Source organism: Puma concolor, chromosome E2 (genome assembly GCF_028749965.1).
Source record: "Puma concolor isolate L17-30 chromosome E2, mPumCon1.1.hap2, whole genome shotgun sequence".
Taxonomy (NCBI): Eukaryota; Metazoa; Chordata; class Mammalia; order Carnivora; family Felidae; genus Puma; species Puma concolor.
The window spans coordinates 49192589-49712959 of NC_141681.1; the positions used below are offsets into that span (position 1 = coordinate 49192589).

The 520371-nt window shown below is 52.1% G+C and overlaps 25 protein-coding genes, 11 long non-coding RNA genes, 1 other non-coding gene and 3 pseudogenes across 91 annotated transcripts in view; 23 read left to right on the forward strand and 17 right to left on the reverse strand.

Moving 5' to 3' along the window:
- The window catches only part of CYP2S1 (cytochrome P450 family 2 subfamily S member 1), an 11130-nt gene extending 4052 nt beyond the window's left edge, over positions 1–7078 (forward strand). Inside the window, exons 4-9 of the mRNA XM_086689842.1 lie at positions 129–289; positions 425–604; positions 3006–3147; positions 4379–4566; positions 6423–6564; positions 6659–7078. Coding sequence (XP_086545968.1) covers positions 129–289; positions 425–604; positions 3006–3147; positions 4379–4566; positions 6423–6564; positions 6659–6840 — 995 coding nt within the window. The 3' untranslated portion in view covers positions 6841–7078. The remainder of the gene's footprint in view (positions 1–128; positions 290–424; positions 605–3005; positions 3148–4378; positions 4567–6422; positions 6565–6658) is intronic.
- Positions 7079–15445: 8367 nt separating this feature from the next.
- Positions 15446–44737, forward strand: AXL (AXL receptor tyrosine kinase). Of its 2 annotated transcripts, XM_025914213.2 has the most exons (20): positions 15446–15977; positions 17130–17352; positions 17695–17795; positions 18382–18558; positions 23752–23832; positions 23973–24088; positions 27403–27613; positions 27924–28063; positions 28739–28889; positions 29091–29117; positions 30674–30806; positions 31089–31180; positions 34455–34550; positions 34687–34764; positions 36215–36307; positions 36741–36862; positions 37500–37609; positions 41246–41405; positions 41921–42057; positions 42858–44737. In XM_025914213.2, the coding sequence occupies exons 1-20, from the start codon at positions 15914–15916 to the stop codon at positions 43207–43209; spliced, it is 2664 nt and encodes an 887-aa protein (XP_025769998.1). In that variant the 5' UTR covers positions 15446–15913; the 3' UTR covers positions 43210–44737. The 2 variants fall into 2 exon arrangements, with proteins under 2 accessions (XP_025769998.1, XP_086545981.1); XM_086689855.1 differs by lacking the exon at positions 29091–29117.
- On the reverse strand, positions 22734–27403 carry LOC147573619 (uncharacterized). The gene is made up of 2 exons (XR_015244894.1): positions 26592–27403; positions 22734–24291 (listed from the first exon to the last, which is right to left on the reverse strand). It is a non-coding gene; the product is annotated as an uncharacterized LOC147573619 (long non-coding RNA).
- A 747-nt stretch (positions 44738–45484) lies between the features above and the next one.
- Positions 45485–82499, forward strand: HNRNPUL1 (heterogeneous nuclear ribonucleoprotein U like 1). Of its 6 annotated transcripts, none has more exons than XM_086689857.1 (15): positions 45485–45509; positions 50986–51108; positions 53711–53867; positions 55632–55705; positions 57192–57331; positions 59216–59315; positions 61219–61331; positions 66408–66674; positions 67916–68038; positions 68140–68268; positions 77085–77253; positions 77858–78142; positions 79231–79520; positions 80812–81003; positions 81546–82499. In XM_086689857.1, the coding sequence occupies exons 2-15, from the start codon at positions 50991–50993 to the stop codon at positions 81660–81662; spliced, it is 2274 nt and encodes a 757-aa protein (XP_086545983.1). In that variant the 5' UTR covers positions 45485–45509; positions 50986–50990; the 3' UTR covers positions 81663–82499. The 6 variants fall into 6 exon arrangements, with proteins under 6 accessions (XP_086545983.1, XP_086545985.1, XP_086545982.1 ...); XM_086689859.1 differs by having other exon boundaries at positions 45489–45509; positions 53714–53867; XM_086689856.1 differs by lacking the exon at positions 45485–45509 and adding an exon at positions 47056–47471.
- On the forward strand, positions 76282–76384 carry LOC112851429 (U6 spliceosomal RNA). The gene has a single exon (XR_003222754.1). It is a non-coding gene; the product is annotated as a U6 spliceosomal RNA (small nuclear RNA).
- Positions 82500–82928: 429 nt separating the features above from the next.
- On the forward strand, positions 82929–95095 carry CCDC97 (coiled-coil domain containing 97). 2 transcript variants are annotated; one of them, XM_086689868.1, is made up of 5 exons: positions 82929–84964; positions 88130–88585; positions 90191–90466; positions 90904–91033; positions 92867–95095. In XM_086689868.1, the coding sequence occupies exons 1-5, from the start codon at positions 84919–84921 to the stop codon at positions 92985–92987; spliced, it is 1029 nt and encodes a 342-aa protein (XP_086545994.1). In that variant the 5' UTR covers positions 82929–84918; the 3' UTR covers positions 92988–95095. The 2 variants fall into 2 exon arrangements, with proteins under 2 accessions (XP_086545994.1, XP_086545995.1); XM_086689869.1 differs by lacking the exon at positions 82929–84964 and adding an exon at positions 86002–87548.
- Positions 95096–100005: 4910 nt separating this feature from the next.
- Positions 100006–113327, reverse strand: TGFB1 (transforming growth factor beta 1). 2 transcript variants are annotated; one of them, XM_086689866.1, is made up of 7 exons: positions 112973–113327; positions 109794–109954; positions 108474–108591; positions 106812–106889; positions 106512–106659; positions 100777–100930; positions 100006–100293 (listed from the first exon to the last, which is right to left on the reverse strand). In XM_086689866.1, exons 1-7 carry the CDS (start codon positions 113325–113327, stop codon positions 100135–100137), a joined length of 1173 nt encoding a protein of 390 aa, XP_086545992.1. In that variant the 3' UTR covers positions 100006–100134. The 2 variants fall into 2 exon arrangements, with proteins under 2 accessions (XP_086545992.1, XP_086545991.1); XM_086689865.1 differs by having other exon boundaries at positions 106512–106662.
- On the forward strand, positions 105653–107303 carry LOC147573620 (uncharacterized). Its single transcript, XR_015244895.1, has 2 exons — positions 105653–106111; positions 106231–107303. It is a non-coding gene; the product is annotated as an uncharacterized LOC147573620 (long non-coding RNA).
- On the forward strand, positions 111280–131625 carry TMEM91 (transmembrane protein 91). 6 transcript variants are annotated; one of them, XM_086689875.1, is made up of 5 exons: positions 111280–111526; positions 124515–124619; positions 127726–127964; positions 130649–130798; positions 131310–131625. In XM_086689875.1, the coding sequence occupies exons 2-5, from the start codon at positions 124535–124537 to the stop codon at positions 131466–131468; spliced, it is 633 nt and encodes a 210-aa protein (XP_086546001.1). In that variant the 5' UTR covers positions 111280–111526; positions 124515–124534; the 3' UTR covers positions 131469–131625. The 6 variants fall into 6 exon arrangements, with proteins under 6 accessions (XP_086546001.1, XP_086546005.1, XP_025770008.1 ...); XM_086689879.1 differs by having other exon boundaries at positions 124515–124584; XM_086689874.1 differs by lacking the exon at positions 111280–111526 and adding an exon at positions 121315–121527.
- B9D2 (B9 domain containing 2) lies at positions 114867–121302 on the reverse strand. Of its 2 annotated transcripts, none has more exons than XM_086689880.1 (4): positions 121166–121302; positions 120588–120679; positions 117744–117869; positions 114867–115473 (listed from the first exon to the last, which is right to left on the reverse strand). In XM_086689880.1, exons 2-4 carry the CDS (start codon positions 120673–120675, stop codon positions 115160–115162), a joined length of 528 nt encoding a protein of 175 aa, XP_086546006.1. In that variant the 5' UTR covers positions 120676–120679; positions 121166–121302; the 3' UTR covers positions 114867–115159. The 2 variants fall into 2 exon arrangements, with proteins under 2 accessions (XP_086546006.1, XP_025770007.1); XM_025914222.2 differs by having other exon boundaries at positions 121102–121283.
- Positions 131626–132333: 708 nt separating the features above from the next.
- EXOSC5 (exosome component 5) lies at positions 132334–141906 on the reverse strand. Its single transcript, XM_025914225.2, has 6 exons — positions 141497–141906; positions 137534–137647; positions 136997–137118; positions 135403–135543; positions 134221–134310; positions 132334–133583 (listed from the first exon to the last, which is right to left on the reverse strand). Exons 1-6 carry the CDS (start codon positions 141642–141644, stop codon positions 133491–133493), a joined length of 708 nt encoding a protein of 235 aa, XP_025770010.1. The 5' UTR covers positions 141645–141906; the 3' UTR covers positions 132334–133490.
- A 186-nt stretch (positions 141907–142092) lies between these two features.
- On the forward strand, positions 142093–160363 carry BCKDHA (branched chain keto acid dehydrogenase E1 subunit alpha). Of its 2 annotated transcripts, XM_025914220.2 has the most exons (9): positions 142093–142249; positions 149679–149861; positions 149968–150054; positions 153790–153898; positions 156433–156594; positions 158172–158378; positions 158572–158713; positions 158919–159090; positions 159821–160363. In XM_025914220.2, the coding sequence occupies exons 1-9, from the start codon at positions 142142–142144 to the stop codon at positions 159989–159991; spliced, it is 1341 nt and encodes a 446-aa protein (XP_025770005.1). In that variant the 5' UTR covers positions 142093–142141; the 3' UTR covers positions 159992–160363. The 2 variants fall into 2 exon arrangements, with proteins under 2 accessions (XP_025770005.1, XP_086545988.1); XM_086689862.1 differs by lacking the exons at positions 142093–142249; positions 149679–149861; positions 149968–150054; positions 153790–153898; positions 156433–156594 and adding an exon at positions 156674–157209.
- Positions 150469–153333, reverse strand: LOC147573621 (uncharacterized). 2 transcript variants are annotated; one of them, XR_015244889.1, is made up of 3 exons: positions 152877–153333; positions 152102–152210; positions 150469–151144 (listed from the first exon to the last, which is right to left on the reverse strand). It is a non-coding gene; the product is annotated as an uncharacterized LOC147573621 (long non-coding RNA). The 2 variants fall into 2 exon arrangements; XR_015244888.1 differs by having other exon boundaries at positions 150469–150843; positions 152877–153331.
- Positions 160364–160726: 363 nt separating the features above from the next.
- B3GNT8 (UDP-GlcNAc:betaGal beta-1,3-N-acetylglucosaminyltransferase 8) lies at positions 160727–162746 on the reverse strand. Of its 2 annotated transcripts, none has more exons than XM_086689863.1 (2): positions 162544–162746; positions 160727–162178 (listed from the first exon to the last, which is right to left on the reverse strand). In XM_086689863.1, exon 2 carries the CDS (start codon positions 162144–162146, stop codon positions 160953–160955), a length of 1194 nt encoding a protein of 397 aa, XP_086545989.1. In that variant the 5' UTR covers positions 162147–162178; positions 162544–162746; the 3' UTR covers positions 160727–160952. The 2 variants fall into 2 exon arrangements, with proteins under 2 accessions (XP_086545989.1, XP_086545990.1); XM_086689864.1 differs by having other exon boundaries at positions 162537–162746.
- A 739-nt stretch (positions 162747–163485) lies between these two features.
- Positions 163486–166019, forward strand: LOC147573622 (uncharacterized). The gene is made up of 2 exons (XR_015244896.1): positions 163486–164437; positions 164570–166019. It is a non-coding gene; the product is annotated as an uncharacterized LOC147573622 (long non-coding RNA).
- A 162-nt stretch (positions 166020–166181) lies between these two features.
- Positions 166182–171095, reverse strand: DMAC2 (distal membrane arm assembly component 2). Of its 3 annotated transcripts, none has more exons than XM_086689873.1 (6): positions 171047–171095; positions 169550–169746; positions 168099–168179; positions 167187–167323; positions 166930–167092; positions 166182–166509 (listed from the first exon to the last, which is right to left on the reverse strand). In XM_086689873.1, exons 1-6 carry the CDS (start codon positions 171062–171064, stop codon positions 166332–166334), a joined length of 774 nt encoding a protein of 257 aa, XP_086545999.1. In that variant the 5' UTR covers positions 171065–171095; the 3' UTR covers positions 166182–166331. The 3 variants fall into 3 exon arrangements, with proteins under 3 accessions (XP_086545999.1, XP_086545996.1, XP_086545997.1); XM_086689870.1 differs by lacking the exon at positions 171047–171095 and adding an exon at positions 170874–171040 and having other exon boundaries at positions 169550–169786; XM_086689871.1 differs by lacking the exon at positions 171047–171095 and adding an exon at positions 170872–171038.
- A 1514-nt stretch (positions 171096–172609) lies between these two features.
- Positions 172610–172932, reverse strand: LOC147573623 (signal recognition particle 14 kDa protein pseudogene; annotated as a pseudogene).
- A 1702-nt stretch (positions 172933–174634) lies between these two features.
- ERICH4 (glutamate rich 4) lies at positions 174635–176739 on the forward strand. The gene is made up of 2 exons (XM_025914925.2): positions 174635–174884; positions 176001–176739. Exons 1-2 carry the CDS (start codon positions 174711–174713, stop codon positions 176226–176228), a joined length of 402 nt encoding a protein of 133 aa, XP_025770710.1. The 5' UTR covers positions 174635–174710; the 3' UTR covers positions 176229–176739.
- An 11627-nt stretch (positions 176740–188366) lies between these two features.
- LOC112851067 (uncharacterized) lies at positions 188367–215501 on the forward strand. Of its 2 annotated transcripts, none has more exons than XR_015244891.1 (4): positions 188367–188803; positions 212075–212249; positions 212656–215013; positions 215254–215501. It is a non-coding gene; the product is annotated as an uncharacterized LOC112851067 (long non-coding RNA). The 2 variants fall into 2 exon arrangements; XR_003222742.2 differs by lacking the exon at positions 215254–215501 and having other exon boundaries at positions 188385–188803; positions 212656–214132; positions 214201–215191.
- A 474-nt stretch (positions 215502–215975) lies between these two features.
- LOC147573624 (uncharacterized) lies at positions 215976–332650 on the reverse strand. The gene is made up of 3 exons (XR_015244893.1): positions 331722–332650; positions 319688–319739; positions 215976–216802 (listed from the first exon to the last, which is right to left on the reverse strand). It is a non-coding gene; the product is annotated as an uncharacterized LOC147573624 (long non-coding RNA).
- On the forward strand, positions 217759–219671 carry LOC112851326 (nuclear nucleic acid-binding protein C1D pseudogene; annotated as a pseudogene).
- LOC147573625 (uncharacterized) lies at positions 223892–230177 on the forward strand. The gene is made up of 3 exons (XR_015244890.1): positions 223892–224846; positions 229004–229178; positions 229604–230177. It is a non-coding gene; the product is annotated as an uncharacterized LOC147573625 (long non-coding RNA).
- CEACAM1 (CEA cell adhesion molecule 1) lies at positions 256288–273413 on the forward strand. Of its 4 annotated transcripts, none has more exons than XR_015244886.1 (9): positions 256288–256489; positions 257333–257692; positions 261382–261660; positions 262283–262537; positions 263754–264032; positions 268564–268690; positions 269354–269460; positions 270179–270210; positions 271511–271574. XR_015244886.1 is itself a non-coding variant. In XM_086689843.1 (9 exons), exons 1-9 carry the CDS (start codon positions 256426–256428, stop codon positions 271628–271630), a joined length of 1569 nt encoding a protein of 522 aa, XP_086545969.1. In that variant the 5' UTR covers positions 256289–256425; the 3' UTR covers positions 271631–273413. The 4 variants fall into 4 exon arrangements, 3 of the variants coding, with proteins under 3 accessions (XP_086545970.1, XP_086545971.1, XP_086545969.1); XM_086689843.1 differs by having other exon boundaries at positions 256289–256489; positions 269408–269460; positions 271511–273413; XM_086689844.1 differs by lacking the exon at positions 269354–269460 and having other exon boundaries at positions 271511–273413.
- On the forward strand, positions 277966–280283 carry LOC147573626 (uncharacterized). Its single transcript, XR_015244887.1, has 2 exons — positions 277966–279057; positions 279783–280283. It is a non-coding gene; the product is annotated as an uncharacterized LOC147573626 (long non-coding RNA).
- Positions 281059–282002, reverse strand: LOC147573627 (uncharacterized). The gene is made up of 2 exons (XR_015244542.1): positions 281825–282002; positions 281059–281585 (listed from the first exon to the last, which is right to left on the reverse strand). It is a non-coding gene; the product is annotated as an uncharacterized LOC147573627 (long non-coding RNA).
- Positions 313872–327470, forward strand: CXCL17 (C-X-C motif chemokine ligand 17). The gene is made up of 4 exons (XM_025914921.2): positions 313872–314127; positions 322647–322727; positions 323343–323444; positions 327031–327470. Exons 1-4 carry the CDS (start codon positions 314049–314051, stop codon positions 327126–327128), a joined length of 360 nt encoding a protein of 119 aa, XP_025770706.1. The 5' UTR covers positions 313872–314048; the 3' UTR covers positions 327129–327470.
- Positions 330135–348928, forward strand: LIPE (lipase E, hormone sensitive type). 8 transcript variants are annotated; one of them, XM_086689847.1, is made up of 10 exons: positions 330137–331275; positions 339639–340171; positions 342269–342359; positions 342482–342627; positions 342830–343015; positions 343187–343481; positions 344282–344509; positions 344724–344900; positions 347405–347823; positions 348245–348928. In XM_086689847.1, exons 1-10 carry the CDS (start codon positions 330351–330353, stop codon positions 348491–348493), a joined length of 3249 nt encoding a protein of 1082 aa, XP_086545973.1. In that variant the 5' UTR covers positions 330137–330350; the 3' UTR covers positions 348494–348928. The 8 variants fall into 8 exon arrangements, with proteins under 8 accessions (XP_086545980.1, XP_086545973.1, XP_086545979.1 ...); XM_086689853.1 differs by lacking the exon at positions 330137–331275 and adding an exon at positions 332820–332944; XM_086689851.1 differs by lacking the exon at positions 330137–331275 and adding an exon at positions 333009–333433.
- On the reverse strand, positions 342068–359752 carry LOC147573628 (uncharacterized). The gene is made up of 4 exons (XR_015244892.1): positions 357519–359752; positions 352035–352324; positions 348792–348901; positions 342068–342333 (listed from the first exon to the last, which is right to left on the reverse strand). It is a non-coding gene; the product is annotated as an uncharacterized LOC147573628 (long non-coding RNA).
- CNFN (cornifelin) lies at positions 357195–359458 on the forward strand. 4 transcript variants are annotated; one of them, XM_086689881.1, is made up of 5 exons: positions 357251–357324; positions 357867–358049; positions 358502–358612; positions 359022–359158; positions 359260–359458. In XM_086689881.1, exons 2-5 carry the CDS (start codon positions 358013–358015, stop codon positions 359347–359349), a joined length of 375 nt encoding a protein of 124 aa, XP_086546007.1. In that variant the 5' UTR covers positions 357251–357324; positions 357867–358012; the 3' UTR covers positions 359350–359458. The 4 variants fall into 4 exon arrangements, with proteins under 4 accessions (XP_086546011.1, XP_086546007.1, XP_086546009.1 ...); XM_086689883.1 differs by having other exon boundaries at positions 357260–357324; positions 358003–358049; XM_086689882.1 differs by having other exon boundaries at positions 357265–357324; positions 357928–358049.
- Positions 359753–360436: 684 nt separating the features above from the next.
- Positions 360437–362919, reverse strand: LOC147573630 (uncharacterized). Its single transcript, XR_015244897.1, has 2 exons — positions 362419–362919; positions 360437–362182 (listed from the first exon to the last, which is right to left on the reverse strand). It is a non-coding gene; the product is annotated as an uncharacterized LOC147573630 (long non-coding RNA).
- A 2111-nt stretch (positions 362920–365030) lies between these two features.
- Positions 365031–405076, reverse strand: MEGF8 (multiple EGF like domains 8). 2 transcript variants are annotated; one of them, XM_086689888.1, is made up of 42 exons: positions 404128–405076; positions 399271–399434; positions 398809–399015; positions 397682–397862; positions 397514–397602; positions 396583–396998; positions 396015–396160; positions 395767–395889; positions 393518–393672; positions 393090–393209; positions 392593–392737; positions 392346–392509; positions 389144–389344; positions 388558–388758; positions 387885–388121; positions 386864–386982; positions 386650–386781; positions 386427–386540; positions 385872–386120; positions 385169–385368; positions 384669–384879; positions 384321–384570; positions 383656–383788; positions 381491–381738; positions 381288–381398; positions 380999–381117; positions 380431–380638; positions 379729–379909; positions 379016–379192; positions 378475–378615; positions 378183–378347; positions 376323–376554; positions 374795–374918; positions 374454–374667; positions 374115–374329; positions 369796–370003; positions 369473–369632; positions 368967–369159; positions 368302–368472; positions 368076–368206; positions 367425–367557; positions 365031–366487 (listed from the first exon to the last, which is right to left on the reverse strand). In XM_086689888.1, exons 1-42 carry the CDS (start codon positions 404312–404314, stop codon positions 365219–365221), a joined length of 8544 nt encoding a protein of 2847 aa, XP_086546014.1. In that variant the 5' UTR covers positions 404315–405076; the 3' UTR covers positions 365031–365218. The 2 variants fall into 2 exon arrangements, with proteins under 2 accessions (XP_086546014.1, XP_086546013.1); XM_086689887.1 differs by lacking the exon at positions 378475–378615 and having other exon boundaries at positions 378183–378327; positions 379029–379192; positions 404128–405075.
- Positions 405077–405478: 402 nt separating this feature from the next.
- On the reverse strand, positions 405479–414261 carry TMEM145 (transmembrane protein 145). 5 transcript variants are annotated; one of them, XM_086689894.1, is made up of 15 exons: positions 414065–414260; positions 413242–413316; positions 413048–413125; positions 412879–412965; positions 412693–412794; positions 412505–412589; positions 412318–412389; positions 412140–412208; positions 411712–411792; positions 411550–411628; positions 411309–411402; positions 410372–410544; positions 409420–409540; positions 406789–406995; positions 405604–405816 (listed from the first exon to the last, which is right to left on the reverse strand). In XM_086689894.1, the coding sequence occupies exons 1-15, from the start codon at positions 414182–414184 to the stop codon at positions 405736–405738; spliced, it is 1524 nt and encodes a 507-aa protein (XP_086546020.1). In that variant the 5' UTR covers positions 414185–414260; the 3' UTR covers positions 405604–405735. The 5 variants fall into 5 exon arrangements, with proteins under 5 accessions (XP_086546019.1, XP_086546020.1, XP_086546017.1 ...); XM_086689890.1 differs by lacking the exon at positions 405604–405816 and adding an exon at positions 405926–406298; XM_086689893.1 differs by lacking the exon at positions 410372–410544 and having other exon boundaries at positions 405479–405816; positions 414065–414259.
- Positions 414262–416139: 1878 nt separating this feature from the next.
- On the reverse strand, positions 416140–419041 carry PRR19 (proline rich 19). The gene is made up of 2 exons (XM_025914923.2): positions 416763–419041; positions 416140–416676 (listed from the first exon to the last, which is right to left on the reverse strand). The coding sequence occupies exons 1-2, from the start codon at positions 417361–417363 to the stop codon at positions 416204–416206; spliced, it is 1074 nt and encodes a 357-aa protein (XP_025770708.1). The 5' UTR covers positions 417364–419041; the 3' UTR covers positions 416140–416203.
- PAFAH1B3 (platelet activating factor acetylhydrolase 1b catalytic subunit 3) lies at positions 418376–422688 on the forward strand. Of its 3 annotated transcripts, none has more exons than XM_086689905.1 (6): positions 418376–418588; positions 420465–420570; positions 420758–420847; positions 421504–421620; positions 421699–421821; positions 422367–422688. In XM_086689905.1, exons 2-6 carry the CDS (start codon positions 420493–420495, stop codon positions 422652–422654), a joined length of 696 nt encoding a protein of 231 aa, XP_086546031.1. In that variant the 5' UTR covers positions 418376–418588; positions 420465–420492; the 3' UTR covers positions 422655–422688. The 3 variants fall into 3 exon arrangements, with proteins under 3 accessions (XP_086546031.1, XP_025770401.1, XP_086546030.1); XM_025914616.2 differs by lacking the exon at positions 418376–418588 and adding an exon at positions 419939–420090; XM_086689904.1 differs by lacking the exon at positions 418376–418588 and adding an exon at positions 419959–420093 and having other exon boundaries at positions 420328–420570.
- Positions 422689–423545: 857 nt separating this feature from the next.
- CIC (capicua transcriptional repressor) lies at positions 423546–450172 on the reverse strand. 10 transcript variants are annotated; one of them, XM_086689900.1, is made up of 21 exons: positions 450061–450172; positions 444068–446881; positions 432310–432459; positions 431988–432222; positions 431778–431907; positions 431501–431683; positions 431253–431418; positions 430198–430400; positions 429890–430115; positions 429369–429472; positions 427885–429118; positions 427618–427805; positions 427122–427243; positions 426870–427036; positions 426480–426770; positions 426058–426380; positions 425508–425761; positions 425253–425404; positions 425043–425174; positions 424629–424760; positions 423546–424532 (listed from the first exon to the last, which is right to left on the reverse strand). In XM_086689900.1, the coding sequence occupies exons 2-21, from the start codon at positions 446868–446870 to the stop codon at positions 424165–424167; spliced, it is 7563 nt and encodes a 2520-aa protein (XP_086546026.1). In that variant the 5' UTR covers positions 446871–446881; positions 450061–450172; the 3' UTR covers positions 423546–424164. The 10 variants fall into 10 exon arrangements, with proteins under 10 accessions (XP_086546026.1, XP_086546025.1, XP_086546024.1 ...); XM_086689899.1 differs by having other exon boundaries at positions 425253–425407; positions 426058–426383; XM_086689898.1 differs by lacking the exon at positions 450061–450172 and adding an exon at positions 449275–449416.
- Positions 450173–458473: 8301 nt separating this feature from the next.
- On the forward strand, positions 458474–458572 carry LOC112851436 (U6 spliceosomal RNA; annotated as a pseudogene).
- A 2449-nt stretch (positions 458573–461021) lies between these two features.
- ERF (ETS2 repressor factor) lies at positions 461022–467929 on the forward strand. Its single transcript, XM_086689906.1, has 4 exons — positions 461022–461181; positions 465618–465852; positions 466231–466346; positions 466453–467929. The coding sequence occupies exons 1-4, from the start codon at positions 461160–461162 to the stop codon at positions 467739–467741; spliced, it is 1662 nt and encodes a 553-aa protein (XP_086546032.1). The 5' UTR covers positions 461022–461159; the 3' UTR covers positions 467742–467929.
- Positions 467930–472597: 4668 nt separating this feature from the next.
- GSK3A (glycogen synthase kinase 3 alpha) lies at positions 472598–482439 on the forward strand. Its single transcript, XM_025914491.2, has 11 exons — positions 472598–472979; positions 474872–475059; positions 476399–476482; positions 476649–476759; positions 478612–478742; positions 478837–478943; positions 479887–479984; positions 480068–480163; positions 480569–480755; positions 481085–481177; positions 481744–482439. Exons 1-11 carry the CDS (start codon positions 472697–472699, stop codon positions 481815–481817), a joined length of 1452 nt encoding a protein of 483 aa, XP_025770276.1. The 5' UTR covers positions 472598–472696; the 3' UTR covers positions 481818–482439.
- Positions 482440–484582: 2143 nt separating this feature from the next.
- On the reverse strand, positions 484583–489454 carry ZNF526 (zinc finger protein 526). Of its 4 annotated transcripts, none has more exons than XM_086689908.1 (3): positions 489350–489453; positions 487375–487474; positions 484583–487284 (listed from the first exon to the last, which is right to left on the reverse strand). In XM_086689908.1, exon 3 carries the CDS (start codon positions 487261–487263, stop codon positions 485233–485235), a length of 2031 nt encoding a protein of 676 aa, XP_086546034.1. In that variant the 5' UTR covers positions 487264–487284; positions 487375–487474; positions 489350–489453; the 3' UTR covers positions 484583–485232. The 4 variants fall into 4 exon arrangements, 3 of the variants coding, with proteins under 3 accessions (XP_086546034.1, XP_086546035.1, XP_086546033.1); XM_086689909.1 differs by lacking the exon at positions 489350–489453 and adding an exon at positions 487769–489306; XM_086689907.1 differs by lacking the exon at positions 487375–487474 and having other exon boundaries at positions 489350–489446.
- A 95-nt stretch (positions 489455–489549) lies between these two features.
- On the forward strand, positions 489550–508484 carry DEDD2 (death effector domain containing 2). Of its 3 annotated transcripts, none has more exons than XM_086689911.1 (5): positions 489550–489642; positions 492025–492391; positions 493880–494002; positions 498401–498541; positions 507275–508484. In XM_086689911.1, exons 2-5 carry the CDS (start codon positions 492064–492066, stop codon positions 507664–507666), a joined length of 984 nt encoding a protein of 327 aa, XP_086546037.1. In that variant the 5' UTR covers positions 489550–489642; positions 492025–492063; the 3' UTR covers positions 507667–508484. The 3 variants fall into 3 exon arrangements, with proteins under 3 accessions (XP_086546037.1, XP_025769996.1, XP_086546036.1); XM_025914211.2 differs by lacking the exon at positions 489550–489642 and adding an exon at positions 491267–491421; XM_086689910.1 differs by lacking the exon at positions 489550–489642 and adding an exon at positions 491389–491459.
- Positions 508485–520371: the final 11887 nt, after the last annotated feature.

Sequence of the window (520371 nt, forward strand, 5' to 3'; positions counted from 1 at the left end):
TCTCTTTCCCCTTCTGTTTCTCCCTCTGTCTTTCATCTCCCTGTCTGTCTCTCTCTATGCCTGTCTCCTTCCGGTCGAGTCCGGCCCCCTGTCCGTCACAGCCCTCCTCCCTGCCCCCTCCTCCTCAGGACAGCCATTTGACCCCTCCCTGCTGCTGGCCCAGGCCACCTCCAACATCATCTGCTCCCTTACCTTCGGCCTCCGCTTCCCCTATGAGGATGAGGAGTTCCAGACCGTGGTCCGGGCAGCTGGTGGCGCCGTGCTGGGGATCAGTTCCCCATGGGGCCAGGTACGCGGGTGGGACCCCTCTTCTTCCCCAAAGGTTCCTGCCTACCTTTCCCAGGTAACCCCCAGTGCACCCCTCCATGCTGGTGCAGGGCCAGGCCCCATGGAAATAGCTATCCTTCTCCCCCGCCCCTCGCAGGCCTACGAGATGTTCTCCCAGCTCCTGCAGCACCTGCCGGGGCCCCACACACAACTCCTTGGTCACTTGAGCATCCTGGCCACCTTTGCCGTCCAGCAGGTGCAGCGACACAAGGGGAGCCTGGACACCTCCGGGCCCGCGTGCGACGTTGTGGATGCCTTCCTGCTGAAGATGGCAGAGGTGGGGGAAGGTCAGGGTTGGGGGGCCTCCTGAATGGGGCTGGCGGCCAGGCTGGGGCCCACTCTGGCATAGCTGGAATCTGTCAGGCCTCCCTCTCTCTCTCCCTCTCCCTTTCTCCCTCTCTCTCTCTGACCTTAGCCCCCTGTGCAGGCCCCACCTGTACAGTACCCCACTGTACCCCACCCCAAGACATGTCAAGTAAAATCATTTGATTATGAGACCTTGTGATATCAAATTACAGGAATAAAGTCCACTTCCTTCATCCAATAAGAACAATATATTATTACAAGGAAATTGCAATGAAGGTTAAGCCTATGGAAATAGCTACTTTTGAATTATCCAAACTTTGGAATTATGGAAGACATTCAGGGCCACATCCTTGGAATAAATGCGGCCACCCTGTTCATGGGGAGACAGAACATTTTTCTTAACCTCGTACCCCATTTCCTTCTACTTTCATTTTCTAAATGAAACAAAATTTTTGAAATCATGGTAAAGCACACATGACATAAAATTTACCACCTTAACCATTTTTTTGGTGAAGATTTTATTTCTAGGAGGCACCTGGGTGGCTCAGTCGGTTAAGCTTCTGACTCTTGATTTCGGCTCAGGTCATGATCTCCCAGTTGTGGGATCCCACACATCGGGCTCTGGATTGACAGCATAGGGCCTGCTTGGGATTCTGTCTCTGCCGCTCCCCTGCACTCTTTGGCACTCTCTCTCTCTCTCTCTCTCTCTTTCTCTGTCTCTCTCAGAATAAAAAAAAAAAAAAAAAACTTAAAATTTTTATTTTTAGAGGCGCCTGGATGGCTCAGTTGGTTAAGCATCCAACTCTTGATTTCGGCTCAGGTCATGATCTCAGGGTCATGGAATCAAGCCCCACGTCAGGCTCTGCACTCACAGTGTGGAGCCTGCTTGGGATTCTCTCTCTCCCTGTGCCCCACGCACTCACTCTCCCTCTCTCTCTCTCTCTCAAAATAAATAAGTAAACATTAAAAAAAAGATTTTATTTTTAAATAATCTCTACATCTAACGTAGGGCTCGAATTTACAACCTCTGGATCAAGAATCACATGCTCCTCCCACCACCAGCCAGGTGCCCCCTACCTTGACCATTTTTAAAATTTTTTTTTTTCAACGTTTATTTATTTTTGTGACAGAGAGAGACAGAGCATGAACGGGGGAGGGGCAGAGAGAGAGGGAGACACAGAATCGGAAACAGGCTCCAGGCTCTGAGCCATCAGCCCAGAGCCTGACGCGGGGCTCGAACTCCCGAACCGCGAGATCGTGACCTGGCTGAAGTCGGACGCTCAACCGACTGCGCCACCCAGGCGCCCCAACCATTTTTAAGTGTCAAGTCCAGTAGTCTTAATATATCCACATTGTCGTGCAGAAAATCTCCAGAACTTTTTTTTCATCTTATCAAACAGAAACTCTCTACTTGGTTAAGGACTCCCCAGCCCCCTCCCAGCCCCCAGCAACCACCTTTCTACGTTCTGTCTCTATGAGTTTGCATATTCTAGGGACCTCATGTAAGTGGTTTGTCCTTTTGCGATTGGCTTATCTCACTTAGCGTGATATCCTCAAGGTTCATCCATGTTGTAGCCTGTAACAGCATTTCCTTCCTTTTTAAGCCTTTTTAAGGCTGAGTCCTTATTCCACCGCATGGATAGACCACACTGGGCTCATCCATTCATCTGTCAGTGGACACTTGAGCTGCTTCCTCCTTTGGTCTGTTATGAATAACGTTGCTATGAACAAATACCTCTTCAAGATCTTGCTTTCCATTTGTTGGGTTCCCTGCCCAGAAGTGGAAATGCTAGATCATACCATAATTCTATTTTCATTAAAAAGAAATTTTTTTAATGTTTATTTATTTGGGGGGAGGAGCACAAGAGGGGGAAGGGGAAAGAGAGAAGGAGACACAGAATCCGAAGCAGGCTCCGGGCTCCTAGCTGTCTGCACCAAGTCTGACGCGGGGCTTGAACCTCACCAACTGTGAGATCGTGACCTGAGCCAAAGTTGGGCACTCAACAGACTGAGCCACCCAAGCGCCCCTTCTATTTTAATTGTTTAAGGAACCTCATGCCATTGCCCATAGCTGCGCCATCTGACGTCCCCACTGAGGGTGACAGGGTTCCGGTTTCTCCACATCCTCACCACGTGCCATTTTCTGTTTGTTTGTTTTTTATAGTGGCCATGCTCTTTCATTTTCAAAAACATTCCAACCAAAGAAAATTAATATCAAGAGTCCACTTCCCAACTTGCCCAAACATTTATACAACCCCCACCCGCCCCCACAAAGCTTCAACTTGCCGTGTTGCAGCCCCAGGCGTGACTATGCTGGGCCTCTGCTCCCCACAGCCTGAGTTCTCTGAGCCCTTCTGCCTGGTTTCTTCCAGGAAGAGCAAGACCCAAACACAGAATGGACTGACAAGAACTTGTTGATGACAGTCATTTATCTGCTGTTTGCCGGGACAGTCACGGTCAGCACCACGGTCCGCTACGCCCTCTTGCTTCTGCTGAAATACCCTCAGGTCCAAGGTAGGAGCCTTTGGACCAGCCAGTCCTGGGAACGGAAGTGAGGGCTCAAGAGGAAGAATGTTCAGGAGAACGAGCTGGAGCCTGGTGGCGAGAATGAACCCGGCATTGGGGGTGTCTGACGAGTGAGAACTTGGGGGCGGTGGGGGCTGCAGGTTGATGTGTGAAGCGTAGTGAAATGAGAGATGAGGCAGGGAGCCTTGTATGCCTGACCCTGAGCAATGGGGAACCACAGAAGGATGCTGAGCAGAGGAGGGCAGGGTTCAATTAGCCTTTTACAAAAAATCTTTCCGGGTGAAAGAAGATGCCGGGAGCCCAGGGAAGAGGATGGGATAGGGACCTGGGCAGGAGAGGACACGCCTGGGCCAAGCTGTGGGGGAGAAGAGGGGCTGGGTGAGCAGGTAGAGAATGACGTGGGAGGCCCAGGGGATTTCGGGACCAGAGGGCCATGGAGGCACCCTGAGATGGGGACAGAAGGAACGAGGAGCTGTTTCAGGGGAGATGCTGAGGCCAGTTTAGGACAAGTGTAAGGGACCTGGGGCCACCTGGGGGGAGGCATCCACGAGGCCACAAGACATCCGGGTCAGGACTTAACAGGATCCTTGATCTCAGGGTCCTGAGTTCAAGTAGCATGTTGGGCATAGAGTTCACTTAAAAAGGGGAAGGGAGGGGCGCCTGGGTGGCTCAGTCGATTAAACAACCAACTCTTGGTCTCAAGTCAGGTCTTGATCTCAGGGTAGTGAGTTTGAGCCCCATGTTGGGTGTAGAAATTACTTAAAACAAAAACTAAGGTCATTAGGGCACAAGCAAGAAGCAAAAGATGACTGGCTGAGAGGCAGAGCTGGGGGTGTGAGCTCTGGGAAAGCCCAGCATTTTGGAGTCAGGCAGCTGCATCAAATGCCCTCAAGCCAGTGGGGTGGGCTGACCTGGAAGGTGGCCTCAGCGGAATGGAGTCCGCTGTGACTTTAGCAATCTGGGCCTCAGTTTTCTCATCTGGGAAATGCGGATGGATAATGGTATCCCACCTCGCAGCATTGCTGTGGGGATTGAGAGGAGAGACCCTGTGCTCAGCACATAGGTCATGGGGACTCTGGCTCAGTGCGATCTGGGAACCTCCTCCCTGCCCACCAGCCTCACCCCAACCACCGCCACTTTGAGAAGATGGGGCTTCCAAGGGTAGGATCGCGGGGCCCCACCCCACCTCTGACTCCAGCCTTCCTCTTCCTCGGTGCAGAGCGAGTCCGGGAGGAGCTGACCCGGGAGCTGGGGGCTGGCCGGGCGCCAGGCCTGGGGGACCGAGCCCGCCTCCCCTACACGGACGCAGTTTTGCATGAGGCGCAACGGCTCCTGGCTCTGGTGCCCATGGGAATGCCCCACGCCCTCACGAGGACCACCTGCTTCCGAGGGTACACCCTTCCCCAGGTGGGCGCCTGCACCCAGTGGTCGTCTCGGCCTCAGGCCTGAGTCTGTTGCTGTCTGTGTCTCTGACTTTTTCTGATTATTGGTCTCTCTCTGACATCCCTTTCTTGGTGTCCCTCTCTCCTTCCCTGTCCTGTTTGTTTCTTTCTGGGTGCATTTCTCTTGCCTTTGCCTCTGTCTCTGGGCCTCAGCTCCCTATCTGTCCAACGGATATCCTAATTCTACCTCCTTCCAGGGTGGCTGGGACAATCACAAGCCAGAGGTGACAGGGAAGCAATTTAGGAACTGCTGTAAACCCCCACCATCAAACCCCTCCCTCCCTTCTTCTCCACGCCCCGCCCAACTCCTGCCCTCCATTAGAGAGCAACTCGGAGCCAGCACCACCAGGGGGCGATGTCCGCCCGGGAACCCCAGATGCCGTCGTCCCGCAAGCTGCTGCCTCCTCTTAGAATCAAACCCATAGTAGTTACGATCTGTTTTTTCTCTGGGACCTTGGGCAAATCACTTCACCCTCTGAACCACTCTCCACCCTTCTTCTACATCGGGAACAAAAATAGTATTAATTTGAGATCTTAAGGAACCTGCAAGACAATACTTGCAAAACACCAACTCCGTTCTTGGTGCAGGGTGTCGGGGGTTCCCCAGGGGTTCCCCATTCGGCCGCAGCAACCATTGCTAGTGCAGTGACTGTCGCAACTCTTGATAATGATTATGTAAACAACAGGCATCAGTGATTGAGGACTTGCTCTCACCAGGTATCGTTCTAAATGCTTCACAAATATATTACCTTACTTAATCTTCAGCCTTCAGAGCAACCCTACACTATTATGCCCGTTTTACAGATGAGGAAACTGTGGCCTTTAAAGATGAGAAGACTTGCTGGGATCACCCAGCCTACAATGGTAAAGGCAGGATTTACACTCAGGGCCTGTGCTTTAACCACAGTTACCTGCTTCTCTTATTTTAATAGCCATAGCATGAGCCTGTCTGTTTTTTGGAGCCCCCCTCCACTGCACAGCCTTGGGAACACTGTAACTGATCTCGACCGCCACTGGGAGGGGGCGGGGGAGGAGCGGGAGCTGGGCGGAGGGGAGTCGTCAGGGACAGCCCTCACCTACCCAGCCTTGGTTTTACCCGTGGAAGAGCACTGTGGGGAAGAGCTGGACTCTGGTCAGGTGGCTTAGGACAGCCACAGATGAATCACAACATACCCTCAAAGTTGAAAGACAAAATTAAAAAATAACAAACTCTGCTGTCACCGAATGGTACCTTGGGCAAGTTGCTTAAGTTCTTTGGGCCTCTGTTTTCCCATCTTGAAAATGGGAGTCATGTCAGAAACTACTTCCCAGCCTTGTGAAAAAGCTTTAGCGGGTTCAAGTGTATGTTTGTGGATGTGAGAGCGAGCAAGATACACATACATGTTACATAAGAGAGAATATATCAAAAATGCTTAATTGGGGTGCCTGGGTGGCTCAGTCGGTTACGCGTCCAACTTCGGCTCAGGTCATGATCTCGCGGTGGGTGGATTCGAGCCCTGCGTCGCGCTCTGTGCTGACAGCTCGGAGCCTGGAGCCTGCTTCGGATCCTGTGTCTCCCTCTCTCTCTGTCCTTCCCACGCTTGCACTCTGTGTGTGTGTGTGTCTGTCTCTCTCTCTCTCTCTCTCTCTCAAAAATAAACAAACGTTAAAAAAAATTTTTTTTAATGCTTAACAAAGTACCTGGCCCATAACAAGCCCTTGAAATACGTTGATGCCATTGTGTTTTGTGAACTGGAGTCCCTGACACTCCAGACTCTTGTGCTCTGCCCTCGTGTCTGGGTGGGGAGGGATATTTGTAACTTTGTTATTATTCCCCCTCAGGGCACCGAGGTCTTCCCCCTCCTCGGCTCTGTCCTGCATGATCCTGAGGTCTTCGAAAAGCCAGAGGAATTCAATCCAGACCGATTCCTAGATGCAGACGGACGGTTCCAGAAACAGGAGGCATTCTTGCCCTTCTCCTTAGGTACTTGCTGGGCCCGTCCCTGCTCACCTGCCCGTCCTCCCCACACCTGTGGGTGAGGAGGGCCGGCCCAGCTCTGTCTCCCTGTTCCCTGCAGGGAAGCGCGTCTGCCTCGGAGAGGGCCTGGCTCGGGCAGAACTGTTCCTCCTCTTTACCGCCATCCTGCAGGCCTTCTCCCTGGAGAGCCCGTGCCCGCCAGGGACCCTGAGCCTCCAGCCAGCCGTCAGCGGCCTTTTCAACATCCCCCCAGCCTTCCAGCTACAAGTCCGGCCCCACTGACCTCCACCCATCCTGTGGCCCCGATGACGGAGGGAGCCATGGGAGATGGTGGCCTTCTCATGGGGGTGGGCGTGAACACGCTTGTGTCTCCAGAACCGCAAGTCCACACCACAGGCAGCCACGTCCATGCACCTGGAGCTGTTTTCTAGAGTCGGTCGCACAGATACTCAGCCTACACGTCCACAGGGCCACGCTCACTCAGCCCACGCAGCTGCCGAGACACGCAACCCCCCCCCCCCCCACTTCACGCGGTCACGGAAAGGTCCACGAGGCAACTCTGCCACACAGGCTTTCTGTAGTCACAGATTTAGTGCGTCTGGAGTCACGACCATGTGCCCAGATAACACACCATCTCGTACACAACACAACTCCCCTTGATGTGCAACCTGCATGTGGGAGTTTCGCTCCTACCTTAACAAGCCACAGAAGCAGCCTCTATGTTCAGGGCCCACACACCCTCGTCGCCCATCCAACTTACCAATGCTGCCAGTTCTGGGAGCCTGCTGCAGAGGGGAACATGCCCCTTCCCGGGTCATGTCCCCACACAGAGAGACCGGCCCTGTCTTCAGCCCCGGCATACCCTCTCTCGCAGCCACACTGCAATCCAGGCACATGGCCATCGCTGTCCGCATGCCCCCGACCGCTGAACCACACAGCCAGCCCACACATGACACCATGCCATTTCCAAGTATCTTCTCACTGAGACCCGCCATTCCCGGGGAGCACAGCCCTGGCCTCCTCCAGACCTTCAGCCCTCAAGGATACCCCTTTCCAAGCCCCTTGATGCTCAGATTCTCCCAAATGTAAATATATCCCCGAGTGTGCAGTTGTGTGCACAGGCTTGGGAACCAAGGGAACTTGGACACACTGGACCCTCCGATCAGAGCCCCCCCCCACCACCCTCTTGTTTATGTAACCATGTTAAAAGCCTCCCCTGCCTGTCCCTCCACACATACACACTGACCCACCTCCCCTCCCCATGCCCCAGTTAGACCCGGTGAAAGGGGCTAGATGACCCAGTTGGGGCCAGATTCCAACTCCCAGTGTCAGGGAAGAGGCCAGTTCTGACGTCCTTGTGACTTGAAGGTCCCCATTTTGCAATAAAAGTTGATGTCTGGCCCCTGTCAGGGCCTGGTGTGCCTGTGACAGTGTCTGTCATTGTGAGTAAGGGGTGGGAATGGGGGGTCCGCCCCTCCCTCGAGGCTGGGCGGGGAGCTAAAAAACATGGCCCCCGCCCACCCTGGCTGTTGACATCAGTACACCAGATGTGGAGGGGGGAGGGGGGGCCTGTCCTGGGCCTCACTTCCGGTGAAGCTGATGTGGGGAGGGGGGTGTGGGCAGGGAGAAAGTAACAGGCTGAACTGCAAGCCTGGGGTGGGGTGGGGGGCCCAGCCAGGGAGAGCCTACAGGTGAAGTTCCAGATCCCGGCCCTGGGAACTTTCCGAGTCTGAAAGCTGCCTGCCGGAACAGCATTCCTGACCCAGCTTTGCCTCTTCCACAGGCTCTTTTCCTCCTGCCTTCCCGTCACAAGGAAGGGAAGTTTTCAAACACAAAAATAGAGAGAATGGTGTAATGAACCCCTGTGCCCGTCACCTGGCCTCATTGATAACCATCAACTTTCTGCTAGTTTTTTTTTTTTATTTGCCCATCACCTGGCCTCATTGATAACCATCAACTTTCTGCTAGTTTTCTTTTCTTTCTTTTTTTAGTTTATTTATTTATTGTTTGAGGGAGAGAGAGCACACATGAGTAGGGTAGGGGCAGAGAGGGGGAGGGAGAGAATCCCAAGCAGGCCCCCCACTGTCAGCACAGAGCCGGATGTGAGGCTTGAACTCAGGGACCATTAGATCATGACCTGAGCCGAAATCAAGAGTCAGACGCTTAACCGACTGAGCCACCCAGGTGTCCTAGTTTTATTTCTGCTATCACTCAGTTACGACTAAGATTTTATTTTTATTTCTTTTTTTAAGCCAAACCTAAATTTTATTTATTTTGAGAGAAATAGAAAACACATGCACGCACTCTCTCTCTCTCTGTCAAAAATAAACATTTATTTATTTTTTTTTTTAATTTTTTTTTCAACGTTTTTTATTTATTTTTGGGACAGAGAGAGACAGAGCATGAACGGGGGAGGGGCAGAGAGAGAGGGAGACACAGAGTCGGAAACAGGCTCCAGGCTCTGAGCCATCAGCCCAGAGCCCGACGCGGGGCTCGAACTCACGGACGGCGAGATCGTGACCTGGCTGAAGTCGGACGCTTAACCGACTGCGCCACCCAGGCGCCCCAATAAACATTTATTTAAAAAAAAAAAAAAAAGGAAGAAGAAGGAGAACCTGGATGGCTCAGTCAGTTAGGCATCCAACTCTTGGTTTCGGCTCAGGTCATGATCTCAGGGTTCTGTGAGTTTGAGCCCCAGGTCGGACTCTGTGCTGGCGGCGTGGAGCCTCCTTGGGATTCTCTCTCTGCCCCTCCCCTACTCACGCTCTCTCTGTCTCTCTCAAAAATAAATAAACGGAAAAAAAAAAAAAATTGTTGGACCAAAAGTGAAAATGTAGAATTAGTGTGGTCTTCAGTTTTGTGTGTGTTTATGGTAAAATACATATAACATTTATCATTTTAACCATTCGTAAGTGTTTAAGTCAGTGGCATTAAATATAGTCACAGTGTTGTGTAACCATCACCACTATATTCAAAAATTTTTATTATCCCCCCGCCCCAAAGGACCCTTTACTACTAAGCAATAATTCCCCCCTTTCAATTTTACTTTTTTTTTAAATTTTTTTTTTAACGTTTATTTATTTTTGAGACAGAGAGAGACAGAGCATGAACGGGGGAGGGTCAGAGAGAGAGGGAGACACAGAATCTGAAACAGGCTCCAGGCTCTGAGCTGTCAGCACAGAGCCCAATGCGGGGCTCGAACTCACAGACCGCGAGATCATGACCTGAGCCGAAGTCGGCCGCTCAACCGACTGAGCCACCCAGGCGCCCCTCAATTTTACTTTTTTAAAGTCCCAACAGGGGCGCCTGAGTGGCTCCGTCAGTTAAGGATCCTACTTTTGATTTAGGCCCAGGTCCTAGTCCCACGGTTCAAGGGATCCAGCCCCAAACTGGGCTCTGCGCAGACAGCATGGAGCCTGCTTGGGATTCTCTCTCTCCCTCTCTCTGTCAACATAAATAAAAAGAAATAAAAAAAAAAAAAAAGTCCCAACAAACACCCATTTCACCCCTGCTCACAATTACCAATTCTGCGGTCTCCATATTCACCTTTCCCTGATGGCCTCCTAAGGGTCCTTTATAGTTCAGTTTGTTCAAACAAGGATCCCATTTGAACGTCTCTGGTCTTTGAGATTTATAGCCACCCCTCAACATGTGTACATCTGCTCGTTTTTTAAAGAAACTTAGGTCACTTGCCGTGTGCAAGGTTTCACATCCTGGATTTGACTGAAAGCATCTTTGTGGGGGCACTCGAGATGTCTTTCTACTCCAGGAATTTCCTGTAAGATGGGAATTCAGCCAGATTTGGGCTCATTCTGGCAAGATCTCCCCACTGGAGGTGCTGGGGCCTTTCCTGGTACATCATGTCGCAGTAATCCATGGCCCCATGTACTGCGGCCAGGTCCTGATCTCTCTCTTAAGAAGTTTCCTATCAACCTTTCACTTATTGGTCTTAGAGGGATCCTTTTTTTTTTTTTGTAAGTTTATTTATTTTTGAGACAGAGAGCAAACATGAGTGGGGGAAGGGCAGAGAGTGAGGAGAATCCCAAGGGGCACAGAGATCAAACCAGGGGCACCTGGGTGGCTCAGTCGGTTGACCTTCTGACTTTGGTTCAGGTCATGATCTCACAGTTTGGGAGTTCAAGCCCCGCATCAGGCTGGCTGCTGTCAGCACAGAGCCCACCTTGGATCTTCTGTCCCCCTCCTCTCCCCCTTCCCCGCTGGTGCTCTCTCTCTCTCTCTCTTTCTCTCTCTCAAAATAAATTAACGTTAAAAAAAATAATAAAAGAACCAAAAAGATCAAACCAGGTCCCTCTCTGCTCAAAGCCCACCCCCCAGCCCCCCAGTGGAGAACTCTTCTGTGCTGTTGGTGGGAATACACATTGGGATCGCTATAATGATAAACAGTATGAAAGTTTCTCAAAAAATTAAAAATAGAAATACCATATGACCCTGCAATCCTACTTCTGGGTATATATCCAAAGGAAACAAAACCAGTGTCTCCAAGAGTTATCTGCACTCCCATGCTCATGGAAGCATTATTTACAGTAGCCAAAACAGAAACAACCCTACTGCCCGTCAGCAGACGAATGGATACAGAAAATGTGAAAAGAGGGGCGCCTGGGTGGTTCAGTCGGTTAAGCCTCCAACTTAGGCTCAGGTCATGATCTCGCGGTTCACGAGTTCGAGCCCCATGTCAGGCTCTGTGCTGACAGCTCAGAGCCCGGAGCCTGTCTTGGATTCTGTGTCTCCCTCTCTCTCTGCGCACCCCCCGTCACTATCTGTCTGTCTCTCTCTCTCTCAAAAATAAATAAACATAAAATGTGAAAAAAAAAAAATAATAATAATAGGAGGTGCCCGGCTGGCTCAATCAATAGAGCACGCGACTCTTGATCTTGGGGTTGTAAGTTCGAGCCCCGTGCTCATGCCAAAATTACTTCAAAATATAAATCTCAAAAAAAAAAGCTCTCATCACAAGATTAAGAAAAATTTGTATCTGTGGTGACAGATGTTGATTAGACTTACTGAGGTGATCATTTCTAAATAGACACAAATATTGAATCACTACGTTGGGCCCTTGAAAGTAATGTCGTATGTCCTCCTCCCTAGGCCAAGGTCCTCCTTGACCTCATCATCCATCCCAGACACGCGGGTCTCCTCCTTGAAGCTCTTCACATGCTTGCCTCCAGACCTTTGTACTGGCTGTCCGCTCTGCCTCCAATGCCCTTTCTTCATGACTCACTTGCTAATTAACTTCAGATCTCAATCACATCCTCAGAGGGGCCTCCCCTGACCACCCTGTGGTGTTTTTTTTTAAGTTTATTTATTTTGAGGGAGAGAGAGAGAGAGAATGTGCTCATGCAAGTCGGGGAGGGACAGAAAGAGGGGGAAAGAGAGAGAATCCCAAGCAGTCTCCACACTGTCAGCACGGAGCCCAATGTGAGGCTCAAACCCACGAACCGTGAGATCATGACCTGAGTCGAAAGCTCAACTGACTGAGCCACCCAGGCGCCCCCTGACCACCCTGTTTAAAATGGCACTCTTGGGGCGCCTGGGTGGCGCAGTCGGTTAAGCGTCCGACTTCAGCCAGGTCACGATCTCGCGGTCCCTGAGTTCGAGCCCCGCGTCAGGCTCTGGGCTGATGGCTTGGAGCCTGGAGCCTGTTTCCGATTCTGTGTCTCCCTCTCTCTCTGCCCCTCCCCCGTTCATGCTCTGTCTCTCTCTGTCCCAAAAATAAATAAAAAACGTTGAAAAAAAAATTTAAAAAAATAAATAAATAAATAAAATGGCACTCTTGGGGCACCTGGGTGGCTCAGGAGGTTGAGCATCCGACTTCAGGTTCAAGCCCCACGTTGGGCGCCACGCTGACAGCTCAGAGCCTGGATCCTGCTTCGGATTCTGTGTCCCCCTCTCTCTCCGCCCCACCCCTGCTTATGTTCTCTCTCTTTCAAAAAAGATGAGTAAACATTAAAAAATTTTTAAAAAATTTTTTTCAATGCTTTTTTTTTTTAATTTTTTAGTTGGATGCTCAAGTGACTGAGCCACCCAGGTGCCCCGAAAAAAAAATTTTTTAATGGCACTCTCACCCCTTGATATTCCCTCCCCTGCTTTGTGTTTCTCCGTTGCCCATAATGCACCCTGATAAACCTTTACCTGGTTGTTGTCTCTCTTCGCCTTGGAATATGAACTCCATGAGGGTAGACGTTTGTCTCCCTCGCTGTGGAATCCCCAGCCTCCGGCACACGGAACATTTCTGTCCACCCGTCCATTTCATTTTTTAAATGCATTTGGAAGTAAATTGCAAGCACGTAGTAGGTGCTCAGCAAATAGTTCTTGAGTGAGCAAACACAGATTCCAGTTGGCCATGCACACAGCCAGGTGCACAGAACTCTAGGTGTGCAGGGTCCCCCAGCGTGTTTATTTATTTTTATGTTTATTTATTTTTGAGAGACAGAGACAGACAGAGGTGTGAATGGGGGAGAGGCAGAGAGAGAGGGAGACACAGAATGTGAAGCAGGCTTCAGGCTCCGAACTGTCAGCACAGAGCTTGATTCAGGGCTCAAACCCAAGAACTAGGAGATGATGACCTGAGCCAAAGTCAGACACTTAACCGACTGAGCCTCCCAGGCGCCCCTCGCCCAGTGTATATAAACCTTTGTTTTTAAAGTTTATTTATATTAAGAGAGAGAATCCCAAGCAGGGTCTGCACTGTCAGCACAGAGGCTGATTCGGGGCTCAAACTCATGAACCATGAGATCATGACCTGAGCTGAAATCAAGAGTCAGATGCTTAACCGACTGAGCCACCCAGGCACCCCTCTCCCAGTGTATTTAAACAAGTATTTAAACAAGTGGGCAAACCTTTGCATAAAATTTGTGCCCCCCCCAAAAAAACCCACAATAATTAATTGGCCCCTTTATGGCAGGCCTTTTATAGGGTGGTAGGGATGCAGTGGTGACCAAGATATACCCAGTCCCTGTCCTTTCAAAGCCCACAGAGCAGCAGGAGGAGACAGACATCAGACACATAATATATATGTGCCAATGAATATATCATGATGGCCCATGCTGTATTGCCAAAAAAAAGGACAGAAGTGTTGACAGTGGACAACAGGAGACCTAGATTAGACCAGGAAGAGCCGGCAGAGTCATAATTGAGGGGGGATGACCGACATGGGACTGGTGGGTGTGCAGGTGATAAGGACAAGGCCACAGAGCAGGGAGAGAAGCCTGGGGACAGGAATGGGAGGCTAGGTAGACAGGAAGGAACATGCAGTCAGCAGTTTGAGATTTCATCTTGGAAGGTCTGGGGCAAAGAAGGAGAAATATCTGATTCGGGATTGAGAAACATTTGTCTTGTGTCGCTGTCTACAGGTTAGAAGGAGGGACAGTGGTGGTGGCTGGGAGACCACTGAGGAGGTCAGACTGGACCGTGGTGAGGTCAAGGGGAGGACAGCAGCACCAGGTGGGAGAGAGGTTTATGAAGCTCCTCCATCCTGCATGGGGACTTAGTCACTTACTGCGGGGAGGGGGCAGGGGGGGGGTTGTCCAAGAGGACCCTGAGGGTCTGGCCTTGGTGGCGGGATGGATGCTGACTCTGTCACTGAGATGGGACACACAGGAGACAGCTCAGGGAAGCCTCTGGTGAAGAGCCCTAAGTGCCAGGCTGAGGGGCTGAGAGCTCAGCCCCAGCACAGTGGTGGGTCATAGTTAAGCAGGAGAGGGACAGGGTGAGAGCTGAGTTGCAGAAACAACCCTCTGGCCACGGGGAGGCAAGAAGGCCAAGGAGGAAACCAGGGCATAGCCCTGTGGGGAAGGATGGGGCTAGACGATGGGGGTGGGGAGGAGCCTACTGGTACACACAGAGATGAATGCCCAGCCCCCTCCTGCATAGACACCCAGGCTTGTAGAGACACCCCCCACCACGTACACAGCACAGAGGGGCACAGAAACGGACAAGCAATTGAATCAACACACAGGCGCCAGGATGCACAGTCCCACCAGAGGGAGACAGCAAGGCGAGAGACCAACAGATGAGACGCAAAAACTCAAGGGCACCTTGTCAGCTGTGTTACCACGTGCGAAGAAGAACCGTACACGCACTGACCTCACATATCCTCCCTCTAGCCTACTAAATGGGTTCTATTCTTTAAGAATTTTTTAAAATCTTTATTTATTTTTGAGAGAGAGAGAGAGACACACACGGAGTGAGGTGGGGGAGAAGAACAGAGAGAGAAGGAGACACAGAATCCGAAGCAGGCTCCAGGCTCTGAGCTGTCAGCACAGAGCCCAACGCGGGGCTCGAACTCATGGAGTGTGAGACCATGACCTGAGCTGAAGTCGGACACTCAACCCACTGAGCCACCCAGGCCCCCCTATTCTTAGTCCCATCTTATAGATGGACAAACAGAGGCTGTGGGGGTGGGGGGAGTCAATGGCAAGGTCACACAGTTAAAGGTAGAGCCGAGACTCCAACCCACATCTTCGGGCACCCCTGTGAGTGCCCATACACTGGCGTCCTGTTTCTGCGCCCACATGGGTCTTTTTTTTGTTACAAGGATCCATGTCTGCCCGAGTCTATCCAGGGGATGCCCGCTGAGCCGCGTCTTCCCGTTCCTGGTTTCTGAGTTTCTGCAGGAACGGAGTTCCTGACCCGGCTTGTCTGAGTGGGTCCGTGGGCCAGCAACGTGCCCCTGCTTGTCCCCTGCTGTCCCAGCCTCTGTGTGTGGATGACATCTGAGTGTGTGTGTCCTCATCAGCGGTGCTGCGAGAGTGAGGGGGAGTGTCTGGCTGGGGCTGGGGCTGGGCTGGGGGTGGGGGTGGAGGCAGGGCAGGGGGGAGTCGCATAGGCTGAGAGGGGAGTGGAGTTCTGGAGGAATTGTTTACCAGACACTGAGAGAGTCCAGAGGGACATCGCCCAGAGCCAGGATAGCGAGCTTAGCCTCTCTGCCTCGCTGGCCCAGGATTAGGGGTCCATCCATCGGGGCCCCTTCCCCCTCCTCAGCCTCGCTCCGCTCCGGGGCCCCTTTAAGACAGGGCTGGTCCTCTCCTCCCCGGGTTAACCCCTCCAAGCCCAGGTGGCCCCCTGGGCTCCGTCCTGTGGGCGGAGGCAGAGGGGGAGCCAGGGGCGGGGAAAGGGTTGCCCGAAGTCTGGGAGGGAGAGTAGGAGGCAGGGGAGCAGGGGAGGCGGCCGCTGAGCAGAGCCGGCAAGGGGCCCTCCGTGGCAGGCAGGCAGTGCCAAATCCGGGGAGCCCGGAGCTGGGGGGAGGGCTGGGGACAGCCCGGCCCTGCCCCCACCCCCACGGCGTGCCCGGCAACTTCTGAGGAAAGTTTGGCATCGTTCGAGTGGTGCCCCGAGGATGGGCAGGGTCCTGCTGGCCTGGTGCTGGGCGCTGTGCTGCTGGGGGTGCGTGGCCCCCAAGGGTGAGTGCTAGGGGCCTGCGGGGGAAGGCCAGCGTGGCTGGGCTGGGGCAGGAGGGAGCGGAGTTGGGGGGGGGCAGCTATGGCAGGTGTTGGGGGAGTCTGGGCCGGCTGGAGAAGTGTCTTCGGGACAACAGACAGGGAGACAGGGAGACACAGACACTAACGGAGAAAGGCCGGGGTGGGGGGGTGGGGAGAAAGGGGCTCAGAGAGGAACAGGGTAAGAAACAGAAACTGGGAGGGTCAGAGACGGAAAGACATGGACACAGAGGGAGACGGACAGACAGAGAAACTGGGGGCAGGAGTGGAGCTGGACTTAACTTGGGGGCCCTGGGGAGCCGACCTCAGCTGGGGGCTGCCCCGGAAGGAATCTTCCAGAAAGGAGTACTAAGTCAAGCAGTGGGATGAGGAGGGCTCCGGAGCTCTCAGGAAAACCCTCGCCACTGTCACCCCCCACTTGTCCTTACCCCGTCACTGTCCACTCCATCTCTGGGCCAGGGGTCTCTGGCTCTAGCTTCAGCTCCACCATCTCCGGGGGGCTTCATTTCTCTGTCCTGGTCTCTGTCTTCATCTCTCCCTATTTTCTAAGTGTCTCTATGATGTCGTCTCTCTGTCTGTTTCCCTCTGTGTCTCTCCCCCCAACTTTTTTTCCCCTCTCAGGGGTGTCTCTTTCCTCATCGCTTATTTTCTGTGTCTCTCCTCCAGTCTCCGTTCCCTGCTGTCTCCGACTCCTCATGCCTGACTTTGTCTGGCTTCTCTGCGTCTCTGTCTCTCCTTCCCTGTTACTCTCTCTCTCTCTTCTCTCCCTCCCCACCTCTTTTTCTTCCCCGCCATCCACCAGCCCAATCCGTCAGGTCTCTAGAGACCCTAAGGGAGGGCAGTGGGGGCCGGGGCTGGCCCTGTCGGGCAGTCCAGGGCGTGGGAGGCTGCCAGATCCCCGGCCTACTTCCCAACAGACGTAGGATGGGGGCCCCTATAGGAAGGATGGAGGCCGGACCCCAGTCTCCTGGGAAGGCTCCCATCCTCCCCCAAAGCCTCCACCCTCCACCCCACCCACCCTGCTGAGGTCACTTTACAACTATGTGGGCCTAAGGGCCTGGCAGGCTGGGAGGAAAGTAGGGGTTCCTGAGCTAACTTTTGCCCATCTCCTTGCAGGCACACAGGCTGAGGCAGACCCTTTCGTGGAGAGTCCAAGGAACATCACCGGTGCCCGGGGACTTGTGGGGACCCTTCGGTGTGAGCTCAAGGTTCAGGGGGAGCCCCCCGAGGTGACCTGGCTTCGGGATGGACAGGTGTTAGAGCTGGCCGACAGTACCCAGATGCAGGTGCCCCTGGGCGAAGACGGGGAGGATGAATGGAAAGTGGTCAGCCAACTCAGGTGCTCAGCCTCCCCCTCCCACCCCCCCCAGCCCCACCCTGACCAACTGCATGCCTCCCGACCCCTGTTCCCCCCCACCCCCCCGACCTCCATCGCATGGCGGGTGAAAGGTTATGGGCGGGAGCCCCCCCTGAGCTGGAACCCCAGTGTGGCCACTCGCTGGCTATGTGGCTTCGAGCATGTGATGTAACCCTGGGTTTCACTTTCCTCTTCTGTAAAATGAGTTAATAATAGTACCCACTTCTTAACCCCGAAGAGTTTCCAGTCCAGACCCCTTATTTCAATTCTCTCAGTATGCAGCTCTGACCCTGAGCCTTTCTGTCTCTCCTCTTGCCCTGTTAGAATCTCATCCCTGCAGCTCTCGGACGCGGGGTGGTACCAGTGTGCCGTGAACCTGGGAGGAAAGACCTTCCTGTCCCAGCCTGGCTATGTTGGGCTGGAGGGTGAGCCCTGGGCTCAGAGGTCATGGGAGGGCAGGAAGCCTGAGTGATTAGAAGGTGCTGGGGAATTCAGGGTGTCCCCTGGGGGACTCGCAGCCTAGGAATGTCAGAGATTGTTAGGGGTTGGGAAGCTGGGAAGTCTCTAAATTACTGGGGGCAGGCCTGGGTGAGATTATATGTCTTGGGGTAGAAGACATCTTGGGGGTTGTGGCATGTCCTGGGGTCAGACATGGTCGGGGTAGGATACTCTGGGGATCAGCTAAGGGACCAGAGGTGCCACTGAACCCTCTCCTCCACCCCTTGGGGCCTCGCTTTCCTCGTTGGTAAAATAGGACTGGGAGCCAGACATTTTGGAAAAGAGACGTAAGGGACTCAGGTGTCCTGGAGTTCGGACACTGGTGGGGGAGTCAGATACTGGGATCACGTGTTCTGGGGGTAGAGACCTGAGGAGTCAGGCATCGGAAGGAAGTATGGGTGTCCTGAGGGATCAGACATAGGGGTCAAAGCATCTGAAGCCTGCCCTATCCTAGCAGTGAGTCAGACACCTTGGGGGCTCAGAGGGACCTCAGCATCCACTACCACTCCCTAGGCCTGCCTTACTTCCTGGAGGAGCCGGAGGACAGGGCCATGGCCGCCAATACCCCCTTCAACCTGAGCTGCTGGGCCCAGGGACCCCCAGAGCCCGTGGACCTACTCTGGCTCCAGGATGCTGTCCCCCTGACTCCAGTCATGGGCCGTGGCCCCCAGCATACACTGCGCATCCGAGGTAAGTCTGGGGACGCGGCCAGCTCAGCACGGAGGGCCAGGCAGGATGGAGGTGGGGAGCAAGGGAGCCCTTCATGCCTCTTCACGTGTGTCTGCCTGTCCCTCTATCCTTCACTGTCTGGCTCTCTGTCCCTGCTTCTCTCCTCTGAGTCTCTCTGCCTCTGCGTCTCTGTCCCTACATATCCCCACATTTCTCTCTGTGTGCTCTCTCTGTCCCTTTCTGTCTCTCTGCCTTCCAGCTCTCTCTGTTTCTCTCTTTCTGCTTCTCTATGTGTGTGTGTCTGTCTCCCTGTCCTTCTGTCTCGTCACCCCAGCCTGTCTGAATAGAATTCTTTGTCTTGGGTTTCCTCTGAGCTGTTCCATGGCCCAAATGTGTGTGTGTGTGGGGGGGGGGCTGATGCCCCTTTGTCAGCGCTTGACCCCAAGCAGGGCACTGGAATCGACCGTGCCCTCCTCTTCTCCACCTCCCCCACCCTGCCCACCTCAGTAGCTGAAGAGTTTCACTTGGGGGACAGAGCCAAAAGCTGAGAGAGGAGGAGAAAGTGGAAGAGGGAGAAAGACAGTTACAAAGAGAGAGAGAGAACAAGAGACACCGGAAGGGACAGACCACAGAGGTAACCCAAGATGGAGAGACTGGACAGGGAGGTCTGAGTGACAGTAGAAACTCTCTTAGCCTCAGGGAGACCATCCTCTTCTGCACCACATAGATGGGGCAGGACTTAGCTTGGGATCACAGAGCAGTCAGAGGCAGAGCTAGGGCCCCTGGACACAGAGGTTTCACCCTCACTAAGGAAGGAGAGATAGAGGAACACAGAGGGCTGAGGATCAGTCAGAGGGAGGCAGCTGGACCCTGGAGGGCATCAGCTTCTGGCACACACACCCCCCCCCCCCACCTGCTGCCTGAATCCTCTGGGATGGGTGGGGGAGGAGGAGACTCTGAAGGGTCTCCAGAGGTAGAGGGAGGTGTCCACATTCTCAACATTCCGGGGGCCCTGAGTGTACAAGGAAGAGGTGGTGAGCATGCCAGCCCCTAGAAGGGTGACTCAGGCCCATGGCTCTGGGGCCTGAGTCAGCCTGTCAGGACCCTGGAGATGGGGAGGGAGGGGGTATAGGTCCCCCACTCCATCCCAGGAAGGAGAAATGGGTGCCCCCCCCTGCCCCGCAGGCGCGAGAGGATCCGTGTGTGTGTGTGTGTGTGTGTGTGTGTGTGTCGGTGTATGGTAGAGCTCTATGGGGAGGGTGTCTGTGTGTGTGTGTCTCAGCGTGTGTGTGAGGTCCGGGTGTGTATGCATCCATGTCCCTCTGAATCTGTGCCTCAGTGCATCTGTCAGCATCAACCTCTTCGTATGAGGATGTGCTTTAGGGAGGTCCAGCTTCTTTCCTTTTTTAAAATTTTTTTAATGTTTGGGGCGCCTGGGTGGCGCAGTCGGTTAAGCGTCCGACTTCAACCAGGTCACGATCTCGCGGTCCGTGAGTTCGAGCCCCGCGTCAGGCTCTGGGCTGATGGCTCAGAGCCTGGAGCCTGTTTCCGACTCTGTGTCTCCCTCTCTCTCTGCCCCTCCCCCATTCATGCTCTGTCTCTCTCTGTCCCAAAAATAAATAAACGTTGAAAAAAAAAAATTTTAAATTTTTTAAATGTTTATTTATTTTTGAGGGAGACAGGGACTGAATGCGAGTGGGTTAGGGGCAGAGAGAGGGAGACACAGGATCCGAAGCAGGCTCCAGGCTCTGAGCTGTCAGCACAGGGCCCGACACGGGGCTTGAACTCACCAGCTGTGAGATCATGACCCGAGCCGAAGTCGGACGCTCAAAAGACTGAGCCACCCATGCGCTCCAGCTTCTTTTTTTCTTAATGCTTTATTTATTTATTTTTGAGAGAGGGGAGGAGGGGCAGAGGGAAAGGGGGACAGAGAATCTGAAGCAGGCACTCACGAACCGAACTGTGAGATCAAGACCTGAGCCGAAGTCGGACGCTTAACCAACTGAGCCGCCCAAGTGCCCCAGGGAGGGCCAGTGTCTATGGGTATTTCAGTGTGTGTGTGTGTGTGTTTGTCACTAGGTATGCTTCTGTCAGCTTGGGTGTCTACCCCACTGTATGTTTGGGTCTTTAGAGTATGTCTCTGTAAGTTTCTCAGGGGCTGCCAATGCACGTGTACGTGTGTGTGTGTGTGTGTGTGTGTGTGTGTGTGTGTGTGGGCATCTGTTTCCTTGTGGACTCAGGATGTATCAGTGGACAACCTGGTGTTTCTTCAGTGTTTCCACGGACTATGGCTGTCCGTGTCCACAGGATGTCTTTGTGGTTTCTATGTATATGTCACAGGGTGAGTGTGTTGGCATGGGACCGTCACATGGACATCTGTGTGTGCGTGCACGCGCATACATGTGTGAGAGGAAGAGAAAGATTCCCAGCAGGCAGTAACAACACCCTTCTACTTCTGTCCTGTCTCCCTGCGAATCAACCCCAGCCCCGCTTTTCTCTTGGTAGATAAACAGCGTATATGTAGGTCTGAGCCATCTATGTGCACAGGGCAGGTTGTGTGTCTGCGTCAGTCCTGTGTGTCTACGCAAGCGTGTGCTTTTGTATAGTCTGTGTCTGAAATGCGTCTGAAGCAACCTGAGTGTCCAGCTGTGTTTGAAGGATTGGCTGTGTTTGTTTGCAAGCAAGTCAACACTCACCTCACTCACGTCCTGGTGTGTATTGGTGGGCCCACTTCAACTTCAATGTACATTTGTTGCTTGGTGTGTGTATTTCAATTCAGTTTCAGCCTGGCTGGATGTTGCCTTGTGTTGCTAGGTGTTTGTAGGTTGTACGTTTATGTCTGTGGATGTATGTGTGTCTCTTTATAAAGTGCATCAATGTCAGTCCCTGTGTATATAGACACAAGTCACTGAGTGTATATTTGTGTCACGGCGTGTTTGCGACACCATCAGCCCTCTGTGTAGCTTAGCGAGAGCCGGGTTTTCTGTTTTTGTGCCAGTAACGGCCCCGTGTGTTAAGTATGATTCATTGTGTCTGCGTGGTTGGGGGGGGGGGTGCTGTAAGGAATTTTGTCCGTTTGTGTGAGTCTGTCCCTTGATCTGACTCAGGGCGTGCCCCCTCTCCTTCCATGCCTCTGATTCCCTCGGAAAAAGCGCGGGCGTGGGGGGGAGGAGGAGCGGGAGCGGAGAGGGCGAGGGACAGTGCACAGTGCATCTGGAAAGCACATCTGGGGTGGGCCTGCTCCAGCCGAGGAAGTTCAGCCCGCTGGAGGAGAGGGGGTCCTAGGCCCCTCCATCCCTGCTCTCCTAGTCCTCAAGGTGCGCGTTGACGCCAAGGAAGGGGGATCCTGGGCCGCGCGCCCCCCCACCCGGCCGCCGGAAGTTCCAGAGCGGGAGGGGGGGGCGCCCCGTGACTCACGCGGGGGCAGGAATGCTGCGGTCGGAACAGGACCAGGCTCCAGAACTCTTTCTTGCCCCAGGGCTCCTCCGGCGGGCAGCGCCAGCCCCCGCGCGGTGACCCTGGCGGGCCCCCACGTGCCAGGTGGCTGGACCGGACCCAGGCTCCCCGCCCCCTCCGGCAGTCGGCCCGGGGCTGTCCTGCCCTTCCCCCGCCGGCGGGGGCTGCGGCCGGGCACCTGACCTTGGCTGGGAGCTGCCGCCTGAGCAGCGGCGCTGAGGAGCTTCCCTGCCCAACCCCCTTCCGGGCCCCGGCTGCCGACTTTCCCTCATTCCACTCCCTGTGCCGACTGAGAAAAGGAAACTTTGTGTCTGCGGGTAGATGGTGGTGGTGAGAACGCGGGCTCACGCACGCAGAACAAGCAGGAGATACACACACAAGGTATACGACATCCACAGGCACACACAGACCTGCGGTCACCCTGACAGACTCAAGACCTGGTCCTCTTACATCCTGTCACCCAGACACTGTGTGTGTGTCTATATTTCCTCGTGTGTGAATCTGTGTATTTTTGTGTTTGTGTGTCTGCGCCTCTTGTTTGTCTCTGTACTTGTCCTGGTGCATGTGTGCATGTGTGTGCATGTCCGCCTGTGTTCCCACCTGCACCACACTGGGAAGGGGAGGCAGTCCACCCCCAGACACCCAGAAAGTTATCCAAGACACGTATTAACTCACTTACCCATAGAATTACACACGCTGGCATTTCTACAGACACGCCCCACAACGTTCAATAGTACATAAAGGCATCCACATAAATTCATCCATTCGTTCAACAAGCATTTACAGAGCACCTGTTGTGTGCAAGGCCATCGTATGCCCTGGGCCATACAGCTGGGGGCAAAACAGAAACCCCTGCCCTCCTGGAGTTGACGTAGTGGAGTAGACACTAAGCAAGACAAGGTAATAGGTAAAGTATGTTGTGATGAGAAGAACCAGAGGAAATGTAAAGCAGTGGAGTGGCTAGATAATGGACGTGATATCCCAGCTCTAAACAAGACAGCCAGGGGCGGGGTGGCTGAGAAGGTGGGGTCTAGTAACAAATGTGAAGGAGGGCAGGAGGGAGCCACGTGCACATCTGTGGGAAGACTGATCCAAGCGGAGGGAACAGAGAAATGCAAAGTTCCTGAGGAGGTGGGAACGTGTCTGATGTCTGATGGCCTGTGTTCCAGAAACACCGGGAGGCCACTGAGGGCGGGAGGGGGAGGGGGCTTGGTAGGAGCTGAGCTTAGAGCTTATAAGTGAACAAACATTACCTTTATACACACCGGTGAAGGCCTGTTTCTTAAGTGTGTGTCCATTCGGTATAGAAGCCTCTACGTGTGCCTGTGTGGCTCAGCGTGATCGTGTCTGCGTTTGTCCCAGTGTGTGACTGTGTGTGTGTGTGTGTGTGTGTGTGTGTGTCTGTGTGCATAAGTGTATGTGTCTGTGTGTCTATATGTGCATGTGTGAGTATGTGTTTCTGTGTGTGAGTGTATGGGTATGTAAGTCTCTTTGTGTGTGTGCCCCTGTGTGTGTCTGCATGTATGTATGTCTGTGTGGTGGGGCGTCAGGACTGAGGCCACCAGCCTGTCCTTGTCTTTGCATCTGAGGATGGAGGCCTGCATTCCCAACTCATCGCCCTTCCCCCCTCTCTCCCATGCAGCAGGTGCCCATGCAGGCTAGACTGACCCTGTCAGGCAGTAGAAGGTGGCCCAGCATGGCCCGGGAACCCCTTCTTGGCCTCTCTGACACTGGGCCCTTCCTTCTGTGACTCCCCAGGCTTGAACAAGACGTCTTCTTTCTCCTGTGAAGCCCACAATGCCAAGGGGGTCACCACATCCCGCACAGCCACCATCACAGGTGACAGGAAAGGGAGCTGGGGAGCTGGGGGTCAGAGGGTGTGAGGTCTGGGCCCAAGGTCAGAGCTGGGGTAGAGGGAAGGGCGGGGAGCTTTGGGCCAAGGCCCCCCAGGGTCAGCTCCTCCCCTCATCTCTCCGCAGTGCTCCCCCAGAGGCCCCACAACCTCCACCTGGCTTCCCGTCAGCCCACAGAGCTGGAGGTGGCTTGGACCCCAGGCCTGAGCGGCATCTACCCCCTCACGCACTGTACCCTGCAGGTGAGACCTTGGCCCTCCTTCTACCGCTCATAAGCCCCCATCCTCTTCCTGGGAAACCAGCCCTTCCCAGCCATTCGTGTGTTGACCAGCAGTAGAGCCTTGAGTTAAGCCAGAAGTCCTGGGTTCAAATCCTGACTCTACCAGCGGCCGGCTACAGGAGCATGGCCCGGTGACTTAATCTCACTGGACCTCGGTTCTCTCATCTGTAAAGTGGGCAGATAGGCTTGTTGTAAGAATTCAGTGAGTGAATGCAAGTAGCAAACTTACCATAGTATCTGGAACATAGGATATGCACGATAGACTATCAGCTGCTTTAACTTTTTTTAGTATTAGTAATATTGACTCTGGCCAGAGAGGGAATCCTGAGACAGGTGATCCAGAGCCATCTCTGTCACCTCCAGGTGCCCGCAGCCCTGTACGTCTCCCATCCCAGCCCTGATCACTCTGGGGTGTCACTGTTTTGGGGGTGAGTGTGTCTCCCCACCGGACAGTGAGCTCGGGGAGGGGGCCGGTCCCAGCTGTCTTGGTCACCACTGAGTCCTCACGATTGCCCAGCGCAGGGCCAGACCTAGATTAGGGAACGTTTGCTGGAACCTGAAATGCTCTAGACCCAGCCCTTCTGCATCAAAGTTGTTCCTGTTCTCCAGTGAGAAAAACAAACCAATGCAGATCTCTGAATACGAGCCCAGTTCTGGCCTGAAGCTCTCTGAGATTTGGAAGTTGGAATAAGGGTGGGACAGTGCCTGCCACGGCAGGTGACAGTACTTAGCAATGACCAGCTTTTATGGAGTGTCAGCTCTGTGCCGGGCCTTGTCTTAAGGCTTTGCGCACACCCCCTTGCGTGTTTATGGAGTAGGGTCTATGGATTCACCCGTTTTCCAGATGAACAAACTAAGGCTCAGAGTAGTCACACAACCTGCCCAAGATCACAGCCAGGAAGTGGCAGAGGTGGGATTCGAACCCTCATCTCCTCAAACCCAAACAGTCCTCCTCACCTCCTGAGAGACCGTTCAGAGCCAGCGCGTGATTAAATAAGAGTTGTCTTTCTTGTAATTACGTGCCCTGGACATAATTTCATTTGCTTGTCATTTTAACCCTAGAAACGTAATCTGTTAATCTTTCTGTTTTCAAGGTAAGGAACTGAGACCCAGAGAGGGGAAGTGATCTGCCCTTCCCATTGGCTAAAAGGGATAAAACTGATTTAATCCCCGAGGCCAGGGCCCATTTGGGAGACCTCAAATGCCAGGTCAGGCATCTGCTGTACCCCCAACCCACATGCGTCCAATGTCAAAGGAAAGCGGAAGTGTGTCCCTCTTCCCTCTCCAGGGCTCACTTCCTGCTGCGCGTGGCGTGGGGCTAGGGGGTTCGAATGGGAGGGTCACAGGGAAAAGAGAAGTGTGAGTGGGCACGGGGAGGCTGATTGTCTGGACCCATGTCCCTGTTGTCCCCTTTGTCCCAGCGAAGGTTCCCCTTCCCATCTGTCACTGCAGGTCAGAGAGCAGGCATGGGACAGCTTCCCCCCATCCCACTCCCCACCATCTGGCCAGGCCTCGTGGTGGTCTCCTCTCCCCACAGGGGTCTGTGTGACCTTGGGCAAGCTGCCGAACCACTCTGGGCCTCATTGTCCTCATCTGTAAAATGGGAATGAAAAAAGAAATTGACCTCAGAGGGTGGTGGTAAAAAGCCAATGAGTTCATCCAGGATTGCACTGGCCAGGGTGCCTGATACAGTGTTGGCACTCAAGAAATGTTAGATGTTGATATGATGCGCGGACCCCCTGACGTGCACTGTGTCATTAAACCTCACACCCTGCCAGGTAGGGACTCTTGGATGCCCATTTTCCAGAGATAGGAATAGAGACTCAGAAAAGTAAAGACGCTCATGCTAGGTCATACAGCAAGTGATATCCAAGCCAGGACTTGGACCCAAAGAATCTTGAGTTCACATCGGAAAGCAGTAAACACCTTCTGACACATGGTGTAGAGGAGCGGTTAGGTCTCCTGCTGGCTCCCCGGTTGCAGGGGGCGGGAGGCAGCATCCTTGCGGTGTGGGGCTGTGATTGTGTGGCTGTAGAGGGTTTGTGGTTCTGTGTGGCAGGGCTCTGCAGATGCAATCCCCAGCTGTGGCCTCTGCCATGCTGATCGTGCTATTCCTGGGGACCAGGTGAGTGTCCCAGCCTGTGCCTTTGTGCAGAGTGTGCAGAGTTTGACATTGGTAGCCAGGCAGCCTCTCACACATGCACAAAATAATAATAATAAACACCCGATGTGGACAGGCCCTCTTCTAAGCGCTTACAAGCATCAATTCAGTCAGTCCTGCAAGTTAGGAAGCCATTGTTGTTTTCCCATTTTACAGATGAGGAAACTAAGGCACAGAGCTAGGGAACGGTAGAGGCTGGATTTGAAGCCCAGATCCAGCGTCTACACCTAGCACTAAGGCTATACTGCCTCTCTGAACAGAAGTACCGTGACTATCAGTGATGTTCTTAAATGGACATTCTCACCGTAAGTAGGGCAGAAGTTTGCAAGACAGGTTGGGGTTCAGTTCCCACCTTCGTCAGTGACAAGCTGGTGACCTTGGACAAGTGGTTCCATCTCTCCAATACTCAGGGTCCTCATCTGTAAATGGGTATACACACAGTACCCACACTGAGGCCTGAGGTCAGGGTCAAAGCAGTTCTGATTTATAAAGGGCTTTTCTTTTTTATTAAGATATAGCATACATAACGTGCATAATCTTTGGTGTAAACCTAGATTGTTTAACACGAATATTCACCCATGTCACCATCCTTCCAGATCGAGAGGCAGACTCTTCCCCGACCCCCTACAAGGATCCTTCAACCCCCAGAGATGCCCACTCTTCTGACTTCTATTGTGGGACATTACTTTTGCCCGTGGTTGAATGTCATTGTCACTTTATTGATGCTGACCACCTGCCATGTTCTGTACAGCTTGTCCTATGTTCATCCTTTAGGCAGCCTTGTAAGGTATTTGGTCCTCTAAGCCCCCATTTTCCAGATGAGGAAACTGAGGCTCAGAGAGGGAAAGTCTTGCCAGAAGTGGCTTCTGCAAGTGATGATAGAGCCACATTGTACAACCGGGTGGTCTCCTTGCTTTGCAAATGCACGTGCCCATGTTACACCAGCACGGCACACACACACACACACACGCACGCACACACACACACACACACGCACATGCACGCACATCCTTGCGAAGCCGTGTAATCACACCAGGACCACCACCATCGACTTGGGTGACCACCTCGTTTAATTGCGTGGCCATCCTGTCCTCATGCTCCTTCCCTCTCCCCAGGCTGTGCTGTCAGATGATGGGGTGGGTGTCTGGCTGGGAGAGCCAGACCCCCCCAAAGAACCTATCACCTTGCAAGCATCCGTCCCCCCTCACCAACTTCGGCTGGGTGGCCTCCACCCTCACACTCCTTACCACATCCGGGTGGCCTGTACCAGTAGCCAGGGCCCCTCGCCCTGGACCCACTGGCTTCCTGTGGAGACACCGGAGGGAGGTAAGAAGGAGCTGGTGTGGGGCAGACATCACTCTCTGCCCTGCTGGACCTTGCTCACATCGATGCCACCCCCAGCAGCTCCTGTTACCCATTCACCCCATGTGGCCTTAGTCCTTCCTGTCCACCCCCTGACTCCTCAGCACGGCCCACTGGCATCTCTCCCAGACCTCTTCCCTGCGCTTCTGCTCATGGGAGGGCTGCACGAGTTGCCCACGTGCATGCCCTTTGCACCCTGCCCCCGCTTCCTGGGAACAGGGGAAGGGGGCAGGAAGAGGTAGGGTGCCAGCTTCCCCTCTTCCCTGTCCTCCAGTACCCCTGGGCCCCCCTGAGAACGTTAGTGCCATGCGGAATGGGAGCCAAGCCCTCGTGCGTTGGCGGGAGCCAAGGGCACCCCTGCAGGGCACCCTGTTAGGGTACCGGCTGGCCTATCGAGGCCAGGACACTCCGGAGGTGGGTGCTGTTGGCTGGGCTGGGGCGGAGTGGCCGGGGGGAGGGAGTGGGGGAGGAGATGATAGGGTGGACATGGACAGTTGTGCAGGTTGGGTAGTATGGCATACATTACACCTAGGAGAGCACTTTCTGGGAAAGTTAAAGGAGTCCAGGGAAGGGTCAGGGAGTAGCTATTTACGAATCATTGTAAAAAGCGTTTCGGTAGACTTACAGATGTACTATGACAATTTTATAGCAGATAATTGTATAACACCTTGAAGAAGGGGTGACTTTTCCTAATTTGCACAAGAGTGGTGTTGCAACAAGCAGCACCCTGGGGTGCAGAAATGGAGTGGGAAGCGGGGAGTTACGAGGCAATAGAGGAACACGGGGGGGGGGGGGGAAAGGTGAGGGTTAGCCCCTCAGCAGAAGTACTGCGTGCCACGCACAGTGCTAGCACTTGAGCACAGGCGACGAATGAAGCAAAGGCCCAGTCCTGGTGGAGCTGATGAGTGGGTGTGGGGATGGAGAATGGAGGTGGCGATGGGGGTGAGAGATGAAGGGTAGGAGGAGAAAGGGTGAGGGGCTGGGCGTGAGGAGGAGGCTTTGAGAAAGATGAGGACTTGAGGCCAAGGGTGCAGTCTTAAGAGTTGGAGGCCTGGGACTCTACCCTGATGCTACATCTGGATGTCCTAGGTGCTAATGGACATAGGGCTAAAGAGAGAGGTGACCCTGGAGCTGCAGGGGGATGGGACTGTGCCCAACCTGACCGTGTGTGTGGCAGCCTACACCGCTGCTGGGGATGGACCCTGGAGCCACCCTGTGCCCCTGGAGTCCTGGCGCCCAGGTAACTTCATGCTCAGCCCCCTCCAACTGATTCACAAGGACCATGTCTTTCCCAGATACCCCTGCCTTGCTCCATGTACCTTTCAGTGTTGCCCCAATCTAGGCTCTTTTCCTACCCCGGAAGCTTACTGAGAGCCTCACCCATGTCACATCAGTCTTGCTTTCTCTGAGCATGTCCTCCCTCTGTCCTTTCTCCTCACAGGGCAAGGACAACCAATCCACCTGCTAGGTAAGGGTTTTCGCACCTTCTCTCCTCCTTTCTTTCCCTCAGCTCCCAGTGAGGACTCCATCACCACACACATACTCTTTGACATGCTTTCCGTGTTTCTCAAACTTCTCGTTCTAATCCTCTACTTTTGGGGTTTGTGTGGTCCTTGATGGGGTTGCCTGGAACGGCCTCACACATCGTAGGAACTCAATGAATGTAGATGGGTGGCTGGATGGATGAATGGATGGATGGATGGAGGGATGGATAGATGAATAGATGGTGGGTGGGTGGATGGATGGATGGAAGGAGGGATGGATGGGTGGATGAATAGATAGACGGATGGATAGATCAGTTATCCCCCTCAAATCCCTCTCAAGTATTTCTTCAGCAATTCTCAAAAACTTCTCCTACACCCATTGTACCCTCCTAGCATTATGACAGCTCACCTCTTGTAACTCAACCTACTATCCTTAAATATTCCTCCCATGCCTTCCTGCCTTTCTTTGCAAACCCTTTCCACAGCCTCCTTTCCTCCCAGTCTTCTTTCCCAATCATAGCTTTACAACCCTTCGTTCCTCACCCACACCTCTCAAACCCAATCACACCCACACTTCGCATTCACAAACTCTGCACGCTTTTTACACACTCACCATATATCTCACATTGCAAATGCTGGAAAACTTCGGGTCCACACTTTTCGACTCTCCTGACACGTTACTCCCTCGCCCCTTGCCAGTCCTACCTGTTCCCACTCTATGCACACACCCACACCAGACTCCTGCTACATTTACCATGTACCCATTCCCATCCCTTACACATCTACTCCCACCTTTCTGCACACCATTTCATCCCATGTTCCTCACCTGCCCTTCCCACACTCCTCTTGCACCAAAGTTACATCCTTACAAATCACTCTTCGCTAATTGTATCTAAAACTCCTTGGGGCGCCTGGGTGGCGCAGTCGGTTAAGCGTCCGACTTCAGCCCGGGTCACGATCTCGCGGTCCGTGAGTTCGAGCCCCGCGTCGGGCTCTGGGCTGATGGCTCGGAGCCTGGAGCCTGTTTCCGATTCTGTGTCTCCCTCTCTCTCTGCCCCTCCCCCGTTTATGCTCTGTCTCTCTCTGTCCCAAAAATAAATAAAAACGTTGGAAAAAAAAAATTAAAACTCCTTGACTACTCCTCACTCGCATACCCAAAACTCCTCCAACATCCACCTGACGCTCTATATATACATGCCTTTTCTTTGCACATGCATTTCACTTCCATCCCTTACTTTATGGAAACCCCTCCATCATCAGGACACACTCCTCAAGACTACTCCTTAGCCATCTATGCGTGAACCTCACACTCCTTACACACGCCCCCCCCCCACACCCATCCTATGCTGCATGCATTCTCTCCCTTGCTCACCCGTTTTTCACACCCAAATCCGGTCTCCCTGGATAAATGAACACACCTACCTGCCACATGTCTCATCAGATATTTCCTCATCTGCCTCCCTCCAACATCACCCCTTTGGGTCCCAGGGAGCAGGATCCAGAGCCCCAGCCATGACCTGTGTCCCATACCCCCTGACAGTGAGTGAGCCCCCAGCCCCTGCCTTCTCATGGCCCTGGTGGTATGTACTGCTGGGAGCAGTTGTGGCCGCTGGCTGTGTCTTCATCTTGGCCCTGTTCCTCGTCCACCGACGGAAGAAGGAGACCCGCTATGGGTGAGTTGGAACTACATGAGTAGGAAGGCTAATGTGGATTGGAACAGAGAGGCTGGAGTCGGGGAGACCGTGAGGAGGCTGGTACAGGATGAGAGATTAGCAAGAATCGGAATGAGGACAAGGGGGGAGGCAGAAGGTAGCCATCCAAGACAAGCTCAGCAAACGATGGAGGAGAGGGGGGGCAGGGCCTGGGGTTAGGGTGGTGGTCACTTTCACTGCTGTTGGAAGGAGGGGGTTCCACTCATTTCTGCCCTGCCCTCACCTCCTGCCTGTTCCCCCCAGAGAGGTGTTTGAACCAACAGTGGAGAGGGGTGAACTGGTGGTCAGGTACCGTGTTCGCAAGTCCTACAGCCGCCGGACCACTGAAGCCACCTGTAAGTGAACCCTGTGCCTCCCTGCCCTGGTGCGGGGATGATGAGTGTAGAGACTGGGGCCTGCTAAGCTTCTGTCGATGCATGCACCAAAAGTTTCTGAAAGTCTTGGAATGCTGGGTTGTTAGAACCACAGACCATAAGAACAACAGAACTGTGAAACCACACAGACCCTTAGAGTAATAGAGTCTTAGGGGTGCCTGGGTGGCTCAGTCGGTTAAGTGGCCAACTTCGGCTCAGGTCATGATCTCGCGGTCAGTGAGTTCAAGTCCCGCGTCGGGCTCTGTGCTGACAGCTCGGAGTCTGGAGCCTGTTTCAGATTCTGTGTCTCCCTTTCTCTGACCCTCCCCCGTTCATGCTCTGTCTCTCTCTGTCTCAAAAATAAATAAACGTTAAAATTTTTTTTAAATAAAAAAAAAAGAATAATAGAGTCTTAGACACAATAAATCGTAGAAGGACCAAACCCCGGGGCCACAGGACCCTAGGACATTGTAATGATGATGATGATAAAGATAATGATGATGGTAACAATAAGGATGAGGATCATTGATGATGATGAAGCCAATGATGACAGCCAACCCTGGCACTTCCTATGTGATGGGCGCTGTCCTAAGTGCTCTGTACATATCACTTAGTTTAATCCTCATGACAACCCAATGAGGTAGGGACGTCAACAGATGAGGAAGCTGTGGTATAGAGTGGTTAAGTAACTTCCTCAAGGCCACACAGCTTGTAAGTCAGACAGCTGGGCTCCGAACCCAGGTAGATTTGCTCTGAAGTCCATCCTCTTAACTGCCTCTTGGAATTATAGAATGTTAGAGAGGTAAGGTTGATCTTGGCCGAAACAATCAAAGGCTTAATTCTTGGTGCGCCTGGGTGGCTCAGTTAGTTAAGCATCGAGCTTCGGCTCAGCTCATGATGTCACGGTGTGTGGGTTTGAGCCCCACATCGGGCTCTGTGCTGATAGCTCAGAGCCTCGAGACTGCTTTTGATTCTGTCTCCCTCTCTCTCTGCCCTTACCCCATTCGCACTCTGTCTCTCTCAAAAGTAAATAAACATTAAATGAAAAATTTTTAATGTTGTAATACTACAGACCCTTAAGATTTTTTTTTTTAATTTTAACTATTTATTTTTGAGAGAGAGCTCGAGAGAGCTCATGTGCACAAGTGAGGGAGGAGCAGAGAGACAGGGGACAGAGGATCCGAAGCAGGGCTCCACGCTGATAGCAGAGAACCTGATTCAGGGCTCCAACTCACAAATGGTGAGGTCATGCCCTGAGCTGAAGTCAGATGCTTAACTGACTGAGCCACCCAGGTGCCCCTAAACCCCTAAGATTTTGAAAATCATAGGCTCTTAGAACTCTAGACTCTCTGTTCGACTGTGGAGCTATGAAGTGTCCCAGCTAAGAAGGGACCTCAGAGGCCACCTCGTCAAATCTCTTCATCTTTCCAGCTGAGGAGACCAGAAAGAAAAGGGACAGAATTATGTCTCTTCCCAGCACACAGTGAGAAGGCTACCGGGGCCCCAGGGAGATACCAGAAGGGGCTGGGAAAGACATTTATTTAAGAGGAGAAAGAATAGGAAGCAAGGAGGTCATGGTGCCGTAATGAAGTAACATGCAGAGTAGTTCTCAAAGTGTGATCCAGGTCCCTGGAGGGGTCCCCGAGACCTCTGTAAGGGGTCCATGAGGTCAAAACTATTTTCATAGTAATTCCAAGATGTTATTTGCCCTTTTACACTGCTGTTCTCTCACACGTGTTCCGTGGAGTTTTCCAGAAGCTCTACAACGTGTGTTGATGTCATCACTCTATTGGTTGATGAATGTGTGCTTGTTTATTCTTGTTTTAAAAATCTATTCATTTGGGGTGCCTGGGTGGCTCAGTTGGTTAAACCTCTGACTCTTGGTTTCAGCTCAGGTCATGATCTCACGGTTCATGGGTTCAAGCCCCACATTGGGCTCTGTGCTGAGAGCACAGAGCCTGCTGGGGATTCTCTCTCTCTCCCTCTCTCTCTGCCCTTCCCTAGTCCCACTGTCTCTTTCTCAAAATAAATAAACTTTAAAAAATTTTAAAAATTAAAATCTAGGGGCGCCTGGGTGGCGCAGTTGGTTAAGCGTCCGACTTCAGCCAGGTCACGATCTCGCACTCCGTGAGTTCGAGCCCTGCGTCGGGCTCTGGGCTGATGGCTCAGAGCCTGGAGCCTGTTTCAGATTCTGTGTCTCCCTCTCTCTCTGCCCCTCCCCCGTTCATGCTCTGTCTCTCTCTGTCCCAAAAATAAATAAACGTTGAAAAAAAAATTAAAATCTATCCATTTGACTTTGCATACAGTAAGTGGTATACATAATCCCCCTAGACGAAAGCTTTTTGCAGTCCTTAGTAATTTTAAGAATGTGAAGGGGTCTTGAGGCCAATAAGTTTGAGAACTGTTACCATATAGCAACGAAAAAAAAATTGTAGTTACCCACAACCACATTACAGCTGTCTCATAGACGCCGTGTTGACTGAAAGAAGCCAGACACAAAAGAGAACATATTATGTGATTCCATGTTTATAATAATCTCCCCAAACAGAGGAAGCCTATCTATGGTAAGAGAAGTCAGGAAGGTGGCCACTCTTGAGAGGGCAGGTCATGGTCTTTTCTTGACCTGGGTGCTGATTATACTGTTGTGTTTGGTTTGTGGAAATCCATTGGGCTACTAACTTATGATTTGTGCAGATTCTACTTCAATAAAAAGTTAAGAAATATTTTTAGCAACTGGCATTGTAGGACACTGACCAGTCAGGGTGCCCAGTGGTGCAAGATCATGTGCCAAGTTCTAACCTTTTAGCTGCTGGTTTGGGAGAAGTTTCAGGGATCTAGAGGAGGATCTAGGGTAGGGTGTGTGCTTAGGGAAGTAGCTGATTTTTTTTTAAGTTTTAACTTCATTTATTTTTGAGAGAGAGAAAGAGAGAGCAGGAGAAGGGCAGAGAGAGAGGGAGACAGGAGACGGAGAATCCTAAGCAGGCTCAGAGCTGTCGGCACAGAGCACAACTCGGGGCTCAAACCTGCAAACCGTGAGATCATGACCTGAGCCAAAATCAAGAGTTATATGCTTAACCAACTGAGCCACCCACGTGCTCCAGGGCAGTAGCTGGTTTTGAATGAATGCAGAAGTATTTCAATATTTTCATAATGGCTACATCCCTATTGACATCCGAATGTCAAATGTCCGAATGTTGAATGTCGCCTGAATGTCAGCCCTGCTCCATGGTTCTGTCCACCCCCACCCCCCATGCAGTGAACAGCCTGGGCATCAATGAAGAGCTGAAGGAGAAGCTTCGGGATGTGATGGTGGACCGTCATAAGGTGGCCCTGGGGAAGACCCTGGGAGAAGGTGAGTTCCCTACCTAGAGCACACATGTATTCCCTTGAACCATGAAGTCCTTCACTTGCCCACCCCTACCCAGTCACAGGAAATGCAGTTTCCACAAGTGCCCCTGAGGTCGATGTCTCCCTCTGGTCCCCCATAGGAGAATTCGGAGCTGTGATGGAGGGCCAGCTCAACCAGGATGACTCCATCCTCAAGGTGGCTGTGAAGACAATGAAGAGTGAGTCTATGCCTGCATGTGCACACGTATGGGACTCCCGTCTCCTAGCCCTAGACCCTTCTCCTATGCCCCTAAGGAGGCAGAAGCACAGAAAAGTTAGTAGCAAATTAGCCCCACCACAGAATCTCAGGGTTTCCAGAAAGGAAATGGAATCCATGCCAGGTACTTCAACAGAAGGAATGTAATATGAGGAGGTTTACTACAACGGTGCAGGAATAACTGGGAGCAGTGAGGCAACCTGGAGATTAGCAGCAGCAGTACCTTACTTCCTCCCCAAGGCCTGAAGGGCAGAGGGAGGAAATGGTGTTACCAGAGCCCATGGCCAGGGACGCCTGGTGGGATTTAGGATCACAGGAGTTAGCGGCTACCTTGTAGGAGCTTGAAACACACAGGAGGCACAGCCACCATCAAAGCAAGACTGGAAGCAGTAAGAGACAGGGTGAAATACCCTGACTTCTCCCCTTCCTCCTACGCACCTGCCAGTCTGCCATCAGTGCTTCCCATGGGCAAACTCCCAACAGGAAGCCAGTATGAAAGGGAGCCTGGGAAATGTAGTTTTCGGGGACGAGCTCCTGTGATACATAACAGAGCAGGAAAAGGTCTGGAATGAGGCATACCTGGTTTCATCATTTACCAGCTGTGTGATCTCAAGCAAGTGACTCTCCCTCTCTGAGCTGCCATCCTTCATCCGGGGGAAAAAAAAAAAGATAAAAATCTCCCTGCCTCCTAGGGTGAGCCAAAGCACTTAATGCTGGGTATATAGGATGTGTCATTGATGTGGACTGCGACTATATTATTTACATAGTCAAAGAGGGTGAGAGCCAGTCCAGGGTCACACAGCACAGGGAGTCCATGCCCAAGTCCTTCCCATACAGGAAAGAGGCGTTGAGGGTCAGGCTGCACCTGGTGGTTAGGCCAAAAGGTTCCTTTCTGAATCACTGGATTCAGAAGCTTGGATTATGGACTCAACGGTCTCTCACTCATTCATTCATTATTGAGCACTTCTTATGTACCAGGTTATATTCCCCACCTGGGTTTGAATCCCAGCTATGTGACTTTGGGCAGGTCACTTTGCCTCTGTGAGCCAGCGTCCAGAGTAATCGTATGGATCGCCGGGGAAGCAGCCTTGCATGGTGTTTGCACGTGGGCCTCAGAGCCAGACCACCTGGCCTTCAGTTCTGCCTATTCCCCTTGCAAGCTGTGCGTGCAGATTCCTTAACCATTGTGTGCCATGGTTTCCCCATTGTTAAAACAGGGAAAACAATAGTGGCACCTCAGAGGGTTAAATGAGTTAATATATGTAAAGTGCTGAGTGCAGCACCAGGTACTTAGTAATCATGTTTGATGATGATGATGATGATGATGATGATGATGATGATGGAGGAGAAGAGGAGAGAAAGAGTCCTCTCTCCCCTCCCTTCCTCCTTATCACCTTCCTTTCCCCTCCAAGTTGCCATCTGCACAAGATCGGAGCTGGAGGATTTCCTGAGTGAAGCCGTCTGCATGAAGGAATTCGATCACCCCAACGTCATGAGGCTCATTGGTGAGGGAGGGGCAGATTTAGGGGATCTGCAGGCTCCATGGAGGCCACCCTAGAAGGAAGACCCCTCCCTCTGGCACTGAGAAGATCAAACCTCCAGGCTCCCTGTCTCCCTCCCATTCCTCAGAGTCAGCAAGCTCCCCCCTCCTTCTTTCCCTCAGCTTGGAATGTGACCTCTGACCTTTCCCAGAAATAGCTGAGGTCCCCAGGAGGGCTCTGGAAACTTCCCTGGGAACAGTGCTGGAAATGGCTTCTCTGAAGCTCAGTCCTTGCCACTGCTGTCCCCCGCCCCCAACAATTTGGGGGGAAGGGAGAGATTTGAGGGGAAGGGAGAGATTTGAGGGGAAGGGAGAGACAGAGCTGAGGGAGGGGACGGCTTCCCCTCCTGTCCAACTGGAGTGACAGGGCTGCCTGTGGGGGGCGGGGGGGGGCTCAGGTGTCTGTTTCCAGGGTTCTGAACGAGAGGGCTTCCCGGCACCTGTGGTCATCTTACCTTTCATGAAACATGGAGACCTGCACAGTTTCCTCCTCTACTCCCGGCTCGGGGACCAGCCAGTGGTGAGGGACATTTACATTTCTGGTTCACAAGTATTAACTGAGCACCTAAGAGGTACCCAGCGCTGCTCAGAGACTGGGAAAACCATGGTGACCCAAACCATGGTGACCCAGAGCTTGCTGTCCTGGAGCTCTCTGCCAGTGGGGACACCGGGCAGTAAATTAGTTCACAAATAAGATAATGTAAGTGCTAGGAAGGAAATAGAGTCAGATGAACTATAGAGAAGCTAGGCAGTTAGTTTGAGGGGACAGAGAAGGTCTTACTAAGGAGGTGGCCTTGAAGGAGGAGCCAGCTGGTGGGAGGTGGGGAGATCTTGGGGGAAGCAATCCTGGCAGAGGGAACAGTATAGGCAAAGGCTCAGAGGTGGGAGCAAGCAGCAGCCTGTCTGAAAACCAGAAAGGAGGCCCCTGGCTGGAGCGTGTGTCCTATGTCCAGGGCAAGGACAGTAGATCCACTCAGAGAGGAAGGCAGGAGGGGATTATATAGGGCCTTGTTGGAAAGAGGTGGGATTTCATTTTCAGAGCCATTAGAAACCACTGCAGGGCCGAGTGAGGCACACACAGGAAGGGAAGGAAGGAGGGGGGAAGAATGGATCTCATGGACTCTGCTGACCTCTACTCCCTCCTGGGCTGCCTCCAGTTCCTGCCCACTCAGATGCTGGTGAAGTTCATGGCAGACATTGCCAGTGGCATGGAGTATCTGAGTACCAAGAGATTCATACACCGAGACCTGGCTGCCAGAAACTGCATGTGAGTGTTGAGCCTTCCAAAGACATCCCCACCTGCCGAGGAGCTCCATCCCTCCTTCCAACATGGAAGAGGGGTCTAGACACTTACCTCTCGGGTGGTCCAGAACTCAGGACTGGGACAGAAAGGTCAGCAAGGGAGTTGGAGAAGCATTCCTGGAGGATGTGGGCCTGGAACTGAGATCCTGGAGGGGCATTTGGATGTGGAGACAGGCGAGGCAAGAGGGTTGGCTCAGTGGGTAGCATGAGAGGTGCAGAGGTGACTGATGACCGTAGTAACATTGAAGCCCCATCTCTGTCTCCCTCTGTGCTGAGTGTCTTCCCCGGGCTGCCTTTGGGGAGGGGCCACACTGAATAATGGTGGGTTGGGTACAAGCCAGAAAACAGGCCAGAACTGAGCTAAGGTGAGAGCGGTGTGTGTGTGTATATAAACACAGGCTCAGGATATTAGTTACATTACAATATTGGACTCCTAGAAATTGGAGCTGGAGAATCAGAATCTTGTGTAAGATGTCTCATTGTTCGCAACTCTCAGGAATATGAACAGTTCTGCATTTCTCCCAATTTTTTATTTTGAAAAAGTCCAACCCTACAGAAAAGCTGAAAGAACTGTACAGTGGACCCCCATATACCCTCCTTGTTGAAATTCTCTTCTATTCTCTTTCTGTCTTTCCACAACCATTTCAAAGTGAGTTGCCAAGATAGTGGCACCAGACCCCTAAATCTTCAGTAGGTATCGCCTAAGAATGAGGACTTACATGGAAGTGATTACAGTTCTGTTGTCACACCTAAGATTAACCGTAATTCTGTAACATAACCTCTCATCCAATCCACGTTCAAATTCTTCCAGTTGTCCTCTGAAATGTCTTTTAGGGCTGTTTTAATTTTTTACCCCAAATCAGAATCTCTTCAGGGTCCCCCCGCCACTGCATTTAGCTGTTATGCCCCTTTGGTCCTTATAAATCTGGAATAGACCCCCCCCAATCTTTTTCTATTTTTACATCATATTATTTTGTTTTGTTTTTTTTTAAGTTTTTTTTTTGGGGGGGGGACAGAGAGAGACAGAGCATGAACGGGGGAGGGGCAGAGAGAGAGGGAGACACAGAATCGGAAACAGGCTCCAGGCTCCGAGCCATCAGCCCAGAGCCTGACGCGGGGCTCAAACTCACGGACCCCGAGATCGTGACCCGGACCGCGAGATCGTGACCTGGCTGAAGTCGGAGGCTTAACCGATTGCGCCACCCAGGCGCCCCTACATCATATTATTTTGGAAGAGACCAGGCCACTTGTCTCATAGGATGTGACAGGCATGTGTCTGTTTCCTTGTGGTGGCATTTGCCTTGTTCCTCTGTTCCCTGTATTTCCTGTTAACTGGAAAGTTTATGTAAAGGCTTCAACAGGCTCAGTCAAAATGGAAATTCCTTTCTTTTTTTTTTATTTTTTTTTTAAATTTTTTTTTCAACGTTTTTATTTATTTGTGGGACAGAGAGAGACAGAGCATGAACAGGGGAGGGGCAGAGAGAGAGGGAGACACAGAATCGGAAACAGGCTCCAGGCTCTGAGCCATCAGCCCAGAGCCTGACGCGGGGCTCGAACCCACGGACCGCGAGATCGTGACCTGGATGAAGTCGGACACTTAACCGACTGCGCCACCCAGGCGCCCCTCTTTTTTTTTTTTAATGATTATTTTTGAGAGAGAGTGGGGGGCAAGGAGGGCCAGAGAGAGAAGGAGACACAGAATCTGAAGCAGGCTCCAGGCTCCGAGCTGTCAGCATAGAGCCTGGTGCAGGGCTTGAACCTACAAACTGTGAGATCATGACCTGAGCTGAAGTCAGATGCTTAACCAACAGCCACCCAGGCACCCCTGGAAATTCCTTTCTATCTGCAACTTGGCGTGATCCTAGTCAAGTCCCCCATGGAACAGTGACACTGGAAATCAGAGTAGACAACCCATTGTTATGCATCTGCCCCTTTTTGTTAAGTTACAATATTGAGGGGTGCCTGGTTAGGTCACTTGGTAGAGCATGCGACTCATGGTCTTGGAGTTGTGAGTTCAAGCCCCAAGTTGGGTGTACAGATCGCTTAAATATAAAATCTCCAGGGATGCCTGGCTGGCTCAGTCAGTAGAGCATGCAACTCTTGATCTCAGGGTCATGACTTCACACCTCACATTGGGGATGGAGGCTACCTTAAAAATAAGTAAATAAGGGGCGCTTGGGTGGCTCAGTCCATTAAGTATCCGACTTAAGCTCAGGTCATGATCTGGCCGTCCGTGAGTTCAAGCCCCGTGTTGGGCTCGGTGCTGACAGCTCAGAGCCGGGAGCCTGCTTTGGATTCTGTGTCTCCCTCTCTCTCTGTCCCTCCCCTGCTCACGCTCTGTCTCTCTCTCTGAAAAATAAATAACATTAAAAAAAATAAAAGTAAATAAATAATTTTTTTAAATGTTATTTCCTTACCCAGTTGGCAGTTCGCCACTACCCGAAACCTCCCACCCACTCCACAGCCACCAGCCTGGATACCTGAGCATCACCTCTCTCTGCCTCCCTGCCATGATCCTCTGGGCCTTCTCTGGACCTAGAGGGTGAAGGTTAACTCCTGCCATGTGAGGGGCCTCCAGGGTCTGTTCTGATCGGTCAGTGCCCCAGCCCATCACCCTGGCTAGAAATCATTAATTCTTAATAGGATCCTAGAACCTTAGGTGCAAAAATTAGAGAATCTTCTCTTTATGAAAAGCACAAAAGCAGGCAAAAGTAATCCATGCTCGAAGACTGTGGCTTCTCTGGGAGGGGTGGTTACAGGCAGGACTAGTAATGTGTTCCTTCCTTTCTCACACTTAAAAAAATCAACGTGGGGCGCCTGGGTGGCGCAGTCGGTTAAGCGTCCGACTTCAGCCAGGTCACGATCTCGCGGTCCGCGAGTTCAAGCCCCGCGTCGGGCTCTGGGCTGATGGCTCGGAGCCTGGAGCCTGTTTCCGATTCTGTGTCTCCCTCTCTCTCTGCCCCTCCCCCGTTCATGCTCTGTCTCTCTCTGTCCCAAAGATAAATAAACGTTGAAAAAAAAAAAATCAACGTATGCTGACAAGCTAACACACACACATTCTAGGTGTGTGGTCAAATGCATGCTTATGTCTATAGACTCATGTAAACGACCACCAACTGGATCAAGGTAAAGAACATTTCTGGGCCCCGGCAGGCTCCCTCAAGCACTTTGTAGTCAGTGCCCCCAGGGAAAATACTATCCTGTATTTCAGTCACCTGTTCTTAAATGTCACGGAATCACGGAAGGTATACTTCTTTGTGTCTGGTTTCTTTCGCTCAGTGTGCTATTGTTGAGATGAGCCCACGTCGCCATGCATATTGGTTAGTTCCAGCTTTTTCTTTGCTCTGTGGTATTCCTTGTACAGATGATGCCCCGCGGTGTTCTGTTTCTTCATCTGGGTGCTGGTTACATGGGTGTGTTTGTGAAACTTCATATAGAGGGAACAAGAAGCAACACATTTCCCTTCGGTCTGGGGTTGACAGACCCTCACCCCCAAAGAGGCCAGCCAGAGCAGGGGGTGAAAAGGCGTCTGAGAGTGAGGACAGGCTTCCCGGTGGAGGGGGTGATGCCGTGACTCTGTTCCTCTCCCCATTCCGGGCAGGCTGAACGAGAACATGTCCGTGTGTGTGGCGGACTTTGGGCTCTCTAAGAAGATCTACAATGGGGACTACTACCGGCAGGGACGCATCGCCAAGATGCCAGTCAAGTGGATCGCCATCGAGAGCCTAGCTGACCGGGTCTACACCAGCAAGAGTGATGTGGTATGTGTCAGGTGTGGGGAGCAGTGGCCAGTTCATGTCACATTGCAGCTGGGCTCACAGGGATGCCCGGGCTTCCCGGTACAGGGGCCTGACCGCATGTGTTAGGCATGTCTGGGGGTGTGCTGGGTGTCTGTGAATGGTGGTGTGGCCATGGTGGCGACATGCACAGGTCCACGTGTGCATGATGGCAGGTTCATACATGGGACGTGTGGACAGTTTAGGTCGCGAGAGGCAGTGGTGAGGACATGTATGTATGCACAGCCACAGTGCCAAGGGCGACCCGTAAGACCATGTGACTGTGAAGTGTGTACATGTGTGCATGGATCATCATGCCTATGCACACACAAAAGTTGCCACTCAGTGTGTCCCTGTGCCAAAGTGTTTCGGTGAAGAGCTGTGATGCCCCCACAGAAATAGCTGTGTACAGATGTGCACATAAATGTGGGTGTACCTGTGCATTGGGGTGTCTTTGTGCAGGAGAGACCCTCTAACTCTCTCTCCTCTGCCCCCTACAGTGGTCCTTTGGAGTGACGATGTGGGAGATTGCCACGCGAGGCCAAACCCCATATCCAGGAGTGGAGAACAGCGAGATTTACGACTACCTGTGCCAGGGAAACCGCCTGAAACAGCCTGTGGACTGTCTGGATGGACTGTGAGGACCCTGAGGACTCTCCCCACCCCCAATCCAATCCCAGATTTCACTCCAAAAGTCCTGAGCACCCCACATGGCCCCGACCCTCTAAAACCTGCACAGAATCCCCCAGACCGTTGAGGAACCCGCACACCTCCTCACCAATGCCCCACAAGACTAGGGCTAGCTCACAGGGTGCAGACTGGCAAAAGGTGCCCTCTCCTCTGGTGCCTTTCTGTGTGGAATGCAGGCTGGATCAGCCGCCTTGGCCGGGCATCTGTGGGCAGTGAATAACTGCACCAGCTTACCTGGGGGCCCTGCCTCTGAGACCCCCCACTCTCCCCAAATTCTAATTCACCTCAGACTCCTGAGCACCCATACTTCCCCCCCATGCTCTTCAACACCCCTCAGGACCCGCTGCCAACCCTCCGGTTTGCCATATGGGGCTTCTCCAAACTCATGGGGCTCCTCTGAGATATCCCCAGGATCCTTTAGGACAGTGTGTATGAAACTTACAGTTTATGAAACTTACAGCGCACAGAGAAAAAGCAGAGCATTCATCCAGCGCTTTGAGGGCAAAGTCTGCTCTAGCAAACCCTCACTGAACACCACACGATACTCAGAGAGGTTCCCCAAGACCCTTTTCAGCTCCTGAGTGTCCTAGGACTCCCCTCAGAAACTCTTGAGAGTTCCCAAATCCCCTATAGAACCCCCCAAACTGCTATGGTTCCTTCCAGTCCCGTGAAATACCCCAGACTCCCAGAACGCCCTCCTTCTGAGTGCGTCTGCTCAGTCTCCCACCCTTCACTTTGCTGCCCTAGGTATGCCCTGATGTCCCGGTGCTGGGAGCTAAACCCCCGGGACCGGCCAAGCTTCTCAGAACTTCGGGAGGATCTGGAGAACACCCTGAAGGCCCTGCCCCCTGCCCAGGAGCCCGACGAGATCCTCTATGTCAACATGGATGAGGGTGGGGGGCATCCTGAACCACTTGGAGCTGCTGGAGGAGCTGACCCCCTAACCCAGCCTGACCCTAAGGATTCTTGCAGTTGCCTCACCGCGGCTGAGGTCCATCCTGCTGGACGCTATGTCCTCTGCCCTTCTACCACCCCCGGCCCTACTCTGCCCACGGAAAGGAGCTCCCCAGCTCCCCCAGGGCAGGAGGATGGAGCCTAAGACAACCCTCTACCTGGGACTCCCTCTCAGGACCCAAGCTAGGCACTGCCACTGGGGGAGCCTACCCTATCAACTATTTCTCCATTCCAGGCCTCACCCCAAACTACAGCCTTCTCTTCCTACCTATTCCATTTCCATCCCAGACAGATCCTCTCCTTTTTCCATGCCTTAGAGTCCCCATGTGTAAAAGGAAGGGGTTGTACTGCAATCCCTAAGGATCTTTCCAGGTCTGACATTCCACGATTCTAGATTCTAACGTTTAAAGAGTCTAGATTCAAAGGTTCTAGGTTTCAAAGATGCTATTAGTCTTTGGCTCTAAGGACCTAAAATCCCAAAGTCTCTAATTCTAAAGTGCTAAGGTTCTAGACATGGAAGTTGCAAGGTCTATATTCTAAGGCTCTGAGAGCCCATGGCTCTAGATTTTTCTGGTTCTAGGATTCTTCATAAAGCCCACAAGATTTTGGGTTCTAAGCTCTAAGATACTAGTTTTAGGATCCAAGATTCTGTGATCCTAGATTTTATTTTTCTAGGGTTCTGAATTCTTAGGGTATAAGATTCTAGATTCTACAATTCTAGACCTGGAGGTTCTAAGGCCTAATGTTCTAAAATCTGATGTTCTAAGCCTCTTAGACTGTAAATTTTCTGGCTTATCAGACTCTACATCATAAGGCTTCCAGATTTTATCTTCTCAAGTTCAAAGCTTCTAATAATGGTTAATTGTAAGTTTTAAGGCTTCATGATCCTTGAAACTCTTATGAGATTCTGGATCCTAAATATCTAAGGTTAAAATGTGCAATTCAAAAGTTCTAAGAGTCTAAAGATGGAGGTTCAAAGGTCTAATGTTCTAAGATGTGATGTTCTAAGACTTAGTCTAAGAACCTAGATTCTCTGTGTCTAAGATTCTAGACCATATGCTTCAAGATTCTAGATTATTAAACTCAAAGATTCTAATGTTGTTCTGTTCTATGTTCCAAGGTACTCTAGAGTCTATTGGTCCAAGATTCTGGACCCTCAGCACTAAGGTATAAAACTCTACAGTTAGTTGTGACTAGCTAGATACCAAAGTTTTAATCATTTCTAATGTTGGATACCTTTAGGTTCAATGCTGCATTCCACCTTTCTAGGGTTTTAGTTGAGGGTCCAAGAATCCACAGTTCTAAATCTTAAGTTCCTAGGCACTGTAGTTCTAAGATTCAAACGTTGTAGTTGTAAGATTCAAAAGTTCAAAGATTCTAAAGGTGTACTGGTCTAGAATTCCAAGGTATGATTCCAAGATTCTAATCTTACAGTATTCTTCTGTGCGACTCTCCCTTTCTTAGCCACCTCTGCTTCCTCCTCCCCTCATGTGGGGGCATGCCTCCCCTCAAGCCTGTGCAATGCATTAGGGATGCCTCCTTTCCCCAGGAGACAATTTCCCTCCTTTTGGGCCATGCTGCCCCCCTGAGCCAATCCCTCAAGCCTCCTGTACAGAGGTGTGGGCTCTGGTGCCTCCAGAGGGGCTCAGATCACATAAAACTTTATAACCACACTTCTGTCTCCTCTTGTTTCCACTCAGCTGTCATGTGGCCCCTCTCCCTGGCCACTCAGTTTCCCCATCAGTAAAAAGAAGAGCTTGGTGGTCTAGAAGTTCTCCCTTTATCAAGAGGGTAGAAATGAGCATATGCATAGGCAAAAAGACATACAAAGAAATGCCGACTCTCCTTCCTAGTGAGGAAGAGGCGCGTGGATACTCCTGTCACAAAGAGACTCTTCTCCTCACCCCAAAGTAACAGACCCATTAGGACATACTCAGGCATACCTTGCCACAAATAGAGACACTGAAATTCAGACACACAGAGTAACAGACATACAAAATTACACAGATAACAAACATATTTGCAAACATATGCAAGGCAGATACTCACCAGGAATAGGAAGAAACTAGACTAACAGATTACAGAATAAATAAAGTGGCACAAATACCTAGAGAGTACAACAGGTACTCACAGACTCAAACGTTCAGGTTCACATAGAAACACAGGCACAGAACACCTCCGATCAGCGAGGGCGCACAAAGGGATTGCTGCCAAGACAAACACCCTGTGCTTTGCATGCCCACGTTCCGGGGTCTATCGGGCAGCAGATGAAGAAACCCTTGGCAGCGCCCGGACGCCCCCCGGTGGCAGCTCCTGAGAACCCGAGGACAGTTCAATCCGGGCCACAAACTTTTTCAGAACAAATCATTGTGGGAAGCTGGGAGGAGAGAGGAAGTCGGACGTGGGCGAGGGGCGGGGTGTCTGGACTGGAACCTCCGGGCCCACGTGAGTGTCTGCCCCGTTTCTGAGTGGGTGCTGTGTGTCGAGGTTGCCTTGTCAGCTTGTAGTGTAGCTGTCCCGTGTCTTTATCATTTGATGCCTCCTGCCTGTGTGGACCTTACTGGCCACATCTACACTGCAGTTTGGTGTATTATCCCCTTTACGGATGTATCTGATCTGACTCACGGCCATTTGTTTATCTGTGTTGTGTGTGCTTTTGTCTAAGTAGAGGTGGTGGTGGTGTGTGGTTTTTGTGGGCTTGTGGTATGGCTCGGTGGGCAGCGGGCGTTTGCATTGTGTAGCACGATTGTGTATTTCACGGAAGTTTTGTGTCTTTTGAGTTAGAGGCGACAGGTGGTGCAGCAGTAGACATTGTGAAACTGTGGCGTTTGCATTTGTAGCGTGAGGCTGAACTACGGACCTATGTGTTCGAGCTTGTCAGTACAGACGCCAAACGGCCAGAACTACTGAACAGCAGCTCAGAAGATTTGGGGTACAGACCCGAGAACTTTCGGAGGTGGGGAAGTCTCTATGGTCGCGTGCAGAGCGCCCATTCCACGTAAGATACCAACCATAGAGAAAGACTGCAGCGAATCTATGATCGTGGAAAGAGGCGCCCCTTGAGATGAACTATCAAAAGGGAAGAGGGTGCGATTTCCTTTACAACTTTTTTCCCGTTGTTGGTCTATCCTCTATTTTCAAAACTCCGGTACTCTCTGAAGTCAAAAGATTGCTTTTCGTAGTCAATTGAGTTTCTTCCAGATTAAGGATAATTTATCTACTTCATCTCTATCTCCTCGGCCTCCCTCTTCAGCGACATTTGTGAGGCCGTCCGCCAAAGAACAGCCAATCTGGTTGGCTTTTCCTAAAGCTATCCCACTGTACTAGCTTTAGTGAGTTAAAACGATAATTGCAATTGGTGGACAGATTGTTTTGAAACCGCCCTAACGGCAAGGGGCAGGTCCTTCGTGAATTCATCTTTCCGGTTTCTTAAAGGCAAACGTGAAAGGAGGAAGAGGGGGAGTTGGTCGGCCGACCCCCCATTTGATTGGTTCTAGTGCTTTTATCCGCTTGTACTCCTCTAGGGGCGGGAGATCTAGACCAATCAGGGTATGTGTTACAGGAGACACCAGTTTGATGAAAGGACCGCGCAGGAAAGGCCGAGAGTGTGTATGTGTGAGTGGCGGGGGGTGGGGGGGTGGGCAGGGAGGTTCATTCTGAGATCCCATCGCTGATTGGGCCAAGTCCTTACTCCCTTTTCTTCATTTGACCCTACGGGAGCGGGCGCGCGGGGGCCACCCAATCACCGCGTGCTCCGCCTCCCGCCTTTTCCCGCCCTCCGCTCCGGCGGCGGCAGCGACGTAGGCCAACGCTTCCTCCCCGGGTGCTACGGAGCCCTTTCATTGCCGTTCTTTTGAAAGCCGCGCTCTGATTGGCTGAGTCTCCCGGCCCGCGCCCGTTGCCTCCACGCGGTGGCCAATTGGCACCCGTGTTGCATCGCATGGGGCCACGGAGGAGGGGGAGGTGGCGGCGGCGGCCATTTTGAGCCGCCGCCGCCATTGGAGCGGGGCCCCCCCCCTTTTCCCCCTTCGCCTCCTGACAGGAAAGGTTTAAGGGGGACAGAGCCCTGGGAGGCCGGGCCGGGCTCGGGGGCCGCCCCGGGGGCCCGGGCCATGGATGTGCGCCGTCTGAAGGTGAACGAACTTCGCGAGGAGCTGCAGCGCCGCGGCCTGGACACTCGCGGCCTCAAGGCCGAGCTTGCTGAGCGGCTGCAGGCGGCGCTGGAGGCCGAGGAGCCCGACGACGAGCGGGAGCTCGAGGCCGACGACGAACCGGGGCGACCCGGGCACAACAACGAGGAGGTCGAGACCGAGGGGGGCTCCGAGCTGGAGGGGACCGCGCAGCCACCGCCGTCCGGGCTGCAGCCGCACGCGGAGCCTGGCGGCTACTCGGGGCCGGACGGACATTGTGAGAGTGCGCGGGGCGGGGGTCGGGGAGCCCGGAGTCCGGGCCGAGGAAGGGCTGTGGGACGCGGGAGTCCGGCGCCTGAGATCGGGGAGATGGTCTGAGGATTGGGGGATCCTGCTACCTGCCGCTGAAAAGGATCTAGGGCCCAGGGCCTCGGGACGACTGCAGGGTGGACCCTGGCATTCGGTGCAGGAGATCTACTGGAGTGGGGGCTCTTGGTTTCGGAGATGAGGAAGGTCCCGGGGGTGTAGAGGATTCCGGAGTCTGGGGCTCGGAGACCGGAAGCCGTGGTTTCTGGAGCCGAAGAGAGTCGGAAGAACAAGAGGTTTTCTAACCGGGGGCCAAAGAGGGTCTTGGAAATGACGATATTAGGGTTTGGAGCCGGGGGGGCTTTGGGGCTGTGCTAGCCCAGCGTGTGGGCTGGACGTCGGGAGCCGTGTTTTTAGGGCTGGAAGAGTTTTAAGAATAGAGGATCTTGGAGTTTGGTGCTGGGTGGGGTATGGGGAGTTCTCATATTTGGTACTGGGATGGGTTAGTGAGGTGGAGGTGCTGGTGTCTGGCCAGGGGGAAATCTGATGGACTGGGTGTTCTGGTATTTGGCTAGTGAGCATTTAGGGGATGTGGGAGACTACCATGTGATTGGACTGTGGGGGACCCCCATCTGTCTAAGGATGGCCTGGGGGACTCTGAGATCCAGGGCTGGAAGGCCAACCTTGAGTCAGGGCCAACTTGGGCATTTGGTACTGGGATACCTGGGGATCTTCTGATTGGCTTCCAGAGGAGGTAGAAGGAAACCCCCATCTCTGGGGGCAGGCAAGGGAGGGAAGGATGCCTCGCTGGACAAGGAACCTAGAGATCTTGAGCTGGGTGGATTCTGGGAACAGGTAATTCAGCGCCTACTGCTGAGTCGTCTTGGATTAACAGTATGGATTGTTTGAAGAACAGAAAAGTAGCTAGGGGTGGGGTGCGGCTGATAGCAAGTTGATGGAGTTTGAAGTCAGTGGAGTATCTGGGGGATAGAGGATCCTTCTGTCCAGGACAGGAGTGTACGTGTGGTCTAGCATATGTGGGAGAGGGGAGGGTATAGAATGGAAAGAGAAAGAAAACCTGTTGACTTGGCTAGAGGTCTCAGGATGGAGTGGGGGTAGTGTTTCTGAGACTGAGTGTCTCCACGAGAGGGCTCCTTGGTCCTCAGAAACAGTTATTTGTGTGCCCATGGAATGGGGGGATCTCAGGGTGTATGTAGTAAGGAACCACTGCATGAGCCAGAAGGTATGGCTCAGAACAAGAGGGGCAGGGTAGATCTGCGATTGTCTGAAGAGAGAAGACCCTAGTATGGAAGGTAGGAAATGTGGAGTTAGAAAAACGTGGTTTTCTAGCAGGACAGGGGAGTGGTGATTGGAGAAGTTAAGGAGTAAGTAGAAAGGACTCCGGCATACAGCATTTGTGGTATTTCTCTGAAAAGTGGGTGCCATGAGGTTAGCCAAGTGAGGAGAGCAAGAGGGTGAGGGAAGACACAAGAAACTGGGTTGGCATTGGGTACTTACTGACTTATTGGTGAGAGATGTGATGTCCTGGAGGGGGGCGACCTGAGTATAAATTAGCAGTGAGAGCAGCCTAGTGATTGTCCGGGACCCACATGCCGGGAAGAATACTTCCTTTGCAGAGACCTGTGAGGGAAGGAGGAGTGCATGTCTAGGGCAGGAGAGATGCTGCAGGAATGCCTAGGAGGAAGGGCCAGTGGCCAGAGGTGTCTCAGAAGAGGGACTGCTAGACTCTGGACAGACTTTGTTCCAAAGGTGTGTCTATGACTTGGGCAAGTCAGTTCACCTCTGTGAGCCCTGGTTTTCTTGCGTGCACAACAGGGATAATAATATGCCCCCCAGAATTGTTATGAATGAGGTCACACGTGTAGGAGGCTTAGCACTGGGCTTGCATGTCAATAGGAGGTGGATGTTTTAAGGGTGGAGAAGGACCCCAGAATCATCCGGGGTGAGGCTGCCTTTGTGGGCACAGGAGAGATATTTGAAAAGAGAGATGTGAGTATTTGTAGGAAGAAGAGTACTGTGCTTGGAGCCCAGAAGAAACCGAATAGTTTGAAAGGCACTCCCTGTGTTCCAATTAAGGAGATAATCTATTTCTTCCTTTTTCCTGTAACCCCTACAACAAAATTCTCTGAGCCCCTTTCATGCCCCACTGCAACCCTTCCTTCAGGCTCTGGTAAACAGAGCTGTGGCAGATCACGTGATCTGTTACTTTCCTCCCTTTGGGCTGCACCTGGTTTGTGCCCAGATGTATTTGTCCTCTGAGAAAGGATCCAATCAGTTAGCAAGTGGCAGAATAGTCTCCTTCCCTGTGGTTCTGCTGGTCCTGGCACAGCTACCAGTAGGGCCCTAGAGGCACCTAGCAGAGCTTGCCACTGGGGTAGAGAACCTGCTTGCTGCTCGTCCTAGGTTTGCAGACTTCTCTCTGGGTTTGGCTGCAAGGTTCTTCTTGGGTTTGCTACTCTGGTTCTAGTCTCACCTCTGAACTTTGACATGTTGTAACAACCCCAGGAATGGCTTCTCTGTTACTTTCTGGGTTCCTGTCTTAACTCCTGGTACTTCTTGGTAAACCTGAATGCAATTAGAATTTGCTTTTTGTGTTTAAGTATTTGTTTACTGTATGTCCTATTCACAAAACTGAAGGCTTCAGTGAGGCAAGCTTATTCTAAGCTATACCCAGGGTCTGGTATGTAGTGTGCATTCCACAAATAGTTAATAATATTCTTATAATAAGAATAAGCTTCTGTTCTTAGTCTGATTCCATGAGACTCCTTCTTGAAACCCTTCCCACCTAGCTCCATATATTTCATGACTTCTCCCTAATGAGTCTAAAGGCCACTATTATCATAACTCCTGTTTTCCTAACTGTTCCTTCGCCACCCCCCATTTCCCTGTCAATTGGGATGGTTACTCTTTATCTTTGCAGCTATGGTGGGGTGGAAGAGATTCTTGAAGAGGGTTGGCTGTGCAGTGAGTTGGGCTGGGCAGCAGGCTGATTTGCGCCCTGAGTAGTTTTTAAGGTCGTGCCCTGAAGCCAGCTCCCTACACATCATACCACGTCATAAGACAGCTAGACTGGTGGTTTTTAAACTGTGCTGCATGGAGTCACAGCTGCCAATAGAGTTGTCACAGCCTTTGAGTGGGGACTTAGGGAGTGAGGTCACGCTGGGTACTTTCTCTGACCCTCCCATCTTCTCACTTTAACCAGAGCGGTTCTGCCTCAGTTGGTTTTGTTTGTTGGGATTCTGTACAACCCAGTCACAGATGTATCGCCAATCATTTGAGGGACAAGAGGGCACGTCCTTAGGCAGTTGAGGCTGCTGACTGCCCAGATAGGTTCCATCTGAAGGGGTTGTCACACCTTTTAGCCTTTGGCAGACTGTCCCCACTGAGAATGACATTGTGTAGCACCAAAAACCCACCTCTGGTCCCAAGAAGCACCTTTCTAACTAGCCATTTCTTGTTTTAAGATGTCATGGACAATATTACCAGGCAAAACCAATTCTATGAAAGCCAGGTCATCAAGCAAGAGAACGAGTCTGGCTACGAGAGGAGACCTCTGGAAATGGAGCAGCAGCAGGCCTATCGCCCAGGTGGGAAAGTACACGTTGTACATCTCTTTCGAAGGAACTAGAATCTGTATGTGGCCTTTACCCTCTGCCTAGAGCCGTCTTCCCAGAGAGATTTTGCATCTTCCTCTTGGATGGTCCATTTGGGCTCTGTCACTCTGGAAAGGTTCTTTTGAAGGAGAGAACTTAATCCTGCTCCCGGGTGTTGAAAGAGGGGAGTCTTCATGGTATCTGTTTTCAGATGTTAGTATCAACACCCTGGAGAGTTTAGACTCAGAGGACAGTACTTGAGTCTTATTTAAGATCTTAGAATGTAGAATCCAGCAAGGACTTTTTATTTTTATTTTTTAATGTTTATTCATTTCTGAGGGGGAGAGAGTGAGAGAACGTGAGCGGGGGAGGGGCAGAGAAAGAGGGAGACAGAGGATCCAAAGCGGGCTCTGTGCTGACAGCAGAGAGCAGATGTAAGGCTCAAACTCACCAACCATGAGATCATGACCTGAGCCAAAGTTGGATGCTTAACCGACTGAGCCACCCAGGTGCCCCATCTAGCAAGGACTTTCTAAAGCTAGTTTAGTATTTAGAAGTTTCTGCATTCTGAAGAATATTGTTCCAGAAGATGTCATTAGGGACCTCCCAGGGAAGGGTTCCTTGGCTAAAACATACCTGGAAATGCAGCACGTGCTATACCACCTCTGGGAGCATTAAAGGCTCTGAGAAGTCCTGGACTGAAAAAAAACCTGTGTCACATTGTTTAAACCCAGGGTTTCCCAAATATGTGAATAAATATGTCTTTGCCGAACAAAGTTTCTTGCAGTGTCAGTTTGGGAAACACAGATGCAACCCAGCTCTCTGCTCCCATTTTACTGACTGAGGAGGTGGCTTATCTGATGGCAGAGCTGGGGTTAGCACTCAGGAAACTGGTGCCTGGGCTACTGCTGTTGGTTAATAAGCAGCATTCCCAACCAGTTGTGTCCTACCATTTAGAAAGCAGGGTCCCACTGTTGAGTAATGATGGAGCCAGAACTGCCTCCCAGTCTTGTGTTCCTGTCACTGTTGTACAGCCCTAGTGTCTGTACTTAGTGAAGTTGATTCTATGTAGTTGATTCTATCTAATTCCATTCTGGTTCATCCACAAAGTGAAATCCCCAGACATTTCTTGTGGGTGGCTGAGGATTTTACTTTCAATGTAGGTTAAACTGCAGATTTGTGTCAGGCTCTGTCAAACCTGTGGGATCATTTGGCCCAAGGAGAGTCATTTCTGTGCTGTTAACAACAGACTTTTTTTTTTTTTTAATGTTTGTTTATGTATTTTTGAGAGAGAGATCAAGATTGCAAGAGGGGGAGGGGCAGAGAAGAGGAAGAGACAGAGAATCCCAAGCAGGCTCCACACTGTCAGTGTAGAGCCCGATGAGGGGCTTGAACTCATGAACTGCAAGATCATGACCTGAGCCATCTAGGGACCCCCACAACAGACATTTATTGGGGCCTCCTGCGAGCTCGGCTCTGCTGGGAAGCATGGAGGCTCTCCAGATGGGGGAGCACAGTTCCTGCCGTGCGTGCCCAGGAGCCTTCTTTCTACGCCACGGCTAAGGATCCGAGGTGGTCATGGCTTGAGTGCTGAAATGAGGAGATGTGAGTGATCCACTGTGTCAGCATAGATGCTGGTTCTACAGTTTGCTCTCTGTTAGGTGCTTGGATTATTAAGTCACACCACAAATAGAAAGTCAGGATTTCTATTTGTGGTGTGACTTAATAAGGCCATCACACCTATAGGCCGGCTTAAGTTCAGACCCTCGCTTCTGGAATGATTCTGGGCTTTATGGTACAGTGGAGTTAGCTGTGGGCCCACAGTGTCCTGTTGAATTGACCTTCCCACCTCCTTTTCCAGACAGACGACACTTTGTAAGAAATGAGGTAGAGAGATTCTTTGGGAGGAATAATTAGAGAAGGTCGGATCGTGGGATCTCAAAGTTTAAAGGGATCTTAGAAATTTTCTTTATTTTTTCTAGAGAGAGAAAGAGTATGACCCAGGGAGAGGGGCAGAAGAAAAGAAAGAATCCTAAGCAGGCCCCATGCCCAGCGTATACCCCGATGCAGGGCTTGATCCCACGATGCTGGGATCATGACCTGAGCAGAAATTAAAAGTCAAACGCTCAGCCGACTGAGCCACCCAGGTGCCTCCATGTTAGAAACTCTCTAGGGCTCTCCCACTCATTGCGGACCAAGGTAGCTGCCAACTTTCCTGAGGCCTTTGGCAAAGTAGCCTAAGGCAGCTATTCACTTTTGGGTGGACCTTATTAAGAGAGCTGGTCTTTATTCAGTGCTGAAGTCCCCTCTCCCACATGAAGCCTGAGAGTTATCTGGCTGACATCTGTCACCCCATCAACTGCCAGTGCAGATGTGCCTCGCTGACCATCCCCGACTTCCCTCTGCCCTGGTCCTGTTCTCCAGTGCAGCCTTCTTGGCTCCCTGGTAGGTTTCCGTTGAACCCAGCAAGCTGCCTGTGCCCAGCGCATCGTGAGTGTAGTCAGGATCCCGCCAACATCTCCTGAGGTAAAGGAACCAGAAAAGTGATAGCTAAGGAGTTTCCAAGTGTCTTGACCACCTGGCTTTGTCCTGATAGTAGAAATGAAGACAGAGATGAAGCAAGAAGCACCCACCAGCTTCCTCCCACCTGAAGCATCTCAACTCAAACCAGATAGACAACAATTCCAGAGTCGCAAGAGGCCTTATGAAGAAAACCGGGGACGGGGGTACTTCGAGCACCGAGAGGATAGGAGGTGGGTGTGTGAGGCAGTAGTCCCCCTTCTTCCAGTAGGTCTCTGTGTCTGTAGCCTGGTGCCCACTGGTACCTTTGTATTAACCAAGGGGGCAGAGCAACCTGCCCTCACACTTTTGCTCAGTTCTCCCTGCACTCACTGCCAGATTCAGCTTTACTAAACTTTTGCTCCTTCCTCAGCTCCTCCCTTCTCATTACCTACAGGGTAAAGTCCAAATACTTGGCCTTTCACATGTGAGATGCCAGCTTACCTTTTCAGTCCTTTGCCTCACTGCCCCATCATCCTGCACAGTGTCCTATTCTTAATGGCTGCTCAGTATCCCTTGATGAAAAGATTTATTTCCTGACCCTTTTCCCAAACACATCCTTCCATCTATCTACTCATTTATCTATTGTCACACTCCCGCTGCTTTCACAAGGTACCTACCCTTGGGCTGGACACTGGGGACACAGAGATGATTTGTTTGGACAGTGGGTTTTGCCTTCTTTTGATCCCAATATAGGGCCTGAGACAGACCCATGAGTAAGCCACAACCTAGTGAGACCAGTAGTCATGGTGTGTGTCAGGAGGTCAGAGGAGGGAGTGTCTTCTCTGCCCTGGTTATTTTCCTTTCCTGACAAGCCCTTCCTATCCCTTTGCCCCAGCCCCAGTTCCCCCACCCCCACTCCCACCCTCCCTTCAGTTTTTGCATGAAGACTTTTCTGGTCACTCAAACTAGGAATGACCATTACTTCTCTACTTGTCTGGACTGGTCATCTGACACATTTTATTTCCCACCTGGTGGATTCTATCCCCTCACTGCCTTGTGACCCTCTAAGACAGGGTCTGGGTCTCTTGGCTTCAACCAAAGCTAGGATGTGAAACTACCTCCTACAAGTTTCTCCCAATGCCTCCTACTGAGCAGAGCCCTAGGGTACTTGCCTGTGGGGAACAGAGGAAAAATACTTGCTCTGATTCGAGGCTGGCAGGGAAAGCTTTCTCAGATGAACTTACTGTGTGATGAGGTCCTTCTTTGTACAGGGCTCTGCCTTAGCCCTAGACTGGCAGGGCCAGAAGGGCATTCCACCAGAGGGAAGCCTCCCAGATGGGCCAGGGGTACCTGATCTGGGCACATGGTCGACAAGGTCCAGACTGTTCCAGACAGGACCCTGGGCATTAGACCCCATCCTTCTGTGCCTTTCCTTTATTCCTGTAAGTTGGAAGCCAGCAGTATTTTAACATTAGTCCCTTTTTAGTGATTTGGTAGGAGATGAGTCTTATTCATAATTTAGGACGCTTGACGGAAAGAGACTGAAAAAATGGGTCATTTCAAATACTTGCAGATGTGGAGTCTTAGGAAGATGTGGGCAGATTGTGATTACTGGGTTTTATCTGAGCCTTTGCACATTCCCCCTCCCCGGCCCAGCCCCTTCTGGGCTACTGTGCCACCCATCGCTAAGAGTCCATCATGGAGGCAGCTCCCAACATGCACAGGGCATGGGTCAGAATCTCGGAGTGTGAGAGAGTAGTTGTCTTTGAACAGGCTGGCCCTCTGGAGCAGAGTGTGCCCTCTGTAGTCTCCATCCTCACCCTAGGAGTTAACAGTCCTTGCTGTCGTTGCAAGGATGTAGGGTTGCACAGTTGTTTTGCTAACCTCCGTGAGAAGAAATCAAAATCCAGGAAGCCGTCTGGAGGCCACTTGTCAATTCCAACAGAACCTTCATTTCCCTTCCTCCGTGCTCATCCAGCTGTTCTCATGTGACTTCACCCCTTTTTCTGACACAGGGGCCGCTCTCCTCAGCCTCCTGCTGAAGAGGATGAAGATGACTTTGATGATACCCTTGTTGCCATCGACACATGTGAGTCCTTGGGGTGCCCATCTGATTCTACTCTCCAGTCAGTATTGGGAAAGTCGGATATGAGAAACCGGGCTCTCGAGTGAGGTGGCTGGTTCAGAGACCGAAGACCTCCTCCCAGCTCTAGCTGGGATCCTGGGCAGGATCATTCTGTTTCTCTGATCTTCTCTTCAGGGAGGCATAATGCTGCCCTAATACCTCAGAGGATTTTCAGTGACACTCATCAGAATGGGTGCAGGGGCAATCTGGAAAACCCTGAATGCCCAGGGGCTTGTCGTCTAACCAGGAAGGGAACCTGAGTGCACCTGGGGAAACTTAACTCTTTGACAACCAGTTCCCCAGTTTCCATCAGCTGCTCACGTTCCTGGTGAAACCAATGCCACCTTGTCCTCTGAGGCTTAACCTGGCCTGCCTCGCTGTCCGTCCTCCAGTTTCTTTCCGCTGGATAAGTGGCTTCCCCTAAACTGCATCTGAACCCGAGGGGTGATGGTGATAGAGGTCCTGCCCCTCCTCAGACTGGATCTCAGTGGTAGAACCTGCAAATCTGACTTTAGGAAGAAGTCGATCAGGTCTGAGAACACTGTACTTTTCAGCAGAGCAGAAACTTCACAGCAAGTCACGTATTTCTCTACTCAGCTTGTGCTTCTAGAGCAGCGCCTACATACTTTGGAAGAGAGAAAGATATCTTGTACACAGTCCGGTCTATCACAGGATCTCAAAGCCCGTGTACCTAGAGTAAAGCTAAACTTTTTTTTTTTTTAATATTGGGTGGCAGTGATCAGTGAAGCAGCAACTGATCAGATGGGGAATGTACAGGCTATGACTCTCAGCCTTGAAGGAAAAGAGCCAGCCTGCTGGATGGGGTGGTCAGGAAAGACTTTCTTAGAGGCCTGACCAGCTCCTTGAAGAGTGGGAAGAGTCAGAGCTACAGCAGGAGAGTCCAAGGCCCTCAGAGGAGGTGGGAGCCTGTGGTGAACCTGCACAGCGGTGCCTGGGTGGCAAGTGAGGAGCCGGGTCAGATGTTGGTGCAGCTGTTGGCAGCAGGAGTCTGACTCCCAAACTGAGCTAGCACACGGAAATGGTTAAAGTGAGCGGCTGTGGGATTCACCTTTTTAAAAATGCTAAATCCCTTGAACATGATGAGGATATGGATCCTCTCCCTAGCAAATGTACATCCCTGTAAAGTGCGTTTGTGTACAATTTGGGGGGGTTCCCCTGATGGCCATCCTTGGAACCCAGCGAGGTGAAGAACCGAATTCCTATGCATAATGGCTGCGCTGATCCTGTGCAGAGGCCCGTTTGCATAGTCTGGAGCCTTGCTCCCAAACAGGAGAATGGTTAGGCAGTGCAGCTGGCTTCTCGTGCACCTACCTTCATGATGCGTCGGCTTGTGTACTCCTGGTTAACACTCTCAGGGAACTTATCTTTGCCTGTGCGTCTTTTGGGAACCTTTAAAACACCAGCCAACTCCTGGCTTTTTCCTCTACAGATAACTGTGACCTCCACTTCAAGGTGGCCCGAGACCGGAGTAGTGGCTACCCTCTCACGATTGAAGGCTTTGCCTACCTGTGGTCAGGAGCCCGTGCCAGCTATGGAGTCAGAAGGGGCCGTGTGTGCTTTGAGATGAAGGTGAGTGGGAGCAACAGAAGGGTCAGGGACAGAAACCAGGTCCATCCTTTGGAATTAGCCTGTCATCAGCCACTTCGGTCAGAGCCACGATGGCAAAAGAGATTTAATTGAGATTTAATTGGACTGTGTGTCCAAGCAAAAAAAAAGCACGATGGACTCAGGAGAACTGTCATCGCTAAACACCGCATCGGAAAAGCAAGCCAATTGTACATTGCTTTGTTGAGCTAATTTTTCCTTAGTGAGATTTGACCCACGTATTATATAGCCAACCTCATTAGGTATGACATGTTTGTCGAACTGGGAAAAGGAGTAGTTTGGAAGAAAAATGAGCTAGAAAGTGTGGACATGGACCCTGCCAGTTAGAGAGGGTAGAAGGAGAGCTGGGCAAAGCTCGGTCCTGCCACCAGGGCTGATCCTCTACCAGGACCTACCAGGCCATCCTCTACCATCATCTCTCCATAGTCCAGGTCAGGTTCTGTTTATGAAAAAAGCACACAGTCATGGTCAACGGAAATTCAGATGGCACAGGAGAGTGTAGGGTAAAAAAAGCAGAAGTTAGGCTCCAATCCCCCTGGTGCCCGTCCTACCCTCCAGAGGTAACTTACATGTTAGTGATTTCTTGCGTGTCCTTTGGGTAGCCAAACTTAACTGACCATTAGTATCTACAGAACCGTTTGCACAAGCTAGATACATGCCAAGTGCCTTGCGCGGGTATCTCCATTAATTCTCACCATACCGTCCTGAAATAGGCAGTTATCCCCGTTTTTTAACAGGGCAAGCTGCCAGCGTTCTCGTTTCTGATTGACTAAGTCTGTTGAATGTGAGTTGCGTACTGTTTCATGTGCTGCTCATAGAAAAACGCTGCCGATTAAACTGACAGAGTGCTTGCTTCCCACATCAGTTGTAAGATCTGTCTGGATTTTGGAACAGCAAGATGGAAAAATGTGCATCCGAAAGTCAAGAAAATAGGTTAACTTCACAGAAACCACCGGCTAACATAGATACGGTTGTTAGGCAGTCTAACCTCTAAGGTTACATCAGAAGGCACCTTTTATTCTTTCTGCTTCTTACTTAATACTGTGTTTTGGACAACATATTCCATAGCAGTATGTCAACCCTACTTCACTCTTTCTGACCGCTTCATCTGTTCTGTGACATGGATGTGCCATAACATGGCCAGTGTCTTGTTGGTGGGATTTTGGAGTTGTTTTTAACATAAACAGTGTCACTGAATATTCTTCTGTGTGTGTTGTGTGTTCACACATACACCTCTGATTGCATCTGTAGGGTTAACTGGAAGTTGAATTGCTGCGTTATAGAGTAGATGCATTTGCAGCGTCCCCACCCACCCACTCCCCTTGTTTTTTTTTTAAGTTTATTTTTGAGAGAGAGAGCGTGGGGAGGATCAGGGAAAGGGAGACAGAGAATCCCAAGCAGCCCTGCTCTGACAGCACAGAACCTAATGTGGAGCTTGATCCCACGAAATGTGAGATCATGACTTGAGCCGGAATCCAGAGTTGGATATTCAACCGACTGAGCCACCCAGGCGCCCCTGCATTTGCAGTTTTGATAGAGGTTGCTAAATTGCCCTCCAAAGACACTGTGCCAGTTTATCCTTCTACACTAAATATGACAGTCCCTGTTTTCTCTGTAGCGTGTTAAAATTTAAAATTAACTGTACTTTTGAAATACCTATCTCTGTGGCCCTGTAATTTCCTGAGCCTTTCAGCGCAACAGGCCTTTCGGAGCACTTAAACACCTTTTCCCCAGCAACAAAAGCCATTGCTGATTTTTAATGCCTGTGTGCTTCTTCCCTCTTGTGTTGCCTTATAACCTGCAAGCCTCTAGGCACCAGTTCTGAGCCTTCTTATTCTTTGTCCCCAGATCAATGAGGAAATCTCCGTGAAGCACCTTCCTTCCACAGAGCCCGACCCACACGTTGTCCGTATTGGCTGGTCCCTGGACTCCTGCAGCACCCAGCTGGGTAAGGGGACGTCAGCCTAGCAGTCCAGAGAGTACAGCAATGTGTCTCTATTCCTGGATTCTCAAACTTCCTAAGCTTCTCTTCCCAGCATGGGACTCAGAACACGACTAGCCTAGGCTGGAGCACACAGTTTTTAGGCGTACAGGATTCAGCTGGAAGGACCATAATCCTATTAGCTTTCCTATGAAAAATTTAGTCTTCATCTTTTAGGAGATGGTCCAAAGTTCTCTTTAGAGAGCTGATCCTTTTCTTAAAAGATCAGTTGTCTTCTGTCTTCAAACCATGCTGAAAATAAGTTCCTCAAACCCTGTTAAGTTCTGTTTGGGGTTTTCTGTCCAGAGCCAGACCCAGAGTAAAAAGGGAAGCAGAGAGCATTGGGGCTGGTTGGCAGAGAGGCAAGGGCTGCTCATTGAGAGGTTTTGAATTTTCACAGGCCTCCAGGCCTCAGTGACATTGTGGCCCCAAGTGAGTGATTTCCATGACCAATGCTGAGATTTTCTGCTTTGGTCATATAAACCTTCTGATTATGAAAATAATGTGTGCTCTTTGTAACAATTCAGGCCACACAAGTTGGGGAAAATGAAAATCCTCCTAAACTTGTGAGATAACAGCCAACATTAACATTTTTATCTACAGTCTTCTGGATAATTCTTTTGTTCTTTGTATATCTCAAACTGGGTCACACTATGCATACCATTTCGTGGCCTGATTTCTTTTTCCTACTTAGTGTATGCTGGGCATGTTTTTATAGATAGGTATAACTTTTTTTTTTTTAACAATGTTTATTTATTTTGAGAGAGAATGCACGAAATGCATGCATGAACGAGCAGGACAGGTGCAGAGAGAGAGGGTGAGAGAATCCCAAGTAGGCTCCCCGCTGTTGGCACAGACCCTGACGCGGAGCTCAAACTCATGAACCATGAGATCATGACCTGAGCCAAAATCAAGAGTTGGACGCTTGACCGACTGACCCTGACCGCCCCTTAAATAAGTACAGCTTTCTGACCACTGCATCATTTTCCTTAGGTGATGTGTAGATCTGTTAAGTTGATTGCAATTTTTTGCTGGTAAACTCTTGAGTTGTCCACGTGTATGATCTGATTGTTCACGTAAGCCTGATCCTTATAGTAGAAATGCTAGGTCAAAAGGAGTGGACAGTTTCATTTTGATAGATGTTCACACCCTTTATTTCAGGCTCCTATTTCATCTTTGTCTCTGTTTTTGTATGTCAGTGGTGGGGAGGTGGTACAGGTAAAGATCCAGAGCCCAGAATGGTCAGTTGTCCAAGGCCAACAGCTGGTGTACAGAAGAGCTGGGCCCAGAATTCACGTCTGGTGGCACCTTCTTTTCTGGTAGAATGTTCCTTGGTTTCCTGGCCAACGGTCTGTACAACCCAGGTGTCAGGCAGGGCCCTTGGAATCTCACACTGCTTCAGCCCCTGGTTCTGTGGCCTGAGGAGATCCAGCACCTTTCCTAACGGTTAGACCTCACAGTCTCCAGAAGCAAAACCCAGCCCCGTTCCTGATTTCTGCCCCAGACGCGCTGACACCAAAAACTGATGCCATTAGTAATACTTGACTGAATGTGAGTGCCACTTGAAAGGTCTCTTCTCTGTGTACAGCCTGCCTTCTTCCTCTCTCCCTCCTCCCTCTTTTCAGATTCTCCTTCTCTTTGTGCAGTTCAGTTCAGCTCCCACTCCCAGATTCCACCCCTCAACCCTCCAGGCCCTCAGAGTTCTGCATGATGAGGTCCTTCCTTTCAGCAGAACCTTCCTCACTTTCCCCACAAAAGCAACTGTTAAGTGAAACTAGTAATGAAACTGACTTTTTTTTTCTTTAGAAGTATGTGGCAGACGTAGTGACCATGGCGGGTTTAATCTGCCTTTGCCCGTTTCTTCCGTCAGGTGAAGAGCCGTTCTCCTATGGCTACGGAGGCACTGGGAAGAAGTCCACCAACAGCCGGTTTGAGAACTATGGAGACAAGTTTGCAGAGAATGATGTGATTGGCTGCTTTGCGGTGAGTGCTGGCAGCCCGTGGGGGTTGGCAGAACCAAACGTTGGTCTTGTCAGCTGGACTTGCAGACTTCGTTCCCAGAATACCTCTGGTGATTGTCCGCCTCATGTCCAGCCTCTTTTGCTATGGCTCTTTGTCTTTCTTTACCAGACTGGAACGTTGACTGTCATTTTGTGCAAAATTCTGCCATTCCGCCCCCTCTGGTCTTTCGCACGAAGCTGTCAGATGGCACCCTGGAGAGGTTTGGGGACATCAGGTGTGCACAGCCTTCCTCCAATCCCAGATACCAGAGGGATATTTTCTAAAAATTTTTTTAATGTTTATTTATTTTTGAGAGACAGTGTGAGTGGGGGAGAGGGAGAGAGAGAGAGAGGGAGACACAGAATCAGAAACAGGCTCCAGGCTCTGAGCTGTCAGCACAGAGCCTATCGTGAGCTCAAACTCATGGACCGTGACCTGAGCCAAAGTTGGATGCTAAACCGACTGAGCCACCCAGGAGCCCCTCAGAGGGACGTTTTCTAAACAAACCCAGGGATTTCTTGTCTTGCTCTGCTGCTCAATAGCCTTTGCTATTGGCTCTTGCCCCACTGTGGCATCATCTCATCCCAGAACCTCTCCTTTCACTTCATGCTGGTTGAACCGGCTTCCTACAGTGCAGTCTTCTAGAAGGGCAGGGGTGCATGCAAAATAAAACAAGATAGGCTGGCTGCACTGCTCTCCAACACTGCTGTCCACTGACAACAGTGACTGACACTCAATGGTGCTGCTGGCTCAGGCCAGACTCCCTAGACCCGGCTCCTGCTCGCCTGCTCACAGCCACGGGCAGCGGCCTCCCTGCATGGCAGCGTGCTCTCCATAAGGAACTTCACACCTACCTCAGAACTCTGTGTGGGCTCATTAAGCCAACCTGTTAGCAGCACTCCTAATGATGCTTGGAGCATAGTAAGTGCACAGTAAATACCACTCAACAGTGTTTCAGTAGGAGTTCTAGATGTGGTAAAGTGTGTCAGGTGAGGCACCAGCTGGGGTGGCCCCCCGGGCACTTCCTCTTAGTCTGTTCTCCCTTCCTCCCTCTCGTGTGTACACATGTACTCTTTCTTTCTTTTTTCCTTCAGTGTCACTTTAAGAGAAATTTCTGACTTAAAGAAAAGCCCTAAGAAAGCTCAGCCTTGCCCAGATTCTAACATTTGCCGATTTACTTTGACCAGTTTTCAAATATACATGTATGTGTGTATGATATGCATCTGACCCCTTTGAAAGTGGGGTGCCAGCATTATGTCTTTAGTCCTTAACTCTTCGGCGTGCATTTCCTAAGAATAAAGCTGCTGTATCCACCACAGTACGGTTGTCAAATTTAATGCTGATGTAATGCCATTATCTACTCCACAGTCCACACTTAAATTTCGTCTGTTGTCCCAACAATATCCTTTACAGCAATTTTGTTCCTGGTCCAGGATCCAGTCCAGGATCATGGATTGTATTCTCTTGTTAGGCCTTTTAAGTTTGAAACAGTTTCCCAGTCTTCTATCTTTTGTGACTTCATTCTCTTTTTAATAAAAAAAAAACATGTTTTCTTAAACAAAAATTAACCATGTTTAAATGCTAGAAACTACTCTAAACCTTGCTTCTTTTCCCCCCATTTAACAGTAAATCTTGGCTCTCTTTTCCTCTCCGCACAGAGAATATAGATCTGGCTGAATTAAAAACTTTTAAAAAAGTTTTTTATTATTTATTTTGAGAGAGGGAGAGAGAGTGAGTGGGGGAGGGGCAGACAGAGAGGGAGAGAGAGAATCCCAAGCTGGCCCCACACCAGCAGCACAGAGCCTAATATGGGGCTCGAACCCATGAACTGTGAGATCATGACCTGAGCCAAAACCAAGAGTCAGATGCTTAACCAACTGAGCCACCCGGGTGCCTCTGAAAACATTTTTGAATAGTTAATGAATTCCTGTGGTTCCCAAAGATATTAAGAGATATATATCAAAAGATTTGTGTGTAAAGTTGTCTTCAGACCTGCCCTCTCTGCCCGTTGTTCGTTCACGTTTACCCTCCCTGTACAGGAACCCGCTGGTGCCTAATACAAGAAAGATGATTGTCATATTTCTTCTTCTACACAAAAGGTGGTATATCATACATGTCATCCTGCATTGGTTTTTGCTTATTTATCTTAGAACTTTTTTCATATCACTACCTAGAAGACTTTGTTTTTTCACATGTGGTGAAAGGGGTTTCAGCAGGGTGTTTTTTCATTGTGTGGATCTACCATTCTCAACCAGCAGACATTTGGTTAGTTTCTCCCTGTTTTATTTGGTGGCGGCCTAGTCTTCTGATGCAGGCATCAGTTTACCCTGCGCTTATTTAGCCAGTGTCCTGTTCATGGACCAGAAAGCTATTCGCCAGGAGAGTCCATGGTGCGGTGACAGCCTGTCCTTTTCCCGTGTACCAGAGCATCTTGGGGATCTTTTTGTATTTCTATACATGGATCTTCTCCGTTCTGTAGTCTCTCCCACTTCCCCTTGGAGCACAGCTGGCAGTGCTGGGGTGGGTGATTTGCACATAAATCTTTGCATTCTGGTAGGAATCTACCTGCAGTGTTTATTCCTGAAAGTGTAATTTCTGGGTCAGGGGTGTATTTTTAAATTTTGATGGCTGCCACCAAGACTGCACTCCAAAGAGGTTGTAGAATTTTAACATGTCATCGGTGTGTGGCAGCATCTGCCAGACTCTGTCCCATCCAAGTGTGAGGTTCTGTGAGCATGTGGCAGTTTGGAACTATAGGCCTTGACTCTTGACTACAACTAAGTCATTCAACCAGGTACCCCTCAACTTCGATATTAAAGATTCTGTGTGCAGTTTTTCTTTTTTCAAATGGTGCCATAACTTTTTTAAAGGGTGAGGGGTTGGAGCAGATATGAAAATGCAGTGACCTGAGGGAACCCGGGGGAGCACATTAGCATTAGATCTCAAGTTCTCAGCCTTCACAAAACAGGACAGAATGGCTGCCAGGCAGAGAGAACGGTAGAACCGTAAGGAACGTTGTACTTGGAGCCCTGGGGACGACACGAGATGTGAGAGATGAGGCTGCAGAACTGGTGGGCTCTGAATAACACCAGGTGTGATGACCTTGAGGTTTGAGACCCTGGACGGGCACCAGGGTGTTCTAGCAGGAGTGACACGACCACACTTGCCTCTTGGACAGATGGCCCCATTGGTGGTGGATTCATCATTTGAGGGTGCTGGTTTCTGTACAATATGGTGAGTTCCCCTAGTGAAGCTGGTGGCCAGAAGGAAGGCTGACCCCCAGGATGTTCATCTCCATGTTAGAGTAAAGATGACCTGGGCCACTCTGGCTCCGGTGGGAAGACACAGCAGGGATCCTGCTGCAGGATTCAGTTTGGCAGATGTTTGTGTGTCTGCCCTGCGTGGTCTTGACCTCTGTGGGCACTTAAAAATGAGCAGATAAGGATTGTATAGAGCTGTGTCCTGTGGTCACTGAGAATGGTGTTGAGGAAGCCACTTAGGGAAAGGAGTTCTCGCTGCTTCTCAAAGGACGAGTCCCAAGGCGGTCTCCCCATTCAAGAGGGAAAGAATACCATGTCTTGTGCTTTTATATCAGGAATCCGACCTTGTACTTACTTTGGTTTAGTCTGCCATCTGATCCCAAGGTTTTTTTTGTTTGTCTTTGTTTTTTTAACTTTTGAGAGAGACAGAGACAGAATGCGAGTGGGTTAGGGGCAGAGAGAGAGGGAGACACAGAATTCAAAGCAGGCTCCTGGGTCTAAGCTGTTAGCACAGAGCCCGATGCGGGGCCTGAACTCACAAGCTGTGAGATCATGACCTGAGCCGAAGTCAGACGCTCAACCGACTGAGCCACCCAGGTGCCCCATGATCCCAAGTTTTGAGTCTCCCTTAAATGTAAACCTTTACCATGCACCCAAAGTGATCTTTCTGAAACAGCTTTGACCATGCCACTCCCTTGTTGGAAACAAGTCAGGGGTTCTGCTCTGCCATCAACATGAAGTCCAAATTCCTGAGGTGACAGAGAGCCCCTCGCTATGCTAAGGGCAGGGACCGTGTCTCCTCCCCACCACTGCAGCCCAGCGAAGTGCCTGGCGTCTTGGACTGATCGCTCCCAGCAACCTCCTTAGTCCTCAGAACAGCCCTTTGCAACATAGAATCTTAGGATGGCTCCCTTGTTTGATAAGGAAACTGCAGATGAAACCTCAAGGTCACGCAGTGAGTGAATAGCAGAGCTGAAGCAGTCTGCCTTCCTAAACGGCCTTAACCACTGCACTCCAGCCACTTGGCAGGAACTCTGTAAATAGTTGTTGAACGAACAAATACGGTCTTCGCCTGGCCCTCCAGCTGTACCTGAAGTTACCTGAAGTTACTTCTCCCTCATCTGTCCTGCTACAGCCGGGCTGACCCTTTGTGCCCTCACCACCTGATTCATATACAAACACCACCTCTCTTTAGGACTCACTCCTCCCACCGCAGACTTGGCTCGTTTCCACTTCTTGTCCAGGACTTGGCTTACAAGTCCTCTCCTCAGAGAATCCTGCTCTTGAATAGGTGCCCTCACCAAACGGTCTGATTCCCTGCTAGGCCCTGAGCTCTGTCAGGCCCAGAGCACCACGGGCACCCGCACCGGGAAGAGCAGGAGCTGGAGGATGTGTGGTGTGTGGCGAACAAACAAATGCACACGTTTGTAGAGCTGGGCTTGACTCAGAAGGCCCTGCTGTGGGGCTTTCTTTCCATCTGTTCTCTCCACAGACTGCCCTTGCTGGGCTTGAGGACAGACTCCCCTTTTCCTTCATTTTTGTCTGAGGCTAGGCACAAGACGGAACTTCCTACGATGACACATGTCACAGCCTTGGGGTTTGGGGCAAGGAAGGCTTTGGCCACACCTTCGCAGCTGTTTCTTGGTGACGCCTTGTGTATCTGTGTTGGGGGAGGGATGCACTTAGATGTGGGAAGGAAGCTGAGTTTCCTCTCCCTACATCTGCTCCTGCTCAGCTTTGGCTCCCAATGCCTTAAGCTGAACATTGGCAGTTATCTTCCTTTGGCTTTGTCTCCTAGGACTTTGAATGTGGAAATGATGTGGAACTTTCCTTCACCAAGAATGGGAAGTGGATGGGCATTGCCTTCCGAATCCAGAAGGAAGCCTTGGGAGGTCAGGCCCTCTACCCTCACGTCCTGGTGAAGAATTGTGCGGTAGAGTTCAACTTCGGGCAGAGGGCAGAGCCCTACTGTTCCGTCCTCCCAGGCTTCACCTTTATCCAGCACCTTCCCCTGAGTGAGCGGATCCGGGGCACTGTGGGACCAAAGAGCAAGGCAGAGTGTGAGGTGAGTGGGCCCGGAAGACTGAATTGGAGGCTGCTTCTCCAGAGTCATATTGCTGCCAAGGCAGAAGGGAGACCCTGCAGTGGGGTGGTGAAAGTGGCACAGCCTCACTGAGGGAGACACCTGGGGCCTCTTCCTCCAGGCTTCCCAAGGCTGGGAGACAGTGGTGAGGGGATGGGTGTGGCCTGGAAGAGGGAGGGGCTGGGGTGAGAGACCGAAATCTTGGAAAGGTTCCCCAAAAAAGTTGTCATGGCTCCATCCACACTGCTCCATCAGTGAGGTCAGGATCTTGGAAAAGGAGGCTTTCCTCCCAGCAGACAGGGATGTGAAGGCACTTCTGGTGAGTGCATTCTTGAAGGAGGTTGTGCGGTTCCATCCCCTAACGCTGCCAAGGCTAAGAACAAAAATGACAACTGATCTTGGGGGTGATGAGGCTGCAAAAGCTGTACTGGTGAGCTTTGCTCTCAAGATAATGTTTTACTAGATACATAAGTGATTTGATGTTTATTCTAAAAAACTAAACATAAAGGTTAGTTCCCCGTAATTCCACTGTTTGCAAATAAGTTTACAGTTAAAGTTTTCAAGTTTATGCTATCCTTTTTGCTATGCTAGGTGCCTGGTTTATACACACACACTTATAATTGAGAACTTAAAGCATAAGCATTTTGGTATCCTCCCTTTCATTCAACATTATTTTGTGAGCTTTATCCTACTACATGAACCCCTCTTTTTAAACTCACTTATAATGGTCTTAAAAACTCATCATTCCCCCTCTTGTTGGGCGTTTAGGTTGTATCTAGTGTTTGCCAAATTCTAAATGTACTACTAAATAAGTACCATGCTTGTCGTCATGGGTGTTAGTCTGTTCCCGTCTCAGACTCCAGGAAGGTTGTACCTACTTCTTGTGCCCACTACGTGTACCATGCCCAGTGCATCGCCCTCCCTGGGCTTTTTCCTGTCAGAGGCCACTTCATCCTGTCTAACAAAATGTAAATAATCATGATAACAGCACTTGATTTTGTGCTCGCCCCATGCCAGGCCCTCTGTTAAGAGCCTGACACACCTCATGTCTTTGGATCCCAGCAGCAACGCTGTGAGGTAGACGCTCTCATTGCTTCTATTTTCCAGAGGCAGCCATGAGGCTTAGACTCACCCTCGAGGTCACCAGTGAGTGAGGGTGGTGCCAGGCTGCCATGCCACCCACTGCTACTGCTTCAGTGCCCCGCTTTGTCCCATTCTTGTAGATTCTGATGATGGTGGGCCTGCCCGCTGCCGGTAAGACCACGTGGGCCATCAAACATGCAGCCTCTAACCCCTCCAAGAAGTACAACATCCTGGGTACCAATGCCATCATGGATAAAATGCGGGTAAGGATGGTTCCCGGTCTCTCCATATTCATCTCCCACCCCCCCCCAAGTGCTGCCCTGCAGCCAGGACCACCCACCCCTTCACCACCCTCTGTCCACAGGTAATGGGCCTACGCCGGCAGCGGAACTATGCCGGCCGCTGGGACGTCCTGATCCAGCAGGCCACCCAGTGCCTCAACCGCCTCATTCAGATCGCCGCCCGCAAGAAACGCAACTATATTCTAGATCAGGTACTCACTGGTTGAGCGTCAGGCCCCAGAAAAAGGAAGGGGCCTGTTGGGTACCTGGGAATTCTCCTCTGGTCCTTTTTTTTTTTTTTTTTTTTTTCTTTTTTCTTTTTTTCCTGCATAATGCTCTTGGACTGTAGTGCTGGTCAGGGAGTCAGCCATACATGATGACACAGTGCCAGACTCAGCATAGTTCTCTGAGCCCGGTCTGTGGGTGGGGCCTGGGGCCATGGTCCAGATGTAGCTCAGGCTCTCAGCAGCTCACCAGTACAGCTTCTGCAGCTATTTAGCGAAATGGAAGGGAGGTAGATTTCTGAAATGGACAAACATGGGCTTGAATCCGAGCTCTGCCTCTTCCTAGCTGCGTGCCTGTGGGTGGCTGACCTCATCCTCCAAATCTCAGTGTTGTGGTCTATAAAATAGAGATCATATAATGGTACCCATCTGACACATGGTCTGGCATGTGATCGCTGGAAATTGTTGTTAATTACCCTACAGAATAGGTATGTCCCGGCTTCTCTTAGCATGTTTTTATGACTATGGGATACATATTTAAGTCATGTATTTTCTTTTTTTTTAAATCACATATTTCCTACCTGCCATTTCAATTAAGAGGAAGGTTCTTAGCATCAGAAGGTCTAAGAACCTTTGAAATTAAATCATAATTTTGTATGCAGGCTCAGATATGTATTTTAAAACAACAACTGGACAGTTTTGAGTTAGGATAGGAAGATCCTCCATGGCTGTTAGCATTCTCAAAAGTATGAGTGACCCAAACATGGTTAAGGGTCCCTGTCTCAGAGTAATGAGTTCCTCACGTTTACCACCTATGAGACATCATTCTTGACACTGCCCTGAAGGCTTTTTCTTTTCTTTCTTTTTTTTAAATAAGTGTTGTGGTTGTTTTTTAATTTTTTTTTTTAATGTTTATTTATTTTTGAGAGACAAGAGAATGTGAGTGGGTTAGGGGCAGAGAGAGAGGAAGACACAGAATCCGAAGCAGGCTCCAGGCTCCGAGTGGTCAGCACAGAGCCCGATGCAGGGCTTGAACCCATGAGCTGTGAGATCGTGACCTGAGCTGAAGTCGGACGTTCAACCTACTGAGCCACCCAGGCGCCCCCCTGCAGACTTTTTCAAGTAGCAAATCCTATACGTGGGGATCTATGAACAAGCCTCTGTTCCCTTCCACCTTGCATCTGCCCTTTCTTTAAAATCTCTGAGCGCAGGGGCGCCTGGGTGGCGCAGTCGGTTAAGTGTCCGACTTCAACCAGGTCACGATCTCGCGGTCCGTGAGTTCGAGCCCCGCGTCAGGCTCTGGGCTGATGGCTCAGAGCCTGGAGCCTGTTTCCGATTCTGTGTCTCCCTCTCTCTGCCCCTCCCCCGTTCATGCTCTGTCTCTCTCTGTCCCAAAAATAAATAAACGTTGAAAAAAAAATTTAAAAAAAATAAAATAAAATCTCTGAGTGCAAATACGTAACCCAAGTAGTACCCCCACCCTGGCAGCCTTACCATTCATGTAGCCCTGGGTACTTTGATTACTGTGAGTTCAAAGGGTCCTGATGACGGTGGAGCTGGTGGTGGCGCTGGCTTGTCAGAAAGGTGGTTGGAATCTCCAGGGAACCAGGTTGGCTTTGCATAGGAGTGACATCTTCTACAAAACAATTGAGCGGGAGCTCCCAGGTCAGGGGACACATGGAGATTTGGGGAGAGTGGCTCCGTGCCCCTTCCCTGTACCTTGCCCTCTGCATCTCTTCCATCGGGCTGCTCCCGAGTTTTTCATAATAAACCAGTAAGCTGATGTTTACAGTGGAAGAAATGAGGCCTCCTAGCCAATATAGAAAAAGAGAGCTCATGGTAAGAAATTAGTTCTTAAAGACAAAAAGAAAAAAGCTATTGACTGATCTTTATGATCAGTCTTTAAGATCAGTGATCTTTATGATAGACAAATTTATTTAAAGGATCTTGCCAAGCAGTTAGGTGTCAAGAGTGGAAATTTGGCTTGCTGATGAAACAGCCATGCTACAAAAACTAAAAGTTGGTCAAAGCCATGCCACACCTCTGGCACTACTCTGTGATAGTGGAGATGTGAGATTTGCTCTGAGTGTTGCTATTCTGGAAGGTGGAGCTGAAAAGGTGTACTTTCATCCAGTGACAAACACCGAGACCATAGGATTGAGCCCTGAAGACTCACATTTGTAAAGTACTAATTGGGTTAACGAAAAAAACAAAAAAGCAAAACAGTTGAGCACAAGATAGTCCAGGAGCCACCCAGCGTTATTCCCCCAGCTCAGCCCCATTACTGATGCATATAGCCAGCTTTCTCCCCCTTTAAAGACTTCCTTTTCTTTCTTTCTTTTTTTTCTTTCTTTTTTTTCATGTTTATTCATTTATTTTGAGAGAGAGAGAGCGTGAGCAGGGGAGGAGCAGAGAGAGTGGGAGAGAGAAAATCCCAATCCGTGCTGTTGGCGCAGAGTCCCAACAAGGGGCTTGATCCCACAGACCGTGAGATTGTGACCCGAACCGAAATCAAGAGTCAGATGCTCAACAGACAGCCACCCAGGCACCCTAAGAGTTGTTTTGTTTTTTTTTTTAATTTTTTTTTTAACGTTTATTTATTTTTGAGACAGAGAGAGACAGAGCATGAACGGGGGAGGGTCAGAGAGAGGGAGACACAGAATCTGAAACAGGCTCCAGGCTCTGAGCTGTCAGCACAGAGCCCGACGCGGGGCTCGAAATCACTGACCGCGAGATCATGACCTGAGCCGAAGTCGGCTGCTCAACCGACTGAGCCACCCAGGTGCCCCAGAGTTTGTTTTTTAAACAAGCCTCATTTTGCCCCATTCTTTTTGTCAGGGCATTTTGAAATTGTAGTCTGACTAGGCCCCAGTGGGACTGGGTCCTAAAAGGTGTGAGAGCAGTGGTGTTTTAACACCTTGAGGATTCCTTGTTTGGACACCCCAGCAAGTATTCCCTGCCTATCTTTTTCTCAGTTTGCTGGTTAAATTAACTGTGAAACCTATTTCAGATATGTAGCCCGGTGGAGAAGGATTATAGTCATAGTGGTAGATGGTCTTAACATCCATGTTCAACATTTCAAAATGGGCTCTCTCTGGAAGTCAAGCCCTAGCACCTCAGCCAGGCATAGAACGGCTTAGCCTTCTCAGCTTGTGCTGGCTTGTTCAGGGACAGGATCCAGGGCAGTACTGGGTGCACCTGTGCTCTTCAGGGCTTCTGGCTTCCTGGTAGGGGGGACCTGCAGGTCAGGCCAAGTGATCTAGGCCAGCAGGGAGACAAAATAACCTAAACTCCGAAGGAGGGAGAAGAGTGTTCTTGGATTAACCACAGATCGTAGGATTGACTTGGGGTCTGAAGCTATAGGTTACTCAGGCCTGGGAAGAGGTCTAAAGTCAGTGGTTTGATCTGTCTTTTTGGCTTAAGCCCCAGAAGTGGGTTCCAGAAAATCCTGGGGGTATGATACAAGATTCACAGCAGACCCCTGGCCAGATGCTGGCACTTCCCACTCCACCAGCTTTGACAATGAGGATAAGTTGATGAACAGCTGTCTCCTGAGCTAGATAGACCTCCCAAAGCAGAGACAGTAATGCAGGCCATGTCCCTACAATCCCAGGATCTCAGCTCAAGGCTCTTTTTCCCTTTTCTCTCTGATTTTTCCTTAGTGTTCAGACCTCCCTCCATGTGGCTCTCCTGTTACTTAGGTTGGCCTCAGAAATGCTAGTCCTTGAGAGGGAAGGAGAAAGAAATTGTGTGAGCCAGGATTCTGCCTTCGGTCAGGATCCCAGCCCTTACCCCAGGATGTATCTCATTGAGCACAAGCTCTCAGGTGTGTTGGGGCCTGGACCTACATTCCATGATTACTTGAGTCCTCTTGAGATCATGTGGGACATCTGGGGAGGGAAAAAAAGTAGATGGACCAAAGGGGAAGCTTAGGCCTCATCAGGGAAAAGAACCTATTTGAAGTTATTTGGTCAGTTTACTGGTAGAACAGGTCACTGCTGACTTCCCAGAAAGTCACAGCCAAGAATGGTGGGAGCCTTGGTGGAAAATTAGGAAAGCTTTCTGGAGGTGGGGTGCCTAGCCAGGACATGGATGATGATAAAAGGAGTTGAGACTTTGCCCTGAGGGTGGTGGGGAGAGGGACATGGCTAGCTTTGCTTGACTGGTAAAAGGCTGAAGAGCAAGGGAGAAAGAGAAGTTGGAAGCCTCATTGCTTCACGTGGTCTCTGGGGGCCTCTCTTACCAGTGGAAAGCGTTTGGAATGAGATGCTGCCTGGCCTGCCCCTGACCCACCACAGGAGCTCTCCTGGAGGCTTTTGAGAAGGCCTCTGCAGGGCCGTGTGTGAGGGCCCTAAACCACCCCAGAGTTGAGGACTGCAGGCTAGGAGTTCCCTCAGGGCTCTAACAGCTCAGAGCCAGGCCAGGCAGTAATCAGAAACCGCACTGGAGGTGACCACATTGCCAGCCCTGCCTCAGTCGTCAGAACATGTGGTTCTAGTCCCACTTTGTGTCCCTGTTGACAAGCGCCATGCCTTCTCCTGAAACACAAACCTAGGGCTGAGATTAGAGGCCCAAAGTTAACCGCCTATTGTTGGCAGGTGTTGGAGAGGGAGGGGTTTCTCTTCACCTTCCCATCCCCAGAGCCTCAGCCTGTGTCATTGTTGACACTCCAGCAAATTCTCTTCCTACATATGTGGTTCCTTCCACTGGATTCACCTCCCTGAGCCCAGAGTGAACTCTTGTCACCAGCTTTAAATTTGCTCCACGAGTCCAGCCATGTTTCTGTCACTGCCAGCCTGACCCCGCTGAGCTCTGGACAGGGGACAGTGGGACTCTCACAGAACTCAGGCTGGGAGCCCACTGTGTTTCTCCCTCACTCCCTCAGGCTGTCATACACTAGAGCTATCCACTTAGCTTCTTTGAGGAACCCAGTTCCTGTCCTTCGGCCCACATGGCTGGGGATTGGGGATAGCTGGGGACAGGGAGGCAAGAAACATAGCCCCAGACCTTCGTAGAGTCAGCATCTTCAAGCAGGGTGGGACTGGGAGAAGCAGGAGCTGGACAGAGGGATCCCACACAGCTGGAAAAGCTGACCTAGCTGTTGTGCTGGTCTCCTAGCAACAGCCACCAGCAGCCCCTAGTGACCGTAGCAGTGCTGGGCCGGCTCAGGGGCCCTGACCTCACTGTGTTTGCTGTAGCAACAGCCACCAGCAGCTAACTCCCTTTCCTCCTGGAAGCCAGGCATTTGCATTTCTACTGGCCTGGTTCAGGCACTTCCCTTCCCCAAGCCCAGGACTAAGGGGGAGGGACAGGCAGTCTTGAAAACACTCGCCAAGTGTGTTCTCAGCACCTCCGTTCCAGAGTGTCTGAGGAGCCATCCCTCCAAGTCTAGCCACTTCCCCCGACAGGGGCCAGCTATTTATGAGTTGGTTCTGCTCCGCCCCCACCCCTCCTATCCCCAGAAGGTGCAGGGACGAGCCTCTGCCCCCCATCTGCCCCTTGGGAAACCTCCAGGTGGTGTTTATCCATGTCCTTGGGGTTCGAGGCAGTCAAAATAGGATCGCTTCTTAAGAGCAAGAACATGGAATGGGTTGTCCGTAGAATGATCTAGGGCCACAGTCCCACTGGCACCTATTCACTCTGGCCTTTGTGCCAGGAGAAAAACCTTATTATTTAGCTAGAGGAGGCCAAATTCTATCTTGCTATGATCAGATGCCACTTTCTGCTTTGCCTTTAGGAATGAGTCCAGGAAGAGCAGTGGAGAGAGGGTCCTTTCCTCTAACCTGATGTGCCTCTTAACCATTTGTGGCCCAAGGCCTCTCCTTGGGCTGGTCCCAGGTCCCAGCCTGGGTGTCCTCCTGCCCCTCCTTGAAGGGTGGAACATTTTCCCTGGGGAACAGGGAGGAACATCCCTGCCTAGTGTGTGTTAGGGCTGGGGGTCTGGTTGGTGAGAACAGCTACACCCACAGCCCAGATCTTTCAGCAAATGTGCTCTGGGGTCCCTGGGCTCTGGCTGACCCACAGCCCAGCTTCCTGTTCCTTGTGTCTTGGGAGAGGATCTCTTGTGACTTTTTCTTTTTTTTTTTTTAATTTAACTTTCCTTGGTCCTTTCCATTAGGAAGCCTCTCCAAGGACAGTGTCAGTCCTGTTGGCTATATTTTCAGACCCACCCTGTGTGTGTTGACTTGGAACTTTTCCTGCCCCCTCCCTGCCACATGCCAGACGTTTTCACATCTGCAACTCCTCAACAGAGCCAAGAGGAGGGTGATATGATCCCTGTCTTTCAGATGAAGAAATTTGAGAGGCAGGCTAATTAGGTGACTTGTCTACAGCCTCACAAATAGTAGAAGGCACAGCTGGGATTTCAACCCCAAGCTTCTTCCCCAAAGCCTGTGTTCTCCCTGTCCCATCTCACTGTCCCTGCCCTTCTGATGGGATGTCACTGTAGCTTGATCTTCCCCTGGCCTGGGTTGCTTTGCATTCACATTTTAACAGCGAGAATATCCATGGCACACACCCCCTCCACAATAATAGCCATAACAGCCGTGCTTCCCATTTGTTCAGTGTTGGCTGTGAGCCAGGCCCTGGGCTAATCAAGGGCTTTTACTCACATGAACTTCTATTGTCTTTTTTTTTTTTTTTTTTTTTAATTTTTTTTTTTTCAACGTTTATTTATTTTTGGGACAGAGAGAGACAGAGCATGAACGGGGGAGGGGCAGAGAGAGAGGGAGACACAGAATCGGAAACAGGCTCCAGGCTCCGAGCCATCAGCCCAGAGCCCGACACGGGGCTCGAACTCACGGACCGCGAGATCGTGACCTGGCTGAAGTCGGACGCTTAACCGACTGCGCCACCCAGGTGCCCCGAACTTCTATTGTCTTAATAACGACTGTATGACATTCATACTCTTTTCCCCTTTCAGGGCTTGAGACTCAGACTCATGAAATACGCAGTACGTTGATTTTACAGACAAGTAAGCCAGAGTTTTTCACCCAGGGCCATGCAGGTGTGACCTGACCAGGTCCACCCCACACACTGCTTGCCTCTGTCAAGATGCTCCCACTCTGGAGGCTGTCTCATAACCCCACTCTAGGAGTTCCTCGTGTTTGGACGGTTGCTTTGTGGTCCTTTTCCGCTCAGTCTTCACCAGCTCTAGGAGGGCAGCTTCTCATCTCTGTTTTACAGATGAGGCAACTGTATAAGGGCTGGCCAGAGCTAGTTACTGGCCGCACTAGGGTTTTTCCACCTTGCCAGGCTGTGTCTTCAAAATGCCATATTTTTGTGTCCACTGGTGCGTGCCCCTTACAGACTCTTCACCTCTGTAGCTTCTCCTTTGAGTCCCTGTCAAAGCCATTAGAAGTTGTTTAAATGCAGTTATTCCTCGTTACTCCAGAGCTGTTGAGTGTCTGAGTTTGGATAGGGTGGATACCCGTATAGGTGCCTGGGCCCCACTTCTAGAGAATGGGGTTTGGGGGTTCCTTAGTGGGGGTGGGCCTGCTTTTTTTTTTTTTTTTTTTTTTTGGAGTAGCATCCAGAAGGTTTGGGTGTGCAGGCTGAATCTCCCAGGTCTGGGCCCCAGTCCCAAAGGGCCTGGCATATAGTTGGTTTTCAATAAATGGAAGCTAATGGTCACTGCTGCTCTCAATCAAGTGTTTTCTAGAGACCCACTTTGTGCCCAGTGCACACTGCACACCGCCCAGACGAAGAGAACAAAATGTTAGCAGCAAAACCGCTTGTGAAAAGCATGGGCTGCTGCCTCGTCAGGCTCTGGGTAAAAGCCTGTGGATGAGACTGATGTTTTAGAGAGGGACTGAGGGAATGAAAACAGTCCACACGGCAGTCAAAAGGGGGTGGTTAATTATGGCAACCACTGTGTAAATATTATGGAGCCATTAAAAGTGAACACTGACACAGAAAAAAGGTTAAAGAAACATTAAGTGAAAAAAGCCTTTAGGAGAGTATGTAGCATGATTCCACTTGTGTTAAAAATCACACAGATCGGTGCTCACTTTGGCAGCACACACACTAAAATTGGAACGACACAGAGAAGGTGAGCATGGCCCCTGCTCAAGGATGACATGTTTGTGAAGCGTTGCATATTTTATTATTTTTTATGAGAGAGAGAGAAAAGGAGGGGAGAGAGCAAGCTCAGGGAAGGGGTAAAGAGAGAGGGAGAGAGAATCCCAGGCAGGCTCCATCCCATGAACTGTGAGGTCATGACCTAACTCAAAATCAAGAGTGCGACACTTAACCGACTGAGCCACCCGTGCACCCTGCATTTTAAACATGAACACTTTTTGTTGTGTACCTATTAGATTTTTCCACCAGGTCTCAAAGTCGGTGCTTTAAGAAAAAAAAATCACACAGATCTTCCTGGAAATACATAAATTCAGTACAGGCCATCTCTGGGAAGTAGGACTGGCAGTAAGCGGATGAAGGGATTATTCTTACTCTAAACTTTATCCTTGTACTCTGACAGTTTTATCGTGAGCAGGTGTTACTTTTAGAATTGGGGGTGGGGAGGGGTAGGGCGTAAAATGGCATACCAAGAACAAATAGGAGTTAAAAGCCCAAGTGTAGGTACCCCTTGTCCTGTGACTGTCAGCAGCCACTTTCCCAAAGCCAATTTCTCAGAATGGGCTCAAGAATCTTAACAAAAAAAGAGCACAGTTTCCTGAGTTTGTTTTGTTTTGTTTGCTTAGAGCTAGTATCCTTTTCTCAATTCCTGGCCCACAGAATACCTGATAGGAAAAAACCCAACTCGTAACGTACCATCTCTTGCCTCTTCTGTTTCCTACCCCTAGACAAATGTTTATGGGTCAGCCCAGAGACGAAAAATGAGACCATTTGAAGGCTTCCAGCGCAAAGCTATCGTAATTTGTCCCACTGATGAGGACCTAAAAGACCGGACTATAAAGCGAACTGATGAGGAGGGGAAGGATGTCCCAGATCACGCGGTCCTAGAAATGAAAGGTAGGAGATAAGCCAGCACAGCAGAGTCCTTAGGAGAAAAGCGCCTTCCATCGTCCTTTCCTCCCCAGCTCCTTGCTTATTCCTCTTTTGATCTTGTCCATTCTTTCCTTGCTCCCATTTTGCCCTTCCCTGTCTAGTGCACCTGTGAATGGAAGAGCTGCTGGCATCTCTCACAGCATGGTTTAGACTAGATGGGGCTGGGGCGGGATGAGGGAGAGGACACGTGGCGGGAAACGCTGAGACCTGCACATCTCCTGCCTCTGGCACCCACTGGTGGGGTGACTGAGCAAGCTTCATTCTGCTCCTGTGTAGAAACAAGGATGGTGATTCCACGTCTCTGGCCCACTCCCTGGGGAGGCTGGAGGGAGTGTTTATATTTGGTGGGGCTTGTAGCCACCTCTTCAGAAAAGGGACAGGAGAGTCTTTATTAACTCCTGATCATTGTCAGAGAGGTTAGGACCCTTTCTCACTTCTGTCACTCACTATTCATGCCTCTGCCATCTCCCTTCTGGCCGGCCAGTGTCCTGGGGGTGTAGGGGACTAGACCTTGGGAGGTACTGACCTCCCTCTCCCTGCTCCCTCCGGGGCCCTGCCTTCCTCCTAGCCAACTTCACGTTACCAGACGTTGGGGACTTCCTGGATGAGGTGCTGTTCATTGAGCTGCAGCGGGAAGAAGCAGACAAACTGGTGAGGCAATACAACGAAGAAGGTCGCAAGGCCGGGCCACCCCCTGAAAAGCGCTTTGACAACCGAGGTGGTGGTGGATTTCGGGGCCGTGGGGGCGGTGGTGGTTTCCAGCGCTATGACAACAGAGGCCCACCAGGGGGCAACCGAGGAGGCTTCCAGAACCGAGGAGGAGGCAGTGGTGGAGGAGGCAACTACCGAGGAGGTGAGACATCTCAAGCAGAGCTCTCTCCGCTCTTGGCTCCCGGGTCAGGGTTGGTGATTGCTTATTCAGTCAGCAGATGAATTTTCCCTAGCACCAGCTGTGGGCTGAATTCTGGTGGAGAACCAAGGTGATCAAACTCTGGGGCCTCAGGGAAATTCCCACTGTCCTGCTTCTCCTGGGGATTGCTTCTGAAGCCCATGCCCGTTTGTAGGTCACCCTCTGTCATTTTTACGAGTCCAACCTTCCATCTGACCATGAGCTCCTTAAGAAGAGGGGCCAGGCCGAGTTTACTGCCGGTCCTGCCTTCCAGCTCAGGCACAAGGCAAACGTTAGGACTGTTTTCGGGGTTTAGTATTCAAACAAATAGAAAAATGGGCTTAGGTTAATTTGCCCAAGTTTCTCCCAGCTAAATCCAGAGCTGGGAGCAGGTGGTCCAGTGCCCAAGTTTTCTATCTTAAGTTCTGCTGTCTCTGAGGTAAAGTGTATGATCATGATTTAACTAGCATACCCAACTGTTTCAGTGTTGTGCTAGGTGGTTCTGGGGACACAGCCATGACCTGGACAGACATATCACCCTGTGCTGACAGTACAGAAGGATTCTGGACTGAATGGCAGAGCCCAGGGTTACTGTGAGCTTGGGTGACACCAGATCCAGCCTGTGAGGGAGCCAGGCTCAGGAAAGGCCTCCCAAGATAGCAGTGTCTAGGCTGAGGTCCAGAGACCTGTGGAAGTTAACAGGGGAAGGGTTCTGGGCCCAGCAGCAGCTGGTCAAGGGCTCAGGAGAGATGGCCCATTTGACCCAGCCTGAAGAGGACTGTCCTCAATATTTAGCATCCCTCTTCCTGACCTTCTCTGATTTGTTCAATAGCTATCAAGATGCTGGGGACACAGTAGAAACCAAAACAGCCCTGGTCACGAGCTCACAGTCCAGTGGGCAGGACAAACCTGTCAGCAGACCGTGAAGACTGAGTTATCAGGGCTGTATGGGGGACGTGCCCAGGGGTCTGGGGAAACCCAGAGTGGAGCCCAGCTCCTGAGGGTCCCAAGTTCAGAATGACGAGACCTCCCACCTGGCTTCTCCAATGCAGGTTTCAACCGCAGCGGAGGTGGTGGCTACAACCAGAACCGCTGGGGTAACAACAACCGGGATAACAACAATTCCAACAACCGAGGCAGCTACAACCGGGCTCCCCAGCAACAGCCACCACCACAGCAGCCCCCGCCACCGCAGCCTCCACCGCAACAGCCGCCGCCACCACCCAGCTACAGCCCCGCTCGGAACCCACCAGGGGCCAGCAGCTACAACAAGAATAGCAACATCCCTGGCTCGAGCGCCAATACCAGCACCCCCACTGTCAGCAGCTACAGCCCTCCACAGGTGAGAACATAACATGTACGGGGCAGCGATTGTGGTCCCGTGCTCCAGCCGCGGGTCTCCACTCTTCCCTCCAGCCCTGCCCTTCTTCCTGGCAGTGCTTCTGACTGGATGGACCCTAGATACTCCTTCCAGACCCAGATAAATTGGGAACTTCTTGTTTTTCCCCCTCACCCCACCTGTCAGGGTGGTGTGCTGTAAGTGTTGAATGCTCCAGCAAGTAAATTTTTCTGGGCTGTGTCGCTGGCCTCTACTGAATCCCCAAGAAAGCACTTGATCGGAGCTGCCCTTTGCCGAGGCTGGAAGGGACTGACCCCCTTATCTCTAACGTACTGAGACAGGCCCTAAGGTTGGGAGGTCTCGCCCTGTGCCCTGAGAGTTTCACTCTGGAGCAGCTCCTAGCTCAGTTCCAACTCTCCACAAGCTGGTGCTCGGACTCTGGTATGCACAGGCCTGTCACCCAGAGCCATCCGCAGCCATTTCCTGAGCGCCTTCCACATGCCAGGCCTGGGAACAGCTGCCAAGAGACATTGGTGAATGGCTCCTAGTCCTGCTTTAACCAGAATATTTCCTAGAATGGGATTTGGGCAGGCACGAGTTCAAGCCCCCGCCCCACGTCTTAGTTCTGTAACCTTACATAAATGTTTCACCTCTCCGGACCTCATATTCTTCATAAAAGGCTAGAGTTGTTTATAGAACTCACTTCTGAGGTTTGTTGTGAGGGATGGGTGGCATTATAGCTTTGTGGGGAAAGCTCTGGAACTAGACAGACCAGAGCTTAACTCCCAGCTCCACCACTTCTTACTGTGTGACTTGGGCCCGGTTGTTTCACCTCCTTGAGTGTCAGCTTCCTTCTCTGTAAAATGCCACTAATGGAACCCGCCTCTCAGATTTGATGGGGGGATTAGATGGGTTAACGATAGAGCCTGGATTTGGGAAGCACCTGGGAAATTGCTACTACAGTTGCTCTCAGCCAACCTTCCCAGAGCAACTGCCACCACTTATTGAGTGCTCAAGCTTACTGAATATACAAAGCAGTCTGAAGGGGAAAAAGCAGTGGAATTTCAAGAGATGCTGTGCGCCTTGCTCCCCCAGGGTCTTAGAGCCAGGAGACTGCAGAACACAGCCTTACATCCCACCCTGTCCTGCCATGTCCCAGAGCTGACCCGTTTCCTCAGCCCTCAGACAACCTCCACCAAGGAAGTTCCTTTGTGGGCCCACTGCTTACAAAGGCCCTTCCTCCATCCCAGCTGAGCTATTTCACAGAACCCTGATTTTTCCCCCCGTTTTCCAGCCGAGTTACAGCCAGCCACCGTACAACCAGGGAGGGTACAGCCAGGGCTACACAGCCCCTCCACCTCCACCTCCACCACCGCCTGCCTACAACTATGGGAGCTATGGCGGCTACAACCCGGCTCCCTACACCCCACCGCCGCCCCCCACCGCACAGACCTATCCTCAGCCCAGCTATAACCAGTATCAGCAGGTAGGTGCCAGACTCAGGCTATGGGGGTGGGGGGAGGGTGTGCTAAAGAGACTTCCAGGGGCCTGGACTGGAGTCTGTATTTATTCGTAAAAAGATGGGCTGGCCTCAGGCCAGTATTTGTCTGATGTAGCCATTCCATTTGGTGGACACTTAACGTACCAGCTGCTGAATACCTGATCTGAACCTCCCCTCCCAGTGCAGCAAGCAAACTACAAAGCAGGGGCCTTCAAATCCTGCTTCAGCACCATGGCCAGTGTCCACACCCCTGGGTTGGTGCTAGGCCATCATAGCTATTAGTAAGTGTTTTGAATATGGCTATCTGGCTGTACCTGAAAGGACATTAGGTTGGCAAGCCAGGAGGTCTGGGCTTTAGTCCCTGACTGTCCATCCACGTGGCATCAGGTCAACCACTTGTCCTCCCAAGGTGCCTTGATTTCTCTCTCAGGGGACCCATCTCTGCCCTGGGTGGGAGTAGGGTCAAGGCAGGAGCCAAATGTGGGTCTGGGTAAGGACAACCTGGTGCTCTTGGTCTCTCTCTCCAGTATGCCCAGCAGTGGAACCAGTACTATCAGAACCAGGGCCAGTGGCCACCATACTACGGGAACTACGACTACGGGAGCTACTCCGGGAACACACAGGGAGGCACAAGCACACAGTAGCCGGTGTGCTCTGGAGGCCCCTGCCGGCTTCCTCCACCAGCGCCCACCTCGGCCCCCTCGTCTACCCCCACTGGGTCCTGTGGTGCTGGGGGACGGGTCATCCCAGGGCTGCCTCCTTTCAGCCCACTGCCTCCCCTCTGAGGGGCTTCTTCCCCAACACAGGGCCGGGCATTTTTCTCTGGATTCAAACAGGCAACAGTGACCTTTTATTTTCTGTTTGTCCCCTTCTTCCTCCCCTTCTTCTCTTCTTCCTCCTCCCCTCCTCCTTTTTGACTGAAGACCCCCCCCCCCCCTTGGTCAAACAGTGAGGCTGCAGTGGCTGAGGGAGGGCCCCTTCTGCCCATCTGTCCCAGTTCTGCTCCAGCCCCCTCAGCTTCCCACACCCTCATGCAGTTGGTTGTAAATTCTTCCAGGAGCTGTTTTACTGTCTACTTTTCAGGATTTAAAAAAAAAAAAAATCAAAAACTTAAAAAAAAAAAACCCACAAGTTTAAAAAGTAAAATGCGGAGGGAGGAAGCAGTGACAGATTTTTTTTTTTTGGTAATTATGCTTTTTTTTTTTTTTTTTTTTTTTTAATTTTTAGAATTTCTCTGTTTTTACTGTGGCTGTCGATACTTCATCAGGATAACCATTTCTTTGCTGAGTTCAGGTGACTGAGGAAGAGCCACACCCTCAAAACAGAACACACAAAACACAACTATAGAATCATCTTTAACCTAACTTTTTATACGATGTCTCAGTTTCCCGTAACTTTGCACACAAGCTTCTGTGTTGAGTTGAATTGTAACTGCTTTTTGTATTTGGAGAGAGTGTGACTATTGAACTTGAAACCTTTTATTCCGGGCGTCTTGGTAGTTTCTGGTGGGATTAAGCGGGTGAGAGGGAAGAAGGGGAGGTTGGGGGGCTCCTTCCCTTCAGAACATGAAATTTCTCCCACTGCCTCCTCTCCAGAGGTCTCCCAGGTGCCAGACCTAAAGGTTTTTCCTACAATGATCCTCTGATTATTTTTACTTCCCCTTGACCCATATGTTTTAACAGGATTTTAACAAACTGCACTTATTAAGAAATGTGTTTGCTTTGTTTTGTTTTCTTTCAATAAATGACATGGCACCTCCTAGCAGGAAGGAAGCAGGGTTGAAACCCTGAAGTGTTACTGCAGTTGGCCTTTAATTGGGGTGGGACCTTTTCAGGGGGACATTATTTGCTCATCTATTAAACACGTATTGAGGGATTCATGTGCTGGGCCCCATTTTTGGTGCTGGGAATGCCCCCTTAAAACTGGGGCTCTCAGTTTTAAAGTAGTTCTCTGGTCCCCGCTCTTTTCTGATCCTCTCACACCAGACAGTCCCAAATCTCTCCATGAATTTGTGAGTAGAAGGCATGGCAGGTCCCTAGGCAGAGGATGAGGTAGGGCTGATGGGAGTGGACTGTTGGGAGTCATCACTGGGTGTGACTCCCCAGACACGTCAGCCCCGGCCTTGGGTGCTAGACTTAGGACGGTTCCTGCCTATGCTTCTGGATCCAGGCCGGTGGGAATTCCACGGTGCCCGCTCTGTGCCTCACTCTGGACAGTGCTGGGGATATAGCATGGTCAAGGCAGTCCTGAGCCCTACTCTCACGGGTCTCCCAGTCCAGAGGTAACACAAACTTTCTAAATGGTGACGGCACCAAGTGGTCAGCTGTGAAAGCCGGAGGTGGAGAGTTTGGTGAGGGGAGCTGGACAAGAGAACAGTTTTAAAAATAGCCAGGGTAAAAGACTCTGATTGCATTTCTGTGGCCTAGTATCCTCCTTTCCCAACAACTGGAGTCATTCCTTTATCCCCTTTGGACATGTGGTATTCCTGGCCCCTTGTGAGGGACAGTCCTGGGGCACAGGAGTGGCCAGTTCAGCCCCTTCCCTTATAGTACCTCAGAGCCTTGTGAATGGGACACAGGCTGCAAAAAGGCAGGAGGAAGGCTGACCAGCTTTGAGATTGGGGCTGGGGCATTAGAATGTGAGATGGAGCCAAGACTGGTGGCTAGTTGGGCTAAAAGGGACCCTACAGTACCCCTGCCCCCACTCCACCTATCCCGGAGAGCAGAAGGAAGGGCCTTGGCCCCCATCTGGGAAATCCCCTTCCTTGCAGGTCCACATGTAGGGCAACAGCACCCTCTGCTGACCTCTCTGGGTAATCTCTTAAGTGTAGTCTCCACCCATCTGCTGTGTAGCAAATGGGCCTCCAGATCCCTCATCCTGGTGATGCCAATGGGAAGTTATTCCCTTCCTCCTGTCCAGTGTCTGGATCATTGCACCAGCCTCCTCACAGATTCCCCTTACCTCTAGTCCTTTACCCTGATGCCCTCCTGCCTGCTACCTGAAGGATAAAGGAGCTCAAGCTACTTAGTGCAGCTTATGAGCCCCCCAACCCCACCCGTGTGCCTGGCTCCTGGTGACCTCTCTGGCTTCATCTTTTGCTGTTCCTCTGAACTTTAGATCGGTGGTTTTAAGTCCTGCTCATCGTTCAGGTCTCAGCTTGGGTGTCTCTTCCTGGAAGGATGCCTTCCCTGACCCTCCAGGCTGGGGTAGGCAACCCCATAAGATCCCTGGCCACTCAGGGTAGTCACTTGCGTGGTGTCTGCCTACTTTGTTGGTAACTCACACTTGAATAGGAGTCCCTACCCAACACCTCAAGCAGATCAGGACCAAGGTTGTCCCCCCTCCACATCTGCAAATTCCCAAGGTCCTGGGAACACAGTGGGAAGCTCTGTCTGATCTCACCGCCCATATCCTGCTAGCCAGGGACTGGCTGTGATGCCAGAAGCAAGAGACAAGCTTAGTTATTCTTTGAGGTGGTGAAGGACAAAAAGGGGATGGATTGGAGTCAAAGCCAGACCATAAACCCTCTGGAAGGTGGCCATTCAACTATCCATCCAAAAAGTAAGCATGCCAGACTTTGAAGTTCGAGCAGTGAACAGTAGTTCAGATCCCTCCAGACACTGCAATTCTGCAGCAGGTCAGATAGGGGTGGGGGAGGAAGAGTGGACGAGACTCCCCTGACTCCAGCGCCCTTAACCTTCCTGGCTGCGAGGAGGCGGGACCTGGGGGAGGCGCGCATGCGCAAAGGAAGGTTCGCCTTCAGCCCGGAACTGTTGTTTCGGACTCGGCGGAGCACCGGGACCCAGGAGTGTGCTCGGCCGGAAGTGGCCGCTGAGGACTTGGGACAAGAATTGGCGTGCGGGGCCTGCCGCGGCTGTTAACAAGTAATAGAGAATCAGGATGGAGACCGTGGCGACCACGGCGGCGGCGAGGGAACCCGATGAAGGTGAGGTCCTGGCCACTCGGAGGAGGCGGGAGGGTGGGGCTATGGTGTCACTGGGAAATGATTCCCCGTGAGCTCGCAGGAGGACTCTTTATAGGGGGACACCTGCTCTCGGGTTTACCAGTCCGCGTGGCCACTTAGTCCAGATTAATCCGTCCCTTGTTGCGAGCTGCAGTGCTTTTCCCCATCCCCTCCCCTGAAATTAACCTCTTTCAAGTTCCAATCCAGCCGTTTCCATGTGCCAAGCTAGCCCGGTTCCTTACCAGGCTAACTCTTAGGTCAACATAAACCTGTCCCCTGTCCCGGCTAAGTCCCAGTGTCCCAATCAACCCTGCCTTTCAAATGACCTCCTTCCCTAAGTCACACCCTTTCCTTGTCCCCAGGCTCACCCTCCTCCTGTCCCATGCAAAGTCTTGCTTATTCGAGACTTAAACAGCTTCCCCATTTCATTCTCATTCCCCTTCCACCAAAATCCGCAGTTCCATCTGCCGCCTCAGGTCCTTAATCCATTTCTGTGCTGCCTCCCCGCCCCCCCCCCCCCCCGCCCCCTTTCCTTTGCATTTTCAATCTCTTTATTCTCCTGATGCCTTCCCCTCCGTATCTAAAATGCTTTAGTTTGGGGGCACCTGGGTTGCTTAGTGGGTTAAGCCTCCAACTCTTGATTTCTGCTCAGATTGTGATCTCAGGCTTTGTGAGATGCAGCCCCCTCCCCACCCCCCCACCCCCACGTTGGGCTCTGAGCTGACTGTGCGGAGCCTGCTTAGGATTCTCTCTCTCTCCCTCTTGTCTCTGCCTCCTCCCGCTTTCACGCTCTTTCAATCTCTCTCTCTCAGAACAAATAAATAAACATTTAAAAAAATAAAAATGCTTTCATTTTGCTCATCTTAAATTTTCATCCTGCTATTTCCGAGTCATCCCAGATGGGGCGAGGAGCGGTTGGGAAGTTGGCTGAAGCATCACTGGCCAAGAATTGGTAACTGTTGAAGCTAGATGATGGCCATGTGGGGTAGGGGGTGGGCCATGGGGGGGTAAGGGGGACTTTGGTTGTCTTCTCTACATCTGTGCATGTTGGAAATTTTCTGTAATAAAAAATGTTTTAACCTAAAGTCTATCCTTTGATCCCATGTACCTTCCAGATACCATGTATCTTCTCCAGAGAGTCCTCCACACCTGTCTCCCATTTCCTTACCTCCCACCCACTTGCCGTCTGGCTTTCACCTTCAGAAACTGCTCTGATCAAGGCCGCCAATGACCTCCCCCGAGTACTTCAACGGAGTCACCCCATTTAGGGCTTTTCCTACTGGACTGCTCAGAGAATTCAATGCCATTGAATCCTCCATCGCTCTTGAACCTTGTCCCTCGGTTTCGGTGACACCGGTCTTTCCCATTTCCTTCCCTTCTCTCAGGCTCCTCCTGCTCAGCCTCTGTCAGTTTTCTATGGCCTCTGCAGCAAATGACCACAAGCTCGGGGGCTAAAAACAACAGAAATGTATTCTCTCAGTTTTGAAGGCCAGAGGCCTGAAATTGGTACCACTAGGCAAAAATCAAGGTGTTAGCAGGACCGTGGAGGGCTCCCTCGGGGGTTCTTCCAGCTTCTAATGGCTCCTGGCATTCTTTGGCTTCTGACTACATCACTCAGGCGTCTGCCTCTGTCCGTCTTCACGTGGCCCTTCTCTGCAAATGTCCAGGCTCCCTCTCGGACTCTGTCTTACAGACACTCATTGTGGCATTTAGGCCCCAATCGAAGATAATCTCCCAGTCCCAAGAGCCTTAACTTCATCGCATCTGTGGAGACCCATTTTTTTGGCCAGATGCAGTAACACAGCCTCTAGGAATTAAGGCGCAGCTATCTTTCGGGGGCCCCTTTTGTAGCCTGTGTTGGTCTCCTTCACGGGCACGTCCTCTTCCCGAGTCAGGCCTCTTTCTAGCCCCCTCTTCTCTTGCCCTCACACACTCCCATGCCCTCCCCATGACCTCTCATTTCCTCTGGCTTTAGTTTTGTCTTGGCTCCATGGGCTTCACAACTCTGGCCCCAGCCCTGCACTTTTCTTGTGAGAAGCCTCTAGCAGTCTCTTAGATGTCTCCCCTTGGATGTCCCCTGTGCCCATGATACGTTCCATATCCCAAGACCTGTTCCTCCTCCATGACTCTGTCTCAGGGACAGTTTGACCAAGCCCCACACCAGAACCCTGGACCTGAACTAGATGAGACCCCACCTCTCAGCTCTTCAGCCCCGAGGCTTGCCTACTCAGCCCCCAGAGCATCTTTCCAACCCCTGCCCCATCCCCTCCTGCACATCCCCTGCAAGACTGGTCCGGCTCAGTCTTCTCTGGTCTCAATGATTAAAACCCTCCCTGAAGCCCATTGTACCTGTAAACCCTCACCCCCGCTTCCCTGTACCAGCCAAGCTGCCCAAAGGCGTTGCCTCTATTTTCTGTCTTCTCTTATTTCCTGCTTGCTCAGCCTTGCTCCAGTCCCACAACTTCTGAGAAACAGCTCTCGACAAGATTTGCCTACAGTTCAGCTTTCCTGTTACCAGCGCCCATATTGTCTTTGGATCAACGTGTGAATGAGTAGGAGATGGGGAGTGAGTGAACAAGTTAGTGCTTGTGTTAGTGATTTTCTGAATAAGTGAAAAGGCAAAGAATTGAGTGAGTCAATAAATGTGGTAAAGGACCAAGTAAACACACCAAGCTCACTTGTGCCTCAGGGCCTTTGCACTGGCTGTTCCCACTCCCTGGAACTCTCTTCCTCCAAAACTGTCATAGCTCAGTCCCTCACCACCTCAGGACTCTACTGAAATGTCACTTCTTTGGCAAGTTCTTCTCTGCCCCATTTGAAATTGTAGACTGCCCCCCACTAACCCCAGTCCTTCTGCCTTTCCTCTTTATTTTTCTGCATAGTCCTTGGAACCACCCGACAGACTGTACGTTTGCTAACATGTCACATGTTTTCAGTAATTATATTTCTCACTGTCTGTGTCCCCCACTAAAATGTCAACTTTGTGCTTACTGTGGCATCTCTAGGACCTTGAACAGTGCCCAGAATATAGTAGGTGCTCAGTAAATGTGAAATGAGTGGCTGAGCATCTAGGCCTTTCCACCCACCCCCCTCCCCCGCCCCCTCCCTTCCCATCCCAGGACTGACAAATCTCCCCTCTCCCCACAGGCTGCACAGAGCCCAGTACTGGGCACTGGGGGGAGCTGAGCTGGACGCCTGTCCCACCCAGACCCCAGGACAAGGTGAAAGCAGCAGAGGGAGCACCAGAGGCCCCGAATGGTGGCCCCCCTGGGGTTGAGGATGCGGCGGTGAGTGCCATGCTGCGTGCCGTGGCCGCCAGCCGCCTGCCCGTGTGCAGCCAGCAGCAGGGCGAGCCTGACCTGACCGAGCAGGAGAAGGTGGCCATCCTGGGCCAGCTGTACCATGAGAAGCCGCTGGTGTTCCTGGAGCGCTTCCGCACGAGCCTCCGTGAGGAGCACCTGGCCTGCTTTGGCCACTTGCGCGGTGACCATCGGGCAGACTTCTACTGTGCCGAGGTGGCCCGGCAGGGCAGCGCCCGACCCCGCACCCTGCGCACCCGCCTGCGTAACCGGCGCTACGCTGCCCTGCGTGAGCTCATCCAAGGTGTGGGGCCAAGTGGGCTGGGCAGGAGGGGAGACTGAAGCAGAGGAAGCAAGAAACAAGGATGCAAGAGTAGAGACAACAGACAGAGGTCCTGGGAGACAAGTTTTGAGACAGGGACACAGGGAGGTTGAAATAGAAACATGAAGCAATGAGGAAGATCAGTACAAACGGGAAGAGAATGGGATAGGCAGTGAGAAGGGTCAGAATTTAGTAAAGACACAAGTGCCGTTTCAGATCAGTGGGCCGAGGACACAGTACCTTGCACTGTGGTAACTGGTCATCCCTCAGGAAAATGCAATCCCTACCTCACACCATACACAGAGGTGCTGAGGAAACCTAGGGGAGTGTGTCTGTGACCCTGGGGATACGAAGGCCCGCTTAGACAAGGCACACATGTGGATGGCACGAAGAAAAACACTGAGACCGTTTTGACCACGGCATAATTATAAGCATCTTTGTGACCAAAGACACCAGAACTAAAGTTGAAAGATGAAACTAAATGAAGCGGAGAGTGAGTGAAGATTCTGGTTAGGGAGAAGACGAGGTCATAGGCTGTAGAGCGAGGGAGATGGAGAGGGTGGGGCGCAGTGACAGGCAGGGAGTGAAGCTAGAGATCGGGGGAGGCGGAACGGATGAATGGTGAGGTGACAGGCACGGAGCCCAAGAGAGACTGGTGGATAGAGGCAGAGAAGCAGAAACAGACCCAGGGAGAGAGGCTGACAGAGCCAGGGAGAGGGAGAGAAACAGTATGGTGGGAGATCCCAGAAACAGGGAGATGGGGTAAGAGAGAGGGATAGCCACAGACCCCAGTGCTGCAGAGGCCAGGGTTCTGGGCACATTCTCGCCCTGGGCTCTGAAGGCAGGGCTGGGACTGGTGGGTTGGAAGGACCCAGCAGGTTTAACTGTTTTCTGAGGGACAGAGCCACCCCTGCAGGAACAGGCAGCCAGGAGAGATGCGAAGGTCCCGGGTTTGGGGTGGTGGGGAAGCCAAGCATACCTGAGGGGTGGCTGCAGAGAGGAGCACTCTGGGAACAGGTGAGAGCCGGGGTCTGGAAGACCACCGGGACGCCCACCTCTGGCACATCCTGCTGTGCGCACAGACAGGTACACATAACCTACATCCTGGCTTCTGTGTGCGGGACCCATGCCTGTGAAGCCCTGCACACCCACTCCCAGCCACACTCCTGGCACCTGCAGGAGGGCACGTACACCCGTGTGACCCTGCACACACACCCACGGGCAGGTGTGTGTGCACTCTGCCCAGGTATAGTGGTGCACAGGCCCCGGACTACCGGTGCCTTGGGGGCCAGGATGTACATGGCCTGATTGCACACACATGCTTGCACATGCAAGGACACATGCACATACCGGCCTGCTTATGCGCATGCTCAGACGCATGCGTGAGTACTTGTGGCCACGTGACCTCGGGCCTCGGCAGATTTTCCTGCGTGTCAGAACGTGCATGCACATGCTTGCACTCACGCGTCCACGGCTTCCTACAAGCCCGATTATGGACACATGTGCTCAGACGTGCTCACCCCGCACCCAGGCCCCAGCCTCACGCGCAGACCCCCCCCCCCCCCCCCCCCCCCCGTCTCCGTGCAGGTGGCGAGTACTTCAGTGACGAGCAGATGCGGTTCCGGGCCCCGCTGCTGTACGAGCAGTACATTGGGCAGTACCTAACCCAGGAGGAGCTCAGCGCCCGCGCCCCAGCCCACCGGCCTCCTGAGCCCGGCGCCCCCGGCACCGCCTGCCCGCTCTCTGACCTGCTGCTCCAGTCCTGCCAGGAGCGGGAGCTGCAGCAACGGCTGCTCCGACAGCAGGAGGAGGAGGAGGCCTGCCTGGAGGAGGAAGAGGAGGAAGAGGACAGCGATGAGGAAGGTGAGGGCCAGTACCGGGGAGGCCCGAGGCTGGGGCCCCCCGACCTGCAAGGTCAGACTCCCTCCCCTGCTTGCCCTGAGTGCCCAGGCTCTCCCAGCCTCTCCAGCATCGCCCCCCCACCCCCCTGCTCCTCAAAGGCACCAAGGAGTCATCACTCACCTCCAGGCCATTACTCATGCTGTTCCCTCTGCCAAGAATGCCTTCCCTTCCCCACCCTTCAGGTAGCAGGTCCTGACCCAGCTCTACAGTCTCCAGAGTGCTATATTGTCCTCCTGTGTTCAGTGTGTGCCCCAGGAGGGCAGGACCAGGGCTGTCTTGGTCACCACCGCATTCCCGGTGCCACCAGCACAGAGGAAGCAGCTCTTTGTGGGTGTGTGTTCAGCACGTACCCAAGGGCACCCGTCCCATCCCTCCACTGAGGGTGTCTGCCCCCACAGACCAGAGCCCCGGCAAAGACTCAGAGGCCTGGGTCCCTGACTCGGAAGAGAGGCTGATCCTGCGGGAAGAGTTCACCAGCCGGATGCACCAGCACTTTCTGGACGGCAAGGACGGGGACTTTGACTACAGGTGATTCGTGCCCCCCTCCCCAAGCCTGGCACTCCACAGCCCTCGGCCCAGGCATAAGGGTTTTAGATCAACCAGGGATCAGTGGGTGACCTTGGACGAGCTTCGTCCACCTCTGGGCCTCAGTCCCCTCACCTAAAGAAGGGACCGAACAAGGCTGACAGCTCAAATTTGATAAGACGTTGAAATATTTCCATTCGGGTGAGCAGCGGTGATCTAGAAGGATGACACCGCCCCGAGCCCCCCAGGTGTCCTCCGGGCACCGCCACTTCAGGCCCCCAGACCCCCTGGTGCTACAGGAAATCACCCCTGGCAGGGAGAGACCTGCAGTGGCCTCTGCTGCGGTGCTGCTTGTTGATGTCCACACTGTAACCCTGGGCGAGACACACAGCCACTGCTTTGGAAAGGATTTTGCCATCAGGGAAAAGGACACAGAAGAGTGAAGGGTCAGAGTCAAAGATAAAAGGCTCTGACAGCTGAAGCAGTCTTGCCTCGTGGGTGTGACAGCCGATGCCCGGCTTCAGACCCAGCCCCGGCAAACCGACCCTCACCAGCTGTGGGGTGCACGATGGCCTGATCTAGGGAACCCCCCCCACCTCCAGAGGCAAGCCTGGCTGATGAGCTGGGGTGGAGCCTCCCGGCCCGAGTTCCGACACAGAGCGGGGTGCGAGTGCCTAGGCCGCGGGGAGCCCTCAGAAAGCCGGGTGCCCATGAGGAAATGGGGCCTGGCCTGAGGACTAGAGACGAGCGGGGACCGGCGCCTGTTCCACCCTGGAGGGCAGCTGCTGGGCAGCAGGGCCAGTGGGTCCCCACCACTGTGGGGCTAAGCACCTGCTGTGTCCAGACTGTGGGGATAAAGCAGCAAGCAAAGCTGACAAAAGGGTTCCGTGCCTGAAAGGGGACCCAGTTTAGTGAGGAAGCAAAAGAAGTATTTAGCATCTGGTGCTGCCAGGGCCATGAAGAAAATTAAAGCAGGGTCGAGGGGCAGAGGTGTGGGAGGTAGTGATGAGGGGGCCAGCATAGGCTCTCTGAGCAGATGACATTTCGGCAAAGACTTGCAGGATGTGAGGGGTAAGCGACATAAATACCTGGGGTCAGAGTGTTCCTGGCAGGGGAGATAGCAGGTGCAAGGACCCTGAGGCGGATCGGAGGAACAGCAAGGGGACAGGGGTGGCTAGAGCAGATCGCGAGGGGCGAGGAGCAGGCGGGTCTCCTCAGAGGTGGCGGGCCGGATCAGACAGGGCTTCCTGCACCCAAGGGAGTATGGTGGGGGTCACGGGAGAGCTTGGAGCACAGCCAGGGGTCCTCTTCACAATTTAGGATCACATGCGCCCAGGGCAGACATTTCTCAGCACTGTTGCCCTTTCTCGGGCCAGATGATTCTTTGTGCTCATTGTCCTGTGAGCAGCAGGGTGTCAAGTAGCATCCCTGGTGTCCGGTCCCTGGGCACCAGTGAGAGCCCCCCTAGGTGTGACAACCAAAACGTCTGCACTTATCCCCAAATGTCACCTGAGGGGCAGAAGCTTCCTAGTTGAGAACCACTCCAGGGAATGTGAGTCGGCCTGTCACTACATCTTCCAGCATTTTGAGAGAAACCAGAAGTTTTTATGTAAAATCTGCTTGGAAGACGATGCCTTCATTTGAAGCCCTGAGAGACTCCATGCGCCGCGCCCCCCCCCCCCCCCCCCCCGCCCCGGGTTAGCTCCAATTTATAGCCGCATATGGCCTGGGACCTTGGAGGGCCCCCCCACCCCTGGGCTCCTCCAGAGGGTGAGAAGCAGGGAGGCTGGGGTGGGAGGGGGCAGAGCTGGGCCCTGACAGCCCCTCCCCCCGCAGCACTGTGGATGACAACCCCGACTTTGACAATCTAGACATCGTGGCGCGGGATGAGGAGGAGAGGTACTTCGACGCGGAGGAGCCCGAGGAGGCACCCAGCCCAGAGCTGGATGGGGACTGACGGCCGCGCCGCCCACCCTGCCCGTGACTTCCTCTAGGGGACAGCAGGGCAGTCGCCCCACACCCCCGGCCTCACTGGCTCTGGTGCCGTCCCGGCCCAACCCCTGCCCCCTCTGTGTGCAGGGCTCCCTGCCTTCCCCCACTCTCCTTCCCTGATCCAGGTCAGTCCGCTGTCTCTCTCACTCGCTTTTTCTCCATCCCTTTCCTCTTTCTACACGTCACTGTCTTTTTCCTCTCTGGCCTTCTCTCTCTCCCCTCTGTGTGCCTTGGCCTCTGTTCCCACGACCGGGCTCAGGCTGAACATCCTCCCCCTGATGGAGGCCAGAGGGGCTCTTTGTAGCTGGAGCCAGCCAGGTCAGTGCCGGAGTGCAGCGCGGGTCGTGAGCCCCCGGGCCCCGCCTGCTTGTCCAGCTCTGTACTGGTGGGCTCTTGCCTCCTTCAGCTTCACCCTGGGCCTCTGGTGCTTCCTGCCCACACACCCCCATCTATCAGCCTCCATGCCACCTGCCTCGGCCCTCTGCCTCTCAGCCTCTCTCTGGTTTCAGTGTCATCTCCCCCCAAACCCCAGCCTGGCTGCTGAGGAAGGAGCCTCACCAGGGAGGCTACCAGCTCCCACCTCTCCTTCAGGACCCAGGCTTGGGAGGGGGGTGTGGGGCAGCACTGGGGCCATGGGCCTGAGAGCTTGGGTGTGGAGGGAGGGGCGTGGGGAGGGGGGCTCTCTCCTTCAGCCCCACCAGCCAGCCCCTCTCTGCCTGGCCACAATTTTCCCTTCCTTCACTTCCTCCACCTCCTTCTCCCTCTCCTGTTTACACTCCCCAAATACGCACAGGCTGTTATCATGGGTCCTGAGTCATCCCACACACACAGCCTGCCCCAGCATCCCTGCCCCCAGCTGGCCACAGGGCCCGCCCCACAGAGCCCCCCGCCGCCCTGGGCTAATGGGAGCCAGATGGCCTCTTGGTGACTCAGCCACTTGGCCTGTGGGAACCCAGGCGTCCTGCCTTCCCATGCCCCCATACCCGGTTCATGCTCCCTCAGTAGACACAGACACACACACACAGAAGGGGTCAGCTGTTGGCAGGGGGTACAGGCCACACAGGTCAGAGAGATAGGGCCTGGGGACCCTTCACTCCTGTGAGCCAGCATGGTGACACCCTGCATAGCCAGGCCTGAAGACACTCGAAACCACCTCAGGCATATGGCCTGGAGAAAGGGGGAGACCCCCAAGGCCTCCCGGGACCACAGCCCTTGACCCCTGGGCCTCAGCTCTGCCCTCTGGGTCAGCCAGAACTAGAGCCAGACACAGAAAGTGAGAGCTGGCCTAGAGGCCGAGGGACATTCACACAGAGAGACCATTAAACGAGGAAACTTCCGGTCACTGAGCAGTTCTGTCCTATTCCAGGCCGGATGGGCCTGATGCCCCATGGAATTCTCCAAACAACCCCGTGAACTAGGGACTCCGCTCCGTTTCATAAGTGAGGGGAGGGGGCCAGAAGGGGAATGTTACTTGCTCGAGGCCTCACGGCCACTGACGAAAAGCGAGGTCTAGAACTTCACAGGTCCTAGAGACCATTCTAGCCTGTGTGTTAGCTGTCAGGGCCACTGGGAGCAGACAGACGCACGGACTTGCTCAGAAAGGTCACGAAGAGACAGCTGTCGAGGGTGATACCAGCAGCTAACGCTTTGGGGCCCTCCCCACGTGCTCGGCACCATGCTGCACACGGGCTTGGAATCATCTCGATGGTGTGTAAGTCAGCACCTGGACCAGAACCATCACGGCGGTCCTACTCCTCACTTCCTGCCAGTAGCAATGCCCTGGCTCCCAGAGAAGACCCCTGATCGGCCGGCCAGACTCGCCCTTGGAGAGCCTGAAAGCCAGAGGATGGAAGACGTTTGTCCCTCGGGTACACACGTGTGTGTGTGTGTGTGTGTGTGTGTGTGTGTGCGCGCGCGTGTGCGCCCACAGTCAGAGGACTTCTCTAAGCCAGGGAGCAGACCCGAGTGAGGTGTGCAGTTTTCATCAGTCTGTCATTTGATCCTTAATGCTGTTTGTGATATACTTTGCCATACATAGATTTGTTACATAATAAAAAGTGATGAGAGACCACAGCAGTTGAGTCAGAATTAGGGTTAGTCAGATGGTGGAGGCGGGAGCGTCTGCAGCTGAGACAGAGGTGGGGCCAGTCAGGAGGGACTGTGGGAGACACACCCCCGGCACGGCCCCCGCAGCTGCCACTGGACCCTGAGGAGCCAGAGGTGACTGTCCCTCCGCCCCCCAGCCCTCGGTCGAGGCAGGCGGAGAGGCTGAGTCAGGGAGGGAGGACCCGCTGGGGGAGAGCCCCTCCGTGGGCATCCGGCCCCCACCCCGTCTCCTGTCTGTCCTCCTGGCCGGGCTGTGCTGGCTGCCACCCGCACCCCCATCTGACCCTTCTGTGTGTCCTGCCCTCGCATCCTGTCCCTCCCACCGCCACCCCTCTCCCTCTCTCTCTCCTCTCCTCTGCCTTCTCTTCTGCCTCTGTGCCTCTGGCAGCCCGCCCGAATCTCCTATCACCTCCCACCTCGCTTGTCAGCCCTACACTCTTCCCCCGCCAGCCCTGCCCAGGGCCACTGCCAACCCTCTCACCTCCCTCCTGCTCATCCCTACACACTGGTCCCTTAGCCTGTGTGACCATTCGTCCGGAGTCTCCGCCCCATTTCCCCCTCTCCCTGTGGTCCCTGGCCTGACCCCTCACCCCCTGTCGGCTGGCCCCTCTTCTCTGTCTCCCAGACCCTGGGAAGCCCAGTGGGGATGTCCAGGTCAGAGGGTCACTGGTGGCCCCTGGGAGCCCAGGATGAAGGGTCACCGCTGCACCCTCATCCAGAAAGGGGGAGGCAAGGCTGTGGCCTGTCTGGCCTGAAGGAAATGTCTGCGCTGTGGCCTGGTCACCCCCGCCCCCAGGACCTGCCGGGCTGCCACCACCCCCGCCCCCGGGCTGGGGCCGAGTAAACACAGCCGACGGCAGCGGGGATATTTATACCGAGGTCCGGGCGTAGGTCCAGTGCCCACCACAGCCCCTGCCCTGCCCGCCCGCCACAGCCAGCCCGAGCCAGCGTGGCACCAGCCGGCAAGGGGACACACCGCAGACGCAGCCTCCACTCAGTGCAGAGGCCACTGGGCGTGTCGCTCGGGATGCCGTTGGCTTCCCTGGGGACACACCGTGCCCGCCCCTGCCCTGGAAACACCAGCACAAAATGCAGACCTGCAGGAGACACTGCCAGCCCACTGAAGACTCACAAGGCCTCGAACCTGATGCAAAATAGAGACCCACACGACAGCTCACACACCGAAGTCACCAGCCCACGGACGGGAGACAAAACGCAACACCACCTGTTCTCAGAGCTGAGGACACCAGTCTCTGCATGGACACACATTCGCACAAACACACGGGGAGTACAACAGCAAGCATACTGGGGACACACCCCACAGCATGCTCTCTGATGCCAGCCACGCACACACCAATCACAAGCATAACCCAGAAACAACTCACCCACGGACACACAACACATGCACCAGAAACACAGCTCCAAGAGCAAACACAAAGCACAACCCCTCCCGGAAACACACGTCTCTCCCAGACACACAGACAGACACGGAGAACATCCATATTTTAAGTCAAACTTACTGAAGAATGCACAAATCTACACCCAGCAAACAACGGCAAAGATGTGGAGAAAGAATTCAGACCCACAGCAGGCCCTGGGGACACGACCCTCTCCTGCACACAGACTTGCTGAGACACAGTGTCCCGCCACAGAACCCAGAGGGGGCACTGGCTTGTAAACAGGAACCCCAAACGGACGCACACACTGGAAATGCAGGACAGGTAGACAAACCGAAGGGACGCGTGCTGGGACACAGGCTTTGGTAGTACCTGTGCACACCCAACACAGCCGGAGGGCACCCGCTGGGGCGTCAGAAACCCCCAGGCTGGACAAAATTCACAGCACAAAGCTTGCGCGCGCGTGCGCGCGCGCACACACACACAACCACACAAAGGGGTTGTGAACACGTTCAAATTTACATTAGAAACACCCCAAAGACACCATCGCTGGGGAGAAGGGGCTTTCTCTTTCGTCTTCCCCCTCCTCTCCCCTCCCCGCTCCCTCCGGCTGACCCAGCCCCCAGGCCTGTCTGGGGGAGGGGGCAGGAAGGCCTGAGCTGGCCTCCCCGGCCCTGCTTCCTGCCCCGTGGGGGCCGGACGGGAAGCTGGGGCTCCAGCCGGAACCCAGGCTCCCCCCACGACTTCCCTCCCCTCCCGGGCTGCCCGCAGGAGTGGGGGAGGGGGAAGGGGCGCCCCGAACGCCCGGTGCTGCCCCTGCGCTTGGCGGGGGGCGGGAACTACCTTGTCCCCCACGGGCTCTGCCCCCGTCTCCTGCGGGACATGGGCCGCCCGCAGGCAGTCCAGGAAGGTGCTGAGCCCGCAAGTTTCCCTTCCTGGGCGGCCTCCGCGCCAGCTCAGCCCGGCGGGCAGGTGGGCGGGGTGTGTCACGAGGGCGTGGCGAGGGCTCGGGCGACCGCGGGAGTGTGCGGCCCCGGTGTGAGGCCAGGACTTGCCCTCGGCCCGGGCACGGGCTGGGCTTGCGAGGGCCGCGACCCTGGGGGGGGTGTGTCTGGGTGTGTGGGACTTGCTCCGTCTGGGCCCCGGGGTGTGACAGCGTGTCTGGGTCTGACGGGGCCAGCTGCTGTCTGCGGGGCCTGGTGGGACTCCCCGGGCCTGAGCGTGTGGGGGCCTGGGAGATGTCAGACGGAGTGGGCAGGACCGGCCTCCTCCGGGTGATCGTGACGTGTGTCTCCATGTGTGGCGTGTGTGTCTGGGTGGGACTGTGATGTGTCAGGTTGTGTGCGCATGCACTGTGCCTGTTTGCGAGTGACCCCGGGGAGGATGTTTGTGTTAACTGTTGGTGGGTCCCAGCAGGAGCCTCCGTTTCATTTCCTGAGGGGGCTCTGATGCTGTGAGGTGTGTGTCTGTGCGGGGCACCATCTCTGAGTCTGTATCTGGTGTGTGGCTGGCGGTCGTGACCTGTGACCCTTCAGAATGTATTTGCGCGACTGCTTTTTGCTGTGTCCCAGTGAAGCTCCAAGGCTGGGTTCTGCATCTGGAATGGGGCCGCGTGCAGGGGCTGTCGCTGCCACCAGGTGTCAGGAGTTTTTGTGTCTCCACGGTGGCTGCGGAAGGGGAATGTGTTTGCGAGACCGAGGGACCCGGTCCAGATTTGAACCTCTGTGGTGAGCGCGAACGTGTGTGTGTAGCTGTGCCGCATTTTCGTGGGGCTGCGGTGACCACAGTCTGCGTCACTGTGTCCTTGCAAGTGTCTCCACACACGAGGCTGGTGAAAATGGCAGTATGTCCTTACAGAGTGAACCCCACCTAGGCAATCACTGGGCCAAGGAGCAGGTCCGGTGGCCCTGGGAAGGTCAGGACAGAGTGGGGGGTGGGGGGAGGGAACTGACCTGGGAGGAAGAGGGGCCACTGAGAGGCTGAGAAGAGGAAGCAGGAGAGAATTCACAGGCAAGACCACAGCAGATGGAGGGCCACCCTGACCCAGGGCACTGTCATTTCTCACTTGCACGAATGGTCTCCCTGCAGCCCCCCTTGCCCACATTCAGTCTACTCAACCATCAGCCAGAGGGACCCTCCGAGCACCTAAGTCAAATCACACTCTTCCTCCGTTGGGAGCCCTGAGTGCAATTTCCCCCAGGCCCCTGGAGGCCTGACGTGGCCTGGAAAGCAGTACCAGTGCAGAGGTTATGTGCCTGGATCCTCGACTCCAGCTGTTTGGATTCGAATGCCAGCTGTGCCACATGCTAGCTGTGTGACCTTAACAAGTAACTGAACCACTCTGTGCCCCTGCCCTGGCATTCCTGTCTGTAAAGTGGGGAGCAAAGGGTCTCTAGAGCAGGAGCTGGCAAACTTTTTCTTTGAAGGGCTAGAGAGTAACTGTGACTTTGCATCCGGTTTTACTGAGCACTGAAACAGCCTTAGGTGATGCTCCAATAAAACTTTATTTACAGACACAGGCAAGTGGCTCAGAACTGGCCTGCAGGCAGCAGTGTGCCAACCCCTGCTCTGCTGGGCTGTGGGGAGAACGCAGGGAGCTCATACACCATACCTGGCACGGGGAGTATCATTACTCTCTGGCCTGTGAGTGTTAATGACCTGACTCAGCTCCCAACACCCTTCCCCTTATCCCTCCCTTCCAACCACATTGGCCTTTCCTCCCAGTGTCGCTGGCTCACTCCAAATTCATCCTCAAGACCAGGCTGTGCCTAGGTCTTCCTACCAAGAACACTCTCCCCCAGACTGTGCTCTTGACTTCCTTCACGTCCCAAATGCTACCTCCTCCGAGAAGCCCTTCCTCCCTCCCCAAATCATCTCTCACTCGGTGCTACTTTCCTGTCTTAGTGTGACTTCCCATATTTGTCTCCTCCCCAGGAAGTAGGTTCCTGGTGGGCAGGAACTAGTCCCTTAGCCTCTCTGGGCTTTGGTTTCCTCATCTTTAAAGTGAATGTTATCAGGGGCACCCTGGTTAAGCTTCCAACTCTTAAGTTTCAGCTCAAGTCAGGATCTCATAGTTCTGAGCTCGAGTCCCAAGTGGGGCTCTGCACTGACATCTCGGAGCCTGCTTGGGAGTCTCTCTCCCCCTTCCCCATGCGCGCGCTCTCTCTCTCTCTCTCTCAAAATAAATAAGCAGGAAAAAAAAATAGAGTGTTATCAGAGTCCCTGTATCTCAGAGCTTTGTTATGGTGATTAAATGAATTAATCAATAGAAGGCACTTAGAACAGCTCACAAGATGCTCAATAAATAAATCTAACTAGTTCACGGGGAGTCCTTGGAACATAAGTGCTCAGTAGGCGTTTGTGAGAGGAAATGAATGGAGACCAGAGGGGACAGATGGAACGGGAATCCAGGAACGTCAAGAACGTCGGGAGGGAGACCCCACTCTGGGACCCAACCACACACACACACAGAGACCCCAGTTGTCTCTCCACCTTTAATCGACCCCAGAGGGCTCTGGGGCGCGGTGTCCTTAAATACAGCCCGGCGCAGCGGGCGGGGGCGGGGCCGGGCCTGCCGGGTGGGCGGGGCCTGCGGGGCGGGGCGGGGCCTCAGCTGCACTTGCAGGAGCGCACGATCATGTTGGACAGCTGCTCCACCTTGGGCTTGCGGCCCACGTAGTACACGATGGGCAGGGGCTCCAGCGCCTGCGGCACGCAGCAGGGAGCCGCCGACGCGCCCGGGTTGTGCTGGTTGTACAGGGCCAGGACCTGCGGGCGGGGTCAGGGTCGGGGGTCGTGGGCAGGGCGCTCCCACCCCTCCCGCCTCTTCCCCTCTCCCTCTGTCTCGTCTCAGTCCGTTCCCAGTCTCTACCTCTCTCCCTTTTCCACTCTTGCCTTGTCTTCACAGTCTCTGTCTCCGTGGCAGTGTGTGGACTCCAGGCCGTTCACTGTTCATCCTGTCTCTCGCGTTCCCTCTCCTTCCGTCTCCCGGCCTCCCCGCACCCGGTTGGTCACTCAGTCTCCATGGGTCTCGCCATAGACCGCAGATCCCTCTGCGTCTCCCTCTGCGTCAGGTCTCTCTACCGGCTCAGAGCCTGTCTCCTCCCATCTCTGTACCATCCTCTCTGATCCCCGGGCTCTCTCTACTTCTCATCTGGCTAAGTCCTCTCCGATTTTACCTGTTTGTCTCCCTCCACTCCCTCGGCCCCTGCTCCCCCAGCCCAACCCCGGCCGGCCCGTGGCCAGACGCACCTTGCTGTACTGCGTGTCCAGGCTCCAGATGTAGGGACAGGGCCCTAGGCAGAAGTTGGCGTGGTAGCCCTTGGGCTCGTGGATCCACTTCCAGCCCAGATCCTTGCGGAAGTCAATATAGAGCTGCCGCACGCAGCAGTTCTTCTCCGTGGAGCTGCCGGGTGGGGGGTGGGGTGGAGGGGGCCGGGTCAGGGGGGCGCGGCTGCTGCTGCTGTTGCTGCAAGGGCAGCCGCACCCCCCGGGTGGGGGGGGGTGCACCCTGGTTGCCCCCAGCACAGCGTCCATCTCAGTGATAATAGCAATAACGGTAACAGCAATGATAATCACTAACACTGATAAAGCGCTCTCTTTGGTCAAGCCCCTTGCTAACGGGATTGTAAACATCATTTCACACAAGGCTCCTGACAAGCCTGTAAGAAAGTCAAATGACCGTCCCCAAGCCCTAAGTTCTATGTGTACAACAAATACTTGTTGAACCAGGACCAACTGCTTGGCTGGGATCTACTGGGGGCTCAGTACAAACGAAACAGACAGGAATTCCTGCCTTCTGGGGCCACATGCTAGAGACTGTCATGTCGAATCTCTGCTCCGAACATGGCTCAAACATGGCTCTGTGTCTCTTGGGGCAAATGCCCAAGCCCTCAACAGGAACCACAAGGCGCCGCCTGGTCAGCTGATCTCAACTCCCTCCCCACTCTCCCTGACTCCAGACACTAGAACACAGCATCCTCCCTGTTCTTCAAATACAGCCCTGCCCCAGGACCTTTGCACTCACTCATCCCTCCTCCTGGCTTGCTATTCCCACAGATATCCACTCTAGTTCTTTTCTTTCCTTCAGTTCATTGAAATGTATGCTCAGATGTGCTTTACGCAGGGAGCCTTAACTCCTAGAACACTGCCTGACGTGCAGCAGGTACTCAATAAATATCAGTTAAAAAAATCAATATCCTCTCCTCAGAGCATCCTTTCTGGACCATCCTACCCAAAGTACCCATCCAAATGATCGCGAATTCCATTCAGTGTGATAGTGGCATTTCAGTTCTGCAAGAAAATATGACAGTGTCTGTATTTGATGTGGGGCAAATCTTAATGCCTGTTGAAGCTGGATGAGAATCCATGGGACTTCATTACATCATATCTTGGTTGCTTTTGTCTACACTTCGAATTTTCCATAATAGAAGAAAATTTTAACCAGAATAGGAAAAATAGTACCCAATATCTATTTTTTTCTTCCCTCTTCTTCTGATTTATTTTCCTTCTTTTTTTTTAACGTTTATTTATTTATTGGGGGGAGGAAGGGGCAAAGAGAGAGGGAGAGAAAGAATCCCAAGCAGGCTCTGTGCTGTCAGCGTAGAGCCTGACAAGGTCTCAATCCTACAAACCAGGAGATCATGACCTGAGCTGAAATCAAGAGTCAGATGCTTAACCGACTGAGCTGCCCAGGTGCCCCTGATTTATTTTCCTTCTAAAACTTATTGCTACCTGGAGCGCCTGGTTGGCTTAGTAGGACATGTGACTCTTGATCTCTAGGTTGCGAGTTCGAGCCTCACATATATTATATATTATTTACTGTGAGAGAGAGCACAAATGGAAGAGAGACAGAGAGAGAAGGGAGAGAGAGAGAGAGAGAGAGAGAGAGACAGAGAGAGACAGAGAGAGACAGAGAGAGAGACCCAAGCAGACTCCATACCGTCAGCACAGAGCCCAAAGCAGGGCTTGAACTGCGAGGTCATGACCTGAGCTAAAATCAAGAGTCAGACACTTAACTGACTGAGCCACCCAGATGCCCCTCTATGTTAGGTTTTTAAAAAGCATATTGGAGAATAGTGATGTATAATATTTTACTGCTCTAGACTCATAATCCCTGTCCCATGCTCAGAAGCAAAAGCCAGTCCCTCCCCAGTCCAGGCCCAGGCTCCTGCTTGTCTGGAAAGAACCAGGGCATTTTATGTGCTGGCCTCTGGGGCCATGGCTGAGCTGGGCAGGGACCTTAGCTAAAAAGCTTGATTCGTGGGAAGCATGAACACTTTATATTCCAGGTTCATATCATGTGAAAGAGATATTCTTCAAAGCTACAAGTACAGTATGATCCAAATTCTGTTTTGCATAAAAGGACTAAAAGGAAATATATTCAAATGTTGATTTTTTTTTTATACGTGGTAGTGTGATGGGTGATATCTTTCTGTATTTTCTAAATTCTTGACAGTGGGTATGTGTTACTTTTATAATAAGAAAGAGAAGAAGGAAAGAAGGGAGTAAGGGAGGGAGGAAGAGAGAGAGAGAGGGAGGGAGGGAAGAAGGGAGGGAGGGAGGAAGGAATATGCAGTGCCCTCTCCCCCTCTCCACATCCCCCCCCCCAAAAAAAACGAACTCTGCAATTGGGGCAAAATAAAAAAATACGGATGTGTATATGTGTTTCAAACAGACACTGTGTCTGGAAGGAGACACAAATATAATAAAAGTGACTGTCTCTTCTTCAGAGAGGGGTGGGGATCAGAGCTGGAGGGTCTCTGACTATTCCTTCTAGGTTTGGCCCATGTGCATGCATTTATCTATTCAAGAAGTAATCAACAGAGAATTAACTGATCTCAAAACCCTATGAGGCAGGCTTTATTATTATTATTCCCATTTGAAGGATGAAGGAACTGAACCCCAGAGAGGAAAGCACTGCCTGCCCATACACAGCATGTAAGTGTGGAGCTTGGGGACAGGTTCACGGCCAGCTCTGTGTCCCCTGGGAGGCTGGGGCCTCATCTGTCCAGCGCAGCCATGTCAGCTCAAGCACAGCAGGAAGAGGCGATGATACAGCATTTCCCGGGGCAAGACAAGGGCTCTCCAAAAGCCACAGAGAAGGGAGCCAGGAATCTGAGATCCCTGTGAGCTCAGCCTGGTTCCTCCCCAGTCTGGTTGGGCCTCAGTTTCCCCATCTGTCCAAAGACATGAGGGATATTGGATCAAATAAGGTGTTGTTCAGGGTCAAGGAGGCATCAGGAAGTCCAGGACCAGGGAGAGTCCTGAGCTCCTGAAACCACAGGCACATATGTGCGCATTTACAGGCATATTTCTGGGGAAATGTCCTGGCTTTCAGCTTCTCAAGGGGGTCCTAAATTCACAGAAGGGAAAGAACCCCCTGTCCGGAATAATCTTTCACTTCCGGTTCAACTCTGGCTGGGGGTTTTGAGGTCCTAAGATTTGAATAGTCTGTGACCCTGATTACCCACCTGGGACATCCTCCCTGTGGGGTCCCCAGAGCAGCAGAAGCACCATCTGAGAACTTGTGGGGAATGTAAATTCTCCAGGCTCACCAAAAACCTACTGAGTCAGAAACTGGGGGTGGGGCTGGGGCTGGAAGACAGCAGGCCATATTTAACAAGCCTCCAGGTGACTTTGAGGCACTTTCTAACCCATTTATTCAGTGCAAGGCCTCTTGCAAAGCTTTCTTCTTCTTCTTTTTTTTTTTTTAATTAGCTCTCCACCTAACATGGAACTTGAACTCACAACCCTGAGATCAAGAGTCCCACACTCTACTGACTGAGCCACCCAGGTGTCCCTCTTGCAAAGCTCTTGCAGAGCCTCTCTGCCATCCAGTCAGGGCCTGATGGGTAAAAGAAACCCACTTGGGGCCCCAGAACAGAACAGGCTGAAGGCCTCACATTGGATGTTGGGTAAGAGTTCAGGGAGGCTAACTTCCACAATCCCATGTCACGGCCAAGTTCACTGCATCTCTGCCCCTACCCACTTCCTCTCCCGCAATGGGCGATTTCAAAGCACATGCCATCCACCATGTCATTTCATCCACAAATATTTCCACATGTATCTCCAAGAAAATCAGTACTATTGTAAAACATAACCACAAGACCATATAAGAAAAATTCTCAATTATTCCTGGATATCATAAAATATCCAATCAGGGTTCACATTTCCCCAACTGTCTCACAAATGTCTTTTTGTTTTTACTAGTCTGCGTGAATAAAGACCCAAATAAGGTCTACACATTGCAATTACTTGATATATATTTTAAGATTCTTTTAGAAATCTACATAATCATCTCTCTACCTCCCTACTTTGCATTGTATTTGTTGAAGAAAGTGGGTCAGATTTCCCACCATCTAATTGTTGCTGACTGCAAGCCCATGGTGTTCTTTAACATGTTCCTCTGTCCCTGTGTTTCTAGAAAATTGGTAGTTGGATCTACCATTTTGTTCAGCTGCAGGTTCACTTTTTGGCACAACTTCTGAGGTGACACTGTGTCCCTCCCTGCGGAGGCTCCCATGGCTGGCTGCCTCCCTCTATATTGTTATTAATAACGTTCATTCATTTGTGGGGTTGCTGGGCTAAGGCTGGGGCTGGGGCTGGTGCTAAGCTTGGAAATAGAGCTGACTTTCCAGAAGGCGAACAGCATGTAACAAAGCCCAGAGGTACCTCATCCAAACAGTAAGCTGGGGAGGGACAAAGGTCAGATTATCGTTCTAATTCTGCAACATCTAACTCTGTATTTCAACATGCTAAGGAATCCAACTTTTCGACTTTCTTAGATTGCGATACTCCAGCATCTCAACATTCTAACAATGGCATTTCCAACTTGCTAGGATTCCTGTATTCCAACTCTCCGGTATCTTGTCATTCGTGATATCTCAATATCGAATTACAGCATTCCACAATCCTGAGCCCATCACTCAAGAGGTCCAAGCTGCCACCTCTGAAGATCCCAGCTTTCCAAGAGTCTAACATCCCAACACTGAGCCCCAACACTCTAGGACACCAATAATCTGGCTTTCTCCAACCCCAACATTTGTAGATGCCAGCTGTTGTTGTTTTTTTAATATATTATATATATATATATTATAGCTAATATATATATATATATACACACACACACATATATATACACTTTATTTGAGGAAGAGAGAGAGGGGGAGAGTGGGGGGAAAAGGGCAGAGGGAGAGAGAGAGAGAGGATCCCAAGCATGCTCCATGCTAAGGATGGAGCCCAGTGTGGGACTTGATCCCACAACCCCGGGATCATGACCTGAGCTGAAATCAAGAGTCAGACATTCAACTGACTGAGCCACCCAGGTACCCCAGTTTGTTTTGTTTTGTTTTGTTTTGTTTTTTGTGTTTAAGTAGGCTTCATGCCCAGCATGGAGTCCAATGCGGAACTTGAACTCATGACCCTGAGATCAAGACCTGAGTTGAGATCAAGAGTAGGCCACTTAAGCGACTGAGTCACCCAGGTGTCACGTGAATGCTAGTATTTTAACACAGGCTTCCACCATTCTGAGCCCAATATTCAAGGTCTCCAGTCTGCCAACAGTGGAGACTCCAATCTGTCAATGGTATGGGAATCCAACATGGGCAATCTTCCAATCCTCAATTCCCTAATTCTAAGATCCCAACACTCCTTGAGTCCAACATTCTCGGATTCCAGTCATTAACACTGAATTCTATGTCCTAGGATCCCAACGTTCTAGAACGCCAGCCTGCCAACATTGAACTTGCTCGGGTCCCTCAGTCTACACACCAACACGCCAGCAAGAAAGCAAGATGATCTCAACATCCTAGGACTCCACATCCCAGCATCCTAGAACTCAGAGCCCATCCTCTGAGCCCTCCAGGCTGAAGGAGGTGCCAGCCATGCGTAGCACCAGCCAGGTGCCCAACTTGAGCCTTCCCTGGTTGCGCCCAGCCATCACACCACCAGACGAGAATGCCACGGTCAAGGGCTGAAAGGTTCACCTGAAGCAGTAGTTGGTGTCCAGGGCTCGGCGGTGCCGCGAGCTGTGCAGGTGCTGGGCCCTCTCCAGCGGGGTGGCCATGAGGAGCAGAAAAGGCCGGTTCATGCCATGAATGGTGGCCAGGTCACCTCGGCGGCTGGAACTGAACCCTGCTTTGGTTTGGAGTTGTAGGGTGTGGGGGAGACATAGACACACACTCTCAGATGGATGAATGGGGGCAGGGGCAGGGGGAAGAGGACACGAGTGCACACACATGCGCACACACGCGGGCATGGGGCCGGGCCAGGGAGATGGGCCTCACCGTTGATGTCCACTTGCAGTGTGTTATCTTTGCTGTCACAGGAACAGTGGGCACTGAGGCGAAAGCCCTCTACTTCCCCTGTGGGAGTGGGGAGTGGGAAGCCAGTGTGAGATGCCAGGTGCTGTTCACACCCCCGCCGTGGGTGGAGCAAACCCAGGGTGGAGGGGGTGTTGGGGCTCCCCCTGTCTCTTCCCCTGCCTGCCCTCTCCCTGCATCCTCCTGCTCTTGGCCTTGCTTCCTCCTTCTCCTCCTTCAGGTCTCAGCTCAAATGTCACCTCCTCCGGGAGGCCCTCCCGGACACATGCCCCACCCCCACAGTGACATCACTTTATTTTCTCCATAGCACTCACCCTCCTGACATTCGCATTTGGCTATTTGTTTCCCTCATTGTTCTCAGTGGAAAGCAGGATACATGGGGGCAGGGATTCCTGTTTTCTTGTTCCCCGCTGGGCCTAGCCCACAGTCTTAAAAATAAACATCTACTGAGTGCACACCCCGGGTGCCAGGCCCTGTCCTAAATGCTCTGTGGGCATTATCTCTTCTGATCCTCGCCAGAGGTCCCAATTTAATAGGCACGGAAGCCAAGACCCACAGAGGGCAGATGATGTGCCTCAAGTGGGAAAAGGTAGGGATGGGGTGCACACCCACAGAGCAGCTGTGGGAGAAAGGCTTCTTGAACAAATAAGTGAATGATTTTCTAAGCTCCTACTAGGTGCTGGGCCCTGTGCTGGGTGCTCTAGACTCTGCAGTGACCGAGACAGGCCTTTGTCCAGCGGCCCCGGGCCCCTGCCTTTCAACACCTGGCCGATCCACCACTTATCCCTTAAGTCTCTATACTATCACCTTCCCCCAGGAAGCCCTCCCAGACCGTCTAGGCTGGGTCCCAGCAGCACTCGGGGCCTCCCCACCTCGCCACTGCTCCTTCGGGTCATCACTGCCACCTAGGGCTTTGGCAAGACTTTGTAGATGTCCAGAGTTGCCCCATGAAGGCAGCATCTAGAAGTTGTCTTAGTTACCACTGTGTCCCCAGCATCACCGCACACATGGCGGGGCTCAGAGCAGGGACCCATTGGCATTTGTTGAGGGGAGGCATGAACAAAAGGGAGATCAGGAAGGGGGATGTGGGTGTGGAGGACTCAGGTCAAACACAGTCCTCTTACAGACAGATCGGCTGTGTCAGGCTCTCCCTGGACTCAGGGTGCGCCTTGAACACTCTTGCCTCTCCTTCTTTCCCTGACGGGTTCCACTCAACCCTCAAATATCAGCTCTGATGTCCCCTCTTCCAGGAAGCCCTCCCTGACCCCAAGCTGGGTCAGCCATCTCCTCTGGGGTCCCTATTCCAGCCCTACCCAATCTGGGTCATTACATCCAGTTTTCAGGTCTTTCCCCACTTCCCCCACCCCAAGAATGGACTATGGGCTCCGTGAGGGCAAGGGTGGGGCTGTTTGGGTCACTGCTGTGTCCCCAGCATCACCCACCACCCAGCAGGTGCTCAGGAAATGGATTAGGCATTATCACTCAGGTCTGAGGTCTAGGAGGAAGGCCACGTCTTGGCTGGGACATGGGGTCCCAGCTCTTGGGACATGGGGTCCCAGCTGCTAGGCAGGACAAAGAGCTCTATCCCATTACAAAATAGGGGCGGGGCAAACAAGTGGTCCTTACCTCCATGGCTCAGCCACTGCCGCACCACTCCAGTGACATCAAAGGACAGCCATTCCGGCGTGTCACTGGGCGCCAGCAGCCGGTTGCTGAGGTAGCGCCAGGAATTATTGCTGTATTTCTGGGGGGAGATGAATTGGGGGGAGACAGTGGGTTAGATGCAGCTCCCCACCCCCAAATACACTGACTGCACCCCCACTCCTGCTCCACCAAACAGGCTGCCAGAGAGTCCCTCAGACAGTCCCCTCCCAGACATCCACGCTGTGGGGCCCTGCAGGAACAACCCCCACCCCACTGCTGGAGCGGCCTTGGGAGGAGAGGAGAGAGAGCCCCAGGCCGGGGATCAAGGCACCTGGACGGCTCAGCCTCTGCTCTGAGTCCCTGTGGGGCCCCTCCACGGCCTGAGTTCCCTCACTGGTGAAATGCCAGGCCCCTTTCAGCTCAGACAGTCCACCATGCTGAGATCCTCCTGGGACATCCTGGGGTCCCCTGAGCATACAGTTCTGCAAATCTGACACCCTGAATTCTGAGAGCCTGTAACTTTCTAGGGGCTTATGTTAGAAGTCATTCCATACCCCAAGAATGACCCATTCAATGAACCTGAGAAATTCTGAGAGACTGATGTTCTAGACACCCAGGAGTCTGGCACGCCCCAAACCCAGATGCTGCAGAGGTCTGATGCCCGTGTGCCACGATCCTCTGGGGCTGGGCAGAATACTCCAGACACTGGCAGCGTGAAGCTGAATTCTCTAGACTCCCAAGGAATTGACCACAGACACACTTCCTTTGTTGTAACAGTCTACCACCTACCATTAAACCCAATGTCCCACATGACGTGGATTCCAGGTCGCATAATCTTCTAGACTCCAGCCCTCCCAGAGGCCCCAGTCTTCCTGGAGACTCTAACTCTTCTAGAACAGAACTATCCAAAGGAACTTTCTAGGATGCTGGAAGTGTCCTTTATCTGCGGCATCCAAAATAGCAGCCACTAACCACTACGGAGCACTCAAAATATGGCCAGTGAGACTGAGGGGTTGAATTTTTTTTCTTTTAGTCAACTTAAATGGCCACGTGTGGCTAGTGGTCCTGGACAACTGTACTGGACAGAACGGCTGGAGAGCCTGCAACCTTTCAAGATTCTGGCCTCTTGAGTGTTTAGTATCCTAGGGTGCTAGGAGCCTGAAAGTTCTAAAGGGCCCCATGATTCCATGGCCCGCACGCCCCCATCCTGCCGAGTCTGTCTGTGTGGACCTTGCAGCCACCAGCCGTCCAGCTGCCCACCTCAGCCCCAGTGCAGCCCACCTCTGGGGCCCGGGCCCCCACCTGGTACAGTTCCACGTGCTGCTCCGCTTTTAACTTGAGCCTCAGCAGGCGCAACTCTGCCCGGGAGAGCAAGACGGGCTCGGGCACTGCTTCTCGGAGCTCCGACGTGTTAAAGAGCATATATATGCTGTGCGGGGTACGCTGGACTTTCTCATAGATTTCTAGGCGGGAGGAGCAGAGAGGAGCGAGGTCAGGGGGTTTGGCAAGGGCGGAGGGAGCTAGCACACCCCAAGTCTAAGAGCGTGGGCTCCCGGCGCGGACGACCCTGGGTTGGAACCCGATTCTGACATTTTTTTAGCGGTGTGACCTTGGGAGAATGGCTCTCCCTCTCTGGATTTGTTTCGCCCTCTGTAAAATGGGGTCTGAGCCACACTTGTCTCCTGTCATCTGTAAAGCGTCCACTCAGTACACAGCCCTAAGAGGGGCTGCTGTGCTCGCTCAGGTGCCCCCAGCACTTGAAGCCTCAAATGCAAATTGAATGGCAGGAGTAGGATGGAGGGAGCAGCCTTCCAGCTCTGTGACTTTGGGCAAGTCACATTCCTTTCCCACAGCCTCGCTTTCGGGGCTATTCTTTGGGAAATGACAACCCCACCAAACTCCCTAACTGCCCACCAGGGTCTCCTAACTGAAGCACTGTGTGACTTTGGGCAAGCGAATTCCACTCTCTGTGTCAGATTCTCAACTGTAAAAGGAAGACCGGCTGCAAGATTATATAGTGTGCGACGAGTGAGCTGGTGCGGTAAAGCAGGCAGCAGTCTGAACACCCGGGCTGTGCTAACGTGTATGTTAAAGAGTGCTCACCATTTGCCAGGGGCTATGCACCACACTTTACAAGGGCTAAGACATTTAAACCTCACAACAACCTCATGAGGAAAAGACAATTATTGTACCCATTTTATAGATGGGGAAACAGGTCATTTGCCCCACGGTGACATAGGTAAGGAGCTACAGAGCTGGGATTCAAACTCAGGCGGTCTGGTCCCAAAGACTACTCTTAACCCCAAGGCCATGCAGTCTCCCTGCTACTGTGACATTATTATTACTACAAATTACTCTTACTATTACTAATTGCTTCCTGCCTTCTCTCCCTCAGCTGGTTAGACAAGGCAAAGTTCATTCTAGGTAGGAATGGCTTTGGTGGGGGGAGGAAGAAAAATGGGAAGAGTGCCTTCTAGTCTAGGAAAAGTTTGGGATGAGCAGGCAGGCCATGACCTTGTAGATCAACTGGGATACATCCTTTAAGGCCTCTGCCGTAGGGGTGCAGAAATGGAGGAGACAGGATCTGATGAGAAAGGAGAGGCAACTTCTTCCATGGGCCCCCTGCCCCTACTCCTCCCCACGCTAGCCAGGCCAGCCCGGGGGCCCCCACAAAGAAGCCCTATCTTGACCCAGGGGTTACTCAGCAAACCCCAAAGGAAGTGTAGTGCAGGGGTGGAGGGTGGGAGGACGGGTGGAGACAGATACAGAGGAAGAAAGGAAGGGCAGGACCGGTCAGAGGGAGGGATGGAGAGACCACAGAGACAGGGAGACTCGAGGAACAGGGCGAGATGGAAAAAGAGGGAGAAAGAGGGAAGAGACTGTTCAGACCCATGCATGGGATATGGGAGACACACACGGGAAGAGAGATATAGGGTTTGGGGGCAAGATGGAGCCAGACTGGGAGGGGAGAAGAGGACTGAAGGTACCAGCGGTAGAGAAATCTCTACAACGAAGGTGAAACGACCACAGAAAAGGTGAGCCTGAAATGTGGGTGGGGAGGGGCGTCATCTGGCCGGGCACGCATGCGTGGCCCAAGGACCACAGGTGCACCGCCCAAGACAGAAAATGAAAACAGGGGGGCTGCCCCAAACCTCCGGGCCACGCGGAACCCCTGGGTCCCCGCGTGGGCGCCGAGGGGCCGGGCCCAGCAGCAGCCCCGCCCCAGAATGGGGTGAAGAGGGCGGGAGGCGCCGCAGCCGCGAGGGCGGGGACCCGACCTGCCCCGTCTCGCCCCAGGCTCCGCGCGCGATCCCCGCCCCCCGGGCAAGGAAAAGGAAGGGAGGGCGGGCTAGGCGGCCGGACGCTGGGGTTTCCCCAGCCTCCCGGAGAGGAACTGGGACTCTGGGGTCCAGACTCTCCTAGTCCAGCTCTGCGGGGTCCTCCCCCCCCCCACCCTTTCCGGGAGGGCAGGCTCCTCCCTCCGCGCGTGGCACCCACGTGGGGCTCCCTCACCCCGACCAGCTCGGTTTTCTCACCCCGATCTTGCAGAGTCTCACCCACCCACGTCTCCCTCTAGGGCTCGACTCCTCACTCAGCCCGCTTCCTCCCCTCCCGCGGCGTGGGGGGCTCGCTGCTCCCAGAACGGCACTGTTTATGTCTCCCCTCCACTCCCTCCCCGTCCCCCGTTCTCATGCCTGTCTCCCCTCTCTCTAAACCCCTTCCCACCATCCACTATTCTAGGTTTCTTGGGGGCTCGCTTCCCGCGCCGGGCTTCCTCCTCTCACGTCCATATGCCAAATACTCGGAGCACCTCGCGCGCATCCCCGACGCCCCCCTGGGGGGTCTCCGCTGCTCTCCTGCTCGTACCTCCCCCCACCCCAAGACCTCGGGTCCCCTCTTCCCCGCATTTATCCCGTGTGTTTTTCGCGCTCGCTGCAAGTGGATCCACTGTCCACTTTCCCGATACCTCCGGAGTTCGCTTCACCTAGTTTTTCTGTCCTTCTTGAATTTTCTCGCCTCGTGCTCCTGAGCTCTGGGTCAGCTTTCCCCACTGCCTCCCCTCTCTCAGATGCTGGGGTCTTTGCTTCTCCCAAAGCGGGCACCCTCTCTCTATGCAGCCCTCACCCCACGACCCCCCACACTCTAGTGCACTGTGAAGAAAGAAGTCTTTCTACCCCTTCACCCCCCAGTTGCTTCTCTCCCTCTAGGGGACTGCCCCCCACCTCCACGATCCCGCAGGTTCCCGTCGCCCTCTAGAAGCCCACTTCGCTCCCTATCTCCTGCCCTTCAAGGCCAGATACCTGAGGGGTAGGAAGCTCAGTCCTCTCCTCTTTGAGACCCCCCTCCCGCGTTCCCGGCAACCCCGGGGGTCCTCTTCCTCTAGGCAGTTTCCTCTGCCAGTAATTTCCTCCCCCGTGACCCCTGCACTCCGGCGCCCCCTGGGGGCTCCCCTCCAGGGTCCCCGGCCCCTCTGAGCTCACTGTTGGTGTTTTCCACCATTAGCACGCGGGTGACCTCCTTGGCGTAGTAGTCCGCCTCAGGCTCGGGCTCCGGCTCGGCGCTCTCCCCCGCCACCCGGTCGCGGGTACTGTTGTAAAGGGCCAGCACAGCCTCGGGCAGCGGGCCGGGCGGCACCTCCCCCTGGCTCGGGGGGCTGGCGAGCCGCAGCTTGGACAGGATCTGGCCGCGGATGGCCTCGATGCGCTTCCGCTTCACCAGTTCCATGTCGATGGTCTTGCAGGTGGACAGTCCGGCGGCCGGCCGGCCAGGCGTCAGCACTAGTAGCCACAGCAGCGGCAGCAGCAGCGGCAGCAGCCGCAGCCCGGAGGGCGGCATGGGGGAGGCGTCGCCCCCGGCACCGCCGAGAGCGCGAGCCCCGCTGCGGTGGGAAAAGGGAGGCCCCGCCCCTAGAGGGGCTCGGGGTCTCCCGAAGAAAGATAGGAGGGTCGGGGTGAGGTGAGGGGAGTTGAAGCCCTCAGGGAGAACCGAGTGGAGGTGGAGGGGAAGCTCTGATGGGTGGTTTCTCGGTATCCCAAGGAAAAAACCGAGAGGGGCGAGATCTGGTACCAGAGGTGGGTGGTCTTGAGTAGGAAAGTTAAGGAGGTGTGGGAGAGATCCCGTCTCCCGGATCCCGGTGGGGAAGGGTCCTTGGATGCGCGGGGGCTCAGGAGAGAGGCTGGAGGTGGGGGAGCGGCGTGCAGGGGGGTGCGCCCGAGGTCTGGGGTCAAGTCTTCGCGGGAGTCCGGGTTGGCGGCTCCTGAGGGCTGTTCCGGAATGGGGGCGCCTGGGGGACGCCGTGGAGGGGGCAGGGAGGGAGCAAGCGTCCGAGGCGGTGGTGGGGCGGTCTGGGGTCCCCAAGTCCTGCCTCCTGGCGGGGCAGTGCCGCGCCAATCGGTCCCCGCGTCTCCGGCTCCCAGCGGCAGCGGAAAAGTCTCAAAACTTTTTTTCCTCTTCTCCCAACCAGCTCGTCCCTCCTCCCGCTCCTCCTCCCCCTCCTCCCCGCAGTGGCGGCGGCGGCGGCGGCGGGGGCGGCGGCGGCGGCTCGTCTCAGACTCTGGGGCCTCAGGCTGCTCCTCGGCGGCTCCTTCCTCCGCTCCCGGCCGAGGCCGGCCCCGCGGGCGGCTCCGAGCCGGGGGGTGCCCCGGAGGGGGCGTCCCCCCTGCCCCCGGCCGGGGGCCTCGCTGTCTGGCGGATCCGCGGCGGGAGGAGGGGGTGGGACGCCCGGGGCGCGAAGGGCGGCGGCGGCGGCAGTGGCGGGGACCGGCTGGGGCGGCGGGGGGTTTTGAAGCCGCCCCGGCCCCACCCAGGAAGCGCGCGGGGCGGGGGCGGCCCCCAGGGGGAGGACATGGGGGGGCCGGGCCACCGTCCTCATCTCGCGTGGGCGGGCTCTGAGGGGGGTCCCTCAGGCCCCGGGGGGAGGGGGCGGACACCCCGGCTCCGCCCCGCGAACAGGGTGCTGCCTCCTGGCGGCTGAGCGCAACCTAAGCGGGCAGACGGGTTGCGTGTGGCTTTGAGGGCTGTGCGGGGTCGTGGAGAGAATGAAGATCTGGCGGGGAGGGCTCAATCGGAGGCTGGGGACACATGGCACAGGGGATCAGAGAGCGGGGACCCCATTGGAGAGAGGGTGGGAGGCTGGAGCAGAGGGGAAGAGGGTCAGCCAGGAGACGGGGACCCAGTGGGGAGAGGCGCACAGGGGAGCAAGGAGCCCCAAAGAGAGGGGGTCACAAGAGGGGCCCCCAGAGTGGGGAGGAGGCAGAGGTTGAGGCACAAGATGGGGGCAGTGGGTCTGTCAGAAGGTGGGGACCTGAAGGAGGGTGTCAGTGGGAGGACAGGAGGGCACAAGACCTCTGACAGATGAAGTCAGGAAGGCACCCACACCTGTAAGAACTGCTCCTTTATTGAGCACTTCGGTGCGCAGTCTCTTCTCACCCAACACCCTGCGACCTCACACACTTAACTGCCCCCATTTTACAGATGGGGAAACTGGACCTGAGAGGGGCAGCCACTGGGCTTGAGGTGCTGGCCAGGACAGAAGCCACGGCCTGCCTTGGCTGGGGTCAGATCTGACCGTCTCCCGACCCACCCACGCTTCTGACCACCCGGCCATCCTGCCCCTCCATAGGTAGCCGGGTGTGGATAAGGGCCTGCGAGTGGCGGCAGGGGCAGGGTCAGCATTCCACACCATAGCGGTCGAAGTGGCGCAGCAGCAGGCCCAGCTCAAGGTGCACAGTGCCACCGGCGGCCGTGTGCAGGCGATAGCGGTCGGCCCCACTGTAGATGGCGTCCCCGTGCAGCAGCTGAGGGCCGCCACCCACAAAGGCCCGTGCCAGCTGCTCCTGCCAGCTGCCCAGGGGCCGCCATGTGGGGCAGTCCAGCTGGTGGGTGCCCGGACTGCTGGGCACGTGGCAAAAGCCGTAGCCTGCGAGCTGGCAGCGGCCGAAGCTGTCCTGCGACCACACCTGGAGATGGAGTCGGGGCCAGCCTGCAGGACGGGAGGGAGGAAAGGAGCGATGGTGGAGCTCCGTCTCCCCCTCCTGGATCCCCATCTCCTTGATCCCCACTGGTCCAGCCCCCTCCCCGCTGGGTTTCTGCCCCAGCCTTCTCTCCCATTCACAAGGCAGCCAAAGGAATCTTTCCGAATCTACTTCCCTCCCCTGCTGAAAACCCCTCCCTGGCTCCCCAGTGCCCTCACTATCAATTCCAACCTCAACACCCCAGGCCCTCTGGATCTGGCCTCTGCGGACATCCCTTCCTGTGGCCTCCTCTTCTGTGCCCCCATTTCAGGGCAGTCCAGTCCCCAGGTGAGCGCCTTGGGCCTTATCCGGGACACTTCCTTCCCTTCCCACAGCCCACTCTGTGCTCTATGGGCCCAGGGCGTTCCTTCCTGCGCCTCCAATGCACCTTCCGACCTGGCAGCTGGAAGCATCTTTCCCCCACATCCATAGGTTTCTCAATGTCCTTAGAACACAGTTCAGCTCCTCAGCCCGGTAGGCAAAAGCCCTTGGAGACCTGGACCCATTTCACCCTCCTTTCTGCGCGCCCCCCCCCCCCCCAGCGCCGCCTGCGCTAGGCCCTATTCTAGAAGCTGGGGACACAGTGGTGAACAGAGCAGACAAAAATTCCTGACATCCTAGACAACGAATGTAGTAAATAAGCAAATTACAGGGTATGTCAGATGGTGATAACTGCTCTGGAGAAAAATAAAGCTGGGTATGGTGGGGGTGGGGATGGAGTTTTAGAAAGTGGGTGATCAAGAGACGCTTTTCCGAGGTGACGGTTGAGCGAATGCTTGAGGGAACGGAGCCAGCCATGTGGATGGACATCTGGGGAAGTACGCCCCCAGGAGAGGGAACAGTGTGTGCAAAGGCCCTGAGGTGGGAGCTGGCTGGTGGCGCCAGTGAGGCTGGACTGAGAGAGGGAGAGAGGGACAGGAGGTGACAGACCAGATTGTCTCAAATTGATTATGATCCAGGATAAATCTTTGGCTTTTACCGAGTAAGATGGGGACCATGGGGGGGGGGGTTCTGTGTAGAGACAGAAGAATATGACCCAACTTGGGTGTTCATAGGGGAACAGACTATGGAGCACAGGGAAGAGGCTACTGTAATATCCAGGTGAAAGGTGAGGAGGGACAGACCAAGAGACCAGAGAGAGAAGTGGGGGGGATTTAGGATACATTCCAAAGGTAGAGCCAAAGGGATTTCTGGGTGGGCAGAGTGAGGGTTGAGGAAAGAGGAGGCAAAGACGGTGACCGTACTGGAGGATGTGGGGTCTGCAGAACTGAAGGACAGTCGCCTGCCTCATACTCCGGCCCATCAGCCACAGGCAGCCAGAAGAATCTTTTAAAATTGAAATCTGACATGTCTGTCACGGGCTATGGCTCCCGAGCACCTTCTGGAGATGGCCTCAGCTCCATGGCCTGTCCCCTGTCCCCTGCCACCTCACCTCTGGCCCTTCTCCTGTTTACCCTCGATCCTCCAAAGGCCCCTGGCTCACTTTCCCCTTTGGGCCTTTCATACGCAGCTCTCTGCCTAGAACCTTCTTCCATCCCTCTGCCGTACAAGATCCTACTAGCCCTTCACAGCAAAGCTCAAACACCCCCTCCTCCAGGAAGCTCTCCCTGAATTCCCTCGCAGTCAGGCTTCTCCTCTGGGCTTCCCTACCCTCTAGGATCCCCCATTCCAGTCCTGCCCACTCTGGGATGCCACTATCTGGGACAGCTCGGTCTCCCCCCGCAAGAGATGGTGAATCCGATGAGGACAGGGCTGGGGGGCTGTCTCAATCACCAACATTTCCCTGGCATCGCCCAACACAGGCTGGGCGCAGGGCAGACGCTCAGTAAATATTATTTGTATTGTTGAAACACATGTCATGTTGACTTAGGCTGTTTCCTAGAATCCACTCCTCTCCAGTGATCTAAATTTTCCACGAGAAAAGGCTTTCTGATACCCTTCCTCCCCCGCATACTCGCTTCCCCTGTGAGCAGCTGGGGAGCCAGGACTGCAGAAACAGCTACCAGCCCTCTCTCCCTCATCACCCCCTCCAAGCTTCCTCCTGATTGAAGCCTCCTGTTTGTCTCTTCGAAAGCCACCTCCCCTCTCCCCCTGGTCCCCACCTTCCCCTCACCCCCTGCAGCCCTGGCCGGCCTAGTCTTGCACACCCTAGAGCCAGCCTGCAGAGGGCCTCTCTGGGACCAGGCCTGGCCAGGAAAGGGCCCCAGAGGGCAGCCTGGGGTCCAGGCCGGGAACCCACCTTGGAGGCCTTTGGTGGCAAAGTGCAGGTCGATGGGGTGGGACCAGTAGGCCATGTCCCCTACTTGGGGGGTGTCCACCTGTGTTTGGCCCTCCCGTACGCCCGACAGGAGCTTCCACGCTGCCCCTGCAGGGAGGGGTAGGAAGCAGACATCAGGAAGGGGAGGCCATTGTGGCTGGAGGAACCGGTTTCTCCCTGGCTTTGGGGGGTCAGGGGTTACAAAGTGTGGACTCTAGAGCCAAATGTCTGGGTTCAAATCCTGGTACTACTTCTCCCTGCCTGTGCAACCTTGGGCGAGTTACCTTCCTCTGCCTCGGTCTCCCCTTCTGTAAGATGGGTGTCCTCCTGACACATCCCTCATAGTTTTCTGAAAAGATTAAACGAGCTAATACACAGAAAGCCCTCAGCACAGTGTCAGGGGGGCAGAGTGAGTGCTGGGTAAGTGTTGGATATCATTTTCTAACTCTTCACCCCATGTTTAGAGGCCTAGTCCAGGGACAAAGATGGGGCCAAGGATGTCCCTGCAAGAGCACCAGCACAGGGTAAAAGGTGCATAATAATAGCAATCCTCCCGAGGGTGAAAAGAATAGCAAAAATGCACTGCTTCCTGAGTGCCAGATGCTGTGCTAAAATCAATTCACTTACTCTGCCCTCTAGGGCTCTAAATCCCCTCCCCACCCCCTAGTTTAGACTCTCCTCTGTAGCCCACAAGGCCCTCCGTGGCCTGGCCTATGCTCCCTTCCTGAACTCCTCTCCGACCACTCTCCTGTCACCACCCTCTAGCCTCACTGCCCCCATTTCTGTTCTCTTCCCCCCACCCCCCGGGGCCTTTGCACTGGCTGTTGACTCTGCCCAGAAAGCTCTGCTCCTGGATGTGCCCTTACGTGGCTTTTCCTCAACCTTCAGGGATAGGCTCCAGTGCCACTTTCCCAGAGGGGTGCTCCCTCACCCTCCTATCCAAACACGAGTCCCTGTCTCATCATCTCCTCTCATTTCTTCTGGTACCTACCACTGTCAGTAACCACTCTGCTCATTTCCTTACCTGCTCTTTTATTTCCTGTCTCCTCTACTGGGAGCCCTAGGAGAGCATGTCTGTCTCTTGTATACTGCTGGGTCCCCAGGACTTCAAACTCAGGATCTTTGTACACAGAAGGTGCTCAATACATGTTTGTTAGACAAGTAAGGGCTCCTAGGAGGTGGGTGCTGATACAATCCCCATTTTATAGGTAAAGAAAGGAGAAGGAAAGTCACTTGGCCATTTAGTCCCCCGAACACTTATTGAACACCTGCTGTGGGCCAAGCACTGTCGTCCATGCTGGGCACAGCAGGAACGCAGTTTACCAATGTCCCACAGTGGCGCTGGACTCAAACTGTGCTCTGACTGCAGGGCCCAAGCCCTTTATCTGGCTGCCCCTGAGCTCTCTGCTGGATTAACTCCCCCCACCACCACCACCACCAAGAGCCCTCTGAAATAATAAAAATCATGTTGGTGATCTCTTCCTTCTGGGCCAGATGAGGAAAGTACCAGGCCTTCAGTCAGGTTCTTCACTTACGAGATTTCCCAACACCCCTATGAAGGACAAATATTCCCCCTCTACCACTTTACAAATGAGGAAAATGAGGCTCCAAGTGGGGGATGGGAGGGGGGGGTGGTCAGCACCTGGCCAGGGTCACAGAGCAGGTGAGTGGTGGGGTCCAGACTGGAAACCAAGTCTGACTCCAGGGTCTGCCTCTCATCTGCTCAGCTGGAGGACCCCAATTTCCCTGGGGGATCTCAGCCACCACTCTACCCACTAGGGAAATCGCAAAGGACCCAGGGCCTCCAGAGATGAAGGTGGCAATAGCCACGCTATTTCACGAGCATTTATCTGTGCTGGGCAACACACCCAAGGCTTTACTAACAGAACCCCAACCAGTTTCTACACAAGTGAGGCAAATGCTTACTGGGTCAGGCCCTCTTCTCAGTGCTGGTTGATATTCATTTAGTCCTTACAACAACCCCATGAAGTTAAGTATTGCTATTATTCCCATTGTACAGACAGGGAAATCAAGGCAAAGACAAGTGCCCAAGGTCACGTAATTAATAATGTGGTTTTGAACTCAGGCAGTCCACTCTTAACACTCTGCTGCCTCTTAGCTGCTATTAGCTTCCTTTTTAGACAAGGAGACTGAGGCCTAGAGAGGTCAAGTCCAAAGGCCACCACTCAATAGGTGAGGGACTTAGCATTTGAGCCCAGATCCGGCAGCCTATGGCCCTACCCTTGATGCTATGCTGTCTCTGATGGGGAAAACTGGGGCTTCCAAAGTCTCTCCTGCACCTGTGTGGATGAACCTGAATGACTGATAGAAAGGGGTTCCTACATTCTCACAGAGAATTATGAATACAGTAGGGTGGCCTCTTCTCTGTCCATCTGGGATGGAAACCCATTTTACAGTAAGAATTTAATACATGGAGACTGTTAAGCAACGAATGGAGATGGGAGAGGGACCCAGGCCCCCCACACCCCCCAAGACAGTGAATGAAGTCCAGTGGGGATAGGCTGTCTAGGGTTTTGAGGATTGGGAGTGTGTCTGTGTGGGTGGGGTGGGGGGGAATCTAGCCTATAGTCCCATATCCTCAGGGGCTTTGTGTTCAGAGAAGGGGAGCCAGAGCTCCCACAGATATGAGATGGGAAGAACAAGGAAGGAGTGTGAGATTCACATTGTCAGAGGACGGTCATGGCTAGGAGTCCTGAGAGCCTATGGAAGAGGAGGATCGGGGACTAGGCGAGGGAGTCAAGGAAGGGGAGTAGAAACTCTGGGCTTGGAGGTCTGGGTGGGGAAATGAACCAGGCCCCAGAATACCTGTGTGGATGCCCCACTTGCAGAAGAGGCTACTTTCCGAGAACCCGGTGGCCCCCATGATCTGCCCGATCACGTGCACCTCAGCCATGGCCCTGAGGGAAAAATGTAATCACAGCCCTGTGAAGTAAGTGTTCTATTATGTCCACTCGACAGACGGGGAAGCTGAGGCCTACCAAATAAGGGGCAGTAGGATTCCAAGCTAGTTTCGTCAAACTACTGAGGCTGCCGCCTTAACCATGGGCCTGACCGCCCCTCCAGGAGAGCCCGGGAAAAATGACGGGGGGTGAGGTGAGAGCTGAGGGAGAAGCTGGCATCTCTCTACCCGCTTCTAAAATAACCTCTTCCTTAAACTCAGCGCAGCGGAAAGCCCCGCCCCAAAGGCCCATGCCCCCGCCCACAGGCACAAAAGCCCCGCCTCCTCACGTCGGATCCCGCAAGCGCCAAGAGGCGCAGGCCTTTTAAGTGCAGGGCCGCCTTAGCCCCGCCTCTAAGCCCGGGCATGCGTTATTCCTACCTCAGAGCACCTAACGGTTAGGTCGGGCCACGAGACAGCGGGGATTGCAGTTCATGGGCCTGACCTGTCCCTCTCTCCGCGGATGCTGACTTCCTAGGCTTGGCTCGCGCCTCTCCCAGGACCTTCCCGGCGGCGAGAGACCTGAGGCGCTGATCCCTCCGAAGCTGCGCCCGCCATCGGGCTCCCTGGTTGTTGCTGGGGCAACAGCAGCCTCCTCCCCTAGTCTTGCACCCGCCCTGCGGGTCGCTAATTGGCCCTAGCAGTCTTCGGGGCGGGGCTAATATGTGATGGACGTTTTCTCTCCCCCTCTCCATTTTGGGAAAAGCGTCTCTCCGCACACTCAAGGTTCCGCCATTTGGGGCGTGGTCGGGCAGCTGCCATCTTGAGTGTGGCTGAGGAAATTTGCGCGCCAACTGTTTCTGCCAGGTACCTTCCTCACAAAATAAGCGATTCCATCCACGCTGCCTGCCTCCTCGAACGCTCTCTCCCAGCCAGGACCACAAATCAGACTTGAGCCAGGACCAAAGGGGAATCTCCCTCAAGGTCACTGCCTGCATCCCCCTTATGAAAAACATTCTTCCTCCTTCCGAGAAACTCAAGTTGGGGAGAGGGGTTTTCCTTCCTTTTTGGGGGGTTTCCTGTGGCTCCTCACGGACTGATAAATCCAACTTCCTTCTCAGAAATACTGTTAGTGCTGATTCTGAGTAAGAAGGGGGAGCGTGGGGGAAAGGGGATGAGAAATGAGGAACTGAGGCCTCTTTTTTCTGCAGAAAATCTGGTTCTTGAAGGCTGGACTCTGCCAGCAACTGGTCATGTGCCCCTGCAGGTCTCCAGGTCTATTATCTCATCTGTGTAATGGGTATAAGTAGAAGGACCGAGTCCGACGCACCGACATACTCTGATTTCGTGAGCAGGGTGCCTTCACCCTCCAACTCCACTTGAACCCTAGTCCCTATTCCACTAGGCCAGACCAGGAGTCCAAAATTCATTTTTCGACTTTTCCCAAAATGAGGCTACACAAATGAGCATCCCGAAGTCAAAGTTATAGGGAGGGGGCAACATTCGAATAGAATAGTATTAATATACAGAAAATAATTCAATAGGATTACATTTCACTAATAGGTATATTTGAAAGCTACCATTTACTGAGTGTACTTTCTATGCCAGACCCTGTAAACTGATCGTTTTGATTGCATGATTTTGTTTAATCCTGAGACATCCCACAGGGCAGTTAATATCAGCTTTGTTTAAGATGAAAAAATTGGGGCAAAATCATTTGCCTTAAATCACATTGATTGTAGTTCTTACTCTGTCCCTAAACTTGATGTTATTAATCTCTCTGCTGTCCTTCCTTTCTTGGATACACGTCTTTCAGTATTCAAGGGCATATGGAGGTTGTGCCTGGGTATCATCCAAGACTCCATCACTAACAGCGCACCTGAATTCAGCTCAGGTCAGGATCTCCCCGACTGTGGGTTCGAGCCCTGCGTCGCGTTGGGCTCTGTGCTGACAGCTCAGAGCCTGGAGCCTGCTTCGGATTCTGTGTCTCCCTCTCTCTCTGCCCCTTCCTTGCTCATGCTCTGTCTGTCTTAAAAATAAAGAAGCATTAAAAACTAAAAAAAAAAAAAAAAACAAAACAACCAAAACAAAACTTCCCACATCCAACCAGTCGAATCCTGTCACTGCTCCTTCTTAATTTTTTTTTTTTTTTTTTTTTTTTACTGGTTTTCTCCCTACTGGTTGATATTAGTGATTAAGAAAATGGTTCCCAGGTCAACTACCTAGATGTAAGTCTCAGCTCTTCACCTTCTGTGTGACTTCTAGCCTCTCTGTATCTTGCTTTTCTTTTCTGTAATGTGAGGATGAATGATAGGCCCCATCTTGTTGGACTGTTGTCAGGACTTGATGAGTTAATATATGAGGTTGTTTTAAAATATGCTCACACTGGAGCCCTCGGGTGGCTCAGTCAGTTAAGTGACCGAGTCTTGATTTCGGCTCAGGTCATGATCTCACAGTTGGGGGATCCAGCCCCAAGCCCAGCTCTGTGCTAAGTGTGGAGCCTGCTTGGTATTCTCTCTCTTACTTGTACGTGCTCACTCACTCTCAAAATAAATAAGTTTAAAAACTTAAAAAATAAAATATGCCCACAATTAATTCTATTTATTTATTTATTTATTTATTTATTTTTATTTTTTTTATTTTTAGTAAGCTCTATGCCTGACTGTGGGGCTTGAACTCACGACCCTGAGATCAAGACTCACATGCTCCTCAGGATGAGCCAGTCAGGCACCCGTAGCCACAGATTCTGGGATGTGCCTTCTTTCTTTTTTAATTTTATTTTATTTTTTAAATTTATTTTTTAATAACTAATTTTTTGAGAGAGAGAGAATGAGCAAGCATGGGGGTGGGGAGGGTCAGAGAGAGAGGGAGAGAGAATCCTAAGCAGGCTCCATGCCCAGCATGGAGTCCCACACAGGGCTTGATCCCAAGACCCTGGGATCATGACCTAGGCCAAAATCAAGAGTTGGGCACTTAATCGACTGAGCCACCAGGTGCCCCGATATACCTTCTTTCAATTACGTGGAAACCAGTTCCTCTCCCCTTGAGTCTGAGCTTCACTCAAAACTGCCTCATAGCCAATAGAATATGGCAGAAGTGTTGCTGTGTGACTTCCGAGACTAGGTCATAAAAGGCGTTGAGTCTTCCTCCTTGCTCTTTCTCTCGGATGGCTCCGATGGGGAGGTCGGCCACCACCATGTCGTGATGGCAGAGAAGCAGCCATTGGAGAGACCCATGTGGAGAAGAACTAAAGCCTCTTGCCAGCAGCCAACACCACGTGCGTGATCCATGTTGGAAGCAGATCTTCCGACCCCGGTTAGACCTTCAGATGACTATAGCTCTGGCCAGCATGCTGACTGGAACTTCATGAGACACCTGGAGTCATAACCACCCAGCCAAGCCATTGCCAGATTCCTGACCAGCAGAGACGATGTTAGCTGATAAATGTTTGTTTGAAGCCACCAGGTGTTGGGGAATGATTTGTTATGCAGCAATAGGTAATTAGTACAAATATCTAATGAATTTAGGACAGTGCTGGAAAATAGGAAGCACTGTGAATGTTCGCTATTATTGATGGGTCTTCGCGTTGTTACTTTTGAAATGGAATATTTCACGTATCCTTTTTGTTTTTAGATTAATTTCTTTAACCTTTATTCATTTTTGAGAGATGCAGAGAGACAGAGCATGAGCGGGGGAGGGGCAGAAAGAGAGGGAGACCCAGAATCTGAAGCAGGCTCCAGGCTGTCAGCACAGAGCCTGAAGCGGGCCTCGAACTCACGGACTGTGAGAAAATATACCACATTTTCTTCACCCAGTCCTCTACTGATGGACACTGGTGTGATTTCATCTTCCAGATGTGGCGAATAACACTGCTATGAAGCGTTACAAATACTTCTTCAAGACCCTGCTTTCAGTTCTTCGGGGGTACGTACACAGGAGTAGAAATGCTGGCTCCTCTGGTAATTCTATTTTTTTTTCAGTTTTATTTTATTATTTTATTTTATTTTATTTTATTTTATTTTATTTTATTTTATCTTATTTTATTTTATTGTAAGAGATAGTGAGAGTGGGGGAAGAGAGAGAGAGAGAGAGAGAGAGAATCCGGAGCGGGCTCCACACTGTCGTGCGGAACCCAGGAGCCCCAAGACGGTGACCCGAGCAGAAATCAAGAGTCAGTCGCCGTCAGACACAGAGCCTGCTTGGGATTCTCTCTCTCTTTCCCTCTCTCTCTACCCCTCCCCCCACTCTCCATAAACTTAAAAAAAAAAAAAAGTCAACAGGCTTGTGAGTATTCATGCCCCCGTCCCACAAATAGTTACTGAAGGGCTACTTTGTGCCAGGCACTGTTCTAGGCCCTGAGGCACAGCGGTGAACAAAAGGGATTGAATCCGGCTCCTGGAGTGGATACCGATGTGGGAGGAGTCAAACTACAAAGGATAGAAAGATATCATATGTTTCATAGTGATTAGCTGCATGAAAAAAACAACCAGAGCCGGGTTAAGGAGATAGTAGCAGGTTATCTCTCCCAGATAACACAGTCCTGCTGCAGGTCCCTCTCTTCCCTCCCCTGCCTGTCGTCTGCCAGAAACTCTGCCTGCGCCAAGTTGCACTTGCAGACACCATCTGCTCTCCCTGGGAGTGGGGCCCGTGCCAACTCCAGCGTCTGGACTCTTGGCACGGAGCCCTGGAGCCCTGGAGCAAGGGAACTCTGGCCAGCCCCGCATCAAGAGGGGAATCGTCCAGTTTGACTGGGCCTAGTGATAAGGAAGGCTTCTGGGCAGAGGAAGCCAGTGCAAGCTGGGTGGACTCCATGAGGGAGAGAGTCCTCCGGGGTGAGGAGTGTCCCTTACCGAGATTGATGGGAGCTGGAAGTTTATGATAATACTCCTAAATATCATCAAACACACTCAGAGTGCCTATATTGCCAGGCTTTGGGTAAATGGTGGACGCTGGGTATCGCGCCTGATCTAAGTGCTTTACGGATGTTATCACGTCTAAAAGGCAAGGAGTGTTTAGCCCATTTCACAGATGAAAACTTGAGGGTTCCGAGAGGTGATGCCATTGTACCGAGGACACACAGCAGGTGCCCTGAAGAGCCTGGAAAGTAACTCGGGTCTGTGTGGGTCTAAACACGGTCTCGTAACCACCACTTGCGCCACCTGATAACCAGCACATCACCCCATTCCTGGCCCTCTCCCACCTCGGCCTCCTTTGCGTGGAAGCTCCCACCGTACCCTTTTGCCCTATTTCCTCCCCTTCCCTTGGGCCAGCAAGGAAAACAGCCCTGGGGTACAAATCTGCCGGTCCTGGCCCCAGCTGTTTACCTCGGCCAAGTGAGCACACACCTCTGACCCTCAGTCTCTTTATCTGTAAAACTTTAGATAGAAATAGAGCTGCCGAGACGAGTCAAAGCCACCGTGATTGTAAATCCCCTAACCCACCGGCCAGGGGTCCGGGCTTAGACCGCACTCAGTGAACTAGCGTCAGGCTCGCAGTCAAGAACCCAACCTCTCTGCGCCTGTTTCCTCCTGCGTACAACAGGACAGTAAATGACAGTGTCTCTTCAGTCCTTGCGAGGAATAAATGTCTATGCGTCCATGCACAGCACTGAGAGCAGTGCACACAGTTAGCCGCTGTTGCTGTTATTATTATTGGGCAAGGAGAGTGGCGGGGCGGGTGGAGGCGGGCCGAGCCAGAAAGGCCCTGGAGAATCGGGGGCGCCCTCTCCTCCACCCCGCAGCGCTTGGGCCTGGGCGAGGGGGGGTCGGGGCCCACCGTCCTTGGAGCCCCCCGCTTGCTCCCACACACCCCGGGTGGCAGGGTTTCCGTGCTGGGCGCTGACGTCGGCCTTCAAGGCCCCCTCCCGGGCCGCGGCGGAGGGCGGAGCCGGGAGCCCGCCCGCCGCCCCGCCCCCATCCCCGCCCCCGCGCGCTGCGGGCCAGGGGCTCCGAGGGGGAGCCCAGAGGAACGCGCAGAGCCCGCACCCCCCAGGCCCAGATCCCAGGGAGCGCGGGGCTCGCTGAGTTCAGTCACTTGCGGGCCGCAGTGTCCGGGCGGGTGTCGGTGCAGGGGCCCAGGAGGTCCCAACATATGGCCGTGGGCGGTGAGTGAGGGGCACAGGTGGGCGGCACTGCTCCTCCCCTGGGTCCTAGTGTTGGGGATGGGGAGGCAAACGTTGGTGAGGAAATCGGCTCCAGCCAGGTTTGGTGAGGGCGGGAGGCTTGGGCCCTCAGGGGGGATGGTGGGGTGGCATTATTCCTTGAGGTTGAATGTGTATGAGGGTGGTGGGTTGGGGCTATTATGGGGGAGTTGTGCAAAGGTGGATTCTGGTAAAACAGGAGGTGTGGGGGAGCTGATGAGTGTGCAGGCAATTGTGTAGGGCCGTGGATGTGGTTGGAGTAGGGGAGGGGTGCTTGGACCGGGTGTTTGGGGCAGGTGTGCAAGGGAAGTGAGTGATGGGAACAATGGAGAGTGTCTGGGATGCATGAGTGGGAAGCCTGTGCGTACGTGTGCAAATGGGGGATCTGATGCTAGGGCGACTAGGGGTGTGCGAGGAATCATTTGGGATGAGTGTGTAAGCAGGTTGGGGGCTCCAGAGGAGTGTTTAATGGGAGCTGATGTTCAGAGCAAGTATACAAGGAGCCATCGGGGAGATGAATGCCAGCAGGTGGAGGTGGGGGTTGGGCTGGAGTGGATGAATATGTGTGGCAAGGGTTTGGGGTATTCAGTGTGCAGACTTGCAGGTGCAGGGGATGTGTAGTTCATGGGGCAAGTAAGTGTGTAAGACACGGTTTGGAATAAGTGTGCAACAGGTATGTGGCTTTTGCCTGAGGAGACAGAATCCCAGAACTGAATGTCCAGACCCCTGAGTTGTCTTCACAACTTGGCCCAGCGTCTTTTAGTCTTGGGGCCTCAGTTTTACTATGTGTAAAATGGGTCTGATGGTCAATGAGCTAACTATCGTCTCTGCCAGGAATCTCTCCAGAGTCAGGAGTCAGGGGAAAGATGGTGAGACTTTGTTATAACTGTTTTTCTTTTTTTTTTTTTTCTTTCCTCTACCTCCAGAAAACCCTTCCCAGAGCCTCTCCCCAGTCATGGACAGCCCCAGTCTTCGAGAGCTCCAACAGCCTCTGCTGGCAGGTGTGGGCTGTGGGCCCCCCATCCAGAAGCCTGGTGAGCCCCAGCTGGGGCCTCCCTTTGGAGAGACAGCCTTTGCAGAGTCCCTGAGGGGTTGGCAGCTCCTCCCACCACCTCTTCCCACTGTGAGCGCTGGCCTTGGGGAGCCAGGGCCCCCTGACCTTGAGGTAGGAGCAGCAGGTCTTAGTGGGAGCTGGGGGAGAGGGAGGCGAACTCAGCTGTGGCCAACACCTGGCTGGCTGGGGTACCTACCTTCAGCCTGGGGGGGGTCTCACTTCCCACTGCGTGTGGACTTCCTACGTTCCTAGTCATGGTTTTTGCTGTTCTGGTTTCTTCACCTTTTTCTCTCCAGATTTGTCACTCATCTTTCTTCCCTTGTCTTTGGTTCTCTGTCTTCCCTCTGATTTCTGACTCCCCTATTCTCTGATTTTCTCTCTCTTTCTGTGCCGGCCCCGGTCTCTTCTTTTCAAATTAATGTGTTAATTTGTATAATTTCTTATTCCTTGTATCTACTGTGAAGCTTGTCTTTTATATTTTTTTCAAGATTTTATTTTTAAGTAATCTCTTCACCCAATGTGGGGCTCAAACTCACTGCCCCGAGATCAAGAGTCACATGCTCTTCTGCCTGAGCCAGCCAGGCGCCCTGCTTGTCTTTTATTTGTTACACATGGTTTTCCAGTTACTATTCCTGTATAAGAAATCACCTCAGGGGCATCTGGGCGGCTCATTTGGGTGAGCATCCGACTTTGGCTCAGGTCATGGTCTCAAAGTTCATGGGTTTGAGTCCTGCGTCGGGCTCTGTGCTAATGGCTCAGAGCCTGGAGCCTGCTTCAGATTCTCTCTCTCTCTGCCCCTGCCCCCTGCTCATGCTCTGTCTCTCTCTCTCAAAAATAAATAAACGTTAAAAAAAAAAAAAAAAAAAAAAAAGAAATCACCTCAAAACTTAGTTGCTTAAAACGGCAACACTCATTATGGCTCATGGTTTCCATGGGTCAATTTGGGAAGGACTTGGTTGGGTGGTTCTGCCTCAGGGTCTTTCATGAGGTTGCGGTCAGCCGGCGGCTAGGGCTGAAACAGTCCATGGCTGAAGCAGCCGGGAGCTGGGTGGGTATCTCTCTCTTAACCTTGGGGCTTATAAATGACTCTCCCCTTGCAGGCTGGTTTGGGCCTCCTCACAACATGGCAGCTTCAGCATACTTCGCGTCCTTATGGGCCTTCAGCCTCAGAATGAGGGCTCTGGTAAGGCAGAGGCTGCCTCACCTTTTCTGACCTATGCTCGGAAGTCATGTGGCATCACTTTCACCACATTCTACCAATTATGAGTGAGTCACAGCCTGCCCAGACTCAAGGAAAGGGGACACAGACCTCACCCCTTGGTGGGAAGAGTATCAGTCACACTATAAGAAGGGCATGTGGGATGAGAGAGATGGCTGTGGCCATTTTTGGAAACACGGCCAACCACATTGTGGCAGTTAGCATCACTCTGACATTGTATGTGTCTGATAATTCCATACTTTGAAAAGTTTGAGGGCCTTATTATTATTAGTAGTATTGTTATTTTTAAAGTTTATTTATTTTTGAGAGAGACCAAGCACGAGTGGGGGACGGATGGAGAGAGGGAGACCCAGAACCTGAAGCAGGCTCCAGGCTCTGAGCTGTCAGCACAGAGCCCAACATGGGGCTCGAACCCACAAACTGCAAGATTGCGACCTGAGCCGAAGTCGGTGGCTTAACCAACTGAGCCACCAGGCATCCCTTGAAGGCCTTACTGTTTCTGCTACTTCTCATTTATGGTTTCATATGTGCCTGGTTATGTTTGGAATGTATGCTGGTCATCATGTTTGAAAAATTATTTTTATTTTTATTTATCTTTTAAATTTTAATGAGGCTCCATGCCCAACGTGGGGCTTGAACTCATGCCCCTGAGATTAAGGGTCGCATGCTCTACTGACTGAGCCAGCCAGGTGCCCCTGAAACACTATTTTTAGGACTATTATTTCGTGGCCTAGGCTGAAGGTACATACCATTGAGAAGATATAGTTTGCTTCTGTCAGCCACCTGGGGTCATTACCAGTTAGAGATCATTTTTAATCTAGTTCACAGTTTGATTGAAAGGCTATTTTTCTGGGATTGGCAAATGCCCACAGCGCAAAAGAGGCCTCAGTTCATTTGACCTCTCTGCTAACTGATTTTAATTTCGGTTTTGGCCTTATAGGAATTACTTAAAATCGTGTGAGCTATTTGATGCAAGATTTAGAAACAAAAAAACAAAAATATTTTTTAAAATATAGAATTTCTAGTTTTCAGCAGGCAGGTTTGTCCTAGTAATTTAGGTTACTAGAGCTGTCTCTCTCTCTTTTTAAAGTTTATTCATTTATTTTGAGAGAGAGAGAGAGTGCACACATGGGAGGGGCAGAGTGGGGGAGAGAGAGAATCCAGAGCAGGCTCCGCACCATCAGCGCAGAGCCCGATGTGGGGTTCCAACTCGTGAACCTCGAGATAATGACCTGAGCTGAAATCAAGAGTCAGATGCTTGCTCAACTGACTGAGCCATCCAGGCGCCCCCACCCCCCAATCTATCTCCACTTCAGGGGCTGTGAGTGGCCCCGTGGTCTTTGAAATGGAACATAAAACTTTGGGTGTGAATGGAGCTCTTTGGAAATAGGGTACACAGCTTCCCCTCAAAGGGATCCAGGATGTAGAAAAGTTCAGAGCCTATCTCCTGGAACATTTTCCTCTCTTGCTGTTTCTGGGGAGGCCCTGGTATTGGTCTTTGGGGGCTGTGGGGAGCAGAGCAGTGGGGCAGGGAAGATAGGTGGAGATGCCCACCCAGGCCCTCTCCTACCCATAGGATGCATCATCCAGTGACAGCGACTCGGACTGGGATGGGAGCAGCCTTCTCTCCCCGCTCCTACCCCACGACCACCTTGGCTTGGCCGTCTTCTCCATGCTCTGCTGTTTCTGGCCTGTGGGCATCGCTGCCTTCTGCCTGGCCCAGAAGGTCAGTCTGTGGGTGTGGCTGGGAGGGGGCTGGATGTAAGAGAAAAGTGCATTCAAAACAAAGCAGAGGTGCTGTATGTGGGGGGAAACCATGGTGGAGAGAAGGATCTATGTAGGAACATTGAAGGGTTAAATGAGTGTTTCAGAGTGAAAGCCCAGAGTGGTGGTTCAGAACCTGAGCTCAAATCCTAGGTCTGACGCACTCTTAAGACTTTTGGACAAGCCACTTAACCTCCCTGTGCCTCATCTGTAAAATGGGAATAATTCTTCCCTCTGGTTCACCATGAGGTCCCAACGAGTTAGAACAGTGGCATAGAGTAATAGATGTATATTTTTATTACCCAGCCAGTCTCCCCTGTGCCCGACCACAGTAGCGGCTCCCTGGTTTTGGAATCTATGAATGAGTGCGTGGGTGTACCGGCGTGGGAAGGGCTTGGGGAAGGGTCTGGGGCTGCGGGAAGCAGGGTGGGATGAGGGGATGCCTGAGTCACCGCTGCCCAACGCCTCCACAGACCAACAAGGCTTGGGCCAAGGGGGACGTCCAGGGGGCAGGGGCTGCCTCCCGCCGCGCCTTCCTGCTGGGGGTCCTCGCCGTCGGGCTGGGCGTGTGCACATATGCGGCCGCCCTGGTGACCCTGGCCGCCTACCTGGCCTCCCGAGAGCCGCCCTAGTTGCCCGCGCGGCCCTCACTGTGAATCAGGGGCCGGCACCGGGCGCGTCGGCGGGCAACGTGGAGAATCCGGGTGGATGAGGCGGCGGCAGCAGCGGCCACCGCCTCCTTCCTGGCCGCCGCAACGAGATTAAACTCCAGACACTCTCGCAGCCAAACCTGTGTCTGTGTGTGTATGTGTGCGGGGGTGCGGAGACCAGGAAGGGGCAGGCTGTCCCCAGGGTGCTCCGCGACAACTCGGAGCTGGAGAAGGGGAAACCCGAGGGGCAGAGTGTTCTCTTCACAGCGCGGTGGTCCGCAGAGCATTAGAGAGCGGGGCTCCAAGTGTTTACTCCTCAGCTGTGTAACCTTGACCCATGTGACCGCTCTGAGCCTCACATCTTCCCGTCTGCAAAATGGGGCTTTCTCCGCACCTGGGAGTTATGAATGGGCCATCCACGAAAAGGGCGGTATCCCTCAGCTCTTTGCACAGCAAGCGGCTGAAACTCAGCTCAGACTGCTTTAAGCCTCAAAAGGCAAGGAAGCTTAAGCAGAACTGGACTCAGGGGCCCAAATGAAGTGAAGGCTCTGGTCTCTCAGCCTCCTGGCCCTCCTTTTCTGTTGGCTTCATTCTGTGCAGGCTTCTGGAGAAGTGTGGTCCCAGGAACTCAGGTACCCCAGAGGTCCTCCTCCCTGGGGATCCCTCACAGGGTGGCCCTGGGTGAGAGGCAGCCCCATGGGAATCACACAGCCAGAGACCCAGAGAGCTACAGCCTTGAGGCACTGGCCCCCTGGCCCCCGCTGAACAGGCGCTGCTGGGGGCACAAAGTGCTCCCTAGCAGGGTCTGATAGATCACCAAGTAATAGCATGACAGGCAATTTACAGCTTAGTTTTCTCACTCCTGTTTAATGCCATTCTGGATCTTCCTAGAACACTTTCCCATTTGGCGTTCTCTGGAGTCTCACAGGGCAGAATTTCAAGCTCAATCAAGACTTTGAGGCTTCCCCTTCTCGGTTACTGGGGACGAAAATGACACCGGCTCCACGGGGCAATTGTGGGAACGGGGTGAGCTAGTTCAAGCATGTGAAGCATGTGGCTGAGGGCCCGCCAGACATATAATTTTCACTGTAAACCCCCAAATGTCAGCACCCCATAGAATCTGGCGACCATGTGGCCCAGCTGTGGGAGACTTACTCCTTGTGGGATGCGCTCATGTTCTTGGCTCCCACCCACTAAATATGGGGGTGGGGGACACAGCAGTCAAATGGCTGCTAAAACCTCCCTTCCCCGTATTTCCATACAGCTGACCGATGGGCCTCAGCCGCTTCTGCTTACAGATGGGGAACTGCGGCCTGGAGCGTGCTGGGGTCTCCTGGGCTTGTCTGAATGGTGAAGGGCTCTGGGGCTGGACTCTGAGTAGAAGCCCCCTGCTCCATCATTAGCTAGCTGGTGACATCTGGCAGCTAACTGGCTTCTGAGCTGGTTTCTTCTCGTAAGGCAAGGATGCCAAGACCCACGAGGCCCTCCCACTGTGCATGTTCCCTCCCTCCACGGTCCCTACTTGCCCTGCTCCAGCACACCAGCGCCACCCTGAACCTGATCCTCCCTCTTCCACAGGCCTCCTCCTGGGCTTCCGTCGGAAGTCTCCCATACTCCATCAAGACGTCCCTGACTGATGTATTAAATTTGGCCTCTCCCAATCCCTCTTCCCTGCTTTTTACACAGCATTTACCACCATCTGACAGACACTGATTTTCTTTGCCTGTCACCCCAGTGCTCCTTGAACCTGGGGGTCATTCACTGCTGAGTCACCAGTACCTAGCAGGGTCTGCACAGAGCGGGGACAGGTATCTGTCAGGCTGGCGGGATGGGATGGGTTTTGAGTTTGGAAATGCCTTCCGGGGGAGGGGAGGGTGGGTCTGTGCCCCCAGGCCCGCAAGCTCATCCGGGCACACAGGGATGGAGAGGTGAGGCCAGGCTGCTGGTTTATTTTCCATGGAGGTAGTGGGTGGCGGTGGGAGGGGCGCCCTGCCCCGGCTTGCCTCAGCTCTTGGAGTAACGTCTCTGCAGTGATTCCCGGTAGAAGCGGAAGACGTGTTGCGAGGCAGCCTGGGCCGCGGCCAGGCACTGCTGGAGCTGGAGGTGGAGAGACCTGTTGGTGCTGGGGCCACCCTGCTCCCGGCCCTGACCCCATCTGGTTCCCAGAGATCCCAGACCTCTTGCCTCCCCCGCGGTGAGGCAGGTGGTGAGGGAAGGATTTCAAGGGCCTCTCTTCCCCACTTCACAGGCTCTCTCTCAGAGGGGAAGAGAGGAAAAGAGAAGGTGTGGGCTTCAGGGGGCAGATTAGTGCAGCTCCAGGCCTGTGGACCACAGGATCAGGCATCCTGATTGCTGGAAGAGGCCTCAGCCTGGAGCTCGAGAATTTCTGAGCCACAGGCCCTGTGACACCAAATCGTGTAGAAAGCTGTGGAATCTGGGACTGCAAATCTTGACCACATGTTCCTCGGTTCATGGGAGGTCCAGGTTGGCTGTGCTCTCAGAGACCAGAGCCCTGGAACTCTGGGTGTGTACGGTCTGAGCAGGAAGGTGAAGGGCTTTCAATGCCTCACCTCCCCATCTCAACCAGGGCTCTTTTCTCTTTTCCACTCATTACTGGAGCTTCCTTCAAAATTCCCACAAGGGGTTCTGGGCCTACAAGGTTTGACAATTCCTTCTACGTAACAAAGGGGATGCAAGGAAGGATCTGGCCTTCACCCCATCTCCACCCTGGTACCTCAGCATCCGAGTAGAGCCCCTTGGTGGTGGACATCAGCAGCTTCCGTTCCACACTGTCGAGGGCAAAGGTCAGGATGGCCCGGGCCTCCTAGAGACGAGGGGTAGGACACCTGGACTCTCCCCCCCAGGCACAGTCTCAGTTGGTGCCAAATAGGGCACCTGCCCTTCCCAACAGCCACCACTCCCCAAGTGTATCAAGTGTAGGTGTCTGGTCTAGGCACCGTCCCCGCTTCCCTGGGCAGGGCTTTTGGCCTTTCCTTCTGTAGAATCGCTTCCCACACCCCGATTCTACCCACATGGTTCCAACAGGGGCCTCCAAGCACAGTACTCCTGTCTGTAGGGGCAGCCACATGCCCCCCAGTCATTACCCAGTACCTCCTGGCCCCCTGCCTCCCTCTCCAGCTCTGTGCCACGAGGGCTGGAAGCCGACACACTATTTCCCAGACTCCCCTGCCCGTCAGGTGTCCCTGGTAGTCTCGGGGGAGGCCGAAGGAGGGAGAGCCACATCCTGTCCTCGCTCCGATAGAAGTGGATGCGGTGGCTATGGCAGTGCCCACAGTAGCTGTGGAGGCTCTGGGGACATCGGCTGCCAGGGCAAAGCCAGGATGCCTTGTGTGCACCCAAAACCAACTGTGATGGTGTCTCCCTACAGGCTTTTAGTCCCTGGGTATCGCCCTCCTTCCTGTTTGTCCCTTGGCTCTTCCAACATCGTCCTAACCAGCTTCCCGCAGTACATTCCCTGATACAACCCCAAGTGGCTTCTGCTTTCCTGACACAATGCGACCATCATAGTACTGGGCAAGTAACTCGGAATATCCAGAGCCCTGGGCACTGTGAATCTGAGCCAGTGAAGAAAAGCACAGACCTTTAGGGGCTGGTCACAGCCTCAGGCAAGATGCTGGCCAGAGAATGAAACCAACACGCATAGGACAGCAGGGACTGAGAAGCAAAATCAAGGAAATCCTTAGGGTGTCTGAGACCCTGGCTCTAGCTGGACCTATGTTTGGAGTTTGGCACTGAAGGTAGATATGGGTCCCGGCTGGCATTCTAGCACTTGCCCCGATGCACAGACCAGAGCTTGCCAACTGGGACTGACGTGCTAGGAGCCAAGCGTGTGGGGGAAGCAGGCCTAGAGGAGTATCTGCTCACAGCCTTTCACCACCCTGGCCTTCACACCTACCTTTTCCTGCTTGGCCGTGGGGTCCAGCACGAGGGTCCCCTCAGAGTCCAGAGCACAGGTGACCCCACAGAAGAGGGCCCGCATGGGCACACCTGCATCCACCAATGCCATGCAGGCAGCGTTCAGGCAACAGGCCAGGAGCTGGGTGCCACGGGCAGAGGTTAAGAAGCATTTCCACTGTAGGGCCGGCCAGCAGAGTGTGCCTGCGTTCCACCTACCCTGCCAGGGCTTGTGGCCAACTGCACAGGCTCATCACAGGAAGGCAGTATGGCACAGTGGTTCTAAGTGGTTTTGGGATCAGGCAGCCCTGGCTCCAGACCGGTCTTTGCCACCTCTCAGCTATGTGACCTTGAACAAGTGACTTACTCTCTCAGCCTCAATCAGGGGTCAGAATGATACTCAACAGAGTTGTACTGAAGCACGTGCCAAGCGCCTTCAGGGAAACTGAGGACAAGGAGGGGAGAAACCTTCCACAGTCACATGGGGAGTGGCAGGGTCAGGCCCAGAGCCTGGGATCTGGAGGCAGCCACCACCAGGTGACAGACTGGCAAGGTGACAGAGGGAGAAGGGAGGCATGCCCGGGCCTGGAGCCAGACGACCAGCCCTGCCTCAAGTTTCCTCTAGTCTCTGTCTCCAGCCCCACATAGTGGGGAAGGGTCCAGCTTTAGGATCAGTTAGCCCCAGATCTGCCCCTCCATTATTTCCCCTCTGGGCTTCAGTTTTCCTTCTGTGAGACAGGGCCTGCCCCCCCCCCCCCCCCCCCCCCAGTTGCCCATCTCTGGTCCTCAGCCCCAACCCCAGGGATCCTTCTAGGCTGACCTGCTGACCCAACTGCTCTGCCTGCTCAGGACTCCCCTAGCACTGCTCAAGGTCAGGGTGGAGGTCAATGGCACAGGCTTTGTAGGTAGTCAGGCCTCAGCTTGAGTCCTGCCTCTGCTGCCTTCCAGCTGTGTGACCCTGGGCAAGTCACTTCCCCTCTCTGGGCCTGTTTCGTCACATGAAACATGGGAACATAAGAATACCCATCTGCTGGAGCGCCTGGGTGGCTCCGACTTCAGCTCAGGTCACGATCTCACAGTTCTTGAGTTTGAGCCCCGTGTTGGGCTCTGTGCTGACAGCTCAGAGCCTGGAGTCTGCTTCGGATTCTGTGTCTCCCTCTCTCTCTGCCCCTCTCCTGCTAGCACTGTTTCTCAAAAATAAACATAAAAAAAAAAAAACAAAAAACAGCCATCTACCAGGGCCCCTGGGCTCTAGGAGCAGATGACTTGGGCTCAAATCCTGGCTCTGCAAAATACTAGATAAAAGCTAACCTTGCCATGCCTTAGTTTCCCCATTTGGAACATGGGGATTATAGTGGCACCTATTTCCTGTGCTGAGAATAGTTAGCGAGTTAATATGTGTAAGGCACTCAGAACAGTGCCTGAGACATGGTAAGCACTCAAGCTGTGTTTGCTATTCTTCTTCAAGTGGGTGCCTGTTAAGCATTGGGAGGCCTTCTGGTCAACACAGGGCTTGCTTGTGGGCATCAGCAAGGGAGGCAATGGGAGAGATTCTGAAGGACTTCCTGGAGGAGGCAGCCTGGGGGGAAGGATACAGAGCCAGCATCACTGACGACCTGCAGCACCACAGTAATGGAGGTACGGGGGTGCAGCGCTCCCAATACCACTGCTTCACAAGTGTTCCTGATCAGCCGCTCCCGACTCTTCTCAGCGACGCCTGGGGAAATCAGGGGTGGGGTGGGGTGGTCAGGCTCTTCCCTTCCATCTGGCTCACCTTCCTCCACATGCCCCACCCAAGCCCTCTGGGAAGGGCCTGCCGGCTCCGCTAGGGTTGGTGCAGGACCCTGCAAGGATGACAGAGGATCCCCAGTGGGAAGGAGGCGGAGCCTGACCCATACCCACTTCATCCCTGCCCCCTCTGGCATCCAGCAACAGAGCTTCTTGGGGGATGAAAATCCCGGAGTTCCCTCCCATTGAACCCAGACCCAGGGGTGGGGGTAGTGAATGGGGGGAAAACAGCTTAGTAGAAAGAAGGGGAGATGGAGCCAGGAAAGACAGACTAAAGTGGAGGCAGAGGGGACCCTGGGGACAGTGGTGAGGAAGAAGGTGGAGATCCCCCTGGGTCCAGTTACCAGGCAGCCCGATCTTCGGCCTCAGAATCACCTCCAGGGTGGCCTTGTTGAAGATCTCTTTGCTGACCTTCACCTCGGCTGGTCCGTATACGCCCGCCAGGACCGATGTATCCCCTGGGGAGACAGCACGGGTGGCCTCGCCCACATCCCGCCTTCCTCTGGGGTCCCAGTGCGCCGTGCTGAGCCGGCTGGCCAGGGTCCCCCACGCCACCCCCCAGTCCAGCCCACGAAGTGCTGGCACTGATTCTTCCAGCGTTTGCTTCACTCACTCCTCTGCCTGTGCTTCCTCACCTGTGAACCGACAGGTTAACGGCGCCTCCCTCCCTGAGTTCTGAGGATTAAATGACATAATCCACGTAGAACACTCCCGACACTGCCTGGCGCACACGACACTGCCTGGCACACACGGAGCACGGAGCGCGCAGCGCAACGGACGTTCGCTGTTAACTTTAATAGGAGGTTCCTCCCGAGAGCTGACCTTCCTCCTTCTTACTGCAGCTGGTCTTCTCACTCCTTCCAGAGCTTCCCCCAACCTGGCTCTCTTCCCTCAGGCTCGCGTCCCAAACTCTGCAGAAGTCAAGACCCCCGAGAGAGGGACAGATATACCTGGGAGTGATCCCGAGGGGGTAAGAACAGGGGCCAGGGAGGTTAAGACCCAGGAAACAAAAGCCTGGCATCTAGTCCTGCAACCTTGGCTGACTGTGCTCACTTCTCTGGGTCTCAGTTTTACCATCTGCAAAATGAAGAGACCAGACTACACCAGTGGCTTCCAAACTCTTCTCACCATAGCTCCTGATAAAAAATATATTTTACAGCGTGACCCCAATCTCACGCAAACATATGTGTAACCGGAACAAAGGCCTCACAAAACAACTCTTACTGTCACTGCTTTGCTACACTCTGATGTTTTCCACTCTATTCCAGTTAATTTTATTTATACTTATAAGATTTTATTTCTTAAAAATGTTTATTAATTTTGAGGGCAGAGAGAGAGAGAGAGAGAGAGAGAGAGAGAGAGAGAGAGAATCCCAAACAGGTTCTGTGCTGTGACTGCAGAGCCTGGACACAGGGCTCCATCTCAGGAACCGTGAGATCGTTACCTAGGCCAAAATCAACAGTCGGATGCTTAAACGACTGAGCCATCCAGGCGCCCCCTTAATATTTTAAGGAATCTCCACACACCCCCTACCCCCCACCATAGGGCTCAAACTCAAGACCCTGAGAGCAAGGGTCACATGCTCCACTGACTGAGCCAGCCAGGTGCCCCTACTCTATCCCAGTTAAAAAGGACCACTAATGAACACAGCCATGGTTCTCAACCCTGGCTGCACAATGGAATCACCGGCGACCTAGAAAAGATACTGCCGCCCGGGCCTCTCCCCCAGAGATCCTATTCAACAGCTGGGGTGGAGTGCAGGCACCAGGAGCCTCAGAGCCCTGCGGGTCATTCCAGGGTGCAGCTGGGCCCGCGGTCTGCAGGGGGAAGAAACAGCGCTGGAGCATAGCTTCAAACAGCCTGCAAACAAGCATCTCCGCAGCTGCTGCAAACGGACAGGGGCCAGCCTTAGCAGGTGCACGGTGGATTCTGGGCCTCAGGCTCCGGGAGAATCTGTCCTCAAAGGGAAACTTATCTACATAGAACGAGATCCACACTGTGGTCTTCATTCTTGCTGCCTGGGGCCTCCACGAACCTAGGAGTCCCTCCTTGTCACGGACATGGCTCCAGCAATTCTCTGGATCTACACCTGTTTTCAACTCCTCCGGCATTTATCTGATCCCCTTCCAAGCAAAGCTCCCAAAGACCTGTCTCTTCTTGTGCTCTCTTTTACTTCTCCTCCTTGACCCCTCCATCGGAACAGCTCTTGACAGTGACAGAAGTCCAGATTGTCCCCCCACAGGTCTGGGAGGACGGATGCAGCTGGTGGGCCCTTACATCTCAAACACTTCTCTGGGCCCCAGGTGAGTGCTCTCTCTTGGTTTTCCTCCTCCCTTCCTGGCTGCTCTTCTCAGTGTCTTTTTAAAATTTTTAATGTTTATTCATTTTTGAGAGAGTGTGAGTGGAGGAGGGGCAGAGAGAGAGACACAGAATCCAACAGGCTCCAGGCTGTGAGCTGTCAGCACAGAGCCCAACACAGAGCCCGGCGTGGGGTTCGAACTCACAGACCAGGAGATCATGACCTGAGCCGAAGCTGGATGCTTAACTGACTGAGCCACCCAGGTGCCCCTTTTCTCAGTGTCTTTTCCTGGCTCCCCACAAGTTAGAAGACACAGGTTTTAATCGTGTAACCTCTCTTTTCCACCTACATTTATTTTCTTGATTTCATCCCATCAGTAGCTTGAAATACCATCTATAGCCAGAGGGTTCCTAATTGTATGTCCAGATTGCGTCTCTCTTCTGAATTCCAGACTTGCATGTCCTTCTGCCCAGTCCCTATTGTCCCTGTGATGTCTACCGGGCACTGCAAACTTAATGTCCCAAACTGAACCAGTCTTCTCCCAGCACAGCTGATTTTGGGAAAAAACCTTAGTGTTATCCCTCTCTCTCTCATACCCCAACACCGAACCATCTGCAAATTTTGTCAGCTTTACAGAATCTCATCACTTCCACTCCCACTCTGGTCTGAGCCACCACCATCGCCCCCACTCCCCTGTACCTCAAAAGTCAACACTGCAGCCAGAGAGATTCTGTTAAAATACATTCAGATCATGTCACTCCTCTGAGCAAAACTTGGGAGCAATGGCCCCCAGGTCCTTCACTAAGCCTCAAATGACAGGCAGTCCCCCTTACCTCTCTCCAGCCTCCTCACTGCTCCAGCCACATTGTCTCCTAACTACTCTTCAAACACACCAGGCAAGTCCTTGCCTCAGGGTCTTTGCCCCTGCTGTTCCCCACACTTGGTATGCTTTTCCTCCTGATATCTTCGGGGTGTGCTCCCTTACCTTTAGGTCTTTATTCAGATGTTACCATCTCATCAAGGCCTTTCCTAACCATCCTATTTAAGATTGCACCCCTGGCTGGCACACCCTATTCCCCTTCTCTGTATTTTTCTCCGTAGTATTTTCCTTAGCTAACCTTTTGTCTGTCTCCCTGACTAGAAAGTAAACTGTTAGGTCAGGGATTTAAAATACTTTTTATCGACATATTCCCAGTGCCTAGAACAGTACTTAGCACAAATACATATGTGTCCAATGAAGGAATGAATTAAAACAGGTTTGTACCTGGGTAGAAAGTAATGCTTCTAGTGAGGAGACTGAAGCATTTACTGGGATGATCCTTAGGCCTATCTCCAGAGGAATATTTATCTGGGTAAGGGAGCGGAGTCCAGTTTGAGATGCATTTGGATAGGGGAAGGGGACATTTACCTAATAGGTAAGACCTGCCCCAAACGTAAGCGATATTTACTCCTATAGAGAGATGCGTGTCCCAGTCAAAGAAATATTTACCCCAGTGGTGGGGAGGAAAGGGGACATCACTCTCAGTCTGAAAAGTACTCAGGTAAAAGACATGCCACGGTCCAGAGAGTAATTAAGCCGGTAGTGGTCATCTGCCAGTTTAGAGGTATTCACACATATGGGCAGGTTTGCCTCAGCCTAGCATGTAGGGACCCAGGGTGTGTGGGGTGGAGGTGGGAGACGAATCTAGTCAAGGGAGATATTTACTTTGGTGAGGAGCTTTTCTCTATTCTGGAATATTTGGTCTTACGAGGAAGTCTGCTCCTCTCTCATCTGAGTATTTACCAGAGTGGCGATGTCATTTCCCTTCTAGTCGGGAAAGAGAGATTATTCTGGCATATCCGGTAGTATCCACCCGGGTAAGAAGAAATGCACCAGTCCAGGAGGGACATTCACCAGCTGGTGTCCAGGAGAAGTGGCACTCCTTTGCACGGTACCCTGTAACTTCCTAAAACAAATACAACGTAGCGAACGTGGCCGGGGCAGTATTTACCTAGGTTAAGTTCTTACCTTGCAGGAAAGAGGCAGAGCCGTCCGGCCGGGACAACAGGTTCTGCTCACAGGCAAAGTGCCGGAGACTGCAGCCTGGACCTCGAGGACTGGACTCTGCTCCAGACTCAGTACGCATCTTGGCGTCAGTCTGCATCACCCCTTCCATCACCCCAGATCCCACGTGCAACTGGGACGCTCACTTCCGCGCAAAAGCGCGCGCTTGCGTACAGGCTGCGTATCCAGTGCGCACGCGCCTATCCCGGGCGCCGGGAGTCGCGCCCGCACGTGTCTCCGCGTTTACTAACAATCTGGCCCCTCCCACTCCCGCCTCGCAAATCCTGGAAATCCATTGGAGATTAGAGAAGAGCGGGCGGGCCTTGGCCTGGGCTCATCCTACCCGAGGCCCCCGGGCCCTAAAGGCCTGAGGCTCTGGTCAGGTTGCCCTCTTCTTTGCCTGTTACAGAAAAAACTAAGATGAGGCTATAAGAGTACTTTTGGCAAGCTAGATTGTTTTGTCCACTCATACCCGTGTCCAAGAGGCCGAAGAACTGGTAGGTTGTGGCTTCTTGGGAGGATGGGGCTAACATTTGAATCAGGTTCATAAAGGGGCAGCCTCAGTCTAAGAGGGGAGAGGGGCGGATCGCTGAGGAGTTGTTAGCGAAGATGGCGGTGGCGGCTGCTGCGGCGAAGCTCCGGGGCTCAGGTCGAGGCTTGGGCCAGGCTGGCGTCCTGCTCCTGCGGCGGCTTGGTGCTCGGGGGCTGGCTAGATATGTGAGTTCCCGGGGCACTGGGAGCTTTCCCCAAGTGAGAGTAGGGATGTCAACGCCGATTTTAGGGTGTCAGGTCTGTGCAGGGAGCGAAGGAAGGGCTGTCACAGAATGGAAAAGGTCTGGAACTACTCGGAGAGGACACTCGGAAACAACTTCCTCAGGAGAGGAAAAGCGAGGCAGCTCCATTGTGGGCCCCGAGGAAGGGAGACAACTTGGGGAGAGGGAGTGGGTTCCTCATTAGTTGCCACCCATCCCCACCGGAGGCCGCTTGGAGGGGCACGGGAGGAAGGCGAGACGTTTCTTCGCAGGCATTAGAGAGTGAAACTGCCCGAGGAAGACACTTTCTTCTCGGTAAGGATCCCCCCTCCCCCTTCCAAAAGGAGGAAAGAGATCAGGTCCCCCAGCGCGGGCTTTTATAGTACTCTTCATTTCCCTGTTCCTTTACTACTGTTCTGATTTTAGAAAGAATTGCGTAACAAAGTCTTTTGATCCTGTGTTCTTGATCTAATGCCAGAACAGGAACCTTGTCTGTTTTTGTCACTCAACACAGGAGACCAAGCGATCAATAAAATTTTGCCGGATTAACTAAGGGAGAAGAGGAGGGAGAGAGGTCCAGACAGGGCACCCCCTTGCCCAACTGAGTCGCAGTTGAGAAATGCCTCAATTCTTTTCAAAAGGGTTAGAATCCCTTTGGGTTGATGCTGCTGACAGTAAGTCCACACAGCAGAGATCTAGCTGGAAGCCCGTTTAGAGGGAGAGAGGCATTGGGCTGCGGAAGAGCCATGAACTAAAATTTCACAGATAGGAGAGTAATGTTTCAGAAAGTGAGTTCATATTCCTAGTCACAGCTTTCCAGCTGTGTGGTCTTGGGCAAAGGACTGCTCCTCTGGATCTCTCCAAGGGGATGCATTTCCCCCTTTCTAAAATGCTAACAGTGACCACCTCATAGGGTTGTAGTAAAAATCAAATCTGTCAAGTGCTAAGACCTGGACCTGGTATTTGATAAGGTCAATAGCAATGTTGGTCACTGTGGAAAGTGAGGGTGGAGGGAAGGGACAGAAACTGACCTTGGCGACCAGGAGAAGAAAGGAGGTGACCTTGGCAGGACCTGGATTGGTGAGGGCCCTTGGAGGGAAATCTATCAAGATCTTGTGGGGTTGGGTCTGACCCCCTGATCCCTAATCCTTTAGGAAAGGAAGATAAAATCTGTGGGAAGACCCTTCAGGTAGGAGGAGGGTGAAGAGGATGGGCCAGGGGTGAGGGGAGGGGACATAGACTGGAAATGGAGTCACTTGAAGCAGGTAATTCTGAAAGGGCTGCTGGAGCAGGCTGGGGGTGGGGCAGCCTCCTGCCTTTGGGCTATTCTTTGTGGCCTTTTTTTTTTTTTTTTCTCCTGAGCAATCAGATCTGCAGGGCTGATCTCAGTCCAAATAGTCTATTGGCTGGCAGTGGGGAGGACTGGGGCAGAAAGTAGGGAAAGGTCATTTATGGCTGATTAAATCTTCTTCCAGGTTCAGTCTCCCTGCTACCTTTCTCTCTTGACTCCCCTTCTTTATTTTGTGGGAGTATAATAGGATGGGGGATTTTTTTGGAGCAGCTCTTTCAGAGTACCTACTTTTTTTTTTTAAGTTTATTTTCATTTTGAGAGAGAGAGTGGGAGCAGGGGAGGGGCAGAGAAGGAGAGAGAGAACCCCAGACAGGCTCCCATACCGTCAGTGTGGAGCCTGATGCGGGGCTCGAACCCACAAACCGTGATATCGTGACCTGAGCGGAAACCAAGAGTCGGACGCTTTTAGAGTTCCTGTTTGTTCTCCCCCACTTTTATTTCTCCCACTTGCTTTTTTTTTTCTTCCTAAGAATAAAAAGGAGCCTTTTTTGAGTGGAGGGAAGGAGTAGGAAAATTGTAGACCCGGAGCTGTCCGCTAGAACATTTTGCAATGATGACCGTGTTCTAGATCTGTGCTGTCCAGTACAGTAGCTGCTGACTACACATGGCTACTGAGCACTCAGAATGTGGTTAGTATGGCTCAGGAACTGAAGTTTTCATTTAATTTTCATCAGTCTAAATAGCCACACGTGGCTGGTGGCTGCCATCTTGGGTGGTGCAGTCTTTGCGGATCAAGGCAGATCCCAGGGATAGTGGTTTGGGGGAAGGTTGAAAGGCTGTGTTGTAGTGGATGGATGGGTCGTGGGGCAGGCTGGGTTGGGAGAAAGGCTGGGGCTGCCTGACTTCCATCTCTGCCTTCTTGCCTCTCCTTTCACCATGTTCTTGACTGAACACCCCGTTGCTCGGGAGGTGTCTGCCTGATTGTCCCTCCCTTCCCCCTGCAGTTGATAGCCGGTGTTTTAGTGCTCAGGGAAAAGAGGAGAGAGGCAACTTAATTGTCAGGGAGTCCTGAGTTGGTTTCTCAGCCACCACCCCAAGAAGCAAGTGGGACCCTGTCCAAGTCATTTCACTTCTCTGAGCATAGCAAGTGGGGTGACTGGAGTCTCTACTCTTGGAAGTCAGGGGGCACCTCGAGCTCAGTCTGTGTGAATTGTCAGGGATGTTGTTTCTCTGACCCCGCTGTCCGGGGGCAGCCTGTTGGGGACTCCAGTGCTCTAGTGCCCTGTGCAATATCTCCCAAGTGGTGGTGCCCAGTGTGTGTTGAGGCATGAATGGAGATGGTCATTACTGGTCTTCTAACCGTATGGGTCCATCTCCCTCTTGGCTGGTGTCTTGAGCTCCCCCCCCCCCCCCCCCGGATTCTTTTTTCACATCAGGAAGCCCTTCGTGGTTTACACTACCAAACCGTTACTATACGTAATACAGTCACATGCCAAGGTATTGGTAGTTTTCTCCTGACATGAGTGGGGAAACTGAGGCTCACGGGGTGAGGTCTGAACTTGGAGTTCAGGACTCTAAAGCCCCGTTTCTCCTCGCAGTACCAGGCTGCCAGGAGAAGCGATTGGGCTTCGGTTTAAGTCTTGCAGTATCCTGCTCCATCTGGTCTTGGCACGTGTCCCCAGCTTCTGCCTGCGGCCCTTGGGTCTGGTGAGGTGCTGGTGTGGAGGCGCCAGCCTCAGCTCCCCGTGCCCTTCCCTCCCTGCGCCTCAGCCCCACCGGCCCTTTTCCCCTCCTGTGGATGAGCTCCTTCCACCTGAAGGCCTTTGTAGGACGATGGTCCTTCGATGTCGGCTGACAGGCCACTTCCTCGGAGAAGCTTTCCTGGCCCCAACACCAGTGTCCATCTGTAAAATGGGGCAGCGGCAGTACTTCCCTCAGAGAGATGGGAAGGTGAAAGGAAGTGGTTCCTAGGAAGCAGTTGCCACATTTCCCAAGCACTCAGTAAGGTCTCAGGAAATGGGGGCTGTAATTTTTCTCCAGGGACAGTAAATCTGGTATGGTCAGGAAAGGATGGCCTCCCTCAGGGCCTTCCACTTGCAGTGCCTCAGGGGGCATAGTGCTGCTAAAGCCCCTGGGTTTGGGGGGGCCCTGGCTACCCTCGATACAGAGGACTCGGTTAACCGGCACCATCCACAAAACCTTCCACGGCTGGACCCCACCTTTCTCTCCAGCCTCCTCAGGCAGCTGTAGTCAGGCTGGCTGGCTTCGCATGCTGACATCACCCCTCACGATCTCCCTGCCCTTAGACGAGTCACTGAACCCCCCTGAGCCTCAGGGCCACCCCTGTTGTACTGAGGTGAGACAATAGTGCCTGCCTCACCGGGTGGTGCGGAGAGCATATGGGCACCAGGAAGTGTTTTGCGTGGCCCCGACTTAGCTGTTGTTACTAACGAGTTACTGTTATTAACGTGCTGCAGCCTTACTGGTCCCCAGGGTCCCACACTGCCAGGCTCTCCCCTCTTGCCTCAGCCTTGGTAGTTCCCGGGGACTGACGCCTTCCTCCCCCTAGCCTCTGCCTGGCTCACCCCTGCTGGTCCAGCAGGTTGGCGTCACTCCCCTTCTCCAGAAAGCTTTTCCTCATGTGCCCTCTGATGCTGGTAGCAAAAGTTCCCCCCTAGAGCCACAGCGGGTGCTCTGTACCCACGTCACCCCAGACCTGTGGTAGTAATTCTTGTCATTTCCACAAGGGGACACAGGTTCAGGGAGCCAAGGTGACGCCGCCGGAAAGGGAGGGAGGCCCTCATGCTACCCTGCCGTGTGGCTGACCACCAGTCTGTCCTGCCCCCACTTGTCACCTGTGTGTTCAGTGTTGTCACCCATCTCACTCTCTCATCTCCAGCCTGTACAGGGCCCCGCGTGGACTATTTGGTAGCTACCTGCTGGACAATAGCGATCATCAGATATGCTTGTTAGCTGCTTGTAATTGCTGAGTGTTCGTTATGTGCCGGGCACTGGGCTGAACACTCCGCACACATTGACTCGTTTAATCCTCCTGGTGACCCTTGAGATAGTTACTCATCCCACTGTTCATGGAGGAGGAAACAGGTTCAGGGAGCTTTAGGTACACAGCCAGGAGGCAGCAGTCTACTCCGCTGGGAGTCTTAACCTTAGCCTTGGTGCCAGAGGGAGTGGCTCCATGGGGGCACCCCAGTACCTGCAGGGCAGACCGGACCACCCAGAGCTGGCCTGTTTCCAGTGTGGTGGGAGGGGATGTGGCAGCAAGGCTTGGTAGCCTCTGCCATTGTCAGTTACTGGCCACCGGCACAAACCCACCCCTGCGCCCGCCAAAATCTGAGGAAAAAGTAGGTGGAGTCACATCCTTCCTCTGGCGTTTTACCACCCCTCCCATGGATTGCATTTCCTTGTGGCTGGCCTCTCACCCAGTCAGCTCAGTAACCCTGGGGTAGGTACTCCAGCATCTCCTCGGGCCCAGGAAGGAAGGTCCCCCTCCCCCAAGCCCGCAAGGCCCCAGTCCAGAGCGGGGGTGCGCCGGGGTGCCCTGATGGCGGCTCTCCAGCCTCTGGAGGCAGGCAGAGTCCTGTCCTAACAGCCCAGTCTGTTCTCAGCCTGTAACCCTGTCCTCTGCCCCCTGTGGGCCCCTCACCTAAAGCCCTCCTCTTCCGTGGTCTGTCTGCTGCTATGGTCCTGTTCGCGGTGCTGCCCATCCTTCGCTCCAGCTCTTCCCAAAGTGCCGGCCACTTTGTGTTCCCCGTTTCCTACCTGTCAGATTTGGGTTTTTTCCCTTTCTACCAAGCTCATAATGTGTCCCAGGCCTGTGCTGAGCCCTTTGTGTGTCTCATCTCAGGAACTTTTCACAACAGCCCCATGCAGCCTTCTTATAGATGAGGAACCTCGCAGGGACAGTGTGTTTTGCATAGAGCCACTGGGCAAGCTAAGATACCGGCACCCAGGTCGGTCAGCCTCCAAAGCCCGTGAACTTAGCCGCTCATTCATCCGTCCCTTCAATAATGGCCTGTTGAGTGCCTGCTGTGTAAACCAACCCAGACACGCTCCCCGCCCTCCGGGAGTTTGTGATTTGTGTGGGAGGCAGACAGTTGATCCTCTGGGTGGACGGAGAGGTCCGGCCTTGGGTGCTCAGCAGGGGGACGCCCGGGCTGCAAGCGCTCAGCTGCTTCCCCTGCGAGCGGAGGGGAAGTCTGCCATGCTGTTGGCAGGCCTGGACCTGCCCTGCCGTTGAGAGTGTAATTTCCTCTATTTCCTCACAACCATAAATGCAGATAAATGCACTGGTGCTCACGCTCGCCCGCTGGATCCTTGGATGCTTCTCCGCAATTAGAGGAGGAGGAGTGGGGGACACACTTGGGTGCACACGTGTGAGATCCAGCGCATGGCAAACTGGGTCATTCTTGTCTGGCTCCTCTTGGAGGTGAAGCCACAATCCCTAGCGGTCACGGGAAGTGAGCTGTAGATGGTGGAAACCGGGTCAGCTGTGGCTGTTGGGTTAGGAGCGTGGCTTGGGGGTCTGAATGCCTGCCCTGCCTGGGATGGAAGCCCGGTCTTGACTTACCCACTTTTAGCTCTGGTGCAGGTGATTTTACCTCCTTCAGTATCTCCGCTTCCTCAGTCCTCAAGGGCCACGGCAGAGAGTCTCTGCCTCAGACATGCGCTGAGGGCTCAGTGAGATTGTGGGCACAGAGCTCAGCTGGCAGCCCGCAGGTGCTTGATAAAGGGGAGCAGCACCAAGACGAGAGACCAGTTCACGGCTGCCCAGCTCCAGAGCTGAGAAGTGGGGTGGGCTCTCACCCTGCAGTGCCTGAGGCTTCTCATGGCCTTTTCCAGGGCTTTCCCAGCCCGCTGAGGAGGTGGTACGCCCCCCACCAGCCACTCTGAACTCCTTCTAGGTTCCGCAAGCGACACGCAAGTGACAGGCCATCCCTCACGTCCTGCCTTTTGCGTGTTCTGTGCCCCCGGCCTCTGGTGCTCTTGCCCTGACTCCTAGCTGTCCTCCAGCTCTCCTGCTTTCATGCTGCTTCTTCAGAGAAGCCTGGCTCCTTTCCACTCTGCCGCACTCAAGGCTTCTCCTGGGCGAATACGACTCAGCCTCAGCTGTACTTGTTCAGCAGCTGTCTTCCCTGCTGGGCAGCAGTGACAGATGTCTGACTTCTCTAAGGTCCCCCAAACCTAGCACAGGGCTTGGAACAAAGCAGGTGCTCAAATATTTGTTGAATGCGTCAGTCTGGGCCTGGAGGGTGGGGGTTAGGACTGGAATGGAGAGGCCACTGAAGCATGGAAGTTGGCGGGCGGCGGGGGTGGGGAGACATTCTAGTAAAGAGCCAAGTGTAGTCATGTGGTGGTCGAAGTGATAATCCATACTTGTCTGAGTGTTTGCTGTACGACTTACAAGTATGCAAGTACTGTTTCATGTGCATGATCTCACCTGAGCCTCATGACATGTCTGTGAGGTCGCCTCCCTTTTACAGATGGGAAGGGAGAGAGGTGCAAAAGGGAAGTCGCTTTCCTGTGGTCACCCAGCAAAGGGTTTGAACCCAGGCAGGCTGACACTTCAGAGCTCACAGACTTACTCAATTCTGGGTGGCTGCCTGCTTATACAGGGTCAGCGAAGAGCCTGTCTGGCTGATTCAAGGGTGCTGGGGGAGGGTGTGCCTGCGATGCCTGCGATGGCGGTGGGAGATTGAGAGAGGGTATATCTGGCCAGACTGGGGAGGCCTTGAATGCCAGGGTGAAGCGTCTGGGCCTCTGATGTAACAGCTGCCAGTTCTTGATCTGCCTACTACTTTATTGAGCCATTTAGTGTTTACAACTACCCTGTGGGTTAGATGTTATTTTCACCCCAGTTTTACAGATGAGGAACTGAGACATAAAGAAGTTCTAGTAACTTGCCCAAGGTCATACGTCGAGAAAGTGGCAGAGCTGGGATCTGTACCCTGTGCATCAGGCCCCAGGGTCCTCTGGGGCCTGCCCGTACTGCCTGCCTCTATGAGGTTGAGCCAGGGGAACCTCTGCTGCTCCTGACATGGGTCTCCCCACCCTCACCCTCACCCTCACCCTCCTCTCTCCCCAGCACCCCCAGAGGCAGGAGCAGCAGCACTTTCCATCCCTGGATGACAAGCCCCAGTTCCCCGGGGCCTCGGCGGAGTTTGTAGACAAGCTAGAATTCATCCAGCCCAATGTCATCTCTGGGATCCCCGTCTATCGCGTCATGGACCGGCAGGGCCAGATCATCAACCCCAGCGAGGATCCCCACGTGAGAGGCCCCCTCCTTCCCACCCTGTGCCTCCCACACCCAGGCCCCTTGTCCATCTCCTCTCTGGTCCCACCTGGCCTACATCTGTCTGTGCCTCCACCTGCAGCTGCCCCAGGAGACGGTGCTCAAGTTCTACAAGAGCATGACCCTGCTCAACACCATGGACCGCATCCTCTACGAGTCCCAGCGGCAGGTGCGTGGAGACAGGCTGGGGAGGGAGGCTTGGAATTACCTGAGGTCGCCCTGCCTGTGTTCGGGCCAGAAGATGACTCCCAAGGAGGAGAGGGTAGAATGGAGATCCTTTGTCTTGGAGTCCTTAAAGTTGTTGGGGTTCTCTCTTGGTGTTCTGGAGGGAGAGTGTGGGAAGGGTACTGCCCACGGGCAGAAGGATGGACCAGATCACTAAAAATACCTCCTGTGCACCTGGCTGGTGGCCTGGCTGTGCCAAGAGAGTACAGGCAGAGAGTACCTGATGGGCCTTCCCCTTGGGAGCTCACAGCCCTGAGAAACAGGGTGACCCTCTGTGCTTCCTGGTTTGCCTGTGTCAGATGTGCCGTGAGCCTCAGCAGTGTTTGTGTCAGTGGGCAGAGACCCAATCAAAGCAGTGTTAACAAAGAGGCAATTTACTGACTCAAATAATTTCCAAGTTCAGAAGGTCTGGTTTCAGGCACAGCTGGATCCAGGGGCCTCGATGTTCTCAGACCCATTTCTTTTCTCCCAGTGTCTTTTCTACTCTCTTTCACCCTGGCTTCCTTCATTATTAGGCAGCAGTCGTTTCTGAAGGTTTAGGCTTGAGGAGAAGTGGCAGAGAAGGGATCAGGGGGTGGGCTCTGGAGCAGGACTGTGCAACCAACGTCTTCATCTGTCACTCTGTGGCTCTGCGGCCCTGGGAAAGTTGCTTAATCTGTCAGGTCTTCAGTTTTCTCGTCTGTACTTACTTCATGCCATTGGCTTAAGGATTGACAGTGGCACATGTGATGGCCTTAAAAAGAGTGAAACTGACGTTCAGCCAGCACTCAGTAAATATTAGCTTTATCGTATATCATAACCCTGCTTATCATAACCCTGTCAGCCTCACAATGATTATCCTCTCTGCTGAGCAGTGGAAAGAGAGTGTCTGCTCCCTAATGTTCCAGCAAAAGTCCAGGGCCAATGCTCACTGTCCGGGCTTTGGTCACAGACCCTGCCTTCAACCAGTCCCCAGCCAGGAGGACCATGCTCTCATCCCCAGGAACCAAGTGAAGAGAGCAGTGGAATCCGTCCTTCCCAGGGCTCTGGGGTTCCTGTTGGAAAGGGGGAGAAGAATAGTGGGTGGTGGGCCTTTGTGCTGGGTCAGGGGCAGGGGTGGGCTTGAGAGCCTGCATTTATGTTAAGCCCCCAGGCCATCCCCCTGTGGACTAAAGCATAAGGCCCACTGTTCTGTAGGACAGGACCGAGCAGACTCTCCCACTCTCCCACTCACAGGGCACTGGGTATGGGTTCTCCAAGGCAGAGTAGTAAGTACCTTTGGCCTGAAACCTGCCCAGAAACTTCCCTGGGCTCCCCCAGCCCACAGGGTCAGGTCTGGCCCTTCCTGTTCCACTGTGGCCTCACTCCCTCTCTGCTCCCCTCTCCACAGCCTTACTGCCGGGCCAGGCCATCCCTCCCCTGCCTCAACGTGCCTGGGTCCCTTCATGCCTGTGTGGGCTACATAAACAGGGGCTTTGGAATCCAGTGGATGTGGGTCCAATCAGAGGTGTGACTTTGGGCAGGAGATTTTTCTTGTCTTTGCCTTAGTTTCTTCAGTATATTAAAAAGGGGGGATGGCAAGGTTGGGGCTATCAATCCTCACTTCTGTGAGGCCCAGCGCATAAAGCCCCTTGGCCATTGACTGCCACAGAGAAGGCCTCAGTAAGATCAACTCACCCGTCAAGGCTCAGCTTGTGCTAGCTAGGCTTCTGTTGAGCTGTACGTACCAGACTTCCCCAGGCCCTTCCCACCCCAGTCCCAACAAAAACAAATGCAGTAGTTTAAACAGATTGCTAGGTTTTCCATCTTGCATCAAAGAAGTCTAAAAACAGGTGGTCTGGGGCTGGTATGGTGGCACCATGATGTCACTGGATACCCAGCTTTGGCTTCTAGGGCCCTTCATGATCCAAGTAGCCACTGGAGCTCCCTCCATCCCACCTCATTCTAGGCAGGAAGTGGAAGGAAAGTGACAGGTCAGACGTGGTGTATCTCAGCTGTCTTCCCATACCCACCTTTCTAGAACTTTGCAGGCAGCCCCACCCAGTAGCATCTGACACTGCATAGGTTGCTCTCAGCTGCAAGGAGGCCGCACTGTGGTCTCTTCATCTGGGCGGCTGCTGCCTGTGGAATGAGATCTCTGTTAACAAACAGGAAGAGGGATAGGATACTGGGTAGGCAACCAGCGACCTCTGCCACTCGCCAGGCCCTGTTTTCCTGGATGGGAGGGTGCGCAGGCTCCTCCCCACACCACCCTTGACAGCCCTCCCAGGCCTTCAGCACCCAGCATCTGCCCACTTGGCTCTGGGAGGCCCATTAACTTTTAATTGGCTCCCCACTTAGAAGAAAGCACTAGCACTATTCATCTGTTCTCCCGCCATGACAGGAAGCCAGGCCTGCAGAACGCATGAGGACTGGGCGGTGGCCGTCCCTCGCGTCCCGGCGTGAGCTCTTTCACTTTACACGTGGTCCTGGGGAGCTCAGTTCTGTCTGTGTGCCAGGGGTGCCCCAGATCGCCAGCCAGACTCTACCTCGTAGCCCCAGATCTACTTGGCTTCTCGCCTGGGATGTCCCACACCAAATTCAGCCTGTCCAGACATGACCTCGGCATCTTCCTCCCTCAGGGCACTTCTCAGTGGAGGTTGCCGCCACCCACCATTTGCCCAAACCAGAGACCTGCATCTCATCCCTGCTCCTTTCTCTCCACCCCGCCATCACTTTCTCCTGTCTCATTTACCCTAGAAATCCATTCTGCTGCTCAGCACCGTGTCAGGAAGCCAGACTTCCTACCTTTCTGCTCCCCCATCGTGGGCGAGTTGGCTTTCATTCTGCACTTATTGCCTCATTTTCGCAAGACGGCTGCCACAGGTCTGGCCTCATGGCCGTGTGCAGGGCGGGAAGAAGGCCTGGCTGTAGCTCCCGTGGGCCCTTTTGTCGAGAAAGCAAAAGCAGACTTCTTAAGTCTCTGGCTGGATCTGTGTCCCGTGGTCACCTCTGTAGGGGAGATTGGGAACCTGGCTTTTCCAGGCTCTAGGGTTGGGGGGCCCAGGAGAAAGGAGCCGGCCAGGGCATCGGTGTGGCCAGCCTGTAGGGTCTGTCGCTCCCTGGCACTCTGACTCTGCTTCTTAAGGCTCGCCCAGCCCCTCCTCTGCCTGCCCCCTGCCCCTCCCGGGCCACCGCCCCCTCTGGCCTGGCTGGCTGCACTCTGTCCTGTCTCCACCATCCGTTTTCCACATGGCAGCCAGAGAGACCTTTCTAAAATGTTGCTCCCTTGAGAAGAACCGTGGGTACGGTTCTCAGGGTAAAGTCCAGGATGCGGATCATTCACTATGGTCCTGGGCACTGCCTCTCCCTGTTGGTCTGTCCCCACCCCTCCCACTTTCTGCCCCAGCCATTCTGGCCTCATGGCCTTTACTGTTCCCTCTGCCTGGAAACCTCACCTTTGCTCGGCTCAGGCATTTGACCCTGAGGCCCCTCTGTGGTGAGCCAGACAACCGGCTTGGCCTCCTATCGCATGGCCCTGTTGCTCTGGCTTCAAGCAGTCTGGCAGTCCCTCCAGGAAGACAGGAACTCTGACCTGTCCTGGCCCAGGAAGTGTGTGGTGATTAATGAAGTCTCCAGAAGCTGGTCAGTTATCTGGATGGTTCCCTGTCATTGCCCAGCATAACTGAGCCCGGGCCTCCGGGCCCTCCTGCACCCCCAGGGCCGGATCTCCTTCTACATGACCAACTATGGCGAGGAGGGGACACATGTGGGGAGTGCGGCAGCGCTGGACAGCACGGACCTGGTGTTTGGCCAGTACCGGGAGGCAGGTATGTCTGCCCTGCGGAGCAGATGCTGGGGCCCTGGGTCTGTGGTCCCCATGGAGGCGAGTCAGACCCAGTCCCTCCCGGTGGGAAGGCGAGGCCCACGTTAGCTACCCTGTGTGCTCTTCCAGGAGCAGCGTGATGCCAGGGAGGTCTAAGGAGCTAGAGGAAGAGCTTTCTGAGCAGGAATGAGCCAAGCCAGGGGCAGGAGTTTGTGGGGCTGTCTGGAGTCCAGGCAGTGTTGTAGTGAAGAGCCCGTGCTCCCGACCGCTCCGTGCTCTGCTGGTTACCAGCTAGCAGATTTGGGGCAAGTTGCTTCTCTTCTGGGAGCCTCCATTTTCTGGTCTCCAACGCGGAGTTAATGACGGTACTGCCACCCCTGCCCTGAGGGATACAAGCAGTGTGCAGTGAGGGCAGCCTGGCTACAGGTGGACACGCACAGGGACCCCTGTCCACAGCACGGGACTCTCTTGGCCTCTCCAGGCTCTGTGTCCTTCAGGGAGCAGAGCAGATGGGAGGGCCTGGAAGTGCCAGCCAGGAGCTGGCACCCTTCTGAGCGAGTGAGTGACAGGACGGAAGGAGCTGAAAGATGAGGTTGTGAAGCACCCTCACGGGGTGAGGCCCCTGAGGAAGGTCCCGCCTGGACAGCGGCAGGGGGTGCGTGCTCAGTGGGGAGGGAGCCACACAGACCTGCACCCGGTCCCACCTCTCTCAGTCCCCACCTGGAGGTGGGGAGAACGAGGATGCTCACAACAATAGCTGACACTCACTGGGGTCTCAAAGGCCAAGGTGCTCTTCCACGTGCGGTAAGCAGTGGAGGCTCGACCTCATTTCACCTGCCCCGACCCCACTGCAGGAAGGAGTCCCCCGGCAGCCGTGTTTCCTGTCTGTGCCAGGGCGTAGGAAGCCGAAGAGGCTGAGTCCCCGTGCCCAGGCCACACGCCTCCTGAGGAGGGGAGCAGGGGTCTCCCGGAGTCAGCCCTTGCTCCTCCGCCCCGGCGCTGCCCCCCGTGGTGCTGCCCACGCAGGGCTGTCTGGTATAAACCAAGGGTGCGTGTGGTGTGCGGACCGTGGCACCGGGCTCATAAAAAGGATCTTAGAGGCAGCACGTGTCCGTCTAGCGCAGTAACTGCCACTGGACCTGGGGTTTCCTGGTGCGGAACCACCTGGGCCCAGGAATCTGGATTCACACTTCCCGCCGGCTCCTGCCCCAGACTGCGGGTGCTCCCGGGGTGGACTGTGGACCCTGGACCACGCTGTGGGGAAGCCCCCCGCCACACACAGCCCCCTTTTTCTGCTTCAGCGGAGCGCCTCCTCTTTGATCTGTTTTAGGTACAGCGTGGCCACACTGGGTGTGAATTTGTGTTGTGTGACAGAATCCCACATCCAGTTACGTGAAAGGTGAAGGCTAAAGTCTTCCCAAATACCCTCACCCCAACTCTCATTTTGGGGGGCGTACTTGCAGAGCTGGTTGTCCGGGCCACAGTCACCGTGTCTCGACGGTGGCTCCCCGTTAGCAGATAAACAGACAAGCCCCCCGCCGCCCTTCCTCAGGCTCCGTGCTGAAGTGTGAGCCATGTGACATACTAGCACTCCAGCCCGCCGGTTATGGGAGCTCTGCCTACCTCAGTGTCCTCATCTGTAAATGGGGAGAATAATCCCACTTCCCTCGGAGGGTTGTCGGGAGGATCGATCAAGTTAATGTCTGAAAAGTGCTCCAAATAAAGGCACTTGGCACCAAATATTATATTCACGTGGCAGTTATTTGGGGAAGGTGTGCTTAACGCTGCACAAAATGTGACTCCCATGGTATGTGATCCCCAGTAAGTTGTCAGACGAAGAAAGGGTTCTGCAGTAAAGAAAAAGATTCGGAAATGCATGTACCACCTCTACTCTGTAATGCTCAGGTTCTGGGTGCTTCCAGGGAGGTCCTTGATCCCCAGGGCTGCCCCTCAGGTGTGGGTGTGACAATCATTCCCCTTTTCAGGCACCAGAGTGGGTCGTTGCTCATCCCAGGGCCATCTCCACCCGCTCCTGTCCTCTGAGTTAGCAGTCAAGGCCCCCTTCACCCAGAGCGGTTCCGTTTGGTGGTGAGGTTTTGTTGGAAGAAAGGATTTTACAGCCATAAACATGTTTGAGTATTGGCTCTTTAGTTCAGAAGTTGTGACCTAGTGTGACAAATAGTATTATTTGGTTCGTATGACAATTTATCAGGTAATTTTATTAGTTGAAACATAAAAATCAGGTATTTTCTCCTTAAAAAAAAAATAAAAGTAAGCCAGATTTTGCCTTCTTTTGAAGAACTGGGCCATCTGGCTTCCCTGAGCAGTAGTCAGATGGTCAGAACAGTGGCCTCCCTTTTGGGACAGGCCTGTGCTTTTTTGTCCGCTCACCTGCCTGGTCCCCACGAGCATTCGACTCTGCCTCCCCTGCTTGCATCCATTTCCCTGACTGTCTTTATAGGGAGCAGGAGCCCGGGCAGGAAGGGCCGGTCTGCCCCCCACCCCGCCTGCAGGCTCACACGGCCTCCTCCTCGCCAGGTGTGCTAATGTACCGGGACTACCCCCTGGAGCTGTTCATGGCCCAGTGCTATGGCAACGCGAGCGACCTGGGCAAGGGGCGCCAGATGCCCGTGCACTATGGCTGCAAGGAGCGCCACTTCGTCACCATCTCCTCTCCACTGGCCACGCAGATCCCGCAGGGTGAGGACTTGGCCCGGGCCCGGTACGCACAGACCAGCGTCGGACCCCTGTGCAAGCCCCAGCCCTTCTGCAGCCCTTGTGGGCGGCCTTCCGGTTGGTGCTGGGGTCGGAGCGCTGGTCCGGGCTGCAGACTTTCCAGATACTCTTCATCTGGTTGTCTTCAGAGGAGGGCTCCGGTTTGGCAGGTTTGAGCTGGCATGGCCACCACCCTCTTGATTCCCCAAACGTGTGCCTGTCCCGTTTGTCCGCTCAGCAACAAACAACACTGTGTGACTGAGTGGGTGCCAGCTTCCTGCCAAAGCATCGTCTGGCAGGTAACGAGAAGAGCAGGGACTCCGAGTGTGGATCTGTGGCGCCAGAGCTGGGTTCTTGACCCCAGCCCTGCTCTGCCTCACTCCTCCGAGCCTGACTCTCCTGAAGCTTACTCTGGAGGCCCATGGTGCCTAGAGTGGTCCGAGTTGCTTTTGTCAAAGGTGACAGCTGAGAAGCAGACCCCTCAGGGGCCAGGCCTGCACCCACACAGCACAGAGACCATGGGACCCAGCCTCGCTCCCTGCCCTCTGGACCGTACGGTCTGGCCGAGGGCCAGGCTAGGCCGCGGCTCTCTGCTCCGAGGTGGCCAAGATACATGCGTTGGTGTGTCGGTGGGGCTTAGCAGTGGGCTGGTTGGCAGACCCGTCCAGATGTGTTGGCTCCTGGTGCTCTGTGAGAGGAGGTGGCACGTTCCCTCCAGGTGGGCAGGGTTTCCGTAAGGCTGGGCCCTGGCCCTTACCTTCCATTTGAGTACTGTTAAGCCGCCCAGCGGCCACACGTAGGAAGTCTCTGCTACGTGGGCACCATTCTAGGCACAGTGAGCCAGAGACAGGAACCGCAGTCCCGCTGGGGCTGACACCAGGGTAGAGGAAAGGAGACAAACAGTAAGCATGAGGGAGCAGCACGAGAAGTGCGTCGGGTGAGGAGTCCCGCAGGGACAACTAAAGCCAGAGGGAGTGGGTGTGAGGGAGGAAGGCCTGGGTTGCATCAGAGGGGACATTTCAGCACAGACTGCGGTGGGGGTAGGGGGAAGGGAGCCATGTGGGATCTTGAGGCAAGTGCCTGCTGGACGGCCTGCTTGCTTGCGGGGCAGGTGTAGGAGAGGTCTGGAGGGGCTGGGGAGCTGCGGGGAGGGTGCAGATCCAGGGGAATCTGGGCCTTTGACTTTTGCCTGGAGCGGAAGGGGGGCCGCAGGGGGCAGGGCGAGAGTCGCTGGGGTGGAATGTCAGCCTGGTTCACATTTTAACTGACCTCTGGCCGCCCCAGGGGAGCAGGTGGGAGCCAGCGGTGGGGTGGGGCGCCAGTGAGGAGGCTGCTGGGAGGCTGCAAGAGGTGACTGGGTGGGCATTCTGCCCTGAACAGGTGGGAAGGGGTCAGATTCTAGCTGTGTTTTGAAGGTGGCAGTGGTGTGGGTAATGGCACATCTAGGAGTCAGAGAGGAGGCCGCCCAAGTGGAAGGACAGGGCGGCCCTCGGCTGAGAGGCCAGAGCCTGGTGGGGGGAGTGTGTGGCTCTGCCCCTGCTCAGCCCCCTCTCCCCCTGCAGCGGTGGGGGCGGCCTATGCGGCCAAGCGTGCCAACGCCAACAGAGTGGTCATCTGTTACTTCGGGGAGGGGGCGGCCAGCGAGGGGGATGCCCACGCCGGCTTCAACTTCGCCGCCACCCTCGAGTGCCCGGTCATCTTCTTCTGCCGGAACAACGGCTATGCCATCTCCACGCCCACCTCTGAGCAGTACCGCGGGGACGGCATCGGTATGGGCCTGTGAGCTGCGCCCCCACCTGCTCTCATGCTCCCCCCCCCCCCGCCCCGCCCAGTCCTTTCCCTGTGGAGTCTGGCACAAGGGTGGTCGCAGGGACGCTGTTTTGCTTGCTCCCCTCTCCTTCCTCCCCCCTCCCCACTCTGTTCATCTGAGCCCTGGGGCCTGACCTGCCTCTGTCCCTACAGCTGCTCGAGGCCCGGGCTACGGCATCATGTCCATCCGCGTGGACGGCAACGATGTGTTTGCCGTGTACAACGCCACCAAGGAGGCCCGGCGGCGGGCCGTGGCTGAGAACCAGCCCTTCCTCATTGAGGCCATGACCTACAGGTGCCTGCCTCCTGTCCTCCTCCCTGCCTTGACAGCATCTGCCCTGCACTGGTCACTGTCCCCAGAGCATGACCCCATCACCCACGCTGGCTCCCCGTCCTTGCCTTTGTTCCAGTGCCGGCCCTTCTCCCCTAGTCCGCCCCCCTCCCTCCTGAACCCGCACCAGGAGGCTTCAACCTGACCCTGGGCTCCCTCCCGCTGGCAGGATCGGGCACCACAGCACCAGTGACGACAGCTCGGCCTACCGCTCGGTGGACGAGGTCAATTACTGGGACAAGCAGGACCACCCCATCTCCCGGCTGCGGCACTACCTGCAGGGCCGAGGCTGGTGGGACGACGAGCAGGAGAAGGCCTGGAGAAAGCAGTCCCGCAAGAAGGTGGGGACCCCCCTCTGTTGGAACCCAGGCCCCGGTGTGGGGGGCGGGGGGATGTTCGGGGGTGGTGCCTGGGTGAAGAACTCTGGAGGGATGGAGAGGCTGGGTTTGGGGGACATTGAACTGGGAGACTTGGGGACAGCTCCAGGGATGTCTCTAAGCGTGGCCTGTGGCATCAGGCTGCCTGGGCACATGCGTTTCTACTGTGTCCTTGGTATGATGTCTGCCCTCCACGCCCTCCTATCTGAAGAGCGACACTGGGGTGTCGCTGTCAGAGGGTGATTAAGATTAGGTGACTTAATCCATGTGCACTGTGAGCGTCCCACTCGGGTCCAAGTGCCGCCCTCCTCGGCCTGGGTGTCTGGAGCCAGGGCTGTGTGCCCAGTGGTAAGGGCAGACCCTGGCCCGGGCCCTGAGGACATTGTCGTGGCGTACCCCCTCTTCTCCATGCCTCGGTTCCCTCCCCTCTGAGCTGCCTACTGCCTGGTTCTGCCTGTGCCAAGAGGCTGAACCGATTCCTGTACTTCGTGCAGCGCCTGGTCTTGCCGGGGAGGGGAGGCCGGGCTTGGGGGATGTTGATCTGGCTGCTGGTTCTTAGCACTGTTGGGTCTTCATCTCCTCCGTCGTCCAGATGGGAAGGCAGCAGCTCAGGGGGGGTTGACCCCTCAATGGGGTCCCACAGGTCGGGGGTGGGGAGCCGGCTGCCTGTCTACTGTCCCACGTCCCTCCACAGGTGATGGAGGCCTTTGAGCAGGCGGAGCGGAAGCCGAAGCCCAACCCCAACCTGCTCTTCTCTGACGTGTACCAGGAGATGCCGGCCCAGCTTCGCAAGCAGCAGGAGTCCCTGGCCCGGCACCTCCAGGCCTACGGCGAGCACTACCCCCTGGACCACTTCGAGAAGTGAGGCCCGCTTGCCCCAGCCCACCCCCACCCACCTCAACTCCCCCGAGGGGCAGCCCCATTCTGGGGGGTGCCCAGGGAGCTGCAGGATGCCACCCTGCTTCCCCAGCCAGCCCCCTCTGAAATACTGGGGCCAGGACTCCAGCCAACCATCTCCACTCCTCCAGGCTGTCACCCTGGGTGGGGGTGGGGGGGGCTCCGTCAGCCCCCTCCTCGCCTGTTACAGTGCCTTCTCCCAGGGGCTGGGCCAGGACGCCTCCAGGACTAGAAACCCCTCTGGGGTGGGCGTGGCGGGTCAGCCTGTGGAAGTCACTCCCTCAAAGTGAGAGGTGGTCAGCAGGTGGCCAATAAACTCTCTGTGTTTGGCTCTGTGCCACTGCTGGTCTGTTTCCTGGAGTTTGGGAGGTGGGAGGAGAGCCCAGCATGACTAGTTTGGGACCTTGTTTCTCCACTCTAGATAAAGAAGGCCAGGCTGTTGAGATATCTACTTCCCCCGGAAACTTTAGCAAGAGGAGGGTCCGTATCCGCAGACAGGGTGGGGGTGGGGTCCTCCAGAGATGCTCTCTTGTTCTCCCCTAGATGGGACAAGACTGCTGTTCAGCAAAGTGACCATGAGGCTGGCAGAGCTGACCCTGCCCAGTAAGGGTGGGGAGGGGTCCAGTGTGAATGCCGGGGTGCAGCTGGGCTCTGCTCTGTCAACTACTCTGGGGCCCCACAGGCGCAAAGACCACTCCAGGCCTCAGAGTGGGGAGTGCGTGTTTTTCAAACACAAAAAGTAGACACAAACAGTCTGTTCCCTCCGGCTGCCCCGTCCCCTGGCCCGGGAGGACCTAGGAGGGGCTCAGGCAGTCACGGTTCTAGAATTCCTCCTTCATGCTGGGGCCCAGAAGGAGAGGCTGAGTGAGAGACAGGCACCGAGGTGCAGCCAGGTCTGTGCTGCCCTCCTCTCCTCAGCTCCGCCAGGCTCAGCACTGGAGCTGAGGCTCCTGCAGCTGTTTCCAGAGCCGAATGCTACCCTGGGGGCTGAGGGGCCGCACCAGCAGCAGGTCCCGGAGAGCACAGGCTTCAGCAGTGCGGTCTGCTGGCCAGGCTGTGAGGAAGCCTTTGTGGTCCCTTGGTGCCAGGCCCAGGGCCCGGAAGCACAGGCCAGTGTAGACATCGTCGAAGGGGAAGGGGGCCACACGGGCCGCTGCCCGCAGCAGCCAGGGTGCCAGGCGCCCAGCAATGACATAGCCGCCGCCACTGGCATAGGCCGGGTATTCACCTTTAAAGAAGGATCTAGGCACGTAGAAGGGTCCTCTGGGCTTCCGCAGGGGTCTGGCCTGGGTAAAGACCTCACCCAGGTAGAGGCTTCGGGCCCATCTAGGGGGCAGGGCCCGCAGGTGGTCCAGAAGGGCCCGTGTGTGCACGAAGGCGTCATCCTGAGCCTGCAGGACGAAGCTCACGCCCGGGCAGTGTCGGTCCAGCCAGGCCAGCAGCAGCAAGTCTTTGAGCGTCCGATTGAAGGGGACGTCGAGGAAGTCCCAGAGTAGCAGGTCACTGTAGCGGCGACTCTCCCAGGCCACCAGGGAGCTTAGGTCAGGCCCCCTCTCACCCTCTGGTGACCCGAGCAGGAAGAGCAGCCGGACCCCAGGAACCGGACTGCCCCACGTCTCCCTCACGGCCTGTCGCTCTGCAAAGCGCCCTGGTTCCGACTTGATGGCCAACAGAAGGTAGGGGACGTCCGTACCTGAGCAGTCGGCCACTTGGCCGCCACCACTTCTAGGCAGCCACTGGGGGAAATTCCGGCAGGCCGCCGACAGCAAGAAGCGGCGGAGGTCCTTGGGGTAGGAGGCGAAGTCTGGGATCTCTGCAGCAGCGGCAGCCCCCCAAGCCCGGCAGCCCCCTGCCTCAGCGCTGTCCCCACTGGGCAGGGACCCCAGCCGCCACTGCTGCTGGTTCCAGTATGCAGAGAGCAGCGGGCTGGTCTGGCCCAGACGGGCAGAGAGGTTAGCCGGCAGGGTGGGCTCGGGGGTGGCTGGTGTGGGGCCCAGTGGGGTGCCCTGGGGTCCCCGGTAGGCCTTGCTTAGCCAAGACTCAGATGTCCACTCGATGTACACCTTGAGGCCCAGGAGCGTGAGCAGCGCTGACAGGCAGAGAAGGCACTTGGGGCAGCGCATGACCCAGCCCAGGGAAGGGGCGGCCGCGGGAGCTGTAGAGGAGCCACGGTTGCGTCGGGGGTCAGTCCCTGCCAGCCCCTGTGCCCGCTCCCCTCAGCCCCAGACCCTGAACCCGCCCACCTCTTCCCTATTTCTGACCTTGGAATCCAGTTCCCATTCGTTCTGACACCCTGCTCTTTCCCCTGAGCCCAGCCCCTTCCACTGACCTGTTCTGCAGGCAGCAACCCCCCCCCCTCCCCCCCCGCACTGGGGGATTGGGGACTTGGCCTTTCCAGCCCCCCTTGGTCCATTCACCAGGCGCCAGAATCACGGGGTCAGCCCTTCCACCTCCTGGAAAGCCAGCCTCCCTCACCCTAACATTCCCCACCCCAGGGAAGGGGAGCCAGCGACCTTTTACCTCTGGGTCCAGCTCCCGCCTGCGCCGGTCCGGGCCTCAGCTCAGGCCCTCCCTCGCTCCCTCCCTTCAGCTCTCGCCAACCTGCGGTGCAGCCGTCTGAGCCCAGCCCAGCCAGTCCGGAGAGGCGGGGAGGGAGGCCTCAGGGCCCCAGGGGCCGGGAGGGGCCGGGGCGGGGCCGAGGGAGGAGAGGAGGGGAGGGGAAGGGAGGGCAGGAGGCCGACCTGAGGGATGGGGCTCTGGCGTGTTGGGGCTGGTTTTCTGGTGAGACAGCGGAAAGGTTCAGGGTGGCCAAAGACACAGATGGGGGACCTGGCGAGGCCAGGCAGGGAGAGCCAGGGGCCTGGGAGAGTCTGGGGGTAGGGGGTGAGGCTGAGGGCCAGGCCTGAGCTTGAGCTGGGTAGTGCCGAGATGGCCCAGGGACAGGCAAGAGTCCCAAAGTGGCAGAGCTGGGAGGGGAGGCGGGCGGCTGGCGCCCGGCCGCAGAGGCGGCGGGCCGTGCTGAGGGGATGGGCCGTCCGTGCCAGAGATGGGGTGTGTTGTGGCCACCGGAGGAGTCGGGGTGGGGATGGGGAATGGGCCGGGTTGGTGGAGGAGGAGGGATGGGGGAGACCTCAGGGGCAGGCGGGGGAAGAGAAAGGAGAGACGGAGGGGGAGGCAAAGAGCAGAGGACTGCAAGGGGAGAGGCAGGGGAGGGACGTGGAGACCGGGAGTGAGGTACAGGGTAGCCAGGTGCCCCTGGCGGGAAGGGAGAGAGCAGAGGCAGATGGAGGACCCTGGGGTGGGACCAAGAAGAGGGCGCCTGCGGACAGCCAGAGCCCGGGGAGAGGTGGAGAAGGGAGCTAGGGAGGAGCAGGAGGGGACCTGATGGAAAGGGAAGGGGTGGGTGAAGGGGGAGCCAAGCTAGAGGCCAGTGGAGGGTGGGGTGAGGGCACCCGGGGCCCTGGTGCTCAGCTGCCCCGGTACCTCCTCCACCCCTTTGGTGCCTCGGGTCTGCCTCACGGGGGCGGGATCCATCCCTCCCCCATTCCCCACTCCAGCCCCACCCACAGCTGCACCGTGACTCCAGGAACACTCACATCCGGCCCCCCGGGACAGGAGAGGGTGTCTACCTGTGTTTACGTCCCTGCCCTCCGGGGGCCTCTGCTGTTGGGGCTGCTGCAGCTCTCTGGGGAGGCGGGCAGATGAGGTCTCCTTAGCCCAGACCTCCTGGAACCTTGGGTGGCACCGAGGGCCCCTCTGAGCCCCTTCACTCCACCTGGATTGGGAGGACCCTCTGATGTCTCCTCCTCGGCACCCTGTCAGCAGCAGCGGATCTGTCCGGAGCTGATCGCCTCCCCGAGTCTGAGTAATGGAGCCCGCGGGAGCCGCTGGAGGCCAAGCGCACAGAGGAAGTGCCGAGTGTTGATGCAATGAAAGCCAGAGTGGGAGAAGACAGCCAGGGGCAGGGCCCTGAGCGCCCTGGAAGGGTCTCCCCAGCAGGCCTCCCCCACCCCCACCCCCACGCGGGGCTGGGAGAAGAATCTAGCTTCTCCCGGGGGTGAGAGGTCCTGCCACCAGGGCTGACGCTGCTCCTCCTGGGGGGTGATTGGAAATCTCAGAGTACAGCGTTGGTTGTTATGGAACTGGAACAGGGAAAGTCCATCGAAAGTCCATTGTGGAGAGTGAAGAGCTGCCTTCCTGTGGAACACAGTGCTGGGGGGAGGTTGCAGGTCAACCATGAGCAGCCCGGTCCAACACCAACCTCCCTCAGCGCTGGGTCCCCCCCTCCAGATTACGTCAGGGCCTCTCTGGCTTCTCTCCTAACTGCAGGCCACACTGGAGTCCAAGTTCCAGTCAGCCGACCGGAGAGAGCTCTTAGAACCACCCAGCTGTACTAGCTAACTCATCACTTCCAGTAAGTGCCCACGGACCCGTGAACTTGGCCCATCTGTGTGATATCCACCGTCACTGGTCTAACACCCTTAGACCCCGGTGTCCCGCGGTTTCTGACTACATGTTTGCAAATCTTGCAATTCTTCTCGTGTAGAAAGCTGCACGCCCTGGGTCCCGGCGGACGTCTGCACTCTGGAGGGCAGAGATTTGACCCTTGGTATTTGTGGGTCCGATGATAGCAGGGGTGCTTGTGAGGAGTCTGCGGGGGTGTAGATTCCTGCTTTCAAGGCCTCTGCTTGGGTGAGGTGAGCATAGGGTTGTTAAGCACGGGAAGGCTGCTGGGCTCCTCGGACATTGGGAAGGGAAGCTCTAGTGACTTGGGAGCGTGAGATCATCTGTCTCCTCTGATTCCAACCAGACGACCCCATTCCAGATTTTGGGTCCCTCGCGTACCAGTCAGCACCCACGCTTGCACATAAGAAACTTGTCAAGGCTGGGAATCCAACCGTCATAACTCGACAACCCACAGACTTCTAGGTTGTGTTTTCAGTTCTGGCCACCTGCTGGGAGAACTTTGAGGGGGGGCAGTCACAGAAGCTCCCCAGTTCTCAGACCCTGGCCTGAGTTAAGCAAACAGACTTGAGCCTGTCATTATCTGTGTGCACTGAAGGGCATGCCAAAGAATGTGTCCAGCACCTATGTTTAGAATTGTCACTACCATCACATGGGTCAGGTGCAGCAGCCCCGGGGGCTCCCGGGACACGTGCTTCAGCTGGCACCTCATCACAGCCCCAGGCGAGAGCTTGACTGTGGTGCCACCGCAGCCGTGGAATTCTCCATCCCGCTTCCCACCACCCAAGAGCTCAGCCCTGAGCTCCAAAGGCAGAACAGGACCAACCCCAAATCCCAGCTTTTGTGAGTCTGTCTCCTGGAACACTCCAGATGCCAGTGCTGTATGAGCGCGGATCCAGTCAGGAGAGAAACACCACACAGTAAATTGAGCAGGTGAAGTTTAATGTAAAGAATTATTGACTTGAATGGCAAATTGAAATAACAGGGACTCGCTGGTAAGGTGCCTCGGCATTTACTGGAGGTCCCCCAGGTGGGGTGCCGTGGAGAGTCATTTGCAGGGAGGTGCCTCAGTGGAGGCACAGCTCTGAAGCTGCCGGCGGGGGTGGCGGGGTGGGTAGGGGAAGCTGCTGACCACTGAGCACTCAGGGCAGGGAGCCAGACCAAAGAGTGAGCACACCGCCGTCGTCAGGAACCAGGAAGCAAAAGCCTCTCCTCCTGGAACCTCTAGGGCGCCCTCTACTGACAAACCTCTTCGTGCCACTTAGCAAAGGCCCAGGTCAGTTTTCACGGAGCAAACGAGAACGCTGAATTTGGAGCCAATACGTGGGTAAGCGGCAACACTGTGGGACCTGGGGCGCTCCCGGCATCTCGTGAGTGCAGGCCAGGGATGCCGTAGCCTGCGGTGAGCTGAGCGGTGTCACACCCCGAAGACCCGTCCCCTAGCGTGCCAGCAGCGCCCCCGTGTCGGCCAGGTCCGGGCAGGAAGCAGCAGCACACTCAAATAAAGATACTTGGAGAGTCCCTGGACACAAGAGCAGAGTCTCTTACGTGCTAGTGGGCAGGTGTGGGGAAACCGTGGGGGGAGCACAGCTCCTGGGGCTGGTAACCCTTCCCCAGTCCTGAAGAGGCAGGAGGAGGCAACTGTTGGTTGGAACCCAGGAGAGAAGCCTGTGGACAGAGCCTCCTGACAGGAGACAGGAGCTGTGACCTTTCCCCCTAGGATGCAGCCAGCCAGAGCCCAACCCCCACACCGAGTGAACCCGATGGAAGCCAGAAGTATGGGGAACCGTGGGACACTCCGCCGGGTCCCGCTGAGATCCAGCCTGACGGTGGCTGGCCGAGGGCTAGGCAGGGGTGGGGCCGGCTGTGTCCCGAGGCTGCTCCTCTGGCCCCAGCTTGAGGCCCTGGGCCCAGTCGGCCCCCAGGACCTCACAACTAGGAAGCATCTCTTCCACCAGGATCCGAGTGAGGCCCGGACTGGACACGGCAGGGAGGTCCGAGATGTCCAGTCTGCGGAGGTTCCTGAGAGGAGGCACCAAGGGGGAGGCCCGCGTCAGGATGGCCTCTGTGTGGGGGAGGGGGTGTGCCAGCCCCCACTTCAGCCCCCAGCTCCTTAACAGTAAAGTCCTCCAGGGTCCAGAAAACGTTAGAGCGGCTCAAGTACACGACACCCACCACGTTAATCCCGGACGCACACTCTAGCTCCTACTGTTTACAACAGTGCAAATGTCACGGGGTCTTCGTTGAAACCAAAAGGAAGAAAAACCAGGCATCCTTTCCCTCTGCCACAGATTCACCGCGACTGCTCATCTGTGCTGACCCCACACGTGCTCTGGATTAGTCGTGGCGGCAGGGACACGGGGACTGCCTGACGGGCCCCCTCCCCGCTTTCCCGCACCTGTCGGGTGGGAGCCCCCACCCTGGCTTGAGCCACGGTCTCACCAGAGGTGGTGGAGGCAGGCGAGGCCCCGTTCAGAGACTTGGGGACAGCCGGCCAGCGAGAGCTCCTGCAGCGAGCTGGCCAGCGGGTGGAGGCGGCTGAGACACCAGTCATCCACGTGGGGGCAGCGCTGCAGCCACAGGGACTGGAGCTCCTTCAGGGCCACTGCAAGGGGGCAGGAGGGACGGCACTGAGGGCCTTTCTGGAACCCACCGCCAAAGGGAAAACGCATGGCCCTGCCCGTCTCCACCGCACTCACAGAGGCTGTCCAGGCCTTGGTAGTTGATGGCACAGCCGCTGGCATCGACGGCCTCCACGGGCACCGCCTGCAACTTCAAGAAGTCCAGAGAGAAGTGGCCACGCTGATTTGGCCGGATCCACTCCCTGCCCTGAAACCTGGAAGGGGGGGAGGGGTGTCAGCAGGACACCCCCCCCCCCCCCAGGCCTCCAGAGGATGCTCCCCAGCCCCGGGCGACATGGTCCCACGGGATCTGGTGCACTCACTCTACATCAGGCCCTGAAAGTTTTCATGGGAACAAAATGAGGGGTAGATGCATAAATGACCTTTTTCTTTTTTTTTTTTTTTAATTTTTTTTTCAACGTTTATTTATTTTTGAGACACAGAGAGACAGAGCATGAACGGGGGAGGGGCAGAGAGAGAGGGAGACACAGAATCGGAAGCAGGCTCCAGGCTCTGAGCCATCAGCCCAGAGCCTGACGCGGGGCTCGAACTCACGGGCTGTGAGATCGTGACCTGAGCCGAAGTCGGACGCTTAGCCAACTGAGCCACCCAGGCGCCCCATAAATGACCTTTTTCAAAGAAGAAGAAAAAAAGGGGAGAAAAACCAGGAGGAGGAAGGGAAGAAGGAGAAAGGAAGGGGCCAAGGAAAGAAAAGAAACATGGATATTTACTGAGCATGTGTGCTGAGCCAGGCCTATTCCAAGTGCTTTGGTAGCAAAATGGCTTTGAATCTTTGCAGCAAACCTCATAGGCTGGGTACAACTGCTGTCCCGTTTTACAGGTGACAGAGCGGAACAAGTTCAGGAACCAGCCCCAAGCCCTAGAGCCAGTAGGGGCTGGAGCCCAGAGCTCGTGGGGAGTCAGGAGAGCCTCGGGGTCCGTGCTCCACGGCCTCCCCCCAGCCCACTTCGGACACTTGTGCCATCATACCTGACCGCGCCTCCCTGCTTCAGGATGAAATAGGCACCCGCGACGTAGGGACCGTATCGCTGGTTGATGTGGTTGAAGGGTCTGTGGAGAGAACAGTAGCTGAGGGTGCGGCCCCAGGAGGTCCCCCCGCACCTCTCCCCCACCATGCCCCGGTGCTGCCCAGAGTCTGCAGCAGCAGGTCTGGGACATGCAGACAGACTGATGACACAGGCCGCAAGGATTTACTGGTATCTATTCAGTGCTGGGCACCAACAGATAGTGGCCCCTGCCCTTGTGAAGCTAATATACAGAAGGAAACAGATAACCAGGAAATTAAGGGCGAATTGCAGAGAGACTCTGTTCCACATGAAAACAACACAGAGGGACTGACCAGGAGTGCCTTGGGTCAGGGGTGGGGAAGCAGAACGCTACTTTATTAAGAAATACTTCATGCAGGAGGTGACACCTGAGCAGAGATTTGAGTGGTGGGAAGAAAGTCGAAGGTCAAGGCAAAAGCTGCCAGGCCGGGACAACAGCTAGTGTAAAGGCTCAGAGGCTCAAATTAGGATGGCAGAAAAAAATAGCCACGTGGACACCATGCTGGTGGGCATAAGGGGAGTAGGGGTAGGGGTCTCAAGGCTCAGATTTTAGGCCTTGGAGTGTGGCTTTCATTCTAGTTGCAAGGGGAAACCATTTGAGGGTTTTAAGCAAAATAGTGTTTTCCTTTTTTTTTTTTTTTTAAGTTTATTGTGAGAAAGAGGGAGAGGGGGAGAGAGAATCCCAAGCAGGCTCCACACTGTCTGTGCAAAGCCCGATGTAGGGCTCAAACTTACAGAACTGTGAGATCATGATCTGAGCTGAAACCAAGAGTCCAATGCTTAACAGACTGAGCCACCCAGGCGTCCCTCTATTTTAGTTTCTTAAGAGTCCTTTGGATGATTTATAGACCATAGACTGGAAGAGGCAAAGGGGGATCAGTTTAGGAGATTAGTGCACTAACCCTAACCATAAAATGAAGGGGCTCAGACCAGACTAAAATAGTGAGGACCAGTAACAATGGGTCAAATTTGCGATGATCTAGTATTTTATTGGTGGGCTAGAGGTGGAAGACAAAAGAAGAATCAGGGAGGACTCCTTGGAATGTGGCCTGAAACACTGGGAACAGTGCTGCTGTTTCCTGGGATGGGGAAGGTTTGGGGGTGAACAGACTTTCTTAGGGGCAAATCAAGGGCTTGCTGTTCCCCATGTTAAGTCTGAGGTGCCATCCATGTCTTGAGGTGCCTCCAAGAGATGGTGGGCAGCAGGTCACCCATATGAGCTCGAACCCTTGGGAAGGGTGTGGCTGGAGATGAAGATACAACTGGGCAGGGCTGGTATGGAAGCCACACGGCTGTCCGGGAGTCACAAGGGCAGGATCTGAGTTCTCCCTGGTAAGGCCCAGCAGCAGGGTCTTTTTGGCCAAGGGTTCTCACCGATTTTTCTGGTGCACCTGCGACACCCGCTTTTGGAGCAGGTGGTCCCTGAGAGCCTCCACGTCATAGAAGCGGTCAGCCAGGAACTGGAGCAGCGACCTCCCCTTCTTCTGATTGCCCTCGGGGGCCACCACCCTGCTCAGGCCACCGATGCCCCTGGTACCCCCATTCCATACTGGGGCCACCAGGTGCAGGGACTGGGGAGGATGGGAAAGGAGACGCTGAGCCTGGAGTGTCCTGTGAGAGTCAGAGCCAGATACCCCTGTTCTTGGTCCATGAATTGTCACCCCAACACTGCTTCCTGGCTCACAAATTTCTCCTTTCAGAACTTCCAAATTCTGCTTTTGGGACACCCCCCCCCCCAGATTTCCCCATGTTTCCCCCAAATTCAATCCTAAATTCTCTCTTTGATTTGGCCATTCTTGGTCATCCCAATTCTCCACCGATCTTTCCCCAAACCCTTATGTTTGTGTATTATCTGAGCTCTTAATTTCCCACAAAATATCCCCTTAATAATACCCCATTTTCCTTGGAGTCTTCCTAAATAACCCACTTCTATCTCCCCAAAATATATATATTTTAAAGATTTTATTTGTAAGCAATCTCTACGCCCAATGCAGGGATCAAACTCACAACCCCCAAGATCAAAAGTCCCACGCTCTACTGACTGAGCCAGTCAGGCGCCCCTCCCCAAAATATAATCTTAATTTTTCTTGGTTTCTCCAAACCACCCTTAATCTACCTCCTCTTCAATCTTCCTCCAGTCTTCTCTTAGCCTGCTCCAATTTCTCCTCCGTTTCAACCAAATTTTCTCAACAATTTGCCCAAATCCTTATTTTTCCTCAAAATTCCCAGGTTTCCAACCTCTCACTTTATTTTTCCCTAAACCCATTCCTTGATTTTACTCAGGTCTTCCTAAATTCCCTCCAGGAATATCGCAAGTTCTTCCCTTAATTTCCCCTAGGTCCCTCCCTCAGAACTGCTAAATTTGACCCTTTGTTTCCTGTCCTCAATTCCCATCATCCCTTTGCTTTTCCATAAAAATTCCGAACTGTCCCATGAACTCTCCTCAACTGTATCCTTTTGTCTCTTACCGTAGGCCCTCAAACCCTGGCTTCTCCAATCCCTCCCTAACCCCCTTCCTTTGCAGGTCCCACTCCCAGGCACTCGCCAGCCCGACTCATAGAGCCCGCAATCGATCCCTCCCTCTGATTGGCTGGATGCGCCATTTTCGGAACACACTCCCTGCTTCCCCATTGGTTCCCCCAGCCAAGTCTCCGCCCCGCTTCCTCCCTAAAGCGCCTCGGCTATCTGCGACTCACACCGATCCTTCCCGACCCCCAGAGGGTGCGTGTCTGCGATCCCATCGCGAGCCTTAGTGGGAGAGGCCTTCTGCTGTCTCTTGCTCCTTGCTTCCTGGGTGTTGACAGAAACCCTGAAGGCTGAGACAGCAGAGCAGGCTTCAATCTGGGGGCTCATGGAGATCCGGTCACTTACCGCCTTGGGCGCCGCCATCTTGCTAGGCTACGTAGCCGGAAGGGGCCGGTTTTTCTTAGTCCACCCGCTGGATTGAGTTTGAGACTACTTTTCCTAGGGTGACGCCCCCTCTATTTTTCCGACTCTCCTCTTAAAGGCACACGCACTTTTTACTCCGGTTTAGGGATTCCTCCCACTGCCATTTCCATGGTCCTTACAATCAGACTCTGCAGGCTTTTCCTAGGAGATAGCGGTTAGTCCTTCCTGGTAGACTGGTAGAGTACCCTTCCTCCGACTGTACTCACAGTCCCCGTGAGCTGCTCTCTTCCTCCAGTTTTCACACTGACTAGGAAACTGAGTCATTCTTTACACCAGGATCAGGGAAGGAAAAGGTCTAGTGGGTGGTGCGGTTAGACTTCAGGATAAGAGAGATGAGGTCTCAAGACAAGTACTGTGATGTGTCTACAATTTAAGTGTGGAGTTCAACTCCATCTCTCAGTGTGAAGATTGAGTATGAAGTCTTGTGGATAGAATTATTTAGGTGTTTACTGAGTATCTAGCACGTGGCCCACACTGTTTTGGGTACTGGGGTTACTATGGTGAAAGACCAAGCCCTTATCTCAGGGAGTCAACATTCCATGGCTGAGAAAGGATTGACAAGAAACAAAAGAATAAGCAAGATAATTTTAGGTAACTCGTTTGATAAGAGGCAAATAACAACAGGCAATATAATAGGCAGTGACTAGGGAGTCAGGACATGAGTAAAAAGTCCTCTCTGAAGACGTGGTATTTAAGTGGAGATGAAGGATAAGAAGGAAACAGCCATTCAAAGATCTAGGGGAAAGGTGTTCCAAGCAGCTGTAACAGCCAGTGCAAAGGCCCAGGGGTAGGAACCAGCTATCAGAGAGAAGTAGGAGACTAGGTCAGAGAGGCGGGTAGGAAGTGGACTGTGCCCTATTCCATTCTCAGGGGCATGTCATGATATGATTTACTTTTTTTTTTTTTTTTTGCGAATAAATAACAGGTTTAATGATCCATTTTTTTTTTGCACCCATAGCTACAGAGACATTATAATTCCGGGATATGCAACCATGCAACACAGACCAACTAGCCAATTCTAAACTAAACTTGGCTTCACAGGGTGCCTGGGTGGCTCAGTCGTTTGAGCGTCAGACTTATGCTCAGGTCATGATCTCACAGTTCGTGGGTGTGAGCCCCGCTTCAGACTGTGCTGACAGCTCTGGGCCTGGAGCCTGCTTCGGATTCTGTGTCTCTCTCTCTCTCTCTCTCTGCCCCTTCCCCACCCCCAATCGCACTCTGTCTCTCTCAAAAATAAATATTAAAAAAATTAAAAATAAACATTAAAAAAATTAAAAATAAGATAAAATAAACTTGGCTTCTTACAACTACCCTGTACGTGCTGCAGTCCAAAATGACCCTAATCTCACATGAAAAGTTGTTATAGGGGAACCAGGAACCTGGCTTTGTGGCCAAATGTAAAAAACGACAAGTGTAGTAACGGAAGTGGAAGTGTAGTAAACGGAAGTGTAGTAATTTGGTGGTTAGTTGAAACTCTGGTGCCCTTCACTGTGCTGCTTCATTCTTCTTACTCTTGTTTTTTTTGTCCTCCTTCCGCCCATCCATGATAGCTCTCGGTAGGTTTGAGTAAGCCATCTGAAACTTGTTCACTTCTTCAGAGCTCCCACAGTGCTAATCTTTGCCATCCGTAGCTCTTAACAGACACTTGCTGTCTGAGGGCTCGCAGCCCTCCGCAGAACTTTCCTTGGAATGGGTTTAGTCTGACCATCATACTTCTTTAGGGTGATCAGCACGCTGCATGACAAACAGCACTTCTAGAAGAATCTGGTCAGCTTCATCAGGAAGTGCTTGGTCTCCAGCAGCACCATGGCTCAGCATAAGGCCCAAGAAATTCCTGGTTTACATTTAAAAAAATTGTTTATTTATTTATTTTGAGAGAGAGAGTGAGAGAGAGCCCAGGAGAGGGGCAGAAAGAGGGAGGGAGAGACAGAATCCCAAGCAGGCTCCAGGCTGTCAGCAGAGATCCCAATGCGGGGCTCGAACTCCCACACCGCGAGATCATGACCTGAGCCAAAGTCAGCTGCTTCGCTGATTGAACCACACAGGTGCCCCTGATTTACATTTTTTTTAAAGATCATTTCTGCCGGGTAGAGAACAGACCTTAGGCAGTAAGGGTGGAAGTGGGGGCCAGCCAAGAGGCTACTGCAGTAGTCCAAGCAAGAGGTGAATGGAGACAGGAGCAGGGATGGGGCAATGGAAAATGGTGAGAAGTGCTCAGATTATGAGTCTGTTTTGAAGGTTGAGACAATAGCTCAGGAAACTAAAAGGATGGGAAGGCCAATTATGGAGACAGGGAGACTGGGAAAGTGATAGATTTGAAAGGGCAAGTGCGGCGGGCTGAAGAGAGCCCCCCACTCCACACGCACCCCTCCAAAATTCATGCCCTGATCCCTGAAACTTGTGAATCTGTTATTTTATATGGTAAAAGGAAGGCATGATTAAGTTAAGAATCTTGAGACAGGGCGATTATTCTGGATGATCAAGATGGGCCCAATGCAATGACAAGGGTCCTGTTAGCTAGAAGGCAGGGGGTCAGTCAGTAGGAGATGTGACGGTGGATGCAAGAGTGATTCAAAGAAGCCAAGGAATGTGGTGGCTTCTGGAAGCTGGGAAAGCCTTGGAAATGGATTCTCCCCTAGAGCCTCCAGAAGGAGCCCAGCCTTGTGGACCCATTTTAGACTTCTGGTCGGCAGAACTACACTAACTGTGCGTTGGTTTAAGCCACAAAGTGGTACTTTGTTACAGCGACAGCAGGAAACTAACACAACGGGGTAGGTCCCAGTTAAGAGCTGTGTTGACCATATTCACCTTGAGACGCCTGAGACGTCTAGGTGGAGATGCTGGGTAGGCGTCTGGAGCTCAGTATGGAGGTCAGACTGGGGTCTGAGACCTGGGAGCCATGGGTGTGCAGGTGGAGTTCAAACCCTAGGCCTGAGAGAGGGACTCTAGCAGAGGGAGGCCCACACCCCAGTCTTTTCCATGACAGGGCCCACGCTGATAGCAATGGACTCTGTGGGCAAGTCAGGGGTCAGCAGCGCCCACTGCTCAGCTGTGGGCCAGCAGCCTGGACCCTGTGGCACCGCAGCTGAGGCATCGTGGCCTGGTAGCCACCCCTGGCTCCTCAGGCACACTAACTGGAAAGCCCTGGGGTGGCCCAAGTGGGGAAGACAATGTCCAAGCCGGAGAATGCAGAGGAAGTGTGGAGGCTGAGGAGGAGCAGTGGGAGGGACACAGGAGGGGATGGGACAGATGAGGCCAGGCATCCACTGACCACAGCACCCACGAGGGGTTAGGCCTGAGAAGGGCTCAAGAAGGGTGGGGGTTTTGGCGTCCGCCAGAGGGGGTGTGGCTGGGCCCTTGTGAGCAGAGCTGAGGTTAGACTTTAGAAGGAAGAAAACCCCCGTGAGGCTGCCAATTCTTACCAGAGAGTGGACTTTGGGATTCTGTCCCAGGCACCTGCTCCCCCATCCCCCGCTCTTTGCTCCCTCCCCACCCCCCCCCCCAACTTCCCCTACCAGCTCCTCAGGGGACTGGGTCAATCTGGACCTTGTCACTTTCTGCTCCTGGCTGCCACTACTCAGAGACTATGGAACTGTGGAGGCAACTGAGGCAGGCAGGACTGGTGCCCCCAGGACTGGGCCCACTTCCCCGCGCCCTGAGGGCCCCCCCGCCAGTGAGGAGAGCTGGCCAGACCCTCTCGTTCCCAGGAGTAGACACTGCAGGTGCCAGGGAGAGTCTGCTGTGGATCTTGGAGGAGCTGGTGAGTGAGGGGTTTGGAAGGGCAAGAGATGGGGGCAGGTGGGGGTGGGGACTGAGAACTCCTGGGTGAATGGGAATGAATAAAATTGCAAAGGGGCCAGAGATTGAAGGGCAGAAATTAATAGACAAGAAAAAAAAAAAGGAATTAAGAGACAAGAATAGAGAAACAAGCAGAGAGAGAGACAGAGACAGAGACAAAGAAAGACCCAAAGAGTGAGAGTCAGGAGTAGAGACTGAGACGGAGAGACTCAGAAAAAGAGAGACAGAGATAGAAAGCAGAGATTGAGAGCAACAGAGACAGACTCAAATTAAATCTGAGACAGAGAGATGGAGACAGGCAAAGGCAGGGGGCAGAGAAATAGAGACAGACAGAAAGGGATATGGAAAGACATAGAGACAGACAAGGGGGGACAGAGAACAAATTCAGGTAACAAAAGAAAGACACACAATAAGGGAGGCACAAAGATTCAGAGACACACAGAGAGACAGTGAAGGATAATGAAATAGAGACAAAGACGGGGGAGACAGAGGCAGAGATCCAGAGACCCTGGGAGAAGCAGGCTGGCAGTCAGGATCCGGGACACAGGGAGGACCCCGCCCAGGTGCTGCAGGCCTGGATTGTTAAAGAAAAGCTTACTTGTGACTTGTATTAAAGACAGTAAAGTGATAGGTGTAGGGACCACTTCAGTGGGGGAGAGAGAAGGGCTCAGCTCTGAACACAGTAGGGGCAAGTGGGAATTTCTAGCGAAGGAGTGAGTGGGGGTCAGTGGATGGAAAATCTAAGTGAAAGCATCAGGGGGAAGCGGGGCATCTGGCTCCACCTATCGACTAACTGGATTCTTGCTGGAGACAGGCCAGGGAGATGAGACGTGAGCTGGGCAAGGGATGGGGCTCGAGGAACCAGATCAGATAGCGGGAGTGATCAGTCGGGAGATTCTTGGTAAAACTGGATTTACGAGGAAACGCACAGATAGGCCCAGAGAGGGTTTAGGAGCTTGGCTGAACTTTGGTCAAGCAAAGAATCTTCTCCAGGACTCCAGCAGGTTGGGGGGGGGGGCACGCTGACCCCCCTGCCCTCCGGGACGGGGTGCCCATGACTTCCCCTTCCCACTGGCAGGGGCGCCTCCGCCAAGTGGACGTCCAGCTGCTGGGCCAGCTGTGCAGCCTGGGGCTGGAGATGGGGGCTCTGCGGGAGGACCTGGTCACCTTCCTGGAAGAGGAGGAGAGCCTCGTGGAGGAAGAGGAGGACGAGGAAGAGCCTGAGGGGAAGCAGGAGGAGGGACACTTGGGGGTCTCCTTCTCAGCCCCAGGCCACCAACTCCCGGACTTTGAGATGACGATCTGAGGCCCTGCCAGGTGCTTCTGATTGACACACGAACGAGATGCAAATTTATGCAAAGGAGGGGGGATTTGCAGGTCAACTCAACCTGCCGACACAGATTTGGAATCAACACATGTTCCTTAAGCAAATACATTCTCTGAAGATGTCTGCACGGAGATTGAGGGGCTGGCCTGGGACCCCCGGGGTGTTTGCAGGCGAGGTGGGAGGTTTGCAGAGAAACTGTAGGTGTATTTGCAGGTGGGTTGCAGGGGAGACGTGGGTCTTTGCAAACAGGATGGAGATGCTGGCAGGTGGGCAAGGCTGCCCAGTATGGCGCCCCCCCCCCCCACAAGTGGCTGTTGAGCACGTGAAACATGGCTGGTCTGAAGTGAGGTGCGTGGGATACGGAACTACAGATCGAATTTCGAAGGCTTCCTATGATCAAAAGAATAGTTAAGACATTTCAACAATCTAAAAATTTTGTTGAGATGCTATTTTCTGCATAATGGGATAAATAAACATATTACTAAAATTAGTTTCTCCTGTGTATTTGAAAAATTTTTTAATGTGGTAAAATGTATATAATGAGTTTCCATTTTAGCCAAATTATTTTTTATTTAAAAAAAATTTTTTAATGTTTATTTTTGACAGAGAGAGAGACAGAGTATGAGCCGGGGAGGGGCAGAGAGAGAGGGAGACACAGAATCCGAAGCAGGCTCCAGGCTCTGAGCTGTCAGCACAGAGCCTGACGTGGGGCTTGAACTCACAGACCTCGGGATCATGACCTGAGCCGAAGGTGGATGCTCAACTGACTGAGCCACCCAGGCACCCCCCAATTTTTTTTTTAATGATTATTTATTTTTGAGGGAGAGAGAAGAGAGAGTCAGAGCACGAGCAGGGGAGGGGCAGAGAGAAAGGGAGACACAGAATCCAAAGCAGGCTCCAGGTTCTGAGCTGTCAGCACAGAGCCCGATGTGGGGTTAGAACTCATGAACCGTGAGATCGTGACCTCGAGCCGAAGTCGGGCGCTTCACCCAGACGCCGCTGTCAGAATCTCCTTCCTTTTTGTGGCTGAATAATATTCCATTGTAGAAACACGCCACATTTTGTTTATCCATATTTCTGTCAATGGGCTCTTGGATTGTTTCCACCCTTTGGCAACTGTGAATAACATTGCTGTGAACAAGGATGTGCAAATATCTGTTCAAGTCCCTGCTGTCGATTCTTTTGGGGATATACCCAGAAATGGAATTGCTGGATCCTGTGGTAATTCCGTGTTCAAGTTTTCTGAGGAACCCGCAGACTGTTTTGCACAGCAGCTGCACCATTTGACGTCCCCACCAGCCGTGTGCGAGGGTTCCAACTTCTTTCCATCCTCACCAATGCTTCTTTTCTTTTCTTTTCATCCTAATGGATGGGAGGTGGTATCTCATTATGGTTTTGATTTGTGTTTCCCTAACACAAATGGGAGGGGAGGGGCAGAAGGAGGGAAAGAATCTTATGCAGGCTCCACAGCCACCATGGAGACTGGCTGCAGGTTCCATCTCATGCCTGTGAAGTCATGACCTGGGTGGAAATCAAGGTTTGGACACTTAACCGACTGAGCCACCCAGGTACCCCCTTTTTTATTATTTTTTAAAAATATTGTTTTAGTTTTTATTTATTTTTGAGAGAGGGTGGGGGGAGGGTCGGAGAGAGGGAGACACAGAATCCTAAGCGGGCTCCAGGCTCTGAGCTGTCAGCACAGAGCCAAATGTGGGGCTTGAACTCACAGACTGCAAGATCATGACCTGGTTGGATGCTCAACTGACTGAGCCACCCAGGTGCCCCTATTTTTTTTTTAAAGATTTTATTTTTCAGTAGCCTCTACACCCAATGTGGGGCTTGAAGCTCCAACCCTGAGATCATGAGTCACATGCTCCACTGATGAGCCAGCCAGGTGCTCCTTTTTACATTTTTATTTTTTCAAGTTTATTTATTTTGAGAGAGACAGAGACAGTGTGAGTGGGAGAGGGGCAGAGAGAGAGAGAGGGAGAGAATGAGAATCCCAAGCTGGCTGCGCACGGTCAGCACAGAGCCCAATGCGGGACTCGAACTCACAAGCCGAGAGATCATGACCTGAGCTGAAATCAAGAGTCAGACGCTCAACCGACTGAACTACCAAGGCACTTCACATTTTTACATATTTTTTTAAATGTTTATTTATTTTGGGGGGGGAGGGGCAGAGAGAGAAGGAGACACAGAATCTCAAGAAGGCTCCAGGGTCTGAGCTGTCAGCACAGAGCCTGACGTGGGGCTCAAACTCACAAGCCGAGAGATCATGACTTGAGCTGAAGTCGGACACTCAACCCACTGAGCCACGCAGGCGCCCCACCTATTTACATTTTTAAATATGACGGCTAGAAAATTGAAAATCACAATCAAATCTCCCGTTTTTTTACTACATGTCACTATTTCAGATGTTCGTTGAATGGAATGTGGGTGTGAGCACATGGGCAGCGAGGGTTTCTAGGTGTTTCAGAGCTCCACCTGCAGGAGGCAGATATCTGTGGATGGCGGCCGAGGAGAGAAGTCCCCCTTGCACATGTCCCTATTCCTGAGGTCTACGTTTGCAGAAAGGATGCCTACGTCAGCAGGGGGAGGACTCCCGCCTAAGTAGAGACATCTCTTCAGGGGAGACATTTGGATGCTCATAAGATCATTACTCCTGGCGAAGACAAACACATGCTCACGTTTTTGTAATTCTTCATCAAACCACTTTCTAGTTGGGAGTGGAGGATGTTCCCAGAGAAGTGATATGTTGGCGGAAGAGGTGCTGAGTCCCTGTCTGTGGGGATTTCCTCCTTAGAAAAACCTGCTGCTTTTTGTCCAGGGGAGTCCTGCAAGACTGGGAGAGGGGGAGGTACAGGGAGATTAAGGGGTTCAGGCTCCATCCCCAAACTGATCCTTCTTTGCCATCCTTGGCCAGGTCTGCGGCTGCGGGGAAATCTGCTGTGGGGGTGGGGGGAGAGCACTGAAAGTCAGACCCCAGCACCCGGGGAAGGAGAAAGACACCCCAAGAGCATACAAAGGAGCAGAGTTCCTCTCCCCCATGAGATACTCTAGAGAGAGGCTGAGGACAGTCTGGGGTCTCTCGAAAGCTCTGTCCAGGCTGTGAGAGTCAGATGACTCAGACCACCAAAAGCTGGAAGAGGAAAGAAACGGAATCTCTCCTAGACTCTCTGGGGGGAATGTGGTCCTGCTGATACTTTGATTTTGGATTCCTGGCCCCCAGAACTGTTGCAGAACAAACTTCCTCTTGTTTGAAGCTACCAAGTGTGTGGTAATTTGTTATGGCAGCCACAAGCTGCCAAACTAATGCAGTGTCCCCCTCCAAGGCAAGAAGACCACCCCCCCCCAATAGAAACAGATATGTCTTCCCAGCACTAGCTCCCTAATCCCTCAGATCCTGTGGGGCCCTGAGGAGACACCTAATGCCTACGGCTATCACATCCCCAGCACCCACCCCCACCAGGCCCCCGCCGCTGCATTCCCCATCCTGTTCTTGGCTTGAGCCCATTGTGCACAAGGACAGTCACTAACTCTATCATCCCTCCTGGATTCAGACACAGGCACCTTCTGTGCAAAAGGGCTTCCCTCACCCCTGGGCCCTGGTATCTGCTGGAAGAACAGGACCCAGATTAAGAGTGAGGAGCTCCTATTGTCACCTCCAGTGGGGATCGGCTAGGGGATGGTTTTTACAGCCTTTTTTTTTTTTAATGAATATAATTTATTGTCAAATTGGCTTACATACAACACCCAGTGCTCATCCCAACAAGTGCCCTCCTCAATGCCCATCACCCATTTTCCCTTCTCCCCCACCCCCCCATCCACCCTCAGTTTGTTCTCTGTATTTAAGAGTCTCTTGTGGTTTGCCTACCTCCCTCTCTGTTTGTATCTATTTTTTCCCTTTCCCTTCCCCCATGGTCTTATGTTAAGTGTCTTAAGATCCACATATGAATGAAAACATATGAGATCTGTCCTTCTCTGACTTATTTCACTCAGCATAATACCTTCCAGTTTCATCCACATGGCTGCAAATGGCACGATTTCATTCTTTCTCATTGCCAAGTAGTATTCCATTGTATATATGAACCACATCTTATTTATCCATTCATCAGTTGATGGACATGTAGGCTCTTCCCATAATTTGGCTATTGTTGAAAGTGCTGCTATAAACATTGGGGTACACGTGCCCCTATGCATCAGCACTCCTGTGTCCCTTGGGTAAATTCCTAGTATTGCTATTGCTGGGTCATAGGGTAGATCTATTTTTAATTTTTTGAGGAACCTCCACACTGTTTTCCAAAACAGCTGCACCAGTTTGCATTCCCACCAACAGTGCAAGAGGTTTCCCGTTTCTCCACATCCTCGCCAGCATCTGTTGTTTCCTGATTTGTTATTTTAGCCACTCTGACCAGTGTGAGGTGGTATCTTGGTGTGGCTTTGATTTGTACTTCTCTGATGATGAGTGATGTTGATCATCTTTTCGTGTGTCTGTTGGCCATCTGGATGTCTTCTTTGGAAAAGTGTCTATTCATGTCTTCTGCCCATTTCTTCACTGGATTATTTGTTTTTCAGGTGTTGAGTTTGGTAAGTTCTTTATAGATATTGGATACTAGCCCTTTGTCTGATATGTCGTTTGCAAATATCTTTTCCCATTCCATCAGTTGCCTTTCAGTTTCGTTGATTGTTTCCTTTGCAGTGCAGAAGCTTTTTTTCTTGAGGTCCCAATAGTTCATTTTTGCTTTTAATTCCCTTGCCTTTGGAGATGTGTTGAGTAAGAAATTGCTGTGTACAGCCTCTTTTTTGAGTGTAATTACAGATTTTTATATAATCAATGTGTTTCATTGATTCTTTTGATGCTGGAATCATCTCCAGTTTGGTCATTGATTGGGCCAGAGCAAAATGCCAGGTGACATTTTCAAAAGAAAGAAAATTCTCCCATGGGGGAATAAGACAGTCAGGTCTCACCATTTCTGTAGGCTTTTTTTATAGCTAGAGTTGATGTGGAATTCATATGGAGGATGAGCACAGCCATTTGCCCTGTGAGGCAGGGCTGGCTTCACAGGTTAGCAATCTGTGCAATCACACACTTAGAAGGGCCTGAACTGTCTCTAAAACTATGCTTTTGGCATCCTGAGATTACTAATGAGTTTTGAACAAGGAGTCCTGCATTTTCACTTTACGTTGCGTCCTGCTATTTATGTAGCTGGTTGCCCGAGGAATGACCATGGATTGATGGGCTCTTGTAAAGACAGGTTGAGGCACCAGGGGCTGCAATATGTACTCTAGCCACTAGAGGGCGGAAGCACCCCAAGGTAACCTGGGGAGATGGGAAGGCCCACCAACATTTTGCTTTTTTCTACTCTGTGTACTTGTATGTCTCTAAATGTCTCCCCCACAGCCCCCCCACCCCCGCCCCAGTCTCTGTAGCTCTCAGCGGAATGTTTTCCAGCCTGAAGGTACTTTAGAGATACACATTTAAAAAAAAATTGTTTTTAAATTTTACTTTAGAGAGAGTGTAAGTGGGAGAGAGGGGCAAAGGGAGAGAGAGACTCTCTCAGACTTGGGGCTCGATCCCACATTCTTAGGATCATGACCAGAGCTGAAGTCAAGAATCAGATGCTTAACCGACCAAGCCACCCAAGCACACCAGAATTTACAATTTCACAATCCAAGGTGGGAAGCAGGGTGATCACAACTGTCTGACTCAAATACGAACAGCATTAAATAGATATAATAAGGGCTATGCTAAACATTGGTCTTAGGATAGTATTGCAGAGACGGGGAAGGGAAAAGTGTGTGTGTCATGGTGATGGGGAAGAAAGTACTTGAGTTCCCATTTTCTAAGAGGGAAGTGAAAAATCACTAAGTAGCCTCAGAGTATGTTGAGCAGAGATGACTGGGGTTCCATCCAGGGGAGCTGGTGCTGTTCCTGGGAGATCTACCCAGCATGGCCCCTGACAGAGAAGTCAGGTCTTTTCTGGGGTCACCTTGAGACAGAACACACAGCAACACAGGGCTTATCAGGGCAATGTCTAGCATGGTCAGCAATACAAGAAAGAACATCTGATGGCAGGGAGCCAGCACTGTTGTGTTCACAGTGTGAATATCAGGACTAGAATAAAAATTGCCTTGTTCGAGCTGTAGTGGGATTGTGTAACAAATTCAGATGTCCCTGGGGTTGTAGGCCATCCACATCAAAATGATATCTCTGTTCTGGCCAAGCCTTACACACCTGATTAAGATTCGTCCAAGAAGCCCAAACTTCTTAGGTCTTTGTCCATATGACATATGATGGGGACTGACCTTTTTCTTTATCTCTCACTGTTTTTTGAGTTAGGGGGATGGAATTAAAAACTCATGGGGCGCCTGGGTGGCTCAGTCGGTTGAGCGTCCAACTTCGGCTCGGGTCATGATCTCACGGTCCGTGAGTTTGAGCCCCGCGTCGAGCTCTGTGCTGACAGCTCAGAGCCTGGAGCCTGCTTTGGATTCTGTGTCTCCCTCTCTCTCTGACCCTCCCCCGTTCATGCTCTGTCTCTCTCTGTCTCAAAAATAAATAAACATTAAAAAAAAAATAAAAATAAAATTAAAAAACCAACTCATAATCCTTGTTTGATTCATGACCCAGTATCATCACCAGTCTGTCAATGCCTGCCATCCTTTTTTAGAGAAGTATTACTTAATATTTTACTTATATATTTGGAGGCAGGCTCAAGTTGTAGCTTCCAGAAAGATCTCCATGTTGGGATTAGAGATAGAGATTGCTAGGGAAGCTGTTGCTACTTCCTGGAGAGAAAAACTGGAAAATCAAGACTCTTTATTGGCCTCAGGCCACAGCACCTCTACAGCCTCTCGGTAGCAACAAGATTGGGAACCACTGGCTCCATTGGCCTGAGTGCCTGGAGGCACAATGTGCATCTCACAACCCACTCTGCTTTTCCACATCACACACATATGGCTCTGCTGTCAGTCAGTCCGGGAATTGATGTCTGTAGCTTGTCAGGCTTTGATGGGCTTTCCAAGGTGATTGGAGGAGAATGAGATAAGTCAATCTGGGCATCTCTCCTAGGCCTCACTGGGGCATCTCCACAATGGAGACCCAAGACCTTCATTCCTCCCACCTCCCAGCCTGACCCTCCCCGGGTCTTCCTCTTCTCAGTCAAGGCCAAGAGCATCCCTCAGGTGCTCAGTTCAGGAAATTGGCATTATCCTTGATGCCTCCATTCCATCACCAAACCTGAAATCTGTCCACAAAATATAAATAGAATCCAAACCACCATCATTCCTAAGTAAGGGTATTGTGACAGTCTCCTGACTGGTCTTCCCGTCTCCTTGGGTACACCGTCCTGTACACCAATCTCCCCACTTAGGATCTCTGTTTCTCAGGGATGATTTCCTTCAAAACCCCAGGTCATTCTTCTTCTGTTCTAAGCCCTCCTGCTGTTCACATCTCAATCACGCCAAAACCCAAAGTCCTCCCACAGCCCACAGGCCCTACATTGATGATACCTAGAGTGAGGATGGCCTGCTAGAAGACAAGAGTTTCCACCAGAAAGTCAATCAGCTCAACACTTTGGTTGAGAAAGTCTTGCAATGAAGAAAATGTCAGCTGAAAGAAACAGGGCACTTAGTGATGTGGCCCATCTACTGTGTGGCCCAAGCTCCTGAGCTCCTTGCAGATGACTCTTTGAGTGGCCCTGCCCCATCCACCCTGTTCCTGCCCTTCCTTCCCAAGCCATCGTACTCACCCGTGTGTTCCAGCCACAGTGGTTTCCTGACCCTTCCTCCACATTCAAGCCAGCTCCTGCCCCCGGGCATAGGTGCTTCTTGGAATAATCTTCGTGCAGAGATTTACATTACTGCTTCCTCCCTCTTTTCAGGTCTCACTCAGATGTCACCTCATCATGGTAGATTTCACTGAGCATCTTATAGAACAAGAAAGATCCCCTAGTGATACTCTCACTCCTTCTCCTTCACCCTATTTTGTTTTCTGTTAGATGACCTAGAAGACAGAAATACTGCTTTTTTATATCTTTTCTTCCAGGTTTATTGAGTATAGTTGACAGTCAATATCGTCTTAGTCCAGGTGCACAACATCCTGATGTGATATATGTACATATTGTGAAATGATCTCCTCAAGAAGTGGAGCAAACCTGCACCACCTCACATAGTTACAAACTTTTCTCTTAGTAACTTTCAAATGTGTAAGATGGTATTGTTAACTGTAGTCACCATGCTGTACATTATGTCTGCAGGACCTACTTATCCGGAGGATTTTATCTTGTTATCACCTTTCCTCCTCCCCACCACCCCTGCCTCTCAGGCAAGGTAGCTATAAACTGTTTTCTTTAAGATTCCACATATAAGCGAGATAGTACAGTATCTGTCTTTCTCTGACCGACTGCTGCCACTCAGCACAGTGCCCTCAAGGTCCTTCCATGTTGTGGCAGATGGCAAGAGTTCCTTCTTATTTATGGCTGAATAATATTCCATTGTATAAGGTCCCACCTTTTCTTTATGCATTTAACACTTGATGGGCTTTTGGGTTGTTTCCCTGTCTTGGCTGTTGTGAATAAGGCTGCAATCAACATGGGGGCTCAGATATTGTTTCGAAATAGTGATTTCATTTCTTTTGGAGACACACCCAGAAGTGGAATTGTTACATCGGAAGGTAGTTCTATTTCTAATTTTTGGAGGACTCTCCATATTGTTTTCTACAGTGGCTGCACCAGTGCACATTCTGACCAACACTGCACAAGGCCTTCTTTTCCTCCACATTCTCCATATCACTTGCTCTCTCTTGTCTTTAGATACTGGCCACTCTAACTGTGGGGTGATTTTATTGGGGTTTTGGTTCGGTTTCCTGATGATTAATGATGTTGAGCACCTTTTAATGTACCTGTTGGCTAGCTGTATGTCTCCTTTGAGAAAATGCCTATTCAGCTGCTCTGCCCATATGAATAAGATCATTTGGGGGGTTAATTGCTTATGAGACATATGACTTGCAAATATTTTCTCCCATTTGGTAGGTCGCCTTTTCATTTTGTTGATTGTTTCTTTTTTTTTGCAGAAGCTTTTTATTTATTTATTTTAATGTTTTTGAAGTAGGTTTCACATCCAGAGCCCAACAGAGGCTCGAACTCATGACCCAGAGATCAAGACCTGACCTGAGCTGTGATCAAGAGTTGGACACTTTGCTGACTGAGCCACCCAGGTGCCCGTGCTGTGCAGAATTTTTTAGTTTGTTGCCGTTGAACTTGCTTATTTTTTCTTTTTTTTAATGTTTATATATTTTTATTTTGAAAGAGAGAGAGAGAGAATGAGGGAGGAGCAGAGAGAGAGGGAGGAGAGAATCCCAAGCAGGCTCTGCACCATCAGTGCAGAGCCTGATGAGGGGCTCGATCCCATGAACTGTGAGATCATGACCTGAGCCAAAATCAAGAGTTGGATGCTTACCCAACTGAGCCGCTCTGCACCCCCCACACTTGTTTATTTATCCTCTAACTGTTGATGCTTTTGGTGTGAAGTCCAAAAACTTATCACCAAGTCTGACGTCAAGGAGCTTACTGCCGTTGTTTTTTTCTTCTTTTTTTTAAGTTTATTTATTTATTTGAGAGAGACAGAGATAGTGCAAGTGGGGAAGGGGCAGAGAGTGGGGAGAGAGAGAATCCTCAGCAGGCTCCATGCTGCCAGCACAGAGCTCCACCCAGGGAGGGAACCTACAAAACTGCGGGATCATGACTCAGATGAAAACAAGAGCTGGACACTCAACCGACTGAGCCACCCAGGTGCCCCTGCCTGTGTTTTTTTTCTACTGGTTTTGTGGTTTGAGGTCTTACATTCAAGATTGTAATCTGATTTGAGTGAATGTTTGTCTATGGTGTAGCTAGTGGTCTAGTTTCATTCTTCTGGATGTGGCCGTCCAGTTTTCCTAACACCACTTATTGGAGAGATGGCCCTGTCTCTACTTTATATTCTTAGCTGCTTTACCATTAACTAATTAATTTCAAACATTAACCCATTGCCCTTTTAGGACATACTTTTTCCACCACAAGTTGGTTTGAGGTGAAACCACTCAGATTGAGAAACTGTGTAAGAAGTCAATCGTGCTCAAATTAGAGAAGCTGTAAAGACTTTTCACACTCAAGATGATGTAGCACCCTCCTGTTATAGCCACACGTCAAAGAGCAGACAATATTGGAGCAGTTGCTCCAAGAGACTGAAAACACCATCAGGATCTGGCCCTTCCATCTTTTTTTTTTTTTTTTTACATTTATTTATTTTTGAGAGACAGAGAGAGACAGAGCACAAGTGGGGAGGGGCAGAGAGAGGAGACACAGAATCTGAAGCAGGCTCCAGGCTCCGAGCTGACAGCACAGAGTCTGACGTGGGGCTCGAACTCACAAACCCCAAGATCATGACCTGAGCCGAAGTCAGACGCTTAACCGACTGAGTCACCCAGGCGCCCCATGAGAGGCTGATGTTTAAATGCTTCCTTTTGATGATGAGGCAAAAGAGCCAGAACAATGCAGGCTGCCCATCCCCAGGGGAGCCTCAGGAGAGATGTTCCCACTAGGTGGTTGTTCCCCTCACACCCTGTCCCCTCCATGGTCTCTCCTGAGCCAGGGTCCTTCCTCTGGGACTTCAGATTCATCACATCCCTGCATCTCTGCCCATGTGTACCTGGCAGGTGTCTCAGCCCACCAGCAGGCAGGGATGCTGGGGCTTTGTGGACCCAAGCTGCAAAGACTCCTAGATAAAGGGAAGGTCAGTTTAACAAGCTCAGGGCTACTGAGCCCAGTGTGGGTCCCACAGCCCAGGGCTGCGTGAGGGTCAAAAACGGAGAAGAAATCCAGTGTCTTAATGTGATTCCCTAAGGTAGCTTGAATCCAGAATGATGGCAGTCCCAAGAGCACCATCTGGCTCTCTGGGGTAAGGATGGGTGATTTTCCAAGATCAGTTGCTCTGGAACCATTTCCTGTGATTTGAAGTTCTCACCTGCTCTGAGTGGTGGGGGGCCCTCAATGCCCTATCCTGGGGTTGTGAGTGGAAGGAAAGTCATCAAGAGGCATTTTCTGTTCGCTTTGAAAAATGTTCTCTTAGGGGAGGGGAAGAAAAAAAAAAAGAGGTTAGAGAGGGAGAGAGCCAAAGCATAAGAGACTCTTAAAAACTGAGAACAAACTGAGGGTTGATGGGGGGGGGGGTGGGAGGGAGGGGAGGCTGGGTGATGGGCATTGAGGAGGGCACCTGTTGGGAGGAGCACTGGGTGTTATATGGACACCAATTTGACAATAAACTTCATATTTAAAAGAAAATGTTCTCTTAGCCTTAACCATCTCTTAATACCGTGGGAGACTCCTCTCTTTTGTGCTGCTGCAGGCCACATGCTTCACCTTGAGGGTGCTAATTCAGCTGAATATCTTCAGAAAAGGCAAAGGGTTTCTTAACTATAAGGGGGAACTTCAACAGACACAGAGAGAACCTGAGTTAGAAGGTTCCCAACCTGCTCAACTCTGGTGTCTGCCTCCTCATCCCCAGCCCTCATTTTTCCTTTTTTATTTGGTAATTAAATTTTTTATGTTAATTTTTTAAGTGGCTCTACATGGGGCTTGAACTCATGACCCTGAGATGAAGAGTCTCATGTTCCCTGTACTGAGCAGGGCTGTCACCATTTTGTTCTTCTCTCTTTCCTTTTTTATTTTGGAGGCACATCTTAGACTCCTCAGCTCTCTTGAATCTTTTGATCTGTCCCCCCTTCCACACTGCTACCTCCTCTACCCCTCTTTCCTTCCCTGCCCGGCCCTTCCCCTCCCACCTTCGCCCCTCAACTCTGGATAATCATTGGAGCTTTGAGCATCCTCCCCACTGTGGACTCTTGAGGGGCTCAGAGACCCCACGAGCAACCATCTGGGGCGGAAACAGGCTGACGGGGAACAGGAAACAAAGCTCACCACCGACCCTGTGTACTTGTCACACCCCGAGCTTTTTCTTTGAAGTCAGGAAGGTCTCAAGGGCCCCTGGGTTCTTCACCCCAATTTGTCCTTTAAAGACATTGTTAACTATTATAGAAAAAAACACATAATATTAAATTTACTACCATTAACCATTAACCAGTGGATAGGTCAATGGCGGTATATAGATTCTCAGTGTTGCACAACACATCACCAGCATGAGTTCATTTCATGACTGAAAATCTACACCCACAGTTCTGTGTTCTCTCCTTTCCGCCCTGACTTGCTCTGAGTTCCTCTTTCGTTTCTATAAATTTGACTACTTTACATACCTCACGTAAGTGGAATCTTAGGGTATTTGAGTTTCTGTGATGTGCTTAGTTCACTTAGCAGCAAGTCAGAATCATCTCCTTGTCTAAACCTGGATAACACCCCACTGTACACAGATGCCCCATGTTCTTCATCCACTCCTCTGTCTGTGGACACGTTGGCTGCTTCTACCTCTTGACTCTTGAGAATTACACAGCAATGTACGGGGATGCCCATAAACTGCCTCCAATTCTTATGGATATAAAATCTGAACTGAGTTTGTGCGATCACATGGTAAGTCTATTTCTTGATTTGGGGGCAACTCTTCACTGTGTGCTACAGCAAATGTGCCATTTTACATTTTGTCCAACCATGTGCCAGTGTTCCAATATCTCCATATCCTTGCCAGCATAAGTTGTTTTATGCTTTTCGGTTTTTGGATGCTTTGGTTATTGCTGTTGATTGTGACCATCCTAATGGCTGTGACATGATATCTCCTTGCTGTTTCATTTGCTTTCTGTAATATTAGTGGTGTTGAGCATTTTCTCATCAGCTTGGTGGCCATTGTATATCTTTGGAGACATGTGTATTCAAGATTTTTGCCCATTTGTTAATTGGGTAGTTTGTTTTCTTGTTGTTGTTGGATTTCAGAATTTCTTTACATACTTTAGATCAGTTAATTCCCTAACTGATACACAATTCGCAAATACTTTCCCGATTGTGTAGGTTCCCTTTTCACTCAGTTGAGTGTTTCTTCTGGGGCCAATAGTTAGTAAGCTTGAAATGGCCCCACTTGTCTATTTGGCTTTTGTTGCCTGTGCTTTTGGTGTCATGTCCAAGACCTCATTGCCAAATCTAATGTCATCGAACGTTTCTCCTGTTTTTCTGTCTCAACGTCATAGTGTTAGGTCTTCTGTTGAGATCAGTTATCTATTTCCAGTGAATATTTGTGTATGGTAGAAAGGAAGGGTCCTGTTTTCTTCTTTTGTGTGTGAATATCCAGTCTTCAGAAGAAGTTTCTTTGAAAAGACTGTCCTTTCTCCATTGGGTGGGATTGGCCCCTGTCAAAGATCGTTTGGCCATCTGTGGGAGGGTTTATTTGGGGGCTCTCTGTTCTGTTCCTTTGGTCTACATGTGTGTTTCTATGGAGGTTTTGTTTCCTGTAGTTCAGAAATATGTTTTGAAATTGGGATGTGAAGCCTCCTGCTTCTCTTTTTCTAGATTGTTCTGGCTCCTTGGGGTCCGTTGAGATACCATATGAATTGAAGGATGATTTTTTTCTACTTCCTGCCAAAAATTCCATTGAGATTTTAATGTGGATAGCATTGACTCTGTAGATCACTTTGGGGGGTATGGACATTTTACCAATATGAAGTCTTCCGATACATGGTTCTGTTCCTGATCAGGATGGATTTTCAAAGAAGCAGTTGCTCTAGTCCCCACTCCTTCAATCTCCCCAAACTCAACCCTCTGAAGGGTTCACTCACCTCTCCCACCCCACTCAAGAACTGTCTGAGCTGATGAGAGGACAGGGTTTCCAAGGCTTCAGGTCTGGAGACTGTGTGAGGACGTTGAATAAGCCAGACTTTTTCTCGACTCCTTCCAAGTTTTTCTTCTCTCTGGTTTAACTATCTATTAATCCATGGGTATCTCTTATTCTGTAGTTGTCATCTCTTTTCTTCTGTCATCAACTGTGCGTCACTGGTATGTCACTAATTCAGTTCAATATCTCTAGAAATGGTAAACATCTGCTAAGGAAACTGAGGGATTTAGATGGGTATTTCCAGCAACAAGGGAACCTCAACCTGGCTCATCTAAGTAAGATTACTGCCTTCTCATCATGCAACTAGCCCTTATTCATGCTTTTTTTATACCTAAGATTTTCCCTTCAGCTCTCCTGAATCCTTTGATTGTCCCCCATCAACACCCCTTTATCACTAACTGGCAAACTTCTGCTTTCCTTCTGAACTCTCAACTTCCTACTCACTAGGGCATTAAGTCTTAACCCCTTCCGTTGTCTTCCTCTTGACCCTTGAGCATTTGGGGATAAAATCATGTAAAGCAGGGTAGGGAATCTGTGTGTGAAACATGATTCATGATTAAGATGGCATAGACTTGTCAGGGCAGGAGTGTCCAGGGGTGTGAGGAGTCTAGGTGGAGGCTGACCCACCTGCTGTGGGGAGAGCAGCTAGAACCTGAAGGATGAGGTGGGAGAGCCATTCTTGCAGCCTTAGGGGTCAGTGTGAGAGGTGGGGAGGGGGGTTGGTGGAAATGTGAAGATTCTTAAAGACTCAGAGAAGCACTCTGACACTGGGCACAAAACACTTGATTCAGGGAGCTCATTTTGGAGTAGACAGTCATAAGGATGGACACAAACCTCCAGAAGCTGGATGGAGAGCTGTTTGTATCTCTCAAGGGAGTTAGATGCACACAAAGAGCTCCCAGGACACAGCAGCATGTGGGCTAGGATGGGATACTAGGGATATGGGACAGACCACAGGACATGCCAGCTGGTGGGGGTTCAGAGTCTGGAGAGTGTGGAGGGATTGGACGGCACCAGGACCCCATGGAGGCAGTGGCTTGACCGTCAGTAGCCTGGCAGAAGGGTGGAGGCTGAATGCCTATGAATTAAAGAAAAAGCAATTACTCTGAGAAGACTTTATTTCCTCACTCATTATGTCTTGTACTATGTTTGCCTGAAGACAGTTTCCAAGATCTTCAGGTAACTTAAAATATTACCCTTCTGCTAAGTTAAGCTAATTATAGATATTCATTAAATGCCTAAAGGATTTCCAAATGGGCTGAAACAAAGCATAATCACACCGTTATGAATATATTGCTTCTCTTAATGAACATGTCCCATTTGCCGTGTTGTAGCAAAGGGATGTATATGTATACAAAGGTTTGGGAGAACCCTCTTCACAACGTCTGATATCCTATTCTGGTTTTGACAGTCCTTGGTTATCCAACACTCAAATTATCCCTGTGAAATAGAAGTTTCTGTAGGAAAGATAATAATCCTTCCACATGAATGAGCCTCTGGTAGGAAAAATCAGGGAGCAGAAAAACAACTTTGGGAGCAAAGTATGAACTTTATGAGCACAGTTTGTCCCGGTGTAAAAAGGCATGCATTGCAGCATAGGACGGATGAAAGTGTAGGACAGAGCCCGAATGCACATAGAGAGTGTGGCAAAAGGTTCAGGGTCAGGGAGTTTTATTTGTCCTGGTTCTCTCAGGCTGAGATTACCTGGGTTCATGTATAAGAGCTTTTTACAAGAGCCTTTGGTGTCAAGTATTTGATGTCCAGGTGGAATTCAGTATTTTTTTTGTTACAAAGACACAAGTTTTGTTGGATGTTCGGTCTGTTTTTTTTTTTTTTAATTTTTTTTAACATTTATTTATTTTTGAGACAGAGAGAGACAGAGCATGAACGGGGGAGGGGCAGAGAGAGAGGGAGACACAGAATCGGAAACAGGCTCCAGGCTCTGAGCCATCAGCCCAGAGCCTGACGCGGGGCTCGAACCCACGGACCACGAGATCGTGACCTGAGCCGAAGTCAGACGCTTAACCGACTGAGCCACCCAGGCGCCCCCGGTCTGCTTTTAATAAGAGGGTGTAAAAGGAAAAGATTCTCCTCTTCTGAATAACCTGCAAACAGCCAAAGAACGAATCAGAAGGAGCAAAGGTGTTTCTGATCATGGGAAGCAATGGGATCCTTGCACAGGGCTGGGAGCATGAGGAGGTACAAGTGGGGTGACGGCATTGTACCATAATCACGTACCCGGGGCTGCAACAAGGTGACCTTTTTTTTTTTTTTTTTTTAATTTTTTTTTTTCAACGTTTATTTATTTTTGGGATAGAGAGAGACAGAGCATGAACGGGGGAGGGGCAGAGAGAGAGGGAGACACAGAATGGGAAACAGGCTCCAGGCTCTGAGCCATCAGCCCAGAGCCCGACGCGGGGCTCGAACCCACAGACCGCGAGATCGTGACCTGGCTGAAGTCGGACGCTTAACCGACTGCGCCACCCAGGCGCCCAAGGTGACCTTTTTAAAGCTTTCTTTTTTTTTTTCTTTTTAATATGAAGAGAGAATTTCTGGAATTCTTTTAATACTGTGTTAGAGCAAATAATTGGCCCCCAAAACATCATGAATTTTATCCCTGGATCCTGTGAATGTCATATTCCCTGGCAAAGACACTGCCCGTGTGATGGAGTTAGAGATCGTGAGATGGAAAGATTATTCTGAACTGTCCGGGTGGTCGCTCTATGTACTCTCAAGTGTTGAGAGTGAGAGAGAGAGAGAAAGAGAGAGAGAAGGGAGATTGGCCTAGGGAGGAAAACAGTAAATGTGAGGATAAAGCAGGGGAGAGAAGGTGGGTGAGATGGGGAAACAGGACCCAGACCGAGGAAAGCCTCCCAAAGCTACAAAAGAGAAGAAAACACATTCTTCCCAAGAGTCTCAGGAGGGTACACATAAGTACAGATGCCTCCATTTGGGTAGAGTGAAGTCCATTTAGGGATTGTAGTTTCCAGGACTGTTAAAAAATTTATAAACAGGTTGGATGTTCAATGGAGATGACATTGAAGACAAAACACTCAAGTTGGGGGAGCTCCTGGTCAAGTGGGGAGTCATTAAGCTGTATAAGTCAAGAGAACTGCAGACAGAGACTCAGGGGCTCAGGAGCTCAAGGCTTGTCAGAGGGGGCCCAGATGAAGGAGGAACGGGCAGGAGGTGGAGGTGTGGGGGAGGTTAGAGTCCAGTGGGGGAGCGGAGTCCAGAAAGGCAGGAGGGATTGCAGGGTGCAGGGATCACACAGAGACCAGAGGTGATTGCAGGGAGGAAGGGGGTTTCTGGTCTGGTTGCCTGGCTCTGGGGATGGGGGTGGGGAGGGCACAGGGTCGAGGGATCCTGCTTTGGATAGGGAGGGCCAGGGTTTCCCAAGGTCCAGATCAGACCAGGATGAGATGCCTTTATCTGGCGTTCAAACCAGTTTCAGCATTGCTCAGGATTGTTCTAGAAAAGCAAAATGTCCGCTTCCTTCCCTGAGGAACCTTCACCTCATCAACTCATTATCAAGGTCCTCCAGGAGAATTTTGTGTAACTGAAAGGCATGGGGTGACTAGTTTGCAGGTCACAGGGAGGACAGGAGAGGGTCAGGAAGGGGACTGAGGCCAGGTGACTTGACAGTGGTCAGAGCCTGGATGCAATGGAGAAAAGGGGGAAGAATCTGCAGTGCCCTGGATGACTGGGGGTCCAATTGAAAGGGGAGGGGGCAACACTCTAGGGTTCAGAGCATTGAGCAGCCAGTTTTATTCCTTCATTCATACAAGGGCCTTTCTACTAGCATTTGCTTTTGAAACTCTCAACCAAAGAGCCCACAGAATTTCTGTGTTTGTCACCAAGGGCAGCTTGGAAGTGAAACCAGTCTTGGGATTCCCAAAGTGTGCATGAAATCACTGCACAAAGGCTTTGACCATCAGGAGTGGGGAGGAGCAGCTTTCACAGCTGCCAGACAGGTTGCAGAGCATATTTGAAGACCACTGGGTGGGGGTCTCCAAGGGAGCAGAGCGGCTCCTCGGGACAGCCCAGTCCCCTGTCTGGTTGTTGGTGAGGGACCTGGGATCATGAGGGCTGAGTTGGAGGCTGCTATTTCCAAGCTCTGCTTGCAACGAGAAGCCTGAAGCACCAGAGTGCAGGCTCCACATCCCCAGGTCAGCCCCAGGACTTCCCGGGTTCCCCAGGGAGGGTTGTTCCCCTCATACCCTTTCCCCCTCCATGAGGTCTCAACTGACCCGAGGGGGGAGGTCTGGGAGCCTTCTGAGTTTCACCACCACCTCCCCACTTCAACTTGAGTCCCCTGCAACATGAGTTTTGGGGGCCCCGCTCTTTCCTCCAGCTCAGACTTCAATGCAGCTGGCTCTCCTCTGGCCAGTTTTGGGTACATGCCCTGCAACTGGCTAAGGCGCCTTCAGCCAACTCCTGGTTTGTGCTTCTCTCACCTTGAACTTCTCCTGGGGAGATGAGACATCCCAAAGCCCCCTTGGGATCCTTAGCCCCAGAATTTCAGCCTTGGGAACCGTCCTCCACCCCCATCCTTCCCTCAGCAAATCTCACCCAAGCTGCAGATCCCCTCTCCCTTTCCATCCCACCCCATCCCACAGAGCTGTCTTTGTCATCACAATCACTGAGATTTTTCCCTACCTCCTCCTTGGGTTGTGGCCACAGACCCTGCGCCACACAGGACAAAGAGGTCAGCTTAGAACCAGGTAGTAAGTTTCCAGATACTCCTCTTGTTGATAATAAGTTTATTTGGTCAGTCGTGTCGAACAAAAGAAACTGAGGGTGCAAAAAGCAAAACAAATATTCACTTCAAGTATTTGGACACAGATTTTAGAGGAACTGGAAATTTTCTCTGAGGCAGGTGGAGAAAGAGTTGATAAAGGTAACCGCCCCCCCCCCCCCCCAGCCTGTAGAAGTTCTTCTGAAAGAGATCTGAATGACACAGCATAAACAATGAGTTTTAATATTTGTAGATTAAATTTATTTTTGTAAATTAAATTTAATATTTGTAGATTAAGATTTGTAGCAACTACTATCCTGGTACCAGCTGGGTGGAATTCCGCAAAGCAAGCTCTCTTCTGAGAATGGCGGCCAGATGTAGCCCTTTTTGATTGGCACAGGCTGGTCATGTGACATCCAGATGTGGGCGGGCATAGGCCCAACTTCCGCGGTGATCTGCCGGCTCCATGTTGGATCTCCTTAACATTGTGATTCCATTTCCTTGTTTCAGTTCACAGTTGTGTTGTGAGCCAGTGTTCTTTGTGAGTCCGGTATAAGGGGCCAGATGACAACTCACGGGGAGAGCTGAGCACACATACAAGCTTCACTGGATGTAGATAAGCTAGGAAGTTAATATCTTCTTCTCTAGATAACAAGTATTTCCCCCAGAGAGCTCAGATTGCGTAGCTGTAACAGTAGCTAAACCACAACCACAGCTGTGGGTTTAGAAAACATCTTGCGTCGAAAGTAATATGGCATATTTAGCAAGAACCTTCCAACATTCAGCTTGCAGACACAGGAAGCAAGATTGCGCAGGGCATAAGTAAGGATAGTCTTCAACAGAAAATGGCACAGCATGTTTGACCAACCTGTGTCGTTGCACTGGTTCTCCAGAAATGGCACGGGCAACTCCAGGATATACATTCTTATGTTGTTCAGGACAAAGGTGGCTACAACGTTCGCAATTAATTCCATGACGCGAAGTTGATACTAAACGTGACTGAATTGCTATAGGACAGAAGGAGTGTGCTCTTCTCTGTTTCGTTCCCAAAATTTTGTCTCGCATAGAGATCCAGCCTTTTATAATTACTGGAATGAGTCATTCTCTGACGTCACACTCTTAACGAAAGAGGGGCTCCTGGCCAATGAGATTGTAACATGTGTCTCAGCAGCCAGTACCGTTGTGCGGTATAAAAGTACCATTTCTCACAACAGAAGGCACGTGTCAGACGCTACCTTGCAATCTGCATACCAGCAGAGTTACCGAGAGTCCTAAATCTGATACTTGGTGCTCCAGATCTTCTGTAAAGGAGTAGCTCTGTTTATGTTTTCAGGAACCTTGCAGTTCTCCAATGTTGCAATGGAGCTCCCTCTCCTCTAGCCTAGGGAATGTGTATGGGAGGAAATTAATGCAATGGTGCAATCTTCTGGCCCCTTTCAAGATTTCCTGACAGTGTGTTCATCCCAGGGACCACTGTCATCTTCCTTCATCCTGCCCTGCTGACCACATGCTTCGCTGTACTGCCCTCGCTTCAGTCAGTAGCTTCAGAAATGGCCAGGTTTTCTGAGATACCCCTGGGAATTTTAATGGCTACATGGGGCACCTTGGGAATTGCAAGCAGGCTCCTTTGAAACCCCCTCCTCTGCCACCTTTCTGTTCCTCCTTCCTCCTGTTTTGCCCTTTGACTTTCCCTTCAGTTCCCATGGATCCCTTTTTTTTTTAATTCTTTTTTTTTATTTAAAACATTTAAATTATTTTTCTGTTTTATTTTGAGAGAGAGAGAGAGTGAGAGAGCAAGGGGGTAGGGGCAGAGAGAGTGGGAGACAGAATCTCAAGCAGGCTCTGCGCTGTCAGTGCAGAGCCAGTTGGGCTCAAACTCACTGTGAGATCATGACCTGAGGCAAAACCAAGAGTTGGACGCTTAACGGACTGAGCCACCCAGGTTCCCATCCCTTGGATCCTTAGATGTGTCCCCCTTCAACACCTTCACCTCCTCTAGCCCTCTGTCTACACCTCTGAGACCTTCCCCTTCCCACTAGGACTCCTCTGCTGTGACAGTCTCTGGGGCTTCATTGTGCTGCCCCCATCATGGTCATTCAAGGGACTCAAGGACCCCACCTGAGGCTGTGCAGCTCCACGAAGTGGGCTGGATATTATGTCCCTGGGACAGGTTATGGAGACACTCAGATGGCTGGCTGCTTGGTCTGTCCTCAGTCTCTTCCTGCAGTTTCATCCAGAGCCTCCATTGGCTGACACGTGAGGGCACAGGACACCTTCTGAGTCCCCTCCACAAAGATTGATAGGAGTGCTTCAGGCCTCTTCTTGAGCAGGTGACCTCAACTTGCCCAGTCCCCTGGCACCTGCTCCTGGTCAGGAGGTCAAGGTGAGGAAAGAATGAGAGCCAGGACTTTCCACTAGGAAGTTGTCTTCGTTGAACAGATGCTCTAAGCACTCTTGTTGCATCTGTCTCTCTGATGAGTGCATAAGGACCAAGAAAAGGTCAACTGAGGCACATTCATATTTTCAAGAGTTTACCTGAGCATATAGAGATTGGAATTGGGCAGAGCCAGAGCACAGATGGCCAGAGGTACTCCAAGAACAGGAGCCAGGCCAAAGGTTTTTCTAAAGAAGAGCTGGAAGCAAAGCAATAACATAGTTTGATTGGCTATGGCTGGAGCTTTGGTCTTCTTTGGGCAAACCAAGTTGGCCGTCTGTGCTTGGCTTCCCAGTTTTCTCTTCTGGGGTGGGGGTGCTCTGACCCTAGCTCAGGTTTTGGTTTGGCTGTGTAGGCCACCAAGGTGTTAGAGCCACCTCAGTCTGCTGTTGGCTTGTTTAATTACATTAGCAGAGTGTATGTGTCCTATGTGTAATATGTGCCCTCCTTTGCCTGGTGGTACTAGATGAGTCCCTACAATTCCTGAGAGTCTCTACGGTAAAGGCTATAGAGAAAAATAAGTGAATATTTGTAAAAATGTCCTTAGGTGAAGGAAAGTGAATGAATTCTGACAAAACATTATTTCAATAGCAATGGTATCTTGTCATATGTCAATGTGAAAATGATCTGTATCTCTTGGTAGTTTACAGACTTGTACTATGCCAAGTTAAGTGAAATACTGACCAGTCTGTAAATACCTAGATGAATCCTAAGTAAGTTAGCACACTAAATATTAGTTATCAGAAACAGTTTTCAGGCTACAAGCACTTTTGTGCCTGTTAATCTGTTAATGAATGTGTTCATTTTTGCCAAACTGAGAATTACTAAAAGGACTTCTTTGCTTATAAGTATGTGTGGTATGTCTGTCCATGTGGTATGCTTCAAAATGCTGGGCATTTGAACATGGTCCATGTTCCTTTTTTTTTTTTTTTTTTTTTTTTTTTGCAAAAAATAAATTTAATCATGTGATGTTTAAATTAAATGGAGTGTCTGTCTGATTGGATGGGGGCCTCCAAATGTGGGGAGATGATTGGGTGGAAGCCAATAACCCGGGTGGTAACAGAATTCATTCAAGGTGAAAGAAAAGAGATAGAAGTTTATTGAATATACTGCAAGGGATTGGTGGGCAGGATAGTGGAGGAGAAGCTGTTTGCAAGGAGGCACTGGGTGGGGGCCATATTTAAAGCAAGAAGGTGAGGAGGTATGGGACATATGAATTTTCCCTTTCTTGGTAACTGTGCCTGGCTGTAAGTAGCCCATTGGTCAGTTAGGGCTTATGATTGTTTTGAGGTGGGTCACCCAATAGGCCTGTTTGTATTTAGCCAGGGGGTCACTGTGGGCCCTTTCTGCAGTCCATCACGCAAACCTGTTTTCCTAAAAGTGCCTCTACAAATCATATTTGCCAGTATACACCACCAGGAATACACAGTAAAAAAAAAAAAAATACACGGAAGCGGGGGCAGATACTTACAATGGGGCAAAACCCCAAGTGAAACAGAAACATGACTTGAAAATTCTACTATACATTATTTGGGCATGGCAACTACTGAAAACTTTGTCTTTTGATGATGATCTTGCTGACACTAATAGTTTCACCTTTGTCGATGATTGTGATTCTGATGATGATGACAACAGGGATATTCTAAGAGCATTTTAAAGAGCTTTCTTCTGGGGTGCCTGGGTGGCTCAGTTGGTTAAGCAGCCAATTTCGGCTCAAGTCATGATCTTGCGCTCGTGAGTTCGAGCGCTGCATTGGGCTCCGTGCTGACAGCTCGGAGCCTGGAGCCTGCTTTGGATTCTGTGTCTCCCTCTCTCTCCAACCCTTCCATGCCCATTCTCTGTCTCTCTCTCTCTCCCCAAAATAAATAAACATTATAAAAATTTTGAAGAGATTTCTTCCGTCATCTTCATAGTATATACAGGTAGCATGGTATATCCACTTATATGCTACTTTCTTTTCACTGAGCTTTCGTGAAGTTGCAGAAATGACCCTAAGTAGAGCCTGACTGACAGGCAGGATTCAGGGGTCTACTCGTTATCTGCCAAAACCGTGTGTGGCTTAGGCACAGTCATCTGTCTTTCAGATTCTTTTTTGTCCTACAGGAAAATAAGATATTGCAACAGAGGTTACTTTTTTTTGTCCTTTTCAGGTCTACTAGAAAATTTATGCAGAATGCCTGCACAGTAAGATCTGTACTATATGAATCCAAGGAAATGCTTATTCTGACTAAAATATTTCCTCAAATCTGATCTATGCTCTTTGTGAAACTCCCAACAGTACCATGTCTCATGCACAGAGTCAACAGGCCTCTTCACTGCATTGCTGAATATTTTCAAGATGAAAAGCTTGTTGAATCCAAAACAGTGAAAGTAGTAATGTGAAAGTAAAGTGAAAAGCAACATAGGTCTTTGAGGGAGAAATCAGTGCTCGTGGTGTTGGCTTTAATGATGTGGAGAATAAAGGCAAAAAGAAATGTAGATAAAATTAGATTTCCTTACAGCTCACAGCCCTCTAACAAGTCCCTGGGACAGACAGAGTGACTTTCCTGGAGGAACTCAGCTACCTTGCCGTCAACACTTTGCTCAGGGCAAAAGGAAACCTCAGCTTGACATTATCCCGACCCCCCAGGATCCTGTGAATCTACTCTAAACATATAGAAATTCGTTTGGAAACTTGCTTTATCTTTCCTCCCCAAAATATATGTTAGCAATCATCCTCCAAGCATATGGCCCCCTGATATACATCCGAAGGGTCTCATGACTAAGGGTTTACTAGACAGCAGTAAATGACCTTTTCCTAACAGCAGCTAGCCCCTCAAGGTCCTGGAAACCTGGCTTGAAAAATTCCTTAGAGACTTATACTATCCCTAACCCCCTCCCAACCTGAAGGTATGTAATCAGTCACTTGTCACACTCCAAGTGCAACTCTCTTTTTTGCCCCTGGGTCCTGTCCCTGTGCTTTTTTTCTTTTTAATTTAAGTTAGTTAATAGTGTAGTCTTGGCTTCAGGAGTAGAACTCAGTGATTTATCTCTTATATACATTTGTGCTCATCCCAAAAAGTGCCCTTCTTAATGCCCATCACCAATTTAACCCATCCCCACACCAACCCCCCTTCCAGAAACCCTCAGTTTGTTCTCTGTATTTAAGAGTCTCTTATGGTTTGCCTCTCTGTTTTTATCTTATTTTTCTTTCCTTCCTGTATGTTCATCTGTTGAGCTTCTCAAATTCCACAGGAGTGAAATCATATGATACCTTTCTCTGACTGACTTATTTCGCTTAGCATAATACCCTCTAGTTCCATCCACCTTGTTGCAAATGGCAAGATTTCATTCTTTTTCATCACCAAGTAGTATTCCATTGTGTACATATTTGCGACATTTTCTTTATCCGTTCATCAGTTGATGGACATTTGGGCCCTTCCCATAACTTGGCTTTTGTTGATGGAGGTTGCTATGAACATTGGGGAGCATGTGCCCCTTCAGATCAGCATTTTTGTATCCTTTGGATTAATTCCTAGTAGTGCAACTGCTGGGTTGTAGGATAGTTCTATTTTTCATTTTTTGAGGAACCTCCATACGGTTTTCCAGAGTGGCTGCAGCAGTTTGCATTCCCACCAACAGTACAAAAGGGTTCCCCCTTCTCCGCATCCTCACCAGCATCTGCTGTTGCCTGAGTTGTTAACTTTAGCCTTTCTGACAGGTGGTATCTCAATATGGTGATGATGAGTGATGTTGAGCATCTTTTCATGTGTTGGTTGGCCATCTGGAGGTCTTCTTTGGAAAAGTGTCTATTCATGTCTTCTGCCCATTTCTTCACTGGATTATTTGTTTTTTAGGTGTTGAGTTTGGTGAGTTCTTTATAGATTTTGGATACTAACCTTTTATCTTATGTGTCATTTGCAAATATCTTCTCCCATTATGTCAGTTGCCTTTTACATTTGTTGATTCTTACCTTTGCAGTGCAGAAGTTTTTTTATCTTGATGAGGTCCCAATAGTTCATTTTTGCTTTTCTTTCCCTTGCTTTCAGAGATGTGTCGAGTAAGAAGTTGCTGTGGCGGAGGTCAAAGTGGTTGCTGCCTGTTTTCTCTTGCAGGATTTTGATGGTTTCCTGTCTCCTGTTTAGGTCTTTCATCCATTTTGAATTTATTTTTGTGTATGATGTAAGAAAGTGGTCCAGGTTCATTTTTCTGCAGGTTGCTGTCCAGTTCTCTCAGTACCATTTGCTAAAGAGACTGTCTTTTTTTCCGTTGGATCCCCTTTCCTGCTTTGTGGAAGATTAATTGGCCATATGTTTGTGGGTCCATTTCTGGGTTCTCTATTCTATTGCATTGATCTATGTGTCTGTTTTTGTGCCAAGACCATACTGTCTTTGATGATTACAGCTTTGTAATACAGCTTGGAGTCTGGAATTGTGATGTCTCCAGCATTGCTTCTCTTTTTCAACATTACTTTGGCTATTCAGGATCTTTTGCATTTCCAAACAAATTGTAAGATTGTTTGTTCTAGCTCTGTTAAGAATGCTGGTGTTATTTTTACAGGCATTGCTTTGAATGTGTAGATTGCTTTGGGTGATACTGACATTTTAACAATATTTCTTCTTCCAACCCATGAGCATGGAATGTTTTTTTAATCTTTTTGTGTCTTCTTCAATTGTTTTCAGAAGCTTTCTATAGTTTTCAGCATACAGATCTTTTACCTTTTTGGTTAGGCTTATTCCTAGGTATTTTATGCTTTTTGGTGCAATTGTAAATAGGATTGATTCCTTGATGTCCCTTTCTGCTGCTTCATTATTGGTGTATAGAAATGCAACTGATTTCTGTACATTGATTTTATATCCTTGAACTTTGCTGAATTCATGAGTCAGCTCTAGCAGTTTTTTGGTGGAGTCTTTAGGGTTTTCCATGTAGAGCATCATGTCGTCTGTGAAGAGTGAAAGTTTGACTTCTCCCTTGCCAATTTGGATGCCTTTTATTTCTTATTTCTCTTTGTTGTCTGATTGTGGAAGCTAGGACTTCTAGGACTATGTTGAACCACTGTGGTGAGAATGGACATCCCTGTCGTGTTCCTGATCTCAGGGGGAAAGCTATCAGTTTTTCCCCGTTGAGGATGATATTAGCTGTGGGCCTTTCATATCCCGACTTTCTTGAAAGTTTTTAATTTTTTAATGTTTATTTATTTTCGAGAGAGAAAGAGAGACAGAGTATGAGTGTGGGAGGTGCAGAGAGAGAGAAGGAGACACAGAATCCGAAGCAGACCCCAGGCTCTGAGCTATCAGCGTAGAGCCTGATATGGGGCTGAAACTCATGAACTGTGAGATCATGACCTGAGCTGAAGTCGGATGCTCAACTGACTGAACCACCCAACTGCCCCTCTTGAGAATTTTTATCAAGAAAGGATGCTGTATTTTGTCAAATGCTTTTTCTGCATCTATTGAAAAGATCATTTGGCTCTTATCCTTTCTTCTATTAATGTGGTGTATCACATTGATTGATTTGTGAATATTAAACCAGCCTGGCAGCCTAGGAATGAATCCACTTGATCATGGTGAATAATTCTTTTAATGTACTGCTGAATTCAATTTGCTGTTATCTTGTTGAGAATTTTTGCATCCAGGTTCATCCAGGATATGGGCCTGTAATTCTCCTTTTTAGTGGGGTCCTTGTCAGGTTTTGGAATCAAGGTAATGCTGGCTTCATAGAATGAGTTTGGAAGATTTCTTTCCATTTCTATTTTTTGGAATAGTTTGGGAAGAATAGGTATTAATTCTCCTTAAATGTCTGGTAGAATTCCCGTGGGAAGCCATCTGGCCCAGACTCTTATTTGTTGGGAGATTTTTGATTACCAATTCAATTTCTTTGCTGGTTATGGGCCTGTTCAGATTTTCTGTTTCTTCCTGTTTTAGTTTTGGCAGTGTGTGAGTGTCTATAAATTTGTCCATTTCTTCCAGATTGTCCAATTTTGTAATTTTTCATAGTATTCTCTAATAATTGTTTGTATACCTCTGGTGTTGGTTGTGATCTCTCCTCTTCCATTAATGATTTTGTCTATTTGGGTCCTCTGTCTTTTCTTTTTGAGAAGTCTGGCTAGGCGTTTATCAAATTTATTTATTCTTTCAAAAAACAAGTTATTAGTATCATTGATCTGTTCTAATGCTTTGTTTTGTTGTTTTGGATTCTATATTGTTTATTTCTGCTCTAATCTTTATTATTTTCCTTCTCCTGCTGGCTTTGGGCTTTATTTACTGCTCCTTTTCTAGCTCCTTTAGGTGTAAGGTTGGGTTGTGTATTTGGGACCTTCTTGCTTCTTCAATTGCAATGTATTTTCCTCTTAGGACTGCCTTTGTTGCATCTGTAAGTGTTTGGACTGTCATGTTTTCATTTTCATTTGCTTCCATGTATTTTTTAGTTTCTTCTTTAATTTCCTGGTTAACCCTTTTATTCTTTAGTAGGATGTTCTTTTTTTTTTTTTTAATTTTTTTTTCAACGTTTATTTATTTTGGGGACAGAGAGAGACAGAGCATGAACGGGGGAGGGGCAGAGAGAGAGGGAGACACAGAATCGGAAACAGGCTCCAGGCTCCGAGCCATCAGCCCAGAGCCTGACGCGGGGCTCGAACTCACGGACCGCGAGATCGTGACCTGGCTGAAGTCGGACGCTCAACCGACTGCGCCACCCAGGCGCCCCTAGTAGGATGTTCTTTAACCTCGATGTATTTAGGGGCTTTCCAAATTTTTTCTTGTGGTTAATTTCAAGTTTCATAGCATTGTGGTCTGAAAGTCTGCATGGTATGATCACAGTCTTTTTGTACCTGTTGAGGGCTATTTTGTGACCCAGTAAGTGATCTATTCTGGAACATGTTCCATGTGCACTTGAGAAGAATGTGTATTCTGCTGCTTTAGGATGAAATGTTCTGAATATACCTGTTAAGTCCATCTGGTCCGATGTGTCTTCAGAGCCATTGTTTCCTTGTTGATTTTCTGCTTAGATAATCTGTCCATTTCTGTAAGTAGAGTATTAAAGTCTCCTACAATTAAAATATTATTATCAATAAATTTGCTTAGGTTTTTGTTTAATTGGTTGATATATTTGGGCTACTAAATACTTACAATTGTTAACTCATTTTAATTATGATATAATGCTCTTCTTTATCTCTTTTTACAGTCTTTGTTTTAAAATCTAGTTTGTCTGATATAGGTATGGCTACTCTGGCTTTCTTTTGATGCACATTAGCATGATAGGTGGTTCTCCATTCCCTCAGTTTCAATCTGCAGGTGTCCTCAGGTCTAAAATAAGTCTCTTATAGGCAGCATATAGACAGATTTTGCATTTTTTTAAAAAATTTTCTTTTTGGGGCGCCTGGGTGGCGCAGTCGGTTAAGCGTCCGACTTCAGCCAGGTCACGATCTCGCGCTCCGTGAGTTCGAGCCCCGCGTCGGGCTCTGGGCTGATGGCTCAGAGCCTGGAGCCTGTTTCCGATTCTGTGTCTCCCTCTCTCTCTGCCCCTCCCCCATTCATGCTCTGTCTCTCTCTGTCCCAAAAATAAATAAACGTTGAAAAAAAAAATTAAAAAAAAAATTTTTTTTTAAATAAAAAAAAATTTTTTTCTTTTAATGTTTATTTTTGAGAGAAAGTGTGAGGGGGGGAGAGGCAGAGAGAGAGAGAGAGAGAGAGAGAGAGAGAGAATATGAATCAGGCTCCGAGCTGTCAGCACAGAGGTCAACACAGGGCTCGAACTCATGAACCATGAGATCACAACCCAAGCCAAAGTCATACACTTAACCTGCTGAGCCACCCAGGCACCCCTTGTTGTTTTTATAAGTCAATTCTGATACTTTATGACTTTTGTTTGGGGCATTTAGTCCATTTACATTCAGAGTGGTTATTGAAAGATATGAACTTAGTGCCATTGTGTTATCTGTAGAATTCATGTTTGTGGCAATGTTCTCTTTGTAGTCTTTGCTGCTTTCCACTCATAGAGTTCCCTTAGGATCTCTTGCAGGGATGGTTCGGTGATCATGAACTCCTTTAGTTTTTGTTTGTCTGGGAAAGCCTTTATCTCTCCTTCTATTCTCTTCTAGCTTCTATCTCTTCTTCTATTCTGAATGACAGCCTTGCTGGATAAAGAATTCTTGGCTGCATATTTTTCCTAGTCAGCACACTGAATATTTCCTGCCACTCCCTTCTGACCTGTCAAGTTTCAGTGGACAGGTTTGCTACTAACCTTATGTGTCCACCCTTGTAGGTTAATGACCTTTTGTACCTAGCTGCTTTCAGAATTCTCTCTTCATCTTTGTATTTTGCCAGTTTCACTATGACATGTCATGGTGTTAACCAGTTTTTACTGATTTTCAAGGGAGTTCTCTGTGCCTCTTGTACTTAGATGCCTGTTTCCTTCCTCAGATTAGGGAGGTTCTCAGCTACAATTTGTTCAAATAAACCTGCTCCTTCTTCTTACTCTTTTTCTTTGGGACTCTTGTCATATGGATATTGTTCCATTTCATGGAATCACTTACCTCTGTAATTCTCCTCTCATGATCTAGTAATTTATTTTCCCTCTTTTTTTTCAGCTTCATTATTTTACACCATTCTATCTTCTATTTCTCCTCTGCTTCTTTAATCCCTGCTGTCACTGTATCTAGTTTATTTTGCATTTCAGCTATAACATTTTAGAATTCATCCTGACTAGTTCTTAGGTCTTTGATCTCTGCAGCAAGGGTTTTTCTGGTGTCTTCTATGTGTTTTTCAGGCCCATCTGACAGTCTTTAGACTGTTACTCTAAATTCTTGTTCAGTATATTGTTTATATCTGTTTTGAGCAACTCTCTGGCTGTGATTACTTCCTGACCTTTCTTTTGGGGAGAATTCTTCCATCTTGTCACTCTGGCTTAGTTTGTTTCTTTTGCATGTTTTATTTTTTCTTTTGCATGTTTTAAAAGCTTGTTATGGGGGCGCCTGGGTGGCGCAGTCGGTTAAGCGTCCGACTTCAGCCAGGTCACGATCTCGCGCTCCGTGGGTTCGTGCCCCGCGTCAGGCTCTGGGCTGATGGCTCGGAGCCTGGAGCCTGTTTCCGATTCTGTGTCTCCCTCTCTCTCTGCCCCTCCCCCGTTCATGCTCTGTCTCTCTCTGTCCCAAAAATAAATAAAAAACGTTGAAAAAAAAAATTTAAAAGCTTGTTATGTGTCCTACACCTGAGAATACTACCATATTAAAAAGGGGTCATACACTGTGCAGGGCCTGGTCTTCCAGGAAGTGTTTCTGGTGTATTCTGTGTGCACTCTGTTGTGTTTTAGCTGCTCTTTCCCATTGGTCAGTTATCTGCAGAGCTTCTCCTTGCCTTTATTGGTGGAGTGTTTGGACTTTTAACTGGGTGTGCTTTGATTTGTTTGTTGAAGTAACCCTGGAAAAAAGGGAGGGGAGCCTGATCCCATAAAAAGAGAGAAAGGGAAGAGGAGAAAATAAAACCAAACTGAGAATGAAAAAAAGATAAGGCTAATTCCAGAGAAACAGAGGAAAATAAAGAAGGAAGAGAAAAGATGGATAAAGAATAGAATAAAAATACCTGATTTTATATATATATATATATATATATATATATATATATATATATATATAGTATATTTAATATACTATATTTAAATATATATTTAAAATATATATTTAATATATATTTAAAATATATATTTAATATATATATAGTAAAACTTTGAAATTTCTTGAATATATATATAAAATATATTTAAAATATAATATATGTATATGTGTATATATATACATATATATATATATATATATATGTATATATATATATAGTAAAACCTTGACATTTCTTGAAGGCTCATGGATTCTCAGAATGATGCAGGAGCAGGGGCTTGACTTTGAAATCCCTGCTTCCATTAGTACAAAACAAAAGGGTGAGATGGTCTTTCATGGGTTTGTGACCAGGCATTGCATTCTCTTCTTCTGTAATGTAGGTCCTCTTTGGCATCTTTTTCCAAAAAAGCGCTGTCTCATCACAGTTAAAAACTCTCTTCGATAGGTAACACTTGGAAACCATGAGCTTCTGGAACTTGGTAGCAAACACTTCAGCTGCCTCAGATTCTGAACTCACAGCCTCTCCATGCCTCACAACACTATGGATGCCACTTCCCCTCTTAAACTTACCAAACCATCCCCTGCTTGCCTTGATGACTTCTTCATTTTCTGTTTATGTAACTGGCAGTTTACTTATGAGGGTGGTGTACAAGGTCTTTGCCTTCTCGAAGATAAAGTTCTCGGTCACAATTCTTTTACTGCATCTAGTTCCCTTATTTATTCTTTTGTCTTTAATATTGTGCAAATGGTTGATGTAGACTTCTTATAAAATCTTGCAAATTTGGCCACTTGCGTACCTCATTCATACTTCTCAATGATTTCCTTCTTAACTTCCACCATAATCATCACCTTCTTCTTACTGTCTTTGTTTTCAACCTTTTTCTGCATGAGGGCCATTGTATATGCTCACACAGATGTTGACTATGGTACAGTGTTAATGAACACTGTGTTAATGAACGCAGTGAATAAACTGTATTTAACATAACTGGCAATAAGGCAGCAGAGGAAAGTGTCAATATCTGCAGGCAGCCTGACCTAGACTGAAGCAAAGCCTTCCTAAGCTTACTCTTGTATGGAAAAGCAAAGACTGTCCATAGGTGCTTTGAGGTGACAAAAAATACACTAGTGCCTTCCAACATTCTCAAAAGTCACTGATTTCTGCCAAAATCCATGACCTGCAACCAAGCATGCAAGCATGAGAGACAATCACCCACAATCCTGCAGTGAGAGAGAGAGAGAGAGCAAGAGAGAGAGAGGATTCATTGATTGATTATTGACTGGGTTTGGAGTATTGCTTGTACTTTCTGTTCTGTTTTCTGGAAAGAAGGAACCCTGGTGTTTTTGCTCTTAGGCTATCTAGAGCTCATTAAACATAGAGAGTCAGATCTAGACACTTAAACATTATGAAGACATCTGTAGCAGACTAGAACACTTCTTTATTTTTAAATCAATGGGTAGGTGTAAATAATCGTTGATCAGTTAAACATGGTGAATGAACACCCATTATTCTGATCTTAAACCAGCGGGGCCAAATTGACACAGTTCAAAACATTTAAGACTAATGAAAACATTAGATTTCTCCTTCCTTAGATCTACGAGGCAGCAAAACAGATTGGTTTTTCAGTCAACAAGGTTTTATAGGTTTCTACAAAGAAATAGTGAAGAAAAAGCTTAACTCTACAGTGAAATGCCAGCTAGTAAAGTAGAAGAAATGGTACAGTGAGCTGTTTGGTCACCTCCAAGATTTAACCGATGTGAACATTTAGATATTGGTTTCAGATCTCCCTTTTTGAGAAAAGAGGCAAAATGTTACATAAAATCAGACACCAGCTCCTCCTCCCTTGCTGCCCTCTTTCCCCAGAGGTAATGACTTGCTGTAGGGAGAGGGCTTTATCCTATGCCTGAGACTTTTTTTTTTTTCAACGTTTTTTTTTTTAATTTATTTTTGGGACAGAGAGAGACAGAGCATGAACGGGGGAGGGGCAGAGAGAGAGGGAGACACAGAATTGGAAACCGGCTCTGAGCCATCAGCCCAGAGCCTGACGCGGGGCTCGAACTCACGGACCGCGAGATCGTGACCTGGCTGAAGCCGGACGCTTAACCGACTGCGCCACCCAGGCGCCCCTGCCTGAGACTTTTAATAGCTGTTTGATTGATCCTTTTTACACGATTGTATTCACCAATAACATGTAATATAGCTTTTTTAAAAAAATTACGTAAATGAGTCATAAACTAAGTATTTTTTGTCCCAGGATTAAAAAAATCCTGAGTCTTTTTTACATATAGCATTGTTGTTCTATGTAATCTCCTTCATTTTATTTATTTATTTATTTATTTATTTATTTATTTATTTATTTATTTTTTAATGTTTATTTTTGAGAGAGAGAGAGTCGGGAAGGGGCAGAGAGAAAAGGAGACACAGAATCTGAAGCAGTCTCCAGGCTCTGAGCTGTTAGTAGAGAGCCCAATGTGGGGCTCAAACTCACAAGCTGCGAGATCATGACCTGAGCTGAAGTTGGACGCTCAACCGACTGAGCCAATGAGGTGCTCCTAATCTCCTTCATTTTAACTGCTGTGTAGGATCCCACCTGAGGAATAAGGCACAGATCATTCCCCTACTGAAAGGCAGTAAGTTGAAATCACTGTTTGCTAGCAGAGCAAGACTTCCATACCCTGGAACATGTTTTCTTATGCACAGGTTGAAGACTTTCCCTGGGGCATATACTAATACCCCAAAGTGGAGGCTGGTGCTGGCTCTGGGGCAAGAGCATCTTTAATGAGAATGGATAGTGCCAGAGGACTCCTTGAGTGGTTCTACTAATTCACATGTCTGCCCTGAAAATGAAGAATTTTAATTGGCCAGAGCCTCACCCCACTCCACTATATAAGTCCCTGGGGACTCTACACTCTTCACTTTTGTCTGTAGGAGAACAAGTTCACTGACTACAGACTGTGAGGAAAAGTACATGCTGCTGTAGAAACAGTAATTCTGTAACTCTTGATGGGTTTCATTCCACAATAGAATTTTTGCAGGCTTTTTGGGAAGATATGTATTAGGTAAATGCGTGGCTTTAAAAAGCCACTTGGAATCCACTTTCTTGGTAGAAGATTTGAACTTCTGTCTCTCATAGATTAGAGAGCAAGCTAATCAGGAAGGATAGAGAATATTTGAGCAATGCAAGAAGCTTGGCATATATGTAAAATGTGGTCATACTCATTTTCAAGCACAAATGTCAACTTTATAAATATCTGCCACATACTAGGCCACACAGCAAATTTCAGTCAATACCCAGACATGGAAGACTCTGTAAACACTGTGCTATGAAAGCAGAAAACTGAATAAAAGGACAAGCCGAACACCACCATCTGCATAGAAACCGTGTGTGTGATGAAAGAATCATGGTTGAAGAAGACACAATAATGGCAATTTCAAAATATGCCTAAGTGACAGTAAAAACTTTACATAGAACCCACAGGATGCAAGCCAGGTGGACTTGTGGGCACATTTTAAATGTTAAGATGCTTAACATAGAAAAGAAGAAAAAGATGGTCATTGTAGAGCTAAATTATCCACCTATAGGAATAAGAAAAGGAACAAACTCAAAGGAGAAAGAACATAAACATGAACAAGAAACACAGATATCTGGAGATGGTTTTTCCTTTCTTTTTAAGCTTATTTATTAAGTTTTGAGAGAGAGAGAGCACAATCGGGGGAGGGCAGAGAGACAGGGAGACACATAATCCAAAGCAGGCTCCAGGTTCTGAGCTGTCAGCACAGAGCCCAACACGGGGCTTAAACTCACTAACAGCAAGATCATGACCTGAGCTGAAGTCAGACACTTAACCGACTAGGCCACCTAGGTGCCTTGGAAGTATTCTTCTCTTAAAACTTTTTATTTTGTGGAGGAGTTTGTTGAGGATTATCTTTAACTTGAAGATTTGTTAAATCTCACCCATAAAGACATCAGGGCCTGGTACTGTTTTTTTGATGGAGGGAAATTAGTGATTCACATTTTAATTTTTTAGTTATTGCTCTATTCATATTATGCCTTTGTTCTGAGGTGAGGTTTGGTGATTTACATTTATCTAGATAATTGTTCATTTCATCTATATGTGAAAATACACTGGCCTAGCTTTTGTGGTAGTCTCTGATAAACTTTTCTTGTATATCCCTGATAAGTCTTTCAAGATTTTGTCAGTATATCAATCGAGCCCTTTCTCTCTGTCTCTAGCATGTGCTAGGTAGTATGCGATCACTCCCAGCCTGTCTTCAGTAAGAACCCTGTTAGGTCAGCTTAGCAGGAATTACTCTAATTCTTGGTAATTTTCCATCCACTGACTGCCCCACTGTGCTCTTGCTTATAAATCACCACTCTTCTTGTTGACTTGGAGTTGAGTCCAATCTGTCTCCCTTACTGCAAACCCACTGTTGCAGTCAGCCTCAATAAAGTGTGCCTTATTGTCTGTAATGAGTGTCAGAATAGTTTTTCAATAGCACGTGGAAAGGAGTAATTACAATATGGTTGATGAAGCAAGACGAAAGTACATAACGGGCTGTGGGGTTACGATGGAAACAATTGGGGCTTGTGAAGTTTCAGGAATTTGAAAATATTAAGACAATTGAAGAGATAGTGTTTAGGATGAATTAAAACACTGGAGAAATAACAGGTGTGGGAAACAAAGAGAAATTAGCCCACTTTTATGGGCAGGGCATGGAAGGACCTCCTAGAACAAGTGTCCAGAAGAGCTTAGCTGTCTGATAGGCATTTCAGTATTTCACGTCCACAATGAAGCCTTGAGTTTTTTCCTTTCTTTCATGGTTTTGCCAAAAATACTACCTCAGTTTCTCAGACCATAAAATCGTGCCACTATCCCCTGTGTACTGAACAAGGCAAAAGCTTGAAAAGGAGCAGTGCAGGCTTCCAATCCGGACACACTTTTCAAGTGTGTTTGGGGCGACGCAGTGCTGGAGATGGATGCCTTTCCAGCACTTTCTAGCATGTGGCCTGTGAGGTTTGTCCTGGAGTTCTGATGGCTGGACTCAGGAAACCTGTCAGTGGGGATATTTCAAGGAAAGCAAGACTGTAAGGAAGTGTAAGAGTAACGATCATTTTCATCCAGAATCAGAGTTCCGGCTGATGAAGTACAGTGGACGTTCCTCATAATCTTCAGTGTTGGAGAAATAGGACAATTCATACATTCTTTCAGTGTTGAAATGAAGTAGTTGACAGGAAAATCCAAATCTTTAAACTTTGTTTCAGATGAGACCAGCTGAGCGTCATCGTCAGAAAGAAGGCAGCTGACAGTCCACTTCCAATGTGACTCTTTTCTCCAGATGATACTTCCGTGTGACCCAAGCCAGTGAGGTCCCCAGAACCCCAGACTGAATTCCATATTATGTGACAGAATGTCTTACACTTGGACTCAGAGACTCAGGTGGGTACCTGCAGGTCCACGTGTTGGAAATCTGACCCCAATGAGTTTGCTGGTCACTAGAGATACCTGAGGGTGTTCCTAGACCCAGCATTGCCCCGTTCCCCTTCCCTTTCTGTCAGTGCATGACCTGCACTGTGACACCGATGGCTCCTAAGGCATGGTTGGTCACAGGGCTCTGAGGATGAACATCCATGGATGCCGTGAGACAGAAGCTGTGTGCTGGCAGGTGCACACTCCCAGACACCTAGATCACCTGGGACATATGTCAGTGGTTTGCGTTCTTGTACATGGTCCCCTGGTGTCTGAGGGGAGAAGGGAGGATGAGGCTTTCCAATAATGGGGTATTTGCTCCTGCCAGTAACCTGGTGGTGGTGGATTTTGAGTTGTGTTTTTCCTTCTTCTCTAGTATATTCAAGCTGCATGAGGAATCGAAACAAAAGGTACTCAGGAGAAAATGTAGTTTGGATTATTATGTTATTCTACTTGGGACTGTAAAGCACAGACGAGCAAGTGATCTCAACTGAACACAGAAAACAAAGAAGACGGAAGGATGCAAAAGGTTAATAGTGACCCGACCGGTGACTCTCCGACTCCTTAGCTGCAACGTACAGGACAGCACTGGCAGGGCACCAGCAGGGCGGCCAGGAAACACCATCCCAGGCTGTGGCTCAGGAAGGGGCTGCTCTAGGTGGGACCCCGCTCCACTCCGTGTGCTCTGTGTGCTGTCCCACCGCCCACCCAAATCCATCCTAACCGAGTCTGAAGACCTCCCAGCCCAGGCCAAAGCCGTGAGGATCCCGTCCTGCTGGCCTCTCAACGAAGCTGGGACCCAGCGGAACCAGTGCCCACAGGCCCTGTCCTCCTCTGATCTGCATGCATAATTCAATCGTTCACTTCCGGTCTTCGCACAGGCTCAGCCTGGACACAACTCCTCCTGATACAGGTCTTGCCCTCCACTGGCTGCTGAAGCAAGGATCCTGAGAGTCACTATTGAATCTTTCAGCTCCTCCCTGCCCCATGTGGAAACTGTCACCAAAGCCTCCATAGGTCCCCCACCTGCCCCAATATTTCTCATATTTCTCTATCACCTGCTTGTGCCCTACAACCATGTGTCCACACTGTCCTTTCCTGTGTGGACCTGGCTGGATCTAACCAGGCTTCCGAGGGGATTAGGTTCCTATGGTTGCTGTAACAAATTACCACACACTTAATGGCTTGAAAACAAGACAACTTGTTAATCCTGGGGTGCCTGGGTGTCTCAGTCGGTCGAGTGTCCAACTTTGCCTCAGGGCATGATCTCGTGATTCATGGGTTCGACCCCGCATTGGCTCTGTGCTGACAGCTCAGAGTCTGGAGCCTGCTTTAGATTCTGTGTCTCCCTCCCTCTCTGCCCTTCCCCTGCTCATTCTCTCTCTCTCTCTCTTTCTCTCTCTCTCTCTTTCTCTCTCTCTTTCTGTCAAAAATAACAATTAAAATATTAAAAAGGAAAATGCTTAAAGAAAAACAATTTGTTAATCTTAGAGTCTTATGTTACAGTCAGATTAGAAGCCTGACACAAATATCTCCCCCAATATAATCTCCCTATTTAAGGTCTAGCCTATTAACAGCTTTAATTCCCTGTTGCTATGCCCAGTCCCATGTACACAGGCTTAGGAGCAGGGTGTGAATATCTTTGGGGGTCACACTATTGCCTTACACACTCAGTTTCCACCATCTCCTCTTTCTGAGGCCTTCTCCACCCGGCAAGCACAGCCATACTCCCATAATAACATCTGGGCCCTGAGTGTCCAGCCACTCTCCCTGGCACCACCCCCTCTCCAACACCGTGGGCCTGGGTGTGGCTTCCCGTTGCAAGTCCACTGTGTCACATCTGCCACCGTAAGGTTCTTCTCCAGGGTCCCTGATTGCCGTCCAGGAACTTCACCGTGAGCAAATCTAAAGTGTATTTGAGGGTTGGGTGTTGTGGCAGTGAAAACACCTGCATTGGTCAGGAGATGGAAATGGTCAGCAGGAGTTCAGGCAGGAGCGTCAGTGCCCTCTGGTGGATGGTTCCTGCTGCTGGAAGAGCAAACAGGGCCCTGGACAGGAGACAGGAGGGCTCAGCTTGGACAAAGGGCACATTCAGGTCCAGAAGGAGGCATATTTAGAGGGGATGAACTTATGGCTGCCCGTGGCTCAGCAGGTGGAAGACTGGTTTTTGCCAAGGGTGTAACCACAAATCAGGACACCACTGGGTTATATTGCCAGGTTGGCTGAGGGAAATTCTGTAGACATTGGGATGCAAAAACATACATGACCGCAAATCGACATGTGATGTCATTAGACACGTCCTCTGATGTTCTCAGCATCCTGAGAGGCATGTTAGCCATGAATCAAAGTCATACCTTCATTTGGAAGAAATATCTTGTTAAGAAGAAGATGATATGATAGGAATTCCTCTTTATCTTCAGAATCATATACCTTGGCATCATTCCTTAACTATGATGTCCCTAAAATGGACCTAGTTAACTTAGTTGGGGGCTAGCCAGTGTTGGGGTCTGGTTCCCACCACCTGCGAGCTGACAGCATCCTGTCCTCCAACTCCGGACCCCTCTCGGAACCACAGGAGCCTCTGATGCTCCGTCATTAAAGGAGGGGGCCTTTTGGATACAGGTGTGCTGATTCGAAGGCGCACATGCACCCCAATGTTTATAACAGCACTATCAACAATAGCCAAAGTATAGAAAGAGCCCAAATGTCCACCGACGGATGACTGGATAAAGAAGTTGTTGGGGCGCCTGGGTGGCTCAGTTGGTTGGGCGGCCGACTTCGGCTCAGGTCATGATCTCGCGGTCCGTGAGTTCGAGCCCCGCGTCGGGCTCTGTGCTGAGCTGACAGCTCAGAGCCTGGAGCCTGTTTCAGATTCTGTGTCTCCCTCTCTCTGACCCTCCCCCATTCATGCTCTGTCTCTCTCTGTCTCAGGGATAAATAAACGTTAAAAAAAAAAAATTAAAAAAAAAAAAAGAAGTTGTGGTATATATATTCAATGGAGTATTACTCGGCAATGAAAGAGAATGAAATCTTGCCATGTGCAACTACATCGTTGGAACTAGAGAGTATTATGCTAAGCGAAATTAGCCAGTCAGAGAAAGAAAAATATCATGAGACTTCACTCATATGAGGAATTTAAGATACAAGACAGATGAACATAAGGGAAGGGAAACAAGAATAATATAAAAACAAGGAGGGGGCAAAACATAAGAGACTCTTAAATACAGAGAACAGACTGAGGGTTACTGGTGGGGTGTTGGAGGGAGGGAGATGGGCTAAACGGGTAAGGGGCATCAGGGAGGACACTTGTTGGGATGAGCACTGGGTGTTATACATAGAGGATGAATCACTGGCATCTACTCTTGAAGTCATTATAGCACTATATGCTAACTATTTTGGACGTAAATTTAAAAAGATTAAAAAACTAAAAAAAAAATAGAGGAGGGCGTCTTTTCACCTGTCCACCTCTGGACTCTGGGGGGGGGGGGGGTGGGGGGGGCGGGGTGGGCTATACCTACATGTGAGCAGACTCCTGATTGGCAAGTGTGGGGTCTGAGCGAGATCTGCGCGCCCCCTTGTGGTTCAATCCGGACCACCACCAGAACCCTGAGCTCCTGTCCTCTGTGCAGGAGCATTGACATGGATCAGGAAGCTCTGCATTATTTCTGAATTCCTGCCACAGAGCACTGACCGGGCAGAGTCCGCACCGTTTCTCCCCGAACCCCATGACCACCGCAAGGTGTGGTCGGATGGGACATGCCAGTCTGCTCACGTGGGAGGTCACCGCAGCTTGGAGGTGCTTTCCCATGAAGCTGCCCTGATCCTATAACTGGTCTAGTCTGTCGGACACGAAGAAGTACACGAGGTGCAGGGTTTGGGTGGCTAGAGGCTTTTTATATAATCAGTGTGTTTCATTCATTTTTCATTTTCAAAGCTAGGATCACGTCCAGTTGGGTCATTGATTGGGCCAGAGCAAAATGGCGGGTGAAATTTTTAAAAGAGAGAAAATCATCTCATTAGAGATGAAAAGACAGATACTCTCCGGGCTCCCCATTTCTGTAAATTTTGTATGGCTTGAGTTGCTGTGATAGTCACATGGAGGATGAATACAGGCATTGGTCCAGTAAGGCAGGGCTGGCCTCACCGGCTGCAATCTGTGCAATCCTGCAGTGATTTGCAAGCGCCCTGCGCTGGGTGCCGGGGTGTGTCACTTCGAAGAACATGTGACTATTGAATTTGGGATTATGAGTTCGAGCCCCACGTTGGGTGCAGAGATTAATAGAAAAAAAATTTTACCTTGTGCTAGGCATCATTGTGTGCTTCTGACATCTTGAAATTCTCAATTACTTTGACCAAGGAGCCGTGCATTTTCACTTTACATTGGGTCCTGCCAGTTTTGTAGCTGTTCTGCCCCAAAGACTGACCACAGATTGATGGGCTCCTTTGGGACAGACAGGAATGAGGCAACCGAGGGCCGCACTACGTACTGTAGGCACCAGAGGGCGGCAGCACCACAGAGTAATCTGGAAAGATGGGAGAAGGAGTTTAGTGTTTTGTACTCTGTGTCCTCATAGGTCTCTAAGCATCTCCACCCCTTCACCCTCTCTCCCCAGGTCACTGCAAGAATGTTCTCCAGCCCTAATGTACTTCAGATACACATTCTTGACTCCACAATCCAAGGTGGGGGCCTGGGTGATCATAATTATTCAGGTCAAATAGAAATAGCAGTACAGAGATAGAGAAACATCTGCACTAAAGATAGGCATTAGGAAAATATTACCCAGACAGGGAAGGGAAAGGATTTGTGTGTCCTGGTGATGGGGAAGAAAGCAACTGAGTTCCCCATTTTTTCAAAGGGAAGTGAAAAATCACTAAGTAGCCTCCGAGCATGTTGGGCAGAGATGATTGGGGTTCTGTCCAGGGGAGCTGGTGCTGTTCCAGAGAGATCTCCCCTGCGTAGTGCCTGACAGAGAAGCCAGGGCTTTCCTGGGAACAGTCTGAGACAGAACACACAGCACAAAGGGCTTATCAAAGGTGACCTGCAGTGGTCACCACTACAGGAAAGAACATCCGACGGGAGGGAGCCAGAACTGGTTGTGCTCATAGTGTGAATATCAGGGCTAGAATAATAATTGCCTTGTTTGAGCTGCAGTGGGGCTGCGTGACAAGTTCAGATGTCCCTGGGGTGGTAGGTCATCCACATCAAAATGATATCTCTGCTCTGATGGTTAAATGTCTCCTTTTGAACGATGAGGCAAAAGAGCCAGAACAATGCATGCTGCCCATCCCCAGGGGAGCCTCAGGAGAGATGTTCCCACTGGGTGGTTTTTCCCCTCACACCCTGTCCCCTCCGTGGTCTGTCCTGAGTCAGGCTCCTTCCTCTGGGACTTCAGATTCATCACGTCCCTGCATCCCTGCCCACGTGTCCCTGGGAGGGCAGCCCCCAACAGGAAGGTGTCTCAGGCCACCAGCTGCAGGAATGCCGGGGCGCCGTGGACCCCAGAGGCAAAGACTCCTCGATAAAGGGAAGGTCAGTTCAAGAAGCCCAGGGCTGCCGAGCCCATCGTGGGTCCCTCGGCTCAGGGCTGCCTGAGCGCCAAAAACTGTGGGAAGAAATCCAGTCTCTTAATGTGATTCCCAAAGGTACCCTTGACTCCAGAATGATGGCAGTCTAAAGAGCCCCATCTGGCTCTCTGGGGTAAGGATGGGTGATTTCCCAAGAAACAGTTGCTCTGGAACCATTTCCTGTGACTTTCAAGCTCCCACGTGCTCTGAGGGGATTTCCACTATGCCCTATGCTGGAGCTTATGAGTGGGAGAAAGGCATCAAGAGACATTTTTAGAATTTTGAAACATGATCTCTTCGTTTTAACCATTTCTGGACGAGAGACAAGAGACTCTCCTCCTCTCTGCTGTGCTGCTGCCGGCTTCATGCTTCATCTTTAGGGCGCCAGTGCGGCTGAATATCTTCAGAAAAGCCAGAGGTTTTATTTTTCTCTCTCTCCTTCCCTTTCTCTCTTTCTTCCTATTTTTCTTTCGCTTATCTTCTTAATACTGAGGTATAGGTAGTCTTTATTTTTTAAATGTTTATTTATTTTCGAGTGAGAGAGAGAGTGGGAGTAGGGGAGAGGCAGAGAGAGGGGGACCGAAGATGCGAAGCAGGCTCTGCACTGCGCTGACAGCAGCGTGCCCGAGGAGGGGCTCAAACCCACGGACCAGATCGTGAGATCACGACCAGATCTGCAGTCAGATGCTCAACTGATTGGGCCACCCAGCCACCCCAAAGGCAAAGGTTTCCTTAAACATAAGGCGAACTTCAACAGACACAGAGACAACCTGACTTAGGAGCTCCCCAACTTGCTCCTCTAAAGTGTCTGCCTCCTCATCAGTTTTCCTTGTTTTATGGATAATTTTTTAAAGTCTCATGCTAATTTTTTTAAAGTAAGCTCTATGTCGGGCTTGCCCTCATGACTGCAGATCAAGAGTCTCGTGCTCCAGGCCGTCGCCGTCTTCTCCCCTCCTTCCTTTTTTATGTTGAAGACACATCTTAGGCTCTTCAGCTCTCTTGAATGTGTTGATCTGCCCCCCCTTCCACACTGCTACCTCCTCTACCCCTCTTTCCTTCCCTGCCCGGCCCTTCCCCTCCCACCTTCGCCCCTCAACTCTGGAGAGTCATTGGAGCTTTGAGCATCCTCCCCACTGTGGACTCTTGAGGGGCTCAGAGACCCCACGAGCAACCATCTGGGGCGGAAACAGGCTGACGGGGAACAGGAAACAAAGCTCACCACCGACCCTGTGTACTTGTCACACCCCGAGCTTTTTCTTTGAAGGCAGGAAGTCCTCAAGGGCCCCAGGCTTCTTCACCGCAGTTTCTCCCTTAAAGAAATCTATCACACTTCATCTCCTGGAGACAGGAGTAGAAGGCCAACAAGGTGGTCACGATGGCAGGGGAGAAATTGAGGAAGACTAGCCAGTGGAAATTCATGAGTATTTATCCACATTTGAGAATTCCATTGGTGTGTGGATGAGATGCTGAAGACCATGATGTCTGTTTCTAGAAACGAGTCGTTGCAGAGGTCGGGCCCCCCTCAACAAGCAAAAGTGGATTTCGCTTCTGCTTACACATGCAATTCAGCGTTTGGGGTTGACTTGGCAACTCAGGGAGTTTTTATTCTACGAACATCCAGTAAAGCAGGAATTGGAAAGAATCAGGGTATCCGTGAACAGAGTCAGGGAAATAAGAGACAAGAAAATGGCTGGCAAGCTGGACAGAGGTGCAGCTTTGGGATTTGTGGAAAATCCCCTTTGGGAACCAAAACGGAAAAGTGCATCCAAAGTTGCCAGAAAAGGAAAAAGTAAAAACGAAAAAAAAAAAAAAAAAGAAAAAAAGTGAACCGTGTAGTTTTGATGTCCATATATTGAAAACGTACATCATTTTTATGGTTTTCCACAAAATCAAAGATTATGTGGCAATACAAGGTTTACATGTATTCTGCAATTCATATGTAAAATGTACATTTTGAATTTATTTGTAAAGCTAAATACTTTTCCCCAGAAAGATTATGTTATCTTTATTGATTTTCCCATAGAGCACTATGAAGTTTTTAACATTGTGGTATAGTTTATATTTATAGTTTATTACCTATCTTGACAGGACTCTTATGTCCCTGTACAGGTCAACCATTTAATAAGCAACCATGAGATTTAAGTTAAATGTTCTTTGTAAACATTTGTCTATTTTCAATGAATAATGATTTCGTGAAGTATGCCATCTGAAGACTGAAGTTATAAATACACCTGTTTTTGTTATGTAATATTTAAGAAGACTTAAATGTGCACTTTTTCCTATGTCGTTACTTCATCCTTCTTTCATGAGTTGGGGAATTGTTGCTTTTGTTGATATTTGAATCGTGAAATTAAGACTTTCGAGTGCTATTTTCATTCTTGGAAATTTGCTTCGATGTCCCATTTAAGGTAGAATATGTTCTCACTCACTTTAGAAAGGAAATGAGGTTGTATATTGATGGCTGAATTTTGGCAGAAGAGCCACACTCTGTGAAAAAAAGGCTGTAAAGCTTGTATAGCCGAGTGCTTATTTTTCTCTGTTGTGTAAATTTGCCTTGGAAATTAGGAAGACAGCTTTTAGAAATCATTAGGAATAGAAGTCATTAGAAATTAGAAACTCATGAGGTTTTGTTCTTGTGCATTCTGCCCATAGTTCTCCTGGTCTCATTTTTCAGGTTTTTTAAATGACATGTTTTTGACGGGATATTAAGTACATACAAGTATTTTGAAACAAATTCCTATGTTATATTATGTCACTCAAGGGGAAGAGGAATCCAGAGGAGATTATATACTGTTTATATTCTGATTTATTTTTCTGGAATATTTGATACAGAGAATTCTGTGTATTACAATTTTTAATGTCTAAGTGCTTGAATTTCAAATATACGCTCCTAATGCTTTTCAGTCTTTGAAACCACATCATTATGTATCAGAATGCCACGTAGCATCAAGGATTTTGTTTTTGAAAAAGAGGTTGTTAAAATTTTCTGTGGGATTAATACTCTGTAAGTAAACTTGAATAAATGGATTTCTTGATTTACGGTAGAAGCTATTGGAAACGGTCTTACATGTAACGGATCGTGTAAAGCATGTTAAACTCGTTCTGAGACACATGAAGAGGAAGTCACTGATAGACGCAGAGTCCTCTGGCTCAGATGTCAGACGATTTTTGAAATGGAAGGACACTGGGAGTTACTTCGTTCCTTTTTCACCTTCATCTTCTGAAATTTCTAGCCGTTTTGAAAAGGTAATTTCTTCATGACAGAAATACATGTTCTTATGACCAAGTGTAAAAATAAGAAAGAAATCAATACCAACTGATAGTAAAAAACACACAACATTGACTTTACTACCATCAATCCTTAACCGGTGGATAGGTCAGTGGCGGTATATAGATTCTCAGTGTTGCACAGCACGTCTCTAGCACGAGTTCATTTTGTGACTGAAAATCTACATCCGCGGCTCCGTGTGCCCTCCTCCCCACCCTGACTGGAAGCACAGTTCTCTCTGATTTGACACATTTGACTAGTTTACATTCCTCACATAAGTGGAATCTTAGGCTAGTTTTCTTTCTGTGACGTGCTTAGATCACTTAGCAGCGAGTCCAGAATGACCTTCTTGTCAAAGACTGGACAACACTGCAGTGTGGACACAAGCCCCTTTCTTCACCCACTCCTCTGTCTCTGCACCTTGGGCTGCTTCTACCTCCTGAGTCCTGGGAATTGCACAGCAATGAACGGGGATGTGCAAGTGTCTCTTCCAAACTTGCTTTCAATTCTTATGGGTATAAAATCAGAAGGGAGACTGCAACATTGTACGGTAAGTCTGTTAATTTGGAGGAAACTCCCACTCCGTTTTTGGGGGCGGGGGTGGGGGAAGGCTCTTTTGACCATCAGGAGCAGGGGCAGCAGCTCTCACAGCTGCCTGACAGGGTGCAGAGCATGTGTGAAGACGACTGGGTGGGGTCTCCAAGGGAGCAGATAGATGCCTAGGATGGCCCAGTCCCCTGTCTGCTTATTTGTTGAGGGACCTGGGATCGAGAGGGGCGAGCTGGACGCTGCTATTTCCAAGCTCTCCTTGCAACGAGGAGCCTGAAGCCCCAGTGCAGTGCAGGCTCCACATCCCCAGGTCAGCCCCAGGACCCCGGGGTTTCCCCAGAAAGGGTTGTTCCTTGCCTTTCCTCCTCCACAGGGTCTCTCCTGACCCGAGGGGGGCTGTGTGGGAACCTTCAGAGTTTCTCCACCACCACCACCACCCCACCTGAGAATGAGTCCCCTGGAACATGAGTTCTGGGGGCCCTAAACCTCCCCCTAGCTCAGACTTCAAGGCACCTGGCTCTCCTCTGGCCAAATTTGGGCAAATGCCCTGAGGCTGGTCAAGGTGCCTTCAATCAGCACCTTGTTTGAACTCCTCTCACCTTGACCTTCTGCTGGAGAGATGAGACATCCCCAAAGACCTCTTGGGACACTCACCACAGAGTTTCAGCTTTGGAAACCACCCCCACCCCATCTCCATTCAGCAGTTCTCACCCAGGCTTCACACCCTCCCTTTTCCACCTTACCTCCACAACCACGAGCTCTCCTTGGTATCACTGAGATTTTTCCTACCTCCTTTTTGGGTCCTGGCCACAGACCCTGAGCCACACAAGAGAAAGAAGTCAGGCTAGAAGCGGCGCACGAAGGCTTCAGACACCCCATGTGTTGATAAGAAGTTTATTTGTCCAGTGTGCCAAATCAGAAAGAACCGAGGCTGCAAAGCAAAAGAAAAGTTCATCTGAAGTTTGAGAGATTGGCAGCTAGGAGACACAGATTCTCCAGGACCAGAAACAGCTCAGAGCTGGGAGGAGAAAGAGTTGATCAAGGGAAAACCCGAAGCTTGTTTAAGTGTTTTGGAAAGAATTATGCCTCCTTCAGCAGAAGGAAGCAAGCTAGCTTTCTTCTGAGAAGTGCCGCAGAATGTCCCATTTGTGGTTGGCACAGGCTACAACGTCACGTTGCATCTAGGTGGGGACATATACAGGACCATCTTTACAGCGGTCTCTGAGCTCCTTGTTAAAGATTCTTAACATTAGTGATAGTTGTGAGCGGTCTTATTTGTGAGTCTGGTATAATTTTATAATCGTAATTTTGTAATTCCTTTTAGAATTTCTCATTTGAAACACAAGTGATGACTCACGGAGAGAGCTGAGAATACATATATGGTCCACTCAGTGTAGATAAGCTGGTAAAGTAGTTTGCTCTCTTCCAGATGACAAGTATTTCCCCAGAGAGCCTGGAATGCACACGTATAACAGCAGCTAAAGCACAACCACTTCTGTGGGTTTAGGAAACATCTTGTCGTCTCGAAAATAATGTCGTATATTTGTAAAGAACTTTTTGACCATCAGATTGTGTACAATGGAAGCAAGATTGCTCAGGGTGTAAACAACGGTCTTCTTCAACAGAAAGTGGCACATCTTTTTTAACCAGTCTGTGAATTTTTGTTGGTTCTCAACACACGTCATGTAGTTTGGTATAGACATTGTTATCTTATGCATGACAATGTTAGATATCATTTCCAGTGTAAATTCCACGACCCAAAGTTTGATATTGAACATGTTTGAGTTGGTAGAGGGCATAGGAGGTTTGCACTAGTTCGCTTCGGGCCAAAAGACCGAAGAGAGCTTAGAGAGCCAGCCTTTTATACTTTCTGGAACCAGTCACTCTCTGACGCCCCGCCCCTACACACAGGCAGGAGCCAATGAGCTTGTCCCACGTGTGCCAGCAGCCATTTGGCAGAGGCAAAAAACAAAAAACAAGGGGATTTTTTTACAAGGGGGTTTTGGTGACCATGGTTACACTGATGGAAAGGCAGGATTTGGGGTTCTTTGTGTGAAGAGGACAAAATTCAAGGGATTTTTTTACAAGGGGGTTTTGGTGACCATGGTTACACTGATGGAAAGGCAGGATTTGGGGTTTTTTGTGTGAAGAGGACAAAATTCAACCGGTTGGCCGGTCTGCTCTTAGTGGGAGGTTTGAAAAACATGTCCTTTGTGGTCCCTGTAACCCCCCCTAGAAGGCAAGGTTCTGTCGTGTTCAAGGTTCACGACACTGCTCACCCAAGGTGGAGCAGAACAGCAATGGATTCCATCACAGTGATGCAGATTGATCATGGATGGGGTTTGGAGTGTTGTTTGTGCTTTCGTGTTCTGAGGTCTGGAGAGGAGGAAGCCCTGTCTCTCTGCTCTGGAGCTGTCTAGAACTCGTTCAACATAGAGAGTCCCATCTAGACACTTCAAGGTTGTGAGGGCAATCAACCAGAGGAGAACACTTTTTTTAGTTTCAAAGCAAGGAGAAGGCGTAGGTAACTGTCGATCAGGGTTGTAGGTAAGTGTTGATCACCGAACGTGGTGGATGCGTGGCTGTTTTCCTGATCTTCAACTGGGAGGGCCACGTTGACACAGATGAAAACATTTCAGCCTAATGTAAACATTAGATTTAGCCTTCCGTCGATCTCTAAAACAGAAACCCAGATTGTTGGGTTCTGTTGCAAGATATTTTTTTCAATGTTTATTTACTTTTGAGAGAGAGAGAGAGAGACAGAGAGAGAGCGAGAGAGAGTGAGCCAGGGAGGGCCGGCAGAGGATGTGGGGTGGGCTCTGGGCTGATAGCAGAGAGCGCAATGTGGAGCTGAAACTCACAAACAGTGAGATCCTGACCTCAGCTCAAGTCGGACACTCACCTACAGAGCCGCCCAGGCACCCCAGATTGTCAGGTGTTTAAATCAACAAGGCTTTCTAGATTTCAACAAAGAAACGGTGACAAAGAAAGCTGAAGTCTCCAGTGGAATGCCAGCTAGTAAACGTAAACGAAATAGTGCAGTGAGCCGTTCGGTTTCCTCCAAGATTTAACAGATGTGAACGTTTTAGAATTTGGCCTCCGGTCTCCTTTGCCAAACAAAAGGCAACAAGCTGCATCATATCGGACACCAGCGCCTTCTCCCTTGCTGTCCTCCTTTGCCAGAGGTAACGACTTGCTGGTGGGTGAGGGTCTCATCCTATGTAGGAGACTTTTTACAGCGATTTCACCCATCCTTTTTATATATGTTTGTATTCATCAATAGTCCGTAACATAGTTTCATGTTCTTATTTTACAGAAATGGGTCATAAGCTAAGTATTTTTTGCAGCAGGCTTTGAAAAGCCTCTGAAGTCTTTTTTTACGTACCTCACTGTTGTTCTAGGAATCTCCTTCATTTCATCTGCTGGGCAGGGTCTCAGCGGAGGAAGAAAGCAGACCTGTATTCACATGCTGTTGTAGGAAAAAGTAATTTGGTAACTCTTGATGGGTTTCATTCCCAATACAATTTTTGCAGACTTTTTGGGAGACATGTATGAGGTCAATTCTTGTCTTTCTTTTTCTTTCTTTTTTTCTTTCTTTCTTCCCTGTCTTTAATTTTTGTTTAATGTTTATTTATTTTTGAGAGAGACGGAGACAGAATGGGAGTTGTTTAGGGGCAGAGAGAGAGGGAGACACAGAATCCAAAGCAGGCTCCAGGCTCTGAGTTGTCAGCACAGTGCCCGACACGGGGCTCAGGCTGACAAGCTGTGAGATCATGACCTGAGCCAAAGTCGGACGCTCAACCGACTCAGCTACCCAGGCGCCCCTCTTCCCTGTCTTTAAAAAGCCACCTGGGGCGCCTGGGTGGCGCAGTCGGTTAAGCGTCCGACTTCAGCCAGGTCACGATCTCGCGGTCCGTGAGTTCGAGCCCCGCGTCAGGCTCTGGGCTGATGGCTCAGAGCCTGGAGCCTGTTTCCGATTCTGTGTCTCCCTCTCTCTCTGCCCCTCCCCTGTTCATGCTCTGTCTCTCTCTGTCCCAAAAATAAAATAAAACGTTGAAAAAAAAAATTTTTAAAAAGCCACCTGGAATCTACTCTTTTGGTAGAAGACATGAGCATATGCCTCTCAGAAATAAGAGGGCAAGCTCGATGGGAAGCTCATCTAGCAGGAAGGATAGAGAATACTGGAGCAATGTAAGAAGCTTGGTGTATGTATATACAAAATGTGGTAAAAATTTTTTTCAAGCACAAATGGCAACTGTATGAATATTTGCCACATACTGGGCCAAGACTGCAAATTTTCATCAATGCACAGACATGGAAGGCTCTATAAACCCTGTGGTCGGTAGTCAGAGAACAGAATGAAAAGTATAAGCTGAAAACAACTCCCTGAATGGAAACCATGTGTTTGTAAAACTCCTGCCTAATGAGAAACTACAATGGCAGTGTCACAATATGTATAACTGACAGAAAAATACTTTACAGAGAACACACAGGGTGCAACCCAGGGGAGCTTGTGGGGAAATTTTAAATGTTAAGATGGGGCGCCTGGGTGGCGCAGTCGGTTAAGCGTCCGACTTCAGCCCGGGTCATGATCTCGCGGTCCGGGAGTTCGAGCCCCGCGTCGGGCTCTGGGCTGATGGCTCGGAGCCTGGAGCCTGTTTCCGATTCTGTGTCTCCCTCTCTCTCTGCCCCTCCCCCGTTCATGCTCTGTCTCTCTCTGTCCCAAAAATAAAATAAATAAACGTTGAAAAAAAAATTAAAAAAAATAAATAAATGTTAAGATGCTTAAAAGCAGAAAAAAGGAGCAAAGAATAAAAAATAACCAGAAGAAAAGCATGATAGGAGTCCTAATAACCAACCTAATACGAACTTGAGTTACTATTTTCTTATGTTTATTTATTTGTTTTGAGAGAGAAAGAGAGAGCGCATGCCCAAGCAGGGCAGGGGCCGAGAAAAGGAGAGGCCGAATCCCAAGCAGGCTCCTCACCGTCAGCGTCAGAGCCGGTGCTGGGCTACAACTCACAAAGTGCCAGATCATGACCTGAGCTGAGACCAAGAGTCAGACGCTCAACTGACTGAGCCCCTCAGGCACCACTTGAGTTACCATTTTGAAATTTCCATCATTTCAATGGGGAGATTTTACACATTCGTGACCTTATTCTAACCTTACACATACTCTTGAGAGAAAGCGAACACATTCCCAGCTCTTACCGTGAGACTAGAATAACCTTGACCCTCAAACCAGAAAAAATACGGAAAGGAAAAATTACAGGCCAAGAGCAGCATACACAAACCTCCTACAGAAATAGGAACCACAGTCCAGCAGTGAAGGGAAAAGATCACGTGCGTGAATGTGAGGTTTAGTCCAGGAATGCAGTTAGGTTAACAGGAGAAGATCAGTGTAATTCACAGCTTTAATGGTTGAAAGAAGGAAAATTATGTGACTTTTTGAAAGATACGTTAAAAAAAACTCTATGTAAGATTCAGCTACATTTGATGACAGAAACCCGTCAACAGAAATAAAATGAAACTTTCTGAAACTGATAAAGCGTGTGTACAAAATGGTAGAGCAAACGTAATTTTAAGGTCAGGCGGCCAGGCTCGGGTGGGCTGCCAACACTGACTTGTAAGGGTGCGCATGGGGTCCTTGAGCGCGCCGAGCCAGACACATAAAAGAAAAGGTCTGAGAAGGAAAAGTGCAGAAACGATGTCATAATTCACGTCTGAGAAGTTCTCAGAATCAGTACAGTAGTTTCCCAAGAATGCCTGATAGGAGATTCATATGTGAGGCTGAATGACATTGCTTTATAAGAGCAAGTGTCATTTAAATAATATTTATAGCAGCAACTGGAGAATAAACAAAGAGCTTTGTAAGCAAGGCCTTTGTTTATTTACCACCTAAAACTTGACTGAACATGAAAGTTTCTGTTAAGTGGCAATAACTAACAGAGGACAAATCACCAACAGAAAGGAAAGAGATACCAGGGAGTGTCAGGATCGGGAAGACTCCGCTTGGTGGAACGGCTGTTCTCCCCAAATTATCTGGACAATTACGAACTCCCAATAAAAACTGTCATTGTTTTCTTTCCACTGGACAAGGGAATTCTAAAATTAAAGAGCTTAACAAAGGGCCCCGAAGAAGTGTAACAAGGTGGCAACGGCCCTACTAGATAGATACCAAGATGGATCACTGAGCCACAAGATAGAAAACTGGTGCTGTGGCTCCACTGGGGACCTGAATGTGGCGTCGGCCACCATCCTACTCACACATCGACACTTCATAAGGGAGGTGGCCTGACAGATAAAGTGGGGGAAAGAAGGCAGTTTTTATAAATGAGTCTGAAAAATTGATCACACACACACACACACACACACACACACACACACAGCCTTGGGAAATTATTCTAAATTAGGTAGAGGGACACCAATGTAATGGTAAAAATATGAGTTCTATATTACACTTAATGTCTCTTTAGAAAGGATACTATACGAAAGAGATGTGCAGCACACATAGTTGGCAAAGCATGCCATCCACAATATATAAAGATCCTTGCAATAAAGAAAAACAAACCAATAGAAAAGCTTGTAGATGTCACCCATAGAAGTTGTGTGGTGTCGTAGCAGACATGAACGGGGAGGAACATTCATAGTGGCAGTGTTTGTATAACGTATGAGCAAAAGCAAAACATCCCAAATGTTCACCAGTTACCACATTTCTTTCAGTGAAAGAAAATGTGATAAGTTCTTACGATGGGAGATGCAGAGACCATTGCCATCCAGGCACACCTGTGGGAGTGAATCCTGGGAATTTTTCCTGAACAAAGCAAGTGGCATGAAATTCAGTGTAATTTCATTTTTGTGAAGGTCAACAACGCTCAATATGAAATGTATGGTTTTTAAGGTTACAGCATGTTGTTGAAAAAGAAGACGTGTAAGGGTAGGGGAATATTTTGCAGAATATGGCGGGGGGTGGGTTGGGCAGGCAGGGGGACTGGTGACAGCATCCATGGTGTGTGAGGTGCTGCTTCTCTTCTTCCTTGAGCTGGGTAAAGACTCATAGGGAGTTCTGTGGGGGTTTTGGCGTTTAAAAAAAAAACTTTGTGGGGCGCCTGGGTGGCGCAGTCGGTTGAGCGTCCGACTTCAGCCAGGTCACGATCTCGTGGCCCGTGAGTTCGAGCCCCGCGTCAGGCTCTGGGCTGATGGCTCAGAACCTGGAGCCTGTTTCCGATTCTGTGTCTCCCTCTCTCTCTGCCCCTCCCCCGTTCACGCTCTGTCTCTCTCTGTCTCAAAAATAAATAAACATTAAAACAAAATTTAAAAAAATAAATAAACTTTGTTTCAGGTGAGACAAGCTGAGTGTCATCGTCAGAAAGAAGGCAGCTGACAGTTCACTTCCAATGTGACTCTTTTCTCCAGATGATACTTCCGTGTGACCCAAGCCAGTGCGGTCCCCAGAAACCCAGAGTAAATTCCATATTATCTGATAGAACGTCTTACACTTGGAGTCAGAGACTCAGGTGGGTACCTGTAGGTCCATGTGTTGGATCTGGACCCAATGAGTTTTCTGGTTTGCTGGTCACCAGAGATACCCGAGGATGTTCCTTATGCCCCAGCACTGGCCTGTTCCCTTTCCCTTTCTGTCAGCACAGGACCCCCATGGGGACCCTGAAGGTTCCTAGAACATGGTTGGTCACGGGTCTCTGAGGATGAGCTACCATGGACGCCGTGAGACAGAACCTGTGTGCTGGCAGGTGCACACTCCCAGGCTCTCACAGATCACCCCGGACATATGTCAACATCTATGTTCTTACTCGTGGTCGTGTGAGGACACCTGGTGTCTGAGGGGAGAAGGGAGGATTAGGCTTTTGAGTAATGGTGTGTTTGCTTCTGCCAGTACCCTGCTGATGGTGGATTTTTATTTGTGTTTTTGTTTGTTTTTTAGTATATTCAAGCATGAGGAATTGGAAACAAAAGATAATCAGGAGAAAATGTAGTTTGGATTATTTTATTCTACTCAGACCCATAAAGTAGAGACATGCAAGAAATATCAGTTGAACACAGGAAACAAAGACGAGGGAAGGATGCAAGTGGTTAATAGCGACCTGACTGGTGACTCTGACTCCTTAGCTTCAACGGATAGCACCGTGCTGGCCACCAGCAGGGCGGTCAGGAAACAGCGTCCCAGGCTGTGGCTCAGGAAGGGGCTGTTGCAGGTGGGACCTCGCTGTCCCACTGCCCACTCAACTCCATCCCCACCTAGTCTGGAGACCTCCCAGCCCAGGAGAACACCGTGAGGATCGTGTCCTGCTGGACGGACTGATCCTCTCCTCCCACTCCCCTCTGGCCTCTCACAGAAGCTGGGATCCAGCTGAACCAGTGCTCCCCGGCCCCTCTTGGCCACCTTAACTGCACATGTAATTCAAACGTTCACTTCTGGTCTTCACACAGGCTCAGCCTGCACACATCTCCTTCTTCTATTAAAGGTCTTTCCCTACACCTGGCTGCTGAAGCAAGAATGATGAGAGTCACTATTGAGTTCTTCTGCTCCTCCCTGTGCTTTGTGGAACCTGTTAGCAAAGCCTCCATAGGCCCCCCCCCCAACCTGCCCCAATGTTCCTCCTATTTCTCTACCACCTTCTTGTCCACACTGACCGTGAGTCCACATAATCATTTCCTACATGGACGTGACCAATTCTAACCAGTCTTCGTAGGGGATTAAGTTCCTACTGTAGCTGTAACAAATTACCACAAATTTAGTGGCTTAAAACAACACAATTTGTTAATCTTAGTGGGCTTTTAAAATTTATTTATTTATTTATTTATTTATTTAGAGAGGGGAAGGGGCAGAGACAGAGAGAGAATCCCAAGCAGGCTCCACACTGTCAGCACAAAGCCCAAACTGGGGCTTGAACCCACGAACCGTGAGATCATGACCTGAGCCGAAACCAAGAGTCGGATGCTTAACTGACTGAGCCACACTGTGAACAAATCTAAAGAGTATTTGAGGGTTGGGCGTTGTGGCAATGTAAACACTTGCATTGGTCAGGAGATGGAAATGGTCAGCAGGAGTTCAGGCAGGCGCGTGAGTGCCCTCTAGTGGATGGTTCCTGCTGCTGGGAGAGAAAACAGGGCCCTGGACAGGAGACAGGAGGGCTCAGCTTGGACAAAGGGCACATTCAGGTTCAGAAGGAGGCATATTTAGAGGGGAAGAACTTATGGCTGCCCGTGGCTCAGCAGCTGGAAGACTGGTTTTTGCCAAGGGTGTAACCACAAATCAGGACACCACTGGGTTATATTGCCAGGTTGGCTGAGGGAAATTCTGTAGACATTGGGATGCAAAAACATACATGACCGCAAATTGATATGTGGTGTCATTAGACACGTCCTCTGATGTTCTCAGCATCCTGAGAGGCATCTTAGCCATGAATACAAAGTCATACTATGGATTTGGAAGAAATATTAAGAAGAAAATTATATCATAGGAGCTTCTCTCAGAATCATACAGCTTGGCATCACTCCTTAAGGATGAATTTACACCCCCCAAAATGGACTTAGTTGGGGACTGGCTGGTGTTGGGGTTTCATTCTCAGTACCTGTGGGCTGACACCTTGCCCTCTAACCCTGTGCCCCTCTCTGAACCACAAGAGTCTCTGATGCTCCATCATTAAGGGGTGAGTTCCTTTTGGTGTCCTCAGCATTCACCTGTCCACCTCCACACTCTGCAGGCGGGAGATGGGCCGGACTATCCCTGCACAGCCTCGGGCCGCTGGTTGGCACGTATGGGGGCAGAGCCGGGCACCTCCTTGTGGCTAAATCCCAACCACCACCAGAGCCCTGAGCTCCTGGTCTCTGGCTGGGTCCAAGGATATCGCGAAGTTCTGGAAATTGAATCCCTCCCAGAAGATGAGAACCCAGCACTCAGCTCTCACTGGCAGTTCCTTGGAGCTCCAGAGCACAGCTCACACTGGTTCTGACCTGATCCCATGACGACCCGCCAAGATGTGGCCAGATGGGACACACCAGTCCCAGCACATGGGGGTCACTTTGGCTCGGAAGTGCTTTCCCATGAGGCTGCTTGATGCTATAACGGGGCCCTTCTCTCTAACACAAAGAAGGTTACATGAGGTGCAGGGTTTGATTGTCTGGGGGCCTCTGAGAGGGCCCAGATCCCTGTGCTTTGGAGGCTGTGCTGGGGCAATGGGAAGACAGAAGACAAGGTTTGTCAAGGTACCAGCCGGAAGAGCAGCATGCAGAGCCAGGGTGCAATCCATCCATGACTAAGTCCCTTGTGAGAAATGGGGCAGTCCTGTCCTTATGCCCAATGGCTACTCTGAATAGACACTACTTCATCAATAGTGTCTTAGAGGATGAGATGGCAGCCAGGCCAGATATCCAGGCATCCCCATCTGTGCCAGATGACATGCGTCAATAGACATGTGTGAAATGGATAAGAGAAACCACACCATAAAGCATGTCACCCCCACATGACACCTGGGGGTCAGAACCTGTCCCCTGTAGACACAGGGGCACTGGTATCTTCATGGGAGGAGGCCAACAAGTACCCGAGGCTGTCCCAGGGACAAGCCTTCACTCCTCATAGATTCAGGAGTGAGGACAGAGACCTCCTAACAGTGAGCATCTGACACCATTCACTCACAGAAAACAGACATCCCCCACTCCATCTCTACCTTGTGAGCCACTTCACCTATCCCTGGAGATCCTGGGCAGCCTGTGTCCTCATCTTCTCTCAGAGACCTGACCTCAGGTGGAGTTACCACCAGGGGAAGTCAGAGCCCCTCTCGGAACTCAAGAAAGTCAGGAGGTGACTCCTCCTCCCTAGGGTCTCTGATCTGTGGGGATACGTGGCTATGGTCTGCTGAAGACATCTTACCACCCCAAGGAGTCCTGAGAAGTGAGAGGAACTTGCCGTGCAGGATGGGACAGGAGAACCTAGGATCTGAATTTGCTTCCATCTCAGAGGGGCTGAGGCTCCCACAGAGGCCTCCCCTTCCCTAGCAGAGGAACCCTCGAGACTCCCTGGATGAGTCTCCAGGTGGAGCTGCTCTAGCTCCTGGGTCCTATGGGGAGCCTAGAGCAAAGACGGGGACATAGGTGACTTGAACGCAACAGGCCCCAGTGCTGTGATGGGGGAAACAGGGAATTCTGAGGTGTATTCTCCCCAAAGCCCCAAGAGACTCTTCACTGGCCCTTCCTTTGGAACTCTGGGAACAGAGACCACCATCAGAGGCAACATATCCCCTAGGATGGATGGTTCTCCTGACATTGGATCAGGAATCTTCTGGACAACAACTGTCCTCTCCCTGAGTTTACCCTGCACTGGGATGGACTCAGGAAGCCTGGGACCCACAGGGACCAGGACCTGGGCTGACCAGCCCCTCAGCCTGGAGGTCAGAGCCCACCTCTGCCCAGGGCTCAGGGCCCACACATCCTTTGGAGCCTGGTTAGCATCTCTGGTGCAGCCCCCAGCATAGCCTCCAGGGGGCAACATTGAGACACGAAGACAACACAGAGGAAATTAACACATGAAGTTGGTTTTAGCTAAGAAGGTGGAAAAGGAGTTTCACTTCTATCCCCGTTCCAACAGACACTTATGGGGTCCCTACCATGTGCCTGTTCTGTCTTGTCAGCTCCTTCCCGAGGCCTCTAAGGACTCTATTGTCAAGTGTCCCTGTGCAGCTCCCCACTCCCTGCCTTGTGCCATCCATGGGGAAAGGCCAGTGACTACAGGAAAGTCAGCCAGGCAGGGAACAGAGGCTGCTCAGGATGGTCAGAAGCCTAAACGATATTCTACTGTGTTTGTCTTAATTCATTGATGGCATTTGGGTTGTTTCCATATTTTGGCTATTGTGAACAATACTCTTTGAACATGGGTGTACACATATTTCTTTCAGTTCCTGCTTTCACTTCTTTTGTGTATATACCCAGAAGTGGAATTACTGGATCATATGGTATTTTTATGTAAAGTTTTTTTCTGAAAATCACCACCATGGCTATACTATTTTACTGTCCTGTCAAAAACACACCAGGCTCCAATTTCTCCACATCCACTCCAGCATTTGTTGCTTTCTGGGCTTTTTTGAAAATAGCCATTCTAATTGGTGCGAGGGAGTACCTAACTGTATTTTAAATTTTTTTGTTTATTTACTTATTTTGAGAGAGAGAGAGAGAGAGAGAGAGAGAGAGTGAATGAATGAGCAGGGGAGGGGCAGAGAAAGAGGGAGAGAGGGAGAATCCCAAGCAGGCTCCGCACTGTCAGCACAGAGCCCAATGTGGGGCTTGAATTCATGAACTGCAAAGTCATGACCTGAGTCAAAACCAAGCATCAGACACTTAACCTACTGAGACACCCAGGAGCCCCTCATTGTAGTTTTGATTTGCATCTCCCTCACAACTGGTGATGTGGAGCTGCTTTTTATGTGGTTATTGGCCATCTGTATACCTTCTTTGGAGACATGTCTATCCAAGAGCTTTGCCCACTTTAAAATCAGGTTTAAATTTGGTTTTGTTGTTGTCGAGTTGTAGGAGTTCTTTGTATATTCTGGTCATTAACCCCTTATCTGATATATGATGTGCAAGTTATTTCCTCTCATTCTGTTACTGGTGGGAGATTCTGTGACATGAGAATGGATATCTAGTTCTTGGCTCCCTACAAAAGGTTTATGTGAGGAGGACCCTGCTCGAATAAAGGCAGCCAGAAGCAAAGTAGCAAGCACAAAGCCGTTTATTAAGGACAATACACTCTCAAGATGGGAGAGTAGGCAGGCCCAGAGTCAGCAACTGCCCGAGGCTTAGGGGTGTCCTTTTATGTTTGCATAGGTGGGGAGGAGGAGTTTTTGACTCTACAAGGTTCTTGCCAAAATTGTTATGGCTGTCTTTCCCCATAGTGGGGGGGGGGGCGCAATGTAAATATATTATAATGAAGTTACAGTTTATTATAGGACACAGGCTGGAAGGGGGAACATATGCTCTGCACCTGCTGTTCCTGGTCTCATAGCCCAGGAAGGTGGGAAACCATGAAACCACTGTTTACCACCACCCTTGCCTCCAGCTCATATCCAGCTAACCACCTACTCTATCATTCCATAGGTTGCCTTTCACTCTGTTGATTGTGTCCCTTGATGAATAGGGTTTTTTTTTTTTTTATGTTGATGAAATCCGGTATATCTGTTTTTCCTTTTTTTTGCTTGTGTTCTTAGTGTTCTATTCAAAAAATCACTGCCAAATCCAATGTCATGAAGACACTCTCTTACATTTTCTATGAGCTTTATAGTTTCAGGTCTTACCTTTAGGATTTGATCCATTTTGAATTAATTTTTGCAGGTGGCATAAGGCAGTGATCCACTTTCATTCTTTTGCATCTATATACCCAGTTTTCTTTTTTTGAAGTTTGTTTGTTTATGAAATTTATTGTCAAATTGGTTTCCATACAACACCCAGTGCTTATCCCAACAGGTGCCCTCCTCAATGCCCATCACCCACTTTCCCCTCCCTCCCACCCCCCATCAACCCTCAGTTTATTCTCAGTTTTTACGAGTCTCTTATGGTTTGGCTTCCTCCCTCTCTAACTTTTTTTTTCTTCCCTTTCCCTCCCCCATGGTCTTCTGTTCAGTTTCTCAGGATCCACATAAGAGTGAAAACATATGGTATGTGTCTTTCTCTACCTGACTTATTTCACTCAGCATAACACTCTCCAGTTCTACCCATGTTGCTACAAAAGGCCATATTTCATTCTTTCTCATTGCCAAGTAGTATTCCATTGTATATATAAACCACAATTTCTTTATCCATTCATCAGTTGATGGACATTTAGGCTCTTTCCATAATTTGGCTATTGTTAAAGCTGCTGCTATAAATATTGGGGTACAAGTGCCCCTATGCATCAGCACTCCTATATGCCTATATCCCAGCACTCCTATATTCCTAGCAGTGTTATTGCTGGGTCATAGGGTAGATCTATTTTTAATTTTTTGAGGAACCTTCACCCTGTTTTCCAGAGTGGCTGCACCAGTTTGCATTCCCACCAAGAGTGCAAGAGGGTTCCTGTTTCTCCACATCCTCTCCAGCATCTATAGTCTCCTGATTTGTTCATTTTAGCCATTCTCACTGGCATGAGGTGATATCTCAGTGTGGTTTTGATTTGTATTTCCCTGATGAGGAGTGATGTTGAGCATCTTTTCATGTGCCTGTTGGCCATCTGGATGTCTTCTTTAGAGAAGTGTCTATTCATGTCTTCTGCCCATTTCTTCACTGGATTATTTGTTTTTCAGGTGTGGAGTTTGGTGAGTTCTTTATAGATTTTGGATGGTACCCTTTGTCTGATATGTCATTTGCAAATATCTTTTCCCATTCCGTCGCTTGCCTTTTAGTTTTGTTGATACCCAGTTTTCTAACACCATTTGTTGACAAGATTGTCCTTTCTCCATTAAATGGTCTTGGCACCCTTTTCTAAAGTCTTTTGATCAAATAATTGGGGCGTTTTTCCTGGGCTCTCTATCGTATTCCATGGTATCTATATGTCTGTATATATATAGTTTGGGGTAACATTGACATCATATTAAGCTTTTCAATCCATAAACCTGGATATCTTTCCATTTATTGGTGTCTTCTTTAATTTCTTTCTGAATATCTGGTGGTTTTCAGTGTATATATCTTTCACTTCCTTGGTTAAGTTTATTTCTAAGCACTTGACTCTTTTTGATGCTATTATAAATGGAATAAGCTCCATCCCCTCTCTCCACATCATTGTCACCTCAGTATCCTCAGGGAAGCCTGGGAACAGGACCTGGGCCCACAGAATACACAGGATCAAAGAAAGGGGAGAGGGAGGTTGAAGGAAAGAGGCTCCATGCAGTCCATCTGGGCCCTAGAGGTTTTCTCTCCCAAAGGCATGTCCTGGAGACACTGTCCAAAAGGAGGTAACTTTGTTCTGTCTGCCCTGCTCACACCACTCTCTATGTCCTTCTCCAGCCCTGGCATGGCTGAACCCCTCTATGATGTTAAGTTTGGAGGAGCCAAGTCCCTTGGACATGTGTCTTATCTCCAGGACTGGGAAAGGGGGACTGAGGCTCTGGTTCCACCAAGTGTTACAGGAGGTGCTAACACTGGGCTGTCATGGCTACTGCCACATGTTCATCCGCCAAGAGTCCATCCTAGTCACCCTTGGAGACCCTGGGCATGCAGGAGCAGTGCACCCAGGGTAAAGTCTGTGCCCCGGGGAGCTGATTCTCTGTGCGTGGGAGACTGGGCCACACTGCTCTGCCTGGATGTTTTAAATATTTGGCACTTGGCTAAAAATATACTTCTGGCAAAACTTATGGGATCCAGGGGCACCTGAGTGGCTCAGTTGGTTAAGCATCTGACTCTTGGATTCAGCCCAGGTCATGATCTCATGGTTTCGTGAGCTTGAGCCCCGCGTCAGCTCAGCTCTAACAGTGTGGAACCTGCTTGGGATTTTCTCTCTCCCCTCTCTCTCTGCCCCCCTTCTGCTTGCACTCTCTATCTCTCAAAATAAATAAACTTAAAAAATTTTTTTTTTTAACTTATGGGATCCAACTAAAGTGGTGCTCCCAAGGTAATTCATTACCTTAAATGCTGATACTAGAAAAGGTTGATTTAAAATGAGTTAATCATCCAACTTAACAAGTTGGAGAAAAACAAAGGGACAAAGGAAAGTGATCATAAACTTAAGAGGAAAAAATAATAAGCTAGAAGACAAATACAGAATCAAGAAGATCCACACATCCCAAATTCAAAACCCCATTATTCAAAACTCCTTTCTTGAAAGGGTTCATAAATTTTTAACACCTCTGAAAAAATTCATCAGCAAAACAACAGAGGAAGCACAAATAAGCTACATTAGTGTGGGAACAAGTGGACCTAACTAAAGTTGGGGCAGAGACTGAAAGTTCTAAAAAAATCTTCGTGGCAATAAAGCTCACAATGCAGACAAAATGGACAACATTCCTAGAAAATTAGCAATAACATAAACTAACTCAGCAAGAAACAGGAAATCTGACCTGTAGTATAACTATAAAGGAAATTTAATTAAGAGTTAAAGTGTCTTTACACACACATACACACTTGTGCACACACAGATATATGTGCCACATTTGTGCGCACTCAAAAAACACAAATGGCTTTAAAATGAATATGAATATCTGTATGGAGAAAAAAATAGGAACCTAGACCCTAACTCACACCATACAATCTTCTGGAAATGGATTAAATTTTATCAAAGTTACAATTTCTGGTCTTCAAAACACACCCAATTCTCTCTCCCTCTGTCTTTCATACATATACAAGTTATGTGCATGTGTGTGCATGTGCGCGTATCTATATGATGAAGAAGCCATGTCCAAAGTGCATTATAAAATCCTACAAAAGCAATATAAAAAGGCTGACAATCCAAAATTTTTTAAGATGGCTAATAACTCTCTAAAAGACAGTGAATAGTATGAACATGTGAAAATGGCCAACAAGCATATAAAAAGCTGCATTGTGAAATATCATGTCAGTCACATGAGAAGAGCTGAAATTAAAAGGACTGACAATATCAACAGTTGGAACATCTGAACACGTAATGTTACTGTTGGGGATAAAGATTTGTTCAGGGGCGCTCGGGTGGCTCAGTCAGCTGAGGGTCTGACACTTGATTTTGGTTCGGGTCATGATCTCACAGTTCGTGAGATTGGGCCCTGCGTTGGGCTCTGTGGTGACAGTACAGAGTCTGCTTGGGATTCTTTCTCCCTCTCTCCTTATCCCTCCCTCTCCCTCTCCCTCTCTCTCTCTCAAAATAAATAAATAAATAAATAACATTTTTTAAAGATTTGTTCAATAATCTGGCAGAAGAATCTAAAATTCTCATGTATTTCAGGAGATGCTCCAGCAAATACAATGGTATATATCCCCAAGGAAATGAGTTAGACACATCACAACACCCATGCATAAGGGTATTCATGCCAGTATTATTCGGAAGAGCCACAAAGTCGAACAATCCAAATGTCCAACACCACAACAGGCAAATGTTGTGGTATATTCAAACAAAAGAGTATTGAGCAATATGACAAAGGAATGAATTAGGGTTGCCCAGAATCCCAACACAGACTTGAAGGAAAGTAGCCAAATGCAGAAGGGAACATAACGATTCTACTTATGTAAAGTTCCCAAAGAGGCAAAACCAGTCTCTGGTGGTAGAGATCAGAATGGGGGTGACGGTGGGGCTCCTAGTGGCTGCAAGGGTCATGAGAGTGTTTTCTGGTGTGGGGAAACGTTCTCTACCTTGATCTGGGCAATGGCTTCATAGGCACACGTGTGCAGAAAATTATTGCAGTGTTCATGTTACTTTACAAAAAATGAAGTGTACAATCTCTCCAGGCCATACAAAAAAGCAATCCACATATCAATCCACAAAACAATTAACGACCAGTTTATTTCAACCTTAAACAATTCTTTCAGAGAACAGGACAAATGAATACTCATTAGCTCATTTTATGTGGCACAATAACCTTCATGTCAAAACCAGACCAGGAAACAAAGAAGAAGTAACAGGTAGGCCTTTCTCGTGACCAGAGATGAAAAATCCCTGAAACAAAATGCTACCAAAATGGATCAGGAAATACCAAGCTGAATTTCTTTCCCAAAATGTGAGGTTGATTAGCATTCAAAATCAATCATTGCCTTTAAGCACATTAACACATGAACTAGAGAATAATTCCTAATGACGAGAAGAGAAGCCAAGTGGCCTTTGATGACGCTCCATGTCCACTCAGATTTGGATGGTACGGAAACCAAGGGAAAACTTCTCCTCGACCTGATGAAGGTGCCTACAACCTGCAGCAAGCATCGCAGTTACTGGACGGTCACTACAGACATCAGTTTCATCAGGAGTGGCGCAAGGCGGTCTGTGTTCACCACCCGAACTTCAAGCCCCTGGGCTTCAACCCTCCTCAGAGGCTCTCCCCTGGCCACACCCAGGGGCAGAGCCCTGCTTGGGTCAGACCTCCTGAAGACAGCTGGGCCTGAGGGAGGGCAGCTCCCCTGGCCCAGAGAACCAGACTCACGGCTCCGACCTCAGACCACAGATGGCCTGCGACACTTAGCAGGTTTCCTAAATGCACCAGTGGGAAGGGGACCAGAAGCAGACACTCTTCCTGTAGCTGATCAGGAGAGAGGAAGGACAACATGCCAGGCCTCCTATGGTGTGGCTCTGAACTGCCCCAGGTCTCTCCTCCCACAGCCCGTTAGCCTCAGCAAGCATACAGCTGAGCCCAAGATGAATGAGGGATTGGGGGCACATGCCCCTCTTCCAGGGGGAGGAGCTGCAAGGTCACAAAGGGTATGGGTGTATAATCCTACTACTGGGAGGGCAAGGACACTTAAGAAGGGTGATCCAGGGGTGCCTGGGTGGCTCAGTCACTTAAGTCTCCGACTTCAGCTCAGGTCATGGTCTCCTGGTTCGTGGGTTCAAGCCCTGCATCAGCTCCTGCGCTGAAAGCACAGAGCCTGCTTAAGATTCTCTGTCTCCCTCTCTCTCTGCCCTTCCCTTGTCACACATACACACACACTCTCTCTCTCAAAAATAAATAAACATTAAAAAAAAAAAAAAAAAAGAGTGATCCAGTCCTTCAGGGTCATGGACTTACAGTCATTTTCCCCAGTGCCAACAGGTAGGGTGGGGGCATCTTGTTCCTGCACATCTAGCCTAAGCTGCCTGCTAGGTGTGGAACCATCCCCTCCCCAAGACTTAGGCCCCAGGACTGCTTCTGGGTCGCCAGTCCATACCCCCCCCACAATCCTCCAATGTAAGATTCCTCCCCGGGACCCAGACATCTGTCCCAGGAGCTTCACCCTGGGCAAATCTAAAGAGTTATTTGAAAGCTGGGGGTTCTGGCAGGAAATACACTTGTATTTGTCTCAAGTGGAAAAGCTCCCCACAGGCTCAAGGAAGAGTGTGGGTGCCCTCTAGTGGGCTGTCCCTGCTAGAAGAAGAGCAAACAGACACGAACACACATTTCTCCAAAGACGACATACAGATGGCCAACAGGCACATGAAAAGATGTTCAACATCACTGACCATCAGGGAAATTCAGATAAAAACCACAATGTGATATCCCCTCACACCTGTCAGAATGGCTGAAGTCAACAACACAAGTGTTGGCGAGGATGTGGAGAAAAAGGAACCCTCATGCACAGTTGGTAGGAATGCAGACTGGTGCAGCCACTGTAGAAAACAACATGGAGGTTCCTCAAAAAATTAAAAATAGAACTGCAATGTGATCCAGTAATTCCACTACTGGGTATTTACCCAAAGAATACAAAAACGCGAACTTGAAGGAATGTATGTACTCCCATGTTTATTGCAGCATTATTTACGATAGCCAAATTGTGAAAGTATCCCAAATGTCTATCAGCAAATGAATGGATAAAGAAAATGTGGTCAATGTATACAGTGAAATACTAATCAGTCACAGAAAGGAATGAAATCATGCCATTTGCAACAACATGGACAGATATAGAGAATATTGTGCTAAGCCAAATAAGCCAGTCAGAGAAAGACAAATAACCATATGATTTCATTCATATGTGGAATTTAAGAAACGAAACAAACAAGCAAAGAGGGGAAAAAAGAGGCAAACCAAAAAAGCCCAGATTCCTAACTATAGAGAACAAACTGATGGTTACCAGAGGCGAGTTGGGTGGGGGGATGGATGAAACAGGTGGAGGGGATCGAGAGTACACTTATCATGATGAGCACTGAGTGATATATGGAACTGCTGAATCACTGTATTGTACACCTGAAACTAATACAACAGTGTATGTTAACTGCATTGGAATTACAATAAAAAAATAACAAAAAGGAGCCAGACGAGTTGAGGGATTAGGGCTGACCTTGAACCAAAGGCACGTTCAGGTTCACAAGGACTGGCAGTGAAGCTGCAGGAGGAGGGGGGCTGGCTAGAGGGGCAGAGTCTGGAGAGACGGGGAAGAGCAGAGTGAGGGGAAGCCTCCTGGGAAGGCTGGGTGATGGGCACACAGAAGGGCTCTGTCTCCTCATCCCTGATCGTGGCCTAGTATCTCCTGTTGGGGGCCATCTGATATACCATAGGATAATTAGCACCATGCCAGCCTCCACCCACCAGATGCCAGGAGAACTCTCCACCCCTGGTGTAAAGAGATTTTCTGGAGACAATGCTGCGTGTCCTAGAGGAAGGGGAGAGGTGCTGGTAAAATCCCTCCTCCTTGAGAACAAGTGACCTACACTAACCTCTAGTATTAACTAACCAAATGAAACCCTGGGCCTCTTGGAGTGTGCAAATAAGAGAGAAAATAAACAGGCATAATTAATGTCATGAAAAACTGCTTTTAATTAATCAAAAGTTGATTTGTCAGCAGATGGCATATTTATCGGTGATTATCTTGGCTGCCTGTGGCTCAGTAGCTCGAAGACTGGTTTTGCCAAGGGTGTGACCACAAATCAGAAGGACACCACTGGTTTATACCGCCAGGTTAGCTGAGGGAAATTCTGTAGACATTGGGATGCAAAAACATACAAATCTGTATGTAATGTCACTAGACATGTCCTCTGATGTCGTCACTGTCTTGAGAGGCATCTTAGCCATGAATACAAAGACATACTATCATTTGGAAGAAGTTATCTTATTGAGAAGAAAATTATAAGAGCATCTCCTTATCCTCAGAATCATACACCTCAGCATCATTCCTTAAGGATAAATCTATACCCCAAAAAACAGACTTAGGGACTGGCCAGTGTTAGGGTCTGGTTCCCAGCACCTGTGGGCTGACAGCACCCTCCCCTCTAGTCTTGGGCCCCTGCCTGAACCACAGGAGCCTCTGATGCTCTGGTACTAAGGGGAGGGGGCCTTTAAGTGTCCTCACTATTCCCCGTCCATATCTAGACTCTACACAGAACCTGTTGTCCACTTTTGGATGTGATACTTAAATTACCGACCTCCATTTTCATCTTTCATCCATCCCAACATTGTGACAGGCCCAGGAGGTGCCTTCTGCTTGTGATTTTGAGGGAAAAGTTCTCAGAAACATTTGCTTTCACCCACCTTAAACAGACCTCCATCATGAGTGCCATTATCATTACCAGCAGCATTTGGACACCTTCCCCTCCCTCTCCCCCCCCCCCCCACCCTGAGTAGTCAGATGCCTTCCAACCCTTAGGGGAAAATGTGACTCCCTCCAAAAGTATGACTAGTAGAAATGCACAAGAATGGGGCGCCTGGGTTGCTCAGTCGGTTAAGTGTCCGACTTCGGCTCAGGTAATGATCTCATGGTTCATGGGTTCAAGCCCTGCATTGGGCTCTGTGCTGACAGCTCAGAGCCTGGAGCCTGTTTCAGATTCTGTGTGTGTCTCTCTCTCTGCCCCCCCCCCCCCTCACGCTCTGTCTCCCTCTGTCTCAAAAATAAATAAGCATTAAAAAAAAAAAAAAGAAATGCACAAGGAGACAGTACATGAGTGTCCACAGGGAAGATTCTATGTGAATTCATGAAAGCTTAAAATCCTAGGAGTGTCCACATGAAATCAACATTGCCATGCTAAAACCTGAATCTTGGTTGGTTTTCACCATTTCCTTAAGAGCCAAACTGCAAAATGTGAATTAATAACGAACTAGAAGAATAAAACTTGTCACAGTTACTGATAAAACTAAGTTATTCGTCCTAAAGAGAAGGTTCCAGGGGATTATCCTCACTTTTACCAGGTAGCTGGCTATCTATATTTTTCATAACCTAGTAGAAATTACCCTTTCTTCCCTAAAAGCTTAAAGAGAAGACAGGCAGCCCCTGACCCCTCTCCCAGAGCCAATCACCTGCGACCAACCATGAGAAGAGCTGAGGCCTGAGCTTCGCTGGTTCTCAAGACAGTGCGGGGTGCTCAACTGGCTGCTGCAGGCACAGGACGTCCGAGTGTGCACGGGCACCGGCCTGGAGCAACCTGAGCACCATCCCACATCCCCGATGTCAGTTGTCACCAAACCCTGCACACCTCACCCTGGCTGCATCCTGGAACATGAGGGAACTTCTGGAAGCCCAATCCTTGCTCGAAGGCACTCCCCAACACCCGCTCCTCCAGGGCTGCTGCCTGTGTGCCCCAAACCCCACAACACCCCACGCTCAGGGCCGCACGGAGTCCAGTGCACCCATGATGAGCACGATCCTACGCAGATTCCACCACCACCCACCAAGATACTGCTGGACTGGGACCAGCCACTACCTACATGTGGTGGTAGGAAAGGTTTGGGGGCGCTTTCCCACAAGAGAACTGGGACCCAGTACCCGGCCCACCTCTCCAACACTTGGGGGAGATAGATGAGGTACAAGCTTTGGTCTGCTGGGCACTGGAAAGCGGTGTGGGGCTGGTGGACCTCAAGATTGCCCCTCAGCACAGACGGAGGCCCTTCCACTACCCCTGGCCCTGCAAGGCTCCCAGCATCGGAGGACCACCCAGAGAGTCAGTGTAGAGGCCAGGCTCTGAGAAAGGGAGCCGGGGGGTTGATAAGGCTCTTCTGAGAGAGCCAGGGCACTGAGGGCAGAAGGGGGAGACAGGACAAGATTAAAGCCCTGATGAGAACTGACATGGTCCCTTCCTTGTACCCAGGCTGGAAGTCCACAGAAGCATCTACTTCCATCTGGGAGGGTGAGAGAGAGCCTGATAGCCAGCTGTCCCTGTGCCCACTGCCTGTGGCAGGTATAGCATCAGCCCAGGACCCAAATCTTTATGTGTAGGAGGGACTCCAGCTCCAGGAACTCAGTCCTTACCTGCCTTACTTCAGCAGGGCCCATTTTCTGCTGAGGACACCCACCTGCTGCCCCCCCTCCCAGCCCCCCACCATCTACTACCCAAGAGCTGGAGCCCTCTAGGCACCTTAGGAAACTCAAGTCCCAGCTGCTTCTACTCTGCTGGGATGTGTATCTCATTGACACAGGTCCTGACCCTACCAGGCCTCCTCCACCAGCTCCCACTGACAGGGCTGCCAAGCTTCCAGACCCCTGTCTTTCTCTTGTGGAGCCCACCAAGCAACGGATTTTGTTTGGAGTGATGAGATCCCAGCTCCCCACCCTCCTGCAGATACTCTGCTCCCCCCATATTGAATCCACTCTGGGGCCCTGCCAAAGCAGACTGGGGGCCCTGTAATCCCAGTCCACTGACAGCTGCAGGCCTCCTAGCCCTGCCTTCCCTGCCCCTCTCAACACCTCAGCCCCCACCTTTGCCAACCCCAAGGGCATCACACTCATAAGAAGTGGCCTGTGTCTGTCAACCCAACCCCATCAAATCTCAGCTGCCTCAGTCTCTGTGAATCGAGCACCCCCAGATTTCTGGCTCGGCTATCAAGGCAATAGTGGTTGCCATGGGCGCTCCTGTTCAACCCTCTCTTCCAAAAGCTGGAGGCCCAAAGCCTCCGTGGGGATGAGGAGGAGGCCAGGCAGGATCCTTTGGGACGTGAAGCGTCATACACTCCACCCTAGAAGGACACTGCTCTTGTCAAAACCCTGTCCTCCTGATGCCAAACCACTCCTTCCTGACTTCTCCCCCAGGAGCAGACTTACCAGGAAGATATGCTTCCTCCCCCACTCCCCCATTCACCTGATTTGTATATGTGGATTTGTTCTTCTATAAAACATTAAGAGGCTACTTTACTATCATAGAGATTGTCATATTCTTTCTGTCAAAACTCATGGTAAAATTTTTGTCTGCAGAAGGATTTTCAACTTTGGAACTACTCACATTTTGGACCAGATAATTCTTTGTTGTAGGGGATTGTCCTGTTTATTGCTGGACCCTGGCCACTATCCAGTGGTTACCAATAGTTCGTCCACAGATCCAACAACCAAAATACTTCCAGAGATGTCAAATATCTCTAGGAGGAAAAATTAATACAGTTGGGCAACAGTGAACTATGCATAAATATTTTTTAAGGCTACATCTAAAAGAAGATAATGGCAAATGAAGAAAATCAGACACAGACCTTAAATGTAGCACAATGCCAGTGAAATAAATACGAAATAATATCTCAAGCATAATGAAGGAGACCAGAAACCAGGTGAGAGGTCCTTTGTATACTTTGCACGTTCTATTCTTTTCATTCAAAGCATCTTTAAACACTGTTCAAACACAAATCTCATGGGTTTCCCTACTTAGAGAGTCAGAAAACACAGCTGTAAACAAATCAAAGCCAATTCTCTCATGAGGCTCCATTTATAGATATGTGGAGGGGCACCTGGGTGGTTCAGTCGGTTAAGCGTCCGACTTCGGTTCAGGTCATGACCTCACGGTTCATAAGTTCGAGCCCTGCGTCAGGTTCTGTGCCGACAGCTAGCTCAGAGCCTGGAGCCTTTCTTCAGATTCTGTGTCTCCCCCTCTCTCTGTCCCTCCCCTGGTCTCTCTCTCTCTCTGTCTCTTAAAAATAAATAAAACATAAAAAATAAATATGTGGATATATAAGATAAACCAGTAAATAAATGCATACTATGTCAGTGGAGGATATTGGCTACCAAGAAAAATAAAATCAACAAGAAACAACAGGTGTTGGTGAGGATGTGGAAAAAAAGGAACCCTCATGCCCTGCTGGTGGGAATGCAAACTGGTGCAGCCACCATGGAAAACAGTATGGACGTTCCTCAAAAAGTTAAAAATAGAACTACAATAGGATCCACTCACTGGACAACTGGGTATTCCCCCCAAAATACAAAAACACTAATTCAAAGGGATACATGAGCCCCTGTGTTTATAGCAACATTATCTACAGTAGCCTAATTATGGAAGCAGCCCAAGTGCCCACCAGTAGATGAATGGATAAAGAAGATGTGGTATGTATGCATACATATATATTTACAATGGAACAGTACTCAGCCATAAAAAAGAATGAAATCTTTCCATTTGCAATGACATGGATGGAGCTAGAAAGTATAATGTTAAGCTAAATAAATCACAGAAAGACAAATAGTATATGATTTCACTCATGTGTAGGATTTAAGAAACAAAGCAAATGAGAAAAGGAAAAAAGACAGAGACATAAATCAAGAGACAGGCTCTCAGCTAGAGAAAACAAACTGATGGTTGCCACAAGGAGGAGTGGGGGGATGGATGAAATAGGTGAAGGGGATCAAGAGTACACTTATCATGATGAGCCCTGAGTAATGTAAAGAATTAATAAATCACTATATTGTACACCTGAAACTAATATAACACTGTATGTTAACTATAGAATTAAAAATATTTTAATTAAAATAAAAACACACATCTTAATGCAAAAGAAAGAAAGAGAAGAGAAAAGGAAAAGAAAAGAAAAGAAAGAAAAGAAAAGAAAAGAAAAGAAAAGAAAAGAAAAGAAAAGAAAAGAAATAAAGTCAACTGATTCAGTTCTCCTGGAGCTACTGACATTTGGTCAAGGAAGTCCTTGTTATGTCAGACAGTCCTGAGCCTCTTACTGCATTATTCCCTCTTGTCCCCACACTCTAATTTCCAGAAGGCCTGTCAAGTCACTTATGGAACCAAAATACTGTCCCCAACCCACATTTCCAAATGCTCTGAGTGCCATCCCCAGTTGAGAAAACCTTCTAAATCTTTAACAGGTCTGTGAATAAAGAGGGGTCTTCCCTGCATTTGTTCTTTTTCTTCTGCTCATGGGGATTTTCTCTTAGAAGGAATTCACCTGAAACTCCAGGCCTATTCTTTTCTTGGGCACACAGGGAAAATATTATGTCTAAATTATCCCAGCCCCCCCCCCCCATCCCTATCTCCTGGGAGCGAGTTGTGGTGGTGGGATACAGTTGGGGGAAATATCAACAGGAAAAGATGAGATTCACAAGAGACCCTACCCACCCAGCCAAGAGAGCGCTTGGCTGTCCTCACATGGCCCTGGGGACCATGGGACCATGGACAGTTCCCAGCCTTTTTCCCTTTGCAAACTCAAGTAGGGACACAGGAAAACAGAAAACGGGGCCAGCTGATGTCCACACAAATATGAGCAAAGAAGGAGACACATTGTGGGTGTGTCTTCTCTCAGCCCCCTCTCCCAGTGTCTTCAGCCCTCCAGTCCAGGCTCTGATGGAAAGACCCAGAAAACACACCAACTCTTCAGAAAAGCCTCCATCTTGTCTCACCCCGCCCCTGTGACCTGCTCCTTGTAATCCCATCTGCACACATACTCCCCCTCATAATTCTTGCTCCTGCCTCCATGTATTCGCTCAAACAGTCCCTGCCTGGGGTGCCCTCTCCCCCTTTCTTTATGAATCTGCTCCTTCCCCTTCTCTACAGCCAATCTCATTGGCCATCTTGCCATAAGGTCACCCCAACCTCTACAGGTGGACACAATAAACCCCCTCTGAATTCTCACCTCTGACTCTGTTCTTTTGTGCTGTGATAACACAGTCAGGTGCAGTTACCTACGTTCACATCCTATGTCCTACAGATCCCCAATTTCCCAAGAGAGAGACAGGGCGAGCCTACTTTCTCAATGGCCCTATCACAGGAAAATGGCTATCGTGTTCAGAGAATGAATAAGGGAAAGAAGGGTAGATAAACGGGGGGACACCTGCTTCTGCTCTCACAAAATCACTATGGGCATGCACAGCAGATGAAGAAATGGACACCCACATGCATTCCCAGTCGTGGATTGGTGCCAGTTTTATACAAGGTAATGTGTAGGTTTGTTTCCTAAGTTTTTTGCTTGTTTTGAGATAAAATACATATAACCTAAACTTTGTCATTTTAATCATTTTAAAGTGTGGGTCCAGGGGAATGTGGGCCATCCAGTCCTACCAGAGTTCTACTGTGCTGCACAATAGACCCAGGGTGGCTGGAGTCCTGTACTGATTGTCCCTGCAGGAGAGGGGTGAGAGCCCATCTCTGCCCAGGACTCAACGTCCAGAGCAGTGATCTGAACCCTAGTCAGATGCCTGGTCCTAAGCCTGACAGAGAGTACAGAATCCCTCATGTCCACCACAGGGCAACATCAGGACAGGCACAAAATGTGGTTCTCTCTCTCTCTGTCTCTCTGTCTCTCTCTCACTTTCCCTCTCTCACTTTCTCTCTCTCTCTCTCTTTCTCACACACACACACACACACACACACACACACACACACACACACGAACCACATGTCCTCAAGTACCCTTGTGCATGGAGTCAAGGAGTCAGGGTGATTTGGGGAGGAGAGTGACCACCATTCCTAGACAAAACGATAGACGTGCCTTTGGTAGAAAGATGACCCTGAGCCCAGGAGAAATGACATCACGTTCCAGGTGTACCTCCCAGGGAGAGCTATGCTGAGGAGTCATGCATCCTGCCTGAATGAAGTAGAGGCGAGTCTCCTATTAGTGAAAACACTGTATATTTCATTCTCCCTGTTCTTCCCCCACAGATGGGCCCACCCCAGGAGCCTTAGCACTTTATTCCTGATGGGGCCATCATGGGCATCGTGACTGGGGCCCAGGGTGAGCTGACTCTGAACTGGAACCCCTGGATATCTTCTGCATCAAGAAACCAGTGGGGGTAATGGAGCCCTTCAGATCATGTTCCTCCTTTGCTTAGGGGGAGACAGAGGGCTTCCCTCATCTACAGATGAGTCTCCCTTCCCCTCCTCATCCCTCATCCACCATTCTGACATTTTCCTGCCCTCAGCTAAAGAGGATGACTTTTCAAAAAGTCTTTGGCCAAAGCAACCCCAGACACCCAGAACTTCCCTTAACTCTGTCTGGGGATAAGGGCTCCAAGGACACCCATGTCCTCTATCACTTACCTCCCTGCACTGGCTCCTCTCTCACCTGGGTGTAAGTTCCCTTCAAATCAAAAGCCTCAGCACCAAGTACCTCATGCTCATGCCAAGGCATAGGACACTCCCAAGGAACACAGACACCCTAAGAGAGGACACCCTCCAGACTGACCATGTCTCGCCTGACCAGAGGGCCCATATCCCTGGGTATTTCCTCACCTGGATCACTCCCCTCAGCTCCCTGGGAGAATATGAGACTCCATGTGGAATATTCTCGCCCTCACCTGGGGTTCCATGGGCTGGGACACCTCTCTGAATAAAAATACCTCCAAATACTCCCCCACTCAGCTCACCAGGTCACTGTTAAGTTTTACATCTGTATCTGTTCACCTTGACAGACCCATGAGGTCTCTGCATCAGAGAATAGCCCTGAGACTCAGAGAAAGAGGAAAGATCCAAAGACTAAGGGAAATTGGAATGTGGTATGGACTTATCATTTAAGACCTACTCATCCACCCTGGGAGAGTCCAGAGGACACACCTTTCCCTTTCATGACTGAGGTGTGAGCTTATAAGGGAGCCCCAGCACACTTAAAGAGCTCTGTGATCGTTCTCCTCTGTAGGTCAGAGGGAGCTATTGCCAGTGAACTGGGAAACGTAAATACAAGGAGGGAGATTGGATCCCAAGGAGGTAGGGCCAAGAGGCCATATTAATCACTGAAAGTGACTTGGGCCACAGTTATCACGAAGGACAACAGACTCAAAGCAGCAATCAGAATAGTCTCATTCACAGAGACCAATGACATTGGCTAGTTGATCATGGTGTTCCTAGAAATGAAACAGATGGAAAGCCTACTGAATTCTTACTTGGTCTATATAAGCGGGAGAGTTCTAGAAAGTCCATCTTTTTTTTTTATTTTATTTTATTTTATTTTTTTTATTTATATATGAAATTTATTGTCAAATTGGTTTCCATACAACACCCAGTGCTCATCCCAAAACGTGCCCTCCTCAGTACCCATCACCCACCCTCTCCTCCCTCCCACCCCCCTTCAACCCTTAGTTTGTTCTCAGTTCTCAACAGTCTCTTATGCTTTGGCTCTCTCCCACTCTAACCTCTTTTTTTTTTTTTTTTTGTTCCCCTCCCCCATGGGTTTCTCTTAAGTTTCTCAGGATCCACATAAGAGTGAAACCATATGGTATCTGTCTTTCTCTGTATGGCTTATTTCACTTAGCATCACACTCTCCAGTTCCATCCACGTTGCTACAAAAGGCCATATTTCATTTTTTCTCATTGCCACGTAGTACTCCATTGTGTATATAAACCACAATTTCTTTATCCATTCATCAGTTGATGGACATTTAGGCTCTTTCCATAATTTGGCTATTGTTGAGAGTGCTGCTATGAACATTGGGGTACAAGTGCCCCTATGCATCAGTACTCCTGTGTCCCTTGGATAAATTCCTAGCAGTGCTATTGCTGGGTCATAGGGTAGGTCTATTTTTAATTTTCTGAGGAACCTCCACACTGCTTTCCAGAGCGGCTGCACCAATTTGCATTCCCACCAACAGTGCAAGAGGGTTCCCGTTTCTCCACATCCTCGCCAGCATCTATAGTCTCCTGATTTGTTCATTTTGGCCACTCTGACTGGCGTGAGGTGATACCTGAGTGTGGTTTTGATTTGTATTTCCCTGATAAGGAGCGACGCTGAACATCTTTTCATGTGCCTGTTGGCCATCCGGATGTCTTCTTTAGAGAAGTGTCTATTCATGTTTTCTGCCCATTTCTTCACTGGGTTATTTGCTTTTCGGGTGTGGAGTTTGGTGAGCTCTTTATAGATTTTGGATACTAGCCCTTTGTCCAATATGTCATTGGCAAATATCTTTTCCCATTCCGTTGGTTGCCTTTTAGTTTTGTTGGTTGTTTCCTTTGCTGTGCAGAAGCTTTTTATCTTCATAAGGTCCCAGGAATTCACTTTTGCTTTTAATTCCCTTGCCTTTGGGGATGTGTCGAGGAAGAGATTGCTACGGCTGAGGTCAGAGAGGTCTTTTCCTGCTTTCTCCTCTAAGGTTTTGATGGTTTCCTGTCTCACATTCAGGTCCTTTATCCATTTGGAGTTTATTTTTGTGAATGGTGTGAGAAAGTGGTCTAGTTTCAACCTTCTGCATGTTGCTGTCCAGTTCTCCCAGCACCATTTGTTAAAGAGACTGTCTTTTTTCCATTGGATGTTCTTTCCTGCTTTGTCAAAGATGAGTTGGCCATACGTTTGTGGGTCTAGTTCTGGGGTTTCTATTCTATTCCATTGGTCTATGTGTCTGTTTTTGTGCCATAGAAAGTCCATCTTGAATCACAGCAACTGAGTGTTATGGCCCCTCAATTAATTCCCAGACTTGAGCCAATTTAAAGAGCCAGAACCCCTTGAATAAAGGAGAAGCTGGGTCCCCTTGAGGAAGGACCCAGTATGCTGCCAAAAATTTATACAATGAACCTTTCTCCCACCCTTCCCCAGAGGGACCTGTGGCCTTTTACCAGGATGACTGTGCACTGGGGAAAAGGAAATAGTCAGCTCTTTGGGGCATTACTAGACATGGTCTCTAAACTGAGGACCCAATGTCACAGTGGCCCACCACCAATCAGAGGAGGGGCTTATGGAGCTCAGGTGGTCAATGGAGTTCAGCACAGGTTCATCTCACAGTGAGCCTGGCTGGGGGGGGGGGGGTGTCCCTGAACCAATCCTGTTGTTTATTTCCCATGTCTGGCATAATTAAACTAGTCATACTCAACAGCTGGCAGAATCCCCACATTGGTTCCCTGCCCTGTGGAGTGAGGGCTGCTACAGTGGGGAAGGCCAAGTGGAAGGCACTAGAACTGCCTCTACTTAGGAAAACAGTAAACCAAAAGCAATACCACATTTTACTGGAGGGACTGCAGGGATTAGTGCAGCATCAAGGACTTGAAGGATGCAGGGACCTTGGAGAGTGACAGTGGATTATCATAAGCTTAAGCCGGTGGTGACTCCAAGTGCAGCAGCTGTGCCAGATGTGGTTTCCCTGCTTGAGCTGATTACTGCCTACCATGGTACCTGCTTTGAAGCTCTCCCTCTGGCAAATACTTCTTTCTCCATACCTGTCAGCAACGGCCTACCAGAATCAGTTTGCTTTCAGCTGGCAAGACCAGCAAGGCACCTTCACTGTCCTAGCCCAGGAGTACATCAACTCTCCAGCCCTGTGTCCTAATTTAGTTCACAGGGATCTTGGTGGCCTTTCCCTTTCACAAGACATCATTCTGGCCTGTTGCATTGATGACATTATGCTGACTGAACCTAGTGAACAGGAAGTAATAACGACTCTAGACTTACTAGTAAGACATTTATGTGTCAGGACATGGAAAATAAATCAAACAAAAATTCAGGGGACTTCTCCCTCAGGGAAATTTCTAGGGATCCAGAGGTGAGTGGCATATCAATCTACCTCTTCTAAGGTGAAGGATAAGTTGTTGGATCCCATCCCTCCTACAACCCTGCTCCTCCTTCATCTGTCCACGGATCCAACTCCCAGCATTCCAGCCATACACACCGCTGCCACCTAAGGGCACAAACAGTTTAACTTACTGGAGACAATATGCCCTGATATACATCCTGTGAAATCTGAGTTTGGTGACATTTCATTGAGGGAAGAGGCACGGACAATGTACTTAGAGCAACAGATATTGGGACTCGCAGAGCTGTAATATGATGGAGTATTAACATGATATGTGATCCATGTAAAATGTCTACAGATTGATGATTAATAAACATGCAGAGCGGCTGAGCACGGTGACTCTGCTTTCTACACTTCCCTCCTTGTCCACCAGAGGGCAGCAGAGATACTCCGCAACCTGGAGCCTTGGGGGGGGGGGAGGGGGGAGGCGCTGCTGATCCTCCTTGGCGCGCCCACTCCCCAGCAGGGTCTGACCCTCCCCAGCCTCACTCAGTCACAGTCCTCCTCGCTCTCCAGGCTCCCCCACTGACCTCCGTCAGCCCCTCCGGCCAGTCGGGTGTCTGCCCGCTGAGACAGGTCCCTCTGTAGGCAGCTCAGCCCCCCACACCCTCTGTCCTTCGAGGGGCAAAGGCCCACTCACACTTCTGGTCTCAGCCAAAAGATTACTTTGTCAGGAGTGCTCCATGTGACAGCCCCTCCCCGACCAGCTGAGACCTGTTACATGCTCCTGTCACACCAGACACTTTCCCTTCATGGACCCTTTCTCTATTTTATTTTATTTAAAAAAATTTTTTTTAACATTTATTTATTTTTGAGACAGAGAGAGACAAAGCATGAACAGGGGAGGGTCAGAGAGAGGGAGACACAGAATCTGAAACAGGCTCCAGGCTCTGAGCTGTCAGCACAGAGCCCGACGCGGGGCTCGAACTCACGGACCGTGAGATCATGACCTGGGCCGAAGTCGGCCACTTAACCGACTGAGCCACTCAGGCGCCCCCCTTTCTCTATTTTATATGTTATGTTATGTTATGTTATGTTATGTTATGTTATGTTATGTTAGAAAGAAAATGGGTAAGGGGCAGAGGTGGGAGAGAGAGAGAGAATGAGAGAGAGAGAGAGAGAGAGAGAGAGAGTCCACGCAGGCTCCACACTCAGCAGGCAGCCGACAAGAGGCTCAATCTCACCGCAGAGAGATCATGACCTGAGCCAAAATCAAGAGTCGGACATTAAATCAACTGAGCGACAGAGGCTCCCCACCTTCCCTCCATTTTAAGTGTGTCCTCAAGGCCATGATTTTCTCTGGGTGCCTGTGGCCCTGTTTCAGGATCCGTGTCTGTCCTGTTCTCTTTGGAGTCCCCAGGACCCAGCCCCGTGCCCCGTGCCTGACCCTGTGCAGGATGGGACAGGAGAACCCAGGATCTACGTTTGTTTCCATCTCAGAGGGGCTGAGGGTCTCCTCCCCTGTAACAGAGGAAGCCCTGGGAACCCTCAGCTGCGTCTCCAGGTGGGCTCTGTGGGGAGGCCTAGAGCAAAAGCAGGGACACAGATGACACGGATGCAATCCCCCCCCTCCCGCCCTGTGCTGTGATGAGGAAACAGGGCATTGTGGTGTCCAGCCCCCTCCCCCCAAGCCAGTGCCTCTTCCAAAGTCTCAAGAGACTCTACTGACTCATTCCTTGAAACCTCAAGGACAGAGAGTTCCTCCTAAGGGACCACATCTCTCTGGGTGGACAATTCTCCTGACTCAGGATCTGGAATCTTCTGGACGGTGCCTGTCCGCTCCCTGGGCTCACCCTACCCTGAAATGGAGTCAGGCAACCCAGGACCCACAGGGACCAGGACCCAGTCTGCCCAGGGCTCAGGGCCCACGCATCCTTTGAAGCCCGGTCAGGATCCCTGACCCAGCATTGCCTCCAGGGGGCAACATAGGGACACGCAGGCAACACACAGGGAATTAAAATGTGAAGCTGGCTTTGTTTGCCTAAGGAGGTAGAGGAGCCTGATTTCCATCTCTTTCTCCAAGAGACCCTTCTGAGTCCCTCCCATGTGGCTTTTCTGTCCTGCCCACTCCTTCTAGGGGCCGAGGAGCACCCTGATCTGTCAGGGGTCCCTGTGCAGCCCCCACTCCTTGCCTGGCACCAGCCACTGGGGAGGCAGGGTGACCACAGGAAAGTCCCCCTGGCAGAGGACACGGGCTGCCCAGGACGCTCAGGAGCACACGGTCAGCCTCTCGGCCACAGTGCAGCCAGCAGACACGTAGAGGAAGGGTCTCCTTACGATCTTCCCTCGAGGATCAGGGAACCTCCCGCCACCGGACCTCCCCCCACCTCTTCTCTTCCCGGGACACACAGGAAACGGCCTGCACACCCGGAACCTGAGCTCCTGAGACACTTGGTCCCGGGTGTCGGTCCCTGGAAGCAGAGGCCGGGCTGGGGACACCCAGGGATGGAGAGTGGGTCCCTCACCAGTCATCACCCTGCTTGCCCTCTTCTCACCCTCAGAGCATTACTGTGACCTTGCTGCCAGGAGTCAATGCAACTTCCCCAGAGCATTTGACAACACTGGGGGGAGCCGGTGCCCCGCTGGGCTTCTCTGATACAGATGGAAAGAATCCCCTGGGTTTGGGGCCTCTGGGGCTCTGTGTGCGGTGCTGACAGACTGGAGGCCAGGACTCAGCAGAGGCCAACACGGAGTAGGGAGGAGGCTCGTCCTCTGAGAGAACCAGGTCCCCGTCAGCCTGGCTATTCAAAGTGTGCCTGGCCCAGGACAACCAGCCTCACCTGAGAGCTTGTTAGATGCGGACTCTCAGGTCCCCACCACACTGCTGAGTCAGCATGTGCATTTTACAGGCTCTGCAGACCCTCTGTGGGTGCAGGAAAGAAGGAGGTGGCCCCACTCCCACATCCTGGGGTCTCAGCCTGGCTGGCCATCTGCTGAAGCAGCATTTCTAGGGGTCACCAGGGCATTCGCGATCTTTAGAAAGTTCCACAGGTGATTCCGATGCCCGGTGGGGGTAACATCCCTGTGACGAGAGTTCCTGGGGTAGCCCCTCGGGCTCCTGCTCTGAAGAGAAAAGGCACATGGGGAGGAGAGAGGGCTGCAGGGGGCTGACTGTGCGCTCCGACCCTGAGCTGCGGGGAGCGCCCAGGACACCAATGCCACAGGCTTGTGCTTGTCCACACAAGGGCATTGTGTGCGCACTCGCATATGGTGGGAAATCCCAGCTGAAGAGGGAGAGGCCTCAGCAGTTCGCAGGGAACCCAAACGTAGACGAAATGAAAGGGGAAGGAGACCAGGAGGGCAGGAGTGAGGGGAGGGGAGGGCAGGGGAGGGGAGGGGAAGGGACCGGGCAGAGACCCCGCCCCTGCCCACGTGACCCGGCCAAGCGCTCCTGCCCCCAGAGGCGGCTCAGCACAGAGGGAGGAAGGACCACAGAGCCAACTTGTCGTGACAGCAGTGCTCCTGAGCATTTCTGGAGCCGAAGCTCTCCTCACAGAGGGAAGGACAGAGCAGGCAGCAGGCGGCATGGAGCCCCCCTCGGCCCTTCCCCGAGGAGGGCGTGTTCCCTGGCAGGAGCTCCTGCTGGCAGGTGAGAGGGACGATCCCCTGGGTTAAGGGTGAAAGGAAGAGAGAGACTGGCTGCGGTCTCCCAGGGGAAGACGGGGCGCCGAGAGGGGACATGGGAACAGGGCAGGGCAGGGCAGGAGAGGGGGTTCCCGGCTCAGCAACAGGAAAATCTCATGATCTGGAAGAGGCGAGCAAGTGACGACGTGTTGTGTCCCAAGTTACTCATCACTGAGGACTGAATTTTGGAAACGATGTGAGCAACCAGGGACCCTAAACGCTGCCCCTCCCACCAACCTGAGATATTGACAGATCAATGCTGGGCCCTGGGAACACTCATTCATTCATCCACAGGTATTTGCAGCCGGCCCCACCACTGGGGCACAACATAGATCAGAGTCCCTGCCCTCCCTGAGCACACTTCTCTGGGGAGGAAGACAGACGAGCAAAGACACAGAATGGGAGGTCGGGCACTGACAGGCCATGAAGGGAACAGAGCAGGGAAAGGTCAGAATGTGAAGACAGAGGGTCTTTAGAGGAGGCGGTGTGGGCAGGCCTCTCCCAAGGACCCCGTGAGTGTGAGCAGGTACCTGAGGGCAGTGAGGGAGTGAGCCCACGGACATATGAGGGAGAGTATTGGAAACAGAGGAAATCACAAGTTCAGAAGCACTGACGTCATGGCGGTCGTGCCGCTGACCTTGACCAGTAGGACACACACACACACACACACACACACACACACACACACACACGCTCACCCCTGGGCCCAAGGCTGAGCGATTAGGACCTGCTCAGTCTCCAGGGCCACATCTTTCCGTCCCAATACATAGGCCAAATATTGATCCAGGTCTTCTCTCTTCCCTCCTAGTCTCACTCCTAACCTTCTGGAACCCTCCCACCACTGCCCAAGTCACTATTGAATCGGTGCCGCCCAATGCTGCCGAAGGGAAGGACGTTCTTCTGCGTGTCCACAATCTGCCTGCCAATCTTATAGGCTTTGGCTGGTTCAAAGGGACAACTATAGATCCCCGTAGTGAAATTGTATCATATGCAGCAGACTCACAAGAACTTACCCCAGGATTTGCACACAGCGGCAGAGAGACATTATATCACAACGGATCCCTGCTGTTCCAGAACATCAACCTGGAGGACACAGGATACTACACCCTACAAATCATAAAGAGGAATGTTCAGGTTGAAAAAGTAACTGGACAGCTCCGTGTATATCGTGAGTAATTCCTGTCACCTCTGATGTCGGGTGGAGTGAATTCTACCTCGTACACACAGGATTGACAGGCCTGGACCGTGCCTCCCTTCCCTTCTGCACTGTGTCCCATGTGGGTTTGAGCATTTAGTGCAGGACATACACAGTGGACACAAACTTCATAAGATCGGAATTCCTTCCTGGATTCCACCCCTAGCAGACATTCACTGCAAAAAGAAGGACCAGTCTGATGGGAGTAACTCAGCAGAGGCAGACTGATTCAGTCCAACCCCTTGGGCTCCTCCCTGTGATCATGCCTCTGAGAAAGACCCTGCAGGGCTCAGTCCGGGCCAGGCCTGAGGGGCCTCCTGGGTTCCTCATAGAGAAGCTCAGCTCAGAAAGCCCCTGCCCAGACCCCTGTCTCAGGGCTCCTGATTGCAATGATCATGGGGAGTCCGTGCCAAGGTTGGGTTTTGGCTTCCTGGCAGGGCTGACTGGGAGCAATGATTTCCTGCTGCCTGAGTCCTGAGGTTCCTGAGCTGGTCACCAGCCAGGGCTCAGTCCCAAGAGCCACATCTGGGGAGGGGTAGAGCCTGGTCTTTCACCTGAGAGTTGGGGTGGAGAGCAGAGGTAGGCAAGGTCCCTAGGCCATTGTCTGACTGCCCTGGAGCTGTAGGAGACTCCAGAGGAAGGTCAGCACCCCCAGGGAGGAACAGAGGAGAGAAGATGCTCCTGGGTGCTCCTCCTGCACCAGGGATCAGGCCCAGGAGCTGTCTCTCATAAAGGCAAATAATAATAAATGTTTATTTGGGAAGCTCCTCTATACCAAGCCTTAGGCCAGGTAAGTGTGAAATATTTAAGGTTAATTACAGACAACATGGCAAGCCTGAGACCATTTACTTGACTTTATTGAGGGGAAACTGAGGCATGGGGTGATGCAGACATTGAATCAGAGTTACACAGACCATGAGCGGCAGGCAGATCACAATCCTATGAGGTCTGTCTGCAGCCACAGCCTGGACTTATCCACCCAGGGGGCCTTATTAGGCATCTGTGGACCCTGAGACCAGCTATTGGATCAGACCTTTCTTAGGGATCCACAGTTCAAAGTAGATTTTCTGGTCTGGGAAGTGAGAGCAAATGAGGAATTAATCTGTTTTTACTCAAGAACTAAATTACCTTCATCAACAATCAGAGTCAGTGCTGGGAATGCCCAGGCCTCCCCTCAGGTGGCCAATCCACAGCTCCCTACTTTGGACTTCGAATCACTTATTTGTTTCCTGTTATGTTGATGTCACTCCCATTGGAGTGTGAGGGAAAGGACTCTGCCTTCTCCTCCTACTGTATACCCCTAATTGGTACAGGCCCAAGAACTCCATTGCTGTTTCAGGAAGGAAGGAAGGAAGGGAGGAAGGGAGGGAGGGAGGGAGGGAGGAAGGGAGGAAAGGAAGGAAGGAAGGAAGGAAGGAAGGAAGGAAGGAAGGAAGGAAGGAAGGAAGGAAGGAATGATTAGTCTCTTCAGAGTCTGGAGCCTGGATGCAGAGTCCTAGGAGGTTCTGGACAGGTTCTATTCCCTGTCCCTCCAGGGGCTGAGACCCATGTTCTATCCCTCTGACCACCAGCCCCTCGGGCCACTCCCAGAGAAGAGTCTTTGGTGTTGCTCAGCCATGGGAGTGTTTGCAGGGATGTGCTGGTCATGCCCTTGGGTCAGCTGTGGACTCTCAGTGCCTGGAGTCTTTGAAGTCACTTGTAACCCCCACTGCTCACAGCCTTGGATATTTCTGGTTCTCTGTTCCTTCTATGTCCCTCATCTTCTTTCTCTTCCTCCTTTCAGCTGGGACTCCCCCTGATCTGCATAACTTCCTTTACTCTTAAGCCTTCCCTGGATTCTTCTGCTAACACCTGTGCCCAGGCCCACCCTCCCAGGCAACAGTAAGGGATGCAGAAATCAGTCAGAACAGCAGCCTGGTCGCCAGGAGAAACGAGCTTTCACCGTTCCCTCATCCAGCTCTCTTTCTCTCCATGATGCCAACAAGTGGAACACACCACATGTCAGGGATGTGTGACCCCTTGATCTACTTTCTTCTACATGACTCAACCAGGAAGTCAAAGACAGAAGGGCAGGTCTGCAGTCCCCAGCTCATGGGCTCATTTCACACTCTTTACTCCTGACTCACATCTTCATCCTGGTGAGGCTCCCGTTCCTCCCAGTGCTTCTTCCCAGGTGGGGCTGGCCAGACCCTGTGCCATCTGACTAGTTTCCTGCCTATTTCACATGCACCTGGGTGCTCACGTGACACTTCTGCCGTAGGGTGGGACCCTCTCACACAGTGAGACCTACCAGTCACTGTCCTTTCACTTGGATGCTGCCCAATTTGGATAAATTTGATCAAACTTATGTTTCCTGAGATCAAAAGAAAGCCACATGCAAGTATGGGTTTCTTTCCATTTTTCCTGACTGTCCATAGAAATTGGTGGCAAGGACCTCTTTCCTAAATTTACTAACGTAACACATATCATTTCTACTAATTTCGTATCATCCCTCCCTTTATATAAGAGAGACACCGCAGACTGTGCCCCAATCAATTCTGTTTCTTACCAGGACTCACATGTCTTTCTCTACCCAGGGAGTCACTGATTTTGAACCCACTAGAACATCTTCCTTTGATCATGATGTGACCCTGACTGACTGCAGAACTTGGTCTACAACATACGTGCTCTCTAGAGAGATATTCCTAGAGAAACTGGTCTTAGATTTTTCGGGTATTAACAGTGATTTTCATATATGAAAACAATTTAACGTCTCAATTTTCCATCTCATAACTGTGTTTACAAATGGTCCATGGGGCCAAATACCCCCACCTCCACCCCACCATCTCCTACCATTCACCCCTTCTGCATTCGAAAACATCCACTTATATTTCAGGAAAGACCAATATGGTCCTCACTGCCCTCTGCAGTGGGAAAAAAAGACTTTAAAGACCGAGGGCAGAGCACATAGTTCTCTGCCAAAGCCAGCCAGGTCCTGTCTGTCCCCCCTTACTCTTTTCTGGGTCATTTCTAGTCTTGACTCTGCTCTACCCTGTGTGGAGTCACTGTCTCATGCCAGTCACCATGGAGCACTTCAGCAGGACTGCCTAACTTTGTGGCCCTGCAGCCTGAGTACTGGGCTGACCTCCAGGCTTGCCCCTGGTGTCCCTGGGTGTTACTCTTCTCAAATACCCTGTTCCAGGCCACGCTGCCCAGTGTTCTCCAGGGTTTCAAATTCTGGGAAGGCCCATAATTACCCATCTCCAGGATAACCGTGGAAAGCACGGCCTTGTGGAAAACACACGTAGGTTGGTTGGTGTGGGTCTGTGCAGTAGAAAGGGCCTCAGCACCTGTACTTTCCAGGTGAGGCCTCTGAGGTTGGTCAGACAGTCCACTGGTTAGGGAAGAACCAGGAGAGATCTGGGGTGGTCTCTGACTCCCTATCCTGTGTCTTCCACAACCAAACCCTGAGAAAGTCTGTCCTTGCTCTCAGACAGAGAGCAGGGGCCCTATGTTCTCTGAGCCCTCACATCTTCTTGCATTTGTCTTGAGATACACAGATCTGCTTTATTCTTAAGGACTCGTGTTGGCAGACAGATGAGAGAAGGCAGCTCTGATTGAAGATGCCTTTGGAGGAATCACAGGTACCACACAGGGCAATGTTCTCTCTGTTGTCTACACAGCGGAGTTACCCAAACCCAACATCACAAGCAACAACTCGGACCCCGTGGAGAACGTGGATTCTGTAGTATTAACGTGTGAACCTCAGACTCAGAACACAAGCTACCTGTGGTCAGTAAACAGTAAGAGCCTCCCGGACAGCACCAGGCTGGAGCTGTCCCTGGACAACAGGACTCTCACTTTACATGGTGTCACAAGGAATGACACAGGACCTTATGAGTGTGAAACCTGGAACCCAGTCAGTGCCGGTCATAGTGACCCATTCACCCTGAATGTTCTCTGTGAGTAACTTGTATTCCTACATGGCCCAGGCTGCCAGCCCAAATCCACGCTGCCAGAGGTCAGGCCACATCTGTCCTTCTGGGGTCTGAGTACCTGACTCTCACCTAGACACCCAGGCTGGCCATGGCTTCTTATCTCAGGCAAACCTGGGAAGGCCCAGCCTAAGCCAAGACTAGGAGGGAACAGGCTGCTCCTCCCTGGGAGGGTCGATAGCCTATGAGGGGGAAACAAGTTAATATCTCAGACTCGGGCTCAGTGAACACAGGGGGCTTATGGTTGGGACTATTTATTTATTTTTAAATTTTTATTTATTTTGAGAGAGAGTACATGAGCATTAGTGAGGTAGGGTCAGAGGGAGAAGGAGAGAGAATCCCAAGCAGGCCCCACCCTAACAGCACGGAGCCCTGACATGGGGCTCCATCCCACAAACCATGAGATCATGACCTGAGCTGAAACCAAGAGTAGGATGCTTAACTGACTGAGCCACCCAGGTGCCCTGGTTGGGACTTTCTAAAACAGGGTTAAGACCTAGCTCAGAGGGATACTGTGGACATTATACAGACGAGGATCTTCCCCTTCCCTTGGATTACATCACGTGTGGCTTTATTCTGTTTGCTCCAGATGGCCCGGATGCCCCCACCATTTTCCCCTCAGACTCCTATTACCGTCCAGGGGCAAACCTCAGTCTCTCCTGCCACTCAGCCTCTAACCCGCCTGCACAGTATTCTTGGCTTATCAATGGGAGCCCCCAGCCATCCTCACAGGAGCTCTTTATCCCTAACATCACTGTGAATGATAGTGGATCCTATACCTGCCTCGCCTATAACCCTGGCACTCGCCTCAGTAAGACCACAGTCAAGACTATCACAGTCTCTGGTAAGTGGATCCCTGGGGAGCATTTGCATCAAGCACTGTGGTGGAGATCTGTCTGGTTTTCAGAAAAGAGCCTAGAAGAAGTTAATTTGCATTTGCTTGCGACACAGATCTGTCCCTGAACTCTCCCATCACGTCTGCAGATGCTTCCTCCCCTTGCTCTCTGGTTTCTCATGGCAGATTTTGAGTCCAGCCTGGTATGTGGGAATAGGGTTCTCTCAGCCCCATGTAGTGGAGGGGGCTTTCCAGAGGGAGAAGGAGGGTTCTTTTTGCTACTGGCTCGTCCAATGACTGACTCTGCTGTAATGTCATCTGTGGTGGGACAGGAGAAGGTAGGTACATGAGAAGCCTCTCTGCAGTCTGGCCAAACTGTGCCACCAATTGCTCCAGAACCTCCCTCAGGTGAGGCTGCAGGGAAATGAGACAGAGCGAGCCTTGGTGCAGACGCCTCTGGGCTGTGTCCTGGTTCTGAAGTCTATCAGCTACATAACACTGGGTGACACCAGCACGTATGATACACCAAAGGAGGACAGTGAATAATGGTGCATAATTGAAAAGTAGGTGGATGAAGTCCCTACACGGGACAGAAGGAACAGTGCAAAAGTAGATCTTTATACATACAGCTAAGAGTACCAGCCTTTTGTTAAAATGTAACCATTACTCTAAACGTCTCCTCCCTGTAATATTCAACCCACAGGCCAGGAAGTAAAAATCTTATTCAGACTGAGAAATCCTTTAGGTTGGAACTTTTCCAGGTCCTAAGCTCACAAAGACTGGCTAGGCTGTTCTCATTTTCTAATTAATTATTTAACAAAAGGGAAATATCTTCCCTTTCTATGTAAAGCTCCCATACTAAAAAAGGTGCCTGATCTTTTCAGAAAACTCTAGAAAGGGTCACAAAAAAGCCACTGGGTAAAAAATTCCACCTGCTGATGGGGATGCTGGACATGGGCTAAGAGGTGTGAGGTGCTGATGTCCAGGCAGACCAGACAGATGACTGAGGGCCAGAGGGGGACCTGAAGGTCAGACGGGGAGGCACAGCCCCCTCCTTATAGATCACCACCTGAACAAAGACACTCATTCTTCTGCAGACATCAGGGCCATCCTCTGGGGCACCTTTACAGAGCCCAGTGGGGCCCTCGGAGTGGCCGAGATCTTGGAAGAAGGAGCATGGCCCCAGGCCCCCTCTCATTCTGTCACCTCCTCTGTTTCTCCACAGAGCCAGTGTCCCAGCCCTCCATCAACATCAGCAACACCACAGCCACAGAACATAAGGACTCTGTGGTCCTGACCTGCTCTACAAATAACACAGGGGTCTCCATCTGGTGGTTCTTCAATAACCAGAGTCTAAAGCTCACGGAGAGGATGAAGCTGTCCCCAGACAACAGCACCCTCACCATAGACCCTGTCAGGAGGGAAGATGCCGGGGATTATCAGTGTGAGGTCTCCAACCCAGTCAGTTCCAGCAAAAGTGACCTCGTCAAGCTGAATGTGGAATGTAAGTGACACCTTACATCCGTAAGGTGAATGTAAGTAACACCGTGTTCCATCTTCCTGGGAAGAATCCTCACCAATGATGTGCAAAGTGGATAGAAGTCACAGGGGGCAGAATAGCAATCAAGAGACCATTTCAGTAAACAGAATGGCAAAGTGGTTAAAAGCTAAGTGTCTGAATCAAATATACTTAGTTTCTTATCCTGGGTCTGGCATTTACTCTTGTGACCTTGCACAAGATTCTTTCTTCCCCTCTGTTACCATTTGTGTGTGTGTGTGTGTGGCAAAATATACGTAAGGTTTACCATTTAACAATTTTAAGCATACAGTTCAGTGGCATTAGGACATTCATATTGTACAACCATTACTACTACCCATTTCCAAAACTGTTTATCTTCCCATGTGAAAACTGTTCCCATTAAACAATAATGTCCCATGCCTGACCTTAACCCCAGTAACCACTATATCCTACTTTCTGTCTCTATGAATACGACTATTCTAAGTACCTTGTATAAATGTAATCATAACAATATTTGTTTTTTGTGTGTCTGGCTTTTTTCACTTAGCATAATGTCTTCAGGGTTCATCCGTTTTATAGCACATATCAGAATTTCTTTCCTTCTTTAAGGCTGAATAATATTCCCTTGTATGTATGTATCACATTTTGTCTATGATTTATCTGCCTGTGAACTTTTGCATTTTTCCACTTTTTGGCTGTTATAAATAATGCTTCTATGAACATGGGTATACAAATATCTGTTCGAATCCCTGCTTTCATTTCTTTGGCATATATACCCAGAAGTGGAGGTGCTGCATCAAATGGTAATTCCTTGTTCAATTTTTTGATGAACTGCCATTCCATTTTCCACAGTGACTGCACCATTTCACAAAGAATGCAAAGAAGTTCCAGTTTCTACACACCTTGTCAACACTTGTTTTCTGTTTTGTTTTGTTTTGTTTTAAATAATAGCCATTCTAATGGGCATGGGGTGGTATCTCATTGTGGTTTTGATACGTATTTCCCTCATGATGAGTGATGTTGAGCATCTTTTCATGTGCCTGTTGTCTATCTGGGTGTCTTCTTTAGAGAAATGTCTGTTCAAGTCCTCTGACCATTTTTTAAATATTTATTTATTTTTGGGGAGAGCGCGAGTTGGGGCGGGGGGTAGAGAGGGGGACAGAGGATCTGAAGGAGGCTTTACACTGACAGGCTGACAGCAGTGAGCCTGATATGGGGCTTGAGCTCATGAACCACAAGATCATGACCTGAGCTGAAGTCAGACACTCAACCAACTGAGCCACCCAGGTGCCCCATCCTCTGCCCATTTTTTGAGTAGGTTTTTTGTTGTTATTGAGTTGTAGTTCTCTATTATGGATATTAACCCCTTATGGCCTACATGATTTATAAATATCTTCCCCCACTCAGGGGGTTGTCTTTTCACTTTGTTGATAGTGTCCTTTGATACATAAAAGGTTTTAATTTTAATTGAAGTCCAGTTCACTTATTTTTTCTTTTGTGGCCTGTGCTTTTAGTGTCATATCCAAGATGTCATTGCCAAATCCAGAGTCATGTAGCTTTCACCCTGTGTTTTCTTCTAAGAGTTTTTATAGTTCTAACTCTTACATTTAGGTCTTTGAGTTAATTTTTCATATATGATATTAAGTTGGGGTTCAATTCTTTTGCATGGACATCTAGTTTTCCCAACACCCATTTGCTGAAAAGACTGTCTTTTCTCCATTGAACGGTCTTGGCACTCCTGTCAAAAATCCTGTGACCATGTATATAAGGGTTTATCTCTAAAATTTCTATTCTGGGGGCGCCTGGGTGGCGCAGTCGGTTAAGCGTCCGACTTCAGCCAGGTCACGATCTCGCGGTCCGTGAGTTCGAGCCCCGCGTCAGGCTCTGGGCTGATGGCTCAGAGCCTGGAGCCTGTTTCCGATTCTGTGTCTCCCTCTCTCTCTGCCCCTCCCCCGTTCATGCTCTGTCTCTCTCTGTCCCAAAAAAATAAATAAAACGTTGAAAAAAAAAAAAAAAATAAAATAAAATAAAATTTCTATTCTGTATTATTGGTCTATTTGTTTGTCTTTATGCTAGTACCACACTGTTTTTATTACTGTAGCTTTGTAAGCTTTGTGGTAACTTGAAAATTGGGAAATATGAGTCCTCCAGCTTTGTTCTTTCTCAAGATTGTTTTGGATATTTGGGGTCCTTTGAAATTCCGTATGAATTTTATGATAGATTTTTCTATTTATGCAAAAAAAATGTCACTGGGATTTTTTATCAGGATTGCATTGAATCTGTAGTCACTTTGAGTAGTACTGTCATCTTAATAATATTAAGTCTTCCAATCCATGAACATGAAATGTCTTTCCATTTATTTATGTCTCTAATTTCTTTCAGCAATGTTTTGTAGTTTTTCAGTGTATGAGTCTCTCACCTCCTTGGTTAAATTAATTCCTAGTATTTTATTCTTTTCGATGCTGTGGTAAATAGAATTATCTTAATATCCTTTTTGGATTATTCATTGTTAGTATATAGGAATACAACTGATTTTTGTGTGTTGATTTAGTATCTTGCAACTTTGCTGTATTTATTAGTTATAACAGCTTTTTTTTGTGGAATCTTTAGTGTTTTCTATGTTCATGTCCTCTGTGAACAAAGATCATTTTCTTTCTTTCCAATTTGGACACTTTTTTTTTTTTTTTTTTTTGCCTAACTATTGCTCTGGCTAGGACTTTCAATGCTATTTTGGATAAAAGTGACAAAAGCAGGCATCCCTGTCTTGTTCCTAGTCTTAGAGGAAAAACATCTTACTCAATGTCTTTCACCATTGAGGAAGATGTTGGCTGTGGGTTTTTCATATGTGGCCGTTACCATATTGAGAAAGTTTCCTTCTATTCCTAGTTTGAGGGTTTTTATCATGAAAAGATGTCAACATCTTTGGCTGAATGCTTTTACTAATTCAATCTCCTTACTAGTTATAGATCTATTCAGCTCTTCTATTTCTTCATGATTCTATCTTGGTCAATTTTGTGTTTCCAGGAATTTGTCCATTTCATCCAGGTTATCTAATTTGTTGGCATACAATTATTCATAGTACCTATAATATTTATTATTTTATAATACTTATTATTTCTATAAAATTGACAGTAATTTCCCGCACTTTCTTTTCTCCCCCCAACTTTCAATTCTGATTTTAGTAATTTAAATCTTCTTTTTCTTTTAAAGTCAATCTAGTTAAAGGCTTGTCAATTTTGTTAATCTTTTTTGAAGAGACAATTTTTGGTTTCATAGATTCTCTCTATTGTTTTTCTACTATTTTATTTTCCTCATTCTAATCCTTATTATTCCCTTCCTTCTGCTAGCTTTGGGTTTAGTTTGTTTTTCTTTTTCCAGTTTCTTACACTGTACAGTTAGGTTATTGATTTGAGGTCTTCTTTTTTTAATGTAAGTATTTGCAATTACAAATTTCTTGCACAAGATTCTTAATTTCTCTGAGCCTAATGTTCCTCAACTGAAAGTGGTAATAAGAGTACTTGCTTCATGGTATTGTTTTAAAGATTTAATGTAACAATTAAACCCTTAGCAAAAATGCTATGCCCAGAGGAAATGTTCCATAAGTGTTAGCTGCCATTATTACTACTATTATCATTAGCTTCTACAAAGTCAGGTAGTCCTAAAGTCAAATCCCAGATCCATCTTTTACTGGCCATATGACTTTGGATAAATTATTCACTACTCTCAGCCTCAATGTTTTTAATCTGCAAAATGGAAATAGTGTCTATCTGAAAGGGTTATTATATGAATCAAATGAGTCAATAGTAAAGTACTTACCACAGAGCCTAGCACATAGTAAGTACCCCATAACAGTAGCTAACATTTATATACAGGCTTGAGTTGACTGGTAAGGACAACAGAAATAAAAAAGAAGAAACAGATGTGAACAGTACTATATATGGGTATGGAAAGCATTATGCAAAAAAGCCACTGGGACATAGTTACTGACTGAACATGGAAAAGGAAAAAAAGGAGTTGAGTGCAAAGTTTCAAGCCTGTTATGTTAGTTTTTATCCCCTGAGATGCAGCTAAAGTGGGATTACTTATTTATTTATATTTATTGAGAAAAATATTTACTTATTTATTGGGGAAACATGCCTGTGAGGGAAAGTAAGCAGGAGTGGGTGGAGTCTGGTGCCACACCTGAACACAGAAAAATGTGCGACCATGAAAAGATGGGAAGTTATACAAAAATAGCAACCAATCTTTCTCACATTTCCAAAGCCTTCACAATATCTGAGTGCAGAAAGGCCAGGATGGAATTGAGGCAAGCCTCATCACCAGCCTAGAATACAGTGAGAGAAAAAAAAAATGACGGATGAAGTCAGCTAATCACCTCACAGCAAACTTCCCACAGAAAATGTATTCCTTGAAGGAACGAGTGGAGACCACTACATGTTAAGAGTTGTCCCCTGGGGGACCCGCACTGTCAAATAATGTCACCCTCATTCATTCTTCTCTCTTCTTTCCCTGACAGATGATTTCACACAACAAAGTTCTGGCCTCTCCGCTGGGGCTATTGCCGGCATCGTGATCGGAGTCCTGGCCGGGGTTGCTCTCATAGCAGCCCTGCTGTACTTTCTGTGTAACAGAAAGTCTGGCGGGTATGATGGCCCTTCCCCATTGTTCTGTTTTCTCCAAGGCTAACTGCCATGCTTGGGAGAGGGAAGGAGACTTCACCTCTGTCTCTGGGCCTGGATCTACTCCTCCTCCTTTCTAAACCCCTGCTTCTGGGCACTAATTCCTGTGGATCTCTTCTCCATGCTTCCTGCACCCCACTCTCTCTCGGACATGGTAATTCCCATCCCCATCTTGTTTAGAGGGGGCAGATCCCATTATACTTCTGTCTCCCAGTCAGGGAAGCCAAGGCCCAAGAAGGAAACAAATGAGAAAATGAAAGGAGGAACAGGAGAACGGGAGTCACATGCTCTGTTGACAGTAGTAGGAGGGAGGGATAGGACAGGAGGACAAGCTAAGAAGAGGTACAAACAGCCAAAGGCCTCTTTGGGCAACAAGTGAAATGAGACAGAAAACAGCATCTGCCTACAAAAGAGGAAAGGTGTCAGCGTACAGATAGGCTCATATGCAGTTGATAAAGAATGGACCTAAATGTGCACATCCAGCAAACAGGACAGGAGTAAAGCCTAGAGGAGACCGTGGGTACACAAGAAAGAGGCCCTAAGAGGGAAGGCAGTATAATCCAGGTATAAATGAACACTGAGGAGCCCCAAGGAATTACCTGCTGATGATGTCCTTCCTAATTCAAGGAGCAAAGATCCTATGCTTGGGAATAGCAGTCACACTGTCTGATATTTATTTAGGACAAGTGACCTGCGTGATCTCACAGAGCACAAACCCTCAGCCTCCAACCACAGTAAGTAAAGCCACTCACCCAGTGAGACCTGACATGTTCCACCACGTGCCCTGCCCCATCAGTGAATCCTGGATTCCCGAACTACTCAGTACCTTCTGAATTTTTAGAAGGGATTTCCATTTCCCAACCTGAGGTTGGCATAGGTCCTCATACCCTTCTAGCCACAAAAGATTCCCCTGAGACACAGCCCTGGGAGAGACGCTCACTCCACCCGGGCCAGGCAGGCCTGCATAAGATGGACATGTTCCCAGGAGCCATTTCCTCACCCATAGTCCTCCCCCTCCTGCCTCTATGATGGATGTGGGCATTCTCCTCTGGTGAGACTCTCCCTGTCTTGTGGTGCTCTGGGTACTGTGGGCCTCGACGTCCCTCCTTGCCACTGAAGCTTGTTGCTGAGAAATACATCTGGGCAAAAAATCAAGGCCTTGTGAACTGGAAGAAATTTTCAGAAGTGGACTAAGGCCTTCTGGGCTCTACTCTTGCCCCCCCTCTGGTACTAATGCCCTGGGTGTGGACCACAGACACTGAGGAAGTGAATTCCTCAAGCCATCATAGGCTACCTCCTTACCCTACCCTGCTCCCACCTGCCAGCTCCTTCAGCTAGAAATCATGAGAGCTTAGGAACCCCACACACATCTCCACCTTCCAACCCCTGTTCCAAGGCCATAAATCAGCTTTGCATTTTCATGGATTGATAACTCTTCCTTTGCTTCCCCAGGTCAGGACCACTCTGACAATGTGCATAACAAGGTAAGCACAGCCAGTTTCACTGGCTCATTTTCTCATGGAAATATCTCTGTGTAGGATAGGTTATTTTTTGTAATGTTCATTTATTTTTAAGAGAGAGAGAGACAGAGTGTGTGTGCACGTGCGTGCACTTGCCTGCACAAGTAAGGAAGGAGCAAAGACAGAGGCAGAGAGAGAAAATCCTAAACAGGCTCCTCGCTGTCAGCATAGAGCCTGACGAACCCGTGACGTGAGATCATGACCTGACTCAAAATCAAGAGTCGGACACTTAAACGAATGAGCTACCCAGGTGCCCCTAGAATGGGTTATTCTTGAAAACACAAATGTGAGATCAAGTTTGGGTCAAAATTCCTCAAAACGGTAACAAACAAAGGAGTACTGGTTAATTATTCCCTTGAGTCTACCTCATTGCCAGAACGTGGACTTTGGAATTAACCTCATCCTCTGTTTAAATCCTGGCTCTGACTCTCAGTAACTCTGTGACCTTGGACAAGTAAGTTAAGCTCTTTGAGCCTTGGCTTTGTCATCTGTAAAATGGGCATGCTGCCTACTTCAAAGAGAAGTTGAAGGAATTAAATGAGATGGCAAATGGAAAGCACCCAGCACAATGCCCAGCATAAGTCCCTAAGCCGTTCTGCCTCCTCTACCTCCACTGACCCTGCTCTTACCAACAAAGTACAGTGTCCATTCTGGTGGGTCTGAGGTCTTGGTTCTTTACTTTATAATAATTTTACCACATTTTTCTCATCTTAACCCTTCAGTAGAATATACACATATATCAAAAGGTGCTTAAATCATAAATGCATTTTAACCATGTGTAAATTTTCATGAGTTGAACACAAGCAGCACCCAGATCAAGAAACAAACCATCCCTACCCCCCCAAACACCCTCCAGCTCTGGACTTCTTCCAGAAAGTAACCACTATCCTCACTTCCAGTGCACTGGATTACTTTTGTCTGTTTATGCTCTTACATAATGAACAACACAGTATATCCTTGTATGTGTCTAGCTTCTTTCATTCAAAATTGTTTTGTGAGATTCATCCATATCCTTTTATGCATTTGTAGCTTGTCCATTCTCTTTGCTGTATCATCGCATCTCACTATGAATATTATAATCTACCTCTTCTAATGATCACTCCACAGGATGTTAGCAAGCAGAGTAGTAATGGGTAATAAAAGCCCTTCTCCAAAACTAAAGGTTTCAAAGTGGTGATAGCACGTGGTGCTCAATCACACGACACAAGGTGAGAGCCTGACCTATGACACTGATTGAACTGACCACACTGTTCATGCCTTTCAGACTGATGAAGTTGCATATTCTTCCCTGAACTTCAATGTCCAGGCACCAAAGAAATCAGCGTCAGCCTCCCCACCCCTAACAGCCACAGAAACAGTGTATTCAGAAGTCCAAAAGAAGTAATACCTTCTGTCCTGCTCTCTGCGCTGCTGACTCCTTCCCAAGTTCCTCATCCCCATCACTAGGAGACAGACCCTTTTCCCCTCAGGGAAAAGGAGACGAAGCCTCTTTCCCCACTTCACTCCCTAACTGAGGCACCTGCAGGCTGCCTGGTTACAGCCCCTCCCTTCAGTGTCAACAGACGAAAAGGTACATCCGGGATTCCTAGGAAACCCAGCCTTCCCAGTCATTGAAATTTGGCAAAGCAGATCTTGGGCGGTTGCCAGAACTTTTGCCCCTCCCAAGTTTTCCTGACCTAAACTTGTTTTAAACTTACTTATTCAGGGCACAGTCATTCCTTCCCACCCCAGTCCTGTCCTATTGGAGTCTAAGTTGAATTTGCCGTAACCTTGTGAATTATGTCCTGATCCACTGAAATGCATGTGCCAGAAAAGAAGAGAGGAAAGAAGTAAAAGTAAAAGCTTCTATCTCCCCAAAGCCCAGTGTGAACCCACCATACACGGGCAAACGAATATATAACCAATGCTGAACTGGCAAATTCTCCACCTTTGTCTACTATCAGAGTTGTCTACCAGGGCCTAAACACCTTGCTGCTTGACTAGAATGCCACCAAAGCCATTTGGCAAGCCTGTTTTCAGAGAACCCACTGGAAGCAATTAGGGAAATTATTTGCCAAGGTCCACAGGCGATTCCTAATGAAAATGCCCCACAAATGCAATATGTTTCACAACTTTATGGGCTTTATTCAAGGAAATATTCACAGAAGGAGGGCTTATAGCTTCAGAGAACATTCGCCTCTTAACAGACAATCAGCTGGGAATTTGGGAGAGGAGTCAGAGGAGCCACCCTTCAGAGATTATTTAAATAATTGTTAAAGAATGCCCAATTTGGCATATTGGGGTTTTTTTCCCTTTTCTCTGAGACATTCTGCCATTTTAGTTTTTGCATCTGCTAGTTTATGTGAAAGGGGCTATTTTTACTTAGCTTATCTATATAAGCCAATCTGCCTGCCTTAGGGGAAAGAAGCCGCCAAACCCACAAGTCCCCTTGGCCAGGAGTTGCTCAAGGCATTTATGTCTGGGGCTCTTTTGTGGCCTCTTTTGTGGCTAGATGGGTCTAACTCAGTTTCCCAGCATCTCAGGCCAGTCTTCAACCACCATTCCATTCCACGGGGGTCTCTGCTGTGCGTGGTGTCTGTCCCACTCACTTTCTCAGGAGACCCAGCCTCTGCTAAGGTGCGTTTGGTCCTTGACAAGTGGGGATGCCCTGAAGGGAACACACTCAAGCCCCTGCTGGCATTGTTTACACCCTGGAAAGCTGCACTTGTGCTGATGCTCCTGGGAACCCGGGCTGTGAGAGGTTAGGACGGGAGGGTGATAACTGGGCCAGAGGCTTGTTGAACAGCCTCTGAAATGTTTTCTCCCATGGGGTCAAGTCCCAGTGTGCAGAACAGAAAAGAAGAGCCGGAGGAGAGTCAATGCACTTCCCATCCAGCCTCCCTCTAAGCAGACGGGAGTCTCTTTGGGGCTGTTGAGAAAAGGCTTTTATTCTGTATTGATTACTTGATGTCATGCTGTGTCTAAGATGCCCCTCAAAGAGGGCTAGTTGGGAATTCTCTGTACTCAGGTACCTCTTTCAAGGGTTTTCTAACCCTCACACAGTCTATTTATACTTCCCCTCATCTATGCTACTCTGTGTTATTTAATTTTGCCTGGCTAGGGCCACTTCTGAATTATTTGTGAAACTTGCTCTATATTTATAATAAAAATTATAAATTAGACAAAAACATGCTGCCGTTGATACTACTTGAGATAATATCTTCTTTACAGGAGGAAGAAAGAGAAATTGCTGAGTCAGAGCAAGCCCAAGTCTGTAGATATTTGATCTAGTGATCAGAAAATTAGCTCACGTCATTTGCATGCCTGCTAACAAAGTGAGTCTATCTAGAAACAACAGGCCATAGCTTCAACCTTCCTAGAAGAAACTGCCTATTTTCTTCTGGGTAAGAAGATGATTTCATGAGTCAAAGATCTCCCGGCCTCTTTATTAGGGACAAGTAACACTTCCTGCACAGGTGTCTCCGGTGAATCAGAAGCAGCTGAATACAGCTTTTACTCACAGAGTCTCCACAGGCCCAGGCACACAGGCACCTCCAGAGTCCCTAGTTCCTTCTTTCTGCCCCCTTGGGAGGTCAGAACTCTCCTAACCTGAATACCCTTCATTTACTAATCCCACTAAGCGTTAGCCTATTATCTCATTTCCTTCACTTCCAAGCCATGGAAACATGTGCTGCACTCCCCTTTCCCCATCATCTGGTTTCTCCTGGCCCCTCTGCACCCAAGACCTCTAGAGGCAGCATGAAGTCAGTGTCCATCCTTGGACAACTTTTCACTGTCCTCACATTGTTCACTTCTACAATGTCTAAGACCCACTTTTCTACAACACCTAAGGCATCACAGACAACTTTTCCTTCTTGGGCATTCTCTTCCTCCCACCCCCCACCCGTGCGTTGCACCCCACACCAGATCTAGTAGTGGGACGCCAACTGTCCACCTCCACACCACCCTCTTCCACAGCCTCGAGGACCTCTCCAGACATGGCTCATGCATCTGTCTCTCTAGCCCCTACTAGAGAGGGCTGTTTCCCAGATCTCATGACACTAACATCCAAACTCCTTATGAAATTCCCCCTCATTTAAACCGGGTCTCCCCCTCCCAACCCCACAGCTCACTCACCTCTCTCTGCGCCACCCCTATTTCCTCAGACCTTGCTCTTTTATTTCCCAGATTCGATACATCATCAAAGCCTGATGATTCTTTAACACCTCTCCATACCTTGTTCGCTCCATTCCCATGACCCTGAACAACCCAGACCATGTGAGCTCTGTTCATGCTCTTGAGGAGCTCCTTCAGGATCCCTGTTCTGAAGAAATAGCAAAAAAGCCAAACATGGTCCGTCCAAACTCAAAGTGAGATACCAAGAGACTAAGAACAAAAAACAGACAAGAAAGTCTGGCCCATTTCCTTCTAGCCTGTAGATGTCTGAGTCACAGATACACTGATTGTCCTCACACCTTTAGCAACATTCACAAGCACTGATAGCAGCAAGCATCTGAGTCAGTCCCTAACTAAGGGGACCAGAAACCGAAAGCCACCCCAAGAAACCAACCAACTACAGCAGTAAGGTTACACGAATTCTACTTATGTGCATAGATTTCTGATGAGTCATTCATTCAGTAAACATTTATTGAGGATTTACTATATGTCAAGCACTAAGCCAGGTGCTAATGAGAACACGGAGATTAAAAACTAAAGCCCTTATTTGGATTTTTATTCAAACAACTCTGCTTTAAAAAAAGGGGGGTGGGCAAAGGAAGAAATAAAGGCACAAAAACAGCAGAAGGAAAGAGAAGGAAAGGGAGAGAGAAAATTAGGAGATAATTACAGAAATCTGAACGTGAATATTTTATGATATTGAAGAAGTACTCATTTTTAGTGCAATAATGGTATCGTGGTTATGTTTTTTGTAAAGATACCTTATATTTTAGTAATATAATTGAAATCTTAATAAAATTATTTGATGTCTGAAATTTGCTTCAAAATATCCCAGTTTGAGGAGGGGAGTATAAATGAAACAATACTGGCCATGAAATAATTGCTGGAGCTGCACAATGAGTACATGTAGATACATTTTATTATTAGCTTTATTTTTGCAACTATTTGAAATTTTCCATAAAAAAAAGTCCCTGCTCTCCAGAAGCTCATAACACAAGGAATCAGATATTCCAACAAATACACTACTGTGTAGTTTAACAAAGTTTGACAGAGTGCTATTCAAACTCCAAGGAAAGTGACTGCCCCCCTGAGATAGGCAACAGAAATCAGAGAAGATGTCAAAGGAGCATCCTCTGCTTGACCAGAGTCTTTTAGAAAAAGTATTAGAGGCAAAAGGGCAAACAAGTGGTACAAAGGCATGCAAATGTGAAGCAGCAGAATTCCTGCGTACTCTTTGGATGACCATGTTACTTAGGAGCACATATTCCGGAGCCAGACCACCTGGAGGTCCTGCTCCTGAGGGCCTACTCTGAGACATCGGTCAAGCTACTTGTAATGTCTCTGTGCCTCAGACTCTTTACCCATAAAACAGGGATTATAACAATACATACTTCACAGGGCTATTGTCAGGAGTCAATGAGTTAGTACATGTGTAAAATGCTTAGAAGACAGTAGGCAAACAACAAATGTTAGCTGCAAGATATAAAATTGATATACAGAAATCTATTGCATTTCATTATAATAATAACAAAGTAGCAAAAAGAGAAATTAAGAAAATAATCCTATTTACAATGGCATCAAAAGGAATAAAATACCTAGGAATATATTTAACAAAGGAGGTGAAAGACCTGTACTCTGAAAACTTTAAGACACTGATGAAAGAAATTGAAGACACACATAATTGGAAAGATATACCACGTTCGTGAATTGGAAGAATTAATACTATTAAAATGTCTATACTGCTCAAAGCAATCTGTAGATTCAATGCAATCCCTATCAAAATACCAACAGTATTTTCCATAGAACTAGAATACATAATTCTAAAATGTGTATGGAACCACAAAAAACCCCAAATAGCCAAAGCAATCTTGAGAAAAAAGAACAAAGCTGGAAGTATCATGATTTCAAACAATACTACAAATCTACAGTAATTAAAACAATATGCTACATGCACAAAAATAGACACATAGATAAATGGGACGTAATAAAGAACCCAGAAATAAACCCATGTTTATATGGTCAATTAATCCACAACAAAGGAGACAAAATGGGGAAAAGACAGTCTCTTCAATAAATAGTGCTGGGAAAACTGGACAGCTACATACAAAAGAATGAAACTGGACCACTTTCCTACACCATACACAAAAAACTCAAAATGCATTAAAGACCTAAACTTAATACCTGAAACCCTAAAACTCCTAAAAGAAAACATAGGCAGTAATCTGTTGGATATTAGCATTAGCAATATTCTTGTGGATCTGCCTCCTTGAGGCAAGGGAAACAAAAGCAAAAATAAACTGTTAGGACTACATCAAATCTTTTGCACAACAAAGGAAACCATCAACAAAATGAAAAAGCAATTTACTGAATGGGAGGAAAATGATATATCTGATAAGGGGGTAATATCCAAAATATATAAAGAACTCATACAACCCAACATCAAAACAAAAACAAACAAAAAAAAAGTAACCCAATTAAAAAATAGGCAGAGGAAGGGTGCCTGGATGGTTCAGTCGGTGGAACATGCGACTCTGTTTTCTTTTCTACGTTTATTCATCTTTTTGAGAGACAGAGACAGTGTGAGTGGGGGAGGGGCAGAGAGAAGAGGAGACACAGAATTTGAAGCAGGCTCCAGGTTCTGAGCTATCAGCACAGAGCCTGATGCTGGACTCAAACCCACGAACTACAAGATCATGACTTGAGCTGAAATCAGACACTTAGCCCACCAAGCCACCCAGGTGCCCCTGGAACATGTGACTCTTGATCTTGGGGTCATGAGTTTCATGAGCCCCATGTTGGGTGGAGAATTTACTTAATAAGAGAAAATAAAAAATAAAATGGGGAGAGGATCTGAATACACATTTTCCAAAGATGGCATACATATGGCCAAGAATCACAGAAGAGATGTTCAACATCACTAATCATCAGAAAAATGCAAATCAAAACCACCATAAGTTATCCCCTCATACCAGTCAGAATGGCTAGTATCAAAAAGACAAGAAATAACAAGTATTGGCAAAGATGTGGAAAAAATGGAACACGTGTACTGCTGCTGGGAATGTAAACTAGTGCCACCGCTAGGGAAAACAGTATGGCGGTTACTCAAAAAATTAAAAATAGAAACACTATATGACCCAGCAATTCTGCTTCTGGGTGTTTAGCTGAAGAAAACAAAATGTGAATTCAAAACGATATATGCACCCCTATGTTTATTGCAGCATTATTTACAATAGGCAAGATACAGAAGCAAACCAAGTATCCACTGATAAATGAATGGATAGAGACAATGTGATACACACACACACACACACACACACACACACACACACACACAATGGGATATTATTCAGCCATAAAAAAGAATGAAACCTTGTCAGCATCGATGCACCTGGAGGGTATTATGCTAAGTGAAATAAGTCAGACAGAAAAAGAGAAATACCGTAGGATTTCACTTATGTGTGGAATCTAAACAAACAAAACAGAAATAGACTCGTAAATACAGAGAACAAACTAGTGGTTGCCAGCCGGGGGAAGTGTGGGGATGGATGGGTGAAATAGGTGGAAGTAATTAAGAAGTACAAACTTCCATTTATAAAATAAATTAAGTCACAGGGATGAAAAGCACAGCATAGGGAATACAGTCAATAACATTGTAATAACTTTGTATGGTGACAGATGTACACTTGTAAGTGCACATTTCATAATGTATATAATTGTCGAGTTACTATGTTATACACCTGAAACCAATATAATCTTGTATGCCAACTATACTTCAATTTATAAAAATGTTACTGCTAGTAATGGTAGCAGTATCCCAGTCCACAATACCACACGTTTGAAAGTCTCATCTAATTTGTACTTGTTTTTGTTAGACTGTACACTTGTAAAGTAGGGACTATATCTATTTATCTCTATATCCCCAGAATCTACCCTGAGGCCATGCCCATAATAGCCACTAATTAAGCAACTGTCCTTTCAGGCACTAGAGAAGAGACCACCAAAATCCTCTGCCTAGCCTCCCTCATTCCCCTATAGATTATATCCTCAGTTCCTATAATTCTTTGGCTTCCTTTGGCTCCCTTTCTTGTTTCCACCTCCTCTCTTCCTCTGCTCCAGGGATGTTCATTCACTAATGGTGATCTCTGGTCTCATCCCTGGCAGGTGTTCCAATGCTTCCTTTTGCTCTCTACCCACAGCTATATTATCTAACCAGCCTCTGCATCACTTATTCTGCAATTAATAGAAGGGTGAACGGAGGCTGTATTTCTCCACCATTGGTCTCATACCTATTTGTGAGAAGGAGAATTCTCTGGAAAAGAGAAAAGCAGGTAAGATGGTAACAAGAACACAAAGCCTTCAAACACAGCTCCCTCGTTAAGGGAATCCTGTAGATATATTTATACAACCAACCAAAATCTCACTGGGGTTTGGGGAGGTTCAGAAACTGCTGGGGAGAAGATGGAGGCATGATGGGCAGGAAGCTCAGCTATATGTTAATTTTTATTTTGCAAATTTCAGGGTTTATTTTCCCCCCACTAGTAAACACCTTCATTTTCTCCCCAGAGCAGAAACTCAAAGAGGAAGAGAATATGAAAATCCTCAGAGCTGAGAAGATACAAGATCACAGGCAGCTACAGACTGGAAAATAAGAATAAGGTCAGATGCAGGCTGTTCTCAAATCACAGCTCTGTACAAAGTGCCCTCTACCCTGAGCAGAGGGGTGGGGCCGGAACATGATCCTTGTCTCCCCTAGAGGCGAACGAACTGCTGGTAAAACGTTAACTACCCAGGATGGAAGGAAATTGAGCCCTTGGAAGTACTTCTCCCTACTCATTTCTCCCCCTGAGAGGAGAACAATTCAAGGCCATATTCCCAGCCCTACTATTTTATGGGGTTTTTTTTCCTCTGAAAAAGGCTGAGGAGGGGATCACAAAGCAGAAATGGAACACTGGAGCATCTTAAGCATGCTTTGTTTAAAGGTCAAAGTCTTGTGAAACATGCCAATCTCCCTTCACTGCGTCTCTGTGTCCCTATCTGAACCCAGAACTCCTCTTATTGGGGGGACTAGAGCAAGAAAGGAAAGAGGGAACTGGGAATAAATACAAGCAAATAAATACAAGCAGAGTGGGAGGCCCTTGCAATACTAGGTGTGATTATTAAGGGAAATGAAACTAGTCTTCTTGTAGGGATCAGACTGGTTCTGAGAGCAACTCTACATAATAAATAACCAAACTAGTTTAAGTAACAACAGAAGTTTTGGAATAAATGTACAGCCACCCAGGACAACTACTTTAAGGTGCCCGTATTTATCTGGATATGATATACTTATAAAAGGAATCCTAAAACTCACATGAGTCTCATAACTTTATTGTCTTAAATAGGACCAAGGAACAGTTTGACATGACCAGGAAAGTGAGGAAAAACGAAAGAGCAGGGAGAAGAACGGAGTGTATATGGTGGCAGAGATGATGGAGATGAACAAAGAAGAGCCAGGGACAGATGTCATACAAAAGGAACAGTAAGTTCTTATCATAAATACAGAGATGGAAGCAGTGATCTAATTATGGCTAAAATCAGTTCCTAGGCCAGCTTTCCCAGTTGAAGCTTTCCTGGGTGACTCCATCAGCCAGCCCTGTGTGGTCCAGGAGTATGGCAGAGTGGGAGTAGAAATGGGCAGAAACAGATACTAACTTCTCCCACTTCCGTTTAAACCCAAGAAGACCTTTATTCTCCTACACACGAAAACTGGACTTTGCACATCCGTTGGCTACTTTGTATCAGATAGAGAAATCTGATTAATGCCAATTCTTCAAAGAGTCAGCTGTAAAACTTTGCCTGTCAGTAAATAAACAAATTAAAGAGCAAGAGTTATTAGTGCTTCATATGTTTTTGAGCTCATTGTGTAAAGCAACCTCCGTTCTTAAGAATCCTAAGTCCTGGGGTGCCTGGATGACTCAGTCAGTAGGACATCAGACTCCATATCAGGGTCATGAGTTCAAGCCCCACATTGGGTGTAGCTGAGAAGGAAAAGAAGGAGGAGGGGGAGGGGGAGGGGGAAGGGGAGGAGGAGGAGAAGGAGAAGGAGAAGGAGGGGAAGGGGAAGAAGAAGAAGAACCATAAGTCCTCCATATGACCCAGCAATTCCACTCCCATATATATATACCCAAGAGAAATAAAAACTACGTCCACATAAGAGTTTGTACACAAATGTTCATAAACAGCATTATTTATGCTAGCCAAAAAGGTGCAAACAACCCAAATATCCATCAACTGATGGATGGATAAACAAAATGGGGCATGCAATGGATATCATTTGGCAATAAAAAGAAATAAAATACTGATAAATGATACGACATGGATGAATCTTAAAAACATCATGCTAAGTGAAAGAAGCCAGTCACAAATACCACAGATTGTATGATTTTATTTATATGAAATATCCTGAATAGTCACATTCATAGAGACAAAAAGTAGATTACTGGTTTCCAGTGGAGGAGAGAGGAGATGGAGATGAGGAGCATTGTTAATGGGTATAGGGTTTCTTGTTGGCGTGATGAAAATGCTCAAAATTGACTGTGCTGATGGTTGTTCTACAATTCTGTGAACTTACTAAAAATCATTGAATTATACACTTAAAAAAAATTTTTTTAATGTTTATTTTTGAGAGAGAGAGACAGAGCATGAGTGGAGGCGGGGCAGAGAGAGAGGGAGACACAGACTCTGAAGCAGGCTCCAGCCTCTGAGCTGTCAGCACAGAGCCCGATGTGGGACTCAAACTAGTGAACCATGAGATCGTGGCCTGAGCCGAAGTCAGACGCTTAACCGACTGGGCCAACCAGGAGCCCTGAATTATATACTTTAAATGGATGAATTGTATGGTATATGAATTGTATCTCAATAAAGCTGTTCTTCAAAAAAAAAAAAAAAATCTAAAGGTCTGGAATTGGACTATGTCAGCTAGCTGGAGTCTAGGTTTAACTATACTATCCCATAAGCCCATTAAGACCCATAGCCAGCCAGTAACACTGCAAAAATCCAAACTTTTGCTTTAATTAAAATAAAACAAAACAGGGATGCGTGGCTGGCTCAGTCAGTAGAACGTTATGAATCTTGATCTCGGGATCATGTATTCAAGCCCCATGTTGGGCATGGAGTCTACTTAAAAATATAATAAACAGGGGCGCCTGGGTGGCGCAGTCGGTTGAGCGTCCGACTTCAGCCAGGTCACGATCTCGCGGTCCGTGAGTTCGAGCCCCGCGCCAGGCTCTGGGCTGATGGCTCGGAGCCTGGAGCCTGTTTCCGATTCTGTGTCTCCCTCTCTCTCTGCCCCTCCCCCGTTCATGCTCTGTCTCTCTCTGTCACAAAAATAAATAAACGTTGAAAAAAAAATTAAAAAAAAAATATAATAAACAAAGAAACAAACAAACAAGACAAAAACTGACATTAAGGCCTTGGACCTCATTTGTGCTCTCTCCCTATGAGCTCTATATGACTTGTTCAACTGATTTAATAAGAAACATGTCCAAAGTAATTATGGAAATCATTCAATGATATCACAAATATTTATTGAACATCTATTATGTGAAAGATACTATTCGAGGGCCTGGGAGTTTAACACGTCATCCCTGCCTACAAGATGCTTACCGTACATTCACCAGTCTCAAGAGAGCATGGTAAGTAGTACAAAAGGGGTAAGTGCTGGGGACGTTAGGGGCATAATCCCAGGTTGGTGTGTTAGTGTAGTAGATTACAGAAGTAAGGTATAAACCAAAGCCTGAAAGCTAACTAAAACTGATATGAAAATAAAGAGGCGTGACAGGAGTGTTCTAGGCAGAGAGAATAAGTACAAAGGCCCAAACTCATAGAAAGCAGGGAATTTCAGGAATTAAAGTAGTTTGGTGTGGCTGAGGCATAATGTGCAAGAACTGGGGAGGGGTGGAGGGCAGGACTGGGACAGTGGAAGCTGAAGAATACTGAGGTCTTTTACATTTGTAACGTGACAAAAAACCGGGGAGCCGTGCTGAAGAGATCAAATTGCAGCCTGAGGGCTGCTTTAGAGAAGGATGGAAGGAATTTAATTATGGAAAAGGATATGATCAAAACTTTGTTTGGCAAGGGCCACTTCAGCTGCATTGTGGATGGCAAATGGGAGGGGGCACGGAATTAATAGGATGGAGCAAGGAAGGGGGTCAGAGAGAAGATGTAGCAGGAATCCAGAGGAGATGATGGTGGCCTGAGTTAGTAGCATGAATCAGGTTGGAGAAGAGGGGACAGGTTAGAGAGTTACATAGGAGTTGGCATTGTCATGACCCCAGACTGACCAGATGAGGGAATGCCAAAGGGAAGGAGAACGGTGGCAGGTGTGTGGCACAGATCACTGTGGGCTACGAGCCCACATATATTATTATAATAAGAATTATAATAATAACTATTATTATTTTTAAAGAACCAGGTTTGGAGGTAAGGTAAGTTCAGTATGGGACATGTTGCACATTCAAAAGCAGATACCCAACAGACAGTAGAGATCTACAACTCAAGAGTGATGGATTATAACTGAAGTCACAGACAGGAAGGCATAGAACAGGTCAGAACTCTAGAGACCAGTGACATTTATGGCATGAACAGATCAGAAGAGGTGGCAAAGAGAACTGAAGAGGAATGGTCAGATTGGTGGGGAACCAACAGAGTGAGGGCCATGGCAGCAGTTTGAGTGAAGTAGTGGCCAAGAGTGGCACCTGCTCTGTGACATTAGGTAAAACAAAGGTGCGAAGTACAAGGGAGCGGGGTGGGGCGGGGGTGGGTGGGGGGATCAACTCTTCAGTGCTGAGGAGTGGATGGGAGATAAACAAATTGGAGATACTGGCTAAAAACAAGTCCCTTTTTTAAAAAAATATTTACTTATTTTTGAGACAGAGAGAAACAGAGTGTGAGTGTGGGAGGAACTGAGAGAGAGGGAGACACGGAATCCGAAGCAAGCTTCAGGCTCTGAGCTGTCAGCACAGAGCCTGACGTGGTGCTCAAACTCGCGAACTGTGAGATCATGACCTGAGCCGAAGTCAGACTCAACTGACTGAGCCACCCAGGCGCTCCCAAAACAAGTCTTTTTTTTTTTTTTAAGTAGGCTCTGAGATCAAGAGTCAGACACTTAAGCTACTGAGCCACCCAGACAACCCTGAAAACGACTCTTTTAAGAAGTTTGTCTATACAAAGGAAGACAGTGATAGAGTGGAAGTCAGCAAGAGGAATAGGGTTCAAAAAAAAGAATTTTTTTAACATGAGAAAGATCTAAATATATTTAAACATGGAAATAGATGCAAGGAGTTTGTAGTTTCATATTATAATCATGATCTTTCCCCTAAATCCTCCCCCTCCTTCTCACAGGAAACCTGCAGGGAAGATCTTACAATATGCTAGGTGCTAAGTATTTTAAGCCAGAGCAGTTTCAGTGCAGATCTGACTAACCAACATCCTTGAAAACAGGGTACCTCTAATGCCTCCGCTGACATCTGCTCTCCTGCCAGCTCTTTAGCTCTTTATTTATAGCCACACATAATATAAGACTTCTGATTTTCTCATCATCTTTAAAACAGTCTAATTCTTCTAAAAGTTTTTAATGTTTATTTATTTTTGAGAGGGAGAGAGACAGAGAGCGAGCAGGGGAGGGGCAGAGAGAGAGAGAGGAAGACACAGAATCCCAAGCAGGTTCCAGGCTCTGAGCTGTCAGTACAGAGCCAGATGTGGGGCTTGAACCCACGAGCCATGAGATCATGACCTGAGCCCAAATCGGACACAACCAACTAAGCCACCCAGGCGCCCCAGTCTATATTCTTCCAAAATGGGCTTTTCAAAACCATAAGTATTTGCTAACTTATAAAGATCCATCAGAGACATGCACATGGTTGCCCCCTCCCTCTTTTCTTGTGTCAGCAGCAGAATCTCCACTGCTATTTCTGTGGGAGTGCTTATTTGTTATTGTTTTGGGAGAAGCTGTGGTTTCAGAAATGGAAAAGAGAAGAATCTGTCAAAGCAGCAAGGGCATAGGAGGTGCCTACCCTCGGACTGAAGGTCAGGAGGGCTGTTCTGCCTGCCCACTAGGCAATTACTCAAAATGTCATCCCCACTCTGCCTACAAACCTCACCCCATTTTTTTAAACTACTTGATATTTCATCCAAGTCATTTAGCAAATAACTCTGAGAAGGTTAGAGAGCTTTCAGCTACACATGCATCACTTGAATAGCAGGCTGCTTCCCACCAACCCCGCCCCCCCCCCCCCCCCCCCCCCGCTGCCGCCCCGACCAACCTCAGACCTATGACACTGAGTTGGGGCTTTGATGGGGTGAGGTTGGCAAGAGGACTCAAAAGCAAGGAAAATGTGGGCCTTAAGTGAAGGACAGGGTGGGCGTTGGTCAGGTACTACAGTGGAGGGCTGATGGAAGCGTCCAAGTCCTATGAGCCTGAAATCTTGGAAAAGGAAGAAGAGTTTAGATGAGAAGCATCTGGGAGATGAAAAGGTATCAAAGGGTAAGCATCATTTTAAAAGCATGTCTCATGTTAATCCAATTCCAGGAAAGGTAGATCAAACTCTTTTCCTTTCTGTAGAATATTTCTAAAATCCAGGACTTAAGTGTGTTAGTCAGGGTTCTCCAGAAAAACAGAACCAATAGGATGGATATATCTAGATACAGAGATTAGATAGACAGAAAGACAGATTGACATAAAGAAAGAGATTTATAAGGAATTGGCTCACTTGATTAAAGAGGCTGACAAGTCCCCAAATCTGTGGGCTAAATCACTAAGCTGGCGACCAGGGGAGCCAAAAATGTAGTTCTAATCCAAAGGCCAGGAGGCTCCAGACTCAAGAAGAGCCAAAATTTCAGTTCAAGTCTGAAGGCAGGAAAAAGCTGATGTCCCAGGCAGTAAGGAGGAATTCTCTCTTACTCAGAGAAGGATCAACCTTTTTGTTCTATTCAAGCCATCAACTGATTGTATGAGGTCTACCCACATTAGGGAAGACAACTTGCTTTACTCAGTCTACCAACTTAAATGTTAATCTCATAGGAGCACCTGGGTGGCTCAGTCCATTAAGTGTCCCACTTGGGCTCAGGTCGTGATCTCGTGGTTTGTGGGTTAGAGCCCCACGTTGGGCACTGCGGTGACAGCTCAGAGCCTGGAGCCTACTTTAGAGTCTGTGTCTCCCTCTCTCTCTGCCCCTCCCTGACTTGTGCTCTCTCAAAATAAATAAATATTAGGGGCGCCTGGGTGGCGCAGTCGGTTAAGCGTCCGACTTCAGCCAGGTCACGATCTCGCAGTCCGTGAGTTCGAGCCCCGCGTCAGGCTCTTGGCTGATGGCTCGGAGCCTGGAGCCTGTTTCCGATTCTGTGTCTCCCTCTCCCTCTGCCCCTCCCCCGTTCATGCTCTGTCTCTCTCTGTCCCAAAAATAAATAAACGTTGAAAAAAAAAATTAAATAAATAAATAAATAAATAAATAAATATTAAAAAAATTTTTTTGATAAAAATAAATGTGAATCTCATATAAAAACTCCCTTATAAAAACACCCTCACAAAAACACCCAGAGTGATGTTTGACCAAATGTTTGACCAAATATCTGGGCACCCCATGGCCCAGTCAAGTTGACACATAAAATTAACCATCACACTAAGCTAGTAATACAGTTCTGTCACATGGTTCAGTCAACATTTACAAGTCCCTGTGCTATGAAATACACATAGCTAAATCAGATCCCTTCCTCCTAGTGGGAATAAGACTGATAACCCATATATAATTATTGTAATAGCATTAAGTACCATGAAGGGGTCTAAAAGCCAAAAACATCAGGATAGGGAGAGACTATTTCTTCCATAGGGTTTCAGGGAAAGAGTGTAGCATTTCAGCAGGGAATTGAAGGATGATGATAATGGCATAAAGGAGGAGGGCATTCCTAATGAAGAAAAGAAACAAAAAAACAAATAATCAGGAAAACATGGTGAGTCATCTAGTTTAACTGTATTTTAAAGTGTATGAGGAGAAACCAAAGCAATCTGTATAATGGGAGGTGGTCAAGAGAACCCAGAGCTTCCCAATCTTCCCAGTAGAACTTTCGAAGAACCTACACCCTTTGGCCAGAATCTTTCTGAACTGTTTCAGTTCAGCTTTCAAATATTTCTGGGAAGTAACTTACTTCCCATTCTGCTAACTCCTCCCATCTCCTCGAGTTCCTCGCCTCCAGTCTTCAGTATGCCCGGTTACCCATTAGGCTACAGGTTTAAAAGGCTTTTTGGAGTACCTGGGTGGCTCAGTCGGTTAAGCATCCCGACTCTTGGCTTTGGCTCAGGTCGTGATCTCACAGTTTGTGAGTTCAAGCTCTGCGTTGGACTCTGCACTCTGTTCCTGAGTTTGAGGCTTGGGTTGTGCTGACAGCGCAGACCCTGCCTGGGATTCTCTCTCCTTCTCTCTGCCCCTCCCCCACTTATGTTCACCCCCCCTTCTCAAAATAAATAAACTTAAAAAAAAATCTAAAAGGCTTTTGAGGAGGAATCAGAACCTAATCAACATTTATTAACATGTTTCATAAAATACATTTCAAGTCCAAAACAATGAATCTCAAATTCATGGAACAAATATCTATCATCACCTACTATCACCTACTACTATCATCTATCATGCCCTGTGATAAGTCCTGGGGATATAAAAATATGTTTCCTGCCCTAAAGTGACTCACTGTCCACTTTAATGTTTTTTATTTTTGAGAGAGGGAGACAGACAGAGCATGAGCAGGGGAGAGGCAGAGAGAGAGGGAGACTTAGAACCCGAAGTAGGCTCCAGGCTCTGAGCTATCAGCTCAAACTTGTGAACCATGAGACTAGGACCTGGGCTGAGGTCAGACGCTCAAACGACTGAGTCACCCCGGCACCCCTCTCTCTCACTGTTCACTTTAGAACAAAGACTCATCAGAAGATGGAGAATGTCTTTGGAGACATCTTGAGAAGGGCCATGCGAAAGATATCTTCAAAGTCAGTTCTAACCCAGAAAGCAATTTTGCCTGGTTTGTGACCACAGGAAGAAGGGTACCCACCCTATCTTCAAATTAGTGCTCAGTAGCTGCTAGCACAAGTCACAGTGGTGGAGCCAACCAATGTGCACCGAGCACCTCCAAGTGTCAGGCGTTGTATTAGGCTTGTGAGATACAAAGAGGAGGAAGAAGTATTTCTGAAGTGCTTCCTGTTAACCAGGTGCTATGGCAGGTACTGGAAACACAGTCCCTCAAGATGGGAAGGAGTATCCTAGAGAAGCAGGAAGCAGCAATCACCTAGCTTACCTATCCTGTTGCCTGAATTGCCCTGGTTCATCTTCCTCCAACACTTTGATTCAACTTGTTCTCCACTTTGATAGTCAAAGTGATCTCCCTAAAATACAAATCTGATCATGTCAATGCCCATACCATTACCTTGGGGATAAAATCCAAACTTCTTTACCTAGTATGCCAGGCTCTTCATAACGTTCCCTGCTTATTTCTAACCACGGTCCCTCCGTACTCCCTGTTATAATATACTCAACCACTTACAGTTCCCTGAATATACAGGTAGCCCTCACACCACTGACTTTGTACACACTATTCCCTCTGCCTGGGAGGCTCTTTCCTCAATTTTTATTCCTCCTTTAGAATGTTGTTCTTGAAAAGAGAAAAAGGGAAAAAAGCCTTGTCTGACTGATCTCAACACCTCCACCCTCATTCCAGATGAATTATGAGACCCTCCTCCTCTGTGCTCCTATAATACTCAATCTGTCCCTGAGTCATGACATTTGTCATCCTGCTCTGTAATTGTCTGTTTATTTGACTATCTCATAAGACCATGAGCCCTTTAAGGACCACTAAAATCCTTAGATTTTATTCCCATTAGATGCCCAATATAATGCTTAGTATCTAGTAGTCATTCAGGAAACTAAATACCTCTTAAGAGATTGAATGAATGAATGAATGAATGAATGAATGAATGAATAAAAATGTCAAGCATTTACTGGATTCTGTGTGTGACACACATGTTAAAACCTACAATTTAATGAATATTTATTGGATACCTATAATGTAAGTAGTTTCTTGACAGGTACTTTAATAAAAGTCCGAAACAAAGACACAGTTTCTAACCTTAAGTTGCTTTCAGAGCAGTGAGAAAAGTTAAATATGTACTCAGATAAAGAATAGGGCATACTAACAGTGCAATCATGCTACTAAAGTTATCAAAAGGGCAATGGATGTCCATGGCCACCAACACATTGTTTTCCAGAATTGTTCTTACAACAACCCTAGTTAGACTGGCTAAGTAAGAATGAACCTTTTCTACTTAGTTCAACCAAGACTAAGTTTTCAGACGAACTAACAATAGGAACAAAGAAAGAAAAAACACAAAGGAATTTTTTTTTTAAAGACAGACATTTTCAGTCAAGGATAGCCAGAGCCTAACAAGGAATTCTCAGTGGATACCACCTGCTGACATCTGAACTTCCTTGGACATCAGATCCAACTCATCAGGCCCCTAACTGGCTCACCAAGGATTTGGCCTGACTTAGTTTTCACTCCCTTTCAGGAAATCTTGGGTGGCACTTGCTGTGTTTAAGCTGACAAGTCCAGATCCCTGGGGAAGGAGCCCTTCCTTCCCTTTCTGCTGCTTCAGGCTCCTCTCCTGAACTTAAGCCTGGCCTGAGCTTAAAGGTGGCCACCCCCTTTGCCCTACCTAGAGATCATTCTAATTTCGAGACCCTAGAATTTCTCCCGAAATTCTGCCTGAAACTCACCTTTCTCTGTCTTCTTTTATTTTCTTATTTTAAAGTTTATTAATTTATTTTGAGAGAGACAGAGACAGCATGAGTGGGGGAGGGGCAGACAGAGGGAGAGAAGAATCCCAAATAGATTCTCAGTGTAGAGCTGGACATGGGGCTCATAAGATCATGACCTGAACCTAAATCAAGAGTCAGATGCTTAGCGGAGTGAGCCACCCTGGTGACCCTCTGTCTTTTTTTAAAATCCCATCTGGAATATCTGCCTCAGCCTGACCTTTGTCAAGGACGGTTTTACCCTTTAGGGTATCCAGCTGGTTTCCTCTCCTTCCGCTCAACTTATGCTACTTGGCCTCAACTCAGATATTTCCTGGAATGCCCCTCCACCTTCCTCCCAACCTTTGCAGGTTTGCCCAGTTCACTTGTTCAGGAAGCCTTCCCTGAGCAGCATAGTCCACAGGGCAGCTCTCCTACATATGAACTCCAAAAGCTCTGTTTGCTACACTCAGTGCTCTGTGTTTCATTACATGCAGTCCCAACTCTGATTTATATGTTTACCTGTCTTATTACCTCTGACCACACCCAAACTGTAACCTTCTTAAAGGAAGGAACTGTATTTTATATTTCCCTCCTCCCCCAACTGCACCTACCCACGACTGAGAACAGTTACTGAGCACCTACAGTTACGTAAGTTACTGCTCTGGTGCTTTATGTATGTTATTTCACTTGATCCTCACAATTTTCTCACACATGAGAAAACTGAGGGTCAGAGAACATGAATAAAAGGCCAAGGCTACACAACTAAAAAGTGGCAGAGCCATGAAGGGAATCCAGGTCCCCCAGCCCCCAAAGCCTTGTGGCTTCCAAACCCAGCTGGCACCGCGCGGGGCAGGCGTTGCTGACCAAGCTGTTCCCAGGCCCAGGCGGAGAGCCAAGGTATACAACCCAAGACAGCAGAGCCAGCTTGATACCTCCCTCCTCCAAAGCCCACATCTGGGTCTCCCTGGGTCCCTGCAGGGTCTCCCTGGCTTCCGGCACTAACACTCCACCTTGTGCCAATTCAGGCAACAGCCCCACTCTGTTCCACAGGTGGCTTATTGGAAGCCCTGATCAAATGCATAAGATGTCAGGAAATGAAAAGTCAAACTCCTCTGAAGCAGATTCAGAGAAGTGATCCCTGAGCACTGGCTTGCTGGGAGGGAGCCCCTCCCTATGGCCATCCAGTTTCAGCTCTTGTGTTTTCCTTTTGGGGCCTGTCAGGCAACTTTGGGATTACAGGAACAAGACTTTTGCCAATAAGCCCTGTCTAAAAGAGATAGGCTGGGGGGACGCCTGGGTGGTTCACTTGGTTAAGAGTACTCTTTCTTTTTTTTTTTTTTTTTTTTTTTTTTTTTTTTAAATTTTTTTTTTTTTTTTCAACGTTTATCTTTGGGACAGAGAGAGACAGAGCATGAACGGGGGAGGGGCAGAGAGAGAGGGAGACACAGAATCGGAAACAGGCTCCAGGCTCTGAGCCATCAGCCCAGAGCCCGACGCGGGGCTCGAACTCACAGACCGCGAGATCATGACCTGGCTGAAGTCGGACGCCTAACCGACTGCGCCACCCAGGCGCCCCAAGAGTACTCTTAAGTCTCTCTCTGCCCCTCCCCGCCTAGCTCGCTCCCGCATGTGCATGCTCCCTCAAAATAAATAAACATTAATTAATTAATTAATTAATTAATTAATTTAAAAGATAGGCTGGAAGAAACCCTGACACTGTGTAAACCCCAGGTCAGCAGGAACTCCTGTCTCTTCTCCTGCCTCACCCTGACCCAGGGCCACACCTTCCACATGCCCACATGGAAGGAGGCCTCTCCACTTTGGTAGTAACAGGTACCATTTACTGAGTGCCTATTATGTGCCAAGCACTATACCCAGTGCTTTAAATGTTTATCTCAATGAATTGGTTTTTTTAACATGGATTTCTTGGGGCATCTGGGTGGCTCAGTTGGTTAAGCATCCGACTTTGGCTCAGGTAATGATCTCCCGATTCATAAGTTCGAGCCCCGAGTTGGGCTCTGCACTGATGGCTGACAGCTCAGAACCTGAAGGCTGCTTCACATTCTGTGTCTCCCTCTCTTTCTCTGCCTCTCCCCAGCTTGTGCTCTCTCTCTCTCTCTCTCTCTCTCTCAAAAATAAATAGGTAAACATTTTTTAAAAACATGGATTTCTTACCTTTTTAATTTTTTTTATTTTTGAGAAAGAGAACATGTGTGTGCACATGTGAGTGGGGGATGGGCAGAGGGAGAGAGAAAGAGAGAGAGAGGGAGAAAGAGAAAGAATCCCAAGCAGGCTCCATGCTCAGCACAGAGCCCAATGTGGGGCTCGATCCCACAATCCTGGGATCATGACCTGAGCCAAAATCAAGAGTCAGATGCTCAACCGACTGAGTCACCCAGGCGCCCTAATCTCAATGAATTCTTATTAACATTCTGTGAATACAAGGTCTAGTGCTGTAGTTGAGGACACAAACTCTGGGGTCAAACTGTCCAAGTTCAGAATCCCAGCTCCACCACTTACACATTGCATGGACTTGGTCCTGCTACTTAACTTCTCTGTGCCTCAATTTCCTCATCTGAAAAATGACAACTACACCAGCACTTAATTCCTAGAAATGTATGAGGATTAAATGAATTAATAACTGTAAGATGCTCAATGAATTTTACTGTTATAATAACTATTATGGTAGGCATCATCTCCTTTTGACAGGTGTAGCAACTGAGTGTTAAGAGAGCATAAATCACTTGCCAAGTTTCTTTGCCAAGGTCAAAGAACAAAGCATGAACTTAAATCCAGATCTGGTCTATCTGACTCCAAAGGCATCTGACTCTTACATCTAAGAAATCCCAGTGCTTGAAGTCTCTCTCACAGAGAGTAGCTGGGATGATGAAAGAGCTACACAAGGACCCAGGCTAGAACTAAGTTCCCAGGGCCCCATTGTTGCAGGGCCCAGAGGCAACCCCAAGAATGTAAGGTCTGGAAACATTTCACTCACTCTAACCCCAGTAATTTTACACAAGTGACCTCAGGCTGAAATGAATATATGAAAGGCAGTATTGAAGAGGCAAAAGTCACAAGAGGACATCACAAAGCCTTAGCAAAATGGTTTTTCCAAGGAGGGGAAGTCCTACCCAAGTTCACTTGGTGCCTTGCTAGGGTAGAGGGGATCCAAACTTAGTGTGAGAGTCTCAGAAAAAGTTTTGGCACCAATCAGTCCGAGCATTTTTGCACCCTGTTCTCTCTACCCCATGCTTTGCTACCACTAACCTCCTGGTCTGAATGAAGTAATAGTAGTTCCCTAAAGATAATTCTGCAGGACCTCAAATTGCCCTTCCTTCTCACTGATGATGTTCTTAGAAGTAGCTAACAAATCTTGTTTCCAGGGCCCCAAGGCACAGACACTCATGCCCATCTCTGGGAATACTTGAGGGCATGCTCTCGTGTCATGAGGAGCTGAGAGACAGGTGAGGGACCATCAGAGTTGCCATCCCCACCACCTTGCCCATCACAGGATTTCTGAAGGAGACATTTCCTACTTCCCATGGTCACTATGTCCTGAAAAGGAGAGTCAGACACTGCAAGGAGCTAGGCTCCTGCCCCTCTCTCCTGCATCAGCCATTTCCAGGATCAGCCTTGCTTGTCCGGTTCTGAGAGAGCTCTCAAAAGCGGCCTAATAAGAGAGTTGGGTACTGAGGGAATTGGGTCCAGAGAGCCTTGTCCAAGAAAAGACCAACAATTAATAATCGGAACAGGGAGTGAATTTCATTTATCCTTGAAAATTCAGCACCTTACAGTTGGTAGTTAGGTGACAGTATCAGTGAAATTAAATTGTTCTTAAAGGTCAGAATGCCTAAATATTGGTTAGAAACAAGCCCCAAACTTGACCTGTTTCCTGTTTGCCAACTTGTCTCTAATTGTCCCAGGACAGGATAACATCTCTGTCATAGAAGCTCTCCGATCCTCTGGATCCTGCTCACAAATCCAAGGGTGGTGATAACTAAATAGTCAACATCCAATTTCTGAGAACTGACCTCGATTGCTCAGGAAGGTCTGATGTTTCATCCTCCACTTCCTCACACCCTTACACATTGCACATCAATAATAAAACAAAGTGAATTTCAGACCAGATTAAGGAAATTTCTAACATCTTTTTAATCAGCACTCTGACAACACATTACCACCACATTGCATTAAAAAGCAGAAACAGGGGCGCCTGGGTGGCGCAGTCGGTTAAGCGTCCGACTTCAGCCAGGTCACGATCTCGCGGTCCGTGAGTTCGAGCCCCGCGTCAGGCTCTGGGCTGATGGCTCAGAGCCTGGAGCCTGCTTCCGATTCTGTGTCTCTCTCTCTCTGCCCCTCCCCCGTTCATGCTCTGTCTCTCTCTGTCCCAAAAATAAATAAACGTTGAAAAAAAAAATTAAAAAAAAAAAAAAAGCAGAAAGAGAGAGCAAACAAGCTCCTAAATCACTTCCTCTCAGCAACAATCACCTTGACCCCACATTCTGATCCGCATGCACACACAAGGCACTTGTAACACACACGTGCACTTTAAACTAAATGGCAGTGACATACAAGCCATTAGCATGCCACACACAATTCACAGAAGTGTGCCCTGGGCCCCCAGGCAATATTAAGAATATAACCCCACCCACCCCTCACTGCAGAGGAGCACTGGGAGCTAAAGCATGCACATGCATATCTGTGCTCTGTGTGTTCTGTCAGGTTCTGCAGGGAAAGAAGAAAACATGAAGCGGGACCCTGATGGCTATGAAAACAATTTCCTGCTATTTGTTTCAGGGAACTACAGGCAGGAAAGAACCAGGAAAGTTATCTAAACAATCAGCCCACTATGGAAACCGAATGTGATGCTCACGGGAAAGTTATGGAAGAGGTGGGAGAACAGGAAGGGAAGTCATATCAAACCAAAACATGAGAATTCTGTGCAACGGTAAGGAACCCCCCAACTAGGCCCTCCTTCCCCAGGGCAGAGGGGGGCTCCTGACTCCAAAGGCTGTCCTTACCACACCCACAGTGGACATCTTCGGGCTACTGAAATAATTCTCAACCTGCTCGTTGGGAGAAGGCAGGCACATGAGACAGAAGAAGCTTTCAGGGCTCTGCCACACCCGCCCTGCCTCCCAGCTGCTAATCACAGCATCAGACCTGAGGACAAGAAGGAAGGTAAAAGACTATATCAGCCAAATTCAACTCCAGATAAGAAAACCCACGTCCAGGGTAGGGCAGTGACTTTCTCAAGGAGTACTCAGCTCACACAGAACCAGCTATCCTCACTTCTGGCTCAGGGCTCTCCCCTGACCTCTGGATCTCCTTGAGGCCACGATGTGGGAATATCTCCCAAAAGTGAACTGTATAAAACTCCCTTGTCCTCACTCACGGTAGGGGTATTAACTGGATCAGCCCTCCAAACTCATTAGTGGATGAGAGGAAGAATGGTATTTCCTCCTGTTTATCTACACTGCCTGGCTTGGAGCCCTTAGGGAGATCAACTCTCCACTTCAAAAAAACCCACTGCTATGGGTGACAGGGTCTCCACCTCACATCCCAGGCTGCAGCCCCACTGTCTGCACCCTCACAGGGTGAAGCAACTAAGCTTCGTGGAAAGCTCTACCTTCGGTGCAACTGCCCCTCTCAGGGCACAGCCCCCTACAGAGCCCTGAACCCCTCCCTTGTTTCCCATACTCCCCCAGTCTCACCCCAGAGGACAGACAAGAGAAGTGAAACCCACCCTGAGGGGAAAGAAGCAAATGAAGGGTGAAAGGAAAGTGTGAATAAAGGATGCTGCTTCAAAATGCCTCCCTATCATAAATGTCAGCATGATTTCATCCATTCCCGGGATGGAATGTACCCTTCCAACAGCCCAGAGAAAGAAAGCAAGCTTAGGCTACATTGTCGATGCACAGGGGGATGACACCCGAACTGTGGGTGACTAAAGAAACCAAGATTCCACTGCCTTCCAGAATCCACACATCCAGCCCCCACTATCAGTGTTTGAGAAACTCTGCTTTTGCCAAAAAACTGCTAGGACTGATCCATGAATTCAGCAAAGCCAGGATATAAAATCAATGCACAGAACTGGCTGCATTCCTATATACCAATAATGAAGCAACAGAGAGAGAAATCAAGGAATCGATCCCATTTACTATTGTACCAAAAAACCATAAAATACCTAGGAATAAACATAATCAAAGGGGTGAAAAATCTATACACTGAAAACTATAGAAAGCTTATGAAACAAATTGAAGAAAACACACACAAAAAAAGGAAAAATATTCCATGCTCCTGGATTGGAAGAACAAACATTGTTAAAATGTCAATACTTCCTAAAGCAATCTACATATTCAATGCAATCCCTGTCAAAATAACACCAGCATTCTTCACAGAGCTAGAACAAACAACCCTAAAATTTGTATGGAACCAGAAAAGATTCCAAATAGCGAAAGCAATCTTGAAAAAGAAAACGGGAGGCATTACAATCCCAGACTTCAAGATGTATTCAAAAGCTGTAATCATTACGAGTATGGTACTGGCACAAAAACAGACACTCAGATCAATGGAACAGAATAGAAAACCAAGAAATGGGCCCACAAATGTATGGCCAACTAATCTTTGACAAAGCAGGAAATATCCAATGGAATAAAGACAGTCTCTTCAGCAAATGGTGCTGGGAAAACTGGACAGCGACATGCAGAAGAATGAACCTGGACCACTTTCTTACACCATATACAAAAATAAACTCAAAATGGATGAAAGACCTAAATGTAAGACAGGAAGCCATCAAAATCCTCGAGAAGAAAGCAGGCAAAAACCTCTTTGACCTCGGCCACAACAACTTCTTATTCAACACGTCTCCAGAGACAAGGGAAACAAAAACAAAAATGAACTATTGGGACCTCATCACAATAAAAACTTCAGCACAGAGAAGGAAACAATCAGCAAAACTAAGAAGCAACCGACGGAATGGGAGAAGATATTTGCAAATGACATATCAGATAAAGGGTTAGTATCCAAAATCTATAAAGAACTTATCAAACTCAACACTCAAAAAATGAATAATCCAGTGAAGAAATGGGCAAAAGACATGAATAGACACTTCCCCAAAGAAGACATCCAGATGGTGAACAGACAAATGAAAAAATGCTTAATAACACTCATTATTAGGAAAATACAAATCAAAACCACAATGAGATACCACCTCACACCTGCCAGAATGGCTAACATTAACAACTCAGGCAACAACAGATGTTGGCAAGCATGCGAATAAAGAGGATCTCTTTTGCACCGCTGGTGGGAATGCAAACTAGTGCAGTCACTCTGGAAAACAGTATGGAGGTTCCTCAAAAAAGTAAAAATAGAACTACCCTATGACCCAGCAATTGCACTACTAGGTATTTACCCAAGGGATACAGGTGTGCTGTTTCGAAGGGGCACATGCACCCCAATGTTTATAGCAGCACTATCAACCATAGCCAAAGTATGGAAAGAGCCCAAATGTCCATCGATGGATGAATGGATAAAGAAGATGTGGTGTGTATATGTACAATGAAGTATTACTCAGCAATCAAAAAGAATGAAATCTAGGGGTGCCTGGGTGGCTCAGTCGTTAAGCATCCGACTTCAGCTCAGGTCATGATCTCATGGTTCATGAGTTCCAGCCCCACATCGGGCTCTGTACAGACAGCACAGAGCTTGGAGCCTGCTTCAGATTCTGTGTCTCCCTCTCTCTCTACCCCTCCCTCACTCACGATCTGTCTCTCTCTCTCTCTCTCTCTCTCTCTCTCAAAAATAAATAAACATTAAAAAAAAACAAAGAATGAAATCTTGCCATTTGCAACTACATGGATGGAACTGGAGGGTATTATGCTAAGCAAAATTAGCCAGTCAGAAAAAGACAAGTATCATATGACTCCACTCATATGAGGAATTTAAGATACTAAACAGATGAACATAAGGGAAGGGAAGCAAAGATAATATAAAAACAGGGAGGCGGACAAAACATAAGAGACTCTTAAATATCGAGAACAGAGGGTTACTGGAAGGGTTGTGGGAGAATGGGCTAAATGGGTAAGGGGCAGTAAGGAATCTACTCCTGAAGTCATTGTTGCACTATATGCTAACTTAGATGTAAATTAAACAATAAATTAATTAATTTTAAAAATGTTTTTTAAATAAAAAGAGAAATTCTGCTTTCAGTTGATTCAGGGTGAGACCTATAGATACTCAGTTTTCAACAAACATCCCAGATAATTCTGGTACAGATGATCAAGGACCATCTAAGAGAAGTCCTACCTCCCCACTGCCCCACCTGACACTGAGTGGCTAAGAGCATGTGTTGTGAAGTCCCCAGGACCTGGCTTCCAACCGACTCTAGTGCATGAGCTGCAAAGCCCTGAGCAGATGACTGCACTTGAGTCCCCTGCATCTGTAAAATGGGGCTTATGAAAGTACCCACCACATGTGCTGTTGTGGGGAATCTAGCTATTTAAAGTGCTTAGCACACTGCCTGGCAGGTAGTACACACACAATATTTGCTGGGTACGAGTTTTGTTCTAGTTGTCAGTGGTATCATAATTGGTAAGCATACCATATTTGTGGTCTATTAGTATTTTATATTGCAATATGTACACATGAAACTCATTTCTCCCAAGAAATGGACAGATCAACTGACTTCTCAGGGTTTCTAGAGCTAGCAGCTTCATTATTAGCTTAATCCTAAATTACCTCTACCCTATGCCCTGCTAGTCTGAACAACCCCTTTCTGCCCCTGAACACTGGGCTCTCAACGAAAGTTTAAATTAAAAAAATTTTTTTAAGTTTATTTATTTATTTGGAGAGAGACAGAGCAAGTTGGGGAGGGTAGAGAGAGAGGGAGACAGAGAATCCCAATATGCGCTGTCCGCACAGAGCCCGATGCAGGGCTCTAACCTATGAACCGTGAGATCATGGTCTGAGCTGAAATCAAGATTCAGATGTTTATCTGACTGAGCCACCCAGGCACCACAAAGTCTGAATCTACATTGTGCTTTTTTATGTTTTATAATGATGCTAAGTACTTTATAGGGTGTGTTCTGACTGCCTGCTCTTCTTTATTAACTTTCTCCAAAGCCCTTCCTTGCCTTCCCCCCCTTTCTACTTTCCCCTCATCAACTCACAGCCCCCACTTTCCAGAAGACCTGTAGGCAGTTAATATGTGACCCCCAGGTTAAGAACATCCATCTGGTGGAAACGCTGAAAAATCACTCTGATCAACACAAAAGGCTGATGGAGAGTAGAGCTCAGGCCTGCGCACCCATGGCCTTGTGCTGAGGAGAACAGGGCCGAGCCGAGGGACAGGCTCTGGGCATGCTCCCTCTTCTCTGTCACTGCCTCCACCACTTCCTCACCCCAGCCTGGCCTCCCCCTACAGCTTCTCCCCATTGCCCAGACAGTATTTCCACCTGGACCATCCACAGCCATCTCATCCAAACATACCCCAAACTGTGTTTAGCATCTCAGTCCCAAGCCAGCCTATCCCTCAACCTCATCTCAGGACTAATGGCACCTGAGCCACCCAAGAGCCCAAACCAGACGCAGCTCCAAGTCATCTTCAGCACTCCCACCAACCACCACCCTCTTGGTCACTCACCAAGGCCTGCCAGTTCTTCAAATGGCTCTCCCACCCCTGCTCTCCCAGCTCAGATCTCAGACTCCAGGCCAGGCTCCCAGCGGCTGCAACAAACCAGCTGCCAGAGCGCGTGTCCTGCAATACAATCTGACCAGGTAGGTCACTTCCCACCGAAATCCTCTGAGAGTTCCCCACTCACAGGAGTCCAAATTCCTTAGGCTGGGTGTCAAGACTTTCACAATTTGGGAAGGCTCTACCCCTCCTGCTACCAAAGAGACCCCCCAAGTAAGATGAGGCCAAAAATACCCAACACTCCACTCTAACCTAAGAGGCCAGCCACCCAGGGAACATGACATCTGGGGGTCAGTTGCCTCTCACACAGACGTCAGCTAAATCTATTTATTTATTTATTTTTTCAACGTTTATTTATTTTTGGGACAGAGAGAGACAGAGCATGAACGGGCGAGGGGCAGAGAGAGAGGGAGACACAGAATCGGAAACAGGCTCCAGGCTCTGAGCCATCAGCCCAGAGCCCGACGCGGGGCTCGAACTCACGGACCGCGAGATCGTGACCTGGCTGAAGTCGGACGCTTAACCGACTGCGCCACCCAGGCGCCCCTAAATTTATTTTTATCTAATGGTAGATCCCTGGGCCCTGAAGGGATGATACACCACCACCACAGCCCAGGTCCCCCCGGCCCACAATTCTGTTTCTTTGCCAAGAGGCCTAAAAGACTCTCCCAAGCACAACTGTGTGGGATTCCCACAACCTGCCCTTTTTTCTGGACGTAACTCAGGACCCCTACCACACAAGTCTGCAGATACCCAGGTTACTTGGAAAGAACAGAAACAGGAAGGTTAGAGCTTTGGCACCAGTTCAGAGTGGAACCCCTAGGGCCAAACACAACGGCCTTTGACTATAGGGGGGGAAAAAGGCCCCATTGTCTTGGTGGGTGGAACCAAACCATAACAGGAGCAAGGAAACCAGTTTTGTGCCCAGAGATGAGGACTTGCCCTCAAATATCAGGGTGGAGAAAGGGAAGGGAGAAGAAAACAAAGGCAATTGCAACAGTTCTTACTCACTCCTGGTTTTTGTTTGTTTGTTTGTTTTTCCTCACAGAGAGCTCTGCAAGGCCTCTGAGTCCCCCAGGACCTAGGGGGACCAGGAAAAGGCGTGGCTCCTTAGGGGGTGGAGGCATCAATATGAGATTTAGATGGCTCCATTATGAGACTGTTGGTAGAGAAAGGAGCCACTCTACCATTTCCCTAATTGCTGGTGAAAGAAACAAAAAATAATAAAAAAAACAAACAAACTCAGAGCTACACATTCACCCCTCAACAAAGGAAACAAACCCTTCCTGCAAAATACAGGGGACGTATCAGGACAGGGAGCCCCTCCCCACCCTGGTACTGCAAGAAACAGGAGGAGGCAAAGAGCAGAAAAGCCTGAGCCTTAAACAACAAACATTTCATGAGCACGTTCTTCCCCTACAACAAGTCCAAAGCTACTTGATACAATTCGAGTGGCTGGAATGTCAGTTTGCCCCATGAGAGGTCCCTGACCATATTCCTTGATGCCTAGAGATTCCTTCCTTTGGGTTTGATCCATTGAGATGACAGACCATTTAGATTGAAGTACAAAGTCTCATGCTTATCCTCAACAAAGTCACCATTTCTAGACCGGGAGGGTTGGGGTGAGGGGCATCTACTGTTTCTCCCTTCCTACCCTTGCACCTGCTGTTCCTCTGCCTGTAACACCTTCCTTCTCCTGCCCGTGCACTCAGCAAACTCAAATGGTGTGCTCTCTCACAAACCTTGAAGGGGCTCCCACAGGCAGATGAATGCTTCCCTCTCTGTGCTCCCACGCACATTGAACTTACCTGTATTTGTAATTTAATGTTTTTATTTTTGAAAACTAAGTATAGAAGAGAAAAACATTCCCCATGTGTAATGTAGACTTATCATTGTTTAACATTTCAGCATATTTCTTCTGGTCTTTTCTTCCAGGTGACAGGCTATAACTTTCCAGAATGCAAAGACCAAATACTTTCTTTTTCCAGTTCTTACAGTTCTGGAGGTCAGAAGTCCAAAAGTCCCAGGTCCCACTGGAATAAAATCCAGGTGTTGGCAGGCTGGTAATCCTTCTGGAGGTTCAAGAGGCAGATCTGCTTCTCCACCTGATCCCATTTCTAGGGGCTGCCCGCATTCCTTGGTTCATACACCACCACCACCCCTGGCCCTCAAAGCCAGCAAAGACAGGTGGACTCGTTCACATTCTTGCTGCAGGTCTCTAACACTGGCTCTCCTGCTTCCTTTTCTCACTGACAAGGACCCTGTTGACTGCACATGGCCCACCAGGATAACCCAGGATACTCTTGCCATCTCAAGACCTTCATCACATCTGCAAAGTCCCTTTTGCCAAATTAAGTAACTCCCACAGCATCCAGGGGTTCAAATGGGGACACTTGGCAGAGGCCATTACTCTGCATACCACATTTACCTTCTCTAAACTCTATGTAGAAATTTGCTTTGCCTTCCATCTCTTTCACTTTTCTTCTGACACACAGGCAGGAGCCCAAGCTTTCAGGGGAAAACACACCAGTCTGTCGTTAACTGGCTGGATGACCCTGGACCAGTCACTTCACCACCCTTACCCTCTTTTTTTCCTCATCCGTAGCACAAGGATAACTCGCAGTACATTAGGAAAAGACAGTGAAATTGTAAGCTAAACAGCATCTGGAATGCGATGAGCCCACCGTAACCATCCCTTTCATCCTTGCCTTCACCACCCCACTGTCTCCCCCTTTGTCTCCTTTCTCATCATTTAGCAAAGAAGGCCACACTACCCACTTCTTGTGATTTTGCTTCAGTGCTTCTTGGTATCTGATGATGGGGTTTTGAGGCGATGGTGGGGTTAAGAGCCGAAGGCCAAGAAAGAATTCTTGAAAACGTCTTAGGTGCAAAAATGTGATTTTATTAAAGCACAGAGACAGGACCCATGGGCAGGAAGAGCTGCACTGGGGTTGTAGAGAGTGGCCACTTATATACATAGTGTGGAGTTTGGGGGAGGTAAAGTCAAGAGGAAGTTTCTTAAAGGGTTTTCCATATGCTAAAGAGAATTTACAGATTATTGGAGGCCTAACTATTGTCAAGCTAAGGTTGTTTTTCCCTCTAGCAAAGCATTATCATTAAGATAGTAGGGAGTTCCTGGGGTGCCTGGGTGGCTCAGTCGGTTGAGCATCTGACTTCGGCTCAGGTCATGATCTCAAGGTTTGTGAGTTCAAGCCCCGCATCGGGCTCTGTGCTGACAGCTCAGAGCCTGGAGCCTGCTTCAGATTCTGTGTCCCCTTCTCTCTCTGCCCATCCCCTGCTTGTGCTCTGTCTCTCTCTGTCTCTCAAAAATAAATAAACAAATGTAAAAGAAAAATTAAAAAAAAAAAGATGGTAGGGAGTTCCTGATTAGGCTATTGATGACATATTTGTAAACTGATGGAGACTATCAGTTTAACCATTTGTTTTCTGTCATTTCCTTTGTTCTTGGGCAGCCAGGAGTGCCTGAGGAATATCACACATATCCCACCTTGGTGGGGGTGTTGGGGAGGTGGTTGTGCTAGCTTGTGCTTGGCCCTCAGCTTGCCTTATGGTCCCTCATCATCTGATATCTACTCAAGGACAGGTCTGGGCTTTTTTTTTTTCTTTTTTTTTTTTTTCCAACGTTTATTTATTTTTGGGACAGAGAGAGACAGAGCATGAACGGGGGAGGGGCAGAGAGAGAGGGAGACACAGAATCGGAAACAGGCTCCAGGCTCTGAGCCATCAGCCCAGAGCCCGACGCGGGGCTCGAACTCACGGACCGCGAGATCGTGACCTGGCTGAAGTCGGACGCCTAACCGACTGCGCCACCCAGGCGCCCCCCAAACATGGACTTTTAAAAAGCCCAGACCTGGGGCGCCTGGGTGGCGCAGTCGGTTAGGCGTCCGACTTCAGCCAGGTCACGATCTCGCGGTCCGTGAGTTCGAGCCCCGCGTCGGGCTCTGGGCTGATGGCTCAGAGCCTGGAGCCTGTTTCCGATTCTGTGTCTCCCTCTCTCTCTGCCCCTCCCCCGTTCATGCTCTGTCTCTCTCTGTCCCAAAAATAAATAAACGTTGGAAAAAAATAAAAGTCCATGTTTGGGGCGCCTGGGTGGCTCAGTTGGTTAAGTGGCTCAGGTCATGATCTTGCAATTTGTGAGTTCAAGCCCTGCGCCGGGCTCTATGTTGACAGCTCAGAGTCTGGAGCCTGCTTCGGATTCTGTGTCTCCCTCTCCTCTTCGTGCTCTCTCTCTCTCTCTCTCTCTCTTTCTCTCTCAAAAATAAATAAACGTTAAAAAAAATTTTTTAAGTCTTTTTATGTTCACATAAAACTTATACAGAATTCCTCATAACTTTTACAGGACAGTCCCAATTCTCCCCTGTTAATCTGTACATTCATTTCCTTATTTCATCCTTCTTCAGTCTTTCTCCTAACTCCTTCTAAAGGAGACAGTGCAGAGACAGGCACGAGGCCAGGGAATTTCTCTGGCAGGATGAATGCTGTTTGCAAGATGTCCCCTAAAGCCCCCTTCTAGGCTCAGCTTACAGAAAGACCACTGAACCCTAGGAAACATTCCCAGACCCCCAGGGACAATAACTGTGACAGAAGCCACACACCCTCTGGGGATCTTCCATCGGATTAAGACATTTTCCAGAATGTTGTTCATGAGTTATTGTGACCCAACCCTTCCACTCCCGGAAGTTGACTTTCCCCTATCATTTTCATCTCCAGCTGGCCTTCCAGGATGCTGGCTAAAAAGTGCCTCCCCACCCAGGTGACCAGGGTGGCACCTTTGCCTAATCCCATAATTGTAATGGCTCATACACACTCAACACTCATCCTGAGGGTTGTTACGTAGCCACAGTCTTCACAAAAGATCTCATGAGTGTTATCATCCCTGTTTTAACAGGTTAAAAAAAAAAAAACTGAGACAGAGAAATTAAGTAATTTATCCAACATCCCACAACTCATATTTTACCCTCACCTCCCACCCAAATAAATGTTAATAATTTAATCTGGGAAGAGAACACCTGAAGATTTCGAGGTCTCCTGAATGAAATCTACCTTCCAGAATGATTTTTGCTCCCCCACCCCATTTGCAGGATTCAACAGTCAGTATTTTGTTTTCTGTCTTGCCCTTCACTTATGCACATATTCCCTCACACCACCCTTGCAATGCACATCCCATAAAAGCATGCTTTTATGCACTTCAATCTCTTTGGGGAAGAAACAGAGTCAGGTTCCTGGCCCCCATGACAAGTCGTTCTTACTGAATTGTCAACCATTTGCATAGCTTTTCTCTGGCCACAAAAGTGGTGCAATAGGGAAAGAAGATGTAATGAGAAGCAGGAGGCTGGGAGAGCTCTTAGAGTGGTCATAAAGGGGAGGAGATTCCAAATGCAGAAACAGTCATAAAACACACCCAGAATTTGTGGCCTTTGAACAATGGCAGCCCCACCTGTCTCTTTCCGTGCCTGTTGGCATCTGACTTCCTTCTCGGCCTGCCCCTCCTGGGCTTGTCTCAGACCGGTACTAGAGACTTGGGAGTGAGGTCAAACCACAGCACCCAGCACTGAGCTGTGTGGGTGGAGAGGGCAGAAAAGGAAGGAAAGCATTCACTGAACAGGGGACCTGACACCTCTGTATACAGCACTTGGGCACGGAATGGATTAATAAGGGCTGCTTGGCAGGACTGGAGGTTTAAGGAGTTTAGTAGAGTCATACTTGCCTAGTGCTGTCTGACTGAGAGCAGAGGGGAGGGTGTGGGAGGCATCACAGCAATCTCCCATTTAGAAACCCATTGTCCCTCCCTTCTCCCTTGGTTGGGTTACATTCCTCTATCCAAAGGTCACTTGTTCACTGAGTTGGGTTCCAGGAAAAACAAATCTCAGTTGAATCTTAAAGACCCAAGCACTCAATTCAGCTCAGGAGTGTCTATCATCTTAGTGATGACCAGATGCAAATATGTTTTAAAGGCCCAGCAGAACATTTTGACTAGAGCCTTTGCACTCACAATCCCTTTGAGGATTGCTGAGCTACACACCAAGGGAGGAAGGAACCTGGGGACCTTTATGTTTATACCTCATCCAATACTCAGAATCGCCCTTTGAAGTAAGTGCTATATCCCTTTTTTGCAAATGAGAAACCAAAACTGCAAGAAGTCAATTAACTTGTCTCCTCTCCAAGAACTGGTTTAAAAAAAAAAAATGGAACCAAGACTCAGACTCATATTTCTGAAATCTCATGATTTCACTCCACACCATCCTACCTACTAGAACTCAAAGAAAGGAAAGATGACTGCTTCTAGCAGAGATATTCACAAAGGGCTTCAGTGAAGAGATAGGGTCTGAGATGGGCTTTAGGATTGAACAATAATTCAGGAGGCTGAGCAGGAAGGCAAGGGCACTATAGGAATAAGGGAAAGAATTAGGATAAATTCAGACACAAGAAAGTAAACTGCAGTTGAGCAAGGTAGCAGATTGGGGCCATGCTACAGGGGCTCTGAATGGCACTCTAAGGAATCTGAACTTATCCTACAGATGACAGGAGTAACTGGGAAGCTTTAAGAAAGTCAGCAACATCACAGGGGCACCTGGGTGGCTCAGTCGGTTAAGCGTCCGCCTTCGGCTCGGGTCATGATATCACGGTCCGTGAGTTCGAGCCCCATGTCAGGCTCTGTGCTGACAGCTTGGAGCCTGGAGCCTGCTTTGGATTCTGTGTCTCCCTCTCTCTCTGACCCTCCCCGCTCATGCTCTGTCTCTCTCTGTCTCAAAAATAAATAAACATTAAAAAAAAAAAAAAGAAAAGAAAGAAAGTCAGCAACATCACAAAATAGCGTTGCCAAAAAGAAGATTCTCGCAGGCAAGACGGGAGGCAAGATGACTTAGGGAGATGGTTCTCAACTCTGGCGACTCATTACTTCCCTAGAAGTTTTCTTTCTTTAACTTTTCATTTTAACATACTTTCAGACCTTCAAAACTGTTCCAAAAACAGTCAAAGTTCCCTCATACCCTTCACTCAACTCCCCCAAATATAAATGTTGTAGATAAGCACAGAACAATTACCAAAATCAACAAATTATCATTGACACAACACAATGAACTTATTTACAGATCTTGCTCAAATTCCATCAGCCTTTCCACTAAGGCCCTTTTTCTGGACTAGGAACTGATCTAGGATCAAACATTGTATTTGGCATTTTTTTCTCCTTAGTCTCCTTTAATCTGGGTCAATTCCTGAGAATTTCTTTTGTCTTCATTAACTTAACATTTTTAAGAGCTTTGGCCAATTATTCTGTGAAATGACCCTCAGTTTGGGCTTCTCTAACATAGCCTCATGATTAAACTTAGGCTATGTACTTTTAGCAAGAATACCACAGAAGCGGTCCTGTGCCTTCTCTGTCAATCGTATCAGGCCCATGATATTGACATCTCTCGCATTACTGGTGATGCTTCGAACATCTGGCTAAGGTTTCTCTGTAAAATAACTTCTTTTACTTGGGAGATTTTAAAAACTACAAATGTCTGGGCCATACCACAGACCAATCAAACCAGACTCTGTGGGGATAAGTCATAGACATTGGTAGGTTTTAAATGCCCTTCATGTGATTTTAACCAGCAATGAGGGCTGGAAACCACCAGTTTAAACAATGAAGATTAGAATACTGGAAATCAGTAAGGAAGCCATTCCTCAGGCCTCTCTTGTTAAAAGAACAGCCAATTCCAGGCACAGATAAATATATTTGGACTTTGGCATGGACTCATGGTAGGAGAAAGGAAAGGCCAAAAAATCCCCTGATTGAGAAAGTGATGGGTGAGTAGACTGGTCTCTAATTAAAAAAAAAGAAGGTGGGGAGCACCTGGGTGGCTCAGTCAGTTGAGCATCCAACTCTTGATTTTAACTCAGATCATGATCTCACAATTCATGGGTGGAGCCCCGCATCGGGCTCTGTCTCCACTTACAGATTGGGATTCTCTCTCTCTCCCTCTCTCTGCTCCTCCCCTGCACTTCTCTCAAAAATAAATAAGTACACATTAACAACAACAACAAAAAAGTCAGGATGCTAAGTAAAGTGTCCAGCCCTTTATATGTGCCCTATAAAGGCACCATATAATTTTACTGTCTTGAGCCTGACATGAGTTCATAATTGTCACTGAGGGAGGAAACTATAAATCATGTAATATAAATATACGACCACACATGAAAGTTGAGCACTTCCGGGTACAGTTGAATGGATTATTCACAGAATCTAAGAGACAGGTGCATGATCTCCCTTAAACAACCTTGCCCTCCCCACTTGGTCTTTGTCCTTAATCTCTTCTGAAGCAAGTAAAGACCCTGTTGTAAATTTCATGAAATAGGAAAGTGTACAAAGCTCCTGTCACCAGGCTGTTGAAGCAATGATATTGTGCTCAACTTCCTTAGCGTTATTATCTTGAGGTTTCCATAAAGAGATTTCATCAACCCTCCCTTGGAGGGGCCATCTGATAACATGCAAAGAGAAACACAAATTTAACCCAAATAGAGGGTCAGGAAGGACCCCAATGAGAATTATCCCTAAAGTATTCACAAACTACCAGGATCTGGGGCTGCAGGAGGAGCTGCTGCTAGGCAAAAAGTGACAGAAGAGAGGATACCTCTAACACTCAGGGAGGACTAGCTCTAACACTCAGGGAGCACTACAAAAAGATTTAACTCAATTATCCCTCAACTATTACAAAACCAGGTATCCCTCAAGTCTCTCTATGGGATCTCACTGAGAGGCTGGCACATAATTAAACGGTGAAATAATTTATAGAAGGGTGGGACAACTAGGTCAGGAATGGCTGAGAAAGGTTCCTTCCACAAAAGAGGCAGGATTCAGGTTAGGCCTCTGAATGGTCAAGTCTTAGGGAAACAGAGACAGGGAGACATGCAAGCATGGGGAACCAGGTGTCAGGCACTACTGAAGATGCTAATTTCGAGGGGGCTTTCTGGAATGAGAGCGGGTTTGCATGTTATTTTATTTATCGCTCCCAACCTCCCACCATTTATTTCAGAGGATGCTGAGCCTCAGAAAGGTAAAGTAACTCGCCAAGGTCAGTGGTGGATCTGGGATTAGCAAGCAGGTATGTCTAATTCCGAAGCCCAAGCCAATACCACCACCACTGAGAGAAGACTGAACATAGTATGTTTCGGGAACAGGAAGGAGCGAGGAGAACTATGGTGGAAAAATGAGATTAAGAAATAGGGAAGTTAGGTAAGCTTGCTAAGATGGGACCATAATGTTGTAGAGCCATGAAAACTAGACAAGAGACATATGAATTTGATCTTGTAGTTACACAAGAGCCACTAAAGATTTTGAGTAAGAGAGTAATCCAAAGCGGTGCCTTGAGCAAAGACTGAAGGGGATAGTAGTGAAAATAGGGGTTCTGGGTTCTTACACCAAAGAGATGCCACTAACAACAGCAAAGAGGGCCCTGAGATACAGAGGAGTGAGAACTGAACTAAGCGTCAGAAGCTTGGGTTTAAATGTAAAAAGTTATGCGATAAAGTCATGACTTCATTAGGCAAGTCACACACTCTCTCTGGACTTCAGTTTCTTCTCAACCAGAAATCAGGTGAAGTGAGAACTAATCCCTTAAATGACCTCTAAAGCTTTGCTACTCAAAGTGTGGTCCACCAACCAGTAGCAATGCATCATCCAAAAGTTTATTAGAAATGCAGAATCTCGGGGCGCCTGGGTGGCTCAGTCGGTTAAGCGTCCAACTTCAGCTCAGGTCATGATCTCATGGTCTGTGGGTTCGAGCCCCGCGTCGGGCTCTGTGCTGACAGCTCAGAGCCTGAAGCCTGCTTCAGATTCTGTGTCTCCCTCTCTCTCTGACCCTCCCCCGTTCATACTCTGTCTCTCTCTGTCTCAAAAATAAATAAACATTAAAAAAAATTTTTTTATAAAAAAAAAGAAGAAATGCAGAATCTCGAAGAGAGAGAGAGAGAAAGAAAGAGAGAGAGAGAAATCTCAGGCCCCACCAGAGGAATCAGACCTGTATTTAAACAAGGTGATCTGTAAGCAAATTAAAGTTTGAGACAATTCTCTAAAGTGTGTTCCAGTTCTAAAACGCAATGGTTTCTCTCACTTGACATGAAAAAAAATTACCTATTTACTTCATTTCTGTCTAACTGATTTTTTCACTTTATTGTTTCCTAATTCTAACGCTGCCTCCACTACACACACACACACACACACACACACACACACACACACACACACACACTTGCCTGAGCCTGAGAGTTCTTAGGCAACACCAGTGATGCAGCGCTGCCATCTCGTGGCCATAACCAGTAAGTGCACTTAGTCCTACCTTCTTGCCAGGCAAGGGGGTGAGAGCTGGCAGACAGGGTGAAGTCCAAGTCACAGATTAGATAAGAGAATCACAACCACTCACAATGACTGGAAGGAACTATCAGAAAGAGGTCAGCCTGCATCATACAGTAATGTCGCATTTCAAAGGGTAGTTTTTGTTAACGCCTAATAAAATGTATTAGTGGGGAAACTGGGTTCCAAGCCAAGCTCTGTCCTTGTAATCTTAAAAAAAAAAAAAAAAAAAAAAAAAAAAATCACTATGACACATTTTCAGACACATTTCAGACATTTACTGCCTGAACTCTGCCAGTAAACTTGTAATTTTCCAAGGAAATTCACTTTGCTGTGATAGCTTTCTCATCCTGAGCCAAATGCGTCTGATGGACACTCACCAATCTGAATCCTACTCTCTGTAGGCACTGAAATACATTAAATACCTTTCACACGACAGACCTTTCCCAAATGATGATTCTGAAGTCCGTACACTCTCCTGCCCCTTTCCAACGGGCAAAGGAAGTAGTATCCAGCACAGGGGAAGTGTGTCCAGCACAGGAGCGTTCTAACCAGAGCAGCAGAGCCACAGGACCACCCACTTCCCCATTCTGGGCACTAGACCTGTGTTAGAAAGCCATGTACTACATCAGTTGATTTGACGACACTGGTTCTTCCTACTTGTGCAGCTGCTCAGTCACCCCACAACTTTGTTGGTGTATACATTTTACTCAGTTTTATTTTTTAAGAAATATTTATTAGAGGCACCTGGGTGGCTCAGTCGGTTAAGTGTTCGACTTCGGCTCAGGTCATGATCTCACAGTTTGTGAGTTTGAGCCCCGTGTCAGGCTCTGTGCTGACAGTTCAGAGCCTGGAGCCTGCTTGGGATTCTGTGTCTCCCTCTCTCTCTGCCCCTCACCTGGTTGCTCACTGGCTCTTTCCCTCTCTCTCTCAAAAATAAATAAAACATTAAAAAATTTTTTAAAAAGAAATATTTATTAGAGCCTGCTATGTACTATCCACTAGAGACACGAAGATGAACCAGACCTGGTCCCTGCCCTCACTGAGCTCTGGGTTATGGAGACAACCCAACTCAAAGCCAAACCATCGGGGTGCCTGAGTGGCTCAGTCAGTTGAGCGTCTGACTTGCTTTTGGCTCAGGTCATGATCCCAAGGTCATGGGGTTGAGCCCCACATGAGGCTCCATGCTGAGAGTGGAGACAGCCTGAGAGTCTCTCTCTCTCCCTCTGCCCCTCTCTCTCCTGCTCTCTCCAAATAATACTACTATTACTACTACTACTAATAATAATAATAAAATCTGGGCACCTGGGTGGCTCAGTCAGTTAAGCATCCAACTCTTGACTTCAGTTCAGGTCAGGATCTCACTGTTTGTGAGATCGAGCCCCTCATAGGGCTCTGTGCTGACAGTATGGAGCCTGCTTGGGATTCTCTCCCGCCCCCTTCTCTCTGTACCCCTCCCCCACTTGCACATGCTCTCATTCTCTCAAATAAAATAAACATTTAAATAATAATAATAATAATAATTGGGCGCCTGGGTGGCTCAGTCAGCTGAGTGTCCGACTTCGGCGCAGGTCATGATCGCACAGCTCATGAGTTTGAGCCCTGCACTGGGCTCTGTGCTGACAGTTCAGAGCCTGGAGCCTGCTTGGGATTCTGTGTCTCCCTCTTTCTCTGCCCCACCCCACTCGCGCCATGTCTCTGTCTCTCAAAAATAAATAAACATTAAAAAAATTAAATAATAAATAAATAAATAAATAAATAAATAAATAAATATTTGGATGTTAAAAAAAAACCAGACCACCACAGTTCAGCAGGAAATACCTCAATAGAGGTAAACAAAGACTTTTGGGGACCATCTCAGTAACCCCCTGTGAAAATCTTCCACTCTTGGTTTCTGGGCTCAGTTTTCTTCATTTCAAACTCAAAGTGAAAGAAAAATAGTAATAATGCAAATGTCCCAGATGGTCCCATATGGTCATGGTTGGGCCAGGCATTTCCTTCTGGTTAATCCAAGGCATCTGCGGGCTCTTTCTAAATGTCCACTCTCTCCTGTTACAGTTGACCACAGCCGCACACAGACAGAAATTCAAGGAGGTCGAGAAATTTGAGTGTTAGTCCTGTGGCTTTGCAGCTAACTGACTACATGATGTTGTACAAATCATATAACTTCCCTGGGCCTTTATTTCCTCTCTGAACTGGAGCAGTTGGGTTAGCTCCCCGTGGGTCTCTAGATCTAGTGAGAGCCCCACAGAGACAGTTTTACACTTTCTTCTCAGTAGTCACCACCTAGCAAACACTGGACACACATTAGGTGCTCAAATGTCTACTGAATATATGTATGAATAGACGATTATTACAGCAGCATGAATCATGGAATCGATCAACAAATGATTCTGAATGTCTACTAAGTACACTGTGGAGTAGGTAAACCAAATAGTGACAGAATGGTATTTTCTCCCCACTTTCCCCTCACCTTCTTCCTGAAAGGGGAGCTTTGTAAGTTAGAGACACTGTGTTAACACAAATAATGTTCTCGAGATGGGCTCTAACTGGTTGCTAAAATGAACAAGAAACAATCTGTTTGTCTTGGGTGTGTTTTATATCAATGGACCTGACGGACCCAAAGCCCCCTCCATGGTATACAGGACCCGACACCACACCCCAAGTCCTTGGAGGAGAAAATCAGACAGAGGGAATGACAGGGAGCCAGGACAGAGGGGACCTAGAGGAAGAGCTGAGGAGGAGCTTCACTCATTCCCCAGCAGCCTGAGAGTGGACTGGTGGACAAATCGACAGGCAAAGGAAAGTACCCCCACAAGGTCCCTTGTAGTGCGTGACCATTCATAAGTGAAATTTTCTTTCTGGTAATGGACTGCACTTTCACATGCTTCCTACCATGCCAGTCCTAGTTAAAGTGTTACAAGAATATCACTGAATTCAACAAACATTGATTCAACAAACATAGGCCCAAAGTGTCAGGCCCTACATAAGTTCTAGAACAAAAAAATGAACATAATAACCCCTGCCCTCAATGATCCCTGTCCAATTAGCTCCATGCTCCTTCTGTGCACTGCCCTCCTCTTGGCCCTCCACCAATCCAAATCCCACCCCACCTGCGAGAACCCCGTCCCCCAAGCCCCACCTACCCAGAGTCCCCGAGTGACACTGAGCCCACAGTGAACTCCTGTCACTTCTGAAATTTGGTTCCACTCCCACCTCTAGGTTTTATGAATATATGTCATTTCGCTAGTTAGATTTGAGCGTCCTGAGGACAAAGACCATTGTTAGAATTTTCCAGAGAAAGGCGCCTGGGTGGCTCAGTCAGTTAAGTGTCCGGCTCTCAATTTCAGCTCAGGTCATGAGCTCATCCTTCTCCAGCTCCCCACTGGACATGGAGTCTGCTTAAGTTTCTCTCTCTCCCTCCCCCTCTGCCTCTTCCCCAGTCATGGGTGCACTCGCTGTCTCTCAAAAAAAAACCTTTTTTCCAGGGAAACCACAACAGTGCTTCATATCTGACCAAGCTCAGACCAAGCCCAAGCCTTCAACTGGAGGACAATCCCTGTTGTGCCTGGCTCCATGCAGGTGCTTTATAAACTTTGTAGTAGCAAAGTCTACAATCAGCTCTCCAACATGTCGATAAGCAGTGATAATATGAAAATTGAGAGGGTAAGAATGATCATACAGAAATCAAAAAGGGTTTGACTCATGCCTTGCCTCTTCTCTCCTCTTAGGTAAAACAAAATCATGCCAAGTTTTCTCACTCCTGCCTGGAGGCTGCCAGAGAGGACTTCCTTGTTAATCTTCCCCACAGCCCTCACAAATATCACCCAGCATTCAAGCCCAGCCTCTCCTCTTTCTTTGAGCACATTTCCTAATGTCTCTGAAAGGAGTCAAGTTTAGTAAGTGCTGATGTTCCGTAACTAATGGTTACTCTAAGTAGTATTACTTTCTTCCCTCCTTGGGCTGTTTCCAAACAAGGTCTGGAGTCAAGAACCCCAAGGGCCTGGGCAAACACCCTTTAAGGGCTCCTTCCCTCCTGTGGTTCCTGTTTCTCAAACCCTCTTGGACCTGAAGCCCTGGGGATCTTCCACCAACACAGTTCCCTATACTTCAGGCTGCAACAACTAAGCCACAGCCACCTTCCTGATAAACTTCAAGGAGGCCCAGTTTGACCACTGCTTCAGGGCCAATGTTTTGAGCAGGGGAGAAATAACCTCGCCTCTAGTCACCTCTACTTCCCACCTTACTTCTGTGGCCACAGACATGGGAGGGAATTGCAAACACAGTAAAGACAGACAACTTCTCGAGCAACACTACTGTTGTGTGTACTGTGCCAAGGCTGGAGGCCCGGGGGACAGAGGGGAAACAGACCATGTCATCCTCTTTTCTGGCAACCCTTAGTATTCGCTTTCCTGGCAGATAGTAAGCTAGAAAGCACTGCCGAAAGATATAAGGAAATTCAAAGAACAAAAAGACCCGGGGAAGAAATCATAACATACTAGGGAGTAGGGAGGCGGGAAGGGAACCAGTATTGCAGCCAAGTTATCAGTCACCTTCTTGTGTTCTTAAGAATGCTTCATTTCTTTTGTTTGCCCAGTTTTTCCTCCCAGATTCCTGTAAACCTGTTACCTAACAAGGTCAGCGTCACTTAGGTGTTCTCACCCTCTAATGGGAACACTGGCCAGGGATTAAAGCCCAGACCGCCATCCTAAGAAGTCCGGGAGCCTCCAACTGGGAACCTTCCACACTTTCTTCAGGCGACCTTACAGCAGCACCAACAATCGCAATGAGAATTCTAATCTCTTCCCTCCTTCTGTTGCTGCCACTAATGCTGATGCCTATGGTCTCTAGCAGCCGAAATCCAGGTAATAAGATTAATTTTCTATAAAGGGGAAACGGGGGGGTGGGGGGTGGGGGAATGTGGCAAAATAGAGAAGAAAATGTGGCCAAAAAACCAAAACAAAACATGCATTAAAATGTAGCCCCTTCCAGGGGCACCTGGGTGGCTCAGTCAGTTAAGCACCCGACTTTGGCTCAGGTCATGATCTCACGGTTCCTGAGTTCGAGCCCCACATCGGGCTCTGTGCTAATAGCTCGGAGCCTGGAGCCTGCTTTGGATTCTGTGTCTCCCTCTCTATCTGCCCCTCCTCTGCTCACACTCTCTCCCTCTCTCTGTCTCTCAAAAATAAATAAACATTAAAAAATTTTTTTAAAAATGTAGCCCCTTCCAGCCATAGGGATTTGGGGCAAGTTAGCCTCCTCATCTACAAACAGGAGAAAACTATACTTACATCCAAAGAGTATTGTGATAGTGAAATGAGAGAGTATCAAAATGTCTGAACTGTAGCTAGCAAAATATATACATGTTGGCTCAATAAAGATTTGCTCCCTGGGACACCTGGATGGCTCAGTCGGTTAAGCATCTGACTTTAGCTCAGGTCATGATCTCACGGCTCATGGGTTCAAGCCCCGCAATGGGCTCTGTGCTGACAGCTCAGAGCCTGGAGCCTGCTTTGGATTCTGTGTCTCCTCTCTGTCTCCCCCTCCCCCTCTCATGTTCTGTCTCTCTCTCTCTGTCAAAAATAAACATTAAAAAAAAACTTTTTTAATAAAAAATTAAAAAATAAACATAAAAAAATTAAAAGAGGGGTGTCTGAGTGAGTCGGTTGGGCATCTGACTTCAGCTCAGGTCATGATCTCGCAGCTTGTGAGTTAGAGCCCCGCGTCAGGCTCTGTGCTGACAGCTCAGAGCCTGGAGCCTGCTTTCGATTCTGTGTCTCCCTCTCTCTCTGCCCCTCCCCTGCTCATGCTCTGTTTCTGTCTCTCTCTCTCTCAAAAAATAAACATTTAAAAAATTTAAAAGATTTGTTCCCTTGCCTTCTCCCTCTAATCCCTTTCCAGAAGAGCCAGTCTTGGTGATGGTGGAGTAAAGGTGTTGAAGGCAACTGTACATTTGAGGAAGAGAGAAGTCCTTGCTTATATTCTTTTATAGTGCACCAGATATGCCACCAACAATTTTTAACGCTATTTAATGATAAAGTAATAAACTAGAAAAATCATATTACCAGACAGCATTCACATTGGAAGTTTTAGCCATACTAAGCTCATCTCTTGGGAAGCAGGTCTTAGGTTAAGGGTTCCAAATAGGCTCCAGCTTTCACTACATCTCAAGTGCCTAGCCCTTAGCAGAACAACTGTGCAGAAGAAAGCTCATCCCATATATGTTTCTACTCGAGAGAACCATCTCCCCAAAGGCTACTTTGAGAAAGATAGCTTTGCTGCATACTTATCATCAACTTGGTCCTTAAAATAAGAAGTTTACCTCAGTCCACCCCAATTTCAAACTTTCCCTCCCTTGTAGAGAGAGCTCTCTGGAAGGTGCTGGGCCCATAGCATCAGGGCCTAGACCACCAGTCTGGAAGGGAAGGCTTTTCCATCATTGCAACAGACACCAAGGTTAGAGTCCTCAGCCTTGATTCAAAGCTCTAACCACAACCTGCCTTTCCCAATCCACCCCTCCACTCACTAACAAGTACTCTAGGCTCCACCTAAACTAGACTGTTGGCTGTTCCCTGAACAGCTCTTATGCCTTCCTACTAGTTTGACTTTGTTCATACTCTTAGCTCAGAATCCACCTCCTCCTCACGGCCTCCCTGATTCCTCTCAAGACCAGATGTGAGCTCTCTGTCCTGTGAATGTGCCTGGCCTAAACTTGACTCTCTCTTTGCACTTGCCACATACCGTCTTATACTGAAGGTGTTGCTGTGCCTTTCCTACCTTCACCCCCCTGCCCTTCTAGACTGTAACCTCCTTGGTGGCACAATCTGGTATATTGTCTCCATATCCGTCACACTATCCAGCATAATATTTAGTAAATATTTGCTAAGTGAAAGAATAAAATGCTCATGGGGCACCTAGCTGTCTCGGTCAGAGGAGCATGCAACTCTTGATCTCAAGGTCATGAGCTTAAACCCCGCATTGGATATAGAGATTACTTAAATAAATAAAACATAAAAACAAAAAAAGAATAAAATGCTCAGGTTTCTAAGTTCAAAGTGTTGCCTTTAAAGACTCTACACCTGGATTTGATAGCAGCTCTGTTGACATTTGGGGCTGGACAGCGCTTTAGGGCAGGGTGTTATTTTGTGTTGTAGGGTGTAGAACGTATGTGCATTGTAAGATGTTCGGGTAGCATCTGTGTGGTCTCTACCAACTATATGACAATAGCAGCCTCTTCACCTCTGTCCCCAATTAAGACAGCCAGAGTTAACTCCAGACATTGCCGATTGTCCCCTGGAGGGGAAAACTACTCCCCAGCTGAGAGTGCTGCTCTCAGCAATAGTTGCTCTATAGCAATAGTTCTCAAACCTGGCTACGCGTTCAGACTTACCTGGACCTGTAAACTCAGCCTTGAAGCCCAGAGAACCTAGATCTGAATCCTGGCTCCACCACTTATTTTGAACCCTAGACAAGCTGCTTCGCTTTCTGGAGCCTGTTTTATCATCTTAAAAGGAGTAAAATGCTACTTATAATATATCATTGTTGTGAATATTATCTGTAATGTGTACCTAGCAAGGATTCAATAAATGGACTGAGTAAAATTCCTACAGTAGCTCCTAAAGCACAATGGCAATGAATTTGGGGAAAGTTTTCTGTGCCACCAGGTGGTGCTATTACAGACACATCCGGCTCAAATTCGTGTAACCCTGCCAAGGAGTTTTGCAGCACCCAAGTCTGGCTAGAAGAAATGACACCCCCCCCCCCACCTTCCCCTGCCAAAAAAATTCTCAAAATAAAATCTGATCTTACTTTATCTCAAAATAACCACATACATGTACAGTGTGTTTTTCACAGAAAGGGAGGAGAACAGATAAGAATATATGAAAATGTTAGGAAACAAATCACTTATAATAATAGATTAATTACTCACAATATCATTATTAACTATAAAATTACCTACAATAATAGCCAAAATGTATTAAGCAATCCTATGTGGCAGGTAATATTTAAACACTTCACACACATTGCCTCATTGTGTCCTCACAGAAATCTAATATATTTTTTAATTAATGTTTCATTTTTCAGACTTAAAAAAATAGATAAAAATAATCAGAGTTCCAATATATGCTTCATCCAGTTTTTTTTCAAATAACATCTTACAACACCATAATATGATGATCAAAACCAGGAAATAGGCATTGATATAATACTATTAACTAATGTACTAATATTTAGATTTTGCTAATCATCCCATTAATGTCTCTTTTTGGTCCAATCCAGGATGCTACACTAAATAAAGTTATCACATCTCCTTTGATTTCCCCCAAACTACGGTAGTTTCTCAGCCTTCCTTGTCTTTCATGATTTTGACAGTTTTAGAGTACTGGTCAGTTATTTTGTAGAAAGTCCCTCAAGTTGGGTTTGCTTGATGTTTCTTCTTGATTAAATTCAGATTATGCATTTCTGGTAAGAATACCACAAAAGTAATGTGTGCCTTCTCCATGCATCACAGCAGACGGCCCGTAATACTGAATTCCCAACTACTGATGTTAATTTTGAACACTTGGTTAAGGTGGTGTCTGCCAGGTTTCTCTAGTGTAAAATTACTGGTTTTCCCACTGTAATTAATAAGTATCTTGTGGAGAGATACTTTAAGACTATGCAAATAGCCTGTTTCTTCTCATCATACTTTTGCCCATTAATTTTTAAAATCCATTGAGGATTCCCACCCACCTTCAACAAGTGTTAGTATGGTATTAGCCAAATGATGATTTCCTATTTCCATCATTCCTTCCATATTTATTAACTGGAATTCTATAAGAAAAAGCTGCTCCAGGCACCTGGGTGGCTCAGTCAGTTGAGCGTCCGACTCTTGGTCTCAGCTCGGGGCTCGATCCCCATGTACCGTGAGATTCTCTCCCTGCTTGAGATTCTGTCCCTCTCTCTCTCTCAAAATAAATAAACTTAAAAAAAAAAAAAAAAGCTGTTCCTTCTCTCCCATTTATTTATTGAATTTTTAATTTATTTTTTAATGTTTATACATTTTTGAGAGACAGTGGGGGAGGGGCGAGACAGAGGGAGACAGAGGATCCAAAGTGGGTCTGTGCTGACAGCTGAGAGCCCAATGCAAGGCTCGAACTCACTAACCATGAGATCATGACATGAGCCAAGTCAGAGGCTTAACTGACTGAGCCACCCAGGCACCCCTTGAATTATTTATTTATATGAGTAAAGACTCATGGACATTTATGGATTATAACCCATTGCTACCATTATTTATTGTGTTGTTCATATTGTCTCAAAATTGACCATTGAGACCTCCTTCAAGCAGGCTTCTGTGTCTTTTTGACATATCATTTTTTAGCAGTTCTGGACTTTCTGATACCACAAGATGTTCCAGGCTTATCTTGTACTTCCCTGGCCCGCCTTGGAATCAGCCATTTCTCCAAGGAGCCCTGGTTCCTTTCATTGGAGAATAGTCCTCACAAACCATGAGTACTAAAGTATTGCCCATGGCTACTAGGTGCGAGTGCTTCTAGGCCCTCTAGTGGACAAAGTTAGGAAACAGATGCATGCATACACACACAAATGGACTATTATAAATCCCGTTTTACAAATTAGGTAAATGGGACATAGGAGTTATGCAATTTATCCAAAATAATAAAGCTAATATGTAGTGGAACTGGGAAGTCAAAATAATGACAGATCTACCACCAAGTCCTAACAAGTGTAATAAGTAACTTCTTTTCACATACAGGTCACCAGAAAACAACAAACCTAACATTCTAGCATAGACACTCTTTGGGACTCAGTGATAGAAGTCCACAATAATAACCACCACAATAATCGTCATATACTGAACACCTACTTGGGCACTGGGCATCGAGCACCACTAGTAGCTCATTTATTCCTAACTCTGCAAGATGGACACAATGATCCTCATTTTACAAGCCAGAGAACCAAAGATCAAAGAAGCTAAGTGACAGAGAAAGTTGTTGATCCCAGATCATGTAAAATTGATGCTTATTCACCTATATCAGTATTTGCCAAAATTGATTTTAGGTAGGGCATAAATTAGCTTTTACTTTAATAGTTACACGTTTATGTTAATGCATGTTAGAAAAAAATCTACATATGTACCAAACCCATAACCTCACAGATAATACTGCATAGGATGAAGCTGTTTTGTAAATTAAATGTACTTAAAGAAAAAGTATGAGGCAAATAACAGTAGAGGTGGTACAAGCTACAGCAAAAATTATAAAGGTGATCCAGAAATGTCTGAGGTTTGGGAGACATAATACTATAGTAACATGCAGCTTCATTTTAAGTCACACCGTGGAATTAGGATTCTAAAGGCTGCAGAAAGAACAACAGACTAAGAAACTTGGACCTGGGTTTTAGCTTCAGATGTATCCCCATTACCTTTGTGAACTTGGGCATTCCATTTGTTCTCTCTGGACCTCAGTTTTCTCAACTGAAAAAAAAAAAGGCAGACAGTGATTTAGTTAATTCATGAAGCCCTTTTAAAAGCAACTTAGGGGGCGCCTGGGTGGCGCAGTCGGTTGAGCGTCCGACTTCAGCCAGGTCACGATCTCGCGGTCCGTGAGTTCGAGCCCCGCGTCAGGCTCTGGGCTGATGGCTCAGAGCCTGGAGCCTGTTTCCGATTCTGTGTCTCCCTCTCTCTCTGCCCCTCCCCCGTTCATGCTCTGTCTCTCTCTGTCCCCAAAAAATAAATAAACGTTTAAAAAAAATTTTTTTTTAAATAAAATAAAAAAAAATAAAAGCAACTTAGTAATAATATCAGGCAACATAAAACTGTTCTTAACTCTTGACCCAGTAATTCCACTTTGGGAAATCTTGCCCAAGACAATAATCTAACATTTGGAAAACAGTAACAAACAGGAAGAATTTATCAATATCCAAAAATAAACAATCTGAATATTCAGCAATGGACAAACAGTTAAATAATGTGGAGCACACACACTAGTTGGGAATGTTATGCAGTCATTAAAAATGTCTGTTATGGGGGCCCCTGGGTGGCTCAGTTAGTTAAGCATCCGACTTTGGCTCAGGTCATGATCTCACAGTTCATGGGTTCGAGCCCTGCATTGGGCTCTGTGGTGACAGCTGGGAGCCTGGAACCTGCTTCGGATTCTGTGTCTCCCTCTCTCTGTTCCTCCCCTGCTCACACTCTGTCTCTCTCTCTCTCTCTCTCTCTCTCAAAAATAAATAAACATTAAGAAAAATTTTTTTAATGTCTGTTATGGGGGTGCCTGGATGGCTCAGTCAGTGGAGCATGTGACTCCTGATCTCGGGGTCACGAGTTCGAGCCCCACGTTGGGTGTAGAGACTACTTTTTAAAAAAGTGAATAAAAATGTCCATTATGGAGATGACATAGCAACATGCTTATAAGATGAACCAAAAAAAAAAAACCCAAAAAAAAACGTGTTCACATACTATGGTTATCACTGTATAAAGAAAATCATATATAGGAAACACACCAAAATACACCCAGATGATAAAAGTAAAGATTTCTTTATTTGTACCTTCCAAATCATCTCTAAAATAGGTATATTACATTTAAGGTAGAAAAACTTCTCAATAAAGGGATCCAACTAAATAATCTCCAAAATTCCTTCTGACTCTAATATTCTGTGGCTTTCCTCTGCAACTACAAGTAAAGGTCACATGAGAGTAAAATACTAGAAAAGTTTAGATGGCAGGGGCTATGTTTGCTTGTTTAAATTATTTTAACAGCACTCAAAACAGAACATGAGAACATTTGAAAACTAGCACGTGGGGAAATGATGCAACACCTTCCATCTGTGTGGCAGAAAGGGCACAAGTCTGGGAAAGAGACCTGGATTGAACCAGATGATCTCTGAGGGCCCTCTCTAGACAACTTGTTCATTCACTCATTAACAAACATTTACCAAGTGCCTACCATCTGTCAGCTGTATGTAGCTGAATGACTACTGAGCCACTGGTTCAGAGTCTGGTGTCAGAGAAAGATTTTTAGTTTGCTAGGGCAACCATAACAAAATGGCACAGAATGGGTGGCTTAAACAACAGAAATTTATTTCCTCACAGTTCTGGAGACCAGAAGTCCAAGATCAAGATGTCAACAAGTTTAGTTTCTTTTGAGGCCTTTTTTCTTGCTCACAGATGGCCACCCTCTTGCTATACCCTCACATGATCTTTCCTCTGTGCACATATATCTCTGGTGTCTCTTTGCCCAAATCTCTTCTTCTTGTAAGGACTCCAGTCGGACTGAATTATGACCCATCCTAATGACCTCATTTTAACTCAATCATCTCTAAAGACCCTGTCTTCAAATACAGTCATACTGAGGTATGTACCAGGAGTTAGGGTTTCAACATGAATTGGGTGGGGGTGTGTGGACACGATTCAGTCCACAACAGATTTCAAACAACAAACTATATTGTATAACTGTGCATTAAGAGAGCTGCATTCAGATACAACGGGGAACCATGTGAAGGCATAATTAATTCTTATAGGAAATATCAGAAACTACTGTACAGACAAGCATCATCCGGGCCCAGTTCTAGCTCCAGAATCTCAAGTCTACAATCCACCATCCTTGATAGTCATAAAAGTATTTTAAGTATCACAAAATTGGAGTAAGACAGCATCAGGTGATAAGACAAACTTGACTAGAGGCCAAAAGAGTAATGGATTTGTTCCAGAGGCACAAAGGTAAATACCATCCTCTTATAGCTGAACTGGGATTATGGATTCAAATACAGGGAACTTAAAGGTCAGGTGAAGATCCCAACTAGTTTATATAATAATCTGCTCTTTGTTCTCATTCCTTAAGTCATGAGAATTTTAATGCATGTTGGGGTGGGGAGTATATTGTCAGGTCTTAATTAAACGCCCACCTTTTGTCCTTTTTTCCATCCAGAAGCCATTCTTTTTCCACCTACCTCCAGCTAAGCTTTCCAGATTTTATTTTATTTTTTTTAAATTTTTTTTAACGTTTATTTATTTTTGAGACAGAGAGAGACAGAGCATGAACAGGGGAGGGGCAGAGAGAGAGGGAGACACAGAATCTGAAACAGGCTCCAGGCTCTGAGCTGTCAGCACAGAGCCCAACGTGGGGCTAGAACTCACGGACGGTGAGATCATGACCTGAGCCGAAGTCGGACGCTTAACCGACCAAGCCACCCAGGCGCCCCGCTTTCCAGATTTTAAACCTCATTTCCTTATCCATTTAAAATAGTCATCTCTCGAAGTACCCTAGGATCCCTGACTAAAAAGGAAGGGAAAAACTCCACTAGGTAGCACAATGCTGGGGGAGCATTTCTGTTGGTCCCTTCCCTTTCCAGTGCCTGGAAGTGACCAGTTTCCTTCCACCAGGGGTCGCCAGAGGCCATCGGGACCAACGCCAGGCTCCTAGGAGGTGGCTCCAAGAAGGCAGCCAAGAATGTGAGTGCAAAGGTCAGTATCAACAATAGCAGTATACAGGTCACAATCCAGCTCTCCCCTGAGTCCCCCTGACGCCAATGCAGATATCTTCTAGGATGACTTCACCCACTGCCCTCTCCACCAGCCCACCGCATGCAGCACCAACTCTTGTCTTCTTGAGTCTCAGGCAAGAGCTGAACCCCCAAGGTTCAGGGGGAGCTGGCTGAATCTCTGGCTGCCACTTCCCCCTTACGCTTTTCCCCAAGAACCCAGGGCTGCCTTCCAAAAATTTCCTGGATCTTGTTTTCAACCTTGTTATATTCATAAATAAGACTGAAATTAGGCAAAATGCTTGGCCAAGGCAGACACCTAGATCTTTTCTTCACTTTTTGGTCTCCTTAATGATATCCTCATGCCTCCTCCAAACCTGCCATCAAATTCTTGCCAATACAGGTCAGGCAAAACAAGTCAGAAATCCTGGTGTTCACGTAAATGGGTATCTCTACAGTTCTGTGTTGACTCTTTTCCCTGCCCCCACTGCAGTGTAATAAACTGGAAGGCAAGAAAGATGGCAAGTAAAGCCCTGCCCTACTCCCTACTCTGAAACACATTAATCTTCCCGTCTAAGCAGCAACCCTGTTATTTCAGACTGGTTCCTGAGAGCTCCTAAAAGAAAACTCATGACAGTGCCCGGGCTGCCAAAGAAGCAGTGTCCCTGTGACCATTTCAAGGGCAGTGTGAAGAAAACCAGTAAGTTTCAAAAGAATGACCTTCCTTAAACGAGGGTCACTGTGGAATCAACTAGAGCCGAAGCAGGGGTTGAGAACAGACAAGAGAAGTGAAATGAAGACCAAGATAATCACACCTCTCAGTCCTTTCTACTCAATGTCAACTCGTGGGGAAATAGGAAGAGGAAGGAAAGCAGGATACAATTTTCCTAATACTAGAAAGTTTCAAACAAATTCTTACATTTTGGAAGCCCACTGCCTATCAAAGTGGAAGGAGATGGGGCTATTGGAGACCTGGCCATTGATCACTGATCTCTGAAGATGACACCAGTGTCAGTGTCAAACAGAACTTGATTCCTCCCTTGAGCAGTTTTTAAATGTCATATTAAAAGTAAATTAGCGAATTAAACTGATTAGTATTATGATATTATTAAGAATGAGAGAAATCAGCATCCTTATCACTGCAGGTAAAAGTCAAATACAACTTGGTAGTATCTACCAAAAATTGAAATGTGTGTACCTTTTAACCCAGTAATCTCACTTCAAGAAATCTCCAGCATAGAATACTAGCATGGATACTCAAAGATATACACACAATATTAATTAGAGCAGTATTTGTATTGACAAACTGATGGAAATAAAAAATATTCATCAAAAGAAAACTGGGCAATTCAGTAGTTGTCAAAAACAATGAGTTAAATTGTTATGTGTTGATCAGAAAGATAACCACAATATATATAAAGTGAAAAAGAGATATTCCCTACTTCACATGCTTCACGAAAATAAGTTTTAAGTACATTAAAGATATAAATTTCAGTAGCAAATTTACAAGGGAATATGAGAGAATATATTCATGATCTTGGGGTATGAAAGGATAAGCCATAAAAGAAAGGATCAATAAATCTGATTTCACTGAAATTAAGAAATTCTGGTCATCAAAAGAATGAAATGACAATCTAAAAGTAGACAATATCTGCAGCATATAAAACTGACAAAGGGATTAATATGCAGAATATATAAAGAATTCTGACAGACCAAGGAAAGGAAGTCAGGCAACACTACAGAAAAATAGGCAAAATATTTGAATAGGCATTTCAGAGACAGGGAAATCTGGTAATTGGAAAAATGCAAATTAAAACCAAACAGATGTCACTATACATCATCAGATTGGCAAAAATTTTAAAGTCCTACAATACCAAGTATTGGCAAAGAGTAGGACAGAGAAATTCTCATATCCTGCTAATGGGAATGATTAATTGATAAATCACTTTGAAAAAGTGCTGGCAGTTATCTACTAAAGTTTAAGTTCTTTGACCAAGAAATTCCACTCCTAGGTATATGCTCAAAAGGAATGTACTCTTTTTCTTTTCAATTTTTTTTTACATTTATTTATTTTTGAGACACAGAAAGAGAGCACAAGTGGGGGAGGGGCAGAGAGAGAATGAGACACAGAATCCAACAGGCTCCAGGCTCTGAGCTGTCAGCACAGAGCCCGATGTGGGGCTCGAACCCACAAACTGTGAGATCATGACCTGAGCCGAAGTCAGATACTTAACTGACTGAGCCACCCAGGCGCCCCAAAAGGAATGTATTCTTATATACACCAGGATATATGTACAAGAATTTCATAGTAGCATTGCTCATAACTACCCCAAACCAAAAACTAACCAATGGGGGCGTCTGGGTGGCTCAGTTGGTTAAGCTTCCGACTCTTGATCTGAGCTCAGGTCTTGATCTCAAGGTTTTGAGTTCAATCCCGCGTTGGGCGTCACACCGGGTGTGAAGCCTACTTAAAAAAAAAAAAAGAAACTGACCAACAAATAAATGGTGGTATATTCAAATATCATATATCAGTGAAAATGAACACATAACAATGTAAATGAATCTTACAAATGCAACATTGAGTGAAAAATTTTTTAAAAAGACACAAGACTTCAACTCAGGTCATGATCTCATGATTCGTGGGTTCAAGCCCCGCGTCAGGCTCTGTGCTGACAGCTCAGAGCCTGGAGCCTGCTTCAGATTCTGTGTCTCCCTCTCTCTCTGCCCCTCCCCTGCTCACACTCTGTCTCTCTCTGTCTCCCAAAAATAAATTTTTTAAAAATGTTTAAAAAAATAGGCAAAATTAAACAGAATTATTTAGGAATACATAATTAGGCAGTAAAACAAAAAAGAAAGTAAGTGTTTACTATAAAAGTCAGGATTACCTCTGTGAGGGGGAAAAGGAGGATAGAGATTAGAAAAGGAGGGGTATTGCTGGCAATATTCTATTTCTACTCTATTTCTTAGGCCTAGATAGCAGTTTCATGGATATCTGCTTTAGAACTATTAATTCAACTGCACGTATGGGGCACCTGGGTAGCTCAGTTGGTTAAGCGTCTGACTCTTGACTTGGGCTCAGGTCATGATCTCACCATTCATGGGTTCGAGCCCCATGTCAGGCTTACACTAAGAGCATGGAGCCTTCTTGGGATTCTGTCTCCCACTCTCTCTGCCCCTCCCATACTTGCTCTCTATTTCTCTCTCTCAAAATAAATAAAAATTTAAAAAAAAGAAAAATCAAAGAAATTTTAAACAATAAACTGCACATGTAAGTTTTTATGGATTTGTATTGATGTGTATATATAACATTTTGCAATAACATATGATTTGTTAAAGGTGCAGAGCAAAGCAATATGTATAGCCTAATCTCATTTTTGGGTTTTTCTCATTTGTTTGGTTTTTGTTTTGTTTTTAATGTTTTATTTATTTTTGAGAGAGAGCCCGAACATGAGAGAGAGAGAGAGAGAGAAACAGAGAATCCCAAGTAGTCTCGGCATGGTCAGCACAGAGCCAGACAAGGAGCTTAACCTACTGAGCCACTCAGGCACCCCTCCTTTTTGTTTTTTAAAGTAAACTACTATGTTTACATACAAAAAGATATGGAAGGCTATATAGCCAACTATTAACAATAGTTAGCTCTGGGGAATGGGGAGTGAAGGATATATATTTTTTATTTTCAATTTTAATTTTTTTTTATTTTAATGTTTTCCATTGGATTAGTATCACTTTTATATCATTTTAAAATCTTTCTGGGGCGCCTGGGTGGCGCAGTCGGTTAAGCATCCGACTTCAGCCAGGTCACGATCTCGCGGTCCGTGAGTTCGAGCCCCGCGTCGGGCTCTGGGCTGATGGCTCGGAGCCTGGAGCCTGTTTCCGATTCTGTGTCTCCCTCTCTCTCTGCCCCTCCCCCGTTCATGCTCTGTCTCTCTGTCCCAAAAATAAATAAACGTTGAAAAAAAAAAAAATTTTTAAATCTTTCATAAAAATTAAATTTTTAAGGGGCGCTTGGGTGGCTCAGTCAGTTAAGCATTCAGCTTAGGCTCAGGTCATGATCTCACAGTTCGTGAGTTCAAGCCCCACATCAGGCTCTGTGCTGACAACTCAGAACCTGGAGCCTGATTCAGACTCTGTGTCTTCCTCTCTCTCTGTCCCTTCCCCACTCATGCTCTGTCTCTCTCTCTCTCTCTCTCTCTCTCTCTCAAAATTAAACAAATATTAAAAATTTTTTTGAGAAAAAAATTAAATTTTTTACATGTTTTTAACATTAGTCTTTATTTTAACCCTAGGGCACCAAAGGCACCACAGGAAACCAAACAAGCACTCCAGAGCCTGCCAGCAATTTCTCACACGATGTCAGCTGGAAAGCTTTGCTCTGCCTTTATAGGAGCCCTGAAGGCCCACTCTCCCAATGCAACTGTCTCAGTCCAGAAGGCAGTGAGTGCACCTAGACGATGTTCTCCCACTTGCAGCTCCGCCTCCTTGTCCCCACTCGTGTTTTCACAAAGCATTTTCTCCAAGATTACTGTTCTCTCTAGTGCCCTCTTCTCTTCTTAGTCTTTTCCTGTGCCCTACCGATCCCCGCCCAACGCACACCCATTCCCTGGGCTTAACCTTAATTACCTGAAAGAAACCTGGAAACCTCAGTTTCTTAGCTGATCCCAAATGACCCTAAACATAACCAGGCAAGTAGCAAACAGAAGCCAATAAATATTTTTAAATGCAATAAGTCAAATCATTTCTTTCAAATGGGGTCTGGCAGCTCATTCAATCCCCCATTTTAGCCTGTCTACTCCCAGATTCTACACACACTTCTCCCCACCACCAGTCTTACTCTCTTCCTCTCCACTGCCCAACTTTTTATTCTTTCATTCATTCAACAAACCTTTTTGGGGTAAGAGCTAGGTGGGGCCAAGAAAGCAGGTATAGCAGGGCACCTGGGTGACTCTGTCAGCTAAGGGTCCGACTCTTGATTTCAGCTCAGGTCATGATCTCACAGTTCGTGAGTTTAAGCCCCACGTCGGGCTCTGCACTGACAGTGTGGAGCCTGCTTGGGATTCTGTGTCTCCCTCCCTCTCAGCCCCTCCCCTGCTTGCTCTCTAGCTCTCTCTCAATTATAAATAAACACTTTTAAAAAAGGCAGGATCTACTACAAAGCTGTAATCATCAAGACAGCATGGTATTGGCACTAAAACAGACACATAGACCAATGGAATAGAATAGAAACCCCAGAACTAGACCCACAAAAGTATGGCCAACTAATCTTTGACAAAGCAGGAAAGAATATCCAATGGAAAAAAGACAATCTCTTTAACAAATGGTGCTGGGAGAACTGGACAGCAACATGCAGAAGACTGAAACTAGACCACTTTCTCACACCATTCACAAAAATAAACTCAAAATGGATAAAGGACCTGAATGTGAGACAAGAAACCATCAAAACCCTAGAGGAGAAAACAGGAAAAGACCTCTCTGACCTCAGCCATAGCAATTTCTTACTTGACACATCCCCAAAGGCAAGGGAATTAAAAGCAAAAACGAACTATTGGGACCTCATGAAGATAAAAATCTTCTGCACAGCAAAGGAAACAATCAACAAAACTAAAAGGCAACCAACGGAATGGGAAAAGATATTTGCAAATGACATATCGGACAAAGGGCTAGTATCCAAAATCTATAAAGAGCTCACCAAACTCCACATCCAAAGAACAAATAATCCAGTGAAGAAATGGGCAGAAAACATGAATAGACACTTCTCTAAAGAAGACATCCAGATGGCCAACAGGAACATGAAAAGATGCTCAACATCGCTCCTCATCAGGAAAATACAAATCAAAACCACACTCAGATATCACCTCACGCCAGTCAGAGTGGCCAAAATGAACAGATCAGGAGACTATAGATGCTGGAGAGGATGTGGAGAAACGGGAACCCTCTTGCACTGTTGGTGGGAATGCAAACTGGTGCAGCCGCTCTGGAAAACAGTGTGGAGGTTCCTCAGAAAATTAAAAATAGACGTACCCTATGACCCAGCGGTAGCACTGCTAGGAATTTACCCAAGGGATACAGGAGTACTGGTGCATAGGGGCACTTGTACCCCAATGTTTATAGCAGCACTCTCAACAATAGCCAAATTATGGAAAGAGCCTAAATGTCCATCAACTGATGAATGGATAAAGGAATTGTGGTTTATATACACAATGGAGTACTACGTGGCAATGAGAAAGAATGAAATATGGCCCTCTGTAGCAACGTGTATGGAACTGGAGAGTGTGATGCTAAGTGAAATAAGCCATACAGAGAAAGACAGATACCATATGGTTTCACTCTTATGTGGATCCTGAGAAACTTAACAGAAACCCATGGGGGAGGGGAAGAAAAAAAAAAAAAAAAAGAGGTTAGAGTGGGAGAGAGCCAAAGCATAAGAGACTCTTAAAAACTGAGAAGAAACTGAGGGTTGATGGGGGGTGGGAGGGCGGGGAGTGTGGGTGATGGGTATTGAGGAGGTCACCTTTTGGGATGAGCACTGGGTGTTGTATGGAAACCAATTTGACAATAAATTTCATATATTGAAAAAAAAAAAAAGACTTTAAAGTTTCAATAGACCTCTCCAGGTAAATAAAGTATATAAGTTATTACTATCCATAGGAGAAACCAAAGCAGAAGTACTGGGGAAAAATAACCAAATTGTCAAATTAATAAAAAATTATTTATTTTTTCAAAAAAAAAATAATAATTAAAAAAATAAAAAATAAATAAAAAATTTAAAAAAGGCAGGTATGGCAACAAATCAGACATGATCTTACAAAAGATAATATATATTAAAAAACAAGAAAAACAACCCTTGCACAGTTTCCCAGCACATAGAATGCCTTTAATATTTATGATTATTCTTATCATCAGCAGCAGCATTAATGGTCATTTTACCTTGTGAGTTTCCAGTCTAGTACAGAAAACATATACGCATAGCCATAGTTCAAAGCTAGAGACATGGTGTGGAAGATCTCAAATGCCACTGAAAAGGGCTTCAAGCTGTAAAAATGGGAGGACATCATTTTTTTTTAATATGGGAATGAACTGATCAAAGCAGTAACATAGGATGTTAAACTGGCAGCCATTTTAAAGAATGAAGAAAGAGGAAAAGATTATTACAACAGCATGAGGGTCTCCCCCATGACCCTTTCCTGAAACATCAGAAGTGTAAGGGAAAAAAAAAAAAGCACTCATCCAGAATCTGGCTTCTGTCATCTGAGTTAAAACAAAAGACTAAGTTGGGATACTTGCCTTAAGAGAAAAAAACATTTTAACTGAGTGGTAAGTGGGGCGGGGTCCTATTTATGACACAAGAGGGCAAGCCCCTCCCCTCTGGTAGGAGAGTACTGGGCACACATCCTCCCCCTGTTCCTAATCCCTCCTCCCACAGCAAGAGGCACAGAAGTGCATCACTTGGCACAGGAGTGGAGGTCAGCAGTGCCACTTGCCAACTGCCTTAAAAAGGAAGACCAGGGATGCCAGGACGAAGGAGTGGGATCCAAAGGGAGATGCCATCATGAAGAATCAATGAGGAATCTGTAACAAAGGAGGCCTGGGGGGCGGAGGGGCCAGAAGGATGAAACCTGGGAAATCAACATCTCCCGAGAGGGAAATAACAACAGTAAAGCCAGGTTCCAAGTCAGTATCTAGTCCTGACTGGGAGCCTAAGCCACCCCAGACACCTATCACCCAGACAGAGCCTGGGCCAAAAGCGACAGCCACAGCCCAGCCAGAATCTAAGACTCATCAGGAACCCAATACTCAACAGGACCCTGCTCCACAGCAAAGACCCCTCACTCAGCAAGGGCCCCTTGCCCAACGTGAAGCTGAAGAGCAGCACAGACCTAGCATCCAACAAAATTCTGCTTTGTGGCAGGAACTGCTTGCCCCACAGGAACCTGCACCACAGCAGTCACCTTGCATTCACAGGGTGCCCTTCACTCAACAGCAAGCTGCCTCACAACAAGGACCTGGGCCACAAAAAGAATCTGAAACTCAACAGGAGGCAGAATTGAGAGGGGCACATGTAGCCGAGCCAGTACCTGGTTCAGTAGAGCAACCTCCAGAGCAACAAGAAGCTGGATCAACACCTCCAGCCCAGCCTACACCTGGACCCAAAAATGAATCACCTGCCCAGACTGAATCTATACCCCAAGAGAGACCAGAACAGTCAGACCCTACAGCCCAGCAAACAGATCCAGCCCAAGGGGCCAGATCCCAAGAGAGATCTTCAACCGACTGGAGATTTCTATCAAAACTGCACCAACTATCCACACAGCAACCAGCCTCAGAATGGAGGACATCTTTTGACTGTGTCACCGATTCTGACTTAGAATCAGATTTGGGGTCTCCAGTACAGAGCAATCTACCAGCCAAAAGGTGTAGAACAGTGGCCCTGGGAACGAAGCTGACCTTCAAGGGGAAGCATGAAGTAGCATCAGGATATGGTGGGAAAACAGCACACGGGAAGAAAACCACCAGCCAGAATCCCAGGGACACAGGTGAGTTTAAGGCCGGAGGAACCAGAGCCTCCCAGGGATGGTCATTCATTCAGTCAGGAGTAACTAAGGATGGCCAGTATGTCCGGTTGGCTCAGGGGATCCCTCAACAGTCCCTCCAGACAAAGATCAAGAGCCCCACCCGATAGATGAGGAAGCTCAGGCGTGGAGATGCAAAGGCCCTTGCAGGAGGCAGCTCAGGCGTGGAGATGCAAAGGCCCTTGCAGGAGGCGGGCAGATGGGGAGTGGCAAAGCCAGGGTGTGACTTCTTCCCCTGCACTAGGCTACCTCTCCAAGGACGATCTGGGAGGAAATGAGACAGAAGCGGGACAGGGCTCTGGGCCAGGGGCCAGGAAATAGAGAAGCCGCCTCCCTGCCAGTATTCAGCCATCGGTGCCCAAACACAGCCCTTAGGCCCCCGCCACACCGTGCTGCACATGGACACTTACCCCCGTGGCCTTTCCATGCCCACTAGGTGGAAAATACCTGCCTCGGCTATATTTGAGCTCTCCAGGTCGGCCACGGGCGGGCAGGAAGGCACCCGCTCCTCTGCCAGGCCGTCCCCCTCACCCCGAGAGGCGGAGTTCAGCTGGGCTCGATGGCCTGGAGGTTATGTTCTCAGGAAGGGTGCCGTGGGAGAGGAACTGGGCCGTGGGAGAGGGGCTGCGCGGTCTGCCGAAGTCCCGGGCAAGGTTAAGGCTGGATGAAGGGAGAGTTGCGTGGAGCCGTATCGGAGGCGGCTGGGCCCCAGGCTCCGCCGGCCGCCATCACTGCCCCCTCCTCTGACGCAGGCGGCCGTGCCCCTGGGGTGGGGCGGAGGGGGTTCCAGCTCCTCGGCGCTCAGGCCCCGATCCGGTCAGGCCGGAGCGGGCAGGCGAGTCTCATCCATGGAATGAGGGGCTACTTGTTGAAGCAGCCTGAGGGGAGGCCGTGCAGCCCCAATCCAGAAGCTGGGGGCTCCCGTGAGGGCCAAGTAGTCCGAAGGGCCGGCCATGGTGGCCTCAGCCCAGAGGTCTATCCCTCCTGGAAAGGCTGGACCGTCTCTCTGAGGGCTGAGAAAAGGGTGTCTCTCAGGGCCACAGCTGGTCCTGTGCTCTAGGAGGGAGAGGAGGAAGAGCAGGATGGAAAGGGAGGGTTTGAGGTCTGCTTTTTCTGTCGCTGAGAATTTAGAGCTGTTTCTCTAGGCTCCAGAACCCAGTCTCAGGGGACGCCCTCCTCACACAAGACAAGGGGGCTTCTCGCGCACCCGGTAGGCAGTTGACTGTGTGCGCATGTCCGAGCCTCGAGCCTCTTCGGCTTCCCGCCATTCCCCAGGCACGCGTGGGGGCCTCTACCGCCGCTTGCGGCGGGCCCGTCAGCGGCTTCCGGCTAGTGCGCAGGCGCCGAGCATTCTCCTTCCCCCCCGCCCTTCCGTTCTCTGGAAGAGGGAGAAGGCAGAGAAAACCCCCAGAAAAAGAGCAATAGGAGACAGGGGGGCAGGAAGAAGGCGGGGCTTCCTTCTCAAACGGCTCACAGGCAGAGCCACGCCTCCAGTGCTGGCGCCCCGCCCCGGCTTTGAATTGCCTGGGGACCTGTCCGGCCCCGCCCCACCAGGCGGAGGCTCTGCGGCGCCCCGCTTTCCCCCTGCAGCAGGTGGGCCGGGTCGCGTTCTAGGGGATCCCTACGTGGGAAGGTGAGTGGGGAAGCGAGGCTGCGAACCAGCACGAGAGAAGATCGGAGCTTCCCTTCTGGGGTGTACTCCCGCAGTTCTCCCAACTAGTCTTGCCCGGGGGACACTTTTCGCCGCCTCTAGGGCTGCATTTTCGTTGGTCACGGGCCCTTTAAAGCGCGTGAAGGGGCGGGGCCAGGCTTTAGGCCCCAGAGGTTGAGGGCGGGACCCGGCTGTGGAGTGAGGCCCCTATTGCTCAGAGGGCGGGACCCAGAGGGGACCAAGCCCAGGATTGGGTGGTATGGGGGCCCGGTGGTGGTGTGCGGCAAGGATTGGCACTCGGGGCGGGGCCTAGCGGCTGGAAGCGGCCCCAACGCGGGGACGGCGGAAAATTGATGGAGTCAGTTTGGGGAACGGGGCCCTCCAGGGCGGCTGGGGCCCCGGCCTCGAAGAGAGCCAAAGACGAGTCCAAGAGTCGTAGCCGCCGGCGGTGGCGAAAAGGCAAAACCAAAGGTGAGCGCGCGGGGGCCGGCTGCAGAACCGAAGGAACCTTGGACCTCCTGCGAGGAAACTGGGGACTGAGTGGACTGACCCACTGTCCCAAGAAGTGGGGGAGCCCGTGGGCTGGCCCACTGCCGCCCTGCGAGGGGGTGCGGGGATGATCCATCGTGAAAATGGGTGATGTGGGAGCGGAATATTACCCTCAGCATAAAGACTACCGGATGCCCCAGTACCGTCTTGGAAAGAGTGTCCAGAATGCGATCCCCTAGACCAGGGTTCCCGGTCTGGCTCCGTACTCGCTGTGTGACCTGGCCTCAGTGTTTCCTACCAGGGAATGGTTCAAGCGCCTATTTTCAGGTCCCCAGCACTCAGAGGATAATGGAGACGCTTAGAAACTGTTGCCCAAAGAGGAGGTTTAGGGGTGAGTCCGGGAAAGGTAGGAGGAAGGGATGCCCGATAGTGGGAAATGACCCAGGGCCAGTACGGCTCAAAACAGTCCATCCTGACATCCTTCATTCAATCGGTGCACCCATTCCTTGTCAGCCCACCTGCTTCAGCCCAGCACCACTGGGGTCTAACTTCCTGACCGCCACTCCTTCTAGGACTAGGGGTCCCCGGGTAGACTTCAGACTGCCACACCCTCCCTGGGACAAAGAAAGGAGGGCTGTCAACTAGGTTCCTGAGGTGTCACAGTATTTACAGATCTCAGCAAGCTGGAGAAAGACTGACAGACCAACAGAGATGCTGAAAGCCTCAGGCAGGGGCACACATTAAGTCCTTGCTAGGTTATGAGTATTTGTGAATCCGAATGAGGACCTAGGGGAAGTTCCTGTGAAGGGAAGAAACTGACATAGCCCCAAAGCCTGGAGACCCCAGACTGCCCCTAGGCTACATCATTAACCAAGGACAGGACTAGAGTTGGCTACACAAGCACACACCTGCACAGACTCAGACAGGCTAGGAGCTCAGATTGGGACCTGAGGGCATTCACTGTCACAATGCCAGACATAGCCTCACAAGCAGGATGGTGTGCCCAGAGGCAGTACAGACCAAAGTTAAGAACATGGGCTTTGGAGGCTTGGTTCCTGGAGTCATAAACTGTGGTGCTGGGCAACAGGCTTCCTCTTTCTGTTTCAACTTTCTGAGCTATAAAATGGACACAGTGATAGGACTCCCTGACTGGTAAGGGTGGTTGTGAGGTTTGAATGAGTGTGGCACATTTGGCACTGGCACACAGCAAGCATGCATGAGAGGTGGAGGTTATTATTACTGTTACTCCCCATTACACAGTGAGTTCCCTAAGAGGGGGACTGTACCTGCCTTGTTTACCTGCACTTTCATAGCCTGATATCCCAGTCACAGAGGCACTGAAATATTTATTGAAGTGAAGGAATGTGTGAACTGTAACACTGGGATAATAATAATCGTGCTGCCTTGAGGGTTGTTGTGAGGAGTCAGAATCCTCCTGGGTAGGGCACCTTGCACAGGGCTGAGCCAGTCCTACTCACAAACCCAAAGGCCCTTATTCCCACAAAGGCTCATTCCACAAGCCCTGAGAGTCACCTGTCATTTCCTGAGGATCTGCCCTGGTGCCAGGCCTCAGTAGGATGAATCAGACCCCGCCCCCGCCCTGAGGGCATCCAGGCTGGCTGGAGCAATCCTAGTCATCAGTTTGATCTTGCCAGTAATCAATGGTTCTAGTGTCATTATGATCACCCCATTTCTGAGGTGACAAAACTGAGACTCTGAAGAAGCAAGGTCACCTGGGCTTCCTTATCTGGCCAGTGAGATAGAGGGATGGCCAGCCCAGCTTCCTGAGGGCAGGGGTGTGTGAACTCAAAACTGCTCCGTGCCCCAACCTTGATTATGGACCCCAAAAGCTCCAATCACATAGATTCATTCAACAGACATTCACTGAATGTTTACTTATGTCAGGCCTGGGCTCTCAGTGGTGAGGACAGACTCACATTTGAGCTGGGGACACAGACATTAATCAAATAATCCCACAAATCATATATAATTATAAACTGTGGCAAATACAAGAGGGAAAGTGCTGAGAAAATGTGAGAGGGAGGCTTCCCAGGAAGGTGACATTGGACCCAAGGATGAGAAGTGTTGACTGTGGGCAAGAGGGGCAGGGAGGCCAAGGGGACAGCACAGGCAGAGACCTTGAGGCCCAATGAAGTGGCTCATTACAGCACAGAGAGAGCTCAGCAAGGGAGGGAGGAAGTGGGGGCTGGGTGGGCAGAGGGCCCAGATGGCACCTGGTTTGGGAGGCTGTGTCCAGGATTTGGGGCTTTATCCTGACAGCAAGGGTGGGGGTGTTGCAAGGTTAGGAGTATGTGCCCAGATTGAAGTCCTAGAAAGATCCTCTGGATTCTATGTGGAGAAGAGACTGAAGAGGGCAAAATCAGAGACACACAAAGACTTGTTATAAACATCTAGGTGAGGGGTCCATGAAGGTGGGAGAAAGGCTAGATTCCAGAGGTTTCTAGAGGGGCAGAGTGGACAGGACTTCGTGATGCATTGGATAGGAGTGGGAAGTGGCCACACACACACACACACACACACACACCAGGACGCACACAAATATGAGTATATACATCTATACATATACAGACACTTGCCCATGCAATCCCACAGGCCAAGAAAAATGCAGACACAGATAAACTCTGGGGCTAAGAAACATGGGCCATGACACATACATACAAACATGCCTTCAGACATACTGAGAAACATAAAAACACACAGACTGGGAAAAACATCAACACATCGTGCCCATCCACGAACACAGGCCAGGCAAACCCTAAGCATGACATACGTGTATGGACATACATATGTGCATCTGTCTGAGCCTCAAAGACACACTCACACCTGACCACCCAGAAGGTGGCCAGCTGAGACACGACAGAGAGGAGAAACACACACTCTGAAGAGACAAGCTGAGCCATCTTTGCTGGCCCTGTGACCGTGGGCGGTCATGGCCTTCTCTGCATCTCTGTTTTCTCATCTGCCGTAAAGGGGCTATAATGGTCCCTACACCATGGGTTGTGCAGAGAATGAAATGTGTCACTTCCTGAAAAGCACACGGAGAACCGTGCCTGGCGCACAGCGGTCAGGCTATACTTGCTGCCCCCCAACCCAGCATGTGCCCTGCAGGCCTCTCCCCTCCAGAAGCCCTTGCCCCATCCAGGCCTCAGACCTGGCCCTTCCTCCTCCATCCTCCCCGAGCTTCCTTCTCTACCACGCTTCTCACCGCTGCTCAGTCCCTGGGGGCCCAAATCCAGGCTGGGTCCAGCTGTCCTGTGGCTCTTTGGGGCAAAGGGCTGGTGCCCAGGCAGCAGAACTCCTCAGTCCTACTTCTGACCCAGTCGGTACCCACAGGCAGGCCATGTTCCCCTGCCTCTGCCCCAGTGCCCTCTGCCTGAGATTCTTGGCAAGTTTCTGGCAACCTCAACATCCCGTCCTCCTGGTTCCACCCAGCTTAGCCCCCAGGGAGCTGCCTAGAATGGGGCGAAGGGCAGGGCCCTGGAGTCCGGAGGGCCTGGGACTCAGCCTTCTTCCCACCGCTCATCGAGGCTCATCCCCGCTCACCTGGCCACCAAGCTTAGAACCATCTCCAGAGGCCTCTGTCCATCTGGTTGTCTGCCCTGGGAAGGGTGGTCCTCTCCCAAGCTCCGATTCACCTGCTTCTGCCCCCACTTTGACTTTCTTCCCTACTATGCACCAGACCCCCATGATGAGCCCTGGGGCCATCCCCTGCCCCGGTGGGGATGATAATCAAGGAGGAGAGACCCAGGGTTCACCTACATCCAAGCAAGTGTCACTGAGCCCTCAAGGCCTCTCGTTTGTGCAGACCCCTTCAGAGCCCTCTATCTAAGTTTGTGTTTGTGATTTTCTATTTTTTTTTTTTCTAAAGAGGTCCACCTCTACAATATAAGCTTCACAGCTCTGTGAAGTCTGGTTCTTGCCTGGGGGGAGACAACAAACATGAGTAAACAAACATGTATAATTGCAAATGTGTAAATCCTAGGCAGAAAAACAGGTATGATGGCAGAAAGTAATGATGGGGGCGTGTATCGTAGTTGGGGAGGAACGTCCTCTTTGAGGATGTGGCAAGCTGAGGCCTGAAGGGCCGGAAAGAGCTGGCCAGGCAAGGAGCACAGGAAATAAGATAGGTAAAGTATTTCTTGGAGCCTCAGCCTCCCATATGTGAAGTAGGAATGACAGTCACAGCAGGATGGCCTGTGAAGGGGAAGTGGCAGGTGTGGAACACCACACAGTAGGACCTATGGCGCAGAACCCCCAGCTGAGCTTGGCACTGCCCTTAATCGGCTTTTGTCCTCTCCGGAGTGCCAGGCAGAGCCGGCTACCCTATGTCTCCCCCCAGCAGCCGGGGCCGGCTGTGCCAGGGCCGGCTGTGCCAGGGCCAGCCTGGGGGGTGATTGCTGAGATCACTGGGCCTTTGCTCCCTGAATCCACCCTGGGGAGAGGGAGGGCCGCCTAGCTGGGTGAGAGGGGTCAGCTTGTTCAGGACTGTGGCAAAAACTCCTGGCTCCTAAGAGAGAAGAGGGTTGACAAGCTAGATAACTCAGTTTCTAACTGTTGAGGGGGTTGGGTGTGTGGACTCCTGGGTCCAAGGGAGGAGGGGCTGGGGCCTGGACTCCTGGTCTCCAAGGCAGAGGAGCCTGGGACAAGGACTCCCATTTGAGCTGGGCCTGGGAACAAGCAGAGGGGACAGGGAGTTGGGCTCCCTGCTGTGTTTACAGCACGTGGTCTCACTGTCCCTTCTGGATGGGAGGTGGAGCAAGTGGCCACACCCTAGGAAGGCTTGGCCTCTCCCCAGTTTATCGCCCCAGGCAGCTACTGGCACTAGCCACAGTCCGTGGGGCCCAGCCGGCAGCTCAGCTTGGGGGAGCTCAGAAGAGGTCTGGGAGGGGTGAGTGTACCCTCCTGCTGAGAGACAGGAATGGCCACCGTAAAACTCCAGGGCCTGGAATGGAGGGGAGACACCTTCTTCTGGGAGCGGAGGGGGCCATCCACCCAGAAGCCAGGCAAGGTGCTGAGTGGGCTTCAGGAAGGAAATCTCTGGAGCAGAGGGCACCATTTCCACCAAAGGGGACAAAAGTAGTTGTCCAGGGCCTGAGTGACAGTACAGGGGTCCCAGAGGGAAAATCACCAGGGATCCTGAAGTGTGGGGAGTCGGACCTGGTCCAGGGCAAGGTTCGGGTTTTTTTCTTATTTTTTTAAACATTTATTTATTTTGAGAGAGAGAGAGAGACAGAGTGCAAGCAGGGGAGGGGCAGAGAGGAGGGAGACATAGAATCTGAAGCAGGCTCCAGGCTCCGAGCTGTCAGCACAGAGCCCGATGCTGGGCTCAAACTCATAGACTTTGAGATCCTGACCTGAGCTGAAGTCGGATGCTTAACCGACTGAGCCACCAGGCGCCAGGGCAAGTTTTTGAGGGCCATAACTAAAGGCCCAGCCTCCAGAGCCCTGGGAAGGAGACCAGTGTAAGTAAAGGCCCTCCACCCAGAGATCTGGGTTTGAATTCTGTGCTGCCACTTTCAATGCAAGCTTCAGCTCCTTGCTGAACACCTCTGAGTCTCGGTTTCTTTGTAAAATGGGGATGCTACCAATAATACTTGAAACGCAAATGGAGGCAGTCTGGGTCTCAGGGTTAACAAGCACTAAATGAGCACACACACAGAAAGTAAGAGCAGGCCTGGCACAGAGTGGGCCCAAAGCTAATGGCACCGGTGAGTACTGCTGTTCCAGGCAGGGGAGTGGGGTTGGCCCATGAAATCTAAGCCAAGCGGAGAGGACTGGAGGCCAGGGGACCCAGCTGGGGAGGAGCGGGACCAAGTTGTGGATATCCCACAGAGGAACAGAGAGGCAGCCAGACTTGAGGCACCAGGAGGGGGCAGGAGTGACTCCTCAGCTACAGGTAAGGCTAGAATTATGAACTGGGTTCAGGAAGAGAATTGGGCTTGATACCAAGGTCCTGGGACACCACCAGGTAGATGGGGGGACAGAGGGCTGAGCTCTCTCAAATATTGGTGGAAGGGAAGGGTCTATGGGTGATGCCTGGGGCCTGAGAAGGAGGCGGGAAGGGGGCCTGAAAAAGAAGGGGATGGGGCCCCCGACTCCACCCTTGGGTCCGAGGGAGGAGGGGTGGTCCAGCCCTGCCTAATCGGGCCTCCCAACTGGCCCACAGCCTCACGGCTCACGCACAGCATGGACCTGCACACGATGACACAGTCGCTGGTGACTCTGGCGGAAGACAACATGGCCTTCTTCTCGAGCCAGGGCCCTGGAACAGCAAGACGGCTGTCGGGAGTCTTTGCGGGCATCCGGGAGCAGGCGCTGGGGCTGGAGCCAGCCCTGGGCCGCCTGCTGAGCGTGGCACACCTCTTTGACCTGGACGCAGAGACGCCAGCCAATGGGTACCGGAGCCTGGTGCACACAGCCCGCTGCTGCCTGGCGCACCTGCTACACAAATCGCGCTACGTGGCCTCCAACCGCCGCAGCATCTTCTTCCGCACCAGCCACAACCTAGCAGAACTCGAGGCCTACCTGGCTGCCCTCACCCAGCTCCGGGCCCTAGCCTACTATGCCCAGCACCTGCTGGCCACCAACCAGCCCGGGGGACTCTTCTTTGAGGGCGACGAGGGGCTCACTGCTGACTTCCTGCGCGAGTACGTCACTCTGCATAAGGGCTGCTTCTATGGCCGCTGCCTGGGCTTCCAGGTGAGCTCCCTGCCCTGTTCCTCTGGGCCCACAGGCCCCTGACCTGGCCCAATGGCATAGTTCGATACCCACAGTGGTCAGTATTACTGGGTTCTGGAAATAGTAGATTCAGAATGGGGACACTGTCTAGGGCTCGGACAACGGCACTGGGGGTCTCAAACTTGTGGCCCCCGGGCCAATTCCATCGTGCGGTAAGAAATCTTTAACTCACATAGCTTTTTGCACCAGGATCCCCACTGCTCTCTATTGTCCCAAACTCAGGAGATTCGTTCACTCTTTTCTATGACCTATCTGGCCCCTGAAATCATTTGAGACTCCTTAGAAAGGTAGTTAATAATGTTCTCAAAGGCCTATTTATAAGAGCACACCCCGTTCAGTCATCCCCACTGGAGGCTGGGGCAGGAAGGAGGAAGCACGCTAGCTCCCATTTTACAGAGGCTCGAGGGGCCCTCGTCACAGCTGTTCAGCTGGACCCTGGTTGGCCTGGGCTTTTTGGCTCACCTAAGGAGCTGTAGAATCAGGATTTTTAGGCCACGGGGAAGGCCGAGGAGCACATCTAAGTTGGTGACAGCAAGGAAGATCTCTCCTCCCTGAACCAGGGCCCTAACTCCCAGGTCTTCTCCCACCCTCTGCCCACCCCAACCACCCCCAGGGAGATACCACTCATCTCTGCACTGACAGGAAGGCAGCCTGGGAGCCTTTAGACTCATAGGAAAAGTAGTTTGGGGACTGAGAATTGGGGGTCCTTGGGGCTCAAGAACAACTTGCTACTGTGTGAGGTCAGTACAGGGTCCCTCAGCCTCCAGATCCTTCAGATCCTCTCTGTGCCTCCCCCAAACCTGCAGCTCCCCAGCTGATCTTGGCCGACCCTCAGCCTTCATCCCACCCCATCTTTCCACGCTTCCCCACAGGGCGGCCTGTCCTCACCAGCCCGGCCTGGGTGTTCCTAGGAAATTCCTTTCACCTAAACTGACCCCACAAATATTGATCAGCCCAGCTGAGCCAGCTGGCTCCTCCCTGTGTCCCAGCCAGGACCTTGGAGTCACGGGAGAGAAACCCTGGGGCCACACAAGTCAGCATTCCAGCCACAATGGCCAGGCACCACTGTGCCCTCTGGCCCACTGGGCCCCTGGCCAGGGGCAAGGTCATGCCTGACAGCTATTCTCTAAGGGCCCAGCTGCTGTGCTACAGGACAGCTCCCCCGCTATAAAATGTCAGCCCAGCAGGACAGAGGCCTCCTGTGTGGCTCTTGTTCAGCTCCTGTTCAAGTACTTAGCACACAGTAGGATATAGGCCAATATTTGTTAAATGAACAAAAGAACCCTGCTGGCCCCTTGCCCAGCTTCCTGTGGCTTTTTTCCCTCTGATCTTGTACCCAGCCACCCCCACCCCCATCTTGTCTTGGCTGCCCAGCTCCTCTCTCAGACGCATTCTCCATTTGGCTGTCTTTCTGCCTCAAGATCTCTGGCCCTTTCTGTCTCTGACCATCTCCTGTCTGTCTTCCTCCTGCCCAGGAACTGGTTCCCATCTGCCTGGCCTCCTCTCTGTCCTTGCTGACTTTCAGGAAATCCCTGCATCACCTTACTCCCAGCCCTCTATGGCTCCACCCACATCTGGAATAAATACAAATTCCTTAAGCCCTAAGTGAGCCTCCTTTGCTTCTCTGACCTCAGCCACTGCCCCTCTCCCCTGGTTCACTCTGCTCCAGCGACACGTGTTATCCACGCCAAGCACAGACAGCCTCAGAGCCTTTGCACTTGCCGTGTCCCCTGCAGGGAACAGCATTCCCCCACTTCCTCTGGATCCCTTCTCAAGTGCCCTCCTAGATACCCTAGTCATCACTCCATGTCCCCTCCACCTACTGTCTTTTCAAAGCATTAGTCATTAAACATAACATCATAAAACATATGCCTTTATTTGCTTATTGTCAGCCTTCTCTTTGACATCAGCTCCGTGAAGGCACCTAGAGCAGTACTGGAGCTCACTAAATGTGTGTTGAATGACCACGCCTCCCCCCAAACCACGTCTCTGCCCCTCACTCCTGCCTGCCTCCGGTCCCTCCTGGGCAGTGGGTGACACAGCGGCATCTCTCCACAGTTCACGCCCGCCATCCGGCCATTCCTGCAGACCATCTCCATCGGGCTGGTGTCCTTCGGGGAGCACTATAAGCGCAAGGAAACAGGCCTTGGTGAGTCCTGGCCGGACCCTGCCTGCAGCCTCGCCTCCCTCCCCGTCCCTCCTCCTGCTTCCACTTCTACCCCTAACTGCCCCCTTCCCGCCAGGCTCCCTGACACCTCTCCCAACCCCTAGGTGTGACAGCCAGCTCCCTCTTCACCAGCGGCCGCTTCGCCATCGACCCAGAGCTACGCGGGGCTGAGTTTGAGCGGATCATACAGAACCTAGATGTGCACTTCTGGAAAGCCTTCTGGAACATCACTGAAATAGAGGTGCTCTCGGTGAGCACCTGTTATAAGATGGGCACACGGCACACTGGGGCCCAGAGACCCATCCCAGGTCACATCAGGCCTCTGCAGGGCTCTAAGCCTGGGATGTGATGTGATGGAAAGGATGGGATGAGGGTGGGGATCAGAGGGGAGGCATGAGAGGAACCCCTGCAAGCAGCTTCTCCCCAGTGCCCCTCCTGTCTCCTCCCGCCAGTCTCTAGCGAACATGACATCCACCACCGTGAGAGTAAGCCGCCTGCTCAGTCTGCCACCAGAGGCCTTTGAAATGCCGCTGACTGCTGACCCCAAGCTCACAGTCACCATCTCACCCCCGCTGGCGCACACGGGCCCAGGGCCGGTCCTTGTCAGGCTCATCTCCTATGACCTACGTGAAGGACAGGTAGGAGATACAGAGCCAAGGAGCACAGGCAGCCCCCTCCCCAGATGCCCTCCCACCTTTCACTGCTTACACCTGCCCCCCTATCCTGTTTCTCTGAGCACACCCCCTTGGTGGGTGAGGCCTAGATGGGCCGCCCCAGCCTCACCCACATCCTCCTCCCTCACCCCCCAGGACAGCGAGGAGCTCAACAGCCTGGTGAAGTCCGAGGGTCCCCGGAGCCTGGAGCTGCGGCCACGCCCCCAGCAGGCTCCCCGTTCACAGTCCCTGGTGGTGCACATCCATGGCGGCGGCTTCGTGGCCCAGACTTCCAAATCCCACGAGCCCTACCTCAAGAGTTGGGCCCAGGAGCTGGGCACCCCCATCCTCTCCATCGACTACTCCCTGGCCCCCGAGGCCCCCTTCCCCCGGGCACTGGAGGAGTGCTTCTATGCTTACTGCTGGGCTGTCAAGCACTGCGCCCTCCTCGGTGAGCCTCAGCCCCTCACTGCACCCACCCCTGTCCCTGCTCCCACCCCAGCCTGCTGCAGCCCCCACCCCACACTGCGTGGAAAGTGGGCCATGTATGTGCCCAGGCCTCAGTCTTGCACCCCCTGCCTCCCCTCTCCTACCTGCTACCACCCTCCTACTCCTGCTACCTGTTCGCCCCCCTCCTGCCCCACTGCTCCCCAGACCCTCCATCTTAACCACTTCCTCCTTCTGCTTCCTGCTCCCTGCTACCAGCCCTGACACCCCACCCCACCCCCCACTTCTCCATCACCTCTGATCTTCTCTCTTCTCCTGCTGTTTCTCCACCCCCCTGTCCTGCGCTGCCAGCCTCCTAGCCCTTGCTCCAGCCCATTCTTCCATTCCTCTGACCTCCTGCTTCTGACATCTTCAGAGGTACCAGGCAGGGTGGGGTCATGCCCCAGGGCACAGGGATGTGGCTCTTTTGCAAGGTCAGCTGAACCCTGCCCTTCCATCTCCAGGCCTCAGCTGCACCCCTGTCCTAAATGGGCCTTTGGTCTCCCCTTTCCCAGCATCTGGCCTCCTTGCTTCTGACCTCTAGCCTCTTAAGCTTCACAGAGCTTCCCGATCTCCACATCTCAGTCCACCTGATCCCCTGTCCACTATCGCCCCAAATCCGCGCCTCAGTTTACCAGTCTCTAAAATTGCAGTTGGCTAGACTCTGGGGTTGGGGCCCCCATACCCCACTTCTGACAGTCCAGTGCTCCTGGCTCAGAGCTTGAGTTCCTCCCTGCCAGGCTGACCAAGCCCTCTCCAACCCAGGCTCAACAGGGGAGCGGATATGCCTCGCAGGGGACAGCGCAGGTGGGAACCTCTGCTTTACCATGTCCCTGAGGGCAGCAGCCTTTGGGGTGCGGGTGCCAGATGGCATCATGGCAGCTTACCCGGCCACAATGCTACAATCTACCGCCTCTCCCTCCCGCCTTCTGAGCCTCATGGACCCCCTGCTGCCCCTCAGTGTGCTCACCAAGTGTGTCAGCGCCTATGCTGGTAAGGCCACTACCCACAGAGCTGGGGGGCTGGAGGGCTGCTTGGATCCTGCAGGGACAGGGGCTAGAGCCCAGTGTCCTGGGGCTGAAGAGAGGAAATCTGAGTCTCCTTGTCCCTACTGAAGCCATCAGATATTCTTGGGTCCCTGGGGGCAGAGATGCCTCAAGTTCCGGGTGTTGAGACTAGGCCTCAGCCCCCCGCATATACTCCACAGGTGGAGAGATAGAGGACCACTCCGACCCGAACCAGAAAGCGCTGGGCATGATGGGGCTGGTGCAGCGGGACACAGCCCTGCTCTTCCGAGACCTCCGCCTTGGTGCCTCCTCATGGCTCCACTCCTTCCTGGACCTGAGTGGGCACAAGTCCCACACGAACTCAGTGCCCATGGCAGGTGAGTAAAGCCCTCCCCTCACACACACATTCAGGGTGGGCAGCAGGGGCAGCCTGGCACACCAAAAGTCCTAGGGGAGGAAAGGGGCTGTGTCCTGGGGTGCTCAGGGAAGCAGAGATCACCTTCTGGCTCTAACCCCCTATTTATCCCTGGCAACTACCACAAAGCCTTGATTTTCCATGACGGTCCACATCCTAGAATTGCTAGGACTTCTGGTCTACCGGGTTATCTCAGAACTCCCGAGAACTATAGCATTTAGCTTTCCAAACAGTCCATCGCAGAAAAGAACACTGGGAAATGACTCAGAAGGCCTGCCACATGTGCTGATTTTCAATCCAGAGAATGCCACTCAAATCGCTTGGGCCTTGAGCTGGGAATCCAGCCTTCCTAGATTCTTTCCAGACTTTTTTTTTTTTTTTTTAATTTTTTTTTTCAACGTTTTTATTTATTTATGGGACAGACAGAGACAGAGCATGAACGGGGGAGGGGCAGAGAGAGAGGGAGACACAGAATCGGAAACAGGCTCCAGGCTCCGAGCCATCAGCCCAGAGCCTGACGCGGGGCTCGAACTCACGGACCATGAGATCGTGACCTGGCTGAAGTCGGACGCTTAACCGACTGCACCACCCAGGCGCCCCTCCAGACTTTTAACAGAGACACATGGGGGTAATACCTCGCTCCAGGGGCTGGCCTAGGAGCCTGGGGTGGGGAGATCAGCAGAGGTTCCCAGCCTTGAGTGCATGGCAGGATCCTCAGGCAGCCAAAACTCACTTCCATCCAAGGATCAATTTTTCCACCATTTTTTTGTTTAAACATTTTAATGATTTTAAAGTATAGCCAACTCAACTTATTTTCTATCTCCAGCAAACCAACAGTATTTTCTGAATAACAGCGCAGATTTGAAAGTAGATACCATTCCTATTCAGAAAAGTATTCCAATTGAATGTGTTTTACTTTAACCTTTTAAATTTTAGGATATTCAAATGGATGCAAATAAATACACACAAAAACAAAAGAGATCTGGGACCACTGAACCCTGAGGCTTTCCTGGTAGGGTAAAGGAGACAAGTGCAGGCCCTAGAGGGACAAGCACCAGCCTAGCAAGCACTGTAGTGGGAGCTCGCTGCTTGCTAGGTGACCTGGGTGACCGGGGCGAGGTCCACTGTGAGCCTTTCTTTGCTCCTCCGTGAAATGAGGCACAAGAGTACCTGCCTCATGAGGTTGTTGTAGGGACTTCGCGCACCGGTTTGTGCCAAGCTCCCAGCCCAAACCTGACACACAGTAGGTGCTCCTAGAAGAGCCCAGCACCCCTGACAGGCTGTGCCCTGTGACTCTGGCCAGTAGTTCTGTTCCAGTGACCCCCCCCCCCCCCCCGGGTCACAGAGCCCTTATGCAGTCATTCTTATATCATCTCACATTGTGCCTTCATGGATTTATAAAGACAAAAACTAAAATAAAATAGAAACCTGAAAAATGCAGGGTCCCGGCCCTAGGGGCAAGCAGCATGGAGATCCTCAAATTAATGGAGTTGAGGCCAAGGTGTGGCATACCACGCGGGTCGAAACGCACCTCGGCATCATCTGGGCACTTGCTAGCCTGTCCATTCAAAAGGAAGGGGTAAAACTAAAGGACGTGAAGGAATTGTGGGGAGCAGATCTACACGGCTACAGGTGCGGGATCCCTGGGAACTGAACAGGCTCCCAAGACTCTCTTTAGCTCCTCGTGAACACGGCCTCCTTTCACGTCATGTGGGCCTGCTCACTACTCTATTTTGATCTGCTCACGGCCTCCACGTTGAGTGGCTCTAACAAGTTGGCTGGGCCTCACGCTGGGGTCAGGGAGGTGGTTGGAACCAGGCACCAGGCCTAGTAATAAAACATGATACAGCATGACCTCCCAGCGGGGAGCAGTACCTCATCCCACTGAGTCTTTACTGCCTCCTAGTAGGTCAAGACTATTTTTGCTCTTTTTTTTAAGTTTATTTATTTTGAGAGAGAGAGAGAGTGAGAAAGGAGAGAGAGAGAGAGAATCTGATCTGCTATCAGTGCAGAGCCCCACATGGGGCTCGATCTCACCAACCGTGTGATCATGACCTGAGCCAAAACCAAGAGTCAGTCACTTAACTGACTGAGCCACCCAGGCACCCTACAGGCGAGGACTATTTTTATTGCCTCTTTGTACAGAAGAGGAAACTGAGGCTCCCAGAGGTAAACTGACTTGCATTTAACCTTCCCAGTCACCACACACACCTCCACCTCCACAACCACGTGACTCCTTTCACCTCCCCCTTGGAGTTGCAGCTTGGGGCGTCTGGGGCTCCCTACCCATCCCCAAGGAGGGAGTGTGGGGGAACACTAGGCCTCCACTGCCCTAGGATGCGGCTCCTCCTCCAGAGGCCGCTGCCCTTCCTGTGATCTTCCCTGCCAGCCACTCACACACGCAGCCCACAGAGCCGGGCTGATACGCGTGGCCCCGCTGGCCACCTGACCCTGCCCCTCTTGCAGAACCAATGCGGCGCAGTGTGTCTGAGGCAGCACTGGCCCAGCCCGAGGGCCCGCTGGGCACGGACTCCTTCAAGAGCCTGACACTACATGACCTGAGCCTAAAGGGCAACTCTGACACATCGGGCAGCCCTGACCTGTCACTGTCTGCAGAGACACTGGGCCCCTCCATGCCCTCCAATGTCAACTTCTTACCTGGCCCTGATGTACGCAAAGACGCTAAAGCACCAGGTGAGCTGAGGGCCAAGGACAGAGGCCAGGGCGTGCTTGCCAACTTCCCTGAGGGTTTCCACCCCAGGCGCGCCAGCCAGGGCCCCACTCGGATGCCCATCTACTCCTCACCCATCGTCAAGAACCCCTTCATGTCGCCGCTGCTGGCACCTGACAGCATGCTACAGAGCCTGCCGCCCGTGCACATTGTGGTGAGCGCCACATAGGGACTGTGTGCCCGGTGGGGGGGAGAGGGGGCTGGCAGGTGGGTGCAGGAGCACTCGGGGAGGAGAGACCTGGGAGGGGAGCAGGGAAGAGGGGCAGGTGTGCGCAGGTGCACCTGGGGAGGAGAGACCGGGAGCAGCGGGAGGGGAAAAGTAAGCTGCCTGACATCTGAAGGGAGAGGTGTGCCACCAGGAGGGCATGCCTGACGACGGGAGGGCTGAAAGGGAGTCAAGGCTGCCATTCCTTCGCGATCTTGTGGAGCGCCTAGGGGCAGCTGAGTAAGGGGAAGAGAGGGGGTGTCTCTAGGGGAAGGGAGAAGCTGGGCAGCAGCTCATTCTCCCATTCCCCGCCTCCCTCCCTTCTCCTGGCTCCTCCCCTCATTCCTCTGCCCCTTGCTGTGCCCCACAGGCGTGCGCGCTGGACCCCATGCTGGACGACTCGGTCATGTTCGCGCGGCGGCTGCGCGGCCTGGGCAAGCCCGTGACCCTGTGCGTGGTGGAGGACCTGCCGCACGGCTTCCTGAGCCTGGCGGCGCTGTGCCGGGAAACGCGGCAGGCCGCGGCGCTGTGCGTGGAACGCATCCGTCTCATCCTCACTCAGCCCGCCGCGCCCGCCGCACCCACCGCGCCCGCCGCACCCACCGAGCCGCGGGTCTGAGCCAGAGCCGGCCGCGCGGGAAGATAGGGTTGCGGGGGGCGACACTAAAGGCCTCTTGTTTCCATCTAAGCCGGCCTCCGTGGTGAATACCCCCCTCCCCCCCCCCCCCCCCCCCCCCGTTAGGCGGCGGGGACCCCCGCGAGGGGCTTCTGGCCCATTCGGCCCTCCCTCCGGGTGGGGGGTGGGCGGGAGGGGCAGGCTGTGCCTTAAGGTGGGGGGACGGCTGGGGGGGGGAGAGGGGAGGCGGGGCCGCAAGCTGAGACCCTGGCCAGGGGGGCGGGGGAGGGGGCACACAAACCAGTCTCCGTAGACAGCCAGAGCTGCACTCCATCATTGCCTTCTACTGCTGCTGTGACCGACGCAGGGCGGGGGCCTGGCCCTACCTCGCCCGTCGGTTTGGTTTTGTTCCTTTGTAAATAAAAATGTATTTAATTAGTTTGGCCTCTTGCAAATAGTGGGGTGTCGCCCACCAGGGGGCAGCATCAGATGCTGCTGCTGGGAACCGAGAAACCTGGCCGTAGAAAGCTGGGTACCCAACGTCTGGGTCCTGAGGAAGGGCCTGGATTCGCGGGTGCAGAGGGATTGGACGCTCTAAGCACGGACCCACCTCCCCTTCAGACTTAGTCCAGGTGGTGTGCCAGAGGGCTCTGGGTTCTCAGTGACTCCCCTTTACAAACCCTGTCTCAGCACCCACCACAAAAAGAAAACCCAAACTCCCTAGAGAACTGCAGCAAATAGAACAGGATACCAGAAACAAACCAGTCATCCCCAAAACTGGAAGCCCAAGCCCTGCCCAGCTATGACAGTCACTCAGTCCCTCAACTAAGACCCTGAGGCCTTGTCCTTTAGTAGGCCCTAGCTTTGGAACAGAAGTGATGTCTATCCAGGGCCTGCCCTCAAGGGACTCAGGGAGGGTAGGCAGAGAAACGCAGACACAGGCTGTCAAGTCCACACAGGCTCCATCTGTGGTAGACAAGGAGGGCTTTCAGAGAAGAGGTGATTTGACCTTGACCTTAAAGGGTGAGCACAAGTTTGCTATGCAGAAGAATCATGCAAAGTTATGAGAGCCAAGGGGCAGTTACCAAAGCCTCTGCCTGGCCAGAAGGTTGGGTGCAAAGTAGGGAGTGGCCTGAGAGGCTCGGGGTTGTCAGCAAGAGCAGATCTTTGAAGGGCCTGGGGTGCAATCTGGACTAACTGGAGGGCAACAGAAGTCACAAAAGGGCTTTGAGCAAGGGAGGGACAGGATCAGCTAAGGCATTGAAAGAGCCTGCTGGGACATTGGGGGATGGACTAAAAAGGACAAGACTGGGATCCTGGAGGCAGAGGAGGCTGAGGACAAGGAAGAAAAGGCACGAGCTGGGGCAGAGGCCATGAGAGTAGGGAGTAGGAGTAAGAGCCATAACTGAGGCTGAAAAGGACTTATTGAGGGTAGAACGGATGTTACAAGAGAGCAAGGGGATGAAGATGGCACTTGGACCTAGCCAGGGAGCAGATGGACAGTAAAACTGTGTCTTTACTGGGAAGAGGCTCAGGTATGTACAAGGGGAGTGGGGGAGGGGGGCGGGTACTGAGAGCTGTTTTGCACAAGGAGAGATCAAAAGGTCTTTGTGCGACAATTGGTGGGGGGGGACATCCAGGAGGCAGCAGGAGGCAGGAGAGCGGGCTGGGTGCTCCCTTCTGGCGGGAACTGAGGAACTAGAACCTTGCTGGGAAGAGTGGTAGGTGGGATGAGCAGAGGGCCAGGACAGAGAGAGCCCTGATGAGCATGGTCCCCAGTAAAGGGGTAGGCAATAAAAGGTGAGTCCTGGAGGTTCTAAGGAGCAGCCAGAAAGGAAAGAGGCTAACCAGGAAACAGGATGTATAGTGAAGGGGATTTGGGGTGGGAGGGAGTGGTCTGAGTCAGATGAGGATGGAAGTATCATCATGCCTCAGCAGGGAGGAGGGTCCTTGGTGACCTTGTCCAGAGCAAGGCCATGGGATGTAGGCAGCCAGACATGGAGGGCTCAGGAGGGAGTGGAAGGTAAGAGAGTCAGCCAGTGGGTACCATAAGTCTTCAGCTGTAAAAGGGATGAGAAGTAATTCAAGGGAGCTTGATATAGGTGTGTGTGTGTGTGTGTGTGTGTGTGTGTGTGTGTGTGTATTTAGAGATGATAGAACATGTTTTTAATGCTTCCAGGTAAGGAAGGAAGGAAGGAAGGAAGGAAGGAAGGAAGGAAGGAAGGAAGGAAGGAAGGAAGAGAGGGAGAGAGGGAGAGACTGAAAATGCAGAAGCACACACACAAAAAATTTCCTAAGAGGATGGGCACAGGGGGACCCTAACTTCGGAGGCCCTCATTCATCCAGTAAGTGACTTCTATGATGGGGGAGAGAGCCATAGCCCAGAGTTCTCCCTGAAGGTCCTGTTCCCCCTGCTGAGCTCACAGGACCCCTTGTTCATCTCTCCCAAAACAGCCTTCCACCCACCAACCTGCTCTTGTTTCCTGTCCCCATGTCAGAAATGGCTCCATCGTCCCCCTGTATACCCCAGGTCAGAACTCTGGTTCTTGTCCTGGACACCCCCTTGTCCCATAGCCCATCAAGCCCCATATTCTGTAGTTTCTGCCTCCTGAATCTTGACCTTATGCCTTCAGCCTCTGGCCTCATCCTCTCCTGCCTAGGTCCCTGCCCAAGCCACCTTGTGGGCTACTGGCTTCCAATCTCCTTTCTCCATTTCTGGCTCCAGCTCTGACCTGGTCTTCCCCTGCTCTAAATCCTTCCATGGCTCCCCACTACCACCCCACCCCAGGACAAAGTCTAAGCTGCTGAGGTTAGCCTTCTTCATCCGCTTCCAGTCTTACAGTTACCCCACCACAACATGGACCTGACAGGCCTTCTTCTTGGGCACCTACACATAGTAATACTCCTGCATGCCTCCCTTTCTTTGCTTGTGCTGCAACACCCTCCCACACGCCCTTCACCTTTGCTTGACACTTCCTGTTCCTCCAAGATCCAGTGCCAATGTCCCCTCCTCTGGAAACCTCTTCCGGATCCAGCAAAGCCAAAAAAGACGCCTGGACTCTCCCACCTCTGGCACATCCTGCCCATCAACGTGTCTGTCCTCCCATCTGACAGGGGATCCTTGAGGGCAGGGCCTGGGCCTGACTCATCTTGGTCACCACCATCGCCCAGCATAAGGCCCGGCACCCTGGAAACCTCAGGAAGTGTTTAAGTAATAGGTGGCTGAGTGTGTGATGAGCGAGTGAGTGAGTGGCAATAGGAGGAAACTGGAAATCAGTGGGAGAATGACGGCAGGAAAGACACACGGATGCGTGTGCCGGACGGGTAGGAGCAGATGAGAATCAGGTTTAGGGTGTGAGGAATGGAACGGAGAGATGAATGGGGCTGTGCATCCCGGACTCAGTTTCTCCAACAAGGCAAAATGCACGGTGAGGCAAAATGCCAGCTAAGCTGCCCCTTCCGCTTCGAACCCCACAAAGCCTCCCCGTTTCCCTTCCGAACTATGTCCAGAACCCCAATACTGGGCGTGCTGGAAAGGGCTTACCGACTGGACACGCCGAACCTGTTTCCCTCGTGAGCAGTTCCAGCCTCTGCGGTGCGCCGTGGGAATCCCACCCCGCAGCGGCCCGTCCTATTGGCAGACTGGCAGAGACTCGCAGAGACTGGCGTCTCCCAGAGCCTATCGCTGTCCGACTTAGTCTGTGGGCCCCGCCTGCCGCGGAACGTGCCTTGAGTGGCCCAGGGAGGTAGAAGGCGAAGCGTCTAATGGCTGGAGGATGGTGATTGACGTCAAGGAGGGCTTATCACAGCTAGCGTCCTTCAAGTCAGGCCCGCCTCGGGAGAAAAAACGCAGAGGGGTGGTAGCTGAGGGCGTGGTGGATTGCAAAAGGGCCCAGAATGTGCTTTCTGGCCACGTGCACCGGCGTCTGAGGGAGGAAGGTCTGAAGAACCTAGACTTCTGAATGGTTGAATCTTGAGGGAGGAGGGAGCTGGGAACCTGAAAGGTCGGGGTGTAGGGACGGGTACTCCCAAAGAGTCACCGGCCTGCCCAGGGATGACAGATTTGGGGTTCAGGATCTTACGTGGCTATCTATGGGATTGGAGCCAGGCCTTGTCCCCAGGCAAGAGTTGTGGGTCTTGAAGTAGGGCTTAGAAGAGAGATGAAGAGGAGGAGGCTTAGGGGAAGCTCTGGCCTCAATAGGGCTTTTCCACATCCCCTAAAAGGGAACCCAGAGTGGGAGGAGACACATGGAGACGAGGAGAAAAACATAGATACCAAGAGAGATTAAAATATTGAAAACAATAATTATAATAGAGCTCTCTTGTATGGGGTTCACTGTGACTCCGGTTCTATGCAAAGCATTTTATATAATTATCTCCTGTCTTTCTCGTTACAGTTCTAAGAGATCAGATTATTATTACTATAATCCCCATTTTACAAGTGAGAAAATTGATGCCCAGTGAGGAGGAATCAAGATGCAGATGTAAAGAAGCAGGAGAGACACAAAACACACATGGAGATTAATAGACAAAGAGATAAAAGACAGGCCCACAGAGATTAGAAAAGGTAGACAGCAAACAAAGGAGAGGGGCTAAGAGCAAGGATTCCTGAGGGGAGGGGGTGGGGGCTGGGGCCTAGGACTCCTAGGTTCTGGGATTGGAAGGACCAAGGACTAGGACTTTCAGGCATTTCCTCTCCTGATTCCAAAATACCAGACTTGTCTAACCCTTCTCACTGTGGGCGTTGGGCCCAGTTGGGGTCAAAAATAGTGATTAGGAAGGGGCAGGTGTGTCATTATCCTATTAGGAGAGGATAAGAAAATGATTCATGGGGGTGCCCCCAGTCTGGGAGGGGACTTTCCCCCCATGGCCTCTGTTCTTTCATCTGGACAGATGAGGCCTCAGGAAGGACAGGGGAGGGGCAGGGTCCTCTCAGTCCCTCTCCATCACTGTGTCTCCATCACTCAGAACTGTCACTAAGCCCACCGTGGACACAGGTGGGCCACCCTGGGGCCAACAGCTTTCTTGGTAGGTCTTCATCTCTCTGGCTCTCTCTGCTTTCCCTCAGACCTTGAACCAATGCCCACCAGAGGTCTTGGCACATTGCAGGAGCTCAGCGAATGCCCCTCGAATGGATGGACAAACATCTCTCTGTGCAGCTCTTCCGCTGTCCCCATCCTGGCCATCTCTATCCCCATCATATTTCTCAGCCTCTCCCTGGCCTCACCCATCTCCTCTCACCTTCCCTTTCACATAGGCATTTCTTCGGAGGCCACTGAGCCCTCCCGCCCATCCCTAATAAGAAGAAACTGAGGCTCATTTTGGGAGGAGTCACCCTCCCAGGGTCACCTGTGGGACATGGAAAGGAATAGCTGGAAGAGGGGTTCTCAACACCCCAAATACAGACACGGACACATCCTGGCACCTCAGAGTCAGAAATGCAAGATCACACCAAACATGTGCCCTCAATACCTGCTCAGTGTGACCTTCATTTGCACCCACACAGTCAGAGAATCACAGGCACCACGCAGAGTCACCTACAAACACAAACATAAACGTAAGCACACAATCAATCACCCTTACTGACAACACAGAAATATTCTATTTCACATGCAAAACAGACACCCCAGGTATGCAGTTACACGCCCATCCAGCCACTGAGAGGCCACTCACTCAGTCCCTACCAGGCCCACGAGCAGATGCAGACGTGGTTTCATTTCCTACTCCGTGACTCCAGTATCTCCAGAGACTAGAACAGCACCTCACCATCATCACCAGCATAAACACAAAATGCTTCCTGTGTGCGAGGCACAATTCTAAGCGCTTTGCACGAGTTAACTCGTCCAGTCCTCTCAACCACTTTATTTGCAACAGCTCATTTTGCAGATGGACAAATGGAGGTCCCGGGAAGCTTAGTGATTTGCTGAAGGCAGGAAGAGGCTGTCAGAATTTGAACTCGGGTTTTCTGGCTCTAGAATCCATCACACAACCCATTCAATAAAGAACTCCTGCCTTCATCCAGTCAGGATTGGAGAACCATGACAACTGACCACACCTGAACAAGATGGACAGTGGGTAGAATCGTAGAAGGACAATACAGACACACAAATAGAAAAGACCCCCTCACGTGTCACGCCCCAGAGCACACTGAGACATCGTCACAACCCCCAAAGACACACAACACCCAGAAAGAGAGGCACACGCCACACCCAAACCCAGACACCGTGTCCCACCCTGAACTCCACTGAGTCCCTCCCGTTCTGCTCCCAGCCCCCTGGGCTGGCCCTCGAGGAAGCAGCAGGAATAGGATGGGAAGAGGGGGCAACCTCACTTGTCCGCTCTGCCTGACTGGTTCCTCCAGGGCCATGGATGGCATCACCCGCCTTATGAAACCCACATTGGGCAACTGGACCCAGACCTGACCTGGTCGCTTGGATGCTGGAGAGAAAGGGGCTGGGAGCCTGGACTCCTGGGCTCTGAGGGAATAGGGGCTTGGTGCCCCCAATATGGACTTTAGGGGAGAACAAGAGGGGAACCGGAACCTGGACTCTCAGGTCCTGAGGAGGGAGGGCTGGGTGCCTGGGATCCTGGGTTCTGGAAAAAGAAGGGCCAGGGACTTGGATTCCTCTCCTCTGTCTTTGAAGGCAGGGTTCCAGATTTAGCAGATAAAAATACAGGACACCCAGTTGAATGTGAATTTCAGATGAACAACAAATACCTTTTCTAGTATAAGTATATCCCAAATATTGCATGGAACATACTTATGCTAAAAAAAAAAATTCTTGTTGTTGTTTGCCTGAAATTCAAATTTAACTGAGTGTCCTATATTTTTCTGGTGACTCCATTGAGGGGATGAGTGCCAGGTCCCTGGAGACCACCATGGTCTCTCGTCAGCCCCCAGGCCTCTGTTCCTGCTCCCACCCTCCTCCTCACCCCTAAACAGGCCACCTCACAACTTCCCCACCCGATTTCCTCATCTTAGTGAGTTGCTGTCTAATTGCAGCCCCCACGCTGTGTCAGAGTGGAAGAGGAGACTTGAGGACAACTCAGGTTGTCATCCTGGGAGGCCTGGGGTCCTCAGAGATGACTGCCCCTGAATCACCTGCAGCCCATGGTCTGGACAGTTGGGGGATGGGGCCCTCTGGCTGCCTCCTTGCGGGGGGGCCTGAAGATGGAAAGAGACACAGAGATGGGAGGCAGAGACCCTGGGATGAGGGCAAGAGACACAGAGCTTGGGGAAGCAGAGACTCAGAGGTAGGGAGACAGAACCAGGGAAACTTGGAAACAGATTTGCAGAGATGAGGAAAGGGAGATCCAGAGCTGACGAAACAAAGATGCAGAGATGGAGGCGCAAGGACAATAGACCAGAGGTGGAGAGATGTTCCCCAGACAGTCAGCCTCCTGGACCAAGTGATGGACACATACCAGCAAAATGCTGAGTGCCGCCCATAAGTCTGGGGACAAGGACAGCAAGCCACCTGGGTGGTGCTGGGAGACCAAGGCTTGGGTCCTGGCACGTTGAATCAGGAGGTGAGGGAAAAGCTGGGATCCCAGGCGGACAGGGTGATCCACTTGCCATCACTCCATACCCATTCCCAGTGGGGTGACAACACCACCTTCTTTGGAGGTGACACCCCAATTTTCCAGTGCCTCCTACATTTTTTGGGTGACACCCGTGCTGGAAACCCCACCCAGCTCTAATGCTGTTTCCCTCACTGAGTCACTTCCAACCACGCCAGGCCTGTTGGGGGCAGACTTTGGTGACTCAGGCATCCAGGTCCCTCGCTCTTTCACCCCTCAGGAGCCCAGCAGCCAAAAATGCCAGGACCCCTGCACACCCCTGTGGTTTAGCCTAACCCAAGAGTCTGCACCCCCAGCCCTCCTCCCTCAGACCCAGAATCTGAGCCCCTCTCTGTCCTCTGTTAGGGGCCTGGATGAAGACCCCCCCCCATCTGCTCTGTTAGTTACCCCAGTGTCCTGGGTCACATCCATCTCTTTCTGGAACCACATCTTCTCAGTTCCCAGCCTCCTCCCTTCCCAATTTGAAGGTGGGGTGAGTTGTGTTTATTTACTTTAGTTTCAGCATGAGTCACCCCCAAAACACACTGCTCCCCCCATGTGCATGGTGGCCCCGAATGGGGGGACAATGCCCCCTCTTCCAGGAAAGTGGGAACCTCACTGAGGATGACAGCAGAAGCCCCCACGGCACTCTCCCGCATCCCCATCCCCTCCTCCACCTCCCTGCCCCTCCACCCCTCCACCTCTGTGCCTCCCTCTGAATCTGACTCCCCTTTGCCTGTTTCTCCACAGATCTATGTCCTTCTTTGTCTCCGCATCTCTCTCTCCATCGCTCTGTCTTTATCTCTCATCATCTCTCTGAGTCTCCTTCTCTCTCCCATCTAGGCCTCCCCTTCTGTCTCTGTGTCCCCCATTCCCTCCCTGTCCCTCTGTCCTCCCTGCCTGTGGGTCTCTGTACTGTGGCCCCTTGCACCTCCCCTCTGCCTTCTCTCCCTACCCCCCTCATCTGTCTCTCCCTCTCTGCCCTCTCCCCTTCCAGCACCCCTGGCCCCCTTCCTGATTTCCTAGGTCCCGCAAGAGCTTGAGGGGGAAGTGGGGGGATGGGGGATGGAGAGGGAGGGAGGGGAAGTTCCTGGGGGGGGGGGGGTGGGGGAAGAGGGTCAGCCAGACCGGCTTGGCTCCCTGGGCACCTCTGTCAGAGCCCCGCCCAGGGCCACGTGGCCCGCCCCAATATAAGCAGCTACCAACCTGAGACTGAGAACTCAGTGTCCAGGTCACCCACACCTGTCTGCCTCATCGCCATCGCTGTCCTACAGGTATGAGCATCTGCCCACAGCCCTCTGCTCTGTTCTCTCTCTCCACTCCACTGACGTCTCTGTCTCTTTGCATACCTCTGACCGTCTCTGTGGACATTGCTGTCTTTCTCCATGCCCTCGGTGTCCACCTTCTCAGTGTGAGTGGTGCCGGGTTGAATTTGGAAGCCCTGGGGCCCAGCACCCTTTCTACTCACCCCTTTGGTCTGGGCCATCAGATGTGAGGTTTTTCTCTTGACCTGTGTGAGCCTCAGTGTTCCGTCTGTGAAATGGGCTTGCAGAGAAGTCAAAGCGCTAAGCAGGTGTGAGTGTTACTGGCGGCATCTCGATGGGCACCTGGCTCTGATCTCTTTCCCCCCTTGTCTCTGACTCTGCCTGTCTCTATTTCTTGGCCTCTCTCTCCAGCTCTCCCTCTGGTATGAGGAAGGTCCTCTGGGGTCTGTCGGGCAGCTGTACAGAGACGGGCGAGTTTCTCGCCCCTCCCCATACATCCCTACTCCATGTTTCTCCTAGCTGGCAGGCTGACTTGGCCTCTTTCTCCCCAGCTCCCTTCCCCCTGAACACCCAGCCCCCAGTGCCCCTACTCCGTGCCTGCCCCTCCCCCAGTATCCAGCCTCCCTTGGACAGATTCGGCCACTGTCACCGCCGCTACCTCTGCCGCCCCCAACGCCACCTTCCCAGGGCCGGCAAGATGCAGTTTGAGATGCACGACAACGTGAAAGGCAAAGGTGGGATCACTGGATGAACCAGCAACCCTTCCAGTCCCGGAACCCGGCAGCTTCCCTCCCCTGGGCACCCTGGCTTCGAAGACAGATGGCGCCTGATCGCACCCCAGAGGCCCCTGGAAATGCAGGAACCCAGCACCCCAGGCCCAGACGTGGAGGAGGCAACACCACTTCTCAGCCCCACCCAGATGTGGCACCCACCCTTCCCCAGACGTGCATGAGTTCCCCACCCACAGCTCAACCAGATGTGCAGGAGGCAGTGGCAACGGGGACAAACTGGGGTGTCAGTGCCCAAATGTAGCAGAGAGGACGGGGGAGGTGCAGTGGTGTCCCCTCCGCGGGCGGCCTGGTGGCCCCGCCCAGACTGCCCGGCAGAGGAAGGGGCTCTGGGGGCAGGGATGTGGGGAGAGGCTGGCAGCCTCCCGCTCACTCCGGCCCGCTACCTTCCTTCGCAGCCATGTCCTACCCAGTGACCAGCCAGCCCCAGTGTGCCAGCAGCTGCTACCAGACCCAGCTCAGTGACTGGCACACCGGACTCACAGACTGCTGCAACGACATGCCTGTCTGTGAGTGCCTGCAGCTCCCTCCAGGAGAGGGGGAAGGTCACCTCCAACCCCTTCCCCGGCCCTACTAACCCCACTCCCGCTCCCTTCCTTGGACCCCGAATTCCCACACTCTAAACCTCACCCCTAACTCCCACCTCCGACACTCCCTAGGATCCTAACCTCACACCTTCCAGCTTCCCCTCGACCCTCAACCCCTTGCACCCTCAACTTTCCTTGTTGCGGCCCCAGCTCCCTCTCCAAACCCTATCTCCCAACCTCTAAACCACTCCCGCTGGGTCCCCGGATCCCCTCTGGGACCCTCCATTTGGCGGATTTGGCGCCGCGGACCATCAGCCTCGCCTCTCCCCGAGGCGGAGGGGGCCGGGGCGCCCGGTGGGCCCCCGCTCTGACTGCCCCGCGCCCGCCCCAGGTCTGTGCGGCACTTTCGCCCCTCTGTGCCTCGCCTGCCGCATCTCGGACGACTTCGGGGAGTGCTGCTGCGCGCCCTACCTGCCCGGAGGCCTGCACTCCCTGCGCACCGGCATGCGGGAGCGCTACCACATCCAGGTGCGCGCGGGGGGGGGGGGGGGGGGCGCGGAGCAGGGGGCTGGGGGACGGGCCTCCTGGGACCCTGGCGGGGCTCCTAACCTCTCTCTCCCACCCTCTAGGGCTCTGTCGGGCACGACTGGGCGGCCCTCACCTTTTGTTTGCCCTGCGCCCTCTGTCAGATGGCGCGGGAACTGAAGATCCGGGAGTAAGGAAGCCCCCCATCCCTCCTCCTTTTCCACCTGTCGCGCTGGGCCTCCTCTGCCCCTCCGCCCTATCCCGCTACCAGAAATACACCCACAATAAAAACCTGAAAACCAACTCCGCCTACATTATTTGTGTCCCAGGGAAGGAATCTGGGTGGAGGAGGTTTGGTGAGGGGTGTGGGGACACAGGGAAGATGCCTAGGTGTGGAAGGAGGAGTTCCAGAGTCAGATCCTTGCCCCCCACCCCACCTGCTGCGTGTGACATTGGCAAGTCTTACCCCTCTAAACGAGTGGTTCATTAACAAAGTGAAACCACTAACCCCTTCAGCTGCCCAACTGAAGTTGTGTGCGGATCCTTAAAATAAGCAAAACCAGAAAAAGCTGCCTTGGTAGAGGTTACACGCCCAAAGGAAAAAATTGGGAGACCCACCCCGCCTTCAAGTCAATACGTATGGATTCTTGGCCTATATACAATTCTAACATAACAGATATGGAGTTCCGGGCAGGGGAAGGGGGGGGGGGGGCGGGACTTTGTCTCCAAAGCACAGAACTGCCCGGTTTCGGGCTCTCTAGAGCTGAATAATCCTTAAAGATCATCTAGTTCTCTTTACACGAAAGCAACTAGCAGATTAGAAAATCTGGCCTCGGGGCGCCTGGGTGGCGCAGTCGGTTAAGCGTCCGACTTCAGCCAGGTCACGATCTCGCGCTCCGTGAGTTCGAGCCCCGCGTCGGGCTCTGGGCTGATGGCTCAGAGCCTGGAGCCTGTTTCCGATTCTGTGTCTCCCTCTCTCTCTGCCCCTCCCCCGTTCATGCTCTGTCTCTCTCTGTCCCAAAAATAAATAAACGTTGAAAAAAAAAATTAAAAAAAAAAAAAAAAAAAAAAAAGAAAATCTGGCCTCAAAATTGGGCAGACCTAGGATCCGATGTTGACTCTTGCCATGTTATTAGTGTTAGTGTCGTGCCGGGTTACTAGCCGTGTCGTCTTAGTGAATTAATAAACCTCTCTGAGCCTGTTTCCTCCTCTAAGGACAATCCCTAGTATGTCATGTGGCTACTGTGAGAGCAAGTGATGGAACAGATGGAAAGACCAGAGTGAGCTTAATAAACTTGTTAATAGTATCATTATGTATAATTATATTATACTATCCTGGTATTAATATATCATTTATATTCTTTGCTGTTACTCTTTCTCTTTCCATTCATGTATCCAACCACCAAGTGACATCTTTGCTTGGAATATCTAATGGGCATCGACAAGTTAAAACCTAACTCCGGATTCCCTGCCCCCGACCTCCTCCTCCCAGTCTCCTCCTCTCAGGAAACAGCAAACCCCAGCCTTCCAGCGGCTCAGCTCCGGCTCCGTGGCTTTCTTACCCAATGGCCCATCTGTCAGCACTCTGTTGCTTCTAGTTTCAGAATATATCCAGAACCCCACTTCTCCCCCACCCGTTCTCACCTTGTTCCAGCCACCCTCCTCCTCAGCCTAAACTAAGGCAGCGGTTCCTCATTGGGCTCCCTGCCGTATCCCCACCTCTTTAGTTTCCTCCCACAGAGAAGCCCTGCGAACACCTGAGTTAGGTCACATGCCTCCTGTGTTCAGAACCTTCTCACGGCTCCTCCTGCACAGAGCTAAAGCCAGAGTCCTCACCGTGGCCCGAGGACCTGCACAATCTGCCTCCGGCTTTTCCTTGACCTTGTCTCCTCCTTATTCCCACCCGCTCCTACCCGCGTGAGTCTCTTGGTCGGTTCTCTAAAATGCTAGTCGTGCTCCCACCTCAGGACCTTTGCACTAGCTGTTCCCTCAACTTGGAATTCTCTTCCCTCAGATGTCCTTACGGCTTATTCCTTCCCATCTGCTCACAAGTCATCTTAGGAGCAAGGCCTTCCCTTCTACCTTATATTACATAGCAAGGACCAACCCCTCTTCTCCTTCACCGCCTTGTTTTTCTGGCCATATTTCAATATACCACATCATTTACATATTTATTTTCTGGCTCCCTGCTGGTTTGTCAGCTCCATGAGGGCAGGGACCCCGTTCGCTGCTGTGTCCCAGTACCTAGAACTGCGTGGAGCCCCTTGTGGGTGGAGATAGTGAATGATCACAGGTGGGAGACACTGATGCAGAAAAGGGACATGATTTTAGAGGTAACGGTGGGGGGCAATGGAGAGTCAGACAGGCTTGCATCAGAATCTGGGCTCACCTGTTAATCTGCCCTGAGTACTCAGGCAAGGGACTTAGTTTCCAAATCTGCAAAATGGGGGAATAAACCTGTCCCTCCCAGCATCGGTATCAGGAAGACTAAAGGACTCAGGCTAAGCACCCAGCACACTATCGGAAGTGCTGTTGGCCCTTGGTGAAATTTCTCCCCTTTTTCTGAAGTCCCTAGGGCATTGATGGCCATACACAGACTAGAATCCAGACCTTCCACGCCCAGTCTTTCTCTCACACTCCCTGAGCCTCTTGCATTCAGGTACGTGGATACCAGGGCGAGGTGCCAGCTGAGGAGCTAACGTGGAAGGAGGAGGAACACGTGCCTCATGCTATGGGGCATTTGTATAGGGGCATCTGCAAGGTATGGACAGGAGTTGGAGAGGCTGGCTCTGTGTAGCAGAGCAAGGGGCCAGTCACAGTGCAAACGCTCTGCTCAGGAAGGCACAGTCACAGGGTGGTGGTGGGGAGGAGACCTTACCAAAGATCTGATCATAACGCAGACGAGTCTTAGCTCCTTCCTGGTCATGCAGGGTGAACTCTGTCCTGGCCTTGGACTCCCTTAGGCAGCATGTCCTGCTTCTGGTTAGCATCCCGGGTGGGAAATTGTGCTTTATCCCCAGCAGAAACCTGCCGGTTTGGGGGCGCCTGGGTGGCGCAGTCGGTTAAGCATCCGACTTCAGCCAGGTCACGATCTCGCGGTCCGTGAGTTCGAGCCCCGTGTGAGGCTCTGGGCTGATGGCTCAGAGCCTGGAGCCTGTTTCCGATTCTGTGTCTCCCTCTCTCTCTGCCCCTCGCCCGTTCATGCTCTGTCTCTCTCTGTCCCAAAAATAAATAAACGTTGAAAAAAAAATTTTTTAAGAAACCCGCCGTTTTGAACACTTGCCTCTAGTGCCTGCTCTGTGCTGGGAGAGCTCTCAGCTAGGTGGGCTAAGAACCCGCATGATCTCCCTTGTGCTTTCTCCCTTGTCTCCTCCTCCTCCCCCCCCCCCCTTATTCCTGGGGGTTCCCTCCTCAGGAGGCTAGAGGGTCTGGTGATCAGGCATGTGGATTGAGAGTCACATGGCCTGGGTTCAAATTAATTCAATGGCTCAATGACATCTATGAACCTCTGTTTTCTTCTCTGCAAACGGGGATCACACGGTTACCTACCGCATAGGGTTGCTGGGCTGTAACATGGCAAGCAAACGGTCTAGTACCGGTACTCAGTAAATACAAGTTCACAGTCACGTCTCGGAGGTTAGGCACTACCAATGGCTCACAAAGGCAAAACTCATGTGTGGGCAGAGTAATCCTTGAAAATCCCTTAAACTGCCCATAAATCCGAAAATACTAGGATTTTCGTGGACCACAGTGAAGACCCGACCCCACCCACCTCCCCCGGTCCCACTCCAAGTCCACCTCACTATCGTGTCTTGGGCTCACGTCAGATGAGGCCTCAGGCGTGTGCCCATGGGCGGGCTGAAGAGGAAAACACGTTGTTTACCACTCTCGGCCAGACTCCCGCGCTGCTGCTCGCTGCTCACTGCTCGAGGCCGACCGAGGGCACACTTGCACCTTCTTCACCACTGCTCTTGCTTGCCCTGGGGGCCTGGAAGATGAAGCCTCCTGTGCTGCTTCCCGTTTGGGCCTTGGAGCCTTCTGGGATTAGAGAGAACTCAAACTCATCACGTTAGGACATTTTGGTCTCCGTGCTGCCTCACTCTTATGTCAGAGGCCAGAATAAAACCCAAGCCTGGGACCAAGGCAACGTTTTCCCTCCGGAGACAAACTGGGGTCTTCCTGCGACAGGGATCCGAGGAAGGGCCAACGGTCACAGTGCCCTCGGCTCCTCTAGGTCTGTCCCTTCTGGGGAACGAGGGCTTGTATAGTGGTCCAATCTCACCCCTGCTCAGGAGGGGCAGGGAGGAGCCAGGCCCAAGCTATACAGCTCGGAGGGGGGCCAAGGTAAGGGCACTGACTCGATTTATCCACATTTGGATGCTGTTCAGAGAAGCAAGACACCCCATCTCCTGCAGGCAGACGGTGCTCAGACACCCGCCTTCCCCACACTCTTTATTTGCTGCTTCAACCACTCCTCCCTTTCAGACGGCCCCTGACAGCACACGTGGCCTCTTAGACTGAGGCCCCCAGCAGAGGGGAGGAGACGGGGCCCAGCTCCTTAAGGCCCCAAAGTACAGCTGGGGGATGGAGTCTTGCAAAAGGAGTCCCAAGTTCAAGATGGCTGGGATGGGGGTGCGAAGTCCTCAAGGGGGAGAGGAGCTCAGAAGTCCAAGGTGGTGGCTGAGTGGGGGAGCGGCCCCTAGAGGGAAGCCACAAGTCTTCAAGTCTGGGAAGAGAGATGCGCAGAAGACTCCACCATTTCCATCTCCAACGCCCAGCGCCCTGGGGCAGCATCTGAGGCTTTGTCTCCTTGGATTCCTGCTGAGCCGGTGGCCCTGGTCCTAGCATCAATTACACCATCTAAGCTTTGGCTTTGTCTGTCCAGCCTACAGTTGACAGCTGGCCCCTGGACTGCCTCACTGTCCCACCTCTGATCGTCTGCGTCCCTCAACAACACAGCCAATCCCCTGCGCTCAGTTCCTTCCGCTAAAGTACAGCAGTCTGTTTCCCTGGCTGGACCTGACTGAAGAGATGCCTAAAGAGAGCATCTTAAGAGTCTCAGACTGGACTCCTGGTTTTCCCCACAAGACCCAGGCTGCCCATCATGATAAACCACCCCAGTATCCGCCCACAGTTCAGGCCACAAAGTTGGAGTCATCCTGGACTCCCCCCTTCCTGATCCCAACATCCACGCCATCGTTACCTCCTCCCACACACATCCTGCACCTGTCCCTGACCCACGCCCCCACCACTGCCCTCGTCCTAATCATCGTCTCTTGCCCCTGGTCGCCTCTCTTGCCCCCTCCGAACCATCCTCCACACCACAGCTGAGTGACCTCTCGAATACGTACCTCGGATCCTTATGAAACTGTCCCTTGGCTTTCCCCGAGAATAAAATTCAAAACCCTATCTGGGACCCACACAGCCCTGGGTGATCCCATTGCTGTCTCCCAACTCATCTCTTCACACGCGGTCTGGGTCATGCTGGCCCTTTCTGATCCTTCCAATGAAGCAAGCGGGTCCCCACCTCAGGGCCTTGTCCTTACAGCTCCCTCTGCCTGAGACCCACTTTCTGAAGCTTTCCCCACGGCCAGTTCCTTCTCAGGCTTTAGGCCTAGCTTCTCGGAATGCCCAACAGACTCTACCTCGAAGTCCCTCACAGCCACATCCTGTTGATCCCTCATGGCACTTCTCCCTCCCGGAAATGACCTTCCTCGCCTTTGTGTGTGTGTATGTGCGTGTGTGCGCGCGTGTGTGTGCACAGGCACTGGTGCACACTGACTGTCTCCCTCCACTGGAACCTAAGTCCCACGAGATCAGGGAACTCGTCTGTCTCAGTTCCTGCTTTGCCCGGTGACTTCAACAGTGCCTGGCATACAGTAAGTATTCAATAAATAATTGTTGAATGCAGAACGTCAAATGCCCTGTCTGGGGAGCCCCGGGGAAAGGGAGCCAGAGGTCTCTGAGGACACGGTGTCCAGGGGCCACCAAGTGGAGGAGCCCTGAATCCAGGGTGGCGTTATCAGGGTACTCAGTCGCTGTGGCTGAGGACCACACCGTGGGTCAGAGGGACATGCTGGTGAGATTGTCCTGGCTCAACAGTCCCTTCCGGCCTGCGCCAGCCCCGTGCCCACTGCCCCCAGCACCCCCACCACCCCCACAGTATTCGTGCAGCCTGTGCCGCAGCGTGACGAGGGCCGACCCTAGGCAGGCGCCGTTGGGTGCTTGGGGTCCTCCGGGCAGCTGGAGCAGCAGAGTGGCCACACCGGCCATGCCATCTTCAGTGGGTTCAAGGGTGATGGGCCCGGCTCGCAGGCCGGCAGTGGTGGCCGGGACGGCGGGCGGGCAGCAGCCTCCTCCCACAGGTCCCCAGGGCCCCCCGGCCCCCGTCAGCAGCAGGGGTGCCAAGAAGGGTTCCGAACGGCGGAAGGTGGGCGGTGGGAGCCCAGCCGGCTTCCAGGCAGGGGCCGGGGCGGCAGGGTCAGGCGGGAAGCAGACGGTGACCTTGGCAAAGGGGCGGCTGGCCATCTTGGTCATCTCTTGCAGATGCCGGCGCTGTTCCTGCCGCTGGTCCAGGGCCTGCTTGGCCTTCCAGAGGAGCACGCAGAGTGAGAGGAAGAGAAAGAAGCAGGAGAAGAAGACGGAGAAGAAGACAAATAGGTCGATGTGGGCCTGGTCCTGCCGGAAGAAGAGCAGGCCCTGCGAGTCAGCTGAACCATTGGCGCCGGGCCCGCTCGGGTCCCCCACGCCCAGCAGGAGTAGGTAAAAGCGGCTGGACTTGAGGGCATGGTGCTCGTGCGGGTAGGTGATGACCAGCCGGTCCCGCACACCACGAACCACGAGCACGGCCGACGGCTCTGTCACAGTCACGTAGGTGATCAGGCCCCGTGGCCACACCTCCCGCACCCTGGGCTCCGCCGGGGCACCTGGCCCGCTCCCGGCCCCGGGTCCTCCTGGATCCCCGGCCCCCCGGGGTCCGCCGTCAGCAGGGGGTGGGGGAGGCGGTGGGGGTGGAGGTGGCTGGATATGCACGGTGTGGACGCCCGTGTCAGGGGCCACACGGACCACGAAGGTGTCGTAGGAGGTGGAGACATAGAGGTCCACAGCACCGAAGGTCACATCCAGCGTCAGGCGGATGTCCACGTTGGTAAACTTGGGCTGCACGCCAAAGAGGACAGTGCGGCCGGGGCCCAGAGCCCGGCGCTTGGGTTCGTGGAAGCAGTTGGTCTGGGACGTGGGGTCCAGGCAGCACTCCTGCTCCACGGAAATGAGGCGGTAACACTGCTGGCCGCCCAGCGGGCTCCCGTGGAAGGACTCCCGGCACTTGGCGCACTGCGGGCAAGCGGTGGGGCGGGGGGGGGGGGGGTGGCAGTCAGGGCTGGCTCGGTGCCTGGCCACCCTCCACGCAGTACTGACGTTCAGTACCAACTGGTGAGCAGTCACTGCCCCAGGCTCTCTCAGTCCCCAGCAGCTTCCTTGTGACTGCTCCCCCTGCCCCCACACCTCCCCGACACAGTGTGGAGGCCACCAGGACCCTACACTCTAGCACTGCTGTCCCTGGTGTCACCCCATGACCACAGCACCCTGATGTGGAGGCCTCTGGAACTCTGAGGCACAGCGATGAAGAGCTCTGCTGAACCTGGCTCTACCCCCTCACTGCCTGTGTGGCCTCAGACTAATGACTTGACCTCGCTGAATTTGAGATCCTTCCTCCTTACACAGGCAGTAAACAGAGCTCGCTCATGGGACTGCCGAAGCCACGGGCACAGCACGGGGCTGGGCCAGCGTCACCTGCCAGCCTTGCTGTTTCCGTAGGACGTTAGGTACGTCCTACCTCAGGGCCTTTGCACTGGGTGATCTATTGCCTGGCTGACTCTCTACTCACCCACAATCCCCATATCTGCCTGTCCTGACTTCCATCAGGTCTTTTCTCAAGTGTCACCTTCTCACGAAGGCTTTCCTTGGTCATCGTATCTACTATTCCCACTCCACAACACTGGCCCTCCTTTCTCCTTACTGCTCATTGCTAACAAACTGTGCATCCGACTTCTTCATTTGTTTGTCGCTGGACTCCTTAACGGGAAAGTAAATTTCCTGAGGACAGAACCTCTTGCCCGTTTTGTTCCCCGCTGCGTCCTAATGCCTCACACACTGCCTGGCACACTCATCCCAACTGTCAGGTGCTCAGTAAATATGTGTTGAATGAGTGAGTGGACCTCTGAGGGCGCGGGGCCCTTGGCTTATCTGCAACTCGCTTCTCCAGCCGCACCTGGTACTTGTAGCAGTCTCGGCGGTCACTGGGCGAACTACCCTGGCACGTGCCCGTCTCTGTATTGTTCTGACACGGGCAGCCCGTCCCGTCCTGCTCGTTACATGTATCTGCATGGCCATTGCACTGGCATCTGAGGAAGGGGGAGAAGACAGGGGTCAGGGGGCTCCCCTGACCTACCGGGATCCAGGCTGGATGCTGCCTACGTGAGCTCCGATGTGAGCCACAGGCCAGGAGAGGAGACGGGGGCTCACAAATGGTGAAGCCATTTGCCCAAGGCCACAGAGCCAGTAAGTGGCAAGGCCAGGATTTGGAGCCAGGTTGGAATGACTCCAGAGTCTGCTGACCATTCAGAAGAAAGGGCTGGAACGGGAGGCTGTCCTGAGGCCTCACCCTCGGCAGCTCTCTCTCTGCCTGCCAGTCTCCACGGGGTGGTGCTCTGCGGCCTGGCCTGTGTGTCAACACTGGCCTCTGAGGCCGGGGGTCTCCCACCTGGGTCTGGCTCATCGCCCCCAACGCTGCCTCAGCCTGGGGCCTCCCTGAGGATATCGTCCGCTTCTGATTGAGGGCGGAGAACTGGGGAGGGGAGTCTGGCTCCCAGAGCTATTCCCAGTGAGCAGGGCAAGGGTCCCAGGCCCCCCTTCTTCTCACTTGGTACACTTCCCATCCAGGAGGAAGTAGCCGTGCAGGCAGCTCTCGCATTTGTCCCCATAACTGTTATTCTGGCAGTTCACACACACAGCCTCGTCTTCACTAGGCCCCTCTGTCACCCAGTTTTCAATCTGACCAAAGACAGACAGAGTGATCACAAAAAGGCCTGGACTACCCCCTCCTCCCCGAGACCTGGCCCAGAAGCCCTGGGCTCCAGCCTTTTTACCTCCTCTGGATCCAGCGAGTACTTCTCTGGTTCCCTCCTGGCCATTTCAAGCTCCTTCCTGGAGACGCAGACGTGGCTATTGCCACGACAGAAGGCGTGGCAGGGCCGGCAGGTCCCGCCCCCCACAGCCGAGCCCACGAACAGAGGGAGGCACTGCTCGCAGTGGCTGCCCTGGAAACCAGTGACAGGGTGGTCAGAGTTGGTGATCAGTTGGGGGGGGGGGGACACTCTGAGAGCACCATGAGGGTGCAGCAGGGGCTCAGGCACTCGGTTGGGGCAATCCCGGCCTTTCAGCGACTTAGCTGCCTGCCTTCACTTGCACACCTCCCGTGACGGGGTGGAGGGTGGCTGAGTTCGTGCCCCTCCAGCCCGCAGTGGGGAGCTCAGAAAGCCCTTCTCTACACCATCCTAAATCCTCCTGCACGTGACCAGCCTCGCCAGCCCAGCACTGACTCTGTCCACGATGCTGGGGTAGCCCCTCTCTGACACAAATTCAGACAGCGTCCCCAGAATCTCCTCACACCTCCCTGGGTTAGGGCTAGGCCTCCTCCTCCCTGGGCCCGGCTTATCAGGGCTTGGGAGGAGGCTCAAGATGCCTGAGCGAGAGCTGAAAGCAGAGAAGGCCCTGTCCCTGGGGGGAGGGCCTGAGACCCCGGGAGGCCCACCTTGGTGTGGTTGCGGCACAGCAGGCAATGGTCACGGGCGCCCACACCCGCGCATTCGCTGTGGCGGTTGCAGCGACACTCTGTGGAGCAGTTGCGGCCAACAAAGCCGAAGTGGCAGCGGCAGTGGTCGGGCTCCACACATGAGCCATTCACGCAGCCCTGGGCGCACACCGGGCGGCACAGCCCAGTCATGCTGCAGGGGCGGAAGGCAGAGGGTCCGGGCGGAGCAGGGGGCTTCGTGGCTCCCGCCGGCCCAACACCCGCTACACTGCCCTCAACCGGTTGCTCACGCCTGGTCTGTTCCATGGTCCTCGTCCAGGGTCCAGCCTGCCACCCTCTTCCCAGGGTGCCCCATTTAACTCACCAACCCCTCCCCTCCACGACTGAGCCCCCACCTTCACCGCGTCCCGGATGAGTCCCACCACCTCACGCCCACTCTGGTTCCTGCCTCACCCTCTGCTGCTCCCACCCCACAGGTGCCTGGGCCACCGCCCTCGCCCCCTCACTTGTCCATGGTGTAGCCCGCCTTGCAGCTGCACTCGTAACCGTGTGGCCGGTCGTGGCAGTTCTGTGTCTCATTGCAGTCGTGATGTCCGTTTGCACACTCGTCTTCAGGGGGACAGGACAGGAAGGCCCAGGAGGCCCCAGGTCGCCCGCATGTCAGCCCTGGCCCGGGGATACAGAGCTTCACCTGGGTGCCACCCAGGCCCTCGCTCCACCTGTCCCTGATCCCCACCTCTGAGACAGCCTCCAGCGCCCCCCACATTCTCTGTGCCAGACCCCCAGCCAAGGGTCAGTCCCCCTCACCCCACGTCCTAACCCATCTCACCGTCACGGGGACCGCTGAGTCCACCCTCCAGGCAGCGGCCACCCCCATCTTGGCCCCCCCAGGCACACCAGCCACAGTGGGGGCGCCGCAGGCACAGGGCGCACTGGGTCGCCTGAGCACAGCCCAGGGAGCAGCTCTCGGGTCCCCGGAGCAGCCGCCCACAGCCTCCGGCCATACATCGCAGGGGCAGGTAGGAGGGGCTCAGACACTGTATGGGGGAGGGGAAATGAGAAATGAGGTGGGGGGTGAGCAAGAGGACCAAACACATCCTGGGTATCCTCCCCAACTACACCCCTTCCTCAGAGCTCTCGCCCCTCTCTGGTCACAGTCTATGGACCGAAGCGGACACCAGCTGAGGTCATCACATTGTTCCCGTCAAGCATTTGCAACTAGGAGTCCACACGGGAAGTCAGGGTAGGGGCAACCTTGAAACTAGAAGATTCTGGAGACTGGGGCTGGCAGGGACATTTGAATGAGCAAATCACAGCAAATGAAGAGACCAGAGGGGCAGGAAAACAGAGCAGATGCAGAAGGAAGCACTGATGAGGACCACACACCCAAAGCCGGGGTGGGCAGCTTTCCAGGCTCCGTCTCCAATACGGCCTTGGCTGCATTTTCCACCCTGGGCTCCTAGAGGTACCACTGTGTTAGTGTGACTGGCCGCGGCAGTCTACCCACCCGGCTTAGTGGACACGGCTGTTTCTTACAACCAAAGGAAGGCAACAATCCCAAGTGGAGATAGAAACTAGTGACGGGAGGGGCGCCTGGGTGGCGCAGTCGGTTAAGCATCCGACTTCAGCCAGGTCACGATCTCGCGGTCCGTGAGTTCGAGCCCCGCGTCAGGCTCTGGGCTGATGGCTCAGAGCCTGGAGCCTGTTTCCGATTCTGTGTCTCCCTCTCTCTCTGCGCCTCCCCCGTTCATGCTCTGTCTCTCTCTGTCCCAAAAATAAATAAACGTTGAAAAAAAAAAAAAAAAGAAACTAGTGACGGGAGGCGGGGAGTTACAAGCCACGGTCGCTTAGAAAAATGTGGATCCAGCTGCTGGGGCAAGAGGGTCCTCCCACCCTAGGCTGGGAAGCTGAGTCTGCGGTCAGGGGCTGCACAGGAGTTCGTACGCCATCACTTATCACGTCCTGGGACCCAGACGAGGCACCCAGCAGGGGTCAGACTCTTGGTGTGTAAGAGTATTTTATCCACTGCTCGGGCCTTAAGTATAAGACAGCAGAGATTAGTCTGGGCTGTCTGACAGCAATTAGCAACCATATAATCCTGAAATAGACACCCTGGTTGCTGTGGCCGGAGCTCTGAGGGTTACCGCCAGCAGTGAGCTGAGCCTTGCCGAACTGCCAGAGCTAGGCTTCCAGATCTAAATGTAGTGCACCCCTTGGCAGATGGTGGGGCAATCTGGGGGGTGGGAGGGGGAGACCAAGTCTCAAGTCTGCCCAGCGTTCTTTGCGGTAACCTCCCTAATGGCCATATGCAATGCTGCCCAACACCATAAACTGCGTATCCTGCACTCCTGGAAGAGACGTAGGAATGTAAGTTCCGAGAGCAGGATTCTAGCTCATGTTGACACAGGCCCACAACCTAGCAAAGTGCCTGGCACGAGGAAGGGACTCGATAAAGAATGTGATGAGGAGAAGCCAGGGAAGAGAGCCCTCTTGCCTGTCCCAGGCTCTGAAGCCAAAGTCATTCAAGAGAACGATGCCTGATGGTTCACAGACAGCTGCCCTTGAGCCAAATCGTAACGGGTCTGGTCTGCCCATCTCTTACGGGTCTGGTCTGTACATCTGTGATGTCTGGTCTGCGCGGTGGTGGTTTTTAAAAGCCTAAGCCAACACTTTAGAGCTAGGAGATTTCACAGAAATCCGAAGATCTGGCGGAAGTACTCTTGCATCTACAGCGACGCCCGGAGTCTGTGCTGGAGTCTCCCGCCCCACAGCCTCCTCCCGCCTCCAACCCAGCCCCTCCTCACTCCCTGAGCAGCATAGAGGGGCCAGGGGAGCAGCAAGTGCCTGGCAACAGGCTCTCTGGCGTTGCCTTCCGGTCCCTGGGGTTCCCACAAAGACAAATGATGAGACCCTCAACAATACTAGGGAAAAGCTTGTATCACCAGAAAGCCCCCAGGCTTGGGGATGAGGCCTCCGTGTGTTAGAGACGCACACTACAGGGTCACATGGAGGACACCCACCCTACTGTGGTGACCCTGTGGGTGTGTCCCAGATAGGGGAGGCTGGGAATCCTCCCAGTGGGCAGAACTTGAAGCATTACAGAGTTTTTACCGAACGGCAAGCATGGCCCTGTGTTCTAAAATACACTCTCCCATTTAATTTATACAACCTGCCTATGGGATGCTGTGATGTAACACAAGAATATATCCTCCCTGTGTCCCAGTTCTTCCTGAATGCTGGAATGTCTTTTGTTATTCATAAGAAGCTGATTTCACACCTGAGTTTATGCTGAAAATGGAGGGAGTCACCAGAAGGACCAGAGGTGGGAGGGGCGCTTGCAGCCCGCTCCCCCCCCCGCCCCCCGCAGTGAGATGGGGGTGGAGTTGGAGTCTATAAAAACTCAAGAGAGAGGAAATTCGGAAAGCTCCCCTATTGCAAGCATTGTGTGCCCGGAGAGGGCACGGAAGCTTTGCATGGCCACCCCATACCTTGCCATATTTGTCTCTTCCACTTGGCTCGGAGTTGTAGCCTTAAAAACATTTTTTTAAGTTTATTTATCTATTTTTTTGAGAGAGAGAGAGAGAGATCGAGAGCAAGCGGGGGAAGGGCAGAGAGAGGGGGGGAGACAGAGAATCCCAAGCAAGCTCCTTACTGTCAGCGAAGAGCCAGACATGGGGCTCAAGCCCACAAACTGTGAGATCATGACCTGAGCCGAAACGAAGAGTCAGACGCTTAACTGACTGAGCCACCCAGGTGCCCCTGAGTTGTAGCCTTTAAAGTAAACTGGTATTCATAAGAAACTGTTTCTTCTGTGAGCCATTCTAGCAAATTTTTGAGCCTGCAGAGGGGGTGGAAAAACCCCTGATTTATAGCTGGCTGGTCAGAAGTATGGGTGGTCTGAGGTCGGCAGGCTCGTGGGACTGAGCTCTTTAACTTTGTAGGATCTGACTCCAACTCTAGGTAGCCGGTGTCAGGAGTGAACTGAGGTGTTAGACACCCAGCTGGTGTCTGGAGACTTGGAGAAGGGGCTGTTGGTGTTAGAATACACCCCAGTGGGTCTGTGGTCAGCAGTTCTATTTTACTGAAGATTCATGTAGACTCATGGGTTGTGAGATGGTGAGTGGTCACACGTGGGCTGGCTGTTCCACAATAAAGGTGAATAAGAAGTGGCCATCACTGGGAACAAGAGACCCAGAACTCTGGCCCAATGACACTGCTTCTGGATGTGACCGCCAGAGGTGAATCTTTCTTGTCTTCCCCCTGGGGTGGGGTTGGGGCTTGAAGGACTTGTGTATGCCACTGTGATGACCAAAGACGCATCTCTGGAGTGGACTCCAAGAGAGAGCCATGAGCCGTTCAAGGGGCAGATTGTCACTGGCAAGTAAATGCCTGCCCAGACCACGCCCACAAAGAATCACCTCCCCAGCCCACAGCCAGAATGAGGGGTAGGTCTGAACTGCCGTGTCGGAATCGTGTGCTCCTACCCCTCCCTGGCCACGTCTCACTGGACCAAGGCTGGACATCTCACTCATGAGCTGAGTCGAAACTCCCCTTGAGAATGTGAGCTAACCGATAAGCACAGAGATAACTGTCATCTCGAGAATTAGAAAGTCACATAGACTAAAGGCCAAGGGCTGCCATTTGAGGCCGTGTGTGTTGATGATCTAGCCAAGAGAAACCAGGGGATAGAGGCACCCAGAGAAGAGCGGAGACCCTGCGGCCCGAGAAGGATGGAACAGCACTTTCTACCCCAATTCATTATAATAAAACCGGCTCTAGGGTGTTTCTGCTTCTTACAACCAGAAGTTCCAAAAGCAGAGAGCGAGAGATGGAGGAAGGAAGTGCAGAAGTTTAGGAGGGAGAGGACAGATGGAATCAGAAGTCACAGGAAGGTCAGGGAGGAGCATGAACCCAGCTGGGTAGTCCGGAAGGTCGGGTGGCAGTGCTTAAGCAGACACGACAGGGAGGTTCACAAGGCCAGGAGGGAAGAAAGAGGTGCTGGTAGGAGAGAAGAGAAAGTAGCTGGACAGGGAAAGTGCCACGGGAGAACCAGAGCTGGGAAACAGAGGAGGAAGCAGGACAGAGGAGGAGGTGCAGGGCAGGGAGCCCCCCCACCCCCCATCCACCGACACCCAGCCAGTGCAGTACCTGTTGGAGGCTGCTGCTCCAGACACAGTGCTGCCAGCCCCCATCCGCACCTTTGGAGTCCAGGCAGGAGGTGCAGTTGGGCAGGAGGTGACAGGGAGTGGGGCAGGGTAGGGGGGGCGATGACTCCACCGGCATTGGGGACACATTCAGCAGAGAGTGGCTGAAGCAGGTCCAGTCATAGGTGGGCTGCACCGAGAGGATGCGGCGGGTCTCCCCTGGGGTTAGCGGCACAGGAATTAGAACTGGTCCCCCCTCCCCTCCCCTGCCCTCTCCCTCCCTTCCTTGGGCCCAGGGGTCCAGGCCCCCACACGCTCCTCCAGGGGACCGAGCGGGCCTCACCTGTCCTCTTGAACTGCCTCGTCCACATGCACTTGCCCTCCCGGGTGCACTGCTCACAGTCGGCGGCCCCACATACAGCCTCTGAGCAGTTCCCGGCCCAGAAGACCTCTCGCTGGTTGATCCGACAGTCATTCTCTGAGGTGCAGGACCCATTCCGCCCGATGCAGGCGCCCTCGGGGCAGTTGGTACACCACTTACAGCGGGGGGCAGATGCCTGGTGGAGGAGCATGGGCTCCGTGGGGTCCTCAGGATCCCCCAGCACCCCTCGTGACCTGGCTCTTCCCACCCAACCTCAGCTGAAGCTCCTGAGATGCTCCCAACCCATCGCCCCCGCCATTCACCTCTCCATCTCCAGGCTGCAGGGTCCGGGGGTGGCGGGCCAGGCACTCACTGCAGGTCCGGAGACGTCGACATTCCTCCGGAGAGTGAGGCATTGGGGAACATGGGGGGCCCCCACAGCCCAGCCTGGGGAGACATGAGGCCTAGTTCACCACACCAGCCAGACCCCATCCCTCCTCCTCCTGCCCTTGCTACTTCCTGGTGCTTCCTAGACATCGTCCTGCAGGCCCCCCAACGTGCACCCCAAACTGGTCTCAGCACAGGCCTCCCAACCTGCTCCTCTCCCATCCTACTTGGCAACGGTCTCACGTCCTCATCACCCCAGCCAGAGATACTGGACAATACCCCACACCTTCCTGCCCCTCCAGTCACCAAGGCGTCCCCCTGTCTCCACCCCTGCAGCCCCTTGCCCAGCCCAGGCTTCTCCCTCTCACCCCAGCCTCCTCCTCCTCCTTGGCCTCCTCCAGGGCCTCCACCGACAGCCTCCTTCACCACTCTCTCCTTCCCAATAGTCCCAGGGCTTTGTGCCCAGGCCTGTTGCTGCCCTCCCCTGCTCAACCTTCCCTGGCTCCCCATCACCCACAGGGGAGGTTCATAATCCCTTACCCCGAATCCCTGAAGGTGCACATATTTCAGAACTTTCCAGATTTTAGAAAAGCAGTAGGTGTACCCACTGCCACATAGCACTCCTAGTGGAGTCTGGGAAACACCCCATAAATCAAACCCTTTAATAATTCAGTAGTAAACATGGTGACATTTTTAATGAGCCAAGCCAAGCCCGTTAGTAGTCCCATACCAGTCCAGGATAATTGCGGAGCCAAAAGAGTTTGTGCTGAACCTGGGACAGCCCTTTCAGCTTCCTGAGATGTCTGGAGTCCAAACTACAGATGAGGAATCCGTGGACCTGGCTGGAGCCCAGCGCCACAGCCAGGCACGGGAAGCACTTTCTGAGATATCCCCACCCACACTTCCAGTCTCATTTCCCCCCAACATAGACGGGCTCTAAAATACACCAGGCACATTGGGGCGCCTGGGTGGCGCAGTCGGTTAAGCGTCCGGCTTCAGCCAGGTCACGATCTCGCGGTCCGTGAGTTCGAGCCCCGCGTCGGGCTCTGGGCTGATGGCTCAGAGCCTGTTTCCGATTCTGTGTCTCCCTCTCTCTCTGCCCCTCCCCCGTTCATGCTCTGTCTCTCTCTGTCCCAAAAATAAATTAAAAAAACGTTGAAAAAAAAAAATTTTTAAATACACCAGGCACAGCCCCACTTCTGAACCTCTGCTGGTCCAAACTCTACTGGTCCTTTAGGAGCCAGTTCAGACCCAGCTACTCCAGGAACAGCCCCCAAGCAGGGCTTCTCACTTGCGGGTGCCCCAGCACGACCCTGTGATGAAGTCACCCATTTTCCCATGTGAGCTGATATCCCAACCAGACAGTACCCTTCTATGGCCTCCCCCCAAGCCTGGCCTGGCACAGAACCCCTTTTGGAGGGCACCTGTACCACCCCCCGTGTGATGTTCAGTCACCATGGTTACCTATGAGCCTGGTCTCCGGACAAGCAGGCCCCATGGCACCAGGTACAGGCCCCAGACTGGTTACAAGCTTCAGGTGAGGGCAGCAGGCGGCAGGGGTCAGGGGGCAGGGTCAGGGCCAGCAGGCGGCCCAGGGCCACTCCCCCGAAGCCACCTGAGATGTACAGGCGGCCTCCTACCGCCGCCACGGCGTGGGCCACAGACTCCTCCATTGGGGGTCCCACAGAGGCTGGGCCTGGCGAAAGACAGAATGTTCAAAGAGACCGTCAGAGAAGAGAGCCTCATAAAGATCCCAGTCAGAGGGGGACGCTGAACGGAGCAACAGGCTAAGGAGAGCAGAGACGGACCGGGAAAGACAGACAAGATACGTAAGGCCAGGCAGGGCAAGAGAATCGGACACAGACAGCAAGACAAAAGAGAGGGAGAGACAGGAGCGCCTGGGTGGCTCGGTCGGTTAAGCGTCCGACTTCGGCTCCGGTCGTGATCTCACGGTCCGTGAGTTCGAGCCCCGCGTCGGGCTCTGTGCTGACAGCTCAGAGCCTGGAGCCTGTTTCAGATTCTGTGTCTCTCTCTCTCTCTGCCCCTCCCCTGTTCATGCTCTGTCTCTGTCTCAAAAATAAATAAACATTAAAAAAAAAAAAAAGAGAGAGGGAGAGACAAACAGAAAAAGGAAACAGAAAGAATGAATGGAACGAGAATGGAGACAAAGGTTTTGGAACCGGACAGAGGCAGTGGTTGCACAACATCGTGAAGGTACCAGACACCACGGCATTGTTAATTTTATGATGGTTAATTTCCTTATGTGAATTTCACCTCAAGTTTTTTAAATCCTCCAGAAAAAAAAAAAAAAAGAAAGAGAGAGAGAGAGAGAGAGAGAGAGAGAGGCAGTCACAGAGAATTAGATGGGGCGCCTGGATGGCTCAGTCGGTTAAGCGTCTGACTTCAGCTCAGGTCATGATCTCATGAGTTCGAGTTCGAGTTCATGAGTTCGAGTTCATGAGTTCGAGCCCCACATCGGGCTGTGCTGACAGCTCAGAGCCTGGAGCCTGCTTCGGATTCTGTCTCCTTCTCTCTCTGCCCCTGCTCCACTCATGCTCTGTCTCTGTCTCTGTCTCAAAAATAAATAAACATTAAAAGAAAATAAATTTGTAAAAAAAAGAGTAAAAGGGAATTAGAGACAGAGAGTCAAAGAAAGAAGCAAAAAGAAAAGGGAGGAAGGCCCAGAAGCATACACAGTTATATACACTTACATACATACAACTTAAAATGGTAAGTGAAATAGAAAGGCAAGGTACCAGCCCCTTTCCAGCCTCTGAACAGCAGAGCCCCCCCACCCACATATAATAGTACCATCTCCAGAATGTGGGATTCTGTGGGATCTTTTTCTTCTCATTTCGCTAATTACATACAATGAATATTATTACTTTTATAATCATAATAAAAAATACAAACTTTCTAAGAAAAGAAAGGTGGGCATCTCCATGGGTGTTTATTTATTATTATTATTATTTTTAATGTTTATTTATTTTTGAGAGAGAGAGAGAGAGAGACAAAGTGCGAGTAGAGGAGGGGCAGAGAGAGAGGGAGACACAGAATTCAAAACAGGCTCCAGGCTCTGTGCTGACAGCACAATGCGGGGCTCGAACTCATGGACCGTGATATCATGACCTGAGCCAAAGTTGGACCCTTAACCCATTGAGCTGCCCAGGCACCTCTCCATGGGTGTTTAGATGATAGAGGGGAAAGAGGCTTTGCCGGTGGGTCTGAAGGGGCCCAAGTGACCCTGGATGACGAGGTTCCCAGGACAGGGCCGGGACCCCTCCAGGATGTCCCCGGGCCTCCCAGGGAGAGCACTGGACTTACGGGTGAGGTCGGGCAGGAGCCAGGCGTTGCAGTTGACCTGGTAGAGTAGAACGTCACTGCTGAACTCATCAGGGTCCGAGCGCCCCCCAAGGACCACCATGGTGTCCCCTAGCAGGGCTGCGGCATGGAAAAGCCGGGGGCGCGGCTGTTGGGATGACACCCGCAGGATGGCTGGTCAGAGCCCACACTCCTCTGCTCTTCATGCTCCCTCTCAGCCCACCTGCCACCCTGAACCCCATACCTCAGCCCCCAGCAGCCCACCCAACCCCTAATCTCCTTCAAATCTCAGCTCCTTCCTCCAGGAAACCGCCCTCACTCTTCAGAGCAGCCCCCAGGGCCATCTCCCTTCCCCGAACTCCCCAAACCCCCATGCCCTGTTCCCCGGGAACCTGGCACTGGCTGCTTGAGATGAATCCCACATTTCTTGTGTGACCTTGCCAGCTGGGCTGGGGGCACCCTGGGGGTGAGGCTAAGGCCCCAAAAAGGGCTTGGAAATATGTTTGCGGATGGAACACTCAGTTGTCTCTAACCAGCACATCCAGGGTCCGCCTTCTCCCACATACTATCTCCTTTGGCCTTGAATGCAGGAGGTTCAAGTAGCCTCAGTCCCAGATTTTTTGGATGGGGAGGCTGGGAAGTAGAGGGACCTGCCAGGGCTACACCAAGAGAGGGGCAGAGCTGGAGCAGAACCCAGGCCTCTGACCCCCTGGTCTAGGATTCTTCCCTCCCAGTGAGTGATGGGAGAAAGGGAGACGTGGGGTGCCACAGGCCAGTCTAGGGGACTGGAAAGGGAGGGCCCTCCTTCCTGCCCCCCTACACCCAGCTGTGTACACCTCTTTTCCTGACCTTTGCCCCCTGGGAAGGGGCCAGCAGGCTCCAGGTGCGGTCAGGACAGTGCAGGGAGTAGAGCTCAGGGGACGGGGCTGCCAGCTCCACGTGGAAGCGGAAACCCCCAAACACGTAGAGGGAGTCAGTGGCCTCGTGGTACACGGCAGAATGACCATAGAGACCTGGCGGGGGCGGGGGGGGGGGGGATGAGTAAGCAGAGACTGGGGGGAAGGGCTGGTGATTAGGAACGCCCCCTGCCACACCTCCCTAGGCTCCCCTTCCTGTGACCACACCACCTAGGAGCTCTTCTCAAACCCTCCTTCCCCCTTCGGCTTGAAAGGACAACCACTAGAGACCCTGGGCAAGAGAAGACAGGGAGACGGGGTACCTGGATGTCCTGGAGGGCAGTGATCAAAGAATGGAAGAAGAGAGATAGGAAAAGAATACCTGAGGGGCGGTGATCTAGGCCCTGGGAGAGGAACATGGTGGCCCAGTGTCATGGGGCAGAAGGTGGGCAGCTTATCATGGACTAAAGAGAGAGACTGAACTTCCCAAGAGGTGGTCTCCTGAGAATCTGGTGGGCGTGGGGGGGAAGACAGGGAGACAACCAGCTATAAGGGACAGTGACCATAGGGTGTGGCAGTGGACAGAGAGCCTACACAGAGCCCTGGATGGCCAGGCGTCCAAGGTGCTGTGCCCTCCCTGTCCCCAGCCTGACCTGTGGGGGGTGTCCCGCTCTGGGCTCCGGACACCCAGGTGCCAGTCACCAGCTGGTACTCAAACAGCTGCTGGTTGAAGCCATTTTCGGGGGAATAACCGCCCACCAGGAGCAGGGACAGGCCGCGGCGGGCAGTTAGGGTGTGACCGGCAACTGCTGGCAAGTCCACAGTCTGAGGAACCTGGGGGACACAGGGCAGAGGTCACCAGGGAGCAGGGGGTCAGGGGTAATCTTGCAGGTAGAAGACTCAGAACTCCTGACACCCCCCTTGAGCTGCTAAGGAGGTGATGAGCTGCCCAGAGCCGGTCAGACCCCAAGCTTCCAACATGCCCAGCCTGGTCCCAGCAGGTGTGCATGGGCGTCGAGTCATTTCTGCCTGCTGGGGGTCACTGACGCAGGCAGGGGCAGCCTTGTGTTTCTTCTGGAAGCCCTTGCTCTTCTCTCTCACTCTGGCTGTGTGGGGCTGAATGTACCCACTCCACACAGTGGACAGGAGGATCACATCCGCTTGGCCACGGACTGGGTTGGGAATACAGCGTGACCCAGGATGGCTAGTAAACTTCAACTTTAGGACGTGTGCTGAAGCCCGGAGGGGCGGGCGAGGGGAGAGCTACGTCCTCTGGGGGTGAAACGGCAGGAGCGGCTCTGGTCACCCCTGCTGGAGATGGACTGTGGGGGCTGGAGGAAAGGAGACGGGCTCACCTTCTCCTGCCGCCACTGCAGGGTGGTGAGGTTGAGGACCCAGAAGTCGCGGGTGACACCCCCGGCCGTGAGTCCCCCCAGAAGGTACATGGCACCACGGCCGGCGGACACATAGGCAGCTGCGTGGAAGGAGCGAGGGGAGGGGCCCGGGCCCCCATCCTCGGCTCCCGCCAGCATCTGTGTCCACCGTCGCTCGCTCACGGAGTACCTGGAGCCAAGGTGCAAAATCCAAGTCTTACTTGAGTCATCCCAGTATCCTCTGGGGTGACCGCCCCCTCAACACACAGTTATCCCAACATCCTCTAGGGTGACCCCCTATCATCTTACCATCCCCCCCACCCGGGGTAGGTAGCACCACCCAAAACAGTATCCCAGACCCTGAGATGAGCCTCCTGTGACAAGTGCCCCATCATCTTTTGGGATGTCTGCCTGCAGAGATTTGTTTGTTGTTTTACACCAGGTGGTTTTTTTCTGCCCCCGAAGGGACTCTTATGTGACAGACACCTCAGCATCTCCTCAGGTGACCTTCTCTCACTCAGGTATCCCACCTCCCGGAGGCATCCCTCACCTGTACAGGTTTCCTAGCAGCCCCTGGGGTAGGCCCAGGCCCCCAAACATCCACAAGGTGGCATCAGGTCCCTCCACCATGGTGTGCCCCAAGCGGTGTAGGAATCGGCTAGCAGTGTCCTGGGGGTGAAGATGGGGACAGGAGGGGTCAGGCTAACATCACTATAAAGTGTCAGGCTGCATGTGGGGTCTGGGGGCTGGTCCCAGGAATTGGGCGGGGGGGGGGAGGGCAATGATCCAGGAAGTAGGCTGTGTGGCACCTCCTTGCAGGAGTGGCATCCACAACTCACAGCTGAGAGGCGGCTGTCCATGAGGGTCTCCCAGACCAGCTGCCCGCCGTCCAGCTTCGTGGCACAGTCAGGACCCCCGAAGCCCTCAGCACAGATGCACACACCCAGGCTCTGGGGAAGAGCAGACGGGGACTCAGAGGGAGCCCTGACCACCACCCCTGTCCCACACGGCTTGTCCTGTCCACCCCCGCCCCCCCCCATACCTGGTTACAAGTCCCCGCCCCGCTGTGGGCGTTACAGTTCTCGGGACACAGAGCCATGCGGCAGTGGGGGCCAGCCCAGCCCTGAGGACATCGGCAGAGTCCAGCACCTGCGGCCCCATCCTGGGCCACACACTCCTGGGGGACAGGGCAGCTCCCCGGGCCCCCTGACCCGCAGCGGGCAGAGCCCACGGAAGCGTTGAAGCCCCAGGATGAGGAGCCGTTGGCCTCCCAGTGCAAGACAAGCAGGCCTGTGGGGGAGAGAGGCCAGAGACTTGTGGCAGGGCTGGGCTCCAGGATGCTGCTCTACCCCCAGGTTTAGAGAAAATTCAGTGTAACTGGGCAGGGGAGGAAGGCACTCCTTGTAACTTATAATCACTGCCATGCTTAGCTGTTCTGCACCCTGCACACTCTCTCCCTCATCCAACCCATCAAATTCCAATCCCAAACCCATCACCGGCAAGCTCCGAACCCTCCACAGCTCCCTACAGCTCTGACCTAAGACCGAATCTCCTTACAGAATAGATCAGTGGTGAGGGAGAGGGGCAGGAATTCCTCATGGGTGTAAATAATGTCGGGGGTGGGGAGGGCGCTGGGTGGCTCGGTCAGTTAATGCATCCAACTCTTGGTTTCTGCTCAGGTCATGATCTCACGGTTTGTGAGTTTGAGCCCCGCATTGGGCTCTGCATTGACAGTGTGGAGCCTGCTTGAGATCCTCTCTCTCCCTCTCTTTCTCTGCCCCTTCCCTGTGTATGCGCACGCTTTCTTCCTTTCTTTCTCAAAACAGATAAACTTTAAAATAATAATAATAAGGGGTGCCTGGGTGGCTCAGTCAGTTGAGCGTCCGACTTCGGCTCGGGTCACAATCTTACGGTTCGTGGGTTTGAGCCCCGCATTGGGCTCTGTGCTGGCAGCCCAGAGCCTGGAGCCTGCTTCAGATTCTTCCCCTCCCCTGCTCATGCTCTGTCTCTCTCTCAAAAATAAATAAACATTAAAAACATTTTTTAAATAATAATAATAATAATAATAATAATAATGCCTTAATAAAGTTATGTTAATAGTGGAGATGCCATAGGCCCTCCGACCTCAAGGCCTCCCACTCTCCCAGCCCTCTGTGCTCTAGCAGGGCGGGTCCCCAGACTGCCTCTCCGGGCCTGGGCACCTGCTCTTCTGGCCTCCAGAGCCTGGAGAACCCTCCTCCCTCTCCCACACCGCCCCCTTCAGGCCTCAAGTGAAATCTCACCTCTAAAAAAAGCCCTCCCCAAACCCTCCAGACAGGCCAGGTGCCTCCTTTCTGCTTCCTCTCATCCCTTAGCAAAGGTATCACTATTCTGACTAAAATGTGTTGATGCTGTTTGTTACCCTCTTCCTCCCCACCTGCGTCCCTTGTCCTGCTGTACGCCCCGGGCACCCAGCTCGGGTGGGGCTCACGGAAGGTGCTCAGTACACATTTGCTGGGTGAAGTGAAATCGAGGGCCCCTAGCTCTAGTTGCTCTCTGTGGAGGGCTCCGGGGTCGCGTGCAGTCCCCAGCAGGCCAACTACCACTCCGCCCTCTCTTCCAGCCCCGGAACCACTCCGATTTACAACGTGAACAGGAAGTATTTCCAAACTCGGGCCCTTCAACCGCCACAGGTAACAAATTATTTTTAGCGCAACTCCATCAGACAAGGCCGGTTTCCCAACCTCTCAGCACTGCTGATGTAACGGGCCTGGTAATTCTTGGTTGTGGGGGCCATCCTGTGCGCTGCAGAAGGCACAGCCGTATCTCCGGCCTCCACCCGTGACACGCCAGCAGCACTCGTGACAATTGCAATGTCTCCAGACTTAGCCAAAAGGCCCAAGGGGCAAAATCCTCCCCCACCCCCGCCCTGTTGAGAACCACCAGGCTGAGGAGACAGTCAGGGGCCTTCACGCCAGCCACATTCTGTGTACCCCAAAGACTTGTCCCACATGGGCCTTCTCTCAGAGAAGCAGCCCAGCCAGGGCAATCCTATTAGCCTCTCAGCTGAAGAAACTGAGGCCCAGATGTAGCAAGGGACAGCATCACCCAGGAAGTCAGGGGCAGTGCCGAGGGTGGGCTGGGTCTTGAGCCCACCTCAGGGAGCAAGGTACAGGGACAAGGGCTCCATAGTCCAGGACAGGGTCCCGCTTTCCCCAGCCACCATACCAGACAGGGCCTGCACAGTGAGAGGCCTGTCCCGCCGCTGGCCACAGAAGGCAGCAATGAGGCTACGGTCCGACTGGACGACACCAGTGTCCAGGAAGCGCGGGAATCCATCAAAGGCCAGGACATAGCTCAGCTGGAAGTGAAGGATGCAGAGTGAAGGATCAGGACAGTAAGGCTGAGAAAGAGGGACGCTTGGGGACGCTTGGGGAGGAGGAGGAGCTCAAAAGGAGAGGGCAATCTGAGACCGGGAAACGAGCTGCTTGAAACTTCTGGGCAGACTGTCAAACTGTGGCACGGAGGCTACCCTTCCCCTCCCAAGCTCACAGCAGACATGGCTAATCGATGGATCAGGCACTCTGCACGGAGCCTCGTTCTCGGTGCCCAGCTCCCGGCAGCCCCTACCTACTGGCCAGAGTTGGCACACACACATTGTACAGATACTAACCATGCCTGGACCGAGGAATGGGGAACGGGGGGCTCAGGAAGTAGGAGGTGATCTGGGGAATGGGAGGGTCTGTGGGCTTAGGAATGAAGGTCTGGGGTCTGAGGAAGGGAGCTTAGGGTTTGAAGGATAAAGAAAAAGGGATGTAGGGTCAGGGCCTGTCTGAGGATTCAGACTGGGTGGGGGAAACACGGGCCTGAACTCTGGCACGCTCGGCACTCACCGTGCAGGGGGTGCTGCTGTCGGGGGAGAAGGTGAGGGTGAGGGGGGGACAGAGGGTCCCAGGGGCACAGGGCTGCAGCACCTCGGTGGCTGAGACAACCCACACGCAATAGGACAGGCCTGGCCCAGCTCTTGCTGCCCCACCGCCTGGAGGCAGCAGCCCCCCAACCCGGCGTGAGCCCAGCGCCACTGAGGACACGTTGGTAAGGAGGGCACGCCCCCCACACTCCCGGAAACAGGAGCCACCAGCCCTGGGGAGACGGAGGAAAGAACACTGTCAGACCAGCCTTGCCCTGTCCTACCACATCCCTAACCACACCCTGGCCCACCTGGCTGGCCCCTGGCTCACCGAGGGTCCCCATAGTAGCCGGGGGAGCAGAGCTGGCAGTGGGCACCTTCGGTGTGGTCCTGACAGAAGCAGAGCCCGCTGAGGTTGTCACAGTGGCCGCGGCGCGGGTCCCCATGCCCGTTGCACTGGCAGGGCCGGCAGCCGCCCGAGCCCGTGGCGTTGCCAAAGCTGCCGGGCCGGCACCGTTCGCAGTGCTCCCCCCACGTCCAGTCTGTGGGGGCCCCAGCAGGTGGGACACAGAGTCAGGGCAAGGGCAGGAGGGGCCCGACAACTGGCTCAGCCTATCCCTGACCCCACCTGCCTGCTTCAAAGGAAGGTAAGCAGGGGCCCAGACTGGGGAGGAATAGCCAAGTCCCAGGACGGGGGGTGGCACTGAAACCGTTTGGGGTCAGAAGCAGGCAATGGGACAGGGGGATCCACAGCTGGGAGAGGAGACCCAGAAGCCCAGGCAGAGAAAGGAAACTGGAGCTGGCCCCGGGGGTGGGGATGTGGCCGCTCACCCTGGCACTCATCACAGAAGCCAGGCCCCCGCCGGCGGCAGTGGCTGTGGAAGTTGCAGCCGCAGTCCCGGGAGCAGCGGGGCGCGGGGGGTCCCGGGGCGGGCGTGGGCGGGGGCAGGTCTGACGTCCAGCCCAGGTCACACACGCAGGTGAAGTCAGGGGGGCCGCTGCACACACCGTGGCCACAGTCTTCCAAGCACCTGAGGGCGTGGCAGGAGCACGGAAGGGCTAGGCAGGCCCTCGGCCCCCAAGGCACGCCCCGACACACCCCATTCCAACCCATCATCTCCACGGCAACGCCATCACAAGCGACTGCCTGTTCCACGGTCCTGGGCTCCGTAGGCGGCCCTGTCTCCAAGGTAACCCCATCGCACGTGGTAACTTCTGTCTCTATAGTAACCACGTATCACCACTGGTGATCTGCTCTCTGTGAAAACCCCTTTCAACTTGGTCCTCCTCCATTTCCATGGCAACGCTGAAGACTATGGCCCGCAGTCCATGGATGACCCGTCTCCACAGTAACTAGTGTCACACTGGGGACCCTGTCACTCTAATGAGGGCCTACCCCGCAAGGTAAAAACCCCGGGCTCACTGGGGATGCTGGTTCCAGGGAGGCACCCCAGCACCATGATCACCTCCTCCCTCCATCTCCACGTGCCCCAGCCCTGGGGCGACATCTCCATGGAAACCCGCACCCACTCACGTGCGGTTGCAGTATGTGATGCCATCGCCCTGGTAGCCCCGCTGGCAGTGACACTCGTAGCTGAGGGGTGTGTTCAGGCAGGTCGCCCGCAGGTGGCACCGCGCCAGGCCCAGGCGACACTCGTCCACGTCTGGACAGCGGGCATATGCCCAGCGGGCAGGGAGGGCCACAGACAGCCCCAGGCCCTCCCCCACCCACAGAGAGCAGTTACCCCCACCCAGAGGCCCCGAGAAGTCCCCCTGAAGGCACCTGGGGGGGGGGGGCAGGAGGTGAAGAAGGGGGTGGGAACAGAGAGAAACAAGAGACAGAGACAGGGAGACAGTGAAAGGGAGGGAGAAAGAAAGACAGAAACAGAAAGACAAGAAGGAAGAATGAGAACAAAAGAGCCACAGAGCCCGGGTAGGAGTGGAGAAAAGAGAGAGAATCGGAGAGAGAGGGGAAGGGAAGAAAAACAGAGAAAAGGTGAAGGAGGAGAGAAACAGGCCATTAGAATTAGGGCGGAAGGAGAGCCGCATCCCCCGCCCCACCCTCTGGCCTCACTGTCCCCTGCCTCACCGTCCCAGCGTGGGGTTGTCCTCATTGCCGCACCAGCCGCACTCATGGCTCTGCAGACACTCGTGGCAGGTCAGGAAGCGGTCGCAGCTCCGGCACCGGGGCTCTGAGTGCACGCTGCAGGGCGACAGGCGTGGTGGGCGTCCCACCGCCCCTCCCCCCCCCCCCCCCCCCCCCCGGCTCCATTCTCCTCTCTGGGAGCCCCGCCACCCTGACAAGACTGTACCTGTCGTCCCAGCCACGGCAGCCCCCGTGCGGGTACCGTGCCAGGTAGGCAGCGAACAGGAAGCAGGTGTGGGTGGACTGACACCAGGCGCACTGGCTGGAGTTGGCCAGGCAGTCGTCACAGGTTAGGCGTCTGGGGGTGGGGAGCAGGGACAGGGTCAAACCGGCCCCCACAAACTCTCCCCATACCCTCTCCCTGGGCCCAGGCGGCTCACTGGCTGCAGAGCGGGGGACACTCCTCTGGGCTCTTCAGGGCACCCCGACTCCGGCCCCGCCGGCTGCACGCTGCATCCCCTTTGCGGCTGGTGCTCTGATGCCACTCGCAGAAGGGGTCCTGGGGAGTTAAGGAGGAGGAAGAGCCCAGCTTAGCCATCTCCCTTGGGCTGCCAGCACAGGCTCCGTCCCCAGCTCAACTGGCAGCTGCCTCCCTCACCCACCCACCCCCCAGACCACCCCTCCAAGCCCACCTCCCTCCCCAACTGCCATCCTCTCCAGATTCTCCCCTCCAGCCACGGCTGAAGATCCATGGGAACTGCCTTCCCAACAGCCACTGCCTTTTGGGGCAACAGAACCCCTACGTGTGGTCCAGATAGGGCTGATCTATCCTTAAGATTCAGATGTGGACAGGGCCACACGTCCTCCCCCCTCAGCCTCACAGACGGGTCTGAAAGTCGGCACAAGACCCAACCAGAGCCAGTGAAATGTCCTTCTAGGACTTCCGTTGAACTGGGGGGCGAGAGTGGGGTGAGGACGGAAAGTTGCTCTCTTCCACTTAGGACGCGGGTAGCTGAGTGGGGGGGGGGGACAACGGTCTGGAGCCCTTGTGAATCCCTTGCAACCCCTGAGGAATGAACCTCCAGGGAAGCAAGGGTATAGAATGAAGGGAGGTGGATGCCTGACGACACGGTCTGAATCACAGGCCTAAAGACCTACTCCTGGACCCCGGAGCCTGAGCCCATAAATGCTCCTCTGGTAAGGAGGTACCAACTTGGGTTTCTGGCAGTGACAACAGAGAGAGTCCTGACTGCCGGGAGCCCATTCTCCAGCCCCTCTCCTCTGCTCCCCACCCGGCTCTCAACGGTAGATCAAAGACAACAGCTCCACCTGCCTCCTGCCACTGCCCCCAGGGGGACCCCTCGGATGCCCGTACCAACTCCAGGGGGCCCTCCCCCTTTCCCAGTCGCCCGATTTGGCTGCTTTTGTCTCGAGACCTCCCCTCTGTGGCTTGGCAGGCACCTGGGTACAGGCGTGACAGTCACGATGCTCCTCGCAGAGCGGGCAGAGGGCAGGCACCAGCACCAGCAGGGACCCGCCGGTCCTGTCGTCCCCGCAGTGGGCCCCGCTCTGGCGCAGGTGGCAGGTGGCGCTGGTCAGGCACCAGCCGCAGCCCTGGTCCGCCAAGCAGCCCAGGCAGGAGGAGTAGGACGAACAGGCCGAAGAGCGGTAAGGCTCCAGAAAGAAGAAGGAGATCTCCTGCGGGAAGTGCTCACGTTAGGATCAGGGGTCCACACTCCGAGTCACAGGGCAAGAGTCGAGGTTGGGGGTAGGGGTCAGGGTTTGGGGCTACAGACTTCAGTGTCTGCAGACAAAGTTGAGAACTTAAGCATGTAGAAAGTCAGGATTTAGGATGAGCAGACAAGAGGGCATCAGGGTTTGAGAGAATCTAGAGATTAGAGGTCAAAGTAGAGAGGGCAGAAGTCAGGGCCAGTGGGGTCAGGGCAGGAGTCAGAATGTGAGATCAGGTCAGAGTCTGGGGGTCGGAGGTTGGGGCCTAGAGGGCTCAAGGTGAGGCCCAGAGTTCAAGAGTCAAGGGGTAAGAGGTCAGGTCAAGAGGGTTAGAATTTGTGCTCTGGCATTCAGAAAGTCAGGGCCTGGGTGAAGGGTCAGAGGCCAGGGCCTGGGTACTCACGCTGCCACCTGGCACGCCGGTCCGGTCCCACAGCAGGGTAAGTTCACTGTGCCCAGGGCCTGCCGAGCCATTGAGCTGGCCCCGGATCTCGACCGCATACTTGTGGTCCCGGCCAGGCAGTGGGAAGAGGCGAGCAGACCCCGGGCGCTGCAGCCGCCTTGTCTCCTTCTCCTGCTGAGCCACCCAGCGCCCCACCTCCTCCTGGGTAGGGGTGGGGGACAGACAGGGGCCTCGGAATGTTCCAGTGCCACCCTAACCCCTGAAACCTCCAAGAGCCCCAAACCCACCTAGCACTCACCTCCATCCTGGGAAGAGGGCCTCAGAGTTCCTTAGACCCCAAGAACCCCTGCGAACCCCGAAACCCTCCAACAACCCACCTCAGGGAAATCAGATTTAATAACTCAGACGTTCCCCACCTTCTTCAAAATTCCCCCCAAACTCCACTCATAACTGAAAACCCCAGGGCCTCCCTCCACTAAGGATATATCCCATGCCTCTGATTTTTCCCTAGTCTTCCCCTGGCACTATATACCCCAGCCCCCATACTTATAATTAGCAGCCCCCCTGAACGTTCAAGCACCCTCACCATGTTCTCTGTGTCAGGGCCACGGGCCATCCGGGCCAAGACATGTAGACGCTGGGCCCGGGCCCACACAGCTACATCCTCAGCCCCCGGCCCCCCGGGCCCTCCTGGCAGCAGTGGGTGGATGAAGCCACGGTAGACCAGGGACACGTCGGTCTCTGGGCTGGGCGTCAGAGTGATGGTCGTACTGCGGACAATCAGGACCTGTGCCAGCCAGGGAGAAGGGGATGTGTGAGTGTCTCTTTGCATGGCCCCTCGGTGTCCACACCCAACCTCCTTCCCTATTTTATGAAACATGAGACCGAGGCCAGGGGCACTCTGAGTTGGGACTTCAACTCAGACAACAGACAACAGGGTCCTGGTCTCTGCTCATCACTTCTCTCAGTAAAATCCAGGACCCCAGTCCTTTCAGGAGCCTCTTCCCTGACAGTTCACCTTTCCACCTAAACCCTTAAAGAGTCCAGATTTTTTTTTTAAGTCCCTTAACTACAGGGTTTGGAGAACTTCCAGGTTAGTGAACACATCCACGCCAGCGAGGGGTGGCACCCCAGCTCCATGAGGACAGAGCTCCTTCGCTCACAGCCCTTCGGGGCCTCGCCCTCTGTAATGTGTTCTCTGTTATACAACAAACCAGTACATAAGTTTTTAAAAAAAAAAGAAGAAGAAGAGTCCAGATCCAACAATCAAAGTGACAGACACACTACGTAATTTGTTAGCATGTGTTTTATAATTGCAAAAGAATGGAATAACCCATGTGTTCATCAATGGGAGGCTGTTTAAATAAACTGCAGCACTACGGCCCTAGCATCTAAATGGACTATAACAAAGCTTTAAACAAAACAAAAAAATGAGGTATTTTCTAAACTCTAAGGAGCTTGCCAGAATATGTTAAGAAACAAAAGGAATGGGGTTCCTGGATGGCTTAGTCGGTTAAGCGTCCGACTTTGGCTCAGGTCATGATCTTGCAGTTCATGAGTTCAAGCCTGACTGTGTTGAAAGCTCAGAGCCTGGAGTCTGCTTCAGATTCTGTCTCCCTCTTTCTCTCTCTGCCTCTCCCCAACTCAGGCTCTCTCTCTCTCTCAAGAATAAATAAACATTAAAAAAAATTAAGAAATAAAAGGAAGGAGCACCTGGGTGGCTCAGTCAGTTAAGTGTCTGACTCTTGATCTCAGCTCAGGTCACAATCTCACATGAGATCAAGACCCGAGTCGGGCTCCACACTGACAGTGCGGGGCCTGTTTGGGAGTCTCTCTCCCTCTCTCTCTCTCTCTGCCCCCTTCTTGCTCGTGCGAGTGCATGTGCTCACTCACTCTCTCTCTCAAAATAAATAAATAATTTTTTTAAAAAAATAAATAAAAGAATATTACTTTTTGTGCAAGAAAGAAAAATAATTCAATGTCACATTCACATGTATCTGAATAGGCAGACTCTGCAAGGATATAAAAGAAATCCAAATGGATCTTCCAGGAAGAGTCAGGGTGGTCTTAAGTTGGGGAGATGCTAGGGAGAGCTTCCCATACTGCTCTAGATAGGGAGCAGGATAGATGGAGACCCTTTTTGCTTAACAACTTTTTACATCATTGTGATTTTTTAACCATACAACTTTTAAATTTTTTTTTCAACGTTTTTTATTTACTTTGGGACAGAGAGAGACAGAGCATGAACGGGGGAGGGGCAGAGAGAGAGGGAGACACAGAATCGGAAACAGGCTCCAGGCTCTGAGCCATCAGCCCAGAGCCCGACGCGGGGCTCAAACTCACGGACCGCGAGATCGTGACCTGGCTGAAGTCGGACGCTTAACCGACTGCGCCACCCAGGCGCCCCTAACCATACAACTTTTAAAAATCAAGAAGTAGCCACTGCGGAAAACAATTTGGTGGTTCCTGCATAAGCTAAACATTGAATCATCATATGACCCAGCAATTCTGCTCCTGGATATAAGCCCAAAAGAGCTGACAATAGGTGTTTATTGCAATACATACGAATTTCAAATCATTCTTTTCTACGTTAAAAACTAACATTGGGGCGCCTGGGTGGCGCAGTCGGTTAAGCGTCTGACTTCAGCCAGGTCACGATCTCGCGGTCCGTGAGTTCGAGCCCCGCGTCGGGCTCTGGGCTGATGGCTCGGAGCCTGGAGCCTGTTTCTGATTCTGTGTCTCCCTCTCTCTCTGCCCCTCCCCCGTTCATGCTCTGTCTCTCTCTGTCCCAAAAATAAATAAAAAATGTTGAAAAAAAAAATTAAAAAAAAAAAAAAACAAAAAACAAAAAAACTAACATAATATTGTATCCCAATTATACTTCAATTAAAAAAAATAAAATATTTTTTAAAAGCAAACATGGGGGCGCCTGAGCAGCTCAGGGGGCTAAGTGTCCGACTTCAACTCGGGTCATGATCTCATGGCTCCTGAGTTCGAGTCCCGTGTCGGGTTCTGTGCTGACAGCTCAGAGCCTGGAACCTGCTTCAGATTCTGTGTCTTCCTCTCTCTCTCTCTCTGCCCTCCCCCATGCACGCTCTGTCTCTCTCTCTCTCTCAAAAATAAATAGACATTAAAAAATGAGTTGAAAAAAAGCAAATATGTATGCAAAATGGTTTATCCATGAATGCTCACAGCAGAACTATTCCCAATAGCCAACAGGTATAAACAGCCATCAGCTGATGAATGGATTGGCACAGTCATACAAGAGGATATCATTCACCCATAAAAAGGAACGAAATTCTGAGGCATGCTACAACATGGATGAACACTGAAAACGCTACTTTAAGTGAAAAAAAAAGCCATACACAGAAGACAACGTGTATGATTCCATTTATAAGGCATATCCACAGTTGGCAAATCCAGAGTTAGTAGACTGTCAACCACTAACCAGTAAAAGGTTAGTGGCTGGCCAGGGGCCAGGGGGAGAGGGGGAATAGAGAGGGATTACTTAAGGATCTGGGGTTTCTCTTCAGGGTAACAAAACTGTTCTGGAACCAGGTGGTGATAGTTGCACAATATTGTGAATGTGCTTAATATCAGTGCTGGTAAATTTTACACTATGTAAAATTTTACACTGTGTGTTTTAGCACAATTTTTAAAAATCGGACCCTTGAATGTAGAGACTTATGAGGCAAACACAAGAGCTGTAGAGAACCATTTGAAAAACGAAAACCCCAGGACCAGACCCTTCAACACTCCACGCTGGGCCCCACCCCCTGGCTCCCCACCTTGTCGGGCTGGGAGGCGTTGGGCGGCTGCTGGAAAGTGAGCAGGTGCAGGCCAGGCAGGAAGCTCTGGGTGACGCAGGCCTCCAGGGATGTGACGAAGACAGGCGCAGGCCCCCACCAGCCCACGGTGCCTGAGATCTGCTCCCCTCGGCAGCGGGCCTGTTCTGTGAGGACCGGGGTGGCGGGGGAGGGAAGGTCAGCATGGGGCGCTGTGCCGCCCCCTCCCACACTGCCAATGGGCACTCACCAGGCCGAGGGAGGCAGCTCTCATTATGCACGCACCAGCCCAGAGCGCCGGGCCCCCGGGGAGGAGTTGTCGGGCCGCTGAAGGCCAGGCAGGCCTGGCAGTCACCCAGAAGGCGGCCCAGGCCCAGGCAGCTGGCAGCTGGACACTACAGGGAGGGGAGGGGACAGGGGTTACTGTCCACAGGGGCTTAAAGGATCTGGAAAGGACTGTAGATTCAGGAGTAGTGGGGTGGAAGGCGCCAGGAAATTAGAGAAGGGACTTGAAAGCCACTTGGAATGAAGAAGAGCAACAGGACAGGAGCTAAGGGATCTGGGGACAGGGTCACAAGCTCAAAAGCGCTGGGAGGGGTCAGAGGTTGAGGGGTCAGGAATGCCAATCTTAGGTGTGAAAACAAGTGTCCCAAGTGAGAGAAAGTCCTTCTCTGCTTGGTTTAGACAGAGGGAGACGCTGACGGCCGTGTCTCTGCACTAGGAGACAGAGCTGGGACGGTCACTCACAGCCCCAGACGGGGTTCCAGGAGGTGGTGCAGCTTGGCAGGCCCCCTGACACCAACTGCATTCAGGGTCTCGGGAGCAGACACTGTGGTCCGTGTACATGGAGCAGTAGTCTAAGTGGTACTGCAGAGACGGGGAGTGGGAGAGGGGGCTCCTCAGACCTGGAGCCTGCTCCCTCATCCCCACTCCCTGTGATCATCCCGGGGAGCCTCCACTGCTCACTCAGCACCTTGGGGATCCCTATCTGCTCTGCCCTCAGCCCCAGGGACCCCCGTTCCTCCCCCCTTGAACCTGGGGACCAACCTCCCTCCTCTCATATCTCTAGGGACCCCCGTCCTTCTCCCAGGGACCCACCCCACCTTTCTCCCTCATCCATGGGAACCATGCTACCTCCTTCCCAGCCGCCCTCTCCCTATCACCCCAGTGCTCACGTCCGGAGCAGGCGCCTGGAACACAAAGGGAGGCACCTTGTAGGCCATCAAGTCCCCACGAGGCCGGCCACTGTACCCCCCAGCCACCAACAGGACACTGCCACCAAGCACAGCCGCCACATGTGAGTATCGACCACTGGGAGGTGCTGCTCGGCCTAGGAGAATACAGATCCCCCCCAACAAGGACATGAGACTCTAACCAGTCTTCCCTTGTCCCTCTAACCACGGCTCCCTTGTCCAGAGGACTACCCGACTCTCCTATGCTTCAGCCCAACCTGCTACTTCCTGCTTTAACCCAGCGTGCCCAAGGAAGCCCTCCTAGCATGTCTGGCCCCACACCTACCAGAGCTTCCACACCACTGTGCAAACCACCTTGAAGACACAGCATGATCTTGGGGGTCAGAAAAACTTGGCTTCGATTCCTATGTCTACCACCTACTTGGGCTCAAGTCATGGATCAACTACTAACTTACTGAGTGGCCTTGGGCAAGAGACTCAACTTCTCTGAGTTGGTCTTCCTCTGTAAATGGAACTGTCCTCCTGCCCTCAGGGAGCCACGAGGCAGGGTGCCTGGCTCTCTCCTGGTATTGTCTATCTGGCACCAGCCTCCCTTCTGGTGACAACTCTGATTTTCCTCTGGAAAACCACCCTCTCGCACTAGAGTCCGCAGGCTCAAGTTGAGCTGACCCTGCCTCTGGCAGCAGTGGGGCTTAGCCCAGGCCCATCAGTGTCAGTAATAAGTTCTGGAATAGGACCCAGTTCCTTCAATTCTTGGGAGAGAGGCACCCTCTTCCCTCTGAGCATTTTAAACACATTTTTTTTAACGTTCTTTACTTTGAGAAAGAAAAACAGAGAGAGTGCGACCAGGGGAGGGACAGAGAGAGAGGGAGAGAGAGAGAATCCCAAGCAGGCTCTGCACTGTCAGCACAGCGCCTGACACAGGCCTCAATCTCACGAACCACGAGATCATGACCTGAGTGGAAATCGAGAGCCAGACGCTTAAGCGACTGAGCCGCCCAGGCGCCCCTTCCCTCTGGGCATTTCAAAGGAGTAGATATAGGCCCAGGGCTGCTGGTGACCATTTACAAATGACAAACCTGCCACAGAATGAAGTGAGCTCAAACAAGGGCTAGCTGATGCCATCACGTGAGCACCCAGATCCAGACCAGCCTGAAGCCAGTTTTCACTCACATGAGCCAAGAACTTGGGTTTTGCTCGAGCTGGCTGGGTTGGATTGGTCACTTAGAGCCAAGGGTCCTGACTGATGTGTAAGTGGTCAGTGATCGGTGATCCCTCACCCTCTTACGGAAATGTATGCTCTGTAAACACATGGGACTTGGCCTGGGGACTTGCAAACTACAAAGGAGGAAGAGGCCTTTGGCCCAAAGGAGAAACAGGGACAGGCAGATAAGCCCTGGATTCAAGGCCTCGAATGCCAGCCCAAGGCTTTATTGCTGATGGTCAAATAGGGTTCCGTGGGGGAACCCTTCACCCAGCCTACTCCTTAAGTGTCAATGTCCTTTCCTTATGCTTGTTCTCTGTCCTCATTCTTCTGTGGGGGGGGGGGCGGCGGGGAGAATAGATGGGCCCCCTAGAAGTCCACAGCCCCCTGAAATAATATGCCCAGTTTGTGTTACAAGCGTCTTTCTGAGGAGAGGGCCTGTGGCTTTCTTCTGATTCTCAAAGTAGTCGGATTCAATGAGTTTGAAGGTTTCTCCACCCCCCCTCCCAGGCAAGTCCTGGGGCCGGATTCTGACTGTACAAGACAACATACTGAGCTCTTTGCTAGGCTGTCTCCATCTTTGAGCCATCTCAATTCATTCTCACAACAGCCCAGTGGGTTAAGTGTTACCGTCATCCCCATTTTACAGATGGGGAAACTGAGGCATGGGGTGATTAAATGATATTTTTGCACAGATGGTTGTTTGGGGACAGCCATCCTGGTTCTGCCACTTGCCCATTACAGGACCTTGAAAAGGTCCCTCGTAGGTAGGCACTTCGCTGGGGCAGCTGGAAACTGGTAAAACCTGGACCGGAGCCTAAACCCGCGCTGCTGTAACTGCCTCCGGTCTCCATGGCAACGGTGCCCCTGTCCTGCCTCCAGCACAGGCTTGCCGCCCGAAGCCAGCTCCAGAGGGACGTCTGGCTCACCCTACAAGGACCGAGGTGGCTCCTGCCTGAAGCCCAGATTCACTGTCAGGGAAGCGCGACTCTCAGAAGCCCCTCAGGAAAACGGACGGGCCACTCACCCTCAGGGGTTCCCGGGGGGGCAAGCTCGGCCCCCGACACCCACTGATGGCAGCCCAGGTGGTAGAAGAAGAGGCCATCTTCATAGCATTTCTCCTCCTGGTAATGGGTGTGCACGTTGCCCCCTAGGAAAGGAGGAAAGGGGCACAGCTGGCAAGCCTGGCGGACGTGGGGACACCCGTGCAGGGAGCCTCAGCTCAGTGCGGGCTTGGGGCCCTGGCAGGCAGGCGGGATCAGGGAGCCTCCTCACCATAGACCACCATGTAGTTGCCCAGGACGCTGGCTGTGTGGAAGGCTCTCTCCCGTGGGCCCTGGAGCCCATCCCGGCCCTTCAGCGTGGTCCACACGCGCCGATCCACGTGGAAGAGCTCTGTGGAGTTCACCCGCACAGAGAACCTGTAGGGAGCGGCAGGGGAGGAGCTCAGGGCAGGAAGGGCTTCTCTCCCTCCCTTGGGCTCTCAAGAGCTGTGAGATCACCCAGGGTGAGACCAGCTGTGACGGGGTTTATGTCCCCTTGGGACGAGAGGCTCCTGCTGGGCAGGACACAGCTCTGGCTCATCACTGGGTTCCGTGCATAATCTAGCCAGGGCTGGCCCTCCAAGCAGGGTGTGGCTGAGGGGATGGATGGGTGGGAGTGTGTGGGAAGGAACTGGCCAAGACAGTGAACGAAGGGATGGAGAATGAGTGAGCGGGCGGGCACGTGAGGGACTGAATGACCTAGTGAGTGACCGAATGACTGCAGAAGTACATCAGTGGGCGAAGACCAGCAAAGACTGAAGGCCCAGGACAGGCTTGGCCCTGCAGGGCAGGTCACTTACCGCGCGGTGGAGGGCCGGTGTCCACCGTGAACCAGCAGGGTGCGCGAGGGGGCATGGAACACCATGGAGTGGCCCGTGGCGGCAGGAGGCCGCCCGCCTGCTGGAATCACCTGCTCCCAGTAGCCCCCACTGGTGCTGTCGAGACGGAAGCGGAAGAGGCCAGAGGAGAAGAGGTCGTGCTGGGTGCGGCCGCCAGACACGTAGAGCCAGATGTCATCCACTAGGGCGGCGGCGTGACCTGCCAGGCCTGGTGGCCCCGAGGAACTGGAGCCAGGTGGTGCGAGCAGCTCCCAGTGGCCCCCGCCCAGGGGGCTGAAGGCCCACACATCGCTGGTGAGGGAGCCATCAGCCAGCTCACCACCCATGAGCACCAGGGAGCCGGCCCAGGCCACAGCCACATGGGAGTGACGGGCAGCCTGTGAGAAAGAGACCGGGAGGCAGATGGTGACACACAGAAAGAGTAACAGAGACAGAGACACAGGAAAAGACAGAGACACAGAGAAAGACAGACAGAGATACACAAAGAGAGGAAAGAGAGACAGACACATGCAAATACAAAGCAGAGGTGAGACAGAGGAGGCAGGAAACAGAGATGGCGGAGAAAAAGAGAGACACATAGCCCAGAGGGAAGACACAGAGTCCAAGAGAGAGCAGAAAACCAAGAGGCAGGGACAAAATCGGAGAGAGAAACCAAGAGAAAGAGACAGGAGGTCCACAGAAGAAGATGCAGAAGAGGAGATAAAGGAAGAAAAAAGGAAATTAGAGCTAGAAAAGCAGTACCGGGAGGAGTAGGTGGGCCTGTATCAAGCTGCAGGGGTGGGGACGCGTGGGATGAGGGTGTCGCTCTGTTGGGGGTGGGGTGGTGGCTGGCTGGGTCTCACAGAGTGGACAGGCACCTCTGAGCAGGGCAGGGGCGAGGCGGGGTCCATACCGGGGCAGGACTCAGGTCCCAGCGCTCCCAGGTGTTGGCAGAGAAGTTGTACAGGACGAGATCACCCAGGGCTCTGTTGAGGTCCTGGCCTGCGGAAGGGGAGATGGCCTCAAGCCCTGGCCACAGGCTGCAGGCTGCTGGAGCCAGACACGCATCCCCTCTGCTCACCTCCAAAAACAGCCAGCAGCCCCGGCGGGGACAGGAAGGCACCAGCTGCCCCAATACGGGCCGAGAAGGCAGGGTCCCCAGCACTCACGTTGTGCCACCAGCCAGCCCCCTGGTTCTCCCACAGGTGCAGGTCACAGGCGCGTCCCAGGAAGCCAGGCTCACAGCGGCATGGTCCCAGGGGCTGGAGGGGAGACAGGACACAAAGGCAGGGATAGAGAGAGGAAAAAAGAGAGACGGGGGAGGAGAGCCAGAGCCAGAGTGAGACATAAGGGGTAGAAAGGGAGAAGGAAAAAGATGGACAGGAAAGGAGAGATGGAGTGAGATAGGAAGGAGACAGGCCAACAGACAGAGAAAGAAAGGGACACAGTGACACATCAAGAGGGAGGAAGAGAGGTAGAAAAAAGCAGACAGACCAACAAACATAGGGGAATGGGAAAGACAGAAGGACCCGGAGAGGAAAATGAGGACAGACAACAAGAGGAGAGGTCGGAGAAGAAGCACAGTGGTGAGGTCAACGTCAGCCTGGGCCGGAAGACTTCAGTCTGAGGCCCGAGGTCAGTGGTCAGAAGTCAGAAGGTGGGGCTGGAGGGGGCGCCTGGGTGGTTCGGTCAGTTGAGCACCCAACTTCGGCTCACGTCATGATCTCACAGTTCGTGAGTTCAAACCTCGCGTCGAGCTCGCTGTCAGCACGGAGGTGCTTCTGTCCCCTTCGGTGCCCCTCTCTCTGCCCCTCCCCTGGTTGTGCACTCTCAAAAATAGATAAACATTTAAAAAGAAGAAGAAGAAGTCGGGGCTGGGGGCCCAAGGCCAGACAGAGTGCCTGGGTTAGGGGATGGAGTAGCATCTGGCAAGCAGAAGGCAGGTGGGTTCACAGGTGGGAGGTAGGTCACGGGCAGGACGGGAGTGGGCTCAGGCAGAAGAGGGGCTCCAGATGAAGGTGGGGTGGGGCAGGGTGTGGAAGGAAGAGGGGAGTACTGTGGGTGACGGGAGGGTCCCTGGTGGGGTTGCTGTCATGGGAGAGGGCAGAGTGGCAGGGGGGTTTCAGGCAGGGGCAGAGTCAGGAGATGGGGCGGTAGGTGTGGTCACAGATCAGGGCCCCAGGGGGACGCAGCGGGGGCTGGGCTCACCGAAGCGCAGGTGCCATGGCCGCCACAGTAGGCCGGGCACTCCTGCAGGCTACAGTCAGGGCCCCCCCAGCCGGGCTCGCAGGCGCACACGCCAGGGGGCTGGCACTGCCCGTGGCTGCTGCAGCCCCCGGGGCACAGGGAGAAGCGGAAGGAGGCATTGAAGCCCAGCAGGTTGTAGTTGGCATCGCTGAAGAGGTGGAGGAGCATCTGCAGGCACAAGATGGGCAGGGTTCCGGGGACTGGACGGCGAGGGGGTCCGCTCCTGTCCCCATCCCCCCCAGAAGTCCCCACCTCCTGTCTTTGTCTCTCTCCACCCTTCTTTGTCCCTGTGTCCTGTCTGATGCCAAGTCTCTCTGGCTGCCTCCGCCCCTCCCCATCTGTTTCCTTGTGTGTCTCTATCACCCTTTCCTCCAAACTCCACCTAGACCTCCGGCCAGAGCCCCGCGGTCCGGCCACACCGACCTTGCCTGAGGAAGCCTCGATGGGCGGAGGCCGAGTGCTGCCACTCAGACTGGCAAGCAGGGGCCCTCGGGGAGAGTCGCCGTCATACACAAACAGGTAGTCGTACGTGCATTCCGTGTCCAGGAAAAGAAAGTCCAGCAGGATCCGATGCTGGGGGCTTGGGGCTGGGCAGCGAGAACAGAGGGGCTGGGCTCAGATGCGGACCCTCTCCCCGGGCCTCCATGCAGCCCAGCCAAGAACACCAAGCCCTGCTCTCCATGACACTGGGGACCCAAAGGGGAGTCAGACCTGAGCCCTGCCTTCAAGGGGCTCTTGGTCTCACAGCCCAGGGAGGTCAGACCTGTGACAGCAAGAGGGCCAGGAGCCAGAGAAGGAATTACAGTATCACCCCTGGAAAGGGCTCCTGATACCAGGCTGAACACCTCCCACCATTCAGATGGGAAAACTGAAGTGCAGAGAGAAGAACCCCATCCCCGTGGTCACACAGAGTTGTTCTTGTTTATTTCTGAGCCTCGGACACTAAGCCTGAGGGGCAGGGTCCAGGCCTGAGCAGAAAAGCCTACTCCTGGGTGGAAAAGGGCCTCTGGGAGGGTCCCCCGTTCCAGAACTGATCAGAACTCCAAACAAAGGGGCCAGTTTCTTGCCCCATGGACAAAGGCTGAACCTTGGAGCACCACAGATCCTCTTGGCCCCCGCCCAGGTCTCATCTCTGTTTACTGTAGTAGCTAAAGGTACAGACTTGAGCCAGACTGCCCAGGCTCACATCTTGGTTCTGCCACTTACTAGCTACTAGCTGTGTGGCCTTGGGCTAACCTCTCTGGATGTGTTCCTTCATTTGTAAAGTGGGGTTATAACAGTACTGAGGTAGATTCAAACTTTTTGGCCACTCCTATCACTGAGAGGTGAGGACTCCTTGCCCCTTCTATCTGGGAAGAGCCTCAGAGAGACAAGCTATGAAAAAGCCAAAGCCACATGGAGGGGCCACGTGCAGGCATCCCAGCTGACAGCCCCAGCTGAGCCTCCAGCTGGCGGCCAGCAGCAACCGCCAGCCCTGTGAGGGAGCGTTCTTGGACATCTGGCCCAGGTGAGTGTTTGGATGACTGTAATCCCCGCTGACATCCAACTATGACCACAGGAGAGGCCTAGCGCTTCGTAAGTGCCATTGCCCTAGCCACTGTCACTGTTCTTGCTCTCTGCCAGGTCTTGATTCCAGAAGGTTCTCTCATCCCACATCTCACACTAGGGGGCTCAGGAAACTAGACCTGGGTTCCAGCTCTGCTCCTGAACTGCTGGGGGACCCTGGGCCAGCCCCTTCCCCCATGCCCCTCACCACACTCATCAGCATACTGGAGGTGCTCACCCACCACTCACTAGCTGTGTGATCTTGCGTTCGCTCCACAGGCTCTCTGAGCCTCAGTTTCCTTGAAGTAAAATGGAGATACTCTCCCCACCCACCAAGGCTGGTGGGAAGATTCAACACAGTGATTCTAACATGCCTGCCTAGGCCTCGTCCTCTCTTACCAGGACCACTGATTCAGCCTCCACCTCGGCCTCCTGTCTTGCCCTGACAAGGGTCTTAGATCGTCCTAACTTCGCATCTGGCCCTGGCCCTATCCTGTTCAAAAGCCCTCCATGGCTCCCCACCATCCCCAGAAGAAAGTTCAGCTCCCTAAACTACCATTCGAAGTCTCACCTGGTCTCACATCACCCCACTGCTTGCAACTCCGTCAGGAGCAGGGCCTTTGCACAAGCCTCTCCCTCTGTCTGGAGCACATATTCCCTTCATACCAGCAAACTTCCCCACCTCCTCCAGGTAGCCTTCCCTGATGCCCCCTGGCTGGCTTAGGTGCCTCTCTCTGGCCTTCTCACTTTCCATTATAAGCCTCATTTCTCTGAGCCAGGACCATCTATGTCTGGGTCTGCCCCTTCTGCAGCTGGGGAGACCCATAGGACAGGGCCTGGGCCTAAGTCATCTTGGGGTACCTCCCTGACCTTGCCCAGCACAGGACCTGGCACTGAACAAGGGCTCAGGAAACACTGGATGAAGGAATGAAGAAATGCACAAAAGAAAGAATACTAAAGTTGGCAGCTCTCTCAGGCTCGGACCAGAGCCCCTGAGAACATCACACAGACCCCAAACCATGGTCTGGGGAATGAAGAACGATTCAGCCAGACCAGGCAACCAGTCCTCCCAGAGCTTGCCAGCCTCAACCAAAATATAAGCTTGGTTCCCAGAATCACAACAAGTGATTTTGTCAAGGGCATGCCAGAGGCCAGTCACCATCTGCTTTCCCCAGGTTCCTCCCTAAGTTCAAGATCTCCCCCTTCCACCCATCATGGGCCCAATCCCCATGGCATCCTGGACAGAAATCCGACCCCAAAACCCCCTGCTTTTCAAAAGCAGAATGCCTCTCATTCAGGAGGATGTTATGAGGACTGGTTACAACAAAGGGTAAATGTCGTACAAAAGGAAATAGGTCAGCTGCTTATTGTTTAAAAGATGGGGGAACATGTTGGTTCTCAAAGGTGATAGGCATTGGGAAGCACGAGAGATCAAGGGGGATCTAGAAGTCGCCTGGACTCCTCCCTACTCCCAACGTCCAGCCAGCTGATCCCCAAGTCTCACTGGTGAAACTTCCCAAACATGCCTCAGTGCTCTCTGCCCCTTCCCACCTCCTCCATTCCCGCCCCAGTTCAGAACTCATTCTCTCCTGAAAGAAGCACATCAAGTCTCCAATCCACCCCCCACTTGGCCAGAGGTTCAAAATCCTGCTCAAAAATCCTTCTGTGGCTCCCCATTAATGCTCAGCATGACTTTCAAGGCCATTCTTCCCCTGCTTGTGGCGCCCTCATTTCTCAGCCAACAGTCCAGCCAGACCAGACAAACCGAGACGCGGCTCCTGAGACACACCAGCCTCTCTTTTCTTTTCCCTTTTCTCACCCCGTAAACTCCTACGCATGCTTCAGAACCCTATTTCAGGAGCTCCTCCTCCTCTGTGACCCCCAAGAGAATACTCTCATCCCCCTAGACCCATCTACCCAACCTCTGCACCTCCTCCTGTCTCGTGGAATGAATGTCTGCATCCGTCCTTACCATCCCCGACCAGGCTGGCACTCCTGAAGGTCAGAAAACCATGTATACATAGAACACGTACTTCCCATTCTGTGCTCACCCACACCCCCAGACAGGAATGGGCCCCAAGCTGGGGACAGACACACTCATCCCCAAGAAACATGCTTCATCCGTACCCCATATAATAGCCACAGAGATCTAAAATATAAATCAGATCATGTCCCTCCCTGCTCAAAACCCTCCCACACCTCCCGGCAAAGACCATGCTCTGTGGCCTGCAAAGGGAGGCCCTGCATCATCTGGGCCATCACACTTCTGGCCTTTGCCCAGAACCTCCTCTGGGGGACCCCTCTCTCCTTGGAGGCCAGCTTCTACATCCCCTGCCGAGAGGCCTTCTGGGACTTTTCTGGCCACTGCCTTTGGACTTCTCTTCCACCTCCCTACTGCCCTTGAGGGTACAGCTCAAACCCACAAGGTCCTCCACCCTCCAGTTCACTCTTTGTCTATTCTGTGTCCTAGTTCCTCAAAAGCGTCACACCCTCCTGCTTCCAGGCCTTTACATGGTCTATTCTCCTTGCCTAGAACACCCTTCTGTTCCCTCCTACACATGCCTCTGATCTGAGCTATAGGCCAAGTCAGATGTCTTCTGGGCTTCCCATTCCCTGGGGGTGAGTTTGCTTCTCCCACTGGACTAAGAGCCCATAAAGATAGTGATGGGGCCTCTACATAGACTGTTTCCCTCTGGAACGTTCTTCCTCTTTCCTGGCTGACTCCTGTGGGTCTTTGAGGGCTCAGCTCAGACATGTCCTCCCCCAGGAAGCCCTCTCTGTTCTCCCAGCCACCAGGCCAGGTACCTCTTCTGGGCTCCCCCAGGCTCCAGGGGTTCCTCTGTCACAGTCCCAACCTCTCTGGGCAGTCACTGTCTGTCTATTCATGTGTTTTGTCTTCCCCACTGGATTCTAAGCCCCAAGTCATCAGGGATCGCTAGAGTTGTCTTAGTCACTGTTATGTCCCAGTGGCAAGTATGATGTCTGGCACATGAATGACTGCAAAAAATGCTTTTATTGAAGTACTTTAAAAATAACAACAGTATAGGGGCACCTGGGTGGCTCAGTTGGTTAAGCGTCCGATTTGGGCTCAGGTCATGATCTCGCAGTTTGTGAGTTCGAGCCCCATGTCAGGCTCTGTGCTCACAGCTCAGAGCTTGGAGCCTACTTTGGATTGTCTCCCTCTCTTTCTGCCCCTCCCCCACTGACACTCTGTCTCTCTCAAAGATAAACATTTAAAAATTAATAAAAAAATAAAAAATAACAACAGCATAATTCTAATGCCATTTATTGTGTATTTACTATGTGCCAGGCACGTTAAATACTGTTCTCGTTTAATTCCAACAATCCTATGAGGTCGGTACTATTATTATCCCCACTTGGGGAGAGGGGAAGCCTAATCTCAGAGAAAGGAAGCTGCCTGCCCAAATTCACAAAGCTACTGAGAAGCGGGACTCAAATTTGAAGCAGGTGGTTGGGCTCAGAGCCTGAGTTGCTAACAATTATTCAGAATATCTCTCATTGATGGCTCTTGGCTTGTAATTGTCCATCTGGGTCTGGGTGCGACTCCCCCACCAGACTTCAAGGCCTTCCAGGGCAGGGCCCAGGTTGGCTGCATTTCAGAGCAAAGGACCTGGACCAGAACCGGAGTCTGGGAATGCGGTGAGTGGATTAAAGAGTGTACAGATGAGTGAATTAGCGAATGGGTGAGTGTGTGACCCACGCGGCCCCACTCACCCTCGATGAGCCACTCGCAATTGCCATTGACGCTGTAGTTGCCCGCACCATCGGTCACGAAGCCTGGCGCCTCCCGCAGCACTTGCCGCTGCCCCTTGCAGTCCCCTGCCTGGGCCCCGGGGGACAGCGGCCCCAGCAGGGCCAAAGATAGAGCCAGCGCCACGGCCAGAGCCGGGCGCAGGGCCATATCCGCCTCCCGCACTGACTTACAGACGGGACAGGCCGTAAAGATTGGAGAGGACCCTCCACGCGGCGCGAGGCCCTGCAAATGTGACCTCTATAGACGCGACATGGCCTTGTAGACCAGGGAGGTCCAGGAGTTGCACTCCCCCAGAAGGGAGCCGCCGCTGTAGACGGGCTGTGGAAACCGAGGAGTAGATCCTATAGACCCACGAAAGGGCCTGTAAATGGGGTCGTTATGGATGGGGCCAAGCCCTAGGGACCGTGGGAGTCGCTTATAGTCACGGGCCCCCATAGGCTAGCTGACCCCATAAACGGTGTCCAGCAGTAAAAGACGCGAGCCGCTGCAGGCCGAAACGGACCTTATATACGGGTGGGTCCCCAGGGAGCGAAGGGCTCCACAGCCCGGCGGGGGCCTCTATAGAGGGTGCGGGTCTTGCCGGGCCAGACCCGGAAGGTCCGGGAGAGACCCCTCCAGCCGGGGGCGGGGCGCGAGCGGGTGTCGGGGGCGGAGCCCGTCTTTAGGGGCTCAGGCCTGGACCCCATAGACGCACTCCCTGGCTCACCCACCCGCACCTCCCTCCGGAGCCGGATGGGCCAGATCAGAGAGACGAGGGGACGCTCGGGCCAGAGCGGCCTGGGAAGACCCGCTGGGAGGGCGAGGGGGCGGGGGCCGAGCGGCCGCTGTGGGAGGAAAGATGGAGAGGAGACGAGAAGTCGCGGAGCCGCAGGTCAGAGCGGCCCTGGGAGGACTGCAGAGCATCCAACCCCACCCCTCCACAAAGGGAGACTTCCGGAAACTTCCCCGCCCATTTGTTCCCACACGCGTGCGCAGCAGTGGCCTCCTTGGCCTGCGAAGAGAGAATCACACATGCGCAGTGCCAAAATCGTAACCCAAACTCGGGGTACAGGTGGTTGAGCAAAGCTCGTGCCACTGGAGGGCGCCTCTAGCTCTGACTGGAGAAGAGAAGGTGAAAATAAAGGAGCGGCGCAGTAAGAGGGTTCTGTTAGATGATTCATATCTTCAGTTCTCCCAGATTCTGGGCCAACGTGAAGGCCCCTCCCCAAATGCCATTTCACAGATGGACACACTGAGGTCCAGAGCTTGGAACAGTTCATGCTCAGCCCCGCCTCTGAGCACCATCGAGATATAAAGAGGCCATTTTATAGATAAAAACTTAACGAATCCGCTTTATTTTGGCAAGAGGGGAAAAAGTCTTTCTGCCGGGGACCTGAGGGAGGGCCCCCGGATGGAGACAGGGTGGGCAGAGCACGGGTCCGAGGTCACAGAGATCCAAGGGAAGGTTTCAGAGTCGAGACCAGATTCACAATATCCGTCCCAGTAGCAATGGCTCGGGGTCGCGGAGTCCTGGAGAGTCACGGGCAGGGTCCCGACGATCGTCCCTGGTGTTCCGGGGTCCGGCGGGATCAGAGGTCTCGAAGGGGGCCAGGGGGCCGTAGGTCTCGGAACAGCGGGAGCCCAGAATCCGGCGCCGCTCGGGGCAGGGGCTGAGGGAGGGGACGGGGAGAGAGGCTCCCGCGGGACCGTTTGGCACAAGAGTCGGGGGTGGGGGGTGGGGAGTGGGGTGAGCGGGACAGTAGGCACCCCTACCTGGGCGCGAGGGGTGGGGAGGGTCGGGAAGGCCTGGGATGGCAGAGCCCTGGGGCCGGGATAGAGCGGGGATCCGGAGCCCGGCCGGGGCCCGGCGTGCGGCCCATGGGGCGGGGGTGGGCAAGGGTGCTCAGACCGGGGGTGCGGTGCCCCCGGCCGTGTGCATGCTGAAGTATTCGGTGAAGCCGGTGTGCGGCGCCGCCGTCTGGGGCACGAGCGGCTGGTAGGGCGGCGTCGGGCCATCCCAGCTCGGGTCGACCGCCTTGGGGAACCGAGCGGGAAGGGGCGGGGAGGCCGCGCCCGGCTCGGCCGTGGTCACCACGCGGCCCCTCGGGGCCACCGCCGCCGCCACCGCCGTCTCCTCCACCTGCTTCCCGGCCTGGGAGGGGGGTCAGGGTCAGAGGCCGTCCGAGACCCACGGGGGGCAGATGCGGCCCCGAAGGCCCGTCCCCCTCCCCGCAAAGGAGCCCCCCCCTCCCGAGGTGCGGGCGCTGGTGTCAATCAGGGAAGGAGCGGGCGGCTGGGCGCCTGGACAGCGGGGCCAGGTACTCTAGGGGTGGCGTCGGAGCGCGCCGGGCGAACTCCGGCGGCGGCCGGGGAGTGGGTGGAGAGCCGCGGAAGGCGGGTGGCGGGGGCACGGCGCGTGGCGTCTGCGGGGGCGTGCGCAACAGCGCCAGGACCCAGTCCGGCAGGGTGGGCGCAGGCGCCGGGGGGTGGTCGCGGCGCGGTGTTGGGGCTCGGGGCGTGCGAAAGGCAGGGGGTGGGCTCAGGCGCCCGGGCGAGGGGGGCGGCGGCGGGGCCGGGAGCGGGGTCAGGTACTCCAGGGGCGGCGCCAGCAGCTCCTCGTGCGCCGGGGGCGCGGGGCTTACGGAGGAGGCGGGCGGGGGGATGGAGAAGAGCTCCGTGAAGTTGGGCACCGAGTCGCTGATGAACGTCACGTTCCCATAGACGTGCTGCGGGAAGGGCTTGTCCGTGGACTGGCTCCCTCCCGGGCCGGGGGCCCCGGCTGAGGCGATCTGCGACGTGCGCACATGGTACGGGAAGTTCTTGTTGGCCGCCGACGGGCGTGTCATGATCTGGGGCGACAGGCCAGGTGCTGGTTGGAGCAGCACTGTCCGGGCCTCAGGCTGTCTCCTTAAACATGGGGTCGTAAGGATTCCCCCTCACTGGACATCCCCCACCCTTCCCTGCAGTCCTTCACTCCGGATTAGGCTCTCCTACTATAGGCTCTCACAGTTCGCGGAGTTCTGACCTTTTTCCTCCGTCGCAACCCTGACTGTCCTGCGATGCTTCCTCCATCAGAGCCCTGATCACTGACATCACTGGGTAAGTTTCAGTGGCCTTCACTGTCCGGTATGATACCCACTAGCCATATGGGGTTATTTACATTTAAATTAATCCACATTAGGGGCGCCTGGGTGGCGCAGTCGGTTAAGCGTCCGACTTTAGCCAGGTCACGATCTCGCGGTCCGTGAGTTCGAGCCCCACGTCGGGCTCTGGGCTGATGGCTCAGAGCCTGGAGCCTGTTTCCGATTCTGTGTCTCCCTCTCTCTCTGCCCCTCCCCCGTTCATGCTCTGTCTCTCTCTGTCCCAAAAATAAATAAAAACGTTGAAAAAAAATTTAAAAAAAAAATAAATTAATTAATCCACATTAAACCAAAATTTTTGTTTTCAGTCACACTAGCCACATTTAAGTGCTCAGTAGCCCCACGTGGATAGTAGCTATTGTATCAGAGAGCACAGAGTATAGATAAAATATTTTTATAAACACAGAAAGGTCAATTGGACAACAACACCTGATAAACTCTAGAAAGTTAGCTCTGTGAGGGCAGGAATTTGTTCATTCCCTGCTGAATCCCCAATACCTTCTAGAACAGCACCTGGCACATAAGCACCCAATAAATATTGGTTGAATGTAGAAGTGTGTCCCCAACTAGTCTAGTAGATCTTGAGAGCAGGGACTGGGTGTGACTCGAGCACTGCACACCGGAGCCCAGCGCGACCCCTCTAAGGTCATGGGAACAAGCAGCTGAAAGCAGTAAACAGTGGAATGGGGCTGTGCTGAGCTAACTGTGCATTTTTACAAAAGAAACTGGCTGAAGATGAAATATAGCTAAGAGGGCACTGCACTTGGGGGTCCGGGGCCTGCACCTCACCTCTCGCCCCCCAGTTTTTTGAGTATGGGACCTGGGACATGTCGATAAAGCTCCCTGAGCCTCACTGGGGGAAAGGGATGGCAGCACCTACTCGGAAAGATGAGGAGAGGGCAGAGCTTGGCCCGTGATGGTTCTCAGCATTTCTCCTGTTTCTGTCCCTTTCTGACTTCCTGCAGAGCTTCAGGAAGGGCTGTCCTGGGAAGGTGAGTCTGTACCTAAGTCAGGCTCTGGGGTAGAAGATGGGGGACCAGGCCATCTGTGACTGAGTACATTCGCCACCCAGAGCACATTGTGGACCCCTGCGGTCAGAAGCCTGGATCCTCATCAGTGCCTATGCTCCTGTCTGGCTCCCTCTTATGGTTGGCTGTGGAAGGACTGGGCGCAAAGGCCCTGACCTCCTACCAGAGGCCATGGAGCCCTGGCAGGTCACCTCTCCTGTTTGGACCTTAGCTTCCCCTTTCTGTATAGTGGGTGCAACGACCATTATCCATCCTGTCCTGGGGCTGCTCTGACACACAATTAAACAAGGTATATGAACTGTCACCCAGAAGCCCAGATAGGATATAAACCACGGCAAAGAAGAGGTTTAGTGCTGATCCCCTCCAGATGTCATTCAGATCTAGGCCCCCTGGAGCCCCAGCCTGACCCACTCCACCTGCTTCTTCCTGAACAATGGTCTGTGATGGTGCAGCAGATGGAAGAATGTGTCGGTGAAGGGTGGAGTAATGACCAAGGGGTTTGGGAAAGGCAGTGGGATACAGAAGGGAAACGTGAGGGGGCGGGGGGCAGTGCACAGGGTCAGGAATGGGGAGGGGCTGAGAAAGAGGGTGGGGTTCAGTCAGTAGAGCATGAGACTCTTGATCTCAGGGTCACAAGTTCCAGCCTCACATTGATGGTAAAGTTTATTTAAGGAAAAAAAAGAAAGGAAAGAAAGAAAGAAAGAAAGAAAGAAAGAAAGAAAGAAAGAAAGAAAGGAAGAAAGAAGGAAAGAAAGAAAGAAAGAAAGAAGAAAGAAAGAAAGAAAGAAAGAAAGAAAGAAAGAAAGAAAGAAAGAAAGAAAGAAAGAAAGAAAGAAAGAGAAAGAAAGGAGGGTGTGGTCAGTGGAAGAGGCTAGAACACAAGGTGGGAGAGAATAGAAGAGGCTGGCTTCTTGGGGGGACAGAGTAGAATAGCCTGCAGGAATCCAGCGGGCTCTTGGTAAGTGTCTGTTGAATGAGTAAAGAATGAAGAGAAGGAAATGGATGGAGAGCTCAGAACAGAAGGTCCAGGCAGTTCAGGGGTTGGGGAGTTTCACCCACTCTCCACCCATCAGGCTCCCACCCCCACCTGGATGCCCTTCCTCACCAGGAACACGCCATGGGCATACAAATGGATCCCCAGCTGAATGCCATTGACAATCTTCTCCCGGGCCCACTTGGGGATCCCGAAGTTGGCGATCAGGGCCATAACAGGAACGGCAAAGAACCTGCAGGGGAGGTGCTGGTTCAGTAGAGACACTGCCTCTGCCCTCTTCCCCACCCCATGGCCCCAGCCCCCCTGCCACACACACACGTAGGGCCCAGGTGTGTCCCAAATTAGAGAGAAACCAGTGTAACCTTCAGAAGCCACAGATTAAAAGGGGGCAGGAATCCCACTGGCCTGGGAAATTCTGGAAGGCAAAGACTAGGTTGAATTTAACTCCATTCCACCCCACCCCAAATCCTGGCACCTGATAGGAAATCAAAAGATGTTTGCTGAATGCATTAACATATGATAATAACAATTAAGGACTTAACTGCAAGCCAGACCTGTCTCTAAGCTTCTCACGATTGTAAACTCATTAACTCACAATGACTCTTCGAGGCAAGTACAATTTCCATCCCCATTAAACAGATGAGGAAACTGAGGCAGGGCAAAGTTCATTGATTTGTGTGAGGTCATACAACTTACAAGCTTTAGAACTGGGATCTGAGCCCAAGCAGTCAGGCTTAGAATCTGCCTACCGTACGACTATGTTATGTTGAATGATAAAAAATTACAACTAGGTTTTATTGAACACCTACTACGTACCAAACACAAGGCCCTTCTATAGTGCCCTAGGCATGCTCAAGATAACTCTTTATGGGTAAGCAACCTGAGGCACTCTCTCTCTCTCTTTTTTTTTTTAATTTGGGAAAATAATTTTTTCCAGGTCACGAAGTAAGTGGCAGACTGGGTCTGCTGCCTGACTTGCAAGCCCATCAGCCTCACTGAGGAGGGTCTGAGAAATGGGAAGCCCCACAAGACAGGGACAGCTTGGGGGCCCAGCACGTCTCACCAGAGGGTGTAGGCAGCAAAGAAGGGCACGTAAAAGGGCTGCTTCTCCGGGAAGTGACGCAAGGAGATGAGCACAGCATAGCAGAACCACACGTAAGCCGCCACCTGCAGCCCAATGAGCCCATAGCCCGCCGGCGACTCGTACGTGTATAGTACCTGGCCTGGGTCAAAGAACTGCACCCAAGGGAAAGGGTTCATCATAGCTTTGACCTCCTGCCCTCCACACAAGGACCCCAGACCCTAGGCCCCTCCCCCCACCGGCACCCAGGGAGCAGAGCTACTGGGTCACGACAGAAGCAGCAGGAGAGAACAAAATGGAAATAGAAGGACATAGAGGTAGAGTGAGGGTGAAAAAGAAAGAGAATACATTCTCTACCAGGGGTCCAACATGGGGCTAACCACCTACCATGCGTAAGTTTTTCCATTTGCGTCAACCCAATGAGGTGGGTCTTCTTAACACCCCCACTTCGCAGAGGGGGAAACTGAGGCTAAAAGGGGCGGCTTTTGGCCAAAGGCAAAGCCAAGGTGATATAAAGCCTTAGAGGAGCCCTCTGGGATAAATAAGACCCTCCCAATTTTACAGAAGAGGAAACAGGCTTAGAGGGGGTGGGCATCACCCAAGGTCAGCTAGCTGGGAAGGGGGAGAGCCAGAGTGGAATCCAGGTCTGTGTGACTCCTGAACTCTCAGTCATGACATTGAGTTTAAATGTGACAGACAGTGAGAGACAGAGGGAGGAGGAAGAAGGCTCCTCAGAGATGGTGAAGAGAGGAGGCATGCACTTAGAGAGACAGATGGGCAGGCAGAAATCGCAGAGTGGGAGAGAGCGAGCCAGCTAGAGTGCGATGTGGGGAAGGGCTGGCAGACAGGTGGAGGAGGTGGCCAAAAGCTTGGGGAGGGGCGGAGAGGCAAGGCCTGGGCAGTGGGAAGCGGCACTCACCTCAGCCTCGTAAATGAGCAGCACCACGTGGGTGAGAGTGTACAGGGTCATGTAGACAGACAACTTCACGGAGCCCGAGTGGCTGATTCGGCCCCTGGCAGCAGGCCATGAAGGGAGACAGCAGGGGTGGGGGCTGTCAGGGAGAAGCGGGAAGCCATCCCCCCCAGATCCACCCCAGTGTCCTGTTCCCTAGCCCAGCCACACCTCCCCCCAGCACTCCCTCCCGCCCCAGCCTGGGCACCGTGTCACTGTGAATCCCTTCCCCAGAAGGATGAGCATCAGCAGGAAGATGAGGAAGCTGGAGGAGAAGAGCAACTTGGCTGGGAGAAGGGAGGAGAGGGTGTCTCAGACATAGGGCTCAGAGAGAGCCCAGGCACCCTCCCCTGGCCCACTTCATTCTCACCCAAGATCTTCAGACTCTCGTTGCCAATGCCATCAGTGGCATACTGGCCCCAGTAGATGCAGAAAAACAGGAGGCTCAGGACTGAGGGGAGAAAGGACAGAAACCAGCTTTGGGGCATCACTGTTCCCTAGCATTATGATCCAGATGGCCAGAACCCCTCCTTCATCCCCATCAGGATTCTAGACCATTTACGCCCACTGACGTCCTAGGAGACTGGAGCCCAGGCCCCAGCCCCTCTTCTTCAGGATCCAGATGTCCAGGCCCCCAGCCCCTCCTCCCTCAGACCCAGGGGTCCTTGCCCCCAGCCCCTCCTCCCTCAGACCCAGGATCCAGGCCCCCAGCCCCTCTTCTTTTCCTCAGACCCAGGTATCTGGACCCTATGTCCCTCCTCTGACAGAACTCAAAAGCTGGGATACTCTGAAACTCACCCTCCACTCCTGCTGCAGCCATGAACATTTTGTAAGTTGTGTGGAGCAACTGACGACCTTTCAGTAAATCTAAAAGAAAAGTAGGGGAAGGTGGTTCACAGACAGGAAGGGAGACTAGCTCATTCCCCCAACCCTGCCCCCCATAACTCCTAACCCCACCACCACATACTGGACTTACATCCAAAGTAACAGGAGAGGAAGAAGATGAGGAGGAAGATGAGGAGGAAAGTCACATCTGTCTCCAGGATCCCTGCCAATTTTGTAGAAGGAGGAAATGATTCAGTCAAAGCTGGGTGTCCCTCGGCAGTGAGCACCCAACTCTAGACCTCCACAAAGATTCTGGTTTCTGGGTCCGCAATGCTCACCAAACTCATCAGCCGAGAAATGCCGTGTCCAGAAGGACTTGCCATTGGTGAGGACCATCTCATACTCCAACTGCAGCCCATCTCCCTGTGGGAAGTGGGGAGGCCTAAGGGGGGGGGGGCCTGGGCAGGTAGAGGGTCACCAGGAAGGCAAGGAGGAGAAGGCCCAGGTGGCCGGCCCAGCCTCTTACCCCACACTTGCTGAGTGCGATGTACCACCACCTTTCACGAACCGAGCGGAAGCTTCGGCCACTGGAGCAGCTCAGGTAGCGGGTTCCGTCCTCTGACACTACCTGGGAAGGAGCAAGAAGAAGGTTGAAGCCTGTCTGCGCAGCCCTCGGGCCCTTGGCCTTCAGCATCTGCCCATTCCCCCATACCTGACAGCCTGACCAGGCATACTGGGTGGTGAGGTTGATGACCTGGTTGTTCTCAGGCCTGATCACTGACTCCTTGGCCAGGCAGTCCTGGGGAAGGCAGGGACATGGTCACTCCCTGGCCAGCCTCGGCCTTCTTCCCTCTCCCATGCACCCTCCTCACAGCCTTCACCTTGTCCCCTGCCTTGTACACAGCCGGCCACTGGGATGGGTCGTCGAAATAGAGGAGGATGTTCTGACAGCACTTGGCCTGCAGACCCAGAGATTTTGAAGTTTGAGGGTGTACAGGGAACTGGGGTAGCCCTTGCCTTGGGAGGCCAAGGGAATATCTAGCCTCAGCATGGAGAGTGGTGGGGGAAGGCTCACCTCAGGGTATCGGAAACGGAAGTCCAGTCGGCCGTAATCCGAAAGAAAGCAAAATCTTGTCAGGAACACCCAATCCTGGAAAAGAGGCCCAGTCCTCCTGAATCCTTGAGAACTCCCCAACTCCATAGACCCCCCCAACTTTTCTTCCCTACTCTTGGGTACCTGATTTCCAGAGAAGCTTAAGGGGACCAAGTTACCTCCAAAATTCTTGTGATCCCTTTACCTTGGGTCCAGGATTCTTGTCTCAAATGCCCCCCACACAAGTTTCTTCTCCTCCCCTCAAACACTTTTCCCATTTTCCAAGTGCACTGAGAAAGGACCTGGAGGGCCAGGTGCCCATCCCGGCCACCTTCAGTCCCAGACACCATCTGACTGGCATCCCCCGGTTATCCACACGAATGCCCCACGGTGGTCCCAGAGACCACCTCCTACTGGGTAATATTCCAAACGGCCCTCTCCTGGCCCTGAGCAGCAGTGTGAACTCCAGGCTCTCTACGGAGTGAAAAGTGCTGTCCCTTCAGCACCACCTTGGCGTTCTCCCAACCCCCACCCCAAACTCTCACTCTCCCAACCCGTCCCTCCTCCCCGCCCAGCTCTGACCTCAATGTCCCTCCTACAACCCTCAAGTCTCTTCTCGACCCCACGGCGCCTCTCAGCCCCAACCCTGACCCAGTCCTCCCTATTATCCCCAGCCCCAATCCCACCGCGGCTCTCAGGGACGGCCTGGGAAGGGCGGCAGGGGGCGGGGCGGCACCCTTCTCCTTCCCTTCCCTCCGGTCCCCAGGGGCCCGGCGGGTGGCAGGGGAGGGCCCAGCGCGCTCACCTCCTTGGAGCTGAGGTTGCCCCGCACGTACTTGGCCCGGGCGCGGGGGGGCAGTGGCAGCAGCAGGAGCAACAGCGGCGGCAGCAGGCGGCACAGAGCGGGCGCGCGCGGGGGCTCCATTCCGCCCGCTCCGGGCCCCGGCCCCGGCCCCAGCTCCGCTCCGGCTCCCGCTCCGGCCCGGCGACGGCGGCGAGAGCGCGCGGGCCGGCCAGCGCGCGCCCCCGATTAAAGGGGCCGCTGGGCGCCGCTCTCCCCGCCCCCTCCTCCGGGATGGCCCTGCCTGGCGCCTTCTCCATCCGCATGGGAGAGGACGACCCCTCCCCATGCTCTCTACTCCGCCCCAGCCTCAGTTCTCCCTTCTGGGACTCTCCCTGATACCTCTTGCTCCCCTTGTCCTACCCTGAACTCACATTCCCCCGAGCCGTGCCTCCTCCTCCAGACAGCCATCTCGGGATGACCCCCAACGTACAGACCCCAGCTCTGCCCTGACCTCCCCGCCAGCTTAGACCCCAAACTGCTCTTTGATGGCTCATTCCTGCCCTCATGACAGCCATCCCCAGCAGTGTCCACCCGAGATCCCATGGGCTCTGTGAAGTGCCCACAGAGACACGGAGGCTGGAGAGGGTGAACCATTTGCTCTGGGTCACAAAACACGGAGATGGCAGAACGCTGGGCCACAATCACTACATTCCATTGCCTGACCCTGTCCAGTCACTGCTCACCGGGGTGTGAAACCGGGTTGCTGCCAGAAGAGGTGGTGTTGTGAGAAGCCCAGAGCAGACCCAAATCAACCCTCTGGGTTCAAAACCCAGCACTGCCACTTTCTCATTAGACTTCAGCCAAGTCGTGTGATCTCCCAGTTCAGTCCCCTACCGGCTGGTACCAACCTTATGGTTTCCCAGTGGGCAATGAGGATCCCTGGAAGGCTTTACAGAGCAGCGTCCAAGTCCCTCAGCTTCATTTCCCCTGATCAGATTCCAACAAACGTTTCTAGCTTCATTCCTCCCCCTCCACTGGGAAAAAAAAAAAAAAAAAAAAAGTGCTGCTCCTCAAAATATCATTTAAAAAAACTTCCTAAGCCAAGGGGCCAAGCAGAAAACATAAGTGCACAGAACACTTTCAGTGGAGAGTGTGGGACCCATGAAAAGGCAGCCTCTGCTACTTGGCTTGAGCCAGTTGTTGCCGGAAGGGATAGTAGGTCCGCTGCCAGATTCTTTTCCTTCTTTCTCTCTCTCTCTCTCTCTCTCTTTTGTTTTTTGTTTTAGAGAAGCCAGAAATGTTAGGCTTTTTTTGTTTTGCTTTTGTTTTAAAGCAAACTGATTTGTGACAGTAGGCAATTAATTCAAAAATTTTAAATGTATGTTGGGCCAAAGTTAAAAAGTCTGTGGGGTAGATTCAGGCCTCGTCTCCCATTCCGGTCGTGATCTTGCACACACGGTTCCTATGTCCACTGGACCAGGAGCCCATCGAGGGCTGGACCTGGACATGACTCACTCTAGTCCCAGGATATCCTAGGAATATGGACTGAATGAAAATGGTTCCACATCCCCTATTTGCCCTGCTCCAGGCCTTGCACATACTGTCCCATAAAGCAGCGTTTCTAGAATTCCCTGAAATGTTCTTTTCTTCCTCTACTAGTAAGTTCTTACCAATCTTAAAATGTGTAAAGGTCTACATCTGCTCCTTTCTGAGGAACTCCCTCATCACCAGGGACGAATCATCACTCCCCCCCTTGGACTCCCTCAGCCCCTGCACCTCTCTGTCCCCAAGATGCAACCATTGGGGCTGGAACTGTCTGTGCCCACCACTGGACTGGGAATCTTCTGGGGACACAGCCACAGTAGCACTCCCTCTGGGGCCCCAGCATCACCAGAGCTGAGCCTGGCACATAGTTGGCTTCAGTGGGTAGATGCATTGGACTGACTGAACCCCAGGTTTCCCCAGCCTGCTGGCCCTCAAATCCCAAGAAGGTGACAAGTGATGGTATCTTCCCCTCCATCTTGGACCCAGAACTCAGAGCAAAGCAAAGCTGCTTGCTTGGGTCGGCCACTCACTGAAAATCAAGGGGACCATGAAGAAGGTCTTTATTGAAGTGATCAGGAGTGCGGGTTTCCTGCCCCTAGCCCAGCCTCAGTCCCCTCAGTACAGTCTCATAGGTGGAAAGGACCAGGCCTCTGGGCTGCTCTGGGCCACCACCCAGGAGAGGCTGGGCAGTGGGGCAGGAGGGCTGGGGCTCCAATCCAGGGCAGAAGTTCGGGGCAACAAGGGTGATGGTGGCTGAGGCAGGGGTTGCTGTGGGCCGACCCCCCAGGGCCGGGGAGGGGGAGGTGTGGCAACCAGCCAGATGCTTTTCAGTAGGTCAAAGGCTGTTGGGGGGCCCCAGGCTGCCCCAGATGGCGAAGGCAACAAGGGCAAAGGCGGTGGCCAGGGACCTTTTGGTGGCACCAGGCTCACCCTGTGCACCAGGGGAGTGCTGGAGGTGTGAGGCATGGAGAAAGTGAGCTCCTTTGTCCTCTGTTGCCTCCTCTGCCTCCTCTCCCCTGGGGCCTGCTCTGGGCTGTTGATCCAGGAGGGTGTCATCCTTCGTCTTTCAGGGCCCCCAGGCTTGGTCCCTGGCACAAAGGAAAAAAGCATGGGAGACAGCTGAGCTACAGCAGACAAGGAGGAAGGGATCACAGGAAGTAGGAAGTGGACTCACCTGGTAAGGGTGGCTGGCAGTCACGGAGCACCAGGGTAAGGTCAGGCACGCAGCCATGGCAGGCCTGTAAAGTGCCCACGATGGCATCCCTGGCCTCCTGCACTAGGTTCCTCCTGGGGAAGGCCTGTGGCAGAATCAACTGGCACTGCAGCTCCTCCAGCAGCTGCCCCAAGCCAGGGAGCTCTGGGGGACTGGGTGGGCCTGGGCCTGAGCCTCTAGGCACCTGGTTCTCCTTGCCCCTTGACTGGGGAGCTGGTTCTTGGGCCCAGCTTGGGCTTGAGAAGCGTTTGGTGGGGAGTGAAGGGGTGCCGGGCTCCAGGGACCCACTGCTAAGCAGCCGTGCCACATCCAGAGATTTCACCTCATGATTAAAGAGACCCCGGTGCTCCCGGCTCAGCCGGCCCTGCGTTATGACCACGACCTTGGGAACAGTAGGGGCCACAGGTGGATCCTGACTGGTCACAGGAGGATCCTGATGGGTCAATGGCCGGCGGCTGCCCATCAGGGCCTCGTTACGCTCCCGCCTTGTCTTCCGACGACGGACACGACCAGATTTCTCAGGCCGCTGGAAAGGCTGGGGGCCTGGCCCCCGGGGGTCCATAATGTCCTGGAAGAAAAAGATAGGACAGTCATCATCATGCCGATAAATCAGGGACCTAAAAGTGAATAGTGAGAAGAGAAGACAGTTTGGGGTGAGGTGGAAGGCCTATTTACAGAGACAAGATGAGAATAAGATAGTGGGTGGGTACGGAGTGATCGGCAAAGACTTGGTCAAGGAAGGAGTCGTGGGGGTTGGATGGGGTCAAGGGAGTCACGGTGAATGGGGAGGTGTGTCAGAGTAGAGAATAGACAAGGGGTTACAGGGTACTGGGACATGAGAAAGTAGCTAGAAGATGGGGGATGTGGACAGGATCATGAGACCACAGGGTCTGGTGAACTAGAAGGAATTATGGACAGAGGAGAAATCCAGAAGTAGAGAAGGTACTGGAGAATGCAGAAAGTGGAGTGAGATGGTAGAGAGAGAAAGGCAGAAGAGACAGCAACAAAGAAGTAGGAGAGACAGAGAAGACCTCGGGAAAACAGAAAAGGCAACGGAGGAGCTACCAGGAACTGGGCCTAGTCATGGGAATGCGGTGGACTAGGGTAGATGAGGCAAAGGCGGGCAGTTGAGGTTAGGAAAGGGGGGTACGGTTGGTGGCGGCTAGGTAAGGGTGGAGTACCTCACCTCCTGGCCCAATGAAGCCCGTCCCCCACCCACCCCACGTGGCTGTGGGGTGCAATGGCTTCTTTTCCACGGTGACCCTAGTTCATGACGCCCTGTGGACTCCTCGGGGCCTCACGCACACTACACGCATGCGCGTGCACCGCCCACGCCCTTTGACTTCCTGCTCTCGTGAGGCACGAGGAACAGAGTGCCGGTTATGGTCCCACCCTTTCCAGCCTTACTTCCAGAAATCTCTCTCATTTGTCCTTAGGCATCTCCCATACACCAATCTGCTGTGAGACTCGCTGGGCCCGCCCCCTTCATGAATGCTGATTGGCTTAGACTGTCTCTCGGGGAAAGCCGTGAGGCGAGGCACAAGGGGAAAAAAGGGCCATGGCAGTCTCCACTTGCAGCGGGTCCCCAGACAGTCACAGAATTCATCCCTAGAGAATCAGTATAGAGTCGTCATTCAGAGCTAGGATCTGGAGTTAGGCTACCTAGGTTTAAACAACCCAAATTGGCACATTTGAGGTGTATGACCTTGAAAAGTGTGTAACTGCTCAGACCCTCGATTTCCTAATTTGTAAAATGGAGCTGATAGTGCCTCCTTCGTGTGGTTGCTGTACGTATAAAATGAGCCAATACATCTAACTTGAAACAGCACTTGGTTTGAATGGAATGAATGCCTCGAAGCTGTTTCTCACTAAGCTTTGCTTCAGCAACGGCTTCTCTACCTTTTCAACTTATCTACCGACACTAGTCCCCTCAGACTTTAAAATCAAGCTATAGGGGCACCTGCGTGGCTCAGTCGGTTAAGCCTCTGTCTTCCATTCAGGTCACGATCTCACGGTTGGTGAGTTCAAGCCCACACACAAGCCAGCTTCAGATCCTTTGTCTCCTTCTCTCTCTGCGCCTTCCTTGCCTGCTCTCTCTCACTCAAAAATACACATTTAAAAAATAAAATAAAGCTATGGCCAGAGTTTCCCCACGCCCTAATCAGCTATATTACCTGTGTAATACAGCTTACCCAGACTTCCTGAGTTTTCAAAGCCAAACTCAAATACTACTCCTAGGAACCCCCTACTCTGAGTCCTTCTCTTTCTCCTTCCCCTTCTCCACCTCTCTTAATCACAACCTTGATCCTTTCCTCATCTCTGTGTCTGGATCTGTCTTCCCCAACACACTGGGACAAGGCCAGGATTTGACCCATTCGTTTAATAATCATTTAAGTTCCTGTGAACAGCCATAGTACTTGGTACTATGAGTCAGGCCCTGTTCCAGGCAAGTGGACTGAAGCAAAACATGATAAATAAGACTATATTTCAGTATCAACCTACCTAGACAGAATGAATAGATGGGAAGGTCCCATTTGGAAGTGGAGCTACGGGAATGTGGGACCCCCACCTGGTCCCTGAGAAGAGGAAGAGTTGGGAAGACTTGACATTTGAGATTAATATGGGCCGGGAGGGGCCGACCTTAGTTGGCCTTGGCTATGGATGTAGGCTTCAGAGCTTAGACACACCTGTGGGTTTAGAGAGAGGAACAGGCCACAGATCTGCAAGATGAGCTGGGTGGGAGGGGTGCCAGGCTGGACCTGGGCCTTGCAGCATCTCTAATTTCCTTTTTCTTTCTGTACCTTCTTCTGCCCTCTTTGCAGGGCCTGTGATGTTTATAATGCAAAGATGTGTAGTTTAGATTTTATGCCACAAAAACTGGTATTTTTGAGCAGGGGAGGCCTGAGAGCAGATAGGATCACTTAAGTCCTGGCTCTCTCTTAGGATGTCTCCTTACAACGGAGGCTCTATTTTTCACATTTTGCTATCTTTTTTTCTACCCACATCAATAGAAAATGGGAGCGTCCCCACCTAGCCAGGTGCGTACGAGCCCCCCCCTCAAGGGATTCAGGAATGGACTCGTCCACTCATTTCCCTCCCCCACCACCACGTGAATGACACACGCGCGCGCGCGCGCGCGCACACACACACACACACACACACACACACACACACACTCTCTCACACACACAGCTGGCGATCCCTTCCGCACATTTCTCGCTCTACAGCAAACGGATTCTTCCCCCAAGGAAAAGCTCTAGATTTCCCCCGCCCACTCTCGGCCTTTCAGGTAGTTCGCCCCTCCCCCTGACGCCGGTGTGGCGTGTGGGGTTCCTCCCTCCCCTATGGGTGCTGGATGATCTCGCCTCCCCGTTCCCAGGTGCCCGGGTGCGCTGGCCGCCGCCGCCCGAGCCTGAGCGGCCCGGGCGGGAAGCGCCGGACGAGCCCACTGCGCGTCCGCCGCGGGGGAAGCATGGGTTCCCAATTCCACCACCCCTTTTAAGTGAAGGTTTCCGCTCCTGCGGAGGAGGCGGTGCCCGGGATCGGCAGTAGTCCTCGCTAGAGTGCGGGCGTCGGGACCGTCCATTGTTGCCTGGAAGGGAGGGGTGGGCGTGGCGGAGCCACCTCCTCGGCCGACTCTCCCGGGTCGACCTCGCTCGCCAGTCCTGCAGGAAGGAGCTGCGGCGCCAAGATGAGCGGAGAGGAGAACCCAGCCAGCAAGCCCACGCCGGTGCAGGACGTGCAGGGTGACGGACGCTGGATGTCCCTGGTGAGCGACCCGGCCCGCGATACTCAGGAGTCCGGGAGGGGCCTCAGGAGAGCAGTTGGTTGGCGCCACTCTCTCTGTGGGATTAGGAAACTGAGAGCAGTTGGGGTGGTGGAAACGAAGCGGGGAAGCAGAGTGGGGCGGGCCAAGCAGCGCGCGTGCCTTTGACTCCCCTTGTACGTCCCCGAAGCACCATCGGTTCGTGGCCGACAGCAAAGATAAGGAACCCGAAGTCGTCTTCATCGGGGACTCCTTGGTCCAGCTAATGCACCAGTGCGAGGTGAGGCCCGTCCCCCATCCCCTTGCCCCACCCAGGCCTGTGCCCTCGCTGACACATCTGGATCAGAGCCCAAGCCAGACAGGGATGAGGTACCCGAAATAGCCTCAGGCAGCACCCACACCCAAACCTCCGTGTAAGATGCAACATTCTACTGAGAAGGAACTGTGTGACCAGTCTTTGTCACATGGGTTTTTGTGTAGTGAGACTTAAAATCTTAAAATGAGGCTTTCTTGCAAGAAGATTGCCTGAAGTGAGATTCTATTGTTTGCTTAAGGTAGTGCACAGCCCTAATGGATGTCCACAAAGCTGTAGTCTTTCCACCAAGTGAAAGTCAACTGTAATAGCTCTCCACAAAGGGGACTCAATTATGTTACGTTTCCACTAAGTGAGGTCAAACCATGATGGCTTTCATCAACTGTCAATGCTGTTGGTTCAATGCATGCATGACTCAAGCAGAATAGGTTTCCATAAAGTGAGTCTCGCTTCTGTGGATCTCCATGAAAGTGAGACTGTAATAGGTTGGCATAAAGCGAGATTCGACCAGACTGCCTCCATAAGGCAGGGTTCTTCCATTATATGTGGCTTGGACAGAGGGTGGTGGTCCTTGTTGCCAATGCCCTTGTTGCCAATGTACCCACACCACTTCTTGTCTGCAGATCTGGCGGGAGCTCTTTTCTCCTCTGCACGCACTTAACTTTGGCATTGGCAGTGACAGCACGCAACATGTGCTTTGGCGACTGGAGAATGGGGAGCTGGAACACATCCGGCCCAAGGTGAGCAGAGCTTCGGTGGGCAGCTAACGCGCCCCAAGCCTCCCTCCTGACCGCTGCTTCATGCCTTTCTTTCCACAGATTGTGGTGGTCTGGGTGGGTACCAACAACCACGGGCACACAGCAGAGCAAGTGACTGGTGGCATCAAGGCCATTGTGCAACTGGTGAACCAACGGCAGCCCCAGGCCCGGGTCGTGGTGCTGGTGAGAGGGTGGGAGGGCAGGGAAGAAAGAATGGCAGGTGTAGCTGCAGCCGGCACAGTTCTGGGCAGCATGGCACAAAGCAGTGGTTTTCGGGCATAATCTCCAGTTGAAGCTTGCTACATACCCAGCAGCTGTTGTTAAGGTGTTCAGGGACCAGGTAGCTGCTGTTGCCCAAGAAATTGCTGAAGATTCTGGGGGGTGTTGCAAAACTCAAAACAATTAGCCAAAAATAGGCGTTCCTGGGGTGAATCCAGGCTCCATCACTTCCAGCTGGAATATTTCCTCCTCTGAAAGAGGGGTTGACCCTTTGCCATGGTGTCATTTTTGTGATGGATACTTGGAAAGGGGCTGGCACCCAGAAGGTACTTGCTGAAGGGAGTCTCGGACATGGTATCAGGAATTACCCTTCTGATCCCCCACTACTCCATCCCTAGTATATTCTACACCTGGCAACTTCCTGGTGAGGGTGAACAGTTTGTCCCAGAGAACAGGATACCCAGATGTTGGTAGGATGTCTCCTCACAACTCTTGGTGGCCTTTCTCAGGGCCTGCTTCCGAGGGGCCAGCACCCTAACCCACTTCGTGAGAAAAACCGGCGAGTGAACGAGCTGGTCCGGGCAGCACTGGCTGGCCACCCACGGGCCCACTTCCTGGATGCCGACCCTGGCTTTGTGCACTCAGACGGTACCATAAGTCACCATGACATGTACGATTACCTGCATCTGAGCCGCCTGGGCTACACACCTGTCTGTCGGGCCCTGCACTCCCTGCTTCTGCGTCTGCTGGCCCAAGACCAGGGCCAGGGTGTCCCCCGGCCAGAGGCTACACCCTAAGCATCCTTCTTCCCCATTAAATTCTCATTCCTTAGTCTCCCGTTTCTTGCTTTATGGCCAAGCCCTTCTGGGTATCTCAACCTTAACTATGATCTCTGCGACCCTGCAGCTCCGGAGGATGCTCTGTTTCTGCCTGAAGCAGGCATCACCAATCCATCAAGGTACTCAGGTTCTTGCAGGGTCTAGCAGATTTTTACTCTCAGTAACACCCCAGGCAGGCACCATCAGTCAGTAACACACTAGGTGAAACCAGTTTGCACACACTACCCTGCAAGATCAAAGTCAAATAAGAATTCTGGGAACATACTGACCTAGCAGCCAAAGCCCTTCCAAAGCTGCCTTCCCAGTTTTGCCGAAGATTTTCCCCTGGCTGGAGCTTCTGGTGCTCTGGTTGTACCTTAGATGCCATTTCCTACGGAAGCTTCCTGACCCTCCCCATCACAAGCAGTCGTGCCTCCACAGGGAATCTGTCTCCCCAGAGGAGCACTGTCCACGCACTGTGAGGGATGTAACCCAGGAGGCTCCTTTTGGCCTGGGTGCAGTGCTGGCTCAGGCCATGTGGGGGCAGCAGGGGTCACCGAGAACAGCACTGTATCTGGGTTACTGGGCAAACCCAGCCCAGTACCACCTAGGCTCAGACCTCTCAGGCCTTCCTGAGCCCCCAGATGTTGGGACGACTGTGAGAGGCATAGTAGGGACAGGGACTTCCAAGTGCCAGGGCTGAAGACAGGCTGTTCAGTCCACAGTGAGTCAGGGTTCTCGGCCCACAGGGTCCCTCTGATGTGGGGAGGGACTGCATTGGGAGGAAGTGTATAAGCTCCTTGACCGTTTGGGGATAGTACAACCCACCCCACCCACCCCTTCTCCCTTTAGAGTGGGCAGCCACACAAGTGTGTTAAACAGCTTTAATTTCGGCTTCTCGGCACAGTAAGAAATATTGCACATGATCAACATGTTTTGTTCTGGGGATAGGGACAAGGGTAGGGGGAATCACCTTCTTAGAAAGTACAACCCAAGTTGGGAGGGCAGAGGGGGTGGGGAGAGAACCCTCCCCATGCCTGTGGCAAAGTGCAGGAGCCCCCACCCCAAACTAACCTGAGTCCAGCCCCTCTGGGGAAAAAAGGGGTGCATGAACTCCCCCTACTCCACAGGCACCTCTCCCTGTGGCCCAAGGCCCGTGCTACCCTCCAGCTTGTAGCCCTCACATGAGCCATTTTGCATAAAGTACAAGTGAAAAGGTCTGAAGGTAACACACTCCAGGTTATATACAGGGGCTCCGTGGAGGCAGACTGTGCCCCTGCTTCCCCTCAGCTGCCCCCCGTCACAGGGAGAAAGCTGTGGGGGGACGGGGGATAGACAAGAGGAGCAGGCCTCATTCCGCCCCAAACTAGAAAGGACGAAATGGCTTTATTGGGGAGGAGGTAACCATCCTGCCCCCCCATTCCTGCCACCTACATACTGTCCATGTCCTGAGGGGGGTACTGTGGGTCCTGGGATCTTGTTGGGCCCCTCACCTGCCTGTGGCAGCTGTGGAGGGGCCAGGGGGTGGGGGGGAGGGCTGGGGGGGGCCCTCCCAGCCAGGCTGTCCAGGACCTGGCTCTGGGGGTGGAGGCAGTGGCGGGGCAGCCGAAGCTGTGCCAGAGTCCGAGCCAGGTGAGGTGGGGTCGGGGCCCCCAGCGGGGCTGGGAGTGGGGACAGGGGCAGCAGCAGTGCCAGTGGGGGGTGGTCCGGGGAGGGGGGCCTCAGCTCCAGGGGGCTGCTCCGTGGGAGTGGCCGCCTGCATGATCTTCTGGCGCACCTCTCGGATCTTCAACTGCAGACAGACCTTGGAGGGGAAGATGTCTGCGTAGCGTGCCTGGAAGGCTGCCGTGGCCTGGGCTGGGGACAGAAGGACGATGGGGGGCGGGGAGGGCAGGGTGAGATGAGCAGGCAGGTCCTCTTTAGGGGCCCCCCAAGACTCCAAGATACACTCACCCGATGGGAAGAAGCCATGGTCCTGGAAGAGCTGCATGACCAGGGCCCGGCGCTGGTCCAGGGTGCGCCGCAGTGAGGAGTATGGCACCTTCTCGTATTCCAGCTCCCCGAGCACATCCTCGGCTTCCGTACCTGGGAGCAGCACAGGGAGGACAGTCAAGGCTACGGCAGCAGCCTGCTCCCTGCCCCCGCCACCGTCTGGATGTCTGTTCAGCCCTCACTGAATTCTGTAACACAGCAGAGTTCAGAGAAGGCACCTGCCTCTGGACTCCACCAGACCTAAAACCCACCCTCCCATCCGTGACCGGCTGTCCTTCCCCATCACCACCGTGCATCTGTAACTCCGCTGCCAAGACCCCGCCCTTCTTAAAGGTCCTAGGTCCCCCACAACTCCGCCTGCCTCGGTGCCGGCACCTGTACGGTCAAAGGTGAAGATGTCCCCCTCGCACTTGGCACTCTTAGGGGTGTTGGGCTCTGAGCTGCAACTGGAGCGTCTCCTCATCTTGCGCTTGGGCGAGGTGGGGTCCTCGGGGGCCGAGTCCAGGTCTGTCCAACAGAAGCAGGTTCAGCGGAGGCAGCCCTGGTCTGCCCCCCACTTAACCCAGGTGCCCCACACTCGCCTACCGGTGGAGTTCTTCCTCTTCTTGCGGTAGGAGCCCAGGATGGCCCGGGGGGAGGTGGCCAGAGACTGCAGGGTAGGCGAAGGCAGCACCTCCTCAGGCCGGAACTCAGGCAGCTCAGCAAAGCGCTCTTCGAAGTCCACCTCTGACAGGACCCTGCTGGAGAGCCGGCGGGGTCACCTCCCCTGCCTGAGACGGCAGCTGCCTCCCTCTCCCTCCCGCCCTACACGCTCTGCCACGGAGCCCAGCCCATGCTCACTTGTCCACAGAGTCAAAGGTCTTCTTCAGGGGCGGGGGCCGCACCTTCACCTTCTTGCCGGTACCAGCTGCCTCCTTGCGCTCGGGGGTGTCCCCAGCTGCCCTCCCACTGCTGCCCTCGCTGCTGCTGCTGCTGCTACTGGGGGCTGGGGCCGGAGCTGGGGCTGGGCTGGGAGGGGTGGGAGGCTCCCCACGGCTCTCCAGGCCTAGCCCAGGGACTCGCCAGTCTGAAGATGAGCTGGGGAATTTGCTGGCCTGGGGTAGGGACGGCAGGGAGACGGAGGACACTGGATTCAGACTCGCTGGGGCAAAACCTCCAACAGAGAGCTGGATGCCAACCACCCAAGATGTACAGCTCTGGAGAAGACCCAGCCATACAGACAAGCAAAAGGGACAGAAGAGCTCCCCTCCCCCAACACCCCCAACCCCTGCAAACAAGGACAGAGTTCAGGCAGGTGTGCAGGTAAGAAGGATGGAGCAGAAAAGCAAACAATGGACTGAGACGCCGAGCTGTGTGGCAGCACGATCTGCCTGGCCTGCTTCACACTTACCATGGTCTCCGGGCCCTTGGTGCCTGTCCGCTCCTCAGCAGGCAGGGGTGGTGGGGGGCTGCTCCGGGCTGTGGGAGCCCAGGTCTCTGGGGGTGGTGGAGGGGCTGGCGTTGTGGGCTGACCCTCAAGCTCAGACTCAGGGACAGGGGGCTCACGGGCTGGGCCAGGCTCCAAAGGCTGCCGGGATGCAGGGCCTGACCGCCCAGGGGCACCTGCCTCAAAGGAACCCACAGGAATGCTGGCGATGGCCGCCTTCACTTTCTGGGGGGCCTTGGGGGTAGGCCGCTGGGCCTTAGGGGCCACTAAGCTGTAGGTCATGGAGCCTGCTGGTGGAAAGAAGAGCATTTGCTGAGCCAGGCCTGTCTGGAGCCCACCTTCTGGGTCCTCCAAATCACCCCACCCTGGGTTGGCCTGACACCCACCTGTGGCATTAGGAAAAGGACTGGTAGGGGCCGGGGTGGCAGTGGCAGGGGCCGGTGGGCCCTTGGGCAGGATGGTGGCAGCAGGTGGGGTGGTGCTAGTAGCCACAGTGTAGACCAGGCCCGGGGGCGCCTGGGATGGCTGGGCCAGGGGTGCTGAGGAGGTGGGTGCAGGGCTGCCAGGGTAAAACGCCGTGATGACAGGACCTCCGGGGGCTGTGCAGGTGGGCGGCAGCTGGGGGCTGGGCACAGGTGACACGCCCACCTGGCCGGGAGCCAGCAGCGGGGCTTGGCCTGCAGAGACAAAGAGGAGAGGCGGGGGCCCCAGTTAGGGCCTGGGCCACCTCGGCACCACCCTGGGTCCCCAGCTCTTCCTGCCAGGCTGCCCCTCACCTGAAAGCAGGGGCTGCACGAAGGCGGGTCCGCTGGGCCCCAGTGAGGTGAAGCCTAGGGCTACCGAGCTCGTGGGCCCATACGAGGTGACTGTTCCAGCCTGGCTGGACGTAGGGCTGGTGCCCAGGGGCAACGCGTGCCCACCCGCCGACTGCACGTAGGTGATTCTGCCGCAAGGAGAGGAAGGGGGGAGTGAGGTAAGCTGGCCCCATCTCTGGGCTGGCCTCCAGGTGAGGGCTCAGCTGCCATTACCTGGTAGAGGAGGGCAGCAGGACCTTCTGAGGCTGCGAGGTGGGTCCGGAGAGCGTGGCTGGGCTGAGGGGCGGCACCAGGCCGCTGGGTGTGCTCACGGGCACTGGAGTCAGCTGGATGATCTGTGGGCAAGGGCACCCACAGGCTGAGGTGAGGTGGGGACCCAGAATGGGGCAGGGGAGGACCAAGACCTAGGAAGGTGGATCTCAGCAAAAACAGGGATCGCAAAATTTGGAATCCAGACAGAAAAGAACAAAGGAAAAGAAGACATCAAGCAGTACAAGACACAAAGAAGGAAGAAGATGCAGACGCCAAGGGCAAAATCAAGATATACATATATATTGAAGAAAAAATCCTAAAGACAAAGTTCCAGACACAGACAAAAAGGGAGAAAAGGAAAAGTGACTGAAACAAAGGCACACACAGAAACCGTGGCACAGAAACCTACACCCAGGAGGGGAGGAATGAAGAACAGGTGGAGCCAGGATGCCCTTACCTTGCTGGGTGGCTGGGCACCATTCTGCACAGGTACTGAGAAAGGCGGGCTCACCAGGGGCAGTGGCTGGCCAGCCCCGCCACCCCGCACGGACATGCTAGGGGCTGCCAGGGGCACCAGTACCTTCCCGGGTAGCAGCTGGGCGGAGCCACCCGGGGGCGGGGCCTGCACAGGAGAGACTGACTGGGCTGCAAGAGAGAGAAGAAGTTACAAGAGCGCCAAACAGGCCTGAAGCCCCTCTCCTCCGCTGCTCAGCCCAGGCCTCACCTTTGGGGGGTGGGGCGGAGGGTACTGACTGCAGGATGGGGATGCCAGGAGTGGGTGCGGTGGCAGCCAGAACTTTGCCGTTGGTTGAGGTGCCCGGCGGGAGGGTGAAACGGATGCTGGTGGTGGGTGCGGGGCCGCCAGGAGCTGCTGCCTTAGTCCCAGGGGCTGGTGCCGGGGCAGGAGCCACCTGAAGCTGCTGGGGCAGCGTGGGCAGGATGTACTGCACCTGGGTGATTCCCCCAGCTTTGCCCAAGGCACCTGGCTGCAGGATGCCCAGGGGCACTGGCCCATTGGGACCACTCCCAGCACCTGCTCCTGAGCCTGTAGCAGCCCCACTGCCAGGGGCCCCCTGGGCTATGAACTGAACAGCAGGGGGCGCCGGGGCCCCATAACCAGGTGTGCCCACGAGCAGGTTGGTGACTGTGGCAGGAGCCTTCCCCACAGTGCCCAGTAGGGGCCCAGCCACCAGATGCGGGGCTGGCGAGGTGGCTGCTGCCGACTTCTTGTCCGAATACACTAAGCTTACACCCAGAGGGGAGCTCCCAGGTGCTCGGGACCCAGCGACTGGCTCAGTCCTGGCACCTGCTGTGTCACTTGGAGATGCCTCAGCCCGGCCAGAGGTGGGAAAGGGCTTAGAGGCGATGGGCACAGGAGTGCTACTGACAGGCCGCACCACGTTGGTGACCATGGTGGCAGCTGGGCGGGACAGGGGGGCTGCTGGGGCCCCATAGGCCAGTGATGGGGCTGGGGCTGAGGGCATGCGGGCTCCACTGCCTTCCCGTTCCTCCTTATTCGGGGGCAGGACCAGTGTCTGCAGGACACTTCCTCCCCCCCCAGGAGGTGCTGCAATGACCGAGGGGCCTGGTGGCTCCAGGCCCCCCACACTTTCAGGTCTCTTGCGCCGGAAGGTGGCAGGATCCGTTGAGAGGAACCGGGTGGCCTTGGAAGGTGTTACTGGGCCCCCTGCCCCAGGGAGTGGGGGCCGCAGTGGGCCTGCTGTGCTGCCCTGACCTGACTCCTGGGCCTTGAAGGTCCCTGAGCCCAGTGGGAAGGAGGTGGCAGCTGAAGCTGAGGAGGAGGCAGGTGAGGACGAGGAGGAGGATGGGGTGGGCCCATAGCCTTTGCCAAAGGCTGCAGGTGGATCCGGGGGCCCTGGGGGCTCAGGGTCCAGCGATGGGCGGCAGTGGGTAAAGGAAGAACGAATCACAGGCGAGAACACCTTCCGGCCAAAGCCCTGGGTGGAAGGAGGAGACACAACCACATCAAGGAAGCCCGGATACTCACACCCTGCCCATCCCAGTCTCGCCCGGCAGCAAGGCCAGCTGAAGGCCTCAATTCATCCAGGCCGTGACCCTATTCACCACGCGGCAAGTAGCTTGCCCTCTGTGGGCCTCAATCTCCCTGTGTCAATGCACACGGACAGATATTTCCTTTTCCTAGGAAGAGTGAGTGCTACCAGACAACACCAAGTTCCAAGCTCTCACCTTGCTGCCCTCTGGGTCCTCCCCAGAACTGTCTCCGCTCTCGCTGTCGGTCACTCGCTCCTTGCACTTGAGGTCAATGTCAGTGGTGCCGAAGCCATCGTCAGCTGAGGGAGCAGAGAGAACAGCACTGGCATAAAGGCTGGGTGCAGGACTACCCAGGAGGGACAGCATGGAGCCCAGGCTTTGCCCCAAGTCGGCAGTGAGTGTTGTCCATGAATGCTGTTCCTCAGCCTAAGGTGTGCCCACCTGCCCAATGGGGAAGCCTAAGAACATGCAAATAACACTACCTAACCCTGTGCCCGATGGCCTGGCCATCCATGCCCCGGTCTTCCCAGTTTCCTGCCTGGCCAGGAGCTCCCCGAGGGCAGGGCTGGGTTTACTCAGTAGAGCCTGAACTGAATATGCCTCCAATCATAAACAAAGAGAAGAGGGAGCCTGAGGCCTAGATCAAATCTCTGCCCACCCCTCAAACCTCAGCCTGCTGTTCTCTGGGCAGGACTCTGGGCCCTGCCACTGCTCACCAATGACATCATCATCTCCCTCCTCCTCACAGATGACCATGCGTTCTTCATCACTGGTCATATCCTCGCTGGCGGCACGCTGGGAACGGGAAGCCCGGGTGGGCAGCAGCGGGGGTCGCCCACTGGCCGCCAGGGCACCTCCCTCACCGGAGGCCGAGAAGGGGCCTGGAGTCCCATACTGGGTGGAAGGCTTTGTACCAGAATAGGATGCAGGGCCAGACACCATCTGCAGGGTAGGTACCGGGAGAGTTCAGAGGGGAGCATCACCTTGGGCAACCCTCCCTGCCCGTCTCCCCCACCCATCACACCTGAGTCAGTTCCTGTAGCGCCTGGCTATCTACTTCCCCACCATCCAGGCTGTGGACCCCACTGTGGGAGAAGGCTCGGGGCCGGGCCGAGCCAGGTCCCCCCACTGTGTGCAGACGCTCAGCCCCACACGAGCCACTCCCTGGAGCCTTGGTATCCGAGCTCAAGAGTGTCTGGGCTGCAACGGACAGGAGCTCCGAGGACACTGCAGAGTAGAAAGAGAAGAGTACTGCAGAGTCCAGAAGCCTTTTACCAGCCCTCAGACTGGCCAAGCCATTCACAAGTATTTCTAAGTAATGGACAAGAGGAGTTTGGAAACCCCGGGCCACCTGGCAGAAAACAGATACCACCCACCAGCCCAGCATTTCCCAATGGATTTTGCCCTCTGGGATTGCAAGGAGCAAGCCCACTGTTCCCTGGGAGGCAGGCCTTCTTTGAGTACGAGACTGAAGACAAGTAATGTCGTGCTGCCTAGCTAATAACCAATGGCCGGTCCGAGCCTCCAACCCCTCATCTCAGAGAGAAAGGAGAGCCTCATCCTCAGAGAGCTGCAGGCCGGTGCTCACAGAATCACTCCAAAAAAGTGCCTCAGAATGGCACCATGCACACCAGACACGCTCAGTTGGGAGAAGTAGCCAATGAGGGGCTTCCAACTTTGGTTCTGGGAACCAGCCAAGCTGGAGCTGAGATTCTGGCTCCACCGTCTACTAGTTTCCTGTAATTTCCAGCAAGTGATTTTGCCTCCCTGAGCCTCAGTTTCCTCATCTACAAAGCGGGGCACAGCTTTCAAAATTAGAAATTACACTCTCCTTGACATGCACTACGTGCTCACGAACTGATAATGAGATTACTGTTTGGAAACTATCTCTCTGGACCTCCCTGGCTCCTTCACATAAAACGACTGCCAGTTTCTTTATGGATAGGGGTCCTCAAACAAAACGACAGGGCAGAGAAAGGCTTATGGGGCTTATGGGCCAGGGGTTGAGCAAAAAAGAGGGTAGTTGGCACCTCTCAGGGAGGGAGGTGATAGGGCAAGAGAGCCAAGGGGCTGACTGACCTCCAGGGGCAGCGGCAGTCCCCGTCTCTGACATGCTCCGCTCCCGAGTCTCTTTGTGCCCTCCTGCCAGCCCCAGGCTGGTGGGCTTGGCCTCTGAGCTGGACTTCTTCCTGTCCTTGTTGCACCACTTCCAGTCCGGGTGAGCCTTAAAGTGGGCCTCTTTCACCTGGCAGGAGAGAGCGGAGAGACCCTTCACTCACCCACCCCACCAGAGGAAGCTGGGAGGAGCCAGGAGGAAAAAGCATTACCTGGAAGGCCAGGTCATGGTACTTCTGCTTCTCCTTGGGCCCCAGGGCGTACCACCACTCGCCCAGGATCTTGCTGACGGTCCGGTTGTCCTGGTTGGGGTGACGCTGGTGGACCAGGGCCCGGTGCCGCTTGCTGAAGATCATGAAGGCATTCATGGGCCGCCGAATATGGTCCTTCTCCCGCTGCAGCAGATACAGGCCCAAGTGGGATGGTTAAAACCAGGAGACAGGCTCGGGCAGCCACAGGGTGAGCTGGGGACAGGTAGAGAGGAGGCACCTTGTTGGGGCTGCGTCCATCCTTCTCCGAAGAGGAGTCTCGTTCCTTTGGCAGGGCACTGAGAGACTGGGTCCGGCGTTTCCCGGGTGGCAGGGGCAACTGGATCTCAGGAGACATGATGGAGAGGAAGCTGTGGTGGGAGCGGCAGGGACAGTGAGGGCCACATCTCCAGCCACTCCACCCATTAGCCCCAAGCCTCATGGCACTCACGCATCATCATGGTCACTCTCTGTCTCACTGTCCAGCCGGGGCTCTCCTGGAGGGCCAGGGGCCTCCTCCTCAGTGGTGGGAGGGGGACCCTTTCCAGGTTCCACCACCCCCAAAGTGTGGGGGGGTCCAGGCCCTGGGCTCTCAGGGCACGTGGCTCCAGGTGGCCGCCCAGGATCAGCATTCCCTGTCCCACCTGGTGGCTGCTCGTGAGCAACAGCCGCCGACTCAGCAGGTTCTAAGGGCAGAGAGGCAGATCAGAAGGCTCCCAGGCCATCTGGACCCTAACCCCATGCCACCCCATTTGTGGCCCCCCATTCCTCACCTTTGCTCTGGTTGGAGGCCACTGGGTGGCTGGCAGGTTGCTGGGCCTCACTTGGTTGCACAGAGGGGTCGGGCTGGCTGGGGGCCAGGAAGGGGACTAAGGAGTGCCAGGGGAACACAGCAACAGAGCGAGGTTCCACGTTTGTCCACACTGTGGGAAGAAGCCAGCTAAGCTGTGCAGCAGGAGACCCGGGCCTTGACCCCCAACTCAAGCTCTTTTCCACCCTGGATGAGGTGGCTTCACTCCTCCTTTACACCCCCTTCCTCTATCCCAGAGCCTCGTGGGCTCCTGCGTGCGACATCACTCGAGAAAAACTCCTCCCTGAAAGGTTTCTAGGTTTATAAAAAAGAAAACAGAAGCTAGGAAGGGAAATAGGCCTCACACCCCACTCCCTCCCCCACCTCCACCAGCCCTGCCACCAGGGACCAGGCCAGAGGAACGACTGGCTCCTGTCACAAACCAGGCCATGTTTGACTGCCATCTCATACTCCCAAGGCCCCAAAACCTCAGCAGGGCTAGGAACCCTCCCCAGCCATGCTCCGTTCCCAGCACCCATGCTGGCATCTGACGGGGCCCCTCATCTTGGCCTGCGCTCCCTTTCTCTTTCTTGAGAAGACCGTGGCTTGTTTTCCCTCTCTCTTCTCTGATACCCACAGAGCGGGGTATCAGGTCTTTCTCCTGGCCTCCCTCCCCCTAGCACAGACCCCAGGGAGCCAACCTGCCTTTCCGGGGCTAGACACAGGTGGCTCCGGCATCTCCCCCACCCCCTAACAAAATCTACTGCCCTCAAAGAGGCCTCCCAGCACCCCTTCCCTCTAAACCTCTCAGCTTATCTTGAATGTAGCATCTAGCCCCCTTGCCCAAAAAGAGGGGAGGGTGTGGTAAACTCCTTGGAAGAAAAGGCACAGACAATGGGGCAGACAAGAGAACTGTTACAGGTCTGTGCCCAAGGAAAGCAAAAATGCCAGGTGTTTTCTTGAGAATATGCACAGGAAGGCACTTCCCTGCCAGGAGGCCAGTCCTAGGGTTTCAACCTTCTGCCCCAGGACCTGGGTAGTAAGAGGGTAAGCACAGGGCCGGGACCCATCCCTGGCGGGACTCCTGGGGCAGGCCTGGGCTAGAAGTGGGCTTCCCTCTCACTGCTGGCTCCCTGGGGGAAGTGGAACCAGCAGAGGCCCCTGTGAGGGAAGACGATGAAGAGAGAAGGGAAACGCCCTAGCCTTGGTCTCCATCATTCCAGGCCTCCCCCTGATCCAGATCAATCTGACCTGGGGTGACCCCTCTATGCCTTCAAAAGCCGGGACTAAGAGAGCCACTGGCCTCGAGAACGGATTGTGCAAGGGGCTGACAAAAGACAAAGTAGACACCATGTCAACAGAAGAGGGATAAGGAAGCCAACACCGGAGGAGGTCTCAAGACGCTCTGAGGACCCCATCCTTCATCCCTGGGGCACTGGGGACCCAAAAGCCTACTCGGTCCTCCAACCCCAAGGACCTGGACCTATCTATGTCCCTCTTCACCAGGATCTTTCTCATCAGGCCTCCTCCTCTGCTGGGTGGGGAAGAAAGGGACCAGCAGACAATGGGGGAATAGTCCTTTGGTCCTGCCCCTCCTCAGTGCACTGCCCTCCAGGTTCCTGACTCTCTCTGTCTCCGCAAAGCATGCCACAAACACTCCAGCCCATCACTCAGTTCTAAGCAAACAGTGCTTCACTCACTTCTCAAGCCCTGTTCTTAGCCCCACTACTCGATCACAGTCCCTTCCCCCTCTCTTCCACACCTAGGGCCAGCAGGTCTCATGCCGCCCCTATTCTAATACACGCTCCCAAGCCAGTTACTCTGCACTCTTCACCTCCGGTGACAACGGACCTGTTCCACCCCATCATCCAAACACCCACAGCTGTGCCCAGCTACTCCCCTCTCCTCACTCCCATCACTCCCGCTACACTCCCACCTGCCGTCACTAAACGCTTGGCCCAGCCAAGCTCTGTAACTTTCCCGTCACCCCTGTACTCTGCGTCTATCACTCTCATACTATACCCCTATCCCCGTTACTCCGCACTTAGCACCCCGACACCTTGACCCCGGCAATCCCAGGGTCCAGGCGCTACTGACCGAACATGCCGAGGCCACGGGAGGCCGCGCCGGACGCGGGCACCAGGGGCCTGTGGGCTGAGTACATGGTCCGGCGCGGGGGGGCCCGGCCGGGGCTCGCGCCTCCTCAGCGGCCGCCGCCACTCCGCCCGCCGCCGGCTCCTCGGCCGTCGCCGCTCGGGCCCGGGGGGAGCCGGAGGCCGTCGCCGCATGCCCCCCCCCGCCGCCCCCCTCCGGCCGCCCCACGCGGGGGTCTCCGCCGGGCGCGCCTGCGCACAGCGTCGCCTGCCTCCCGCCGCCCGGGGGGCGGGGGAGGTCAGAGCGCGCCGGCCCCGCCCCGCCCCCCGGCGCGCGCGGGGGCCGTCACGGGGCGCGCGGCACAGGGGCCATCGGCGCCGCCCCCTCCCTCTCCCTCCTCCCGCGCGGTGCCCGGCGGGCGGGGCAGGCGGGGCGGGGCGCGGCGCGCGTGCGCGGGGGCGGCCCCCTCCCTTCGCTCGCTGGCTCGCTCCCTCCCTCCCTCGCAGCTCCGGCGGGTAACGGCTCTGGCCCCGCGCGCCCCGGCTGCCGGTGCCGCCGCCCCGCCTTTCCGGGCTCCGGGCCCGCGGCTCAGCGCCGGGTCGACCTTCGGCTCCGGGCGGGCAGACGGACCAGCGTGCGTGCGTCCGTGCGCTCCGAGCGAGCCCCGCGCAGAGGCACCGCCGCCTCCCCGCCCCGCCACTACTACGCGCTCCCCTCCCCCCGCCGCACCTCCCCCCGCCCCTTCCCCGCTTCCCCCGCGGCCTTCCGCGCAAGCCCGGCCCCCCGCGCGTGAGCCCATTGGCTGCCGCCGCCGCGCGCGGGTCAGGCCCCGCCGCGCCCGCCCCCATTGGCCGCCCCGGGGGAACGTCAGTCATATGCAAATAAGGGAAGGGCGGGGCGGGCTCCGGTTGGCCTCAAGCCGGCCCGGGGCGGGACCGCGGGAGGAGGGTGGCAGGGAGGGCGCACTGCAGTAAAGGCAGCGAGCCAGGGGGGCGGTTCGGGGCACCGCGCTGCGGAGGCCCCGGGGTTGTGTGTGGTGCTACGTGTGTCCAGTCCACGCGAAGAACACGCTCACGCGCGGCTTGGCCCGCAGGGGCGCGCACGGCGCCGCAGGGCAGATGAACTGCGCGGTAGGGCTACTCAAGCCACCTCGAGCCCTCGCCAACTCACACCAGCCGACTCTCACCCCCACCACACACACACACACACACACACACACACACACACACCCCTCTCACAGAAAGACTTTTCCTGCCACACCCATTATCTCATACACACTCCACAGTCACATGTACCGTGGTCTTATACTCACACTGCCACACACGAAGTCGCACACCTCGAACACCTGTTCACATGTACCTCCCACACCCCCGGCCAATCACTCCCCATCCATCATCATACACACTCGTTCTCACCCATCCTCCACATCACCCATTGCATACACGCCTTGTCATACATGCTTCACCAACGCATATTCTCAATGCCAGCCCACATGAATCATCATACAAACAACATATCAAATAAGCAGTATCATCTCACACACCTCATCACAACCACTGCTTGTCCATCACACACACACCCCACATCCCTCCCACACAACCGCACACACTCTTCCATCTTCACACCCTCTCATGTGGCCTTCCTGGCACCTCCGATCCCGATGCAGGCTACCTCTCACAGATGCCACTGTACTGACCCCACACATTATATAAACTTACCCCAGCGAGCACTACCTCATTACCCTGTCCCATCAGGTATACAGAGTGCCATGGTCATTCATCATCATTCAGCTACACTGCCTGACACTTAGCAGCCACCTGGGACCCTCTAACTGACAGTGTAAGGCAGGGTGCCATGAGCATTACTGTGGGCTGGCCCTACCACTCTAGGCTGGGAGCCACCCCTTCCAGAAAAGGGCCAGGAGGAAGAAAGGAAACTAACACTGGGGCTGCAGTGTGTTGGGATCCAGTATGTATTATACTGTTCACTGAATCTTCACAGCCACTAGGGAGGTACACTTTATTATGCCCATTGTTCAGATGAGAAAATGAGGTTCAGAGAAACTGAATAAATTGTGCAAGATCATGCCTCCAGAACATAACAGCCCAGAGCTCCAAATCACCTGCTCTTTACTAAAAATTCAACCTGGGGGTGGACCCAGGCAGACATTCCCAGAGGTCGGGGAATATAGTAGCACAGTGATACAAAGAGAACTACACAACTGGTGAACTATGAAAAGGTCAGAGAGCACACATAGAGACACAGGCAAGGGTCTGGGGCCCACCGGGGAGAGAGGCAGAGGTCTTGTGTCACCCAAGATCGCCCTGGGGTCACATCCAGTAGAGGCAGAGGCCTGGGGTCCCACCTGGGCAGGTAAAGGTTGCACAGGCTCAGATGGACAAAAAGTGGGCCCCTACACAGGTGGAGTCAGGGACAGGCACAAACAAAATCCTTTTCCCAGCCTATCCCATCCACTGACAGAGCTGAAGAAATGGAAAAGGGGCAAAACTGGTAATCAGAGCCCAGAGGGGAAGGGAAGGTCCATAGCCCTCTGACCTCCAGAGACTGCAGGGCCAGACACTTGGCTGTGAGCCTGGAGGGGGCCACTGGAGGGACTATTAGGTGACTGCCCCCTCCTCCCTATGCAGCCCCAGACTCAGACCCTCCATTACCTCACTGCCCCAGGGACAGCAATGTGAGGCAGAAATCAAGGCTGAAATCAATGTGTCCCGCTATCTCCCCACCGCTGCCCCCTCCTCTCCCCACCGGTGAGTCACCTACTGGCAAGTTAACCCCTTCCCTACTGCACTGCAGCCTGGGACACAGCTCAGAGAAACACTGCCCCCAGCTCCCCCACTTCTGTAGGGTGAGAAAAAGAGCGAGGTCCTGGCACAGCAGGGAAGGAGGGCCCCACACATCTGGGAGGGTTGCACATCTGGTAGAAGACACAGTGCCCACATAGGAGGGATGGGAAGAGGCCCCTTACAGGGTAGGGTACAGCCAAGTGGGGGCCCAGCCTGGCAGGGAGGGGCCGGATTCCGGGCGGGAAGGGCCCCCCTGCCCTGGGCACTGGGCCAGCCCTATACTTAGCTTCCATTGTTCAGAGTGGAGGAACCCTGGGTGGGGGTGATTAGGGGTGGAGAAGAGAGAGCAGGTCCCAACTCCAGACAGCTCCATCTCTCCAGCCATCCCCAACCCTAACTGGGGCCTCCCTAATTGGAAAAGACTGAGGGGGTTTCCCAAACCAGGGCCCTAGCCCCATGTGAGAAGGGATGCAACACCACCCTTCGCTCAAGGCAGGTACTCAGGCAGAACTATGGTGCAGCCATCCCCTGCACCACCCCATTACCAATTCCACAAAAGGTTTGGCCCCAAACAGCCCCGCAGCACTACCCCACCCCCAGCCTGGGGACAGGGAGCCCAGACAGAGACACCAACTGCCACCCAGGGTGGCACAGGCTGAGGCCTGCCCAGAGGCCTGGGGCGTACAGCCAGGGATGCTGACAGACTGAGGGACAGGCAGACACACTCTGAACTCACCGGCCCATTTATTGAGCCCAAGAGGCACCACGCCCCTGTCGCCCGTGGCTCCCCACCCTGCTCTCCAGGCCTGGGTCCCCGCCTCGGCTCACCACCCCGGTGTCCCCAGCTCCCCTCACCCGCTCTCCACATACACACCCACCCACCCACCCACCCCGTGCGGCGTCGGCGACGGCCAGGGTTGCCTGGGGAACGAGCCCAGGATTGGGCTGGTGCGGCTCGGGAGGGATGGGGGCCTAAAAATAGCGCCGGGGTGAGTCAGTGTGAGTGGGGCTGGGGTAGGCAGGGGGACTAGGAGGGAAAGAGGCAGGCGAGAGGTGTGGGGGAGGGTCCCCAGGGATTGGGAGATGGACGGCATAGGACGGAGGGGGAATATGGATTTGGGGGTGGAAAGGGGCGGAGGGTGGGGGAGTGTACAGGCACCAGGACTTGAGAGGGCTGGTCGGCGCGGACTGGGGGAGGCGCCCCAACCCGGGCGGAGGAGGGGGCGCCGCCCTGCCTTCTCCTCCCCTCCCCGCGCTCACGAGATTTTCCACTCGCCGCCTGGCCCCCAGCCAGCCCCCGGCGGGCCCCACAAAGCCGCTTTGTGCTGGGAGGGCGGGCGGGCGCCCGGCCGGCCTGACACCCACGCGGGCCGCGGCGGGGCGCGGGCCAGCTGGCACCCGAGCTGTCTGCGTGTGGGGGGGGGGGGGCGCCACCCAGCCCTAGGGTGCGGCCCCTTAGGGGTTAATGGCGAAACGACGAGGAAGGGGGGGAGGGTCTCGGCCAATCAGCGTCAGCAGGCGCGGAGGCGGCCAATGGGAAAGACCGAGGCCCCACGCCCGGGGCCTACCCCTGGGGCGCGGGTTCCCGCGCCCCTGGGTGCCGGCGGGGGCTGGGCGCGGCCCTCACGGGGTACCTGTCCGGATCCGCAAAGCCCCCGGTACACCCTGTTTCCCCGGCTGCTTCGCAAGAAAAAGGATCAGAGGAGAGTAGGATCTTGCAGTCAGGAGGTGGCACGGTTGGGATCTGAACCCAGGTCTGCCTGGCTTCACAATCAGCTTTTCTGCGGAAATGGGGAGACAGGGGTTCCCTAGCCCAGGCCCCCGTGGGGAGCGGGAACAGGGGACGGGGTGCGGGCGGAGGAGGCGGCGCGGCGGGCTAGGATCCAGCCGCCTGCGGTGCAGCCGCTGCCGCCGGTGGTAATGGGAGCCAGACGCCGTCGCCGCCGCTAATGCGCCTCCCTCCCGGCCACTAATGGAGCCATTAATGCCCGGGCGCCGGGGGCTCCGGGCCGCACCCCCTTCCCGCGCGCGCTGCGCATGCGCGCGCCGGCTACCCCAGCCACTTGCCGCCCGCAGCCACCAGGAGGCAGCCTGACCCCTCACAGCGCCTGGTGCCGGGGTCTCTTCCACGAAGTCGCTTAAGATTAACTCCAACTACCTCAAAAAACGCCCCTTCCCTTCTCTCCCCTAAAGTCATCCAGTCTTCCCAGTATAGGCCTCCTTCCTCTCCAGGGCAGTCTCCAGGGATCTCTGACACCCAGATCTTAACGTTTTCCCTCTCCTACTCTAAACTCTTGGCTCTTCACGGACTGGCATTAAAACCTAGCCTGGCTAGATGCATGCTCCTTGGCACCTTTCTGCCAATCGTAGGCTCTAGTGTCAGCTCCAGCTTCAACCAGCCACTGAGAGGTCATGCACTTTCACCCCTCCTGGCCTTTGCTCCTATGGCTGCCTTGGCCAGGAACACCCTTCCCTTTCTTTCACTCTCCTGAAATCCACTCATTCCTCATGCTTCAGCTCAAAGGTCATTTCCAATGAGAAGCCTACCTGTACCTCCCTCATCACTCTGCATTGAGCCACAAAGTTGTCACTATCCTCTGGCTTCCCCAGACTCTGTACCTCCCTCTGCTCTTTGCCTGAGCCTGCATCCATGTCTGCCTTCCCCACCCATTTCCCCCAGGGCTGCTCAGCTTGGGCCTGGTGGAGGGGAGGAGAGGCTTCTGATCAGAGAGATGGAGTTCACTGTTTGAGAGAAAATGGAAATTCTGGTGGGCAGAATCTGGATTTGGGGAGTCAGGAGAACCTAGACTCCTCTTTGGGCCTCATTTTCCCCACCAGGCCAAGCATAGTTGGTGGGTACTGCCTGGTCTCTGAGGTCCCGTTCACTGGGGTATAGTATGTTGGGACTCCATTAAATGGAGCTGGCACCAAATGTGTCTCCTGCAAGGCTTTGAGGGGGTGGCAAGGGTGGTCTGGGTCATGCCCTCTAGCAGGTGGGTGGGCACAGGAGCTGCTTTCCTGTTGTTCCCCCACAGCCGGATCTCCTAGCTTGGCCCATGCAGCCCCCGCCTTCCTGCCTGACTTGGGAACAGGTGCTCGAATGTAGATAGGTCTGCAGGAGGCTCCTGACACCTCTCAACACGTTTCAGAGACAGTGGTGGGCAGGAGGGGGCTCCCAGGCCTGTACAACCTCCCAACACTCCCCAAGAACGGAGTAAGGGACCTAGTACTTGGCACCTGTCCACTCACTTAAAGGGAGGGAGCACCCGATGTGCACAGAGTAGTGGTGAGGGGCTATGATGGGGGCAGCAAGTCTGTCTAAAGAGTGGGAGGAGGGCCAGGGGAAGCCCAGAGACACAGGATCCCAAGACAGGGGGCCAAAACAGAAGGTGGGACGAAAGCTCAGACAAGGACTGATGTCTAAGGGAGGGACAAACCAAGAAAGATATAGAGAGACAGACAGAGAGATAGAAGTCCAGTGAGAAAGACTCAGGCCCAGAAATAGAGAGCTACACAGACAGATGTAGGAACCCAAGGCAGAGACAGATAGACATACAGTGGCTCAAAGTGAGGCAGAACGGGCAGACAGAGGCCTAGAGAGGGGGCACTGCCTGTCAGTACGGCGAAGCCAGGCAGAAGCTGGGAGCTAGAAAGAAGGCCTTGCCAGGAATGGGGCTGAGACATCTGGCCTCCTGGGCTGGGGCTGCAGGCCCTGGGGCGGCTTCCTCTCCTGGGGAGCAGGCGGGAAGAGTCAGAGGGAGGTGGCAATGGCAGCTGGCTGGCCTGGCCACGCACAGAATGTGGAGAATGCCGGCCGCCTGCCCCGGCACGTCCCCCAGCGGAAGCAAATGCCTGGCGGGGGGCAGGAGCAGGCAAGCTGTCCCAGGCCGCCCCCTCACACCTGCTGCCCTGAGTGAGGGTCAGGCCTTGGCATGAGCGGGCAGAAAGGGACAGGACCACGGCCTCACTATGCCACCGGGCACATTCTGCCCTTACCTAGGCCTCAGAGGGAAAAGGCCCCAGGTGCCTGTCTACCAAGGGTTTGGGGAGGCCTCTGGGAAAAGAACAAAAGAATCTGCTGGCTGGGAACCTGAGGGCAGCCTGGATACCTCAGCATGGGTGTTGTCAGAGAGGCGCTGCTCAGAACCGCCAGGACAGGCACTGGACAAGTTCTGACGACCAGATGGCCTGCAGCCTCCCTTCCCTGAACCTCGGTTTCCCGCCACCACCGCCCCCGCCCCCCTACCCCACCCCCCCCCAACGCCGGGCTGATAATCCTTTCTGCATAGCATCAGGTGGATTTGGCGAGATGGCCCAACGCCTAGCGCTGGGCACATGGTAAATGCTTAATAAGGAGTGGTTACTACTATTATCATTATCATTGTTACCGAGACTACTTAAGAGCCTGGGTTCTGGAGCTGCACAGGCTGGGTTCAAATCCTGGTTCTTCCTCTTCCTAGCTGGGTGACCTTGGGAAAGTCACTTAACCTCTTGGGGTGCTCTTTCCTCCTCTGAACACTAGAAATAATAATGGTGCTGACCTCCTGGGGTGTTGTGAGGATTCAGTGAGTAAATGCTCAGCCGGCACTTAGCAGTGTACCACGCACACGCACGGGTGGTGCTTGAGAAATTAGGACTTCTGTAACTTCTGACAGTTAAGAGTGCTCTGATCTGGAGATTGGGAGACCTGGTCCAAGGCCCATTCCTGACCCTCCCTGGCTGGATGACCTTAATTAGGACTCTCCTGCCACTTTTCCTCATCTGGAAAAATGGCAGCAAGTAATCCTGCCGGGCCTGCCCTCGGGTTACCACCATCAGTGCCACCCCTCCCCTTGCAGCAGCAGTCAGGGTCACATGACCCAATGCTATGAAGGCAATGTTGGGGGCCGTAAGCATGTGGGGGGGGGGTGAGGGGGATAGTTAGAGTCCTTCTGCTTCACTCTCTTCATGTGGCTAAGGACAGAAATCCCTGCTGTGCTCACTTCTGTGGAATCTTGCTCCTGTCAACGACAGTAACAAATATAAAAGATGCTGGGGCAGGGCAAAAATACACAACTCATAACCTCAGTATATGAGCATGAGGGGCAAGCATAGCCCCTGTGTCCCTGTGCTCTGGGTCTGGACTGGAGCCCATGAGGTCAGGGCCTGGGTTCCTTCCTGCAACAGCCTTTGCTGCAGCCCAGCTCCCACCCAGATCCCCACCCCGACCTCCTTCCTCCCTGGTCCCCCTGCCTCTGGTCTCAGGCACTGGAATTCACCGTCCATGGTCAGCCACAGTCAGATCGGCTCAAAACCTTCCATGGCTCCCTAGTGCCCTCAGGATAAAGTTCACAAGTCTCCTAAGAGCCCTCAATGATCTGACCCTTGCTGATGAATATAGCTGCACATCCCCACACTCACCTATCCTCTAAAGCCCTTGACTTCGCAGATTCTACTTCCCTCAAATACTCATTTTGGCCTCAAGGCCTTTGCCCAAACTCTTCCCTTTGCCTGAAGGTCCCCCTTGCCAGGCTCACTTAGAACACCCTGCATAACTCACTTTAGAGACCCTGGCCCTTTCTCCAAGAAGCCCTCCCTGACTTCCCATAGCCTCCTAGCCTTCCCCCACCTCAGCTTTAACCACTCTGGATGCTCACTGTCTGAGGACAGATCTGTCTATTCCAGGGACTGTGAACCCTGTGAGGGCAGGGCTATGTCCTCAGCACCAACCAGCACAAGGCCAGGCACAATGGCACAGATTGTCAACAGCGGATTAATAAATAAGTAAGTAAGAAGAGGCTAGGGAAGGGGCTGGTGACTGGTCACCCTCCCTGACAGTTGCTCTGACAAGGGTCAACCTGGCCTGGCCTCTGGCTCTCTGGCACAATCTCAGAAGTGTCACTCTCCCTGCCTCTGGCCTCAGCCCTCTGGCCACCCTGGCTTTCCTGAGCTGTGCTCCTCTGGCCTTGGAGTCTTCCTGTCGGCCTCCTAGGAGGCTCTTCCACCCCATGGTTGCTGGTTCCAACTCATCCTTCAACTCTTGGCTTACACGCCCTTTCCTGAGGGCAGCCAGACTAGATTTCACACCTGGAGGCCTGCCCAGCACACCCCCAGCTCCCCTCCATGGCACTGGCCGCACCAGTGATATTTACTGGGCACAGGCATGAAGAGGAGGGCTCCCGTCCTGATCCTGCCACCCCGAGGCAGAAGGCCCTGTTGGAGCCTCCGTCTTCCCATCTGTAACCCAGTACTATAGCCGAGCAGGGATGAACTAGCCTGCCTGGCTTTGAAGGCTGGTTCCAGGATTTGCTAGCCATGTGACCCAGGGCAAGTTAGTGACCTGGCCTCAGTTTCCTCTAAAGGAGCATAATCATAGCACCCACCTGTTAGGGTTATGAAGACTAAAGGAGCTAATATTTCAAAAGGGCTTAAAACAGGCCCCACTACATTACAAGGTGGATGGGAGGGCTCGGCGAGATAACTCACACGCAATACTTAACATGGTGATGCCCCCACCAGTCCAGTCCTCCAGACATGGGAGCTGTCATCACAATTATCACCTCTGTTACTCTGTTACCCCATCAGGATTGTGGAGGCCTGGCTCCAAAGACTCAGGAAAGGTTTGCTGACTGACAGACCCCTGAGGATGCATTCCCAGCAGGAGGCCTCTGGAAACACTGCACTGGCCTTCAAAGTCCAGTCCCTTGCCCACGTTAATTCCCACTGAAACATCTATGCAGAGAGGAGGCTAATCTCCCCTTAAGCCCCTCTCCAGGTGGGGAGCTCACCTCTCCCGAAAGCCAGTTTGCAAGTGGCCCTGTTCAAAATGAGCCCTCACCCAGCCCGCCCATCCACATCTCTTACCTGTCCCAGGCCGGCCCATGATGACTTCCTTTTTGGGGGCAGGATGGCTGGTGTAGCTGCTGGGCACCAGGACGGGCAATAGGGCAGCAGGTGAGGGGTGGAAGGCCACCGGCTGGAAGGGTGAAGAAGCCAGGCCAAAGGTGGGCATCGGCTGGGCCACAGCAGTCGGCGCGGCTGGAGGCACGGTGATGGGCACGGGGGCTGGCAGAGGCGGGGGCAGGCCAGGCTTCCCACTGGCCACCCCAGGGGGCACTGGGGTCTCTCGGCAACCCCGCCCAGGTCCCGCTGCCCGAGCCTCACCAGCAGTGCCCACCTCCCCTGGAAATTTGGAGGGCAGCGGCACGTCGGGGTTGCGAACGATGACGGGTGAGTCCCGCTGCACGGCAGGAACCCTGCGCACAGAAGGCCCAGGATCCGAGGTCAGGCCGGCAGGTGGGGGCAACAGCAGCAATGGCGAGGGCTGGCGGGAGCGGGAAAAGGGCACGGCGGGTGATACAGCCCGGAAGCCAGCCGGTGTGGAGGGTGTAGGTGTGTGAGACACCGAGTCCACACCAGAGTCTAGGTTGTCGCTCTTGGGGAAGTCTGGGGTGGCTCCTCCGCCCCCTGCGCCAGGGGCCCCCAGTGCCCCCGGGTGGGGCAGCAGCTCTGTCTTCCTCCGCCCAGGGCTGATGGGCACGGTGAAGGTCAGGTTGGTCTGGAAGGTGGGTAGGATGCCAGAAGAATGGCGCTCTCTGGGGGCGGGCGGTGGGGGGTGGGGGCCCAGGTCTGGTGGCGTCAGCACTCCTGCCTTCGGGGTGCTGGCACTTAGGTGGCGGCTGCGAACAGCAGTGCGTTGGATGACCGGTGAGGCGTTGATGGGGCTGAAGTTGGCGGGGCGGAAGCCAAAGAGCGGTGAAGGGGAGGGTGATGGGGCAGGTGAGAAGGGCGACTGTGTAGAGACTGGAGAGAAGGAGGGTGTGCCCGAGCGGGAGCTGCCCAAGGACACAAGCATCACAGCCGCCTCACACTCATCGAACTCAAAGCGTGACAGGTCAGCAGGAGCCACCAGGCGTGGGCGTGAGTCCCCACGGGCCGCCACACTGCTGGCCTCACTGTCCCGCGATGTTTCATCACCCCAGTCAAACTCGGTGCTGCCCTCGCGTGCTGCCACGCCTGCCGGCCGCCCAGCCCCACCTGGGCCACTGTCCGCCAGGCCCTCCATCTCCTTGGTTCGCATGGACAGGTGGCGCGAGCAGTAGCCCCGCCGCTGCGACTCCTTCATGCAGCCGTCTCGAGAGCACAGCCGCCGCCACTGCTTGCCATTGAATTTCTTGCGGATTCCGTTGGGTGTGCAGACCACGTCGCCCTTCTTGTACTTCTGCTGGGCAGCTGTCAACGGTGTGCGGGCCCGGGCAGCTGGCGCAGCCCCCTTCTCCAGAGAGGCCACGCTGCTGCTACGGCTGCCGCCCTGGCTTCCCTCCTGGCAGGGCGAGGGCTGCTCCCCAGGGCGGCCTGGGCCTGCAAAAGCCGGTGACTTGGGTGGCGGTGACAGGAGCTGGGGCGGGGGCAGTGGGAGCAGGGCCGGAGTGCCCAGGGCTGGCGGGTGCTTCTCCTCGCCCTCCTCACAAGCCCCCAGGTTGCCACCAAAGCTGATCTTAGAGACCTCAGCATCCTCAGGCTGCTTGGGGTCCAGGGCAGCAGGGCAGGGTGGCAGGGTACCCCCTGGCTCAGCCTGCTCCTCCTCGGGGCCCGCGGGGGGCTTCCTCGGCAGGGTCTCGGGTTCCCAGGGGGGCCGCAGCAGGCGGAGGCTGGAGCGGGCCACCCACACGGCCTCCTCGGGCTCACGGTGTGGCAGCTGTGGGGGCTGTGGCAGGGTGGCTGGTGGGCCCGGCTGGGAGTTGGGGCCAGGGCTGAGGCGGACCTTGTAGGAAGCTGGCTTGGTGGCCACTTCCACCACCACACCTTCACGGTAGGCAGCCACACCAGGCTCCACACAGGTACACACGGCCGTGCCCACCGCCAGGGCACCTGGCGGCGGCGTGGCATCCAAGACCACATCTACACCGCCGCCAGGTGCCCCCTCGTAGAACGTCAGGGCCCGGTCCCCAGGGAACTGTACCCCTAGGTCCTGGCTTCGGCGCACCTGGCGCACCACGGCCGGCAGGAAGAGGCCATCTCCACGCCGAGCCAGCACCCGCTGGGACCTCAGCTGCCGCAGGTCATATCCACCACTGGTTCCACTTGGGGGCCAGGGACCTGGCCCACAGGCTTCGGCTGGCTCATCCTCCAGGTCAGCTGAGTGCTCGCTGGCCGTGTCGGTGGAAGAGGAACGGGTGGAGGTGGGTGGCCGTGGAGGTACACCCAGGGTGCCGGCCTCCTCAGGGGTCCGTGCCCGCTCTTCAGGGGCCCCAGCCGCCCCAATGCTACCGCTGCCAGCTCCATGCTCCTCCACATACTTCTTCTTGGGCGCTCGAGACTTGAACGTGGCCGTCTTACGGCTGAGCGAGGGCTCCCAGCGGCTTGCCTCCCCCTCTACCTTGGGGTCCTCGGCTGGGCCTGGGGCTGCCGAGTCGTCAGGATGCAGCTCCGGGAGCAGCCCCTCAGCCCCAGGGCCCCGTTCAGACTCCTCCTCCTCACCCTCCTCAGCCTCTTCTGGCCCCGGAGGCTGCTGCTGCTGCTGCTGTGCCTCATCATCTTCCTCCTCTGGCTTGTCGCCCTCCCCGGCCCCTCGCCGTCTCAGGGCCTTGGCCCGGGTGGCTGGTGGGGACTTGCCACCACTGCCAGAACCTGGGAGGCCGGCACATGCCTTCTTCATTGGCTTCATCTTTTGTCCACCTGCAGATGGGAAGGCAGACAGGGATCATCGGGAGCAACTCAGGAAGTCCCCAGACCCAGTGTCCCCCAAGACTTCCCACTTGCTGAGGCCACTGCCTCAACTCCATGATGCCCAAAGCCTCTTTCCTGGCTGTCCTCAACTCGTGTGGGCCCCTGACTGGCACCCATGTCCCCTGAGTTATATGCTCTGGCTGCTTGGGGACACTTACACATATCTGCTCTCTCTACAGAGGCCACAGCAGGTGTGTGCACACCCTGTAACTGCCCGAGGGGACACAAGAAGCAGTAACAGTTCACGCCTGTACAGCACTCACTCTGCGCCAAGCCATGGGCCAAACTTGATTTTATTAACCCATTTCATCCTCATGACAGTCCTAAAAGGCAGGTGCTACTAATGGCCCTACTTGAGGAAACCGAGGCACAGAGAGCTCAAGCAACTTGCTCAAATTCATCCAGCTAGGAAATGGCAGGGCTAGGGTCTGAACCCAGGCAATCTGGTGGCTCCCGAGTCTGTGCTCCTAACCATTTCAGTGTGCCGCCTGTCACATGATCCAGAGGGCACGCTTCCTTGCACTGTCACTGTCCAGAAAGCACACACACTCATACACACACATGCACAGGAACACAGTCACAGAAAAGGAGGTGACTGGGCTGTGATGTGAGCCTCTCTCCACCCCCACCCCCACCCCTCTGAGCAGCCTGGCATGGCCAGACATTGTGGGAAGGAGTAGGCAGCTGAAAGTCCTGAGGGACGGCTGCCCACTCTTCTCTGCACCCCGGGCCTGCCAGGTATAGCCATCTCCCCAGATCCTGGCAGGGAGCAGGCAGGGGCACGTCTGGGGCAAGAGCTTATCCCCAGTGCTGCCACGGGGCCGTGCATGAGCACACGCACGCGCACAGAGACACACACAGAAGCACACACACACGTCATCACACAGTGGGACACAGAGCTACACCCCAGGGTTTCGCTGTCCCACTGGATGGGAGCCTGCCCCTCCCCCCACAGCACCCAGCGTGATACCAGCAAGCCCAGCCCCCCTTCTGGCCTGCACGCATCCCCCGCCCTCACTGGGCTGCCTCTGGCAGGGTGGCTGAGCTGGCCGGGCCCCCTGGGGCCCCCAAATATGCCCTCCGACTCCAGGTGGGGTAAGTGGGAGAAGGTCAAAGAGAGCAGGGCAAGCCCAGCAGGCCAACCTCACCCACTTCCTGAACAGTCATTACTGCCCGCCCCCTTTCAAGCTGCCCTGAGAAAAGAAAAGGGAAAAAACTTTACTCTGAAGTGACTAAGAGAACCTGAGAGGCCAAAAGGGGGCCTCTGGGAGGGTGGGGGGAGTCCAGGACCATAACTCAAACACAATCAGAGACACCCCTGACTCAGTCTTCAAGCTCCCCCAGGACCCCTGATCTTGTGTTCTCCTACTTGGGGCCTGCTCCTCCTGTGGACCCTGCAAACCCTGCCTGCTCCTTCTCTGGGCCAAACCTGGGGTCCTCACAGGCAGAGTCCGTAGGGCCCAGGGCTTCTCACACTGGGGCAGGCATTCAGGTGCCCAGGACTTGGGCAGCTGCCACCACCTTCTCCCCACTGACCCGCTGGGCCACCGTCCTGGGGACTGAGATGCGGCCCCAGTCCTGCCCAAACACAAACCTTTGCATACCCCACCCAGGGCCTACAACCATACCGCCTGGCACCCTTGGACCTTGCTGCCTGGTCCAGTCTCTTCATCCCAGAAGCCAAACCTTTTTCTTTCCCCTGGGGCCTCCTCTCTTCCTGTCCACCCCACTTTGGATAACTCCCACCCAAGGCCCTGTGGGCCCTCACCTCCTTCAGAATCTGAGCAGTAACTCCTGAAGCCCAGGCAGGCCCAGGCTCTGGTTCTTCAGGGTCTCATGCCCTCTGCTCCCATCAGCCCTCCTGGCACTAGCTTCTCTGCTACTCTCTCTGCCATCCTGTCACCACCTCTACCTCTGCCTCTCTCCTCACAGGCCCTAGCCCCCCTCCTCAGTCACCCTCTCCTTGTCACCCTCATCTATCTTTGTCACCTCTTCCTCCCAGTCACTCTCCGGTCAGCCATCTCTGGACCTGTCACCTTTTCTCTCCATCACCTCTCCTTGTCACCCCTCCAACTCTGTCCCCTCCCTCTCCCTTGTCACCCTGATCTAGTCCTGTCACCCCTCCATTCCTGTTACCCATTCTCTACCCACCATCCCCTCTCCGTCACCCCTTTTCTAGCACTCTTCCTACCCACCACTTCATCCACTCTATCCCCCTTTCCCACCATCCAAATCACCTTTTTTCCTCTGTACCCCCCTCCCCGTCCCTGCCACCTGTCCCCTCTCGGCCCCCAGCACCCCAAATCCCCCCTGCCCGTGTCAGCCCTGGCCCCGCCCCTCACCTCGGGCTCGGCGGGGTTTCGGGGCGGGGGGCCGTGGCCCCGGCTCGGTCCGGTCCGGTCCCTCCCCGCCCCCCCTCCGGCTCTCCCTCTCGATTCTCCCTTTTTTTTTTTACTCCAACACACAAAATGGTGAATGGACCTGCAACAGCTGGAGCAGCCAGCCAATCACCGGCCACAACCCCGCTGACCGGCGCCGTCCTAGACCAATAGACATTCGCAGCTCAATCGGCTCCGCCTCTCCACGACGAGCGACATTCGCCAAGGCCAATCCCGCCCACCCGGCAGCGCCAGGGGGAGGGGCCAAAGTCCAAGACCGGCCTCCCTCTGGGACCGACACCAACCTGAGCCTACGACCGCCTGATCTGCCTAGGGCCCTTCCCCACAACAAGTGATGGACTTCAGCCTTGGCCAATTGCAGGCCGTCTTAGTGCAGACTGACGAATACAGTACCCAGTCGCCCTGCACTCTAGGCCGGAACCCAGCCTCTGTGAGGGACAGTAGCCAATGAAGTGCAAGAAGGAAGGGCTTAGGGATAGGCTGTCCAATAAGCAGGCTTAGAAGGCGTGGCCTGAGCGTTTGTTGACCGGCTCGTCGCAATTCCTGCTGGGAATGGTAGTCTTCTTACGTCTCCGGCCCATAGTCGATAGTACAAAGCAGACTACAACTCCCATGTGACAGAGTGCTGTAGCACCAAAGAACCCGGGCGAGGAGAAAAAGTCGGACAGGGCAGTTCCTGTAAGTCTCACTGCACACCAGGAGCATCTTAGACCCAGGGCCCCGACTCACCCCGATTCCCGGCTCTGGCGTCGCCAGTGGCTCCTCTCAGTGGCGGCGGTAGCGGCACGAGGGGGAGGTGCGAGGAGCAGCCAACCGCCACCCGCAAGCCCCGCAGCCAATCAGCAGCGGGCGGGGCGGTGCAATGACCTCACCGGGTTTTACTCTGTTACCCCTCCCCCACGTGGTTGTTGCTGTCGGTAGCCGAGAGTAGGGAAGTTTGGGGTGGGGGGGAGGGGAGGAGAACGAGTGATGTCACCTTTCCCCCGCTTGATTGGCTGTAGGGTGGCCGGGACTGTGACCAATCAACAGCCTCAGAAAGTCCGGCGCGGCCCCGCGGAAAGCCCTGTTGCCACCGGGAGGGGAGAGAACGTGCGCGTGTGGGGTGGCGCGCGCTGCAGTGGAGTGAACGCGCGCGGCCTGGGGCTTGGAGGACCCTGGAGACAAGTCCCCTCTTCGAAGACTTTGGCGTTTAGGGCGGTGCAGTTTTCTGATAGCCTCCCCCCAGGCTCGTGGGGGTACAAGATGGGAAAATGTAGCGCTTCGGGGCGCTTCACACCACATTCCCTTCACACTACATTCTGTAGAGAGCTACTTTGTGGGTGTTCGCTCTTGGCGGGACCGAGATTTTTTTAAGGTCTCAGGTTAGGGGGTGGTTCACACGGGGTAGGGAGGAGAGGGATATGCCCCGTCGGTAGTAGATTCCGGCAGCCCAAATCTGGGGCTTACACCAGGTATGGGGCTGTCTGCAGGGCATCCAAACTCTCCACGTTGGATTTGCCCTAAATAGAGGGTAATGGGGAGCAGTGGTCACTGGCCTTAGGAGAGGCTTTTGCTGCCTGTGATGGGTTCCCGGTATCCACACAGGATTCACATCACTTGAGAAGCCAATGCACCCAGTCTATTGCAGGTGCACACGGTACAACATTCCCACTACCGGTGCGAGAATGTGCTGTGACATATGGCCGGTTAACCCCGGGGGCTAGGAAGAAATCTCAGTTGTCCAATGGGGTTCACTGAGATTGAAGGAGATTCACATTATCCACTGTCCACAAAAGATTTGCTTTGAGAGTGGGGGAGATTTCACTGTCTACAACTTCACGAGTGGGGGAAGGGCAGAGAGAGAGAAGAGAGAATCCCAAGTAGGCTCTGCGCTGTCAGTGCAGAACCTGATGCTGGGCTCAAACTCATGACCTGTGAGATCATGAGCCAAAGTCGAACGCTCAACCAACTGAACCTCCCAGGTGCCCCTCAATTTTTATTAACGTTCATTTATTTATTTTGAGAGAGAGAGAGTAGGCGTGCAGGGGAGGGGCAGAGAAAGAGGGAAAGAGAATCCATGGGAAGGAATCTTACACTATTATTTACACTTACACTAGTGTATTATGACTTACACCATTTCATACTATCATGCTATTTTATACTGTTTTCATAACATTCTAGAAGAGTTTGCACTGAAAAACTGAGTGGACTTTGAGGGAGCTTTTACAGGGCAGGTTAGACCATGTGCATTGGGTAGATGCTGGGTCTGAGGGAAGTTTATACTCATCAGAGAGTTCCCATTGCCTACTTAGGTAGACCCTCGGAGAATGGTCCACGCTGTTACAGAAGGGGTTCACAGCAGCTGCAGAAGGTCCCCCATACATGGAGATGTGCCCTGTCCTTGTTAATTTTGCCATGGAGATGAGACATTATAGTGTCCACGGGGAAGTGCGTGCTGGGTGGGAGTTCACATTGCCCAGAGACTATATTGCGTTAGAGACTTCCGTTGATCAGGATGGTCTTTCAGGTTCCATAGTCAGTTGGCATCAGGTGTGGGGGAGAGTTAGCCTGTCAGTGGGGAGGGAGGTGTGCACTGTCCGTGAAGGAACTCACCCTGCCCAGGGAGCCCTCTGATGTAGTGAAAGGGAGCCTCTCCTGTCCCTTCAGGATCGTCTTGGCTGTGGTCAGTTTACAGTGTTCACACAGGAATCCTCACTGCTTGTTGGAGTTACACCATGCACAAAGGAGACCTGTCTGTGGGAATTCACACTGTCCAAGGGCCTATTTTTCCTGTCATCCTGTCATCAAGGAAAGGTGCGCATAGTACCCTGCCCCTGAGAGAATTACATAGAATGTAATTAACTTAGTACACAGTTCATTGACATTACACTGTCCTGCAAGGTGGGGGGTGATGTTGCCGGAAGCGGGATAATACAGGCTTAGCCAGGCTACTGGGGTCAAACCCAGCTGGGCTTCTTCTCTGGCTGTGTGACTTCGGGCAAGCCATTTAATCCCTCTGTGCCTCCATTTCTGCATCTGTATGGGGATAATTAAAAACAAACAAACAGGGGCGCCTGGGTGGCGCAGTCGGTTAAGCGTCCGACTTCAGCCAGGTCACGATCTCGCGGTCCGTGAGTTCGAGCCCCGCGTCAGGCTCTGGGCTGATGGCTCAGAGCCTGGAGCCTGTTTCCGATTCTGTGTCTCCCTCTCTCTCTGCCCCTCCCCCGTTCATGCTCTGTCTCTCTCTGTCCCAAAAATAAATAAACGTTGAAAAAAAATAAAAATAAAAACAAACAAACAAACGGAAGCCCTTGGCCTAGGGTTACAATGAATTTAGATGTGCAAGGCATTTGGGACAAGTGGCTCCAGCAGAGTAAACCCGCAAAGATCTTAGCTATTGTCGTGATTGTTGGTATCCAGGGGGTTATCACTACCTGAAGCGATTATGCTGCCTCAGTCTTAACTGGCCACCTTCTGCACACCTTGTACGTGTATGCTGCTCGTGGTGCTGGTCGTGGTGGCGGCGGAAGTATTTGAAAGGATTCCAGGCTTTGGCCTATCTCTGGAGCATTTGCCGAGCTATCAGGAGGCACCGTGGTCTAGCACTTGATGTCCCAGCTGTAACAATGTTTAGCGTGGGCCTGGAACCTCTCTGAGTCTCACTGTTCTCATCTGAAAAATGGGGATCATCGGAGTACCTACCTGATAAAGTTGACGGGACGATGAAATGAGATGCCAAGTCCAGGTCCAGGGCCTTGTATATAGTAAGTGCTCAGTAAATAGGAGTGGCGATTTTTTTTAATGTTTGTGTGTTTATGTATTTATTTTGAGAGAGAGAGAGAGAGAGAGAGAGAGAGAGAGAGAGTGTGTGTGTGTGTGAGCAGGGGAGGGGCAGAGAGAGAGGGAGGCACAGAATCTGAAGCAGGCTCCAGCCTCTGAGCTGTCAGCACAGAGCCCAACATGGGGCTTGAACCTACGAACCGCGAGGTCATGACCTGAGCCAAAGTCGGCACACAACTGAGCCACCCAGGTGCCCCTTTTAATGTTCATTTATTTCTTTTTGAGAAGTGGGGGAGGGGCCGACAGAGAATCCCAAGCAGGCTCCACACAGGGCTCGATCCTACAATCAAAGAGATCGTGACTTAAGCTGAAATCAAGAGCCAGATGCTTAACCGACTGGGCCACACGTGCCCCTAGAAGTGGCAGTTTTTATGTGCCCTATCCTGTGCTGGGCCCTGGGAAATCCCTGCCACTTAGGAATTAATTCACCATTTCTGGGTCTTTATTTGGGGCCTCAGTGTTCGTGACAAGTTATACTACCCTCTGGGGAGTCATCCTGTCCTCATACCTGTGTGTGCTGCAGGGGAGTTAGGTAACTTTTAAAATAAAGTTTAGGGGCGCCTGGGTGGCGCAGTCGGTTAAGCGTCCGACTTCAGCCAGGTCACGATCTCGCGGTCCGGGAGTTCGAGCCCCGCGTCGGGCTCTGGGCTGATGGCTCAGAGCCTGGAGCCTGTTTCCGATTCTGTGTCTCCCTCTCTCTCTGCCCCTCCCCCGTTCATGCTCTGTCTCTCTCTGTCCCAAAAATAAATAAACGTTGAAAAAAAAAAATTAAAAAAAAAAATAAATAAATAAAATAAAATAAAGTTTATTTATTTTTATTTAGAAAGAGAGAGAGAGAGCCTGAGCAGGGAGGGACAGAGAGAGAGAGGGAGAGAGAGAGAATCTCAAGCAGGCTCCACGCTGTCAGCGCAGAGTCCGGTGTGGGGCTCAAACTCACTAACTGCGAGATCATGACCTGAGCCATACCAAGAGTCGGTCGCTTAACCAGCTGAGCCCCCTGGGCGCCCCAGTTCTATAACTTTCTTTTTTAATGTTTATTTATTTTGGAGAGAGAGAGAGAGAGAGAGAGAGCACAAGCCTGGGAGGGGAAGAGAGAGAGACAGACAGACAGACAGACAGAAACCCAAGCAGGCTCCAGGCTCTGAGCTGTCAATACAGAGCCCCACATGGGGCTCAAACCAACGAACTGCGAGATTATGACCTGAGCCAAAGTTGGATGCTTAATCGACTGAGCCACCCAGGCATCCCAGTTGTGTAACTTTTTATGGGAGAACTAGGATTTTTAGGAGGAGGGTGGATAATAGAATTTTATGATGGTTGTTACAAAGGCCCAGGGAGTTTAAATGGAACATGGGGTTTCGGGCTACATTATCAATGACTTAATAAAACTGACATAGTGACACTGAGGTGTGTTGAAACCATTGTTAAGTCCGTACACTCCTCACAGTGCTCCCCTGAGGTGGCACTGTCCACACGGGGGCCCAGTGTCCTTGGGTTACACTCATGAGGCCAGGTGACGACGGGGCTACCCTGTTCACATGAAAAGTCACACTGGTTACAGAAATGACCCTATTTATGTGCTTGTCTCCACTGTGCATACAGGTTTACACAGGTTGTAGGAGCTGACCCCGTTGATGGAGGAATTCACACAATGTTAAACGGGCCATGTTGCCTCTAGGGTAGAGCACACTAATGAGGGAACACGCTATTTGTAGGGGGGCCCACCTTGTTTATTTGCCGTCTCACCACGTATATGGGGCTCACGCTGTTTATGAAAGTTACACCATCTATATGGGGTTACACCGTTTATGTGGGTTGCCTTTGTATACGAGGCTCACAAAGTTTATGAAGACTGTGCTACTGGATGGGACTTGGGTCATTTATGAGGGCTACCCTGTCTGTATGAGGTTTATGAGGGTCGTGCTGCCTCTGCTGGGGTTCACGCTGTGTTTGAGCATGCCCTGTCTGGGGTTTACACTATCCATGCGAGAGCCACCCTGCAAATGGGAGTTTATATCAGTTATGGACTTTGTTCTGTCTGTAAGATGGACGCTGATTGTGGGCTTATACCAGTGTATGTGGACTCAGTTCATTTTAGCAGATACGTATTAGCAGACTGTTCTATGACCAACCTTGGGGTAGGCCCTTGGTGTAGAGCAGTGAAGAAAACAGACCAAATCCCTTTCTTTGTGGAGCTGGCCTTCAGTAGGACAAGCACACCTTGCAGAGTTTTTCCTTGTATACGGGGTCCACAATGGGGTTGACGCTCTTTAGGGGGTTGAGTTGGCATCAGCTGTCCACGAGAGTTTCTCTGTGTGTACGGGGCTACATTTATTGGTATTACATTGGGTACATGGGGATTCACTATCCAGAGATGAACTTATTCATTCATTCTAGATTGCCAGGCATTGTGCCAGGCTCTGGGGACACAGTAGGTAACAACACAGGCAAAAATCACTACCCTCGTAGAGCTGACATTATAGAGGGGGGATTCAGAGGAAGAGCAAATACATTACAGAAATACATGCCACATGAGGATAAGTGCAATGGAGAAAAATAGTGCATAGAAGGGACATAGGGGTCCAGGAAGGGGGCTTCAATTTAAAACAGAGTGGTCAGGGGCGCCTGGGTGGCGCAGTCGGTTAAGCGTCTGACTTCAGCCAGGTCACGATCTCACGGTCCGTGAGTTCGAGCCCCGCGTCAGGCTCTGGGCTGATGGCTCAGAGCCTGGAGCCTGCTTCCGATTCTGTGTCTCCCTCTCTCTCTGCCCCTCCCCCGTTCATGCTCTGTCTCTCTCTGTCCCAAAAATAAATAAACGTTGAAAAAAAAATTAAAAAAAAAAAAACAGAGTGGTCAGGAGCACCTGGGTGGCTCAGTCAGTTGAGTTTCTGACTCTTTTTTTTTTTTTTTTTTTTAGTTTATTTATTTGAGAGAGAGAGAGAGACAGAGACAGTGCCACAGAATCTGAAGCAGGTTCCAGGCTCTAAGCTGTCTGCACAGAACCTGATGCAAGGCTTAAACTCATATATTGCAAGATCATGACCTGAGCCCAAGTCAGACGCTTAACCTCCTGAGCCACGCAGGCACCCCGAGTTTCTGACTCAATCTCAGTTCAGGTCTTGGGGTCATGAGTTCAAACCCTGAGTTGGGCTCTGTGCTGGGCATGATGCCTACTTAGAGAAGAGAAAAGTAAAGAAAAGAAAAGAGGAAAGGAAAGGAAAGGAAAGGAAAGGAAAGGAAAGGAAAGGAAAGGAAAGGAAAGGAAAGGAAAGGAAAGGAAAGGGGAAAAAAAGAAAAGAAAAAAAGAAAACGAAAAGAAAAGAGAGTGGTCAGGTAGGGCTTATTGGGAAGGTGGTTTCTGAGTAAAACCCTGAAGGGGACGAAGGGCAGAGCTATGCAGACTTCCGCGGGAAAAGCCTTCCAGGCAGATGGAACAGCACAGGCAAAATCCCTGAGGCAGGCATATGCCTGGCCTGTTGAAGAAATAGCACAGAGACTGGAGTGCGGCTGGCAAAGAAATGGAGGGGAAAGGTGGGAGGTGAGGTCAGGGAGGAAGAGCCTTGCTGGCCACTTCAGGGAGTTGGCTTTTATTCCCAGTGAACAGACGATTTGGGGCAACAAAGGGATATCATCTGATTTACTAGAACCCCTCTAGCTGTAGGTGGGGCACAAGTGGCAGCCAGGAGGCCAGCGAGGAGTCCCCAGATCAGTGGGGTGGTGATGGTGAAGAGTAGCTGATTTTGAAATTTTTTTTTTAACGTTTATTTATTTTTGAGACAGAGAGAGACAGGGCATGGACAGGGGAGGGTCAGAGAGAGAGGGAGACACAGAATCCGAAGCAGACTCCAGGCTCTGAGCCATCAGCCCAGAGCCCGATGCAGCCATCAGCCCAGAGCCCGACGTGGGGCTCGAACTCACAGACTGCGAGATTGTGACCTGAGTTGAAGTCAGACGCTTAACCGACTGAGCCACCCAGGCGCCCCGAAGAGTAGCTGATTTTGAAACAGCTGAAGGTAGAGCACATATGGGAGTTCCCTTCAGACTGGGTGATGGGTGACAGAAAGGGGTCAAAGATGACACCAAGGAATTCAGCCAGGGCAACTTGCAAAATGGTGTTTCAGGTTCCCAAGATGGGGGAGACTGGGGTGGGGACAGTTTCGGGGAGCTCAGGGAAACCATTTTGACTTGGCAAACTTGAGAAATCAAAATGGAAGCGCTGGTGAGGCAGTTTGATGTGTGAGGTTGGGAAGCCCGTGGTGAGTCCTATGTTGGAGGAAAAAGATTTGGGTGTGATCAGCACAGAGATGGCATGTGAAACCATGGGGCTGATAGAGATCACTAAGGGAACCAGAAACAGATGGAGGAGGGAAGAGGGGGACCCAGCTCTGAGCCCCGGAACCCTTCAGCATTTCAACCAGGGGGCTGAAGAAGGGTGATACACTAATGGGGTTATTACATTTTTTGTTTGGGAGTAGTCACACTGTTTAGGTGGCTACAGTCTCTATATATGGTGGCTCATATTATTTCTAAGGGAACTACAATGTTCAAAGAGTAGTAATGGCCTCTTGTTGCTTGTTATAGGTGATGGGTAGGTTGTGACAATGATTATCACCCATACGGTTTTCTTTTCAGAAGCGTGGGGATAGATAGGTTCTGTCCATGCCTTAGCCTGACAGCAACAGCATAAATGTCATCTACTGTCAGGACCGTAACTTGGAACAAGAACTACGTCCATGGGAGTGAGGGTGTCTTCCACCGTCTGGACGGAGTTGTTTTCTCCCTGGAGAATTACACTGTTCACTGTAGGCATGTCTTAGGTCTATGAGAGGTTGCATTTTTCACTTAGCTTCAGGGGCCTTCAGGTGGAGTTTTCCCACAGGGAATGAGAAGGTGGGAGGAAGTGTCCCCTTGTTCACTGGAATTGATATGGCCTTCCATATGCCTTCACTGGATGGCGTGCCTTTAAGGAATGACCAGTGGTGACGAATAGTCTCTCTGCCAAGTTTGTGATATGCGAGTGTTTCATACAGTAACAGTGGGGTTCACCTTCCCTGATTGGCTCTCAGTGTTCACAAGGCAAGTGAACTATCCAAGAGGGTCCACACTTCTGTGGTAGAGTCACATTGACCCCCTGGAGGTTACATGATCTGTGGATAGGTTTTCATAAACCGCCAGAGGTCACACTACTCAGGGGGCATTTTCACCAGGGACTCCCACTCTCTCTGACGGCTCAGTCTCCACCATGATGCCTGCCCGCTACCCATGATTGTATTTCATAGGAACAGCAGGACTGAGTTATGCAACTGGGTCAGGGTGGGACTTATGCCATTAAGAGGCAATTTCTGGGATGATACAGAGAGGGTTAGAATCATGGGCCCTGCACAAGGGTGACACTCAAATTTGTGAATTGTTCCCTATTTTAAAAAGGGGGGGGGGAAGAGTTGTGCCTGCGTGGCTTAGTCGGTTGAGCGTATGACTCTTCAACTTTTATTTATTTTTTATTTTTTTTGCAAGACAGAGAGAGATAGAGTTCAAGCAGGGGAGGGGCAGAGAGAGAGGGAGACTTAGAATCCAAAGGAGGCTCCGGGTTCTGAGCTGTCAGCACAGAGCCCCACACAGGGCTCAATCTCACGGATGAACTGTGAGATCATGACCTGAGCTGAACTTGGGCTTGCATGTACATGTGCTCACTCTCTCCCTCTTAAAAAAAGAAAAAAGGCAATTTCACACTGTCAGTACCCTGTATTTATTATCTAGTTGGAGTCTGTAGGGTAAGGGGTGCTTACATTATCCACAGGATATATAGCTCATTCTGCTAATAATTTATTACCAGTATTTACTACATACTTACTTCATATCCCCAATTTCTTACAACAACCTGGTCATGTAGGGTCTAATAATATCCCCATTTTACAGATGGGGAAGTTGGGGCTCAATGAGGAAAATTCACTTGCTCTATGTCACAGACAAGAAGTAGAAAATTTAGGGTTGCAACCCCCATCTTTGTCTTGTTGGTAGGAGTGTGGGATCACTAAAGTTGTTACAGACCTATTATTGTTGAAACTTTGCATTGTCTTTTTCTGAGGAGAGGTAGACAGTAAAGGTGTCAGTAAAGCTGATGGTGAAGGATGTGGTTTCAAATTGGATAGGTCTAAGTTTAAATCCTGACTCCAACACTTCCTGGCTGTAGGACTTTGACGGACTGATTTCCCCTCCGAGCCTCACCTTCTCAATCTGTAAGTGGGGATAACAATAGCAATTTCCCACTTTGGGATTTTGTGAGCATCAAATGACAAGATGCCCCAGACAATGCTTGGCCCAGTGCCTGGCACATCATGAGCGCTAGGAATTCGGGAGCTGTTATAATAACAATGATGGTGATTATTATTGCTGGACCACACTGCTCCCAGAGGGTTACAATATCCGTGGGGGAGCAGCACTGTCCGTAGGCAAGGTTACATAATTCCCCAGGGAGGTGATGCTTTCCCCGGGAGGCTCTGGTCTCTACGGAGGAAGAGGCTAGAGACTTCTGAGGCACAGGTTAGGGGACTGCTCTAATGCATCTAGGCACCCAGCAAAGGGTTGAAGCCCTAAGAAGCCAGAGTCACCCTCCTGGCCTTCCCACCCTGTGGCTTGTCTCTCCCTGCCCATTTTCTGTTTCAGTTTCTCTGAGCATCACCCCCACCCTGCAATATTCCCCTCCTTTGGTACCTCAAGAGTCTTCTCTGAAACTCTGTCTTCGGGCTGGGTCTGTGGATATTGCTTCTATTTGCCCTCTACCCTGCTGCCGGCTCCCGCTAGCCATCTGATCAGCGCCTATTTCCTGTTTCCTGAAGCCTCAGGCTCCATCCATCCCTCCCAGCTGCGGAGAACAGACTTAGCACTGCCCTACGCACTGGTCTTCATCCTTAAGCCCTACCTTCCTCTCTCCTGGCGACCCACCAGTGCCCCTTGGGAGCACATTTGTTCAGACTTTGGTCGCCCCCTCGCATCCTGGCCCACCTCCGGAACCCCCTGCCCTGGTGGTGGAGGTGGGGGTACCTCCGGCGCCGGCTGTGTCCCCAGGACAGCTGCAGCGTGGGGATGGAGTTGGGGGGGGGGGTGGGTTGCTCCCAAATGCATTCTCTTTGGTCACTTCCTCCCCAGCTGGGATTGGGGCTATCTGGAAGGCCAAGACCCCATCCCGGAGGAGCGGAGGGCACAGCCGCCTCCCCATTTCCGATGCTGGGAAATGATTCCCACCCATTCCACCCCACCCCTGGACAGCTGCCCCCATTCAGGCTCAGGGCTGGGGGGGGGGGTGGGGGGGGCAGGGTAAGGCCAGGGTGAGAAATGTGGTCTTGATCATCCTCCAAGGTCCTGACCCTGCCCCCCTGCAGTGAAGATTCTGCCCCCTCTCGAAAGGTCCATGCCTTTCAAAAGTTTTTGACCCCTTCCAGAGTCCCCCCCCCCCCCCCCCCCCCACTTACAAGCTCCCAAAAGAAACTCTGGATTCCGCAGTGGGCAGGAGAGGAGGAGGGGCGACAGGTCACGAGCGCGGAGGACTTAAGTTATCTGCAGACTAGGAGCCTCGGAAAAGGGTCATGACCCCCAGGACCCTATCCCACCCCCACCCCCTCCTTCCTTCCTCCCCTGTCGCGCGGCCCCTTTAAGCCCAGAGCCGGCCGGTCCTCAGTGGCTGCGCGCCGGCGAGTGTGTGTGTGTGTGTGTGTGTGTGTGCGTGCGTGCGCGCGTGTGTGTGTATGTGTGTGTGTGAGTGCGCGGGGAGGGGGCGGGCGCAGTGTCTCCATGGCGACGCGGCGGTGACGTCGCCGGCCGGGGGGCGTGGGCGTCCCGGCCCCGGAGTGCGATATTAACCCGGGAGGCGGCGGCGGGGAGGGGAGAGGCTCTGAGAGGCGAGGCCGGGTGAAGCGCCGAGGGCGGCCCGACGGGCGCGGGACGGGACGGGGCAGCGCGGGCGCCGGGAGCTGCGGCCCGGAGTCGGGGCGCCTAGCCCCGGGCCCCCCAGCATGAAGACCCCGGCGGACACAGGTGGGGGCGGGGGCAGCACGTGTGGGGGAGACTTGTTGCCCGGGGAAACCAGGCAGAGAAACTTTGGGGGGGGCTGAAGGGTTCCGGGGCAGCCGGAGTGATCCCCAGTTCTGGGGGGACCCCAAGCACTCGAGACCTGTTGCTTCTCGTGGCGCGAGCGAGGGGTGCTGCATGGGACCCCCAATTTCTGGGTCCGGGCGGAGTGGTGTGGGCGCTGCGAGTCCTGGTCCTCTCCCTACTGGACTCCGAGAGCTGGGTTCTCCCCCACTCCCGGGATCACGGGGGTAGCGGGGTCCCTCCCCGCCGCTCTGTCACGTTGCACTCTGGGGGCCGGGACGTGTGCGGGGCGTGGGGGGGGGGGGGCTGTCCACGGGGCCCGCTATTCCCGGTTCTGCGCTGCGCGGTCCGGCCCATGACCTTCACCGCGGCGCGTGCCCCGCACCGGCTTAGAGGGGATACGGGATGGTTTCTAGAAGGAGGGCGTGATTGGGGAGCCCAGGACTCGGGGTCCGGGCTGCGCCGCCCCTCCCCCGCCCGTCTCCGCCGGCTCCTCGCTCCCCCGCCCGCGCCGAGTCGCAAAGTTCCAAAGCGCAGCCCGAACGTTCGAAAAAGGAACTTTTTGTTTCCGACCTTAGAACGCGCGGCTTTAAGGTGGCTCCGGGGAGACCTGGGTACCCTCCTCCCGCGCGGCCGGGGCCCCGGGGTGGAGGAGGGTGGGGAAGGTGGGGGGGACGCGGAGGCTCCCCCTTCGCCCCCCCTCCCTCATCCAGCTCTTCTCTTTCAACCGGCCGTCTTTTCCCTCCGCCCCCCTCTTCCCCGCCAACTTGCTCCTCCTTAAGGGGCCAAGGTTCCCCTCCCCCCCTGTCGGCGGGCGGGGGGCAGCGGGATTAACCCCCCTCCCACTCGGACTTTCCCCCCTCCCCTCCCCCGCCGCCCCCGGGCTCGCGCGGGCTGGACTTTGCGCCCGAGCGCGCTGGGGGGAGGGGTCCCAGCCGCCCCCTGCCCGTCTACCCCGTCGGAATCCGGCCCGGGGCGGGGACGGGGGAGGGGGAAGGGGGCCGGGCGCCGCTGTTCAAACTTGTTTCCTTCCCCCGGCGGCGGCCGCGGCTAGGGCTCCTGTGTGCGGGTGTGTGCCCCGACCGGCCCACCCACCCCGCCCCCCCGCTCGGCGGGTGGGGGCGGCTCTTAAAGGGCTCCGAGCCGGGCTCCGGCGCCTGGGGATTGGGGCCGAGGAGGGGGGCAGGGGGGTGGGGCAGGGGTGCGGAGTGCTGTAGGGTCAGTCACGTGCGTCCCACATACTCTCTGGCTCCCACAGGCTCCAGGGCTGCTGGGCCTTGGGGGCAGCAAGAGCCTCTTCTCGCCCGAGGAGGGGGCCTAGGCGCCCAGACAACCCCGCCTCGTCTTCCCTCCCTGCTACGGGCCTTTGCCTGGTGGGACCGGCTGGGCCGCTCCCCTAACCCTGTCTTGGGGCCGAGCCGCGTATGGGTTCTCCGCCTGGGGGAAGGGGCGGGGGCCTGGAATGGCCTCCCGATCGGTCCATCGGTGCGTCTGCCCGTCTGCACGCCCCTCCATCCGATCCTCCATCCCGGCCCCTCTCCTCTCTGCCGCGGCTGTTTCCCACTTCCTGTTTTCTTCCCGGCTCTGGCGCCACCGAGGGCTGCCTGGAGTGTGGGGGAGGTGGCAGGGCCCCCCAGGAGGTCGGCGTGTTCTTCCTCTACCACCACCACTCCCTTCCGACCCCCATAGTCTCTTTAAAAAAAAGTTTGGCCAGTCATGTGAATTTGGGGGGTGCCCAGGAGTTATGCCCCCCGCCCCCCAGGTTTCCAGTCTGTCTAGGAGAATCCCTACCCCACCTCTGTGGGACCCAGGTGTGCCTTCTGGGTCCCTGCCATCCCAGCCCTTCCTGTCTGTCTGCTGCTACCTCTCCACCCTGTCTCAAAGTGTCTTGAGCCCCTCTCTCAGTGTCAGCTGCTTGCTCCTTCTATCACTGTCCCCCATGCTCCAGAGGTCCTCTCCCCCAAGCTTTCTTGGTGCAGGCCCGGTGGTTCCCTGTTTAAGCACGTGGACCCATACACAACACACACTCACACATGCTCCCCTTGCCCGTGCCTGGCTCCTGGCTCCAAGGCCTGGGGAACAGAGCCCCATTGAGACACCCTGACGTCACCCCCGCTCTTCTTCTCCCCCCAAAGCCAGGAACAGGCCCTCATGTATGCCATGTCCGAAGAGGAAAGCCTGGTAGGGGTGGTCCTGGGAGTGGGGAAGTCCCTGCCTGGGTTGGGATCCAGGGTCCTAGCCCCAGAGGGAGCTTGGTCAGGGAAGGGGGGGTTAACAAGGCAGCCTGGGACAGCCCCCGGAATGCAGCTTGAGGCCTTTCCAGAGCCCCCCACCTCCCTTCCGAGTTCCCTTTGTGTTGCATGTAGTCTCTCTCACTCCTCTTCTGCAAAGTTTATTTTTAGCCTCCTGCTCCCCCGCTCCCAGGACTGTCGCTGCACACACGTTGCCTGGTTACCGGGACAAGGAGGCTGGGGCGGGTGGGCTGGAAAGGGTGGCTTTAATTTGGGGGGAGGGTGAAAGTCAGTACACCCCCAACCCCAGACTAGTGTCTCAGGGGCTTTGCCCCCCACCCCCCCTTTTGAGTCTGAGAACCAGATTGGAGCTTAGGTAGGAGAAGCATGGAGCTTGGTGCTCTGAGTGGGGGGTAGGAGCATTTTGGAGGAGGTAGAGGGTACATTGAGCTAGTGATTTGGTCACTTGGGTTCTCAAGGGCCTCTGGCCCCCGAAGAAGACCCTGGAACCTGCATTCTCCAGCAGGGTGAGGATAATGGGATGAACACCTGGATTCCTAAGAGAGGAATGGGGCTATGGATGCTGCGATCTAAGGAAGGCATTGTCAGGGGCTGTCACTTCTGAATGGAGCAGGGGCTGTTGTTGGTATAGGACTCTGGGTCTGTGACGAGCTGGAGGTCGTATCCTTGGAGCCCTGAGGGGCTTGTTTGAGGCTGGGATTTCTGAATGGGGCAGGGACTATGAGGGGAATGCTGGCCATCCCATTCTACCCAAGGCCAGGGCTCAGGAAGCTGGGTCGCTGTGGGGGATAGACTCCGCTCTGGATTTAGAAGAGGTGGTCCCTGTGGGAGTAGGAACTGCTGAACCCGTGTGTCCCCAAGGGGAAGTATCCCCTGTTGGATTCCAGACTGCAGTGGTGTCTTTGAGGGAGGCTCAGCATTGCCCTGGGCCTGGTTCGTACCTGCTTGAGCTGAGGCTTGAGCCGGGGCCAGGGGCCAGAGGCCAGAGGCTGACCAGTGCAGCCTGACTGTGACTTGGGACCCCGCCCATTTTAGTTGTCCACCTTGGCCTTCTCCCTCTGGTGGCACCAGGGCCCCTGCCCTGCCTCTCCCTCCTTCTCTTCTTCCCCTTCCCTCCTCCCACCCCTCCATTACCGGCTGCCTAGTGCTGAATTATTGATGGCCCCTGATTACCCGGGGGTTTGGGAAATGACAACAACCGCAGCCCCCCCCATCGACCCCCCCCCCAGGCTGCCCACCCCCTCCAGGGACCAGCCAGCCCACCACCAACCTCTATCCAAGGTTAATGCTGGGGGCGGGTAGGCAGGTGGGCAGGGAAGAAGCTGAGGATGAGAAGGCGGAAGGGGGAACGGGCTGTAGCATTGCTTGTTCAATCTGCAGGCCTGGGCTGGGGCCTTCTAGCCAGGTTGGGTCCATGTGCCTGGGTCTGGGGAGGGCAGTGCAGCACAGAGGGTCTAGGGCTCGTTGGGGGGGGGGGGGGCAGACAGTCTGGGTTTCACTCTCCAGGGAAGACAGAAGCCTCTGTGTGTGCAAGCGCTGACCTCATCGTCAACCAGCCACCCCACCCCACTCCTCCTGGTCCTTTTAAGAAAAAAAAAAAAAAAAAAAAAAAAAAAAAAATCATCAGGTCCTGGGGTGGGAGTAGGGCTCTGATAACGTTTTGGGAGGGAGACAGTGTTATGTTCCCAGGAGGGGACTGGAACTGTGGGGTGGGTTGGGGGAGGGGTATAACTGGCCCTGAATGGGAGTGTGGGGGTTGAGGGGGGGCTCGCCCCAACCCGCTGGCCACGTGTGCCCCTTCCTGCCCCTCCCCCACTGGCAGTCCTGCCCGCCGGCCTGGCTTGGTGCCTGGCCCCCTGGCACTGGCCCCGGGACCCGCCGCCGACGGTTTCCTGTTTCTCCCGGTGTCGCTGGAGCAGGCTCCAGCTTCCCTTCCCCCCAGCTCCCGTCTAGCCCCCTTACACACAGACACACACTGTCTCCCTCTAACCCAGGTCCTGACTTGGCGGAGGGGAGACGGATTTCCCCATGTTGAGGGTGGGGTAGGAGGGTGGACCCCGGGAGGGGACCTGGAGCCCTGGACTCTGTGTCCTGACCCGGGGCCACTCCCCTGCCTCCTGTCCTCAGGGTTTGCCTTCCCAGATTGGGCCTACAAGCCAGAGTCGTCCCCTGGCTCGAGGCAGATCCAGCTGTGGCACTTTATCCTGGAGCTGCTGCGGAAGGAGGAATACCAGGGTGTCATCGCCTGGCAGGGGGACTACGGGGAATTCGTCATCAAGGACCCTGATGAGGTGGCTCGGCTCTGGGGCGTCCGCAAGTGCAAGCCCCAGATGAATTATGACAAGCTGAGCCGGGCCCTGCGGTGAGGAGGGCAGAGACCCCTGAGCAGACATGGATAGCCCCCGCTAGTTGGGGAACCCGTAACCCATGGGAATAGACTTTGGGTTTGATCCTTTGCCAAATCATAGCTGTGTGACCTTGGGCAAGTCTTAATCCTTCTCTGAGCCCATCTGTCGTGTAGAGGTGTCCTGCGGAGAGAATACAGTCCTGGGTGTGGCGTCTAGTTTGGCCCCAAGCCTGAGGGGAGAGCTAGTTTTCATTCCTTCCGGGCACTTGATTTCTCTTGTGTGGCCCAGGTTTCTTGGTCCCCCTTTGTGAGCAGCACGTAACGCATGTCAAGGAATGGGGTCTAGACTCTGGTCCCGTTGACTGATCATTCGATGGGTTTCTACATCCACAGCTATTATTACAACAAACGTATTCTGCACAAGACCAAGGGGAAACGGTTCACCTACAAGTTCAACTTCAACAAACTGGTGCTGGTTAATTACCCTTTCATCGATGTGGGGCTGGCTGGTGAGTAATGGGGCTGGTGGGCATGAGTTCAGAAGAAGCAGAGGGTCTATGTGTATGTCCAGGCTGGGCCAAGGGCCTTGACACCACATCTTCCCTCTTCTGCCAGGGGGTGCGGTGCCCCAGAGCGCCCCACCAGTGCCATCGGGTGGCAGCCACTTCCGCTTCCCTCCCTCAACGCCCTCCGAGGTGCTGTCCCCCACCGAGGACCCCCGCTCACCACCGGCCTGCTCTTCATCCTCATCTTCCCTCTTCTCGGCTGTGGTGGCCCGACGCCTGGGTCGAGGCTCAGTCAGTGACTGTAGCGATGGCACGTCAGAGCTGGAAGAGCCACTGGGAGAGGACCCCCGGGCCCGACCGCCAGGCCCTCCAGAGCTGGGTGCCTTCCGCGGGCCCCCACTGGCACGCCTGCCCCATGACCCTGGCGTCTTCCGAGTCTACCCCCGGCCCCGGGGTGGCCCTGAGCCCTTGAGCCCCTTCCCTGTGTCGCCTCTGGCCGGGCCTGGCTCCCTACTGCCGCCTCAGCTCTCACCAGCTCTGCCCATGACGCCCACTCACCTGGCCTACACTCCCTCACCCACGCTGAGCCCTATGTACCCCAGTGGTGGTGGGGGCCCCAGTGGCTCAGGAGGAGGTTCCCACTTCTCCTTTAGCCCTGAGGACATGAAACGGTACCTGCAGGCCCACACCCAAAGCGTCTACAACTACCACCTCAGTCCCCGCGCCTTCCTGCACTACCCTGGGCTGGTGGTGCCCCAGCCCCAGCGCCCTGACAAGTGCCCGCTGCCGCCCATGGCACCGGAGACCCCACCGGTCCCCTCCTCAGCCTCGTCCTCCTCTTCCTCCTCCTCTTCCCCATTCAAGTTTAAGCTCCAGCCACCCCCGCTGGGACGCCGGCAGCGGTCAGCTGGGGAGAAGGCTCCAGCGGGTGCTGACAAGAGTGGTGGCATTGGCATTGGCAGCGGCTCAGGCGGGCTGGCGGAGGGGGCGGGGGCTCTGGCCCCACCGCCACCACCACCACAGATCAAGGTGGAGCCCATCTCGGAAGGCGAGTCTGAGGAAGTGGAGGTGACTGACATCAGCGATGAGGATGAGGAAGATGGGGAGGTGTTCAAGACCCCTCGTGCCCCACCTGCGCCCCCCAAGCCCGAGCCCGGCGAGACACCTGGGGCAGCCCAGTGCATGCCCCTCAAGCTGCGCTTTAAGCGGCGCTGGAGTGAAGACTGTCGCCTGGAGGGGGGTGGGGGCCCCACTGGGGGCTTGGAGGATGAGGGTGAGGACAAGAAGGTGCGGGGGGAGGGGCCTGGGGAGGCCGGGGGGCCCCTCACCCCAAGGCGAGTGAGCTCTGACCTCCAGCACGCTACAGCCCAGCTCTCTCTGGAGCATCGAGATTCCTGAGGGCTGTGGGCAGGGGGCCCTGTTCCCCCCACCTCCCATGCTTCTTTTGCTGCCTTAACCACCCCCCCCCCCCAAGCCCTGGAGGTAAGGACAGCTCTCTGGTGTCTTCCCTGCCGCCTCCCCTTTCCTGCCCCATGTTTTGTATAAAACTTTTAATTTCTTTTTTTTAATGGTGAGGGTGGGTGGGTGTCCAGGGCTGGGGGCTTTCCCCTATCTGTGGGTTTCTAAGCTCCAGGCAAAGTGGTGGGGGGGGGGGTAGGGTGGGGGGAGTTGAGGGGGCCACCTCCATTCTGGGGAATTTATATTTGAACTGAGGCTCCAGCCTCAATGCCCAGGAACGTTTTTTATTACAATCGCTTAGGAAGTAAAAGCCTTGTCTCCCTCCCTGTTCTCTGCCTCCTGTCCCTGTCCCTCTCCACTCTCGTCCATCCTCAGTCCTGATCCTGCCTTCCCTGCCCCTCCAGGGGCCCTGAGTGCCTGGGTTTCTCATACCCCACAGGGTTGCAGCAGGGGAGGGAGGGACATTTTATGATGAACCAAAAATTCCATGTTGGGGGGGTGGGGGGCAGAGGAGGGGGAGGGGTGCCGCCCATAGGCCACAAATCTCTACAAGTGCCTGCTATCCCTCTCCCACTCCTCCCCCCTCATTCCAGCACTGGTCCAACCCCTTCACCCCCAGCTGCTCCTAGGACTAGCCCATAGGCAGGCGGGTGGGGGGGGGGGTGGGAAGGGGGTGCCCTGAAACCAAACTGGAAGCCCCCTCTGCCTCCTAGCTGGGGCCCCTGGGGTGGGGGTCTGTGGTCAAGCCTTATTCTGTATTGGGGACAGTGGGTGGGGGGGGGGAAGGGAAGTTGGGGGGCTGCTGGAGAATGTATTCAAAACAATAAAACTTTGGACCTTTGGATGTGGTGATCTGTCCTGGGTGTTGGGTACAACAACTGAAAGGTCACATACAGCCTTTGTTTGATTCTGGAAGACAGGAACCTAGATTGGCTCTCCAACGTATCTATGGCCAGAAGGTCTAACCCTATCTGAATGGGTCAAATCGAGGCCTGGAAAATGATCTGACCTCAGGGGCATATAACATCCAGGACCTGATGATAAACGTCTCAGGCATACTCTTGCCCTCTGACAGCTCCCCTATTCTGTGGGGATCCACTTATCCTTGGAAGCACTTTAGATTCCACCACCCTATTGTCCTTGCTTTTCTGATCACCTGAAACGCCTTTCCTTTCTGGTTCTGTGTATTCCCCTGTCGGTGTCCCCATGGCCTGGAAGGGGACTTTGGCAACAGGCCTGCAACAACTCTGGAAATGGAGACCTTGCAAGGTACCTTAGCGGTCTCTGTCAAAGCAAGGGAACATCCCCTGCCAGTGAGTTAAGGGACAGGCTTAATCCTGGTTGTTACTGATCGACGACGTGCTATGTACCAGGTACCTAATACCTAGTTAGCTGCAGGGCTTTATTTCTAACACCCAGCAATGTGGGGGCAAGCAGTTCAGTTCAATGACTTGCCCAAGGCCCTAACCCCAGACAGGACTTTAAACGAGGTCTGTTTCTGAAGCCTGTGTTCTTTCAACAACTCCTTTTCCTCAGGCCAGGACAGTTGGATCTAGACAAAGGTTTCAATCGTAGGATCTGAAAGGTGAGCTCCTAAAGCTAGACGTTCAGGCTGGAGAGCTTGATTCAGGGATGAAAGAGCCAGGAGAAGGAATCCAAGCTGAAAGGGTCCTTAGAGACTGCCCAACCCCTACAGTGCAGGTGAGGTGCCTGAGGCCCAGAGAGAGGAAGGAGTTTCCCCAAGGCCACACAGCTAAGAAATGAGGTGGGAATTGAGGGCTCAGGCCTGTTGGACTGGCTTCATGGAGAAACCCCACCCTGTGCAACTCTGAGGGGGAAGGAACTGGCAACTCTTATCTACTCAGGCTTCACCCTCATTTCCTGCCAGCCCGGGGTGGGTGGTCCCAGATGATGTCGATTGGCAGTGAAGAGAAGATCCAGGGCTGGGGTACTGGCAGGAAACCCAGGCTCCCTTGGCAGCCTGCGGGCAACTGCTCCCTCTCCTGGGTGATGTAAGTCACTCCCTGGGGTGGGGGCCACTGGGCTATTTCTGGAAGTTGGGATGAGGCATGTCTCCTGGCAACATAGATGCAACTGAGTTGCTGGTGGTGGTGGTGTGATGGAGAGAGGGGGGTGTTATCACTGCGGGGAGGGGGGGAAGGACCCAGACGAGTGTCTCAGTTCGATTTCAGTGCCTTCAGAACACCAGGTCCAATATGGATTAAGAAGTGCTCGGCTTTAGAACTGCTCTCTAGGTCAGACTTGTTGCACCCATTTCTAGTGGGGTGTCACAGGTGGAATTTAGTTTTGTAAACTCCAGCAGCTCCGCCAGTCTTTAATGACCCACCCAAATCTAGAAATCTATTCAATTTCTGCAAGACCACACCCTCAATGTCTTCCACATCCCAGTAGAAAGCCCTTTGTCGATCTCACAATTTTTCATCAATTAATTCATCCTTCAGAGACTCTCTTCAAGCCTATAATCCCCAGACCCAGACCCCCCCCCCCCCCCCGCCCAGGCGCCCAATTCTCCTTCCTGGTGCTTCTTGCTCACCCCTTCGGGTCCCTCAGTCTGGAGTAGTTTCTTGGCATCCCACAGACCTTTTAAAGACACCTCAAGTCCCCTATGACTTCTCCACTGGTCCCCAGTAAGACCCCTTCACTTCACAGACTCCCCTGGACACCTCCGGACACCACAGGCCCCTCACAGACACAGACAATCTGCCCTAGCACCCCTCAACAAACGTTCTCACCCCTGCAAACATCTTGTTAAAATTCCCTCAGACGGTCGCCCTCAGACTCCCACCGACCCCAATCCCCTCCTATCGGTTGCCCACGCGCCGTCCACTGCGCATGTCCCATGAATTCTGGCAGTTAAGTAACCGCCGCCATCCCGCCCCGCTCCGCTGTCCTTTTGGGCCTTGTTGGTCCAGTGTAGGATTTCCCAGGCTTGGGGCTTGCTTGATTCAGATTTTTGCTTTTCATCTTTCGAGCTGCCGTCAGAGGGCAGCAACCACCATTTGGCTGAAAAACTACGACTCCCAGACTCTGAACTGTTCGTAATGCAGTTGCATTCATTGAAAAGGGAGCGGAAGTATGTCCGCGCTTTGCCTTCTGGTTAATGTAGTCCGAGAAGGCCGGAGCGATACTGTCTGTCTGCTCTGTGCCCGCTGAGAACTGCAGTTAGATCGAGTGGATGAAAGTTTCTTCAGGCTTTAGAAAGGGCAGGACAGTTAGTATGAACACTGGCTCAGATTAAAGTGAAGGTCTACAGACTCCATTTCCCATTATTCTACGAGGCAGGAGGGCTGAAGATGATTTCATTCTAGTTCCAAGTATTTCCGGGACACACACACACACACACACACACACCCTCACACGAACTCCGTTTCCCAGCGTCCTTTGGGGATAGAGTCCTCCCGGGTATTTATTAGTCGATAAATAGGGCGACATAGTCCGTGCACAAAACTTGAGGCTACTCCTAACAGTCGGCTTCCTTGATTCCTTGATTTGGGCCCTCCTGGATCCTGTAAACTTGGGAAGCGGGAGAACGCAAAAGGCTGAAAGAGGGTTCAAATCAGAAGTTCTTTTTTCACCTCTTTTAATTCTCCTCTCAGCCTCTTGGTGCAACCCACGTTGGTAGAAAAAGCTAGATTGTATCTGAAGGCTATTGTTCTGAGAGACCACTAGGAACTTTGTTTCCCAAGTCGTTTGCAGGGGATTTTTCCTCCCTGATTAGTGGAAACTTGGAATTTGGAATGTTTGGGCTCCCATTTTCCCGCAGCCCCTGATAGACTTCGTCACTTTCTTGGGACCTGGGGGAGGGGAAGGAGGCGTTGAACACTCTACAGTCTCCCGGGGGGATTGATGTCTTTCACCTTCGGCTCTCGCTTTCCCAAAAGTACCGGCTGGACTCCACTTCCCAGCAAGCCTCTGCAGTCTCATCTCACAAAGGGTCAGGATCCTTACTGGACTATTCCCCAGCATGCTTCGGGTTCCTCGTAGATCCCTCCCGCTCAGTCAAACGGGGAGGCCGCCTTGAACTTCATTTCCCAGAAGACACAAAGTTCACTGTAGCAACTACTCTGAAGCCTTGGTGTTGACTACATTTCCCGGTAGGGACTGCGGCATAGCGTAGGAGATGCAGAGGAACGCCGTACCTATTTTATTTCCTAGCCTATCTCCATAATTGCAGTGTCCACTTGGGGCTTAGGTAGTACCTGGGACTCCATTTCCCGGCGTGCTTTGGAAGTCGCGTTACACCTGCAATGCGGTGAGGGCGTGGCGACGACTCCATTTCCCGGCTTGCTTCACGGTCCGGTATCTGCAGATGCACCGGCGCAGACTCTATTTCCCACCGTGCACTTGGCACGGATCGGCATACACGGCCACTAGACTAAATAAGCGTCTGGACTCCATTTCCCGGCGTGCATCGGACTACAAGGCTCACTGAAAGAGTGGCTGCGACTACATTTTTGAAGCACATTTAGGGCTCACAGTTGCTGCAATGGAGTGAGTGTGTGAGTGTGCGACTCTGACTCCGCTTCCCAATGTGCTTCAGAGTCCGCAGTCGACACAGTTGGCTGACTTATTGCCCAGGACTCTTTCCTGACGTGCAGCGCGATCCGTCATCCCCCGCGGTGGGCTCTGAGGCCTTTGCAGACTCCATTTCCCGGCGTGCCTCGCGGCTCTCTGTGCGGACCGAGGGCGGCGACGGCGGCGCGTAGGGCAGGCGGACTGCATCTCCCGACGTGCCCCGCGGCGGGCGCTGGGCCGGAGCCGGAGCCCGAGCGGCGCGGCCTGGAAGAGGCCAGAGCCCGGGGGAGGCGGCGGCGGCGGCGGCGGGGGCAGCCCGGGCAGCCCGAGCCCCGTGGCCTGGGCCTGCGCTCGGCGCCATGAGCGGCGGCGGGCCTTCAGGAGGCGGCCCTGGGGGCTCGGGCCGGGCGCGGACCAGCTCGTTCGCGGAGCCAGGCGGCGGAGGCGGTGGTGGCGGCGGCGGCCCCGGGGGCTCGGCCTCCGGTCCGGGCGGCAGCGGCGGTGGGAAGGCGTCAGTCGGAGCCATGGGTGGGGGCGTGGGGGCCTCGAGCTCCGGGGGTGGCCCCAGCGGCAGCGGCGGAGGAGGCAGCGGCGGCCCCGGTGCGGGCACTAGCTTCCCGCCGCCCGGAGTGAAGCTGGGCCGTGAGTATTAGCGGCGTCCGTGGAGGGTGGAGATCAAGGTTCCCGAAGCCCTTCAAACGTCGATCAGCTTCTTCCATATGCCCAGATAGGAGGTCCAGCTCCCTGTGCTTCCAAAGATGGGATTTGAGCGCTCCCCTTCCCAGAGAAAGGGATTTGAGGGGTTACCATCAATTGGAGTTTAGGACTGGATATTAGGATTAGATTAGTGGTCCTCAAGGAAACAGGGGTCGCAGGTCTCTGTTCTTCTAGTACTGAGATGTTGGGTCCCTGAGCCTTAAAAACAGGAATCTGATGTTGCCATCCATTAGACAACAGGATCAGGAGTCATCCTCGCCTGCAAATGGGGCTAAAGGGTTATTGTTCCCAAAAAGAAGATCACCGTCACCCCAAAAAGGGGATCGAATTTGCTCCCCTTTAGACGATGGGGGTTTGGAGTGAATATCACATAGGAATGGATTTGAGGTTACTGTGTCCCCGGAAGGATAGGGCCAGGGCTTCCCAAACTGGTACCCAGGCAGTCTTTCCTTTTAAAATGCAAGACCTGTTACCATCATTTGTCCATAACAGATAGAACTGTACCCCCAATGGTGGAAATTAATAGTTGGTGCTTCTTAGAAATGAGGACAGACTGGCAATCAGTATACCCTGCCAAACAAGTCCATAGGCACTGTTCTTCCAAAAACTTGGCTTGGGGTGCCTGGCTGGTTCAGTTTGTAGAGTATGTGACTCTTGTTCTTGGTGTCATGGACTCGAGCCCCACGTTGGGGGTAGAATTTACTTAAAAACAAAACAGAACAAAAAAAACTTGCTCGGTAAGTCTCCTTCCACAAAAAATGGAACAGTGTCAGGGAGGGTCACAGTTCCCCATTGAATATGGATCTAAGGTTCTACCCTTATCATTGTTCTGAGGTATGGTGTCATTAGCTCTGGAAGAATAGCCACATAGGATCATCTTCTCCAAAAGAAGGTGTCAGTGCCCCTCAAAACAAATTTGGTTCATCAGTGACCCCTTTTCTTTGGGAAATTGATGAAAAGTTCACCAAAGAAAAGAGGTCACTATTCCCTAAGAATGCCACAAAACTTTGCTGCTGTTCAGAGAATGGAATTGGAACTTACAGCTTTCCTTCAAAGGACTGAGGCTGGGATGGCCCCTTGTTAATGGAGGCCAGGTTCATCAGTCTCACGACTTAGTACTTGTCCATTGGGGACCACCCAAATACAGGAAGGGGTCTGGAACTCTGGACCACACAGATGAGGAGGCCAGGTCAGCGCCTTTTCTAACTCCAGAGTAGTTGGGGAAGGGCTTATTGTGAAAGTCATGACCTTGTCACTCATACCTGGAGGAGTCCTTTCTGCCACTAAAAAATAGTGGTGGTTATCAGCTCTAGCAAGGAGGACTTAGTGGTCACTGTCCCTCAAGCTGAGAGAAAGGCTAGTGCTTTCCTAAAGTAGAAGTGCCTTGGGGTCACTGCTCTGGTAATTGGGAGAGGTTAGGTCAGGCTTTTCCCAGTCAGGAGTGGGGCCAGCAGGCAGGAAGCTCAGAGTGGATACAGTCATCATCTGAGAGTATGAGGATGCCCTCAGACCAAGCGGGACCAGTGATTTGCTGCTCACTAGAGGTAGAAATTCTGGGTTATCAATCCTTGAACAGCAAGAAGTTTAAGTGTCAGTGTCTTCCCACCCAGAGAAGCAGCAGGATTTAGGGTTCCCTGAAGGGAAGAGGAGAAAGGGCACCCAGAGGCATCCAGCAGCCACCTTTGCTCAAAGACAGAGAAGAGACAAAGGCCCCCAGTGAGCATCCTATAGAGATTCGCCTCCCTCCCCACAGCCCTGTGATTGGGTGGTGGCAAGAGGGGGAAGGTCAGTGGATGTGTGTCCCCTTTGTTCCCCAGGTGACAGCGGGAAGGTGACCACAGTGGTAGCGACTCTAGGCCAAGGTCCAGAGCGATCCCAGGAGGTGGCTTACACAGACATCAAAGTGATTGGCAATGGCTCGTTTGGGGTCGTGTACCAGGCACGGCTGGCTGAGACCAGGGAACTGGTGGCCATCAAGAAGGTTCTCCAGGACAAGAGGTTCAAGGTAGCTTGGGGCAAATGGGGACAAGGAGGTGTGACCAGGCATAATGGGTGAGAGCACCCTAGTGAGGGTGCTGGATTTGGGTTTTCACGGGATCTGAACACGAGCCAGAAGAGAAAGGAGTGGAAAAGTGTGTGGAAGATGGGAGTGTGGGTTCCAAGAGAGCCCAGAGCTGATGTTGGGCTTTTGCTCTGGGTGAAGTGCTTTGTTAGGCGAGTTGTTATTTAATTCACATGAAGGTTCTCTGAGGGTGGACACTGGTGTCTTATCCTCATTCTAAGACCGAGACTCAGATAAGAGAATTGACTTGAGAGCAAGACTAGCCTCTGGCTTGTCTGATTCCGAAGCCTTCCACCTTACCCGCTAAGTTACGCTTCTGCCCAGAGGAGAAAGGAAGCTGGTAGAGGGTGCTGAGTGTGTTTGTGAAGGTCGTGCTCTGACCCAGGTGCTTGGCAAGTGCAGGATGAAATCCAGACTGTACTCTGCTCACCAAACCATGTGCCTTGGTGTGGGCATCTGTCCCCCTGAGGACAGATGTGCCCTATAACCTAGTGGAGGTCCAGGGAACCAAAAGGAGATGGAAGAGGTAGAAGTCGAGGGACAGTTGGTGTTGCAAGGACTGGCATTTTGGAGCTTAGGCTGGCCTGGATATAAACGAACTGAGCCTAGGCTGGGAGTGAACCAGGTCAGGGACTGGGTCTTGGCAGTGAGAACCCTTGGGCAGGCGGAGCTCCAGGGTGTGGGCCAGAATTTGATTAGCGTGGAGTCCCAGAAGTGCGAGGGATCTGAGGGTGGGAATTCTGAGGCCAGAACTCAGGGGAACAGAGAATAGGGAAGAGACTGAGGCTCTGGGAAGATGGAAGTCTGGAGTCTGGGACTTAAGATCCAAGTCAGGGTTCAAGGGCCCAGATGCCTCCAGGGGAGGCAATAGAGAGGAGTGGGGACCAGGGTGAACTGGGTGGCCAGTACTTGTCTGTTGGCACTCGGGCCTTGTGTGGCCATATCATCTGATTTTTCAAGACAAGCAGGAAAAGTGGATTCATACATGGAGACCCCTGATTTTCAGATGTTAGCAACGCATTGGGAATTTTTGAACAGTGGGCTGAAGAAAGCTGATCTGTAGGTTGGGTTTAGTCCACAGGCCTTCAGCTTGTGGGGGAGGGAAATGGGTAGTGGTAAGGAATTAGGGTCTGTGCTAGAGGGGCCCTGGAGCTGGGATGCAAGGAGTAGCCACCTGGCTCTGTTGGCAGGAGTAGAGGAGCAGGGCTGTGGTGAGGGGTGCCAGGGAGGGGAGGCGGGGAGACTCGGCCGTTGTCTGAGGCACTTTCCTTTTGCTCCCAAGAACCGAGAGCTGCAGATTATGCGTAAGCTGGACCACTGCAATATTGTGAGGCTGAGATACTTTTTCTACTCCAGTGGGGAGAAGGTGAGGCCTTGCCCATGCGGGGGAGTCTTCCACCTTGACTCCACCCGTGTTCCTGCCTGCCTTTCTTGTGACTGCCAGTCCTTCCCCCGTTATCCCCCACAAGCCTCCCCCCCCTCCCCCCGCTCTTTCCTCACAGTGCCTCACACCTCTCCTTTGCTCTCTGCAGAAAGACGAGCTTTATCTAAATCTGGTGCTGGAATACGTGCCCGAGACAGTGTACCGGGTGGCCCGCCATTTCACCAAGGCCAAGTTGACCATCCCTATCATCTATGTCAAGGTGGGCAGGCGGGCAGGCTGCTGGGACCCAGGCCTACAAAGCCAGGGGCTCTGGATCCTCCTGCCTTCTGTGGGTTCCTTCTTCCTCCCAACTTTATGTTGGTCTCTGCAGGCTGTGTGTTCCCTGCTCTTGACTCCATAACCACCATAGACAGAGCTTGCCAAATGCAGGGCAAGCCAACCTGAGGCCTGACCGAATCAGGGAGGCAGGCTGACTGGGGTCTGGGGAAGACTGCACGGTACCTGCTCGGGTCCACCCTGGGAGCCCAGTGGCACCAGTATTGTTGGTGGAGTTAGAATTGGGGTGGGGACCGAGAATGTGAAGGGAGAGATGCTGAAGTCAGAGTCCTGGCCTGCAAAGCCTTGGCAGAGGGGAGTGGGAAGGAGGCAGGGTTGGAGGAAGGTTGCTGTCCACAGAACCTGGGTTCATTCCCCAGGGCCTGGTGCTGTGCCCCGGGTGTTAGTCTCTTTCAGGAGGTGTTTGAATGAATGGGTGAATGAATGAATGAATGAATGAGCCTAGGGATGATGTGGAGAACAGAGGCCGGAGCAGCTTTCTTTTTTTATTTTTTTATTACTATTTTTTTAATGTTTATGTATTTTTGAGAGAGAGAGAGAGACAGAGTGTGAGCCAGGGAGGGGCAGAGAGAGAGGGAGACACAGAATCCGAAGTAGGCTCAGGCTCTGAGCTGTCAGCACAGAGCCTGGTGCGGGGCTTGAACCCACGAACTGTGAGATCATGACCTGAGCCGAAGTCAGACGCTTAACCGACTGAGCCACCCAGGCACCCCCAGAGCAGCCTTCTGCACTGGGAGGAGGTGGGTGGGTTCAGGTTGGCTGAAGATCCTCCTGCTAGCTTTAAGAACCCTGGGCCTCGGTGAGCTACAGAGCTCTATCGGGTTGGTGCTGGGGGACTGCGCCTCCCAGGAGGGGAGTCCTCTGGTTTGGTGAATCCCTACTGTGGCTACCTGTGTGCTGAACCCAATGCAGTTCCAGAGGCCTAACTGACTGAGACCCAGGCTTTGTTCCTGAAGAGCTCTCAGTTTAGTGGAGTAGATAGCTGTCGTTACAAAGAACTATAAAACTACTAGCAACTGCCATAGTAGAAGGAACACAGGGAATTCTGGAAACAGGAGGCCCCCGGCCCTGCCTGCTTTGGGGGTGAGAAGGATCAAAGAAGGCTTCTGGGAGATCATTAGGTGCAGGGTGAGGAAGCGGCATCTCTAGCCAAGGGCAGTGGGAATGGAGGAGAGGGGCCCAGGAAGCCGGCCTGAGCAGTTGCTATGTGCTGGGCACTGGCCTGGGTCCTGGGGGACACAGCAGCGATGAACACACAAAGATCCCTGCTCTCTTGGCACTTACGTTCTAGCCAGTGGGAGGGAGAGTGGCAGGAAAATCCAGCTGGAGGGAGGCGAGCCCGTGGGTGGTTTTGACTGGCAGCTGAAGGAAGCCGAGCCCTTCCTATAGCCAGTGGTTTTGGAGCTGAGTGACTGGCTCCCGCAAGGCCTTCCTTGTGTCTGTGTGTGTGTTTATCAGGCTTTTGCTGAGGTGTGTGACTGAGGCAGTATTCTCAAGGTGCGGGGCAGTGCCAGCCCTGAGGGGGTCTGTCGCAAATGCCCCATCCCGAACTTACTGAATCAGAAACTGGGAGGGGGCCCCAGAGGTCCCTGTTTTAACAAGCCTTCTAAGTGGGCCTGGTGCAGAGTAAGGTTTGAGGACCCACGGGCAGTGGAAGAGTTTATGAGTCAACTGGAGAGGTGCTTGGGAGGGCTCTTGAGGCCAAGAGGGTGGAGCGCTGGCAAGTTCCGTGGGCAGCCCTGGGCCACAGTTGTGCTGTCCCCTGCCTGTCCCAGGTGTACATGTACCAGCTCTTCCGGAGCTTGGCTTACATCCACTCCCAGGGCGTGTGTCACCGCGACATCAAGCCCCAGAACCTGCTGGTGGACCCTGACACTGCTGTCCTCAAGCTCTGCGATTTTGGCAGGTGGGTCTGACCTGGGGTGCGCTGGGTGGCTGAAGGGGCGAGGAGGGACCCCAACCCTGGCCTTGCGTTTACTCCCACCCATCTCTTCCCACAGCGCAAAGCAGTTGGTCCGGGGGGAGCCCAATGTCTCCTACATCTGCTCTCGCTACTACCGGGCCCCGGAGCTGATCTTCGGAGCCACTGATTACACCTCGTCCATTGGTCAGACTTCCCGGAGGGTGGGGGTGGGCAATGGCAGTCATGGCAGTTTTTGAGTTCTTTCTGTGTGCTGTCTGCCAAGCTCGGCGATAAAAGCTTAACGTGTGTTCTTTCATCCAGTCCTCACAAACTTTGGAGGGCGATGCTGCCGTATGCTCAGTTCACAGATGAGCAGTCTGAGGCTGAGAGCGGGGAGGCCGCCTGCCTGCATTCGCACTGCTGGGGTTGGGCAGGGCTGGGCTTTGAAAGCTGACCTGACTCCAGAGTCCATGCGGGCTCTGGAGCCTCCCAGTCAGCCCTCTTTTCTCGCCTTGGGGGGGAGGGGCCGACAGTGACCTTGGGGGAATCAGTGGCTCTCTACCGCGAGGGTGTGACTTGCTCACAACGTGTCTTTCCCCATTGGTGGGGATGGCAGCACTACCTTCCAGGCAAGAGGCGGGGGCATGAAAGGGTTTGGAGAGAACATTCATCAGCAGTGTGGAGAAACTGAATGGTCCTTAGGTGTGAACTTGTGCCTTGGGGGTCAAGTACAGACCAGGGACGGGGGCAAGACTCCCAGGTTGCAGCTGTTCCTGTGGGCAGGATAAAGGCTAGGCCTGGAAATTAAGGCTTTATCTTCCCGAGGCCCGAAGAACACAGATGCCTGTTCTAGGTATGTTGGGCCATCTGGAGGCCAGAGGTAGAGAAGGGGCTTACTGGGGTCACCGAGGGGAGAGAGGCAATTAAGGCTGGAAACACTTAGATTGGAGAGTGCGGCACAGTCAGTCAGACCTGGAGGTTCAACATCAGGCTCCGGCGTTCTAAACTGTAGGACCTTGAGCAGGGTGCTGCTTCTCAGGGCTGAGAAAATGGGCTCCTGGCACCCTCGGGGTGACTGTGGGGGGGATCGAAGCACTTGTGAGGAGATGGGTGGAGGAGCCCTGACCCTCCCCCATTCCCCCTTCAGATGTGTGGTCAGCTGGCTGCGTGCTGGCTGAGCTCCTCCTGGGCCAGCCCATCTTCCCCGGGGACAGTGGGGTAGACCAGCTGGTGGAGATCATCAAGGTGAGGGCACGGCACAGTATGGGTGGGGGGGGGGGTGGCTAAGGGAGAGGGGCTTTGGCTCAGACCCCTCCTTTTCTCTGCAGGTGCTGGGAACACCAACCCGGGAACAGATCCGAGAGATGAACCCCAACTACACGGAGTTCAAGTTTCCCCAGATTAAAGCTCACCCCTGGACAAAGGTGGGGAAGGGCTAAGGGCTCAGGCAGCATGGCTGAGGTCCCCTTTGGAGGCCAGCTGGCCTGGGGACCTGGCTATAGAGTCAGGGCTTGGGAGTGGGTTAGTAACTCATCCCATTTCCAATTTTATGGCATCTCCCATACTCGAGAAGGTGAGGATTGACGGTAAGTTCGACAGTGCCATTTTTCTGGTGGGGAAACAGGCTCCCAGCAGGGCCCGTCCAGTGATGGGACCTGGGGGAACTGCTCACCCGAAAGAAGGTGACTGCCCCTCAGTGGTGGTGCCTCAGTTAGAAAGTGGGTGTGCGGGACCCAGTCACGTTTGCTGCAGGCCCCGTAGCAGCACGATGCTGGCTAACCCAGTGCTGGGGCATTTCACCCTGGTGACTTCTGTCCCCTCCCCCTAAGGTGTTCAAATCTCGAACGCCGCCGGAGGCCATCGCGCTCTGCTCTAGCCTGCTGGAGTACACGCCGTCCTCAAGGCTGTCCCCTCTGGAAGCCTGCGCCCACAGCTTCTTTGATGAACTGCGATGTCACGGAACCCAGCTTCCCAACAACCGCCCGCTTCCCCCCCTCTTCAATTTCAGTCCTGGCGGTGAGGGCACAGCCTGGGATCTGGGGAACCGGAGGGGCAGGCAGAGAATGTGGAGGAGTGCTTGGTGTTACAGACAGGAGTGGGGCGCTGAGGGTGGGCTACAGGAAGGGCCTGGGGGCTCAGGAGATGCCTCCAAGACAGGAGACTTGACCCTGCTTAACCCATGCCCTGTGATCACTTGTGCGAGGCTCCCTCTGGTTTTTCACTTAAAGCATTCAGTGGCTACACCCTTGCCAAGAGCTGGGTCCCTACCTGGTGCCCCCTCCTAACCCTGACCCTGTCTCCCAGTGCCCTGCCTCCTGACTGGGCATGTCCATTCCTGTCCCTAGAACTCTCCATCCAACCATCTCTCAACGCCATTCTCATCCCTCCTCACTTGAGGTCCCCAGCGGGCACTGCCACCCTCACTCCATCCTCACAAGGTAAGTCAGGGGCCATCTGTGGCAGATGAAAGCCTTTCTCAGCCTGGGAGGCGGGCCTGTTCCCACAGCCCCAGAGTTTCCTGCACATGTGTGGAAACTGTTGACACTCTGATCGTATACGCCTTGATGGTCACCTTTGTAGGCTATTATCATCTATATCTGTGTTTAAGTGCTAACTGGAAAGCCAAAGGCAAACGTTTGGCATGCACACACAAACAAAAAGTTAAATTTGTTGTCCACGTTTAAAAATTGAGGCCACTGCATGTACAAATTCAGATTTCCTGTCTCTCTTGGGGAAGAAAATCCGACTGGGCAGTGCGGGACTGCCTTTCCTCGGGGCGGTGCTGTCAGCGGGGCCAAGTTCCAGCTGCCCTCTTTTATGTGGGGCCTGGCTCTCTGGAGTCCGTCCATGACCAACCTGGCCCTTTGGCATTTGAGCATGCAACCCTGGACCCAGAGTGGCAGCTGTCTGTTTCCGATGTAGCATCCCCCACCGAGTTCCTGCTCTTGGAGGGATGGAGGTCTGCAAGGCAAAGCGTAACTGTCTGCTTCTTCCTCCCCCTCAGCTTTAAGTGAGGCTCAGACCGGCTCGGAATGGCAGTCGACCGACGCCACAGCTCCCCTCACTAACTCTTCCTGAGGGCCCCACCAACTACCCTTCCATCTGGGAGCCTCCAGTGGGGCTGGGAAGGGGGACCATAGCCCATCAAGCTCCTGACCTGGCTGGGCCCCTAGACTAGAGGGCAGAGGTAAATGAGTCCCTGTCCCTACCTCCAGTCCCTCCCTCACCAGCCTCACCCTATGGTGGGCTTTTTAAGAGGATTTTAACTGGTTGTGGGGAGGGAAGAGACGGAAGGACAGGGGGTTGGAGGCATGAGGACCTCCTGCCCCCTCGGCCCCCTCCCCTCCTCCCAGGCCTACACTCCTCCAACCCCCTTCCCCTCCTGTGTCCCTTGTAAATAGAACCAGACCATCCCGTCTACTCCTCCTCCCTTCCCTGCTCCTCCTTCCCCCTCGGGTGTAAATAGATTGTTATAATTTTTTTCTTAAAGAAAACGTCGATTCACACCGTCCAACCTGGCCCGTCCCCCTTCTACAGCTGTCCCCCCTCCTGTCCTCTGCCCCTAAGGTCTCCTCCCTCCTCTCCCAACCCTGGAGGGCTGGGGGTGGGTGGGTGGGGGAGCTCCTGATGTCTTAGTTTCCACAGTAAGGTTTGCCTGTGTACAGACCTCCGTTCAATAAATTATTGGCATGAAAACCTGCTTCCTGTCTGGCTGCCTTGTTTCCACAGAGGTGAGGGTGATGCCTGAGGGGCTGTTCTGGGAGAGGACCTCTCAGGCAGGGGAACAAGGCTGAGTGAACCCACCACGCTGGGCTGTTGGAGGCTTGAGTCCCGGCCCTGCCTCACAGGCCCAGCTTTCCTGTGCCTCAGCTCCCCTCTGCACATGTGACAAACTGAGTCTGCCTTATCCACTGCAGAGGCCTGGTGGGAGCCTGCCTCATGGACCCAGCACTGATCTGGAGGGAAGCAGGCACTGTCATCCCCAGGCGACAGTTGAGAGAATGGGATCAGAGGTCAAGGCCACAGAATGGAAGTGGTGGAGTCGAGACTTTGAACAAATGGCTCTATGTCTCATAGCCTAAGCTACATGCTGTTTCACAGGGACACTGAATGATGAGGGGTCACTCAGGCCAAAACAGCCTAGATGTAGACCCTTAGTGGGCACAGACGGGCAGAGTAGCTGTCCTCAAGCCCTAACAGATCTCCAAGCTTTCTTTTCTGTTTTAAAGAGGGCACATAGCCAGCCCATACCTAGGGCTGCTGGGAAGCGACAAGCCTGGGAAGGTTGGCACAGAGAACTTGGTTTCTTTCCCTCCTCCCCTTCCATGAAAACATGGTGGGGCCACGGGCAGAGGGAAATGGCCACTCCTCCATGTGGTGCCAGTGATATGTGAGGGCAGGAGGCCTCAAAAGTGGAAGGAGGAGCAACTGATACGTCCTCCACTGGACTGCACTTGTGAAGAAAAAAGGAAGTTTTTTTTCTTGGTTACTGTGTAATCTCTACGCCCACCGGGGAGCTTGAACTTACGACCCTGAGATCAAGAGTTGCGTGCTCTACCGACTGAGCCCCAAAAGGGAAGGGGTTTTGAACATGTCCCAAAGAGTTCAGGGACTGTTCCTGTGGCATCTGAACTCTCCAGTTTGTTTGGGCCAGCCCCATGGGCACCTGGAAACTATTCAGAACAATCCTTGGCCTTTCCTGCTCAAGACCCTCTGGATATCACCTTGTTTGTAAGATAAATGCATCTAGCAAGGAGACCACAGCAGGACAGAAGGGCTGGTCTGGGCAAGGGGCACTCCCGGGGCCCCCCTACCTCCCTACTGCTCACATCTGTTCAGCCGTGAGGTCAGTGAGGATGTGCCTCACCCTCCTCCCACTCCCATGGCCTCGGCCCTGGTCTGGCCCCATCCTTTCCCCTTAGACCATCTTCAGCCAACCCCCTGCCCCACCCTGATGCCGGGGAGCCCTAAGGCCCACTTTTGACCATCCCCGCTACCCCAACTTAGTCTGACTTTCACAGCCTTCCCAGGTCCAGGCCTTCCCACCTGAGCACTTTGGTCTGTAGAGGCCTGGTGGGAGCCTGCCCCAGGAACCAGCCATAAATCATCTATTCCTGTTTAGGGAGGGAAGGATTGCCACTCTAGGTAGACTTCAAAAAGGTTGGGGATCCTTTCTTGTTCCTAAGGCCTGTGATCTTTCAAGGCCTCACCAAACCCCAACTGCTCGGTGACACTGGCTCACCTCTCCTCCAGATGTAGCAAATCCCCTGAACATCCCTACCCCTGCAACCGGTTTCAAACGTCGCACTCGCTCAACGGTGCTGGTTACAGATGTGGGCTGAAAGCACCACCTGGATTCAAATCTCAGCGACACTGCTGCCTAGTGTGAGACCTTGGGTGAGTGCCTGTCCCTGTTTTCTCATCTGTACAGCAGGGCTAATGCTGAGATCACCACATGGGCCCGCCGGGTCACAATTCATGTGCAGTGCGAGCTGTGGTGCCTGCCACGGCTAGGCGGTCATGTGTGCTGTCATTGTGGCTGTAACTGGACGGTCTCCAAGTACACCAAGAACTCACCCTCTCTGCAGTGTCGTCTGCCTGTTACGTTCTCTTCCTCTTTCACTGGCGGATTCCTAAGTTTTCCACAAGGACTACCTCCTCCAAGGGGTTTGTTCCCACCGTCCCTGTGCATCCCCAGCACAGTCCTGAGGATCCCGGGACTGAGATCTGCCTGCTCCCCAGGGGCAGGGCAGGAGCCTGACTCCTCTCTGGCCCCCGGCATGGCCCGGCACGTGGGAGGGAGGCCCGTGGACTCCCAGGCTGAATGAATCAATAACACACACTCAGAGAGCAAGGCCATCTGTACTTGTGTGAACTCCACTGCCACTGAGCGTCTCCTGGGGTAGAGCCTGGGTCTGGGTCTGAGTCATTCCCGGGGTTCCAGCATCACCCAGCCTGCAGCTGAGTATGTGGGTACCTAGAGATTTCCTTCCATATTGTCAAAAGTGAGCTTAAGGAAGCCCAGAGAAGTCAAGTACCTCTCTCTCCACCAGGCAGAGCCAAGTCCTGTATGCCCAGGGTCCAGGGAAGGTGACAGTCTTGGGGACAAGCGAGAACCTGCAGAGGTATGCAACAGTGCCCAGCACAGGTCTGGCACGTGGTCGGGGCTCAGGAAAGGTTACCTGACGTTGCTGGGCACCAGGGTGACAGGTGCGGAGCAAAGAGCCCCGGCAAACGCTACTCTGCAACGCACCGGGGGGACCCGGGACAGATCACGTCCCATCTCAGGGCTTCAGTTTACCCTGAGGCGGAGAAAAGTGACAAGACACACCCGGCAGGGCCGTTGTGAGGAGTCAGTGGGTAAGAGGCCAGGATGGATCCTGGCACCCAATCAGGTGCCAGAGTGGCTTGCCAGGGGGTGGTCCCCTCTCTCCTGGAGGTGCCCACGATTGTTGTTGCAACCAAACTCTTTTATTGCTGCTCTTTGGCTGCGTCACACGAAGGCCGCGTCCAACTGCAGCAGCCCGCTCGCCTCCCCGGCCCCCAGGGCGGCCTGGCACAGCTGCAGCGTGTCCTCAAGTGCCAGAGGCTGGGACGTCTCGATGATGGCAATGGTCTCCCCCAGCTCCGTACACATGATAGTCTGCTGAGGCTCAGGGGGCGGGGGCGGGGCAGGAGGTGGCGATCGGGGCGGCTGCAGGGTCAGGGTCCGGGCTCGGGCGTGGACACGCTGGTGGAGTCGCAGGCCTGCCAGGGCGTGGAACCAGCGGCCGCAGGTCCCGCAGTAGTAGGGGCTCTTGTTGTACAGACCGGTGATGGGGAGGCGGGGTGCGCGGGCGAAGGCCACGGGCCGCAGGTGCAGCCTCCGGTGCTGCTGCAGGTTGGAGCTCTGCGTGAAGCGCTTGCCACAGTCCAGGCACTGGTAGGGACGCGCACCCGTGTGGGTCAGCTGGTGGCGGCTGAGGTTGGCCAGAGAAGCAAAGGTCTTGCCACACGAGTGGCACTGGAAGGGCCGCTCGCCCGTGTGTGTCCGCAGGTGGTTGCGCACGTGAACCAGCTTCTTGAAGCCCTTGCCGCACACTCCGCAGCGGTGACGCCGCTCGGGGGGCCCGTGGACGGCGCGCCGGTGCCGGGAGAGCCGGGAAGCCGAGGCGAAGGACTTGGAGCACTGTGGGCAGGGCAGCTGGGCGGGCGGGGCGGGGGGCGGCGGTGGTGGCGGCGGCGGCGAGGGCTCGGCCGGAGCCGGGGAGGCGGCCGCCAGCGCGGGGGGTGCCCCGCTCTTGCCCGCGTGGGTGCGCCGGTGGTAGAGAAACTTGGTCATGTTGCTGAACGTCTTGCCGCAGCGGCAGCGATGTAAGGGGTTGGCGGTGTGTGCCCGCCGGTGAGCCACCAACGTGAGCTCCGTGCCAAAGCCGCGGCCGCAGTCCACACAGAGGTAGCGGGCTTCGCCGCGGTGCAGCCGCAGGTGCTGCTCAAGCGACGCCGCTTTCTTGAAGACCTTGGAGCAGGTCGTACACTCGTGCGTGCCGCCGACGTGCGCCCGCCCATGAGCCAGCAGCCGGTTCGCCGAGCTGAAGCTGCGCTGGCACTGGTCGCAGTGGAAGGGGTGGGCTGTCGATGCCGGGCCGCGGGATGCCCGCCGGTGTCGCCGGCGTGCCTCGGCTGACGTCCAGCGGGGGGGACAGTCCCCACAGCCCCGGGCCCGGCCGGCTGTGGCCCTGTCACCTCCCATGGCGTCATCACCAACCTCTGCCACCACCTCCTCCTCCTCCTCCGTCTCTTCATCGTCTTCCTCCTCCTCCTCTTCTTCCTCCTCCTCGAGCCCATTGCGCTCTTCTTTCTCGAGGGAGTCAAAGTGGGTGCCCTGATGCTCCAAGAACTCCTCGGGAGTGGCACAGAGAGTGGAACACTCGGGACACTCGTAGGGCTCCATCTTCACTTCGGGTGGAGCAGGGAGGGGAGGTGCCGGTGCCGGGGGAGGCAGAGGGGGCAGCACCGGTGGTTCGGCCGCTGTAGCAGAAAGGTGCCTGGCCTTGCGATGAGCCACCCACAGCTCAGGAGAGGGGAAGAGCTCCTGGCAGTCCCCACACTGGTACTGGATCTGGCTCGCAGACTCCCGGAGGTGGGCGTCCTGGTGGGCCAGGAGCTCACCAGGGGACAGGATGAGCTGGCTGCACTCCCCACACTGGAAAGGCCCATCCTCGGTGCCCGCCATGAGCTCTGGCTCCAGGCCAGCATCCTGGGTGACCAGCGCCTCCTCCTCTGTGACAGCAGGCACATGCCGCTCCTGGTGAGAGAGAACTTCCTCCAGCGTGTTGTAGAGGCTGCCGCACTCAGAGCACATGAACTGGTGGTGCTGGAAGAAAAGGGAGGAGGCGAGGGCCTCCCCAGGTGTCATCTCGGTCACCTCTGTTGACATCTCTGTCACCTCTCCTAACATCGGTGTTGACGTCTCCATCGCCCCTGGTGACATCTGTGCTGGCATCTCGGCCGCCTCGGCCACCTCAGCCGCCACCTCTGCCATGGTGGGGAGGGAGAGTAGTGCCTGGAGAAAAAAGGGGAAGCTGGTGAAACATCGAGAACCTGAGAGAAGCAGGGATGTCTCAAGAGCTTCCTTGCCCATCCTGTCGCTCACCGGCCTCTGTCAATCGGCAAGCCTGCATCCAGTGCTCACGCCTCAGTCTTCAATGAACCTGTGGTTCTGTAGCCGACCCCTGCCCCAGGGTGCTGGGCATCTGTGAGAGAGACAGCCTCTTTCAGTCTGGCCTCAGACGTCACCCTCCCTCCTTACCCGCAGGGCCAGTTGCACCCTTTCTAAGGACACCTCTCTTTATGCCTCTCATCGTCTGCCTGTAGTTTCCTCACTGTTCAGCCCCGTTCCTCCTACTGTATGTACACACAGACATGCAGCAGTGTTTGAGAGCGCAGGCTTCTGGACCGGATCGCCCTTGGCTTGAATCTGCGTTCCACCACTTACTTCCTCCGAGACTGTTTTGTCACCTGTGAAACGGGGTAAAAGTAGTACTGACCACAAACACCCTGGTACTTGAGAAAGGTCAGACAGAACCATGACTTGGAGTTCTCCAGAGATGCTGTTTTTGAGTCCTAAGTCTTTGCGGTTGCCATTCCTTCTGCCAAGAGAGTTCTCTCCTCTTCTTGTCCAGCAAACTCCTGCCCAGCATTTCCTTTGTGAAGCCTTTTCTGACAATATCTCTACATTCTCAGGGTGATGTCCATCCACTCCTTCGGGTTCCTATGGTAACCTGTGCCACCTCTATCATAGCAACTATCATGAGTCTGGGTTGCGGTCTGTGCTCCTCTCCAGACTGAGCATGCAGGCAGGGCAGGTCTGGTCACTGTAGGGGCTGATGTCACCAACAAAACCACGGACCCAGGCCAGGGATTTTTAACTTCTGAACTTCCGCCTATGTGCCCTGTCTCCCCTTCTACATGCGTGGGCTCAACCCAGACTTCTTTACACAGCAGGGGCTCAGAGGCACTTTAGTAAATGACTGCCCTCCCACCCCCTGCTAATTTTCTGAATCCAATCTCCACTGTCTCAGTCTTTAACTCATCTGTTAGTGCCAGAGGGCTGGTGGAACTCAGCTTACACCCAGGCATGCAAAGTTGCTCATATTAAGCTCCCGGAGGGATGTTAGTCTCTTCATCACTGATGTGGTTCCAGCACCAAGAACAATGATTAGCCCACAGCAGGTACTCAGTAGATATTCTGTGAATGAATAATGCTCCCTCCAGGAAGTGAGGCCATGAGAGCTTAACTCTCCCTGTGCCCATTCCACTTCTTCCACCAGGCCAACTTTCCTATTTGACCGTGAATTTCCACAACAACACAGCCTAGCACATGACTCTGTTTTCAGCTGATATCCAATAAATGTTCCTCGAATAAATGATTCACTAAAGGCCCAGGAGTTACTTTTTCTTAACTACAAATCCCAACTCCCTCACTAATATACGAGTCGCCTGGGCCCTGCACACAACGGCCACCCAATAAGGTATCTTCCTGAAAGTAGTCAACCCGGAGCCCAAGAGTTCAGTTCTTCCTTGTTTACAGCCCCACACTCCAGAGAACTCCCATGGGGCGAGGCCCAAGGCCTGGGGTAAGGCTTACACAAAGTAGGCACCCAGTAAATGTTCTTCCAGAAGGCTGCCTCGAGTAATCTAAAATTCGGACTTTTCGCCCACATTCCTCCCTTCCCAATTATGGGACTGTGTACTATCGGTAGGGAGAGACAGGGGCTTTTTATACCACAGATCAGTAAGTCCTTCCAGGAAAGAACCCACCAGGGGCCTGGAAGTTCAACTTTTCCGCTACACATCCCATTTCACCGACCGCACTTCTCAACTCCGTAGCACGAGAGTACCCTGTAAGGGCTGGGGGCGGCGGGCTCAAGGGTAGGGTCCTGCACGCCGCAGAAGCTTAATCAATGCTCTAGGGCACATAGGAAGGAGCGCTCTCCTTCCACTCCGCGCCGCTCCCGCCCTAGCGCAGGCCCCAAGGCTCTTCGTCCCTCAGTGTCCCCTTCGTTCTCCCTCCGCCCCCTCCGTACGCCCAGTGCTCTCTTCCCCCGCCCGCCCCGCGGCGCCCTCACCCGTCTCTCTCGCCTCCTGCAGCCCCCGCCGCTCTTGACACAGACCCTCTCTGCTCCAGGCGTGCGGGACCCCTCACTATCCACACCTACCATTGGGCGGTGCCCTTACCCGTGGCAGCCAATCAGAGCTGGCAGCAGAGGGCACGCGCCCCCGCGCCTGCGTGTTGACGCTCAGGCGGGGTTCGGCGAGTTTCTCCACGCACACAACTGTGCCCTGTGGGCGGAGTCGGGCCTCAGACAAGCGCCTGCGCAGTTCTCCTGGGCTGCTCTGCCAAGAATCAGAAAGTTAAGCGGTGAGAAGAGGGCATCATTGGAAAAGAGGGCCCAGGGAGTGGAATGGGTGGCGGGAGACCTTGACAGAGGTGTTGTTTCATGGCTGAAGAGGCTGAGCATCTCCGAGAGCACAGCTTTGGAGGCAGACACAGCTTTGGAGGGTACTTCCCCTCTCTGGACCTCACTTTTTTTTTTTTTTCAACGTTTATTTATTTTTGGGACAGAGAGAGACAGAGCATGAACGGGGGAGGGGCAGAGAGAGAGGGAGACACAGAATCGGAAACAGGCTCCAGGCTCTGAGCCATCAGCCCAGAGCCTGACGCGGGGCTCGAACTCACGGACCGCAAGATCGTGACCTGGCTGAAGTCGGACGCTTAACCGACTGTGCCACCCAGGCGCCCCTGGACCTCACTTTTAGTAGTGTGTAAAATGGGCTTGACTCACCTCAAAGGCTGTTGAGGGGATTGGATGAAATCAAACACGTAAAAGCTCTCAGCACAGGGCCTGATACACCGTGGGTGCTCCCTATAACCCATGTAACATGGACATAGTCCTTCCCAGTTTGTAAAACTGCTTTCCCTTCCCTCCCACTCTTGGGTTGATTTAAGGATATTCACCGGGCTTCAGTAGGTGACAATTGCCATCGGAGGGAGGGACTCTTTCGAGGTCACTGCTGCAGCCCAAGTAGAGCCAGTGCTGAGCCAGTGCCAATCAGGACCCAGGTCTCCTGCCTTCTAAGGAGAGATAATCCCAGGGATGGGAACCACTCTGGGTAGGGGACTTGTTTCAAGGCACGTGCGGGCCTTGGCCTTGACTCACCAAGGTGTGTGTGTGGGGGGGGTGGGGTGGGGTGTTGGGGGGGTGGCCACCGCGCCCAAGGCCCTGCCCCGGGGAGCTGCTCAGACACACTGCCTGGACTCCAGTTCTCTTGCTAGAGAGAGTGCAACTTGTAGGTGCAGGTTAGAAGAGGGGGTACTGGAAGGCCCTGTGACCTTGGAGGGCAGAGTTTGGAAAGGGTTTCAGAGGGAGGGGTGTTTGAGACGGGGACAGGGTGTCTGACTGTAATGGGGGACTGTGATGGATGACATCAGGAGGTGCACGGTCAGGATGGAGGGGTCTATTGCAATCGGGAAGGAGGTATTGGTTCCTAACATGAGATGCGGGAGCTTCCTGGTCTTGATCAGGGGAAGAACTTAGCTATGGGGGTTTGTGTTGGATGAAGGGAGATTTCAGTCGGGGGCATGAGATGGCACAGTTGTGATGTAGGTTCCTGGTTGCCATTAGGAATAAGGGGCAGTGTAATGGGGGAGTGTCCAATTCCTGATCATAAAGGGGCCTAGGCGCTATTTGAAGCCAGGACTGTCGGGATTGTGGTCCTTTGCCATGGGCAGCTAGGAGCAGTGGTAATGTGGGCGTCTAGGTCGTGATTAGGATGGAACTGTAGTACATGAGATGGATTTGACATGGGGGGCAACGAGGACCCGACGCGTTAAGTCACGGGCTCACAGAAGAACCCAGCAACCAGGTACCAGATCCAGTTCAGAGGCGGAAATCGCTCTCGCTTTGCGCAGGCGCAGCACTGGCGAGCTAGACGCTACGGTTGGAGGCGGGCCTGGAGGGGTGGAGCTTAGAAGCTTCACTCTGCGCTTGCGCCGAAGGGGCGTGGCGGTCGCACCTGCGCGAGTTGGGGGAAGGAGGAGGGGCGAGGTGACGCAGGCGTAATAATAGAGAAGGTGCCAGAAAGATCCAAAACAAGTGGCTGCGGCCGTCGCCCAGGAGTCGTCAGACGCCGGAACCCGGTGAGGATCCAGAGAGGCCTGAGGGCGACTGGTGGCGGGTAGATGGAACCACTTGGGTGTTGGGGAGAGAGCGGTACCGCCCTTGCAGGGCTAGAGGGTCGGGTTAGGGCAGCACCACCTGTGTGGGGCGAAGGGCTGCTTTGGTAGGCTCCACTTGTGGGGGGCAGAGGGTCGCTTTCGGAAGGTATGATTTGGGTGGAGTCGCGGCGCTGATCGGACAGTACCACTGGCCGGAGCCAAGGGGCACGTCCGGACAGTGCCACCCAGAGTCAAAGGGCAGTTGGCAGGGTGCCCTGGGATGGGCCCCCGCGCTTATTCGGACCGAATCACGTAGTCGGGTCCGGAGGCTGGTTCGGGACATACCACCTGAGGAGGGGCGTTCGGGCTGGGTCTGGGAGGACGAGCGGGGTCTAGCGTCTCGACCTGTTACTAGGGGACCTCGGGCGATACCATTCCTTTCTGGGGGAAGGGGGAGGCAGAGACGGCTGGGTTGTGAAAATAGCCTTGCCCAGCGGATCGAGGTTGGGGAGACGCACTGGCGGGGGTGGGGTCCGGGTCCCCGCGTCGCTGACTATTGCCCCCTCCCCTCTGTGTGGGTTCTAGGCCCTGGTTCTGAGCTTGTGCCGCCCCCCTCCCCCGGGTATGGCGCTGTCCGGGTTGACCCCGGCCCCGAGCTGGGAGGAGGATGAATGTCTGGACTACTACGGGATGCTGTCGCTTCACCGTATGTTCGAGGTGGTGGGCGGACAGCTGACCGAGTGCGAGCTGGAGCTGCTGGCCTTCCTGCTCGACGAGGCCCCCGGCGCGGCCGGCGGTCTGGCCCGCGCCCGAAGCGGCCTGGAGCTGCTGCTGGAGCTGGAGCGCCGCGGGCAGTGCGACGAGAGCAACCTTCGGCTGCTGGGGCAACTCCTGCGCGTGCTGGCGCGCCACGACCTGCTGCCGCACCTGGCGCGCAAGCGGCGCCGTCCAGGTAAGGTTGAATGGGAGGATGACAGACTTCCGGTGGGGACAGGGCCTTTCTCTCTCTAGGACTCTATGGTTGCCAGCGATATGGACAGCACCATATCAGCTTATGTCCCAACCCGCGCCGCCCCTCCTCCCAGAGTATCAATGAGGAACACAAGAGGGAGGAGGCATGGCTTTTTGGGAGATGTGAACTTGTGGAATTTGGCCACATCAGTGAGGTTTGTGGCCAGTGTTTATGGAGGGCTTATTTCATGCCAGGTACCACGGTAAGCCCTTCGTGTGAACTATCCCCTTATATCCTCCTAGTAATCCCATGAGGAAGTTCTGTTAGTGTTCCCACCATACAGAGAAGACCACAGGGTTAAGAGGAGTTAAGCAGTTTGCTTACATATAAGAATTGAATCCTGTGTGTTGAGCACAGAAGTTACAAGGTGTTGGGACTGACAAAGTTTGTGTTCCATGAAGCTTATATTTAGTGTGGGGGGGGGGGAGGGGAGCAGCCATTAAGGCAGGTGGCTTATTTTTAGGTTTGGTTATAAAAAGATTAAAGCAAAGTTAACAGAATATAGAAAATAGGCAGCGGTTTATAGCGAAGGCGGCCTTTCTCAGGTTGGATAACCAGTGAAGATATTCCTGAGAAAGTGACGTTTGAATGGAGGCTGTACTGCTGATGTGCATAGATCTCACAGGAGAAAATGCTAGGCAGAGGGAAAGACAGGCTTTCACCCCTTGGGTCAGGAATGAATTTGGTATCATCAGAGACCTGTGTGGCAGGAGCAGAGAGGGAGATAAGCCACTTGACACAGGGACTTGCAAATGACACATGTAGAAAGTGTGGGAGTCAGGATTCAAAGGCAGCTGGCTGGGCTCTGAGGGCTTGGCTCTGCCCTTAATCCTCTGAGGGAAGTACTCATGGAGGAGCAGTCCTAAGAAGATGAGGAATTCAAGGATTTAAAGGACAGGAGTCCTTTGTGTGTCTTGGGATTGAGTTGTTGAGCTCTTGGCTGGGTTATTAGGGGTGCAGTGGATAGTTGGGGAGGGGGATTGTGACCTTCCCCTGCCTAGAGATAACCAGGAGAAAGGCAGCACTAGAGAAGAAGTGACAGTGTTTTTGGAAAAATGTGTCTGGAGGTTAGGCTACGGAAGAGAAGATTTGGGGACCGTGCTTACTCCTTGGGGCCTCAGGGAGAGCTGGGGGCAACATTGCAGGGGCCTGACCATGACTTGGCTTACAGAATATCCCTGACAGTTGGGGCTGCTGTAGATAGGGGTGGGGTGGCCCCGGGAGGTCATGAGTCTTCTCTGTCTCTGTAGGCATCTAGCATCCACTGGGCAGGAAGCCTTTGAGAGGGAGCAGATGTCTGGGCTCCGACCTCTGGGGAACCTGGGCTCCCAGTGGAGCAGTAATCTATCTCCAGGTGGGAATTGGAGGCTGGGCCTAGGAGGGTGCCAGACGCTGTGAATACTTCTTTCCATTTTTCTCTCTGTGAAGTGTCACCGGAACGTTACAACTATGGCAGCTCCAGCTCTTCCTCAAAAAGGACAGAAGGCAGCCGCCGTCGCCGTCGCCAGTCAAGCAGTACCTCAAATGCCCAGCAGGGCCAATGGGAGACAGGTGAGCCTAGGTGGGTGGGCACGATGGCAGCGTCCCTTTCTTCCTTCTGAACCCTGATGAACCCGCTCCATCCTGGCCCATTAAGGAAGGGGACCAAGGGGTCATTCTGTCTCCGCATTCCTTTGTGTGTATGTGTGTGTGTTTATTCTACAAAAGTATGTGTCCAGAAGCAATGAATGGAATTGTTTGTTGTGGTTTTATAGTTCATTCGAATGACCTCACATGGTGGGTATTCTTCACGTGGCTGTCTTTGCTGGATACCTTTCTGAGATGTACTCGTGTCGAGGACCTTTAATTGGTTGCTTTTAATTGCCGTGCCAATTCATTTATGCAGCCTCCTCTTTCCTAGTTCCTGAATTATTCAAACATAACTTCAAACATACAGAGAAGTTGAAAGATGGATGCAGTGAACACGCTCATATCTTTCACCTCGATTCAGTAATTTTAACATTTTTGCCACTTAAAAAAAAATTTTTTTTTAATGTTTATTTCTGAGAGAAAGCACGAGCAGGGGAGGGGTAGAGAGAGAGGGAGACACAGAATCTGAAGCAGGCTTCAGGCTCTGAACTGTCAGCACAGAACCTGACTTGGGGCTCAAACTCATGAGCCATGAGATCATGACCTGAGCCAAAGCTGGGTGCTTAACTAACTGAGCCACCCAGGCGCCCGTACATTTTGCCACTTTTGCTTTATGTGCATGTACACGTAATGATGGGTTTTTAGTTGAACTCTTTGAATGGAAGTTACAGCCATCGGGACACTTTCCGTCTAAATAGCAGGCATTTCTTGAGAATAAGGAGAATGTTCTAGACCACTTCCAGACCGTTATCACACCTGAGAAAGTAAATACTAATTCTTTGATATTCTAATGGTTCATTTTCAAATCTCCCCAAGAGTGACTCTACTTTCAGGACTCACTCATAGTTGAGTTTCTCTGCTTTGAATTATTATGTCTCCTTAATCTCTTAGTTTAGAACCCAAACTTCTCCCCAACTGTGTATTTGTTTCTTTTCTTCCCATGACATCCGTCACCTTTGGATTGACCTGGTCAGGCCCGTTGTTTTGTAGAATGTTGCGATTATTTCAGGAAGTGCCTGATAATTTCCTGCTGGTGTCATTTAACTGGTTCCTTTGTCCTCTGTATCTCCTGTGACATGGGAAGCCACTCCCCCCCCCCCCAATACTCACACCAGGAGACAAGTGTGGCAACAGCCACTGGGCATTGTTTATAGTTTATAAGTTGAAACTTGGGTAATTTCCAGGAGTAATAGCTTAGTGAGGTGAAAGTAAGGTGCAAAAAGAAAAAAAAAAAAGTGGGTCAGGAGGCTTGGTTAGATTCAGGTTACATGTTTTTGGCAGGAATGTTCCTCAGTTGATGCTGTGTGCCTCGCTGTGGAGTGCATCAGGAAGCTTAAGGTCTGCTTTTCATGCTGTGAGGGGGAAGTTTGATCACTTGCTTAAGGTGCTGTCTGCCGTATTTGTCCTTTATAAAGGCACATTTTCCCCTTTCATGGTTAGTAAATAACCTATGGGGTGACACTTGGGCACATCCAGCTCCCCAGCGGTATCGCCCGTGGGTTTAGCATGCACTGTTGATCTCTGCCTGAACTGGTCATTACATTGGTGTTCACAAAATGGTGATTTTCTTACTATTTTTTCAATGTCTATCAGCTGGCATGTAGTCTTTCAAGAGTTTTTCTGGGGCGCATGGGTGGCTCAGTTGGTTAAGCGTCCGACTCGATCTCAGCTCAGGCCTTGATTTCAGGGTCGTGAGTTCAGGCCCTTTGTTGGGCTCTGCACTGGGCATGAAGCTTACTTTAAAAAAAAAGTTTGTCTTTTCTCTCTCTCTTGTCCTGAGGGGTGGGGGAGTGTCACTATGGACTCGTGTTATTATTTATTTACTGGGTTAGAATATGTTAGTCATTCCTCCTGATGTTCAGATTGACTAGCTCCTACTGTCTTTTTGATTTGCTTCCATCATTCTTTGGGTTTCCTGCTCTGTGCCACTGTAAGGCATCCTGGACTCAGCTTGTACTTTTCTCTCTCCAGCCCTGCAATCTGCTGTTTCCAGAAGCCTGGTTTCTTTTAGAGGCACTGGCATGTAGAGACCAAGACTTGGGTGCCGAGTAGGCACATTTTTCTGGGTTCTTTTAGTGAACAGAGTTAAAGACTGCTTTAAAAAAAAATTCCTATTTGGGGCAACTGGGTGGCTCAGTCAGTTAGACATCAGACTTCATCTCAGGTCATGATCTCACAGTTCATGAGTTCGAGCCCCGCATCAGGCTCTGTGCTGACAGCTTGGAGCCTGGAGCCTGCTTAGGATTCTGAGTCTCCCTCTCAGTCTGCCCTCCCCACCTCTCTCGCACTCTGTGTCTCTCTCAGAAACAAAAACAAAAACAAGAAACAAAAAAAAACCTATAAAATTTAAAAAATAAAAAAAAATTTCTATTGGTGTTTTCAATTCAAAATTAACATTACGAAGACTTTTTTCTTCACATTAAAAATTTTGTTTCTTTGTTTTCAAAAAAAATTTTTTAAGTTTATTTTGAGAGAGAGCAAGTACAGGAGGGGCAGAGAGAGAGAATCCCGTGTAGGCTCCACACTGTCAGTGCAGAGCCCAGCTCGGGGCTCGATTTCAAGAACTGTGAGATCATGTCCTGAGCCGAGATCAAGAGTCGGATGGATGCTGAACAGACTGAGCCACCCAGGCCCCCTTAAGAATTTTGGTTCTTAATAACATTGGGAAAATGGATTTATTTGCTTCATTTTACAACAATCATAAAATAGCTTTGAAAATATGACGTCAGTACCACTGCTGACTACATCTACTGAACGAAACATACCATTTATTTGTGGTTCTTCCTGTCCTAGGAGTATATCCCACTGAGAGTTTATACAGTCAGAATGTTCTTCCAAGTTACTTGAAATAATTCTCTCGTTCATGTTACTAATTATATGTATGTGTGTATATATATATATGTGTGTGTATATATATATATGTGTGTATGTATGTATACATATATATATACACACACACACACATATATATATATATATATACATACACAGCTAGATTCGTTTGTTTCTGTTTAATTTTATGGTTGGTGTTATTTTGGTCTCTTAAATTTTTAGAATATGTAAAACGGTTATATGACTCAAAAGTCAAAACTAAGGTACATAGGAAAGATGTTCTTAGAAGTATCATTTCCAGTGTTGCCCCCACCCCCTAGTGAATAGGTAACCAATTTCACTATTTCCGATTTATCTTTGGTGTTTTGTGTTATAAAAATAGCAAGTATGTATGTATTCTTGTTTTCTCTTTTTTTAATGTAAAATGTAGTAAATTATAGCCACTTATATTATATTTTACTTTATTTCACTAAACAGGCTACTCCGGGAAGTTACTCTGTACTACTTGTCAGATATTTACATTGCTTTCACATTTAGATAGTTATAAACAATGCCCCAGTGGCTTGTTTCCTGGTGTGAGTGTGCAGGGGTTTGTTCAGGGTCAGATGTGGGACTGCTGGGGGGTGGGGTGTGTTCTTTTGAATGATGCTAGGTTATACTTACTGGTTATGTATTTTCCTTTTTTAATGTTTATTTTATTTATCTTGAGAGCGGAAGAACACAGGTGAACACGGCAGGAGCAGAGAGAGAGGGAGCGAGAGGATTCCAACCAGGCTTCGCGCTGTCAGTGCAGAACCCGATGCGAGGCTCGAACTCCCAAACTGAGATCATGACCTGAGCGGAAATCAAGAGTCGGGGGGCGCCTGGGTGGCGCAGTCGGTTAAGTGTCCGACTTCATCCAGGTCACGATCTCGCGGTCCGTGAGTTCGAGCCCCGCGTCGGGCTCTGGGCTGATGGCTCAGAGCCTGGAGCCTGTTTCCGATTCTGTGTCTCCCTCTCTCTCTGCCCCTCCCCCATTCATGCTCTGTCTCTGTCCCAAAAATGAATAAACGTTGGAAAAAAAAAAAATTAAAAAAAAAAAAAAAAGAGTCGGATGCTTGGGGCACATGGGTGGCTCAGTCGGTTAAGCATCCGACTTCAGCTCGGGTCATGATCTTGCGGTTCGTGAATTTGAGCTCCGTGTCAGCCTCAGACCCTGGAGCCTGCTTCTTCAGATTCTGCGTCTCCCTCTCTCTCTGTTTTCTGCTCACACTCTGTCTCTCTTTCAAGAATGAATAAATAAGCATTAAAGAAAAAGAGTCAGATGCTTAACTGAGCTACTCAGGTGCCCCAACTGTTCATCTTATGGACAGGGCCACTGAGGTTCAGGAAGCAGAGGGGCTCATCCAGGGTCTCATGGCATGGAGACCAGCCTTGAGCTCTTCTCCAGGCGCCTGCCTCAGTGCTCTGTTATCCTGGTCTCAGCATGCCCTGTCGTTCCCTCCTCAGGTTCCCCACCGACCAAACGGCAGCGGCGGAGTCGGGGCCGGCCCAGTGGTGGTGCCAGACGGCGGCGGAGAGGGGCCCCAGCCACCCCCCAGCAGCAGCAGGAGCCAGCCAGACCTGCCTCAGAAGGCAAAGTGACCTGTGGTAGGTGTCTGCGGGCCTTGGTGAATGCATGCATGGAGCCTGTGACAGGCTGCACACAGGGTGGGAGAGACAGGCACTCGTCTGGAGTGTGTGGCACACCTAGTGGGTAGGCAGTGGCTTCTGTCCTTCTGGACTCGGATGTCCTTTCTGTTATTATCTTGCTTGTTTATGTCTGGTCCGGAGTTGAAAGATCACAGGTGCTACCTTCTCCAGGAAGCCTTTGCAGACCACTCCCTGCTCTCAATTTCATTTGCTTTTTCAGTAAATGTTTTCATGGGTTTATGTATTTTACAGTCTTTTCTTCTGCAGTGGTGGAATATCGCACAGGGGAAAATGAGGATCCTGGCACAGGCTGCCAGGTTCATTTCTTGGTCTTGACACTTAAATAGCTTGTCTGACCTTGGGCAGGTGGCTGAACTCTTTTGTGTAAGATGAGGCTGACAGTGGTGATTTTCAAGTAGGGTTGTGGCGAGAGAAAATGAGTTAAGCCGGTAATACATTCGCAGCAGCGCCTGGCCTGGGGCCCATGCTGTGCGCTGCTTACCAGTTTGTGCCTCTTCATGCTGTTACTGTGCAGTGTGCTTGGGACAGGAATAGCGGTGAGGTCCCTGCCCTTGGGGAGGCGACCTTCTAGTAGGGCGACAGATCAGTGGAACTGAAGCTCACTTTATAGATAGTGCCATGAACAGAGGGTGGGGAGTGGGTGGAGGAACCCAGCTGGAGCCGAACTGCTGGGCCCGGCAGGCCTTGGAGTAGATGGGAGTTGGGATTTTATTCCATACGGCGAGTATAAGTTATGTAGGGTTTTCAGCAGAGGATTGGGGTGCCCTGATACTTGGTCTTGACGGAACTCCGACTCCATCTGGAAGATCAGTTAATAAATGACTTACGATTTATAAAGGACTTAGACCTGTGCTAAGCGTATAGGGCATGCTCTGCCAGGATGTGTTAACTAATTTGAACAAAGAGGAAGCAGAGAATTGAGTAAAGAGGCTGCACAGCCTGAGCAGGTGAGGCCGAAGGTCTGGCCTGGGGAAGTTCTGTTACGGAGAAGGGGTGGACTAACAAGGCTGCCTGGGCCTGCAGGTGTGCTGGGTGGGATGGGGTGTAGGGGGGAGATTCGTGCTTAGACTTTGGCTTTGAGAAAGTCTCCCTGGTCCTAAGGGGAGTAGACGGGTGCGGGTGGGCACGCTCTCTCTCTCGCTCAGCCCACACCACTCTGGTTCCTCCTCCCCCGAGTGTCACATGAGGCTGCAGATACCTGCGCTGAGTGCTGCCGGGAGGAACAGACCAATAGAGCCAGCCAGTGTCCTCCAACAGCCCCCAGCTTGTGGGGGTGGCTGCCCGGTGTGACTCTTCCTCGAGGCAGGCAGTAATTACCAGAGCCCCCCAGAGCCACCTGGCTGGCAGAAGGAGTCACTGACTCCTAGGGAGCCTGCTGAGCGGAGGCTGGGGAAGGGTCTCTAGTTGGCAGCAGAGGCTTCGGGTCTCTTCCCTGAGGGCAGGGCTGTGGCAGGGAGGTGCTTACATAGGGTGTGGCTGGGGCTTGCTGGGAGGACTGTAAGCAGGTCTGACTGCTGACTCACTGGGCAGGGTGGGGCTGGAGGGAGGCCCTCCCCAGTAGGGCCCTGGTTGTTGGTTGTTTCCTCTGAAAAAGCAGGGATGGCTCACCTTTTTTTTTTTTTTAATGTTTATTTATTTTTGAGAGAGAGAGAGAGAAAGACAGCACTACTCGGGGAGGGGCCAAGAGAGAGAGGAAACACAGTATCCGAAGCAGGCTCCAGGCTCTGAGCTGTCAGCACAGAGCCAGAAGTGGGGCTCGAACCCTCGAGCTGTGAGATCATGACTTGAGCCAAAGTTGGACGCTTAACTGACTGAGCCACCCAGGCGCCCCCGGGATGGCTCACCTTTAACAACGTCTAATACCAAGGGTGGAAGGAGGCGCCTCCAGACCCGAGTGATCTGCCGTTCTTGTCCCCTCCTGTTGTGTGAGAGCTATGGGGGTTAAGCCCTAGTCAGCTGCCCTCCCGAGAGGGGTAGAACTAGACTAAACTCTGTTTCCAAAGGGGAGGGACATCTGGAGTATCCTGGGTTTGGACACAGGACCTCTTTAGTTTCCATTCTTTCAGAGACATCCATTGGGCGCTGTGCTGGGCATGCTAGTCACTTGGCCGTGAATTCTCAAGACAGCCTTGAGGTAGGGCTGATAGCCCCGACCGTGCAGAGTGGCAGGGTCAGTTCCTTCTCTTCTCCCACGTGTGTTCTCAGAGCATTTACTACATGCTAGGTACGGTGGGGATGGCAGACGCTTGTGCTCACAGGGTGCATGGTTAGGTGGCAGGAGACAGAAACTTCAGGTGGCGACTGAGAGAAGGAAGGGCAAGGGGTGGGGAGTGATGGGAAATGCAGTTTAAGAGGCATTTTCAAGGTAGGGTCGTCTCAGTAAGCCCCCTTGGAAGAGACCGAGTGAGCATGTAGATGATTGGGAAAGAGGGTTATAAATACAGGACAGCAGGTGCTGAGGTCTGAGTAGGAGTGAGCTGGTGGTGATGAAGGGATGGTGAGGAAGCTGGCGAGGCTGGAGTCAGGAGCAAAAGGAGACAGCTAGGAGGTGAGGCCGGGAGAGGTGGTGGGGCCCATCCTGCGGGGCCAGCAGCCATGGGCCAGGGCTTTTGTTTATTTTTTTTTAAAGAACGTTTTTTTAATGTTTGTTTATTAATTGTTTTTTAATGTTTATTTTTGAGTGAGAGGCCAAAACACGAGTGGGGGAGGAACAGAGAGAGGGAGACACAGAATCTGAAGCAGGCTTCAGGCTCTGAGCTGTGAGCTCAGTGGCCCTGTCCATAAGATGAGCAGTTGGGGCGTCTGGGTGGTTCAGTTAAGCATCCGACTCTTTTTAAAAAAAAAAAAAAACAAGGGGCGCCTGGGTGGCTCAGTCGGTCAAGCATCCGACTTCAGCTCGGGTCATGATCTCACGGTCTGGGAGTTTGAGCCCCACGTCGGGCTCTGTGCTGACAGCTCAGAGCCTGGAGCCTGTTTCAGATTCTGTGTCTCCCTCTCTCTCTGACCCTCCCCCGTTCATACTCTGTCTCTCTCTGTCTCAAAAATAAATAAACGTTAAAAAAAAAATTAAAAAAAAAAATAAATAAAAAAAACAAAACTTTTTTTTTTTTAACGTTTATTCATTCTTGAGAGACAGAGTGTGAGTAGGGGAAGGGCAGAGAGAGAGGTAGACACAGAATCTGAAGCAGGCTCCAGGGTCTGAGTCTGACACAGGGCTCAAATTCATGAACCACAAGATCATGACCTAAGCCGAAGTTGAAGTTGAACTCTTAACCGATTGAGCCACCCAGGCGCCCTGGTGTTTTATTTATTTTTGAGAGAGAGAGAGCACAAGTGGGGGAGGTGGCGGGCATCAGCGGGGGGGTGGTGGGGAACACAGGATCTGAAGTGGGCTCTGTGCTGACAGCTGGATGCGGGGCTTGGACTCATGAACCGTGAGATCATGACCTGAGCTGAAGTCGGACGTTCATCTGACTGAGCCACCTTGGTACCCCTCGTTTCTTTAAATGATGGAAAGCAACCAGAGGATTTGAGTGACAGGATGAGCTTTGCTTTTTTCCCTGTTTTCTGTGGAGAAGGTACAGAGGCAGATACGCCAGCATGATGAACCTTGTCCCTCTTTCACCTGGTTTCAGCAGCTGTCAACTCATGGATGATCTTGCTGCATCATCCGTGTTTGGTAGTCAATTTCAGGTGTCTTGTTATTTCATCTGTAGATTTTCCACTGTGTACTTCTAAAAGATCAGAATTCCTTAAAAAAAAAAAAAAAATACCACACCAAAAAAAACCTGTCTAATTAGCGCTCTTAAGATCCAGTTGTTTCATGAGTGCTGGCTCTCCTAACCCTCTCCTGATCTCAGAGATTTCCCCATCTTGCCGTTTTCTCTCCCTTGTCCCCCTTGCTTTGTAGTTGTTGAAAGTAGTTCTGTAGTTTGCCAATTGCATCCTGCGGTAGAGGGATTGAATGTGTTCCCCTATTGTCTGTATTTCCTGAAAATTGGTGGTCAGGTCTGGAGAGGTCTGATCAGATTCTGGTTTGATGTTCTGTTGTATTTTCAAGCTCGCTTCCCAGGTGGTATCATGGCCTTCCATCAGGAAGCAGGTAGCGGCTGCTGATTTTGTCTCTGCCATTGGTGGCAGCCTCTCCTTATTGTTCAGTAGAATCTTAATGTTGGACATGTCTCAGGGAAAAGACTAAAGCAAGGGATGGGGTGCCACCGTGTCCAGAGGAGGATGGTGCTGGCCCTGGAGTCTGGTGACCGGTCTGAGGTGACCACACCCCTCTGCATCTCCAGGGCCTCCTTTGTAAAACCAGCACCTGCTGGGAGTCCCCTCCTGTTTCCCTTGGCGTCTCATTCTGCCCCAGAAGAGAGGGGCAGGGGGACAAGGGGGCGCTGGGGCCCGCTTGCGTGCAGGAAGCCAGAGCATCTCTGCTCACTAAGACAGTGTAGCCACAGCCTCTGCCCTGGGGGCAGGGAGCCTCTGCACAGCTGCCCTAGTGGAGAGGGACTGTGGCCAGAGGAAACAATTTGGCCGCACGGGTGCCAGACGCTCTTTGAGCCTTGCTCCTCCTCAGTGGTGCACCTGGGCCAGGCAGTCCGCTTCTCTGCACGTCTGCTGCTTCTCTTATGGCCCAGCCACCTTTGGCCTTCCCTGACTCCTGCCCTGGCCCTCTTCCTGACCCCCCTGCTGCTTCCGCAGTGCAGCTGGAGTTGTCTTGGCGTGAGGTCACGTCCTTCCTGAGGCCCTCCGAGGGCTCATCATGTGCCAGGCACTGGCCTCCGCTCTTGACTTTCATCCAGCTGTGTCATCCCCAAAGCGGCCCCACGGAGAGCAGGTGATGGTTTTACGTAGGAGGCCCTGGAGGTGCGGAGGGGTGTGGTCACCTTGGGAGGCCCCGGACTCCCTGCTCCACCGGGTTCGGCCCCACCCCTTCAGTCGTGCCCTAGTGCCCTTCTCCTCGAGGTCCTGCCACACCGACCCCAGCCTGTGAACACCTCAAGTGCATTTCCTGCTTCCGGATTTGGCGTGCGGGCCATGCTGTATTCCGGGAATGCTGCTCTTCACTCCCCTGGTTTTTCTCTCTCGACCTACTTGCTCTTCACATTTTACTTCCAGTGTCATTTCCTAGAGAGGGCCTGTCTGATCACTGCCACCTAATTACACCTCGCTCGCTCTAATTTTCTGTCGTGGCCCTTGGCATGTCTTTTAATTCCAGGTTTCTGTATGTCGTTGTGTGAGAGGCAGCAAACAGGACAGGGGTAGTTAAGAGCTCAGGCTCTGGAGCCAGGCACCCCAGTTGGAATTCCAGCCCTGCCATTTCCTGTCTGTGTGGCCTTAGGCAGGTGATTCATCCTCTGTGCCTCAGTTTCCCCATCTGCAGAAAGGAGGTAATAGCACTGCCGTATGAGGTTGCAGGGATAATCAGAGGCTTAATAAATGTGACACGTGTGTGCAGGCTGTGGTAAATACTATGTATGTGTCAGCTGTTGCCCTTCAGTCATTTTGGTGAGGACTAAAGGAGAGACTGAGCTTGGTGCCCATGATTCAGGGCCAGGGACAGAGAGGCGGCTCACGTACTGTGTAGGTCTCCTTTTTCCTCATGGAGTCTCCTTGTCCTCTTTCTCTGTGTACCACACTCTCGTGTTCCAGACCCAAGGTTGCACTGTGGTCTGGTGAAGGATTTCCTCACTTGTCAGTGGGGATGAGGAAAGTGCTGTGGGGATTTGGGGCCCATGATTGGGAGAGCCCTTGGGTAGGACCTGGCCCATGAGAGGTGCTCTTTAACCGGGGTTCCATATCTTCCAGGCCCACTTGTGGCGGGGGGGATGCACATCACGCCAGCATTCCTGGCACTTTGTAAATATATCTGTTGAATGAAAGAATGGATGGGACAGACACTAGTCCATCCTGGTCCTGTTGTCCTTCTACCCGCCATGGGTGGGGGATAGGCTCTGGGTGAACAGTTTCTGCCATGGGTTGAGTGCCGATCTGTGCTGAGGAGAAAGGCGATCTGGGAGGATTTCACCTGCATAGGATATGCGGTTCTGTGGGCTGGGACTTGCTGTGCGAATGGGTGTTGCAGGGCAGAGGAGGTGGACAGGTCGTTGTGTGAGTAAGGCTTGTGTTGGGGGCACTGCCCTTGTGCCTGGAGGGCAGGGGATGGGGGAATGCAGCTGGGACCGAAGGAGCAGAAGAGGTTGACTCGGGTCCAAGTGAGAGAGGCCAGGCCTGGGCAGGGGCTGTGGGCTAGAGAGGTGGGTGTTGAAATCACAGTTCCTGTTTCTGGGTGCTTTCTGGGTCCTAGGCCCTGGGGCAAGTGCTTCATGAGTCGCCTTATTTAACCCTCATGACCACACCGTGCGGCAGGGGCCTCTTGTTTGTCTGTTTATGTTTTTCAGATGGGGAAACTGAGGCTCAGAGAGGTGAGGTCACATGTCCAAGGCCCCACAGCTAGAGAGTGGCAGAGCCGGGACTCGCCTCAAGGTCTGTCGGACTCCGCCACCTGGTTCCGTGCCTCTGCCACTGAGCTTCCCTGTGTGGCCTTAGACAGGTGCTGCTCCTTCCAGTCCCCTGCTCCCTGGCCCCCACCGACTGAAGGCATGGTCAGACACTCATGGGAGGCAAGGATGTGGGCCCAGAGGTCTTAGGTGGTTTGTAGGTGGAGGGGGCTGGGTCTTGGTGCTGTGGGAAGTCCTAGGGGCCGAGGCCAGGTAGGTTTCCTTGGGCCTTGAGCTGAGAGGGTGAGGTTCCCCTCCAGGCCGAAAGAGGAAGGGTTTGGGGTTTGGGGTGGGAAGAGGAAGTGGGTGGTACTGAGAAGTCATCTGGGGGAGCAGAGACCTGTCTTCCACCTTGTGCTCTGTGGCTGACACTGTGAAAGGTAAAGGGAGTTGGGGACATGGCCCTCCCCCTTCCAGAGCTTCAGTTTCCTCATCCGTCAAATGGGTTGACAGCCCCTGCCCCCCAAGGCTGATCCTGCTCAGTGGCCTGGCCTAAAGCATTTGGCACATTGGGGCTTCTGGCGGCTGCTGTTCTTGGAGCACCTGTCAGGCATGGCTTACTGTGCTAGCTGGTCCTTTTCCATCCATTGCTCTCTTTTTAATCCTTTTAACAATTTTTCAGAGTCGGAATTCCCCGTTCAGGTAAGAACCTGGGCTCAGAGAGACTGTGACTTGTTCCAGGTCACACAGGTGGTGCCTGGAGGTCTTGGGTTAGAATCGTCTCCATTGACCTGAAGCTGTCCTCTGGGGCACCGGAGGCTCAGTGACCTCCGTGGAGGGCTGCCACTCCCTGGCTAGGTGACCTGGGGCAAATCACTTCACTTCTCTTTGCCTCCATTTGCTCACCTGTAAGTTGGGGTGATAGCAGGGCCTGCTACATGGTGTGTTTGTGGATTAAATAAATTCGGAGTGCTTGTTGTCTTTTCCAGCTCCTAGCTGATCCTCAGGGCAGCCGTGTTTTGTGGGGAGGAGGTTCTGTTAGTAGCCTGAGTCACGGGTGGGAGTTCAGTAATCCCACAGGGAGGTGACATGCCTGAGGTCACATTTACAGGGCCAGTCTAGGAAGTCCCAGGTCCTGTGCCCTGTGTGGAGCTGCCACCTCATTTGGGCAGATGTGGGCGGGGTTCTAAGCAATAGCAGCGCGACTCAAGCTGGCCTAAGCACAGAGGGAGTGGATGGTAGCTGAAAATCCAGGTGTTCCCAGGGCTCGCATGGGGAGCTCCGTTTTTCCCTCTCCTTCAGTGATTCTGAGTAGTCCTCGTGCTCTCTCCCCTCTCGGTGGCCGAGTGACCTCCCGCAGCTTCGGGCTTACGGCCCACTATCTCAGCCACCTCTGAGGGAAGAGAGCGCCTGCTACCAGTCGAGCCAGCCCAGTTTCAGCCTGGAGATTCCTGGGCGGTGCTCACTGGGTGGATGGGTGCCGGCGATGTGGCTGGCCCTGCAGGAGTGTCCCTGAAGGCAGGAGGGGGTGAGGCTGGTTGTCTCAAGGCAGGTCCTTTAGTTCATGTGTTGATTCTTTCACGAATATACATCGAGCACCCACCGTGTGCCACAGGGCTGCACAAGTGAATGAAACAGTCCCTTTGGGGACTCAGGGGCGGCAGGGAGACAGGTGGTAAACGTGACGGTATAAAGGAAAGTGCAGAGGAGGTTAGAAAGTGATATGTGCCTTGGGAAGAAATGGAGCAGGGTCTGGGAGACTGGACATGTTGGGGGCCAGGGTGATGGTGGTAAAGTTTTAAGTAGGTTAGATGAGGCCTCAGTGGGAAGGTGGCATTTGAAGGAGGAGAGGGAGCAAGTCCTGTGAAGACGGGCAGAGCAGCTCCAGCCAAAGGAGAGGCAGGGCTGGGCAGAACCTGCCTGGTGGGGGGGCGGTGCAGCAGGGCACTGAGGCTGGAGCGGAGCACGTGAGGGGAGAGGAGGTCGCCAGGTCAAGAGGTAACAGAGGCCAGGCCACAGGAGGGAAGCCATATGAGGGTGTCACCCGTACTTGGGTGTGGTTATCAGAAGGGGGAAGGATGTGGGGAGGTGCAGTGCAACCCATGGCGGGGTGGGAGGAGCCTGTTGGAGGAGGTTCGATGGTGGGAGGAAGGGTTGCGGTCCCCCTGGTCCCATTGCGCAGTATGTCGTGTGTTGGCTCCTCCCTGACCAGTCGTTCCTTCCTCTGCAGACATCCGGCTCAGGGTGCGAGCAGAGTACTGTGAGCACGGGCCTGCCTTGGAGCAGGGCGTGGCATCCCGGCGGCCCCAGGCGCTGGCCCGGCAGCTGGACGTGTTTGGGCAGGCCACTGCAGTGCTGCGCTCCCGGGACCTGGGCTCCGTGGTGTGTGACATCAAGTTCTCGGAGCTCTCCTATCTGGACGCCTTCTGGGGCGATTACCTGAGTGGCGCCCTGCTGCAGGCCCTGCGGGGCGTGTTCCTGACTGAGGCCCTTCGTGAGGCCGTGGGCCGGGAGGCTGTCCGCCTGCTGGTCAGTGTGGACGAGGCCGACTACGAGGCTGGCCGGCGCCGCCTGCTGCTGATGGAGGAGGAGGGAGGACGGCGCCCAACTGAGGCCTCCTGATCCTGGACCTGGAAGGACTGAACCCACCTCCCAGCCTCCGGGCCACTTTCTCCCCCAGAGGACATCCATCTCTGCCCCTAGAGGACTGTCACTCCAGCAGCTCTGAGGACTGGACAGATGGCCTGGCCCCTTGACAGCCTCTCCCACAGGATGTGGGCTCTGAGGCCTAAACCACTTCCACCTGAGTTTTCTTCCCAGCCTTCCCCCAACCCTACCCCCAGTTGTGTTCCCTCAGCTTCAGGAGGCCAGGGGCACAGGCATGCAGACCGGAAAGGAGGGAGGCACATCTACACATTCACCAAAGGCCCCCTGCACACCGTGTCCCTGACCCTGGGCTTTGTGCACACATGCACACTGCCCCCTCTGGAATTTCCCCTGGCTGCCCTGGCCTGCTCCACACATGTCTTTGGCCTCAGGGCTTCTCTCTCAGGATCTCTGATTTTACTGCCCCCAACCCTGGACTCCAGCACCACTGGGCCCTGGGGCTAGGGTGCACGTGGGGCCTGCTCACCTTGCCCTCACATCTCCACAGCCGGCCAGGGCTCTGCCCAGCTTCCATACACAGACCTGGCTCCACATCCTCCTGCCCCCCCAGAGTTGGACGTGCAGACTTGGACATGGACCTGCACCCAGCGTGTCACACCGCAGTGCATGTCACACCACAGTGCAGCAGCATTAGACCAAGTGTGTTGTTGCCTATGGGGCCAGGATCAGAAACCCAACTTCCTTCTCAGAAAGGGAAGGCTTGGGGCTGATGGGAAAGGCCTTTTATAAATGGCGCCAATAAAACTGCCCTGGACTGGGGCTTAGGGTGGGCATCGAGACTCCCTAGGACTCTTTCTTTATGGGCTGGAGGAAGGAGCTGATGAGGTCCTGGGCCCAGTACCCATCCTGGAGTTCCTGGCCCAGTATCAGGCTAGAGGAAGGGCAGGAGGCCGGAGTATCATCTGCCGCTGCTGCCAGAGGCTTGCCCGCCTCTCTGGGCCTCAGTTTCCTCATGTGTCAAAGGAAATACTGCCTTGGGGTCATACCTCTCTCAACCCCGTTTGCACATGCTTGGCTCTTGGATGTTCCTGGGAGTACTAACCAGTGTTAATTTTATTCACTGAGGTGGGCTAGATATCTAGCCCAAAGCTTTGGAAAGCGAGTGGATCATGAGCCACAGTTCTCTGCCTGGAATCCCTGTCCAGATGGCGCCTCATGCCTTCTGAACAGTCCTCTCCTAAATCTGGACCTGCATGCTTCCTCCTGAGGCCCAACACTTCTTCCTGCTGGTTGTGGCTACAGGAGGTTGTGGCCTCCTGTTCTTTCCCCACCCCTTGTTTAAGGGCTTAGGAACTCAGGTTTCTTAATACCCCATGTTTTCCTTACTGCGTGGGAAGGGAACCAGGGATGGGGGTGGGGTGAGAGGGGGTGGGCAGGGACTGCTAACATTTCATGGGGGTGGGGGGGCTCCTGTTAACATTTGGGAACCTGGACCCCTGGCCTCCGTTGGTGTGTAGGAGCAGAGTGGCAAGTCTAGGAGTTGAGTCCTGTCCAGGAGTCAAGACCTGGTCTAGCTAGTGGCTATGTGACTTCAGACTGTCATACCTCTACCCTCTCTGAGAGGGAGCTTAGGTCTGCTGGACACCCACTCAAGATCTATTATCCCCATTAAAAAAAAAATTTTTTTTGAGAGTGTGAGTAGCGGAGGGGCAGAGAGGGGGGACGGGATCCTAGTGGGCTCTGTGCTGACAGCAGCGCCCCCTTCTCCATGCGGGGCTTGAAATCATCATGAACCGTGAAATCATCTGAGCTGAATTCTGACGCTCAACCGACTGAGTCTCCCAGGCACCGCTTTACCCCCATTTTTGACAGAAGAGGGCTTCAGGGAGGGGAAGTGCCTCGCCTAGAGGATAGAAAACAACTCCTCTAGTGGACGGCAGGTTGGGGAGACAGGTGGGGGGATTTCCACACCCCTTCCCTCCGGTTCGGGGACCCTCCTTGGTCTGGGCGGGAGTAGGTTCTCCGGTATTTGGGGCTTTCCGTACTTGGGAGTGGAAGCTGCTGCTGGTCCTGCCTCTGCTGCGCCAAATCGCGGTGTGCCTCTCCATCAGGGTTTGAAGCGTGTGTCTCCGCCCCTTATGAGTGATGGACCCCGCCTCCTAGCTGGAAGAGATTCGGGCTCCGTCCACGCGTCAGTTCCGCGGCACAGGCCCTGCCCATGCTCCGCCCATCCCTATTCTTCAGGCCCCTCCCACTCCGCCCACGTCAGCCGGAGGTCCGCCTCCTTCGCTGGCACGCGCGTGCCCGAGGTAGGGACGCCTAACCGCGAGGCCGCTGGAGCCCGCGCAGGCGCAGTGCATGCTAGGAGCCGGCGGTGGCGGGAACCTTGAGCTGTCTCGCGCCTCCGGAGCCTCTCAAAGCGCGTCCGCTGTGGAGCTCGCCTGGACTTGCCAGAGCCAGCGCCGGGCACCGGTGGTGACCGACACACCCTTGAGGCCCAGAAGTGAGTCAGACCCAGGCCATAAAGACAACCCAGGGAGATCAAAGAGCTTCAAGAGTGGAGAAAGATTCCGTGGGGCAGGGCACGGACAGGCTGCGACCAGGCGAAATAGGGGCCTGTGGGAGCTCAGAGGAAGGTAGTCCATGGTTTCACAGACGAGAGGAGCCTGGAGCTGGCTCATGAAGGATGAATAGGAGTTCCACCGAATGACAGGTAGCGTTCCAGCAGAGAGAACAGGCCCTGTGAAGGCCTTTAGGGAACATTGCTGAATGGGATGTAGAAAGACAGATGGACACAGTCAGAGGTAAGTGGCTGTGCAGTCAGACGCCACTTCATTTTCACAGCTGCCATCTGCCCCTCCCCCCCCCCCCCCCCCCCCCGCCCAGGCTGGCGGCCGATGTCAATTACAGTACAATTACAGTGGAAGCTGGTAATGTGAGGCGGGCCCCGTGTGCCTGGGGCGTGGTTGGCGCCCGTGTCCCTGGCCCTGTGCCGGCCTCCGCCGGGGCCCCTGACAACGCTCTGGCGGGGTGGTGGCCCCGGGGAGCTCCTGTTCTGATGGGGGTGGGCAAGCCACACCCAGAGCGGGCAGTGACCGAATGAGCAGCAGAGGCTGGGGGAGCCCAGAGGGCCCTGAGTGGAGGGCCTCAGGAAGGCTTCATGGATTGGACCCCGGCTCATTCTATTAAAAATGACCACCACCATGATACATTTCAACTGTGAAAGATAACATTCCGAAAAGTACATACAACAGGTAGGTGGTGTTAGGAAGCTGTACAACACCTGCGCCTCTTACACTGAGAAATACATTGCCAGCACCCCAGGAGCTTCCCCGCGCCCGCCCCCCCCCCCCCCCCCAGGCCCCTGCTGTCATGTGCTGCCTCCTGATCACAACCCCCTACTTCCCCCAGCTGGGAACACTATCCTGGGTTTTACAGTCATAATTCCTTGCCGTTTTTGTTTTTGTTTTTGCTAGTTTTATGCCACTCAGTGATGTAGTTAACTTTCTCTCTTCTTGCACTTGATATAAAATGGAATCATACAGTATGTCTTCTGTCACGTCTGATTTCTTTTGCTCAGTGTTGTTTGTGAAGTTCTTCCACGTGTTTGTAGTTGGTTCAGTTTTTATGAACATCCCACAAATAAGTACTTCATGCGTTGCACTGTTGATGGACATTCAGGTTATTTCCAGTTTGGGGCTGTTATGAATAATACTGCTGTGAACATTCATGTGCATGGTTTTTGGTGAACAAATGCTGATGTTTCTGTAGGGGTATACCTGCAAGTGGAATTGCTGGACATGGGTATGTTCACGTTTGGTAGATCCTGCTAATATGAGTTTCCTACGGCTGATGTAATAAATTGCCACACATTTGGTGGCTTAATACAACAGAAATGTATTCTCTCTAGTTCTGGAGGCCCAAGGTCTAAAATCATTTTCACTGGGCTGAAGTCAAGGTGTTAGCAGGCCTATACTCTCTCCAGAGACTCTAGGGAGGAGTTTGCTTTTTGCCTCTTCCAACTTCTGGTGGCTGCCAGTATCCCTTGGCTTGTGGCCACATCACTCCAATCTCTGCCTCTGCGGTCACATTGCCTCTTCTTCTCTCTGTGACACATCTCCCATGACCTCCCTCTTATAAGGACACATATGATGGCATTTAAGGACCATCCAAATAATCCAGGGTAACTCTTCATCTCAAAGTCCTTACTTAACCACATCTGCAGTCTTTTTGCCACATACAACATTCACAGATTCCAGGGATTAGGCTGTGGATACCTTTTGGGGACATTTTGCAGCCTACCATATCACCAAACTATTTTTCTAAAGTGTTTGTGCCAGTTTACTCTCCCACCAGCACTGAATGAGAGTTCTCTTTGCATCCTCTCTCTCTTTTTTAAAGTTTATTTTGAGAGAGAGAGAGAGAGAGAGAGAGAGAGAGAGAATCCGAAGCAGGCTCTGTATTGTCAGTGCAGAGGCTGATGTAGGGCTTGATCTCATGAACTGTGAGATCATGACCTGATCTGAAATTGAGTTTGATGCTTAACTGACTGAGCCACCCAGGCACCCCTGTCTTTGCATCCTCTCTTTACTCATCCTCGCCAACACTTGGTATTGTCAGACACTTCAATTTTGCAAATCTGATGAACAGTGTGGTGTCATTGTGGTTTCTTTTTCTTCCCCTTGATGGCTAATTTCTGCTCATTCTTGAATGAGGAGTAGGGAGTCTTTAGGTGGATAGAATGGGCAAGGGTATTCCAGATAGGTGAAATAGCATGTATGAGATCTCAGGGAACACGTGTTTTGTTTTTTTTAAATTTTTTTAACGTTTATTTATTTTTGAGACAGAGAGAGACAGAGCATGAACGGGGGAGGGTCAGAGAGAGGGAGACACAGAATCTGAAACAGGCTCCAGGCTCCGAGCTGTCAGCACAGAGCCCGACGCGGGGCTCAAACCCATGGACTGCGAGATCATGACTTGAGGCCAAGTCGTATGCTCAACTGACTGAGCCACCCAGGCGCCCCAGGAAACATGTGTTTAAATTGAATAAGAGGTCTTTTGTAAGGCACTAGGTTATTAAAAGAGAGTGCAGAGAAATGAATGGAACAAAGTCGAATAAGATGGTCATATGAGGCTCTGGCTGGGCAGGGAAGGGAGAGAAACCAGGAGGGGTCTGGCCAGCTGGCACCAAACAAAACAGAGGGATCAGGGGAGTGGAGCTCTCTGTGAGTTAATGCTGCCGGTGTGATGGCAGAGGGGGCCTGTGAGCCTGGAAGGCAGGTTCTGGGATCAGACTGCAATATCCTGGATTCTGAACATGGAAAACAATACTGGGTTGTGGTTAAAACCAAGGCTTTTAAATTTGGGACCCAGAGAGTCCTGGGTGTTAGCATCTCCCTCGACCTCCTGGCCCTGCCACTTTACTAAATGTCACCCAGGACTCTGTTCCTTTCCAGACCTCCCCAGTCATTCAACAGTCATTTACCAGTGTATACTTCTGTTCTAGCTACTACAGGATGGGTCAGATCCATTGCCTCCGTTGACAAGCTCTGGCTTAGTGGCGGATATGATCACTGGGGGCATCTCAAAGGGACATACAAGGGGCTATGGGAGCTTAGGTGTGGCAGACACTGACTCTAATCTGGCTTCACAGAACTTGGGCTTCCTTGAGGCTTATGCCTTCAGGTTCTACCATCCTCTGTGCCGCTTCCTCATTGACATCTCTTGGCTCTCTGGTCACTTGCCCTCATTCCTGAAGACTCTAACACCGCCTCATAGACTGTATCTCTACCCATGCCACCATCCTGCTGGGATACTTAACCTTCCCGTGATGACCCATCCTTCCAGCCTCTTGATCTCTTTCCACCTCATCTCTGCTGACCTTGATCCCACTCCAGCCATTCACTCCCGTGACCACAACTTGGACTTAGTCACTACTTAGAAGTGCAGTGCGCATAGTGAACATTTGCTGAGCACTTATCCCACATGCCAGGCCTGGTGCCAAGTGGTTTACATGTGCTTACCCCTCACAAAAACCTGTAAGGTTGGTATTAGTAGCCTCATTTTAAAGGTGAGGATACACAGGAAGGTGAAGTCACTTCCCTGGCTGACACATAGGGCTGGGATGCTAACACAGGACACTCTGGGTCCCAAATTTAAAGGCCCTGGTTTTAGGGGTGTCTGACTGGCTCACTGGGTAGAGCATGTGACTCTTGATCTCAGGGTTGTAAGTTGAAGCCCCATGTTGGGTGTGGGGATTACTTAAAAAAATAGTATCTTTTTTTATTTAAAAAAAAATTTTTTTTTTTCAACGTTTATTTATTTTTGGGACAGAGAGAGACAGAGCATGAACGGGCGAGGGGCAGAGAGAGAGGGAGACACAGAATCGGAAACAGGCTCCAGGCTCTGAGCCATCAGCCCAGAGCCCGACGCGGGGCTCGAACTCACGGACCGCGAGATCGTGACCTGGCTGAAGTCGGACGCTTAACCAACTGCGCCACCCAGGCGCCCCCAAAAAATAGTATCTTTAAAACAAAACCAAACAGGTTGGATGGGGGGGATGGGTGATGGGCATCGAGGAGGGCACTTGTTGGGATGAGCACTGGGTCTTGTATGTAAGCCAATTTGACAATACATTATATTAAAACAAAAGAAAACAAAAAGCCTGGTTTTAACCACCACCTGGTACTGTTTTCCATGCTCAGAATCCAGGATCTTGCAGTCTGATCCCAGCACCTGCCTTCCAGGCCCACAGGCCCCCTCTGCCATCGCACCTGCAGCATTAACTCACAACAGCTCCTCTCCCCTGATCCCTCTGTTTGGTGCCAGTTGGCCAGACCCCTCCTGGTTTCTCTCCCTTCCCTACCCAGCCAGAGCCTCAGATTAGACTATCTGATCTCTCTCACTAGCTCTCTAACAGTCAGGGTCCCAGCAGGAAACAGAGGGCATCACAGCTGGGATTTTGAAGATAATTTAATGAAGGAACTATTTGCAGAGGTGTGGGCAGGGTTGAGGGAACCAACAAGGGAGGAGAAAGCAGCAGGAAGCTGTCACCACCCTTAGGTCTGCAGGGGTAAGGAAAGGAAATGGCATTACCGGAGCCTGGTGAGAGCCATGGAACATGCCTGAGAGGTGCTGAAGTTGTGGAAGGTACAGCCACTGCCAGAAACAACGGTACTGACAGAGATCTGGGAGCAGGAGAAGAAATATCCAGAATGATGCTTTCTTCTCCCACTCTAACATCCTGCCGGTGCTTCTATGGAGGACCCAGTTAGATGTCAGGGGGCAGGGGAGCCCAGGTGATGTTGTCCATATGGGTAGAGAAGGGTGGAGAGTGGACCTGGAAGGGCAAATGACCAGCACACTCTTGATTGCCTTACACCTTGGCCTCCTGCCTCATCTAGCAGCAGATCCCCAGCCTTGGTCCAGGCGATTGACACTGGCTCAGAGAAGGATGGTGGCAAAGTAGTGCATATGGGTGCCAGTCCAAATCTTGGTCAGCCTCTCTGTCAGTCACCACTCTCCCGTGAGTATCCCCTGACCCTACCCTTCCAGTCTCAATAAATACAATGAAGGCAAATCAGTTGTCATTTCCTTCAGCTTCCTATTCAAACCTATAGGTATCCACACCCAGATTTACTTCACTTCTCCAGGCTGTGTTCCAGCCCAGCTTCTCCACCTGTGCATTACCCAGCCGTCATGACTCCCAGGGTATTACTCCATCATTTTTCCCTTCTGTTTTCAACTGCCCTTCCTTCCCTCTCCTCCCTCTTAGCCTATAAACATGTCCAAGTTTCTGCCGCCTTAAAAACTAACAAAAAGCCTCTACCTCCAGTGCCTGTCCTTTTTCCTCCTCCTCATCCCATCCGACATTCTTTTTTTTTTTTTAATTTTTTTTTCAACGTTTTTTATTTATTTTTGGGACAGAGAGAGACAGAGCATGAACAGGCGAGGGGCAGAGAGAGAGGGAGACACAGAATCGGAAACAGGCTCCAGGCTCTGAGCCATCAGCCCAGAGCCTGACGCGGGGCTCGAACTCATGGACCGCGAGATCGTGACCTGGCTGAAGTCGGACGCTTAACCAACTGCACCACCCAGGCGCCCCAACCATCTGACATTCTTGAGAGAACACGTATGAGTTAGGGTTCTTTGGCTGCAAGCAACAGAGACTGACTCATGTGAACTATAAGCAAGCAAGGAATCGATTAGAAGGAAATGACGGTGGCAAGCACACATGAGGGAGGAGAGACTGCAGAGCCTCGCTTTGGAAAGGACTCGAATCAGGGCTGTGGCAGGGATCGAGATGGCAGGAAGGAATCACCGTTTCCTCAGGGCCCTGGCTGCTGCATGAATCAGCCTCCAACCAGGATCCAGCGTCAGGTCACGTAAGCTCATGATTCAAATTCCAGGGGAGAGCCTCTGATTGGTGCAGCTTGAATCACATGGCCTCCCCTTGGCCTGTGGACAGCTGGGCACCCTGACGGACAGTCTCATGGAATCGTATCTGGTAGGCCATGGGTGGTTACTCAGAGAAAAATCAGGGAGCTGTCATGGATGAGGGGGAAATGGATGCTGGACAGGTAGAAACAGTGGATGTCTGTGACATCCTGCTTTTGCTCACCAGCCCCAGCCTTCATCTTCCACTTGAGCCTCAACTCACTGAAACCATTTGCACTGAACTTGTTAGTGACATTCTCTTGCCAAATCCAAGGACGTTTTTCAGTCTTTATCTGCAGTGTTTGACTCCATTGACCAGTACCTCTCTCTTGAAAAGCTTTCTTCCCTCGGCTTCTGCACAACAAATCAACCTGTAAGACAGCATTGCAGAACAACAAACATTTATTATCTCATAGTTTCTGTGGGTCAGGACTCCACGAGCGGCTTAGCTGAGGGGTTGTGATCTCGTCTGAAGGCTCGGGTTGTGTGTGGGGCAGATAGCATGCCATAGTTTCCCCTCCGGGTGGGTGATCCAACAGAGGGATCAGGGAAGGGAAGGAGAGAGAGAGAGAGGAGAGAAGGGGAAAAAGATGTGCAAGCATGCACAGAACTTGTGGTCTTTTTATAACCTAATCTTGGAAGTGATAACCCATCACTTCTGCCACATTCTGTTCATTAGAAATGAGTCACTAGGTCCAACTCACACTCATGGGGAGGGGATTATACAAAGGCTTGATTGCCAGGAGGCAGGTGTCACTGGGTGCCTCTTTGAGGCTGCTATCACAGCTTCTATGACGTGGCATATTCGTGGTTCTTCTCTCTCCCTGACAGCTTCTTCTCCGGTCCATATAGGGACTCCTCCTCTGCTACACATCTTTGAAATGTGACTCTCCCCTGGCTCCTTTCTTGGCCCACAGCTCTTCTCATTCCACATGTCCTTCCTGAGAGACATCATCCACCCACATGGGTTTAGCTATCACCAGTATGCTGATGATGTCCAGACCTTCAGCCTAGATTCTCTCCATGAATATTCTGCACTTGAAAATACCCTAATATCGACTGCAGAACTGGTATAGACCACTGGACCCAGCGCATGTCCCATGGGCACCTTAGACATAAGAAAAGAACCTCTTTGAGTAAGTCCTCTGCCTCCTTGTATTTTCTCCTATCTCAGTGAATGGCAACTTCATCCACCCAGTCATCCGGTTGAGAAACATGGCCACCATCCTTGACGCCACCCTCTCCTTCACCCTCATATCCAAATGTAAAGCCTTGCTGACTTGATCTACCTCAAGGTTTTTCAAACCCGTCACCTGCTCTGTGTTGCTGGTAACGATGTCACAATATCAGCCTTTACCACCTCTGGCTTCCGTTATTGCAACAGCTTCCTGGTTTTCCTTGCCTCTACTCTTGTCCCCTCACATGCATCCTCTCAGAAACACTGAGCTGTCCTTGATGAAAACCCCCATGGCCTCTGAGATCAAAAGATGCTTAATGGTAGGGTACCATCCAGCCTTTCCAGCAGCATCTTTCTGTCACAGTTTTTACGTTAGCAACCTCACTGCCTGCCTGCCCACAACCTCCTCTTCCTCACACCCATGCTTTTGTTCATACTGTCCTCTCTGATTTTAATGCCCCTCCAACTTCAGGAGCATTACTTCCCCTTTAAAACTTAAGAAAATTTCTCCAGGCTGGTGTGTCCCAGCACATCATGTGTTTTGATTTATTGATATGCTTGTCTCTCCTACTAGACCCTGAGCTCTTGAGGGCAGAAATTGTATTCTCTCCCTCTTGGAATCCCCAGCACCTTGCATAGAGGCCGTACTTATATGGGTACTCCAGCTCTGCATATTAAATGCATGAATGTAGGGGTGCCTGGGTGGCTCAGTCGGTTAAGCAGCTGACTTCGGCTCAGGTCATGATCTCGCGGTCCGTGAGTTTGAGCCCTGCGTCGGGCTCTGTGCTGACAGCTCAGAGCCTGGAGCCTGTTTCAGATTCTGTGTCTCCCTCTCTCTGACCCTCCCCTGTTCATGCTCTGTCTCTCTCTGTCTTAAAAATAAATAAACGTTAAAAAAAAATAAATGCATGAATGTATAAACTGGAGATTTATGATAGCCTAGAATATACGAAATGGTTCTTCTTCTTCTTCTTCTTTTTTTTTTCAACGTTTATTTATTTTTGGGACAGAGAGAGACAGAGCATGAACGGGGGAGGGGCAGAGAGAGAGGGAGACACAGAATCGGAAACAGGCTCCAGGCTCTGAGCCATCAGCCCAGAGCGTGACGCGGGGCTCGAACTCACGGACCGCGAGATCGTGACCTGGCTGAAGTCGGACGCTTAACCGACTGCGCCACCCAGGCGCCCCGAAATGGTTCTTCTTCTTAAAAAAAACAACAACTTTATTTCAAGTAGGCTTCATGCCCAGCGCAGAGCCCAACATGGGGCTCAAACTCATGACCCTGAGATCAAGACTTAAGCTGAGATCAAGAGTCAGATGCTTAACTGCCTGAGCCACCTAGTTGCCCCCAAAATGCTTTATTTTTTAAAGTAATTTCTATACCCGATGTGGGGCTTGGACTCAGAGATCAAGAGTCACGGGCTCTACCAACTAAGCCAGCTAGGCACCCCCTATGAAATGGTTCCTGAAGTCAAATGGAAGTTATCCGGGGGGAGAAGAGTGAGAAGGATATTCCAGTTATAGGGAACTGCATGTGCAAAGGGTAGGAGGTCAGAGGAAGCCAATTCTAGGAAGTCATGGTGGTCTGGTGTGGTTGGAGTATATGGTGTGTAGTGGGTGCTGACTGAAGCGGGAGGGGAGCCAGATACTGGGAAAGGCCTGAAAAACTGGTTAAGGAAGGTTTTGGCTTTCATCCTGTTGGCAATGGGGAGCCCTGAAAGAGTTTGAAGCAGGGAGTGATTTCATCAAAGCCATGTTGTAGAAAGATCACCCCGGTGGCCAGTGTGGAGGATGGACTAGAAAGGGCAGCACTGGAGGCTGGGAGACCAGGTAGGAAGCAGGTCATCAGGCCGAGCAGGAGGTGTGGAGGCCTGAATGAGGGCCTGGAGGCAGGGATCACTGGAAGAGAAGAGGGGACAGATTTGAGAAATAGGTTGAATTTTGTGAAACTGTTGTTTTGTAAGAAACAGCCAGTTGACTATTGGCAAGTTTTATATGGCTCATCTTAATATTAAGAAGATGAATGGGGGCAGCTGGGTGGCTCAATCGGTTAAGTGGCTGACTTCGGCTCAGAGCATGATCTCATGGTCTGTGAGTTCGAGTCCCATGTCGGGCTTTGTGCTGACAGCTCAGGGCCTGGAGCCTGTTTCAGATTCTGTGTCTCCCTCTCTCTCTCTGCCCCTCCCCTGCTCATGCTCTGTCTGTCTCTCTCAAACATAAATAAACATTTTTTTTTTTTTTTAAAGGTAAATGAACTGGATGGGACTTTGACTTGGAGGTGAACGTGACAAATTGGCTGTCAAGGCTGGGGGCCGTTTTTCTGACTTGACTGCCAGGTTGGATGGAGGTGCCAGTATGGAGAGAGGAAACCCATATCAGGGTGGGGGTGGGGCATGGTGGGGAAGGCAGGGTGTTCAGGTTGGACATTTTGATTCTGAGGTGACTTTGGGACCTCCAGGAGGTGGTTGGATATCTGGTTCTGAAACTTAGGAGACAGGGATAGGATGGAGACAAATTTGGGGTTACCAGCTTAGAGAAGGCAGTTGTGAAAGGGGGAAAATTCACCCTGCCTGAGCAGACACAGAGCAGGAGAACCAAGAGAGTGAGCTTTCTTAGATGAAAAGAGGATTTTTCAAAGATGGTTGTGCCGTGTGCTGCAGAGAAGGCAAGTCACATAGGACTGAAAAGCATCTGCTTGATTTAGCAAGAAGGAGGCAGTATGAGAAGGGGACAGTGATGGGAGTGGCCTGGACTGGGCTCTGGAGGGACAGAGTCTAGGCCTGGCTTTGGGATTGTCCCTTCATCCTCAGTAATGCATGGCTCTAGCCACCAGGGGGCAGTGGCCACACGGAATCCAGGTTGGAAGGATTTACTGTGACCTGCAAGATTGCTGGTAGATGTGGGCTGTGGAAGGAATTAGGGGGGTTGGCCCTTTGCAGACGCTGTTTTCTAGCAGGAGAGACATCCCGATGTGAAGGGAGTAGGGAAGAAGTTCTGGAAGGGCAGGGGAAGGAAGTCCTTTTTGTAGGGTAGAGGGACAGATTCACAATTCCCTGTCCCATCTTACAGTTTCCCTCTTGTGGGCCTTTAGGGGTGTAGGGGGTACT

Coding starts and splice junctions, on each gene's coding strand:
- LIPE (XM_086689847.1), top strand. CDS start 330,351: ATGAAACCTGGGAAATCAACATCTCCCGAGAGGGAAATAACAACAGTA. Junction 340,172..342,268: donor GCCGCTGCCTGGGCTTCCAG/GTGAGCTCCCTG, acceptor ATCTCTCCACAG/TTCACGCCCGCCATCCGGCC. Junction 343,016..343,186: donor ATGACCTACGTGAAGGACAG/GTAGGAGATACA, acceptor CTCACCCCCCAG/GACAGCGAGGAGCTCAACAG.
- EXOSC5 (XM_025914225.2), bottom strand. CDS start 141,644: ATGGAAGGGGTGATGCAGACTGACGCCAAGATGCGTACTGAGTCTGGA. Junction 135,544..136,996: donor TCGTCAGTGATGCTGGCTCT/GTATCCTTCCCC, acceptor CGTGGCACCCAG/CTCCTGGCCTGTTGCCTGAA. Junction 133,584..134,220: donor GGCTCTACTCGGATGCTGAG/GTACCAGGGTGG, acceptor CTCCACCTCCAG/CTCCAGCAGTGCCTGGCCGC.
- MEGF8 (XM_086689888.1), bottom strand. CDS start 404,314: ATGGCCCTGCGCCCGGCTCTGGCCGTGGCGCTGGCTCTATCTTTGGCC. Junction 384,571..384,668: donor GGCTACTATGGGGACCCTCG/GTGAGCCAGGGG, acceptor CCGTCTCCCCAG/GGCTGGTGGCTCCTGTTTCC. Junction 381,399..381,490: donor GGGCGGGGACTTGTAACCAG/GTATGGGGGGGG, acceptor GCTCTTCCCCAG/AGCCTGGGTGTGTGCATCTG.
- AXL (XM_025914213.2), top strand. CDS start 15,914: ATGGGCAGGGTCCTGCTGGCCTGGTGCTGGGCGCTGTGCTGCTGGGGG. Junction 31,181..34,454: donor CCGGACCACTGAAGCCACCT/GTAAGTGAACCC, acceptor CCCCCCATGCAG/TGAACAGCCTGGGCATCAAT. Junction 36,863..37,499: donor GGCTCGGGGACCAGCCAGTG/GTGAGGGACATT, acceptor GGCTGCCTCCAG/TTCCTGCCCACTCAGATGCT.
- PAFAH1B3 (XM_086689905.1), top strand. CDS start 420,493: ATGAGCGGAGAGGAGAACCCAGCCAGCAAGCCCACGCCGGTGCAGGAC. Junction 420,848..421,503: donor AGCTAATGCACCAGTGCGAG/GTGAGGCCCGTC, acceptor TCTTGTCTGCAG/ATCTGGCGGGAGCTCTTTTC. Junction 421,621..421,698: donor TGGAACACATCCGGCCCAAG/GTGAGCAGAGCT, acceptor TTCTTTCCACAG/ATTGTGGTGGTCTGGGTGGG.
- CIC (XM_086689899.1), bottom strand. CDS start 446,870: ATGAAGCCAATGAAGAAGGCATGTGCCGGCCTCCCAGGTTCTGGCAGT. Junction 432,460..444,067: donor CATGGGCCGGCCTGGGACAG/GTAAGAGATGTG, acceptor TTCTTCCCACAG/TGTGGACAAACGTGGAACCT. Junction 427,037..427,121: donor CTGCTGCCCTCCTCTACCAG/GTAATGGCAGCT, acceptor TCCTTGCGGCAG/AATCACCTACGTGCAGTCGG.
- CXCL17 (XM_025914921.2), top strand. CDS start 314,049: ATGAGAATTCTAATCTCTTCCCTCCTTCTGTTGCTGCCACTAATGCTG. Junction 314,128..322,646: donor CTCTAGCAGCCGAAATCCAG/GTAATAAGATTA, acceptor TCCTTCCACCAG/GGGTCGCCAGAGGCCATCGG. Junction 322,728..323,342: donor CCAAGAATGTGAGTGCAAAG/GTCAGTATCAAC, acceptor CTGTTATTTCAG/ACTGGTTCCTGAGAGCTCCT.
- TMEM91 (XM_086689875.1), top strand. CDS start 124,535: ATGAAGCGTTACAAATACTTCTTCAAGACCCTGCTTTCAGTTCTTCGG. Junction 124,620..127,725: donor TAGAAATGCTGGCTCCTCTG/GTAATTCTATTT, acceptor CTCTACCTCCAG/AAAACCCTTCCCAGAGCCTC. Junction 130,799..131,309: donor CCTTCTGCCTGGCCCAGAAG/GTCAGTCTGTGG, acceptor ACGCCTCCACAG/ACCAACAAGGCTTGGGCCAA.
- ZNF526 (XM_086689907.1), bottom strand. CDS start 489,442: ATGGTAGGTGTGGATAGTGAGGGGTCCCGCACGCCTGGAGCAGAGAGG. Junction 487,285..489,349: donor GCAGGAGGCGAGAGAGACGG/GTGAGGGCGCCG, acceptor TTTTTTCTCCAG/GCACTACTCTCCCTCCCCAC.
- TGFB1 (XM_086689865.1), bottom strand. CDS start 113,327: ATGCCGCCCTCCGGGCTGCGGCTGCTGCCGCTGCTGCTGCCGCTGCTG. Junction 108,592..109,793: donor AGCACGTGGAACTGTACCAG/GTGGGGGCCCGG, acceptor ATCTCCCCCCAG/AAATACAGCAATAATTCCTG. Junction 106,663..106,811: donor ACTGCAAGTGGACATCAACG/GTGAGGCCCATC, acceptor TCCAAACCAAAG/CAGGGTTCAGTTCCAGCCGC.
- HNRNPUL1 (XM_086689856.1), top strand. CDS start 47,177: ATGGATGTGCGCCGTCTGAAGGTGAACGAACTTCGCGAGGAGCTGCAG. Junction 66,675..67,915: donor AGAGCAAGGCAGAGTGTGAG/GTGAGTGGGCCC, acceptor CCATTCTTGTAG/ATTCTGATGATGGTGGGCCT. Junction 81,004..81,545: donor GCTATAACCAGTATCAGCAG/GTAGGTGCCAGA, acceptor CTCTCTCTCCAG/TATGCCCAGCAGTGGAACCA.
- BCKDHA (XM_025914220.2), top strand. CDS start 142,142: ATGGCGGTGGCGGCTGCTGCGGCGAAGCTCCGGGGCTCAGGTCGAGGC. Junction 142,250..149,678: donor CTCGGGGGCTGGCTAGATAT/GTGAGTTCCCGG, acceptor CTCTCTCCCCAG/CACCCCCAGAGGCAGGAGCA. Junction 150,055..153,789: donor TCTACGAGTCCCAGCGGCAG/GTGCGTGGAGAC, acceptor CTGCACCCCCAG/GGCCGGATCTCCTTCTACAT.
- CNFN (XM_086689881.1), top strand. CDS start 358,013: ATGCAGTTTGAGATGCACGACAACGTGAAAGGCAAAG. Junction 358,613..359,021: donor CTGCAACGACATGCCTGTCT/GTGAGTGCCTGC, acceptor CGCCCGCCCCAG/GTCTGTGCGGCACTTTCGCC. Junction 359,159..359,259: donor GGGAGCGCTACCACATCCAG/GTGCGCGCGGGG, acceptor CCCACCCTCTAG/GGCTCTGTCGGGCACGACTG.
- TMEM145 (XM_086689889.1), bottom strand. CDS start 414,184: ATGGAGCCCCCGCGCGCGCCCGCTCTGTGCCGCCTGCTGCCGCCGCTG. Junction 410,545..411,308: donor TGCTCATTTACGAGGCTGAG/GTGAGTGCCGCT, acceptor CCTTGGGTGCAG/TTCTTTGACCCAGGCCAGGT. Junction 406,996..409,419: donor ATGCCCATGGCGTGTTCCTG/GTGAGGAAGGGC, acceptor CTGTCGCCCCAG/ATCATGACACGCCCGTCGGC.
- B3GNT8 (XM_086689863.1), bottom strand. CDS start 162,146: ATGCGCTGCCCCAAGTGCCTTCTCTGCCTGTCAGCGCTGCTCACGCTC.
- PRR19 (XM_025914923.2), bottom strand. CDS start 417,363: ATGGACCCCCGGGGGCCAGGCCCCCAGCCTTTCCAGCGGCCTGAGAAA. Junction 416,677..416,762: donor CTGCCAGCCACCCTTACCAG/GTGAGTCCACTT, acceptor CCTTTGTGCCAG/GGACCAAGCCTGGGGGCCCT.
- CCDC97 (XM_086689868.1), top strand. CDS start 84,919: ATGGAGACCGTGGCGACCACGGCGGCGGCGAGGGAACCCGATGAAG. Junction 84,965..88,129: donor GGCGAGGGAACCCGATGAAG/GTGAGGTCCTGG, acceptor CTCTCCCCACAG/GCTGCACAGAGCCCAGTACT. Junction 90,467..90,903: donor AGAGGACAGCGATGAGGAAG/GTGAGGGCCAGT, acceptor CTGCCCCCACAG/ACCAGAGCCCCGGCAAAGAC.
- CEACAM1 (XM_086689843.1), top strand. CDS start 256,426: ATGGAGCCCCCCTCGGCCCTTCCCCGAGGAGGGCGTGTTCCCTGGCAG. Junction 262,538..263,753: donor CAAGACTATCACAGTCTCTG/GTAAGTGGATCC, acceptor GTTTCTCCACAG/AGCCAGTGTCCCAGCCCTCC. Junction 264,033..268,563: donor CGTCAAGCTGAATGTGGAAT/GTAAGTGACACC, acceptor TTTCCCTGACAG/ATGATTTCACACAACAAAGT.
- B9D2 (XM_086689880.1), bottom strand. CDS start 120,675: ATGGCTGAGGTGCACGTGATCGGGCAGATCATGGGGGCCACCGGGTTC. Junction 117,870..120,587: donor CAAGTGGGGCATCCACACAG/GTATTCTGGGGC, acceptor CCCTCCCTGCAG/GGGCAGCGTGGAAGCTCCTG. Junction 115,474..117,743: donor TGCCACCAAAGGCCTCCAAG/GTGGGTTCCCGG, acceptor CCCGTCCTGCAG/GCTGGCCCCGACTCCATCTC.
- ERICH4 (XM_025914925.2), top strand. CDS start 174,711: ATGGAACTGTGGAGGCAACTGAGGCAGGCAGGACTGGTGCCCCCAGGA. Junction 174,885..176,000: donor TGTGGATCTTGGAGGAGCTG/GTGAGTGAGGGG, acceptor TCCCACTGGCAG/GGGCGCCTCCGCCAAGTGGA.
- DMAC2 (XM_086689870.1), bottom strand. CDS start 171,028: ATGAGCCCCCAGATTGAAGCCTGCTCTGCTGTCTCAGCCTTCAGGGTT. Junction 167,093..167,186: donor CCAAGGCCTGGACAGCCTCT/GTGAGTGCGGTG, acceptor GCCCCCTTGCAG/TGGCCCTGAAGGAGCTCCAG. Junction 166,510..166,929: donor GCCTGCCTCCACCACCTCTG/GTGAGACCGTGG, acceptor GCCTCCTCTCAG/GAACCTCCGCAGACTGGACA.
- DEDD2 (XM_086689911.1), top strand. CDS start 492,064: ATGGCGCTGTCCGGGTTGACCCCGGCCCCGAGCTGGGAGGAGGATGAA. Junction 492,392..493,879: donor GCGCAAGCGGCGCCGTCCAG/GTAAGGTTGAAT, acceptor CTCTCTGTGAAG/TGTCACCGGAACGTTACAAC. Junction 494,003..498,400: donor GCAGGGCCAATGGGAGACAG/GTGAGCCTAGGT, acceptor TTCCCTCCTCAG/GTTCCCCACCGACCAAACGG.
- ERF (XM_086689906.1), top strand. CDS start 461,160: ATGAAGACCCCGGCGGACACAG. Junction 461,182..465,617: donor GAAGACCCCGGCGGACACAG/GTGGGGGCGGGG, acceptor TCCTGTCCTCAG/GGTTTGCCTTCCCAGATTGG. Junction 465,853..466,230: donor AAGCTGAGCCGGGCCCTGCG/GTGAGGAGGGCA, acceptor CTACATCCACAG/CTATTATTACAACAAACGTA.
- GSK3A (XM_025914491.2), top strand. CDS start 472,697: ATGAGCGGCGGCGGGCCTTCAGGAGGCGGCCCTGGGGGCTCGGGCCGG. Junction 475,060..476,398: donor TCCAGGACAAGAGGTTCAAG/GTAGCTTGGGGC, acceptor TTTGCTCCCAAG/AACCGAGAGCTGCAGATTAT. Junction 480,756..481,084: donor CTTCAATTTCAGTCCTGGCG/GTGAGGGCACAG, acceptor TCCTGTCCCTAG/AACTCTCCATCCAACCATCT.